The sequence below is a fragment of the Macaca nemestrina genome, chromosome 6 (assembly GCF_043159975.1).
Source record: "Macaca nemestrina isolate mMacNem1 chromosome 6, mMacNem.hap1, whole genome shotgun sequence".
Taxonomy (NCBI): Eukaryota; Metazoa; Chordata; class Mammalia; order Primates; family Cercopithecidae; genus Macaca; species Macaca nemestrina.
Window position 1 is genome coordinate 29,873,544 of NC_092130.1, and position 500,455 is coordinate 30,373,998.

Genomic DNA, 500,455 nt, shown 5'->3' on the forward strand with positions numbered 1-500,455 from the left:
CTGTGGGAGAGAAGGGGAGACAAACAAAGGTGTCTTCTGATTCAAAGTGCTTTCCTGTCTAGGGAGTGGACATATGCCTGTTTCTTCAAACATTCAAAGAGCCTTATGAATCCAAAGGCCTGCCCAGAAACAAGTGATGAGGGCCCTGGGCAGCCAATGGGATCGTGCTGGCCTTTCTACCTGCCTGGGGAGCCCCCCCGCCCCACATCCTGCCCCTCAAAAGGCAGCTTCACCAAAGTGGGGTATTTCCAGCCTTTGTAGCTTTCACTTCCACATCTACCAAGTGGGCGGAGTGGCCTCCTGTGGACGAATCAGATTCCTCTCCAGCACCAACTTTAAGAGGTGAGCCAGGGGTTCAGGGTCCCAGATGTACAGGAGCAGCAGGAGGAGCTGTCAGGAAGATCAGAAGCCAGTCATGGATGACCAGCGCGACCTGATCTCCAACAATGAGCAACTGCCCATGCTGGGCCGGCGCCCTGGAACCCCGGAGAGGTACGTGTGAGCACCAGGAAAGGGCACACAAATCCTGGACTGCAGAGCTGTGCGCATGTGCTGGGAAGAAGCACTGGCCGGGAGTCACAGGAAAGAGGGACTCAGGCTCTGACTCTAACATTGACTTTTTGGGTGATCTTGAGCAAGTCTTTGGCCTGCTTTGGGCTCCGGCTCCCTCTCTTGTCAAATGAAGGGGTTCCTTTAAGAGCAGGAGTTTGTAACTTTCCTTGCATCAGACCCCCTCCTTCTGAAAAGCAGAAGAGAGCCTGGGTTCTCTCCCTAGAGTTTCACATGCTATCCAGGGGCTTTGAGACCCCACTGAAGCTGGGCCGTGAATGCTAGGTTAAAGGTCTTGGACCAGGCTGCACGTGGCGGCTCTCGCCTGTAATCCCAGCACTTTGGGAGGTTGAGGCAGGCAGATTAGCTGAGGCCAGGAGTTCGAGACCAGCCTGGCCAACATGTTGAAACCCCGTCTCTACTAAAAATACAAAAATTAGCCAGGCATGGTGGTATACACCTGTAGTCCCAGTTACTTGGGACGTTGAGGCATGAGAATTACTTGAACCCGGGAGGCAGAGGTTGCAGTGAGCCAAGATCGTGCCACTGTACCCCACCCTGGGCAACAGAGTGACACTCTGTCTCAAAAAAATAAATAAATAAAATAAAATAAAATAAAAATAAAGACCTTGGACCAGATTTTGAAAATGTTCAAGATCCCAGTGGAGAAACAGAGTTTCTAAAAGAGGATGGTAGAAGCAGTTCTTCACAGAGGATTTCCCTCCTAATTACCACAGATCAGGGGAATGATAGTTGCAGGTGTCTACAGAGTAGATGGAGACGTTCTGCCATCACAGGAGGGATTGTGAGATGTTGGGGGCAGGCAAGAAAGGAGGGATAGGCTTTGGTTAAATTTCTGGAGGGGGCTCAGGGTTGATCAGGGTCATATCCTTGCCTGTGCCCCTCTCCCTTGCAGCCAGAGGCCAGCACAGCCATCCAGAGGACCCCAGGCCCCACTTCCCAGCCCCAAAATAGCCTCACCCATGTGTTTCCCTCAAAAAGAGCTAGAAGACTGTTACCCCAATGGCCCTGCTACTCCAATCTTCAAAAAGTAATTTGCAATCTACAGGGACTTACAGCTAGGTGTGATGTCAGCTGTTGCCAGGCAGAAAGGGATTTGGGAGAGCCCTGCAGAGATGTTATGACAAGCTATGTTCTGGGGAACAAGGTCACCCACTGCAGACCATTAGAGCTGTGGCCTGTGAAAACCCCAGGGAATCCCATGGCAAGGAGGGCAGACTCTTTTGTGAGGAATGGATTCTGGTCTAGGCCATGCGTGACCTTGGATAAATCACTGCCTCTCCCTGAGTCTCAGTAATAATATAATAGCCACAATAGTTCTCATCCACTGTGTACCTGTCACCAGGCCTCAGCCACTGTTAGTTAGTACTATGATTATTTGCGGGACACATATGTAAGGGCTAAACTCAATTTTAATTCTTACAGTCACCCTATGAATCAGGTACTTTTGTTGTCCCTTTTTACAGAAGAGGAAATTGAGGCTCACATTGGTAAGTGACTTACCCGAGAAATCATAGCTAGTGAGTGGTTGGAGGCAGAATTTGAACCGGGACTAGTCTGACATCAAAGTGTGAGCTCACTCCTCCATCTGGCCCCCTTTCAGAGGTGCATTTTGTGGGGAGGGGAGGTGGGACCCCTCTGAGCTCCAACCACTCAGTGATTTACAGACCCAGTTGGGCTCAGTGTTCAGAGTGCATGTCCCCTTGTCTAATCCTTGCCTAGTTTTCCCTTTATTCAGTTACTGCTTCTAAAGCTGGCCATGTGTGCTTAGGCCATTCCAGACTGGAGCCTGTTTCGGAGGCTTTTCTGAATGCTTCTGCCTGGCAACATCTGTGTCATGATTCCTGCTAGCTCTGGTTGGCTCCTGACTTTGGCTTTTATTTTTATTTTATTTTTTTTTTAAATTGCAGAAGAAGGTAGTATAAATGAGGAAATAAAGAGGGGGGTGACAAGAGTTGGCACTCTACCAGAACCAGGGGACAGGCGTTCAAGATGCATAAAGAGGAAGAAAAGCAGATGCTAAACTTAACTACAAACTCCCTGAGAATCGCACTGAGTGTAATTTATTTATAGAGTGCTAACAATGTGCTAGGTGTGGAGCCAAAAGCTTTACCCTCATCATCTTATTGAACGTAACAGCCTTGGAGCAGATGTTTTACCCGATTTTACTCACACAGAGGGTAAAGCAACTTAGATGGTCCCAGAACTAACGGGCTCCAGAGCCAGGATTCCAATCCAGGTTATGTGGTCTCGTCTTCAGGGTGAATCTCTAGATTCTTAGGCCTCCTGAGGAACTGTGGGGCAGACAGGGGAAGGTACTTTCCCATGTCGCGTGTGGGAGGTAGAGCTGGGGCTAGAATTGGGTGTGGGGTTGCAGAAGCACTAAGCAGGTGGAGGATCAGGCTGGAGAGCCTGAACCCAGGCCAGGCTACCCCTGTTCCTTGGTAAGGCCAAGAAGTAGAATTTGTTTTCCCTTCCTGTCTGGTTTCCCCACTTTCCCCCCTGTGTCGGGTTTTTGCTATTTCCTTCTAGAATAACTCTCCCTTGGGCGGGGCCTTACCCCAGAAAGCACAGACTGACACGCAGCAAGCCAATGAGAATGAGCCAGTCTGTGATGTCATCAGTTACTAGGCAGAAGGGACTCCTGGAGCTTCCTAAACCATCCTTGCTGTTTGCTGGAGTAGGCAGGGTGCAGCCTCATCCTAGCAGTCCGCAATGGGTCTGTCTTAGTCCATTTTGTGCCGCTTTAACAGAATACAACAGACTGTGTAATTTACAAAAAAAAAAACACACCCAGAAATTTATTTCTCACAGTTCTGGAGCGGCTTTCTTTTTTTTGTTTTTGTTTTGTTATGTTTTTTGAGACAGAGTCTCACTCTATCCCCCAGGATGGAGTGCACTGGCACAATCTCAGCTCACTTTATATACACACACACACACACACACACACACACACACACACACACACACACACACACATATATATATTTATTTTTTTTTTTAGATGGAATCTCACTCTGTTGCCCAGGCTGGAGTGCAATGACATGATCTCAGCTCACTGCAACCTCCACCTTCCAGGTTCAAGTGATTCTCCTGCCTCAGCCTCCCGAGTAGCTGGGATTACAGGTGCTCACCACCATGCCCGGCTAATTTTTGTATTTTTGGTAGAGACGGGGTTTCACCAATGTTGGTCAGGCTGGCCTGGAACTTCTGTCCTCAGGTGATCCACCCGCCTTGGCCTCCCAAAGTGCTGAGATTACAGGTGTGAGCCACCGCACCTGGCCCACGCCCAGCTAACTTTTGTATTTTTAGTAGAGTCAGGGTTTCACCACGTTGGCCAGGCTGGTCTCGAACTCCTGACCTCTGGTGATCTGCCTGTCTCTGCCTCCTAAAGTGGGATTACAGGTGTGAGCCACCGCACCCGGCCTAGCTTGCTTGCCTTCTTTCCTTCCCTTCCTCCCTCCCTCTTTCTTTTCTTTTCTTTTTTTTCTTTTCTTTGAGGCAGAGTCTCCTTCTGTCACCCAGGCTGGAGTGCAGTGGCGCGATCTCAGCTCACTGCAACCTCCGCCTCCCGGGTTCAAGTAATTCTGCCACCTCAGCCTCCCGACTAGCTGGGACTAGAGGTGCACACCATCATGCCTGGCTAAGTTTTTTGTATTTTTTGTAGACAGGATTTCGCCATGTTGGCCAGACTGGTCTTGAACTCCTGGCCTCAAGTGATCCACCCACCTCGGCCTCCCAAAGTGCTGGAATTACAGGCATGAGTCACCACGCCCAGCCTGGTGAGGGGCTTCCTTGATGTGTCCTCACATGGTGGAAGGCAGAAGGGCAAGAGAGAACCAACTCCTTCTGTCAAGCCCTCTTACAGGGCACCTAATCCCATTCATGAGGGAGAAGACCTTGTGGCCGGATCACCTCCCAACACCTTCATGTTGGCAACACCTAGACTAGGGTCCTAGTAGTCCCACCCCTGGGGTCGTCAAAGAACAGATCAGAAACTCCCAGGGTGCAGGGGCAGGATCCTTACATCCCCTGTAGGGTAACATATGCATGCACCCCCAAAATCGCATCCAAGGCCCACAGATACAAGGGCTCGCTGAGGTCTGAGGGTCTGGATGGTGAGTCTAGGGAGCATGAGAAATTCATCCAGGCCACACAGGCTTAGGCACCTATACTCCTGCCCATTCCCTGCAGGGTGGATATTACCATTTGAAATACTTTGGCCCTTGTATTGAGTTCTTGCTTAAAAGAAGAAACCCGCCAAATTCTAGAATCGCAGAGGTGGGGGCACCTATGTGACAAATGAGGGAACAGAGGCACAGAGACTGGCAGGGACATGCTCAAAGACATGGAGAGCCTGGGCAGAGGATGGTCCCAGAGTGGGTGGTGCCTGGCCCTGCTTCAGCCTGACATTGTCCAAGGCTCCCCGAACCCACTCCTAAAATGGCCAGGCCCCACTTCTTCTCAGGTGGGCCACATTTTCTGCTGTCCTGGTCCCACTTCCTTTCCTTTTCTCCTTAAATCTGATTTCACTGTGAGGGTGGGAGGTTGGGCAGAGGGGTGAAAACTCCCTTGCCTTTACTTGGTAAGCACATACAATCTTTTTTGTTGTTGTTGATTAAAACAAATAACATACTTGGTTGATCCTGCCAGCAGAAAAAACAAAACCAAAACAAAAACCAAACCCGTTCCCCTTGAGGGCAGCCCTGATCCTCGGGAGATCTGCATGGCAAAGGGAGCCTGGGGAGAACCCCCCACCTCAACCTGTCATCGCACAGGCAGGACACCAAGGTCCAGAGAGGACAAGGAGCATGCCTGTTTGCTCTTCTTTGTTCAAGTCAGGCCCGTGGCAGCTGCAGGGTCTCTGCCAGGGAGGACTTCAGGCACATCGATGGTTGGAAGGAGGGGCAGGGCGAGGTCTTCAAGCTGCATTTCCATATCCAGCTTATTGTTTGTGCTTCAAGTGCATGGTTTGTTAGGGGTGGCTTAGGGGGCTGATGGAGATGGGGGTATACATTTCCCCATTCCTAGCCAGCCCTTGGGGAGAACCACTGTGGATCCTCCTCTGACCTATCCTCCCCACCTCCCACAGCAAGTGCAGCCGCGGAGCCCTGTATACAGGCTTTTCCATCCTGGTGACTCTGCTTCTGGCTGGCCAGGCCACCACTGCCTACTTCCTGTACCAGCAGCAGGGCCGGCTGGACAAACTGACAGTCACCACCCAGAGCCTGCAGCTGGAGAACCTGCGCATGAAGCTTCCCAAGCGTGCGTGCACCCCTACGTCCTGACACCCCCCACCTCCCACTGTCGCTCACCTCAGAGACCCCCATCCCTGCACCCAGCTGGGTCCACTGTCCTCTCCCTCTGGTTTGGAATTCCAGCCCTTCCTCATCTGGGTCTGATACCCTCCTCCCTGGGCACCAGGGCCACACTTATCCTCGTTCCTGTCCCCACAGCTCCCAAGCCTGTGAGCAAGATGCGCATGGCAACCCCGCTGCTGATGCAGGCGCTACCCATGGGAGCCCAGGGGGTAAGGACAGCCCCAGGGTGGTGGGAGGGGCAAGGTTATCCTACCTGGATGGAGGACAGTGCCAAGGGAAGGGGCAGGGAGGAGAGCCCAGCTGGGGAGGGGTCCTGACTGCTGCGGGAGGCACAGTGCCTGTCTCAGGAAGAATAGGGCTCCCAGGTGTGGAGGGCACAGGTGAAGAGTCTCTTGGCGCCATCCCTGGGAGGAAGGCTCAGCCCTCTACAGTTTACAAAGTGCTTCTCATTTCCTATAGCATCTTACTGTCCTCTCCCATTCTCAAAGACCTTGCTATCATGCATTGACAGTATTTATATTCACAATACTGTGCTGTGGACAAAACCCTAGGCAGGAAAGCTTATGCCAGTTTGACCAATGAGGACATTGAAGCAGAAAGCTAAAGTGAGTTGCTAGAGCTCTCATGTTTGGAGGTGGCAGAGATGGAACCATTGACCAAGTGCCTGGGATTCCAGTCTCTTATCTAGATCCCAGCAACTGGCTCCTGCTCCACACCCCCTGCTCCAGGGACCAGCGCTGGTAACTTTCTGTTCCTTCCTCCCACAGCCCATGCAGAATGCCACCAAGTATGGCAACATGACGGAGGACCATGTGATGCACCTGCTCCAGGTGAGTGCAGGGAGCTAGCCGGGTGGCCCTGCCTGCCCACCCAGGACCCTGGCCAGGACGAGCTCCAAGGCCTGTATACCTGGTTCATGGCAGATTTTCAACATGTACTCTCCGGATTACTGAATACAAGGGTGACCCTTAAATGTTATATGTAGTCCGGCCTCTCTGCATTTTTGAGATAAACAGGCTCGGCTGGGCGCAGTGGCTCATAACTGTAATCCCAGCACTTTGGGAGGCCGAGGCGGGTGGATCACCTGAGGTCAGGAGTTCGAGACCAGCCTGGCCAACATAGTGAAAGTCTATACTAAAAATACAAAAATTAGCCGGGCGTGGTGGCAGGCACCTGTAATCCCAGTTACTTGTAATCCCAGCTACTCAGGAGGTTAAGGCAGGAGAATCACTTTAATCCAGGAAGTGCAGTGAGTCGAGATCATCACACCATTGCACTCTAGCCTGGGTGACAGAGTGAGACTCCATCTCAAAAAAATAAAAATAAAAATAAAAAAGGAAACTGAGGCTCAAAGCTTGGAAGTGACTTGGTCAAGATACCCGTAGTTTTGGTTTTTCCTCCCCAAATTTGTACTGCGTGTCTATTCTGTGCCAGCACTGTGCAAGGCTCTGGGCCCACAGCGGGGAGCAATTGGACCAAGCTCCTGAAGCCGTGGGGATCCCAGGCTAGTGTGGGAGACAGACAAGTGACCAGGTGATGACAGAAGTGCAGGGGGCTTTGTGAAGAAAGAGGCAGAGGACTTGGCCTAGCTGGGGGCAGTCAAGGTTGGGTCCTCACCTTCTGGAGCAGGTGAGACCTGAAAGCTGAGCAGCCATCCACAGGGAGGACACTGGGGCTTGTTGGTAGAGCTTGCCTGGAGTCTGGAACTGGACTCGCAACCCTGCAGTCTTGTAGCTGAACAGCTGGATTGCCCTTACCCCTTCCCTCCCCTCCCAGCATGGCTGAAGTCCAGGGTTTAGGCTTGGTGTGGCTCTGGTCCATTCCTCAGAATGGAAGACCAAGGGAACATGGGCTACACATTTCACACTGCCTGCCAGGGAGCCCTTTTTGAACCATCCTTCCTGCTCTGCCACCCTGTAGAATGCTGACCCCCTGAAGGTGTACCCGCCGCTGAAGGGGAGCTTCCCGGAGAACCTGAGACACCTTAAGAGCACCATGGAGACCTTGGACTGGAAGGTCAGCAGGTTTCCCTGCTTGGGAACTCTTTCCTCCAATGTCTAGGGCGGGGCTGGGAGAGGTGGGGTGAGGGTGGGCGGGGGAGGCCATTCTCAGGAAGCTGAAGGGGTTTCCCAGCACTTCCAAAACCTGGAGGCTGCAGTGCGTGGGGCTCAGCCCCATGGGCCTTTAAGAGGCTGCCGCTGGACCCGGGTGTCGGGGCCCTATTTGGCCCTGCATGTTTCTGTCCCCAGGGGCAAAGCCAGGCAGTGTAGGGGCTTGGTGGTGGCTATTGAACCTGACCTCCACCTCTATCCCTATTAGGTCTTTGAGAGCTGGATGCACCATTGGCTCTTGTTTGAAATGAGCAAGCACTCCTTGGAGCAAAAGCCCACTGAGGCTCCACCAAAAGGTACAGGGAGTTGGAGCTTTAGGGTGCGAGGGCTTCTCGACCCTCGGGGCTCTCCTGGAGCTGCTGAGGCCGGGGCCTCCAGCACTCCCTGGTCCCAGCGCCGCGGAATCTCCCATCCTCTCAGCTCTCACTTCTCTCTCCTGTCTGTTCCTTCTTGGTTTGGCTGTCCCCCGCCCCCGACTCACCCCCATCTTGTGTAAGGGTTCCTAAGGGCCCACAGAGGCCTGTCACCACAGGGTACAGGTGACCTTTCTCATGGAGGATGGTACAGCACAGGGGGCCTGGGGCAGAACCCGCCCGAAACACCGCAGGAAGGAATCCTTGTAATGACCTTGCCCCAGTGCTGCCCACAACCCAATGAGGGCGCCAAGGTCACAGCTGCTGCCAAGAGAGCTCTGGGCATTTCCCACCTCATGGACAACGCAGACTAGGATGTTTTTAGCCCCAAAGCCAGAGTGCTGTTTCTATCCTGGTGCTGTCTCTAATTTGCTATGTAACTCTGGACAAGTTTTCTTCCCTCTGGGATTCAGGGTCTTGAAGTAGAAGGTCAAAGGGCCACCCTGGCCGGGGCCTCAGTTTCTGCATCAGATTCATAGAAGGCACCTTCCATGCTACCTCCAACAACTCCTAGCTGATGCTTAAACCCCTCTAAGACATCTCCAACACACGGTAACCCCCATTTCTCTGCTTGGGAACTCTCAGCAACAGGAAGCTTAGACTTACCAAGGAGCCCATCGCTTTTCTCTAGAATCAGAATCGAAGTGCAATTCCAAACTATAATGGTCTTTTTTTTTTTTGAGATGGAGTCTGGCTCTGTCGCCCAGGCTGGAGTGCAGCGGTGCGATCTCAGCTCACTGCAACCTCAGCCTCCTGGGTTCGAGCAATTCTTCTGCCTCAGCCTCCCGAGTAGCTGGGATTACAGGCATGCACCACCACGCCCAGCTAATTTTTGTATTTTTAGTAGAGACGGGGTTTCACCATGTTGGCCAGGCTGGTCTCGAACTCCTGACCTCAAGTGACCCGCCCACCTCGCCTCCCAAAGTGCTGGGATTATAGGCATGAGCCACTGTGCCTGGCCCAAAACTGTAATGGGCTTTGAGTGTCAGAAGAAACCATCAACTTCTGAGGTGAATTGGACACATGGCCATTCACTTCCTTTTTGCTCTCAGACCTTGTTGGTCTAGGCCTCAGTTTTCCCATCCGTGTGATGGCTGGAGTGAGTAAAGCCACTTGGGAAGAAGGCATTAGGCCCACAGCAGTGGTGTGTGGGTCTCCAGCTCTGCTCAGACCCTGGTTCAGAGCTCACTCACTCACTGTGTCCTCATCATGCCTGTCGCTTCAGTACTGACCAAGTGCCAGGAAGAGGTCAGCCGCATCCCTGCTGTCCACCCGGGTTCATTCAGGCCCAAGTGCGACGAGAACGGCAACTATCTGCCGCTCCAGTGCTATGGGAGCACCGGCTATTGCTGGTGTGTCTTCCCCAACGGCACGGAGGTCCCCAACACCAGAAGCCGCGGGCACCAGAACTGCAGTGGTAAGCAGTCGCACTGTGCCAGTGTCAGAGGACCAGGAAGGACTAGGAAGGTTGAGGGGCAAGAGGTCCCCTCTGAAGCTCACGGGACCAGGACACCCGGGATGGCAGTTCCTGGGGGCAGTGACGTAGTCATGCATCCAGCCACTTATCCATCCACCCATCTGTGTGTTCCTATTTGTCCATTTGTCATCTCTCCTCTTACATCCACTCATCTATTTGTTCACTTATCCGTCAGTCCTTTCATCTGTGAATTTCATGCATCCACGCACCATCCTCTAGCAAGGAGGAGTCCTACAGGCCCACCCATCTCATTTCATCACCCTCTTCTCACTCAAGCCCCCATTATACCTCTTCGTTGCTGCTTGCAGCTGTCCTTCCCTGGGCACCTGCTTTCCCAGGCACTAAGCCTGCGGCTAGGTGGGAAGCACTGCCCTCAGGTATCTTGGGTCAGGTAGGCTGCACTTCAAGTGACAAATGGACTTGCTGCTCCTTTGCAGAGTCACTGGAACTGGAGGACCCGTCTTCTGGGCTGGGTGTGACCAAGCAGGATCTGGGCCCAGGTAAAGGCCTTGCAGAGAGAGGGGCATCTGGTCACCAGCAGCTCATCCCCCGCGGGGTCAGCTCCTTTGTGGGCAGGTGAAGGAGTGTGATGCTGGGCCACTCTCCAACATCCCTGGAATGTCCATTTCACAGATGGAGGAACAGGGTTGGGGGGCTGTGGGGAGTTATACAAATCCATGATGGTCATTACTTGGACCCAAGCAGGGGGCAGGGGAGGGTGGGCAGTCCTCAACGGCTCTGCAGGTCCAGGATGTTAGGAAGGGGCAGGGACAACAAATGCGTGACCCCAACCTCAACCTGCTGCTTCTTTCTCCAGTCCCCATGTGAGAGCAGCAGAGGCGGTCTTCCACATCCTGCCGGCCCCGCACAGCTACAGCTTTCTTGTTCCCTTCGGCCCCCAGCCCCTCCCCCATCTCCCACCCTGTACCTCATCCCATGAGACCCTGGTGCCTGGTTCTTCGTCACCCTTGGAAACGAAAAACCAAGTCGGAACAGCAGATAACAACACAGTAAGGCCCCGCTGCCCAACTCCATCTGTCAACAGGGGCGTGAGGTCCCAGGAGGTGGCCAAAAGCTAGACGGAACCCCATTCCTGACATCACGGCAGCCTCCAACACAAGGCTCTGAGATCTGGGCTTATGGACAAGGTGGGAAGGCACAGGAAGAAGGGATAACCCTACCCCCAGGCTGGACAGGCTGACTGTCCTTTCCCCTCTGGCCTTTGGCCTTGGCTTTTCTAGCCTATTTACCTGCACGCTGAGCCACTCTCTTCCCTTTCCCCAGCATCACTCCCCAAGGAAGAGCCAAGATTTTCCACCCATAATCCTTTCTGCTGACCCCTAGTTCCCTCTGCTCAGCCAAGCTTGTATCAGCTCTCAGGACCATGGTTAAATAAAAGGTAGTAAGTAGAACACTCTGGCTCCTGGCTCTTCTGTTGGGATCTAGTTCATTTATCCTGAAGAGGTAACTAAAGATGCTAAATCCAGTCACTTAGGTGAGAGAATGCAGCCCAAGGAACCCAGAGATGCCTGGGGGGCCTGCAGTCTTTGGACACAGACATACTTGATAACATGTTTAACACACACGAACACTCTTTACTTCCAAAAAGAAATAGGCTCTTGCCTAGTTTAAGCACAAGCTCTTCTTGGTACAGCTTTCATTTTCCTATGTCCCCAATTTCATTTCTATACTAAGAACAGTGCAAATGTGATGACAGATGGCAACCGAAACAGGGCCTCCGTGTCAGGATGGACAGGAAGTAGGGGACTGTGGAAGACTGGGCGCTCATGCCCTACCTAAGGGGCTGACTGCTACTCAGCTCTATCTGGTTGCTGCCAGGAGGGAGCACAGCCCCCATTGCCAGATGTTGTCTTTTTAAGAGGAGCCAGAAATCAAGAACTGCCATGCAATCACCCCGTGTTTAATTTTGAAGTCTTGCTGTGGGTCAAACAAGACCCAATGAGGACACTACTCTGTAGTTCTGTTCTAGAGCAACATGCTTCAGAGGAGAGGCCAGATGGGGGAGGGTCTGGCCCCAGGCCCCGAGTCAAGGGTGCAGCTGAATGCCAACCTGGGTCTCTGACACCTCCAGCCGCGCATTCCTTTCCTGCACTGCCTCTGGCGGTTTCCGGCATGAGGCTAAAAGCTTTGGAGACATCTCCAGGACCCCTGGTGTTCCATAAGGCTCTGGGCCCAGGGAAGTGGGCTTCCGCATTTCCAGCCTGGAGCAGCAGACCCCCTCCCTTGCTACCCCTCCCCTCCCTCAGTCCACACCCAAGACATCATCCTGTCTTTCATGTTCATCCACTTCTTGCCCTCACCACCACAGAATCATGGTGAGCTCGATGTGAGGGGCAACTCACTTCTGACTTTCCTAGACCTGCTGTGCCTGCCACAGCTGTTCACCATGCACCTCCAGGGAGCCTGCCCCTAGCTTGAGGTCTAACTCAAGGATTCTCAGCCCCTTCCATTTCTTGTCTTTGGGTATTTGCATGACTTACTCTGGCAACAGGAAATCAACCATGACCATCCTTTAGTTTAGATGCCACCTCATCCAGGAAGCCTTCCCCACCAATTCGGCACCCAGGCACTTCACTGCGTCTCTTAAGCTCACTGCCTGACCCACTAACCACAGTCACCCACAGCCTCAACACGCAGGCAAGAAGGAATCCCGAGTGTCGGCAAGACAGTCCCGAGAAATGTGTGCCCCAGATGCACTGGGAGCTTGCACCCTTCCTCCAAGTCTTTTATTTTTTTGAGTTATTTAAAAAAACAAAACAAAACAGAAAACACAACCAAAAGAACTGATGAGAGGAAGACAAAGCCTCGGGATCAGCCCGAGTGGCATGGGATGAGGCACAGGTCAGGCCTAGCTGGATCTGTGGAGCAAGGTGGTGGGAAGTCCCGAAGCCTTTGGGCCTGTGGGGTCTGCAGAAGGAGAGGAGGTCACTTACAAAAATACATATACTGTACACATCTATACGAAGCGTCCTGTATTGGGGGAGTGGGGTGAGGTCATGGGAGCTGGTCCACTTTCTCCTCGGACCAGCCTCCCTGCAGGCTCACTGGCTTGGCCAACACAGGGACCCCTGCAGCTGGCTGTCTTCTTCTGTGGAGCGAGGGACGGTAACAGTTTAGTTCCAGCCCATGGTGGGCAGAGGTCAGCGGAGGTCAGAGGCATGGGGATGGCCACTGCTTGGCTAGGAAATCCCTGGGGGAAGGAAACACACGCAGACGTCAAATTTCCTGACCCTTTTCCCTGGCAAGGAAAATGAAACCTGGCATCTCCAATGCAGGGGAGAGGCATTAACCACAGCGGACATTTTTTTAGCACTTGGAATGTTCTGGGAACTGGACTGAGTCCTTTAGTGTTTAGCTGAGCTTCACATAAGCCTCACCATCGGCCCAGGAGGCGGGCTCTGCATCACTCCCCTTTACAGGAGGCTGGGTGACCTCAGGGCCAGCACAGCCAGGTGGAGCAGCTAACTGTCACCACCACTTGGCAGGGCCTGTCCTCCATAGGGAAGCATAGATCCGTGGTGATAGCTCATCTTGAGCAAACCATCTTCCTTCCCAAAAGGAAATGCCCCCAAGTTACAGGATCACGAGGGAAAGGAACTGGACCCAAGTGAAGGAGAAACCAAACTGGACCCAAGTATAGGAGAAACCAGGCTCCATCCCAGGGCGCACTCCCTAAAGCATGCACAACGCCTGCACCCAGGGTGCACTCAGTGTCAGCCACTGCCATTACTGTTCTGGATCCTTCTGATGCTGCAGTGCCAGCTCCTGATGTCACCCCACCGGCCCCACGGACCCTTGGCAATAGAACCTCTTTCCCCAGCCTCCTTCCCCTTAGAGCCCACCTATCAGGTCTGCCTGGCTCTCTGGGACAACAGTGGATGCCAGAGCTGTCCTCCCGCCCTGAATGCTCAGGAATGATTGGGAAGCATACCTGTGCCTGGTGCTGGTGCTGGTGCCCATCACACAGTCTGCTCTGCTGTCTTCTTCTGTGAGGAGGGAAGTAAGAGAGGCTCTCAGACCTGCAGCTTTTCCCCACCCACTGCTGCCCCCAACTCCTGAGGACTAGTGAATTCCTCTAGAACAGATACTGGCTCTGCAGGAACCTCCAAGGGCAGAGACAAACATTCAGCTCTCCTAAATACAGCTGAGGCCCTGCTGGCCAAGGTGAGAACTTCATCTGTGTCTGAGGTGCTGAGGCCCCAGGCCGTAAGGACAGCTGTTGTTCAGGGCTAGCCTGCCAGCTGGGGCACACGCAGCCCAGGCAACGTTTCCTCTCACCTGGAAACCTGCTAGTCTACCTGGTTTCCCTGTGCTGGGCGGGGGGAGTCTCTCCTTCCTTCCCCAACACCCTTCTAGCTCAGGCAGCCCACTTCTGCAGCTTCCACATGCTCAGGGAACATGCGCTGCCAGCCTCTTCCCTGGTGTGTCACAACTTATGACGCCCCCACTGGGCCCTGAAAATGGGAAGGGGGCAGGAACCAGGTCTCGGTGTGTAGGAGGGGGCTTGGGTTTGGGTCCGTTTTCTGGCCTGAGACCCCTCAGGAACTCTCTACCTTTTTCTTCTTTTTCTTCTGGGACGGTGACTCAGAATCTTTGGTTGAGGACTTTTTTGCTTTCTTCTTCTTTTCTTTTTTTTCCTTGTCTTTTTTTCCTAAGGGAAGAAACTAAAGTTCTTGAACAACAGATGGTAATCCTAAGTGCTGGGGTCAATGTTGGGAGGCGCACAGGGCAGGGCTCCCAGTTCTCCCCACACCACCGGGAGCCATCACAACAGGCCGGCAGGGCTGGGCGCAGTGGCTCATGCCTGCAATCCCAGCACTTTGGGAGGCTGAGGCAGATGGATCGCTCAAGCCCAGGAGTACAAAACCAGCTTGGGCAACATAGTGAGACCTGTCTCTACAAAATATGCAAAAAATTAGCTAGGCATGGTGGTGCACGCCTGTGGTCCCAGCTATTTGGGGGGCTGAGGCAAGAGGATCGCTTGAGCTTGGGAGGCTGAGGCTGCAGCGAGCTGCGTTCCTGACACTGCACTCCAGCCTGGGTGACAGAGCAGGACCCTATCTCAAAAATAAAAATAAAACGGGCTGGCAGCTGTGACGACCACCCAGTGGGGCCAGCTCATGATTTCTGTCCCATCCATGGACCACCTGGATGACTACCATTTTTCTTTAGGTCAACTCACTTTTTAAAACTCCCGCAAATTTATTTTAAATGGACACTATCTATCCGTACTGTAAATGGAAATCTAGCACAGTTCTGAGCACCAAGGAGCTGCATATCCTGCTGAGGGTGCCTGACTTTTGTTCTAGAACAAGCTGGCTCTTCGGGCATCACTGGCATCCCACCATCCAGGGTGATGCTCAAGAGTGCTGCCTAGGTTTGACTCTGGCTCCACCTAGTAAAACTCTGTGGCCCTGAACAGGGTCTCTACTTCTGAGCCTCAGTTTTCTACCTGCTGAGCCTCATTTCTACCTAAATGAGGTCCTGCTGTAAGCTGAGTCTCTAGAGCAGCACTCAGTAAAGGGCCAGTGTTACTACGGAGGGGAAACTGAGGTCTAGAGAGAAGATGGGGTTTGGGATGAGGATTTTGACAGTCTGGTTCCTGGTCCATTCTGCACCCAGGAGCTGGCTGGAGCAGCAGGTTCCTCCAAGATCTGCTGCACTGGGCTTGGGGAAAGAGGACATGACTCCTCGTCCTTCTGGAGCATTCCTGGCAGTGCTGGCCCAAGTGCTCTGGAATCGAGTTCTGGCTTTGCCACAAGCTGCCCCCATGACTCTGGACAAATCACTTCTCAGCCTTTTTTTTTTTTTTTTGACAGTCTCGCTGTCTTTCAGGCTGGAGTACATATGCGTGATCTTGGCTCACTGCAACCTCTGCCTCCCGGGTTCAAGCAATTCTCCTGCCTCAGCCTCCCATGTAGCTGGGATTACAACAGGTGCCTGTCACCACGTTCACCTAATTTTTTGTATTTTTAGTAGAGACAGGGTTTCCCCATGTTGGCCAGGCTGGTCTCAGCCTCTCCTTTCTACATGGGAGGAATTAGACCAGGTGCTGGCTGAGAGTCCCTCCCGCCCCCGTGGGGTGCCCAGCAGCCCTCGGGGTGGGCCGGGAGAAGAGGTCACTCACTCTTGTCGGATTTCTTCTTCTCCTTCTTGCTCTTTGGGTTGCTTTGATCTCCACCTTCAACCTTCCCTATCCCCTTCTGAAGCTCCTTTTCTGGCTCGTCCTTGGCCCCTTGGGAGCCAAGAGACCCCTTCCCTTTTTTCTCCTTGACATCATCACTTGCTTTGTCTCTCTTTGCTTTCCCCTTGGAAGTCGTGGAGGTCTTTTCTGGGGAAACAAAGGCCTCCCCACCTTCCCCGGCCCCTAGTTTCTTCTTCTTCTTGCTCCTGGGGGTCCTGGCAGCCGGCTGGTCTCCCGATAGCTTCCGCTTGCGGCTCTCCCAGCCCTTCCTGCTGCTCTCCTTGGTGGCGTCCACCACCTTCTTTCTTTCCTGTTCCAGCAGCTCAGTCAGGACCTTCACCACTGAGGCCTGCACCTGGGCCTCGTTCAGGGGCCAGGGTTGGCCCAGGAGGCACTGGGTGATGTTGCTTTGCAGCGCCAGCGTTGAGGCTTGGGGGTTCCCAGCCCCCTTCTTGGGCTTCCGGGACTTCTGAGGTGTGGTGCCTGAAACAGCCTCTTTTCCACCTATGGAGAGAGAATGTGGGGTCTCAGATCTGGGAGAGTTCGGGACAGATCTTAATGGTACCCAAGAGCGAAGAGGGTACAGAGAGTGACTCCATCTTTTCTTACAATGGCACAGAGGGGGAGAGCAAGGCTTGGCGGTCACTCTGCCCCAGCCGGTCTCCTAAGCTCACATCTTTCCACCAATTTCACACTCTGACTTCATTTCTAACTGACAGCTTTTCCCTGTCTCTTTACACTAAAAACTCCAGTTAGGGTAGGAGACAGAAAATGACTCCAGAATGTGAATGAAAGGGCCTGAAATCTATCAATGAAATGAAAAGTCAGACGGGAGGGAGATGGAGTGTGGAGCTGGGAGGAAGGACACCTGGGTTCTAGGTCTGACTTTCCCACCAACTTTCAGTGTGATTCTGGCCGGACCCCTCTGCTCCCAGGGCCTGGTTTCCCGTCTATAACCTGAGGGGTAGATGAACAGTAAGGCTACCTATGATACATTGTAGACTTATAATAAAAGTGGGGGCCAGGCAGACATTCAAATGATTACCCGCACTCGGCCCCTCCTGGTCAGGGTGTCCAGGCAAGGTGGGGAGTGCTGGGTGCAGTGTCTACACACGTGGCGGCTGACTAAGCAGGTTACTGCCTGCCGGAGACACTTCTGGTGCAGCCTTTGTTTAGAATTTTCCACGCCTCTGCTTGCCTTTGATAATTGTGTGCTGACTACACGTGTAAAAAAAAAACCTTCCACAGCCCCCTCTAAAATGTCTCCTTGTTGCACCGCCTCTCACAAAGAATGTTGGGGAAGAAAGTGAGCAGCAATTCTCTTCCGACCCAGCCGGGGCAAGCTGCAGCTGAAAGCCCCATGACTGGGTCCCCTCGCCATCTCTAACTTTCCAGGTGACTTGGAGGTCTCTGCCCCATTCTGGGTCTCATGGGCACAACACTCCTGCACGCTGGGATCTGAAAGGTGGCTTGGTGGTTTGGCCCTGGAGATGTTTGCCTGGAGGAAGGCCCAGGTGGATACTCCATGTCACACTCTATGTGACACTCATGTCACACTGAGGCTAGGGCTGCCCCCTGCAGCATGCAGTGAACCTGGCCCCTCAGCCCCACCCAGGATCTCTGGCAACTTTTGGCTCTAGAGCTGCAGTGGGCTGGGCAGGGCAGGCCAGGTTAAGCAGAGGGAGCCCCGGGACGGCTAGAGGCCCAATTCCATCCTTTGGGGATTCTTCAAGATGGCAGGAGCCAATAGAGAGGGAAGCTGGGGAGGGCACAGTTAGCTCCAGCCACCTCTCTCCCCAGAGCCCACTTTTCTGCTGCTGCTTTTTTTGAGACAGAGTTTTGCTCTGTTGCCCAGGCTGGAGTATGGTGGTACAATCTCGGCTCACTGCAACCTGTACCTCCCAGGTTCAAGCAATTCTCCTGCCTTAGCCTCCTGAGTTGCTGGGAGTACAGGCACCTGCCATCATGCTGGTTAGTTTTTTGTATTTTTAGTAGAGACAAGGTTTCACCACGTTGGCCAGGCTGGTCTTGAACTCCTGACGTCAAGTGAGCTGCCTGCTCTGGCCTCCCAAAGTGCTGGGATTACAGGCGCGAGTCACTGCGCCCGGCCCACTTTTCTGCTGCTTATCTGCAAATACGCAGAACAGCAAGGCTGGGGGGGCCCTGGAGCTGTCCCAGGTGTGCCCAGCTGGTACATATTTGACCTCAGCTCCAGTAGGGTCAGGGACAGTGGATGCCCCAGAGGTCGCGTGACTGGAATACTCCATTCTGCCCTCCAAACACCATGTGACTATTTTCTACACGTGCCATGCCTTGACACAGATGGGATACATCAACTCCTGCTTTGTATGGTTAAGACACAGAGGCTCAGAGTGGCCAGGGGATTTCCAAGGCTTTACAGTGAGTGGGAACAGCCTGGGGCCAGTCTATTGCCTGGGGTCTCCTGCATGTGCTGAGTGTCCTCCGGACATGACTGTCAGCCTACTGTCTAAGCTATCCTCTGGGGCCCATGGCCCACAACCCACACCGTGAGCCTATTTATGGAGAAGAAAAGTTGATGGGGATGGTTGGAGAGAGCCAACGCTTGCTGCACAAGCCAAAAGATGCGGCTTCCTCTGAGGCAGGGGTTATCCTACCAGGTGCATCAGCACCAACCGGGGCCTGGATACACCCCTACTTCCAGGCTGTCCAGGGCCATGGCAGCCAGACACCTGGGCGTGGGGCCCACCTGTACTTTTTTTTTTTCTGAGATAGGGCCTCACTCTAGCACCCAGGCTGGAGTGTAGTGGCATGATCATGGCTCACTATAGGCTCAACCTCCTGGCCTCAAGTGATTCTCCTGCCTCGGCCTCTCAAGTAGTTGGGACTACAAGCGTGCACCATCACACCAGCTAATTCAAATACATTTTAGAGATGAGATCTCCCTCTGTTGCCCAGGCTGGCCTTGAACTCCTGGGCTCGAGCAATCTGCCCACCTCGGCCTCCCAAAGTGCTGGGATTATAGACGTGAGCCACTGCACCCGGCCCCACCTGCACTTTGATGAGCATGTCCAGATCCAGTGCAGGGCCATAAGGTCTCACTTGGCAAGGCTCTGGGGGCAGACAGGACCACATTGGGAGGACTGTTGCTGCAGGAGAGCAGGAAGGGGCCCACTGCCCTGTCCCTCTGTGTCCTGCTATAATTCCTCCTGCAGACCTTAACTTACCTGTTTTAGGGGACAACATGCCTGCTGCCTGTTGGGGCTTTGCCTCCTGCTTGCCATCTGGGTCATCTTTGGCTGCCAGAGTAGAGGAAACTGAGGGGCTGGAGTATGGCTTGGGAGTGGCTTTTGAGGCCTGGGAATTGGCTGGGGTTAGTCCAGGGGTCACATAACCTGAGAGGAGAGACTGAAGAAGTCCATTGTGAAACAGGCTGCCACCACCCCGACCCCCGCCATAACCCAGCCCGAGTGACGGACTGCTGTGAGGAAAGCAGCCTGCGGCCTCTAGGATCGCCCTGCCCTGACGGTGCAGAGTGGGCGGACAGCAAGGCACAGAGCAGCACTTCAGCCCTTGGTGTGTGCCTCCTGAACCCTCCTAATACACTTTCTAGACAGGCACATTTAAAAAGGAAATTTCTTATTAATGCGAATGGAAAATTACTAGTTTTTGCCACATACAGATAGTAAGTAACCTTAAAAGAAATTGGCTAAAGAATGTTTTTGTCTGGACATCACCCAGAATCAAGGTCAATCCCTTCTACAGACCCTAAGGGTTAGCTACTCAGGGCTCTACGAGGGGAGGGAGGCAGCCTGGCCGTGGTCTGCTGGCTGGGCCACATGCAGTGCCTTGCAGACAGGACCTTGCCCAAGGCCTCTGAAGAGAGGGGACCCAGACTCCTGACCTGAGTGATGGAGTAGACAGGAGCCTGGCCTGGGGCTCCATCCTAAGGCCCCTGGGCTGCCAGCCCTCTCCCTTGCAGTTACCTGGGATGGCGCCACCACATCATCCTCGCTGGACTCTGCTGCAGTCTCCTCCACCAGGGTCTCCGTCCTGGAGGGGGTGGGACCTACTGGAGAAGCACAGTATCTCCAGTTACTGTTGGTAGCCCCAGGTGGCCCCTTCCAGCCGGGAGGGGCAGAGCCCTTGAGGAAGGCCCTGGTCTCTCTGCAGGTCCCTTACCCCAATCCCCGCCCCACCCCAAATCTTCCTACTGCTTCAACACTCCTTGCACACTCATCGCTAGTCACAGCATGCTAGGCACGACATCTGAATGCCAAAGCCTTATTTCTAACTCCTGAGGCCCCATTTCTAGTTCCCTGCTTTCCACTGTTCCGGAAACATGGCCCTGGAGTTTTGGGGAGCCAATGAAGGGAGTCTGATACCAAAATGCTGAGAGTGGTCAAACAGCAAAGTCAGGTCTCTGAAATCATTTGGATTGACTTTCTCATGAAGTTGTACAGGTGGGGAAACTGAGGCCCAGGCTCAGCCACAGGCACAGAACAAGTCTGAGATATGGAGCTGAGGCCAGAGCTATGGCTCCACCAGGCCACACTCCACCCTCTTCCTGGCCCACCCTTCCTTTTCCCCGGCACCCTCACCCAGCGTATGGGCCGACTTGGCCACCTGGGACCCTTCAGCATCTTCCTCACTCCCTGAAGAGCTGTTGCTGCTGTCCTCACTGTCATCTGAGCTCCCAGGGGCTTTGGTGGCCTGCTGGCCCTCAGGAAGCTTAGGTTTTCTGAGCTTGTTGGTCCCTTTGGCCTGGACGGGGGTGCTCTGGGGACTCGTTGCAGGGAGCGTTCCCACAGCACTGTCAGCCTAATTCGGTGAAAGGAGAAGGAATGGAAGGAAAAATTAGGGCAAGTAAGACCTGGTCCTTCCTGAACACTTCAATAGGGCCAGGCACTGTGTTAGACAGGGCACACATGCAGCCTCTTTTGATCCTCCCAACTACAAAAGGTACTGTAATTCCTTCTTACAGATTAGGCCACTGAGGCCCAGGGAGGCAAACCAAGTGCAGAGGTCACAGAACAGGTAAGTGCTGGTGCCAGGACGCAGGGCCACGCCTGCACCATCTATGCTCCGCGGGCTTGCTTCCCCTGCTCCCCAGGCTCACCCCACGTGAACGCTGGGTCCTGGCAACAGGAGGCTGAGCCTCACTGGCTTTCTGGGCGAGGACCTTCAGGGCAGCCTGGGTCAGTGGGAGGGAAGCTGGGTTCTTCTTTGACACCTGTGGGTGGCAAGAGGTAGCCCTGAGACTCACGAGTCCTCGGGATGCCAGCTGTGCCACACCCTGGTCAGATGCCATCTAGCTGGGCTGAGGGCTGGAGTGCGGACTGAGGGGCAGTCACAGGGGCAAAATTGGTGGCAGGCTTCAGGTTATGAGCTAATCACATTGTCCTCAAGGAGCAAGGGACAGTTCCCAGCCCAGGGCAGGGAAGCAGCTTAGGCCCCACCACTCAATCAGCACCTTCACTGGGGACAATCCCCAACCTGGTGGTCCCCCATCTCTACTTCTTACACCCACCAGCAGTCAGGGAGAGAGAACTTAGGAAATTGGGTATGACCCCTTGCAGAGAGCCCTCAGATGTGGCGTGGCCCTTGCCACGGCCTGGCTCCTCTCCTCTCCCCCAGCTCCCGATCCAGCTGTCCCCGGCTCCTCATCTAGCTGTCCGCACCTCTCAGTTTCCCTCATCCCCAAGCGTTTCCCCAGAAGGCCCTGGTACCTGCAGTTTCCCTGCCTGGAGGGTGGCCCAGCGGGTTCTGGCCTTGCTGAATGCTGGTCACGTCACAGCCCTTGGGGTGGGGATGTGTGCTAAGTTTTATGATTTAAACAATGCACCAGCCATTAACCCTAAAATGCCCAGCTTTTAGATTCAGGCAAGGACCAAATAAAAATGCACCGAAGATGGTGAGAAGGCTGGGAAGAATGCTGACGTCACTATTACAAACACCAAAAAAGGGCAACTTTTGTTCATGGCATTCCAAAACTGGAAGAAAAAAAAAATCAAAAGCCCCACCACATTGGAAAGTCTCATGAGGGACTCGAGGTGCAGGGGCTTGCTTGGCGGGGAGGCTGTGTCCCCAGATTACTCTTCCTCATAACTCAAAGGAGAAGCCAACACGGGGGTTGTAGCCAGGAGGCCAAAAAGCCTCTGGCTGTGAGGCTACCACCTCTGGAGTGTGGGGGTGACAGCAACTGCAGGCCATCCCATCAGCACATGTGGTTAAGTGTGGAAGTAGGGCCCCACCCCACTGGCCTGCACTGCCCTCCCTTGCCCACTAGGTACCTGAGTGGCTGGTCCCTCCTGTTTCTTGCCATCTGATATCCGACTGGACTCCTTGCTGCTGCTGGCCCCAGTCATGCTGGCTTTGGGGGCTATTCTTGGGTGGGCAGTGGGCACAGTCACCACGTTGGTTCTGATGCCTGAAATGGAGTGAGACGGGGGCACATCAGGGCATACAAGCCCCATAGCCGCCTCAGCAGTGACAATAACCCAGTTTACCGGCCTGAGCTGGTGATCTAGAGCTGTGCTCAGGGCTTACAGAGGCATAAGATTGTTTACTTCCCTCTCCAAGCCTCCCAGGCAGATGTCATTATGTCATTTGACAAGGTTCAGGGAGCTCAAATGGCTGCTCTGGGGGTGACCCCAGGCTTCCTCACCCCATCCCATCCCCTCCTAGCTGCTCGGGCTGCCACTCCTGAGCAATGGGCCAGAGCACAGGTACCGTCTCTCCTAAGAGTCCCCGTGGTTATCTGCAGAGGCCTGGTTACATGCATATTCTTTAAAGCAACGTTTATAACAGCCAACTTCCTCACCCCTCCACCCTGAAACAAAACCCTCTGCTTCCTCCAACATGGTGCTGGCTACACATACTGTAGTATGTCCACCCAAGGGATTTCTTTGTAGTTATTAGGAATTGTGCTGCAAATATGTAAAGATGAAAAAAACCTGATGTCATAAAATATCCAGTAAAGGTTACTGAGAGTTAGCTACAGTATGGTCTTGCTTTAAAACACATGTATATCTTAGGTTTTTATAAAGTTAGCATTTGTCAAATGTTAACAGTATTTGGGGCAGAATTACAGGTGATATAGTTTCTTATGTGCTAATCTGCACTTTTATTAAAAAAATATACACACACACAAATATACCTACTCACACACACACATATATATATATACACACACATATAAATGTATATATGTAGGATAGAACTCTCACTATGTTGCCCAGGCTGGTCTTGAACTCCTGGCCTCAAGTGATCTTCCTACCATGGCCTTCCAAAGTGCTGGGATTACAGGTGTGAACCACCGTGTCCAGCAGTAATCTGCATTTTGTCTGCTTTCTTTTTTTTGAGACAGTCTCGCTGTTGCCCAGGCTGGAGTGCAGTGGCACATCTCAGTTCACTGTAACTTCTGCCTCCTGGGTTCAAGCAATTCTCGTGGCTTACCCTCTCAAGTAGCTGGGATTACAGGCGACTGCCAGACTAATTATTTTGTATTTTTAGTAGAGATGGGGTTTCGCCATGTGACCCAGGCTGGTCTTGAACTCCTGAGCTCAGGTGATCTGCCTGCCTCAGCCTCCCACAGTGCTAGGATTATAGGCATGAGCCACTGCACCCGGCCTGTATTTTTAAATTATCCTATCAGGATCAGGCATTATTTCCTTGTAAAAATGTTATAATAACTGTAATAGTAACATTAGCCCGTTTCCTGTTGTCATTGGTAGAATCACAGATTCTCAGAAGTTAAAGAAACCTCAGATTGGTCCTGCCTCTCGTTGATAGATGAAATCTCTCCCTGTAACGTCTCTGGCTTATGGATTGCCTAACCCACTTTACATGCCACCAAGGATGGGAAACTCACTACCACCCTGACCACTCGTTCCACAGGCAGTCAACTGATACAGAATTATTCCTTAGACTATGGAGGAACCTGGTCCCTGAAGCTTCTAGCCACTGTTCTGGGTTCCATGCCTGGGGCTGGCACAAAAAAGCCGTGGCAACTATTCCCCCAGAACTGCAGGTCTGAGCCAGACCATAATCAGAATGGCTAATGCAGGGCCCAGAGACCTGGTCCCAAGCCCTTCCTGACCAACACCTTGCTATGTGACTCAGCCAGTGTCCTGTCCCTTCTGGGCCTCAATGTGGGCAGTGCTGGCAGCCCCTCCCACCACTGCATAGGGACTGCGCTCACCAGGAGTCAAGCACTGTGTAGCGGGGATCATGTCCTCATCCTCGCTCTCGGAGGAGGAGCTCCTGGCTGTGCTCTCCGAGGCTCGGGACTTCCTCGGGGTGCTCGCAGCCTGGGCTTGTACGGGGGTAGCAGCTGGGCCAGCTGGACTACGATTAGGGTCGACAAAAATCAGAGGGGGTTTAATCACCTTGAAAAACAAAAACAAAACACCCCCCCAGTGATTAAAGGCTTGGCCAGGGAAAGGAGGTGATGGGGTTAGGGAGTGTTTTACAAGGCAAGGGGTCCACAGAGCTCAGGGGCAGCTGGGCACAGAAGCCATTCCAGCTGCCCAGGGTGCCCCCTCCCACCCTACACATCTGCTAAGACCCAGCGCGGCACTTCACAACTCACAGGAGCCCACGTGACCCTCAGGGTGAAGCCCTGCGTTCAGCAGGATCAGCTCCCTTGTACAAGTGGGAAAACTGCAAGCCCAGAGGGGAAGGGAGTGACCCAAGGCCACCGTGCCTACTGGAAGCAAAGTCAAGGCCAGAATGTCCAATTCTGCCTTCTTTCCCCTGGCTGGCTTCAGAGACAGTTACCTGCTGAATGCAGGGGCTGGTCTGAGCAGTTTTCCAAGGCTGCCTGGTTGGAATATACAATGCACCTGGGGAGGTATTTAGTCTAGTTGCCCCCACCCCAGAGGTTCTGAATCAGCCCTCCTGATACGTGGCCCAGGATGAAACTCCCCAGCTATACACCGATTCAGTTTCTTCAACAAAAAAAGTACAAGAGAAACAAGGGTTAGGTGAGTGGGTGAGAACCAACAGATTAAGACTTAGAGGATTAATAACTCAATGCAGTATGTGGCCTTTAACTGAACTCCATGAGACAATCAGGGAAGCAGGGACACTGACTGGATAGATCAACTTATTAGGTGTGACATTGTATTGTAGTTGTGCTTAAAAAAGTCCTTATAACTGAGAGCTGCATACTGAAATCCTGGTGGATGAGCTGACACGTCTGAGACTGGCTGCAAAGTAATCCAGGGGCGTTGGGGAACTGAGTGGAGAGTTTGCATGAAACGAGCCTGCTCAGGAGTTCCTAACTGTTGAGGCTGGGGATGGTACTTGGGGGTTCTTTATCTCACTCTATCTTTGGGTATGCTTTAAATTTTCCAATAAAACAGTAAAAGAAAAAGCAAGGCCGGGCGCGGTGGCTCAAGCCTGTAATCCCAGCACTTTGGGAGGCCGAGGCGGGCGGATCACAAGGTCAGGAGATCGAGACCACGGTGAAACCCCGTCTCTACTAAAAATACAAAAAATTAGCCGGGCGCGGTGGCGGGCGCCTGTAGTCCTAGCTACTCAGGAGGCTGAGGCAGGAGAATGGCGTGAACCCAGGAGGCGGAGCTTGCAGTGAGCCGAGATCGCGCCACTGCACTCCAGCCTGGGCAACAGCGTGAGACTCCGTCTCAAAAAAAAAAAAAAAAAAAAAAAGAAAAAGCAAACAAGCAACAGCAGCTCCCTGGTATTCTGCAGGCCAGTCTGGTTGTGAACTGCACCATCCCTGAACATGTTCACCGCACGCAAGGGCACCTCCAGGCCCATTTCCTTCCCAAACCCCCAGTTAATGAGAACACACATGGCTGTGAGCCAGGGAGCTGCTTAGGTCTACTTTCCATTCCCCAAATGTCAGACCTGGTGTGAGCTCTGCTCCCTCTCTGGCCAGTAAAGGGCTGGAGGACAGGAAGAGGGAGCTGCCTGAGCTAAGGGAGGAGTGGAGTCAGGTCCAGACTGGTCTCTGCTGCACCATCCTGTCTACCCTCTGAGCCCGACTTAGCACATCTGGCTCCTCAGGGTGCTAAAGTGCTGCAGAGAGGCATAAAGTAAAAAGTAAAACAGAAAGGTGCCTGCCTGAGGGTGGAAGCTTCCCTGGGCTTAGGCCTTTCCTACCCCTGCCAAATAGCCTCCCCCACGGCTGCTCTGATCTGCCACTTCCAGAGCCTTCCTTCCTACGATATAAAAAAGAGAAGGATGGAAAGTGGGAGAAAGCTTACAGTTGAGGGAGGGGGGATCTATATATATGTGAGAAGACAGGAACAGATTGTCGGGGACGAAGAGAAGCAACGAACCCACTGAGGCAAACAATAGCGTCTTGGGATGTTAAAAGCAGCTCAGCAGCAAAAGCCTCCTCTTAGTTCCACCCGCCCACGCCACCCCACTGGGCCTCTGGGCTATAGGAGGGAGGTGGTGCAAGGGGCTTGGCTGTGGGGGGTCGGGGCGGGGCATTAGTGCATTAGTCTGTAGAGTTCACAAAGGTGGGCAGTGAAGTTTGCCCAGGATGTAGTGGGAGACCTGCTTCTCATCCCACCTCTCATGACTTCACTGTGTGGTCAAGCCCTTCCACTTTCTGCTCCTCAGTTTCCTGTTTAATGAAAGGGCTAGTAGTTATCCTAGCCTGGGCTCATTCACTGCAAGGGTTCTAATGCACTGTGGAAACTGCAAAGCACAGTACACACCGGAATGTAGTTCTGGGGTCAGCTAGGAAAAAACTGATGGGAGTGAAGCAGCAAACCAGCACAGTCTGAACATGTGGTTGTACCTCCCTATAGGTGCTGGGCAGTAAGCACCCAGAGGGAACCCAGGGATACCCCTCCTACCTGCAGGTCTGATGCCTGCAGAACCAAACCTAGGGGATTTCAGGACAGTGCTCACTCCCTCCTGTCAAAGCTGAGCTCATTCTAACTGTGCCTTCATTCCAACAAGTCTGCGGCACAGAGTGGGGAGAGGGGGCTGATGGCCTAGGCTGCGGACCCTGGCAAGGCACATAACCACAAAGGCAACACTCCTCTAAGAAGCTCTCTCAGAACTGCCTGGGGCTGGTTAACAGATCTAGGCCAGCCCCACTCCGGGAGACTGAAAAATTCTCTCTGGGGACGTGGCCTGGAGCCTCAAGGTCCACCCCACCCACCCAGGAAGTCTCATCTCAGAGACTGAGATGAATGAGGCTCAGAGAAGGCAAGTGGCATCACCCAGGGTGACCAGCAAACTGGTGCCAGAGCCAGGATTAGTAGTTCGTTCTCCAGGCACCAGACTGGAGCTCCTTCTAGAACCAATTACGCGGCCGGGTGCGGTGGCTCACGCCTGTAATCCCAGCACTTTGGGAGGCCGAGGCGGGCGGATCACAAGGTCAGGAGATCGAGACCACGGTGAAACCCCGTCTCTACTAAAAATACAAAAAATTAGCCAGGCGCGGTTGTGGGCGCCTGTAGTCCCAGCTACTCGGGAGGCTGAGGCAGGAGAATGGCGTGAACCCGGGAGGCGGAGCTTGCAGTGATCCGAGATCGCGCCACTGCACTCCAGCCTGGGCGACAGAGCGAGACTCCGTCTCAAAAAAAAAAAAAAAAAAAAAAAAAAAAAAAAAAAAAAGAACCAATTACGCTAGGCCTCAATTTAATACCCAAATTAATTTCTTACAGGTTTCCTTTTTCTTCGATTCAACCTAAAACTTCGAGAGCAGGGCCTACCTCTTTGACAAACTAGTAGAAGTTGGCCTTACAAAATTATATTCTGACAAGTGAAACTGCATATATTTGTGGTATATTACATGATGTTTTGATACACATATACATTGTGGAATAGCTCAATTAAGTTATTTAACATATGCATCACCTCACATACTTGTTTTCAAATTTGGAAGCTATCCCAGACCCCAGCAGACTCTGGCCTGAGGTCTGCTCTGCACAACGGGGCGGAGGCACAGTGAAGGGTCTAGGAATGGAGCCCAAGTGTCTATCCCTGCCTCCTAGCCTGGGGCTCTGCCCACCACCCTGGCCTCAATCCCTTTCCCCACTGATGGGCTAATAAAATCAGACTGAAACTTGTCAATACAGAGGTGCTCAATAAATGTACAATAATGAAAATAATCATAATTAATTAGTGAGCTGGGGATTAGGAACTAAAAATCTCTCAATCAGGAAGAGGCTGCAGCTTCCTGGGGCTATGCCTGTCTTCCCCAAAGCCTCCTGGGGGAAGGTACAAACTGCTGACTTTTCTTTCTGCTTTTTAAATAGGGACTCCAGAATCTTCAGGACTAACACACCAATTAAACGGTTCAGTTTAAGCAGGATGTTCATTTTAATTGTGTTAGTCCACCCCCACAGAGAAAGGTGGAGCGGTCCCCTCCCTCCCAGCTGTTGAGATCCCTCAGAGAGGCAGGTGGCCTCGTAAAGGCTCCACCCAGAGCCTGAGGGCAATGCCCACGCCTGGGAGAGGGGAGTGTTGGGGCAGCCCCGGGCAACGGGTCAGAATGTGAATGGCCTGGGCTCCAACACCAGGTCTGTCCACTTGCCATCAGCCATGTGATGCTGGGACAGGTCCCTCAACTTCTCTGAGCCTCATTCCCAGTTCCTTAAAATGCAAACCACAAAGGGAGCCACCCTCATAGGGCTGTTGTGGGGATTAAACAGAAAAATGCAAATACAGGGAGTTACCGATGTTGGTGGTGGTGGTTCTTTACTTTTGTAATCTGTGCTATTGGAAAGTGAGAGGCAGTGAGCACCCTATTGCTGGAAGTGTGCAAACAGCATCTGACCTTACTGATGAATTGGTAAGAACGTGGTATGTGATATTCAAGGGGAGGTGGTTCATGAGACCACTCTGGTCTGGAGGTTGCAGAACTCCAGGATCTGTCGTTAGGCCCTGGGAGGGGAGCTGGTGCTCTGAGGTGCCTGGCAGAAGCTTCTGGGAGCTTGGGGCTAGAGGAGGACAAAGGGTAATGCTGTCTGATGGAAGGGCCAGGGTTCACACAGAAGCTTGAACCACACCAGCATGGCTGACTTAGGCCTCTGGAGTACAGGGAGATAAGGTGGGCCTGGTCTCATCCTTGGGGGTGTAGCCTGGGCAGGACTGTGGCTTAAGCTCTGGGTGCAGTGGAGCATGTGAAGGTATGCCACAGGCGCTTGAGAAAGAGTCCTGGGCAAAGCTCATGGGATTTGAGAAGACTCCCGGTCCTAAACAGGCAACAGAGATATAGGGAGCCAGGGGACCAGTGCTTGCACCTTTCCTCAGCCTCTTATGAATCATGAGAATTTCGGGAAACTGCTTCAACTCTAAGGCTTGGTTCCCGATCTGTCAAATGGGGCAACACTCCCTGGCCTTCTCACAGTCACCAGGCACCCTTTCTTAGGCAGGGGACTGTGGCAAGTACTTCGTGTGCTGGCTCCAGTGCAGAGGCAGGAGGGAGGCACTAGTACTAACCCCATTTTATGGTTGAAACATTGAGCCTCACATAGGAGAAAGGCGTCTGCCCAGGACCACGGAGCTGTTAGGTGGTAGAGCCGGGCTTCGACCCAACACTCTGAAGCCTGTATGTTTAACTGTGCACTGCTGCCTGCCTCACAGGGCTCAGATGAATGTCACAATAGAGGAAAGAGCTCTGGAAGCTGTGAGATGCTGTTTAAATATGACGAGATTTTTCCCAATGGGAAAGACCTGCCCTCTCCCGCAAGGCCTGCCAACCCAGCTCTGACCCTGCAGCGACTGCAAAGAGAAGGCATGGCGTACCTGGGTCAGTGGCAGCTCTTCCTCACTGCTCTCCGAGGACCCCTCCGTGTTCCCCTCTGGAGGTGCTGGGGCCAGGGTCTTGCTTCTGGCAGGTTTGGAGTTACTGTCCTTCTGAGGGGACAAGACCTGGATAAGCACGTGGTCGGGGAGAGGGGCATTTGCTGAGGGGGAAAGAGCCAGCAGGCAATGATCCTCAGGCACTCTGGTTTCCAGGGGAGGCACCGTGGCCCCTTCCTGCACATGCACAGGAATAGCTGCTGCTCTGACCTGCCCCACAGCCACCGGAAACATGCTTCCACCCTGCTAGCTCCTTCCAGAGCTAACTTCGAACGTGAAAGGGATTTATGACTCCGATACAGCTAAAACCTGAGGGCTGCAGGGCTGTTGGCCCAGGGTCTGGACAAGAGGTGACAGCAGCCTGGGACAAGGTTGCAGGCACAAGCCAGTGGTCCCAGCACAGTTCACCTCTGGTTGTAACATCCCCAGCCAAAAGCAGGAGCTGCCTAGAAGTGTTCCACTGGCTACCATACCCTCCTGCTGGGGCAGGCATGATAATGGGGGCTGGACTGGTGAACACTGCAGTCAGAGGACGACTCAGAGATCCGGGTGGAAATGCTGGTGGTGATGGCAGCTCAGTGGTCCCTACTGGAATGGGGGACCCCTTTTCCCTACTCAGCCTAGCCAAGAAAGTAGGACCCAGGCTGCCTGAGCTTCCAATTTCTCAAGAGAAGCTGGAAGATCTGTACGTCATTTCCAATTTTTAAATGGGGCAACTACAATGCACACTGCTGGCTGCCTCCTAACAGCCATGCCCCCATCTGTTCCTTGCTAACAGAACCCTCACTGTTCAGTGGCTCCTACCACATGCTTCAGGGAGGGTGGTCCCTCCTCCCAGCCAGTCATGGGAACTACTGGCTTCTTGTCTATGGCTAAGAGGGTAGCTAGCACGTCCAGTCTGAGGTCTGAGTAGCCTTAAGTCTACTCCTCAGTCTTTTTTGAGATGGACTCTTGCTCTGCTCACTCTGTCGCCCAGGCTGGAGTGCAGTGGCACAATCTTACTCACTGCAACACCTCCTCCTCCCCGGGTTCAAGCGATTCTCTTGCCTCAGCTGGGATTATAGGCCAGTGCCACCAGGCCCAGCTAATTTTTGTATTTTTAGTAGAGACAGGTTTCGCCATGTTGGCCAGGCTGGTCTTGAACTCCTGACCTCCAGTGATCCGTCTGTCTCAGCCTCCCAAAGTGCTGGGATTACAGGTGTGAGCCACTGCACCTGGCCTGCCCCGAGCACTTTAGGAGATGCTGCAGCCCTGCTATGACCATAAAGCTGATGGAGCACAGAGATGGAAATCTGGTCACCACTGATGCTTAGCTGAAGGAACCAGCTTTTCAGCAGCTGGAACTTGGGACTCTGTGCACTGTAAGAGTCAATCCCCTTAGTGAAGCTCTTTTGAATGGGGCTTTCTCCTGCAACTTAGGCCATTCTGATGGAGAGAGGAACTCGTTGAAAACTTAAAAACAAAAATACTACACAGGCCAAAATATGGCTGAGGCCTATGCTTTAGTCTGTCATTTAGGTCCTCCATAAATCTACCAGTAATAAGCACCTGGGAGGGCCTACGGCTTGTAGGACAGCAGCCTTCAGTGACCATGCACGTTCATGCCCAGCCCGTCTGCACCCACTGAGGGGCCCTGTCCACTTTTGTGCCTGGTCATCCTTCAGCTCCATCACCCGCTCCTCTTCTGGCCTCTCAGAGACCTGCTCTTTCAGCTGTCAGCACCACCAGCATACTCTGCGATAATCCGGCCACCTGTCTTGCCCCACAGACTGTGAGCTCCTTGAGGGCAGGGCCAAATGTCTTTCGCCCCCAGTAATGGTTTGTTATATCAAAGGCAGAGATTAGGGGTAGGGAGCATTCATCTCAGTGCTTGTTTTACTCATGAAGAAAACAAATCTAAGAGAGGTTATGCAGCTTGGCCTGGCATAGGGACTTCCAGCTTCCCTTAAGAAATGGAAGATCTGGCCACAAAGAAGGTCCATTTCCACAGTCATGACTGGCTGAAGCTGATAGGAACTGTCCTTATGGATGGGGCAAGGGCTCCCCGGTCTGTCCTACTTGCTACCATTATCTACCATCTCTCCTGACATCTTTTTTTTTTTTTTTTTTTTTTTTTGAGACAGAGTCTCACTCTGTTGCCCAGACTGGAGTGCAATGGCACGATCTTGGCTCACTGCAACCTCCGCTTTTCCAGGTTCAAGCAATTCTCCTGCCTCGGCCTCCCGAGTACCTGGAACTACAGGCACCCGCCATCATGCCTGGCTAATTTTTGTATTTTTTTTTTTTTTTTTTTTTTTTTAAGTAGAGACAGGGTTTCACCATGTTGGCCAGGCTGGTCTTGGACTCCTGAGCTCATGATCTGCCCGCCTTGGCCTCCCAAGCTACTGGGATTACAGGCTTGAGCCACTGCGCCCGGCTGACATCTATCATTTCTGCCAGGCCTGCATCAGTCACGTCCATCACACACCTGTGCCCTGGCAGTGCTGGAGTCTGTCATCCCACACTTCTGTAGGATGTAGCAAGCCCTGCTGTCTCCTGCAAGCAGACCGAGGGAATTGTCCAGAGTTTCTTTCTCCCTAGTCTTCAGGGCCCAGGCTTGGCACTAAGCTAGACAAGCCCTGCCTGAGAAGATGCACCTGCCTATGTGAGGCCCCAGGCCAAGGTGAGGGACGAGACTTCCTCCATCTCTTCAGGGCCTCGGGGGACCTGTGCCACACTCCAAGTTTCCTTGGGACTCTGATAGGGAGAGTCATTTTGTATTACGTCAACGTATGCACAATAACCAACATGTAAGACACTTGGTCTCACATGACTTGGTGGGAGATACTGGCCTAGCCTATAGGGCTGGTGGAAACCTCAACCTAGACATAGACCCGGGACCCTTTTAGTGAGGGAAGTCTTGGTTTGGGGAGTTTTAGTAGCAGGTTTTACCTAAGGAGATGTGGATGACAGCAGAGGGAAGAGGGCATGGTGGAGCCAGAGCCTTAAGCCTTAACCTGACCTTCCTTCCTTTTCCTTACCTGGCCCTAAACCCTGGTTTTTCATTTTTCTTTTTTTTTTGAGAAAGTCTCACTCTCATCACCCAGGCAGGAGTACAGTGGCATGATCTCAGCTCACTGCAACCTCTGCCTCCCAGGTTCTAGGGATTCTCCTGCCTCAGCCTCCCGAGTGGCTGGGATTATAGGCACCTGCCACCATGCCCAGCTAATTTTTATATTTTTAGTAGAGATGGGGTTTCACCATGTTGGCCAGGCTGGTCTCGAACCCCTGACCTCAAGTGATATGTCCGCCTTGGCCTCCCAAAGTGCTAGAATTACAGGTGTGAGCCACCGTGCCCGGCCCTATACCCCAGTTCTGAGGAGTGGGTGTTGGTGGCTCAGAGGCCTGGCAAGTCTCACCTGGGCAGAGGTTGCAGCTGCTGGTGCCTCCCCATCACTGTTTGACTCCTCGCTGCTGCTCCCTGAGCCATCCTGCTTCCCCGCCTGGGTGGCCGAAGGCCCTGTCTTCCCAAGAGGTGCTGGGGCAGCCCCTTTCCTGGGGGACTCCTTGGCAGGAGCCAAGGCAGCTCTGACCTGGGGGGTCTTCTCTGAAGGCTTCGCCTGGAGTGAGAAACAGGATGAGGGGAGAGAGCCTGGAGGGTGGACGTGTGAGGAGACAAGAGCTGGATGCGGCAAAAGTGTTACATCCCATGTAGGAGATGTTCTCCATTCCCTCCCCCTCACCTGAGCCGGCGTCTCCGTCTCCTCCTCACTGTCTGACTCCTCCTCACTGCTCCCCGAGTCCTCCTCTGGCCCTGTCTGGACTTGAGCTGCTGCAGCCACGGCCTTCCCCACAGGTGGCACAGATGCTGGGCCCCTCACCAAGACAGTACTGTTCTGGAGGTTTCTCACCGGTGGCTTCGCCTGAATTGCAGGGGGATAACAGGATTGGAGGTGGAAGTGATTCCTTTCAGGTCCCACTTTCCACCATGGCACAACTCTGGGTGGGTGGCCTGCCCATGCAGGAGCCTTCTCCAGGCTGGGCTCAGTGAGTGGTCCTCCTCTCTGCTCCAACCCTCCACACCTCCTGTGGCTTCTGGCTCCACTTGCCTTGGCTGGAGACCTCTGTTTGGCTTGAGCAGCTGCAGTGACAACTTTTCCAGGAGCTGAAATTGTCCCTTTTGCTGGAGATGCTCTGACGGCAGCTGGGTTGGCTTTGGCCTGGGTTTTTTTTACTGAGGTTTTCACCTGAGTGGAGAAAAGGAAATTAAGGAGGGAGAAAGTGAGAGAGAGTAAAGCAGCTAGCCAAGAATACAGATTCTGGAGCCGGAGCCTGAGTCTGGATTCTGGCTCCTCCACGCAATAGCTGTGTGAACCTGAGCACATCACTTGATCTCACTGGGCCTCAGTTCAGTCTTCTAACAAATGGAGATAATAATAAGGCCCACCTATGGGTTATAATGAAGACTAAATAGGAGATTCAGAGTTTAACATGTCTGGAACATAAACACTCAAACTCATTGTGCGTGCCTTCCTTAGCATTAGCTAAGCATAAGACTACCTAAAACAAAGATGTTTTCCAGGCTCCCTTTCAGCTAGGTGGCCATGTCATTAAATTCCGGTTCGTAGAAAGTTGAGTACCATAAAAAGTCAGAAACATGTCCTTCCTCCTCCAGGCTAGATGGAATGCTGAGGTAAGAGCTGGAGCTCAAGCAGCCACGGCAGAACAAGATACTTGTTGTTCAAGGTTTTCTTCAGCTTAATCTAGTCTTAACCGATATCCAGAGAACCCCCAAAAGGCCTGTCAGGGACTCCAACAAATAGAAGGACAGCAAGAAAGAGGGAAATTCCCAGAGTGAGATCCTTGACAGGAGTGACAGCAAGCCTGATGTGAAACAGAACGAGGAATGTGGCAGCATCTCAAGACCCCTGCCTCACTCAGGGAGGGCATCTGGTCAGTGTCAGAAAACATCCCCATCCCCCAGTATTCCTCAAACACATGAGGTCAAGTGAGGTGAAGAATCAGGACTTCAAAAAGAAAGATTCCCTACAGTGTGGACCAAGTATGACTCAGGCCGAGGTACTCATCAGCACAGCACGTAAGTCCTCCAAAGGGGAGCCATGTTTTCCACAAGAAATAAGACACCAAGACTGACTTGACCTAACAAGTCTCAATACACAAAAAAGGATTGAAATCATACCAAATATGTTCTCCAACCACAATGTGATTAAATTAGAAATCAGCAACAAAAAGAAACCTGGGTAATCCCAGATATTTGGAAATTAAACAGCTTACTTCAAAACAGCTCATGGTTCAAAAAATAAAAGCAAAACACCCACCTCATGGTACAGGTGGGAGGCTCAGAAGGGAAGACAAATATTTAAGTGATCTGCACAAGGAAACTCTGTAAGGCACTGGGTCTGGAATGTGCCTGCAGCTTGAGAAAGAGGAGAGGAGGCTCTGGAAGGGGCCCCTGAAGAGCTTAAAAGCCTCAATGGAGGAATCCTAGGACCCTCGGGTCCCACGAGTCAACAATGAGAGGGGGACAAAAAAAAAAAAAATCAGTAGAAATGTGTGCTCTGGTACAGAGAAAAAAGAAATGACTAATTTCTGAGTGGTTACAGAAAAAAATAGAGCAACAATTAAAAATAATAAACAGTGGGTGGGTGAGTGCAGGGAGTGAGCCATCTTCTCTCAGCTCTTCCAGGCAGGGAGACCTCACTCTTGATCTGTTCCACATTAGCCTGGCCCATCGTCAGGGTGACACGAGACAACTTGCTGTGTGCAGGTCCCTTGCTGGGTGTGGCAGGTGAGATCTCACCTCAATTCTTACCCAAACTTGTGAGGGCTGATTTTGTGTTTACAGAAGAGTAAGGCTCTGAGGACTTCAGCACTTGCCAGGATGTGGGGCTGGGGCTGAAACTTTAACCCAGGCGGTCTGACTCTAAACCCCTGCCAGCCATCCCACCACAATGTGCCGCCTGTGGCAAGGCACCCAAGCCGGGCACTCTCCCATTCCCTGGCCTCGCATAGACTGCTTCCTCTGCTGGAACACTCTCCCTGCCCATCTCTTTCAGCCCATGGTTCAGATGCCGCCGCCTCCTGTAAAAGGTCTAGATACTCTCACCTGTCATGCTGTGCAGCCCAGGCTTACACCCTCTAACTCAACCCCATCACTCCACACTGGAGGAGCACGTCCATGCTCCAGAGACAGGACTTCCCCGAGGAACAGGGCCTCAGCAGCCCCAGACAAGGGCAGCATCTGGCAGGTGGGAACTCCAGAGCTTGTAGAAACCACAGGGAATACATCAGCGGGAGCTCAAAAGGCCAACAAGACAAGAGACCCTGGAGCTCTGATGGGCAGAGGAGACATGGAGTGAAAGACAGGGAAGGACGCGGTGTTGAGGCTACCGCTGAGGCTTCTGCACACCTGCAGGCAAGACTAGCCCCCAATCAAGCCCATCCTCAGCCCTGGCTCAGGAACAGCTGTGGGTGGGATGGGCTTGCTCCTTCTAGGCCTCACCTGTGCTGAAGGTGCAGCTGCCTCTTCACTGTCTGATTCCTCCTCACTGCTCTCAGAGTCTTCCTGCATCTCAGCTTTCACCTGGGTGACCGTAGGCCCCGTCTTCCCAGGAAGTACTGGAGCGGTCCCTTGCCCCAAGGATCCCTTGACAGGCACTGAGGCCGCTTTCACCTGGAGGCCTTTCCCCACAGACTTTGCCTGGGATGACAAGTGGAAGAGAGGTGTCTCTAGGAGTCCAAAGGACCACGTAGGGGCGGCCCTGAGGTCCCCCCATTAAACACAGGCCTCACCTGTCCCATGGTTACTGCAGGACCTGTCTTCTCTTCCTCACTATCTGATTCCTCACTGCTTGAAGAATCCTCTGCTGGTCTCTGGGTGCCCCCAGCCACAGCTGGGGATGAGCCTACTGGAGAAGTCACAGTTCCTGCTTTCCGGGGGGCTTGGGTGCCCATTCGCACAGGGGTGACCTTGGCAGATGCAGTATTGGTTTTCTTTGGGCAGGCCTTGGTCTGAGGAATTTTCAGAGCTGGTTTTGCCTAAGGGGACACCAAAGAAAGGCTGGAGAAGATTCCTGAACTCGGAGTCCCCCATCTGTTCTGAGGTGGATCCCCACTACTGTTCTGCCCCACCAGTCAGAACCCATGATCTGCCTGAGGGAAGCACAGCTCCCTGGGGGGCTGACTGTGGTGTGGTAGATCAGGCCATGTGGCAGCCTCCTTCCCCAGGCCTCACCTGAGCTGCAGTCATGGCTGCTGGTGTCTCCTCACTGTCCGCACTGTCCGACGACTCCTCGCTGCTCTCTGAGTCTTCCATGGGCTTTTCAGCCTTGACTTGGATGGCTACAGGCCCTGCCTTCTGAGGCGGTCCCTTGGCAGGACCAGAGGCGGGTTTGGCCTGGAGGACTTTCCCCAAGGATTTTTCCTGGAGTGAGATACACAGGATCAGGAGAGGGAGCCCAGAGTAGGTGTGTACAGACATTAAGAGACCAAGACGGTAGACAGAGTCCCAGTGGGAGGCCATGGGTGGCTCCACTCTGAGGGGAAGAAAAGAGCCTACAGGAAGGGGCCTCACCTGAGCTGGGGCCACAGCTGTGGGCACCTCTCCATCATCGCTGTCTGATGACTCCTCACTGCTGCTGTCTGAGTCCTCCCACTTCCCCACCTGGGCCGAGGGTGTTGTAGGCCCCACCTTCCCAGGTAGCACTGGGCCGGGGCCTTTCCCCAAGGGCCCCGTGCCCATGGTGGAGGCAGGTTTCACCTGGGGGTTTTTCCCCAAGGGCTTCACCTGGGAGACACAATGGACAAGATCAGGGAGTCCAGAAGGAGAATATGAGTGAAGACATAGGTGGGGAGGAGAGCAAACGAAGCCAGCCGCACAGGGCTCTAGGTTCAGAGAGGAAAAGTCAAGCCCACAGGAGGTCTTCTGAGGCAAGGCACAGGCCATGCAGGGCGGCTTCCAGCCTCACCTGAGCTGCGTTCATGGCTGCCGGTGCCTCCCTGTCACTGTCTGACTCCTCACTGCTGCTCCCCGAGTCCTCCTCCTGCTTCCCTGCCTGGGCCTGGGTGGCTGCAGGCCCTGTTTTCCTAGGAGGTGCTGGGGCAGCCCCTTTCCTGGGGGACTCCTTGGCAGAGGCCGAGGCAGCTCTGACCTGGGAGGTCTTCCCTGAAGGCTTCGTCTGGAGTGAGAAACAGGATGAGAGGGGAGAGCCCGGAAGGTGTGAGGAGACAGGAGCTGGAGGCGGCAAAGGTGGCCATACCCATGCAGGTGCTGGGGTTTAGGCATGGGGCTACTCTCCACCCCTCCCCTCTGCCTCACCTGAACAGGCGCCTCCTCCTCACTGTCCGATTCCTCGCTGCTGCTCTGCGAGTCCTCCTCCTGCTTCCCGGTCTGGGCCTTGGCAACTGCAGGCCCTGTCTTCCCAGGGGGCGCTGGGGCAGCTCCTTTCCTGGGGGACTCCTTGGCAGGGGCTGAGGCAGCTCCGACCTGAGGGGTTTTTCCTGAGGCCTTTGCCTGGAGAAACAAGATAAGGGGAGACAGCCCAGGGGATGGATGTGTGAGGAGACACAGGACACCAGGTAAAGAAGACCAGATAGGGCAAATGACACCACACAGTGAGAGGGGAGTAAGGGGCTGGGGTCTGAGGCACGCCCCGGGCTCTGACACAGAGTGGGAGAACAAGTCCTGAGAAGCCTTCTGGGGAGGGCCTGACTGCATGGGGTCTCCCTCCTCAGGCTTCACCTGAAGCAGGGCCTTGGCAGCTGGCGTCTCTTCCTCACTGTCAGACGATTCCTCGCTGCTGCTCTCCGAGTCCTCCTCTGGCTTCCCTGCCTTGGTCTGGAAGGCTACAGCCCCTGCCTTCCCAGGGGGTGCTGGGGTAGCCCCTTTCCCAGGGGTCCCCTTGGCAGCGGTCGAGGCAGCTCTGACCTGGAGGATTTTTTCAGAGGTCTTTACCTAGTAAAAAAGAAAGGGCAGTTTGCTCTCCTGCTTGTGAGAACTCTCTGATGATGCCTTTAAGATAAAGTCCAGAGGCCTTAATGAGGCTCCTAAGACCCCCTCTGCTTCCCTTCCCAGGTAGCACTGGGCCAGCGCCTTTCCCCAAGGGCCCCGTGCCCATGGTGGAGGCAGGTTTCACCTGGGGGTTTTCCCCCAAGGGTTTCACCTGGGAGACACAATGGGCAAGATCAGGGAGGGAGTCCTACTTCCACCTCAAGGCCTTGACAGTTGCTGAGCCCCTGCCTGGAATGACCTTCCTAAGAGTGCTTCCTCCTTCTGGTCTTTGCTGAGACGCCTTCTCCCAAGGCCAGCCCAGATCACTCCGTTTCAAGTTGCCATTCCTACATCCCCCACCCAACTTTCCCCTTTACCATTTACCAGCAGCTAACACAGGGGATCTGCTTACCTACTGCATGCCTCCACCTTGTCCTTCCCTAGGCCTGGGGCTGGGTGGGTGACCCTCACTCTTCCTCCTTCCTGCTCTGACTTCCATTGCTTTCCAGCCCCCCGTCTTACCCTTGGGATGCACCCAGAGCCTTGGGGCTGCAGCCCTGCCCACTCCCAGCAGATGGGGAAGGGAACTGGATTCCCTTTAGCTAACATGGTGTTTCCCTGCTCAGGGTCTGGTTTGTCCTGAGACGTCAGAGGACCAGGCAATCAAAACTTCTCAAGTACCTCACAGCATGACTGGCTGGGAAGGACAGCGGCCCATTTACTAGGCAGAGAAACTGAAGCAAAGTTGGTCACAGACAAAGTAGAGTGCAGGACTCCCCTGTGGGAAGCAGGCTGTTCTTGCTCTTCAATTTCACACCGTACTCCTCCCTCTCCCCAACTCCAGTGGCAGAGGTGCTCATGGGATAGTGCTCAGGCTGCTGGGGGACCCGCAGGGTCCTCCAAGGGGCAGCCCTCCTCCAGGCCTCACCTGGCTTGGTGTCCCTGCAGGGGCCTCCTCCTCGCTTTCAGACCCCTCCTCACTACTCTCTGACTCCTCTTCTGGCTTCTTGGCCCTCTTGGCTGGGGGCAGGGCCCCTCCTCTGACCTGGGGTGTCACATCCCCCACCTTCCCAGGGGCTGGGGCCGCCTTTCTTGCTGGAGACTCCTTAGTAGAAACCGATGAGGCTTTGACCTGGGCTGGTTTTACTGAGGGTTTCCCCTGGAACAAGAGGATGGAATTAGAAAATTAATAATAATTACTGTTTCCCCTAAGGTTCTGTATTAGGTGCTTCAACAGTTGATAAAGCTCTTTCCTAATGCCATTGGATTTTTAAGCAACTCCCTGAGACAGTTAGTAGCTTTAGACCCATTTTCCAGAAAAATACAAGAGGCTTAAAGAGGTAAAATTACTCATGATCAATATGAAGGGGCAGAGCCCCACTGGAACCCTGGACTGTCTGACTTTGGCACAGATCTCAAAACCATTACGCTCATCTCCCACCTGGCACACGCAGGGCTCGGCCTGAGAGATGGGCCGCATCTCTCAATCAGGAGAGCTCATCCTGTCTGCCCCTTAAACTCAAGTATCTGATCACAGCAGCCATCACGAGGGCCAGGAGTTCAGGATGTGAACACCACCCCTGCCACTGGTTTGCTGGACACCTTGGGCAAATTCCTTCCTTTTGTGAGCTCTTTCCTGCACTTCTACAATTCAGACATTTCCCAGGCAGTCAGTGCCCTACTTCCACCTCTGAGATCCATCACACCCCTTGCAGCCCTGGGTTTCTGGGGCGTCTGCTACTGGAGCTCTGCACAGCCTCAGCCCATTGAGTTTGTGTGTTTATGGAGGGCTGGGAGCGGTCCCCTTCCCTTTGGCAAGGCCTGGGGTGATAGAAGCCAGGGGTGTCCTTATGGCTGGTGGTATCTAGGGCCCAAAGGTGAGGATGGAAGGTGGAGGGCAGCCCTTGGTCAGGCCTGGGGTAGATGGGTGAGCTTTCAACCTTCACAGGGTTACCACGCTACAGTAAAGTCAGAAGTTCCCTGGGCACCAGATCAGTTCATCCCTGATTTGTACTGGTTTTCCATCGAAAACATCTTTCCAACTGTGGACACCTTGTTCTTCTAGCCCCCAGCCTCTTATACCAGTATTACTCCAAGAGTCTCCTACATGGCCTCACTGCTTTTATTCTGCACTGCCCTCCAACCCAGGCTGCAGCCAGCAATCTTTTTGAAACACAAATCAGGCCATCTCGCTGTGCTGGGATGGCTTCTCACAGCCCCTAGAATAAAACTCAAATTCCTTATGGTGGTCCTCAAGGTCAGACAGAAGATCTGGCCCCTGTCTACCTAGGACTTCATCTTGTGTCACTTTCCCCACAATTTATTTGTTTTTTTTTAAAAATAACATCTTGTAGAGACAGGGTCTCACTATGTTGCTCAGGCTGGGTTCCAACTGCTGGACTCAAATGATCCTCCTGCCTTGGCCTCCCAAAGTGCTGCACTTACAGGTGTGAGCCACCGTGCCTGGTTTCTCTCTCTCATTTAAAGATCAATGTTTTGGCCAGGTGCAGCGGCTCATGCCTGTAATCCCAGCACTTTGGGAGGCCAAGGCAAGTGGACCACTTGAGGTCAAGAGTTCAAGACCAGCCTGGCCAACATGGTGAAACCCCGTCTCTACAAAAAAAAAAAAAAAAAAAATCAGCCAGGCGTGGTGGCATGCACGTGTAATCCCAGCTACTCGGGAGGCTGAGGCACGAGAATCGCTTGAACCCAGGAGGTGGAAGTTGCAGTTAGCCAAGATCACGCCACTGTACTCCAGCCTGGGTGACAGAGTGAGAACTGTCTTAAAAAAAAAAAAAAAAAGATCAATGTTCTTTAAAAGCACCAAATTCTCTTTGCCTCCTTCTCTGCACATGCCATTCCTTCTGCTTACGCCTACTCATCAATGCCAGGTTCCTGCCCCACATGGTTCTCTACATTTCCCCTTCATAGCAGCCATCACCACAGTTAAATATTTGAGGGACACTCCCTTGCCCCATGGCACCAGGAACTCTGCCTGTCCTGCTCATCACTATATATTCCCCAGGCCTGCCACTTAGTAGGTACACAATAAAAAGTAACCTGTCAGGACCTTTTCCAGGTCAAAGTTCACAAACCCAAGAGTCCAGCCCAACTCTAGCCAAGTGTCTAGGTCTGGCATTCACCACTGGGCCCAGAACCCTCTCAGCAGCTGCAGCCCTAGCCACACCACAAGATAGCCACACTGTGGCCCCGGGGCCCTGCTCTTGCCCCATTTCTTGTCTGGAATGCCCTGACTCCTCCACACCCCTTCCCAGTGAAGCCCACTGTGCTTTGAGGCCTTGCTCCAGGCCACCTCTCCCAGGAAGCCTTGTCTAGTCTCACAGGCAGGAGGGGGTCCCCCTCCCACCCCCGGGGCTGATCTTACACTCAGAGTGCAGCAAGCAGCACCAGGCTTTTCTCCCTGCCCCTCCCCGGCTGCAGCCTTTCCAGGTCCCGGTCACCCTGCCACAGGTGCTGAACTGATCTGGGCCCACTGGTGTCTGAAGCCCCAGACAGGCTCCTGGGAGGGTTAGAGGCTGGGAGAGGGCAACTCCTAGGGATGGGTGGCAATTACCTCCACATCTGTCTCATCGCTGGAGCTGGAGGTGTCCTCGCTGGAGCTGTCGGCCTGGCCTGCTGACACCATCCCTGAGGGTCGGACACAGAGGGGACTGAGGGACTTCCTTTCCAGCCTCACCTGCCCCTTCCCAGCACCTCCCAACAAACCAGCTGCTCATCAATGCCAGGTGCTGAGCGCTCACCCTTCACATGCACTGAGCTGTGAAGCCCCCTTCTGAGGTGAGTACCATCATCATCCCTATGCTCCCACACATCTCTGAGGCCCTGGGAAGGGCTGTGAGGGGACCCAACAAGCACACACCAGCAACAGTCTACAGAACCTCCATCCACCATCATATCCACTGATGCAGGCCGGACAGATGTCTACTCTACATAGGAAACAGGCAAACTCAGGCCTTTCAGTTTAGTCTCTGAGCTACCAGTGGTCCCTGTAACTCACCAGGGAGTCATAAAGCAGAAAATGCTCCAACCACTAGATGGGCTGTTCAGCCCGAGGCCAGGTCCCTGTAGCTGACCCTCCCTCATCCAGGGGATGGGAAAATGGCCTAAGGTGCAGGAACCTGGCTGTCATGGAGACAAAACTTTGGTTCCAGAAATGTCCCAGAACTTAACAAAGCAATGCCTAGGCTGCCTCACCAGCCCAAGTTCTGGGGACTTGATTCCTACAGGTGGGGGCTTCTCACCAGGCTTGGCAGCAGCTCCAAAGGCCGGGACACTCCCCTCCTCCTCAGTTTCTGAGACCAACGTAGTATTTGCTGATGGTTCTGCTGATTTCCTGGGAGACTTCCCAGAAAGAAGGTTGGTCACTGTCTTCCCAGTGGCAGGGTGTGGCATGGAGTTCCCAGTCTTGCCGGCTTTCTCTGTCTCTGCCTACAGAGAACAAGAGTGACAGACACATCTGGTATGGCATGGTGAAGTAAGAGCACAGGCCACTTGCATCTGAACCCAATCTTACCACTTCCTAGCTGTGTGGGTTTGGGTAAACTACCCCTTCAATCGGTTTCCTAATCTTTAAAGTGAGGTTAAAAACAGTACCTCCTCTCACCAGACATGTTGAGAGAACAGAATCCCAGTTCTTGGGACACGGTAGTTATTTACTAAGTGGTAAGTAGCAGTTTGTTGATCTTATCATTATTTCATGATTACTTTGAGACATTGTTGCTAATGCTCCAGGCAATTGCAGAGGCACAATTCTTTATACATGTATGTATCTGACTCTGCTTTCTGGATTATCAGAAAATGACACCCTGTTTTCTGAGCAGTTTCCAGTTTGGAAAATGCTTTTAGAGTTTCAGAACCACAGGTGTCTTGATCACTACGGTGCCTCCACACCTAGCACAGTGCCTGGAACATAACAGGTATTAGTCAAGATCTGTTGAGTGACAGGTGAATGCAGGGATTAAAGAGGAAAGAAATCGCCTATCTCAGGTGTAGAATGTGCCCAGTGGCCCATTGCAGCAGGCATCATCCTCATCTTATAGAAAAGTAAACTGAGGCCCAGAGAGGTGAAGGGAGTAAGATCCCACAACTGGTGACACAGGTTCAGCTCTGAATCCAGGTGGGGCAATTACAACCCTATCCTTCTCTGACAGGAGACTGTCCCCTACCAGGTAAATCCCATAGGCAACAGCTTGGAAAGCAGTCCCACTCACCTTGGCTTTTTCTTTCAGACTTGATGGCAAGTCCGCCCCCAGGACTGAGGAGTTGGTAGATGCTAGTCTTGGGGCTGCAAGAAACAAACATCTGCTAAAGGAGCCAGATGAGTTTTTTCTCATCTGTGAATGGCAAACAGGTTTCATCTCACCTAACACTGCTATTGGTATTGGCTGCCTGGTGCTGGCATGAGGATCTGAGGTTGAGCCCAGACTTGCGGGAATGAGCTCTGTGATACATCAGCCAGGTCCACCAGGAGCAAGAGAGAAGAGGATGTACGTGTCTGCATTCCTGATGGATTCCCAACTCCCCTGCAGCATGAGGCGTTGAGGCCCTTGGAGGGAAAAGGACTGGCCCATGTTCTCGCTGCCTACTGGGCACTTCACACTGCAATGGGCAATGGGCACCATTCACATAGACCACCACACTGTAGCCCTGAAAGCTGCTTGGCAAAAAGCGGCAGTGGTCAGGCAGGCAGCCAGCCAGCCCCAGGTCCATACAGAAAGTTGCCTGGAATTCAAATGGCTTCTTAGTGGACAGGTAGCTGAACCATGCCACCTGAGTCCTGTTAGATATTGATATTCACTGATTCTCAGTGCTTTTTTATTACTTAATTAATTAATTTTTTGAGACAGAGTACCACTCTGTCGCTCAGACTAGAGAGCAGTGGCATGATCTCGGCTCACTGCAAGCTCCGCCTCCCGGGTTCACACCATTCTCCTGCCTCAGCCTCCCGAGTAGCTGGGACTACAGGCGCCCGCCACCATGCCCGACTAATTTTTTGTATTTTTAGAGAGACGGGGTTTCACCATGTTAGCTAGGATGGTCTCGATCTCCTGACCTTGTGATCTGCCCACCTTGGCCTCCCAAAGTGCTAGGATTACAGGTGTGAGCCACTGCGCCCGGCTTCTCAGTGCTTTTATACCAGGGTATTGTCTCCTTAAATCTTAGATTTCCATTGTTAAGGAGAATGTTGCTGAGATGAATGGCATGATCTAATTCTTTTCCTGGCACTTCATCTCTCTCTTTCTATAATTATGGAAAATTTTAAGTAGTAAGTAGGAAGAACCAGGCAGCTCCAACCATTAGCAACTTGTGACCAATCTTCTCATCTCATCTAGTATCTCACTCACCCTTCCCCATCAAACATTACTTTGAAGAAAATACCAGATATCCTATCATGTTGCCCACAAATACTTCAGCATGATTCTCTCTCAATGAGGACCCTTTTAAAAATTTTTTTGAGACAGGGTCTTGCTCTGCTGCCCAGGCTGGAGTACGGTGGCACATTCATAGCTCACTGCAACTTCCAATGCCTGGGCTCACGTGATCCTCCTACCTCAGCCTCCCGAGTAGCTGGGACCACCAGTGCATGCCAGCATGCCCAGCTAATTTTCTTATTTTTCGCAGAGATGGGGTCTCACTATGTTGCTCAGGATGCCAAAGAGGACTCCTTCCTTTTTTTTTTTTTTTTTTTGAAACAGTCTTGCTTTGTTGCCCAGGCTGGAGTGCAATGGCACGGTCATGGCTCACTGCAGCCTTGACCTCCTGGGCTCAAGTAATCCTCCCACCTCAGGCCTCCCAGGCAGCTGAAACTATAGGCACATGCCACCATGCCCGGCTAAATTTTAAATTTTTTGTAGAGACAGGGTTTTGCCATGTTGCCCAGGCTGGTCTGCAACCCCTGGGCTCAAGTGATCCTTCTACCTAGACCTCCCAAAGTGCTGGATAGCTCCCAGGCCCCGTACACCAAACAAGACTGGAAGGATCCATCTGGTTGTTTTGGTTTGGCCTTGCATCCCCAGAGCCTGGAGATACAATGTCTGGCACAGAGGAAGGGCTCAAATACCGCCAAAGATAGGTGGTGCCCTCCCAATTTTCTCCCCAGGGTCTTTTAGGTCTTCCAGTGATAAGAGAAGAAGCTGGAGGTAGACTCTACCCTAGAACAATCAATATTCCACAGCCTGTTCCCAAAGCTGCAAGGCTCTTACTGGCTTTGGCGGTTTCAGCTTCTGCTTCCTCCTCCTCTTCCGAGCTCTCTGAGGTGCTAATGGGGTCTGACACACGGGTCTTCTTAGCTTGCAGTGCCGCATCTTCCTCTGCCTTCCGCTTCCGACCAAGCTCTGAGGTTCTGCAGGACAAGGGTGACGGTCTATACCAACTGGGTGACAGAACAACTCCACAAGATTTGACTAGACCTTCCCACATCCTTCCAGCTCTTCAAGGCAATATGCATAGAATCTAAACAGTGGTGAAAACACAGTATAGATACAATTTTGTATTCTGCATTTTCACTCACTTCATAAAGTGCTTTTACAATTCTTGATTAGTCTTTAAAATAATCAGGAATGCAGGATAATGTTATATAACAGCTGCAGCAGCTACCAGTCTTTAAGTGATAGGGGCTGACCCACGCAGGCACCTGACAGAACCGCCCAGGCTCTTCCTCCTGCAGAACGTGCTGTGTGGACCGTGCCTTCTTGGAAGACTCTGCCCAGGTCCTTGTCCTTCATGTCTCAACTTTAATGTTGCCTCCCCAGAGAGGCCCTCGATGATTGCGCCCCTCCCCCAAGCCATGCTCTGCCCTGTGATCCTGTTTCATTTTCTTTAGAGCTTTTCTCTATCTCCTGTTATTTTACTTACTTCCTAGATTCCTCCCCTACACAGAAAGGCCCAGGGAGGGGGGCAGCTGGCAGCTCACTACAGTAGCCTCAGTGCCTCGTACATGTCTCAAAAACTGAACAGCTAAGTGACTTGCTCATGGCAAAGTGAGTCTGGGGCATGGGTAGGATAAGCACCTAGGTGGCTGGGCCCCTGGACTTTCAAGTCTCACGCCCGTTGACCCCCATTCCAGGGAGTCACTGTCCAGGCCCCAGGTTTCCCAGCCGCGATGGACTCTGTTCTATTATGGTTTGGGATGTGACACTTGGGTCTCTTGTTCCCACGAAAACCACTTGTCAGGATTCTCCTTTAAAAACAGGTTTCGTTTTTACATGTACCAATTTATTCTGCCTCTTTTCCCCCAACAAAAATGCTGAGCAGGGATTTTTCTCTGGTTTGTTCCCAGTTATATCAAGAATATTGCCTGGGTTGTTGTAGGTGCTCAATAAATACTCGGGGGTGGGGGTGGGGGCCGCGGTGTAGGAAGTGGGGAGCCTCCAACCAGTAGTTTTAGCACTTTATATGGACCACTGTGTCTAACCCTCACAATGCAATGAGATAATTGCCATCATTATTTTCATTTTATAGGTGAAGACACAGACTCAGGGAGGCCAAGAAATCCACTCAAGGTCATACATACAGCTAGTTGCTGGGTTTGAACTCTGCAGGGAATTGCTAGGCTACGCTGTCTTCGGTGGGTTTGAGGTCCTTGTCCCACACTCAGCACCCCTCACCCATAGAAGGGGCCGGTGGCAGGGAAACGTGTGCAGAGCAGCTCACTGAAGCAGTTTTCTGGGGGAAGGAAGTACTACGAATAACACCCACACATCTGGGCAAGTCAGGGTGAGGAAGTGTGGGCTATAACCTGTACTCTAAGCTCTCCTTAGCAGCAGAGGACAGCCAAGAACTGAGGTCTGGCAGGGTTTTCAATGATCTTAGCTCTCCACCAGAGGCTGTAATCCCTTCCACACCATTTCTGCCTTTGTTCACACACCTCCAATGACAGGGAGCTCACCACTTCCACCGTAGCCTACCTCATTTTTAGATAGCTCTGATGTCGTTATACTCAGAAGCTGAAACCTGTCTTCCTGAAGCAGGTATATTTGGGGCCCACTTCTGTCTCCAGGGCCTCAGAGAACGCACTATTCTTGGTCGTCAAAGATGTGCAGTGGTCCCTCACATCCCTCTCCTGCCTCCTTTCCACCCAAGGCAATTCAATACTCTCTACCATGCCTCATGGGATGTGTCTGCACATCCTTCACTCCCTTAGTCAGCTGTGGTCAGGCCAGTGCATGAAGATGACATAATTACTCTCTCCATTTTGTAACCATTCCTCTGTTGATACATCCTTGGATGATTCCCCCTTCCTTGAAGAGTACTTAAATTTTATATGTTTAAAAGGCATCTCACACTCAACATGTCATTGAAGTCTTTCCCCTCCAAACTGGGTTCCCTTCAAGCTCTATGCATGGGTACACAAGCCAGACGTGGAGTCAATCAGATACTTCCTCTCCCACCCATCCACAGGCCCTGGTTTCATCCCTAGGATTCTTGGGAATCCACTGTGTACCCCGTTCTCCCTGTGTCAAGCCCCATCAGCTCTTGCCTGGATGATGGTGTCCATGGCCCGACCAGTCTCACCACGGTGCAGAGTGATCTCCTCACTTTTTCACCCTACCATGGCCCCGCTGCTCTTGGATAAAGACAAAATTCCTCACCATGGATAACCAGCCCACGTGTGGCTATCCATGCGATAACCTAGCCCCATCTGTACTGTCCGCCAGCCACAGGACTTAGCATGAGCAATTTCCACTGGCAGGTACATTCCACCTGCCGCTCTCTACCTACTGCATAGTTCACTCCTCCAATTCCTGCAGCTCTCAAGTCAAAGATCACCTCAGGGAAGCTTCCCCTGGACCCCCAAAGGAAGCCAGGCTTACCCATTTATGTGGCTGTGACAACAGGTTCCTCTCTTTTGTAATCCTTACTACCACTGTAATTTAACATTCATTTGCTTCATTCTTTGACTCATGCCTACCTCCTTGGCTATGATGTCAGCTGCTGGAAAGAAGGAACCATGTCTGTCTCACTCGTGACAATATTTGCATACTAAGAATAGGACTTGGCTTTCAGGAGGTGATCAATAAACATTTGTTGGTCAACTGAATAACAAGCCAGTGAGAAGCTCTTGTTCTTAAGAGATCACAGCTCTCAGTGTGCCCTCCCACTACCAGATATCCACACAGAAATACCCATCCATGTGATGTGAGCTAGCTTTCTGGAGGCAACAGTGGTGCCCAGAGTGGGCTACGGGGACAGATCTCAGACCAGACAGGTATCCCAGCTTATTCCAAGCTGAGTTGCTTGGGGTGTCCCTACTCCACCCTGTTGGCCCCACCACTTACTGTTGCCAGTGTGTATAGATGTCCAGAAGGGTTACGGGTTGAGCCAGGAAACACTTCTGCAGAGAGGTAAAGAGAAAGCCACAATTAACCCCCAGCATAGTAAGGATCCTCCTTGGGCCCAACTCTCCCCAAACTCATGACTTGCACAGACAGGTGGTTCAGAAGAGGGTCTTTTTGGCTAGGCACGGTGGCTCATACCTGTAATCTCAGCACTTTGGGAGGCTGAGGCAGGAAGATCACTTGAGCCCAGGAATTCAAGACCAGTCTGGGCAACATAGTGAGACTGTCTCTACAAAAAAATTTTAAAATTAGCTGAGAATGGTGGCATGCACTGGTGGTCCCACGTACTCAGAAGGCTGAGGTGGGAGGATCACTTGAGCCCAGGATATCGAGGCCGTGGTGAGCCATGCTCGCGCCACTGTACTTCAGCCTGGGCAACAGAGCAAGACCCTTTCTTTAAAAAAAGGGTGATGGGCCCTAAGACGTTATCTATGCTTTTCCCATTCTCTCTGAACCTGACATGCTCAGGAAAGTATGTCTGTTTGGCCCTGCCATTTCTGTCCAAAACCTTCCAGAGACAAGATGGACAACTAATCCCAGCTAAAACCTTTTAAGACAACATGGTGAGGCCGGGCGCGGTGGCTCAAGCCTGTAATCCCAGCACTTTGGGAGGCCGAGACGGGTGGATCACGAGGTCAGGAGATCGAGAGACGATCCCGGCTAACACGATGAAACCCCGTCTCTACTAAAAAATACAAAAAAATAGCTGGGCGAGGTGGCGGGCGCCTGTAGTCCCAGCTACTCGGGAGGCTGAGGCAGGAGAATGGCGTAAACCCGGGAGGCGGAGCTTGCAGTGAGCTGAGATCCGGCCACTGCACTCCAGCCTGGGTGACAGAGCAAGACTCCGTCTCAAAAAAAAAAAAAAAAAAAAAAAGACAACATGGTGAGAGGCCCCTTTGAAAGGCCAGAGTTGGAATGTTCCAAGCTAGCAGCTATCCAGCTCCCAGTCTCTCTGGCACTATCCATGCCTAGAGGCTATGAGACAGGTTTTTTCCCAACTTTAACTTTTAAAAAAGCTTTCAAAGACCTGGCCAGCCAATCTTCTAAAAGCTCGAACCACAGCCCAGACACCTGAGGCATCCAGGTGGCATGACCACAGTCCACTACTCTGCAAGGAAAAGACTGGGCCCAAATGGTACCGGTACCTTGGTGGAAGCAGACAGAACCAGGTGGAATCCAGGCCTTTGGAGCAGAGGCCAGAGGGCCCACCACTGTCTCTGTAAATGTCAAGAAGCCAGGATATCAAGTACTCCAATGAGGCTAAGCAATGTGGGGCATGGGTGGACTGAACTAATCTCGTCACCTCTTCAAACTTCAGGTTTCTTCTTCTTAACATGGGGCAACAGCGATACCCACCTTGCAGGCTGCTATCTGGTTTGAACAAGACCATCTGTCAGTGCCCAGCAGTGAGCCGGTAACACTAAGACTTCAAAGTCAGTTTCCCTCTGCTCCACCTCAGGCAAAGTGTCCTCCTTGCTGTCCTCAAATGTGTCAGGCCACCCTGCCTCTAACAGGGCCTTGCTATTCTTGTTGTCTGGAATGTTCTCTCTCCTGTTAACTACATAGCTCACTTCCTCATTTCCTTCAGGTCTCTGCCCAAATGACACCTTCTCAATGAGACTTCCCTGACTGCCCTACTTATAACTGAACTCAGACATCCCTTATCCCCCTTGCCTGCCTTATTTTACAGTAAGCACCAACCATCACTGGATACACTATATCACTAACTTATTAAACTTTTTCTATTTGTTACCTGTCTGCTCCTACTAGAATGTGTGCTCCACAAGGGCAGGATATTTCTGCTCCAATGAAGATGGGTACTAGCTCTTGCTCCCCTTATCTGTGAAGTACTATAACTGCAGTAGGAAGAGCAAGTGAAGTTCAGAGAGAGTGGGAAAAGCATAGATAACGTCTTAGGGCCCATCACCCTTTAGCCCCTCCAGGAGGTTCTGAGAGTAAGCATTAGGAACAGAGCCTACACCACAGGGCAAAGGGATCTGACTACTCAGGATACCCTCTCACCAGCTCAAAACTCTCCATTGGTTTACCACTGCTTTTCCAAGGAAGATCAAACTGCCCACCAGACCACTCCAGTCAGCCCCTGCCTCCATCTCCCCAGGGGCATCTGGCCGTTGTACTCCACACTTCAGCTGCTATGGACACATTTTTTTTTTCTTTTCAGATGGAGTCTCGCTTTGTCGCCCAGGATGAAGTGCAGTGGCTCAACCTCAGCTCACTGTAACCTCTGCCTCCTGGGTTCAAGTGATTCTCCTGCCTCAGCCTCCCGAGTAACTGGGACTACAGGTGAACGCCACCATGTCTGGCTAATTTTTGCATTTTTAGTAGAGACAGGGTTTCACCACATTGGTCAGGCTGGTTTTGAACTCCTGGCCTCAAGTGATCCGCCTGCCTCGGCCTCCCAAAGTGCTGAGATTACAGGAGTGAGCTATGTCATCTGGCCTGCTATGGACTTAAAAAATTTTTTTTTTGAGACAGTGTCTTGCTCTGTTGCCCAGGATGGAGTACGGTGGCATGATCACGGCTCATACTGTATCCTCAAACTCCTGGGCTCCAGAGAGTGGACTTTCTTGAGGCCAGTGTGTACACAAGTTCCCTCCCACCAGAAGGCATTTACAATTTACACCTCAGCTATTCCTGACCAGGGCAATCTGCCATCCGTCTCTTCTTTTTTTTTTTTTTTGAGATGGAGTCTGGCTTTATCACCCAGGCGGGAGTGCAGTGGCAGAGTCTTGGCTCATTGCAACCTCTGCCTCCGGGGTTCAAGCAATTCTAGTGCCTCAGTCACATGAGTAGCCAGGATTACAGGCGTGCACCACCACGCTCGGCTAATTTTTGTATTTTTAGTAGAGATGGGGTTTCACCATGTTGGCCAGGCTGGTCTCGAACTCCTGACCTCAAGTGATCCACCCACCTCAGCCTCCCTAAGTGCTGGGATTACAGGCGTGAGCTACCGTGCCCGGCCCATCCCTCTCATTCTTAACACTTATTGTAGTGCTAAGTATATAGTTGCTTTTGTGATTCTTTGATTTGTCTACCTTACTAGAGTGTAAGCTCCAGGAGAGCTGGGAGACGGTGCTCACCATCACTTCGTACTGCTCGTTTATCCATTTCACACGGTTTTTGGTGCCCATGAACCAGACACCATTCTAACACCAGGAAGCGCCCCGAGTACCGGATTAATCAACCAAGTAAGAAATGACTGTACCACGAGTTCGACTCCCAAAGCTGTTCGTCTCAGTACAGGCAATCGCTAAAGGCCTCAGTTCCAGCTCAACTAAGGGGGGGGTCCCTTCTCCAGGCGCTCCCCCGAGGGGCTGGTTGCAATCCACTCCCGAGACTCGCAGCAACCTCCTCGTCCCGGGGGGGCCGCGCTGCGCCTAGCCACGTGGCGAGAGACTTAGGAAACTTAAAACACCCGCTACCAGGAAGGGGGTGGAGGTAAGGGACGCGGGAATTACAAAGTTCGGCCCCTGCGAGCACACTTTCTGGCCCAACCCACTGCACAGATGAGGAAAGTGAGGCCCAGGGGAACTGAAGTCGCAGTGGGGAGGCAGAGATTGCGGCTCCTCTGGAACCCCTGGCCCGCGCAGTCGAGCACTGCGGGACCCGGCTCCGGGCGCCCGCCGGGTCGCCTGGGGACGGGGCGCGGGCCTCTGATCTCCACATCTTGCACGCGGCCCTCGCACACGGCCCACGAACGTTTACCTGGCCGCTCTGCTCCTTCACTTCCCGCGCCGCACGCACATAGCCAGCCCGGAGCAGATGGTGGTAGATCAGGGGAAGTAGCTCCCGCCGCTTCCTGGCCTCGGCCATGCCCGCGACCCCCGGACGGCCGGCTACCTGCACGCCCCGCCTTAGTCCCCGCCTGCCACTTCCCTCGCGCCCTAAGACCTCGCGCGCCCCACTTCCGGCTCCTCTTTGGCTCCGGCCGCGCGGCGCGCCGGGAAACGTAGTCTCCTCTCCAGGAGTGGCCGGCCCCGCCCCTCAAAGCGAAAGGGGCGGAGACTCGTGGGCAACAAGACCGCCCATTGGCGCTGAGCAGGCGGGGCTAGACAGGGACCCGCCCCCGGGCCCGGCCGTGACATGGATGACTCTTTTAATCTTTCCGGCTGGCTCCTTGAAGAGATTTGTCTTCCTTGTTAATTCTCTGATGGCTGGGTCTGCGTTTTACTCGTCTCTGAACTCCCTAATCTGGATCTTTCTCTAGATCCGAACTTCGTACTGCCATTATCTGCTCGTTTATCCATTTCACACGGTTTTTGGTGCCCATGAACCAGACACGAGTTGTCAGGTTATTCATTCATTCATTCGCTAATTAAACAAATCTGTAGTAAGCACTGTAACTTGGGCTAGCACCGGGCTAGGCTAGGGGGATTCAGAAGATGCATAATACATGGCGGTTGCCCTCAAAGCTCACAGAGACTACTGTCCGTAACCAAGCAACTATAGTTCAATATCTGGTGTGCATTGTCAGCGACAGATGCGGCCTATGGGCGCCCCAAGGAGGGGCACCAAACCCCAAAGAGATATCTAAGCTGAGGCATAAAGACACCTGAAATTGCTGGGTGCAAAGGAGAGGACTGGCAGAGGGTACTGCTTGAGTCTAGGCATGAGAAAACACCCTGCTATTGCCTGGGAACCCTAAACCCAGAACTCCCAGTCTGCGCTGCTGGGCTGTCGAGGTGGGGTGGGGTGGGGTGGGGAAGAGGGAACAAATGAGGGCCCATGAGGATGAAGAAGTAGACAAGGTCTGCCACACCACCACCCCGAACGGAGTCTGGACTTTGCTCTGAGGGCATTAGATAGTCTCTGACTGGCTTTTCAAAGGAGGTTGACCTTGTTTTGTGTTTTTAAAAGATTGCTAAAACCAAAGCACATACTATTAATACTAAATGTGAGGCTGTTGTAGTTGTTAAGGGAAGGTTGGCAGGGAAAAGGTGAGGTAGGCTGGAGAATGTTAGAGTCAGTTGTTCTTAACTTCATGGACCCATTGAGAATCTGATGGCAGTATGTTTCTTACCAGTGCAGGAGTCCCTAACCCTAGGAGGTCCAGGTATGTGCTTATGTTTGTCTTGAACTTGAATGGAAAATGTTATGTGTCTGTACACATTCAACATTTCCGATTTTCTTGAGCAAATATTTATTGAGCACCTACCATCGTGGATGGAATAGTCTCTACTCCTATAGAGCTTACAGTCTAATGGAGGAGACTAATAGTCATACAATACAGTGTTACAAACAGCGGGTAAGTGCCGAAAGGAAAAAGATAGTGTTTTCTTATGTAATAATATAGTGTTTAAAAGCTGTACTGGAGTCACACTGCCTGGGTTCAAATTCTGGCTTTGCCTCATTAGGTGACTTTGGGCAAGTTACATAACTTCGCTGTGACTCAGTTTCTTTGTCTGTACAATGGAGATAATTATAATTTCTACCTCATTGGGTTGTCATAAGGAGTAAATGAATTCTCAGCAGAAATGCTTGGAGGAGCTCTGAACAATAGCGCTCTGTGTGTGCGTGTGTGCTATTATTGTGAAAGCATATAACAGGAAGGAAGGATCTATTTTTTTCTTGGGAGTTAGGGAAGGATTCCCTGAGAAATTGATGGTTATGAGGAAACCAGAACTCTGTGTAAGGGAGAGTCGGGGAGAAGAAACCTGAGCAGAGGGAAGAACCTGTGCAAAGGGCCTAGGGCAGAAGGTACAGCTGAGAGAATAGACAAGAAAAGGCCTTTGTAGCATGGCCCAGAGGGAGAGCAGGGGAACTGGGGAGTGTAGAAGGTGGGCAGAGGGCAGACTCCATGTGAAGGACTGGGCACATCAGGTTTTTTTTCTCCATCCTAAGAGCCATTGGAAGTCACTGACGGTGTAAGCCCAAGAGGTACAGGATGAAATCTGAATTTTACTGTGACCTGTGTGCCTGCCCAGTGGAGAGTGGAGTGTGTCTGGTGGGTATGAGTAGATGTGGGAAGACAAGCCAGGGTTAGGAGTGCAGGCAGGCATCCAGGGAGAAGACAGTATGTGTGTCGGGGGCGGGGGAGGGGGTGAAGTGGTAGGGGAGGGGGTGGGGGGGCAGGGCGGGGGGGTGCTGGTGGCAGTGGAGTTGGAGAGCAGTGGAAGGTTCCCAGAGTTAATCAGGAACTAAAGTTGTCACAGAGGTGTGTTGGAATGTGAGGGGAAGGAAGAGGCAATGTCAGAATGGACCTTGAGGTTTCTGTGCAAACAAGTAGGCAGTATCTTTCACTGAGATAGAAAAAACTGGAAGAGGATTGAGACGGGGGTGGTTTGATTGAGGAGAGGAGGATGTGGACAGAGAGGTGAAAGTATATATTCTACATTAGACATCTTGAGCTTGAAATGCCTTATAGTCACCATGTGCAGATGTTGAGAAGGTTCTTGGAAACCTGGGTTTGGACGTGGCGTGGAGGTCTGGGCTAGAGATGAAGATGAGAAGTTGTCGATAGAGAGATGATAACTGCGGCTGTGGATGAGGAGAAGCTTGCCCAGGGCGAAGAATGTGGAGAGAGAAGAGAGATGGCCCAGGACGAAGGTTTGAGGTACATCTACAGATTAGGGCTGTGTACACAAGGATCTCCTGCAAAGGCTGATCAGGAGTGGCTGGACAGGCTGGAGAAAGCCCAGGAGAGTGGGCTTATGGAAGGAGGCCAAGGGAGACATTTTAGGAAGCTGTGAAGACTTGATGGAGGGAAATGCTCTGAGGGGTCAGATAGGAGGAGGGTGCAGCCCTGGGCTTTGGTTTATGGACAGGCGTAGAGACTGTTGGGGCCTTAGGGAGGGCTATTTATGTGTGGCATGATGGAGGGGGTCAGATGGCAGTGGTCTGATGAGTGCAGGAGGGATGAGGGAGGCAGTGGGTCTTTCGAGATGATTTTGTGTAAAAAGGATGAGAAAGATAAAGTGATAGGTCCAATATGTATGTTAGGGGAGGTGTGTTTTAAAGTAGAAGAAACCTGAGATTTGTTTAAAAGTGAATGGCAGATCCAGGAGAGAGAGGTTAATCAAGAGTGTAAGAAATAGGGGAGATAATCAGTGAGTACAGTTCTCTCAAGCATGTGCGAGGGGCTGGGATCAGGCATGTGGGTGGGGGGGTTGGTCTTGGGGAGGAGGAGGGATGAGTTCTCTAGAACCCAAAAGCAGGAACAAAGAGAGGATGGGTGCAGATGTAGATGTAGGTTTATAGTGGGATGTTAAGGGAGATTTCATTTTGAGCTTCTATTTTTTCTGCAAAGTGGGAGGCAAGGTCTTCTGCTGAGAGTGAAGAAGAGGTGGTGAGGAGTTTGAAAGAAGGAGAATGATCATTCAGAGTGTTGAGAAGCAACTTGCCCACAAAATCCCCAATTGCCTGACAGTCTTGGCTCCCCAGTTGAGGTTGGTGGTCCTCAGTGTATGTGTGTCTTGTCCTGTCCTGCTGAGTGAAATCCTTCATCAGGGCTCACCTACCCAGCTGTAGGCTGGGAGGATGTATGTACACAGTGGGATTTATCCAGGCCTAGGGCTTTGCCAGATGGGTAGGGAAAAAACGGCACAGGGGTCTAAAGTGTTGGCAAAGAGATGCTAAAATTCTGGGTCCTGGGATCTAGGCTGGGTAGTGAGGGAAGCAAGGCAGATGGGGTGTTTGCAGGGAGAGAGTGGAACCCTTTATGGGCCAGGCCTTTTGAGGTTGGGAGCCCTGAGATCAGAGAGGGCTGGGAGCTGGAACTGGTGGTGACACCCAGGTTTCCACTTGGGTGGCTGGATGGGTGATGAATATACATGATGAGCATACAAACCATTGTGAGATCTAAGATTTTTTTCCACCAACACCTCCAGGAACCAGTTTTCATTTCCTTGAGGGCATCAAGGCCCCACTTGAGAATGCATGCCTTAGTAGAATGTAAACTCCCTGAAGGCAGACTTACCTTCGCCTTGTTGGTTGCATTATTTCCAACATTTTGCACAGTGCCTGCACACAGCAGGCACTTAATAAGTATTGGCAAGGGCAGGAATGGTTACAGACCTCTCCTGAAGAAGAAGGGAGGGCAGGGCAGGCAAGGAGCTCACTGAGTCTAGGCCTGGAGGCAGCAGTGTGGAAGGCTGTGGAAGGCAGTGGGGAAGGAACTGGACTGTGCATCCTTGGCTGACCCTGGAAGAAATGCAGAACTGGAATTAAATTAAAGAAGGAAAACAAAGCCGCACCAGGATGGTCTAATACCTTCTGTCTGGCAACAGGTTGTTTGTTTTCGTTTTGCTCCTAATAAAATTCATTGTCGGCACTTATGCTTTGTCCTCGGCTCCTGGGAGGCTGCCTCTTCTGTGGACAATTTCTTTATTTCCCTCATTTTCCAAATCATACCCTTCACTGAATTGCCTCAGGGCCCAAGCACAAAATTAGAACATTACACTGATAAAATATAACATGGCAACAATTAAGACAGCAGCAAACAAAACAGTACATTAAAAAAAAAAAAAAAAGCCTCAGAGCATTTCTCTACCAGTAAGAGAAAATGCCTTTGTTAGTGGTAGAAGCCAGATGCTCCCAGACCACTGCACTGCGAGTGCCTCTCGGGGAATCAACATGCTTTAGTCACCTTGGATTCCCAAGCAGGGCACGGCGAGGTCACTCAGGAAATAAATGAAGGAAGAATGAACAACAGAAGAGAAGGAAGCTCAACAGATGGGACACTCTACCTGCCTCACCCAGCAGGAATGGCTCTGACACAGAGGTGGGAGGTAGCAGGGATACAGGGGAAAGGCTACTGGGCCTCTCCCCTGTGTTACTGTCAGGAGTCAGGCCCTTTTTGCCTGGCTCAGCTGTGTGACCTTGGGCCAGTCTCTTGCCCTCTCTGGTCCTCAGCATTACCTTCTGTTAAATGAAGCTGTTGAACAAAGACCCTTCCAGTAGTGGGACTCTCAAGGGAAGGGCTCATCTGGGAAGGGTGTCCTTCCCCATGGCTCCCTTCATCCATTGTAACAACAGGTTTTCCCTGGACCAAGTCATTTTGGCCAGGAGATTTCCCAAGGCTTCCTTCTCTTTCCTGAGATGACAATTTGTCTCTTTCTTTAATCTCCAAGTAGCTTTTAAAGGTTTACAAGTTGTTACTGAAGTAACAAGTTAAACAATTCAGAGATATATTTAGATAAAGTCAATCATTTCCCCCTCCCTCTTAGCCATTCCCAGCCCACTTCTCCACACTCTAGCTTCTTCCTTTCCCAGACAGAAAGGAGCCTGGTATTCGATCCCTTCACATCCTTTCTCTGCCCAGACAAACACAGACATCCTTCATATGGTTTAGTCCCCCTTCTCCTTTTCCTTTTTTCATTTCTCTTTACCTCTTTTTTCTTTTTCTTTTCTTTTCTTTTTGTTTTGAAATGGAGTCTCGCTCTATTGCCCAGGCTGGAGTGCAATGACATGATCTCGGCTCACTGCAACCTCTGCCTTCTGGGTTCAAACGATTCTCCTGCCTCAGCCTCCCAAGCAGCTGGGACTGCAGGCATGCAGCACCACGCCCAGCTAATTTTTGTATTTTTAGTAGAGATGGGTTTCACCATGTTAGCCAGGCTGGTCTTAAACTCCTGGCCTCAAATGATCCGTCCGCCTCAGCCCCCCAAAGTGCTGGGATTACAGGCGTGAGCCACCGTGCCTGGCTTCTTTGCTTCTTTTCTTACAAAAGGGAATCATACTAAACACTCAACTCTGCAACTCTCTTTTTTCACCTAATAATAATACAGCAGAGCTATTTCTCCAGATGCTGGGATCTGCCACACTCTTTTGAGTAATAGTAACAGCTATCATTTGTTGAGAGTGTGCAATGAGCTGGAGTGGTGCTTCCAGGCTCCAACACTAACCAACCAAAACCTCACAGCATCCTATAAAGCATGTCAAATGGTTGTAGATGAGGAAACTGAGGCTCAAGACAGGCTCCAGCTTCCAGAGGGCTCATAACCAGTCCCCCGGTAGGGCCATCAACAGACAGAGATGGTAGATTATATGATGTAGGTTATTCGCCTCTAGTTTTTTGGCTAATACAGTAGTGTTGCTCTAAACATTCCTAGTAAATACATCCTTGCAGACTGGAGCTTTAATTCTGTGTGATGTAATTGAAAGTGGACCAGAGGGGATGCATGTGTTTCATTTTAATAGCTAAAGCCCAATTAACTGCCAAAAGGGTTGTAACGATTCATAGCTTCATCAGCATAATTTCTTATTTTTGTGGTTTTATTTCTCAGAGCTAGAAGGGTCCTTGGAGAGCATCTAGCCCAGCTCGCTCCTCTTGCTGATAAGGAAACAGGCCCAGTGACAGGAAGTGACTCAACAAGGACCCCAGCAGGTTAGAGGCAAAGGGAAGTACCTGTCTACCTTTCCCTGGGTCATTGCCACATCCTCTTCCCTCCCCGCTGCCCCTGCCTTGGCTCTCTCTCCTTTCCTGTCCACTCTCCACACTGCTCTCGGCATCACACCACTTGCCTGCTCATTAAACCTCCCCTAGCTTAACCACTGACTGCAGGCTCAAGTCACAGCTTCTTCTTAGGCATTCAAAGCCCATCCCAGTCTATTCCCTGGTGTGTCTCTTATCCAAACCAGCAGCTAAATCTTGAGTACTCTCTGTCCTCAGAACATCTCCCTCCCTTCACACCATTTGGACAGAACTGCCTTTTTGCTCTTTGAAGTTTGACTGTTTCCTATTTATCTTTCAAAGCCAAGTGCAAAGGCCGCCTCTGCAATGGTGCCTTCCCTGACTGCCCAGCCTTCCAACCCTGGACAGTCAGTCATCTCTGTTCTGCGACAAGGCGCCCCTGCCTCCACCCTTCCTGGCTGCTTCCTCCCGGAGGTCATGTGTTGCAGAAGAACCAGCCAGGAGGGGGCAGTGCACAACCGAAGAAAGGTCTCTCAAAAGGTCAAGGTCACCAGGGTGCCTGGGGCCTGCCCAGTGGGGCCACCTGTGGATATCAGGTTCCACCCCAGTGGCAGGACCTTTGGCGAGCTCCACCCCTCTGTGGGCCTCAGTTTGCATCTCTGGGGTTTGCATTTGCAGGGTTGGACTAGCTCAGTGTTTCTGAAAGTGTGGTGATGCACAAAGTGACTTCAAGAGAAAAAAAGATGGACATTTTAAAATGGAAATCATTATGTATTTATTTTAATGTGTATTAGACAAAAAATAACTAGCACATCGAACCTGTTATTTCGTAGATATTATTGCTTAGAATGGGGCTAAAGTAGGCATTCAAGTAAAAAACAGTGAGTCAATGTAAGAGAAAGTACCAATTAAATAATATACAAGTGGTAAGACAGCAGTGAATGGCTGCAATCGGGAAAACATTAGTCTGCTTTTGATGTTCTAGAATGCTGTGATTTGCAGACTCCTGCCTTTGGTAGGGGTGGAGACAGGGAGAAAGAGCTGCCCCAGGGCTGGGAGGCTGGGCCTTGGGCAGAAGGTCAGGAACGCAGCAAATGGGCCATGTGCCCCCGCCCCCCAGACCCTCCTCCACCTGTGGAGGGTACGAGGGCTGGCTCCCCCTCCCACCTTCTTTCTCAGCTTCTCTGTGGTTACTAAGGAGTGGGAGGCTGAAAGGGGCCTCATTCTGGAAGCTCATCTGCTCCCTCATTCTCACCCAGCACCCTGCTTGGCATAAACTATTCAGGGTGATGATGATAAACAAGGATGCAGGAAGGCACTGGGGGTGGGAGGAGAAAATAGGCGATGTGGACAGAGTTTGCTCACATACCTGAATGTCCAACCTGCCACTATTGTCTAATGATTCCTAAGCTTAGCTGTGCAGTGGAATCACCCGGCTAGTCAAGGAAAATACAATTCCAAGGCCTCACCTCAAGCAACTCCCATTTTGGGACCCCTGCATCTGGACTTTTAAAATCTCTCTAGTGTATTCTGAGGCTTTCAAGCTTTCAAACTGCACACCTCCCTCAGTGTACCTGTGGAGATTCAGAGAGGTTGTGTCACTTACTTAAAGTCACCCAGCAAGTCAAGAGCAGTTGTCCTGACTCCCAGCTCAGTTCTTCCCACTGAGCCTAGTCCAGTGGGAAGCCTAGTCCCTTGTTGAGCCTAGTCCATGGTTAGCAAAGATAACCCCGCTGAAAAAGTGGTGGGGTTTCTTTGGGCCTCCCTTTGGGCTTGTCAAGGACTTTCTACAGAAGAAAACAAGCTGTATGAGCTACCATCTGCTGAGAAGTCCAGAGGGGTTGCAAGGGATGGTGGTGGGAGAGGGTGGAGGGAGATGCCAGTGGAGGGGGTGGTTGGGAGATGTGGCCTCCTCTTGGAGTTGCCAGCCTGCACAGTCAGCCTGCTGAGGGCAGGAGGAGCTAGTTCGCATGTATGCCACTAGCCATTGGATTTTCACATGGGATCCTTAAGGAAGAGAATTAGGGCCAATGGATGGGAAGTTAATTCCAGATGAAACTCTCAAACAGTGGTTAGTGACCTGGAAGACAACTGACCTTAGGGCAACTGTCCAGCTCCCTGATTTTTAATATCTAAGATATTTGGCATGTGAAAAATGCAGGGACACATATATACAGTTCCCTGTTCCCATGATCTAGATTTCTTATCTTTCTTTTTTGAGACAGAGTCTTTTGCTCTGTTGCCCAGGCTGGAGTGTAGTAGCACGATCTCGGCTTACTGCAACCTCTGCCTCCCAGATTCAAGAGATTCTCCTGCCTCAGCCTCCCAAGTAGCTGGGATTAAAAGCATAAGCCACCACATCCAGCTAATTTTGTATTTTTAGTAGAGATGGGATTTCACCATGTCAGCCAGGCCAGTCTCGAACTCCTGACCTCAGGTGATCCAAATGCCTCAGGCTCCCAAAGTGCTGTGATTAAAGGGATGAGCCACTACGCCCGGCCTAGATTTCTTGTCTTTACTTTTTTTTTTTAGAGACAAGTGTCTTGCTCTGTCACCCAGGTTGGAGTGAGACGGTGATCATAGCTCACTGCAGCTTGAAATTCCTGGGCTCAAGCGATCCTCCTGTTTCTTCCTCCAGAGTAACTGGGACTAGAGGCACACACCACTATGCCCAGCTAATTTTTAGAAACTTTTTGTAGAGACAGGATCTTGCTTTGTTGCCCAAGCTGGTCTCAATCTTCTGGCTTCCAGTGATCCTCCTTCTGCCTTGGCCTCCTAAAGTGCTGGGATAAGAGGTGTGAGCCACAGCAGCTGGCCTAGATTGTGAAAAAAGACATTTCAAATATGTAAGAGCATCTCAGTTCATTTCCCTTCCCTTTACCCAGAGATAGTCACCAGCCCATCCCTGAAGTTGGCATGAGTTGTTCTTGCACATGTTTATGTATACATGCTATACATGTATTCATTCACAAAGCGGAGAAAGTGTTGCTTTGTAGCTTTAAACTTTTTGTAAATGACATAATATTGTGCATAGCCTTCTGCGACTTGCTTGTTTTCATTCAACATTGTGTTTGAAATTTATCCACAGTTGATGTGCAGAGCACCAGTATACACATATCCACTATTCAATCAATTTCATTGTAGGCATGTACTACAGTTTATCAATCCATTCTCCTGTTGATGGGCGTTTGAGTGATGTCCAGTTTTCCATAATAAAACCCACACTGCTGCGACCATCCTCATGCGTGTCTTGCATGTGCCTGGGGAAGAATGGCCGGGTGTGTGAGCATCTTGGGGCTCCCTGCCATTGCCCGGCTATATCTGAAAGAGTGAGTTTCTGCGGCTCCACATCCAAACTTGACCTGGCAATAGTCAGACTTTGGAATGTTTGTCACTCTGATGGGGGCCAAATGTCTCTCGTTCTTGTTTTTAAGTTTTATTTCTCTGATGAGTCGAGTTAAACCGTTTTCATAATTGTGCTGGTGGTTTGGATTTCCTCTTCTGTGGATCGCCTCTTGCACCCTCTGTCCGTGTTTCCATGGTGCTGTTTGTGTCTTTCTTATTGATTTGCAGGAGCTCTAATCCTGTGCTCTGCTGAGACTATCTTTTGTTAGTCTGTGAATTCTTTTTTCACTTTATGCAGCCTTGTGATGCACAAAGGCTTTAGGTTTGAATATAATGAACTGCGCCAATGTCTTCCTCTACGGTCTGGGGTTCTACAATCCGCAGCAAACTGAGGCCATTTCTTGGCCTGGCACCCTCCTCAGGAGGCCTTGACTTCAGGTGGAATGTTCGGAGCATGGGCTTTAGAGCAGGGCCCACTTGGGTTGAAATTCAGGCTGAGTGGTTTACAGGCTGGTGAACTTGGGGGTAAGTCGTTTTACCTCTGGGTTTCAGGTTCTTTACTTGTAAAACAGAGAAGAGAACTGTCTTGAGCTCTCCGGGGTGCTATGAGGCTGGAGGAAGCAGGCCTAGGCACAGTGGGAAGTCTTGAAATCCCCCAGAGAGAGGGGATTCACAGAGAAAAGCCTCAGAAGACACTGCTCCCTGAGAGCCATCCAGTGTGAATGTCCTAAACTTGCCTGGCCCCAAGGGCTTAACACAGTCTCTTCAAATCTAACTTTGCATCTGCAAGTGGAGCTGAGTCTCTGGAGGAGCCGGGACATGCGAGACATGAGACACCAGTCTCCCTCCTTTTCCATCCCACCCATGGCCCTGTGTTCTGAGCTGTTCCTGGGACCATGCTTGGTGACTCCGGAGGCAGGAACTTATGGAAGTGGCATTTGTGATGTCTCAAGAAAACCGGAAGAGGACGGAGGAGGTATCCCATGGCCTCCATATACCACAGCCACTCAAAACTGCCCAGTCACCCTGGCAGCAGGGTGGGGAGGGCATCTGAGGACTCCAAGAAAATATTTGTCTGGGGCAAGAAAAGGATACATGTGCCTGGTCACTTTCACTCATCTGTGACCACATGCCAGCCCACACAAGCGGTCTCTTGAGGCCATGGCAGGGGGTTACACCATCACCTCTGAGCAGTTCAATCCTGGGCACAGCATACACAGGAACAGGTTTGGAGGGGAGGTGGGCAGAGGCCTCTGGGGCCAGCAGCCTCTTGGACAAGGCCACAGAACCCATGGCCAATAGGTCTGGACGATGCCTCCTTCTTCATCCCACTTACTGACCATGAGTTACTCCACCATCACCACCTCTGAAGGGTCAGCCTGCTTACATGGCCAGAGCACTGGATTCCAGTGGAAAATGTAGTTCAAAAACTGAAGCCTATTTTTGGAGTAGACGATGCATACGCATGATGCAAACATGTAAAGGTATGCAAAGGGTACCGAGAAAAGTAAATCTTCCAGGCTCCCACCCTCTGTTCCCCAGCTTCTCGTTTCTCTTCCCAGGAGGAAGCAATATTACCAGAGCTTAGATATGACTGCACACACACACACACAGGCACACAATATTGATAGTAGTACATTATATACACAAAGGCAAACCTTGCTTATTTTTTCACCCCATCTTCTCTCCCCCAAATTTAGGACCTGGAATGTAACAGGTGAGAGTGAATGCAGAACGGATGGATTAGTGGACCAGGTGGTGGAAGGATGAACAATGTCGGTCCAGGTGCAGGCTTTTTCTACTCTGTGTTTTGAGACTCATCTTGTCCCTGGGAGGATCCCTCTCCTTTGGCAGATTGCTGCAGGTGGGTAAATTCAGGCCTTCTTGACCCTGGCACAGAGCCATAATGGGGGAACTAAGTGAACCAGGCAGCTGAACAGCTTAATTGTCATTTCCACCAGCAGATGGTTACCAGGGAAACTCAAAGAATGTTAGAACGGGAAGGGGTTTTCAGGCAACGTGGAGGCAGCCTGACAGAATCTCAGAATGCGAAGGGGACGGTTCCGACAAGTTCTTCAAGGGTTTAATTTTTAATTTTAATTTCAATGATAATCTAAAATAATTAAACATTTTAACTGGGTGCGGTGGCTCACGTCTGTAATCCTAGCACTCTGGGAGGCCGAGACAGGCGGGTTGCCTGAGCTCAGGAGTTTGAGACCAGCCTGGGCAACACGGTAAAACCCTGTCTCTACTAAAATACAAAAAATTAGCCGGGTGTGGCAGCATGCGCCTGTAATCCCAGTTGCTCAGGAGGCTGAGGCAGGAGAATTGCTTGAACCCAGGAGGCGGAGGTTGCAGTGAGCCAAGATTGCACCACTGCACTTCAACCTGGGAGACAGAGTGAGACTCGGTCTCTAAAAAAAAAAGAGAAAGAAAAATTTTAGGCCAGGTACAATGGCTCACGCCTATAATCCCAGAACTTTGGGAGGCTGAGGCGGGTGGATCACCTGAGGTCAGGAGTCGGACACCAGCCTGACCAACATGGTGAAACCCGCCTCTACTAAAAAATACAAAATTAGGCCGGGCGCGGTGGCTCAAGCCTGTAATTCCAGCACTTTGGGAAGCCGAGATGGGCGGATCACGAGATCAGGAGATAGAGACCATCCTGGCTAACACGGTGAAACCCCGTCTCTACTAAAAAATACAAAAAACTAGCCGGGCGAGGTGGCGGGCGCCTGTAGTCCCAGCTACTCGGGAGGCTGAGGCAGGAGAATGGCGTAAACCCGGGAGGCGGAGCTTGCAGTGAGCTGAGATCCGGCCACTGCACCCCAGCCTGGGCGACAGAGCGAGACTCCATCTCAAAAAACAAAACGAAACAAAACAAAACAAAAAAACAAAATAAGCTGGGTGTGGTGGCCGCGCCTGTAATCCCAACTACCTGGGAGGCTGAGGCAGGAGAATCGCTTGAACCTGGGAGGCGGAGTTTACAGTGAGCCGAGATCGCGCCATTGCACTCTAGCCTAAGCAATGAGAACGAAACTCCGTCTCAAAAGAAAAAAAAAAATTATATTTTTGGATCATTTGAACATCTGCCTTATAACATTGTATGGACATGTGATTTCAATGCTGTGTTGATGTTTGCCTTTGTGATCACATTGGCGCTGGGGTAATCAATGACTTCACCTGAATAAACCAAGATTTTGCTGTAAATCAAACTGAGAAGGTTCTTAAATTTCGGAGTCTCGCTTTGTCGCCCATGCTGGGGTGCAGTGGCCGGATCTCGGCTCACTGCAAGCTCCGCCTCCCGGGTTTACGCCATTCTTCTGCCTCAGCCTCCGGAGTAGCTGGGACTACAGGCGCCCGCCATCTCGCCCGGCTAGTTTTTTGTATTTTTTTAGTAGAGACGGGGTTTCACCGGGTTAGCAAGGATGGTCTCTATCTCCTGACCTCGTGATCCGCCCGTCTCGGCCTCCCAAAGTGCTGGGATTACAGGCTTGAGCCACCGGGCCCGGCCGGTATCTGTATGTTAATCAAGTATGAGAAACCCTGGTGAGGACGCCAGGACCTCAAGCAAGAGTTGGAAGTCTGGATTCCGCTTCTGTCTCTGCCTCTTCTTGTCAGTTGGGTCATTCGAACTTGTCTGTCTCTTCTGCTTTAGTTTCTCCACCAGTAAAATAGGATCAAAATGACTTCTTCACAGCATATTAAGGACAAAAAATGAGATAGTGAATGTGAAAGTTCTGACTTTGGAAGCACCAAGCATTTCATCTTATAAAGGAGGCAAACAAGAATTGAAGAGGTGAAACGACTTTTCTGATATCAAACCATCATTGGCAGAGCTGGGCTGGGAGCTTGGGCTTCTAACCCTCAGTTGCCCTGGGCACGTTGGCCACTAGCAGTAATGGTGTGACTAATTCTGGAAAGCGTAATAACATCTCAGGTGGGGCCTTTTGCTCTTTGGGCAAACATGCTATCTTTATTTTTATTTGTTGAGAAGATTAAATTAGGGAAGCCAAACAAATAAATAAGCACATTGAATTTCCCACAGCTATACCTCTCTTCCTGGAGCAAAAACAAACTCTTTCCTCAGGCAGAAGGTCAGACAGGAGGCATGTGGGGACAAAACACCCAGATACTTCAGTGCCAGCCTCCTGCATTTGCCGTTTTACTGGAATGAAGGGCCACTGAGCCAGGCATGTGGGCTTCATGTCAGCACCCAGCTGCTCTGAGGAATGTGTTTCAAGGTTGGGGGCACCCAGGGCAGGCTGACAGTTCCAGAAAGCAAGGACTCTGTCTGGCTATTGCTGTTTCTCCCAAGCTCAGCTCGGTGCCTTGCACATATGGGTGTGCAATCAATAGTTAAAGAATAAAGCTGGATGTGGTGGCTCATGCCTGTAATCTTAGCACTTTGGGAAGCCCAGGTGAGTGGATTGCTTGAGCTCAGGAGTTCGAGACAAGCCTGGGCAACATGGCAAAACCCAGTCTCTACTAAAAATATAAAAATTGCCAGATGCGGTGGCACATACCTGTAGTCTCAGCTATTCGAGAGGTTGAGGCAGGCGAAACCCTTGAACCCGGGAGGCGGAGGTTGCAGTGAGCCGAGACCTCGCCATTGCGCTCTGGCCTGGGTGGCAGAGCAAGACTCTGTCTCAGAAAAAAATAAAATAAAGAAAGAAAAGAAAATGAGCCCATCTCTTCTGTCTGCCCTGAACCCTGCGGGAGAGCTTCTCTGAACTGACAGAAGGAAGCAGGTTGCAGGTTGGATGGGCATTTCCCTTCCATGGACCTGAGGTTATTTATAGTTGTTTGGTTATTGTGGTTGTTGTGGTTATTGTTGTTTCTATTAAGATTGATTCTATGAATAACCTTGTGCATTTCTCTTGTTGCATGGAGTAAGGGTTTCTATAGGGTGTACACAATAACAATGAACAATTGGAGAGGTGAGGGCACTGAGCAATCAGAATGGATGCTGTGGGGCTGGAATGTGGTCCTGGGGGTAGTCTATGGGGTGTTAACCTTTTAGTTGTTGGATCATGGGGAATTTGGGTGGGTACCTAAAGGAAAGGCTAGGGGCAGCTGAATCACAGGGGGTCACAGGTAAATGGGTGGGAGAGACTTGAAATAGTAGCTATTTACCAACTGGCATGGAAGTATTTCAAGATTCTAACAACCAGTGTGTTCACAATGGTAAGCACGGGTGTGTATGTGCCTGGGAGTATATGTTGCCTAGCAGTGGAACTGTGAGGCTGCAGGGAAAGGTATCGATCAGCTTTACAAGATCATACTGGAATGATTTTCCCAGTCACTTATTCCCATAGACATTCCTCCCAGCAGTGTATAAGCATCTGGTTGGTCCACATTCTTGCCAACACTTGGTATTGTCAGGCTCCTTAATTTCTTGCCAATCCAGTGGGTGTAAAAGGGTTTCATAATGGTCTCAATTTGCATCTCTCTGAATTCTAATAAGGTTGAACATCTTTTCATATGTTTATGGGCCTAGAACTGTTTGCTTAAAAGTCCTGGGTCCTGTATATATTAAATACGTGCAGTTTTTGTTTATCAACTACACCTTAATAAGGCCATTAAAACACACACACACACACACACACACACACACACACACACACCCCACAAAGGCCTGTAATTTTATCCCTAATACAATGGCTAACAGTTAGTAGGTGCTCAATAATATTGAGTTAAAAAGAAAAGGGGAGCCTGGTTCCCTCACACCACAGTGAACATTCCACTAACTGCCTTGGACAGCAGCCAGGTAGAGCGGTAAGAGCGCTGGACAGGGAGCCAGGATACCTGGGTTCCTGTCTCAGGATGGCCACACCGTAAATCTGTGGCCTTAGGCAAGGCACATTGTGTTTTCTGACCTTCACATTTATAATTGGCCAAGTTGAGGAGAGGCTTAGTCTGCTCACAGGGAGGAAAGTTAAGGGATCAAGTGAGATCATGAAAATCGATGTGTTTTGGGGACTGAAAAGTCCTGCACCAGTCAGGGATTACTGTTCCCTTTTTGAAGACAATTTAACAAGGCTCTGGAGCCCAAGGGAGCAGGAGCAGCTAGCAGCTAGCCACCCTCCAGCAGGCAGAGAGCATCAGCACCAAGGCTTAAATGCACATCTTCTTCCTTTACACAGCTCTCACCTCCAGGCACCCATCAAGCAGAGAAGGAACAAAACTCCATTAACTCCTCACCTAAGCGTGCCTTAGGCTACTCTGAGGGTCCATGGGAACCAAAACTTGTGCCAGCCTGCTCTAATGTGAAGAGAGTGGCCCCTTGGTACCTGGTCCTTTCCTGGGAGACCTGACACTGCAGGCTGTTGGACCCATAGACAGCCACAAGTTTAGCTCCTTAGGCCAAGATGTGGCCAAGCCATCAGGTCTCATATGTAGGCTCATGGCTCTGTACTCTAATCCTTCTGGCCCCACGGGCCTTACCTGTTCAATGGCATGAGTGTTAGCTACACAGGCATTTCTGAAAGCTTGTGCTGTGGGACATTCGCCACTGTGGATGATGATTAAATGGGGGTGGAGGAGACAAGGATAGGGGAAGTTTCTGTGGCCAGGTTGAAACATTGAGTAAAATTATGCAGCTAACATTTACCGATTGTGTCAGATGCTGGGCTAGGCATTTTATAAGCATTGCTTCTTGACTTTTTTTTTTTTTGTGAGATGGAGTCTTGCTCTGTTGCCCAGGCTGGAGTGCAGTGATGCAATCTCAGCTCATTGCAACCTCTGCCTCCTGGGTTCAAGGAATTCTGCTTCAGTCTCCTAAGCAGCTGGGATTACAGGAGCATGTCACCACACCCAGCCAATTTTTTTATTTTTAGTAAAGATGAGGTTTCATCATATTGGCCAGACTGGTCTTGAGCTCCTGACTTCAAGTGATCCACCCTCCTCAGCCTCCCAAAGTGCTGGGATTACAGGCATGAGGCACTGTGCCCGGCCACCCCTTGACTTCTTACAATAATCTTAGGAAGCAGGAACTATGACTGGCTCCATTTTACAGGTAAGGAAACAGGCTTTGCAAGGTTAATGACTTACCTAAGGGTCCCTCAACTGGTAAGTGGCAGAGCCATGTTTCAAACCCAGGCAACCTATTTCCAGATCTCTCGTTCTTCCCCAGGTTGAATGAACAGGACTTGCTGACTGGTCAGAGTGTGGGGGCTTGGGGAAGGAGATGGAAGCATTCATGTATCTTTCTTTGATTCAGCTCAGAGTCAGTGTCCTGGCAGCTGGTAGAGGAAAGTAAGGGAAGAAAAAAGCCCCACCTCTACCCTCCCAGAAAGAACTTCAGGTAAGGAAGTAAGTTCAGCAGAGCATGGAGGTGCACCGAGGTAGGTTTTGGGAGACAAGTCTTCCTAGTGTGATCTCTTCCAAGCCATGACTTAAGGGGCTATCAATCACATGAAGATCTGGGGAAAGGGAGCATCAGGCAGAGAAAATGACATGTGCAAAGGCCAGGAGCTAAGGGAGAGCATGTCAAGTCACATACTCAGCTGATTGAGGGGCTGGGGCATGGGAGGAGAGGCCAGATGTCAGAAGGGGCCTTAAATTTTTTTTTTTTTGAGACACAGTCTTGCTCTGTTGCCCAGGCAGGAGTGCAGTGGCAGGATCATGGCTCGCTGCAGCCTCAAACTCCCAGGCTCAGGTGATTCTCCTACCTCAGCCTCCCAAGTAGCTGGAACTACAGGCGCACCCACCACATCCAGCTAACTTTTGTATTTTTGTAGAGATGGGGTCTTGTCATGTTGCCCAGGCTGGTCTCAAATTCCTGGGCTCAAGTGATCCACCCGCCTTGGCCTTCCAAAGTGCTGAACTTACGTGCATGAGCCACTGTGCTGGCCCAAGGCCTCAACTTTGAGGCTTCTAGATTGGGGTGGAACAAGGGAGGGATGAGAATGTTGTGAAAGTACCAAGGAACAGTGGAGCTGCTGGCTGAAACTAGGAACATGAGCAAAGGAGCGAGTGAGGGGCAGGGGAGGTGGTGAGAATGAGCTTGGCATTGGCCTTGATTTTCAGGGGGTCTCTGCTGAGGTCTGTCCCAGTGCTGATCTTCTCAATGTCCCTGGAAGGAAGGAACATCTCACTGTGGCCCCTCCACCCCCACATATTCTGGGCAGGAAGGAGCAGGATCTGTTTTGTCAACGCAGCTTGCAATAAAGACTCTCATTCAGAGAGGCAAACAGCTGCTTGACTATTAATAGGCAGGGCGGCAGCCACAGCCTGCTGGGAGGGCCTCTGCATGCAGTTCTGGAAAGGTGAATCGGTTCCTTCTGCCTGTCTGGGTTTTGCACCCCGTGGTGGGACAATTGGCCAGGTGCATATTCCTCAGAAGGTCAGTCACCCCCAGTTGTTTCCTGGGGCAGCTTGGGAGCTGTGTGGCCTGGCCCTGCTGGGATGCTGACCCTCCCCCAGGCAGAGGGAGCGGGGGCCCAGATGCCCCAGAGCTGACCAGAGCAGTAGGCATCCAGGGTGACTGGGGTTGGGGGTGATGTTTGGGTGGGATCTCATGGCTGCTTCTGTGGAAGATCAGGCACCCACCCTTAAGGGGATCATGAAGAGATCAGGGTTGGGTGGCTGGAAGGGAAGGGAGTCAGTCTAGAAACAAGAGGACTGATGAGAGGAGCTGGGGATAGAGAGGGTAGAAGTAGAGCCTGGGATCAGGGAGAACCATGAAGCATCCCTGATCAGGAGCCAGACCAGGCCGAGGGGAGCCTGGGAGTCCAGACATGAGAGGGTGAGGCCTAAAGAAGGCCACAGTCTGCTTCCGGCCACCGCCATCATGACGCATGACCTCATTGTGGCCTGGCCAGCCAGATCGCCCATCTGAATGGGCCTGCAGAGAGGGTGGCTGGGAGTGAGCTAACAGCAACCCGACAGGCGTCCTGGGCTCCACCGAGGCCAAGTCTTGCTGTGTTAGAGGCCCCGTGGCTGCAGCCCAAGCGGGCGCAGGGCTCACAGGCCCTCGTTGTTACCCGCCATTCAGGTGGTTGCTTCAGGTGGTGGCCACTTCAAAGAAGCCCCATTTAAAGCAGGGCCTTGCCTCAAGTTTCCTAAGGGCCCTGTCCAGGCTAATGAGATCATTAAGAGGCTCCTTGTTAAATGACTTTAAATAGAGTTTGCCTGCAAGGCCTCTGACTGAGCCCTGTGCCGCGGCTGTATTTTTTTTTTTAATGTATGTGTGTTTGTACCTTTGTGTGCACTTAACTACGTGCTAGAGGGTGTAGGCTCTGGCCTCGGACGGCAGGGAATCCTGGCCCTAGCACTTTTTGATAGTGTGACCTCTGGCCAGTTACCTAACCACTCCATGGTGCCTCAGTTTCCCATCTGTAAAAGCAGACTAATAACTGGTGCTGAATTGTACTGCAGAACCTTCGGTGGCTCCCCATTGCCCTTGGGGAGGTATCCAAGTTGGACACTTGGAATGGTTAGACTTGTGCGGCTTGCCCTTGGCCCCCTCAACAGGTCCATGTCTCACACCTGTCTCTGGGACCACATAGAGCAGTCCTTTCGGTCCAGCCTTCTGAGTGCTGTTTATTCATCTTGGAATGCTCCTTCCCTTCACCGCCCTTGGCCTCACTCTTCTTCTCCTTCAGGTCTCAGCTGAAGTGCTTTTCCTGGGAAGCCTCTGTTGATGGGCTGCACTAGTTCCAGTGTGTCCGCCATGATGGTGCCCACCACGCTGTGCTGTCATGCCCTGTCATTGTTGGTTTTCAGTGCTTGATGGTAAACTCCATGAGGGCAGGGACTATGCCCCAGTCCTTACTTCATCCCTAGGCCCCAGTGCTGCTCGTGACAATTTCAATAAGTCTCTGTGATTTGCTTCAGTTGATTTTAAGATTAAGGCTCTGAGTCTCCTTCCATTAGCTGTTCCTTGAAGTTGCTGCCTGCTCCTTCTCACCTTCTCATTGGCCTTGACTTAGAGCCTCACTGTAGCGAAGCCTGTACCAGGAATGGGCCACAGGAAGGCCCAGACCTAGATGTCTACGACCAGGCCGCCTGGAAGCACACTATCATTTCCTTATCAACACCATCCATGATCTCCAACCTCCTGATACTCAGCGTATTGAGAATTCCAATGGAACGCAGAGCATTCCAAGTCTTTGTGATTTTCTTCCAGAGCTCCATAGCAGGTGCCTAGATTGATCCTGGTGGGCAGGAAGGTAGGGAGGCCTAGGGGGTGATACATAGCTTTAGTGGGAAGTCTACAGGCTATCTAGCCAGCAGGCGTTGGGTTATAGTCATTACTGAGGGGATAAAGCATTTTTCAAGTCAACATGTAGGAAAAGGGTAAAAAATGGGAGGCAGAGTCAAAAAACAAAGGTTGGGGGCAGGGCAACCAAGAGAGAAGGAGGGTCAGCTCTGAGAAGCATGTGGAAGCCAGTAGTTCTGGATCAAGCCTGTGAACAGAGTGAACTCTGCATCTAACTTGTGCTATACCTGGTCTAAATACACATTTCTCCACGAAACCAGGAGCTCCTCAAGGGGCAGGACCATATACCCTTCATCTCAGTGTCCCATTTATTACAGAATGAATCACAACTCCTTTCAGGAACTCGGTACTTACTAGAAGAGTTCTCTCCCTGGGGTGCTTGAAATTGATGATACTATACTACTACTAATAAAAATACATATCATTTGTTGAGCTCTTACCAGGTACCAGGCACTGTGCTAAATACTTTACATCCATCATCTCAAAGACCATCAGATTGCCGAGAGCAGGAACCGAGTCTGCTTTGTCTCACCATTGCATCCCCAGGGCCCAGCACAAGCCTGACACATAGAAGATGTTAATAGATATTTATTGAATAAACAAATAATCATGCCTGTTATTCCTATTTTACAGATAAAGAGCCAAATCTCAAACAGGCTAAGTAACTAATATTATTCAGTCAGTGGGGTAAGGAAGCCAAGATTTGAACTCAGGCCTATCTGACCCCAGAGTCCATGAATTTAGCTGTGCTCTGCTGTCACTGCCATTATCTTGGCCTGGGAACCAGCATCATGACATCACCTGGGCACTTGTTAATGCAGAATCTCAGCTGCATCCCAGTCCTACTGAATCAGAATCCACCTAGTAACAGGATGCTGGGTGACTCAGATATACATTAAAGTGGGAGAAGCTCTGACTCGGGAGTCATTCCGCGCCCACAGTCACTCAGGGGGTCCATGTCCTTGGCTCAATCAAACTACATTTTGCCATTGCGTCCTTTGTCCTTTGCCGTGAGACTGCTGAGTGTAATTGTAATGCTTGTGGTGTTGGCCATGGCCTTTGAAATGATTACCACTTCAGGATCGAAAGCATATTTTCAGCTTTTAAATCTTGTTGTATGTCCATCAGGTTTCTACCACCCCAAGGAACTCACTCATGAGAACAGAGGCAGGGTTTTCTAGCCAGTGGCCTTGCCTCTGAATGGGACCATCTCAGATGAGGTCTCATCCCCACAGGGGTCCTTCTTGATTCCTTGCCTGTCTACATCTAATCATAGAGGTTGTGGATCCTCAGCCTGGTCTCTGTTTGTTATGAAGAGATGATTTAATTCATAAACAATTCCCCAGTGATTTAAGAGGCTGTGCTTGTTTATGTTTTGAAGCTTATGAGTTTGGCCTTCCGAAACAGCATAAAAAATTGCTTCGTCTAGCAGAAGAGACAGAGAAGGTGGCTCATGGCTTATCTCACCCAAGCTTCCCCATGCCCCTTTCTCTCTGATCAAGACCTCTCAGGCCCTGGGGCCATTGATCCCAAAGTGTCTCTAGCCTCTCCTACAAGCTTGTATGGTGCCCTTGTTCAAGAACTCAAGTTAGGAATTTGCTCCAGACTTGCCTGACTTCTGCTTATGGGTTTATCTAAATCAATAGTTCTTAACCTTGATTAAGAACTGTGATGAGTTCTGTGAGATGAACTTGAAGGCCTGTGATCACCTGGCAATTGTATGTAAAATTTGGTGCATTTTGTATGGTGGGGGTTGGGGGAAGCCAATAGTTCTCCCAATTTCTCAGTGGGGTCTATAACTTCTAAGAGAACTTTCTTGCTTTTTACTGGTCTCTCCTGCCTCTGAACTTTCAGGACCCGCATCTGTTTCTCTCATTGTATTCAAGTTGCTTGGGTTATATCTTTGCTAGACTGTAAGCTCTGTGCAAGTCAGGATGATAGCCAGTGCCATTCACACCAGAGCTTCTGCCCTTTCAAGTGTGAGGCCCTTATGCAAAGTGCATTAGCCTCCTCTCTCCAACACACACAAAAGGAAATGTAATTTTGTGTGTTATTTACAGATAATGCTTGATGCATAGACTACTTCCCAGACCTCTTAAAAAAAATTCTAGTCCCTCTGCTCTGGGAATCTGTAGCTCACAGGTTAAGATGTTGATTATAGATAATAAGAAGGGAAACAGCCTTAGATATTAACAAGTCCAACACTCCATTTTACGGATGAGGACACTAAAGCCTAGAGGAGAGAAGTGATTTGCCCAAGATCACACAGAGAGTTCCTATCAGAGCTGGGGCTGGAAACCAAGTATTCAGATTCCTCAAATTCCATGCCTGTCCTTCACACTCTCTTTGTAGCCCCAGCTACACAGATATTCTCAAGTAGAAAAGTTAACTATTGGGTACTGGGCTTAATACTTGGGTGATGAAATAATCTCTACAACAAACTCCCGTGACACAAGTTTACCCATGTAACAAACAGTCACATGTACCCCCGAAACTAAAATAAAAGTTAAAAAAAAGAAGTGTTTGTGGAATCAATGATTGAATACTATGCAGGGTGAAAAGCTATTAAAAAGCCTGAATATGCCCCTAGATTTGAAGTTTTTGGCTGGGCACGATGGCTCATGCCTGTAATCACAGCAGTTTTGGAGGCCAAGGCGGGCAGATCACTTGAGGTCAGGAATTTGAGAACAGCCTGGGCAAAATGGCAAAACCCCATCTCTACTAAAAACACAAAAATTAGCCAGGTGTGGTGGTGTGTGCTTGTAACCCCAGCTACTTGGGAGGCTAAGGCATGAGAATTGCTTGAACCTGGGAGATGAAGGTTGCAGTGAGCTGAGATTGCACCACTGCCCGCCAGCCTGGGCAATAGAGAGACACTCTGTCTCAAAAAAAAAAAAAAAAAAAAAAAAAGTGAGTTTTCTCTAGATAACTAAAATAAGTTAATAGGGCTTTGTTCTCCTCTCTGCCTCCTGCCCTAAGCTCAGGCTAATGCTGCAGTTTGAGCCTGGAGGAAAAGAAAGAGGGGGCTTCTCTCCTTGGAGCTTAAAATCAAGGAGAGTTAACTTGATTGCATTTGACTTCAACTTCAGTTTTCTAATAAGAATGCTTATGATACAGTTCAAGCATACACATATTTATTTGATCATTATTTATTGAGCAACTTTTATGCATTGAACACTCTGCAGATGTGAGGGTTAGTAAATCACGTGTGACCCCTGTCCTCTGGTTGCCTACAGTTTATGGGATAAAGGCTATACACATAGGCCATGGAGCCAATCGTCCCCATTCTCCTGATTCCAAGTTTGACACGGTCTTAATTGAGCAACCAGGGTCATTTCCTTTTCGTGTTGGGCACTACTGCATCTGTCATTCCCAATGCCAGGACTGGAAGGAGCTTGGAGGTCATGCAGTTCAATCCCTTTATTTTGCATGGGGAAACTGAGGCCCAGAGCAGCCAATCAGAGAATCCAGGGCTGAGCCAGGACTATTACCTGGGTTTTGGAGGTTGGTTCTGAGGGCTGGATCAAGCCATGGGGAGAGAGGAGGACGTTGTAGGGGAAGGCAAGAGCAAGAGCAAAGGCCTGGAGGTGGGACTCTGTGTGGGGTGAAGGGAACAGGGGAAAGGCAGCCCTGGTTTTTCATATATTGTTCTGGGTTCTGGAGTCAGACAAAGAAAGGTTGCGTTCGATGTGAGGCCGATGTCACTATCACAGAGAAGTCATCAGGCCAGCTTCAGAAACTGAGCCTAGGCCAAGGACTGATGTTACCCTCAGGCACCAGGGTGCATTGTTATCAAATATATGGAGTACTTCTGTGTATCAAAACATTTCTATATGTTGCCCCTGTCAATGAGAAAATTGTTACTCATCTCACCCTTTCTCAAAGATCATGAAGACCAAGTGATAATTATTGTTATAATGATAATAGCAGCAGCCATTTATTTGAGTGCAAACATGTGCTGAAGATAGAGTTGTGAGCCAGCAAGCATTCTTATACCCCTAGTTCTCACAGAGATAGTCAGAGCCAGTGTGTGCACCAATTGTACAGACAGGACGTTGACCTGCAGAGGAAAAGGGCCTTGCTCAAGGTCACACAGTAGGCCTGCTCGAGGTCACACAGTAGGGCCCCAGCAGGCGGGATTAGAACCTGGGTCCTTCTACCCACAGGTCAAAGCCTGGCCTGATACAACCCTGGCTCTGCAGCCAGCCCCAGAGAGGATGAGTCCAGCCTTGAATCTCCAGGGGTATGCTGAGCTCTTCCAACAGGCTCTTCCTGTAGGACCCCCACTCCCGGCTCTGGGGGCCAGCACCCCCAGAGCTGTGTCTGCTCTCTCTGTCCTACAAGCAAAGGCATCACTTGCAGGCCCAGCTGTCACCAGACCTACACTAAAGAAAGTGTATTTCTGTTCAGCTGAGTCCTGTTGGCAGCTCCAGAACCACCGATGTCTCTAACAATCTCCAGCTGATAGGCTTCGGGGGTTTCTAGTCTGCCTCTTCTTATCCGGGGAAGACCATGAGAGGGAAGCCCCAGGCCTGAATCTGAGGCACTGTTTTTGCAATAATGCAAAGCTCTTCCGAGCCCAGAAGAGAAGAAACCAGATGGACTCTCTGGACAATGTTCATGTGGCTTGAGAGGTGAGAGTTTATGTTCCTTTACCACGTAGCAGAACAAGGAGTTTTACACTAGGTAAACCTGGTGAAGGGACATGCCCCACATGGAACCTAGGTGATGCCCAGGTACAGCACTGAACAACATGGAACCGCTTCATGAGAAAGAGATGAAAAGTCCAGCTATATTTTCAGTCCTTCTCATTATATTTCAATTTGATGCTAATGTGTCTTTAATAACTCTCTAAACCTTGCTAATATATATACACGTATGTATATTAAAACATTTTTTAAAGAGCAAGCCTTGGGCTTGGAGCCTTTGGCAAGCAACAATATCTAGTTAGAATTTAATAGCATTGTTTTTATTGTATTTATTTTTACTTTTAGCTCCTATTTATGGCAGGTGAGACCAGTTTTCCATTTGCAACAGTGATATAAAGTTTCCATTTTAAAGACATTTAAGTTAAAAAAGTGTCTACTTAAAGAAAAAATACCAAATGAATAATAATACAGGTGGTATGCAGACACAGTCTATGTGCTAAAGGTGGTACAGGAACGAGTGAAATCTGGGAGACTCTGACATATGCAATCATGGAACGAAAAAGTCATATACTCTGAGAATCAAAGACCATTGAATTTTAGAAGCTGATGCTTCTAGGATCCCAGAACACAGCACCTTAGCACCATAAATCCTAAAACGAACGATATAATCTATGAGATGCCATAAAACATAGTCTCTCACAAAATATTAGCATGTGGGAGAGAAAGCCTTGAAGCCATCTGTCAGTTCAATTCCCTCATTTTGATATGAAGAAACTGAGGCCCCAAGAGATTCAGGACAGAATGAAATAACATATGTGAAAGAGCCTTGTGAAACATAATGTGTTCTTCAAATATTAGGATATTTGTAAAGGGGCCCCCCAAAGTCACAAGGCTTTCCAGCAGAGATCTGGGACTGAAATCAGTGTTCTCGATGCCTTTCCCTGCAGATGATACTTTCTTGGGCCCCCTCAGCTATGGCGAGGCTCTTGAGGCTCAGGCCTGGCCTCTGCTGGAGCTGGGAGCAGATCCGTTGGGGGATGGCCTGCTGTGCCCCCTCCAGAGATGAGAGCAGAGGAAGGGGAGGCCATGTTCAGGGGTCCTGGGGAGAGGGAATGGTACAATGCTGCGTGGAGGAGGCTGGGGACATATTTAGTCTCCTCTATCCTCAGAGCTGTACAGTTCTCACCTGCAAAACCAGTGTGTTGCCAGATGGCCTCCAAGGGAAAATCTGTTCTATGACTTGAACTCAGCTTTTTTTCTGAGGTCTCAGTTTCTCCTTCTGTCTAATAGTCAGGGACCTAAGCACTCTTTTCTGTCCCACAGGGCTGCAAGTGGATTTCTGGGGTCTTATCTGTAAAGAGAGTAGGGCCTCATTCCATGGGAGTCTTGGAGAGTCTCAATGGGGACCATGACATTAAGTAAGGCAAGGTCTTGAGAGCTGTTGATGTGATGAAGGGAAAAGAAATCCATCACCCAGCTGGGAAAGAACCCTATCTCCCTGCTTCTACAAGCATGGACTTCATTTCTTTATGTACCTGGAGTTTATGGGCCTTCCTTGGCCTGGGGGCAGCTGCCCTGGAAATTGGGGCTCCAGGGTGTGGTTCTAAGCTGGGCCATGTGGTTAGGTCAGAGATGCTGTTCTGACTTGGTATTTCCGGGTATCCGGCTTTTAGAAATGCCCACCTAGCCACAGGTACAAAGTGTGGTCCCATCGGGATCCAGGCCTTCATCACACCACAAAGAGGGGATAGGGCTGTGGGGCTGCAGGGGGGCCACAATTTCCTCCAACCTCACAGCCAAGGGGCCCTTCCTCCTGACGATCAGATCGAAGGGAATTCCTTCAATGAAGTCTCCAGGATGTACAAGACCACGGAATTGCCCCTTTCTTGTGGATAGCACTTGTCTGCCAGGTCCAAATTTTCACAGCCACCTCTGAAGTGTGTACTCTCTCCCTGTCCCCCAAGAACTGTTTCATGTGGCTGCTGGGAGGGGAAATGCCAGGGGTAGTTGCTTCTCTATAGCTGCCTGGCTGGGACTGCGGCAGCCCCCTCTTTCTGAGGTCACCCGCAGCCCACCTTCAAGGTGCCAGAGGCCCTGGGTGTTCAGTGATGTGGATTCCTGTGCAAGTTCCAGGTGGCCCTGCAGCCATCCCTACCAACACAACTGACCCTTCCCTGCCTCCATTCTCCAGACAGGCGCCTGGAGAGGAGGAAAAAAAGGACCACTTCTCTTCGCCGGCCCTCAACAGCGTCTAAGCCATTCTCTCCACATTAATCATGGAAAAGACAGCATGCCCCAGCCTGGGAGGGACAAAGTGCCTTTTTCATCTGTCTGGCTACATGGGTCTCAACATAAAGTTCAGTCCTGGCTAGGTTCTCACTCCTGACAGCTGTCCCACTGTCTCTGACCCATCTCACCTTCTTCCACCCACACCTTCAAAGGGTAACAGGATAAAGTCAATTTAATTTTTCTGAGAAGCCGATCGATAGCCTGTCTTGTCCACTGTGCCCAGCGGAGGCCAGCTCATGGCTCCTTGGCACCCGTCTGTGGGCTCCCTGCCCTCCCTGGCCGTCACCCTGGGCTGGGCCTGTTAAGTATTTCCTCATTAAAGCTCTGGCAGCTCAGTTCAGGTCTGCAAGCCAACACCAATAGTTACAACCGCCCCGGAATGTTTGGACAGATTTCTGCAGTTACGACTTTATGAAGCTGAACGGTTTTATAGATGGGGGGACCATGTTGGTGTTAAGGGAGACCATTTCTCCAGAGGCCTGAATCTGCTGTCTTAAGATTCTAGCAGCAGGAAGAGGAGAGGAGAGGGCCAGAAGGAAAACGGGGCTGGGGGGGCCAACCAAGGAGCAAGAATAATAGAGCCAGGTCCCTCCAGCCGAGCGGGTCTGCTGAGTTAGAGACAGGAGTGTGGGAGGGGGCACCAAGACATACTTTTGGCTCCAAATGAGGAAATATAAACTCCACAAAGACAGAGCACCAAGTCCTGAGCACCTTTTACAATCAAAGGAACACCCATTTGATCTTTGTCGTCTTCTGTTCCCAGATCTGAAAACCTCAGAGCATGATCAGGGATTCTGGGGCAGGCTTCAAAGGGAGTGGGAACCTCACTGGATGCACAATGTTATGTCTGGGCTTTCCTGAGCAGAGGATCCCTAAATTTCATTATGTTTTAAAAGACATCTGTGACCAGAACGATTGAATTCTCCTTACCCTCTAATTGTATTGCTAGGCACATTGAGGCCCATTCAATCATTCATTCATCAAATATTTATTAACTGTCTAAGCACTGAGGACAAAGTGGGGAACCAGACAGTAGGTCACTGGCATGGTGTTCAGTGTCTTGGGACTGGAAAGGTGGGGGATATGCAAAGATAATGAACATGAGAACATTGAAGTAGGAAACGTTAGATGACAATGTGTGCTGTGAAGATGCTGACGTGGGCTCATGGGATAAAGAGCTGTGTAGCTAGGGAAACCTCTCTGAGACTGACATTTTGGCTAGGGCTCAAAATCCAAAGAGGCAGTCAGGGGAAGATCTGGGGAAGAGAGTTCCAGGCAGAGGGAACAGCCCGTGCAAAGGTCCTGTTAGGGGAACGAGCTTCACACAAAAGCAGGTAGGTCAGTGTGGCAGGCGGGGCGTGAGCAAGAATCAGGAATGGGAGCAGACAAGGCTGGCAGAATGGATTGTGGAGGACCATGGTAAGGAGTTTGGGGTTTATTCTGGAGGCAATTGGAACCATGGAGAGTTTGAAGCAGAGAGGACAGGGGTCTCAAGAGGGACAGAGACTGCTCACTGAGTATCTCCAACTTAGAGTTCCTCTTCCCACTATACCACACTGCCCTGGTCCAGATCATCCTGCTTCACTCCCTCTCTGCTGTTTGTGGAAAAGGGGGAAACTCAAGAAAAGGTCTTGGTGGCTGGAATTTCTTCCTTGACTGTTGCAGTCACTGAGCTGTAGGCCACACTGTGTTCAAGGACCCCACTGTAACATCAGGCTCAGAGAGGGAAAGGCACTTGCTCAAGGCCACACAGCACATGCCTGACAGAGCAGGGACTAGGCTCAATTTCTCTCCCATGGCCATGGTCTTTCCACTGGCCAACATGCTTTGGTTGATCACAACACACTCTCGTCCTGATCATCAGCCACTGATTAGAGCCAGGCTGGGGCCCCGAAGTGGAGTGGGCAGGGGTCCAGAGTCAGAGAGATGATAGGCAGAGAGGAGCCAAGGGGTCCTGGAAGGGAAGCTGGGGGAATGGCCAGGAAATCCCATAATTCTTTCCTGTCCTACAGGTAAAATTACTAAAACACAGCAAACACCCACTTCGTTTCTATTGTAAAGAAATTCATACTTACATTAAAAAGTAGCTATACAGAAAAGTAGAAAAATTCACCCATGGTCTCACCCTCCAAACATAGCCATTGATGAATAATTTGGTATATTGTATATTATACCTGTCTCAATAGAGGTATTGTAGTTTTTTACTGAATGGATAATATTAGGTTTTGCTTCATCTGTTTAAGTCCACCATCTAATGGAAAGCAGTGGTGAACTATGGCAAGAGCTGGACTCTCAGGCCCAGAAGCAGGGTTGCTCTCATGGGTGTGTGACCTGAGCAGCTGCACAGGCCTGCACTTAGAAGGGCCCCATGCTTGGTTGAACAGTCCACTGTCCCCGTGAAATTCTTAATAATTTATGAATAAGGAGCTCCACATTTTCGTTTTGTACTGACCTTGCAAATTATGTAGCCAGTCTTGCAGAGTGGCCTGGGTGAGAACCCCAGCTCTGCCCTTGATTGCTGCATGACCTAGAGCGTGACTTTAACCTTACCATGCCTCAATTTCCTTGGATGTCCACTGGGGATAAGTGGAGTACACTCATTGCAGGATTGTGAGGAGAAGTAGATGCGATCAGCATCTGAGGGAGCCCTTAGACACTCAGGTGTCCTTAGAACATGTTCTGCTGCTGCTTCCTTCCCTCTCCCTGGAGTTCCCCTTGGCTGTGGAGGTGAGGTGGTACCTGCCTTCCACGGCCCAGGGATGCATTGCCCTCTGAGAAGCCTCCCCAGGGTTTGCGTCTGCAGCGACTGCCCCTGAACCGTACTCTGCACTTTGGCAGTGTCTTATGAAGCCCCAGTTTCTACTTCAGGGTGAGATAATGTGTGTCCATCTCTTTCTTCCTCCTCAACTGAGATTTCCCTAACCAGGCACATTCCAAAAGATTAAGAACTGGGAGACTGAGGTAGGATTGCCAACTATTTTCTTTTGCTGAAGACATTTTTAAATAACTTTGTTTACCATAGTCACAAATTCCTTAAAGAAAGGACTTTTGACATCAAATAAAGCAGGAAGGGCATAACCCTCATAAAAGACGATCCTTTCAAAGGAGGGAATGGAGTTTTGGGGAAATCTCCCTTTTCTTACTGCCGCTTTGCCACAGAGCTATGAACACGCCCCCTGGACCAGAATTTCAGGCTGTTCCTCATCACATTCGGCTGAAGCAGGCCCTCGGCATGGCTCTGGGTGATTTCTTCCTCCAGACCCCAGCGGCTGTGATATTCAAGGGGTTATTTTTTTCACCTTGAAAGAGCAGCGGGGTCCATGGGTTCTAAAAACTGTTATTAATCCTTAAAAACTTCCAGATTCCAACCAAAACGTGGATATGCTTTTAAATGTTTGTAGTGCCTCCCTCTCCCTCTCAGTTTTCAAGAAGCGAGGACTTCAAAGGCCATTTCTTTGCTGAAATAAACACTGGGGCTGGAGGGAGGGGAGAGAAACATGGGCTTGCTGAGTGGAAAAGAAAATTGTATTTTTCTTCTGCAAGGGATCCAGACCTATCACGTGTAAATGGCCTCTAGACTGGAGGACAAACGTTCAGAAGGTTGAGGACAGGGGCTTGGGGCATCTGTGGGATGTGATGACCCATCCCTTTGTCCCTGTGTGTCCCAGGGCTTGGGTTGGAGGTAGCCTGGACAAAGTGCTATGTTAGTGACTGCCTGAGAAATGCTTCAAAGGGAAGAGCTTGACTCTAGAGCCTGCTGGGTTCACTTGCAGCTCCAGCACTTAGTAGCTGTGTGGACGAGTTTCCATGCCTCAATTTCCTCATCTGTAAAGTGGGGAGGATAGTTTTTGTGAGCATCAATCCAGTTAGCACACATGCAATTGCTTAGAACAGTGCCTGGCACAGAGTGAGCCCCAGGTGAATGTCAGCTCCTGTGATTATTAATATTTATGAGAACATCCGGAGGACAGGATCCCTATCTAATTCCGTTCTCCTAGGTCTTGCTCAAGCTTGGAAAGTTCTATGATTTGAGTTCCCTCCCAATCTATCCCACTCCCTCACTAGAGGAAACAACTGGAGTCTCTGGAAAAGGAGCAGGCCCTGGGCAAGCCCCCCACAGTGTCTCGGAGTAGATGGGCTCTGAGGCCACTGCTCTTCCGGAGAGGCGTGGAGTGGAGGGGTTGCACAGAAGCACAGAACCCTCTGGGTTGGAGCCCCTGATCAGCTACTTACTGTGGTGAATGTCACAGGCTTTCATCTGTAAAATGGGGCTAATGAGAGTTCTCATGAGGATGCATGAGATGACACATGTGACACAGGGAAGCATTTTATTAAGTGGAGTCTGCCAGAAATTGGCTACCTTGGATGTCCTGCAATGTCAGCTGAGGCTCACGTGGGGAAGAAATATGAGGGTGCACCTGAGCCCCAGGGAAAGGTAAAAGGTGAGTAAGGCAGGAAAAAAGTGGAAGGATTCAGTGAGACGATGTCCTAGGGGTAAGGCTGCAGAGAAAGGAACCCAGTCTGGAATGTGGAGCCCAGCAGAGACCAGGGAGGGTCTCCAGAGACCGACCCTACCATGCATCAAGAGGGAGGGGAGAGGGCTGCTCCTAGGAGGTCCAGGCAGCTGGAAGTCCATGGCAAGGGAGGGGCAACTCAGAGGGAAAGGATCTGGCCACCTTGGTGTACAGAGGGTGGAGGGAGGTCCCTGCCTTAGCTGGGGCAGGGAGGCCCTAGGGTGGGTAGCTAAGGAGAAAGCATTCCCACAGGAAATGATAGCAAAGGCCACAGCTGGGAGGCTGAGCCCTGTACCTGCACTGCCATGGTCCACACCAGGAGCCAATCCCACCAGCCCCATCAGCCTCCTCCCCAAACCCTAAGTGACCACTCAGGGCCTACATCACCTCCACTGAGAAGCCCTCCTCTGACCCCTCCCTGCCTCCTGTCCTCTGTCTCCTAATCACATAGAGCCCTGTTCTCCTTCTCCCCTCACAGACCACAGTCCTGGTTTACTATGTAGGTTAAATGCTAACTTGCATCTCCTTAGAAGATGTAAGATCAAAAAGAAGGCTGGGGTATCAGGTTCACCTTCAGATCACCTGGGTTTAGCACCATACCTGGGCAGAGCTGGCCAACCATACATATTGGTTGGCATTTTACATTATCTTAGGCTAAATTCATACAGCTAGGTAAAACCCTCCTCCCTTTCTCCCTCCTTCCCCACTCCTTCTTTCCTTCTTCCCTCCTTCCCTCTTTTCCTTCCAAAATACATCAAGTAGCTACTAGGTGCCCAGCTCTATGTTAGGCACTGGGGTGCCATGTTGAACAGGTTGGAGAAGATCCCTGCCATTATAGGGCTTATATTCTGTTGGTGGCGGGGGCTGGCATAAAGACAAGATACTAATAAACGTGCAGTATGAGATCAGGTAATGATCAATGTTTAGGGAAAAAGAGTATCAGGGCTGTGTATATGCATGTGACTTTAGGTTGGGTGGAAAGGAGAGGCTCTGCTGAGTAGTGAAGACCCGAATGAAGAAATGCACCATGTGAACACAGTGGGGAACAGTGGTCCCGGTGGAGGGCATAGCAGATGTTAAGGCCAGGTGGTGAGGGTGACCATGGCATGTTCCAAAGGTGTTGGCTGTTGGACTCCAAAAAAGCCAAACTGGAAGGGCTTTCATCCAGGCCAGCCTCTTTTGTGATGGCAGGGGAAAAAAGCCCTAAAGAAGGGAAGGAATGGGCTGGGCTCTGTGGCTCATGCCTGTAATCCCAGAACTTTGAGAGGCTGAGGCAGGGGGATCACCTGAGGTCGAAACCAGCCTGACCAACATGGAGAAACTCCATCTCTACGAAAAACACAAAATTAGTCGGGCGTGGTGGCGCATGCCTGTAATCCCAACTACTTAGGAGGCTGAGGCAGGAGAATTGCTTGAACCTGGGAGGCGGAGGTTGTGGTGAGCTGAGATCACGCCATTGTACTCCAGCCTGGGCAACAAGAGCCGAATTTCGTCTCAAAAAAAAAAAAAAAAAAAAAAAAAAAAAAAAAGAAGGGAAGGAATTGCCCAAGCATGTCAGTGGCAGAGCAGGAGATAGGACTGGGCATCCTGACCTTTGTCTGAACTCCTGCCACTGTGCCTGTCCTCAGGTCAGGACCCAAAAGTGTCCTAAAGGACCACCCCAAGCTAAAATCACACAAAAAGAAAGGTGTCAGGGTGTCAGGGCCTCTCAGATCACCTGAAGCCCTCAGTGTACAGACTGCAGACCAGAAGACTAAGGACCAGAGAGAGGGGCCAGTCTCCAAGCCACACAACAAACCACTGGGGTTTCCAAACGAGCAGGGCCCATCCTCTCTGAAGCCTGGCAAGCAGCTGTGTATGGCTGAAGCAAAGGCTGCTAGAGGGGTGCCTGAGTGAAGGCCTGGGGACTTAGTAGAGAGGCAATGGCCTGGATGCCCCGCTTTTCTGTATGTCAAATGTGGTATTTCTCTGTGGCGATGATGCTTGCTTCAATATAAAATCAAACTAATGAGGGCTGGGGGAACAGCAGCAGAAGTGCCTAATTAGTGAGGTGGTGTAGAAAAACTACCCTTGCAGGAACTCTCTGCCAAAACTCATGAGTGAAGCATAAGAGTACAATTAGGGCCTAGGAGATGTTCTTCTCATCTGTGCACGGTGTTTGGGCTGCAAAGCAATTTTCCTACCTTCACACTCCCTACCTTATTTGGGTTTCACAAGAACCTATCTGGTGAGCGTGGGGGACACTTTTCCTCATCTTACCATGAAGAAGAATGAGCTGAAGGCAGAGTCCAGGTGTCCTGGTTCCTGAGCCAGAGCTCCCCCACTCACCCCTTCTCTCCTAGTTTCTATGGCCCCCATGGGGGAAGCCCGAAGGTCCTAGTCTCCTGAATCCTGGTGTTATGGATTGAATTGTGTTTCCCCGAAAGGTATGTTGAATGCCTAATTCCAGTACTTGTGAATGTGAGATTACAGTCGAGAATTGCATAATGACACTTTGATCAAGAACAGATTGCATATGCAATAGTGGTCCCGTAAGATTACAATGAAGCTGAAAGATTCCCGTCGTCTAGTGATGTCATAGCACAATGCATTATTTACGTGTTTGTGGTGATGCTGGTAGAAACAAACCTGTTATGCTGCCAGTTGTACAAGAGTATAACACCTACAATCATGGGCAGTTCATAATACTTGATAATGACGATAAACAGCTGGTATATTTCTGGTTTATCTATTTACTATACATTATTATTATTTTATTTTTAGTTATTTATTATTATTGTTATCAACATCATTAAAGTACTCCTTCCACTTGTACATAAAAAAAATGTTGGGTTGGTGCAGTGGCTCACGCCTATAATCCCAGCACTTTGGGAGGCTGAGGCAGGTGGATTGCTTGAGCCTAGGAGTTTGAGACCAGCCTGGGAAACATGGCCAAATTCCATCTCTACAAAAGATACAAAAATTAGAATGGCACATGCCTGTAGTCCCAGCTACTCAGGAGGCTGAGGTGGGACGATTGCTTGAGCCTAGGAGTTCAAGACCAGCCTGGGCAACACAGTGAGATCCTATCTCTAAAATAAATAAATAAATAAATAAATAAATAAAAAGCCAGATGTGGTGGCACACATCTGTAGTCCTAGCTATCCTGGAGGCTGAGGCGGAAGGATTAATTGAGTCCAGGTGTTCAAAACTGTAGTGAGCTATGACTGAGCCACTGCATTCCAGCCTGGGCAACAGAGTGAGACCCAGTTTCAAAAAAAAGTTAGTGTAGCCTAAGCGTCCAGTGTGTATAAAGTTTACCGTAATGTACAGCAATGCCCTAGGCCTTCACATTCCCTCACCATTGACTCACTGACTCACCAGAGTAATTTCCAGTCCTGCGGGTTCCATTTACGGTAAATGCCCTATACAGGTGTAATGTTTTCTTCCTTTTTCATCTATTTTTGTCTTTTTTTAGAGATAGGGTGTTGCTGTGTTACTATGTTGCCCAGGCTGATCTTGAACTCTTAGAGTAAAGGCTGAGTCCCAGCCTCAACCTCCTGTAGCTGGAATTACAGGTGTGTGCCACTCTACCTAGCTTGTTTTTTTTTTGTTTGTTTTTGTTTTTATCTTTTACATGGTGTTTTACTGTGCCTTTTCTGTTTGGATATGTGTAGTTACACAATTACTTACCGTTGTGTTCCAATTGCCCACAGTATTCAGTACAGGAACGTGCTGGACAGGTTTGTAGCCAGGAGCAATGGGCCTTCTCATATAGCCTACGTGTGTAATGGGCTATCCCATCTAGGTCTGTGTAAGTGCACTCTATGATGTTCACACATGAAGAGATTACCTAACAACATATTTCTCAGAACATACACCAGCCATTAACTCACACATAACAATATTTGGAAATAGAGGCTTACAGATTAACTGAAATTAAGATGAGTTGTACTGGATTTGTGGGGAAGGCTAATCCAATGTGATTGGTGTCCTTATAAGAAGTGAGGAGACACACCCACGGAGTTCCATGTGAAAACACAGACACACAGGGACAATGCCATGTGACAACAGAGGCAGAGATTGGAGCGATGTATCTACAAGCCAAGGATTGATGGCCACTACCAGGAAGGAACTACAGATATCAACAGACGTGGTTCCTGCCGTGGAAGAGGCAAGGACAAATTCCACCTAGAGTTTCAGAGGAGCATGGCCCTACTGACATCTTGATTTTGGACTTCTAGCTTCCAGGACTGAGAGAATACATTTCTGTTGTTTAAGCCACCCGTTGTGTGGTTCTTTGTTATGGCAGCCACAGGAAGCAAATCCACCTGTATTCGGTCTTTCCACCTGAAAGTGAGGGAGAAGCCCCAGGCTCTTGATGCACTGACTTGATAAGACCAGCTCCTCCTAAGAGGCAAGGCCAAGACCCAGAGCCTTCTTGTCCCTGCATGAACCTCAATGATGCCCAAGGTACCTCTCCCTACCCTGGACTATTCTGTTCGATGTAACCCCCATTCCTTGGTCCTACGGTGTGCCAGGCCACTGTGGAGGGAGGTGGGGATATCCAGATGATGAAGATGTGACTCTGCCCAAGGAGCTTACAGCCTAGGGAGTTTGAAAGCACCAGGCAATTTGGCCTGAGAGTGGGCAAAGAGTGCTTCCATTTGGGGGACTGCAGAAGGCTTCATGGAAATAGTGAAATGTGAGCTAGTCCTCAAAAGGTAGGCAGGATTTCAACAAGCAGGATTGCTAATGATAGCTTAATGCTTATAAATATCTTACTATGTGTGAGGCATTGTTCTACGTGGTTTCCATATGTTAACACACTAAATCTTCACAACAGCTCTGTGAATAACAGAGTCACGACTATCCCATTTTACAGATTAGGAAACCAAGGCCCAGGGAAGTTAACTGAGGAGCCCAGATCACACAGCTGGCAAGTAGCAGAGTCCACATCCAAACACTGGCAGCCTATCTCTTTACCATGTCTCCAACTGGGGCAGAGATGGAGGTATATATCATTCCTGGCAGAGAGAAAAACATAAGGAATGCTCTGACGTGTGGGGAGAGTCAAGGGCACTTTGGGGAAATGGGTAGTTTTCCAAGGTAGTGGACTTGGGGAAGGAGGCAACAGTAAAGGTAAGAGCATTCCACAAGGAACATGAAGGCTTTGCTCCAGTCTTGGCTTGGTCAATGTCTAGCACAACACAGCAATTAAGACTGTGGGCTTTAAAGACGGGGGCTGCATCTTTAATGTGATTTTAGATGACATGCTGTATGAGTCAGAATAGCTTAGGTTACGCTGCAGTAAATAAACAACCTGAAAGTCTTAATGACTTATAACACCAAGCTTATTTCTTGCTTGTGTTACATAATCACTGTGGCTTAGCTGGAGGCGGTCTCTCCTCTTCACTGACCTCACTCTGGGAACCAGGGTCTGGACAAGAGAGGCTGGCTGGCCTCACACCAGGAATTAAAATGTTCTAGCCCAGAAGTAATGTGCCATTTAGAAAGGGCCAGAACTGGTCACATGGCCCCACCCAATCACAAAGGAATCAGGAGGTGTCAACCCTCCATGTGCCTGGGAGGCAGAAAGCCAGAAATGTTTGCTGAACAGCACTACTGATGACTACATAGCTAAACCGTATTAAATAACAGTGAAGCACGCAGTGAAAAACTGATTCTCTTTTCAATCTCATTTTAGCTTGCAGATTATTTCAAGAGAAATCCTGATTCGGTTCAGTGCTTGTGTATCATCAACACCTTTCTAATGTTTGTTAATCTCTCTTGTTCATCAGCTGAATAAAGGTTTCAGATTCAGCTCTTTGAACGGCAACAATATCTAGCTGGAATTTACTAACATCATTTGCTTTTTTTTGCTTTTATTTTTACTTTTGCCTAATATGTGTTTCCATTACTAGTAGTATTATAGTAAGTTCCCTTTGAGAAAAAAGTAATATAAGGAAATCAAACTCAATGAAAACCAGAATGAGCTCTAGAGTCAGAAGGCTGGGGTTCAAATCTTGAGTCCTCTACTTAGTAGTTGCTTGATCTTGGGCTTGTCATTAAACCTCTGAAGCCTTAATTTCTCCATCTGTAAAATGGCAGTAACACGAGTAACCACATCAAAGGTTTGTTAGATGTTGCTCAAGCTCTGACCATACTGCCCGACCCATAGTAACTTCTTGATGTTAGCAATTGTCGTTATCTCGCTAGCTGGGTGGCCCCGTCTGGCTTCAGGGAACGATCTGTGGCAGGCTGTCTTCCCTGCTTAGGATAGTCAAGGTAGATACAGGTCCTTGAATGCCAGTGTGACTGAACTTTGCAGGCAGGGAGAGGACCCCAGCAAACCTGGGTAGCCCCCTCCCCTGCCAGTCTGGTACCTCCCTGCAGGTGTTGTGCTGAGCCTCTGGCTGACAGCTGTGTTTTCTCTGCTCAGCAAAGGCCTTAATCATAAACAGCAGAAATCGGGTGACCCCTAGCCCCTGGAACTCCTCACCTTAGGAGCCTGGGTGAGAAAGGGCTCCTTCTGTCTGAGGTAGGGGTGGGCTCTGCATTCCTCAGGTTCAGCCATTTGGTCAGATTTCCTCCTGGAATGCAGCTGGAGGGCCCGGTCCCCCCGCCAGAAATAGCACAGTGCAGGGTGGCTTTGCTGTGGTCTCCCTGCCTGCTTTGGGGAGGGGCTCACTTCCAAGGTCCCTGCTGGTGCTGAGAGGGCTGATGTTCACAGCTGTCTGGATGGGACGTGGATGCACCTCAGAAAGATGGTTAAGCTCTTCTCTGCTTAGTTCTCATTCAGGTATTCAAGAGTCTTACTCTGAACTCCAGCCTACAGAGGCATGGACTTGCATTTAACAAGAAATGAACACGTTTTAACATGGCCCACAAGGTCTGGCCACTCCCTGCCCTCATCTCACCCTGCACTGCTCCCTTCTCCCTGCAGTTCCACTGCCTCCTTGCTGTGTCTTCCACAGCAAAGCCTTCTCCTGACACTGGTGCCTGCCTTGACCTCACCCTGCCTGAGACAATCCTCCTGCCTCTTCACAAGCCCAGGCTCCCCTCATGGCTCAGCCCTCCTCGCTCAGGAAATGTCACCTTTTCAGAGACATTGCCCCTGGCCACTCCATCTAAAGTGGCCTCTTCCCATCACTCTCCACTGTATCTGTCATTTTCTTGTTTATTATCCATTTGTCTGTTTATTGTCTCATTTTCCCCCACTAGAATGTAAGTTCCATGATGGCAGGAACCATGTCTATTGATACCTGTATTTTCTTTTGCTCAATGAAGGGGTTAACCATGAACGTCAGTGATATGACTAGGCTTTGTGTCCCCAACCAAGTCTCCTCTTGAATTGTAATCCCTATAATCCCCACGTGTCAAGGGAGAGACCAGCTGGAGGTAACTGGATCATAGTGGGTGGGTCGTGATAGAGTTCTCATGGGATCTGATGGTTTTATAAGGGGCTTTTCCTTTTTTGCTTGGTGCTTCTCCCTGCTGCCTTGTAAAGGTGCTTTGCTTCCCCTTCATCTTCCACCATTATTGTAAGTTTCTTGAGGCCTTCCCCAGCCATGCTGAACTGATGAGTCCATTAAACCTCTTTCCTTTATAAATTAGCCAGTCTCAGGCAGTTCTTTATAGCAGTATGAAAACAGAATAATACGATTAGCAATTGGGTGACTGTCAGTCCCCAGAAAGCCTGTTCTGAGCTCAGTTCCCCCACTCCCATAGGTACTCAATACATAAATACTCATCAAATGAATGGATGAGGGAATAAATGAAAGGAGAATGTGAGAAGAGACCCTGGATAATGTCTACTATAATATTATCTAAGTAATAACTACCAATTTCCAAGAATTTTATCAGTGTCCTACATTGTGCTAAGTGCATTTCATCCATTATCTCATTTAGTTTTGCAGTAGCAGGCACTGGTTTTCCCAGTTTCCCTTTTTCAGAGGCCCAGAGAGGTTAAGTGACTTGCCAAGGTCACACTGTAAGAGGCAGACTTAGGACTCCAACCCCAAACTAGGTTTGCCTTGTGGCAAAACCCGTGCTCTTAACCATCCCCCGCCAGCCACCCAGAGATGGGGGGTGACTTGTTGTCAAAGGGGTAAGGGGGGTTATCAGGGAAACTTCTCACTGTCTCCCACCATCCCTTCCCAGCCCAGACAGTTGCCGGCACTTTCTGTCCAGTGCTACTTCACAAGGTCAGTGTCCAGCTTCCGAACAGCATGGAGACAGCTCTGAGTCATCCGAATCCCAGTGGCCTCCACAGGTCAGCTCTCAGGCCATGACCTGAGGCCACTCATCCGCTGACTCTTTTACTCCTAGCCTAGCTGGAGGATGTGCCAGGCTCACCAAGGTACATGGGAAGGGCCCTGAGGCTGAGCTGCGCTGCTGTCAGCCACAAAGAATGCTGCTGACTCACAGCAGTGAGGTAGGCAGACGGTGACTCAGGGGTCACACAGGCACAGCCCCTAGGGAGGAGAGGAGAGGGTCTTGTGGTAGGATGTGGACCAGGCCCCAGCTCATGGCCTGACATGCAGTGAGGGCTCTCTCCATGCCAGTGATTATCATCTTACTTAATGACTCAGACTGCCTTCCCCTCAGTGGGCCTTGACCTCCCTGCCTGTGCATGGAGCAGATGCAGAGGATGTCCTATGATGGGATGTCATCTGTGATTAAGGTAATCAAAGCGGGTGAGAACCAGGTGATGCAAAACCATGAATGCCAATGTGAAGAATCGAGACTGGACTTTCTGGAGGCCAAAACCCAGACCTGAGAGTTGGGAGTCCTGGGTTCAAGCCCTGCCCTTTACAAGGATGCACTGAATGACCTTGGTAAACATTACCTCGCCTCTCTCAGCCCTGATTCTTGCGTCTGTCAAAAGCCAGCTTCTAATGAACAGAGTGTCCCATCACCAACTTGACTTTGTCTACACTCTGCCTTCTGCCGAGAACGCCCTGGCCACCATCTCAGCCTCCTGATTCTTCAAGGGCCTGTTTTCAAATGCCACTTCCTCGAAAAAGTCTTGCAGCATCTCCTGTTCAAAATTAAGCTCTCACAGATATTAAAATGATGGCACGAACCTACATTTGATGACATAAAAAAATGTCCAAAATATATTAAGTGAGAAAAAAGCAGGAGACCAGAATAAAATGCATTTTAATCTATATATATGAATGGAAATGCATAGAAAAAAAAAAGGCCTAGAAGGATATATATAAATGTTAACTATGACAATCTCTGAGTCATGGAAATTATGTCGGTCTTTATTTTTCTTAATATTTTTTGAGTGTTTCTAAAATGCATGCAACAAGCATGTTCCTTTTATAAACAAGAGACAGTAGAGCTTCTTCCCAATTAAAAACATCATCTCCACTTTTCCTAAACTAAGCCCTGAGTGTTGGTTATGGATGTGGCCCTAAATTGTTGTGTGTGCTTATGTAAGTCGCTTCATCTCTCTAGGCCTCATTTTTCTCACCTATAAAATGAAGAAGTCGGCTGGGCACAGTGTGGCTCAGGCCTGTAATCTTGGCACTTCGGGAGGCTGAGGCTGGTGAATCATCTGAGGTCAGGAGTTCAAGAGTGGCCTGGCCAACATGGCAAAACCATGTCTCTACTAAAAATACAAAAATTAGCTGGGCATGGTGGTGGGCGTCTGTAATCCTAGCTACTTGGGAGGCTGAGGCAGGAGAATCGCTTGAACCTGAGAAGTGGAGGTTTCAGCGAGCCAAGATCGTGCCATTGTACTCCATCCTGAGTGACAGAGACTCCATCCCAAAAAAAAAAAAAAAAAGTCATACTCTGTAGTCTCTAAATTAATGTTCTCCAATAGAACTTTCTGTAATGATAGAAAATGTCTACATCTCTGCTACCCAGTTTGGTACCACTAGCTTTTGAAAGGTGGCTGTCGTTATTTAGGAACTGAATTAATTTAAATCTAACTAGCTGCAGGCAGCTAGTGGCCACCATATTGATGGAGTAGTTCTAAATTTTCTCCTATCTCCAATGTTTGATTGTGTCACATCTTGTTTATTAAACTATAGTTTAATAAATAAATACTCTTTTCCAAAAGAGTACTCTGTCTTCCACCCTGCAAGAATGTGACTACCCTCAACTGCAGCCACCTGACTCCAGTGGGAGCTGCCCTTCCTTTTGTAAGTGCCACCCTAGAACCTGTTGATTGGTCATCATTCCAAAAGGAAACCCTCTCCATTCTCCTTTCCCCTAGACCCTGGCAACCACCAATCCACCTTCTGTCTCTATGAATTTACCTATTCCAGATATTTCACACAAATGGAATTACACAATATATGAACGTTTGCATGTGACTTCTTTCACTTAGTGTAATGTTTCAGAAGTTCATCTGGGTTGTAGGACTTCATTTCTTTTTTATGGCTGAATAATCTTCCATTGTGTGTATTTACTACAATTTATTCATTCCTCCATTGAAAGAACATTTGGGCTGTTTCCACCTTTTGGCTATTATAAATAATGCCATTAGGAACATATATTTGAGTCCCTGTTGTCAACTTTTTCCGGTATATACCTAGAAGTGGAATTGCTGGGTCATATGGCAATTCTGTGTCTAACTTTGTGAAGAACCATCAAACTATTTACCACAGTGGCATTTTACTTTCCCACCAGCCATGTCTAAATTATCTTATACATTTTAACTTGGACCTAGAGAGTGGCTCTTAGTTCCTTCCTGGTCATGGTGAGGGCTACTTGTCTGGAAGGATGACAATGACGCCCAAAGAAATGTAAAGGTGAAAGGTGGAAAGAGTTCAAGTCACCTCTGAAGCCTGATTCCATCCCGTCTCCTTCTTTGTGTTACATGAGTCAGGAAATTCCTCCTCCTTGCCTAAGCTGGCAAGTTGGGTTTCTGTCACCCAAAGGGTTCGCACTGATGCCGGCTTGGTGCTGGGTACAGAGTTTTGTATTTGAGGGTGCTCTAGGTAGAACCATCTACAATGTCAGCCACCAAATGCCAGCCTGGAGCCTGCAACGGAATCATTTTTTGGTTCCCTCTGCTGTTCCCCAGGTGCTGAGCCAAGAGCCCCAGACAGAACCCTGAGGAAAACTTGACCCCTGGCAGGTCACCTGATTAAGATAGTAAGCCAGAGAGGCTGGTGGCAGAGGCAGGCAGGAGGTGGGTTGGAGGAGGAAAAGAGGGCCGGGGTTCCCTTGAGGACACTGTGGAGCAGGGAAGGGAGCCTGGAGGCCTGGCTGGGGGGACGAGGAGGAGGAGGAAAAGGTGGAAAGAAAAACCCAGCGGAATCGCCAATGTTTAGATGGCCTTTCCCAGGGTGATTGAGACAGCTTGTCTGTCCATGGTCAAACATGAAGGCAACGTTTTTTCAGGTCCTGAAAGGAAATAACTCCAATTTCGTTTTCTGACTGGGGGAAAGGAATGAAAAATGATGAAGAAGGGCAGTTTTGGAGACAGAGTCCAGGCCACTCTGACCCCTTAATTCTCTAGAACCTCAAATCTGAGATCTGGGCCCATGGGAGCAGAGCCCAGCCAGTTGTTTCTCTAAATAGGATCTGGAGCGCACACTCGGGCACCGGGGAAGTCCTCGGTGCAGACGGCAGAAGAAAGGCCCAGACGCAGGAGCAGTGTAGTGTTGGGAGGATGAGCACCGGCCACAGGTATCACCGTAGTCTTGACAGGAAAACGGTTTTGTAACCATTTTCTAAACATAGAATGGAAAGATAATCCACTCTTCCCTCTTGCATGGTTAATTGAACTTGTCTTTTTAAGTTTTGATGATTGGAATGCATAAAACATGAGATGTAGTCACTGTGTGTAATGCTGCTGCGGGCTGGTGGGCCACAGACATGGGATTTCTGATAAATTCTCCTTCACGTGCTATTGGCTTGCTAGGGCTGCCATAACAAACTACCACGAACTTAGCAAGAGATTTAATTTCTCAGTCCTGGAGGCTGAAAGTTGAAGATCAAGGTGTTGGCAGGGTTGATTCCTTCTAAGGCCGTGAGGGAATCTGTTCCAGGCCTCTCCCCTAGTCTCTGGTGGTTTGGAGGCAATCTCTGGTGTTCCCTGGCTTGGAGACATGTCACGCTAATCTCTCCTCCACCATAGCTTGCTGTTCTCCTTTTGCACGTCTGCTTGTGTCCAAATTTCCCCTTTTTATAAGGATACCAGTCATATTCGATTAAGGGCCTATGCTGATGATCTCATTTTAACTTGATTGTCTCTGTAAAAATCCTATTTCCAGATAAGGTCCACATTCTGAGGTAAGTGGGGTTAGGGCTTCAACATTTCTTTTTTTTTTTTTTTTGAGGGGTGGGGACATAATTCAACTCATAACATGATATCCATCAAAAAAAGAAAAAGAAAACAAAAGAAGTCCAGGCGCGGTGGCTCACGCCTGTAATCCCAGCACTTTGGGAGGCTGAGGCAGGTGGATCACTTGAGACCAGGAGTTTGAGACCAGCCTGGCCAACATGGTGAAAACCCGTCTCTACGAAAAATACAAAAATTAGCCAAGCGTGGCGGTGGGGGCCTCTAGTCCCAGCTACTTGGGAGGCTGAGGCAGGAGAATCGCTTGAACCCAGGAGGCAGAGGTTACAGTGAGCAGAGATCATGCCATTGCACTCCAGCCTGGGAGACACAGTGAGACTTTGTCTTAAAAAAAAAAGAAAAGTCCTAGCCAGGGCTAGGGGAAAAAAAAGAAAAAAAACGTTTTGCTATGTGTATTTATAATGATATGTACGGTATTGCAGAATATTCCTGACAGGAAATAATTTCCATTTTGTTTAAGCATCTTTGAGCACTGAGTCTTTTACTTAGAATTTTACAGGTCTGATAACTGGAAGAATTTTCCACAGCCTAGCTCTTGGCTCCTTAGATTTCAAAATTGTCCCTCTTCTCTGACACATATACCTCTAGTGCCAGGGACTAGAAGACACCTTCGCACTGCCATCCAAGATTGGGGCCTGCACCTCTGTGTCATAATATGTCAGGTGAGTCAGCTCAGCAGACAGCAAGAGCCCTGGAAGACATTTCTATACCGAGACAGCCAACTTAACTGTGAATGTATCCCCAGTTCAACTTCCTGTGAGCCAGACCCCCAAAATGCCTTCTAAAGCCGTCTGTCCTGAGGAAAAATGACAGTGAGGAGGTCAGAGGGAAGAGTCATTGATCACAACTGACTGCTGTTAAGATGACGGGCTCAACTTTCACAGATACATGATGATGTGAACACAGTGTTAGAGCCCCCTTCGGGGCTTGGAGAGGACCCTGTGCCAGGGAGCGGTCCGGAAGCGTAAGCTGTGCTAATTTCATGGTCAATCTGTCTCAGAATGGGTGCCTTTCCTCATCTTAAAAAATATCCTACGAACAGGCTGGGTTTGGTGGCTCACGCCTGTAATTCCAGCACTTTGGGAGGCTGAGGCAGGTGGATTACCTGATTGTTAGGAGTACGAGACCAGCCTGACCAACATGGTGAAATCCTGTCTCTACCAAAAATACAAAACACACACACACACACACACAATTAGCCAGGCATGCTGACAGGTGCCTGTCATCCCAACTACTTGGGAGGCTGAGGCAGGAGAATCGCTTAAACCCCAGAGGCAGAGGTTGCGGTGAGCTGAGATGACACAATTGCGCTCCAGTCTGGGTGACAGAGCAAGATTCCGTATCAAAAAAAAAAAAAAAAAAAAAAAAAAAAAAAAAAATCCTACGAACATTCATGAGATACAGACTTACTCATCTACTATAAGCCAGGGTCTGTGCTAGGAACTGAGGAGGCAGAGACAAACTAAGCCAGCTGAGTGCAAATCTGATTTCTAGGTATCACAACCTCCGTAACAGGCCTGGCCCTGAGAGACTGGGTTTGCCCAAGAGACTAAGTTCTCCCAAGGGTGGGTCATAGGATAAAGGAAAAAGCTAGGCTCAGGTTAGGCTATAAGATGGGGCTTTTCCCTTTGATAAGCATATTGAAAACTGCTGTGAGAAGCAGCCTCCCTCCAGGGTAATCTTGAAGCTGAAAGGCCCCTTCACAATCAGAATTCCAGACCAAAGCAAGTCCACCCATAAAGCCAGGAGCTTGAGAATTGACACCCTCAAATGAGACCTTGGGGCCATGCTGCTTGCAGGAAACTATCCCCTGCCTGGAGTCCTGGATCCAGGGGACTAGGGCTCAGCCTTCAGGTCCGACCGCCAGCCTTGGTCTGGAAGCTTCCTGCTGAGCAGAAACTCACTAATCCCTAAACCAGCCCTTCCTGCCAGTGACCAACCAATCCCCGCTGCCTGCCTCAGCCCAGCTTCGTTCAGAACCGAGGCACTCTTAATCATGTGAAGGACACATATTTTGGGGCATTCTCTTCTCTGAGCCTCAGTGTCTTCACAAGTCTAAGGGACTGACAATGGACCATCAACTCCACGAGGGCCAGGTGGTCCATCTTGTTCATATCTGTAGTCTTAGTCCCGGTGAGTGAAAGGCACATAATAATTGCTCAGTAAGTGCTTGTTGAGTGAATGATTTGGATAAAGAGATCCTTGATTTCTGTGTGGATAAGAGAGCATTCTTGTAGTAGTTGGTACTCATCCAGTAGCAAATGACAGACGTCAGCACAAATTGGTATAAGAAAGAAGGAACGTGTTTTTCCCATAACTGAAGTCCAGGGGAGTACTTCTAGCTTTAGAAAGGATCCATGTACTCAAATGGTGTTATTGGGAATCTGTCTTTACCTCTCACTTTGCTTTTTTCTCTTCATTACAGTTAGCTCCAGGCGGGTCCAGGCTTCTAATCGTCTTGCTCCAAGTCTAGCAACAAAGAGACAATGCACAATCTTGTTTTCAAAAATCCAAACAAAATTCTCAGAATTGAGTCTCACTAGACAGTCTTAGGTCACTTGTGCATTCCTGAACTAATCACTTTGACCAGGGACATTTGATGCTCTAATTGTCCAAGCCTGCTCCTGGAGTTAACCCACCAGTGGAAACCCACCAAGGAAAATCTAGGTTCTGTTTCCAAGAAAGGGGAGCAGCTGCAAGGCAGACAATAGGTGCCCACCACAGTATTTGACTGAAATCTGAATATTTGGTCAACTCTCACCTTCTCTAAGCCTCAGTCTCTTCATATGTCATTGATAACAATGACGACACTAACAAAATTCGTGACCCCTTTACATCCTAGAGCTTTCGTGAGGTCCAAACAAGATCATGAGTTATGATAATAACATTTATTGAGGCATCACTGGACATCTGTCCCTGTGCTAAGTAAACCCTTTATACATTTAGTTTTATTTTTACCACAACCCATGTTACTGATGAGAAGCAGGTTGAGAGAGGCTACAAGGCTTGTATACTGGTCACACAGCTAGGAAGGGTGGAGCTGGGGTTTAAAGCAGAGCCCTCAAGCATGAAGCTATATATAAACTGTAAATAATTTTACAAGTGTAAGGGATTATTAGTAACAGCTTATACAATTAATAATAGAAAATTTTTTAAAACCCTGAAAGGAAATTCAAATAAATTCAAACAAATGTTTGTTTAGCACCTACTATGGGCTGATGATTCACCAGGGGCTCAGAAAGAGACACATAAATAACTGTGAAACAGGCAGACTGTGATCTAATAGAACCATAAACATGCCCCAGGGGACTGTGGAGAGCAAGAGATTGACTCTGAATGGGGAAGGAAGGGAGGAGGAAGTCTGGAAAGGTCTCTTGGAAGCAGTGGGATTTGAGCTGGGCTTTAAAGATTAAAGGACTTTAACAAAGGAAGGGAAAGGGAAAATCAACTTTTAAGAGACCCGGAAGGATCTAAAGATTCAGAGCAGAGTTCTTGGATAAGGGTTCAGCACTTCTATGCAAAATAACTTTCGCACCAGCAGGAACTTCAAAAGTGATTGACTTAGCAGAGCACAGTAGTTGCCATGGGAACAGAGGCAAGCTTCATCCCTGTTATTAGTGAGCATCTCTGGCTTTGAGCAGTCTAGCCAAGGCCAGGAGGCAGCGGGGGCTGGGTTGCACTATCCCTTAGAAGAAAAACCCAGCAAGATTGCTGCCCTAAGAAACTGACTCTCATTTCAGAGGGAGGCAGAGCTGACAGGTGACACCTGGGTCTGAGAAGATAGAAAGCCAGAGGAAGCCTCTGCCTTGAGGGGCTTTGGGACATCTTGAAGCTATTGGAGCAGGCAAGGGAGCCTCAAGGAGGGAATGGGAAGGGCAGGGGACAAGCCTGAGAGCGGCTTCCAAGATGAATCAATTCCCACTCAGTCCCGGAGGAGGGGAGCAGTGCTGGAGGCAGCTCCACCCAGGATCCAAGTGTGGCAGGGGGTGGAGAGCGTCTCCCAGACCATGCATTCATGTCACTCCTAGACCCTCTCAGGCCTCTGGGGGCTGCCAGGGCATTCCAGTGCATTGGGACTGTTGGCATCTAACCACTCAAGTGCAGAGGGGACCCCATTCACAGGCTTGGTGACAGGACAACATATGGTGGGGACTTCAATGCAGTAGGCAATAGGTTTGACACCTAGATTCAAATCATGGCATTGACACTTTCTAGCTGTGTGACTTTGGGCAAGTTACTTACCTTTTCTGTGTTTCTCGGTTGACATGGGCAAGATGCAGATAATGATAATAATTTTACCTACCTTATAGGTAGGTAAGAATTTAGTGAGATAGTGGATATAAAGAGTTGTGCATGGTACCTGGCACAGTAGATCTTCAATAAATGTAAGCTATTATATTATTATTATCACTTCCGAATTTCAATTGGGTATCGAGTCAGGTGTTTTTTTTTTCTTTCTTTCAGGCAGAGTCTCTTATCATTAGTGCTAAAAGCCAGTTTCTCTAAGTATAGTAGATGAAGACAATGACAACAGTAATAGTAGTGACGGGACCCATTTACCTTCCACATATCCAGTGACATTATCATGAAAAGGAAGGCAAATTTCTAGTGCCGAATGCCAGGCTAAACGCTTGAACTATTTATTTCAGGCAGCTAGTGGCTATTGAAATTTTGGAGGAGAATAACTTGATCAGGGGAATGTAGATTTTTGCCCTGAGGCTATACATTTGTAGAAATAGAATCTAAGTATAACAACAACAAAGCTTAGTAACAAAAACAATAATAGCTACCATTTTCAGAGAACTAATTGTATACCAGGCACTGTGCTAAGAGCTTCAGAAGCCTTGTCTGTTGTAATCCTCACAACAATCTTATGAGGTTATATATTTTCTCCTTCTCCTTCTCCTTTTTTTCCTCCTCCTCCTACTCCTCCTCTTCCTCCTCCTCTTCCTCTTCCTCTTCCTCTTCCCCCTCCTCCTTCTTCCTCTTCCCCCCATTTTACAGATAAGAAAACTGGGCACGGAGAGGTTAAGTCACGCAGCTAGCAAATGGCAGAGCTGGGCTGAAACACAGGCAATCTAGTTCTAGGAGTCTCACATTTAACCAGAACACGCTTTTTCCTTCCCTGAACCTTGGAAGGCCGTCGTGGTGGGGTTGGGGGGCAGACTGCCACCCTCAGTTTTGGGAGCCCCTCTGTTTGTCTGCATCTGAGCACTGCCACTCTGTTTGATTCTCTGGGACTTCACCTCTTTCTTTGAAAGTATGTGTGTGTTTGTGTGTATGTGTGTGGGGGGTGTTTGTATAAGAGAGAAACTGCAGCTGACCAGTGATGACAGAAGCCTCTGGACATCAAAGTGGGCAGAGCCCTGGATGGATGGGCTGGAGGCAGGCCTGGGTCCCATTAGGCTAATTCCTCTCAAGGTTGGAAGAGGCCAGGGCGGGAACTTCTGAGAACATGGAGAACAAGTCCTTTCATACGACCTCCCTTTGAGCTGGCCTCGGGGTGGGACCGGGGTCGGGTGGGTGGAGGGTGGGGAGTGTGCGGAGAGGTGAGGCCGCAGTCAGGCTGGGCAAACAGATTGGGCAGCGGCATTGAGCACAGAGCGCCCATTGTGTACCCAGAGCTCTGCTTTCAATAATCTTCTTGGAAGAATGTTTCATTGAACGCCAGAGAAAGGAGCCATTGAAATGCCAGGGCTGGGCCGTACAAAGGGTTAAAGACAAGGAGGCCATGGGTACCTGGGCTTTTGCCACTCCTGGTTCAAAGAGCTGATATGGGGATCCTGACCACTAAGACAAGGGGACTCAGGCCACCCAGAGGTCCGGAAGCGAGGGTCAGAGGGGGGACGTATGTCTGTCCCAAAAAGGCTAAAGTGGGTGCCCCAGTATCAAGGAGGAAAACCCCATTCTTCCCAGAACCATTTTGCCCAAGTAATATCCAAGAAGATGTTAGATACCTCCTCAGATACCCCCTCAGCCTGCCTACCGTGGGGAGCAACCCATCGGGCAGACGCGTCTTTGCGTGGACTTCCTGCGTGGACCCATACCAGGGGCCCTGCAATCCACTCTCCACGATGCAGCCAGTATGGCTTCCTTAAACACCTCTGGCCTTTCTGTTACTCAATAATTAATTATAATGAGTGATGCTCTAGCAGAGAGTGTGGGAGTTATGGTAAGAACCAGCGGTTACTAAACTAGGTGACCAAGGGAACAGGTAGAGTTTTCTCTTCCAAATAGAAAGAACTGCTCATTAGAGGGATATGGCTGGGCTGTCAGAGAGGGCACCAGAGTGGGATTCTCTGCTCACACTGAGTGCCACACATCTTTGCCAGCTACAGAAGCTTGTGGGGCTCTAAGTGTGGGTAACACCATGCTGGCCTCTGTGGGCTGCACAGCGGAGGCAGAAGGTGGATGAGAGGGGCCTGCCACTGGGGAGGGAGGGCACTCTTGTTGGGCAGCTGAGAATAACCTCCAGCATCCCCATGGAACCCTCTGAAGATGTTGCTGCCTCACTGAGCCTGTGTCTGCAGAGAGGATGTTCTGTAACTGAAGCACACCTTACGCTATGAACTGTTCATATTAACCCATTTTGGATGGAAACTTTAAAAATCAGATGATGCCTTTCTGGCTTTCTTAAAAAGAGATCCTCAACAGGATCTAAACTCTGGAGGATGTGCTATCATTCACTTCTGTGCTGGACGGTGATTTGGTGATGTTGCTTGGTCTGTTCAGGTGAATATAGTTCTTGGCTCCTGCACCCATAAACCCCAAACTCCCAGGCTTTTGGAATTCATCAGTTTGACATTTTTGTTTATTCTTTTGTTTCTCCTTAATTTTTTCACTGTGATACATATAAGCATATTTTGCTGTAAAATAGGCAAGTGTCTCACCTTCTTATACATTCCATCGGAGCTGCTTCTAATGTTCTCAGACTGCGAAAGGAGATGATTGGCCTTGTCAGATTGTGAATGAAGTAAGAGTCAGTAGACTTAGAGTGAGGAAGGCCTGAGGAGCTCTCCTCTGAGTTAAGTGATTGAACTCTGTGATATTTTGAGTGTTCAGAGGCCTTCTATGTTTTCTTTTGGTCTTTGATTTGATCCAGCCTAGACAAATTGCCCCCTAGAGAGAGGACGACAGCATGCATAATTTATGTGTAAGGTCTTTGCCAAGGGCAATAAATCAGAAGGAAATAATATTGGTACTTAGATAATTTTAGTTCAAAGATGGCCAAACATACACATATACCTACCCACTAACATGAACACACACACACACACACACGAATAGCAATGAGAGACAAAGCCACAAAACCAACTAACCCAGTCTTTCACTTTTATATCTCCGCTCCCTAAAAAATTATCTGGGAACAAATAATTAAAATCATAACATTTTCAAATGGGAAAGAGCTTTCAAAGTTCTTTCGTTTTGCTCCGCCTTTTTTAGTTCAGGAATCTCTTCTATTATCTCCTGGACAGACAGGCCCTTAACCCCCTTCTTGCATGGATCCAGTAATGGGAAGCTCAGTCCTTTCTGAAGTCTGATTTCATCAATGGAAATCTGTGACAGGAAGTAACAAAACTACATCCCTGCCACATCTGATCTGCTTTTTGTATGCAGATATTAGGCTTTCTGTAATGTTTTAATGTGGATGTCCTTTGGGGGTTAAGGGATGAGAGCACATCTGTGAGAATCGGGGGACAGATCTTTCCTGTGTGGGGTGGATGTTCCTGCTGTCAATTGTCTTGGAAACAGCTGAGTTCTGAGACAGAGACTGAAAAGGCTAGTTTAGCTTGCTGGAGAGGGAACTTAGCTTGTTAAGTCTTAATTCTTGGGCCTGAACTTGAGACATCTTGGAGTTTTCAGAGTCTGTGTGGGTTGGGGTAGGGCTGATGGTCATTGTCTCAGGGAAGAAGGCAGGGAAGCACCTTGTCTTGTAGAGAACACAAAGGGAAGATAAGTGAGCCAATCTTGAAAGCTATATGACCACGATTCACATTATACTTTGTGTTTATTCCCTCCTTGTCATCCTTGAGCCTTTGGAAATATCTGGTTTAAGTGTTTCAGCCTGATCTAGCTGTGTAATGGCATCATTGGAATTGCTGAGGGTCAGTGTTTATTTCCCTAGAATGTTAGACGGAGGATAGTGCTCTCTGAGGCCTCTGTGGGTTTTGGTAATTATGGAGACTCTTAAGAAAAAAGTGAGTATTGGGGAACAAGAGTTGGGCCCGAGGTCCACCCACTCCCCTCCACATGGTGATTCACCAATCACTGCCATCCTTTTACTAAGCAGGTGGTCAGACTTCCTGCAAAAGTAATCCCTTAAGTTGGTATGAAATCTGTCTTCCTGTAACTTTCACCCACAGGACTTAGTCCTTCCTCTCAAAAGCACAGAGAACAATCATCATAACCATTCACATTCACCGAGTGCTTACTATGTGCTGGGCACTTTACTGAGCATTGTGCTAGATCTTACATATACTATTTTCCCATTTTACAGATGAAGAAATTGAGGCTAAGGGAGGTCAAATAACTTGTGCAAGGCCAGACCCCAAATTAGTGGCAGGATTTGAACTCAAATAGTCTGATATCAGAGCCCACTGTCTTGAATTCTGAAGTACTCCTTGTTTCAATGATAGCCCCATAGAGATCTCCTGCCTGTGATCTTGCCTCTCTGGGCCTTTTTTGGTCCAGGTGGAATCCCCACCCCATCCCCTTGTTGCTTCTCTTTGTGCTTGGAGTAGAAGGAAGGCAGCCCTGCCCGGTTCCTCTTGCCCTGGGGTAATGGAAAGAATGCAAAACCCTAGTCCACCTGACCTCTGGTGACTTGTCCCACTTCGACCCCCTAGGACAGCCTCGTGGAAGCCTGTGGAAGCACTGTTTTAGCAGCCTTCCCCTCAGGAGGCTGTATTTTTCCTGTCTGTCCTCAACATGTCTTCTGCCAGAACAACAAGCTCAGTTTTCCCTTCTGATAAATCTGGTCACCCTAAATATGGGGCTTTGAGCAAATGGGAGCGGCTGGCCCCACGCAGCCCTCATTTCGAAATGCAGATTCACACGGGCTGCTATTTTGGAGGTCTGGTTTCTTTCCCCACACACAGTGGTTTTAAGTAAGAGCGAAGGGATCATGACAGAATCTTGGCAGGGGGAAGATGCTAGGAAAGAAGATGCACCTGGGCAGTCTTTGCTTCCCAAAGTCCCCAAACACTGGCCCTTCAAGAAGTTGGTTGGGGGGTGGGGGAGCGGGAAAGGGGGTCCATGGTAACATAACACTGGGAAATACAGCTTAACCAGCCCCTCCTGCAGATCAGCAGTGTGCATGTTAAACATTTGAAGTCCTAGCAGTAAAGAAGCCTAACTGGTTTTGTTTAGCCCAGTTTTTCCATTTAAAAATGTAGCCTAGTAAAATTTTGCAAAACAATGATGCAGAGCAGAGCTTGCAAACCAGCACCGATGGTCTGATATATTTCTGGGAGAGGTTTAATTTGGCCTACAAAGTGCTTAAATTTTGCTTTCAATTAGTCACTAACATTTCACAATTGGAATATTCTCCTAATAGATAAAGAGGGTATTCTTCTTGAAAAATCAGAAGATCTGGAAACACTGGTCCATATTCTTGCCTGACTATGGTCAGCTGGAAGTCAGGCTGTGGTTTTTAACTTGCTGCAGCCCCTGTATCTCCTTAGGGCAAGACAGCTATCTCCTGCTCTACTCATTTAGGATGTTCCTCGGGTTCCAGAGTCCCCCCAAGCTTGCCATCTCTGGTGTGGAGGTTTCTTTGGGTAGGCGTTGGCCTAGGTGACCACTGGGGCCAATTCATCCATTCATTCATGCAACATATACTGATTGAGCTTATACTGTGTGCTACACCCTGTGGATACAAGATGGATAAAACAGCCCCTGCCCTCTGGATTCCAGCGCTGGCATTCTAAGATTCTAGTTGGGAATTGCAGAACGGGGAGGAGGGAGGGGTTGAGGAGAGTGGAGCTGGTAAGGCTACAACCAAGCTTCCTGACTTCCAGCCCTGGGTGCTTGCCAAAGTGCTTGCCATTCTCCATCCCTTTCTCTACCGGCTCACCGAAGGGAGCTGCCTCCAACAGCCACGGTGAGCCTTAGAGAAATAGCTACTGACTTGCTCTGTGACTTAGACGCGTTGCGGCTCATCTCCGGGCCTCAGTTTCTCCATCTGTAGAATGCCCCGGTTGGACTAGAAAATGATGGGCTTTCCTTCCAGGTCTGGCACTCAGAGAGGCTAAGACTCCATGATCGAGGAATGTCTGACCCGGCCATTCCGGAGCTGTTCCATCGAATTCCAAGCAGCCCCACTCCCTCCTTACCCCATCCCGGTCAGGGGCGGGCGCTGGAGCCAGCAGGCCGGGAGGGCCTGGGCTTCCCGCCCGGGAGGTGGAGCCGCTGCTCGGCGTCCCGCCCCTCCACCTGGGGCTCGGCCCCGGCCCCGGCCCCGGCCCCGGCAGATGTTACAACTTTTTCGAATTCTCTCCCGCGGTGTCCCCTCGACCCGCCCAACTCCCTCCCCTTCCCCGCTGGGGTCCTGCCCACCTCCATGCAGGGAGCTGGGTTGTTGTAAGGACTCCGGGTGGGGCGAGAGGCCGGGAAAGCAGAGGCGAGAGAAATTAGGAGGCGGGAGAAATCCAGGGCAAGAAGGAAGAGGGGAGTCAGAGGATGGTAGAGAGCACTTTCTGGAAGCCGCCACGCCGCGTCTCAGGCTGGCCGGGCTGAGCTGGGGAAGAGGGAGCAAAGAGGGAGCAGGGCCGGCGCTCAGGCAGCGGGAGGCAGCTCGGCGCGGGCCTGACCTCCCCAGAGCGCCCCGCTGCGGCAGAGCAGATCCGGCCCAGCTGTCCGGCAGCCTGTCCCGGACCAGACACTGGGCCATCCTCGGGGGCGCTGAACGCCCTCGCAGCATCCGAGCCGGCGGGCCGGTGGTGCGCCCTGGGCGCGCGAGGTGGTGAGGCCCCAGGAGCCCTGCGCGCCGGGACGCACGGGCCGGCTTGGCGATGCACGCCCTCACTGGCTTCTCCCTGGTCAGCCTGCTCAGCTTCGGCTACCTGTCCTGGGACTGGGCCAAGCCGAGCCTCGTGGCCGACTGGCCCGGGGAGGCCGGTGAGCAGCGCTCGGCCGCTCCGCCCCAGCCTCCCCACATCATTTTCATTCTCACGGACGACCAAGGCTACCACGACGTGGGCTACCATGGTTCAGATATCGAGACCCCCACGCTGGACAGGCTGGCGGCCAAGGGGGTCAAGTTGGAGAATTATTACATCCAGCCCATCTGCACGCCTTCGCGGAGCCAGCTCCTCACTGGCAGGTAGGCGTGGCGCAAGGCCCCGGGGCTGAGCATCTAAGCTCCAAATCAACCCAGTTTGTAGATTTCTCCTGCCAGTACCTCCCCGTGCTGGGGTCTGGGAAATCTCCTATTGGCTGTGTAATCATTAGTAAGTCCCTTACCCTCTCTGGACCTCAATTACCCTTGCCTTACACTGAATGGGCTTCATCATCTTTGAGGTCTTCTTGCTTTGATGTTCCAGGACACTCACATTCCACACAACGTGGAGACATCTGGTCATCCCTTTGTTAGAGGAACATGGCAGCCTCTGACATTTATTGCTGCTTCTATTTATGGACACTGAGACCCTGAGCAAGTCATTTAATTTCTCTAAGCCTCAGTTTTCTTGTCCATAAAATGGAGCAAAGAACAGTTTTCACCTTGAAAAAGAGTGGCGGCGGTGGAATGATTTGTGTGTAACCTGCTTGGCTGTCAATGTGTGGTAGCCTCTATGTGTCCTGAGGGATTCAGGTCCCCATACTGTTTGATGAATACATTGGGAGAAGACCAAGGAATTGATAGGTGGAAGAGAAAGACACATAGGATACCACGACCTGTGTAGCCTTAGTGTGGTTACTTCATTTCTCTGAGCCTCTGTTTTTTCATCTGCAAAATCCTCCCAAGTTGGCTGGGAGCCCCAAGCAGACATGCTGCTTCCTCCATAAGGAAATGTCCACAGGCGAGGCATCAGGATTACAGGATTAAAAGAGCAGGGAAACAGGAGGTGGGGGTATGGAAGGCAAACTCTGGCCACTTAGGGGAAAATCCTTTGGCAGGGTGAAGTTAATTCTCCTTGGATGGGGTCCAAGGCATGCTTTCTCCCAAGTTCCACCCAAGAGCCACTAGTGTGATCTCAGGAACCAGAACCTTAGTCTCCCTGTTTCTTAGTCTCACTATTTCTTGGATGGGAGAAATTGAGACAAGGACTCAGGGAGGGCCCAGCTTGGTTCCCCTTGGCCTACTTCAGGGTCTGTGGGAGATAGAATTGAGAGGCCAGATGTTTGGCAGGGGTCCTGGAGCTGGGAATCAAATGGTGCCCTTTCTTCCTTCGATCTGGCACCCAGCGTTTAGATCCAGGAGCCGAAAGGAGAACAGAAGAAAGAAGGAGGGGCATGGGGTGTGTTTGGGTTGGAGTGGTGGTACAGGATGGTGGTGTAGTGGTGAAGACGAATGCTGACCTGCAGAAGAGGGAGGAGGAATCTGCATTCCCAAGACTTGTACACAACTTAGTGTTTCTGTCCTAAGAGGTGACTTTTGGTTTAAGTAGCGAAATGAGCAGACAGCAGCAGGGCAGTGCTTCAGTCCCCTGATCTGCGAAGGTAACTGAACGTGGCTGGTCAGTGCCTGCCCTCCACCCCCTGCAGCTGGCTCCATCTCATTGATGCTCACAACCCTCGTTAGTATTTGTTAACACATCCAGTTGTGTTTTGTGACGCTGGAGAGAGGCAAAGTTTCTCATGTGACTCACTTGCAGATGGGCTTTGGTGACTCTTAGCTGGCCCATTCACTTTACAAACCAGCATTCCACAGCACCCCACCTCTATGAAGACAGGCCCAGTTGGGACTTAAGACCCTAGGGTACTTCTCATATCAAGTCCTATAATTTATTAGCTTGATTGAGGCCTGGAGAGGCCGTTATCACCAAAATATTTTGAGCATGAGTTGAGTAGACCCAGGTTCAAAGTTTAGCTCCACTGCTTGCCGGCTGTCTGAACTTGGGTCATTGCTGCTCTTTTGGGGGCCTTGGTTTTATCATCTGTAGAATGGGGCTGGTAATAGACTTCCCTATAGGTTTTTAAAATGAGAATTAAGTGAGATAATGTATGTATGTGGTGCCTAGTGTTAAAAATGGCAGTAGTAGCTAATTATAGGTAACAACAATAACAGTTTTAAGATAAGGAAACCAAAATAGAGAAACTCACTTCTGTGCTCTGATTAAAGATGTCAAGAGTTCAGGGCTTGTCTTAATTTGGATGCCTCGGGGTGAGAAAAAGGTGTGGGATTCTAACATACTTGTGAAGTTTCAGGCTTCTTATTTCCTCTGGGACTTTCAAGACTTGAGTAAAGGCAAGACACCATAAGCAGATCACATGGGAGCCTTGACCACAGAAGGGGGAAGATGGGATATGAATGGATAAATGAAGAATTCAGGATTCGCCTAACCATTTACTCCTGCCTCAGGATGATAGCCTGGATCAAGGGGTCATATGAGCTCACAGGCAGGCACATGGGAGCTGGTCTTAAAAAACTGGGAAGCTAGACGAGTCTTGGAGATTTCCCATTTCAACCAACTCCTCTACAGGAGCAAACTGAGGCCCCCATGTGTGAAGAGATACGGCAGCCCAGTTTGCTGAAAAAGAGTCACTGCTTAGACTCTGCTTGGAACGAGGACTTGGTTCAAGTCCTGGCTCTGTTCCTGACCACTGGGTGACCTTGGGTAAGGCCCTTCCCCTTCCCTTAAAAAGACCTTAGGTTCTTTTTAAGATGAGGTGAGTAAACTAGAGAATGAATTGGGTCCCTTCTGGCTCTAAAACCCTTTCAGTGTCTTTCATTCATTCATTTCATAAATAATTGAGTGCTCTTTGAACATCACTTGTATGCTAGGAATAGAAGGTTGAATAAAGTACAGCCCCATCACATGTCCCTGGGCAGAAGAGCATGTGCAAACGAGTATAATCCCACGGCCAAGTAAGAAAACGATGATGTGTGCTAAATGCTAGGGGGACCCAGAAGCAAAAGTGACTAATTCTTTGGGAGAGTTACGAAAGACTTTATAGCATGGATAACATTTGGGCTGAGCTTTGAAGAGTGAGTAAGAGTTTGCCTGGGAGAGCAGGGCTTGCTCTAGGCCCCAGAACAAGTTAATAGCTTAGAGCTTAGGGACTCTGAAGCCTGGAGCCAGACTGCCTGGGTTACAAATCCCACTCCGACTACTAGCCATGTGAGTCACCCGGCAAGTAATTTAATTTACCAAGCCTCAGTTCCCTTATTTGGAAAATGGGAACAATAATATGTACCTCCGAATTTGTGGTGAGGATTTAGTAAGATAGTTCACATAAGAGGCTAAGTGTAATGCCAAGCTCACAGCGAGTGCTCGATATTAGCTATTATTATTGTCATTATGACCCTGGGTTCAACTTTTAACTCTCCAACTTCCTAGCTGTGTGATCTTAGGTGAGTGGCTTAGCCATTCTGAGCTTCAATCTCCTCATCTGTAAAATGACAATATGACCTACTCCCAGTGATTTTGAGGATTCGATGAGATAATGCATTTGAGGTGCTTAGCACATTTGATAATACCTGGTGGTTGCTGCTATTATTTTTGCTGGTAGTGCTGGGACCACAGCCCACCTCACAGTGGTATTGGGGACTGGATGGCCAGAGCAATGGTCTGTAGCTTACCTGTGCCTTCTGTGCCTTCCCCTCCTCCCCACCAGGTACCAGATCCACACAGGACTCCAGCATTCCATCATCCGCCCACGGCAGCCCAACTGCCTGCCCTTGGACCAGGTGACACTGCCCCAGAAGCTGCAGGAGGCAGGTTATTCCACCCATATGGTGGGCAAGTGGCACCTGGGCTTCTACCGGAAGGAGTGTCTGCCCACCCGTCGGGGCTTCGACACCTTCCTGGGCTCGCTCACGGGCAATGTGGACTATTACACCTATGACAACTGTGATGGCCCAGGCGTGTGCGGCTTCGACCTGCACGAGGGTGAGAATGTGGCCTGGGGGCTCAGCGGCCAGTACTCCACTATGCTTTACGCCCAGCGTGCCAGCCATATCCTGGCCAGCCACAGCCCTCAGCGGCCCCTCTTCCTCTATGTGGCCTTCCAGGCAGTACACACACCCCTGCAGTCCCCTCGTGAGTACCTGTACCGCTACCGCACCATGGGTAATGTGGCCCGGCGGAAGTATGCGGCCATGGTGACCTGCATGGATGAGGCTGTGCGCAACATCACCTGGGCCCTGAAGCGCTATGGTTTCTACAACAACAGTGTCATCATCTTCTCCAGTGACAATGGTGGTCAGACTTTCTCGGGGGGCAGCAACTGGCCGCTCCGAGGACGCAAGGGCACTTATTGGGAAGGTGGCGTGCGGGGCCTAGGCTTTGTCCATAGTCCCCTGCTCAAGCGAAAGCAACGGACAAGCCGGGCACTGATGCACATCACTGACTGGTACCCGACCCTGGTGGGTCTGGCAGGTGGCACCACCTCAGCAGCTGACGGGCTAGATGGCTACGATGTATGGCCGGCCATCAGCGAGGGCCGGGCCTCACCACGCACGGAGATCCTGCACAACATTGACCCACTCTACAACCATGCCCAGCATGGCTCCCTGGAGGGCGGCTTTGGCATCTGGAACACCGCTGTGCAGGCTGCCATCCGCGTGGGTGAGTGGAAGCTGCTGACAGGAGACCCTGGCTATGGCGATTGGATCCCGCCACAGACACTGGCCACCTTCCCGGGTAGCTGGTGGAACCTGGAACGAATGGCCAGTGTCCGTCAGGCTGTATGGCTCTTCAACATCAGTGCTGACCCTTATGAACGGGAGGACCTGGCTGGCCAGCGGCCTGATGTGGTCCGCACCCTGCTGGCTCGCCTGGCCGAATATAACCGCACAGCCATCCCGGTGCGCTACCCGGCTGAGAACCCCCGGGCTCATCCTGACTTTAATGGGGGTGCGTGGGGGCCTTGGGCCAGTGATGAGGAAGAGGAGGAAGAGGAAGGGAGGGCTCGAAGCTTCTTCCGGGGTCGTCGCAAGAAAAAATGCAAGATTTGCAAGCTTCGATCCTTTTTCCGTAAACTCAACACTAGGCTGATGTCCCAACGGATCTGATGGTGGGGAGGGAGAAAACTGTCCTCTAGATGTTCTTCCCCTCTCCGGCTTGGCCCTGCTCTTTCTCAGAGATAAGCCTGTCATGTCTCCATCTACAGGGAGTTGGAGGGTGTAGAGTCCCTTGGTTGAACAGGGTGGGGAACCTGGTTGGGGGTGGGTGGGAATAAACCAGACTGGGATGCCTGTATCTCAGTCCTGCCTCCTCACCGACTTGCTCTGTGACCTCAGGTGACCAACACGAGCTTTTGGCCTCAGTTTCCTCATCTGTAAAATGAGCTGTAATGACTTTGTGACTTTTTGGTGTGGCCCTGGAGCCTGGGGCCACGGTGGAGTTCCTCGGCCTTGCCACTTGACAACCCTTAAAGGGCTTCCTCCTTAACACAGGATCTCTATGGTGGTGTTTGGGTGAGGGCCGCCTGGAGTCAACCCCCAGCTAAAGCATGGCAGTCTGACTGCTCTCTACAGGGACCTCCTGAGCACTGTGGGTGGAGGCGCAGGGGTCGGGGGGTTGACCTTCGTGGCTCTTCACATGGCCTAGGCCAGTCCTCGGGTCAGACTGGTGTCAGGCACTGTAGTGCGAAGTTCCTCTTCTGGCCCCTCCAGTACCCAGAGAAATTGGCTGGGCCATTAATGGCTGCAGCACCAAGGGTGGTGGAGACAGCTGTGAAGAGCCCCCAAACCAGTACCGGGACACCTGGGTTCTCCCGTGACCTTGGGCACAGTTCTTCCCCTCTAGGCCTTGATTTCCCCACCTGCGAGTGGGGATGCTAGCCCTGGCTCTGCCTCCTTCATGAGGCTCTGGAAGACTGGCCAAAGCCAGATTGTAGAGGAGCTTGTGAACTTGATTAAAGTGTCATAACTTGGAAGTGAGGGATGCAGTGCTGTCCGACTATGAGCAGGTGTAGGTGTGTGCTTGTGTGTCCTGGGGGCAGGTATGAGCTCACTGTTGGCCAGGTGAACAGGAGAGGAGGTGGACAGCCTGGCTAGGAGGTGGGGCGATGGGAGTCCTGCTGCAGACCCACTCTGTGACCTCAGGCACATCCCTGACCCTCTCTGGGCCTCAACATCACACTATGTTCAGTGATGATCTAAGAGCACTTCCCATTTGGCCATTCTGGGCTAGTGTGCGTGTGTGTGTGTGTGTGTGTGTTGGGGTAGGGGGCAGGCTGAGTGGTGGGGAGTGGGCCACGGGGGTTGCCGAGCCCGCCTGCCGCTTAGTGCGCCTCCATCCGTACACTGCGTTCTGCATATCTCCCTTCAGGTTCCAGTCGGCGCAGTGTGTGTAGGCGAAAGCCCTGCTGTGAATTTTGAAAATAGTTATTTTTGTCACTGGCAAAGGAGGCCTGTTAGGACTCATCAGCTTGTGGATGAGCAGGATGGGTGGGGTGGGGTGGGTGCGGTACGTGTGGGGGTTCAGGTATTAGTTACAGAGCTCCATCCCCACTGCAGAGGTGGCTGAGTCCAGGAGTGAGGGTCTGGCCTGAGGCTGCTGGGTGGAGGTGACCATTCATGCTCTAGGCCCCTTCCTCCTGGTCCTGTTCTTTTTACCCCTTATCACCTCCCCCAACTAGAATCTTTCCCTGCCTCTATGATGTTGATGCCCAGCTGTGTGGTGGGGCAGGAGCCAGGACAGGCAGAGGCCTCTGGATTCCAGTGACCTCCAGCATTTCAGTCTGCCTGGGAGGGAGGCTCTGAAGAAGTAAGTCACCTGTTAGGGCGGTGGCCCAGGCCTGACACACCCTCGGAGATGAGCTGTCCATAGTTCGCCCACTCCTCAGGGTACTCTAGCTCTGCTGGGTGCTTGTCCCAGCTGTGTGGGCGGGGCCTTTCCAGGGTGGCATGGAGCCAAGGCTTCCCTGCCGCTCCAGGCTTGCACGAATTGTATGGAGGCCTCTCCCGTGCCTGCTGAGTCAGCCCTGCCTGGGGCCTACCCTCCAGCTCCAGCCCCCACTTCTCTCCCGGTGCCCCTGCCCTTTGGCATCACAAGTGCAGAACCATGAATGGCCCTTTCTGCTGTCCCCTAATCACTGAGGCTTACTCTCTGTGACCAACCTAAACCAAGAAAGACCAGCTGGGGTCGGGGCTGGCACCTGTACCTGGTGCCCTGAGAAGGAGACTTGGCCTCAGGTCTCGGTCCAGTCTCAAATCCAGCCCAGAGCTTGCCTAGCTGAGTCCTACCCAACCCAGCATCCAGCAAACAGCCTGGTGGCCCCACGCAAGCTTGAGCCTGCAACTTGGTCTAGAGAAGCTCATGGCTGGCCTAGGCCTGAGATTAGTGGAGGGTCTTTGGTGCCGCAGAGCACTCAAGCCCAATGACAGGCTCAGCCTGTGGTGATTTCTGCTCTTTCCAGCAATCGGCATGGCTCCCGCCAGCCCCCTCCCATCTCCTGTGGCCCAAGTTTCCTCCAGCCGGGGCACCTGGGTCTAGACTCTGTGACAGGCTGCCAACTGGCACTGCCAGGCAGGTGCTTGTACCATTTGAGCACCTGTGCTGGTGTGGAGGGAAGGGAGGGCAGATCAGAGGCAGCTCCGGCCCCTCGGGCCACAGATCTGGGGAAGTCGAGCCCAGAGATGCCTGGTGAGACCCCCTGTTTCTCCCTTGGCTGCATCAGATGGCAGCTGATCTGCCAGCTACAGGGGCCAGAGCCAGGGGGCAGCCTGTCCAAGCTGGGCCCTGCCAGTGGAGTCCTGGGCTCTGGTAACCCATTTCCCAAGGGCCAAGAGATAGCCCACACCTGGATGGAGGGCCAGTGCTCTGGACTCCATCTTTCTTAGGAGGAAGTAGAGGTTCCACTGGGGAGACCTCCTACAAGCTCTTCCAGGACTCGAACTCAGGTCCTCTAACTGCAGGGAGTGCTGTGCAGCCCTTGGCCCAGTAGCCATTGTCCTCTGTCCCATGGCTCTCTGCTTCACTCTCCCCTGCAAGGAGTGCCTCCTGTGTGGGAGAACTCATTGACAGTGCTGCTCCCTGATCCCTGACGTCCCCACTTCTTCATGTAGGCCCAGCCTTACTTACTGCAATGAATAAACCCAGTCCCCCTCCACCCAGACCCTCAGCAGAACCATTTCTCTCTTGGTCCACTTTCCACCAATTCTGGCCCCCACGCTCACTGCCCTTAGTGGGACAGGCCCCGTGGGGATCCTTTGGATGGCACGCTTTCTGTGGTACCTGCCCAGGCCCTGCAGGACCTTGAGGCACTTGGGTATATGTGTGTGAGCACGTGTGAGGGCTGTGGAAGGTGGGATTTGAGTTGGCTGTCACAATGCCACTGGGGCTACAATCACCCATGCAGGAACCCAGCCCTGGTCACTTTTCATCCCTTCTGTCTCCGTGGGGCACTGCCTGTGTTCACATGCCAATCCCTATTCTGGCATGTCAAGGCTGCGTTCAGCAACCTCCAGGGCTCCGACCCCTGGCCACCAGCCCATAGCATGCAGGCCTGCTCTTGAATGCCACATGCGTGTTGCAGATGGGGGCACACGTGCTGCCTCTCGTGTCTGCCTTGGCCCTGGGGAGTGGGGAGTTTGGCAGGAACAATCCCCCTGATGCAATCATCGGCTCATTCTCTCAGCACCACAGAGGCACGGCTTGCTCCTCAGTGCCCGCCACCACCGGGCACAGCTGCTAGCCCGGCGGGCTCAGGGGAGGTGGTGAATTAGCAGTCATGCCTTCTCAGCAGAGTGGCTATTACCCTCAGGAAGGTGGGGGGTGCCTGTCCGAGGCAGTGCCCACACTGCTGAGTTAGGCTCCAGAAGGCTCAGAGGGGTATGTGTGTGCTCATGTGTAAGACTTTCAGAGGGAGCTTCTTCCTCTTCTCCCTCCTCTTCCTCTCTCTTCCACCTCTCCAGCCATCTCTCCACTATTGGGATCCTGCAGCCCTTGACTTGCCTATCCCCCAGGACTGCATGCACAGTGCAGGACAGCAGGGGAGGGAGAGAAGAGTGACAGAAAGAGAGGGAGATGGAAACCAGAAAGGAAGTAAAAAGGATGAGAAAGATGGAGAACTGAGAAGGAAGGATGCAAAGGAGGGAAGAGGAAAAATGAGGGAGAGGGGAAGGCAAGAGGAGAGAAGAAAGAAGAGTTGAAAGGAGCGATGGAAGTAGGGAAGAAAGACAGAGGTGACAGGAGCAGGGCTGTGCTGGCCCTGCTCCCAGCAGCCGCAGAGGCTGCCCCCATGGTCCACATCACAGACAGGGAGAGAGGTGGCCATCTTCCTGCCTCCATTCCTTCACACCTTCCTCTGAGGGACCCGATGCCAGGGCCTTCCCCACGTGCTCTGCTCACTTCTAAGCCTGCTCCATTTCATCAGTGGGAATGGGGAGAGGAAACGGGTCAGGCCAGCACCCAGCCACACAGGACTGCCCCAGTTCAGAACATTAGATTTCCATTAATACAGCCTCATAGTCTCACAGCATAGTTGCTTTTTGTTTTACTGTGAACTTTTAAAACAGTATCATCATTCCTTTGGCACCCGATGAGCTGGAGAGCCTTGTGGTTCCTCTCCTTCCAGCTCTAGTTCTTTGTTCTACAGAAATTGCTGCAAACTAGGCTTAGACAAGGTGATTTCCAAACCACGAGCTAAACTCTAGTGCAGACTAAGGGAACAGTGCCCTGAAGTGCCGGGACTCAAGATGATGGTGTGTGCTTCTGTGATTCAGGGAGAGGTGTGTGAGGGGAGAGGACTTTTGAGTTTCTCAATAGTAATTTCCCATTTATTGAGCATTTATAGCGTCAGCCGCTGTGCTTGTCTCATTTAATGTACAGAACAGCCTGGAGGTAGGGAATATTATTGACCCAATTATGCAGATGAAGACACAGAGGCACAGAGAAGTTAGGATATTCACCCTAAATTACATAGCCTGTACGTCGTGGAGTCACCCTAACTACGAAGCAACACTGCCTCTCCTGTCCCTGTGCAATGGCAGGTGGCCTCAGTGGTCACTAAGGGCTCTTGCAGCACTTTCTTGTGTGGAAGCCATCCCCTCCTGGGGGACAGGCTAGAGGGTCTGGGGCAGGAGGGTGGCAGTGCAGCCCTCCCCCACCTCACCACATAGTCCTGTAGCTTGGCCACCGTGTTCTGTGCCCTGCCTGCTGCCCACCGGCTGTGCGGCCCCCGGGCCCAGGCCTCTCTTCTCTGCCTCTGAATTGCGACGTTGGCGGCTGAAGCGGGAAGCATATTGTGCGCAGAAACAAAACTGAGTGGTTTTCCCTTTTTCCGAAGGTGGTAATGGTGCAATTAGTGGCTAAGCCATTACCCCCCTCCTCCCTTGCTCGCTTCCCCTCTTCCCTCTGCCGCCCTCCCTTTCCTCTGCTGGGAATGGTGGCTGAATGGGAGAGCTCACCCTTCGTTCTCCCCTAAACCCCACTCCCAGGAAGAGGGGCAGAATTGGGGGCGTCATCCAGATGTCTCCAGGGGGCCCCTGGAAGTAGGGTAGTGAGTCAGGGACTTCGTGGGATTGGAGAATACCAATAAGCAGATAACATGTCCTACAAGTGAGAGGACTAGCAAGGTGATGTGGAGGTTCGGAAGGGGTGGGCTAGAATCCCTGAGGGTCTGGAGGCCTGGATCCTTTTAGCCAACCCATGCTCACTGGGGGCAGGTGCTGGCATGAAACCTCTGCCCATCAAGCTACGAAATGGGCCAAGGACCCTTTCTCCTGAGTGGACAGGGGAAGGGGTATGTAGGGTCTGAGATTCCAAGTCCAAGATAGAGTGATGGGATGGTCATGGGCCTGCTTTAAACCTTCATTTTCCTCCTCTGGAGCCTAGAAAGAGGCCTCCTGTTTACATGGTTCCCAAAGGCCTTCACAGCCCTTAGCCCACTCCATCTCCACAGCCTTCCTCTGCAGGGCATCTTCGTTCCCCTGTTGTGTAGAAAAGGAGCTGGAGGCTCAGAGAGGGTGAGTGACTTGTCCATGATCACTCAGCTAATAAATGTCCAAAGTCCGGGCATGGTGCCTCACACCTGTAATCCTAGCACTCTGAGAGGCTGAGGCGGGTGGATTGCCTGAGCTCAGGAGTTTGAGACCAGCCTGGGCAACATGGTGAAACCCCATCTGTACTAAAATACAAAAAATTAGCCAGGCGTGATGGTGTGCACCTGTTGTCCCAGCTACTCGGGAGGCTGAGGCAGGAGAATTGCTTGAACCCAGGAAATGGAGGTTTCAGTGAGCCGAGATTGTGCCACTGCACTCCAGCCTGGGTGACAGAGCAAAACTCTGTCTCCAAAATAAATAAATAAATTAAATAAAATAAAAATAAATGTCCAAGAATCAGAGCTCAAACTTACATCCTTAGTCTTAAACTCCAGTCCCTTTTCTTCTTAACTCCAAGACCTTGGAGTAAGATCTTGTGACTGTAGGTATGACTGATGCCCTGAAGAGTTGAAGTTGGCAGGGAAGGTGCCCACAAAATTTTGGAATGAAGATTTCATGGCAGGTCTCTGGCCAGTGGCCTATCCCGGGTAAGCCATGCCATGCTCACCTCCACACAGTCCCCTCTCGCCTTTTTTTTTTTTTTTTTTTTTTTTTTTTTTTTTTTTTACCTTGACTGGAAGCACAAGCAGAAACTGGGACATGAGCCCCAGGAGACCAGATTACCATGGTCCCCTTGGGGGCATGGGGTTGGGCAGAGGTTGCAGAGGAGGGCTCTGGAGGGGAGCAACTGTCACAGCTGTGAGAGGTGGGGATGAGCAGGCAGTCAGGGCTGTTCCTTCCAGAATCCTGGGGTGTCCTCTGCACTTCTCCGCCAAACTAGAGCGCTAGTATGATGGACAAGGTGGTAAAAGAGCTGAAAGAGCAGAGGCAGAAAGAAGCAAGAAAGACAGAGACAGAAGCAAAAAAAAAAAAAAAAAAAAATACAGAGGGCAACAGAGAGACTGTTGCAGAGACTACAGTGATCCACAGAGGGAGAGCCATCCCTGTGAATTAGCCATCGTTTCCCTGTAAACCTTAGAACCCAGCTGTTGCCAGGGCAACCGGGCAATACCTGTCTCTCTAGAGATGAAGTTGCCAGGGTAACTGCATCCTGTCATTCTTTCCTGGGGACCATCCGGAATGCGGCACCCACTGGCTGTTACCATGGCAACTGCCTTTTTGCCCCACTTAATCCCATCCCGTCTGCTACAAGGGCCCCACAGTTGGAGGTGGGGGAGGTGGGAAGAGAAAATATCACTTGTGGACAAAGTTTGTTCTATTCTACCTCCTCCAGCCCCTCCTTGGGTCCATCACTCCAGGGGGCCTGGGTCCATCCCACCCCCAAGCCCACACAGGCTTGCAGTATTGTGTACGGTATGGTCAGGGCGTCCGAGAGCAGGTTTCACAGTGGAAGGCAGGCAGGTGTTGGGGAGGCAGTTACCGGGGCAACGGGAACAGGGCGTTTCGGAGGTGGTTGCCATGGGGACCTGGATGCTGACGAAGGCTCGCGAGGCTGTGAGCAGCCACAGTGCCCTGCTCAGAAGCCCCGGGCTCGTCAGTCAAGCCAGTTCTCTGTTTGCACTCGGCAGCACGGGCAGGCAAGTGGCCCCTAGGTTCGGGAGCAGAGCCGCAGCGCCCCAGTCCTGGTCCCCCAGTCCCAAGCCTCACCTGCCTGCCCAGCGCCAGGATGGCCACCATCACCTGCACCCGCTTCACGGAAGAGTACCAGCTCTTCGAGGAATTGGGCAAGTGAGTTGTGCCTCAGGGAGTCCTGGAGGGCATGGGGGGGGGGCGGGGAGATCAGGGTCTCGAGCCGTGTGTGTGCCTGCAGTGCTTGGGAAGCATTCCTGTGTACACAGATGAAGGCAGGCTGTATGGGTTTGGGGGCACCTGCCTGTGCACACAGCATCCAGAGTCGGGCGTGGGCATGTTTGTGGGTGCACAGACGTGCCAAGCTAGCCAGGCGAGTGTGTATATAGGGATGAAGGGTTAGCAGTGTATGCCAATGTACATGCATACACAAACACACACACATGCACACAAGTACACACAACCTGGATACACACAGATTCTTAGAGACTTAGGGTTAAAAAGGAATTTTCCTAGTCAGCTGGGTCCAAAACTGGAATTCCTTCTCTAGTTTTGCTTGAGGTGACCATCTGCCCTCCACTTAGATACCTCCAGTGACAGAATTCACCAGCTCCCGGTAGTTCTTCCTGACTTTAGACACCTACAGCGACTATACAGAGTGGCCAACTTCTCCCTCCCCACCTTCCCCTTCTCAGCTCCTGCCAGGAGTGAGGGCATCAGTACAGTAGGGGTTAATATCTGAGCATGGCAGGCTTCCTGGGTGTTGGGAGGTGGGGAGGGGCAACCAGGAAAGCTGCAGCGGGGGCACCGCTGTTTCAGGGGCTGGGGTATGAAGGGCGCAGTGGCTCTGCACAAGCAAAGTTGCCCAGCCCAGAGCTCATTTTCTGCCCTGATGACTGCTGTGTAGAGAAGGATGAGAGGGTGAGGAAAGAGGGGAGCCCCTTGTGGGGGACCCAGTAGGGTGTGGAGTGTCAGGGAGGGATTCCTGGATGTCCCCAGCTGGGTTTCTGGAGGATCCTGGGATGGGTCAAGGGTTGGGTGTATTTTGGAGGCAGAGTTTGCCTTGTGGGCAAAGGAGCACTGATGCCCTGGTTGGTTTCTGCTGTGGCAGCAGGAGCACGGGGCAGGGGCCCTGGAGTCAGGTGTGTGCTGGTGTGAGTTCTGAGTGTGTGTGTACTAGTGTGCATTTTGAGGAGGAGTAATGTGTGTGGCTGTAAAAGGGCTTTTGAGGGGAATTGATTGTGACACTGGAGTACGCTGGTGTGCCCTGCAAGGGCGTGCAAGCATTCATGCATGTGCACTAGGAAGAGGTGCTTCATGTGTAAGGCCTGAAAATGCAAGTGTGCCTGGCAAGGGTGCATGTGTGTGAGTATCACAGGAGTGCTATTGGCTGGGTTGAATGAGAACAAGGGTGTGGACATGACTCATTATATGTGCACATGTATGGCAGGTTAGAGCTGTGTACACATAGGGAGGCACATGTGTGTGAGGTCTAGGGGTATGTGAGGAGGCTCATGTGAGATGTGGACACAATGGTGTTCCTGGGAAGTCTTGATATGCACATCTATGTGAAGGCTGGGGTCATGCACACAGGATGATGTACGTGTGTGTGCACACGCACGTGTGTGCATGTGTGAGGTCTGGGCTCACAGGCCTATGTGGGAGTATGGGTGTTATAGGCATGTGTGAGCTCATGCTGGTGTCTGCATATGTGTGGGAGGTGGCCCTGTGACTGTATACAGGAAGGCTGCTTGCACACACACACACACACACACACACACACAGAGACAAACACGCTATCCTACAGGCATGCACCGCCTCCCTTGAGCACACATACCCCCATGTGTACGTGTGTTCACTCTTATCTGCAGACTTTCGGCTTTTCTGAATGTGTTTTGTTGCGGGTAGGGGCAGGAACATAATATTTGGGGCTGCTCTGGAGGACTGAGGCTGTCTACAAACTTGTGCAGAGACCCCTCTCCAGGTGTTTTCCAGTGCTCGCCTAGAACCCAAGAATTCCCTGATTAGCCGTGAAGCTGCCTTTCAGGGAGTGACCAAGACTGGATTCTGGCAGGACTGCGTCATGAGTACAGTGAGATGGAGTTGAGATGTGACTCAAGTGCTCAAAGTGAAAATAAAAGTGATGTTTTGCCCCAAGAGGAGATGGATATCGTTAAGACTGGGTTTTGTGGGGGCGACTTGGCAGAGAGACCCTTCGTGAGCCTTCACAGAAAATTTCAGGGACAAGGGAGCCGTGGTGTGGCCATGGCAGGAAAACCGAGGGTAGCAGGCATGGCTAGGCCTTGTTTAATCAATTTCAGACTTCTTCCTTCCAGAGCCATCAGACTGCTCTTAACCTTTTTTAGGTCACATATTCCTCCAGGAATCTGATGAAAGTCTAAATCTACATTCCCCGGAAAAACGCACAAACCTACGAAATGTTGCATGCAATGTCAGGAGCTTGCAGGACATCGGGAAGACTATGTATGAGCCTAAGTTTGCAGAAGCTTGTATCAGAGACAAGGGGATAAAGCGGACTGATTCCGCACCCATGATGGATGTGTTAAAAAGGCCAGAGCACATCACTGAGGAGCCTGGGGCTCCTGCTCTGCACGGCAGCGTCAGTCTGAGCATCCAGTGGTGCAGGGAGGGGCAGTGCCCTGCATGGCCATTAGGGACACAGGCTCTGTCCCTCACCACCCATAGCTCTGTGACACCAGGCAGGCTACACTACCTCTTTACCCCCACCTGTAGTCTGGAGATAAAAAGGGCTGCGAGGATTCAGTAAGATGGTGCATGTAGAGATGCAGCCTTGAGCCTGGTGCACGACGGGCCCCCAGTGCCAATTGCTACCGGGGAGATTGTTGTTCTGAAAGGCTGGGCAAGGCTGAAAGTGAGGAACGGGATCTGCTTGTACCTTTTGTCTGGAGTTGGCCCATCCGGGGCTGGGAGGAGGTTGACCAAACCGTGCTTCCCCTGTGGCTGGCCTCTTCTGTGGGAGGAAGCCATGAGGGTATCTGCAGGGCCCATCCTTCAACTGATGACCCACGGTTCCTGCCAGCTGGGCCACTGCAGTCACCACCCAAAAGCTGAGCCCCCGTTCCAGAACCCACTTCAGATCACTAGCAGGGCGGCTGGAAGAGGCAGCCAGGTTGGCCCTAAAAGGGCACATGGGAGCCTTTGGGTCTCCTTCTTCAAGGCGTTGGGCTGCCCAACTGGAGAGGAGGGCAAGTCCCTCCAGAGAGCTGCTGGCATCCTGCCCAGTGAGGTCTGGCTCAGGACTGCAGGCCTTTGAGGAGCCCGGGTAGGGCTGGCCATGGATGTGAGAGGAGCTGCTCTTCTCCAGCCCTGGTGGGCAGCCCTCTGGGAACCCGTGACCGGGGCCGGGACCCTGGGCAGGGCTTCTGGAGCCTCTTGATGCTACTTGACTGCAGGTTCCACTGAAGCATATGAATTCAGATGAGTCAAGAACTTGATTCCGGTCTCCTAGAAGGTTGGGGTGGGGCTGTCTCTTGGGATCCAGAGATGAGCTCATCCCTCTTCCTTTGACCCAATCCTCTTCTCTTCTGAGGATGAGAGAAATAAAAGCCCAGACCCTAGCAGCACCGAAGCTTGCAGGAGGCAGGCTGCACCAGCTCCAGGGTTCAGTGTGGACTGAAGTGGGCAGGCCGGAGCTCCCAGCATACACAGCCTTCTCCAAAGACCTCTCTGAGAAAGGGAAGAATGCTGGTTATTGGGCAAAGGGGTTGCCACGGATGCACCAGAGGGCCCAGGGAAGGGGTCACGTTCAAGGAAGTGGAAAACGAGCCTTTTCCAGCCATTGGCATTCTGCAGGCTTCTGATCCCACCCCCAGGAGAGGTTAGAAAGGCAGAAAGTTGCCCTGCAGCCTGTGTTATCACTGGGCTGTATAGGAAGAGTCTCCAAAGGAGATTTCACTTGAGAGAGGTAGAGAGAGGGAGGAAGAGAGACTGGAGAGAGAGCTCAGCCTACTCTTTTCTCTCTAGAAACAGAGATCTGAAATTGACCCAAGGCAGAGCTGGGATCAGAGAAGGGGTTGCAAAGGCTGCAGTTGGCCAGCATGGTTGACAGGGAGGAGAGGGCAGCTTCCTCGACCTAAGATCCTTCTCACCTGGGTTGATCCACGGGTGGCAGTGTGGCCCAGAGGCAACTCCCTACACTGAGGTCCTGGGGCCCGGGTGCTCAAGTCCTCTCATGGGACTCAGGCTCTAACATCTGTAGAATGTGCTTAGCAATCCTGCCTTTCCCAGGCAGAGCTGTTGGATGGACAATGTCACGTTGGAGAGAGGACACTGGGCATCCATGCACCCAAAGACTGGGGGCCGTGCTTTTCTTCCACCTTTTAAACCCTCTCCTATCCACGGCACTTCGGGGCCAGCGAGGCTCTTTATCCATGAGCTCATCTCTGAAGGAGGCAGGCAGGGCTTACTCATCCAACTTACAGATGAGGAGACCGCAGCTTGAGGAGGTGGAGAGACTGGCTCAGGGGATTGTGTCCAGGTCTCCAGCACCCAGCATATTGGGGGAAGACTGCTGAGAGGGATCATGACTGGTGCCGTATCTGGGGATCATCCTCCCTCTTGTCCACTAACAAGGGAAGAGAAGTGGCCATGTGGGCAGGGGAACTCTGATGTTGCTGATTTTCCAGTCATGATTCTGCCTCTAATTTACTGGGCCATCCTGGGTGAATCACTTGCCGTTTGTGTGCCTCGGCTTTACCATCTGTAAAATGGGGATCATAATACCTCTGGAGATGCCTGCAATGCCCCGTTAGAGATGCCACCTTCTGTAACCTCCCTCTGTGGAGGGCACACATGGGAAATCGCAGACCTCCAGAACATCAGAATTGTAAGGACCATGGAGATGCTCTGCTCATTGCATAGATGGTGCTTGGCTTGGTCTCTGGGAGTCAACATTCAGAAAGAAGTGGTTTGTCCAAGGCCACAGGAGAGACAGGGCCCAGGCTAGGGGACTAGATGATGTGCAGGGACCAGAGGCCAAAGGACAGGAAATGGAGGGGCAAGACCTCAAGGAAAGGGTGGCAGGAACAGGGAAGGGACGAGCCTTCCTCCCTGTCCTCCAAGCCATCAGAGCCGCAGGCACGCACATGTTCTGGTGCACGCTGCAGCCCTCCGCCCCCGCGCAGCCGCCCCCACACAGGCTGAGACACACTGACACTCTGCTGAGCCTCCCTCCCTCCCTCCCTTCCTCCCCACCTCCCTCCACAAGCACACAGTGACACCACTGCCAGCATACCCTGCAGTCTGGGCCGTGGCCCTCTCTGTGGGGTGAGGGCAGAGCTTTGGAGTGCAACACTCGCATCCTGTTGCCGATGCATGCGTGCTCACACACACATGTGCGTCTTCACACAGCTCACGGGAGCACACACATGCACATGGACACACACACACACACACACACACACACACACACACACTGGCTGTGATAGGGCATAGAGCACGAGTCCGTCTCCCAGTGCAGGGATAGCAAGATGGTGCTAGCTGGGCTTCTGGGCTTTCTCTGACTTTGTCTGTCTGCTTGTCTTTTTCTGTGCTCTTCTCTCCATCTCTCTGGTTTCACTGTGTCTCTGTCTCTCTGCCTCTGCTTCTGTCTCTGCCTCTGTCTCTGCCCTCTTTGCTGCAGTCCCCTTTCTGCATGTGAACCGCCTGTGGCACTCTCTTGGAGCTTCTCTCTGGCGCTGTAGGAAGCCTCCCACCCCAGGCAACCTGCTGAGTGCAGGTATAGCCCAAGCCGCTGAGACCAAGCCCAGGTCCTCCGGGTCCTCGTGCGGCATGGCTGTCTACCACAGTGTCAGGTGGGACTGTAAGGCCAGTGAGACTTTTTGTGCTGGAGAAGGTTGAGGGCCTTGGTGTCTTGGGGTCATATAAAAAGAGGAACACATCTGGGATCCTTGCATCCTTTCAACAGGTATTTCCTGAGCACGTACTCTGTTCCCAGTCCTAGGTTGAGCCCAGCATGCACCACATGCAAGACTTAGGTAGTCTGTGCCCTCGCGGGGCTCACAATCCAGTGCAAAGCCAACATTAATTAAATCACTTCAGAAATCATTATTTAAATGCAACTGGATAAGGGCTTTGGCCACATACACGGAATTGTGAGCTGCAAAGAGACCTCAATTAGTTGGGGTGAGGGAGGTATCAGGGAAAGTTCCCTGAAGCGATGACATTAGGGAGCTAGAGGCTAAATAAGAGTTACCCAGAGGTTAGCTGGGTGCAGTGGTGCATGCCTGTAGTTCCAGCTACTCAGGAGGCTGAGGTGGGAGGATTGCTTGAGCCCAGGAATCTGAGGATGCAATGAGCTATGATCATGCCACTGCACTCCAGCCTGGGTGATAGAGACCTTGTCTCTATCTTAAAAAGAGAGCGAAAGTAAGAGAGAGGAAGAAGAGTTAACCAGAGGGAAGAGGGTGAAAGAGTGTTCCTAAGAGTGGGAACAACTCAGACAAAAGCTCTGAGGTATGTATTTCAGTGGAGCATGTCAGCCCTAGGGGGATCTGGGGTCCCACTCTTCTCTGGCCCGTTCAGCCTGACCCCAATTTCCAGATGTTGGGTCCTAGCAGGACTATTAAAAACCTGTAGATTGTCTGGAAGAGGGGGCCAGGCAGGGTGGTGAAGGTCTGGAAGCTGAATCAAGTGAGAGAACACCAAGGAACTGAGGGGCTTTAGCAGACAGAAGAGACCCCTCAGGGACTATGTCTCTCCCTTCCCCAACCCCTGTGTCTGCAGAGATGTCCTGGGGCCTGAGAGGCCCTAGAGGCAGAGCTGCCGACTATGTAGAGTAAGGGAGGTAGCTTTTAGCTCCACAGAAGGAAGACATTCCAATGGTCAGAACCGCTCCTGCATCCCACAACTGGCTGCGGCCTCAGGAGCTAGTGCTCTGGCAGTAGGGATGTGCAAATTCCCACTCTCATCCACGGCCTTACCTTCCTTGCAGGCCTCCTGCCCTAGGTCCCTGCCCTCATCTGGGGAGATGCTTTGCTAAAAGAATGAAGTGGGAGATGATTTAGAGCCAGGGTACCCTCAATTCAATTCAGTATATCGGAGGGAAGAGGGCTCCGTTGTCTTACAGATGGCGAGCTAAGGCCCAGAGAGGGCGAGGCCCTAGCCCATGGTCACACAAGCTAGTGACACATGAGAACTGGACACTCCAGTGTCTGTCCACTCCAGTGCTTGGCTGTCCTATCCCTGGAGGCCTCTCTCTCTCTGACGCTTGGACCTCTGAAAGCCTTCATGGTATATACTCTGGACAGGGCCAGGCCATCAAAGACTGAGGAGAAAGTCACCCCTTGGCATGTCCCCTGCCTTGCTGGGCTCTGGCCCTGCCTTTAAGCACTGTAAAGAGAAAATAGAATATTTTTCTATTTTTCTTTTTGTGACCCATTCGAAAAAACTCTTGTGCAGCCAAAACAAGGAATATGTTGGAACTTCTGTTGGTTCAATGTTCCCTGCAGCAAACAGATTCTTCCAGATCCCAGCCCTTCTGTGTCCCCCACGAGACTTCTGCTGGATTGGTGTTTGGGGGCGGGGGGCAGTGCGGGACAGCTCAAGCACACTGCGTCCCTGCAGCATCTTTTAGAGTCTGGGAGTGGGTGGCTGCAGCCGCAGGCGGTTGAGAGGATGGGAGAGGTGTGGTTTCAGTAATAGGTCCTAGGATTTTCTGGCTGTATAATGCTTTGTTCTGTGGAGTTCTGCTCACAGAGCTGGGAAGAAGTGGGGAGAGTCAAGCAAAGGGGATGGTGAGCCCCCAGCGCCATCTCCTCTGATCTAGTCACCATTTGAGAAGCTGCATAGCTGTGTTTTGTTTGTTTATTATTAAGGAAAGGTACTAATGCCTAAATGGGAAAGAAAGAAAAAGAAAGAGAAGGCTTAAAAATTACTTATCAACAGTTGATTTCACAGATGGGTAAGCTGAGGCCTAAAAGCTTCTCATTGTTTCTGAATGAAACTGACCCCAGCTTTTTAACTGTTTTGGGAATCCGGAGTCCTCAGAGAATCTCAAATAAGCTGTGGGTACTCTCCCCCTCCCAAAATGCCCACTCACCGCGACACGCAGAATGCTGTTATTTTCCACAGTTCCTCCTACTCCAAAGTCCGACTGTGGACCTCAAGGTCAGACCCCCTCTAATCTGAGAGTACTGGGTATTGGAAAAAGCAATGGACTATGAATCAGCAGTCCTGGGTTCAAGGTCTTGGCCCCAGTCTCTTCAGCTTTGGAATAGGAGGGGGTGGACTTCAAAAGTAAGACATTGTGGGCTATACAAAGTTCTGATGCAGCCACATGTGGCCCACACTCTAGCCCAGTGCATGGTGCTGCCTCTGTGGCCCACCCCAGCTCTTTCCCTTCCCCCAGGCATTCTAACCTGTCTATTCTGGGTTCCACATCCTGGGTGATCAAATCAGCCAGCCTGGGCTATGTGTTACCACCAAAGGGTTTTGGATGCAGATTCTCTCACAGATAACAGATCTATCTGCATTTGACCAGGACCTTTCTGAAATCACCCCCAGCTCATCTCAGAGAAGTGAAATGCTTAAGTATCTTAACCAAGAGTGGGGAAATTTTGGGGAAGAGGCTGGGCTTTGATTATGAGGTGCCTGCCACGTAGCATCTAGGCAAGATAATGAGTAGCTAAAAATACGGAGCTAGAGTTCCGAAGACAGGAGGGGACTCTGGATGTGGATTTCAGTTTTGGGTGATGGTCAATGACTTTAACTATTTGGGAAGTCATGGACTCCTTTGCAGAGCTGATGACTATGCATCCTTTGCCCAGAACAATGCACAGACACAGAATCATTTTAATACAGTTTTAAGTGGGTTCACAAATGTCCGGAGCCTCCCCAGAGATCACAGCTAATGGCCCCTGGTAGAAGGGATGGGTGGGAGTGGTAAGAGGGTGGGTGGAAAGAGGCCGGGAGCAGCAATACTGAGGGAAGGTGGGGCAGCGAAGGCATTTTCAGTGATGGGGGAGACCAGGAGAGCATGGCGACCCAGAAACAAAAGGAAAGGTGAGCTCAAAGCTATGTTCAGTGAGGCCAAATGCTACCTGGGGTGGGGTAGGCAAGGTGCATTAGGCTCCAGTGGGGACTGCAAGGGGTAGTGGTGAGGGTGGGAGGAGGCATGGGTGGGCGAACCTGGTGCAGGCATTTCTTTCATGGAGCCCCGGGGGCGGCAGCCAGATTGTGGTGGGTTCATGGAGTGTAGGAGGTGGGAAGAGGAGGCGGCGGATGTCGGACATTTGTTCTGGAAGCTTGGCAGCAAAGAAGAAGGGAGGAAGGAAACAGCCCAGGCTGCTGGGTCGAGAGAAAGGTTCCTGGTTGTTTTGCTTTATTTGAGGAGGTTGTTTTATTTTTCTGGAAGGAGGGAGACCTCAGCATGTTTGAGGAAACAGTCAATGAAGAGCAGACACTAAAGACTACCGTAAGGGGCCCAGACAATCAGACCCCCACGGAGCCCAGAGTGGAGGGAAGTGTTTGGTGAGTGCTGTCCCCAGAAGGCCGCAATAGATCATAAGTGTTCCTGTTTGCTGAGACTCACAGGTGTAACGTGGCTCTGAGTGGTCTGGGGTGAAGGTGAAGAGGCTTCCTTTAGAGAAAGTGGCAGCAACCAGTCTTGGGCAGCAGAGACCCCTCACAAACATCCCCAGGAGGGAGCGGGGCTGGTCCCATCTTTTGAATGAGGAAACTGAGGCCCAGAAGAGTAAGCAAGCTGGTAGCCAAGCTGAGTGAGGGCTCAGGTCTTCTGACTCCCCATCTAGTGCTCCTGGAGCTGCACTTGACTGCCATGTCAACTCTTCCTGCTGTTTCAGGCCAGAGAGGGCAGTGGGCCCCTGTGGGCTGGCAGCCAGCTACACCCAGGACACCTTGCCTGCCAGGCAGCTAGAAAGCAATTTCCCAGCGTGAATCTTGCTTTTCACAGCCCATTAGCACGTTCCCACATTCTCAGCCACGCGCACCGGACTCACTGTCACTGTGCCCTCTCTGTCTGTCTGCCAGAGGGGGGCCTCCCTGCCTGCCCACACTCCTGCTCGTCCACTCTCAGGGGCAGGCTATTCATCCCTGGTGAGCTGCCCCTTCCCCACCTCGCTATGGCTCCCACACACCTCCACCTTGGCTTACTTGGCTTACTTCTTCCCCGAGTTTGGCAAACAATGTCCATTTTGTTTCTGATGATGCCAGCTGTCCTCCTCCCTTCGTGGATAATGATGCCTACACAAGGCATTGTTCCTTGAGCATTTACTATACCCCAGGGACTCTGCCAAACTCATTGCCTGCCTAATTATCTCATTGAATCCTTGAAACAACTGCATAGGGTTGGTACTATTGTTGTCCATATTTTGCAGTAGGGGGGAAACAGGCTTACTGAGGTGAAGTAGCTTGCTAGGAAAGAGCTGACCCACTATGTGAACTCTGCTTGGTCTGACTCAGGAGTGCCTGCTCTTCTCTATGTAGAACCATGCTCTCCAATGTGGCAGTCATTAGCCACATATAGTTATTTAGATTAAATAAAATAAGAAATTTGGTGCTCAGTTCCACTGGTCCCATTTCAAGTGCTCTGTAGCATCTGTGGCTGGTGGCTGCTGCAGTGGACAGCTCAGTGTGTGTGCATCATCACAGGAAGTTCTGTTGGACGGCACTGGTATGAAACACTAGAGCTGAAAAGCTACTGCGTTCCTGAGCCTCATCCCTACCCTAGCCTCCACATTGCAGATGAAGAGACTGTGGCCCTCACTGGGGCCGATTCTTGCCTAAGTCCTCCCAGCAGGGCTGAGGGCTGAGACTTGGTTCCTCCAGTGTCTGCCTGTCTGTCTCTCCCCAACACACCCTTCCCTGCCTACATTCTGTGACCCTCTGGCTCACATGGATACACGCTTCATACCTAGGGTGACATACATGTGCTTTGTCACACCTACAGCCTCACAGCATCACACTCTTAGGGGCTAGACCAGGTTGCCAATACATGCCTATGGCCAGATACCCACCCCTTGCACCCAGGAACACTTCCCCCACCCCTCCTCCTTTGCACCCAGGGGCATTCCCCTACACCTCTCAAGGAATTCAGAAATACTTTCACAGGCACTTCCAGGACTGCCCATGGCCATCTGCCCCAGCCCTCACACCCAGGCCTCATCCCTTCCTCTTGGGACTCTTGGCCATCGCCTCCCACCCCTGCCCTCCCAACCTTGGCCTCCTTGCCTCTCCTGCCCTGTCCTGTTCCCAAGTTCCTGCCCACTTGCCCATCTGCTGGCTGCCTGCTCAGCTCAGGGCCACAAGAGGAGCGGGCTGGCTCTTCTGTTTGCCAGGGTTTCTGGGCTGTGGCCACTTGTTCGTGCAGGACAAGAATACAGAAACATTTTTTTTTTCTTTTTTAAACAGAAGATAAAAAAGGGAAGAGGTTAGGGCTGCCGACTCACTGCCCTCGTTCTCATTTTGGCTATGACTTTCCTCTGATCCCTACCGCCAGGTAGGGTTGGAGCCTGGGGCTGCCTAGGTAGCAGCCCAGCCCCTTTTCTCACCTCATTTGCCCCCCTTCTCCCCAAACTATGTCCCTTGTGCTTAGTACTGTATCAAGTGTTTTGCACCAGTTACCTCACTTAATCTCCCCGACAGACCCAGGAAGTAGAGGCTGTTATTACCCTCTAACAGGAAGACACAGAAAGGTGATGTGTCAAGTTCAGCATCACACAGTTGGGGGTGATCTAGGATTGGACTGCGGGTCTTTGTGACCCCAGAGCCTCTGCTCTTGAGGACCACATTCTCCTGTCATGGTTGAGTCAGAAGAAAAAGTGCAAGGGACCTGGATTCTCTTCACAGCCTCAATTAGGAATATGCCTGCTCACTTGAGGCCTCGGTTTCCCGATCTATTAAATGGGAGAGCAGAATTCCAACTCCACAGGATTGCTGTGAGGGTCAAAAGTGTGCTTAGTGGTGAATGTACATTTGAAGGGAAGAAGACTTCTGGGCTTGTAAGGGGCTGGTGCCCTCCGCATCACCAGCTCTAAGCTTGTTTTGAGAAACTCCTCCCTCTGAGCATCTGATAAAAGCTATGCACCCTTACCTGCCTCCAAAAAATGCACTTGCTTACACTTGGATGTACAGGTGTCCTTCAAGGGGCTCAGGGTCCCCGCACTACCCCATCTATGGCATGGACTCCTGGTGAGGAGCCTCTAATTTATACAAAAGCTTGGTGCTGTTCGGAAGAGGAACTTCAGCAAGTATGGCTTCTCTTGTTTTATAGACATAGCTCTTATGGCCTTGGCTCCCTGAGCCAGAGCCCAGTCTCATGGGGCCTGTCAGGCCTCCCTGAGCAGAGCCCTCGCTGACCCCCATCAGTGTGGATTTCCAAGGGAGACAGGATATGCAGCAGGACTTCCCCGGAAGGCGCTGGGCAGTGCTGGGCTGCCTGAGAAAGAATCACCTACAGACAGAGTTAAAATGAAATTACAAATTCCCTGGGCCTACACCCAGAGGTGCTGATTTAAAAGGTCTGGGTGGGACCTTGGAATCTGCTTATTTTTTCTTTTGAGACAGAGTCTTGCTGTGTCACCCAGGCTGGAGTGCAGCGATGCTATCTCAGCTCACTACAGTCTCCAACTCCGGCACTTAAGTGATCCTCCTACATCAGCCTCCTGAGTATCTGGGAACACAGACGTGCACCACCATGCCCAGCAGTAGAGACGGAGTTTCGCCATGTTGCCCAGGCTGGTCTCAAACTCCTGGGCTCAAGCGATTCTCCCACCTTGGCCTCCCAAAGTGCCGGGATTGCAGGCGTGAGCCACCACGCCCGGCCAGAATCTGTTTTTTCAAAGATCCTTCAGGGGATTCTCAGGCAGCCAGTTTGATAATCATTGATCTAAGGTCTTTACCTAGAATGAAATTTTGCCTCTCTAATGGAGAAATTACACTCATCCCTCCCTCCTGCTGTCCAACCATCCCTTCTTCAATCCCTCCATCCACCCACACATATTAATTGAGCTGTAGCTCTGGACCAAGTTTTGTCAGGTGCTGATGAGCAGGACGAGACCCAGCTCCTGCACCCTGGAGCTCACAACCTTCCCCGCTTCCTGCCCTTCTCTTCCTGGAGTTCTCAGAACCTTGCCCAGATGTGGCCACTTTAAACTTTTTTCTCATAGGGCTTTTGAGAATCATGGCCCCCAGCTAGAGGGGGACCTAAAGGTCTTTGGGGTCCATCCCCATCCCTGGGTAGGGCGGGCACATTTGAGAGACCAGTTGTCCCCCATCTTCCTTAGATGCCTGTTCCTATTCCTAACACCCCATCTGAAAATTTCCTCTCCTGTCTTACTCCATTTTCTCTCACTCTTGCTGAAATCCACCTCCTTCTCCTGCAAGTCACACTCATGGAGGCTCTATTGGCATTAGACACTGGGTATTCAAGCACTGGGGACAGAGGAAAAATGTGAAAGTCCTGGCCCTCAGGAACTCACTGTCAGGGTGGGAGAAATAAGCCGGTGGAGGAGCCACCACCAGTCTGAGTTAGATGGGGGTGTAGGGTTGTGATATTATGATATCATAAGAAATCTAGAAATACGTAGTTGGTCATTGTCCCTGGTTCTTGGCACAGAGCTCCCCAAACCCTTGTAATTTTCTAAGTGATGGAGGTACTAACAGCATCTTTTGTTCTAGTATTTGGTCTTAGAACCCAGTTCCTGACTCAAAGCTCCCAGCTGCCTTGGAATTTCCTGGGTGATGAGAGCATCTTTTGTTCTAATGAGGCAGCTTTGGGTGGGTGCCTGTGTGGGAGCTGGTCACAGAAAGATCAAACCATGGCCAGAAGCTTAGAACTTTCAGCCCCTCCCTGCATTCTCAGGGAGGGGAGAGGGGCTGGGGATTGCATTAATAAACAATCATGCCTAGTGATGAGACCTCCATAAAGGTCTCTTAAGTACAGAGCTTGGAGACCTTCCAGGTTGGTGAACACATCCACATGCCCTGAGGGTGACACACCCCAACTCCATGGGGACAAAAGTTCCTGTGTTCAAGATCCTTCCAGACCTTGCTCTGTGCCCCTCTTCATCTAGCTGTTCATCTGTACCCTTTATCATAACCTCTGTTGTAAACACACACACATGCACAACTGGTAAATGTAAGTAAGCGTTTTCCTGAGTTTTGTGAGCCATCATAGAAAATTCTAAAAGGAGGAGGTTGTGGGATCCCCCAGTCACCAGCCAGGTTGGACAGAATTGTGAGTAACCTGAGGACCCACTATTTGTGACTGGTATCTGAAGCAAGGGGATCGTCTTGTAGGTTTTAGCCCTTAACCTGTGGGGTCTGCACTAACTCTAGGTAGTTAGTTTCATAACTGAATTATAGGATACCCAACTGATGTCCAGAGAATAAGTTGCTATGAAAAAAAAAAAACAAACCCTTTATAGCTGGTGGCCAGAAGTGTTGTGGGAATGATGGAAGAAAAATGAATTTTTTCTAAGCAGGGGTGCTCTGGAAGCACGGAAGAGGGGCCGCGTAGCAGGGGAGAGTCTCAGGGAGGGGACTGGGGTCTTGCTGCTTTCTTCCTGGTAGCATATGGACAGGCTGCATGCCCCAAGGAGGAGCCACAGCTGTGCGAGGCCCTCTGCGTGCCCATGAATTCTGGCCCCCTCTAGCTTTCCTACAAGGTTATATTTCTTGGTCTGTAGTCTGTATCCTGGCTCCTTCCTCCTCATCCTTCTTTACAGTTTCCCAGCCGCTCATTTCCTGCTGCCCAGACATGAAGCCAGTGATACCATGCTCAGGGCTGTGTGCAGAGCAGGCATCTGTGCTAGCCTGCAGGCTTCTTCAGTGCCTGCCAGCATCCTCCTCTGCCTTGTCAGCCTCATCTTTTTGTGGGCTTGGAGCTGCCCATGAGCTTGAGATGGGGCATCCAAGTTTGGAGGATGTGATGTGTGCAGCCATGTCAAAAACCTGGGCATGGCCCAGCCTGCCAGGAACTGGAAGGCTTACTTGGTGTGGAAGTCACACACCCAAGAGTGCTAACATCTGAGTTCTAGACACAGCTCTGCCTGTTATGAACCATTTGACCTTGAGCAATCTACACTGGAACTCAAAGTCTTGAGGAATCATAATCTGCATTTTAACAAGGTACCTAGGTGACTTCCCTGGACATTGAGATTTGGGAAACCTGCCCAGGAGACTCTCTTCTTCCATTAGCACGGGGTTAGGGTGCTATAGTGGTGACTACGGTCAGTATTGGGCCCTTTAGGAGTCTCCTGTGTATATGAAGGGATTGGAGTGCATGGCCTTTGTGGCAAAGAGAGCAAAATGGCATCTAGACTCCAGATCTAGCCCTTAGACAAGTTTTGTTTGGCCTAATACCATCCTCAAATTCTTTTGGAATAGGTGCCAGTGTTTAAAAATTGGAAAATTTCTCATCAATATCTAGTTTTGTAGCTTTTCCTGAAAAATCAAATGAGGTAGGAAATGGGCCACATTCTACGTGGTGACAATGTTTTCCCCTGTGAGGTGGAAAACTCACAGACCTTGCCCCAAGTTCTCTTATAATTACTAATAGTTTGAGGATAAAATCCCAAGAGTCTCTTAAAACGTGAAAAGATGCTCAGCTTCACTTGTAATATGACAATTACAAATTGAATTACAGCAAATTGCCATTTTCCACCTGTCTCTTTAGCAGATATAAAAAGTTTGATAATACACTGTGTTGACAAGGGCAAAGGAAACTGGCACCCTTGCATTCCAGTGGGAAGGTGAGTTGGTACAATCTTTAATACGGACAATCTCTCATTATCCATTGAAATCAGCAAACAACAGCTACCCCTTGACCGGATAACATAAGTTCTGGAAATGTATCCCACACAGACACATGCATACATAGGATATATAATTCTAATGCACACATACACGGCTAGTCATTGTAGCATTGTTTGTAATGGCTATAGATTGAAACTAATCTGAGTGCCCATCGGTAGGGGACTGGCTGAATCAGACAGCCATACAATTACATACTAAGTAATAAGGAACTCTTATGTTATGATACGGAAGGAGGATCTCTAAAAATATATTATTCACTGAAAAAAGGAAGGTGGAGAACAGTATACAGTGTCCAGTACCATTAGTGTGTGGGACACCGTCTGTGGAAAGAGACTCAAGGACATGGTGACAGTGGTAATCTCTGGGAAGGGGACCTCAGAGGCTGTAGTACAGTGGCGAGAGGGAGTCATTTTACTATCTATACCTTTATATCTTTTGAACTTTGAACCATGTCCATGTTTACCTACTGAAAGAATAAAAAACTAAAAACTTTTAGAGACCTGATTTCTGCGGTTCTAACACTACATGATTCTAATGTTTTACAGCATGGTGAGCCCAACTTTGATGACGTTGGCAGGCTCCTCTCACTTGAGGCCAAGCTTCTAATCTTCTGCTTCTGGGTCCATCTTCTGGGTCTCTCTGGCCTCGCTCTGTCCCTGAGTTGGGCCACAGAAGCCCCTGTGAGCTTGAGCAGCGCTGATGAAGGGCTTCCTTCTAGCGTAGGGCAGCGACGTGAACTCCAACATCTCCTAGGGACACAGCCCTTGGGCGTTCCCTCACCCTTTCCACCTTCTCTGTCCTCCTAGGGGAGCCTTCTCGGTGGTGCGAAGGTGTGTGAAGGTGCTGGCCGGCCAGGAGTATGCTGCCAAGATCATCAACACCAAGAAGCTGTCAGCCAGAGGTAGGTGCCTGATCTCTACCCTGCCCACCCTCCAGGGCTCTCCTCTCTCCCCTTACCTGTACTGCTTGGTTTAGACCAGGACCCAGGGCCGAGCCCATGGGTGATACTTATGGCAGGGGTGGGGGCTGCTCTTCCTGGGGGTGCCTTGAGAATAGACCTTCCCTTTTTCCTTCTTTTCATTTTTTCGAGGCTGGAGACCACAGCCTCACCCAGACAGGCCAAGCTCTGTGCCTCACAGGTGAGGACTGAGACACCAGATGGGCCCACCTTTCCCTGCTCTCCTGCCACTCGCTGTCACTTCTCCCCTCCAGACCTCTACCCCTGCCATTCCCTCTGTCTGAACGCCATCTCCTGGCTCCTTTCATGAATGGCTGTTTCTCAGCCTTCAGGTCTCAGCTTAAGGTCACATCCTTTGAGAGGTTTTCCTGACCCCATAATCTGACGAGGCCTCCTCCATTTTCTCTCTCTCTCTCTCTCTCTCTCTCTTTTTTTTTTTTTTTCTGAGATGGAGTTTCACTCTTGTCGCCCAGGCTGGAGTGCGATGGTGTGATCTTGGCTCACTGCAACCTCCTCCTCCTGGGTTCAAGCGATTCTCCTGCCTCAGCCTCCCGAGTAGCTGGGATTACAAGCGCCCAGCACCACGCCCGGCTAATTTTTTTTCTTTGTATTTTTAGTAGTGATGGGGTTTCACCATGTTGGCCAGGCTGGTCTCGAACTCTTACCTCAGATGATCTGTCCGCCTTGGCCTCCCAAAGTGCTGGGATTACATGCGTGAGCCATCACGCCCGAACTATTTTCTCTCTCTTATTACTGTTTATTTCCTTTATGGCTTTCCCTGACCTAGACTCATCCTGTTTACTGATAAGGCCCCTTGTTTAACACCCACCTCCCTTTTTGGGCTGTAGACTTCAAGAGTATGGGCTACTCTGCACCCAGCACCTAGGACAGCACCTGCCACACAGAGAGGGGCCAGTGAACTCCAAGTGCGCTTGGCTTCAGCTACTCCACTCTTGGGTCTTCCAGAGAGTGGGTCTGGGATATGATCTGGGTTTTGGAAAAGATGCCCAGATAACTCTAATTTGCAGATGAGTTTGAGAACCATGGCCCTAAGACCTTAGAAGCGGTCCTGGGCCAGTGACGTTAGCATCCCCAGCAGCTTGTTAGAAAAGCAAAGCCTAGAGCCCCACACCAGACTTGAAGAATCTGAATCTGCATTTTAACAAGATACCTGGGTGATTGTGGACATTAAAATCTGGGAAGCCTGCCCAGGAGATGAGCTTCTTGCCATGACTGTGTGTTTGAGACAGTGATGGTGGTAACCACGGTCAGTGTGTTGGAAAGCGTTATCTTCAAAGATGCCAGTCCCCACCCTGAATGAAATGGTGTATAAGCTTTCCTTGGGACCGCCTGGTGGCAGAGAGAATTCTGTTGGGTGAGGTGGGGGCAGGTGTGGGCTGTACAATCCATGGTTTGTGCAGTGCGGGAGATGTTGTGTGAGAGGCTGGCAGAGTGTCCAGGTGTTTGATAGGCACAGCTGTGTGGGGCCAGGGGCCAGCAGGGGCAGGTTCGTGGCTGGCCTCACAGTGGCTGGTACAGGAGGCTCATGCTGCTCCCAGCAGGCCTCCCAGCAGGCCTCATGTTGGACTGTGTGTTGCTGCCTTTCTTCTCTGGCTCAGTGTTGCTGGGAGCTCAGCACTTTCTTCCAGTTACCGACCTCCCCCCATGTCTTGCAGGTCAAAGTGGATCAGCAGAGGGGGTGGCTGGGGGTAGGGTGAGGGTCTCTGAAGGGCCAGAAGCCCCACGTGGTACACAGTCAGTGTGAAAAGTCCAAGCTTGTGGAAGGCTGGGAGCTAGAGACAGGGCAGGCAGGAATGCTGGCAGGAGTGTTGCCTCATGGCCAGATGCCTGGATTGGCCTTGTCATTGCTGTGTGACTAGCAGCAGTCTGGTGCCCTCTCTGTGCATTGGGTGTTGAGGAACCAAGGGAGATGTCCCAATCCCTGAGATACAACAGGGACAGGGGGCGACGGGTTGAGGTTGCCCCAACGGGAGAGAGGGTCAGGCCCCAAGGTCGTCCCTGGATGCTGGGATCTCAGGTTAGTTCACCACACTCTCGGGGCACATCCACACACACACTTGCATGTTGACCAAAAGAGACAGATGTGTATGGAAGAGTGGAAGGGTCATGGCTCCTGTTTTGGAAAGTGACTAAGCACTCCTGGGACAGTGCAGACCCTGGGCTATGCCAGACAGCCACTTCCCAAGCCGCCTCTCTTTGGCAACTTGTTGAGTCCTTGACCTCTTGGAAGGAAGGTGGCTGGGCCTAGGTGAGTGTGGAGGGTGGGGGTGGGGAGGTTATCAGGGAACCTTCCGGAAAAGTCTGCCAACTGCCAGCTGCTTTTCTTCCCAGCGGGAGAGGAGGAGCAGAGCTTCTTTTAGCATGGTTCTTTGTTTGCCACTCCTGGTGCCTCGGGGGCGGGGAGGGGGGGTTAATGCTGAATATTTGGCAACAGACTCTAAGCATCTCCTGCTGGTGCTCCTGGGTGACTTCCGGCAGCGCCCAGCAGGGGCTGTGCCCACCCTCCCGGGAGCTGTGGCTTTCTTTTTGCCCACCCTGCCCAGCCTCTTCTAGCAAGTGGTTCCCAAACCCACGATATATTTGTGTATGTATTTTTAATCTAGTCGTTTAAAAAATGTTCATAGTATAAACAAACCAAAGAAACCATGAAGAAATGAAGTGAAAAGTGAAAATTTTGCCTGTTCCAATCCCTGCCAAATACCTTTGGTAGCTTTTTTAAAAACACAGCTGCCTGAGTTCCACCCATGAGGGTTGGATTCAGTAGGTGGGGCCCAAGCCCCCGCATTAAAAAAATCCTGTCATCAGTAACAGTAGCTATTAACACCGACCTAATACGATAACATAGGCTCAGCGCTAACCCCCACTGGGTGCTGTATAGCCTCCTAGCGCATCCTCCCCACGGCACACACAGAGGTAGCATTCTAAGGGCACATTGGGCACATGCATGAGGCTGGTGCAGCCGGAGGTGACTGGCCTGGGCACTGTGACTTCCACAGGCCCCACTCCTAGCTCGAGCATGAGGGGGTCACTTCCTCGGCTCCTCAGTGACCAGTCTCGGAGCACCAGGTGGGGAGCATGATGAGCTCATCCAGCCTGCTCTACAGTGTCATTCAGGTCCCTGCAAGGAAGCCTCTGAGGGGACGGCAAGACGTGCTTCCCATCTCTCCTGTCCTCCTCCCCACCCCTTGCCCGGCACTCTTGTTCCTTGGGATGATTGCTCTAGCTCCCAGGATCGGGCTGTCCTATGCAGGGAGCAGGTACTTGCTCCCAGACTTGAGGTCTCTTTTCTCTCCTGGCTTGTGTGCCTCTTGCTGGAATCTCGGGCTGCCTGCCTGCTGGAGTCCACTCCCCTCTGGAGGCAGAGCCCTGCCCATTTGTATGATTGCAGGTCCTTCCAGGCCTGCTCTGTCCTGCCTCACCCTGCTGGGACTGTCTGGCCCCAGGGACCTCACCCCAGAATGTCCATCCACCTCTGCCTGCTGAGCTCTGCTGAGCCTTGCTGTGCTCTTAGCCCCCACACCCTGGAGGTGACCCAACCATCTGGGGAGGAAGCGAAAAGGTTCCCAAGATATTATCATGGGCATTGGGGAAGCTCCCCAGGTCCGCAGGCAGGTGGCTGAAGACTTCTAGCTTCCCTCAGAGGTCTCACCATCATGGGACTCTGCTGAGATGATGGATCGATTCATCAATTAATTAATTATTAGAATGGGGCTGGGTTCAGTGGCTCACATCTTTAATCCCAGCACTTTGGGAGGCCGAGGTGGGAGGATCACTTGAGGCCGGGAGTTCAAGACTAGCCTGGGCCATATGGTGAGACCTCTGTCTCTTAAAAATATAAAAAATTAGCCGGGCGTGGTGGTGGGCGCCTGTAGTCCCAGCTACTCAAGAGGGAGGCTGAGGAGTGAGAATCATCTGAGCCCAGAAGTGGAGGCTGCAGTGAGCCGTGATCCTGCCACTGCGCTCTAACCTGGGTGATGAGAGTCAAACTGTGTCTCAAAAAAAATTATTAGAATGGGAAGCAATATAGTATAAGTAGCTATGTACATGGATTGAAATCTCAGCTCTGCCGCTTGTTTGCTATGGGATCTTGGACAAGCTGCTTAGCAGCTCTACACCACGCCCTGGGAATGTGGCAGTGACCAACAGAAAAGGTCTTGCTCTCATTGTGCCCGTTTTCTAGGGAGTGAGACTGAAAATAACATTAAACACATATGTCAGCTGGGTAGCTTCAGGTAGTGACAAGTGTTAACCAAGAAGATAAGACAGGGTATGGGGAGGTGATGCAGCAGGAGGGACACGCTTAGAAAAGGCAGCCAGGGAATCTCTCCAAGGAGGTGACATTGTGCCGGGGCCTGCCTGATGAGAAGACCCAGGGAAGAGCTTTCCAGGCAGAAGGCACAGCAGGTGCAGAGGCCCTGAGGTGGGAAGGAGCTTGGTGTGTCAGGGCAGAGAGGAGGCCAGTGTGGCTGGAGCTTCCTGGCCAAGGTGAGGCCAGACCCAGCGAGGAGTTTGGATTGTGCTCTAAGTACATTGGGAAGCTGTTGGAGAGTTGGAAGCCAAGGAGTGACAGGATTTAATGGATATTTTAAAAAGAGCTCCTTGGCGGGGCCGGGTGTGGTAATCCCAGCACTTTGGGAGGGTGAGGCGAGCGGATCACAAGGTCAGGAGTTCGAGACCAGCTTGGCCAGGCCAGCACGGTGAAACCCCGTCTCTACTAAAAATACAAAAAATTAGCCTGACGTGGTGGCGTGCACCTGTAGTCCCAGCTACTTGGCAGGCAGAGATTGCAGTGAGCCAAGATCGAGCCACTGCACTCCAGTCTGGGCGACAGAGTGAGACCCTGTCCCCCCCCGAAAAAAAAAAGCTCCTTGGCTGAGGGGAGGAGTGGTGGGGGAAAGTTGCAGGGGTAGAGGCCTCAGAGCTCTGAGTTTTCAGGTGATTTTGGTGAGCCATTTTGATAAAGGGACTGTTCCTTTGTCAACAGGCCTCAGTTTCTCCATCTATATAACAAAGCACGGCCTCGGAGGTCAAAAGAAGCATGGTCCCCACATGTCACATGTCCTGAGGTTCTCTGTATATTAGAAAATGAAAACACTGCAAACAGAGTTACCAGAAATATTGTATAATGTATATGTTTACACTCAGTAGGATGAATACTTTCAACAGTGACAATGCAGGTTAATTGTACTATGCATATGATGATGATAAGACTTATAAAATTAGTTCCTAGCATTTCCAGCAGTGAGGTCTGGTAACCAGATACAAGTTTAAGGTTGCATGGCCAGCGTTTTCTTCTTTCAATCTTGTCAATGTTCTCCGCTCCTGGGTAACCTCACAGGGAGAAACAGCAAAATTCCAGATTTGGGGCTCCCGCTTCCTGAATGTATAGCCTAGGCCAGAAGCCTCCTTCCCCCTCTGACAGGCCTGATCTTGACCTGCCTGAGTTCTGGTTCTGCTGCCGTAGGATATGGGGGTAGGGCATGGGATGTGGAGCAGGGGGAGGGCCCTGCCTGGTCAGCTCTGGATGGGCATCCCCTCCTGTGCCCAGGAGTCAGCCTCCCCTCCCCTGGAGGATATGAAAGGAGCCCATGGAGGGAGGGGGAATCAAGGGATGCCCCCCAACCTGGCCCCACCTCCTCATCCCTAGCTTGCAGCCAGCTTTCAGCTGGGGAGTTGAGCCATGGAAACTGAATTGGACTTAATTGCTTTGCTGGTGGAAAAGCCACCTTTCAGTATTGATTTTGGCTTCTGCAGCCCTTGGAGGACAGCCAGTGATTGCTCTAGTGAAGGGGGCAGGGGAAAGGGGAGCTGGATTCCTGGGGACAAGGGCTGGAACTTTCTCCATTCTCACCACCCCCCATCCACATACCTGCCCATTCTGAGAGGGCCATTCAGGGCCAGGGTTCTAGTGTTGGCTTGGCATCTGAGTGTTGGTATGAGTTTCTTTCTGTGGGTCTTCATTTTTCTATTTGAGAATTGGGGGCAAGTGGAGGTAGTGGTTATGAGCTGGGGCATGGAGAATAGTATAGCCCAGGATTGAAAGCCCAGCTCTGGAGTCTGACTGTCTGGGTACAAATCATGGCTCCACCGCTCAGTGCAGGATTGACTTTGGGCAGGTACTTAACCTCTCTGAAGCTCTGTCTCCTCCTCTGGAAAGGCAGAAAAATGATAGTAACTTCCTCAAAGGATTGTATGAGGGCTTGAAGGCATATAAAGCCCTCTGCACAGTGCTTGGCACAGAGTTTTTAAAAAGCGGTTTCTTTTTACGGTTTTGTTTGTTAAATTAAGGCGTTAACTACCAAATTGTGAAAAAAGCACCAAAATGGAAAACAGGAAATGCATTTTCAGTTCTAGCTCTGCCGCCACGGAGGCTCCAGCTTGTTCAGGCTGCAGTCTCCTTATCTATAAAATGGGGAGAGTGGTGTCTCCAGCCCAGGATTGTTTAGGGGCACGGAGTTGGGTCATGTGTCCCACTGTTCCCAGCAGCTGGAGAATCAGAACCCACAGTGACAGATCCCGAGCAAGGCCTTTCTCCCGGGTGTGTGGAGAGGCCCAGGAGACTCGCACAGCAGTCCAGAAGGCAGGTGGGAGAGCTCTGGGTGGGCCCCCGCAGATTATTTGGGACTCTTTGTGTCCCTGGTCCCAGAGTCTCCTGAAAGGGAGGTGGCTTCTGGGAATTAACACAGCCCTCTGGAAGAATAGTCAGTCACTCCCTTAGAAAGGCACATTCATTCAATCATTTATTCTTTCATTTGGTTATTTCTTTTCTTTTCTTTTCTTTTTTTTTGAGACGAAGTCTCGCTCTGTCACCTAGGCTGGAGTACAGTGGCATGATCTCAGCTCACTCCAACCTCCACCTTCAAGCAATTCTCCTGTCTCAGCTTCCTGAGCAGCTGGGATTACAGGCACCTGCCATCACACCCAGCTAATTTTTGTATTTTTAGTAGAGATGGGGTTTCACCATGTTGCCCAGGCTGGTCTCAAACTCCTGAGCTCAGGTGAGCCATCTGCCTCGGCCTCTCAACGTGTTGGGATTATAGGCGTGAGCCACCGCGCCCAGCTTCATTCAGTTATTTCTTGAGCACCTAGTATGTGCCAGGTATTTGGGTAGATATCAGGGGTACAACAGAGACCAAGTCCCTGCCCTCAGGGAACTAGATATCCATGAGACTGAGTGGGTCATGCTGTTCAGGGGCTCTGAAAGCACAGAGGATGGGCCCCTGCCTGCTGCCAGGGGCCTGAGACTAAGGATTGGTAGGAGTGGGTGATGGCCAGTGAACGGCAGGTAGGAGGTAGAGGAAGTGTTTCAAGCTGAGAGAACTGCATGTGCAATTCTCTCCTGAAGTGAGAGGGCCCAGCAGGGCCTGCTTGTAGAGGTGAAGTCAGCCATTTAGTCTGGCCAGAGTGTAGGGCCTGAGGAACAGGCCTGGAGGAGTCTTGGAGAAGCCGCACATTTAAGAGCCGTGGAAAGGGAGGCCAGAGAGGGTGAGGGATGTGCTTGAGTCACTGCAACCCAGGCCTCTTCCTCTTTCCACTGCACCCCACGGTCTTCCTGGAGAACTCAGAGGCCCTGGCCAGAAGGTGAGCTTTCCCGGCCCCCAGGGGCTGCCCTGGGAGGTGGAGATAGTACGAGGCTTTGAGGAGCGGGAGAAGGAGGGTGGTGGTTCCTCCTTCACCCGGGACTCACCTGAGCCTCTGTGTTTCAGACCATCAGAAGCTGGAGCGTGAAGCCCGCATCTGCCGCCTGCTGAAGCACCCCAACATTGGTGAGCCTTGCGGGATGCGAGGGGCGCGGGGGGCCAGGCCCTGCTCCCCTGCCCACTCTGGCACGTGGGTGTTTGCGGGCTGGGTGGAGAGCAGCTGCTCTCTTCTCTGGGGATGGAGGCAGCAGAGATGGGAAAGGGGGCGTCTTTAATGGTTTCCACATTCCTCAGAGCCAGCTTGTTTCGGGGGAAGGTGAAGAAAGGCCCTTCCTCCCATCCCACACTGCCGGCAGCCTCCTTCGGAAAAGCTGTTTCAGGAAAACTTCTACAGCTCTGGGAGAGATGAAAATAGGCCAGGGGGAAACGCTTGGCCTTGACCGCTGCGGCCCGTTCCCCAAACCCACCCCCATGCTGATTCAGCCTGGCACAGTGGCCCTGCCCTCCTCCCTCAACCTGGCACCTGCCTGCCTACAGGGGCAAGCTCCAACTCAGGCCCTGGCCCGCAGGCCGGGCACAGGCTGCGTGGAGAGGCTGGGCCATGGCGGGCTGGGACAGCGCCAGGGCAGCAGAACCCCTGGGGATGGGCTCTGAAACAACACCTCACTGCCTGGCCCCCTTCTCCAGCCCTTGTGCAATTGGGGGCTGATCCCTGCCTATCAGGGTCCTGAGTCATGAGGGCAGGAAGTGTGGCTTTGAGAGCTAATTCTGTCAGGGAATTGCTGTGGGACCTCGGGCAGGAGCACTGCCCTCTCTGAATCACTTTCCCCCATCCTCATGAAGGAAGGGCTGTCTGGACCAGCGTCTTGGGCACCTTGTGAAAAGGTAGACTCAGATTCACTGGGCCTGGGGTAGGGCCGGGATTTTGCAGTTCTAACACGCTCTGAGGAGGTGCCAAGCCTGCTGACTCATAGACCACACTGAGGAGCAGGGCCTAGGTGATCGCTAAGGACTCTTCCGACTCTGACAGCCACCACGCCTTCTCACAAGGCAGGGAAGCCTCTCTCCGTGCCCAGGGCCCCAAGGGTTAACTCTCCCGCCAGAGAGAAGCATCTCCATCTGCTATTTATACCGGGAAGGCACCTCCCCTTCCCTGAACAAACAGCAGCCAGAGGCTCCAGGACCAGCATCAGAAAGACAGCCTGCGGCTGGCAGGGAGCAGCCCTGGTTCAACCCTGTCCTGTGGCCGCCCCTGCCCATTCCAGGCCCCCAGCCCCCCAGCCCCCGTGTGATGGAGCGGGTTGGGAGTGATCTCTGACTGTAAGATCTTATGATCCTTACAGAGGCTACTGGCTCCTGTGGAAGGAGGGGAGTGTGTGTAAGTGTGTGACAGTGTGTGGAGTGTGTGAGTGAATGTGTGTGTGCATATGAGTGTGTGTGAATGTGTGCATGTGAGTGTGTGTATGTGACTCTGTGTGTGTATGTGACAATGTTGGAGTGTGTGTGAATGTGTGTGAAGGCGTGTTAGTGTGTGTATGTGACAGTGTTGGATTGTGTGTGAATGCTGTGTACGTGAGTGTGTGTGAATGTGTGTAAGTGTGTGAAGGTGTGTATGTCTGTGTGTGTGTGCGTGAATGTGTGTATGTGAGTGTGAGTGTATGTGAATGTGTGGAGTGTGTGAATGCACGTGGGTGTGTGTGTGAATGTGTGTGTGTGAATGTGTGTGTGTGAATGTGTGTGTGAATGCATGTGTGTGAATTCATGTATGTGAGTGTATGTGAATGTGTGTGTGAGTGTGTGAATGTGTGTGTGTGTGTTGCTGCACAACTGCAGCTATCTCAGGTCAACACTGCCTCCTCATGTTTGCACCTCCCTCTCCCTCTCATTCCCAGCTATAAAATGGGGAGCAGTAGGTTATGGCTTTGGAGAGTGCGTGTGAATGTGTGCATGTGAGTGTATGTGTGTATGTGACTGCGTGTGACTGTGAGCAGTAGGTTATGGCTTTGGAGATGACGGACTACAGTTGAAACCCTGGGTTTGCTGCTTCATTGCTGTGTGACCCTGGACATGTTGCTCAACCACTTTGAAGCTCAGTTTTGTCTGGAAAATGGAACTGATACCTATCTCATAGGATTGTGATGATTAAATAGACCATAGCATGATAACAGTCATTATCATTAAGCTGCCCCCCTTTTCCCCAATCAACACCTTCCCTCAGAACAACCTTGCCTGAAGACATCCTCTTGCCTGAAACTCCATATGATTGTCTTTCCTCGGGGCCATCAGGATTTTTAGTCACTGGAGGCACTATATATAACGTGGTGGTTAGGAGAACGGGGTTTGCAGTCAGACACCAAGTTTCAATCTCAGCTCTGCGGTTAACTAAGTGTTTGAGCTTGGGCAGACTGTGAAGCTCTTAGCCTCAGTATCCTCCTCTGTGAAGTGGGGATAATCACAGCACCCACCTTATAGGACTATTGGGAGGGTAAAATGAGAGTGCAAGTAAAACACTTGGCACAAAACCTAGCATGTGGTAAAAGCTCAGAAATGGTAGCTATCATCATCATCATCATTACTGAGTCATTTACTCCTTCCTTCATTCACCTGATGTCAGGTGCATCATAGACCCACCCCATGCCAAGGTCTCTGCTAGGCATTGAGAATGTGCAGGAGAAGTGAGGATGGGGGATGGGAGTGGGGGTGGTGGCCGATGCACAGGCGGGGCTGGTAAGCAGAGCTGAGCAGCCAGCACAGGAAGACCCCAGAGGAGCTTTGAGCTGCTATCAGGGCTGGAAGGTTCTTTGGGGGGTGCACTTTCCCGATCCTCCAAGCATCTTCCTTCAAAATTGTAATCTTCCCAAAGACGTGCAAAGGGGTACAGATGTGGGCTCAAAACCCGAAAGGTGAGTTTGTCCCTAGAGAAGCTGGACTGAGTCCTGTTCAGCCTGCTTGGCCAATCTAGACAAGGTTACTACTGGTCGCTGCTTCTGTGTGGCCACTGCCCAGTCCCCAGGGGACCAAGTCAGTGAGGTCCCTGGCTCAGCACAAGTCAGTCCAACTGTGTTGCACACAAAGCGTTTGCCTCCCAGATCCTTCTTGGGAGAGGTCAGTAACCTGCTCTCTGTGCCATCACCACCTGCAGATGAGGGAGACGCCAGAAGGCCACCCCAAGGCACAGGGGACTTGGACTGTGCTAGGGACAACCTGAAAGTTTAGTAGGTGATTTGTGGTGGGGAAGGGAAGCATGGTAGGTCAGTGACGAAGATGACAATATCTCCATTTATCGAACTCTTCCTAGTGCCAGGTACTGTGCTAAGTGGTTTACAGGAATCATCACATTAATGACCACAGCAGTCCAATGGTGTTAGCACTACTGTTTGGAAGGGAGGCTCAGAGAGGTTAAGTCATTTTCCTATAGCTACATAGCTTGTAAGAAGTGGATCTGGGAGACGAACTCAGCAAGTCTGACTCCAGAGCCCTTGTTCCTAGTCCTTCTATTTAGCTTCCCAAGTGGATATCACAAATGTGGTGTCAGGGGGACACAAAAATAAGGGAACAAGTACTGCTCTTCAACCTCCAAGAAAAAAATGCATGGTTGGAAAATCACAGGCATGCCAGAAGTGCATGAATCAAGCTTCATAAATAAAAAGTTAGGTTACAGATTTGTTTGTTCTATGACAATATTTTAAACAGTCAAAAGTGACAGAATGACTCAATGGGTGCAGACACGTCAGTCACTCCACCGGGAGACAGGACTGTGATGATAGCCTATGGCCCTTGAATTCTGGGTTCTGGCTGAGTCGATCCTCAGGCAGCCTCCACTGATGGGAGGGGAGGCTTTGTGTGTGAAAACAGCCCTGAAACAAGAAATTCTGTCTCCTGGGCTCTGAGGTGTGCCTCAACCTCAGGGACTGAAGCCAACTCTAGTATCATCACGCGTGTGGTGCACAGCAAAAGTAGGGGCTGAATTCCAACCAGTGTGCCCCTTACCATCAACACAAAGGCACCATCTGAGTGAGAGTCAGGTCTGGAGAAAACCTCCCTCAATTCTGTCAATTTCCCTGAGACCCGAGGACGTTCTCTAAAGGGGCTGAGGCCCCGGGTCAGAGGGTAGATCTGGGACCCCAGCCTTCTTGGGCTCCTTCCAAAGCCTGTTGCCGTGGTTCTAAAAGCCCTTTCTGAGATGATTCTAGCTGTAGCTTAGCTTCTCAGAGCTTCTTACACTCAGGAAAGGGAAGTTAGAGACCATGGCCCACCAGAAAGAATAGGAGGGAGTTCACTTCCCAGAGAACACGTGGAGGAAGACAGGGAGAGGGAAGAGTCTTTTGCAAAACTTAACCTTGATACACTAACAATACAAGTTTTTTGCAGATAAATGAGAAGACAAATACTTTTTAAAGTATCTCCAATAACCTCACATCTAGAATTAACATTTAATGATATGTGCTACCATATGATATATGATATATGTGCCTTCTCAAATACTGTATACTTACATATATCATCTTAGGTCAGGTTCCCTGGAAGCAGAGCCTGAGTCAGGGATTCAGGTGCTGTTAGCATCCCACACTCCAGCACGTAGGGTTTGGATGCACCAACTTACCAAAGGGGCTCTGGGCAGGGCCCGGGTATAGAATTGCCAGATTCTACACACCAAAAATACAGTTAAATACACATTTATGCTTTTTTTTTGGTTTTGTTTTGAGATGGAGTCTCACCCTGTCACCTAGGCTGGAGTGCAGTGGCATGATCCCGACTCACTGCAAACTCCACCTCCTGGGTTCATGCCATTCTCCTGCCTCAGCCTCCTGAGTAGCTGGGACTACAGGTGCCCGCCACCATGCCCAGCTAATTTTGTTTTGTATTTTTAGTAGAGACAGAGTTTCACTGTGTTAGCCAGGATAGTCTCGATCTCCTGATCTCATGATCCGCCCGCCTCAGCCTCCCAAAGTGCTGGGATTACAGTCGTGAACCACCACGTCCAGCCAATACACATGTACACTTTAAAAATTAAGCCTGTGTTTACTTTGAAATGTACTAAAAATTAAATAAATCAATGGACAGAGGAATGGATAGAAACGTAGTAATGCAAGTATAGGAAAACATTAATGATAGAACCTAGGTAGTGGGCATCTGGGTGTTCACTTAACTGTATGTTTGAATTTTATTTATTTATTTATTTATTTATTTATTTTTTGAGATGGTGCCTTGCTCTGACACCCAGGCTGGAGTTCAGTGGCGTGATCTCGGCTTACTGCAACCTCCATCTCCCAGGTTCAAGCAATTCTCCTGCCTCAGCTTCCCGAGTAGCTGGGACTACAGGCATCTGCCACCACACCCAGCTAATTTTTGTTTTTTAATAGAGTTTTGCCAATGTTTTGCCATGTTGGCCATGCTGGTCTCAAACTCCTGACCTCAGGTGATCTGCCTGCCTTGGCCTCCCAAAGTGCTGGGATTACAGGCGTGAGCCACCGCTCCCGGCCTGAATTTTTTATAATAAAATGTTGAAAGGAATTAAAGCAGAATTACATGTGCCTTTAAGATTTAAAATTTTGCTTTAGAATATATCTAAAACATCTTTTAGTTATTATTTATAAATATGTGTCATCATTAAAGAATGTTTTAAATTTTCATTTTATTATTATATTATTATTGTTATTATTATTATTATTATTATTATTATTATTTTGAGACATTCTCACTCTATTACCCAGGCTGGAATGCAGTGGGGCAATCTTGGCTCACTGCAACCTCCGCCTCCTGGGCTCAAACAACCCTCCCACCTTAGCTCCCCAAGTAGTTGGGACGACAAGTGCCTGCCACCATGCCCAACTAATTTTTGTATTGTTTGTAGAGATGTTTCTAGAGGTGTTTCGTCATGTTGCCCAGGTTGGTCTTGAACTCCTGAGCTCAAGTTATCCACCCGCCTCGGCCTCCCATAGTGCTGGGATTACAGGGTGAGCCACTGCACCTGGCCTAAATGTTTATATTTTTTTAATTTTATCTTATTTTATTTTAGTTTTTGTGTTTTTGAGATGGAGTCTTGCTTTGTCGCTCAGGCTGGAGTGCAGTGGCACGATCTCGGCTCACTGCAACCTCTGCCTCCTGGGCTCAAGCAATTCTTCTGCCTCAGCCTCTGGAGTAGCTGGGATTATAAGTGTGCGCCACCACGCCCAGCTAATTTTTGTATTGTATTTTTAGTAGAGACGGGGTTTCACCATGTTGGCCAGGCTGGTCTCGAACTCCTGACCTCAGGTGATCCACCTGCTTCAGCCTCCCAAAGTGCTGGGATTACAGGTGTGAGCCACTGCTCCCAGCCTAAATTTTCATTTTAATCTGTGCGCCTTCCCTCTCCATCTCTGGAGCCCATCCACCTCTCCCTACAGGCACCAGCTCTGGGGTATCTGATGCCTGCCTGTCTCTAAACTTCATGTACAATTATGAGAGCCATAAACAATTCAGGGGACTCAATGTTGAGTCAGAAATATATGCACCTGGCAAACATTCAGATGGCACTAGGATTCATAGTGAAAAGTGAGTCTCCTCTCGTGACCCAACTCCCCCAATTCCCCTCCCCAGAGGCGCCCCCAGTGCCTGCTTCTCTGTATTCTTCCAGAGAGATGTATGCCATATATAAACTTAAATACATCCTTTAAAAAAGTACTACGCATACTGTTTTGCACTTGGCTTTTTCACCAAGCAACATAATTTGGAGATGACTCTGAACGAGTAGATATATAACTGCCGCATTATTTTAGCAGCTGTGCCATTTTCCATTGTGCGGATGAATCGTCATTCACCAAGCCAGCACGCCCCTGCATGGACATTTTTAGGCTGTGGTGCGGGGAAGGATGTGAGCCCTGTCTTGTGAGAACTTGCGTTTGACTGACAGGATGCGGTCCCAGAGTCAGCTCGAGGACTCAGACCCTTCCTTCTAATAGCTCAGGGGTGCATGCTGGGAGCCCTGGGCTCCTGGGAGCTTTGCCTCTGTTCTGGGTAAATGGGGTGTGAAGAGATGACAGCTCCTCAGCAAGCCAGAACACAGGGACCCTGTCACTCCTGCCTCTGGCCTCCATGCTCCATGATCTCAGACTTGGGAGCAGAGCAGGATATTAGCTCAGGCAGCACTGAGTGAGCACCAACTGCATGCCTCCTGGAACTCTCATAACAAGCCTGCAAGTTCAGGGGTTTCATTTTCATTGTCCAGGCAAGGAAAGAGAGGCTCAGAAAGTCCTAGCAACTTGCCAGAAGTCACACGGCTAGTAAGTGGCAGAGATTGGAGCCACAGGCTTTCCATGACTTAGGCCTGCCCAGCAACCAAACAGGGTTTCGGAGAGGGGAGGGCACTAAACTCTGAACTAAACAGGCATCTTTCGTGTTTAAGCCCAGCCCCGTTTCAGTAATGCCTGAAGTCTATTTGGACTCAATGCAGTGAGCCCTTGTTCACCGGCACTTGTCAAAGCACCTGGTACCTGGTGTGTACCCAGTGACTGTCTGGGAGCGTGGGGTGTTGGATATACAGGGGAAGGGAGAGAGGGAGGGCGGGCCTGGGCAGCAGTGTGTCCCGCTGTAACCAACTGCCTTGCACCGCCCACAGTCCGACTCCATGACAGCATCTCAGAGGAGGGACACCACTACCTGATCTTCGACCTGTGAGTTTGGCCCCGCCCTGGGATGTGCCAAGGATGTCGGGGCAGCCTAATCAGGGATGGCCTCACTGGACCTCTTGGGCTGAATTCCCTCTTGTGGTCCAGAGTTTCCCCAAATGTGGTGGGCCTGCCACCCAAGCAGTGCAAGCTGACTTTCCTAAAACACCAACAAACACTTTTAGCTTTCATCCCATATTTATTTTTGCTTCTCTTCTATTTGTGGCCAGTGATGCTGGTTTTCCATTTTCAGTGGCAATATAAAGTTTCCTTCTGGAATATGTTTAATTTTTTTTTGAAGAGTGTTGATTCAAAGAGAAGCAATAATGAAATGTTAGGCCACAGTAGTTCCTGGTATGGCAATGAAAATTAGTGATGGGGTCAGTCTCATCGATAAAAAATAGCCCTTGAGATATTAACCATGGGGGAGGCCATAGGCTTCCTAATGAGCCTAGTGATGTGCTCTGAGTGTCCCTAACCTCCGGACTCCAGCCTGGGTTAGGTGGGGAAGAAGGGCCAGGGATGGAGAAGGAGAGGGGACTAGAGTCAATGGAAGGGTGCTCTGGAAGATGAAGGGGATTGCAGCAGGGGACACCCCAGTGACCCTGGGCCCCCCCCTTTTGTGGCTGAGGTCCTGAGGTCCCTGGTCCCCATCCTTAGCTTCTTGGAGACTCCTCCAGATGAGGCAGCACCTGTTGCCTCTATCGGAGGGTGATTCCGTGCCTGTCTCCCCAGGGTCACTGGTGGGGAACTGTTTGAAGATATCGTGGCCCGGGAGTATTACAGTGAGGCGGATGCCAGGTGAGTGTCAGCTGCTGCCTGGCAATGGCACCTGGGGACAGGGCACTCTTGCCTGCTGTCAGCTTCCCAGGGGAGGCCTGTGCTCACACCACCGTGACCCCTTCCTCTCTCTCTCCCTAGTCACTGTATCCAGCAGATCCTGGAGGCTGTGCTGCACTGCCACCAGATGGGGGTGGTGCACCGGGACCTGAAGGTGAGCAACCCACCGTGGGTGTGGCTCACCCTGGGAGCCCCTCTCTCCTCTGCACATCCCTACTCCTGCAGAGCCGGACATGATCAGAATCCCTTTAATTTCTCTGTGTTAGGCTGGCAGGTGGGGTGAGTGAGATTATTTTTGCCACTGTTCAGATGAGGAAACTGAGCTCAGGAAGGTAGAGCATCTGTGTTTGGACCCCTGCTCTTCCAACTCCCAGCCCACGTGCTTTGTGCCAGGATGGGTGAGCTGTAGTTACACCGTCATGATTGGCTACAGTGGGTGGGGAAGAAGGCAGGCTGGGTCCAAATCTCAACCAGGCCACCTTCTAGCCATGCAGCCTTTAGTAGCATGACCTTCCTGAACCTCGGATTCTTTACAATGGGGGTTGCCATAGCAACCTCTGCAAAGGGTTGGTGAGGATGTGAAATGAGATAGCACAGGGCCTGGTATACAGATGCATTATTAGTCTTGTTCCTGCATCTGTGGCAGGCCAGGGGAGAAGAAAACCCAGACTCTAGTCCCATGCAGTTCTCCTTCCTTTTACCTGAAGGAGATTGCAGAGTCTAGGACTGGCACCAGCTGCACGGCCTTGCCCCTTCAGCAGGGAATTCATGGATCTCCGCTACTGAGCCTCATGGTATCAGTGGCTGGTAGTTCATATTGTCTCCATTTTGCAGAGCAGGAAACTAAGGCCTAAAGAGTTCAAGCAGTTTGCCCAAGAACATGCAGTTCAATTGTCCTGAGCTAGGGTGGGGGAACTCTGGCCTTCTAACCCCAGATCCTGTGACCTTGGGAGTCTGGTGCCAAAAGGCCACTCTATACAGCTCCTATTTCCTCAGCAAACCCTTCTAGGGTGACTCTGCCAGAGGTCCATCAAACCTCTGCTTTTTGTTCTTCAGTGACGGCAAACTCACTTCCCACGGGGTAGCCCCTTGCACCACTGGGGGACGCTGTTCCCTGCTGCAGAGGCTTTGCCCTGAACCTCAGTTCTGCGGTTTAGAACCACACAGAGACCAAACCTCCAGCTTGGAAGAGCCCTAGAGGGACTCCAGCAGCTTTGTTGTAGCTGCTAAGTCCTCTGCAGGGTGTACCCACCCCTGCCACAGTCCCCCTGGAATGTGATTTCCAGGCCATCCTCATCCTGGGCACCCTCCCTGGGAATGCTTCCACTGGTCTGGGTCCCTCTTTGGGGCACAGTGCTCTGAAGAGAGCCCCTGCCCCTCTCTGACTGTCTTGGGCAGGCCATGGCTTCTCTCCCGAGCCCTAGGCAAGCTCCCTGTGGCTCAGTCTAGATGAGACGAGTGTGCATTCGAAGAGGGTCTCCAGCCAGACTGCAGGGCGGCTCTCCCAGAGCGCCTGTTCCCATTATAGCTGCAGCCCCTGCACTGGAGGAGGAAGGAGGAGAGGCAGCCCAAATTTAGGCCACTCTGGATACAATAATTAGTGACACATTCATCAAATCAGGGCAGGACAGCTACTGAGACCCAGGACATGTTAGGAACATTGTCCCCAGAGGACAAAGGAGGCCTTTGAGCCAGGCGGAGGGAGCTATATTTGTTTGGGTCCAGCCTAGCTTTAGACAGGGAAAGGTCAGAGGTGGGGCCCTTCAGAAGTCCCACTGGGAAGGGGATCAGAGGAGGACTTAAAACCAACAGTCTTCAGAGACTCTGAGCCCCTCTGCAAGCAGAAAATAGGAGTACTAACATTTACCAAACACTTACCGCAGGCCACAGCGAAGTGCTTACACAGATTATCTCAGTTAATCCATGCATCACCTCATAAGGTAGGCATTTTTCTCAGAGGAAACTAAAGCTCAGAGAAGTGAAATAATTTGCCCACATGTCATGGCATAGAGGTGGGCAGCACTGGGATAAGAAACTGGGACTATCTAAATCAGCCCACACTGTTAGCGCCCCCTCCATCCTGAGTCCCACAGTGAAGGGACCAGCAGGAAGTGGAGGAATTTCTGGAGGCTGAGCCAGTGCAAAGTGGCAGCCTCAATGCCCCAGAGGCCAGGTGTGGGAACTTCCCGAGTCAGCCGCTGCCCCCATGTATCAGCCTTATCATCTTTCAGCCTAGAGCAGTTAAGATAGAGTCAGACTTTGCCTCGATTCTGGCTCTATCCCTTCCCAGCTGCGTGATCTTGGCCAAATCACGTAACCTCTCTGAGCGTCAGTTTTCTCATCTTCGTATACATGACAAATACTGATTAAGTGCCTGCTGTGTGGCCCCCCAACCTAGGTGCTGGTGATATAGTGGTGAACAGGACAGATAAGTAACTCACATCCCCTGACAGATAATGAACAAGCACATAGACAGATGGGGAAAATCACTGCAAATAGTGATGAGATCTATGAAGGTAACAACAGGAGCAAAGACAGAGGATGCCTGAGGGCTTCCCCTCTAGACAGAGTAACTGTGGAGGGTCTCCTCCATGGGGTGACATGAGACTGAGGGCTGGGCAAAGCAGAAGGGCCAGCCTTGTGAAGCTTGGGGAAAAAAATTAGAGGAGGAAAACGAAGCGAAAAGGCCCTGAGGTGGAAACAAGATGGACTGTTTCAAGGGGCGTAAGAAGGCCTCTGTGGAAAATGTAGGTAATAATACCTACCCGAAAGGGTCATTGAGATGATACATAAGATGTTGCACACAGAACATTTAACCAGAGGCTGGCATATAGTAGGGGCACAATCAATGCTGCTGCTGCTGCTACTGCTTCCTTATTGTGGTGGTGACAGTACTACCCCACTCTCACCTCAGCCCGGCCCCAGACCCTGAAGTGGGGAGGGAGGAGTGGCCGATGGAGAGAGGGCCTTTCTGTTGTAGCGGATGGAGGTCTTGCCACAGGGTAGTCCCGTCTCGTGGACTGAGACTCAGGAACCTGAGGTGGGGCTGGAGATGAGAGCAGGGGCCCCGGAGGGCCGGGCTGTTCTTCCTGTGAGCCCAGGCCCCCAGAGGTGAGGCTCTGAATCTGCTGACTCTCTCTTGGCGCTTTCCTCCCCTTCCTCCCTCTTCTCTGGTCCTGACAAGCCTGAGAATCTGTTGCTGGCCTCCAAGCTCAAGGGTGCCGCAGTGAAGCTGGCAGACTTTGGCCTGGCCATAGAGGTGGAGGGGGAGCAGCAGGCATGGTTTGGTAAGTGGGGTGGGCTGGCAGGAGTGTTGGGGGTCAGCACCCATTTGTGTTGACACACCAGCCTCTGGGAACCCCCTGCCTGAGTGGGTATGGCTGGAGATGCTGTTGGGCCAGCCGGGGCTGGTAGAGCAGAGGCCCTGCCTCTGAGCCAGTGGGCAGCACCCATCTGTGTCCCCAGGGCCCAGGCATGGGAACCTACAGGCTTCCACAGGACTCCCTGGGGCCCCCTCTCTCCTTTCCTGTCACTCCCCTCTGCCATCTCTCCTCCCCGAAGGGCTCCCTGTGGTTGAAGGCCTGAGGGAAGTTTCCACAAAGCTGCCCTAATAGTTTAGGTGCTTGAGATTATTATCCTGATTTTAAAGATGACGAAAAAAACGGCAGGAAACTTGCAGAAGGTCAAGAAAGTTTAAAAGGGATAGACCAGGACTTAAACTCAGATGATCCAGGCTGCTTTGTGATTTTGGTATAACTGGGCCTCTTTCAGCTACCTGGGAGTACTTTTTAGTGGGCAATATTGAGACATGGTTAAGAACCAGAGTTCTGGGTTCAAATCCAGACTCTGCTACTTATAAGGTATGTGACTTTGGCTAAGTCACTTCACCTCTCTGTGCCTTCATTCCTCATCTGTAAAATGGGGATAATAATTGTATGTTCCTCAGGAGTCGTGTCAGGATTAAATGTGACCAGGCATATGACGAGCTCAGCCCAATGCTTAGCATATACACTCAGTAACTTGTAACTATTCTTAAAATTACTTGTTAGAATACCTTGGGTGTCCATTATTTCAACTGACCCTCTCAACAACACTGGGAGGCACTTAAGATAGAAATCCCTAATCCTTCATTTGACAGATGAGGAAATAAGGACTAGAAGATAAAGAGACTTACCCAAGGGGCAAAGTCCATTAGGACAGGCCTCCCGACGTCCCATGACCAACTTCAACAAGGGGGTGCAGAGTGGGCCAGGGTTTAGCTCTCAGCCTGGGGCTGACATGGCAGGTGCATTTCATCTTGAAGCCACCAGCAATGGATCGCTAGTGGCTCCTGGAAGAGTGGCGCTGAGAAGCTTATGATCCTGAGTCAGGACCCAGTAGGAAGAAGCTCTGTGACTGATTACTACTGGCTCTGAAGTGGGAAGTGGTGACAGGTGTGCTAGGTAGTTGTGGGTCTGATCTAGAGGCTTTGCTGGCTCATCAGGCTTATGTCTTGGGCCGACTGGGGTTGCACAATACAAGCCCAAGTGCACCTGAGGGGCAGGGGCTGTTTTCCCCAGCTCCAGAGCAACCCTCATCCCCTCTTCCAGCAGGATCTTGCTCCAGGTTACTTACGAGACAACCTCTGTGTATGTGTCTGCCTGTCTGTGTGTCTGGGAGCAGGGTTTGCAGGGACTCCTGGATACCTCTCCCCAGAAGTGCTGCGGAAGGACCCATACGGGAAGCCTGTGGACCTGTGGGCTTGTGGTGAGTTCATCCTAAGGCCCTTTAGTGCTCCTGGCTGCACCCTGGCCTCTGGGGCCCCCTCTCTCCTTTCCCATCACTCCCCTCCCCCCATGTCTCCTCCCCACCGCGGGTTGAAGGTTCTCTGATCCTCTCTTCAGGGGTCATCCTGTACATCCTGCTGGTTGGGTACCCCCCATTCTGGGATGAGGACCAGCACCGCCTGTACCAGCAGATCAAAGCCGGCGCCTATGATGTGAGTGTCGCTCCTCTCTTTAGCCCCCATCATCCTCTGGTGCCCTTCCAATGAAAGCCAGCGCCAAGCCACTCTCTAGTTCTGGTGCAGGGGTGAACCCCAGGGGAGCATGAAGACTGACCAGGGCCAGGTGGTTACCATGCTGTGCCTAATGGTTGGAGATTTATCCTGTGGGGCCCCAGAAGGCAAGAAGCAGCACCAAAATGGAGTGAGGAGTGGGGGAGAGGCAGCCTCCCAAGCCAAGGTTTCTCTCTTTTTCTCTCATATATACAAATAATAGCTAACAATTCTATAGCACTCTTCTGAATGTTTTACACATATTATTGCGTTTAATCCTCACACCAATCTATGCCATAGGTACTGTTACTATTCCCATTTTACATATAGAGAAGCTGAGCTACAGAGAGGTCAAGTAACTGCCCAAATCACATAGCTAAGAAATGGTAGAGGTGGGATTTGAACCTAGGCAGTCTGGCTCTACCATCCATGCTTCTAACTACCAAGCTATATTGATTTTATGCAGATAGCTATTAAGCTCTGTGCTATATGTTTTATATTGTATTTAGTTCTCATAACATCTCTACAGATAGCTCAAGGGGTCATGTGACTTACCCAGGTGACACAACCCAGTAGGCAGAGCCAGGACTTGAACCCAGGCCTTTTGATTCTGAAGTCTGGGCTAAAGCCACTGGCCAGCTGCTCTCCAAATAAGGCACAGTCTCAGAATGATGGATGGAGGGAGGACTCCTTTCCCTCCGCTGTGTTCTGATATTTACGGGGCCAGGGGGCCCTGCCCCTCCCCTGTAGTGAGGAGCCCCAACTCCTCCTGGTGTGGATGTCCGAGTGGATGGGCAGTAGGACCCCTGCCTGCTCCCCTGCCAGTCAGGGGCTGGGGGATCGCAGGGGTGGCCTGGGGCAGGCTGGGCAAACCTGGCCTCTCTGCCCCTTCCAGTTCCCATCACCAGAATGGGACACTGTCACCCCGGAAGCCAAGGATCTGATCAATAAGATGCTGACCATTAACCCATCCAAACGCATCACAGCTGCTGAAGCCCTTAAGCACCCCTGGATCTCGGTGAGTCTCCCTCAGCAGGACCTCTCCCAGGAGCCCCTCCAGACCTCATGGTCCAGGCCCCTACAGAGTACTGGCCCTGTCCCTGGCCCATGGGGCTGAGAGGGCTTAATCCAAGAGACTGCCCCTGCTATGGTTCTCAGGGGTAATGTGGAAACGAGGAGTAAGTATTCTGGGTTGGCATACAACTGACTGTGCTACTGGCATTGAATATCTGGTGCCAGGATGCTAAACACCCTGAAACATCCCCTAGAGCAATGGATTGTTCTCCCCAAGATGTCAACCACACCTCCATTAAGACGCCCTGCTGAGTGGTACCCTTGGGTGGGCCTGTCTTCCAGCCTGCCTTCCACTCACAGCCCTCTCCCCTACTTCCTCCAGCACCGCTCCACCGTGGCATCCTGCATGCACAGACAGGAGACCGTGGACTGCCTGAAGAAGTTCAATGCCAGGAGGAAACTGAAGGTAACAGGTCCTCACCCTCCACAGTCCTGGCCATGGGACTAACTCTGCCTGGGTCTCCACAGAGGCCAGGAGACTCGCTCACTAGTTCTTTCTTTCACTGATTCAATAAGCATTTATTGAACACCTGCTGCATGCTGGACAGCAGGCTGGGCTTGGGGAGTGAGCGGTAAGTGACTGAGCCCTTGCTCTAGTGGAGAGGACAGACAAGCTCCAGGGGTGTTACGGGGCAGTGGTGAGTGCTGTGCCTGGGCAAGCCTCAAGGTGGTGGGAGAACACAGCAGGACAATGGTATTCTGGGTCTGGAGCTAGGGGCGTTTAAGCTGAGACCTTGGAGGAAAAGCAGGTATTAACCAAGTTAAAGTCAGAATGGGAACGTGTGGCCAGGTGCGGTGGCTCACGCCTGTAATCCCAACACTTTGTGAGGCTGAGGTGGGCAGATCACCTGAGGTCAGGAGTTCGAGACCAGCCTGGCCAATGTGGTGAAACTCCATCTCTACTAAAAATACAAAAATTAGCCAGGCATTGTGGTGCATGCCTGTAATCCCAGCTACTCAGGAGGCTGAGGCAGGAGAATCACTTGAACCTGGGAGGTGGAGGTTGCAGTGAGGGAGATCGTGCCACTGCACTCCAGCCTGGGCAACAGAGCGAGGCTCCATCTCAAAAAAAAAAAAAGAAAACAAGAATGGGAACGTGTTCCAGACAGAGGGAACAGCCTGTGCAGAAATTTGCAAGTGCGCCTGACCCCTTAGGGGCACCACAAGTGGTTCAGAGTGGCTGGGGAGAGCTTTGGGGATGAGACGTGACTGAACATGAGACCTTCATGGGGGAGGGGCCCCAGCTGCCAAGTATTGTGGAGGAATGGCTGAGGCACTCAGATAGTGATCGTGGCCCCGATGAAGCTCAGTGGGACCCAGGTGGGCCCAGAGCTTCACATTCTTGCAGGTTCTGTGTGCTCTCAGGGTGGTGACAGCTCCTGGCCTGGCCTTTGCCAGGCACTAAGGGGACCCTGGCCAGTGGAACAGAGGAGTCATCAGCACACTGGGGATGATGAGGGAAAAGGCGGAGGCCACAGCTTTTGTGGAACATCCTTACCTGCCGCTCCCAGGCCTGGAGTGGAGGCTCAGGATGGGGACACAGACTAAGGGGTGGTGGCCAGCATGATGCCAGGAGAACTGAGTCCCATCCCCATCCTGCAGTGGAAGCTGTGTCACAGAGGAACTCTCAAAATATCAGAATCAGGGATTCTTAACATCATAAGCAGTGGGATTCAGACGGTGTCAGGTCAGGTCTGAATCAGATGGCTCTGGAACCAAAGGGGCCATTGACCGCCAGCCTGCTTGTTGATGGAAGAGGCTTTCTCCACATTGAGGGTCCTCCTGGATTCTCTGAGCTCAGGGGACATGGAGGGATGAGCTAGTCCTGGAGCAAGATGCTCTCAGCATGGGGCAGAGGGCTAAGAGGTGGGGACACAGGTCTACTATTGTTGCTCAAGCAAGAAAAGTCCATCGTCTTTAGGAGCCTCTGCTGGTAGGTGTCCCTCAAGTTAAGTTCATCAGCTTGGGCCAGGCCAAGGGGTCCATTAATATCTGCCCCTAGGGTGGCCTTGTCCTAGGAGCTGTACTGGCTAAAGCCTAGCTCACCCCGACTTCTCCAGGGGGCGAGGGATGGGCTCTGGGCCGGGTTTGGGGTTGGGACAAATGGAGGGGCTGGGCAGAGGCTTTGGCTTCCTCTCTGAATGCAGTACCTGCCTCTCCTTCCCCATGGCCCTCCCGTCTCTCTGTCCCTCCTATGTCCCTTCGCTCCGGCCTCCTCTCCTACTGCCCTCTTCTTATCTCTTGCAGGGAGCCATTCTCACCACGATGCTGGCCACCAGGAACTTCTCCGGTAGGTGGCAGGACCTTGGGGTCCCCAGTAAGCCCTGCACCAGTTCACTGGGGGCACTGTCCTGTCAGATATTTGGATGCTCCCAGGTCACTGGGCCTGGGGAGAGGGAGTTGCAGAGGACTCTGTGACTAAGGGTTTAGCTCACCTGCCCTGGCCTGTGCCCAGAAGTGAAGAGGGGTCAAACGTTAGCAAGCCCAGGGCCCACCAGGACTGGTTAGAGATTTAGTCTGGCTCCCCACTCCTACAGCAGTGCTGGGGTTCTCAGGCCGGACTGCCTAGAGGGGAAGGCTTCCGATTGCAGGGGGCTGAGGTCTAGGTGGGATGGAGCCAGGTCCAGGGAGTAACAATATTGCCCACCATGATTGGAGCCCTGTGCTACGCAGTCCCGTGCTTCCACTCAGGTGGCCTGCATGACAAGGTAGCAGAGGGGATGCTGGGGGTGCTGCCATCCCTATTTTTGGGATGAGGAAGCAGAAGCTCAGGAAGGTGAGCTCTGACTTGTCCCAGGTCGCATGGCTAGAGAGGCAGAGCCTGCATTCAGCACAGGTTTGACCAACCCCAGAGCAAGTGCCCTTAACTGGGCTGGGTCACCAGGGAGTCGAGGGCAGGAGCGTCCCAGGCCCTTGGACAAATGGGGCTGGTTAAGGCAGGGAGTGCCCAATCACCTGAGGCATGTGGCTTCGCAGAGAGAAGGGGAAGGGATTATTGTCAGGGTTTAGCAAGAAGCTCCTCTTGGCACATCAGAGAGAGCTGGGGCCAGTGCCCGCCAGAGGCTTCCTTCTGGGGGAGCGCAGGCCGCTGGCAGGCAGCAGAGCAGATATAGATAGCAGATAGAGTAAAGCTCACCCGAGGGGCCCTCTGACTGGGGCTGGGGCCAGCCGAGAAAGCTGCTGCAGATTTGTGGCCAGCACCACAGCAAGAGGGCAGCTCTGAGAAGGGGCAACCGACTGCATTGAGTGGGTCCACCTGCCCATGTAACCGGTTGGGAAGAGTGAGACCCAGAGGTGGGCAGATACTAGAACTTCTGACTGGGCTTTTCCCACCTCATTAAACTGCCTTCCCACCCTCTCCCTGGACAAGGATCGTGCCATTCCGTCAACTGAAAGATGAGCTACCTACACAGTCAGAGTCTTTTTTTAACAACTGAAGCACCCTAGAGAACTCTAGTCCTGAGCTCACAAAATGGCGGCCTGTGAGCTGGATTGAATCTGTTAATATGCTTTGTGGAAGTAGAGGTGTTTTAAAAAATTTTTCAAATGAGTTTCTAACACTTAAAAATTAGGAAATTTCATAGAAAACTCCAGATTGCTCTCGTCTCTTGAAAAGTAGATGCTGTGGCCTCACTGGACCCACAGTCCTGTGACAGTAGGCTGGAGCTGAGAGGGGGGTCCACCTTGAGGCTCAAGGAGAAAGCACTCCCCCTGCCCCACCGCACATCCTAGTCCAACCCCCCAAAGCCTGTGGCGAATGGACAGCCATTCCTGTCAGCTTCTGGATCCAGAGGTGGCACCTGCCTTGGTTTGCAAGTAGGGAGCTTGGAATGAGAACCTTGAAGGGATCATAGGTGGAAATGTGGGGGTAACTGGGAAGGTAACCTGCCATGAGCCCCATGCCTCAGAGCCCCTGAGGCATCAGTGGCTCATGTGACTCTCCTCCTAACTCCCCGTCTCAAGGCCACCAGGAGAAGTCTTATCATGGCTACCATTTCCTGAGCATGTGCGGCATATGTGCCAAGTGCTGTGCTAAGTACTTCGCAGATACCTTGTTGCATTTAAGGCATTTGCTTAAGTCTGAAGCAGCCGGATGCCAGTGGGCAGGGCTGGACATTCAGGCCATTTCCTGGCTGATGTCTACTTCCAGGGCTCTGGCCAGGAAGTGAGGAGGGAGGTAAGGGGAAATGACAGCAGGGGAGGCTCCCAGAGAGCTGTTGCTCTGCTTGTCCCGGCCACCCGGGCCATAGCCAGAGCCAGCATGGGGCTCTGGAGTCTAAGGTTGGGGAGGTCTATATGGCCTGAGGAGAGAGGCAGGGGATAGGTGCTTTGGCAGGGTGGGCCCCAGTGGGGGCATCTGCTTCTTGTCACCCATCAGACGCAGCCTGCAGCTGTCCAGAGTGAGTAGGCAGGGCTGACACATGACCTCCGCAGCAGCGTGGGGCTAAAATTAGAGAGGGCCAGGGCTGGGAGGGCGTGTCCAGCCTGAGGCCAGGCAGCCAGGCCTAGGGTTGGCCACCGCCAGCACGGTGGTGACGGGAATTGAGAGGGAATCCCCGGGCTGAAACAGCAGCCCACAGTCCTGGGACGTGTTGGACACCTCCCTCAACCCATGAAGCCAGAGGGTTACGCTTGAGATTGCTGAGAAGGCGGGGAACCCAGGCCCACCCAGCGGGCGACTGGCAGTCCCTGGGCTGCCAAGGAGGAAGGAGGAGGAAAAGGAGGAGGCCTCCCCCAGGATCGCTGGGCCAGCTCTGCTGCCTGCGGTCTGCCCTCCGGCTGCCTGTGGATGCTGCTCTTCCTCGCCCTGTGGGCCCTGGTGCCCTGCCTGGTGTTGTTAACCCTCTACTTTTTCTCCTCCACAGGAGGGAAGAGTGGGGGAAACAAGAAGAGCGATGGTGTGAAGGTAAGCCCCTCCAGGAGCCTGGCAGGCTTGGCTCTGGCAGCGTTTCTGCCAACAGAGACCGGCTTTCAGGCCTGGAGCAAGACCTGGGTCTTGCTGATGGTGTCCTGGGCAGACGTGGGCCACATTCATGGCCAAGCTGTCTCCAGACCCAAAAGCTGGGCTTCGGTGCCCACCGTCACGCCGTGACTGTTGGGGGCAGTTGGGAGAAGGGGGACTGGAGGAGGGTGGAAGTGACAGTTGTGCTGGGGCTGGGGCAGACGCAAGGAAAGGGGCAGGTCAGAAGGAGATTTCTGTGGTTCTCCAGGGCTGGAGAGCTGGTGTGCAAGAGAGGGTGCAAGGAGATGACAGAAATGGTCATGAGGGGTGACCTCCGTCCTGCCTATGTATGGGCTGGATGGGGCCCCTGCCCCCCTGTACAGCTTAGTCCCACCCAGAAAGCTCGTGGAGGATGGACAGCCATTCCTCTAGGCTTTGGGTTCCAAGGTGCCCCCTCCCGCCAAGGCCTACTGGTGCTGGTTCAGTGCCAGAATCCCCTCCTGGCTCCAAGGGCCTGCCCTGTCCCACCCCTAGAGCCCGAGTTACCCTGCAGTCCCTCCACAACCTGCGGTCTTCCTTCCGTCTCTTCTCTCTTCTCCCTCTGCTCTCTGGGGCCTGGTCCCCTGCTCTCTGCAGTTCCCTCCTCCTCTGCCACTCAATCTTATCCTCTCTTGAGACCCTGCCTTTTTCTGGGCTTAGAGCCCTGCCTGGCTAGGGCCCCAGGGCTGGGGTGTGCCCGGGACATTGGAAGGTGTGGGATGCTGTATGAATACAGCCAGGTGTGCTGGTGGCTTGATGGCTTTGTTTAAAGAAGCATTTATGGTCTCTGGCCGCTGGTTTTGGTCTGTCAAGGTTGCATGGGAGGGAGTCTGGGCTAGATGTCCAAGGCCAGGATTGGGTCTCCCCTCTGCCCTTAGCCTTCTCCTCCCAGCTTGAGTTTTCCCATAAGTACAATGAGTGGGGTGTGAATTTGATGATCATTTCCAAGATTGCAGCTTTAAAAACAAACAAAAAAGGCAAGAAAATCCTATCTAATTATTCTCCCTTCTCATCTTGGGTGCTAGAGAAATGCATAATTATTTGGTTACTAGTCCAAGACAGTGGTTTTCAAATTGAACTCAGATCCCAAAGGTACTGACTGGGGAGGCACCTCTGGCAGTACATGGAGTGCAGTGGGATGTGGAAGGTGCCAGGTTTACATGGTTCTGGGCTTCTCATACCCACTTCAACCAGAACATGACCATGGTGAAGACAGCCCTTGGGCTTGCCTGCAGCTAGACCTTGACTGGGTATTTACATTCCCTGAGCCTGTGCTTCTTCATTCATGCAATGAGGTTAAAAGAGGTCTCCACCTCCTAAGGCTATTGGTGAGGATTAACTAATACAGTGTGCGTTGAGAGCTTAGCATGGTGCTGGTATAAAGCTTAGCATGGTGCTGGTATGCAATACACACTCGCGAGATGCTAGGCACTATTATCTTTCCTCTATTTTATGTATTAGACTTTTGGGTAAGATTTCTCTTGAAAACAAAGTTTTCTCAAGAATATTTGAAAACCACAGATCTAAAGTCAACTTAATTTATAAAGTTAATAGGCACTCATTTCAAATCCTGTAATGGAATCTGGCATTGAATTTTGGCTTGCCTGCTGTTTTGGGTTAACCCTGAGCCAACTCCCCACCCCTCTGTGTGTAGGGGTAACGGAGGGATGTGCAGTGTGGAGCTGCCAGCTTTGGAACAGCCCTCTCTGACCCCTGTGTGGAGATACTGAGCTAGGGGTGCTGGGCCTCCTGGGGAAAGCAGACTCCCTAGCCCCGATTTGGGGGATGTGGGGACAGAGACCACAGACACTGGTGGGTTAAGGAGGTAGAGCGAGAAGCTGCCCTGGTCTGCTTGGCTCTTGGATGTGGCCTTGGTAGAGGCTGGGCAAGGGGTCAGGAGAGGCCTCCATCAGGCTGGTTCTTGGGAGGAAGTGCTAATTAGCTCTTTTAGGGCAAGGCCAGGAAGCGGAAGCTGTCAGATGGCAAGGACAGCTCACAGCATGGTGGGGCTCTGCTGGCCACTGCAGGCTTTCCAGTGGGCACAGCTGGACAAAGCATCACTGCTTCCTGCAGTGCAGGACACACTTCTCAGGGTGGCCTGGGTGTGGAAGAAGAGGAGTTCGAAGGCCACTCCTGGCCCAACCATCTCTTTGTAGCTCAGCCTCCTTCACTCCCTTGGATGGCGGAGGGAAGAAGTCCTATTGGAAGATGAGAATAACCTGGGGGCCTGGCCCAGGATTTGGGGAACCTGGCCTGCCATGTCTTGCTCCTGGAAGGAGTGTGGGGAGAACAGCAGAGCTGGGGGTCCAGGTGCATTTTCAGTATGATTGAAACTGGATGGCAAGTCAAGAAGCCATGGGTTTGAGTCTGGGCCCTACCGTTCTCCCCCTGGGGGACCCAGGCCAGCGATTCTGTTGCCTGTTCCAGGGGAGCACAGCAGTTCTTTGCAGGGGGCTGGTGAGAGGGTCACAGCAGAAGGGCCTGGTGGAGCCACATCACAGGCTCCTTTAACTATCTCACCTTCAGCCCAGCGGGGAGGCACACGTTCCTCCTACCGCTGTGTGGCTGGAGACAAACCCCATTCCATCTGGGGCTTAACTGAAGAGGTAGTGATTGGCTCCAGCACTGCAGGAATGGCAGAGATATGATGCTATATTGTACTTTATGGGCCTTGAAGGGCTTTTCAAGGCGAATTTTGACTGTACTGTTTCTATCATCCTTGCTAACCTTGGAACCATGCTTCCACATGTGGTTCTAAGAGATGTGATTTCTACTTTTGGTGAAAGAGGGAGATTTCTACTTTCAGTGAAAGTCCCTTTAAATTGAACTAAAGTGCTGATCAACGCGAGATTATTAGCATCATCGTTTGTGATTCAGGGAAGTAAAGCCTGTCAACGTCCCCCTCCTGGCCACCCCTAGGCCTGGACTTCTAGGAGGAGGGCCGACTGCTCACTCCCCTCAGCCCCACTCACTGCCCCTGTTGGTGTCCCATTGTGCATCGTGACTTCTCTCCCCATGTCCCATCCTGTCACTGTGCGTCCGATTCTGATGCAGTCTCTGCTCTGTGTTTCCTCCTCGTGTCCCGCCTGGAAAATCCTGGCCCCTGCGCGGCTCCTCAGGTTTCTGCTGACAGCTGAGCTGTGTGGGACCTGGCCTCTTCCCCATTCTGTGCCTGGCCTGGCTCCAGCCAGGGAAGGAGGACAACCAGGAGAGAGGGGAGGGGAGTGGAGGAAAGAGGGAAAGAAGGAAGAGAGAGAGGAGGAGGAGAGGAGAGGGAAGAGGAAGGGAGAGGAGAAGACAGGAAGAAAAGAGAGGGGAAGGGAGGGGAAGAGAGGAGAGGAGAGAAAAGAGGAAAAGAAGGAAGAGAGGAAGAAGGAGGAGTTGAGGAGAGGGAAGAGGAAGGGAGAGGAGAAGAGAGGAAGAAAAGAGGAAGGAGGAGAGGGGAGGGGAGGAGAGGAGAGGACAGGAGAAGAGAGGAGAGGAAGAGGAGAAGAAGGAAGAGAGGAAGGAGGTGGAGGAGAGGCAAGGGAAGAGGAGAGGAAAGAAGAGAGGAGAAAAGAGGGAGGAGGAGAGGAGATGAGAGGAGAGGAAGGAAGAGAAGAAGGAGGAGAGGGGAGGGTCAGGGAGCAGAGTAAAAGAGAGAGGAGTGGAGAAGAAGAGAAGAGAGGAAGAAAAGAGGAAGGAGGAGAGGAAGGAGAGGAGAGAGGAGAGGGGAAGGGAGGGGAGGAGATGAGGGGCTGACTGCAGGCTGCTGACTGTGGAAACCACACCATCCAGCCCAGCTGGGGAAAATGCAGGGTCTGTGAGCATTTATGCCCCTCTGAGCACATGGGCATTGGAAGTGCCCAGCGAGCCACCCTGTCCCCTCTGTGGAGGCCCCGGATGGAAGGCACAGGGCCTTGAGTTCCTGGCAGGCAGAGGCTCACTGGATCTTAGAGTCAGAAACCCAGAATTAGACCTGAGACCCTCAAGGCATATCCAGCGCCTCCCATGGCAAAGGCCTACCCTGGGGGCTCCTCGAGTCCCTTCTTTGCAGCAGGCAGAGGGGCCTCCTGGCCTCTCCGGTGTAAGGGCATCTAGGATAGGATGAACCTTTGGAGAGGGGTCTGACTATGGGTGCCTGGAGATCTGGACAGAGGAAAGAGTCTGAATGCAGGGCCTGGGTTCTAGCCTCAGCTCTGCTAGCGGGTTGCCGTGAGGCCTTGGGCAGGCCACTGCACCTCTCTGGGCCTCAGTGTCTCATCTGTGCAATGCAAGGGTCAGTCTTCACCTACCACCTTCTGTGAATGGGAGTCTTTAAGACTCCTGGCTTGAAGAGCTGAGGGAAGGAGAAGGTAATTTACATTTGTCCCCCTCTCCCTCTCTTGGTTCCACAGCCAATAGAGGGGGTGCTACAAATCCTCCAAAATGCTAGTATAGGCTGCATGGCAGGGCCAAAAAACTCAAGTGCTAGACCCAGCTCCACTTCAGGCTGAGCCTCAGTTTCTCCATCAGCATAAAGGGGTGGAATAGGCCAGCCACCGGGAGGTTGTGAATGCAAGCTGGATTTCAAAGGCTACTTAGAGGACTGGCTCCCACGCTTGGCCCTGCTTTGGCATCACCTGCAGATATTGTTTCAACTGGAGATGCTCAGGCCGCACCCCAGACGTAGTTATCAAACTCCTCAGAGGGGACCTGGTTCTGTTTATTGTAACAAGTTTCCCAAGTGACTGTGACAGTCAATTGGGAATGAGGTCCTCCTAGCCGAGATGCACGGGGAGCCTAGGAGAAGACATTGGGCCTCACCTCCAGGCCTGAGCACCCTTTGTCCTTCAAGAGCACTGGAATCTGGAGGCCTCCAGTGACTGGCATCCAGAGCCAGGATTGGCTTTTGCCATCAGAGTTAGGCAGGGTGGGTAGCCCTGGTCCCAGGGAGGCTTGGCCATGAGCTTGGCTGTTAGATTGCTAGACCCAGACAGTGTGCATGAGGACCCAGAGCTTCAGGCCGAGGACTGGCCCTGCCAGGTCAACTGTTGCTGGTGGCCTTGACTCCTTGACTTCTTGTCCCGATGCCAAGCCGACAAAGGACTACAGAGGATGACCCCGAGGCCCATCCTCCTCCCAAACCTCCCCTGTCGTTCCTCTGCTCCCTGCCGTTTTCACGCTGTGTCTTTTCCTGTCCCATCTCTTCTCCTTGTTTTTCCAGAAAAGAAAGTCCAGTTCCAGCGTTCAGTTAATGGTGAGTGTCTGCCGTCTCCTAACGCCGGTAAATGCTGGGCCTCGAACCCTTTGCTCCTGCCTCCCTCCTGCAGGCTGCACTGGGAACCTGGGGCGGGGAGAGGGTGCTCAGGGCGTGCTTGGTACGTGTGCCTTGTGTGACAATATGTGTGTTGTGTGTGTGTGTTGTTTGCGTGTTTCTGTTGACACCTCCAACTCCACGGCCCAGACCAGCAGGCTGACAGCAGACCTGAGACCCTCCTCGGGTAGGAAGGTGGATCTGAACCCAATCCTATGTCCAGCCCTTGGCTTCTCGCTTCTCCCTGCCCCTCTGCTCTAGACTCATCTCAGGCTTGGTTTGTGCCAATCGCGGCGAGGGTGGGGCTTGGTTTGGCCAAAGTAGTAGGTGCCACGGAGGCCCCTCTTGAGCTGGTGTAAGGCTACCAGGCCCGCCGGTGGTAGGGGAGCCACCAGCCCTGCCTCTGTCTAGGGTCCAGTGGTGGCATGGTGGCCCACCTCCCTCTTCTGGTTCCATTGCTGTCTCACTCAGTCGTGTGGTTTTTCTCCCCTCTGAAGAGCCCACTCTCTCTCACACTGGGCCTCCCTCTCTCTCTCTTCCTCCCCTGCCAGTGTGTGTTCCTCCCTACTCTGCGGCCGCCATGGTGTCTCTCTGCTCCTCCACACCCCTTCTTCACCCCCTCGAGCAGAAAGGACCCAGCACCTCCCTCAGCTCTTCCAGGAAGGCCAGGGTTCTCCTTGCAGTCATCCCTTTCCCCCACCCCAGCCCCCGGCCACCTGCTCAGCTGGGCCCTCCCCGTATTGAGGCTGGAGAATCTGACAGGGTTTTCAGGACAGCATCCGGAAGGCAGAGCCTGTGAGGCTCACAGAAACCAGCCGCGTCACCAGGCAGCCAGGGCCTGGCCATGCCTCGTCCCGCTCCCAGGCAGGCCTCACCATCTCCTGTATTCTCTTTGGCAGGAATCCTCAGAGAGCACCAACACCACCATCGAGGATGAAGACACCAAAGGTAGGGAGGGGCCTTCAGTGTGGGGACCCCTTAGACTTCCTGGAACCAGCTGGACAGACCCCCTTTTCCTGACAGCTCCCATGTGCCAACCTTGTTTCTTGCTCGTCTACAGAGAGCTTCACTCTGGTGCCTTATAAACTGGGCACACTGGGAGGCACCATTCCCATGGGGTGTACTAGAACTACTGCTGGTGCGTAGATAGGTTTTCTTATTTTATCTATTTATTTTTTTATTTTTTGAGATGGCGTCTCGCTCTGTCGCCCAGGCTGGAGTGCAGTGGCGCGATCTCGGCTCACTGCAACCTCTGCCTCCTGGGTTCAAGTGATCCTCCTGCCTCAGTTTTCCAAGTAGCTGGATGACAGATGCCCACCACCACACCTGGCTAATTTTTTGTATTTTTAGTACAGATGGGGGTTTCACCATGTTGGCCAGGCTGGTCTCAAACTCCTGACCCCAGGTGATCTGCCCGCCTTGACCTCCCAAAGTGCTAGGATTACAGGCATGAGCCGCTGCGCCCGGCGGGTTTTCTTATTTTAGAGGATATATATTATATGTGTATTAGAGAAAAATTTAACATATTCAAGTCATAAGTGTTTGGTAATGGTATACATGTTCCTTTTGCAATAAGTGTTTTTGAGTTTCCTTTACTATTATTACTTCATTATTATTACTATTATTACTTCATTATTATATATTACCATTATTATTACTATTATTACTTTATTATTAATATTAATAACAATAAACTTATTATTATTTTTTTAAACATGAAGTAATAATAGTAAAGGAAAGGAGAGCAAAAATCCAGAAAGCTCCAGTGGCTGGAGTATGGGAAACACTGCACAAGACCCACCAAAGATGCCGGCGCCACTGAAGCTAGTGGTCAGCGGTCCTCAAAAGCTCTCAGGTGGGGGAAGTAAAGTGTCAGGTAACTGACGGGATTGTGAGCAAGAACAAAACAAAAATAGTAATAAGTGCGGCCATTTATGGAATGCTTGCCATGCGCTAACCCCGGTCTCAGCACCTTATCTGGACTGACTTCCTGGAGCGTCACAATAGCCCATGAAGTAGGTGTTGCCGTGAATCTCATTCTACAGCTGAGGAAACAGAGGACAGAGAGGCCGGGTACGTTGGCCTGTACTCTGTTGTCCTGTGGCTCGCAAGGATGGGGCCAGGATTTGAACTCAGGCAGTTGGATTCTAGAGCTTGGCTGCCCACTCTGAAGGCCTTGGTGCTGGAAAGTGCCCTTGGAGCTTGGAGGAAGAGGCAGGGATTGCTGACTTCTGCCCTGGGGACACCAGATCCTCCAAGTGTTAGCAGCCAGCCCTCCTCCTTCCCCAGGACAGGGAGCTCAGTGGTTCACACACTCAGGTGTGTAGCAGAGATGCCTGGTGGTGTTGGTAGTGGGGGAGTCTCTGAAATATGAAAAAAGGCCGTTGACCTGGAGGGAACTCAGCAGTACCAGTTTAGATATTTTGCCTTAGAATTCAGAGATGGGAAAAAGAGCACTGTATTATGTAGGAAACATTTTTGTATAATTGTGATTCAGGCTTTAAGGCAATTTTGACACACCACATACCACGGCTGCCTCCTGACGCTGCCAGGATGCCTGGAAGATGAGCCCCGCCCTGCGTGTGTCCCTTCCTGGTCATTCCCAACTTGGGGGGTTGTGGATACTCTGTCACCACAACCTGGCCCTAGAGCAAATCCATCTTCTGTGATGGCACCAGGGACAACTTGTAAAAATACACTATCTTGAACTACTCAGGAGGCTGAGGCAGGAGGATCACTTGAGGCCAGGAGTTTAAGGCTATAGTGACCTATGATGGTATCTGTGAATAACCACTACACTGCAGCCTGAGCAACATAGCAAGACCCTGTCTCTTAAAAAAAAAAAAATGAATGAATGAATGAGAAAATACACTATCTTGAAGAATTCCCTGGTAGGGTCAAGTCAGCCTTCTAGTTTCACAAAAGTCCGGTGTTCTAACCACATTCCCAGCCCTGCCCCTGTGAATTTTGACTCCAGGGGTGTGTGGCAGGCCAAGAAATGGTGCTTCTAAGCTGTTCCCCTTATTTAAGGCTAGCTGTCCAATGATAAGAGTTGGGCCCTGGGATGTTGAGGAGACTGGATAGATATAGCCACATAATCCTGGCCTCAGCAATAGGCAGGGACCATGGAGGTAGTCTGGCTCTGTCTTCTCCACTGGAGTCCATTCGCTGAATGACCTCAGACAACTTGCTCAACCTCTCTGAGCTTCAGTTTCCTTAACAGTAAAGAGGTGATGAAAATAATACCAACCTTCATTGCTGTGCAGATGAAATGAGAAGATGCATATGAAGTGCACATATGTGTCTGGTCCAGAGAAACTGTTTAATAAATCTCAATTTCTTTTTTCAAACTGTAGTTCGTGGTTGAGTGATAGGAAGCCAGGTGACATTTTCTTGGAGCACCAATTTTACTCAAAGATTATTTTAAGACAAATTTACATGTTAAACAGACAGAGAAATATTTGGAATAGAATACAACATTTGTATGTAATAGTAATGTAAATTAGGAGCCATCAAAGACTTTTTCTCTTGGGGTAATGGCTTTGGGCTGCATCCCTGAGGTCTCACATTTGCAGTCATTATCCTCTGCTTTGGAGGATCAGGATGGGGCAATTTGCAAATCTGAATTTTGGCTCACTTTCCAGATTTCCCCCCTTTCCAGAGCAAAATCTGAGGCCTAGCGAGGAGAAAGGGCACATATGGCTTATTAATGGTAGGACTGGGACCCTGTTTCCTGCCTCAGTTTCCCCACATGTAAAAAACCCCAGAAGCCATGTCTGATGGAAGAAACGGTCAGCCAGGAGCTTCTCCCCGTGTTTGGCAGGAAAGAGGAGTCCGTGTGCCTCCCCCAGCCTCTCCCGGCCTCAGAGAAAGTTTCCAGAGAACCGTTTTCTGGTGTTAATTTGTTAAGTCTTCTTACTAAGTGAGAATAACAGCTGGTGGGGTGGACTCTGACCTGACATTAAAGTTAATTAGAAATGTCATCCTCCAGGGAACATAGTCCCCTGAGGAGAGAAAGAGACATTAATATTTCAAAGCCCCTCTGGCTCACTGCACAGGCCTTTTGCCCTCTGAGCTGCATGGGGCTCTGCTTCCTTCCCACTCCCCCATCCCTCCAGATTCGCTCCATGAAAAATTAATTTCCTCTCCAACTAAAGAGCTACCTCTGCCTCGGGCAGAGGCATTCTGGGAAATATCAGTCAGGAATACTGATCCCATCTCAGTCTTAGCATGCTGTGTGGTCTTGAGAGAGTGTCTTAACCTATCTGGGGTCTGAGCTTTCCCATCTGTAGGGGAGCGTTCCCAGATTGTCTGGGTGAACAGCTGGCAGAGGAGAAAGGCCAGTGGTTGCTACTAAGTAGCTGCTGAATGAACACAGCAGTGGGGCTGCTGAGGGCATGGTAGAGGCCCAGAATCAGAGTGGACTTCTCCAGATGTAAGAAGCACCAGGCCCCCAGATCTTCTGTCCCACAGAACAAAGCTAGGGAGATTCCTGCCCACTAGGCTTTATTGTTGGTAACTTGGTGTCCTGAGTAGCTGGAGACACAGCCAAGTCAGATACTGTCTCAGGCTACATTAATAGAGGTATCATATCCAGAACGGGGGAGGGGATAGAGAGTGCTACCCCAGACCTGAGATTCTGCATTATTTAGGCCACACCTGAGATTGTGTGAGCATACTCAGAGAGGTATCTAGACAGCTCCAGGACTCTCAAGGATTAAATGGCCAGCTTGAGTCAGTACCACATCCTGGAGGCCTTCCGCTCTGAGAAGACTGGGCATAGAGGCTGGGGAAGCATGTGTTCACTTCAGGGCCGCAGAAGGCGGAAAGAAGACAAGAACTGTATCTACGGGGTTTCGGAAGGACAGATTTCAACTTGAAAGGAGAAGGAAGTGAAAATAGCCAGAGCCGTCCAACAGTGTGGCCAGCTTCCCGGCAGGCCACAAGCCCTGGGTTCTAACCAGAGCCACACCCCCTCATGCCAGGCTGCTGGGAAACATCCCTGCCCCAGCTAGAGACTCCAGGATGTCCTCAGGAGGAAGTTCCAATTCAGAGATTCCCAGATGATAATAACCACACTCCATTTCCCAAGGGCCGGGCACTGCGCTAACTTCTTTATATAATGCAGCATCCTTTACATAAGTGCTTGATCTAAAGGACTCGGAGCAGCAGCTGGCTCTCTGTGAGGACCAGGTACATGTTAGCTATTTCTATTGACATATTCTTAACTCAATCCTTAGAACAAATCTACAAGGTAAGTACTATTAGTATCTTCATTATACATATAGGGAAACTGAGGCACTGGACATTCCCTTGCCCAAGGGAACAGCTATTAAGTAAGTGGCAGAGCCAGAATCCAAACCCAGGGAGTCTGGCTCCAGAATCCATGCCCTCAGCCACTGTGCTAGATTCTCTGAGATGGCAGTGAGAAGCAACCCTCAGGAAACTGGCATTGAGTACAAGCTTATGGAACGGTGAGCCAAAAGGGTCTTAAAGTCCATGCAGAGAAGGCAAGGAGAGTGACTCAGGTCCCATGTTGGGAGCACATGGGTTTGCTCTGGTTGTCACCCCTGATTCCATGTGGGAATGGCAAGAAAGAGGTAGCTCTGGACCACGTGCAGTGGCTCACATCTGTAATCCCATCACTTCGAGGGCAAGGCAAGCAGATCACCTGAGGTCAGGAGTTCGTGACCAGGCTGGCCAACGTGGTGAAACCTCATCTCCACTACAAATACAAAAATTAGCTGGGCGTGGTGGTGCATGCCTGTAATCCCAGCTACTTGGGAGGCTGAGGCAGGAGAATCGCTTGAACCCACAAGGGGGAGGTTGCAGTGAGCTGTGACTGCACTACTGCACTCCTGCCTGGGCAATGCAGAGAGACCCTGTCTCAAAAAAAAAAAAAAAAAGAAAAGAAAAAAGAAAAAAAAGAGGTGGCTCTGGCTGGGCTAGGCTTCTTCCCATCCTCAATCTCCAGCTTCTGGGAAGGAGGGCACAGGTGATCAGGAAGCCAGGTTCTGGATGTCCTAGGGACAGTGGCTACCAGGCAACTTGGGCAAGTCCAAGGGGCAGGATGAAGATAGCAGTCCAGACTCTGGTTTGGTCCCATTCACTCCATTCATTCACTCATTCATTCATTCACTCAACACGTATGTATTGAGTGCTGCCTCTGCCCCGGCCCCAGGCAAGTCCCCAGAGAGAGAGGTGCAGCAACACCTGTTTGACCCAGTGGCATTCATGGTCTAAAAATGGACTCACTCCCAGCCCAGGTGATTCTGACTGGAGCCAGGAGAGAAAAGGGAATTAGCTGTTCACAGTGGTGCTGACATTGAATGATCACTGCTACATCTACCATGTGCCAAGGACGGTGCTGGGTGTGGTGTGGGAGAATGTGATGGGCTTTGGAGCTGCAAACTCTAATTAGGGTCCCAGTCCCACCGAAGCTAATTATTTAGCTTCTTTCACCTTCAGATTGCTCATCTGTGACGTGGAAGTGAAGCTGTGCTGTGAGGCTCTGGAACGTGGTAGACTAAGCACATAGCACATGACCTGGTACACTCATTCATTCATTCAGTGATAAAGACCTGTGGAGGTCAAGCCTGTTCCAGGCTCCAGGACGCAGTGAGCAAGGGATGTCACAGCCCAGCTCCCATGAGCTCATCTATGAGTTGGGGCATAGATAAGCATTGGAGCAAAACAATTGCGTGAGGTTAGTGTTATGACAGGCAGTGAGCTGAGGCCTCAGGGGCCTATGGAAAAGGCCCTGGGCCAGGAGCCAGGCTCTCCACCTGGTATGTGCTATGTCCTTGAGCAAATTACACCCCCCTCACTGGGCCTCAGTTTCCCTAAAGTTTGATAAGGAGGCTCTGGCCTCCAAAGGTTCTTCTAGCCTGGATGTTCTATGATTCGGTGTCCTCTGGGCCTGAGGTGAGCTCCTGTGTGGGGTGGCGTGGCATGAGCAACTGGTGAGGACAGGGCTGGTGAGGGCCTCTGCTAGGCTTGGGCTCCCTCCCAGGCTCCCAGAGTGAGAAATGCTGAGGCCAGACCTGAGCTTGCAATCCAGGCAATGTGTTCATCTATTCACCTGAGACAGCTCCAGTGGTCCAATGAGCTGGCCAGGTTTAAAGCCACGCTTAAGCCTATGGAAGGAGGGAAAGGGGCCTGCCTCTGGGAGACTGAGCAAGGCTTCTGTTAGGCTCTGCCAGGAGCCAGGACATCTGGCTTCAAATTCCTCTATCACTGAGGCTCAGTTACCTCGTATGTGAAGTGGAGGGAAGCTGACCTTGCCTACCTCCCAGGGTATTAGTGAAGAGCAGAGAGGCAACCCCTGGCAGGGGCCTAGGGAGGCAGGACATGGTCGCACTTGTGAGGTGCACCCACTGTGTGCCAGGCTTTGGCCAATGCTTCATGTACATCACATCACCCCACCCTCATAACAACCCTCGGAGAAGACTATCATCTCCATTTGACAGACCAGCAAACCACCTTGTGGCCCGCAGTTGCACAGCTTGAGGACCTGGACAGTCATTTAGATGAACATCTGTCTAAGCTGAAGCCTGCATTCTGTCCACTATGTATTTGGCTCTGAATGAATGAGAGGTGGTGGCATCCTCATTTTACAGACGGGAAAACTGAGGCTCAGAAAATCACACATCTAATAAGACTGCCATCTAACTCCACCAGAAAGACCAGCTGTTTGTGGTGTTTCAGTGGCAGACAGGGGAGGGCCAGGTCTCAGCAAATGGGATTCATTATGCCTAGAAAGTTCTGGGTAGCTCAGTGCCTAACTCCTGTCGGCACCCAAATACAGCAAGAAGCTCATCTAGGCTCGAGAGATGCGTATACCCTAAGATTTTTCTTAGAGGTCCTGGTTTTGGCCATAAGAAAGCCCCTGGCTCATGGCTATCAGTGACAGTGCCACAGTTGATACTGTTTTGATTTACATGGCAAAGCAAAGCGGGTAGGAATAAGTATTTGGGAGCCAAGACCTGGATCTACATCAGGCGTAGAGTCAGAATGTCCACCATGTATTAGAGGCAAAGACCACCAACAGAGACACTGGCTCTGGCCTTTGTAGTCGAGGAACTTTCACACCTTTTTTTTTTGCCTTTCTGGGCCTCAGTTTCTTCTGTGGAATGGGGGTGATGATGCCTATCCCCCAGCAGCAATGTGAGGATAAATGAGATCATCTGCATGAGGTCTTCAGGTCCCAGCACAGGGTCTGGCACATGATAAGGACTCAAGAAATGGTAGTTGGTGCTTCATTACCATCACTATTATTATTACTATTTCTGTGTCCCCTTCTGCCTTACAGTGCGGAAACAGGAAATTATAAAAGTGACAGAGCAGCTGATTGAAGCCATAAGCAATGGAGATTTTGAGTCCTACACGTGAGTCAGCTGGGCTCATTCTGCATGTCCTGCCTGGATCGTTGTTCAGGGGGTACCAATGGCTAACTTCGGGGGTCCTTGTCTCCGATCCTCATCCACTCACTTTGCATGTGCTGTGAATCGGGCTGAACTCATATTTCTATTTTGCATCTGGACTTGATGCTTATACTGAGCTTTCTGTTCACAACACTTCCCTATATGTCAGTCCTCCTCCTCCTCCTATCCTTCCTCCTCCTCACATCTTGTTCCCTGGGAGGAACTCCAACAAAACTCCTTTGCTTCCCCAAGGAAAGAGGGGGTGGACAGCATCACAGCATGGGCTTCCTCAGGAGATGAGCTGGGAAAGTGGAAAGGGAGGCACATTCCCCTCATTCCTGCCCAGTAGATCTGAGTGCTCACCCGAGACTCACTTGGACCTCTGACCTCAGATGGGCAGGAGCAGGCAGGATCTACAGGGCGTGTTCCTTCAGTGAGCAGGCATGAGCAGAAGTAATTCTAAGCAGAATCTGAACTCCTCTGAGGAAGTGAGGCAGCTTGCACAAAAATAACATAAAATGAGACATCCCAAACACACCTGGACTCGTCTTTGGAAGGGCAGCTGTGTGTGCAGGGGCTGAGCTGGAGCACCCTGTGCTGCTCACTCACACCTTTCCTGGCCTGGCCCAGAAACAAACTTCACTTGGGCCCTCAGCTGGCCCCAGGGAGAGTAAATATTTTGGGCTTAGTCCTTAATATTTTGACCAATGCTGACAAGGCCTGGGCCTGGAGACCAGACATACGCTTTTTGGAGGACAGAGACTGCCAACCAAGGCAGAGTTATTTTTGCCTGTTGGGTTAAAGTGAGTTGGGCATAACCTGGCTGGGGTTTGCTCTTTGGGTAGCCTGTTCCTGATTTCCAGCGTGCCCAGAGCTGAAGTTTGCCTCTCAAAGGCTTGGCAGACCAGGTGCATTCTTTTTTTTTTTTTTGAGATGGAGTCTCGCTCTGTCACCCAGGCTATAGTGCAGTGGTGTGATGTCAACTCACTGCAACCTCTGTCTCCCGGGTTCAAGCGATTCTCCTGCCGCAGCCTCCTGAGTAGCTGGGATTACAGGTGCACACCACCACGCCCAGCTAATTTTTGTATTTTTAGTAGAGACGGGGTTTCACCATGTTGGTCAGGATGGTCTCAAACTCCTGACCTCATGATCCACCCACCTCAGCCTCCCAAAGTGCTGGGATTACAGGTGTGAGCCACCACAGCGGCCTGCCAGGTGCATTCTAACTGTGGGAGAGTTTTCAGCGGCAGCAGGTGGCAAAGCCCCTTAGAAGGTCGCTGGCTCCCTCTGGAAGAACAAGGGGCTTAGAAGATGCATGTGTGGAACTGAGGGTGATGTGTACATATGTGTGTGCATGCACTGGTACACATGTGTACACGTTTGAGGCTGTGCACAAGGAGGGTGCGCAGGTGCGTGTGCATGTATATACCTGAGTGTTGCATAAAAGCATGGAAATAGGCTGTGAAGCTGGTCTTGCAGCCAGTTCTAGAAAGAATGGACTTGGAATGTATCATGCCAGTGGCTCTGAAAGCACACAGCCAGGGAGTGAAGGAAAGAGAGGTGGCCCCTGTGGTCCCCACGCTCCTCAGTGGCACTTCTGGGGATCCTGGGGAACCCCTTCCCACCTATGTGATGTCACTTCCTCTGACATCTGCAGCCTGCTCTAGGTTCTGACCCCTTGCCATGACCTCTGGGGTCCAGGATGCCCTGCGTAACCTTGAACATGTTCCTTCATCTCTCTGAGCCTCAGTTTCCCCATATGTACAATGGAGTTGGGGCGGATGACCTCCAAGTCTTCACTCTAGGAGGCAGGAACACCCAGGTGCCTCCAGGGTTGGGGCTTCTTCAGTGGGGGCGCTCAGTCTCCCACATGTCCAGACCCCCACTCTTGGGGGATTCTGGAGCTGAAAGGGTCCTAAGCATCCTGTTTGGTCCAAGCACAGTCCACCAGGCCCTGGCTTAAGCCATCTAGAGAATTTGGGGTAATGAGTAGAGAAGCAAGTTGTCTGGGGTCACCCAAACAGACAGGACAGAGCAGGGACAGTGCACCCTGCAAATTCTCCAGCTCAGATGGTGCTGGGCCTGACACCTTCTCCTGGGTGTCTCCAATTCTACCCTGGGTTGGGAGCTTTGCTTGTCCTGGGACATTTCCTGTCCCTGGCTTCATTGCTATTGTCACAGGGGTCCGTGTTACACCACAAAAGATCCCACAGACCTGGAGATGGGAAAGACAGGTTGTTCCCTTCCCCTGCCTAGCTGTCAGGGTCTCCCAGAAGACTAGGACCTGGAAGGGAACAACAGCTGAAAATACACAGCCTCTGTCATGCCCTGTGCTTCTCCTCCCAAATAGTACCTCATCTAATGCTATTTTTCTCATCTTACAGAAGAGGAAACTGAGGCTCACAGCCAAGGCTGCTGTTAACAATAGGGTACCTTTGTTCAAATTAGCAAAACTCACCCCTTCCGGGTATACACCTGGCTTGATGAGCAGAAGTCACCTTTATGGGAAGGAAAAGGCAGTGCCCCCCATCCTGACCCCACAGGAAGACAAATTAGAAAAAGCCCCCTCTGGATCCACTGTCCTGAACGAGGGAGTGCAATCTGGAGAGTAGAGAGCAAGCTGAATTTCCTCCCCACCAGCACCTTTAGTGCACCGCACAGCCCTGCACACCATCCATGGTGCTCTTGCTTAAAGGGGCTAAGCCACTTGCTTGGGGTCGCATAGCCATTGGCAGAGCCAGGGCCTGAACCCAGGCTTCTGGGATCTAGGTGGCACCAACCTGTCAGTGATATCACATACTTTATAGCTTGCAAGCCCCTTCCCATCCACTAACTTCAATGATCCTGTGAGGTGGGTGCAATCATTCCTATTTCACAGGCTCACCCTCCAAGGGTCCAGTGAGAAGCCGCCCCAGCCCCTCTTTCCTCTGGCTTCTTTCCCCCAGGAAGATGTGCGACCCTGGCATGACAGCCTTCGAACCTGAGGCCCTGGGGAACCTGGTTGAGGGCCTGGACTTCCATCGATTCTATTTTGAAAACCGTGAGCAATTCCTTCTCTCTGTGGTGCCTGTTGTCTGCTCTCGTTCCATGTCCTGCCGGATGGCACAGCAGGGTGACGGGCAGGGCCCCAGGGGCGGCTCAGGAGCCAGCGAAGAGGAAGCTCCCGTGTGGACTGGGGTTGGTACCCTCTTGGTTCCCTCTCCTAACCCTGGCCCATTGACTACCAGCTACCCCTCCTGTGGTTGAAGATGGGGCAGGCGAGGTCCCAGAGACCAGGGACATACAGGACAAGCCCTCCCAGACCTCTCCTGCCCATGACCCTGGGAGGAGCCTGGGGAGGGCCTTGATTCCTGCATTATAGATAAGGGAGCCTTCCCACTGGCACACACACCCGAGTTAGTTATCTTGATGCCTGGGGCCATCCCAGCTGCCCAGCTGGTCACAAGCTGGCTGGTGGGTTGTTATACAAGTGCCCTCTGTGGGTGGGCAGTTTGGGAAAGAGGTGAGGACAGAGAGCTCACACTGCTGTGCCCCTGCCTGTTTGTCTAGGTCTCTGTCCTGCATGTCTGTCCTTCCTGGGCCTCTCCTTTGCAGGAGAGACCTTGGCAGCTTTGCAACCAGGAGCGTCAGAGGGTTGAGGCTGGGCCTGACCCAGGGTGCTTTCTGCCTGTGTCTGTGTTTCCCTAGGCCAGGGGTCAGAAATCAAAATGCACACAGGTTAGAATCATGCAGCTTAGGACAGGGAGGAAGGACCTAAGAAGTGGTATATCCAGGGTGCCCCAAAGTCAAGGGCGTGTATCACTGAGGCTACACAGTGATTTCAGGTATATGTGGGCACCACTTAAAACAGCATTAGTTTACACAGTGGGAGAACTCTTTCCTTCTTAATTCTCTTTCAATACTCTGGCTCCATCGGGGGAAAGGCTCTGCTGGGTGCTAGCCTGTCTTCAACACCTCTCTGCCACTTAGTAATTTCCCTCTTTATCAAAGAGAAAGCAAATCTCAGGCTCAGATCTCTTTCAGGCAGGAGAATGGTACAAGGATTATGTAACTTTCTTTCATTTTCACAGGCCTTATTATTAGAACTTTATTCATTGTACTGACTGTTCATTAATGATTATGTCAATAAGTTTTATTTTAAAATAAATCTATAGCTGGGCGCGATGGCTCATGCATGTAATCCCAGCACGGTGGGAGGCTGAGGCGGGCAGCTCACTTGAGGTCAGGAGTTCGAGACCAGCCTGGCCAATATGATGACACCCCGTCTCTACTAAAATTACAAAAATTAGTTGACCGTGGTGGTGGGTGCCTGTAATCCCTGCTACTAGGGAGGCTGAGGCTGCAGTGAGCCAATATTGCACCACTGCACTCCAGCCTGGGCGACAGAACAAGATTCAGTCTCCACAAAAAAACAAAAACCAAAAAACCTATAGAAATTAGTAAAGTGAATCCATTCAGGAAAATCCTTTTTTTTTTTTTTTTTTTTTTTTGACTGAGTCTCACTCTGTTGCCCAGGCTGAAGTGCAGTGGCACGATCTTGGCTCACTGCAATCTCCACCTCCCAGGTTCAAGCAATTCTCCTGCCTCAGCCTCCTGAGTAGCTGGGATCACAGGTGCCCGCCACCACACCCAGCTAATTTTTGTATTTTTAGTAGAGACGGGGTTTCACCACGTTGGCCAGGCTGGTCTCAAGCTCCTGACCTCAGGTGATCTGCCTGCCTCAGCCTCCCAAAGTGCTGGGATTACAGGCGTGAGCCACCAAGCCCGCCCCAGGAAATACTTTAATGAAGTGTGTACAGTGGCACTCGTGAATGGTAAAAATAACAAAGAAGCTACTTCAGTGACTGAAGTAGGATCTGGTCCAGCTCTTCATCATACAGAGGGGAAACTGAGGCTCAGAGGGAAGTGACTTGTCTAAAGGAATCCAGGAAGCCGGTGGCAGAACCTAGACCTGACTCACCCCAGTGGCCTTTCCCATCCCTGTAGCACCTGCTGCATCTGCACGTTAGCAAACCCCCACTGGAACTGACACTCCTTTCCTGGCTTGCACCCTCTCTCACTGAACTTTATAGAGTATAGAGGCAAAGGACACCCTCCAAAAAGCTGTGAAGAAGAAAGCAACATCTTCCTTTAATAAATCAAATAAATTCTCCAAGGCTAGCAAGGAAGATTGAATTCTTGGCTGGGTGTAGTGGCTCATGTCTGTAATCCCAGCACTTTGGGAGGTCGAGGTGGGAGGATCACCTGAGGTCAGGAGTTCAAGACCAAGTCTGGCCAACATGGTGAAACCCCATCTCTACCAAAAATACAAAAATCAGCCAGGTGTGGTTGTACACACCTGTAATTTCAGCTACTTGGGAGGCTGAGGCACAAGAATCACTTGAACCTGGGAGGCAGAGGTTTCAGTGAGCCAAGATCATGCCACTGCACTCCAGTCTGGGAGACAGAACAAGATTCCATCTAAAAAAAAAAAAAAAAAAAAAAAAAAATTGAATTTTCATGCAAGGAGAGGTGGCTGGACCCCATATGTCCCTGTCACCCTGGAGCTCCCTCACTGATCATGGTAGCTATCATCCTACAGTCTGTCCTCTGGGGGCACGGATCCCCCAGTGTGAACTTACAATCCCCACAAAGCAGGGACCAGGTTAAGGCCCAACTGTAAAGGCTCAGGGATGGCAAAATGGAAATAATCACAGAGAGGAAGCCATGCAGCCCTTGGCCTGCCTCTATGCAGCGGGCCCCATCTTAGTGCTGGCCCCCAGACTCCAGGCTTAAACATCTGCTCACCTCCAAGGCAGAACCCATAAGGGCAGACCCAGAGTAACTGCTCACTCCTGGCCTCCAAGGCAGAACCCACAAGGGCAGACCCAGAGTAACTGTTCACTCCCGGCCAAGTTCCACCTCCCAGAGCCCTATTTTTTCCTGTTGAGGACTTGATTCTCTCTCCCACCCTATGCACAAGGGTAGATATTGGAAGCTGTCTATCTTTTCAAAAGACACCACATCAAGTGGCATTTCTTTACAAATACCTTCTAGGACTCCAGTCCTTGCTGACTGCAGCAAGGCCCAGTGCCCCCAGCAATGCTAAGCTCTGTTTGTCCCTCCTGGGATTGTTCTAGATTGTTCTAACCCAGTCTCACTTGGAAACTGACTTCTTTTTTTTTTTTTAATTTTATCTATTATCTATCTATCTGTCTATCTATCTATCTATCTATCTATCTATCTATCTATCTATCTATCTACCTACCTACCAGGTTATGAGACTGGCTATTTTTCATATTTTTTGTAGAGACAGGGTTTCACTTTGTTGCCCAGGCTGGTCTCAAACTCCTGGGCTCACGCAATCCACTTGCCTTGGTCTCCTAAACTGTTGGAATTACAGGAGTGAGCCACGGCTCCCAGCCGAAACTGACTTCTTTTAGATTCCACTGCATTTTTTCAGGAATTAGCCCAGCTTGGGACAAGTCAGATTGCTTCTCTGGACCTGAGTTTGTGTATCTGTGGAATGGATACATTGGTCTTGTATGCCTTCAGCCCTGAATGCTGTCAGGGACACTTACAGAGCCCTCCTCAGATTCTACAGTTGGGCTGCTGGGTGACCTCTGACCTCTGAGGTCACTCCCAAGTCTATGATGCTGAAACTCTACATTCTGTATGTCTGAGAGCCCAAATTCTAAGTCTGTTATTCTACGGTGCCTAAGACTTGGTGATTTTAAGTCCTTTATCCAAAGCCTGGGTGTAGCGTGCTTCTGATATTAGGGGATGGGTGCTATTGGATATTTTCTGCAATCCTGAAAAATAAAAAATACATTTTACATTTTTCAGGAAATAAGTGGCTCACAAACCTGGCTTGGTACCAGGATCAAGGGGTAGGGAAGGAGAAGGGATACTTTTAATATTAGAGGTTCTTGAACTGGGCTCTCTAAGGGTGGGGTTGGGGAAGCTGTGTTTTAAGTCAGCACCTCCCATGATTCAGACCTATATTCAGGCTACACAAAGGGAAGGGCTCCTCTCAGGCCTGAGATATAGATCACCACTGTCCGACCCCTCCCTGGGTCATTGTCTTTCTATGCTTTCATTTCCTACCTTGAGGAAAACATTGAGTTTCTAGAATTAATATAGTAATATTAATGGTGATGCCCCATGTTTCGAGCGGTGGAAGCTGGTGTCAGGGACTTTGTCGGCCCTATCATGATTCCAAGAGCCATACATGTCTCCCTAACATTGGAAAGCCCCATGACCTCACCCCATGACTTCACCCCAAGAACGGTATCAATACCGTTCTTATCATTTCAAGGTTCTAAGATTCTACAGTTCTCATATTCCCCCAAGTTTCCGCAATTCTGTATATCTATAGTAGAAGGGGCTAACAGGCCCACGGGCCGTGTCTGAACTGTAGATACGTTTCACTTGGCTTGCACGATGTTTTAAATTTGAATTAGATGCCAATAATAAAAAATGAAGAGTTTTCATATAAAAATTCAGATTTCCAGATTCTCTTGAATGTCAACACCGGTCTCACTCACATAGCAACCACCAGGGAAGCTGTGTGCAGGATACCCGCTTTAGGTGGGACAAGACATTCTATTCGCCACAGTCCCCATCACTCCCTATCGCCTCCCTGACCCAGAGGCAAAGGGTCAGTTGTCATTTAGCATCTTATACCCAGCTCAGCCCCCGTTGTTTATGTGCCTGCCTGGTACCTGGGGAGATCCGGATTTGAGACTCTGCTCAGAGCTTATCTGGTTCTATAATCCTCTAGGCTTATTCCATGTGGCTAATAGTCATGATTCTAACATTCCATTTTCCCTTGTTTGATGAATTCTGCATGTCTGAACTCCACTGTATCTAAGCTGGGATGTGATGTCCCCATCATCTAGAAGTTCTACCTTGATGCCAGGTAGCTGAGCCCTGCCACAGAGGCCCCCTCCCTACAAATGGGGCAGACAGTGTGCTTCCATTGAGAGGGCTGCTGGGAGTGGAGGAAGTGAAGAAAGTGAGACAGGAGGCCCCGGTTGCATCTCCTCTGCCCCTCCCATCCCCGTCTCCAGTGTGGTCCCGGAACAGCAAGCCCGTGCACACCACCATCCTGAATCCTCACATCCACCTGATGGGCGACGAGTCAGCCTGCATCGCCTACATCCGCATCACGCAGTACCTGGACGCCGGCGGCATCCCACGCACCGCCCAGTCGGAGGAGACCCGTGTCTGGCACCGCCGGGACGGCAAATGGCAGATCGTCCACTTCCACAGATCTGGGGCGCCCTCCGTCCTGCCCCAGTAAGAATCCCTCCTTCCCACCTCCCAGGGTAATGTAAAGGATGGGAGTGTTGCCCTGGAGGGGGTTACGTCAGGGAAGCTGCTGCCTTCAGCTCTGAAAGGCTGCAGAGTGTAGTGGGAAGACCCCAAGAAGAGGGGGCAAGGCCTGCAGGTCTGAGGGAAGAGCTGGGCAGGAGCCACCGGGGACCGCTTGGACTCCATCTAAAGCGGCAGGGTGGGTGGGTTGCCCAAGCAGGAAACACCATGCCCTGAGAAGCACCCCGTGTGTGTCTTACAGCTGAGGGACCAGGCCAGGGTCACTGCGTTGCTGTGCCGCAGAGATCCACTCTGTCCGTGGAATGGAGCTGCTGGTTCTCCCAGGTGGATTTTGCTGGAATTCTCCCATCTCATCACCCCACCACCGTCACTTCTGTACCTGCATCAAGAAAACTTGCTTGTTCACAAAAGTCATCGCAACTTCAGAGCGAATGGCCACATCTCCCCACCTCTCACCCCCACCCTCTCTCCTGCCAGGCTGGGGCTTCCTCAGGCATGGGTGCCCACGGCACTGGCCCCCTCTCCCCAGCCTCGGCTGCTGTCCGCCTGGCCTGTCTCGGGCTGTAGGCTAGAATGCCCGGGCTGTGTGCCCACTAGTGGCTGGGGAGAAGGAGGGGTGGCATGGTGAGGAAGGCAGCATCTGCCCATCCCTCTCCCAGACCTTTCCTATTCCAGTGTCCCCAGGGAAGGGCAGATGACACTCCCTTCCCTCAAGCCAACCGCCCTGAAGGAGGGGGGAGAAGAGCATATGCCAGGAGCCTCCTGCCTCAAAGTGCTCCCCTAAGTCTTCTCTTTCCTGTGCTGACCTCAGGGTGGTCTGACCCTTCCCTCAGTGTGGGGGACGTGGCCCTCTCAGGTGCCCCTACTTGCTTTCTGCTTCCTTCTGGTGAAGTCCACCTCCAACATTAACCCGCCCACCCCGCTCCACCGTTAACCCTGGAGAATTCCAGCTTCGTCATATCTCAGAGAGGGAATCTAATTGTTTTTGGGGGGCAAACGAAAGCAACGTTTAGGTATCACTTCTACTTGGACCGCATGCCTTTTTATAGCCAAATTTCTGTGTATTTCGTAAATGGATTTCGCGTTAATGGATATTTATGTAATAACTAAACTTCTCAGATTATCGTGAGAAGGGTCAGGTTGGAAGGGGTGTAGGAAGGGGGTGAGGGGTAGTTTTTTTTCTGTTCTAGTTTTTTTTTTTTTTCTTTGTCATCTCTGAGGTGGACCTTGTCACCTGTGGTTATTGGGGCCGAGGCAGACTCAGCTCCGGGGAGAAGGGCCTCTCTGCCATTTTGGTCCCAAGGTGTACTGACACAGGCGTTCCTTTTGGGACTGTGGAAGCATCAGATGCCAGCACTGACTCAGGAACAGCAAGTCAGGGCAGAGAGGAGGAGGGAAGCTGTCAGGATGGAAATATCTGGACTTTTCTTTGCTTCCCTCCCAAACTGGGGTCTTCACTGCTGAACTTCCCGGGATTTCATTTCACCATATCAGTGTGCCACCCCCAGTGCCCCCCACCCACCTCTGGGGGCCCGTGAGCATGTGTCTCCATTGCCTCTCTCCCCTTGACGTCTGATGACCACAGCAGAGCACTGGGAATTTCTACTCTTCACGCCTCATCCTGCAGCCTCGGGTTCTCATTCTCCCTTTCTTTTCCTCTTTCCCTCTTTCCCTGGGATTGACTCTGAGTGGAATACCTTGGCACATCCACTAGGATCTACTGTCTGCACTGTTTTCTTTGCATGACTTTATATGCAGTAAGTATGTTGAAAACAAACGAAAAGAAGAAAACACTCAACAAAACCAATCTACATGTTTTGGACTTAAAAAAAAATAGAGGTTGTATTCTCAGTGTCCGACTCGGAATTATGTTGCTGCCTCTCTGTGCTTTTGGCCTCTGTGTGGCCGTGTTTTGCCAGCATGAGATATCGTCCCCTCTGGAGGATTTTAGGGGAGGAAGAGCCACGTCCCCAGGGATTGGAGGAGGCTCCGGTACCCTCGACCCTCCTGGGTGTTGGTTGGAGCAGAACTGGTGAGGATGTTTGATCTAATACTTTCTGAGCTCTCCCCGATCACCAGCTGTCTGCTGGATTCTTTTCTCAAGTCCTGCTGCCCAGGTCCAGGTGAGACAGGCAGCGCCAGGTCTGCAGGCCGGGAGAGATGCTGCCCAGGCCTCCTGGTTTCCAAGCTGGCCCATCACTGGCCTCTGTCCTTGGCAGAGACCTTGCTGCCCAGGCCCAGGTCGGGCTGTTGGCCTGCCCTAGGCCCAGAGGGCTTCCCAGTAAGGCCCAGTGATCCCATTATCCCAGGGGCAAACCCACCTGTCCCCCTTGTGAGCTGCCGGTTCCCTACAGCCACCCCCAGTCAAGGGTGAGGGTGTGGCCTTCACCAGGGGCTGCTGCAATTACAGAGCAAGGTCTGAGCTCTTCTTCAGCCTCAGTTTCCTCATTGGTTAAAAGGGTTCTTTGTTCCCATTCCAACCGATGAAGGAGCAAACGTCTAGTGATGTGAAGCCTAATTTACCTGCAGGAACTGGCAGGGATAGTCACTGGCTGGACTCCTGTTTACTTCTAGACCTGGTCAGGCTCCATCCCCTCCCCCACCTGCCCCTGATTCCCCTCTTCAGTGCCTGTCAACTGCTTTTCAGCAGTGGACTGCAGGGGAAAGAGCAGTTATTTGGGGTGAGTAGGCTTCAATTCCCAGCTCTGACCAGACTTGCTGTGTGACCTTGGGCAAGTTCCTTCCCCTCTCTGGAGCTTGGTTTCCCCACCAGAGGAAACTGAGCTGGAGGAGCCTGAGGTCCTGCCTTTTATTGGCTGACACACCTCCTGTCCACTGTGTCCCTCTCCAAGTGCCAGAGAAGTGGAGGCACGTCGCTACCCCAGGCTGAGATGGCCCCACTGTGAAGGCCACACCTGTGGGTGGGTAGCCACCTGGTGCCACCACAGGGCACCAGGGATGATCCTGATGCGGCAGGCAGGGGAGACTCCCAGAAAAATCTGCGCAGAGCCCACCCTCACCAGATAAACTCTGTGCTCCTCCAAAACTTCCTTTAGATGCAAAAAAAAAAAAAAAAAAAAATCCAAACCCAAGTCAAAACCTTGGCTCCAGCATGCAAACACGTTTACAGGAAGGTATTCTCCTGGGTTTGTGCCCACCATGGTGCGAATCCTGACCCAGGGCCTCCTGTCTCCCTTCAAAGGGAGACCCTTTTGGGGGATGAGTTTGCCAGACTCCCCGTGCTGGTTTCTTTGTTACTATTTGTTTGGGGTTTTGTTTTAGTTCTTTTTTTTTTTTCTTTTCTTTTCTTTTTTAAAAATATGTGGCTGTGAACTTGAATGACCACTGCTCAAACTTTCTGCTATTGGCGGGGGTGGGATGGGAAGAAGGGGCGTCTGTTTTATTCTTGGTGTTTTCAGTGCAATAAATAGCTACAAAATTCTGTGCACTCTGTGTGTCCCTGTCTTGGTCAAGCCCCTGAGCTGGGAGGTTTTTGTTGGTTTCCAGTTCTAGATCTGCCCCATGGCAAAATAAAAGTCCTGGTCTTCATTCTGATTGGACCAACTCTGGTCACATGCTCAAGGCTGAACCAGTCACTGTGGGATTATGCCTGGACCATGTGCCTCACCTGTAGAGCCAGGGATGGAATTAGCTTTCTCCCAGGTACAGGGGGTACCCCCAACAAGAGCAAAGGGGTGGCTATGGGTTGCTGAGCAGCCAAGAGTTAAAGTCTCCCTCGGGCCTTGGGGCAAGGTTCTGCTCCTCTGGGCCTCAGTTTCCCTGTACAATGTGGAGGTTATTCCACGAGTCCCCCACCCATTCTCCTCCCTCAGCCCAGCCTCACAGACAAGTGCCCAGGACTCACCATGCCAGAGAGTGCTTTAAAGAATGGGGAAGGGGAGGAAGGATTTTTTTTTTTTTTTCTGAGACAGAGTCTCGCTCTTGCTCTGTTGCTCAGGCTGGAGTGCAATGGCGTGATCTCAGCTCACCGCAACCTCCGTCTCCCGGCTCCAAGCAATTCTCCTGCCTCAGCCTCTTGAGTAGCTGGGATTAAAGGCGTGCACCACCACACCTGGCTAATTTTTGTATTTTTAGTAAAGACGGGGTTTCATCACATTGGTTAGGCTGGTCTTGAACTCCTGACCTCGTGATCCACCCACCTCAGCCTCCCAAAGTGCTGGGATTACAGGTGTGAGCCACCGCGCCTGGCAGAGGAAGGGTCTCTTTACCCATAAACATATGTCTAGACCTAGTGCCTGGGACACTTTGGTCCTTGGAGCCTGAGCTGCTGGCCTCTGGCAGGGCAGAGCCAAAGTGGATGCAGAGGCTTTGGCCACCTTCAGGCCACGGAAGAGTGACCAACCTTCCCAGCTACCTATGTGAGATTTTCAGTGCTCAAACCAGGACAGCACCAGGCCAACCAAACAAGCTGGTCACTCATCCATTGCCCAGAGACCCGGATGCCACAGAGCCAAGGAAAGGTGCCCATCGGAGCCCACAGTTCCCTCTAGACCATACCCCAGGTGCCTGGGACTTCAGAATCCCTGCACCAGCTGCTTTCCAGGTCTATTCTCACTGCTGGTGTGTGGAATGGCCAGGGGCAGTGTCTGTGTGGAGTGTGCATCTTGCACACAGGGGAGGACCTTCACAGTGACAGCACAGGCCAAGGCTGAGAAAAGCAAGAGAGGCTTGGGGGCTTCCATTTGCCACCTTTGCCTCGGTGTCCTCAAGGGTTAGTGCCAGTCGTCCTCCCAGCCCTGCCTTCACTTGCCCCAGTGGCTCCTGGGCCCTGCAGAAAGCCTTAAGGGCTTGGGTGGCCATTGTGTCCCTTCACCAGCAGATGGCAGCACAGGAGCAGGTTTCAGGCGGTCCTTGGCCCCCAGTATGTCTATCGTGCCCTGTGAGATATCCTTTACCTCTCAAAAAGTACTGACGCCACTTAAAACACTATTATTATCTCACAGGAGAATGATGCTCTACAGTTCACAAAGTGCTTTCACAACACCTCTTGTCCTAGTTACAACAGTCCTATTTTGAAGATGTAAATAATGAGACTCAAAGGCAAAGAGATTTCTTGCAAGACTCTGACCAGTACTCACCCCAGCCTTCGAACTCAGAGCACGGCACTCTGTTCCCCGCCCCTGCCCTGGTCTGTGCTGCCCTGTCCCTGGTCTCTGGACAGCCAGCAAGGAGTGACTGGAATTCTTAGGACCTCCTCCCCTTTTGACACTCTGTCCCCTTCCAGCTACTGCCTTCTCTCTCAGTTGTCTACACCCACAGTCTTCACACTCCAAAAGGCACTGCAGAGGGCCTTTTCCCCCGCATTTTCCCCCTGAGTGCACTGCAAAACCTTCTCACCCTTCAGGACATGGTTCCAGCATCTTCTCTGGGAAGTTCCCCCACCCTCCCCAGCCTCCCTCATACCATGGGCTAGGTCCCTCCATGGACTTCCACAATCTGCTCCACTTTCCTCACCACAGATCTCTGGTTTGAAGTCACCTAAGCAAGTTTCTGCAGAACTGTGTGCTCCTTGGAGGCAGGACAGCATCTTGTCCGTGCTCCGGATGCACACGGCAGATACTGTCATTCTTGCATAGAGGAGACCCTCGGCAGATGTGCCCCTGGAATGCAGGAGTGGAGGCTGTGCGGGCATGAGTACTCTACCCAGCCAGAAGTCACAACGGTTAACACTGGGAACTGACCGAGTGCCAGGCATGCCCACCTCTTTTATAGGTACTCTCTCAATCCTTAGCACACCCCCCCACTGAGGGCACTACTATTCTCTTTATTCCATGAATAAGAAGACTGTGTGCCCAGAGGGAAGGAACCCCCCCAAGATGGCCCAGGGCACGAGGGAGGGAGGTGAGATTGAGGCTCTCCGCCGAGGTGAACACCTGCCTTCCACACCTGCTTCCCTGGGGCATGCCATGGCTGGGCTGGGCTCCAAGGAGGGCTCAGAGATGAGCTAGACCTGTCTCATGACTCCTGTCCCCCAGGAATCTCTGATGCCATTCCAGACAGCAAGAGACATGCAGAGAGCAAGAACTCAAGGAAGGCTGGGATGGGGCCTGGATCTGGAGGTGCAAAGTGTGCAGAGCCCAGAGGAAGGAGAAAGAGAGATGGTGACCGGGCTGGAGAAAGCTTCATGGGGTGCTTGATGGGATGGAGGCAGGGAGAGTGTGGAGGCCAGAGCAAAGGCTGGGAGCCCAGAACTGTGGCGGCAGGGTGAGCAGAACAGACTTGGGAGGAGGCCGTGGGGGCCAGAGGTGTCTAAGGGCCGAGTAAGTCCCAAATCTGCCATGATGTGGTGCCTTCTCAGGGCATGGGTAGGCCCCAGCGGTGGAAATGTCCTTCCCCAGGCCTGGGTTGTGGTAAATCTTTCAGGAAACATTCCCTGGCAGGTGCTGGGGGGTGTGCATAAGGCAAGGTGGGGCAGGTCCAGTCCTGTGGAAATGCCCTCTGCTTGTCCTTCCTCCTGGGACCAGCCTCGCCCTCCCTTCTCCACCCAGGGCTACCAACGTCTCACAGGCCGCTTCCCTCAGTACACGCTGGCCCAGCCATTCCTTCCCAGACCCAGGGCCTCAACTGGAGGTGGAGGGAGCTGGCGCGGGGGACGATTCCTTCCTTCCAAGAGAAAAGGGAGGACTGTCAGCATCCTCTCCCAAAGTGACCTTGGAGGAGTCACATCCCCTCTCTGGGCCTCAGTTTCCTCATATTGCAATGACAGTGAACCTGTGGACTCCATATGTGAGAACTGAGCTGGCTGCCGCAGATTCACCAGGGAGTTTGCTAAACATACAGAGGTTTTGGGCCCCACCCTCAGAGAATAAGAGCCATTCTTCTGGGCAGGGGTCCAGGCAGCTGTAGTTTTAGTAAACGCCCAGGTTTGGGAATTTGCATGGAGCATCCCCTCCCCCTCCCCCCATTGTCCCCACCCCATTTCCACAGTCACAATGGCAGCCTGAAGATGCAGTTATCAGGGAGCCCCACCCCAGGCTTCCCACTTCCCTGTCCTCCCCTGACTCAGCTAGATCAATATTGACCATAGGCCCCTCCCCTGCCTCTAAGTCCTGCCACCCTAAGCCCCAAAGCTCTCTGAGACCCTGACCTTGGATCAGCAGAGTCAAGGTCAAGCCAGGCTTGGGACTGTGATGATTTTATCGCTGTGCCCACGCTCACCCGGTATCCCCCTACTCCTCGTGATTGGGCAGGGCATTTGGCTCACTGGAGAAACCTTCAGGGCTCTGAATCCTTAAACTTATCCTGCAGGAGAAACGAGACTTCCTTCCCACCAGGCAGAGCCAATCCCAATCCATCTCTGAAGGGGGTGCTGCTCCCCGCCCTAGCTCCCGTGGCGTGGTCCCTAGCAGAAGCCTGCATGGAGTGGGTGGGTGCAGATAGCTCCCCTTTGCTCACCTCCCTCCACCGAGGCACCTCTGCAGAGCCTTCCGCCCTTGTTCAACCCATTTGCTTTACAAATGGGGACACTGAGGCCGGATCCTCGGAGCACAGAGATGGTGCTGGCAAGCCTGGGCCTCCAGCTTAGCCTGTCCCTGGCTCCAGGCACGCCATCTCCCAGCCTCCTTCTCCCCAAGCTGGTTGGAGGTGGGAGCTGAGCCTCAGTTTCCTTATCTGTATAAGGGAGAGCTGGCTAATGAGATGCATCCCATCTAGAGGGTTCCTGCATGCCACATTTTGTGCTAAGCACTTTGATCACATTTTAAAAATATGTATTGAGCATCTAATTTATCTCATTTAATCCCCCACAAAGGGAAAGTTATTCTCCCCTTTTCACATCTGAGAACACTGCGGTTCAGAGAGGTGAAGCAGCAGATTCGGAGGGACCGTGGAGCCAGAGTTCCACTCTGACCAGCAGATAACTAAGGCCTCCTTGGCTTTTACTGCCCACGGTTTTCTTTTCTTTTTAGAGAAGAGTTCTTACCCTGTCACTCAAGAGATCCTCCCAGTTGGGTAAGGCGGCTTAAACCTGTAATCTTAACACTTTGGAGGCTGAGACAGGAAGATTGCTTGAGCCTAGGAGTTCCAGACCAGCCTGGACAACAAAGTGAAACCCTGTCTCTATAAAAAGAGTAAAAAAATAGCTGGGCATGGTGGTGTACACCTGTGATCCTAGCTACTAGGGAGACTGAGGTGGGAGGATTGCTTGAGCCTGGCAGGTCAAGGCTGCAGTGAGCTGTGATTGTGCCATTGCACTCCAGTCTGGGTGATAGGAGAGCCTGTCTCAAAAAAACTCCACAAAACAACAACAACAACAACAAAAATCCTCCCGCCTCAGCCTCCTGAGTAGCTGAGACTACAGGCACAAACCACTAAGCCTGGCTTCTAAAAAATGTAGAGATGAGGTCTTGGTACATTGCCCAAGCTAGTCTCGAACTCTTGGTCTCAAGTAGTCCTATGGCCTCAGCCTCCTGAGCAGCTGGGATTACAGGCACCAGCCACCAAACCTGGCTCCCTGGCTGCAGTTTTCTGGGGTTGCTGCTCATAGAGCCTATGGACTTCAGCAGGAAAAGGCTTTCTTTCCCAAAACAAGAAGTGATTCTGAATGAAGGTGCTGAAAAAAGCCTCCCTGCGGCCAGAGGGGGCGGGCTGCTGCTCTGTCCTTGGGGAGAAGGCCAGGGCAGCAGGAAGTCAGGCGGAGACAGAGCAGGCGGAACTGTTGGCCAAGGATCCGCAGACGGGCAGCCAGCCCCGGACGCCCTTCCAGGGCAGGACCAGCTTCAGCGAGGACTCAGGCCCCAGAGGGAGTGGCCTGGAGCTCAAAGAACCAAACTTTCCATGAGCCACCAGCAAAAAATGAGTCTGGAGGAGCCTGTCTACGTCAGACCCTGAGGCTCAGCAACTAAGGGTCACGTGGGATCCTGAGGGGCCTGCGACTGTCTTAACTCTTTGCTGGATATCCCCAGAGCCACCCAAGAACTGTGTTCAGTTTGATGCTTCGTGGTACAAAGCTGTGAACCAGCCTTGTGGAGTCATTGGGGCGACTGAGAGATGAGGAGAGTCCAATCTCTGTCCTGAAGGAGTTGGTAGCGGGACAGAGGAGGTAGACACAAGTGTGTTCCTCCAATCAATAAATGTGTATCACACGCCCACCAAGCCCATGGGTGATGCTGCTACGAGGTAGGAGTTGTCATTACCCATATTTTACAGGTAAAAGAATGAGAGCTTAGAGAGGTTAAGTGACTTCTCCAAGACCACAGAGCCAGGGAGGAGCAGGGCTGGGAATAAATCCAGGTCAGTGTGGCTGAGCAGCCTGAGGCCTCTGCACCATGCCCTTCTGTGGCCCCAAAGTGCTCTGGGGTCCAAGGAGAGTCTTCACTACATGGAAACAAGATGCATTGTCTCAAAAGGACGTGAGTGCTCTGGGCAGGCAGGGCTGGGCTGTCCTACACCAGATGTAGGACTGAGTCAGACCCCCTGAAGATTCTAGGCGTCCACATCTGGTTGGGGAATTGAGGAAGGCTTACAGGGGAGGGCATATTTAGGAGGGACTTAAAGGATGGCCAGGATCCCAACGGGTGGGCGGGAAGACACTGGATCAAGGCGGAAGGACCTGCCTAAGCCAACGATGGAAGGCAGGACAGCCTTGGCCTGCTCAGAAGCATGAGCTGGGCTGGAGTGATGGACGGGAACACAGAGCTCAGGGCCCACTGAGGACCGAACTCTCAGGTAACCAGTGTGACCCCTGGAGACTGTTGACCCTTATTGGCCTCGGGAATATGGCTGACCTAATGGTGTGGGTAGGAGCCCCTGCCCTTCCACTGCCTTCCCTCCTTCCCTGCCACAGAGACCACACATTGGCAGTGGCTGCAGACGGCCAGGCTTCCCATCTCAGCATTTCCTGGTGCCCAAGGGCACCCTCTAACAAGCCCCAGAACAGGAATGAAGGGCCCCGGGGCACCCTACCCTACACTCCAGCCAGGCACAAACAATGCCTCCCAAGGCTCCACACCAGCCTCCCAAGTTCAGATGGACACACAGATCAGATGAGACAGGACATTAGAGGACTGAGTGAGGGTGGAGAGCCCTGGGGCCTGGCCTCAGCTCCAGAACATTCTCCCCATGGGACCTGGGTAATCCCTCTGGGCTGCTCATCCCCTGAGACTGTAGAACAGTCAGCCTGCAGAGAGGCTGACAGGAGGCCCTAACTGAGCTGTGCTTACAACTTTTTTTGTTTTTTTTGAGACGGAGTCTCTCTCTGTCCCCCAGGCTGGAGTGCAGTGGCACGATCTCAGTTCACTGCAACCTCTGCCTCCTGGGTTCAAGTGATTCTCCTGCCTCAGCCTCCCAAGTAGCTGGTACTACAGGCGCGTGCCACCAAGCCTGGCTAATTTTTTGTGTTTTTAGTAGGGATGGGATTTCACCGTGTTAGCCAGGATGGTCTCGATCTCCTGACCTCGTGATCCGCCCACCTTGGCCTCCCAAAGTGCTGGGATTACAGGCGTGAGCCACCCCACCCGGCCCCATGATTACAACTTTTAAATCAGTCATCCACATTGCACATTGGGAAATTCCTCATAAAAATCCAGATTTCCAGCTGCCTTTAAAAAGCCCGGAGATCTGGTAGCCTGGGCCCACACTTCTGAGAGGTGGCCTCCCTCTTAAGATAGGCGTGCTTTCTTTAGTTCACCACAGTCCCCACCACTCCCTCTTGCCTCTCCAGCACTCACGGAGGGTCAATTGCCTCATATTCTCTCGCTCACACCAACAGCTTTGCTCACCCAGGTTCCTGGCTGGCCCTGTAGGCACGTGGGTTTGCCGCCGGGTAGGACATTCACGGGTTGCAGGGTGGGATCCTACTCCAGACAGGGCTGATGTTTCCTCTGAGCTGCCTGCTATGCTGTTGTGGGTTCCCCCAGCTGGGGCTCCCTGTTCCCCAGTCAGCTCCCACTGTAATCAGGGCCAGGCTGGGGGCTGTTCTGAGCCAGGAAGACCTAAAGTCAATACAGGGATCAGGACTAGGGCAGTTGGGAGATGTTGCTGGTGACGGAGGGAGGAGAAGGTGGCATGGCAGTTAAAGTTGTCTGAGAGCAGAGGAAATGGAAAAAGCAGGAGAAACGGAAAGACTGGGCCAGGGAGGACAGAACAGGGACCACAGGCCCAATGGCAGGAGTGGGGCAGGGGTTGGGGAGGCAGGAGGAAGTGAAGCTGGTGGGACCCATGGACTCCTAGAACCCTCCAATCTCACACTTGGAATCTGAGGAGAAGGGAAGCCTAGACTCCCAAGATGCTCCGTTCCTGACTCCCAGGACACCTGGCTGCAGCCAAGAGGCTGGTGAGGAATATTCAAAAGTCCATGGTCCCATGCCCGGGCAGACAGCACCTCTTGCCCAGAAAGGGCATGCTGAGAAGGCTCAGTACCAGGGCGCTGCCAGCAGGGCTGGAGCCTGCCTCGTGGGAAGAAGCACCTGAATTCTGAAGGCCATTCTCACACGCTTTGCAAATTAGCAAATTCATCTCTTTCCCCTCACCCAGAGCCCCAAACAAAGAGGAGTGGGAGGGGGGCCTGGCCCTTTGTTAGGGGGAATTTATTAATATCTGAAATATGCAGCCGCCCTTCCTTTCCACCCCCAATCAAAGCCTTTGCAAACACCTGGGCCTCGCATTTGAAAGGCCCTGGGGCTCTTTTATATGACAAGGCCCTGCCAGGAGGGGGTGGGTGGAACCCGGAGATTCTTCCGGCCTGGGAAACTCTTGGCTCCTCCTAACCCTGGTCTTCAGCTCCAGCCTTCACCTGCAGGCAGGGCTGAGGCGGAGCGGGAGAGGAAGGAAGGCAGCAGGCTCATGGGCTCTGCTTTGCTGGCCGCACCACCCCAGGCTCTGCTCGGCTTGGCTGGGCCACCTTGAGCAAGCTTCCTTCCCTCCGTGGGCCTCGGTTTGTCTGTCTGTGTGACAGGGAACGAAGTGGTCTCTAAGGGCCCGGAGTTGTCTTCCTTTCTGAGCCCTACCCACCCCCCACTGCCATAGGGAAATGTCAGACCCAGGGCAGAAGCCAGGAGAGCTGGGGGAAGGAGGGAGCAGAGCCTGTTTCCTCCCCTGTCCAGTGGGAGCTGGGGAGCCCTGTGCTGCCCACCTCATGGCTCTCAGCAGTAAGGAGACAGGGTAAGGAGCATGACCTCATTTGATATTTATTAACAATAAACCAACAGAACACAAGGGGATGGGGGGACACAGCGAGAGACAGGCATAGAGGCTGGCCACAGTTGCACGAGGGAGCCCTGTCCCACGGGAGAATGCTGTGTGCATAAGCCGTGCTGAGGCATTTCTGCACCCCACCCTCCTCTCTGAGGGACCCACAGTACCAAGGGCTACCCTCTGCCCTCTGCCTCTACCCCTACACCAGGCCCAGGGCACATGTCCTGGAGCAGGGTGGGTGACCTCGGGACCAGCCAGCCATGTGTGTAGGCCACCTCCTAGTCTCATGGTTTCCCTGTCACCAGCAACCAAGGCCAGCTTTCTAGCAGCTCCTGAACTGGAGGAGACACTGCAGGCCACCAGGACAAGGGAGATGGGAAGAGAGGGGCCCTGGGCCTTCACAGTGACCCTTCCTACCTCCCCAGCTTGTGCGGCTTGGGGTCCAGTGGGTGAAGGGGTGGCCTTTCTCTGAAGTGCTGGGGCCTCCTGTCCCTACCCGCAGCCCCAGCGCCCTGGCTCAGGCCACTGGCACCCTTTTCCCACTTTGCACAGGCCTCCCCACTCCACCCTGTCCCCTCCAATCCACCCTGCACAGACCCAGAATGATATTCTTCATCATGCAAATCCCCTACCCACCCCATCATCCCTGGCTCCCCTCTGTTAGTTTTCCTTCTGTCTTAAACCCTCCTGTAACCTGGTAAAATCAGTGTCTCCAACCCTCTTGGTCTCTGCCCAGGCAGCTCAGCATCCTCTGGCCCAGAGCTCCTCCCGACCCTGCCCTCTTCTTCCTCTCTCTGCAAACGTCCCCATCCTCCAGGGCCCTCAGCTCCCACCTCCTTCAGGAGTCCTGCACACAGGAGCCCCCAGGGATCCTTCTTCCCATGGAACTCATTGACCCTTGATCCCCAGGACCTCGGAGCCTCAAGAGCCTCTATGGCCCTACCCTCCCTGCCCAGCTCCAGATTCTGGTTGTGCTGAGGTGCGTGGGGACAGGCTCCCCCTAAACAGGGAGGGGTGTAGGCCCTGAATAGAGATGAGCAGGTGGTGCTGGCTGCCCTATGGGAAAGGGAGCTGACTGGTCAGGAGGTGTGGGGTCAAGTCCCCTCTGCCATGAGACCCAGGGCAAGTCCCTCCCCTCCTGGCCTCAATATGTCCATCTGCAAAGTAGGGCTGAGTTGGATCATTCTCAGCTCTGGGTGGGTCTGAGTATGCCTGTGCGTGTAGGGGGTTGTCAGAGGTTTCAGGAGAGGCAGAGGCTGCAAGAGGGACCCCCACTGGGGGACTGGCATCTTTATGGCAGCCCCCCATAGCCTCTCAGAATCCCAGAGGGCACAGCTGACCTTTGCAGGCTTCTAAGAAGGGACTGTGAGGCCCACCTGCCTCCTGCCTCACATCATCGACTCTTCCTCCTCTGCAATCTCACGGTCCACCTCGATGGCCGTGTTCTCGAAGCTGGTGATGCCCCCGTACTTGCGCATGTGCACCATCAGTGGCTTTGGTGACTGGCTCCCAGCCAGCGTGGCCACATACATGCCCGTCCGGTTCTCCTCCAGGGATGGTCCCCAGTCCATGGCCGGCCGGCTGGCCTGTTGGAGCCGCTGCAGCAAAGCAACGAGAGCAGTGAAAACAGGAAACAGGCAGCACTGGTGGAGTGTTCACTGTGGCCAGGCACCCAGCAAAGACCTGACCACATCGCTGGGCGAGTCCTGGCCACAGCCCCCTGGCGGGGAAGGTGGGGGCACTATGACTTCCCCAGGGGAGGGATCCACCTGCTTCGGTGAGAATCCTGTTCTACCACTTGCAAGTTGGATGGCTCTTGGCAATGCTGCTCGGCTCTGGGTGTCTGCTTCCTGGTCTGTAATGCGGGAATCCCAGTCCTGTCATAGGGTTGTTGTGAAGGCACTGAGATGACGCACTTAGCAGGGTGCTGGGAACAGGGTAAGGCCTGGGAAGTGGCGGCTGTTGCTATAATTACGTGCCAGGCCCCTCCTTAGAGCGTCTGAATGATGATCTAGGAGCCTTTCCCTAAATGCTGAGTCTTAAGAATCTGGGGGCTTTTGGAAAAGAGCAAGAGAACTGAGGTGGGCTTGCAGCTGGCTTTCTTGGTTTCTTTCAGCCCCGACCTGCCTCCTTCTGCCTCTGACCTTTCCCTCATGGAGCCCCAGTTTTCATGACTAAGATGATGACTAAGCCTGGAGATTCCAGAGCTCCTTCTTCCTCAACCACATTCCCAAAGCCCTCTGCCTGTCCTGCGAGGGAGAAGAGAGAGCCCCTGTGTCCTTAAAGAAAGGAAGCAATTAACATTTGGGCAGCCCACTGGGCAGGTTCAAAGGGAGATACCGTGTATAATGCCTTTACCCGGGGTCTCCCACAGCTCGGTACTCACAGCACAGCGATACTTAGGAAGATGTGTTGGGAGCACGCTACCCCACTGCTCAGAAGCCTGCCAATGACTGCACATCTCACTGGAAATGAAATCCAAAGTGTGCACCAGGGCCTCCAGCTCCCGGCCCCTGTCTACCTCCCTGATATCAGCTCTGCCAGTTCTCTCCACCCCCTCTGCTCCAGCCACAGCACTGGCCTCCATGCTATTCTCAAACATGCCAGCCCCCTGCCTCAGGGCCTTTGCACACGTTGCCTTTCTGCCTGGAATGCTCTCACCCTAGATACCGACATGGATCACCCTGTCCAGTTAGTCAGATCTGTCACCTCCTCAGAGAGGTCTTCTCTGACGATCCTGGCCAAAGTACCATTCCCCCTTAATTCCTGTATTCCTTTTTTTTAAAGTGCAGAACTTACCTTTACGTATTTGTTTATTGCCTGTCCCCCACAATAAAATACAAGCTCCCTGAGAACAAGGACTTAGATTTGTTTCCAGCTGAAAACAGGGGTGCTCAGACCAAAGTTTCTAAACCTGAGTGCTCCTGACGTTTTGGGTCTAGAGAATTCTCTGTTATAGGCGCTGTCCTGTGCATGGAAGGCTGTTTAGCAGCATCCCTGAACTATGCCCACTAGATGACAGGAACACTCCTCCTTGTACCCCTCTCCCCTCCATGACAGCCAACAATGTCTCCAGACCTTGCCAAATGTCCCCCAATGGCAAAATCACCCCCTGTGGGAACCCCTGGCCTAAAATTGAGCACCCACTGCACTCCAGCTCTGTGCTAAGCAGTGGCTAATTTAATCTTTACAGTGTCCTGATGAGAGCGGTATTACTACTTTTACCATCTGCCTGCACTGATATTATCTGAGTGTTAAAGCTCAGAGAGATCGGTTAAGTTGGCCAAGGTCACACAGGTGGGAAGTGGTGACACTGGGATTTGAACCCGTCCTGACCCCATCCTGAACCTTTAAAATACTTTGCTTTTCTGCCTTTCACAATGGAGACTATATTGATAAGCTTCTTTTCTTCTCGTAACAGGCCTAAAAGTAGGTATCACCCTCTCCATTTTAAAGACACAGACACTTAATCCCAGCACTTTGGGAGGCCGAAGTGCCCAGATCACTTGAGGCCAGGAGTTTAAGACCAGCCTGGCCCCGTCTCCACTAAAAATACAGAAATTAACTGGACGTGGTGGCAGGTGCCTGTTATCCCAGCTACTTGAGAGGCTGTGGCAGGAGAATCACTTGAACCGGGAGATGGAGGTTGCAGTGAGCCAAGATGGCGCCACTGCACTCCAGCCTGGGTGATAGAGCGAAACTGTCTGAAAAAACAAACAAAAAAAGACCGAAAAAAAAAAAACCTGCCTATTGGATACTATGCTTATTGTCTCCACTGCACTGCACTCCAGCCTGGGTGACAGAGCAAGACTCTGTCTCAAAAAAAAAAAAAAAAAAAAAAAAAATTAAATTAAATTAAAATAAAATAAAAATAAAGACAGAGAAGCTGAGGTTCAGGGAAGTGCAGTAACTTGCTTAGGGCCACGAGGCTGGCAAATGGCAGGGCAGGATTCCGATCCTAGGGTCTGTGCTGGAAGCCCTGGCCTCTGAAGCTGGCACTCCTGAGCTGGGGAATGCCTCCTCCGCAGTGCACACCACTCCTCTCAGGCCCCCCAAAACATGCCCCTTCCCCCTGGCTGTGGGGCAGGGCAGCAGGGCAGCAGGGCGGTGGTGACTGCTGGGGAGCCCAGCATTCCTAGTGGCTCATTAGCAAGGCTTGGGGACCATGAGCTTCCTGGGAGCTGGAGCCTCCACCCTGAGCAACTCCCCTCTATTACTTGCCTTTGCAGGTACCCTGGCTCTCAAGCAAGGAGCAGAGGTGGAGCTCCTGAGGTTCAGAGAAGGGAAGGAGTTTGCCCCAAGTCACCCAGCAATTGGAGGCAGTGCAGAGGTTAGACTCCAGGCTGCCCCCTGTGGTCTGGCAGCAGGATGGAGGAGGCATAAACCACTTCTGGCTCCTGAGCAACCCCTGCAGGTGGAGCCTTGTGGTGGGGGCAGCTGAGGGGCAGGAGCTACATGGGGGAAGTGGAGGAGAGACAGCAGTGTGCTGGTAAGCAGACTATGGGGAGGGGTGCAGGGGAGGCCCGCTTTATAGCCATTTTCTATGGTGTAAATATCTCCACCGTTGCCAATTCCTAGCTACCAATGGTTTAACACCTAGCTCACACATTCCTGAATATTTAAGGATTAGCTCTCATGAACCAGTGCTAGCTGGCTCCAGCACACTTCTGGTGGGATGTGTGTGTTGTGGGTGCCTCCAGGCTCTCTCTGGATGCCATCCATCGGGCTCACTAAAGCTGCATTCATGATGATGGCCTCTTGCCACCAGAGAACTCCACACCAGCGGTGGCAGAAGTGCAGGCCTCAGTGTTCAGAGGATACAGTGAGGCTCAGACCACACCACTTCTGCTGGCCCACAAAGGGTCACTACTCCCCTCTTCCAACGCCTCAGACCCTGTGGCAAACAGAGTGTACTCTCCATGTTCGTCTGAGTCCCTCCCCAAAACCCTAGGCATGGGCAGGGCTCACACCATCATTCTATCCCCATCCACCAGTGGGACACAGCAGGACTCCTGGGCACAGGAGTAGGGTGACAGCCTGCCCTCTGAGGTCCCTCACTGTCACCATTTGACGCTGAGTTCCAGAAGTAAGCTCTGGGCTGGTGACCTGAGTTCAAGACCTGATCCACTCCCAACCCATGGTGGGACCTGAGGCCAGTCCCTGGTTAACAGTGGTCTTTAGATTATGCCACCCCCTCCCCCAAGGCTTCATGTGGTACAAAGTGCCACAGGGCAGGACTCCAGCCCCTGAATCTGCCTCAGCCCAGGCAGATCTCCTCAGGCTAAAAGAAGCTGGATAAGGGGTGGGTGCATATATCTTCTGTTCTAGCAGGGGGACCCAGGGTCAAGCCACAGGTCAGGAAGGTTGAGAGTGGGCAGGGTGGGCAGACTCACCTCCCAGAATGAGCCCTCTTCTCGAAGCACAGCCACCAGCATGCCAGCTGGGATCATGAGGCAGGACAGCAGGCCCATCAGGATGCCCAGCAGCTCAGCCCAGGGTGGGAAGCGGTAGCTGCCATACTCTGAGGGCTGGTACTTGACGATGCTATACACCAGCAGGGCCTGCAGAGTGGGGACTCCCAGCATCACTGCGGGCTTTTGTCTAAACTGCCTTAAGGCCCGAGGTAGCCCAGCCTAGTGCCGGCCCAAGGCCTGAGACAGTCCAGCCCAGAGCTACCCAGGATCCTAAGCTGTACCGGAACCTGAAGTGGTCCATCTCTGGAGCCTTTGCAAGGCTTGAGCCAGCCCAGCTCGAAGCTGACCCAACACCAAGGCCTGCAGCAGCCCAGTTCTGAAGCACCCCAATCCCTTAGCTGCTCCAACCTCAAGACAGAAATCACAGCCTAAAGGCTCCAATCCTGAGGTCCTTGGGCCTGGGAAAGACCCACCCATTTAACCAACTGAACTAGGGCCAGGCCCAGCACAGCTACAAAAGCTGGGAACATCAGGGGAAGGGATGGACTGGGATTCTGGTGCCCACCCCAGAGCCCTCCACTGTGGGCCAGGGTGGCCCTACCAGACTGAATGTGCAGAGGGGACTCCCGCTCTCAGTTCTGGGGCCCCAGCCAGCAACCCTCCCTCCCTCCCTCCCCAGTTACCAAGAGCGTGGCTGGGGACAGGAACAGCCAGCAGGCCCTGAAGTAGAGGCCCGGCTTGAAGCCCAGCATCATGTGGATGTCTCGGCAGAACCTTTGAATGCCTGCACAGGGGAGGGGAGGAGGAATGGCCCCACCCACCGGCCCCACAAGTGCCAGCAGCCCCCCCCCTCCCCCAGCTGCCCCCCCTGGAAACCCTGGCCCTTGGGACCAGGGACCCAGGTACTGGGGGGCCCCAGGGTAGACTCCCGTTCTCCCACTGCAGAGAGCTCGACTCCGCCTCCCACGGCTCTTCTCACCATACACCCGTGTCACGGCAAGGCATGTGGTGATCACCACCACCAGCAGCCCAAAGCTGGCGCTGTAGTCATCCAGAAGGACCAGCCAGTACATGCCCCCCTAAAACACAAGCACAGTTCTGGTGTCCCCTCCCCGGGCCTCGCTCTCTGCTGCAGCCCCTTCTCCTGGCAAGAAGTGAGTAGGAAGCAGACATGCTGACGGGGAGCACAAGATGACAGGGCGACAGCTGGCTGCCAGCCCAGCCCTTCCAGGCCTCGTCTTATCTGAGTTCCATGACAGTCGTCTATTATAGAATCCTCCTTTTACCGACGAGGAAAAACAGGCTCAGGGAGGGGAAATCATTTATCCTGAAGCCCCCTCAGCAAGTGCAGGAGTAAGGTTTGAACCCAGATCTTGCAGACTAAATCTCCACAGCCAGGACTCTGAATCACAAGGCCAAGCTGCCTCCCTTGGGAGATAGGGATGGGGAGGGACTGGGTTCCCTGCAAAGAGGAAGATGGAGGGGGCCCAGCAACTGCTCAGCTGGGCCAGAGATCTCGTTGCAGGCCTCTGCCCTTGTCCCGCCCACCTGCCATCCTCCCTGCAGCGCCACTCACATCGGTGGTGAGGATCAGCCCCATCAGGTACATGGCCACGCAGATGAGCCCTGAGAACACCACCTTCTTGGGCCGCAGGTAGTACGGGAACTCATCCGTCACAGCTGTTACAATGGTCTCCAGGAAAGCAAACTGGGAGAGAGGAGGGGCTGGGGTCAGAGTTCTATCCCCACCACACACACACACACAGTGCCTGCTGCCACAGATGAGGCTCACCTGGCTGTCCAGGCCGAGAGTCAGAAGCATGAAGAAGAAGAGAAAGGACCAGAAGGGCGACAGAGGCAGCATGGTCATGGCCTGTGGGTAGACGACAAAGGCCAGGCCAGGGCCTGGGCCAAAGGCACAGGGGGTCAGCAGCTTGGGGCATGCGGTGGGCTCCCATATGCACATGCAGACACGCATGGCCACTTACACTCATTTGGGCCACTTGTTTCATCTAACTCAGAGATGCCCACTTAAACGCACCCTCTGACACTTCCTTAACTCCCAGGACCTAGGCCAGCACATTGCAGGTACTCAGTGAACATAGGTTGATAAACAAACACAAGACCCCAGTATAAAACCTCATTGAAATATACTTATGTATGCAGTTATCGGTACAAACAATACCACTAACGCACATTTACATGCATCCACTGGCAAAAGACACAGTGATTCACATGACCATTCTCACCCTTTTCACTTGCACATAGACACCTACACACACAAGGTGACTTATTTGTGCAACCAAAGCACAGAACATGACAATCTTGCGCAGAAACTCATTTACCTCCAGACATGGGTTAATGCACACTCCTTTGCTCACCCATCCCCTTGCACATGGACCACCAGAAACCAGCTAGGACGTGTTCCTGTGCATGCACATGTGTGCATATGCACACACATGACATACCCATCCACAATCTTTTTTTTTTTTTTTTTTTTTGAGACAGAGTCTCGCTCTGTCGCCCAGGCTGGAGTGCAGTGGCACGATCTCGGCTCACTGCAAGCTCCGCCTCCTGGGTTCATGCCATTCTCCTGTCTCAGCCTCCAGAATAGCTGGGACTACAGGCGCCCACCACCACGCCCGGCTAATATTTTTTGTATTTTAGTAGAGATGGGGTTTCACTGCGTTAACCAGGATGGTCTCAATCTCCTGACCTCGTGATTCACCCACCTCAGCCTCCCAAAGTGCTGGGATTATAGGCGTGAGCCACCACCCCCGGCCCCTTTTTTTGAGGCAGAGTCTTGCTCTGTTGCCCAGGCTAGAGTGCAGTGACCCGATCTCGGCTCATTGCAACCTCCACCTCCAGGGTTCAAGCGATTCTCCTGACTCAGCCTCCTGAGTACTGGGATTACAGGCATGTGCCACCATGCCCGGCTAATTTTTGTATTTTTAGTAGAGACGACTCACCATGTTGATTAGGCTGGTCTCGAACTCCTGACCTCAAGTGATCCGCCCACCTTGGCCTCCCAAAGTGCTGGGATCACAGGCGTGAGCCACCACGCCTGGCCCCCATCCATAATCTTGCTGGTCCACCAGCCCAGCCCCATCTCTACCCAACACACATGCTCACCCCACTGAGGCCAGGCAGCCTGCCCACCTGCTTTGGCTACTTGGTCCACAGGCACGCCCAGCTCCTGAGACATGTAGCCCAGCACGGAGAAGATGGCAAAGCCAGCCAGGATGCTGGTGATGGCGTTGCCCAGAGTGACGATGAAAGTGTCTCTACCAGAAGAAGTCCAGGTGCGGGCCAGTGTGAGTAGGCCTTCCTTTCAGCCTCTGAGGCCCTCCCTGGCCAGCCACTCTCCTCCCTGCTTTGGACCCCAGGGTCTGGGAGGCTGTGGGACACTGACCTATAGATGTTCTGGTGAAATGTGTTGTAGGAGGCAAAGGTGAGGAGCCCTCCGAAGCCCACACCCAGGGAATAGAAGATCTGAAGAGCAGCTTCAATCCACACCTGTGCCAGGAAGGATGGAAAGGGAGGGTGTGTGGAGGGTCAAGGACAGAGAAGGAAGGCAGTGAATGAAGACGGTGTGACAGCTCCAGGGATGGCGTGGTCACCAGCCTGGCTCACAAGTGACGTGGACCAGGAGCAAAGCCTGCCCCAACACTTACACAGTGGGACATGGGCAAGTCCCTTCACCTCTGCAGGCCTCAGTTTCCCACCCAGGATCTAGAAGATGGTCTCTAAGCTTGGTCCAGTTCTGAAGGACACAGAGCCTAATGTAAAGTATTCAGGAGATTTGTATTGGCAATAAGCCTGCATAACCCCTTTACTTCCTTTCTGGAATCCTGGCATCTGGATTTGGACCCCAGCTTCACCACTGTCTAGCTGTGCAGCCTGAGCAAGCCAGGTCACCCCTCTGGACCGCAGGATCCCCATCTGTAATGAGGGGATAGGAATAGTGCCTAGTTCATGGGAGGAGTACGGATTAAATCACTACACACATGCATGTAAAACACTAGGGCAAGGTCAGGCACAGTCACCAGTCAATAAATATTAATGTCAGCTGTCAGTACCATTGTTATCACCATCGTCACTAATGCCCTCCTTGGGGTTTACAGTCACACAGATCTGGGCTGGGATCCCTGGTCTGCGATCCCCTAGCTGTATGACCTTAAGGTTATTAAAAACTCCTTTGAGCCTCAGTTTATTCCTCTGTAAAACAAGGAGGATAATGTTTACAGGATTGTTAAGAATAATAAATGAAGTATAATATGCAGTTAGTGACAATATATTGTATTCTTGGAGAATGCTAAGAGAGTGGATGTTGTGTTCTCACCACAAAAATGATAATTATGTGAGATAATACATATGCTAATTAGCTAGATTTAACAGTTCCCCCACATACATATGCTTCAAAATATCACGTTGTGCATGATAAATACATACAATTTTACCTATCAATTTAAAAATAAAATAATAATAATAATAAATTAAAAAGACACAAGGAGGGCTGAGCAGAATGCCTGGTACTGGGGTGTCCTAGGGAGCCCTCTTTCTACTCTCCAGCTCAGGCCTGGCCCCTCCCTCTGCACCCCGCCCCGAGGGGCTCACCTTGGAAGACAACAGGTGGTGGAACTGGGGGGTGAGATAGAACTGGATGCCCTTCCAGGCCCCTGGGAGGGTGACTCCGCGGACCAGCAGCATGAGCAGGATGAGGTAGGGGAACGTGGCCGTGAAATACACCACCTGAGAGATGGTAAGTAAGGAGCTGATGGCATTGGGGACCTTCCCTCAGTGCCACTCCTTGTAAACTCATCTGTGTCACTTGCCTCCCCAGCCTTGTGGTAGCCCAAGCTAGGAACCAGCCTTCATTTGTGAGGCTTCCCTCCTCCCTTCACACACCCAGCATCGGCAAAGCACCACCACCTTGCTTCCCAAGGCCATGAGACCATGTCCACTGCAGCCCCTGCTCCAGACAGCCATTGTTGCTTACAAAGGCCTCCTCCTCCCCGTGTCCACTCCCTGCGCTGGCAAACCCACTCTGCATCATCCTCAGACATTCAACATTCCCAAACTCACTCCTCCCTCTCTCCTTCTTTCCCAAACCTCCAGTCACCCCTTCAGCAAACATCATCAAGTCTCAACATCCTCACTGCCTTGGCTTTGACCATAACCTCTCCTCTCTTTCTATATGGTTTCTACCCTGTCTTTTTTGTCTTAAATGGCTCTGTTCCCACTTCTGCTATCGGCTGCACCATGCAGAGGAAACAGTTCTGATTTATCAATGATTGGGCAAACCATCCTGAAGGTTTTTGAGTTTTTTCTTTTCTTTTCTTTTCTTTTTTTTTTTTTTTTTTTTGAGACAGAGTGTCACTTAGCCTCCCAGGCTGGAGTGCAGTGATGCAATCTCTCTGCTCACTGCAACCACCATCTCCCGGGTTCAAGCAATTCTCCCATCTCAGCCTCCTGAGTAGCTGGGATTACAGGCACCTGCCATCATGCCTGGCTAATTTTTGTATTTTTAGTAGAGACAGGGTTTCACCGTGTTGGCCAGGCTGGTCTTGAATTCCTGACCTCAGGTGATCCACCCACCTCGGCCTCCCAAAGTGCTGGGATTAAAGGCTTGAGCCACCACCTCCTGCCCTGAGTTTTTTCAAAACAGCTTTATCGTCCTTTCCACCCCTTCATCACCTACAGTAGACATCCGTGGCTTTGTCTTCCAGTCTCTAGTTTGCCTTTTTCATGTAACAGTACCTGACTGTCCCACCATGGAGGTGACTCCATTCCCAGCTCCAGGGGTGGATATATGACCCACGCCCAGCCAAGCAGAGCATTCCATCCCCCCGGCCACAGGGATTAATTTAGGGATGGATGCACAGCCCTGCTCAGCCAGTGAGACTCAATTCTAAAATACTTGTGAACTGGGGAAAACAACCCTTTACCAAGCTTAGACGTATGCCTAGAGCTGCTGGGGCAACCTCACGAAGAATGAAGCCTCAGAAGGAAGCCAGCCTGGAAGGAAGCACTACTGAGAGACCCAGAGAACCAGTTTCCTGATGACACTGATTGAACCCCTAGACCCAGCTGTGCCTGAAGCACACCCTCTGGACTTTCCAACTGAGTGTGGTAACTGGGTTCTGGTCACCCGCATCTCAAAGAGCCCTAACTCATGTACTCACACTCCAAGTGTTCAACAAATTCTTGCTGAGCTCAGTCAAAGTGCCATGCACTGGGTCAGGATACAGCTGAGTGCAGACCCTGCCTTGGTGAGCTTCCAGTCTAGTAAAGCAGCCTTGCTCCTATGTGTTCTCACCTCCATGTCTCTTTTCAAGCAGCCCTCATCCCCCAGCCTCAAGGCTCTCTCCCTTCTCCCAGCTGAAGTCTCTTCATCTTCTCATGCTCAGTCCATGCCCCGCCTTCTCCAGGAAACCTTCACCCCATCCAGCCCCTCAGGCCTCCGGGGCCTCCCGAACGTCACCTTGCCAGAAGACTTCACACCCTTGAGGATACAGAGGAACACGATGACCCAGGCCAGCAGCAGGCAGAGGCAGAGGTTCCAGCGGATCTCCCCAGGGCTGCCGATGCCCTGGCTGCCTTGGATGTGGAGGACGTAGCGGCTGTGGGAGACAAAGGTCTCAGTGTCCCTTGGTCACCCCGCCAGGCTCCACAGACATGGAGTCAACCCATGTCCAGCTCACAAGGCTCTACTGCCGTTCTCCACTTGACATCCTCTTGGTCCCTCTCCATCCTTCTCCAACCAACTCTGACGCAGGAGGCTGGCCTCAGCAGACCTTACCCCTTCCTCAGCTTTGGGAGGCTGAGGAGGCAAGATCGCTTGAGGATAGGAGTGCGAGACCACCCTTCCTCTTCAGCTCCCATGTGGGTTTGGCTAATGGGAGGCAACAGCGGGAGACTGGAGTTCGGAGAGGAATGAGGGGTCTGGGTATTTGCATATACATGTGTATACCACACACACACACACACACACACACACACACACCCCATCCAGGGCCTGGCCATGACTGTGTTTTTTAGGCAGCCCCTCTTCCAAGGCTCCGATTCTCCCCTGGTTCCCTCCCATTGCCTCCTAGGTTCGGGGGTGGTGACAGCTCTCCTGGTTGCTAGTCACTGATGCTTCACTTTTCGCTGTGGCTTCCATGACCCTCTGAAAAGTCCCTTCACTAAACTCCCTTCAGTGAAACCCTCTGACAATCCATCTGCCTCCTGCCTGCATCCAGACTGATGCAGTGGGCTGTGGCATGGCCATGGAGACCACCCTGGCAGTTGCCAGTGACTGCATCAAATCCTTTGGCTTTAAGCTGCAAACTCAGGCTGATTCTTTCCCACTGGTCAGATAAACTCTTCAGCAGGTGTGGACACTTCAGATGGACTTGAAGTGGACAAATGAATGAACTATGTACTGCATGCAGGTTAAATACCAAAACATTTCAAGACACGGAGCCTATCTGGGAAAAATCTCCTAACAGCAGTCCTTTGTAGGTGAGCGGGTGGGGTTATAGGGTCTGTGTTCTCTGGCCAGCCAACAGTACCACCTAGGGACCAGGCTATTTTAGAATGATCCAGAACAGGATCAGGACCCAGGAGTCCTTAGTGTCAGTATTATCTCTATCACTAACTACTGAGCAATACTGAGCAAGCCTCCAGGCTTTTCTTTCTCTCTCTCTCTTTCTTTCTTTCTTCTCTCTCTCTTTCTTTCTTTCTCTCTTTTTTTAAAGGCAGAATGCAGTGACAAGGCTTTGTTTTATTGACCATAAAATGGGGCATTGGGATAGGCTGATGAGTGCAACATCCTTCTAACACCCACCGTTCCCAGGACCTACCATGTGCCTGGCACTGTGATAACGGTTTCACCTGCATTATGTTGTTTAATTCTGATGACGATCCCTTACTCTATCATAGTCCTATCTCTCTTAGAGAAGTCTGAGATGGTCCTTACTATGTACAGTCCTGGCCTTATGCTAAGTGCTTTACCTATGATATAGCAGTTGCTCAATAAATATTTATTAAAAGAATGAATGAGTGGGTTAAATCACTAACTGGATAACATCTTATGAAGCAGGTACTGTTACCAACCCCTGTTACAGAGGAGGAAACTGAGACTTCATAATGTTACTATTACTAGTATCATCATCATCATCATTCTCAGCTAGTATGTATTGAGCACTTACTATCCACCAGACTGGACTGCACAATTTATTAATATATGCTTTCTCTCCTTTAATCTTCACTACAACCTTTCTGACATACCCAGTATTATTGCCCTCATGCTACAGATAAAGCAACAGAAGCCAAATAAATTGTTCAAGGGCACACAACTGGTCAGGTGAAGAGCTGGGATTAGAAGCCAGAGTCCACCTGCCACCAGCACCTGAGCTCATCTTGGTGGTGCATGCTGAGCCCCTTGGGAATGCCCTCTGGCCACCCTCAGTGGTGCAGGGTCCCCTCAGATGCTGCGGGGCCAGCAGCTGCCTGACCTCCAGTACTCCTCACTGGGGCTGACGGTGCAGGTGAGGTTGAGGGGCAGGGCCCCGTTGCCATCCTTGGAGCCTCTGTGCTCCAGGCAGAGTTCTGTGTTCCACCAATTGCCACAGTGCTCCCACGGTAGGTCGCTGGTGAGGGAGGCGAAGAGGTAGAAGAGCACGTAGGCGATGATCATGTTGTAGTAGACGGCCACCAGGCCCACGATGAGCAGCATGGCTGCGCCGGCGCCTGGTGTGGGGAGAGGCTGCTGGGCTGCCCAGGCCAAGCCCTCTGCCAGCTGGGTGGGGTGGCCTCCGGGGAGCTGGTGGCTTTCTGGGCTTCACTTCCATCTCTGCCTGGAGCTTGTGGGGGTTCTGGGGGCAACCTCCCTGCCTCCCCCAGGCCCTGAGCCCTTTCCTCCCTGGGGACCACTGAGGCCTCACCTTTGAAGAGGGGACTGATTTTCCAGACAGCCAGTGGCCCTAGGCTGGAGAACTGGCCCAGGGAGAGCTCCAGGAAGAAGAGGGGGATGCCACAGATGGCCAGCATGAGGAAGTAGGGCACGAGGAAGGCGCCTGCCGGGAGCGGGGTGGTCAGCAAGGGCCTTGGGGGCAGCTCCCCCAAAAGCCCAGCTCTAGCCCCACCCCTCCCCTGGCCTGCAGACGCCCCCTCAGACCTGATGGAACACTGTAGGTTTCTTCTCTTCTACACCAGACTGCTGAGGGCCAGAGTGGCCAGCAGGGATTTACTCACCTCTGGAGCCCCAGTGCCCAGAACAGTGCTGGGCTCAGCGCAGACGCTGAGAAACGCCTGCTGAGGGAGTGAATGAATGAATGAGGGAGAGAACGTGTGAATTTCCTACTGAAGAAAGTGCAGACTCCTCAGTACAGAACCAGCACCCTTCAGAATCTGGCTCCACTCTATCTGCCTGCCCCTCCCCACCACGTCGCCTCAGATACTTGTGACTGCCACCTGTGGTTCCGTGGGCCCACAGCCCTTCCCCTTTGATTCTCATATTGGCAGTCACTTCTTTAGAGAACTGCCCACCACCATATGGCTCTGGAAGGGCTGCCAGTCACATCAACCAACCCCCTCCTAGGCGACCTTGGGCAGAATTAGTTGGAAGTGGTTTATCATAACCTGGGGCTGGGAGGAGGGAGTTCACCGCCCTCTCCACCTTCCTCAGTGAGCACCTGTCCAAAGCCAGGCTTATCAGAGACCTTCCCTGCAATTCTGTATAGATTCATTCAGACAGAGCAGTTCTGCAAAGCTCTTGGGTTGCTAAACCTATCTGAGGATGAAGTCATTGCAGAGTTGTCTGCGGCCACCTCCCCCCCGAGGCCTGCCCCTCACCAACTGCGGGGAGGAAGCCTGTCTCAGGACAAAATGAGGCCAGCACACAGAGAGGAAGAGTAGTGACATGGGGAGAGTGCTTGCCGAGAGACACCATGGGTATCTTCAAGGTCCTGGAGCTTCAGAGGCCAGCTCCAGTCCCACACATCCTAGTCATGTAAATTTATCCTTTCTTTGCTTCATCTCTAGCTTTATTTGGATTTCTCGCACTTTCTCAATATATGCTTCCTTCAAGAGTTTGCTAGAGACAGGAGGAGATACAGAGTACTGGTGAGAGCACACTGGCCAGGGAGGAGACAGTTCTGGATTGGAATGTTGAGTCTGCCACCCTGTGACCTTGGGCAAGGACGCTGGTCTCTTCAAGTTTCAGCTACCTCATCGTATCCATGGTGCCTACCCAATAGGGTCATCACCAGGGTTAAATGAGATGGGCACAGAAAGCACCAAACCCAGGGCCTGACAGGTGGTGAGTGCTCAGCCCTAGCTTTTGCTAATGAGACTTGGAACAGTCACTTGATGGAGAAGCAGGGGCGAAAGAAAATTTGTTTAAGATGGGAGACTTTGTGTTTGCAGCCTGAATGGAAGGAACCAAGAGAGGAGGAAAGATTGGAGATGCAAGAGAGGGAATGATTGATGCAGCACAGCTCAGGAGGAGGTGGGGGAAGGAAGAGGTGGGGAGAACACTGAAAGAGCAGTGATCATCGGCAAGGCAGATACAGCTCTTTATCACGAAGCAGAGGCAGCTCCCTCTGCCCACCGTGCAGGGCGTGGCCAGCCTTAGAGAGGGAACCATGTGGGTATCCTTCCTGGGGATGAGAGGGAGGAAGGAAGGGCTTGGGTGATGAGAAGGACAAGACAGGGTGAACTCCCTCCTCCCAGCCCCAAGTTACTATAAACCACTTTCAATGAATTCTGCCCAAGGTCGCCTAGGAGACAGTGGCTGAGGCCACCGAAAAGCTCACTCTACCCCAGGGCCTTGGCCCATCACCCCAGACACTCTCCAACAGGACCTCAGGCCCATACCTCCTCCGTTGGTGTAGGCTCGATAGGGGAAGCGCCAGACATTCCCCAGGCCTACACAGTAGCCAATGCAGGACAGCAGGAAGTCCAGCTTTCCTGTCCAGTTGCCCCTGTCTGCAGCAAAGTCCACATCCAGGTCAACATCGCCCTGGTCACTGGGGGTCATCAGCAGGTCTGGGGTGACAGGCTGCCAACGAGAGAGACCAAAGAGGTCAGGGAGAAGACTGAGGCCAGGCCAGAAATGCGACCTCAAGACAAGACTCTGGAATTGAACGGGGCCAAATGAAAAGACACTATCAGTCCAGATAATCAAACGCTCTCGACTGGACTAACCTGGTCATATGCAGGAGAGCCTCAGGATTTTCGGCGACCAAAACTTACTGGGCCAGCAGGGTAGCTTAGGCACTAACAAAGCTACCCTGACCTTAGCTTGGCTAACACAGAGGTCAAATTAAGGGATGGTCCTTTTTATTTTATTTTATTTTTTTTGAGACAGAGTCTTGCTCTGCCTAAAAGAGGTGATAGGAGGACAACAGGAAGAAGTTGGGAGCCCGCAGCATAGAAAGGAGAGGACTTGGAGGGACCTGGGGTTCCCCTGAGGGAGGGAGTCCACTGATGCTCCGTGGCTCAAATGGGGCCTACTGAGAACAAAGGAGATCTGACTCCTTGTTTAGGACTGGTACTTTTCAGTCATAAGCCAGAAAACTGTCCCCAATACTCCCCCTCCCCACATGCTGACAGCTTGGCTGCGGGGGTCTAACCCCACTAAGCAAGGTAGGGAGAGCCTGAGGTCTGGGTGAATTTTGTGAATTCTGGCTCATGAGCAGGAAGAAGGTACTTAAGCTGTGATCTGTCTCAGAAAGTCATAATCTTGCTGTCCCTGGAGGGGAGATGCATGCCCAGAGGGGAGCGGAGGCCAGCTGTTCCTAAGGTTCCCTTTCATGCTTCAAAGTGGGTGGGAGGTCCACGGGGCATTCTCCCTTCGGAGACCCTCAGTGATGGTGACCACAGTGTTGATTTTGCCAGAAACTGGCTATTGGCCACAGGGGCCGTGGTGACAGGAACAGCCAGGCATTATTATGGGTGACGATGACAATGACAGAGCATGAAGAGCTGTTTTTAAAGTAACTAGGCTGCAAGGGATGAAACACATGCCTGGCAGTTCTTTAGCTGTGATCGTGGACATGCTGAGGTGACAGGAGCAGCAGATCCCAGACTTCTGTGAAACCCGCCCCTCCCCTCCAATGCCCCTTTCCCTGAGGCTGCCTCTCCGGCTGGGTGAGCATCAGCCTTCAGGAACCTCTCACTCCCAGGTGAGCTCTGGGAGGAATGGAGTGGCAGCCAGTTGACACTGTTCTTGGCGTTGGGTGGTGAGCAGGCCTGTCACCCTGAGACACGCCCCCGTCCAGCCCAGCACCATTCAGGCCAGTTCACAGGAGGTCCCAGTAATGAGGCTCCTCGATCCCTCCTGAGAAGCTGCCCTTTCCATGCTCACGGAGCGGTCCTGGTTCTCTGTTTCCATGGTGACAAGAGTTCCATGAGCAGGATGCTGCCAGCTCGTTCCCCTCCTCCCCCAATCAGAGGGAAGCCTGCTTCTGCTCCAGGGGCAGGACATGGGGTCCTCCAAAGCTGAGCCAATCAGGAGCCCAACTGGAGTCCCCAACCCCACCACGGGGTGAATCCCAGGAGGCTGGCACAGTGAGGATGGGGCTGGTTGGGAGACAGAAGAAAGCAATCAAATAGCTGGGGCAGGGTTGGAAGCTGAATGAGTTGCTTCATACTTCTTCCTGGGTGTAAGGCTCCCACTCCTGAATCTCCCACTCCCTACCCCGGGGCATGCAGGAGCACACAGCTGAGTTTGTCAGACCTGCATGCTCACCTTTAGGGACCCACAGCAGGGGCTGGGAGACTCAAGACTGCCCAAGCCAAGGCTCTTCAGGACAGAGAGAGACAATAGGAATCTGGAGTCCAACTTAATCATTGTGCAGATTAGGAAACCGAGTTTCAGGAAGAAGGGATGAGCCCAAGGTGAAACAGCAAGTTAAAGGCACAGCAAGATTTGGACCTAGATGCCCTGACTCTAAGTCCAGTGCTCATCTCTGAGCAATGCTGCTCCTTTGCGGAAACCTGGCATTTTCTCATTCCCGTCCCATTTTGCTTGAGAAAAGGGAAAGGACCCTGAGAGGAGGTAGCAACCTAGAACCAACCCTCTCTCCTGTTGGCTCTAGGTTGCTTAGCCTGTCAGCAGGTAAGCAGTAAGTCTCACCCCTCTGTGCCTCAGTTGCCTTATTTATAAAGTGAGGCTACTAAGACCTAGCCCCCAGAAGTGTTAAAGGATTAAATGAGATAAAGCTTGCTAGCCCTCCAGCCCAGCACCCAGCAAGCGCTTCACAAAACATGGCTATTTACATAATGTGCAGCCCTATAGCAGAGAGGGACAGGGCCTCTTGTGGGGAGGGAAGGCAGAGAGGGAAGAGAAGGACAGTGGAAGAGAATGGAAACAGGACCCAAGAGACTCACAAATGGTCCCAAGAAGTCACTTATGTCAGTGAATAAAAAAGACACACCGGCCGGGCACGGTGGCTCACACCTGTAATCCCAGCACTTTGGGAGACCGAGGCGGGAGGATCACAAGGTCAGGAGATCGAGACCATCCCGGCTAACATGGTGAAATCCCGTCCCTACTAAAAATACAAAAATTAACCAGGCATGGTGGCGGGCGCCTGTAGTCCCAACTACTCGGGAGGCTGAGGCAGGAGAATGGTGTGAACCTGGGAGGCAGAGCTTGCAGTGAGCTGAGATGGTGCCACTGCACTCCAGCCTGGGCAACAAAGCGAGATTCCATCTCAAAAAAAAAAAAAAAAGACACACCACAGTGGTTCCAAGCCCAGCTGCCCAAGAGCAGAGAACTTGAATGAATGAGTGTGTGTGAGTGAGTGTGAGTGTGACAGTGTGTGCGTGTGTAGGGAGGTTGGTAACACCAGCCCCTGAGAACAGTATTCTCACGTCTACTAGTCCCTTCACATTCTTTCCCACACCTCACACACCCAGTGGGTCCTGCTTTGGTGCCTCCAGGCTGGGGCTGAGCCAGAGGAGGTTCAGGTTAGAGAATGAACTTGTCCAAAGTCACCAGGCAAGTGGCAGCTGCAGAATTAGTACTCAGGAGATCTGACTCCTTAGTTAGGACTGGTACAAGCCAGAAAACTTCCCCCAATATTCCCCCTCCTCATATGCTGACAGCTTGACTGAGAGGTCCAATCCCACCAGGCAAGGTGGGGAGAGCCTGAGGTCTGGGCCAACCGCCAATCTCCCACACCAGCTTCCATCTTCACTGCCCATATCCTCGGGCCTCCGGTAGCTCCCTCCCTGTCTTTGTCTCCTTTCAGACCTGCAGAGGGGCAGCCTGGGGTCTCAGCAGGGAAGCTAAAGGGGCGGGGAGGGAGCAGGCAGGAAAGAAGAGAGTCCTCCCGCAGGCTCAGGGAGCCGGCTTCAGTATGGACGACCGCCTCCCACTCCCCACCTCCCAGATGAGTCCAGCTCAACGCTCAGGTATCCCAATACCCCCCACACCCAGCAATCAGCCCCTGGCGGGGAGCAGCAGGGTGGAATTGGGGACTAGGGAGAGGTGGGTGCCGGGCCCCGGCCGCCCCGACCCCGCGCCTCCCAGGACTGCAGACACCTGTTTATAGCCCTGGCCCAGTGAACCAGGGCTCCCTTCATACTACATCACGAACCCCAGATGGCGGGGGCCGAGGTGGGGGCGCAGACCGTGACCCTGACCCTCCCTGTAATCCAGCTGAGCCGGGCCTTCCCCAGAGCCCGAAGCTGCTCTGGGTGCGCCCTCAGACCTTTCCCAGGGGCCTCGATGGGGGCGGGTCTCTCCAACCCTCCTCCAGGTGCGCCCCGGGCCCCCGCCCTCGTGCCCTACCTTGCGAAGGTGAGCTCCCTGGAGCTTCTTCATCTTGGAGGGCGGTTGGCCGGGACTCAGCTGCCCCGGAGCGCAGAGATCGAGGGCACGAGAGATGGTCCACCGGCCGCTGCGCCTTTGCCCCCGCGGCTCCCGCGCACCGGCTGGGGCGGGCACGGACGCAGGCGCTGCCGTCTGGCGGCTGCGGGCGTGGAGCGCGGTCAGGACGCTGTGAACGCCTTGTCTGTCCCTGCGCAGCGCCCGAGGCTGGGGAAAGGTGCACGGCTACGCCCGCGTAACACCCAGACAGACAACTGACGGACGGACGGCGGGGGGATGCGCGCGCCCCCGCACGCAGAGCTGCGGATTGGAGGGCCCTGAGCTAGTGGGGAGGGGGGTTCGCGACGGAAACCTCAGCTTCCTGCGTGACCTTGGGCAAGCGACCTGCCCTCTCTGGGACTCCCTTTCCACAGTTGGGCCAGGAGGGAGGCCAGCCAGTAACAGCCCACCCCCCTGCCTCTTCTTTGCCTTGCGACCTTAGGGGATAAGAATCTCACCTCCCTCACAGGAGTGTGAGCAATTCAGGAAGATGGAGCATAGAAAACATCCAGCACAGAGGGCCTGACACTTAGTAGGTGCTCAGTTAGCATTTATTCACTGACTGTGGGTTGCCCACGCCACCATTAGTCCAATTATTTAATCTATCCATTTTTATCGAGCACCTAAAATGTGCCAGGTCCTGAACTAGGTATGCTATTTTCTCAGCCTGGAGAGGTAGGTGTTGTTACTCCTATTCTACAGATGAGGAAGCTGAGGGACGGGGAAGTTAAGTTACTCAAAGTCACGGAGCTAATGAGTGACACCAGGGACAGAGTCAGGCTTCATGGACCTTTGGACTAGTAGTAGTCTTCAACTCTCCTCCTTTCCTTAAGATGAAAGCAAAATGGGGAGGTTTGGGTGAGCAGAAGGGACAGCAAGTGCCACAGTGTCACTGTGATCTGGAACTTAGATCATCAATAACTGGTTTCCTGTCCAGCAGCAGTATGGCTTCTGGAAAGTTCTAATTTCACATCTGTAAAATGGGCCATGAGCCAGCCCATGCATGGCTGCCTCAGAATGTCCTGAGGGTCCAGTGAGCCTGTGGCTAGGATGGGAAATGATGAGCTGGAGCGATGGCACACATTGGTTTGCTGGGACTGACTGATATACGCTAGTGGACCAGTATATACATTACAAATTGTGCCGTTCTCACCCTCGCAGGTGTGCCAGTTCAGACATTAATCATACATCTGTTTGGCTTCCTATCAGTTGACATGGTGGGGGAGACCTTTGGGGAGAGATGTGAATAAGGGTCTGCTCTCTCCCACCCCTGGGGCTTGATAAAAGGTTGGAGGGGTTTAAGTCAAAGCATGGACTTGGGTAAAGGCCTGGCCAGGTTCCAATCCACCTCTCCCCCTGCCCAGGTCCTAGCAAACTGCTCTCCACTTTGAGACTGGCCACAAAGAGCAGACGAGGGACTCTCCAGACCCAAGAGGAAGGTGCCTGTCTCCTCTGCCCCCTGCCTGCTGACCCATATGGGACCGAGAGTGGCTGTGAGTGTGAAGAGAAGGAGCATTTATGGAGCCCTACTGTGTGCATTGTGAAGGATTTTTGCATCCAACATCTAATTTTTAATTATTTCCAACTGTCTGGGAAGACAGGTTTGTGCATCTGATTTTACACCTGAGGCAACTGTCCCATAGGAGTGAAGTCATGCACTGGGTATTGGGAATGAACCTAGGAAGACTGTGGGTCATGGTTGGGAGAGGCAGAAGCCAAGGGCTCCTGAATCCAAGGAGGTCCAGGCAGGACCCTTCCCCATCCCTTGCCCTGGGCTTGTTAATGCATCTTGTACAAAAGAGGCAGCAGCCTTGCTCAACCACTCTCTCCCATTGGCACTTGGGTTTCATGAGACCCTTTGGAAGGCACAGAGAGTCACAGGGACAGCGAGCAGGGGTGAGGCAGTTGGCTCAGGAGCTGAGAAGCCTGGCCTCTTTATGACCCTTCCTAGCAGCACCTGCTCCTCCCACTTCACGGACCCAGCTCTGGGGGAGAAGAAGGGAGCGGGCCAGGACTTTAGCCTCCCTTGGGCAGACACACGAGGGGGCGAACACTGAGCCACCGTGGCAGTCACTGGGGTTGTGAGGTGCAAATGGATCTAGGCTCATGCCTTTCAGATGGGGAAACTGAGGCGCAGAGGGGCAGGATTTGCAAAATCACTCAGTGAGTCAGTAAAGACAGAGTCATGTCTGTAACCTAGGAGTCTGACCTCACCAGGCTCTGACCTCTAGCTCGTACCTCTCTGCCATCGTCTTCTCCATCCCCACAGCCCTGGTGGGGAAAGTCAGCCCTTTCATAAAACAAACAAAACAACAAAACTCAAAGATTTTCTTTTCTTTTCTTTTTCTTTCTTTTCTTTTTTTTTTCTTTCTTTCTTTTTTTTTTTTTTAACTGAGACACAGTCTTGCTCTATTACCCAGGCTGAGGTGCAGTGGCTCCATCTTGGCTCACCACAACCTTCGCTTCCTGAACTCAAGCGACCCTCCCACCTCAGCCTCCCAAGTAACTGGGACTACAGGTGTGTGCCACCATGACTGGCTAATTTGTGTATTTTTTTTGTAGAGACGGGGTCTTGCTATATTATCCAGGCTGATCTTGAACTCCTGAGCTCAAGGGATCTGCCTGCCTCCGCCTCCCAAAGTGCTGGGATTACAAGCGTGAGCCACTGTGCCCAGCCAAAACTCCAACATTTTCTAAAAGACGTTATCCACATAAATCAATCTACCCACTGAAGCTCCAATTTTATGATCATACAACTGGCCAGGAGTCTGGCAACCAAGCACATTTGACAATTGCTGTCACCATCTCCTCTCCCCAATTCCAGAGGGGTTTTGAATGATTCTTGGCAAAATGACTGCTTAGGAATCCAAATGGTAAATATTCACTCTCCCTTTCCCTCTTCTCTCCCTCTGTTCTGGTCTCATATCAAACCAGAAGTGCAGTGGAGATGTGTGTGTGTGGCTTAAGGAAAGTGTCAGATGAAATGTACTTTCTTTTATTATATAGGGAGATATTTTTAAATGTATATAAATAAACATTTTTAATTTGCTTAAATGTTCAGATTTTATCACTGTAGAGCATGTGTTTTGTCACACCAGGGAGTGACGACTGTGAAAAACAAGGTTCCAGGCTGCTAGTCCATCTGGAGTGGTTCAGAGGAAGTGATCCCAGAGCTGCCTGGCTGGGATGGGACTGCCCTCCAAAGTTGCCCTGGCCGAGGCCAGCTGTGCTCCCCAGCTCTGCATCCCCCTGGCAGATCTTCTCAAACACTCAGGGCCAGGCTGATTTCCTCAGAGCTCCACTGTCCTCCTGTTCTAATCCCTGTATCTCTATCACAGCCCATTACACATACACACACATACACGCACACACACACACTCTTGGCTGCTGGAACCCTCCTCTCTCAGAATACTCCATTCCCAACCCTGAGTCCCTCCCTAGAGTAGCACTGCAACTGTTCTGCTCAGTCCACACCAATCTCTTGGCAATCAATGATGGGACTGGCTTTTCTACAAGACAGCTTCTCAGCACAGGGTTAGGAGTCTATGGACTCCCTGAAATTGTATGTAAACAGTGTTGACATGCACAATTCTGATTTGCTAGAGGACATAAGCAGTCTGTGGGCCTTGGAAGGCCAGCACAAAGTCACTGTAAGCAAAGCAGCACGGGCCATTCCTAACAGGAGAGCTGAGTACCTCTTATCCCGGGCCATTCCTGATAGGAGAGCTGGGCACCTCTTACCCCGGGGTGGCTTAAGATCTGGCTAGACTTGAAGGGTCTTTTTCCCGAGCCATTACAGCCCCCCAATCTCTGGTGGAACTCTGGGTGATGGGGAATCACTAGGCACAAGGCAGCAAGTTGCACCACTTGGAAGTTGTCTTAGATGAGTTTCCTTTTTCATGGGGCTAAACACCCATTGGTAGGTGATCACCAACCCAACCTGTGGGTCGCATCCAACCTCCTGATCTCCCATGTGGGCGACTGCTGCAGCTCACCCTTTGATGTGGTAATGCGCCGCTGTGACTCTATCAGAGGAGTGACCACTGACCTCCTGCCAGGCAGAGTCTTCCTAATGCGGAGACAGGCTTGTCCTCCTTCAGGTGGTGTTATGCCCAGACCGTTTATAACATCAGCCGGGCCTGCCAGCCTCTCACACTGGGATGCAGCAGCCCCGTGACAGGTGGCTCAAAAACAAGCACTTCTTATGTGCTGGGCCCTGAGCGAAACACAATTCTAAGCTCAGTTAGACTATTTTATTTCCATTTGACACATGAGGAGGCCGAGGCTCCAAGAAGCTAGGTAACTTGCCTGAAGTCTTGCAGCTTGGAAGTAGTCACGCTGAAATCCAGGCCATCTGATGGCAAAAGCTGCTGCTAAATACTGAGTCACAGAGAAGGTGTGGCCCTCCAGCCTGAACATCCCAGCACTGCAGTGTGTGGAGTTCAGTGGGATGCTGGGAGGTGTGAGTAGGGGCCTCCTAGGTAGCAAAGTGTGTGCGGCAGGAGGGGGGGGTAGGGGAGGGGAATGCCGGATGAAAGAAAATTCAAGGGGTTTCTTTGCTGTGGGGCTTGTCGGAGACTTTGATGTGCTAATGACCCACTGTGACTCTATCAGAGGAGTGGCTTCTGCCGGATTTCCCGAACTTACTTGACCAGAGTTATTTCTTTTTGGTAGACAACTTCCCCAATTTTACAGATGGTGAAATGCAGGCCCAAAGAGGGTAAGCAGTTACCCCAGGGTCGCAGAGCATATTTTTTTGAAGATCAGAAAACTCTATTCACTCCATGCCAGCCGCTTTTCACCAGCCCCTCTCCCTCTGCTCTTGGAACCCTGGTTCTTTCCCAAGCCTCAGGTGTCCACCATTACTAACGAAGGCCCACTGTCTCCCAGGCCACTGGTAGGAGGAGAGAGAGAAGTGCCTGCTGCACTTCAGGGGCCTGTGCCGGGCCAGGATCCACCTTGTGCACTGTTATCGTGGGAGCAAAGGGCGATGGCAGGCAGGCTGTACACAGTTTTTATGGCCTGGCCACCTCCCAGAACAGTAAACAGAGGGGTAAGCAGCTGGCACCAGAGCCCCCAGGGAGAGAAGGCCCCAGGTAGGAGACTCCCAAGAGTTCAAAAAAAAAGTATACTTTCAGTTCATATTGCTCAAGTTCCTTTTCTCCTTTATTCCCTTCTTGGCCTGATCCACACTCACTAGTCCTTTTCAGTCTCAGTTCAAACATTACCTCCTCCAGGAAGCCTTCCAGGATAAGCTAGGTGTGTGCTCTGCTCTCACTGGATGCTCTGGCTCCCTTGATGCTCAGAGCATAGCTCTGATTGGCCTTTATCCTGTTATATTAGTGTCATCTGTGTGCATGGCAGTCTTCCCTACTGGACTGGGGACTTCTGAAGAGCAATTCAGGATCCCTGAAGTCAGACCCTGAGGGGGACTTTGTAGCTTCTCTCCTGCTCCAGCTGCCCAGACCACATATACCCTGAATGCATTCTCCCCCTCTAGATCTTGTTCCCCAACCCTGGAGATGCCCTTCTCCGTAACCTTCCCCCTCCACATCTTCCCAGGCCATGCCCTCACACCCCTCCTCCAGTCTAGGGGACAAGGACTATGTGCTTTCCAGGCCCAGCCATGCGTGGCACATGGGGGTGAGCAATGAATGTCATCTATTGAAAGAAAAACCTGAACTGAACATACCTGAAAAATTCAGAAGACTGATATGTTGAGTCTGATGATTCTGCTTACAGAATGGACTCACATTTTTACATAGTCTCATAGACCGACTCGAATAGTGTTCTGTTTTGATCTTTCAAATGTATTTTAAAGGTGACCTTGTTGTGGGCCTAAACAAATGGGAAAGGAATACACAATTGCTGGGGAAGGTGAGGATGGTTTGTACTTCTCAAAAATGTTTCTTTAATGCTATGTATAATGATTTTTATACATTTTTGAAAAGAGAAGAAAAATTTATTCTTGAAGCTGCATCCAAGAGATTCCACTCTATATACAACACCTGTCCAGCTGTGAGCTCTGCTTGGTCTGGAAAAAGTCCTCTGGGGGCTCCCTGGGCCCTGATGGACAGCCTGGTGGGGGTGTAGAAACCAGGTAGGGTAGACTCTGCCCCCTTCTTTCCTCCCAGGGCCTCCCTCTCAATCCAGAGGCCTCACTGAGAATGATCATGAGGGTTGTGATTCTGCAACCCAGTGGAGCAGTCATCAGAGCCCAGTGCTATGGGTTTTGTGCTTAGCATCCAGCCTGGGGAGGGCTCAGCGCCCTTATGATGGGGGCAGGTAGAGGTGAGGCTGCAGGAAGAGGCAGGTGTGAGCTGACCACATTCCTCCCTCCTCATGTCATGCTCTGCAAGCATTCATCTTTTTTAGCTCCATCCCTTTTCTCCAGGATCAGTCTGGTCCCCACAGGAGCCTCCAGCTGCATCTCTGAACGTATGGAGGAGGAGGTAGGGCCTGAAGCCTTGTCTAGGCCCCTCCCCCAACAATTTGGGGCTTGAGATGCCCATGGGCGGTTGAGATCATCCACCCTGGACTCTCTTATCCCTCAGAGGTCTAGAACACAGGAGCTGGAAGGTCTTTATCCAACAGGCTTACTGCACAGATGGGCCAAGGGGATGCAGAGGGTGGTAGATGACTGTCCACCATGTCCCAGAACGTCAGGGCTGACTCAGCCCAGACCTCCTGGGCCCACAGGAACCACACTCCCAGCCCCCAAGTCCCCAGGTCTCCCGGCGCACAGGCTGGGCATAGGGCTATGGCAGAAACTCCTCTTTGACAGGCATTGGGGAGGAGGTGGCCAGGAGGCTAGTGTTGCTGGGGCACAGGCCCCCCAGGGACGGCCCGGCTGGGGTGGCAGTAATGTCGTGGGCTGTCGGTGGCTGTGGGGGCTGTTGCTGCTGCTGTTTCTTCTTGTTCACTTTGCGCTCCTTTGCCCGCCGGTTTTGGAACCAGATCTTCACCTGTGGGGTTGGAAGACAGAGATGGAGTGGGCAGCGGGGAGAGAGTGAAGGAGAGAGCTCAAGAAGGAGAGATGAGGCCAGTGAGCCCCTATTTCTCCATGTGGCTTTGTAGCTTATCTCCTTTCCAGCCTCCCAGACCACATGGACCCTGAATTCATTCTCCCCTTCTAGACCTTGCACCCCTACCCTGGAGATGCCCTTCTCTATCACCTTCCCCCTTTCCATCTTCCCAGGCCATGCTTCTTCCAGGAAGCCTTCCCTGTTTTCCCTGTGACTGCTCCCCTAATGTAAATAGCATGTGCACCTTCTACAGCACTAATCATAGCCTGCTGTAGCCTGTGGCTAATCAGATCCCCTTACCCCATCCCCTTTGGGGGCAAGGATATTGGGTTTTGTTAAGGGAGGGTGCTGGTAGCACCTCAGTTTCTGCTGTGCTGTGTGACAATGGCCTGGAGACTCAACCTCTCTGTTTTCCTTCTACTGAGCTCTGTCATCTGCCTGGCAGCCTAGAGACCAGAGTCCTCGCACTGCTCCTATGGCTGAGATAGGACGACAGACACACCTGCCGTTCAGTGAGCCCCAGATTGGCAGCCAGCTCTGATTTCCGCCGGATTGTGATGTAACGGCTGTAATGAAACTCCTTCTCCAGCTCCAGGCGTTGGTGGTCAGTGTAGACCACGCGGTACTTGTCCTTGGTCCGAGTCTTACCTGAGAAGCAGAAGAAGCCAGGAAGGAAGGTGAGTTGGGAGGAGGAGGCTGCAAAAAAGGCCCAGGCAGGACCCCTAGGAGGAAGACAATCCAGGCTCCCTGAAGGAGGACCCTGAGGTGGGGAAAGACATACACCCCGGGCTGAGGGAAAACAGTCATTTCCCAGACTCAGACCCACAGACTCACAGTCTGGGAGGCAAGTGCTCCTCACATGCCCATCAGGGAGGCAGTGAAGTGGGGAAAGCAACTAGCTCAGGGTTACACAGCAGGCTGCTGATGGAGCTGCAGCTTCAACCCAGGTCTCCTGACCCAGAGCCCTATTCTGAAGGCCAGCTCCAACAACTTTAAACCAGCAGCTTCCAGATGTGGCTGCACAGCAGCCATTCTCCAGGAGCTTGTGAAGAACACAGCTTTGGCGCATCCCTGACCAGTTAATCAGAAAGCCTGGGGGTGGAATCTGCATTTTTAACAAACTCTTCAGGTGGTTTTGACTCTGTGGTCAGATATCAGATGGGTTTGAATTCTGGAGACACGGAGGGGATACTGAGCAGGCAAGAGTGATTAAGACTAATGAGACGGCAGGCAGCTGCTCCTTCCTCCTGTGCAAGAGAAGAGAGAAGGGAAGAGCCACTATAAGTAGAGGCGGAAGCAGAAAGAATCTGGAACTGTCCCAGGTGTGGGCTCCCCAGTTCCTGCCCAATGCCTGGGGATGGCCTCAACATCAGTCAAGGAGGACTGGGGCTGCTGGTGGACAGTGGACCCCTAGGACCTGTCAGTTACCTCAAAGGCTCTGGCTCACGATACCAAGCCCTGAACTGGGCCTGCACGAGGGGCCGGAGGCTGGTCTGCCCAAGCCGTCCACACTTCCCTCTGTGTCCAGGCACCGGGCAGGAGAAATACAGCTCATCCCACAGATTCTCACTGAGTTCCTGCTGTGAGCCAAGCACTGGGTTACAACACTGAGCAAAATCAAGCGCCGGTCCTCATGATGCTTAGGTTCTAGGGAGGGAAGTGGATGAAAAGAAAAATAAGCATATAAAATATTTGATACACTAATTGATAAGTGTTTCAGGAGAAAAGGAGGCAGGGAAGGAGGATCGGGAATTTAGGGAGGAGACGGGTTGTGATTTTAAATAGAATGTGCTGTTGAAGGCCTTCCTGAGAAGGAGAATTTCAGCAAAGCTCTAAAGGAGGTACAGGAAAGAGTCATGCAGGGCCAGGCGTGGTGGTTTACACCTGTAATCCCAGCACTTTATGGGTGGCTGAGGCAGGTGGATCACCTGAGGTCAGGAGTTCAAGACCAGCCTGGCCAATATGGTGAAACCCCATCTCTACTAAAAAATATAAAATTTCAGCAAAGTTCTAAAGGAGGTACAGGAAAGAGTCATGCAGGGCCGGGCGTGGTGGTTCACACCTGTAATCCCAGCACTTTATGGGAGGCTGAGGCAGGTGGATCACCTGAGGTCAGGAGTTCAAGACCAGCCTGGCCAACATGGTGAAACCCCATCTCTACTAAAAAATACAAAAATTAGCTGGGCGTGGTGGCACACATCTGTAATCCCAGCTACCCGGGAGACTGAGGCATGGGAACAGGAGAATTGCTTGAACCTGGGAGGTGGAGGTCGCGGTGAGCCTAGATTACACCACTGCACTCCAGCCTGGGTGACCGAGTGAGACTCCATCTCAAGAAAAAAAAAAAAGAGTCATGCAGACGTCTGGGGAGAGGCTTCTAGGCAGAGGGAACAGCAAGTGCAAAGGCCCCGAGGTGGGGCATGCCTGCTGTCTGCCTGCTGTCTGCCAGTGAGGAACTGTGAGGAAGCTGATGGAGCTGAGGTACAGTGAGAAGGGGTTGGGACAGGAGACAAGGGGAGGGACTCTGGGTTTTCCTGTGTCTGGGACAGGAGCCACTGCAGGATTCTGAGCAGAGGAGACATGAAGTCTGATGTAGGTTTTAATATTACTCTGGCTAGTGCATGGAGAACAGATTTGTAGGAGGAAGGGGAAGTGCAGGGAGAGCTGCCATAACCCAAGAGGGAGGGCGGTGGCTTGGCTTTGTTACGGTGCTCAGCCTGGGGCCCAGAGCTGAGGTTAATATCAGGGCTTTCTTTGGGACTCGGATCAGAGGTCTGTCTGGAGAGAATACTGGGAGTCATGCTTGGCCTGGGCTGGTGTGGGGCCTGGCTAAGCACCAATTTCCTTTATAAGAAGCTGAGCACGTGGCTATAAATAGGAGGCGCACGCAAGCACTTCCAGACCCACACACGCTCCCACCCAGGCATGGTGGGTCTCTGAAAGACCATCAACCCCTCCCGCCTCTCCCAAGTGCCCCCACCACAGCCCAGCCTTCACCTTCGTGGGTCTCAGCCCTAGCCCTGCCTGTCCCTCAGCACCCCTGCACTAATCATCTACCCACCCCCATTCTGACGCCTGTCCCACTCCACCAAGCCCACGCAGCTTGGCAGGACAGCCACTGGGCTCCCCGTGAGCCAAATGGCTTTGTGGAGAATGGGAGACAGCAGATGTTCCCGGGCAGCTTTTCCCTGAGTTTTCTGCCAGAGCAGAGGAACCGCACCGGACGCTTCCACGTCCACTGACCTCAGTCCGCTGCCCAGCATAGCACGGGATGGCCTCGGGCTTTAGCCAGGCTTGGCCCCAGTAAAGGGATAAGGGAGTGGCTGCCCAGGCCTTGGCTCCAGATAGGGCCCCTCCTTGGCCTAGAAAATGCAATGCCGGCTCAAAAACAGTTCTGCCTAATGCCACCAGCACTGGAGACCAACATGGCTCTGAATCCACAGACCCACTGGGATCACTGGGCTAAAGCCGGAAGTGGTTGTCAGAGTTTAGTCTCCTCCCACTTTACTGAGGAAGACACTGGGGCTCGCAATGGTTGCATGGCAGCTGGAGGGCCAAAGAAGAGGCCTGGTGAGCCCTTCTAGTCCAGCCTCCCTGTGTAGTCAGGGTCACTGAGGCACAGGCAGGCACAGGCCTGCCCAAGGCCATACCCCCTGCTCTAGAGCTCTTGCTGCCTCTCCAGGGCACAACTCCTCATGCTGCCATATTTAGGGCCCACTGAGTCTGCCATGGAGCCTCCAAAGTGTAGGTAACAGAAGCTTAAACAGCAGATCACCCTTCCATTGCTACTTCTGGGAAAGAAGAGCCCAGACCATGGTGAGGGAAGGCCGCTGAGAGCCCCAGGCTGGAGGCCCTTAAAATGCCCAGAGGACTCACAGCTACCCCCAGGAGGACGGGCCTGAGGCAGGGCATGAGGTTCCCTGCCCACCCAGACCTTGGCCTAGAGATCACAGGCAGTGGTCCTGAAGGTGCCTTTTCCTTAGAGTCCTAGCACCCACTCCTGCCTCTTCTGATGAGCAAGCCCAGACCCATGACAGCGATTTCATAGGTGGGGGGAAATGGGCTCAGAAAGGGCACCTGCAGAGGGCCGTCCTGACTGGTCATGGTATGAACCAAGACTCAGGTGTCCTGACCTCAGGCCCAGCTCTTCCACAAGTGAGGGGGTCAGGAGTGAGACCAGATGGACATAGGGTTTAGCTGCACAATTACTCCTCTCTGTCCTGGCAAGGCTGCCAGTAAAGACCTGGCCCACAGGCCTTGTCACCCCTCTTTGGGCTCTGGAGAGGGGCTGGTGGGCTCAGGAACCCATTGGCCAACTTCTCTCTGGTGGAGCTGCTTGAAACACACAATTTTAGTGCAAGAAAATGGCTCTGCCAAAGAACAAAATGTTTGCTATCACACTGTGTGGCTCAGAAACCGGGGAATCCCATATGCTGTTCCAGGAGTGAGAACTGAAACATCCTCCTTAGTGCCCAACTTGGCGATATCTAGCCTCGTTTAACAGGCACATACCCTCTGACCCAAGAATCCCACTTCCGGCAACTGATCCTACCAAGAGCTGCCCAAAGCTCCATCTGTTTCTGATAGCACAAGACAAAAGACAGCATACATGTGTACAAGCAGAGAGCTGTTGAGAGAAGGGATGGTGCATTCATGGAGAGGAGCATTATGCAGTCATTAAAAAGAAATTTCAAAACCCCATATGTCCCAATATGGAGCAATTTCTAAGATGTGGGGGGGGGGGAGGGGAAAGCAAGACAGAATAGTGTAAATAGTAATGGTACAAAAACGGGGGAGACACACACATACCCAAACATCTGTGCACCCATACAGTTCTTTCTGAAAGAATATACAAGAAGCCAGTAATAGGGGCTGCCTCTGGGAAGGGCGCTGGAGTTTGGAAAGCCACAGGTAGGAGGGAGACTTTGGGGTTTTTAAATCTTTACCAAGTGTATGTGTGAATTCATATTTTTAATGACAGCCAGGAACCCTGGGCTCCAGTCCCAGCTCTGGGCTGGAACTCCCTACTGCCCCAAGACACCTCTGAAGCCTGGAAAGGAGGGGGCAGGGAGGTGCATGAGAGCAGTGGGGTGGGGAGAGGGCCCAGGATGAATTATTTACAGGCCTCTGGGACGCTGGAGCTAAGGGGGAAGTCCAGGCTCCTATAACAGGTGTCTGCTGAGGGGCTGGCCACTCCCAGCCATCTAATGAGTAATCCTCTGGGCCAGAGGCCAGTGAATGGGTGAGAGGGAGAATGGGGAGCCCCTTTAGCTCTTCAGGGGTGTGCACAGAGGGGAAGAGCCTTGGGCAACTCACCGAAATGGGAGACTTTCTCTCTCCAGTTTTGGGATGTGCAGAATGTCCCATCCATGTGGATCAGGCCAACACTAGAGGTAGCAAACTCCCGTCCCCTAAAGCATGCACAGTACAGGCCAATGGCTCCCAATGCCTGACCAGCAGCCTTGGAACTGCCTGGGAAGCTTTTTCAAAGCACAGATTCTGGCCCCAGAAATTCAAATTCAGTGGGGCTAAAATGGGGCTCAAAATTTGGTACTTGAATAGTTTTCCAGGTGACCCTAACATGTGGTTGGTTGGGCTTTAGCTCCACAATTACTCCTCTCTGTCTTGGCAAGGCTGCCAGTGAAGACCTGGCCCACAGACCTTGTCACCCTTCTCTAGGATCTGGGGAGGGGCTGTGGAGCCCAACAGAGGTACACTCTGTGACTCCAGAGGTGTCTTAGGGCAGTCAGGAGTTCCAGCCCAGAGCTGGGACTGGAACCCAGAGCTCCTGGATGTCATTGAAACCAAACCTCTGGGGTTGTGGAGTGCAGCTTCTCACTGGCTGGGTAACCTAGGACAGTCTCCCCACCTCTCTGAGCCTCATTCTCTGTATTTGTAAAATGGGGAAAATTAATATTCTAATAATAGCCAACACGTCCAGGTGCCGGGCCCCTTGTATACATCTCTCAATGACCCATGGAGTTGGGGACTATTACTCTATTTGACAGATGAGAAAACTCAGGGTCAGACAGGACCATGCATCAGGCAAGTGGGATTCAAAACCAGGTCTATCTGGCCTCAGAAACAGCAGTAGAACCTATCAATCAAATGGTACGAGGTTTCTTGTAGTCCTCTCCAACCCTGCAGCATAGAGGGGCTCGCTTGAGATAGATGGACAATGTCTAGCACAGTACCTGGCATGCAGGAGGTGCACGGGGAAAGGCAGATCTTACTCGTTTCCAACAGCAGCGGGATGACCATCTGGCAGGAATGCCAGGAAATGGATCTGTGCAATGGGCGATCTGCTAGAAATGACCGTTTACTTATAAGGTCCCTTCCAACTTGGAAACGTGAACCTCCCAATGTTTGTTGATTCTCTGATTGTGTTTGTTATTGTAGCTGAAACAATTCTAAGACCAATTTGACAGTCTGAGAGTCTAGACACTGGGCCTGCCCAGCTGGAGGACGGGGACAGAAGCCACGGTGGCCTGCAGTGGGGGCTCCCCATCCAGCCTGGGCCAAGCAAGGACAGAGTGTGGCCTCTGCTCCAGCACAATCAAATGGCCCCTAGGTCAGCACTTCCTTTGCCCTCTTTCTGCTGGGTGTGTGGCCCTGGGGGATGACCAGCTTTGGCCCCCCAGGCCTGGACCACAAATCTAGCTTCGAAAACCTTTGTGACTCCTCCCTGAGTGGTCCAGCCCCAGCTGGCTGTGCTTCAAGATCCTAACCCCTAATACACACACGCACACAGTCATGCACATCTGTACACACAAGGGCTTGCTAAAAATACAGATTCCCAGGCCCCACTCCAGATCTACTGCATCCTAATTTCTCTGTCATCTTTAACAATGCCCCTGTGGATTCTGAACCACCAGCTCAGAAGTCAGTGGGTCCTGGTCCCAGTTCCATGCCATCTGTGTGGCCTAGAATTAGTTCCTTCTCTCCTCTGGGCCTTGGTTTCGCCTGTGCACCAGTTCAAGTGCCCTCGAGACTCTGCCGCTTTGAGCCGTCTGTGTAGCTGTGAGCCCCACTCCTGCCACCTTGCTGCCTGCCACCCCAGACAACCCCCGCAGGGAGCACATGCCCCGCACACCCTCCAGCCACGTCTCTCAGAGACCCACACTGCATGCAGCAAGAGGCGATGGGGAGCTTACCCATGTCTGTGATGCCAGCCTGGGAATGACAAATGGAAGGGCATAGGGCTTTTGGCAGGAGGGGTCGGGGAGGTGGGAATAGGGTTGCCATGGAATCCTACTGCAAAGAGCCCCCATTTCCAAGATAAGGAAGCAAGTCCAGAAAGCTTATAGGTCACTTGCTGTGGATGACAGTGCTATTGGCCCTTCATTTGCAGGGCCAATAGGCAAATGAAAAGGTGGGAAAGAGGGGCTCAGGAGAACTGATCTCCTCACCCCAGATAATACTTGTAGGAGCGCTGCAAGGGTGGCAGGACATGGGCCAGCTCAGAGGCGGTGGCGCTTCTGGTGAGGGGCCTAAATTGTAGCAGCATCACACTCTACTGAGGTTTGGGAAGGGCTGGGTGTTCGGGGCAAGCTTCCAGACCTTGCCTGGTGGCAGAGACCTGGGCTGTGGTCCAGCCTGGCCATCTTAGTTGAAGGACTTGACAAGTGACCAAACTTCCCTGGGCTTTCCTTCCCCTGCCTGGGGAACAGAATGGCTGTGAGAGCAGTCTGGAAAGGGTAAAAAGCTATGGAGACAAAAAGGAGAAAACAGCTATTTGCAGAAGCGGGCATGTTGGTGGAGTCCCTCATGAGAGAGAGGAATGTCGCCTAATGGGGAGCCACAGGGCCAAGAACACACTGGCCTGGGAGTGGGGAGATCTGGCTGGCCCACCAGCTGGACATGTGATCCCTTATTTGGGCCTGTTTCCCCATCTGTACCACCAGGGGGAGGGTCCTCCACTGTGCCCTAACCTCACCAGCTCTACAGTGGATGGATGCCCTTCCTGGGACATCAGGTTCTCTGCCTGACCCACAGTTGGGTGCTTGTCTTGGCTGATCTGGCAGTCCCAGGCTGCTAATATCATGGTTCCTCACTCAAGCCCTAGCAGGGATGAAGCTGGCGTGGGAGTGGGGAAAGGGGGACAATGGCCAGGCCAGCCATTTTGGGAGTCCTGCCGCCTTAGCCAGATTCTCCTCCCCACTGTCACCCTCCTTCCTAGTTCGAGTTCTTCATCATCTCTGCACCCTCCTCCTCCAGAGCCACCTTTGCATCATCTGCTGTCCTATCTTCTTCATCAAGGTCCACAATCTGACCCAGCTTTGGGAGGTAGCAAAGAGGAAGGGACTTTAGAGTCAGACAGAGACCGGTGACTCTCCCCCAGTCGGGCCATGTGACAGTGGTATGTTCCTGGGCAAGTCGCTGGACCTCTTTGAGTTTCAGTTTATTTATCTTCAAAATGAAGACATGAATGCTTTCTTTATATGGTAGTTATGGAGACCAAAGTGATAACCTACTTAACAAAGCACTTATTAATAAAAACTGTGATGACGAAGATGATGATACCACAGAGACAAAGAAGCTGAAAGAGGCAGGAGAGAGGCCGGGTGTGGTGGCTCATGCCTGTAATCCTAGCACTTTGGCAGGCTGAGGCGGGTGGATCACCTGAGGTCCAGGAGTTCGAGACCCACCTGACCACCAACATGATGAAACTCTGTCTCTACTAAAAATACAATAATTAGCCAGGTGTGATGGCGAGTGCTTGTAATCCCGGTTACTCCGGAGGCTGAGGCAGGAGAATCGCTTGAATCCAGGAAGCGGAAGTTGCACTGAGCCGAGATTGCGCCACTGCACTCCAGCCTGGGCGACAAGAGCAAAACTCCAACTCAAAAAAAAAAAAAAAAAAAAAAAAAAAAGACAAAAACAAGGCAGGAGAGATTCTTCAATGCAAGAACAAGGAGCTTATGCAGAATGGATTTCCATTCTGGGAACTCTTGAGAGGGATTTTTCTGCACTGTCCAATATGACAGCAACAAGCCACATTGATTAAATAAAATGTAAAATTCTGTTTCTTAGTCACACCAGTCATTTCAAGCGTTTAACAGTCACATGCAGCTGGTGACTGCCTACTGGGCAGCACAGATACAGAGCATTTCCATCCTGGCAGAAAGTCCTACTGGACAAACACTGCTAGATCAAACTCCTACCAGGGTCCGGACGCCCACACTGCAACACACGCCTACTAGCTGCAAAGCAGCCAGTTCTTGCATCTGCCACCCATTTATATCCTTCCTGAGTTTTTCCACAGGGGCACCCTGAGCCCAAGACAGCCCTTTAAGATTTACAAACAGCGACTGCATCCCTTCAGGTCTTCTCCTAGGCTGAAGAACTTGAGGCCTTTCTGAACTGTTTCCTGGTGGAGTTTCCAGGCCACTGCAACCTGGCCATCTTCCACTAGTCTAGTCTAAGAGTGAAGCCCTTGCTACTCCACTGCAGGTGTGACTCCCGAAGTCTCACATTTGAGGTGGGGCTGCAGTGAGGAGCTCTGCCTCCAGCCTCTTTCCCCCCACGCTGGCTGTGTGACTTCGGTGAAGACCCTTCCCTTAGGCCTCGGCTCCCTGAATGCTCTTTGAGGGTAGGGCCATGCCATTTAGCTCACCAGCACCTATCACGTGCCTGACACAGTGAATACTTGATGAATCTTTGTTGAATACATAAAACAAACCTGCTACTTCCTCTGCTTCCTTAACTCCATAAACAGCACCTCCAATCCTCCAGCCATTCAGATCAAAAGCCAAGGTGGCACCTCTGAGTCCTGTCTCCCTTGTTCCCCACGTCCACCCCAGCAGCTGGCGGCTCAGCCTCCAAAGCACAGCCTTCTGTCCATCTCCATTGCTCCCAAAGTTTAGTCCGAGCCACTCATCTAATGGAGAAGAAATGTGCTGTTCTGGGGACAGAAATCCTGCATTTGAAAAAATGCTGAACACACTGAGCACCCAATAGATGCTGGTTTGCATTATGATTACCATAATAACTGCACAGCACTTATTTGATAAATAGTTCCTTACCTCCTTCATGGCAGGGGAGGTAGATTAAAAACAAACAAACAAATGCAATAATGACAAACTGGGATTAGTAGTAGGAAGGAAAGTGAGCAATGAGCTAAACTGAGTGGGGAGGTGGGGGGAAGAACCCTACTTTACTTAGCTGGGGGAGGTCTCCAGGAACAGGCCACATTTAAGCCAAGACCTGAGGTTGAGAAGGAGGCTTCCATGTCATGAACAGGGAAGGAGATTCCAGGGAGAGTGAGCAGCATGTGCAAAGGCCCCCAGGCAGGGAGGAGCAGAGTGAGGGCAGGGAGGGCAGCTCTCTGTGCGCAGGTGGACCCGTCTGCCTTGTTCAGGCCATCATCTCCAATGCCTAGGAGCAAGTTCAGGACAGAAGACACTCAGAGAATATTACTGCTTGCCTGGTTGAATGAATGAATGGGAGAGGCACAAGATGAGGCTAGAGAGGCCAGCAGATTCTGTGGCAGAGGGATTTGGATTTGGTTTCCAGAGCAGCAGGAAGCCATGGGAGGGTGTGGAGCCCGGCTTGCTCCTTCTTTCTGTTGATGGGGGGATCCATGTGGGGTGCCCCCACAAGCCTGAGGGGTGAGTGTGGCAGGGGGAGGGTCTGTCATGCTAACATGGTGACGGCCCTGACTCCAGACGTGAATGTGGTTTCCACATCCCGGGAGCTCCAACACAGAAGCCTGAGAGGCTGGCCCATTAAGATAACTTCCTACAGACCCGCCAGACCCTGCTGCTAACAAACCATTTTGGACCTTCACAATGATTCCCTAAGCTCTAAGCAGCAATATCTGCCAAAGCAGCAGGGAGAAAACACCCAACCAAAAAAAAGCCTTCTGCCACCTTCTAACTGGGTCATTCCCTTTCCCAGCTACATCTGAGCGATGAGGTGTCAAATGTAGCTTCTGCCTGGAGAATCGGTTCTAAACAGCCTGGCCCCTGCTGGGCCTCCCTCCTCCCCCAGCCTCTTACAGTACATCCCCTGCCTGGCCTCCTTTTCCCCACACCTGGCTTGGAATGTCCATGGGGAAGGGGGGATCTCGGGCTCCCCTTCCTGAGTGTGTGGCTTTATTTCATAGATGCTTGCTGGGCTGTAGACTGGGTGTAAACACGGTGCTGCCATGTCCTCGCTGTGTGAGCTTGGGCAGGCCACCTTACCCTCTCTAAGCCTCATTATCCTGATCTATAAAATGAGTCTAATACTAGATCCTTACACCACTCAGGGCTATCATGAGACTTAAGTGAGATCACCCACGCAAAGTTCTTGGCACAGTGCCTGGCATGCAGTAAAGATTTAGCCAATGCCACAGTTATTTGCTCTCTCGCGAGCTCCTACTATGTGCAAGGCAGGGTGAGGATGGGACTGATTAGGACTGGTCCTCGAGGGACTACAGATGGTAAGTGGCAGGCATAAATAAGACAATGAAAGTAGAGAGTCAGTGGTAAGTGTCATGAAAACAAGGGCCTGATACAGTGCTTAGGAGGGAGGAATTAGGGAGGGCTTCCTACAGGAGACAGCCTTGGAGAAGGAACAGCATTTGAGCTGGTGAAGAGCAGGTTCTCTGAGCAGCATTTGAGCAGGAGATGGAAGGGAGGGCAATGCAGGTCGAGGGACCAGACTGGAGAGGCAGGGAGTTTGAGGTCTGCGCTCCAGTGCACCTGCTAAGGACTGGTTGAGGTGGTCACAGGCACCGATGCCCTAAGCAACTACTGTGTGCTAGCTGCAGGGTAATGCTTTGCAGGCATCTCTTTCGAGATGCAATCCTATTATTATCCTATTACAGTGGAGAAGCCCAGGCTTGGAGAAATGATCCAAATTAACTTGCCTGAAGCTATACAGCTTCTTATGGAAATTCAATTCCAGGTCTGAGACTCCCAAGCCCTGGCTCTTAACTTGCCTTATCTAGTCAAAGTAGCAGGAGAATGGCTTCAATAGATGGTTGAGGCCTGTTCTGAAGAAGGCTCTGATTGCCACAGAAATGGAGCTAGATTTTACAACAAAGAAATGGCATAAAATGAAATGGCAATTCCATGTCAGTAGGGAGCCACAGAATGCTCCTGAGTAGGGCATATGCCTTGAGAAGGTAAATATGGCAATGGTTTTAGAAGACAGCTGGAACATCACAGAGAGGCTGAAGGTGAGAGAACAGGCTGGTGGCTGTGGCAATAGGCCAAGGGAGAGAGCCTGCAATGTGGGGGGAGGGGAGCATTCATGCCCTTCATGGGCCTCAGTTTCCCCATCTGAAAGCTGATGGAGTTGGACCAAGATCTAAACCTTGCTCCCACAGTCTCATCCACGTGAATGTCTCCCTAGTCCTGAGACCTCAGCCACCCCAATGGGCTATTAACCTGTGGAGCAAGTTTATTCAAAGGAATTGGAGGCTGAGCCTTCCACAGAAGGATGATGTGTAACCCTCCTAATGAAAATGCTGATATTTAAAACCCTCCTCATGAAAATGCAAAGAGAAAAGGAAGAAAAAAACAACGTCTTGTAGTCATTTCCTATCCTGGCCTCAGTCAAATGATACTGATCACTCAGAACTGATTAATATTGTCTTTAGGAATCAGAGACTGATTGAAGCCCAATAGCCTCTCTCTCATCTTTCCCATTGTCACCGCCCCCTACTTAGAAGAAACTGAAGTCTCAGTCCCAGCCTCAGCAACCCCACTTCCCCACATGAGTCGGGGTACCATCCAAGTGGAGAGACAGAGGCAGCCAGGTTTCCACTGACCTGAACTGCTTGCCTGGACAGTCACAGGTCCCAATCCTAGGACTGGGACCTCAGAAACCTGTGTGAAAGCTAAGATCTCACCCACCCCCCTGTTCCCCAGAGATGTCTTTTGTCCCTCACACTTGCCCTGTTCATTCACTCAACAAAATATATTGAGCACCTACTAAATGCCATGCACTGAGCTGGGTGCCAGGATGCAGTGGTGGGTTAAGAAGACATAGCTCCGGACCTCATGGGAATGGACAACATACAAACAAGTGTAAGGAAGTGAGTAGACTGGAATTAGTGCTCTGAAGGAAACACAGCAAAGATTTGTGATGGTTGTAGCGGGGAGTCCACTTTGGGAAATGGTGGAGGGCTTCACACAGGAGGTGATGATTAAACTAAGATCTGAAGGGTAAGAAGGATCCACTCTTGCAAAGAATCAGGGGAAAGAGCTTTCCTGGAAGAGAGAACAGCATGTGCACAAGCACTGCAGTAGGACTTGGCAGGTCTGAGGAACTAAAGGAAGTCTGGAATGGCTAGAGCTTGAAAGCCAAGATGAGAGCAGCCAGGGATTAGGTCAGGGAGGCAGGCAGGTGCAAATGCTGTAGTCTTATAGACCTCAGGAAGGAATGTGGGGTTTATCCTACGTATGATGGGAAACCATAGGAAAATTCTAAGCCAATTCTTCTGACATCCAGCCCAGCTCAGCCCCGCTTGTGTGAAACTGGAACATTCCTCACAGTCTCTGTACCTTGGTTTCCTCATCTACATGTGCGGTCTCTAACTGTCCAGTTTGTCCATTCTCGAATGCTGGAGGCTCAGAAGTGGGGGAAGAAGGGGCTAGCCAGGATTGGTGGCAGGCCGAAGACCTGGTGGCCAGTGCCAGTGGGGATTGGGAGGGCAGTGGCATGCACTGATCCTCCTTCAGCTGTCCTGGACAGCAGCATTGCACAGGAACTGCCCCTGGAAACCCTGTGCCTTCATTGCCCAGAAGGAGAAACTGAGGCCAAAGACAGGAGGGGCTTGGCCTCTCTTTCAGGGAGAGTCAACAGTTTGAACCCAATTCTGCCCCCACTTCAGGAGCACCGGATAGAGAGGCAGCACCTTCTAGCTTCAAGGTCAGGGTTCCTACATCCTCTGCAGAAGGGGGCTAACCTGGCTCCTAGGCAGTCCCTTTCCTGGAGCCTTGGGAACCCCCAGACCTCCTTCTGCTTTTCCCTCTACTCTCAGAGAGCAAGGGGGGAAATGCTTTTTTGCGTGCGGCAGACTCATCTGCTTGCAGACAACAGTTTTCAAGCGACTTTTGAGACCAGAGGATGAGCCAGGTTCAGCAGCTCTTGTGCCCAGAGGCACGAGGTGATTTGTACAGAAGATCCTGCAGGATCCCCCAGTCCTCTGACCCCCATGGACACACTCTTTTTCCCTTACACAGTGACGGCCTCTCTCCAAGTCCCTATCCATAGGGAACCCCATTCATCTCCAAAGTCACCGGATGAGCAGGAAGCAGCAAGTGGAACAGAGGAGCAGGAAACGCAGGCTTCCTTCTCCAGAGCCTCACAGACTGGGAACTGCAGGATCCTGAGCACTGGTGCTGCCACCACCTCCTCTCATATAATACAGGGTTCTTAACCCCGGATTTATGGATAAAGCTTCTGGGAGCCTCCAGAACCCCTGAAATTGCCCAATGATGCAACATTTTTTTCCCTAGGAAAAAGATTTGTACCTTTCAGCAGATTTTTCAAAGGAGTCCTTTTGTAACTTAAACAAGAGTACAAACCACTGCATAACCTCCCTTCTCTCTAATTTCACAGATGGTAGAACTGAAACCCAGAGAAGATGACTGATTTAAGAGGAGCTGTTGTATAGAGAATTAGAGCACAGACTTAGTGGTTAGTTCTCCTGGGTTCAAATCCCGGCCCCACTAGTTACGGGTTATATGTCCTTGGGCAAGTACTAAAAGTCTCTATGCCATAGTTTCTTCATCTTAAAATGGGGGTGATAATAGTACCCACAATGATGTTTTAAGAGTTAAAGGAGTTAATGCATGCAAGATCTTACTTAGGTCATGCCTGGTCCGTTAGTAAGTGTTCCAAAACATTAGCTGTTATTTAATCAAGGCCACAGAAGCAAGCGGCAGAGTCTGGTTCCCTGTACCTCCCTGGAGGCAGATAGGAGGTTCTATATCCCTGGGACTTCCAAGAAGGGTATATGATTATGGCCAGAACCTATAGCTCCTGATCAAGGCCAAGCCAGCATCTGCCCGGAGGCAAGCTGAGGGTGTGTGGGGAGACGGGGGTGAAGAGTGTGAGGAGGTGGGGGAAGTCCCAGGCTTATTCCCAGCTGGGGGAAGGGGAGGAGGGGCTGGACATCAAAGGGTGGGCAGGCCAGCTTCCCGCCCCCAAGGCTAGGTGGCCTTTGTCAGGACAGGCCGGACACAGTCGGGACAATGGAACATCGTGTTCACTTTCCGGCCAACAGGAGTCACTACCGAGCTAAGGCAGAGCCAGTTACATGACAAAGGGGGGACCCATAACGGAGGTCAAGCCGCCCCTCATTAAAGTTGGGCCCTTTGTCCTGCCCCCTCCCCTGCCTTTGAAGAGGGCGGATCAGAGAGGCCTGCCTGGGGGCAGGAGGTTCACAGGCTCAGGAGCCAAACAGTAGCCCCCTTCCCACTGCTCCCGCTTCCCCTCCCCCGGGGTCAAGAGTTCAGGGAGGACCCTGGGAAGGTAAGGTACAGATCCCTTGCCGCAGTCTGGCCAAAGAGGGCTCTTTTTCAGCCTGAAGGATATGACCCAGCAATCATATCCTGTATGATGGGGAGACCCAGCCCTGGCCAGGAAAGTCACCTGCCCTGTTCACGGTTAGCGAATCGTCCCTTCTGGGGCGAACTTGCCGCCTTTGCCTAGGGTTGGGTTAGGAGTGGAAGAAGCAGATGAAGAGCAAGGAGTCGGTGCTGCTAAATGAGTGTAGGACACCAGTCTGGGAGCCTGCGTTCTAGTTCGGGCCTTGCTCCGCGGCCGCAGGCGCATTTCCGCACTTCGCAAGGGATCTCGGTTTCCCTATCTGTACAGAGAGAGGGTTAGGCTGAGCTGCTGAAGGCTCCGATAGCCTGAGACTCAGGAGAGGGAGCTCAAAGAGCAGCCCCCCGGGGCGAGAGTGGACAGGAGGGCCACACTCCCGGGAACCCGAGCAGGGCCGGAGCAGAGGTCAGACACGGGGTGGCCTGGGCCGCGCCCGAGCACCTGCAGGTCCAGAGGTGCAGGGCGAGGGAGGGGTCCTTACCGCTGCCACTGCCGCCTCCGGCCGCCACGCTGCGCCGCATCCACTCGTAGGGCGTCCGCCTCTGCGCTCCGGGCGAGGACGGTGTGCCCGGGCCCACGAGGGGCTGCGCCAGGAGGCCCGGGCCGGGCCCAGGGGGCGCAGGCACCGGGCTAAAGTCCGGAGGGGGCCCGAATGCCAGCGGAGCTGGGCTGGCGGCAGGGGCCGCGGGGCCCGGGCCGTAGGCGGCGGCCCAGTCGTCTTTGGGCGCAGGGAAGGGCGCCCCCCAGGCCGTCGGGGGCGCGGGGGCCGGCTCCAAGTGAGAGTAGCTGGGGAAGTCGGGGTACTGCTGGGGTGCCGGGGGCGGGGCCGGGGGGCCGTAGGCTTGCGGGCCCAAGCCCAGGCTGGCGGGCCTGGCGGGGCCAGGGTACAGGGGCGAATCCTTGTCCAGCACATAGCCCACATACATGGTGGCCGCGGGGCCCCCCGCGCATGCTGGGCCCTGGAGCCGCCGCTGCCGGCCGCCCCGACGACGAGCAACCGCTCACCTGAACTCGCCTGTCCTGCCGCCGCGCCCGCCCCACCCAGGCCTTTTATAGCTCCGGGCCGCCCGCGGCCCCAGCCGAGGCGGGTTTGCATTTCAAAGCGGGGGGAAGCCTCCGGGCCGCGAATCAAAGGGGGAAACCCGTCGGGGGCGGGGGGTTCAAAAGGAGACAAATTGCCGCCCCAAGCGGGAGGTGGACTGGCCAAGGCCTGGAGGGGGTGGGGGCGCGGAGGGCGCGTCTTGGGCGAGGGTGGAGGCCGCGCTGCGAGTGGAAATCACTTGCCAGGGGGCGGCCTAGCGGCCTGAACACCTTGTCCTTCCAGTGGCCGCGTGGACGGCCCTGCAGCCCCATTTTACAGGTGGAGGAACAGGCACCCAGGGGCCAGGGGGATTCTTGGCCAACTTCACACAGTGACCAGCTTGAGGTGAGGGGCAACGCAGACTTCAAACAGGGCTCCCGTCTGTAGGATCGCAGGTCCTTAATCTTTCGGCGGGGAGGGGTCACGACCCCTCTCGTCATGGAAGCTGTGGATGTTTTTCTCTGGGGAAATGCACATATGCACATACATACACGAGTCTTCTTTACAGTCGGGGGATTGCCTGGGTTGGCCTTCTAGAGAAAGTTCTCAAAAGGCACAGTGTGTGTGTGTGTGTGTCTGTTGGGGGGTCTTCTGGGGACATTACAGGAAACTTTTAGCAAATTATCTCGATGACCCTCTACCCTCTTTTTTTAATTGAGAAGTTTCAAGCATACACAAAAGTAGAATTGTATAATGAACTGCTGTGTACCCATCACCCCGCTTCAACAACTATTAAGGTTTTGTCACACTTATTTCATCTACTCCCCGCTTTTCTGAAGTATTTTAAAACAAATTCCAGACATCATGTCATTTTACCCCTACATACTTCAGCACGCATCTCTAAAATACATGGACATTTTCTTACATAATATGCCATTATCACATCTAGCAAAATTAACACAAATTCCTGGGTATTACCTAACACACAGTTCTTATTCAGAGTACTCCAATTGATTCAAAAATGTCTTTTTAGCAGTTGGTTTGTGTGAATCGGGATCCAAAAGCCCTGATCCATTTATTATGGCTGGAGCCCCCTTGGGATTTTAAATGCATCACATGTTCCTCCACCCCATATTAAGGACTGGCAAACATTTCATAGTTACCTAAGGGGGAGTGGGGGATGGGAACACTTGAGGGGGTGTCAGTGAACTGGGAGTGGGGGCAAGGCTGAGGGATTTGGGGAAGAATGCATGAAGGACAGGGCTCTGGGTCAGGAAGTCAGGTGGGGTCCCTCCCCACAGGGCTTTGTGCCAGGGAACTGTGCAGAAGCACCCTGTGGGATTGGATGGGCCCACATTTCCTGGGTTCCTCTCATTGTGCAGGGATGTGTGGTCCCCCGAAGAAGGTCAGAATCAGGGTCTTATCTGTTCAACCTGTCTCTCTCTTGGGTCACCATATTAGCTGGGGGCTGGTAGGTATCGTCTCAGGGCTGGGCAGATGTTTCGGGATCAGGACATAATTTGCCAGGCCTGGAGCAAAATAAAAAAATATAAGGTCCCTTGTTCGAAAATGATTAAAGATTTCAGGATGGTGGCAGCAGAGCATTCACCTGAGCCCGGGGCGCTTCCACACACTGGGCTCTGTGTGACTGCAATGGTGACCCGCCCAGGAAGCTGGCCCTGGTGAGACTCTTGCTCTTCGGGAGCTCTGATACGTGATAGAGCCGGAGACTCAGCCAGCACAGGGCTCCCTCCGCTTCCTGCTCAGAGGAACCCTTTCCATTGCACAGGTAGAAGCATTGAGGCTCAGAAAGGAAAGGAGTAGTGCCCAGTGTTTGCAGCAAAATGAAGGCTGCTTGTAGGAGAGGGGAAGGGAGATCCTGGCTGTTGCTGACCGGGCGGAGCCCTTGGCTACCTTGCGGGAGCACATGGCTGTCCACATGTGTGCAGATCAGCACATGACACAGATGAGCACATGGCTGCCTCAGCAGGGAAGATCCCACTTTCCCAGGTCAGGAAGTGGATGCAGTGCTGAAATGTTTCTCAGAAGTCATCTGGAGCTCTGGGCTCTGCTTAGGACTCAAGTTTTCAAGGTATTGGTGGGAAATTGGCAAGTACACAGAGGAGGGAGAAGCGGCCCAAGAGGACTGAACTCCACTTTCTGAGCTGAGAGAACAGGGACTGCTTGGACTGCAGGAAGAGAAGACCTGGAGTGGGGTCTGAGTCTGGGGAGGAAGACAGGGCAGCCTTGGGACCTCAGGGAGGAAGCTGCAGGCCACAGATGTGGATTTCAGCCCACCCATATGTAGGAAAGTGCTCTGTTAGGGGCCATCTGTCAGGAAATGGGCTGTCATGAGAGAGAGTGAGCTCATCATCACAGGAGGTATGTAAGTGACTGCTGGAGGTCAGTCTCACGTTAGGGATGCTGGGGAAAGGATGTCTATCCTGGCGGAAGGGTGCTCTCTAGGTGCCCTCTACTTTCAAGAGTATGTTCTGTCAGGCCTAAATGGTAGGCTTAAAGGTTGGAAAGGCATACAAATTCATTTCTTTATGTATTTATCCATTTGAAAAATATGCATTAACACATCTCCTTTGTGCTGACACTATGTTAGGTACTGAGTGAGGCCCTGCCCTTGCAGTACTTACAGTTGGGGTCTGGCAGGGGTGGACAGGTATGAATCAAATAATCACAAATAAAGGTAAAGTTACATCTTGGCAAGGGCCAGGAATAGGGAGATTTGACCCAGAGGGAGGAGTCAGGGAAGCCTTGCAGGAGGAAGTGACACGTGAGTCAAGGCCCTGGGGAGTGGGGAAGGGCGGCAGGGGTCAAGGGTCAGTATGAACAGAGGCCCTGAGGCCCGAGGGGACACTTGTTCTCCTAGCACTGAAAGGCCAGTCTGGAGTGGTAGAGGCAAGAGAGGAGTCCGGCAAGGGACAGAGCAGGCCCTGGTGGGACAAGCCTGATGAGGGTGTGGAGGGGTATTATGTAGGGGTTAGAGTGGCCGAGGGCAGTGGCGGGAAGACAGCTGTGGCTGGTGTGTGGAGAATGAGCCAGAGGAGAGGCGGGGCGCCAGAGAGCAGCAGGAAGCCGGGCAGGGGTCCAGGAGTGGTGGAGATGGTGGCCAGGACTAGGTGGTAGCTGAGAGCTGGGGGCCAAAGCGGCAGTCCTTTCCCAGCAGAGCAAAGACTGTTTTCCTGATCAGGCAGAGGGCAGAGCCAGGGACCCCCAAGACCTGGGGAGCCCCTCCAGCTGCTCTGTGGTCCCCTCAGTAGTGTGCCCTCCCAGGGTGGATGTCCCTCCCACTCCACGGACACATCCTGGGTTGGGCCCCCACCCTTCCTGTGGATTCCCGTGTACTGGGCTTTCTGACTCCTAGCTCAGTTCTCTCTGAGATTTCAGGGTTTGGCCCTTGACATTTTGCTGGAGTAATAATAACAACAACAATAGCACTGCTATGTATTAAGCATTTACTAAGTGCCAGGCATCATGTCAAGCCCTTTGCATGTGTTATCTCAGTTCCTCCTCACAGTAGCACAATGAGGTGGGGTTGATTGTTAGCCCAATTTTGCAGGGGAGGAAGCTGGAGCTCAGAGAAGTGAAGTCACCTGCCTGAAGTCACACAGAAGTCAATGTCCTAGCTGGAAGTTTTTCTCTTTCTTTCTTTCTCTCTTTCTTTCTCTCTCTCTCTCTCTCTCTTTCTTTCTTTCTTTCTTTCTTTCTTTCTTTCTTTTTTTTTTTTTTTGAGACAGAGTTTCACCCTTGTTGCCCAGGCTGGAGTGCAGTGGAGCAATCTCGGCTCACTGCAGCCTCCGCCTCCTGGGTTCAAGCGATTGTCCTGCCTCAGCCTCCCAAGTAGCTGGGATTACAAGTGTCTGCCACCATGCCCAGCTAATTTTATATTTTTAGTAGACACGGGGTTTCTCCATGTTGGTCAGGCTGGTCTCGAACTCCTGACCTCAGGTGATCCATCCACCTTGGCGTCCCAAAGTGCTGAGATTACAGGCGTGAGCCACCATGCCCAGCTAAAGTTTTTCTTTCTTCTACGTCTGGCCCCCGCTGCCAGGATAGTGAGCTGTGTGTGCCTCCCTGCCCCCTAGTTTGTTAGTTGGGATTCTGCTTAAACAAATAGCTGGTTCCTCTTCCTCTTCTGACTTCATCATGCAAAAAATCCTCTGCTCTCCCTTCGCCCTCATCCCTAGGTGGACCCCCCTATAGAAGTCCTGAGCCAGCCCTGATGTGGCACCGCCAGTTTCCCTCCAACCAGGACACTGTAACCTTGTTTCAATGACCCAGGCTGGGAGTCTGAAATTGCAGGTCTTCCCACCTTGGCTTCTGACTCGCCTTGTGACCCTGAGCCCCTGGGCCTCAGTCTCTCCCTGTGCTCACTGGGACTGGAATAGCAGTCCAGTGTGGCTCTGTGCGTGGAGAAGGCCCTGTCTACCCTGTCTTGTGGGCAGCCTCTTCCTCTCTGACATCCCCTGCCCCTGGGAGTGGCTGTTTATTGGACCCCTCCTTCTTCTGGCTCCCGGGTAGGCCCCTCTTCCCCCTGGAAGCCCTCCCTACAGGCTGCTCTCACACACCCAGCCAGGGCCTCCTGGGGTGGGGCACAGAGCTGATGGCCTCATAAAGATCTTAGTGATAACTTGGTTTTTCAATCAGGTTTATGGCCCTAGAAGAGACAAGTTTCTGGGCTCAGCTTTCTGTTGGAAATAGTTTGCCTAAGAGAAGTTGGTGGGCACCAGGGCCAGTGTTAGGCCCACTGCGCCGCACCGCCAGCTTCTTGAAGTTCTCTCTGGACTGTAGTCCAAGAGCTTTGGACTGGGGGCCCGTCCCAGCCAAGCCTCAGTCTCGCTCTGTGACCTTGGACACGTTAACTCCTCTCTCTGAGTCCCTGCTTCCACCTCAGAATCGGGGATCTTAATTCCTGCCCTGCCCACCTCCAGGTAGGGACAGATGCGGGGAGGGAGGGGGGCTCCTGTGAGGCATCTTTGCCTTCCAGAAGCCTCTCTCCTCCCAATGCCTTTCTTCTCCTCCTACCCCTCCAGGGGCTGGGGGCGCCACCTGCTGGCACTCCTGGGTACTGCTGGAGGACTCGCCAGACAGTTGTTGCCTTGTCTCAGTAATGCCCAGACGGCACTGATTGTCCTAGGGAAACAGAGGTGTAGGGAAGCGTGGCAGACCCCAGGACACAGACACTTAGGTAGCAGAGGACATGCTAGAACCAGAGGCCCAGGGCATAGATGTCCTTATCAGAGGAGCACTGTGTGTGACCCACTGTTCAGAGGATACAGAGGCCGGGGAAGGAAAAGGGCCATACCATGAGTCAAGTGGCCACACACAGGCTGGGACCCCGAAGCCCAGACTCCCTGTTGAGATGCATTCCTGCAGCCTCTCAGGTGGATAAAGAGTTGGGGGAAGCACGGAGCAGGGGTGTGTGTGCACGCAGCGCTCAGTTCATGATCGGCCACTGCAGCCTCCACACTCGTCCCCTGCCTCCCTCCTGCCCTCTTTAGTACATCCTCCTCAGTGCACCTTGGTGACCTGGTCTCATCAGTTCCCTGTTTAAAATCCTGCAGTGGCCCCTACTGACCCTCAGGATAAAAGTCAGACTCCCTCGGGCCCACAAAGCCCTGATGCCTGGCCAATGACTGCCTCTCCAACCTTCTACCCCACTCTGCCCGCTCTCTGCCTCAACCATTCTTTTCTCTTTGTTCAAACACATCAAGATCTCTCTGGCCTCCAAGCTTTTGCAAATGCTTTTCCCCCTGCCTGGAACACTGTTCCTACTCCTGCATGTGTGTGGCCTCACAGGCCTGTTTCCTCCCCACAGAAGTCCTACTGTACCTGAGCGAGAACTCCCATCCACCCGGCTCATCATTCTCTCTGTCTCTTTCATCGCACTCATCACAATTTAATATTATTAATTTGTGGTTTCCTTGGTGTCTGCTTGTGAACTCTGTGAGGACAGGAGGACAGGGTACATAGTAGGTCCTCAATTAACTTCTATCACATGGATGGATGGTTGGAGAAACAGTTATCTTAGTAATAACTGGATGTTAGATGGAGAGGCCCCACTGTAAGCCTGCTGTGTGCCCTCAAAAAGGTTCTGGTGCTCTCCGGACCTTAGGAGCCAGCACATCCAGTGAGAGTGAGGGCCCTGCTCCTCCAGGGATCTGTGAGCCCTCTGCGTGTACCAGACGAACACACTTCAGTTGCCCACGGTCCTGGGGCACTGAAAGGGAGGCCAGCAAGGGGGCGGGGAGAGGCTGAACGGGCAGTGTCTTGAAGCCTTTATCTCCTGGGATCCTGGCAGGCCTCGGTGGCTACAGTCCGGCTCAGTAAGACAGTCCTAGGAATCTAGGGAGGGAATGTGGCCCAAGGCCCCCACTGGTCTTTTGCCCACTCAGAAAGCCACTACACTGAGTGTCCAGGAGGTAGGGGGACAGTTCCCACTCTGTGCCCCTCTGGCTCCCCAGCCACAGGCACAAGGATCTACCTGCTCCGCTCAGGGCACGCATGGGTGGAAGGATCTGGGCTGGGGATCAGGAGTCCTGTATTCTAGCTTCCCTCACCCCAACTGTGAACCTCAGATGAGTTCCCTCCACTCTCTGGGCCTCAGTTTCCATGCCAGCAGAAGGGACACATCTTAGGGCCCTGACATCTAAGATGACTGTGTTAGCGCCTGGGATATGTGTGCTGCTTCCTTATCACCCCCTCCCCCACCCCATAACCCTGCCTGGGGAGCCTGGGAGTGGGGGCAGAGCTGGGAGCGTGGGAGAGCCAGATGTGGTGGCCGCTGGCCTGCCTGAGTGAGGACTGAGCAGCCTCCTGGGAATTCTCCCACTCAGGCTCCCTTTCCGGTTCCCTCCCCCTGCCCCACTGAGAGCTGCAGCTTCCGCTCTGGCTCTGACAAGTGTGGGTGGGTCTTAGCACAGGGGTCTGTTCAGCCTGGTTCCCTCCTCTGGGGAAGAGCATGGGCCTATGAGTCTAGACAGAAAGCCGAGGTTCCAGTCCCAGTCTGTGGCTGACACATCACAAGGCCTTGCACAAGTTCCTTTCCATCACTGGCCTCAGTCATACCGGCTGTGAAATGAGCATGTTGGTGAGCTTCCCTCCAGCCCTGATGGTGGACTTCTATGATAGCAGCTCTTGGTAACACCTGAGGATCAGTCACCTTTTTTTTTTTTTTTTTTTTTTTGAGATGGAGTTTCACTCTTGTTGCCCAGACTGGAGTGCAATAGTGCGATCTCAGCTCACCGCAACGTTTGCCTCCCGGGTTCAAGCAATTCTCCGGCCTCAGCCTCCCGAGTAGCTGGGATTACAGACATGCGCCACCACACCCAGCTAATTTTGTATTTTTAGTAGAGATGGGGTTTCTCCATGTTGGCCAGGCTGGTCTCAAACTCCCGACCTCAGGTGATCTGCCGGCTTCAGGCTTCCAAAGTGCTAGGATTACAGGCGTGAACCACTGTACCGGCTGGATCAGTCACCTTTTGTGGCACTTTCTTGTTTTGCTTGAGGGCTAGACAAAATGCCTGTGGGCATGGCTTATTCAGGTCTCTCACAACCCCGTGAGGTAGGCACGTGTGTCCCCATTTCACAGTTGAAGGTACTGAGGCTCAGAGAGCTCAGGTAATATCATTGCCCAGCGTCACATGGCTGGGAAGTGGTGGAGCTGGGTTGGAGCTGCCAACATCAGAGTCCAGACATTTAACTCTTGAGTGTGCCACTGTGCTGTGGGGGAGGGTGGTGTGGAACGCTAAGGCCCAGAGCCCCCCTCTCCCACTGCACCCCATCCCAGTCCACCTCAGGCAGGGCTCCCCATATTCCATGCTCTGCCCACCCACTCTCAGCCCAACCTTCCCCAAGACAGCCTTGTCCAAGGCTGTACTGGGCTCCCCATATCTGGGCAGGTGTGAGGATGCTCATAGCTTATCCTGTCCACAGTGGGGCGGGGGGCCACGCTGACCACCCCAGGGTGATGATGCTGCACTGCCCATGTGCCCTGTCCATTGCCCCTGAAGGCAGAGTGCACAAGGGGAATGCAAGACCCAGAAAAGGGAGGGCTTGGCTCAGGGAGACACAGTGATGAAATGCTGCTCGAATGAGGGAACTCACTATTTCAGTAATAACACTTCCAGGCAATGTACTAAGTCCTTTGTACAAATCGAAGAGTCTTTGACTTATCTCCATTTTCCAGAGGAGGAAACCAAGGCCCAGGAGTTTAAGTGACTTGCCTAAGCTCATGTAGCTTGAATTGGGTTTGGGATTCAAACCCAGCTCTATCTGTAGCTTTCCAACCTCCTCTCTCAATCATGACACTTTTGCCTCAATTGTCCTGTCCTTGGCGAGTGCCCTGGGGTGCTCCCTATAGCTCTGCGCCTCCCACCCATATCTCAGTTGAGAAGAGGAATGACAGTCCTGGTGCCCACCAAGGGTTAATGGTGGTAGGGGCTAAGTAATTCCAGATGGGCCTCAGGACGGCTGGGCTGGCCGGAAACCGGAGGCCGCCAGCTTCTCAGGGGAGCCACCGCCAACTGCCCCTCCCCTCTGTGCTGCATCTCTGGCCCCCAGCTGTACCCCTGCCGTAGGGCCCACCAACCTCCTCTCCCTTACTAGAGTCCTGCTCTAAGGGCAATTGCAGACAGACCATCCCAAGGGCCTTGTAGCATAGTGAGTCCACACCTGCTATGCACAGATAGGGAAACTGAGGCTCAGGAAGGGCAAGGGACCTATTCAAGGTCTCCCAATAAGTCTGTGGCTGGGTCTTCTGACTCCCAGACTAGCTTCTTTGGGGATTAGGGGTTGGTGTGTCTCCTGGCTTCCTCCAGGCTGGCCAGGCTGCAGAGGGTCAGCCAAGGCTTCACAGGTGAATGGCCCAGGCAGATGCTAGGAGGGGAGTCGTAAATTTCTGACGGAGTCTTTGGGCACAAGAAATCCCTGTGCAAGCCTGACCTTGTGGCCTGTAGGATCTTTTCACATTCCCCTACGACCTTGCTGCCACAAATACCTGGCCAGGGCCCCTCTCTTGGGGTACTCTTTTGGTCCCCAACCCGTGGCAGGGAGCCAGTCTGAGAACACTTCTCCTTCCATATGGTCCAGCCCAGATGCTCTGCTGGGCAATCCCGATTGGGACTAGACCAAGAAATGATTGCAAGATTGTTGACTGTGGTGGGCATGGAATCCCAGCTCAGGCAAATCCCCTGCTCTGTGAACAGGGGCCTGGGGGAAGCTGAGGAGGAAAGACTTAGCGGTGCAGAGGGGAGAGTGGAAGGAGGGCAGAGCTGGCCTCTACCTGTGTCACCTGGGACACCTTTCTTCACCCTCTGGAATTCAGTTACCCCGTGTGTACAGTAGTGGGAGCAGGGGTGGTGAGCCCACTCTATATGCCCTTCTAAAATAATGCCCTTTGGCATCTGAGGGTTAGGAGTCTGTAACTGGAGATGTCTTCTGATCTGAGAGGCTGAGCATGGAAGAAGAGATCCAGCCGGGGGAACTGGAGGAGTCTTGGCAGACCCTGGTGGGAAAGAAGAGCCAGAGAATGGAAACGGAACAAAACAGATCCTCAAAAGTATCTTGTTGAGTGACTGAATGAAAGAGCCACAGGGGGAACCTAGGAAGAAAGCAGGGCAGGGGGTTCATCTACACTGGAATGGGGGTCTTGGGTGGGGGTCAGATGACTTATGTCTCTTCCATCATGTGACTCATGAGACCTAGTTCTGCCCCAGCTCTGTCATTGCTGTGTAAGCTTGGGAAGCTTATTTTGCTCTTCTGGGCCTCAGTGTCCCCATCTATAAAATGGGGTAAATAATCCTCTCCTTACACCCCAGGGGCTTTGAGACGCGAAAAGGAATGTATCTGTCAATACCCAGAGATATCCGATCTGTGCTGGATGACCTTGACCAAATCACGTTCCCTCTCTGTGCCAATTCACTCCTGGGCCTTGGTTTGTCCTTCTGAAAAATGGCTGATCATCTTGGAGGATCTTTCCGTCTCCTCCACGTCACCTCTTCTCAGCAGTGCTCTCTGATTCTCTCAGGCCTCCATTAAAGGTCCCTCTAAATGCACTGCCAGCCTCCTGTCTGCCCACCGGACACCTGCTTGCCCAGTGAATATCTCGCTCACTAGCCTGGGTGCTTCTGAGGTCAGGACCATGTCTTGCTCTGTTCCCGGCACTCAGTACAGTGTTAGAACATAGTAAGCACTCAGTATGCTTGCTCAATGAATGAAGGTTGACTGAATCAACCACAGAGATGATCAGTCTCCTTTACAGATGGGGAAACTGAGGCACTGAGCTATGACTCTCCCTGGGTGCCATGGCAAGGGGAGGCAGCCACCCGAGATGGGCATCGGGCAAGTGGGGTCCAGGCCACTCTTTGACAAAAGTGACTCAGCGGCTGGCGGCTGGCGTGGGCTGTGGAATTTTTAAGCATCCCCTCACATCCTGAGAGAACGGGCGACGGGAGGGAGTAAGCAGAGGGAAAAGAAGAAAAACAAGAAACTTGGGGGAAAAGAAAGAGAGAGGGGGAAAAAAAACCCTGAAATTGAAAACAGACGCACGCGTCCACCCTCCCTGCCCCACCGCCCCCCTTCTCCCAGCCGGGCCAATCAGAAGCCGCCCTGCAGCCTTTCCCCCAAAGTGGCGGGGGAAGGCGGGGTGGGGCATGGAAGCCCACAGTGGTGTGAGCTCCTGAGGCTGCCAGCAGCCAGCAGTGACTGCCCGCCCTATCTGGGACCCAGGATCGCTCTGTGAGCAACTTGGAGCCAGAGAGGAGATCAACAACGAGGAGGAGAGAGCCGGCCCCTCAGCCCAGCTGCCCAGCAGCAGCCTGCGCTCTCCCTGCCCAACGCAGACAGCCAGACCCAGGGCGGCCCCTCTGGCGGCTCTGCTCCTCCCGAAGGATGCTTGGGGAGTGAGGCGAAGCTGGGCCGCTCCTCTTCCCTGCAGCAGTCCCCTCCCTCCATCCCTCCGTTCTCCTGAGCCTTCAGGAGCCTGCAACGGTCCTGCCTGGCCTTCTACCCAGCTGTTACCGGCTCTGGGACCAGCAGTCTTTCTGATAACAGAAACTCCAAACTTGATAACAGGCAGAGGGCAGTAAGGAGGACTTCCTGGAGGGGGTGACTGTCCAGAGCCTGGAACTCTGCCCACACCAGAAGCCATCAGCAGCAAGGTAAGCGCTGGAAAAAGTGGGAACCCCAGCCCCATGCCCTGTCCCTTTGCCCTAGCCTGCATCTCTTTGAGTAGGCAAAAAAAAAAAAAAAAAAAAAAAAAAAAAGGACATTTTTAATAAAACCAGATGAGAGGAGGCTGGGAGACTGGGTGATGTCAGGGTTGGAGGAGCCAGTTTTCTCCTTTCCCCTGCTCTGGGGTGAGTGGCCTCCACCTCATCATCCCTGCTGCCCCTGCCTTCATCAAAAACTCTCAGGGGTTTCTGGGCGCTGAGTGGGGGCCTCCAAATCACAGCACAGTCAATGGGGAGTGGGGAGAGCTGGGAGGAGCAGGAGAGGGGAATTGGGAGAAGGGTACACAGAAAGCGGGGACTGGGGACCTCAGGACCATAGCCGCTGTTCCTCGGCCCAAGCCTTGTTTCTAAGAATCAGTCTGGCTTTAGGCCAGTCAGCCACCAGGCAACCTTTGGGGATTCAAATGGATTTGCAAATTTTCTAGATTCCTAAGATATCCTTCTAAACCCCCAGCAGCTAGAAAAGTTTGAGGGCTAGGAAAGTTCAAGGGCGATGGGGGGCCATGGCAACCCCTTAGCGGTCATGCTGCTGGGGCTGGGGACTGGGGGCTGGGACCTGATTGTCAGATCTGGGGGGGCTCCTCTGTGAAGAAGGGATCAGCCAGTGGGCCATTTCCTTTGGTCCCAGGCAGCTGCTCAGGCCTCCTCGTTGTCCTCCCTCCTTCTGGACTCTACTCCTTCCCCATGCCATTCTAAAGCATAAATCCGATCACACCACTTCCCTGCCCAGGATCTGCCTATGGCTCCCCAGTGCCTGGAGAAACTCCCAGCTCCTAACAGAGGCTGCCACTGCTTGACACTTACTGCACGCCGCGACTGTGCTGAGTGCTTTATGAGACTGATCTCATGTAATGCTCACCAGCAACCCCAGAGGCAGTGACTGTTTTTACCTCCGTTTTATACATGAGGAATCTGAGGCTCAGGCAGCCACATAACTGTAACCACACAGCTAGTAAGTGGCACAACCTGGAAAGGCTGTAATCTCCTTGTGCCCCATTACTCCAGACTTGGGCCTTTTGTTCCCGCCAGTCAGATCCCAGAATTCCCAGAAGGAATGCACACCATCCTGCTTGTGGGCATTTGCCCTCCCTCTTCCCCCTTCCTGGAATGCCCTTCCTCATCACTTTTCTTTCAGGGATATTCCATACTCCACCTCTTCCAGGCAGCCTTCCCAGGTTCTTCCTGTCTTCCAAGTGCTAGCCATGCACTTTGTGCTGAATCCATGTTACTTGGCCCTCCCCTGTTGGTGATCTGTTTATGTTCTGTTTGTTCATCAGAGATTGTTCAGGCCCCAGCAGCAGACCTGAGGCTGCACTTTCTGCTGGGGAAAGGTTTAAGGTTTCCGCATCCTGTGCTCTGCCCCCAGTGCCCAGCCCTGGATAGGCAGTGGGACTGAGAAAGTGTCCTGGTGAAAGGAAGGGGGAGCTCACTGAAGACCTTCTGCTCCCAAGTGTGAGACTAGAACTCAGGCCTCCAGCCTTCTCACAGGTGCCCTTCCAGGATATCGTGTGGCTCCTCCAGGCGGCATTTCTCCATTGCAAGCAGGGAGGAGTATGTCTGCTTCCCTCTGTGACCTCCTGATTGCACAGAGGCTTCTAGTGACAAGTTCTGAAGTCACACAGTCCTCCCCTGTCTCCAAGCGGGAGACCCAAAAGCCATAGCCTTCAGGGACATACAGTCCCTGAACACCTACCTCATGCAGGCATAGAGCCTGGTACCTCACACACCTTGGAGTCCTCATGGCAAGTTTTTGAAATCAGTGTTACTACCTCCTTTTTGTAGATGAGGAAGCTGAGGTCTGGAGAGGCTAAGTGACTTTCCCAGGGCCATACGGTGAGTCGAGGTGGTGTTTAGGCTGAAGTCTGCCTGACTCTAAAGGCTTACCTCGTGCTCACCGGGAAGCTCCTAGTCAGAGGGAAGAATCTCCGACCTCCTGCAGAGCCTGCTCCTGGCTTCAGCACCTTCTCCAGCAGAAAGTGCAGCCTCAGGTCTGACTGCTCCAAGGTCTGCCCAGGCCCTGGCTTAGTCCTGAGAGAGGAAGGAGACCATCTGGTCAGCACCCTCCTCCCAGACAGCAGTTATCAGCAGCCCCCCTCCTCTGTGGGAAGAAGAGCTGGGACTTATAATTGCCCGCAGATGTGGGACAGGCAGCGGAAAGCACCGTGGATCCAGAGTCAGGAGACCCAGTGCTTGCCCTGGCTTGATACAAATCCACCGTGTGGCTAACCTCAGACCCCCCACATCCCAACTCTGGGCGCCTTCCACAGCTGGAAGGCAGCGAGTGCTGTGGGTAAACAGCACCAGGCTTGGGCATCAGATGACTATGCACTGACCCCGAGCCAGTTTCTGGCTGACTGTGTGACCCTGGGGCAACACCTTGCCTCTCTGGGCCTCAATCTCCTTGTCCGTGAGCAGCAAGACTGTGTGTGGGCTCCCTGAGACAACAGCATTGGCAAGGTGCTTACCACAGTTCCTGCACTTCACAGCTGGACCTCTGGCCACCGACTGGGAGAGCCACTGTTCTCCCAGCCTCCTGCATTGGAACACTTAGTTATGAAATTAGTCCACAATCTACAAAAGGCTCTGCCTATGGAAGGGACCTGGACACCATGTACGTTCCAAAGATCCGTGTCCATCCTCCAGGCACGGGCCACAGTCTGACTCTGAGACCAGCCGCCTCCTAGGCTAAAGGAGGGTGCTCTGGGCATTTGCTCAGAACAGGCTGCTGCTCAGTGCAGTGGGGAGGGAGAAAGGGATGAAAAGCTCTTCTGAAATGCCCACCCATTTCTTGCATATGATTCAGAACCCAGGGGGCAGTGGGTCCTTGGAATGGGAATCTTTTTTCAGTGCCCCCTGTCTTCTGACCCACAGTGTTAGGAGGGAAGGGAAGGGGTGTTGGGCCCCTTCCCAGGGTCAGGGTTTGTAGCACCTCAGCTAGGAAGCAGTGCGAGCAGGATTATATAACAGGAACCAACCTGTTCTTAGTACTTTCTGTGTCTACTTCAATTGTGCTTTACATCGTTACCTCAGAGTTGCTGCTGTATTCCTCAGCTCTTGGAACATGCGGGGCATTCAGGATGTTCTTAATAAATACTGGATTAATTTGACCATCAAGGCTGGGCACGGTGGCTCACACTTGTAATCCTAGCACTTTGGGAGACCGAGGCGGGTGGATCACCTGAAGTCAAGAGTTTGAGACAAGCCTGGTCAATATGGTGAAACCCCATCTCTACTAAAAATACAAAAATTAGCTGGATGTGATGCATGCACCTGTAATCCCAGCTACTTGGGAAGCTGAGGCACTAGAATCGCTTGAACCCAGGAGGCGGAGATTGCAGTGAGCCTGAGCGACAGGGCAAGACTCTGTCTCAAAAAAAAAAAAAAAAAAAAAAAAAAAAAAAAAAAATTTAACCTTCACAGCAACAGCAGAATTAGATCTATAAACTCTTCCCACATTTTTTTTTTTTTTTTTTTAGATGGAGTCTTACTGTGTTGCCCAGGCTGGAGTGCAATGGTGCGATCTTGGTTCACCGCAACCTCCGCCTCCCAGGCTCAAGTGATTCTCCTGCCTCAGCCTCCCAAGCAGTTGGGATTATAGGTGCCTGCCACTATGCCTGGCTAATTATTGTATTTTTAGTAGAGATAGGGTTTCACTATGTTGGCCAGGCTGGTCTCGAACTACCTGACCTCAGGTGATCCGCCCACCTCAGCCTCCCAAAGTGCTGGGATTACAGACGTGAGCCACCGTGCCCGGCTAAACTCTCCCCATTTTACAGGTGAGAAAGTGCGCAGAGTCAGTTGCCTAAAGTCCCACAGCTCAGAAGTGGCAGAGCTGGGATTTGCACCTGGGTGTTTCTGACTCCAGATCCCCTTGATGAGAGGCTGGATGGGGCCTGGGATGCCCCTGGGGATCCAGTGTAAACCCTGAGAATGTGCCTCAGCTGTGGGGGCCCTCAGCATTCCAGAGGTAGTCATCAGACTTTAGAACCCTATGGGACTGTGCACAAGGCGTTCCCTCCTGGGGCCTCAGTTTTCCCATCAGTCAAACAAGGAGGTTGACCCAGATGATGGTAAAGCTTTCTTCCAGCCCTACAACAATTTCAGGATTCCAAGCCACGCCAGCCCAGATTGGCAGCTGCACAAGCCTTGCTGTGTACTCAGGGATCATGCATATTTAACTTCACAATGAAAGGGTTTTTTTCTTACCCTTTCTCTACACATTACAGAAGGAGGTCAGGATCGATGATCACTAATGGAAAACTTTAACCTGCAATAACAAGGAGGAACTTTCTGACGATTAGTGTGGCCCCTTAACGTGCTCAGTTTCTTGGGGAGCTCAGAGGGCTCCCACAGAGCCCACATGCCCATTTTCCTGGGATACTGAGCAGGGAGGGTTGGAGAGGTGGGCCCACTAGGGGCTGTGTGTGGATGCTGTAACCCTTAGGTCTCTTCCAGTGCTGAGTTTTCGAACCTCATATGCTCTAATTTCAAGAGGAAGCAAGACTTGGGCCCAGATGAGTGATGGGATCCAGAGGTGAGGGGAGGAATGGACGCAGGGACCTACCTCTGGTGGGAGTGGGTGTGAAATTCGCATACTTGTTGCTTCCAGTGTAGAAGCCCACCTCACATCCCTCCTGAGCCCTCAGGCACAGATTCTCAGGATAAAGACTTCCTGAATCTCCAAGCCCTGGCCCCAGAGCCCGCCCTGCGCCCGACGCCCACATCCACCAGATGCTTCCTGGGGCAGCCCACCCCCAGCCTGGTGCAGGAGACTGAAAATCAAGGTGTATTGCTTTAACCGAATGAAAATCCTCTCCTCTCCTCAGTTCACATCAGGGCTATTTGATGTTTCAGGTGCCCAGAACCTTTTATCTGCCAGAGGTACCAGCTTCTCCGCCCTGTGATGGAGAGGGCTGTCCCTTGGGAGGGTCAGGGGGTCTGAAAGTTCCGGAATGTCAGAGATGAAAAGGACTTTTAGGGGTCACCTGATTCAACTGCTTTATTGTATGGATGGGAACTAAGGTCCAGAGAGGGGAGGGGTTGCACATAAGGTCCGTGCAGATCATTGGTGATGACGCTGAGCCTGGGACCTGGGCTTGCCTTTGCTCCACCACAGGTACTGGGTCTTTCCCATCTCTCTGAAGGCCTGGAGAGACCCAGCTCCACCTCTGTGGTTCAGGGCTCAGCCTCCAGGTCTCTCTGGACAGAGTACGGGCTGAAAAGGAGCAAAGCCATCCCAACAAGAGATGGGAATCTTCCTGGGTGGTTTGCTGGACCCCCGAGCCTTTGGCCACATGACTTCTTCATTCTAATCATAGTTTCCTCTTATAATAAAGTGGGGAGAAGCCAAGGGAGAAGCTTAGTGACCCCCAGAGGTCCATCCAGCTCTGCCCTTAGCCCCTGAGAGTTCCTGCCGTGCTTCTTGTGGCTGTTTTACCACATCCTCTTTGCTGCTGCTGTTACCTTCCCTTCTGAGAAGTGGAAACCCAAGGGCGGTGACACCACCAGCTTCTCCACTTCTGAGGCTGAGCCTCACTGGGTATAGGGTGGGGTGGGGTTTCCAGTTAGCCCTAGAGGGGCAAGGCTCAGCTTTCTAAACATGTCACAGAAGCCCTGGCCCCTCCTCACCCAGAGCATTGAAGGTGCAGGTGTGACCTGGTGGACTGTGGGTGGCTCCCATCTCACCTGTATTTGTGTCCTTATCAGTTTCCAACCCGGGGCCTATCTGCTGAATGGATAGTGAAATGGTCACTAGACAAATAAATGCATGTAGAGATGCATAAATGAATTGGTGGGTGGGTGGATGGATGGATGGATGGATGGATGGATGGATAAATGGATGGAGACAGACAGATGGCCTCCTCTTTAGTCCAGGGCACAGAGATGACTTCATGAGCACTCATCCTCCTGAGGGCCCCATGCTTAGAAGGGCCTGTGTTTGGTTTAATGCTCTGCAGTCATCATCTTGAAATTGTTAATAATTTTTAACAAAGAGCCCTGCATTTCCATTTCGTGCTTGCCCCACAAATTATGTAGCTGGTCCTGCCAGGGAGTTCAGCCTGGGTTTGGGACGGCTTCATCCCCAAAAGCAGCCTTGCTGCCTCCACTGTCCCCATCCTAATCCACAGCCTCCCACTAAATGACAGCCTGCTGGTGTCATCCTCCTGCATGGAGGCCCCCTCCCCACAGTGCCTGGAGTTACAGCATTGCCCTGCCCAGCCAGCAGCTGCTACCTGCCATCACTATCAATGCCTTGAAAAGTTGGTGCGTCCAGAGCAAATCCTCACACAGCACCACAGACCTTTCCTGAAGTCTCCCTGCCTCCTTCCCCGGCCATCACTTACCTGTTTGCTGAAGAGCCCCAGTTTCTAGCCCAACAGATCTCTCGCTGCCATTTCTCCCAGATGCCTTGCCATCTCTCACAGAGCCCTGGCAGTACCTTTCCCTGGCATCATCTGCCAAAAAACTCAAGAAACCCTGGAGGCCTAGCTCAAGGCCACCTCCCTCAGGAAGCCATACTCCATCTCCCCACTGGAGTAATCATATACTCGTATTAGTTACCATTTACTGGGCACCTATGATGTGCCAAGTGCTGTGCGTCATCATCTCTGCACCCCCCCAGCAATGTAAAAGGAGGTCTCCCATGCCATTTCCCAGGAAATTGAGACTCAGACAAGTTAAACTCAGAGAGGTCACCCAGTTACGAGGTGATAGAACTGGGACTTGGACCCAGAAGTAAGTGGCTTCCAGCTGGAACCACTGCTCCCAGCCTGGCAGGGCTCCCATGCCATTTCCCTGCCCTGGATGGCATCAGGCTCAGGCTGTTGACTTCAGAGTGCCGTATGTCTGTTCTGCCCTCACCAGCTCATCCCCATCACCTCCCTGGAAGGAAAGAGTCACCACTGCCTGCCCATGCCAGTTCCCTAGCCTAGTGAATTCTGTGTTATTAGGAGGCAGCCAAGGGCCCAGGACTGAAGAGCTGACCCTGCAGAGCCATTTAATCTCTCATACTGTGTATGCATTTGTTGAGCACCTACTGTAGGCCTAATCCCATATTAGGAACTTGGAGAGAGTCCAGACTGTTGTTAGGTAAATATCCTGATTTGTGGGAAGTCATATTAAAGGACTAAGACAAAGGTTCAGGAAAGAAGTAATTGACAGACAGTGGAGTGAAGGTTATTAGATGGGTCTCGCCCTAGGTTGGCCACCAAATCCCTGGGTGTGCTAGGATGAGACACTCCTCACTGAGCCTCAGTACACTGAAGAGGACTGTTGCTACTGATAGTACCAATAATCATAGCAGCTACCTCTTCCTGAGGAGGCTTTTTTGGGAGAGGCCTTCCTGCACCATCTCATTTATTACATGCATACCTTTGCTGAGAAGCCTAGTCCCGTGGAGTCTTGGCTGTGCGCGCAAGGCCGAGTGAGTGAGTGACTTCTCCCTTGAGTGAATGAATAATGATAATGTGGCCACCAACTTTGCAGAGGGCTGTGTGCCAGACCCTGTTCTAAGCATTTTGCTTGTGTTAACTCCTTCAATAGCCCTGGCAACCCAGTTATGAGCTGCGATCCACAGATGAGAAAACTGAGGCACAGAGGGGAGGTTAAGTGAATGACCGAAGACAGCGGTGGGAGGATGGATGCTGAGACAGTGAGCGGGTCAGTGAAACATGGGGGTTCTCTGCCCTCCTGCTCTGCTGCCCAGGAGGGCTCTGAGGGGAATCTCAATGTTCGGTAATTGGCACGGAGAAGTGAAGAGTTGACTCATTAGCTAGCTACCCCTCCCCTATTTGCAGGATCTGGGCCTGTGGGGGAAGGCTGTGCGCTGGTGGGTCAGTGTGAATGGCCCAAGGCCTGCCTGTCCCCTGCCCACTTGGCTCAGAGAACCCATTCTGTTTGCGGCCCCCACCCCAGCCCATGGCTGCTCCGGGCTGGCAGCAGCCAGGGGAACAGAAGGTTTGCTTGTCTGCGCCTGCCGCACCCCCCTCCTCAGTCTCAGCCTGGGACCCCTCTCAGGGGCTCCTTTGGCTGCCAGGGCCTGGCACTCTCTGTTGCCATGGCACCGGCCGGAGATGAGGCTCTGGGGGGTGGGAGTGGGGAGGGCAGCCGCAGGATGGTGGAGGCCTGGAACTCTGCAGCTACAGAGGCCCTGGCCCTCTGCAAACAGTGGAAGGGGATGCTGGGGCCCCCACAGGGGCGGGCCTGGACCCTGAGCACAGCAGGCCTGGGGCAGAGCCGGCCACACACCTGGGCTGATTGCCCGGATGCTCTGTCCCGCAGGAGCACTGCCCCTGCCAGAACCTGGCTTTCCTAAGCAAAGACCCCTCTCCTAGCCTTGTGTGCTGACCCTCGACATCTGCAGTGAAGTTGTGGAGTTCTATCCCTAGTCCTGAGTTCTATCTCTAGCTTGACTTTTAAATTATTGGTAACCCAGGGCCGGCCCCCTGCATACACTACTCCTCAGTCAGAGCAGAGGTGGACCCAGATCCCTGAGGACCTTCTCATCCCTGAGATCCTGGATTCCGTATGGACCCCATTAGAGGGAGAACGTTTCTCTGTGGACTGATGGACAGAACTGTTTCTGATCAGGAGACAGGCAGTCTGGCATGACGGGCAATAATTCAGGTTTTAGCAGTTGTGGTGACACGCACCTATAGTCCCAGCTACTCAGGAGGCTGAGGCAGGAGGATCGCTTGAGCCCAGGAGTTTGAGGCTGTAGTGAGCTGTGAGCTATGATCTGTGATCATGCCACCACGCTACTGTACTCCAGCCTGGGCAACAGAGCAAGACCCTGTCTCTAAAAAAGAAGAATATAGGCTTTGGAGCCAGGCTGGCCTGAGTTTGCATTCCAGTTCCTTTGCATCTTACTTGTTGTGTGATCTTGGGAAAGTTACCAAAAGTCTCTGAGACTCAGTATCCTCCTCTATAAAATGGGAATAATGAGTGTGCCCCCCTCACAGGGTGGTCGTGAGGATGAAGCAAAATCTCTACATCATCTCATTTAGCAGAGTGCCTGGCTCTAAATTAGTAGAGGCTTTTGTTTGTTTCCAGATTGGGGACGGGGATGAGAACAATAACTAGGAAGATGTCCTGTGTTTGGAGAGTGGGTGGTTGGTGGATAGAAGCAGGACCAATAAGCAGAGAATACAGTGAGATAAACTGTACTCAGTGTAATTAACAATTCTCAATAGTCTGGCCTCTGAAGATTCCAAGCTGGCTAAGAATGAAATGGGCCACAGGTGACGTGGTGAGATCCCTGTCATGGGAGGTGTGCAACTGCAGAGAAGGTGGGGGAGATGTGAATGGGGTAATGTACTAAGATTGTAGGACTCTGTGAAAAATGGTGTGACTGTTTCCCACTCAAACTGTCAGCTTCAGCTTTAGCCAGCTCAAAAGAGAGTATGAAAGAATGAAAGGAGAAGTCAGGACAAAGAAGGCGAAAGGATGAGGCTGACGACTTTATTTTTTATTTTATTTCTTGAGAGAGAGTTTCACTCTTGTTGCCCAGGCTGGAGTGCAGTGGCGCAATCTCGGGTTCAAACAATTCTCCTGCCTCAGCCTCCCGAGTAGCTGGGATTACAGGCGCACGCCACCATGCCCAGCTAATTAACTTTTTTTTTTTTTTTTTTTTTTTTTAATTTGAGCTTGTTCTGTGCCAGGTACCGGGCTGTCCTTTTTGCGGGGCTCCTCATCTTTGCCTCCTGCCACAGACGGGCTGTCACATGGGCATTGGGGCTGTGTGTTCTAGAGCCTGTCTGCCCAGGATTAAACACTGGAGCCACCACTGGCAAGCTGTTGGGCAAACAATGTAACCACTCTGTGCCTCAGTTTCCACATCTGTAAAATGAGGAAGCAGTACCGATATCATGGGATTGTTCTGAGGACTCGGTGAGATCACTCACATAAGGAGCTTAGCACAGATAGTGGGTGATAAGTACAGTGGGCCCTTGAACAACGAGGGGGCTAGGGACAACCGCCAACCGCAAAGTCGAAAATTCATGTATAGCTTTTGACTCCCCAGAAACTTCACTGCTAATAGCCAGCCTACTGTGGGCCTTACTGATAACATAAAGTCAATTAACACATATTTTGTCTGTTATGTATATTATATGCTGTGTTCTTATAGTAAAGTAAGCTAGAGAAAAGAAAATCACAAGGAAGAGAAAATACATTCAGTATTCATTGAGTGGAAGTAGATCACTGAAAAAGTGTTCACCCTCGTCTGCACGTTACGTAGGCTGAGGAGGAGGAGGAGGAGGAAGCGGAAGGGTTGGCCTTGCTCGCAGGGGTGGCAGAGGCAGAAGAGGTGGAGGAGGTGAAAGGGTGGGAAGGGTGTGAATGTTTCACATGTGTGAAAGTGGACCTGCACAGTTCAAACCTGTGTAGTTCATGGGTCAACTGTACGAAATCAGAGGTAGCTATTATTATTATTGTTATTTTTAAGGCTGCTAGAGGCCCAGATGGGGCCGGGGTGGGTGGGAGGACTCTGGGCCAGGAATCCATAGGGCCCTGGGGGTCGCCCTCAAGGCGCCGCAGGAGGCAGGAAGTGCTTGCTCTACAGCCGGTGGGCAGGGGTGTGCAGCAGGCCTCCCTCCCTCACTGACCTCCTTCTTAGGCTGCTTCCCAGCCTTCCTGGGGACGAAGGGCCCCTCCCTTGGGCCCCAGCAGCCGTGAGGCACACACTGAGTGCTTTCCCACGCATCGTTCCAAGTAGCCAGCCAGCATGGCTGCCCCTACCCCCAAGCACACCCACTCTGACGGGTGAGGGGGTGTTTACTGCAGGAGAGCGGGGCTCGGGCTGGGGGATCAGCCCGTTCTTTATCAGCCTGGCTCCGTTCCAGACAGATGTTTCATCTTATTTTGGACTTCCAGAAAATAGGTCATTTCTTTCCATTGTGTTCCCTGGGGAGGCCTCATGGGGAGAGGAGCACGAGTGAGTGACGAGTGTGAGGGCCTGGCTTGGGCCCTGGGGAGCTGTGGGGGCAGCCGCCTTCCTCCCTCAGTTGTGAGGGAGCTGTCAGGGCCAGGGCCGGAACGTTCTCAAAGGCTGGGTGGAGAAGCCAGTCTTTGCCTGAGGGGGATGGAGAGCAGAGGAGGGCTGGGAAGGTCACATAGGTGTTTCAGAAAGGTCCCTCTGGCTGGTGTGTGAGAACAGGTGGAGGGGACAGATTGGAGGTAAGGAGCTTAGCAGTGGGACAGCCAGAGGCAGCCGAGCCTGTGCTGGAGGGGTGGGTGCAGGGGGCTCAGCAGGCTTCCAGGGAACCAGCACTGTTCTGCCATCCAGTTGGGACTTCCAGAACAGCGGGAGCCCACACCAGGCCCCATCTTAGTCGATTTCTGCTGCTTTGTTCAGGGGACTTTGTATGTACCTGGAAACATAAAGAGGCCCCTGGGCCTGGAAGCAGCATGGCACAGAGAGTGGCTCCAAGACCGTGTGGCCTGTGCCAGGCTGTTCTCTCTCTGTAGCCCTCAGAGTGATCCCGAGGCTGGTGGCGAGGTTCATGGTGCAGGGGTGGAGCACTGAGCCTTCTCCAACTGGAAGTGGAGCGAGCATAGGATTGAATAGGGGCGGTGGGAACCTCTGCCACTTCCCCAGTTTCTCCCCTCCACCTGTAACTGTCTCCTCACCCTGTGATCCTGCTGTCTTACCTGGCTCCCAGGATGGGGCTCCCTGATGACATGACCTGATCACACCCACATCTCAGCCTGCTTGGAGACAGCCACATGGGCCAGACTCACCGTCAGGCCCAGGCTATGCTGCTATCCCTTTCTTACACTCTAGCTGCTGGCGGGAGGACTCCATCCCTGGCTCCAGATGCCTCTTGCCCCCACAGACTCCCAGGCCTGGAACTGGCAGCCTTCTCTGAGCTGAGTCATGACATGGGTCCCTCCCCAGCACCCCCACCCCGAGCCCAGCATTCCAACTCAGCACAGCTGCCTTCCCAGAGTGGAGCCCTGAGGGCCACAGCACGTCAGCCCTGAAAGTGCTCCCAAGACAATCTTGCCCACCCTTTTGCACAGATAAGGAAACTGAGGCTCAGAGAGGGTCAGGACTGTACAGTAGTCGCACTTAGCTGCAGTTTCACTTTCTGAAGTTTCAGTTACCCCAGATCAACTGTGGTCCAAAAACATTAAATGGAAAATTCCAGAAATAAACAACTTAAAAGCTTTAAATTTTGTGCTGTTCCGAGTAGTGTGATGAAATCCTGCACTGTCCTGTCTGTCCCGCCCAGGAGTGAATCATCCCTTTGTCCATATACACTACCCTCCTGTTAGTCATCAACAAAGTCCACTCCTGACATCCAGCCATCAACACCATCATGGCTCAGTGGTCCAGGATCACTTGGAGCAGATGACCTGATCCTTCTGATAATGTCTGGAGGTCAGTAGTAGCCTAACGCTTGTTCACAATGTCTACGCCATCACCTCACTTCATCTCATCATGTAGGCACCGTGTCATTCCACATCTTCACAAGAAGAAGAGTGATAGAGTACAGTAAGATATTTTAAGAAAGAGACCACAGTCACATGACTTTTATTAGAGTATATGGTCATCATTGTTCTATTTTATTATTAGTTATTGTTGTTCATCCCTTATTGTGCCTTATTTATAAATAAAATTTTATAATAGGTATGTATTTGTAGGGGGAAGAACATAGTATGTATAGGGTTTGATTTTATCCAAAGTTTCAGGCATCTACTGGGGCCTAGGAATGTATTCCCTGCAGATAGGGGGGACCACTATCCTATAAGTGGGTGTCACAACTGGGACTAGAGCCAGGTCTTCTTACTTCCCACTCCAACCCCCACTCCAAAGTCTGTCCCAGGCCTGTAAAGTGCCCCGGTACAGAGGACAGAAGACTGGACTGGGTCAGGAGCCTGGAGTCTTCGGCTCACTTCTCCCAACAACTTAGCAAATTACCTCCACTGAGTCTCAGTCGCCAATCCCTGCCTGGCTGGGCCCGTGCAGAGAAAGTGACTTTAAACAAAGGTCAATGTGTGGCAGGACAGAGGTGTGCTGTGGAAAGGGCAGGGGCAGCTGTAGCCTGAACCTTGGGGCCTTGAGCCATCAGCCTCACATCTTAGCAGGGGCTGGAGGCGGGGAGCTGTGCAGGCAGGTGAGCTTCAGCCCCACGGACCACCCAAGCCCATCTTGTCTAGGCCAAAACAATGGGCCCTCTTGCTTTCCTTCCCTAAGCCTCAGTTTCCCCACAAGCACAATCGAGCACAGGAAGGCAGTTAGATCAGATAGATGATCCCTGAGGGCTCTGGCGTGCTGACATTCCAAGACTCTGACCCCATAACCCCATGGCCAGGCCTCCTCCTCCCTCAGGCATTTGGTTTATTCAGAGCATCCCAGGCCTGAGACTGCCTGCCCCCAGCACCCCCGTCTCCCTGCAGCATGGCCCTCTCTCCCTCATCTCACTGCTATTTCTACCCGGCCTGTTCCCGGCCTCCAGACTGAGCATCCCACTGTCCCCTCAGTGCCCACAGATCCTATCCTAAACCTGCTCAGTCGCAGCTCTCACTCCTGCTCTTTGACCTTATTCTCATCTCAGAAAACGGCATCCTCCCCTCAGCACGTGCACGTGCACACACACACACACACACACACACTCCTGCCTCCCAGTATTCCAAGCCAGATACAGAGGTGCATACCTCCCTCTCCAGCCCCTCAATATTAAATCACCCAGTCCTGTCGATTCTCAGCTAAGTAACTCTCAAATCCATCTGTTTCTATCAGTCCCCACTGCCTTCTCTCCAGAGCCAACCAAACAGGCACGTTGGTCACAGAAGCGGTGGAGCTGGTGGCAGAGAGCACCGAGTCACACCATTTCACTTTAATCTCTGTTCTACCCCTTCTGACTCTGCATTCCTAGCCCAGTTATTAAATGCTCTCTGCCTCAGTTTCCCCACCTGTAAAATGGAAATGATCATTGTATCTACCTCATAGAGTTGACTGAGGATCAAGTGAACCAATACATGCCAAATGCTCAGAATGGTTCCTGGTGCAGTAACACGGGCTTTCTGGCTTGTCTGTTCATGCATATGGCTGCGTGTTCAGGTGAATTTGGGGTTCTATGTGCACACGTTCCATGCATGTTGTATGTGCTGCATACACATGTGAACTGTTGTACACGGGAGCATCTCCACGGGTGGTGGGCACAGTGGGAGCTGCACACATGTGTTTTGTGTGGGTGTACACATGTTTAGTGCCTGCATGAGGGCTTGGCACACACATGGTCTGTTGCCTACGTGTGTGTTTCAGAGGAGCGTGTGAGGAAGCGCGTAGGCAGGCATCTGTGCATCTGTACTGTGTGTATGTGCTCACCATGTGCAGGCTCCCCCCATCAACCCCGCAGCAATGCAAGGCCCCCTCCCTGGCCTGCCTGTGTCGTGGGAGCCTCAGGACCCTGAGGGAGGGAAGCTGTTGCTGGCGGATGTGGCCAAGATGGGCTGGATTTATTTAGATTAAGGCGGTGGGAAAGGAGTGGAGAATTGTATGTGCTGGGAGGAGGGAAGTCTGGGGCTCTGAGAATGACTCCCCAAGCAAGCTTGCTCTCCTGGACTTGGGGCACCCACTCCTCTCCCCTGGACTTGGGGTCCTTACTCAGCTCCTTTGGACTTGGGGCCCCCACTCTGCTCCCTTTTGACTTGGGGTTCCCAGTCTGATCCCCTGGACTTGGGGTCCTTATTCCACTCCCCTAGACTTGGGGCCCCCCACTCCTCTCCCCTGTACTTGGGGTTCCACTCTGTGCCCCTGGATTGGGGTCCTCACTCTGCTCCCCTGGGCTTAGGATCCTCACTCTGCTCCCCTAAGGGGGGTCCTTCTGAGTCGTGTGAGGAGCTGGCAGGACCTCCACTTTGGGCCTCTGAGCCTACAACCTAGCCAGAATAGGAGGAATCAGGAGGGGTTCCTGGCACACAGCACTCTCTTCATGGGCAAAAAGGGGACCCTTAGGGGTCCCCTCCCTCTCTCTGCTCTAGAGGCCTCCCTGGGCAGGAGAGTACAGCAGATGGGGGGAGTGCCTGCTCTCTGACTGTGACATCCAGGTTGTCCTAGGTGGCCCTTCCCTGCAGTACAGTCCTCCTAAAGAAAGGAAGTTGTCACAGGCAAACCCACTACCACCAAGTCAGCTGCCTGGGCCTCCCTGGGATTGGCTGGAACCAGAGCAGCCTCTGGGAAGCACAAAGAGGCCTAATGCATTGGGTGGACAATGGGGGGTGTCAGGGAGTCATCCAAGATGGCCTGGGAGGTCATGTCTGGGTGCCCTAAGCCCTACTCTGCCCTCCCTGGCCCTCTAGCCTCTTTTCCCTACCACTCTTTCCCGGCCACCTCCTGGGGTTCCACATCACCAGCGGAAAGTCCCCTGAAACACTGCTGTCTAACTCTTTTTATTTTTATTTATTTATTTTTTTGAGACAGAGTCTCACTCTGTCACCAGGCTGGAGTGCAGTGGCATGATCTCAGCTCACTGCAACCTCCACCTCCCAGGTTCAAGTGATTCTCCTGCCTCGGCCTCCCGAGTAGCTGGGACTACAGGCACGCGCCACCATGCCCAGCTAATTTTTGTATTTTTAGTAGAGATGGGGTTTCACCAAGTTGGCTAGGATGGTCTCGATCTTTCGACCTTGCGATCCGCCCGCCTCAGCCTCCCAAAGTGCTGGGATTACAGGCGTGAGCCACCGCGCCCAGCCTGTTGTCTAACTCTTAATTGAGAGGGAAACAACTTGTCAAAGCCCACACAGCAAGTCTGTGGCTGAATAGTCACGGAAATTCCATCCGTGGAGCGAGAGGGCTGGTGGATTCTCACGTGACTCTAGCCTCAGGAACGTAACCCCCTCCTGCTTACTAGCCCCCACCACCTCAAAACACCCCAGTACGATTCATGGTGACTAGAATCTTCTCTTTGGCCAGTCAAAAAGGCAGAGCTTCACCATGGGGACCGCTCTTTGAAATGACACCTGCCAACCTCTCTGTATGGATGGGGAAGCAGAGTCCAGAGAGGCTGGAGACTCGCTCAGTCTCATAGTGGGTCCCAGGGCGCTTAGGAGGGGAGCTGATTGCTCTATTCACAGTGAAGCCAGTCCGAGATCCCTGGTGTGCCTACACCCTCCCTACAGCATCCACACTGCCTGCCTGTCCCCTCCCCACAGCTTGAATCTGCCTTTTTGCTGTGCGACTGGGGCATGCTTCTGTCCTTCTCTGGGCCTCTGCTGCCCATTCAAAAAGCATCCCCCCTAGCTCAAAGTCTCTAAGCTACCCCCAGCCCCAGGCCCAGCAGGAGGGATTCTGAAGGGGAGAGGATAGAGTACCACATGGGAGCAGGGTCGGGGGCTGCATGCCATGAAGGCCCAGCCCACATGGCCAGCCCAGACTTCCAGAGCCAGGCCAGCCCCGCTGCAGTGACCTCCCTTCTCCTGGCCAGCCGGCCAAATTCCTCCTTTAGAATAATAAACAGTGTGGCCAGCCAGGGAGACTGGGAGAGGAGGGGCAGGGAGGCTGAAGTGACCCCCTCCCCCAGCCTCGGCTGCTAATGATTTTCTTTGGCTGAGATCTCTAGCAGGAAGGGGGCAGCCAGAGGGGCACCGATGGAGGGGCAGATGGGCCTCTGTGGGGGCTGCTGGCTCCGCCTTGGCGCTGCTCCCTCCTGACCAAGGAGGCCTAGCATCCAGCTGGAGGGGCTGGGGCAGAGGGATGGTGGGGAGCAGAGGCTGGAGGGGGCGTCAGAAGGGCTGGGCTTTGAGTCAGGAGCAGATCAGAGAGGGGGGAGGAAGAAATAAGGAGACCTTCAGGCAGGCAGTCCGAAAGGGAGCGGGGAAGAGAAGAGCTGATTTGCTCAGACTGTTTCATGGGGTGTTGGGCAGAGCTAAGGTTGGGGGTCCATAGGCTGGGGGAGCCTTGCCTCTGTCCCACCCCTGACATGTGAATGCCGCCCTGGTAGGTATGGCACTCACCATCATCCACTTCCAGAGCTGGGGACTTAGGCCACAGGGAGAGTGATGGTACAAGAGGTGGCGTGCTGGGGCCTGAACCCGGTCCGCAGCCCTAAACTGAAAACTAAAAGGGATGAGATGGGGAGGCGGGGGCAAGCTGGGCATGGCCTTCAGAGGCAGGATAGGCCGGGCAGCCCCACAGCCAGAGGAGGCTCCTTGTTGCCTCGTCACGTCATCACCTCCCAAAGCTCATGCTCTGCGACCCCCCATCATCTGGCCTCCTTCCTGCCAATGCTACAGGCAGACTTTGGCATACCTGGCTCCTGGTGGTCTCTTGGGACCCGAGGTGTGTCTTCCAAGATAGAGGAGAGCAAGGGCTGCCCCCATTCAGTCTGTCTCTGTCTTTGTCTCTTAGTGCCTCTGTCTTAGTGTTTCTCTTAGTGCTTCTGTCTCTTAGTGCCTCTGGTGCTGTCTCTCTGGACACCTCTTCTCTGTCTCTGTGTCTTTGTCTCTTTCTGCTTCTATCATTTCAGGTCTTTCTCTGTCTCTCTCTCAGACAGGCTCTGCTGTGGAATCTTGGGCAAATTTCTCACCTTCTCAGAGCCTCAGTTTCTCCATCTGCACCCTGAGAGTGGAGGTGGGGAGCCTGGCTTCACTGGTCTCCAAGGACCTATGAGGCCTGGCTGCTCGAGGGTACCTCTCCTGGGCCCAGCCCCTAGCCACTCTCCCCTGGGCCTCCCTATATGCTCTGAGCTGAGTAAAGGGGTCCAGGCCCACCTCCCACATTCCACAGCCCCGGCTCCCCCGCTTCCCTTCCCACAGCCCACAGCCTCCTCCGTTTCCTGTTGTGCTTGTGGAGCTGCGGGAGTTCTCTGGGTTCTGGCCTCCCCCCTCCTCCTCCCAGGCCTTTCATCACACTTTCCCAAATATTTGTCCTGGCAGATAAGAGCCTGGTATTGGAACTGTCACCCGGAGGACAGGCTGTCAGAGCTGGCAGGCCGCTGGACACCATCCAGCCCAACTTCCCCTCCCTCACTGTACAGAGGGGGAAACTAAGGCCCAGAGAGAGGCTGGGGATGCAGCCGGGGCCACATGAGAGTCACAACCAGAGCCAAAGCAAGGGCCAGGCCCCCTAAGGCTGAATCTGGGGTGGAGAGGAGAGGGTCTGTGGTCTTGAGTGCCCTTTCAGGCTTGGAACGTGGTGGCTTTTGACTTCAGCCCCTCGGACATGAAGGCTGGGTGGCCCAAGCTGGGGCTCATTCTGCAGGAGCCAGGTGGTGAGATAGCTCCTGGCGCTGCCTCCATCTGCCCTGGGCCAGGTGTTAAACTCCTCTTTAACTCTGCAGGACACCATGCGGCTTCCGGGTGCGATGCCAGCTCTGGCCCTCAAAGGTAGGTAGATGGGAGATAAGGTAGGGGAGCTGGGGGGGCTGCGGAGTGGAACCCTGGAGCTGGCAGGGGTGACGTGTGCTGGTGGCAGGGCGTGAAGCACCAGGCACACTGCCCTGCTCTTCGGCTTTAGTTTCCGGGATTTCCAGTGGGCTCTGTGGAGGCCTCCAGCTGCCAGCCCTTCAGTTCAGAAAGCGTCAGTGGCCCCTGCTTGTCCAGAACCATCAACTCACATCCTTTGATTGGTCCTCCAGACCCCATCCTACCTTCTGGCACACACCCCTGGCCTCCTGGCCTCGGTCTGGTAGATCCGCGGCACCCGGCTTGGACCCCTCATTAGCTGGGAGCTTCCAAGTCCCTGCTGGGCTTCTCAGCACACCCCACCCCTCAGTCCTGTCCGTTAACATGTCTTCGGCTCTGCAGGGGCTGAGTGGCTGACCCAGAAATTAATGACCAGCCAGCAGCCTGCCCGGCAGCTGGCTGTCAGATGGACTGGCTGCCTGACTGCCCACCTCCCCTCCTGATCTTTATCACCAGGGGGCATGGAGGGTGTGGCCTGCAAAATCCTTGTTCAGGGGATGTCATGGTGGGAAACCAATCACTTGACACACGCATACCCCCAAACCCAGGCCCCTCCAGCCCAGAGGGGCCTCAGCATCTTTCCTGCCCCCACTCTGAGCTACCTGAGCCCCTCCCTCCCATCCCTCTCCCACCCAGAGGCACCGCTGGGCCTTGGGCAGAACCTGGGCAGTCGGGGGAGGGGGCGGGGAGCTGTAGGGAAGAGGCTCACAAAGTGACCTGGGAAGCAATGCAGGAACTAGAGGCCAGGGAATTGCTTCCCGAGGATTTCCTGGCCCCTTCTGGTGCCTACTGCCTACACACAGCACTGCTGAAGGATTTAGAGGCTGGGGTCTAAAGGGACTGACATAGGCAGTCTGGAGGAATCCCTGGGGCCCTGAAGCTGGGTGAGTGATCCTCAGAGCCGTGGCTGGAGAGCCCCAGTCTGTCAGATAAAGGAGCTGTGCTCCTCAAGGACTTGAGGGCTGTGCATATGTGGCCTCCTCACAGGCTCAGCCCTGCGAGAGGTGCTGAGGCCCCTGTGCCCTGATGTCTGATACCTCCTCTCCCAAAGGCCAGCTGCTGTTGCTGCCCCTGCTGTTACTGCTGGAACCGCAGGTCTCTCAGGGCCTGGTCATCACACCCCCGGGGCCAGAGCTTATCCTCAATGTCTCCAGCAACTTTGTTCTGACCTGCTCGGGTTCAGCTCCCGTGGTGTGGGAGCGGATGTCCCAGGAGCTCCCACAGGAAATGGCCAAGGCCCAGGACAATACCTTCTCCAGTGTGCTGACACTGACCAACCTCACTGGGCTAGACACGGGAGAATACTTTTGCACCTACAATGACTCCCGTGGACTGGAGCCTGATGAGCGGAAACGGCTCTACATCTTTGTGCCAGGTAAGGGTCCCCAGGCTGTGTGCCCACTCCTTACCCCTTTTTCAACTGGAGGCACCAGGGGAAGTCCAGAGAGTGCTTTAGTTTGTTGTCAAATGCAGCCATCCTAGAAAAGCAGGCAATCATGGAACCAGCCTGGCTCAGTCCGGCAGTGTATTCGCCCCCACTTCTTGGTCTGGATGATCTGCCTGCTCCCTGCCAGTCACCCCATTCCTGCCTCCCAAGAACTCTATATTCTCAGCTGCTTCCAATCTGCTCCCTCTTGACCCCACATCCCGTCTTCCCCATTCTCCAAGCTCCAGATATCAGCTGCATTTCAACTTGTGACTTGCCTTCTTTCTTACCCTGGCGCTGTCAATATCAAACATTAGAGCTGGAAGAGACCAGCTCTAACATTTGATTTATGCTCCTCTGGGAGTATCCCTATTCTGTAACGGGGCGACAGAGGGCCAGAGACAGCAAATGACTTGCCACACAGCAATTCAAGGGATGGCCAGAGACCCGGTTTCCCTGACTCATTCATGGCTCCACTCCTGGCAGATCCCACCGTGGGCTTCCTCCCTAATGACGCTGAGGAACTATTCATCTTTCTTACGGAAATAACTGAGATCACCATTCCATGCCGAGTAACAGACCCACAACTGGTGGTGACACTGCACGAGAAGAAAGGGGACATTGCACTGCCTGTCCCCTACGATCACCAGCGTGGCTTTTCTGGTATCTTTGAGGACAGAAGCTACATCTGCAAAACCACCATTGGGGACAGGGAGGTGGATTCCGACGCCTACTATGTCTACAGACTCCAGGGTGAGCCCCCTTTCTGGCCTGATGCTCAGCCCAGGCAAGTATAACCCTCCACAGAGCAATAGCCCTTTACAGTTTACAAAGTGTGAGACTCCACTTCCCAGTGGATTCTCACCACAGCCTTGGAAGGGAGATAGTGTTTTCCCCATGTTACAGATGAGGAAACTCACGCGCAGAGAGAGGATGGAGTTTGTCCTCTGTCGCAGAATTCGATAGCGGCAGAGCTGGCCTATGTAACATGGTTGGTGAGGGCACGAGCTTCTGAGCCAGCTGGGTCGAAATCCCAGCTTTGCTATTTCCCGTCTGAGTAAGTTTACACAAAGCACGTAATCTCTCTGAGCCTGCTTCCCCTCTTGTAACGTGGGTATAATAATGACTGCCTACCTCATAGGAACATTGTGAAGATTAAATACAATAAAAGATGGAGAGTACCTGGCACATGGTATGTGCTCAATACATTTCTCCTGTACGTAGATCTCCAGAGTGTACTTTGATTTCCAGTCTGTTATCCCTTCTAGAATGTCAGCTCCACAAGAACAGAGATTTTGTCCATTTTGTTCACTACTGTTGCCCCAGTGTCCAGAATAGTACTTAGCATGTAGTAGGTATTCAGTAAATATTTGTTGAATGAATGAATCTTCTACATCAGTCATCCTTTCCCTCTCTAGCCCCTACCCTATCCCCAAGCTGAAGTGGTGGCTGGTGGTGACTTCCCCAGCCCTAAGCCAATCTCTTTCCACCAGTGTCATCCATCAACGTCTCCGTGAATGCAGTGCAGACGGTGGTCCGCCAGGGTGAGAACATTACCCTCATGTGCATTGTGATCGGGAATGAGGTGGTCAACTTCGAGTGGACGTACCCCCGCAAAGAAGTAATGGGGGCCAGGCAGGGGTTGGAGGGGGGGCCAGGCAGGGGTGAATATCTGAACTGCAAACTGATTTCCCCTGGCCCCTCCTGATTTGGGGGGCCTGCCCAACCTGTCGCTGCAGAGTGGGCAGCTGGTGGAGCCGGTGACCGACTTCCTCTTGGATATGCCTTACCACATCCGCTCCATCCTGCACATCCCCAGTGCCGAGTTAGAAGACTCGGGGACCTACACCTGCAATGTGACAGAGAGTGTGAATGACCATCAGGATGAAAAGGCCATCAACATCACTGTGGTTGGTGCGTGCCTTGGGCTCAGCCCAACCCCCAGTCTGAGCTGGACCCACCGCCTGTCACAGCCCCGGGATATAGTCAGCCACACTCCAGTGCAGCCCTAGCTAGCCTCTGTGCCAACCAAAACCCCAATACCAAGACAAACCCAAACCAAAATGCAGTGTCAACCCCAAATCCAACCCTATCTCAACCTAGACTTTCTGACTAGCCAGAGCCCCAGCCCCAACCTGACTTCCAAGCCCAACTGCCATCCCAGGTCCAGGAAGCCCCATCCCCAAATTCAACCTTACCACTAGTTCAACTTTATCACTAGTCCCAGAATCAGCCACATTACTGACCCAGAACAGAGAACTGTTAGTACAACTCTGGTCCCTACCTGGGAGCCAGCCCCGACATCCACATCAGCCCCAAATTCAGCCCCTTCTCCAGGCCCCGTCCCCAGCCCAATTTCAACCTCAGCTCGGGGAACTTCATGGCCAGCAGGGTCCGTAGGCCTGAAGCCCCGCCTCACAGGCTGGCCTCTTTTGGGATTCAGTTGGTGCCCTGCCCCAAGGGCCCGCCCCTGATGGTCACCCCTTGCAGAGAGTGGCTACGTGCGGCTCCTGGGAGAGGTGGGAGCACTACAATTTGCTGAGCTGCACCGGAGCCGGACACTGCAGGTAGTGTTCGAGGCCTACCCACCGCCCACCGTCCTGTGGTTCAAAGACAACCGCACCTTGGGCGACTCCAGCGCAGGCGAGATCGCCCTGTCCACGCGCAACGTGTCAGAGACCAGGTGAGCAGCTCGCTCTCCCACCCCATTCTTGAAGTTATTTTTCTTTGCAGCCACCAGGCAGCCCTTGGCTTTCAGCCACAAACCTAGGCCCAACTTTCTGAGAGCATGTTACGTGCCAGGTGCTGGGGATGCTGCAGCGACCAGAGCTGCCAGTTCATCCCTCCTAGAGCTCCTAGTCTAGTGGAGGAAACAGACGCCGGTCAGATGATCACCCAGATGTTTAGTTGTGCTTATGATGGGTGGGGCCAGCAGTAGCAGCTAAGAAGTAAACAGGCAGATGACTGGGGAAGAGGGTGCCAGGCAGACCATTCATGGCCTGTGGTATCCCTGAGGCTAGAGATTGCCTGGCCGATAGACTGTGACAGGTTAGGATGGAGCAGTGTCCACCTGTCTGAAGGGGAGAGAAATAGGACTTTCCCTTCAATGCTCCCCACCCCCACCCACAGTCCATCTCAACCCTCCCTCTTGGCTTAGGGGAACTGCCTATGGGTGAGGATTTATGAGACCGGGTTTGAGTCCCGGCTCTGCTACCAATGCCTAGATGACCTTGGCAAGCTCTTCCGCTCCCTGGTCCTTGTTCCTGTTTATACCAGGAGGGTGGGGAGAACTGTAAGAGGCCTTCTGACTGACAGCTGCCTTTCCTGCTCCCCAGGTATGTGTCAGAGCTGACACTCGTTCGGGTGAAGGTGGCAGAGGCTGGCCACTACACCATGCGGGCCTTCCATGAGGACGCTGAGGTCCAGCTCTCCTTCCAGCTACAGATCAATGGTGATGAGCACGCCCCTCCCCATGTCCCTTCTGCTTCCCCTCCCTGCTCCCATTCCCTCTCCCTTCCTGCACTGTCCACCCACTCTTAGGAGGGTGGGAGAGGGACCCTGGAACTCAGGAGATGAATTCTAAGCCACTGACCCACTGCCGTGTGAACCTGGCCTCTGGGCCTCAGTTTCCCCAGCTGTATAAGGAGGCCACTGGGCTAGATGGGTGTTTCCAAAACTTCAGGCGCTTAGGTACCAAGGCCATGATGTTTCCTTCTTACATTCCACTTATACTGTACTATTAACTCAGTAGGTATTTACTGAGCAACTACCACATGCCTGTCTGTTCAAGGTTCTTGAACTTCCCTGCCTGCCTTTGTGCAGCTTGCATCCGAGTAGGGGAAGACAAACACTAACAGCAGGGAGGCAAACTCCAGCAAATTACATAGGTTAGAAGGTAACTAACACTGTGGGAGAGGAAAAACAGGGGCCGGGTAGGGAAGATTGAGAGTGGGGCACAAAGTAATGGTGAGAGTTGCACATTTGATACAGTGATCAGAGCTGAGGAAGTGACATTTGCATGAAGACTTGAAGAAGGTGAGGACATTAGCTCAATGGATATTTGAGGAAAGGGTACCTCAGGCAGCGCAAAGGCCAGAGAAGTCGCTGAAAGGCCTGTGTGGTGGGAACAGGACTGGTGAGGAGAGAGGTGGGAGATGAAGTCGGAATGGGGATAGGGCAGTGGGGGCTGGGAGAAGGGCAAATCGAATAGGTCTTTGCGGGCCTGTTCCAGACTTTGGCTTTTACTATGACTGAAATGAAGAGCCATGGCAGGGTTTTGAGCAGAGGAATGATATGATAATGACTTAATGTTTTGTCAATTAACTTTCTAAAAATAAATTTATTTTGAAAGACAAAATGTAACCTTTCTATTGTAGGTGGAAAATTGGCATCTTATATCATAAATATAAAGCAACCCCTAAAATAAACTCAGAGAAGATCAAACAATGCTATTAAATGCTGGCTTCATGAGCTTGGTGGCCCAGGGCTCTGAGCTTGAGGCCTAGGCTCCCTTTGTTAAAAGGGAAGATTAGCAAGTCTCAGAGAGGTGTTAAAGACAGACTAGCACCCTGCTGAGGCGTTCCCTTTGAAGTACCCAGAAGCGAACCCATTGATTTTCACACTGATTCCTGGTATTTAATGTTCACCTGCAGTCTACATCCCTCCTCCCACAAGAGGGACTCTGAGTCAGGTCCTCCCCGAGGACCTGTCCTGTTAACTGTCCTGACTCTCCCGCCTCCTGACCCAGTGCCCTCTCCATGCAGTCCCTGTCCGCGTGCTGGAGCTAAGTGAGAGCCACCCAGACAGCGGGGAACAGACAGTCCGCTGTCGTGGCCGGGGCATGCCCCAGCCGAACATCATCTGGTCTGCCTGCAGAGACCTCAAAAGGTGAGCAGACCCGGGCGTCAGTCGCCCAGGGTCCCCCAGCTGGCTAGAAAAAACTCGTGAAGGTTATCTAGTCCCGCCCGTTCTTCATGGCATATTGTTACAGGCATAGCGTTGCATCGTAGGAGGACAGGTCACCGCCTCCTTGGTCCTACTCTGTATGACCTAAGTGATCGCTTTTCCTTACCTTTACCCCTGGGCAGTTTGGCCTAGCAAAGTGTGGGGTCTGAGCCCCAGAGACCTCACCGGCCCTGTAGATCAGTTCTGCACTCCTGGCCAGGCTGATTCTAATGTAGTGGACAGAGGCCGGATTCAGTGCAGGTTCTGCCTCTACCCCATACACTGTGTGACCCCGAGGGTCAAGTAAGAATGGATTTTGCAATCAGCACTGTCAGTTCTGGGCTGGGAGCACCCCCTGCTGACCAGTAGAGGGAGCACAGGAGGAGCCCGCTCGGAACCAGGCAGTGGGACAGAGGAACTGGACACGTCTGCCTCCTTCCACCAGTTTCTCCTTAGTTTCCCTGTCTGCAAGGGGAAGGGGCTGGCAGGCAACCCTACCGGCTCTCCTGGCAGGTGTCCACGCGAGCTGCCGCCCATGCTGCTGGGGAACAGTTCTGAAGAGGAGAGCCAGCTGGAGACGAACGTGACATACTGGGAGGAGGAGCAGGAGTTTGAGGTGGTGAGCACACTGCGTCTGCAGCACGTGGATCGGCCACTGTCGGTGCGCTGCACGCTGCGCAACGCTGTGGGCCAGGACATGCAGGAGGTCATCGTGGTGCCACACTGTGAGTCCCCAGCCTCTGTGGCCCCTGATGATTCCAACCCCTACCTTAACTCTGCCTAATTGGTGCTGTGCCCATGTACCCACAGCAGCCAAAGGAGTTAGCATGCCCAGGGCAAACAGGAGCGTCGTGAAACCCTGCCGTGTACATGCATAGGAACATGTTCCAGCATACACAATATGGGTACACATGCATACAAACACAAGTCTATAAACCATGGATATGAATAGCACTATGCCCTTCAGTGTGGTGTACATATACTTTATGTATGTCGGAAGCCATGTAATGTGCATGCCTGTTCCTTGAACACAGGTGCAAATCCTCTGTGTGTAGATATGTAAATCGTGTACTGAAGAATGCCCAATCCCCAGTCACTCCTGTAAAGCTAGAGTGTATGTGTATAAGCATACACGTGTGCACTATGCCTGTCCATGTGTGTAAACCCACCACATGTTCGTAAGCCATGTACATGAGCGTGCCTAATCCCCAGACATCTGTTTAAACCCACAGTGTATGTCTGTATGCATGTACCTGTGGGTACACAATTCCTATACATGTGTACAAGCAATGCGTGTACAATTCCTTTGCATGCATGCAAACTGGCATAGTGCATGTCTGTAAGCATATAATTGGAGCACACCTTTCTAGGAAAGTGTACAAGCATAATTCCCGTACACATATGCCTGCTGTACAATGTACCTCTGTTAGCAGGTACACATACATGTGTTATTTCTGCACATATGAACAATGCCTACTAGTGTCTTGATGCTTTTGTGTATTTACCTGCCCCTCCTTATGCATACATGCACCTGTATGCATGTGCTTCATTTATTCATATTTCTTCTTCATTCAGTAAATATGAGGACCCAACTTCTCATTGAAGTATAAAGGTCAAAGGGTTCAACCCTGCCCGGACCTCCCAGTACCCATAGTCCAGAGAGAGAAGGCAGACAAGGAACTTGGCAATTTCCCCCAGGATCACCACATTAGGGGCAAAGCCTAGAGGGAGAAGGGGTCCCATGCCCAGCTATGGGATCCAGGAAAGTATTCTAGAAAAGGGACCTTTAGGTCAAAACCTAAAAAATGACTAGGAGTTAGCCTGGTGTGGAATGGTGTCCCAGTCAGAGGGAATGGCCTGTGTAAAAGCCCAGAGGCAAAATGAGTTCCTAGAAATGAAAGGAATTCAACTCAATCTGGCTGGAGGATCGAGTGTGTGGATACTTAGGGGCTGGAAGGGCGGCAGATAAAGGGGAAGGGAGTGCTGTGGGATGGAGCTACAGGGGTCGGCAGATCTAGAGCAGGCAGGGCTCCAAAGGCCATGCGAGGCATTTTGGTTTCTGTGTATGCAGGTCCTTGGGCGTGTTCCTGCACGTGCCTGTCTAGGGCTGCCTCCTGTCCCCTGCCCTGTGGTGGATGGGTGGGCTTCTTTCATCCCCTCATTTCACCTATGCTTCCACACATGCATACACATTCTCTGAGCAAGTATGTATCTGGGCAGACAGTGTGGACAGCCTGAGTGGAAGACCAACTCTGAGCCAAGGCAGATGTGACACTTTTGTGTGACTAAAGCCTGAGCGGGAAGCTGAGCACCAGCCCACAGGGCCTGGGACGGCTGCAAGAGGGCTCCTTCATGCCTCCAGCGATGGTTGCCTAGAAGATGCAGGCTTCCTTCCCAGGACCGAGATGTGTGATGAGTGGGAGGAGGGAGGAGAAGAGGGATGTTGGTCTGGGGCCTTGAGGAGGAAGGCATGGAGAGAATGGATAAGGGTGAGAGATGAAGTGGAGCGGGAAGAGGTAGAGTCATGAAGCCTCTGCCTTATGTGCCATTTTAGGATTTTGGCCTTTTTCCTTTACTGATAACATGGTGAAGCATCCAAATTTTGTTTGTTTGTTTGTTTTTGAGACAGAGTCTCACTCTGTTGCCCAGGCTGGAGTGCAGTGGTGCGATCTCGGTTCACTGCAAGCTCCACCCCCAGGTTCAAACAATTCTCCTGCTTCAGCCTCCTGAATAGCTGGGATTACAGGAGTCCACCACCATGCCCAGCTATTTTTTGCATTTTTAGTAGAGACGGTGTTTCACCATATTGGCCAGGCTGGTCCTGACTTCGTGATCCGCCCTCCTAGGACTCCCAAAGTGCTGGGATTACAGGCATGAGCCACTGCGCCCAGCCTGCATCCAAATATTTTAAGCATAAGAATGGCATTCACTTAGTAATTCAACAAATAGTACCAGGTACCTACCATGTGCCAGGTGTGGTTTTAGGGACTGAGGTTATAGCAATGGATGGGGAGGAGGAAGTGGGACAGGACTCCCTGGGGTGCAAAGAAGCACAGATTGGGGACAGAAGAGGAGGGAATAAGTTCCATGGGACATCATGGGTGGCCAGCGGGGCAGGGTAGGGGAGAGGCGGATCTGGCGGGGGTGGATGGGGAGAGTGGGAAGCACAGCAAAGAGGCCGAGGCCTTGAGGGTGGAGGAGACTCGAGGCTTGTAAGGGCCAGTGTGAGCCCCACTTTGTAACTACCGTCACCACCCCAACCCCAACTGGGCCCTTTGGGTGGAGTGGAGAGGAGGCAGCCTCCATGCTGAGGTCTGGATTCATCAGGCTGGGGGTCTCAGCCATTGCTCCGTCAGTGGCCACTCACTCCGTCCACCGGCCACTCGGTCAGGCATAGAGTCTGACCAAGCTGTAGCAGCCCCAGCAAGGGTGTGGACTCAGAGGAGAGGTAAGCCGAAACCCAGCCCTCGGGGGCTCCAGGGCTAATGGGAGGTCCAGGCAATGGACTGGAACCCAGAACAGGATTTGTAGCCCGTCTAGAGTTCTGGCAGCAAGGCCAGACTGACTGGCAGTGCTGAAGGGATGTGGAGGCCAGCAGTGATCTGAGTGGGGGTAGTTACTGAGGGGATGGGGTATTTACAGGACAGTCTGAACGTGCAGCCTAGAGCGAGAGGCTGAGGGTCTGACACCGCAGGCTAATGGGGAGGTGGGTGCTTCTATTCTGCACAGGATGTGTACGGAGGGATCTGTGATGCCAGAGATGGGGTCAGGGGAGGGCAGCTGCCCAGTTTGCTCATGGCCTGCTCTCATCTCTGCCTCCAGCTTTGCCCTTCAAGGCGGTGGTGATCTCAGCCATCCTGGCCCTGGTGGTCCTCACCATCATCTCCCTTATCATCCTCATCATGCTTTGGCAGAAGGTAAGCCCCTCCCTGGCCTAATGGGTGAAGACTGGCACATCACTATTTTGCATGAATTCCACCCCTCTGCCCTCCTTGAATGCTGCGTGATCTGGCCACACGCAGGGCTCAGCATGGAACTCAGGTGGGAACTTATGTAGAGTGATGCTGGCTGTCTGAGCTTCCTCTACCCCCAGCAGTCTGGGCCAACCTGAGCCGGGCCTAAGCTATCCAGGATTCTCTTCCCCTACTGTGTCACTAAGTCCCCAGGTCCTGCTGAGGCACCATTCCTCTCATCCTAGCCATGGAGCATGGGACCTTTGTGGTGGACTGCATGGGCTCCAGGATTTTTCCAGCTCTCACCCATGGAGACCCCGTGATTCTACTGAAATGCATTCTGATCGTGTTAGTCTGTAATTTCAGTGTTCTACTCTGAGATTTCACCATTCTGTGATTCCAACATTTTAAGCTTCCTGAATCAGGATTGCAGCACCTCATGATCCCATCATTCTAAAATTCCAGCCCTGTGGTTCCAACACCCTAAGATGTCAACATTCTAAGCTTACATCTTTCTGACTCACCCAGCATGGGGAGGGCATCCGCATCCAGCCGAGTGCCCTACCTGGTGTCACTTTCTGGGGTCACCTGCTCCACCACTTCCATCTGAGGAGCAGCTAAGGCTGGGAGAGAAGCTGGAGAGGAGGTTCTCATGAGCCAGGCCCTCAGCTGCCAGTTGCTCCTCAGTCTGCCAAGTTCTGAAGCCTCCTCTGGGACCCCTTGGTCCCTGTTCCCTCCGAGCCCATGAAGACCTTGGCTCAGTTGAGCACTTGCTGTGTGATTTCAAATATTCCCCTGCTCCTCTCTGGGCCTCAGGGTCCCCTGCCCCTCTCTGGGCCTCAGGGTCCCCTGCCCCATGTGTCCTAGATGGATGGACCTAATGGGCCTCAAGGCCCGAGGCCCCCTCTGATAACTAATTCCTGGGGTTGGGCCTCCAGAAGCCACGTTACGAGATCCGATGGAAGGTGATTGAGTCTGTGAGCTCTGATGGCCATGAGTACATCTACGTGGACCCCATGCAGCTGCCCTATGACTCCACGTGGGAGCTGCCGCGGGACCAGCTTGTGCTGGGTCAGTCCTGGGAGGCCTCAGGTGGCAGTGTGGGGACTCAAGATGGGTGGGAAGACTCTCTGAGGTCTGGTCCCAGCCTTGTCATGACTAGCTATGAGACCTAGGGCTGGTGTCTTGCCTTCTCTGGTCCTCTGTCTCCTGCTATGTACAGTGAGGACAAGACAATCCCCCAGGAACTGCCTAGCATTGAGATTCTATGATCCTGTGACCCCGTGAGACGGGGCCCCTATGTGACAAAAGTGGAAGAATTGAGGACAGGCTGAGTGGCAGGCCGGGTCTGGCTGGGGAAGCTGAGGGGGTACAGAGGAGCGTGCTTCCTTGGGGAGGGAAGAAACTTTCCAGAGATTAAAGATGGGGCAGAAAGCAGGCAGGACTTAGATGAGATGCCAGGAAAGACAGGGAGGCATTGTGGTTGCAGGAGTGTGTTTAGGGAATACCCTGAGTCCAAGGTGGTTTAAGTAATGTCTAGGTTGACCTAAGAGAGTGGCTCTCTCCCCTCACTGGGCAGGAAGGGTGGCAGTGGGGCGGGGGGTCGGGGGGAAGGGGGCAGCGGGGGGAGCGGTGCAGCTTCCTGATAGGCCAGGAGCTGAGGGATCATCTCTTCACCAGGACGCACCCTCGGCTCTGGGGCCTTTGGGCAGGTGGTGGAGGCCACGGCTCATGGCCTGAGCCATTCTCAGGCCACGATGAAAGTGGCCGTCAAGATGCTTAAATGTGAGTAGTCCTTGGAGCCCTCCACATCTGGGCCTTCACCTCTCCCTGCCCCTCCCCACACACTTAGCCTCTCCCAGGGTGGCCTGATGCTGATTAGCAGGCACAAGAGGGGCCGTCACACTGCAGCAGGCGCTTCTCCCGAGTCTGGTTTGGGAAAGAGGGTTCCTCACCCTGGCCTCCTTGGCCTGCCTCCCCCTACCCTGGCCTCTTCCCCTCCTCACAGTGTGGGTGCTCACCCCCCGCCAGGCTGCATGAGTCTTGCAGCACAGGGCGGGGCAGAAGAGTCAGAATAGGCTCCTGTAGTGGGGCCTCCGTGGAGCCTCCATAACTGGGCCTGCCCTGGGGCCCCCATTTTCCTCAGCCACAGCCCGCAGCAGTGAGAAGCAAGCCCTCATGTCGGAGCTGAAGATCATGAGTCACCTTGGGCCCCACCTGAACGTGGTCAACCTGTTGGGGGCCTGCACCAAAGGAGGTACCGAACCCACTGCCCCAGAGGACTCAGGGAAAGTGCCCACCACCAAGGCCAGGCCCCGCCTACCGCCTCCTCAGGCCTCACTCAACAGCACACTCCTGCTGGAGGGTCCGTGCCCCCCCACTCCAGCGCCCCCACTGCACGGTCCCAGAGGGCAGCGGGGTTTAGAAACTCACAACGTCACAACACCTTCTCGGCTGAACGATTAGTCGGGTCACCAGTCCCAGCAGCTTCCAGACCATGGTGTTGGCTGATGCTTTTATTTTTACAACACATTTTGAAAACCAATAAATAACAGCTCACATGACATTAAGATGCGTTATACGCCCACCATTGGAGACCACCAGCTTGCTAATTGGGAGCTACCTTTATTTGATCATAGAAGAAAGTCTCTGTGGCCAACTGTGTTTATTTGAAGCTCTGATTGCCAGTTAGGCTGAAAAAAAAAAATGTTATCACCATTTGCAGCTGCTTATTGTGAGATCTGGGATTTTCCTCAGCATTATGCAACCAAAACAAAATACAGAAGTATGTTGGGTACACAGACTTATTCACGTCCGCAATGATCACTCATTTCAAAATTTTTGTTCGCGTAGATATCTTCAAGTTCTCACTGACTGACTTTAAGTAAATGCATTGTAGTTGAATTTAACTACTGAAGTGATTATTGTAAACAGTGGCCTTTATCTGCTTTCTATACTGGGCTCCAAAGTAAGCTTTAGTTTGAAAACATATCAATAAGAGCCAACACTGCGGACTTGCCACGTGCCCAGCCAATAAAAACATCATCTCATTAATCCTCATGGAAGCGCTTTGTGGTGGATTTAATTACCCCACTTAACAGCTGGGGAAGGTAAGGCTCAGGGAGACTCAGTACCTTGCTCTCTACCACAGAGGCAGGAAAAGAACCCAGATTTGCAAGGCACTGAAGCCTCCTAGCCGTCATGCCAAAGTGTCTCTCCCACATCCAGCCCCTGATTAGCCTCGTGGCCTTGAGGAGACGCCCGAGGCCTCCGTAGGGACTGTCCCTGAGCCTGTCCCTCCGCAGGACCCATCTATATCATCACTGAGTACTGCCGCTACGGAGACCTGGTGGACTACCTGCACCGCAACAAGCACACGTTCCTGCAGCACCATTCCGACAAGCGCCGCCCGCCCAGCGCGGAGCTCTACAGCAATGCACTGCCCGTTGGGCTCCCCCTGCCCAGGTACCAGGAGGGAGGCCAGGGACTGAATCTTTGGGATACCTGAGGAGCATCGCTCCTTCCCCTCCCTTTGTCCGGGAGGAGAAGCTGAGGCTGTGACAGGGCAGGGAACAGAATCACTCCTGGAGCTAGGGCTGTTCTACAAGGTGGCCCACCCGAGATGAGGGAATGACAGTGATGCCAGGCCCTGTGCTGCTAAGCCCTCTACACATGGGACATGCCATCCCTGTGTCGTGGGTGTTTGCCCTTCAGTCCCGGGCACGCAGTGATGGAGGAAGGGACAGAGGCTGTGGTGAGACGAGAGCCAAGCTCCCAGTTTGCGCAGCGGTGCTCCAGACTGTGTTCCTGTCTACAGCCTCTACACACCAGCCTCCACACTGCCCCTTAGGGAGCTCAACTCCTTTCTTCATCTTTTCCAAAAAGAACATTTCTTAGTTCTTTTGCTGATTACAAAAACAAAGACAAGAGTAGCTTCAGAAAAGCGTAAAAGACTGTAAAGCTCACTCCTGCCCTCTCCAATGTTTTGATCAATTTCCTTCCCATCTTTTTCCTGCCCGTAGAGACATGTGTGTAGAGCCCCACAGCCCTTTGGGGAGCTGATGCTACAGGCATAGGTATCGGGGTGACTCCTGGCTGCCCACACTGGGTTGCAGCCAGGCACTCCTGTGGCCAGGTGGCGCTGGGGAGGCCACAGGAAGGCGCCTCTGTACACACCCATCTTGTGACCTTTGCCTTGGGGCGCTGTCATCGCCTCTGGGTGTGAGCTCTGTGGGTTCTAACTGTCATTTTGGCAGCCTCAGTGCCCAGCTTGGCCCAGCAGGTTGGTTGAAAAGGGTCGATCCATGGGCATTCCTATTGGGATAGCCTGAAGGATGAGTGAGTGTGTGAGAGAAGAAATTCATGAGTGGCAAGGGGCAGGAGGGGAGGGGAAGGCAAAGCCTCCAGGCTCTTCTGTGATGCTCCTTTACCCCCAGCCACGTGTCCCTGACTGGGGAGAGCGATGGTGGCTACATGGACATGAGCAAGGACGAGTCGGTGGACTACGTGCCCATGCTGGACATGAAAGGAGATGTCAAATATGCCGACATCGAGTCCTCCAACTACATGGCCCCCTACGATAACTACGTTCCCTCTGGTGGGTGGACACAGTACCCCACACCCACGCAGGCTGATGCTCTTCACATGCCCAGCCTTTCCAAAAACCCTGGGAAGAAGGGAGTCTCGTGCCCATTTCATAGATGTGGAAATTGAGGCTAGCCACCTGGCAAAAACTGCTCTGTAGTGGACCTCTGTTTATGGGTCCAGAAACATGCATAGAACCCACAGGGAGGGAGAGAGCAGGGATGTGGGAGGACCTGGCCTTTTGTGGTGCTAGGGAAAGTGATCTACTCAGCTTCGGCCCCAGGCTGGTCTAGTGTCCCTGAGAGGCAGGCAGGCAAGGGCTGGGCAAAAGTGGCCCAAGAGCTAATGCCAAAAGTGTTTCTGGCCAGTGAGGGCACTGATAAAGCAGGAGAACTTTGAGTTCGATATTAAGAAATCATTCTCCTTTTAGGGGAGACCTAGGTGATGAGTAGCCATCTGTCTTGGACATTCAGTCTCCCAGGAGCCAAAGGGCAGGGGTCCTGTGGGCCAAAAGGAGACATAAGATAGCAGGTGACCCTCTGCTTCTCCTCCAGCCCCTGAGAGGACCTGTCGGGCAACTTTAATCAATGAGTCTCCGGTGCTAAGCTACATGGACCTTGTGGGCTTCAGCTACCAGGTGGCCAATGGCATGGAGTTCCTGGCCTCCAAGAACGTACGTGTGGTTGTGGTAGAGCACAGTAGGGGCTGTGGGGAGGTGGGTCAGCCAGTCAGCCAGCATCCTCCAAGAGCACCCGCACACCAGGATGGCCTCTCGCATGTGGGCAGTGTTGCATTTTCCCAAAGCCCTTGACATGGAGGTTCTTTCCCCACAATTGCCCCCAAGGCCTCAGCTCCCCTCTCCCCAAACCCAGTGCGTCCACCGAGACCTGGCGGCCAGGAACGTGCTCATCTGCGAGGGCAAGCTGGTCAAGATCTGTGACTTTGGCCTGGCTCGAGACATCATGCGGGACTCGAATTACATCTCCAAAGGCAGTGTGAGTACCTTCCTTGGCCCTTGTGGGGCTGTCACCGTGTGTCTGTGACCACAGGAACAGTTTCCCTCCTGACCAGTGTGGCTGCAGCTCATGGGATATCTGTGTGGGGCTCCTCGTGGCCTGCTCTGACAGCGGTGGTGGGCTGTGCCTGCCCAGCTATGTGTGCAGGGACAGGAAGGGGAGCCGCCCAGGAGAGCATGGAGCAAGTATAGCAGTGGGGAGGGCTGGCTGTAATGGGTCCAGGGTGGGGGAAGGGGGAACAGGCCGAATGTGTTGTTCCAGCAGTGGTGAGCAGAGGAAGGAGCCCAGGTGACAAGGCAAGAAAGATGAGCAGGTCACACGCAGTAGCTGGGATTGGTCTGGTTAAAACATGATCCTTCTGCCTGTCTCTCATCTCCCCACTTTTCAGCAAACCCCAGATGGAGGGATGCTAGGCCCAGAGATCAAATGTAGCCAGGATGAGAGCTTGGGGGGTGCCTTGACAAGTCCCTGGCTCCCCCACTTCACTACTCAGACCCTGGAGATTTTCCCCAGGGACAGGGGCTGCCTTGTCCCCAGCTAGTGAGAAAAGAAACAGCCTCTGGTCCTCTGGCCAGCACTGGGATGGACATGGGAACTGTGACCAGGGCCCTCACAGGGAATGGGAGGGAGAAGTGATTGTGGGTGGGAACTGCCAGGTACCCTTCTCCTGTCCCAGGTGCAGAGTGGGGCTGAGGTCCTTCCCTGCACTCAGCACCTATCCTGACCTCCCTACAGACCTTTTTGCCTTTGAAGTGGATGGCTCCAGAGAGCATCTTCAACAGCCTCTACACCACCCTGAGCGACGTGTGGTCCTTCGGGATCCTGCTCTGGGAGATCTTCACTTTGGGTACGCTTGCTTCTTCCTCCAGGCCTCAGCATCCTGGCCTGGGGTCTACCTCCAGCAGTCACGCCTCTGGCCTGGTGGGGCTATGGGACAAGCCCTGATACAGGGATCCTGGTTCAGGTCCCAGCTCTGCTACCTTCTCCCTGCTGTGTGATGTTAGCAAATTCTTTGCCCTTCTGGGTCTCTTTAGCTCCCTGTGTGAGTATTGACAGGTTTGGACAGTGACATCAGAAAGCCTGTTTGGCTCTCACATTCTGGCTGTCTATCCTGGGGAGGGTGGCGGTCTCTGTCCAGAGCCCATGAAGGAGCCCACAGTTCCAAATGCCAGGGGCACTGCCCCCTCACCCATACCAGGGCCAGCATGGCTCTCCTTGTCCTGTAGAAGAGGGTGCCCTGCCACTTTTCCAGCCCTGAGCCTGTGTGTCTCTTGTCTATGCTCCCCAACAGGTGGCACCCCTTACCCAGAGCTGCCTATGAATGAGCAGTTCTACAATGCCATCAAACGGGGTTACCGCATGGCCCAGCCTGCCCACGCCTCCGACGAGATGTGAGTGGAGCTTCATGCATTTGGGAGGATTTTGTGCTGCAAACAATAGATATCCAACTCTACTGGCTTAAACCAAAGATGAGAGATTTGTTAGCTCAGAGATCTAGAAAGCCTTGGTGTAACTGGATCCAGCCGTGCAAAGGATGGCATCAGGAACCTCTTGTTCTAGCCCTGAGCTCTGCTTTGCTCTGTGTGGCCTCATTTTCAGGCCAGCATTGCTCAAATGGCTACCAGCAGTGCCAGCCTCATGTCCTACTGCTTGCTGCATAGTGTCAGCAAAAGTCCCAGAGCTGACCTTCAAGGGCTCAGGTGGGGTCACATGCCATCAAGAACCGACCGCAGAAGCTGCAGGACTGAAAACGATTGGCCAAGTTTGGGTCCTGTGCTCACCCAGGCATAGTCAACCTGTGGAACCATGTGGAATGGGGGCTCTGAGAGGGCCTCCCAAGGGAGGCCAAGGGAATATCCAGAGGCAGGACCTCTGGATACACCCAGCCACCACTTCCCCCCAGCTCCTTTCCATGGCTCACCTTGTTCTGAGAGGCAGCAGCCTCCCACTCCCCCAGCCCTGCCTTGTCCCCTGAACCCTGGGCCAGAGACCCTGACCCTTCTCCTCGTCCCCAGCTATGAAATCATGCAGAAGTGCTGGGAAGAGAAGTTTGAGATTCGGCCCCCTTTCTCCCAGCTGGTGCTGCTTCTCGAGAGACTGTTGGGTGAAGGTTACAAAAAGGTATGTTGAGGCAGGATAGGGGTGGAGCACAGAGAGCTCTGGTGTAGAAGTCAGACACCAAGTACAAGGCTCTGTGTGATGGGCTGGCATTTAGGGGACTACCCTTTGTCCTCTCTGGGCCTCAGTTTCCCTGCTGGTTCTAGGAGGGGATGGGCTGGCACTATGAGTTTATTTTAGCAGCACAGAGCTACATGGAAGCTGATCGATTAGATGCAGGGAGGGGGCCTAGAGCCCTGTCTGTCCTGCTGCCTCCCTCGGGCCTTTGCATCCATACCGAACCATGGGGCTCCTTCAGAAGTGTGAATAACCCCAGGTTACATGATCATGAACCACCTGACCACTTGGATCCTGTCATAGGATCGTCTCTCCAAGGCCCAAAGAGCCAGCAGGGCCCTGAAACCCTGCCCCGTCCAACAACAGGGCTCCGAGTGAGGAGGAAATACACATGGCCTTTGACACAGAGGCAGCTCCTTCCTTGGGTCCATTTCTCACCCCCACTGCGCCCCGGGGATGGTCCCAGGGACCTGGGAGATGGAGTAAGGTCATCACCACTTCACAGCCAAGGAAACTGAGGCCCTGCGGAAGGAGGCTGAGGCAGCATGAGAGCCTGTGCCTGTCTGCTCTGAAGTCGGGGAAGAGTTAGAGTCCTGGGTGTGGTTCTGATAACTGCCCCTCCCTGGGTGGTGCTGAGCTCACCATGCCTTGTAAGATTCTATGTGAAATGGGAGGTCTGCTCAGCCGTGTGGCTTGGGCAAATCCCTTTCCCCTCTGAGCAGCGGGGAGCTTATTTATACAAAGGGGGATGGGCCAGGTTAGAAGATCCCTGAAGGCAACTGTGGCCTGACCATCCCTGTTTCTTTGGTTCTCCCTGCCCTGGGAGCAGAAGTACCAGCAGGTGGATGAGGAGTTTCTGAGGAGTGACCACCCAGCCATCCTTCGGTCCCAGGCCCGCTTGCCTGGGTTCCATGGCCTCCGATCTCCCCTGGACAGCAGCTCCGTCCTCTATACCGCCGTGCAGCCCAATGAGGGTGACAATGACTATATCATCCCCCTGCCTGACCCCAAACCCGAGGTTGCTGACGAGGGCCCACTGGAGGGTTCCCCCAGCCTAGCCAGGTAACCACTGTGGCCTGGGGCCAAGGATATCGCGTGTGTGTGTGTGTGTGTGTGTGTGTGTGTGTGTGTGTGTGTTTGCCTGCATGCGTGCTGTCAGGCTTGCCTCAGAGGTAAGTTACCTAGGGTAAGTACTTATCCCTAACAACAAATAAAAGAGAGAATGGAACTCATTTGAACTTTGATGCCCTGAGGTGGAAAGGGCAGGTTAGTAAAAACAAAAGTATGGGCTGGGAATTATTTGCAAGGTAGCTATTTCCTTTAAGGGAGCCCCCAGAGGTTATCTATACTCTCTCATCTCTAGGTCCTGTCCTAGCCCCAAGGAGAAGAAGCAAACCTATTTAGCATCCCCAGCACCCCAGTTGTTACTCATGGCCAGCCAGAGGCCTATGTTCTGTTCTTCAGCACCATGCCCTGGGGCTGGAGAGAGCCTCCAGGGTTGCAGGAGTCAGAGGCGCCTACAGGAATTCAGGACAGAATTCAGATTGGGAAGGAGATTGTGGTTTTCTTTTGCCTTGGGAAGTGGTGAAGTTACAGCTCAGCGGGGGCTTTATAGGAGGACCCTGCTGTTGCGGGGACTTGATGTCCACACAGGATCTCCCCTTAACTGGAGAGAAGGGCTCCTCATGAGGCCACGCCCACCTCCAAAGCAAGATCCAGCCCAAGGTGAAGTGGCTGGAGCCCCAGGCTGGGGTACTGTCCCAACTCTGCCACTAGCCGCTATGAGACCTGGGAAGGCTTTTCCTCTGAGAGCCTCAGTTTCTCCATATGTGCCAGGGGTGCACACAGGCCTTAGAAGGCTCCCAAAGGCCCTCATTGCTCTAACTGTTGAAGAGACGAATCATCCAAGAGTTCCAGTGGATGGCGCAGAGGAGTGAAGTGCAGCTCTCCCACAGCTTGAGGTGTGAACGCAGAGGAGTGAAGTGCAGCTCTCCCACAGCTTGAGGTGTGAACGCAGAGGAGTGAAGTGCAGCTCTCCCACAGCTTGAGGTGTGAACGCAGAGGAGTGAAGTGCAGCTCTCCCACAGCTTGAGGTGTGAACGCAGAGGAGTGAAGTGCAGCTCTCCCACAGCTTGAGGTGTGAATGCAGAGGAGTGAAGTGCAGCTCTCCCACAGCTTGAGGTGTGAACGCAGAGGAGTGAAGTGCAGCTCTCCCATAGCTTGAGGTGTGAATGCTCGCCCTGTTTTGTGCCCTCAGACAAGCTGCTTCACTGTGTAAACATTGGTGTCCTCTTCTTTTTTTTTTTTTTTTGAGATGGAGTTGCACTCTTCTTGCCCAGGCTGGAGTGCAGTGGTGCGATCTCGGCTCACCGCAACCTCCGCCCCCCGGTTCAAACAGTTCTCCTGCCTCAGCCTCCCGAGTAGCTAGAATTACAGGCATGGAGCACCACACCCGGCTAATTTTGTATTTTTAGTAGAGACGGGGTTTCTCCGTGTTGAGGCTGGTCTCGAACCCCTGACCTCAGGTGATCTACCCGCCTCGGCCTCCCAAAGTGCTGGGATTACAGGCGTGAGCCACCGCACTCGGCCGGTGTCCTCTTCTATAAAATATAAACGGTAAAAGTACTTCTATTAGGCAGTCATTGCAAGGATTAAATGAGATAGCATACACCTTTAGGGGTGCAGAGGAGGCAGATGCTAGTGGGTGAGAAATGAGCTTTGGAGCCAGCCAACCCTGCTCTGAAGTTCCAGCTCCTGCACTTCCCTGCTGTGTGAAGTGGGGCAGTGACATAACCTCTCTGAGCCACACTTTCCTCACGGTGCAGGCCTTGCATAGTTTTCACAAGAGTTAAATGAGCCGGAGTGTGTGAAGCCCATGGTGCAGGGGCAGACACACCGAAGGCTCTTCATGACTGCTGCTGTAATCCTCCTGGGCTCCTTCCTAGCCTGTCACTCACTGCCTCCTTCCTCTAGCTCCACCCTGAATGAAGTCAACACCTCCTCGACCATCTCCTGTGACAGCCCTCTGGAGCCCCAGGAGGAACCAGAGCCAGAGCCCCAGCTTGAGCGCCAGGTGGAACCAGAGCCAGAGCTGGAACAGCTGCCGGATTCAGGGTGCCCCGCGCCTCGAGCGGAAGCAGAGGACAGCTTCCTGTAGGGGGCTGGCCCCCACCCTGCCCTGCCCAAAGCTTCCCCTCTGCCAGCACCCAGCACCTCCTGGCCTGGCCGGGCCTCCTGTCAGCCAGGCTGCCCTTATCAGCTGTCCCCTTCTGGAAGCTTTCTGCTCCTGACGTGTTGTGCCCCAAACCCTGGGGCTGGCTTAGGAGGCAAGAAAACTGCAGGGGCCACGACCAGCCCTGTGCCTCCAGGGAGGCTAACTGACTCTGAGCCAGGGTTCCGCCCAGGGGACTCCGTTTTCCCATATGTAAGATGATAAAGTTGGGCTTGATGCCCAGAATCTAGGATTCTCTCCCTGGCTGATAGGTAGGGAGGTCGAATCCCTCCCTGGAAAGATTCTTGGGGTTATTGAGGTGGTAAATTAACTTTTTTCTGTTCAGCCAGCTACCCCTCAAGGAATCATAGCTCTCTCCTCGCACTTTTATCCACCCAGGAGCTAGGAAAGGGACCCTAGCATCCCTGGCTGCTGCCTGAGCTGGGGCCTAGCCTTGGGCAGTGTTGCCTCATCCAGAAGAAAGCCAGTCTCCTCCCTATGATGCCAGTCCCTGCTTTCCCTGGCCCAAGCTGGTCTGGGGCCATTAGGCAGCCTAATTAATGCTGGAGGCTGAGCCAAGTACAGGACACCCCCAGCCTGCAGCCCCTGCCCAGGGCACTTGGAGCACATGTGGCCATAGCAAGTGCCCGTGTCCCTGTCCTTCAGGCCCATCAGTCCTGGAGCTTTTTCTTTATCACCCTCAGTCTTAATCCATCCACCAGAGTCTGGAAGGCCAGACGGGCCCCGCATCTGTGATGAGAATGTAAATGTGCCAGTGTGGAGTGGCCACATGTGTGTTCCAATATATGGCCCTGGCTCTGCACTGGATCTGCTATGAGACTTTGGAGGAATCCCTCACCCTCTCTGGGCCTCAGTTTTCCCCTTGAAAAAATGAACAAGTCGGACTTATTAACTCCAAGTGCCTTGCCAGCACTAACATTCTAGAATATTCCAGGTGGTTGCACATTTGTCCAGATGAAGCAAGGTCATATACCCTAAACTTCCATCCTGGGGGGTCAGCTGGGCTCCTGGGAGATTCCAGATCACACATCACACTCTGGGGACACAGGAACCATGCCCCTTCCCCAGGCCTCCAGCAAGTCTCAAGAACGCAGCTGTCCAGGCCTTGACTTAAGAATGACAGCCGGTGTCTTGGAAAGCCCCCAGCAGCTGCCCCAGGGACATGGGAAGACCACGGGACCTCTTTCACTACCCCCGATGACCTCTGAGGGTATCCCAGGCAAAAGAGACAGAGGGCAAATGAGATCACCTCCTGCAGCCCACCACTCCAGCACCTGCGCCGAGGTCTGCGTCAGTTGTGTCTTGTAAAGGATAAGAAGCTTCAGATGGGTACTCCAAGAAGGATGTGAGAGGTGGGCGCTTTGGAGGTTTCCTCCTCAACCACCAGCTGCCCCATCCCTGAGGCAGCACTCTGTGGGGGTATGGTTTTGTCACTGCCCAGACCTAGCAGTGACATCTCATTGTCCCCAGCCCAGTGAGCATTGGAGGTGCCAGGGGAGTCGGTTGTAGCCAAGGCGTCCCAGCACGGGGAGGGTTGGGAAGGGGGTGCAGGAAGGGCACCAGCCCTGCATTGCAGGTTGGCACCTTACTTCCCTGAGATCCCCAAAGTTGGTCCAAGGAGGGAGAGTGGGCTCTCAATACGGTACCAAAGATATAATCACCTAGGTTTACAAATATTTTTAGGACTCACGTTAACTCACATTTATACAGCAGAAGTGCTATTTTGTATGCTGTTAAGTTTTTCTATCTGTGTACTTTTTTTAAGGGAAAGATTTTAATATTAAACCTGGTGCTTCTCACTCACAGACTTTGTAATGTCTCTTGGGTTTGGGTTCCTGTCCGTGGGGAGTGTGGAGTGGGGCACATGGGGCTCAACCAGACGCAGATCCCCAGACAGATCCCTTCAGCTCTGAGTCTCATTTCATTCATCTGTTAAGTGGGGATTTTCACTCTCCCACCCCTCTCCAGAAGCTGGGTGGCCTAGACCTTGGGCTTGGTTTCCCAAGGTGGAAAGCGAACAGGCTTTTCTGGCTCCGCAGACCCTGGCCTTGAGTCGGGCAGGAGGGTGTGGGGCTGCAGGGCCGCTCCCAGGCTCTGGTGCTGAGGTGCCCCACTGCCCCCACCATGTGCTTTGGCTTTGGCTATCAGCTGGGACACCCTCCCCTCCACTCCGCCCACAGGCCCGGATTGAGGCCAGTGTGCTCCGTGACAGGCAGCTGCTAGAGCCCAGATTCCAGGTCCAGGTGAGTCATGGTCAGGCCCCAGGTAGGAGAAGGGCAGACAGAGTGTCCAAAATCGTGAGAGCATGAAGTGAGGAGAAGGCGGAGAAGAGAGAAGAGGAAGAGGAAGAGAGGAAGCGGAGAACTGCAGCCAGGGTAAGGACAGGGGAGGGAAGAGGGTGGTGACCAGGCTGTGGCTTTGAGGGCAGAGGGCATCCACCTGCAGGACCCAGACTCCTCATGGCTGCAGCAGCTCAGGGGCTGTGGGGCCCGCATGAGTCATAGGCTCTCCTGCTGAGCCTGTGGGACCCCGGCCTGTGGGACCCCGGCAGGAACACAGGGCCAGGGGCAATAGGGCTACTGGGGGCAGGGGGCAGAGTGCAAGGGGTCTCGGGCCCAGGCAGGGATTTGTGGCCCTCCACCAGGGCCCAGAGTCTTGTACTTGGCTCACTTGAGGTGGACTGGGTGTCAGCCTGAGGTCCATCACTGTGTGTCCTTAGCTCCTGCCTTGATCTCTCTGAGCTGGGGAAAGGGCATCTCCATTAGAGTGGGTGGGGGAAGGACCTCATTTTGGAACCACAGGCCTCCCTGGACTGCCCCTAGGAGTCTGGGGCTGTGGCTTCAAGTGGGGAAAGGAATGAAGCCATGGGACAGTTCTGACTCACAGGCCCAGCCGCCAACTCAGGGGCAGCTGAGCCACACCAGGGAAAATACCTGATGGCTATAAGGCTTGGCCATGCAAAGCCCACTGTCCCAGGGGTCCTGGCTTCAGAAAACACCCAGTGCCTGTGACTTCTCTTCTAGCTGTGGCAGGAGTTGAATGAGGTGATACCCAGATCTGCCCTGTAAAGAAAATAGCCCACATTCCAGACAGGGATTATCTTTGCTGATGCAAAAGCCTCTGTCTGGAGGTCAGAAGATCTCAGCTCCCTGTGTCTCAGGCCTGCTCCTTATGGGAACTTGAGTGGATTACACCACATCAGGCTTCAATTTCCCCAGGGCTAAATGGAGCTAGATGCCACACTAAGACAAAGGATGATAAAAATCTGGCTACTACTATCCAACAGTTATTACGCCCCAGGGCTATCTGGTTGCTTCACACACATTTGCACATTTTACCTTCCCATCAACCCAGTGACCTGAGTCCTACTATTATCCCATGTTACAGATAAGACACCAGTCCAAGCTGTTGCTGTTTTGTTTTGTTTTGTTTTTGTTTTTCTAGTTAAAGAAGTTTATTCAAGGGCAAGGTGTGAGGGTAGTCATCAGGAAACAGGAAAACCAGAGAATGGTGATCAGTGCTTCCCTGTGTGTGGCAAGGTGAGGATGGTTTATATAGCCAAACACAGGAGCAGGCAACACAATTACATTTTCCACACACAGGTTAACGTAGAGATACAAGATTGGACTGGCTACTATTGACTACACTTTAAGGGGGCTGCTTAACACTCATTTGTAAAGAGGTAAAGATCGTCAGCGTGTCATTTAGTCCAGGTTTGAATAAAGAATGGGGAGCCTGGTTAAAGTATAACATTCTCAACACAAAAGCCAGGAGGCAATGGTCAGAGAGCAGTCCTGTGACGTGACTCCATTTCCAGGGCTTAACTTTTCCCATTGGCAGAATCAACTGGGGAGGTCCTGAAATTTTATTTTATTTTCACGATTTTGATTTGCATTCAAATCAAATCAAATGTGCATTCAGGGAGGTTTTGAAGTGACTTGCCCAAGATCATCTGGTCGGTGTGGCAGGGATGGGAGAGGAGCCCAGGTCAGACTGACTCCCAAGTCAGCACTCAGGGAGGTAAAGGGCCCACCCAAGGTTGCAGAGCCGGGAACTGAGGAAGCCTGCGACAAAACTCCTGTCTTCTGTCTCCAGACCTTCTGGTGCTGTGTTTCCCCAAGAGAAAGGATAGGAAAGGGATGGATGAGAAAGGAGAGCTAACATCATCCGAAAGCCAGAGAAAAATAATAAAAACTAATTTGTGGGAGGGCTTGGGCCTCTCAGGCTCCTGTGCAGAGGGCAGGCAGGGTCTGGGGTAACCACAGGTCAGCCCCTGCTGGGCTCCTGCCTCCCCATCTCTCCCCTCAGGCGGGCCCAGGGAAGACGGGTGAGCTGGGATTTTCCTCCCAGACAGATGAGCCACTTGGACTGCACAATTCTTCCGCCACCCCACTCACGGCCGGGGTTCTTGTTCCTGGAAAAAGAGGGAAAGACTCAAAAGAGCTATTTCTGACGGGGCCCTGACCTGCCGCTGAGGAGGGCCTCACAGCTCCCATTCAAGTCCCTTCTTTGAATTAGGGCACCGTCTCTAACAGGCCCCTTTTATTTTAGTTGTAATGTTCGGTTTTACAATTAAAAATTATTTTTATTGAGCCTCAGGGTATTTCCTTCTGTCTTTGAATATGCCTTTTGTTTCTGATTTGTGCAACCTTAAGTGCACGTGAACCTCATGGATGTTGGCTTAGGCAAGTGGCTTCTATGTAATTAGCGGTGATTCCATCTTAATAAAGCCCTGTGATCTGACCAAAAAAAAAACACAAAAAACTTGATACAAGTATTTATGTCATATATGCCTGTATTTAAAAATCCATTACCAAAATACATAATATAGAAAGAGGAGGTCTTTGTGTATTTTTATATGTTAAATGCAGTAACACTTTAAGTCTTTATTCTCTTTATTCAGCAACTCTGTGTGTACAAATTTATCTTGTTGAAATTCTGCCTCTCACTATAGTTTAGTTATATTTTTCAAAGTTTTTTTCTTTGTATCATACTAATATTTGTATCTGTACCTATCTACATAGAATATAACTATAATCTTCAACAAAACTCCCACTACCATTGTGCAACTTTTTGTTTTTCACTTAACAGTACATCATGGGCATACTCACAGGTCCATGGGAAATACAGATATTAATTCATTCATTTTGAGAGATGCACATAGTTTAAAAGCTAGCCTGTGCCAGACATTATTTAACTAATGTTAGAAATGCAAAATGCTTGTTCCCCAGTGCCACAAAGAAATAGCACTCGAACATAAATTTAATTTCCTCAGCAAGGCAATTTTTACTTTCTGCAGAAAGGGTGCTCCTGGCAGATGGAACAATGGTGAGAGCACACCTGGACAGGGGAAGGGAAGAGGTTCTTATTCCTGACACAGGTAGCCTCTACTGCTGCGTTGTTCCCCTATTGGCTAGGGTTGGACCACATAGTCTAAGCTAATTCTGATTGGCTATTTGAAAAAAGGAGCAGGAGTACAAGCTGGAGTGCCGGGGTGAGTAGTTTAGTGGGAAGGGTGGATACAGAACAGGTGGCTCAGGATGAGTCAGGACGGAGCAGGTGACTCAGGTCAAAGCAGGTGACCAGGGGAACAGATGTGAACTACTGATTAGGACAGTGGGGAAGTTGTTTACCGAAACTAGAAGCAAGGGGGCGAAGAGATGCAGGCAGTTAAACTTTAAAATGGAGAATCAAAGAATAAGAGCTGAACATACTGACATACTGATTCTTTGAAGAGAAACTTGGGGTTCACTGTATTTTTAACACCAATCTCCTACTGAGGGGCATTTGGACTATTTCCCATTTTTTAGAGTTATAAGTTATGCTACAATGGCTATTATATATAAAATATGTTTGTTTTTGCATATTTAAGTATTTGTTTCCATAGCATAAATTCCTAGACACTGAGTTGTTGAGTAAAGAGAATAAACATTTAAAATGTTACTGAAGTCTAAAAATTCCCTTTAAAATACATGTCATAGTGCTCTGGGTGGCTAAGAAAATCAAACACAAACAACAGAAACAACGTTATTTAATTCTAGCTAAGTGCTCTAGACTGGTGGAGGAAATATGGAGCCTCTTTGGTTTATTGAGAAAAGTCATAAGTGGGTGACAGAAAAGAGTTGAAGACAGAAATGTGCCAAGTTGAAACATTCTCCTTGGCATAACCAGAAGCACCAAGAGGGCTTGGCAAGGCAGGAAGCTTCCCACAGTGCAATTCAGTGCTGCTGCAGCTCTACTAAGCCATCACCCCACGTCTAGACAGGGCATCCCACCCATCGGGAAACCCAGCCTTCCCTCGCCACCCTGCTCTGCCCCAGTCCCTCATGGTGAGTGGTGTGCTACTATCAGTGGTCCCATCTGATCCTCACAATTAGCCCGTGAGAGGAGCCTCCAGATGACGAAGTTGAGGCTCAGAGCCATCAAGTGACTTGGCTACAGTCACCACAGGGAGGCTCTTGCCTGCCAGCCTCCCTGCTCCTACCTTCCCCGGGGGTGTCTAGGTCCAGTTCCAGATCTCAGAGTGGCCAGCAGGCTGAGCCCTGGGGTCAGGGGCCAACTGCCTACACAGAATGTGGCTTCTGGGATTTCCTGGGGGGGGCTCCTCCTTGGGATGGGGTTCTGGGGCCGCTCTGGGCCATGAGAGTTTCCCACAGCTCAGAGGAAAATCTGCCATGGCTGTGTAGGGGTCTGGCCTGGGGCAGGGAACTGGGGACATCACAGAAGCCAAACTGTCTCCCTGTACCACCCCCTCCCAGCTGGCTCTCCCCTCACCCACATGTTCTTGGCATACAGGTCTGCCCTCTCCAGCAGCTCCCACCCCCTACCCGCTCAGGGCTCCTCTCCTTCTCCTGCTGGGCTTCACAGCCGGCTGCCCTTGCCCAACTCCCCTTTGCAGATCCACAGTCTCTGGTTTTAGATTTTGTGGGTCTTCACTGCAGGAACTAGAAAAGTCACAAACATGGGGAAGTAACACAGTTTCTGGAAAATCACAGAATTCTAAGTCCTTGTTTCCCCCTCTGAAGAGACAAGAGGGAAGCTGCCACATCCGAAAATTTTTCTTCTTCATTCTTGATCTTCCTGAAGCATAGTGATGGTCTTGGTGCTCCCTCGCTCAAACATCTTCAGTGGCTCCCCACGGCCCAACAAAGTCGAGACTCCTTCATGGAATCTTTAAGGCCCTCCCTGATCTGATTCCAACCTCTCCTACTGCCTCTCCCACATCTGCCCTCCAAGGCCCATCCACCCTGTGTGGGCCACTAGCTTCCTGACCTTTGCACCCTTTTTTGGTGCGGCCATCACCACCTAGAATGCCTAGTCTTTTACAGCTGAAGGTCAAAGTCTTGCTTAAGTTTCTAGCCTAGCAAAAGCTACTTTCTCCAAGAAGCTTTCTTGATTCCTGAGCTGAAAGTGGTTTCTCTTTGCATTCCTTCCTCTGTGCCTCTTACGGGCCCTCACATCTGTTCCGCATTCTTCGCCTCCCATACCCTTGCACTCTTATGCCTCCAGGCCTTTACTGTACTGTTTCTCCTTCTTGGAACATTCCTTCCTCCTCCCTCTATCTCTCCCCCAACTCCTCACCCTTCTCACTCCCTCTCAGCTCAGTTAGGGCCTTCCTCGACTCTTCTCTCCCGTGGTCCCAGGACATCTTGCAACTCCCCCTGTGGCCTGGTTCCTCTCCTGACTCTGACAATAGGCTGTGAGCTGCAGAGGGGAGGGACCACACCCAACCTGTTCACCACCATGTCCCCAGGGCCAGGGACAGTGATTGAGAATTATCTGTTGCATGCCCTTCACCTGCATTATTGTCTCACTGGATCTGAGTCAATAGCCCCTTCCCCACTTCACATATGAAGAAACAAGGCCTTGAGAGGCCAGGGACCTGGCTGTGGTTAGGAGTGGGGAATGAATTCCTGGTCTATCTGGCTCCAAAGCCTAGGCTGTTCCCCTTTACCCTCGATCTTCCTGAGAGCCCCCGCTATTGATGAAGGTCGGCGGTTGAACGTGTGGGCTCTGGCTCTGGGTTCCTGGGTTCAAAACCCAGCTCTGCCACTTAGTGTAACTCCGGGCAGGTCACTTACCATCTTTGAGCCTGTCTTTCTTCATCTGTAACATGGAGTAATTACAGCTTTCCCCTAAGGTGGCTGGAAGGATCAATGAGGTGATCTGTGCAAACAGCTCAGTCCACAGACTGGCATGAAGAGTGAGCTCAATGGACAGGATGACCCAGAACAGTCCTTCTTCATGCCCCTGTGTTAATGCAATTATTAATAGCACCCCTTCAGTCTCAAAGCTTCCACACTGGATGATAAATCATGTTAATGTCCATAGATGTCAGGTATTATCAGCTGCACTGTATAACACCACTTAGCTACTTGCCTTACCTCCCACCCAGGCAGTGAGGTCACTGCATGCAGGAAAGTGCTCTGAGCCTTGGCCTTCCTGGGCCCAGAACAAGGCCTGACACATGAAGCCTTTGCTGAATGAATTGCTTTTGGGGTTGGAGAGCTTCTACTTGCTCTTCATTTATTCATTCATTCACTGGATTGTTTACACGTTTCTTCATGCATCTAGCATTGACTGAGCACTCATCTGCCAGTCAGGGCCAGGTGTGGAGGGCATAAAGAAGACCAGAAGGGCGACTGGCCCTACCAGGAAACTCCTGCTGCAGAACGAGGGGGTCAGAATGACATGACACCAATAACCACTCTCATAACTGTGCTTGTGTTGACAGTGAGAAGTACCAGGAAGCTCAGGGAGCCACAAGAGACGATAAGACAGGCACTCAGTCCGGCAAAGGGAGGCGCCAGGTGGAAGCAGAAGTATGTGGAACAGGAAGAAAGAGTGTGGGGGTGTATGCAGGAGCTGCAAGTGTTCCGTACAGCAGGGAGGGTGGATGGAGAAAGAAGAGGCTGAGATCAGATGGCAAAGGCCCCTGTAAGCCCTGCTAGAGGGGATGGCCTCGATCTGCTCTGTGGAGCTGGAATAGTAATGGGAGCAAATACCACATAGTACTCCAATTTAGACACTAGAGCTCAATGCTCAGGTCTAGAAATAGGTGTGGTCAAACCTTTTCGGTCTGGGATCAAAGAGGAACCAGCTGCCAAACTGCCATTATTCTGTCTGAGTCCCCGGCTCCTAGCCTGGGCCCACTCCACTCTCTGGTGGGGAACCTCCTAGGCACCAGGTCATGGGCTGCAGCTGGGGTTGACTAGGCAGGAGGGTGGGGGCTAAGCTGTCCTTGACCTGGGGTCTGGAGGTTCCAGGGTCCATGAGTCAGGCAGGGAGATGAAGACTAGGCCTTCAGTATGTGAAGGGTGACATGGCCCACACATTTACTTCAGAATTTCCTAATCCTTGGGCAGTCATGCAAACTCTTCTCAAGGTTCCTCTGCCACGGGAAGGGGTAATGTCAATTTGGGATTCTTGTTTGTCACCTTGCCAGCAGCATCACCAAGGCTTCCTCAGTCAGGGTTTACCCCCAGTGAGTCCCACGGCACTTCCCCACTCCATGCCCACTAGCGGTCAGCACACCCACTGCTGGGGGAGGTCAGGATCGCCCTGTGCAGTGTGCTGGTCATTAGCATAGGCTCTGCAGCCAGGCTGCCTGCTTCCAGTCTCAGATCTGTCATTCCCTGGCTCTGGGACCTTGGGCAAGGGAACTAACCTCTCTGAGCCTTGGTTTCCTCATCGGCAAAATGGCGATAATTAATAGAATCAACCTCTTGTGTTAAAAACATTAAATTAGATAAATATGGAAGGAGCCTGCTGTGGTGCCTGGCATATAAATAGCACTCAGAAAATATTAGGGAGTCCAGTGTGGTGGCTCACACATGTAATCCCAGCCCTTTGGGAAGCCAAGGCAGGAGGATCGATTGACGCCAGGAGGAGTTTGAGACCAGCTGGGGCAACACAGAGAGACCCCGTCTCAACAAAAAGAATAGAAAATTAGCCAGGTGGGTGGTGTGTGCCTGTAGTCCTAACTACTCAGGAGGCTGAGGCAAGAGGATAGCTTGAGCCCAGGAGTTTGAGGCTTCAGTGAGCTATAATTCTGACACTGTACTCTAGCTTGGCAACAGAATGAGACTTGCCTATAAAAAAAGGGAAAAAGAAAAAAAAAAGAGGCCAGGTGTGGTGGCTCACATCTGTAACCCCAGCACTTCGGGAGGCCAAAACAGGCAGATAACTTGAGGTCAGGAGTTTGAGACCAGCCTGGCCAACATGGTAACACTGTCTCTATTAAAAAAAAAAAAATATATATATATATTTTTAAGATGGAGTCTCGCTCTGTCACCCAGGCTGGAGTGCAGTGGCGCGATCTTGGCTCACTGCAACCTCTGCCTCCTGGGTTCAAGTGATTCTCCTGTCTCAGCCTCCTAAGCAGCTGAGATTACAGCTGCCTGCCACCATGCCTGGCTAATGTTTTGTATTTTTAGGAGAGATGGGGCTTCACTGTGTTAGCCAGGCCGGTCTCCATCTCCTGACTTCCTGATCCAACCACCTCAGCCTCCCAAAGTGCTGGGATTATAGGTGTGAGCCACTTCACCCAGCCTCTGTTAAAAATATTAAAAAATTGCCAGGTGTGGTGGCTCACGCCTGTAATTCCAGCACTTTGAGAAGCCAAGGCGGGTAGATGACAAGGTCAGGAGATCGAGACCATCCTGGCTTACATGGTGAAACCCTGTCTCTACTAAAAATACAAAAAACTAGCCGGGCGTGGTGGCGGGTGCCTGTAGTCCCAGCTACTCGGGAGGCTGAGGCAGGAGAATGGCATGAACCCGGGAGGCGGAGCTTGCAGTGAGCCAAGATCACGCCACTGCACTCCAGTCTGGGAGACACAGCGAGACTCTGTCTCAAAAAATAAAAATAAAAAAGAAAGAAAAAAAATTTAAAAATTAGCTGGGCGTGGTGGTGGGTGCCTATAGTCCCAGCTACTCAGGAGGCTGAGGCAGGAGAATCATTTGAACCCAGGAGGTGGAGGTTGCAGTGAGCCGTGAGCCGAGATCACACCACCACACTCCAGCCTGGGTGACAGAATGAAAGTTCTTAAAAAAAAAAAAAAAGAATGAATGGAAAAAAGAGAAAGGATTAGGCTACTAGGTGCCATTTTTCCAGGAGGACAGAGTACCTTCCTGCTCACAGGACTTTGGGATAAAGCATTCATTCATTAACTCATTCACTCTTCATACATCTGAAATCAGTGGATCAGAATGGTCAGGTATACCTGTACCACAGGAGGCAGAAATGCCCTCACCAGCTGGTGATCTTGGGAAAGTGACTTAACTTCTCTGAGCCTTGGTTTGCTCTTCAGTAAAACAGGGATAATAACCACACCGACCTCTAGAGTTGAGGATTCAATGAGAAAATTCCAAAGAGCATTGGCCATGCTGCCTTCCACGTAGTGGGCACCCGATAAACCTTTGAAGCCTGCCAGGCAAGGAAAATGCTGGGATGCGGCTAAACCCAAAAGGCCTGGGATGCATAATAAGGATACCTGCCCATCTGGCAGGAACAGGGAGGCTCCCAGGAGGCGGCGAGTCTGAAGGAGCTATAGGAGTTAGCTGGATGGATAGAAATGACACGACAAGCAGCATCCTTTGATCCTGGGGACAGAGACAGGTCCGGCCAAGGTGGCCTAGCCCATCCCTCAGGAGCACTGTAGCCTCCACCTCTCTTGCTGGTTATACCCCTCCTCTACCTAAACATGTTCCACCAGAGAGGGGTCTCTGCCAGCCTGGGTCAGGGACTTGGTGAGAATTGCATGAAAGCTAGGCAAGATCACACACAAACTTTGCATCCACTGGAGAGCTTGTTACCTGTGCAGGTACCCGCCTCCTACCCTAAGTCAGCAGGCCTGGGATGGTCCTGGAATCTTCATTTTAATAGTTACCCCTGTGATTCTGAGGCTGGGGTCCCTGAAGTCCGCTTGGAGGTGCACCCCTCCAGAGGCCTCCGTGGCCTATAGGATCAAACCCGGGCACCCTGCCGGGTGGTCAGGGACTCTCAGCACTTGAACCTCACCCCCTTTCTACTCCCATCTCCACACCATTCCTTCACACTCTGGTTGGCCCCGGAGAGTCCTGAGTTTTCACCCTCTCTGCCCCTATGCTATTCCTTCTCCTGGGATCTCCTTTCTGCCTGAAGCGTTGCTGCTCCTCCTTCAAGGCCCAGCTCCAATGCCACTGATCTGGAAAACCTCGCAGACTCTCCATCTTCTGTTCCCCAGCGCCATCTGATTGTGCTTACGTTACAACACTTAAGGGCTTGCCTCCGAATGTGTTGGACTTTAAGAAGTTAATGTCACATTGATGACCTTGCATGTTGTTGATCTGATGAGAGTGAGGGAGGCCAGATGTGCCTGGAGACCGTGTCCCAGGAAAGACTACTAAGAAACCAGAGTGCTCAACCTGGAGAGCTAGTACCTTCGGGACCACAAGGGCTGTCTACATCACTGGAGGCCTGTCAAGGAACAGGGAACAGAGCTGCCTGAGGGTCCAGAGCGACAGGTAGCTGTCACAGGGAGGCAGATCTGGCCCAGATAGGGAAGCATGGGCTAACTGCTTCCCACAACAGGTGGATGCAGGTGACCTGTCAGAAATGCTCCAAGGGGCACAGGGAATGGTATTGGCCAGACAATCCAGGTAGTGGGGAGTGGCACCCAGCTACCTAGGCCTTCGACTCAGAAAATTCAGATTCTGGCTCTGAGCCTTCCCCAAAGTAGCTGTGTGAACTAAGTCACTAACCCTCCTTGACCTTCCTTTTTCTTATCTATACAACAGAGATATGCACTTCACTGATCGCCTGTGACCCAGGCCTGTATGAGAAAATGGAAATGAAAGTGGCTTGTAGGCCGGGCGCGGTGGCTCAAGCCTGTAATCCCAGCACTTTGGGAGGCCAAGACGGGCGGATCACTAGGTCAGGAGATCGAGACCATCCTGGCTAACAGGGTGAAACCCCGTCTCTACTAAAAAATACAAAAAAAAAAAAAAAAAAAAAAGCTAGCCGGGCGACGTGGCGGGCGCCTGTAGTCCCAGCTACTCGGGAGGCTGAGGCAGGAGAATGGCGTAAACCCAGGAGGCGGAGCTTGCAGTGAGCTGAGATCCGGCCACTGCACTCCAGCCCGGGGACAGAGCGAGACTCCGTCTCAAAAAAAAAAAAAAAAAAAGAAAGTGGCTTGTAAACAGTAAATGCCTCAGCCTTCCTAAACGAGACATGAAACCCGGAAGTCAGAAATGAAAACACAACAGATTTGACTACACACAGCAAAAACTTCTGTGCGAATACAAAAAGCAAAATAAAGTTAGAAGAGAAGTGGCAAACTGATGGAAAATATTTTCAGCATTTCTGATAACAGGGTTAGCAGACATAATACAGATAATAAATAGTTCAATAAACTGGGTGTGGTGGCTCACGCCTATAATCCCAGCAGTTTGGGAGGCCGAGGCACGCAGATCACTTGAGGTCTGGAGTTCGAGACCAGCCTGGCCAACATGGTAAAACCCCACTTCTACTAAAAACACAAAAATTAATTGGCCGTGGTAGCGGGCGCCTATAATCCCAGCTCCATGGGAAGCTGAGGCAGGAGAATCGCTTGAACCTGGGAGGCACAGGTTGCAGTGAGCCAAGATTGTGCCACTGCACTCCAGCGTGGGTGATAGAGTGAGATTTGGTCTCAAAAATAAAAAATAAATAGTCCAATAAATCCATAAAGACAAAAAAAGGACAAAGGATATCTGTAGAAGAAATACTAATAGCCAATACACACATGGAAAAAAAGGTTTATTTCATCACTCATATAGAAAATGCACATGAAACCTCAATGAATTAACATTTTTTCCTATCAGACTGCGAACAATTTTAAAGATCAGTGATATTCCATGTCAGCAAGTTTACAGTGATGCTGCATTTCTCACACACTGTTGGTGAGAATGCACATCCACATGGCCTTCTTGGGGGAACAATTTAAGAATATCTCCATGTTTTAACGTACCTACCCTTTGACCTGACAATCCCACTACTATGAATGGATCCTGCTCCAATGATAGCATATTTGCACAACGATTCATGTGCAAGGATGTCCACTGAGCATTGTTTGCAATGGAGAAAAATTAGAAGGAACTAGAGTGTCCACTTGTTAGGGGAATGGCGAGATAAATTATGGTACATCCTTACCACGGGATACAGTGAGGCAATTTTTAAAATATGGTAAATCTCTATGAACTAATATGGAAAGATTTCTAAGATGTGTTGAATGGTTAAAAAAAAACCCAATGCAATAAATAGCATATGATACTATTTTTAAAACTATAAAGTAGGAATGGGATGGATGAGTGGACGGATGAATGAGCACATCTGAGTGCAGGCAAATGCCGGGAAGAGTATACACATACTCTTACAAGCAGTTGAGGCAGGGAGAGAGGCTGTGATTAGGAGAATAAGGGTTTGGGGGACCTTCCATTTAGGGGGACTGCATATCTCTTTATGGATGAATATCCTACAGTGATCACTAGCGTATGTGTGTGTATGTATATATACACACACACACATACATATATACGTGTGTGTATATATATATAAAGGCAAGGAAAGCAAGCAAGGAGTGGGAGGGGATTGCCAGCACCACCACTCTCTGCCTGGGTCCCATGACAGCTGGTGGCAGACTAGTAGACCTGCTGATTGCCTTTGCTGTTCATTTCTCTTCAGATGCCTTTCTTTCTCTTCACTGCCTCTGCCTGGCAAAATCCAACGCTCCCAGGCATCCCACCTCCCTTAGTTCACTCTATCAGTTAGCTGTTGTTGCATAGCAAACAACCCTACAAAGCTGCAGTGACATATACCAATAAACACATATTTCTCACTCATCTACAGTATTCAGCTGATCTGGCTGGATTGCTAGGGTTTTCTCATACATCTGGGGCAGCTGGGGACTCTGCTTTAATCTAGCTTTGGCTAGGGTATCTTAGCCATGCCAGCTCAGGCATGTCTTTCTCATAGTGATGTTAGCAGCATCCGCAGGCAAGGAGAAGCATGCAATGCCTCTTGTGGCCTAGGCTTGAAACTGGAACACCCTCACTTCCATCTCATTCTATCGGCCAAAGCAGCTCCCGCACGACCAAGCCCAGATTCAAGGGGTGGAGAAATAGGTATCACCTTTTTTTTTTTTTTTTCTGAGAGCAACTGCCAAGTCACATGGCAAACAGATCGGGTACTGAAAGGAATGAAGAATTAGGACCATTCACGCAATCTCCTTTGGATACAAAGAGGGGAAAGACAAACCACAGAACGGGAGAAGGCATTTGCCACCATGTAACCAATCATGCATATAATTGTGTGTAGCTGTATTGTACTTGTTTATTTGGTTTATATTATACTATTATATATATACTACTTTTTACTAATCTATTCTATTATTGATGGTTATTTCTTTTTTTTTTTTCCAGTTTGAGACTATAATGACAAATGCTGCTATGTATCTTAATACACTTGTGTACACATTTCTATTGCACGTATGCCTGCTGGGGAGTAGCATTTGTTGGATCGTAAGATAATGCATTTTCGTCAACCTAAGTAAATAATGCTAAACTGTTTTCCCAAGTGGTTGTATCAATTTATACCCTTACCAGCAGTGTATGAGTTTTCCTGTTGCTCCACATCTTAGCCAACACTTGGTAAGGGATTTAATTTCTGTATATGTTGTATAGCTGGAAATGAACAGTACTTTAAAAAATATGGTTAGCCAGTGATCTTAGGTCCATTTAAAACTGTCTTTTCCTCCCCCATCCCCACCAGTTCTATTATCTGTCAAGTGTCCGTATGATCCATAGCTAGAAATTTTTTTTTTTAAGAGATGGGCTCTCACTATGTTGTCCAGGCTGGACTCAAACTCCTGGGCTCAAGGGATCCTCCTGCCTCAGCCTCCTGGATAACTGGCATTGGTGCGTGCCACTGTGCCCAGATACTGGGATCTTTATTTTGTACCACCAGTCTATTTGTCTATCTGTGAGCCAACATCAAGCTGTCTTAACTATCTTTATAATATTTCTTGATATCTACTGAAGAAAGACTTCCCTTTGCTTTTCATTTTCTTCAAGACTGTCTTGGTTATTCTTGGCCCTTTACATTTTTTTCCCATTTGTTTTATGAAAATTTAATTTACACACAATAAAATTCACCCTTTTTAGTCTACAATTCTGCTACTTATGACAAATGTATATAGTCGTGTTTATCATTGTCACAATGAAGCTATATTTCCATCACCAAAAAAATTCCCCGCCCCTCCCCGGTCCTTTGAAGTCCTCCCTCCACCTCCAGCCCGGGTCAGCCAATGATCTATTTTCTGTCTGTTTGCAAGAGTGTCATGTGAGTAAGATCATAGAGTATGAAGTTTTGCATCTGGCTTCTTTCACTTAGCATAAAGAATTTGAGAATCATCCACATCGTCATGTACATCAGAAGTTTGTTCCATTTAATTGCTGACTAGCGTTCTATTGTATGGGTATACCATAGTTTATCCATGTAACAGCTAAGGGACATTTGAGTTGATTTCAGTTTGAGCTGATTACAAATAAATCCACTAGAAACATTTGCTTAGAGGGTTTTTTGGGAACATCAATTTCCATTTTACTGAATTATGGTAAGGATTTCCTTTTTAACTCTATAAGATACTGCCAGACTGATTTCCAAAGTGGCTGCTCTTTTGCATCCCAACTAGCAATATGTATATGAGAGTTCTATTAATAGTTGTTAGTGGCCAGGCACGGTGGCTCATGCCTGTAATCCTAGCACTTTGGGAGGCCGAGGTGGGTGGATCATTTGAGGTCAGGAGTTTGAGACCAGCTTGGCCAACATGGCAAAACCCCATCTCTCCTAAAATACAAACAAAATTTAGCAGGGTGTGGTGGCGGGCGCCTCAATCCCAGCTACTTGGGAGGCTGAGGCAGGAGAATTGCTTGAACCTGGCAGGTGGAGGTTGCAGTGAGCCAAGATCATCCCACTGCACTACAGCCTGGGCGACAAGAGAGAGACTGTCACACACACACAAAAAAAGTTGTTTGTATTCTCATCCTTACCAGGACTTGAAACTGTCAGGTTTTCTGATTTTTGGTTTTAGCCATTTAATTAAGTATGTAGTGGTATTTCATTGTGGTTTTTAGTTTGTATTTTCCTAACAAATATTGATATTGAGCATCTCTTATATGGCAAATTATCTTATCACTTATATATATTATTGTTCAATGTTTTCCTCGTTTTTACTGAATCATTTATTTTCATATTGAGTATTGAAAATTCTTTATGTACTCTTGATAAAAGTCCTTTATAAGATATGCGATATCAAATATTCTCTCTTGATCTGTAGTTTGTCTTTTAACTATCTCTTTAAAAGAGTAGAAGTTTTAAATGTTGATGAAGTCCAATTTATAGATTTACTTTTTAAGGTAAGCCAAGTGAAACAGTGGGTGTGGAGAAGGAACAAAGAAACCTGTAACTGGTTGTGATCAATTTGTTGTAAACACCCCTGCACTCAGACAGCCTAATTTTTTTTTTCTTTCATGGATTATATGGATCTTTTTAAGCGTTGTGTTTAAGAAATCTTTCCATAACCCTCAAGGTCATGAAGATTTTCTCTATTTCTTGTAATAGTTGTATGGTTTTGCATTTAGGTCTTTGATCCATTTTGAGATAATTTTGTATAAGGCTTAAGTTATAGATCAAGGTTTTCTATGTTTGTTTGATTTTTTGTTTTTTTCTCGTTGCATGTGGATAGCCAGTTGTTCCAGTACCACATTTTGGAATGTCTATTCTTTATTCTTTTAATTACTTTTGCAAATTTGTCAAAAATCAATTGGCCACATATGTGCAGTTCTATTTCTAGACTCTATTCTGTTTCATTGATGTACATGTCTATCCTTTCACCAGTACTATATTATAGCTTTATAGTCTGTCAACTAGGTAGTACGAGGGCTTCAACTTTGTTTTTTTCCTAAACTATTTTGGCTAATCTAATTCCTTTATGCTTCCATATAAATCTTAGAATCAGCTTGTCAATTTATACAAAAATTCCTGCAGAGATTTTGATTGGCACTTTGTTGAATCTGTAGATTAACCTGGAGAAGAATCAGCATGCTTAAAAATATTGAATCTTCAAACCCATAAACATGGTATATCTCACCATTTATTTAGGTCTCATTCATTTTCTTTCCTCAGTGTTTTGTACACAGTATGCAGATCTTGCACGTATTTAGTAAGATTTATACCTAAGTATTTTGTGTTTTTTTCAGTGCTATTGTAAATAGTATTTGTAAAAACTAAATTTCACTTTTAATTTGATTTTTGATATTGACCTTGTATTCTGTGATCTTGCTAAGTTTACCTACAGTTCTAGTAACTTTTGTGCATTTTCTATGAAGACAATCATTTTATCTCCAAATAGAGACCATTATGTTGTTTCTTGTTTTGAACTCTTTCTTTTCTTTCTTTCTCTTTCTTTCTTTCTCTCTCTCCTTCCTTCCTTCCTTCCTTCCTTCCTTCCTTCCTTCCTTCCTTTCTTTCTTTCTTCCTTTCTTTCTTTCTTTCTCTTTTTTTCCTTCTTTCCTTCTCTTTTCCTTCCTTCCTTCCTTCTTTCCGTTCTTCCCTCCCTTTCTTTTTTTGAGACAGAGTGTCACTTTGTTGCCCAAGCTAGAGTGCAGTTGCACAGTCCCTGCTCACTGCAGGTTGGACCTCCTGAGCTCAAGTGATCAGCCTTCCAAGTAGCTAGGACTATAGGTGTGCACCACCACACTAGGTTATTTTAAGATTTTTTTGTAGAGACAGGGTCTGCCTATGTTGCCTAGGCTGGTCTCAAACTCCTGGGCTCAGGCGATCCTCCTACCTTGGCCTCCAAAAGTGCCGAGCTTACATTGTGAGTCACTACACCTGGTCTATTTCTTTTTCTTGCCTTACTACAGTGTCTAGGATATCCAGTACACTGTTGAATCGTTCAGTATAATGCTGAACAGACATCCTTGCCTTGTTTCTCATCTTAGAGGGAAAATATGCAATCTTTCACTGCTAAGTTTAATATTTGTGGTAGGGTTTTTACAGATGCCCTTTACCATATTGAGGAAATTCCCTTTAGAAATGAACATTGAATTTTGTCAAAGCATTTTTCTGCAGCTATTAAGAAGCCTAGTGATTTTTAAAATCTTGATATGGTAAATTATATTGCTTGATTTTTGAATGTTGAACATTTCAACCTTTAATTCCTGTAATAAATACCACTTGGACCTGATGCATTATCCTTTTTATATATACTTGGATTTGATTTGCTAAGATTTTCTTCAAAATTTTTGCATCTATTTTCATAAGGGATATTGGTCTATAATTTTATTTTCTTGCAATATCTTTGTGTGGTCATGATATTGGGATACTGCTGGTATCATACAAGGAATTAAAAAGTGATCTCTCCTATGCTATATTCTTAAAGCGTTTTTGTAGAATTGGCTTTCTTTCTTTCTCTCTCTCTCTTTCTTTTTTTTTTTTTTTTTTTATGGAGTCTTGCTCTTGTTGCCCAGGCTGGAGTGCAAAGGCACGATCTCAGCTCACTGCAACCTCTGCCTCCTGGGTTCAAGCAATTCTCCAATTTCAGCCTCCCAAAGTAGCTGGGATTACAGGCACCTGCCACCAGGCCTGGCTAATTTTTGTATTTTTAGTAGAGACAGGGTTTCACCATGTTGGCCAGGCTGGTCTCAAACTTCTGACCTCATGTGATCTGCCCGCCTCGGCCTCCCAGAGGGCTGGGATTACAGGCGTGAGCCACTGGGCCAGGTCAGTATTATTTATTTCTTAATTGTTTGGAAGAATTTGCCAGTAAAACCGCTTGAACCTGAAGAGTTTTTTTTGTTTGTTTTTGGTTAGAAGGTTTTTAAGTGCAAGTTTAGTTTTTAAAAATAGATACAGAACTGTTTATGTTATCTATTATTCTTAAGAGAGTTTTAGCAGTTTGTACATTTAAAGAATTTGTCCATTTTATGCAACTTAGTGAATTTGTTGGCATAGAGTAGTTCATAGTATTCCCTTATTATTCTTTTAGTGTTGGTAGGGTTGCTATTGATGTCCACTTTCCATTCTTGATATTTGCAATTTGTGTTTTTCTTGCTTTTTTTTTTCTCTCTTGGTAAATGTTGTTAATTTTTTTCCAGTGAAAAAGCTTTTGGTTTTGTTAATTTTCCCTAACTCTTTTGTTGTGGATTTTGATTTCTGCTCGTGTCTTTATTTCCTTCCTATGGTAAATTTGGATTTAATTTGTTCTTCTTTTTCTAGTTTCTTAAGGTGGCAGCTTTAGACCATTGTTTTCTTATTCAATTCAAAATATTTTCTAATTTCTCATATGATTTCTTCTTTGACTCATGGGTTGTTTATAAGTGTGTTGTTCAATTTCCAAATATTTTCAATTTCCTAGATACCTTTTTGTTAATAATTTCAAGTTTGATTCTGTTGTGATGCAAGAAATACTTTGCATAACTTAATTATTTAAACTTTTAAAGATGTGTTTTAAGTGACAGAATTGGTCTGTCTTGGTGAATGTTCTATATGCCCTTGAGATGAATGTGTATTCTGCTGTTGTTAGGTGGATAAAAATCAATTAGGTCAATGGTTTATGATTTTATTCAGGTTTTCTACATCTTTACTGATTTTCTCCCTACTTGTACCACCTACAACTGGGAGAGGAGTGTTACAAGAGACTTTTATATCTGTCCTTTCAGGTCTATCAGTTTTGTTTCACGTAGTTTGAAGCTCTGTTCTAAGGTGTATATACACCCAGGATTGTTATGTCTTCTTGTAAAATTGATTCTGTCTTCACTATGTAATGTCCCTCATTATGCCCAGAAATATTTCTTGTTCTGAAGTCTATTTTGTCTGACATTAATACAGCTATACAGCTACTCCAGGTTTCTTCAAGTTTTATTTTTGATTGACACATAATAATTGTACTTTTTTTTTTTTTTTTTTTTTTTGAGACGGAGTTTCACTCTTATTGCCCAGGCTGGAGTGCAATGGCTTGATCTTGGCTCACTGCAACCTCTGCCTCCCAGGTTTAAGCAATTCTCCTGCCTCAGCCTCCCAAATAGCTGGGATTACAGGCACCTGCCACCACACCCAGCTAATTTTGTATTTTTAGTGGAGACAGGGTTTTGCCATTTTGGTCAGACTAGTCTCGAACTCCTGACCTCAGGTGATCTGCCCACCTCGGCCTCCCAAAGTGCTGGGATTGCAGGCATGAGCCACTGCGCCCAGCCTCAATAATTGTACATGTTTATGGAGTACAGTATGATGTTTTGATACATATATATATTGTGTAATGATCACATCAGGGTAATTAGCATGTCTATTGCCTTAAACACTTATTTCTTTTTTTTTTTTTTTTTTTTTGCCAATGCAACAGCTAGTCTTTACTGGAAAGAAGAAACTTTACAGCACATTTTGAGTAACTTAGTACAGGCGCTCAGTGTGCCAGCCGGTGGGGCACCAGCTTGTAATGGGCTCCACAGCGGCGGCATCGCTGGGCCTCGCCTTCATGCAGCCAAAACCAGACGACGCTGGTATTGTCCTCTTCACAGATGCAGCCCACTATTCTCTTGTTGGTGATGGAGGGAACTAAATTAGGGTCTTCCTTGGTGCCTGAAGCTCCCTTTGGGGGCAGTATATTGTATGGGTCCAGTCCCTTCCTTGCAGCCAGCATGACCTCCCTCTCCAACCCAGTCGCCTGCTCGTCATCGGTGGGAACACCACCTCCAGATGCCATGGAGCGCACCGCGGCCACGCCACTGGGGCCGCGAGCCCTCAGGGCCTGCGCGGCCAGCGCTCCAGCTCCGCGAAGTAACCTTGAAGCCCTCGCGTCCTCAACACTTATCATTTCTTATGGTGAGAACATTCAAAATCCTTCTACCATCTTGTTAGATGTTTTCTATTCATTCTTTCTGGTCTTCTTTCTTTCCATCTTTGTCTTCCTTTGGATTGAGTATGTATTATGTCTCCATTTCATTTCCACTATTGGCTTATAATTTATACCTCTTCAAAAATTTTTGAGTGATTAAAAAGAGAAAAATTTTTAGGGAGTGTCCTAGGTTTACAACTTGTATCTTAAATTAATCAAAGTCTACCTTTAAATGATAAAACGTTACTTTAAATACAGCATGAGGGCCGGTGCCATGGCTCACATCTGTAATCCCAGCACTTCGGAAGGCCGAGGCAGGCAGATGACCTGAAGTTAGGGGTTCGAGACCAGCTTGGCCAACATGGTGAAACCCTGTCTCTACTAAAAATACAAAAATTAGCCAGACGCGGTGGCAGGTGCCTGTAATCCCAGCTACTCGGGAGGCTGATACGGGAGAATCACTTGAACCTGGAAGGTGGAGTTTGCAGTGAGCCGAGATCATGCCACTGTACTCCAGCCTGGGTGACAGAGTGAGACTCCATCCAAAAAACAAACAAGAAAAATAAGGATAGCATGAGGACCTGACAAGAGTAGACTGCACACCCTTTCTTCCCGTTTTTCATAGTGCAGTAGTTCCCCCTTATTGGCAATTTCAGTTACTTGTGATCAATCCATGTCCAAAAATATGAAGGTACTTTGAGAGAGAGAGACTACATTCACATGGCTTTTATCACAGTAAAGTGTTATAATTGTCTTATTGTATTATTAGTTATTATTGTTAATCTCTTACTTTGCCTAATTGATAAACTTTATCATAGGTATGTAGGTGATATGGTTTGGCTGTGTCCCCACCCAATTCTCACCTTAAATTGTAATAATCCCCACATGTCAAGGGTGGGGCCAGGTGGAGACAATTGAATCATGGGGGCAGTTTTCCCCATAGTGTTCTCGTGGTAGTAATTAAGTCTCACGAGATCTGATGGTTTTATAAATGGGAGTTCCCTTGCCCATACTGTTTTGCCTGCCACCAAGTAAGATGCGACTCTGCTCCTCCTTTGCCTTCCGCTATGATTCTGAGGCCTCCTCAGCCATGCTGAACTGTGAGTCAATTAAACCTCCTTTCCTTTAGAAATTACCCAGTCTAGGGTATGTCCTTATTAGCAGTAAGAGAACCGTCTAATACAGTAGGTATAGGAAAAAACATAGCATATACAGGGTTTAGTACTATCTGCAGTTTCAGGCATACACCAAGGTTACTGGAAAATATCCCCTGTGGAGATTGCTATAAATGCATATGTAAAAGTGAAATGTATGACAACAATATATTTCACTTTTAATCTGCTATAAATATCCAATACATTGCTACTACTTTTGCTTTAAATCAGAGATTGGCAAACTATAGCCTGTGGACCAAATGTAGCCTGCCTCCTGTTTTTGTAAATATAGCACACTTAATAGTTTATGTATTGGCTATGGCTGTTTTTGCACTGCAATGGCAGAATTAAGCAGTTGCCCCAAAGACCGTATGGCCACAAAACCTAAAATATTTACTATTTGGTCCTTGACAGGAAAAAAATTTTCAATGCCTGTTTTAAATAGTTATCTTTTCAAGCATTTAAAAGGCAACCATATTTTTTATGCTTACTTTTATTCCATTTTCAGCACTTTTTATTTTTTAATGTATATCCAACTTGCTAGCTGGTATCATACTCCTTTACCTAAAGAACTTCCCTTAGGATTTTTTTTTTTGTAGTGTTGGTCTGCTGGCAATGAATTCTCATAGTTTTTGTTGGTCTAAGACAATCTTTATCCCTTCTCTTTTTTTTGATATAAAATTCAAATAACAAAATTAAACATTAACCATTTTAAGGTGTACAATGGCATTTAGGACAAATATAATGCTGGGCAGCCATCACCTCTATCTTGTTCCAAGACATTTCATCACCCCAAAAGAAAACTTCCTTCTCATAAGCAGTCACTCCCCATTCTCCCTTCCTACATCCTCTGGTAACCACTCATCAATCATCTGCCTCTACGGGTTTACCTGTTCTGGATTTTTCAAATAGATGGAGTCGTATGACATTTTGTGACTGGCTTCATTGACTTAACACAGTGTTTTCAAGGTTCATCCACATCGTAGCAGGTATCAGTATTTCATTCCCTTTATAGCTGAATAATATTCAATTGTATGGACATACCACATTTTGTTTAGCTGTCAACTGTTTCCACCTTTTGGCTACTGTAAATTATGCTGTGTTGAATATTTGTGTGCATTTGTTTGAGTCCCTATTTTCCATTCTTTTGGTTTTACCTAGAAGTGATATTTCTGGATTATATGACAATTATATGTTTAACTTTTTGAGGAATTGTCAAACTGATTACCATAGCAGCTGCACCAGTTTTCATTTTTACCAACACTGTACAAAGGTTCCAATTTCTCCACATCCTCACCAATACTTGTTATCCGATTTTCTTTTTATTACGAACCTAGTAGATATGAAGTGGTATCTCAAGGTGGTTCTGATTTGCACTTCCCTAATGACTAATGATATTGAATATTTTTTCATGTGCTCTGGAGAAATATCTATTCAATTTTTTGCCTGTTTTTCAAAAAAATTATTTTAGATTCGGGAGTATACGTGCATGTTTATTACATGGGTTCATTGCATAATGGTGGGGATTTGGCTTCCAGTGTACCTGATACCCAAATACTGAACATTATACCCAATAGGTAATTTTTCACTTCCTTTCTGTCCTCTCCCTTTTCCTTCTGTCCTTCCACCTTTGAAGTCTATTCTCTCCATCTTTATATCCATGAGGACCCTTTGTTTAGCTCCCACTTATAAGTGAGGACATGCAATATTTGAATTTACCTATTTTTAAATTTAATTGTTTATCTTTTTGTTGAGTTGTAGGAAACACTACAGCTTTCATTCTTTTTTAAAATTTATTTTCCCATAAATATTTATTGTGAGGGACAATAGAGTGGCTTTAGCTACATATTGCGTGATTCTACATACATTCTTTAGTTACACACTGTATGATTCCATTTAGAAAAATGGCATTATCCTCTAAAGCACAAAGACATTATGGAAAAGGCAAAACTGTAGGGATAGAGAACAGATCAGCAGTCATTTGGTGTAAGGGGTTGGGGAAGGGCTTTACTACCAAGCAACATGAGAAACATTTTCTAGTGATGGAGCTGTTCTGTATCTTGACTACAGTGGTGGTTACATCATTACATATATTTGTCAAAACTCATAGAACTATGCACCAAGAGTGATTTTTGCTGAGGAAACACTACAACTTTCATTCTATATATATTCTGGATATATTTATTTATTCTGGATATAAACATTCATTCTGTGTGTTATCTTTTTCTCTTGACAGTATCCTTTGATGCACAAAAATGTTTAATTTTGATTATGTCCAATTTATTTTTCTTTGGTCGCTTGTGTTTTTAGAAACATATCTGAGAAATCATTTCCAATTCCAAGGTCATGAATATTATCTCTATGGTTTCTTTTATGGGTTTAATAATTTTAGCTTTTATATTTAGGTCTTTAATTCATTTTGAGTTAACTTTTATATGTGATGTAAAATAAGGATTCAACTTCATTCTTCTGCATGTGACTCTAGTTCTTTTAGCACCTATGTTGAAAAAACTGGTCATTCTCCATTGGATGGTCTTGTCACCCTTGTTGAATATCAGTTGTCCATGAATGTGAGAGTTTACTTCCTGAGTCTCAATTTTATTCTGTTGATCCATATAGCTATTCTTATGCCGATACCACACTATTTTGATTTCTGTAGCTTTACAGTAAGCTTTGAAATTGAGAAGTGTGACTCCTCCATGTTCTCCTTTCTCAAGATTGTTTTGCATATTCAGTGTCCCTTGAAGTTCCATATGAATTTGAGAATCAGCTTTTCCATTTCTGCAGAAAAAGGCTGTTGGTATTTTGACAGGGAATATATTGAACCTATAAATCACTTTGAGAGTACCGCCATCTTATTAAATCCTCCAACTTAGGAAAACAAGGTGGTTTTTTCATTTATTAAGGTCTTCTAAATTTCTTTCAACAGTGTTTTCTAGTTTTCATTGTAAAAGTCATGCAACTCCTTAGTTAAGTTTATTCCAAAATATTTTATTATTTTAGATATTACTGTAAATTAAGTTGTTTTCTTAATTTCCTTATTGGAGTATTGCCAGTACCATAGAGCTATGTATGTTGATCTTGTATCCTGCAGCTTTGCTGAATTTGTATATTAGCTCTAATAGTTGTTTTTTTGTAGATCTTTTAGGATTTCTCTATATATAGGATCATGTCATCTGTGAACAGAGAGAGTTTTACTTCTTCTTTTTTAATTTGGATGGCTTCTGTTTCTTTTCTTCCTGATTGCTCTGGCTAGGACTTCCAGTACTATGTTGAACAGAAGTGGTGAGAGCAGGCGTCTTTCTCTTGTTCCTGATCTAAAGGGACCAGCTCTCAATCTTTTACCATTGAGCTTGTTGTGCTTTTTCACATGTGCCCTTAATCATATTGAGGCTGTTCCCTTTTATTGCTAGTTTGTTGGGTGGGTTTTGTTTTGTTTTGTTTTTAATGAAAACATGTTGGGTTTTACAGTTACATCAAGTGACATGATCATAGGAGGATTTTTTTCATTCTATTAATGTGATGTATTACACTGATTTTCATGTGTTAAACCACCATTGTATTTCTTGGACAAATCCCACTTCATCATGGTGTATAATCATTTTAATATGCTGTTAGATTTGGTTTGCTAGTGGCTGGGTGCAGTGGCTCATGCCTGTATTCCCAAAACTTTGGGAGACCAAGGTGGGCAGACTGCTTGAGGTCAGGAGTTGGAGACCAGCCTGGCCAGCATGGTGAAACCCCATCTCTACTAAAAATTCAAAAATTATCTGGGCATGGTGGTGGTACATGCCTGTAATCCCAGCTACTCAGGAGGCTGAGACATGAGAATAACTTGAACGTGGGAGGCAGAGGTTGCAGTGAGCTGAGATTGCTCCACTGCACTCCAGCCTGGGCAACAGTCAGACCCTGTCTCAAAAAAGAAAAAAAATTTGATTTGCTAGTACTTTTAAAAAATTTTTTGCATCTATATTCATGCATTTATATTGGTCTGTAGTTATCTTTTCTGGCAATGTTTTGGTCTAGCTTTGGTATCAGGAAAATGCTGGCTTCGTAGAATGAGTTGAAAAGGATTGGTATTAATTCTTCTTTAAATGTTTGGGAGAATTCACCAGTAAAGCCATCTGGTCCTGGGCTTTGCTTTGTTGGGAGGTTTTTGGTTACTGATTAAATCTCTTTTCTTGTTATAGGTTTATTTGGATTTTCTTTTTCTTCTTGAGTCAGCTTTGATATTCATGATTGCTAAAAGTTCAAAATACTCTTCTGAAAAAGAAAGTGCATATATACACCATAAATATTCATACAAACACATGCATACACACCACACAAACACCCGAGTACGTGGGAATGATCATTTTCCTGGATCAATGTTATATCAAGATTTTTCAATTTCAAGAAGTAACTTTAGGCTGGGTACAGTGGTTCATGCCTATAATCTCAGTACTTTGGGAGGCCAAGGTATGTGAATCACTTGAGCTCAGGGGTTTGAGATCAGCCTGGACAACATGGTGAAACCCCATCTCTACCAAAAATATAGAAATTTGCCAGGCATGGTGGCACATGCCCCTGTAGTCCCAGCTACTCAGGAGGCTGAGGTAGGAGCATGGCTTGAGCCTGGGAGGTGGAGGTTGCAGTGAGCCGAGATCACACCACTACACTCCAGACTGGGTGACAGAACCAAACCCTGTCTCCAAAAAAAAAGAAAAAAAGAAGAAATGACCATGTTCTTTAGAGATAAGAAGTAAAATACTAAGCGAATCAACTAAAAGAGGTAAAAGCAATTGCCTCCGGGAAAAGGGGGAGGAAAGGAATGCTATATATTTTAAGAATTATGCAGAAACATTAGATTCTTTGTAAAAATAAATAAATAAATAAATAAATAAACAATGTAAGTAAACCATGAAAGATAGTTTTATAAGCAGACTGCTGGGATCCAAATCCTGTCTCCACCATTTGGTAGCTGTTTGACCGTGGTCAAGCTTAAGGCATTTGATCTCTCTGAGCTTTAGTTTTTCCATCTGTGAAATGAGAATGACAATAGTACTTACCTACATAAAGTTTTGCAGTACTAAAGGAGACACTGAATGTAAAGGGATTGGCTAGTAAGTGTCCCGTAAAAGGAAGTTTATTGCCAGTATTATCAGGCTCTCCCAGACCAACCTGTATATAGGAGGAAAACAAACTCTATTTCTCCTATTGTCTCACAACACAAAATACTTCTGACACCAGATGTAGGGGATGGGCATGTTTCCCCATAGACCAAGCAATCAACCAATTGTTCAGATTCTGCAGCAGACACGAATCTAGTGCCCTCCAATTCAATTCAATCACTGTATTTACCTAGAGGTATCGTCAGATCTCACAGCTCGAAGGCTTGAGCCCAGGAGTTTGAGCCTGCAGTGAGCTATGATGGAGCCACAGAGCTCCAGCCTGGGCAACAGAGTGAAACTCTGTCTCTAAAATAATAAATTTTTCAAAGATATGTATTACTTTGGAGATTCCAAGGATTTTAGGAGTTGTAAGCCAGGAAATGGGGGTAAAGAAAAAATGTATATGTCAGAATATCACACAACCTGACTTCTCTTTGGGCTCTGCCAGAGCCGCCTGATCACTCTGAAGACCCTCATTTGTGGACTAACTGTCTGGCTGCTCTTGGATATGTCTCTTCTCCCAGGACCCCTTGCAGATGGCTTTAGAAGGGCCCCAACTTAGGTCCCCCTGGGCTCAGGCTGGCTCTGCCCTACTGCGACCCCTCCCTCTTGGGGTCAAGGCTTTGTTTTCTTCTTAAAGACCCAAGATTTCCAAACTCTGTGGTTGCCTTGCCCAGCTAAAAGGGGAAGAGGAGGATCAGCCCAAGGAGGAGGAAGAGGAAAACAAGACAAACAGCCAGTGCAGAGGAGAGGAACGTGTGTCCGGTGTCCCGATCCCTGCGGAGCTAGTACCTGGAAGCTCTGTGCCCTGGGCGCCTTACAGCCCTGCACCTGCCTGCCGCTTCCCCACTGAGGCCATGGGCCCGGGAGTTCTGCTGCTCCTGCTGGTGGTCACAGCTTGGCATGGTAAGAGCAGAATGGGGGGCGGGGGACTTTGATGGGGTGTGACAGAGAAGACCCCTGTGAAAGGATTTAGCCCTTGCCCCTCACTGGGTGTCCCCAGGCTGTGTTTTAGTCTCCCCATCACTGGACTGCAGGTTTGTGGGTATCTGCTTTGGAGAGGTAGTGGGGTGAAAAGAGGTGGGTGTGGTGGAGCTGGTCCACCTGGTGCTGTGGATACGTCCCAGCTCCGCCATCCACTCACTGTGTGTCCTGAACAAGCCTCTGATACTCTTGAGGCTTCAGTGTCCACTTCTATTCAATTGCAGGTGTTGGGGGGCAGGGGGACAGTGATAGACTAGACCAGAGCAGTGCTTTTCATACTTTCCTGTGCATACAAGTTACCTGAGGATCTTGTTACAATGCAGATTCAGACTCGGTCGGTCTCAGGTGCAACCTGAGATTCTGCATATCCAACACACTCCTGGGAGAGGTGAGATGCCGGCACTGCTGGTCCAGACCTACGCTGAGTTGGGAGGACCTGGAGAGCCCCTGATGGCTCTGGCAGCTCTGCCAGCCTGTGATTTGATGATTCTATGCAACACCTGGCCTGGAAGGGCCTGATAGGGGTGGTGGTTCTTCCTTGGGTGGCTTGTGTAAGGGGTCAGAGGGAGAGATGAGGTTGGCCTCTCTGGCCCAGGGCTCAGGAGAGGGGAATTTGGGGTGAAAGGGGTATAGGGCTAGAGGAGGGATTGGGAAGAGGCCAGCGAGGGTCTCCTGGGCCAGAGCCCTCCCAGACACAGGCTGCCAAGTCTCAGGAGGTCCCCAGGCAGCAGCAGTTCTGCAGAATTTCCATCTGGGAGGGAACATGACAAGAGGTGAGGGGCTGCTGTGCTCGGCTTGTTGGCCCAACAAACACATTTCTATTCTATTGCCTGCTTATTCGAAGGGACCTTGGGGGAGGATGGGGATGGAAGGGGAGAAAAGACAGCCTCACCCTGGCCTCTTCAAAGGAGGACCCTGGGGCTGTGGCACTTCTGGTCCCCGGTGAGGAGATGGCCCACTGACCATCCTTTTCTGGCCCAGGCAATCCCACGGAGCTTGAGTGTCTGGCTTTGTTTTTTTTTTTTTTTTTTCCTGAGACAGAGTCTCTCTCTGTCACCAGGCTGGAGTACAGTGGCACAATCTCAGCTCACTGCAACCTCTACCTCCTGGGTTCAAGTGATTCTCCTGCCTCAGCCTCCTGAGCTGGGATTACAGGGGCACACCATCATGCCTGGCTAATTTTTGTATTTTTAGTAGAGATGGGGTTTCACCATGTTGGCCAAGCTGGTCTCAAACTCCTAACCTCAGGTGATCCACCTGCCTTGGCCTCCCAAAGTGTTGGGATTACTGGCATGAGCCACAGCGCCTGGCCTGGACTTATTTTGCAGTGTAACTTACATGCAGTAGAAAGCACAGGCTCTTAAGTTCAATGAGGTCTGACAAATGCATACACAGTGTATCCACCACCCCCATCGTCTCAGAGAGTCCCACAGGTTTGATTTCACTGCCTTGTCCTATCCTTACACCCAGAACCTACCTGTGGGGCAAAAACTAAAAAGTATCTGAGCCAGGTCTCAATTTGTTTTTTATTATTTTTTTTATTTTTTTTTTTTTATTTTTTTTTTTTTTTTTTTTTTTTTTTTTTTTTTTTTTTGAGACGGAGTCTCGCTCTGTCGCCCAGCCCAGGCTGGAGTGCAGTGGCGCGATCTCGGCTCACTGCAAGCTCCGCCTCCCGGGTTCACGCCATTCTCCTGCCTCAGCCTCCCGAGTAGCTGGGACTACAGGCGCCCACAACCGCGCCCGGCTAATTTTTTATATTTTTTTTTTTTTTAGTAGAGACGGGGTTTCACCGTGGTCTCGATCTCCTGACCTTGTGATCCGCCCGCCTCGGCCTCCCAAAGTGCTGGGATTACAGGCGTGAGCCACCGCGCCCGGCCTATTATTTTTTTTAATTGAGATGGAGTCTTGCCACCAGGCATGGTGGCTCACACCTGTAATCTCAGCACTCTGGGAGGCCGAGTTGGGCAAATCACCAGGTCAGGAGTTTGAGACCAGCCTCACCAATATGGTGAAACCCCTTCTCTACTAAAAAATGCAAAACTTAGCTGAGCGTGGTGGCAGGCGCCTGTAGTTCCAGCTACTCAGGAGGCTGAGGCAGGAGAATCACTTGAACCCGGGAGGCAGAGGTTGCAGTGAGCTAAGATCATGCCACTGCACTCCAGGCTGGGTAATAGAGCAAGACTCCATCTCCTTTTTTTTTTTTTTTTTTTTTTTTTTTTTGTTTGAGACGGAGTCTTGCTCTGTCGCCCAGGCTGGAGTGCAGTGGCATAGTCTTGGCTCACTGCAACCTCTGCCTCCCAGGTTCAAGCGATTCTGCCATTCCCAAGTAGCTGTGATTACTGGTGCCTGCCACCATGCCTGGCTAATTTTTTTATTTTTGGTAGAGACAGGGTTTTACTATGTTGGCCATGCTGGTCTCTAACTCCTGAACTCAAGCGATTCCCCTGCCTTGGCCTCCCAAAGTGCTGGGATTACAGGTATGAGCCACCGTGCCTGGCCTCAATCAATGTAGAAGTTTGTTTTGCCAAGGTTAAGGACATGCTGGCAAGAAAAACAAAACATGGAGTCACAAAAATATTATGTGGTCTGTGCCATTCTGGATGAATTCGAAGGCTTTAACATTTAAAGGGGAAAGTGGGCTGGAGGGAAAAAGGGGACATTGTGGTAATCCACATGTTGCAAAAGAAAAGTAGCAGGTAGGGGAACAGTCAATTATCTCGGTTCAGTAAATTGGCTCTTTACATAGGGAAAGTGAGCATAGAGGAGCTGCCTGTGGGATATTTTGCCTTTCATTTGTCGCTATCAGCTTAGGAATAAAAGGCAAGGCAGCTTCTTGCATGACTCAGTTTTCAGCTTGAGTTTTTCCTTTTGGCAGAGTGAATTAGGGTCCGGAGTTTTTATTTTCCCTTCCCAGGGGCATGGTGTGTGGGAAGGGGGCCAGATGGTTGTCCAGGGTCCAGTCCCAAGAGAAAGAAGAGATGGGGAGGCTGGAAACCTAAGTTTTCAGCCCTGTAGACCAATGGTGAGTAGATGAGAAGCCACTGGGAGGAGACTGGGGATGGTACTGGAGGACTCTAGAGAGAGAGGGGGGCTCGCTCTTCATCACTGCGATGAGATCCCGGGCTGAGAAGGGGCTGTAGCCAGCCTTGGTGTGCAGTGTGTGTGTGTGTGTGTGTGTGTGTGTGTGTGTGTGTGTGTGTGTGTGTGTTGGGAGAGAAGAGTAGAGATTGGCGCACATTCTGGAAGTGACGATGGAGGGGCTTCCAGGCAAGTGGGAGCTAGTGGAGAGGTGTAGGGCATGGGGAGAATTGGGGAGTGGAGATGAGGAGGGGAACAATGGACAGGCACAGAAAGGGACCTCAGTTAATGTTCATAGCCCATGCCCCCACCCCGAGGAGGATGGGGACCAAACTGGCTTCCTTCCCTGCTATAGCCAAGCCAGCAGGGGAAGTTGGCTGTGGAAATTGCGGGTATCAGCCTTATCCTGTGTGAATATCTGGGACAATAGGATAGGACAAAATAGGACAGACATCGTTCCCTGGCCACATTTCCTGGAGGCCGAGGCAGGGTCTAGAGAGACAGGCTGGGGGAAGGGATGGGAAAAGCCCCCTGTGAGGCGTGAGGCAGGTGTAAAAAAGGAACAAATGGAATCACAGAATCCAAGGTTAAAATCTTGAGTAATCAGAGTTGGCCCAGAAGGGACATTAGAAATGTAGCAATTAAAGCAGGTACCCAGGCAGGAGCAGTTCTATATATCATCTCACTCAACCCCCCTGAAGTTTTTGGGGTGGGAGCTGGGATTATTCCCATCAGACAGAAGAATAGCCTGAGGGTCAAAGAGGTTAAGCAACTAACCCAGCTGGTAAGGGAAGAACCAAGTTCCAAACCCAAGTTGGTGTGAGCCCACACTCCAAGCTGTTTCCTGCTATAAAACCCCCGCCTGGGGGCCCGAGACTGCCGCCGCAGTGATAGGGTAGCCCCAGCTCTGTTGAGATTTGTTAAAAGGCTGCTAGAAATGACATTTGTCCCTCTTCCTGGTGGTTGCGCTGCATAGGAGGCTACAACCCCAGGTGGCAGCCTTGGCTGTGTTCACAATTCACTCAGTCCCTTGTGCAGATAGAGTCTTGGGAAGAGGGGATGTACATTCTGATGAATACAAAATCAAAACATGAATTAAGCCATCCCAAAAGGACTTGAGAGAGAGAACCTTTCCAATTCTGGGCTCTATGGTGGGGCAGGGGGAATTCCCATTTCAAGGGGGTTTGCAGAGAACGACCGAGAAACCGTGAATTCACCCAAAGCCCTTGGGGCTGGCCTGTCGTTGTGCCCCCATCACTGGGAATAGGAAGGGCCAGAGCTGAGGAGTTGGATGGCCAGGGTCAGCCAGTGGATCAGCGTCAGAGCCCGGCCTCACAGCTGCCCCGCAAGTGGCACTCCCTCTCCCTGCCTGGAGAGAGGGCAGTGGCTAGGAGGCTGGGGAAGCAGAAGTGAGAACGTCCCTGTAGAAGGGCCACAGGCTGAGCGGAAACCGGGGGCTGAGCCTGACGCCAACAATGTGTTTCCGCCCATACAGGCTGGGGGGCGCCTGGCAGCCCCTTGGAGGCTTGAATCAGCTCTCACTTCCCTCCTTTGCCCCTATTTTAGGCCCTGGAAAAATGCTGACGCTGCAGAGGCAACGGGCCTTCTTCCCAGACAGCCTGATAGGGGTTTCAAGTTCTCTTTTCTCCTTCAAGAAAATTTTCCTTAAAAGAGATTGGCTTCCCGGTAAACACAGATGTGTGGGGGTGCAGGGGTGCGCTGCTGGGTGTAGACTAGGAATAAACAACATAGTGACTAACTCTTACTGAACCATTTATTTGGTGCCAGGTGATGTTCTAAAGGCTTCCCATGCATTTAAAATGCCTAACATAGCGATGAGTGGGTATGATGATTATCCCTATTTTATAGGTGGGGAAACTGAGGCACGGAAACTCCCGTCCCAATGTGCTGCAGACCAGATGTCCATCAGTGGGAGTGGGCACACCAGGAGATTCCTGGGACCTCTCTAACTCTGCTGGGCTAAGATCCTACATCTTTTTTTTTTTCTTTCCTATGTGAATTAAGTCAGAGGACTTGGCTGTGAACATTCCATTCATTTCTTTCTTCATTCGGTGGTAGAAATACATCCACTTTGTACACAGGGTTAAAATAGTTCATTCCTGGGGAGAAGAAAGATGTCATCACAGCGGGGTAGACTGAGGCAGGAGGCTGAGGACCCCAGGGAGACAGAGGCCTGAATGAGAGGCTGAGCAAGCTGCAAGCCCCCTTTCTCAGAGAAGGGACCTCCTGGACATCAGAGACATCAGTCTAACCCTGAGTAGGTTGAGGGTTATGACCAGGGGGCAGGGGCTAATTCAAGGTGGTCCCTTGATGGCACAGCACCATCCCACCCATCTCAGAGTCAGGTCGGCCCAAGGGGTGCATCCTAGACCTCACTTCTGTCTGCTGTCCCTCCCACCAGGTCAGGGAATCCCAGTGATAGAGCCCAGTGGCCCTGAGTTGGTCGTGAAGCCGGGAGAAACGGTGACCCTGCGATGTGTGGGCAATGGCAGTGTGGAATGGGATGGCCCCATATCACCTCACTGGACCCTGTACTCTGATGGCCCCAGCAGCGTCCTCACCACCAACAACGCTACCTTCCAAAACACAAGGACCTATCGCTGCACTGAGCCTGGAGACCCCCTGGGAGGCAGCGCCGCCATCCACCTCTACGTCAAAGGTGAGGAGTCTGAGCCTCCTCCCAAGAGGCCTGGCCCAGCAGGTCCCACTACAGTGGGCCCTAAAATTAACAATCGTAACAATTCAGCTCTGCATTTACTGAGTGCTGGCTATGAGCAAAGACCTGGAAAGAGCTTCTAATGTGATGCAGTCCTCCCAATGACCCTGCAAGGCGGGTCTACGATGATGCATTTTCTAGAAGTGCAGGGAGATTGTCCAAGGTCACGCAGCCTCACATAGTGGGACTAGAGTGGAGCCCAGGTGCGTCCGACTCTAGAGCCCCTATGCTGAAGTGTCCACTGAACTGTCCTGGCATGGTGTGAGCTCAGATGAATGACCAGCCTCTCTGAACTTCCCTGTCACCTATGTCCAAGTACTCCTTGGCCCAGTGGAGGAAGGGCAGTTATAACCCTGTGCCCTTCTCTACCCTAGATCCTGCCCGGCCCTGGAACGTGCTAGCAAAGGAGGTGGTGGTGTTTGAGGACCAGGATGCACTGCTGCCCTGCCTGCTCACAGACCCGGTGCTGGAGGCAGGCGTCTCGCTGGTGCGTCTGCGTGGTCGGCCCCTCCTGCGCCACACCAACTACTCCTTCTCGCCCTGGCACGGCTTCACCATCCACAGGGCCAAATTCATTCAGGGCCAGGACTATCAATGCAGTGCCCTGATGGGTGGCAGGAAGGTGATGTCCATCAGCATCCGGCTGAAAGTGCAGAAAGGTGTGTGGGGCACAAGGGGACCAGCAACCAGGCCTGGAGAGCGGGGACAGAGAGCCAGCAGCCACACGGGTGGTGGCTGGGGACTGGGCGTGATGGGGGGTAGCGGGATGTCCTCCTCCTTTCACTTCTTCCCCTCAGTGGTTCCACGATCATCCATGGGGCAGGACTGACAAGGTGTTGGGGCAGGGAGACAAACCACATGTGAGCAAATAACTCAGTGGGCAAGGTCATCTCAGGTCATTACACATGCCACACAAAAAAAACATTCAACAGGGTGGCTGAATAAGAGTGTGTCGGGTGGGGAAGCCTCACTGAGAAGAAAACACTATTAGAGCTGGAATCTGAATGACATGAAGGAGGTGGCTGTGCAGAGATCTGCTTCAGCAGGGGGACAGTGAGTACCAAGTGGTGAGGTGGGAACAGGCTCTGAATGTTCTAGGTATGGAAAGAGGACTGAAGCTCAGCCTCAGACATGGATTTCCCACTCGGGGCCTGCCTAAGGCCAGGTGCTGGGCACGTGAAGGGGAGGGATGCTGAGCCAAGAGGCAGGGAGGAGATGGTGGGCACGTGTGACGGCTCTTGCAGTGGCCAGGTAACAGTGGAGGTGGAGTCTCACCCTGCTGGGATGGCAGGCGGGATTCTGGTTTCTGGGAGGACTGGTGAGAGCAAGCAGGGCCCCAGGCTGAGGACCTGGGCTTGAGACAGCAATCAGTCCCTGTAACGAGGGCCAGGGTCAGAGTGAACTAGCTAGCCCAATGCCCCTGGGACCTGAGGCCATTAAACCTGCCCAGGAGGTCAAAGGACCCCAGCCATGTGGGCAGAGGAGGCCGTTAGGGCTCTTTCCTGGCACTTCACCCTGCAGAGCCCTGGGTTGGCCAAGAGCCAAAGGTCCTGGGCCCTAGCTCTGCCTTGATCCCCCTCAGGGACCTTGGAGTCCTTTCATGTCCTTGGGCCTTAGGAATCTGGATTAGATTATCTTTCAACAGCAGCAATGGGCATAAATATGAATTTAAGGCCTACTGTGCATCAGGCATCTTGCCGGCTGCTGGAATATTCCTGTCATGGATTTGACATTCGACTACAGTCTAACTATTTAATAGAAAGTAAATACAAACGTGATGAGCAAGAAACCAAGCTGGGGAGTGGAGGGCGTGGAGGTGCCAGGGAGGCTAATTCATATCAGCTGGTCACAGAGGCCTCGCTGAGGAATTTTTGAGCTAAAGATCTAAAGGATGAGAACAGCCTCCCATTTTGAAGAGTGGGAGGAAAGGCATTCTAGGAGGGAAAGGTGAGTGCAAAGGCCCTGTGGTAGGAAAGAGGTGCAGGGGGCTGCAGTGCAGTGAACAAGGGGTGGGGTTGTCAGGGCGATCAGAAACAGGTTGGGGTATGGAAAGGACTTTGACTTCTTTTCTGAGAGTAACAGGAAGCCCCTAATGTTTACAGAGGAGAGAGGCATGGTCCCATTTATATTTGTAAGAGGTCACTTTGGTGAAGAGTCCAGGTGCAGGGGGCTCGGAGGGAGGCAGGGAGGCCTCTGAGGAGACTGGTGCAGAAGTCCAGAGTGGAGAATGGTGACGGGACTGGGAAGGGGTAGAGGTGATGGAGAAAGTAGACTTTCCAAGGCCTCTATAAGACAGGACTTGCAGTCGGGGGAGTAGAAGCAGCAAGGCTGCCTCCCAGGATTTGGGATGGGGCAGTGGCGGGGGAAGCCTGGCTAGTGTGGCCTGGCCCATGGCAGGGAGGAGAGCAACAGCTATATCACATTCAGGGAACCTGGGTGTTCAGGGATCTCTCCCCCGGTCTCAGTCATCCCAGGGCCCCCAGCCTTGACACTGGTGCCTGCAGAGCTGGTGCGGATTCGAGGGGAGGCTGCCCAGATCGTGTGCTCAGCCAGCAACATTGACGTTGACTTTGATGTCTTCCTCCAACACAACACCACCAAGGTCAGTCCCTGCGGATCACAAGGTGAAGTCACAAGGAAGGCCACCCTCCCAGCACACCAGGTTTTACACGCTGGAGTCATGGGCCCCCCACTCCAAACCGGCTGTCTCAGCTGAAGGCACAGTTCAGACTCCAGGAGGGGCATAGACTTGCCCAAGATCTCACTCCCAGTCAGTAGCTGACGTAGAACCAGGACTCATGCTTATGCTGCTGAACTTTGTGGGGGTGGGCGGGGGAGGTAGTTCTCTGTCCCCTTGACACATGGCCTTTGCCCCAGCCTTTAGACAAAACCCAGAGGTGAGCTCACTTCTATTTAGCAAGGGTTTCCTAGGCCACCTTTGAGGCCCAGGAATATAACAGCTATTTCAGAAAGACTTTGGGAGACAGGGAGCGGGGGAGGGAGGATTCCAGGAGGGAATCACGCTGGGCTGCCCCTAAGAGCCCCCTCCCTTCCCACTGTGCCTGCCGTGTTCCAGGCACAGCCCTAAGCCACTTGCATGCATATCTCATTTACTCTTCACTACAGTCTTGGGGGCAGGGAGCCCCATCTTACAAGTGAAGAAACAGGCTCAGAGGACAGGCAGATAGTAATTAAAGGCTGAGGATTGGAACCCAGATCTCTCTAATCCCTAAACTACCTTGGTATAACATCTCCATTCCTTCTGGCTGCAGCTCGCAATCCCTCAGCGATCTGACTTTCACGATAACCGTTACCAAAAAGTCCTGACCCTCAGCCTCGGTCAAGTCGACTTCCAACATGCCGGCAACTACTCCTGCGTGGCCAGCAACGTGCAGGGCAAGCACTCCACCTCCATGTTCTTCCGGGTCGTAGGTAAGCATCAGGGTGGTGGTGGACAGTCAGTAGGGATCCTGCAGGAGTGGGAGCAGAAGGGTTTTGAAGAGGAAGTTGATGTCAGGGAAGGAGACCTGCTGAGGATATCTCTGCCAGAGTTCGTTTATCCAAGGCCTGGCTAAGGAGCCACTCTCCAGGAGCTCTCCCTTACCCTGTCCTGGGACCTCTCTCCCACCTTGGAGCTCTTACATTGTATGGCTGCACTGGGTACACCTTAGCGCCATTTTTTGTTTTGTTTGGGGATTGGGGTCCAGTAGCTCCCTACTGGACTGCAGTTGTTCATTTTTTCACTCATTCCTTTATGGACACATGAAAAGACAATGATCACCCAGTGATTATGGGGGAAGCACAGGGTGTCCTGGGAACACTGAGGAGTCCTCCAACCCAGGCTTGGAGAAGGTGGCCTCTAAACTGGGAAGAATGAAACGTGGGTTAGCTGGGCAGAAGGGTGGGAAAGGAAGGGGAACAGCGCTTCTGGCAGAGGGAGGAACATATGCAAGACTCAAAGGCAAAGAGAGCATAGATCATTTGGAACACTGAAAGAACTTGACAACAGGTCGGATGTAGAGTGGTGTGAGGAGTGGCCACAGGGGAGCAGAGGAGGCAGCAGAAGCCAGAGGTAAAGGTGTCTTAAAGTGAGAGAGTAACTGCATCTTAACCTGTTGGGTGCTCATTGTAAAGAGGAGAGTGATGGAGTCAGATTGCACAGAGGAGGCACTGTGTGGTGGTCAGGAGTACACACTCCAGGGCAGTGTTCCAACCTGAGTCTGCCAACGACTAGCAGGTTGCTAACCCCACTGTGTCCCAGTTTTCCTACCTGTAAAATGAAGATATTAACAGTAACTGCCTTCATAGATAGAAGATAGATTAGATATGGAGGGAGGGAGGGAGGGAGGGAGGGATGGATGGATGGTACTTAGAACAGGGTCTGACACAGGAAATGCTGTCCAAGTATGCACTAGAAGATAGTATCTGAGAAGGCTCAGTCTGGTACCATGTGGGTTGGGTGGGAGCCTGGAGGCTGGAGAATAGGCTGAAGATGGCCAGTGGTGTGTGGAAGAGTCTAAGATGTAGGGATGAGGAAGAGAAAGGAGCTAAGGATGACCTCCAGGTCTCTGGCTATGGTGATTGGGTGCAGGCAGTGGCAGTCACTGGACTCGGACCCTGAAGCAAGGCAGGAGCTCATCAGAGTGGGAGCAGGCTCTGAGGCCTTTAGGTCTGGCTGTGCCTCATGTGTTGAATGTTATGGGAGACAGAGATGGCGAGGAGCATGAGAATCATGAGCATTGCTACCCTAGAATACATGCATGACTTGCAGTAGATTGTGAGCTCTGTTGTGGACCCCATTATGCACTGGGGGCTTTGGCAGGGTAAAGGGGAAGAAGAGCAAAAGCACAAGAATTGTCCTTCAGTTCTGGCTTCTAATCCTGTCTGCTTTCTAGTACAGGCATACAGTCGTCACTCAATAAGTGTTTATGTTCATTCACACTTTGGGCCAAACACTGTTCTAGACATCGAGGATACAGCTGCAAAAAAAAAAAAATGAAACAGATACAACAACCCCTGACCTCATGAAGTGGGTGCTCTAGCTGGGAATGGGTAGGCAATGAGCCAAGTAAATTATTAAAAAACAAATGATATAGCATTTGCAGCTTCAGATTGGGTGGTCACCAAGGAAGATCTCACTGGAAAGCTGATATGTGAGCAAAGACTTAACTTGGTGAAGGAGCAAGCCATGTGGCCATTTTGGAGAAGGGAGTTCCATCCTGTGGCAGGATTGTGCTTGCCGTGTTCAGGGGACAAGTGGGCCAGTGTGGCTGCGGGCAGAGAGCGAGAAAAAATGTGGTCTCAGATGAGGTCAGAGAGTTAAAGTGGGGAGGTGGCAGATCCCACAGGGCCTTGGAGGCCACTGTAAAATCTTGGGCTTTTTCTCCTGAGAGAGATGGGGAGCTGTGGGAGGGTTTGAGCAGATGAGTAACATGGTGGGGTTGGATGTAACAAGAATTAACAGAGCTTTCTTGGGCGTTGAGTACTGTCTGTAGGGAGACAAGGATGGAAGCAGGGAGATGAAGGAGGCGGCTACCGCAGTGGTCCAGGCTGGAGCTGATGGTGGGTGGACTAGAGTGGCAATGGTGAAGGTAGCAGGAAGTGTTGGTGTTTGGATGGATGAATGGACGAATGGATGGATGAATAATAGATGGATTGCTGAGAGAGACAGAGAAGAAGAGAAAAGCCTTGCCCCCAAAAGCTCACAGACTAGTTGGAGAGAGAAGAAAGCTACCTGGAGGGAGAACCAGACTCATGAAACAGTGCAGATGTGGTGCCTAATGAGTGTGTAGTCTGGAAGGGCAGCAAAAGGCCAGTGGAGTGAGAGGTTCCTGCGTCCTGGAGCACTGAGTAGAGACTCCCTCATGGGGGTGAGTCTTAAAGGATAAAAGGGGCCTCTGTAATGAAAAGGAGGAGGATGGAATTCCTGGTGGAGGAAATGGCTTGAGCAAAACCTCCAAGGTTGGAATGACTGTGGTGTGTTCAGGGATGTTAGGAGACCCAGATGGGTGGAGCGTTGAGTGTGTGTTTGTGTGTGTGTGTGTGTGTGTGTGTGTGTGTGTGTGTGTGTGTGTGTGTAGGAAGGAAGAGGGAAAGGGGCTGGATGAGCACAGTGAGACCTGATTTGATTGAGGAGAGCTTTGAATGCCAAGCTGAATAATGGAGGCAACGGGACGCCATAGGGGGCTTTTGAGTAGACATATGTCAGTGTAGAAGGGTGAATTTCAGATTTTTAGACAGAATAGAGTAAGGAGAGGAGCTCTTAGAAATCATCTAGTCTAGGGCTTGTGGCAGAGCCCTGAGGTTTTAAGAAGGCATGTCAGGGGCTACCATGACAGGCACGGAGAGGCTGAGTGAATTGGGGTTCTTGCCACAATTCCTTTGCCTGAGATTCAACAAGAGCAACTGGATTACAAGCTGTGCAAAATTTCATTAGGAGAAACTAGTTAGTAGCTGGGCATGGTGGCAGGAACCTGTAGTCCCAGCTACTCAGGAGGCTGAGGCAGGAGAATCGCTTTAACCTGGGAGGCAGAGGTTGCAGTAAGCTGAGACTGTGCCACTGCACTCCAGCCTGGACAACAGAGTGAGACTCTGTCTCAAAAAAAAAAAAAGAGAAACTAGTCAGGACTCTTTCAGATACAAGTAACAGAAATCAACTCAAACTGGCCTAATTAAAAGGATTTTTTTTCCCTTATAGCTAAAAAGCTCATGGATATCAGCTTCAGGAACACTTAGATCCAGGTGTTCAGCTGATGCTGGAAAGAATCTATGGCTCCCCAACTCTCAGCTCTGCTTTTTCCTTTTGGGCCTAGCCCCCAGAAGGCTTTCCCCTTGTAGGACTCTGACTGTCTGCCTTGTAGTATCTGACCTAGCAATACCAGTAAAATAAGGGCTTCTCTTTTCCCAGAGTCTTAACAAAAATCATGGAATTGAGTGTTATGGACTCATGGTAACCCAAACCAATCACTGGGCCAGAGGGGACAGAGTACCCTCACTGGCTGGCCTGGGTTACACACCTACTCCAGAGCTATATTTGGAAGCTGCATTGACTGATTTATGACCAGAAGAAAGGGAAATAGATGAGGACATGTGAAATTGTGTGTGTGTGTGTGTGTGTGTGCATGCACACATGTGTATTTTTTCTTGCTGCCAAAAATTTTTCAAAAACTTGGAAAATCACAGATTATATTCAATCTCTTCATTACACAAATAAGGAGATGGAGGCACAAATGGGGATTGGAATTTGCCCAGGTTCTCCTAGGGCCTCAGTGAGAAAAGTTTTGATCCAGTGATTCTGAAGGGGGTGGTGAGAAGAGGGGTGTCAGAGGACCTGTCTTGGGTGGTGGTGAGGACTGTATACCTGTGACATAGCTGCTCAGGGACTGGATCAATGGGTGGATGACAAAATGGACAAATAAACCAGACATCTTCCCACTAATGCCAGATGCTTGTGTGTTCTGCTTTCCAGAGAGTGCCTACTTGGACTTGAGCTCTGAGCAGAACCTCATCCAGGAGGTGACCGTGGGGGAGGGGCTCAACCTCAAAGTCATGGTGGAGGCCTACCCAGGCCTGCAAGGTTTTAACTGGACCTACCTGGGACCCTTTTCTGACCACCAGCCTGAGCCTAAGCTTGCTAATGCTACCACCAAGGACACATACAGGTACCACTTATCAGTTCCCATCTACACAGCCCTATAGCCAGATGGGGGATGCTTCAGCAAGAATCAGGACACTTGGCTCATGTCCCAACCTTGCTGTATGACCTTGAGCAAGTCCCTGTCCCTTTCTGGGCTTCACTTTCCCTGATTTCATGGAATCCCAATATTGGTTATCTGTGTTTGAGATCCGGATGAAATTGACTTACCTCTCCATCCCACATCCTTGGGATAGTCAACGCCCCACCCAAGGGTTCTACCATTTCTTGGGAGTGTGCATTCTCATGGCCCCTCAAGAACCCTCAGTCTCATTCATTTTCTTCTCTTGGGGCCAATCTAAATGCAGAAAACAGCCCCACTCACAGACACCCTCTTGATAATGACTGCCCAAGTTATCTGCCACATACACAGGCTTGGAGGGAGGGGAAGAGGGAATTAACATCACATAATCACAGATACATGAGATGTTCTTTAAAGGAGTGTATTAACCTAGCCCCGAGAATTTCTCATTGGCTGCTCTTCTCCGTAAGCTCAAAACTCTTCCCATGAAGTGCAATCTATAATAACTCGACACCCCCTCTTCTTGCATCTCTCCACTCCCACAATCCTGTGTATTTCACACACACATTTTAGAAATCTTTTTCCTGTCTGCTTACGAACTGTGGTCTTGGGGTCTTACTTTCTCATCCAAAGTGGCTTAAGCAGGTAGGTTCTAAATAAGAAAGCTTTGTCCCTAAGAGGAACATTCATATCAGGTATACCAGGTATTAACTCAGGTATTAAAATAGTTCTTTCTTTTCTTTTCCTTTCTTTCCTTTCTTTCTTTCTTTTTTTTTTTTAGACGGAGTTTCGCTCTTGTTGCCCAGGCTGGAGTGCAATGACATGATCTCGGCTCACTGCAACCTCAGCCTCCCGGGTTCAAGTGATTCTCCTGCCTCAGCCTCCCAAGTAGCTGGGATTACAGATGCCCACCACCATACCCGGCTAATTTTTGTATTTTTAGTAGAGATAGGGTTTCACCATGTTGGCCAGGCTGGTCTCCAACTCCTGACCTCAGGTGATCAGCCCGCCTCGGCCTCCCAAGGTGCTGGGATTACAGGTGTGAGCCATCGTGCCTGGCCTAAAATAATCATTCATACCCTGCCCTTTCAGAATGAGACAGTACAGCCTGATTAAGGGTAGTGAATGTGTGGTGTGCATGCCACATGCATTCTCATTCATTTTTCTGCAACTCTCTTCTGCAGAGTGTAGATGTGGCCTCAGAGTCCTCCTCAACACAGGCCCCAGGCAGTATTTCCAGCATAGTTGGCTCTTGAGAGATCTGTTTGCCATCCCTGCGTGGATCCCTTAGACTAACTCCACAACTCTTTGGGATTCTGGTTCTAGCTCCGGAAGCACAAACCTCACTGATTCCCAGAATCTTGCTTGCCAATTGTCAGAAGCAACAAGGATGTTTTCTTGTCCTCACCTTCCTCCTCTCAGTTCCCTTCTGGTCCTTTCTGGCCAGGTCTCTGTCTTCCTCTCATTTAAAGCAGAAGTTCTGAATTTGGAATCTGTACGCCCTTTGGAGGGGGCTGGTCCATGGATGGGTTTAATGGGTCCATAAGCCACAGAGGCATTGAGGAAAGGAACACGAGATCCCCTAAAACACAGTAGTCTGGGCCCTTTCAGCATAAGGGCAGACAAGCCCGGACTCCAAACAGCCACAGAATTTTAGTTCATGTGGTGGGTGTGTTCATAATGGTGACTTTCAATCATCCAAAAAAGTCCAATTCTTTTTAGTTAAAGGGGTGGAGGTATCTCAAGAACTGACCTGGACAGAGGGCTTCTATATGCCCAGGGTCTGGCTGGATGAGACTGCTCTCTGAATACCATGGATTTTAGTCCAGTAGTAGCTGCAGACATTTCCCAAGCAAGAACTGGCCATTTGCTATAATTTTTAAAATTTTATTTATTTTGACAGTGAACTGGGGGACTTTTTAAAAAACGTATTTATTACCTAAACAACACATGTTCATTGTGGACAAATTGTAAAATAGAGATAAAGAATAAAACAAAAAATTTCCCAGAATCAGCCAAGGATGATTTTTGTTGTCAGTTTTCGCTCCCGAGCCTTTTCTGTAATAAAGGGTACCATTAAATTGAATGCCCACAAAGAGTCAAATTCTGTGTCAAGCACCCTAAATACATATCCCTTTAATCCTCAGGCCAAGCCTGTTAATTAATTACCATCGATATCACTCACAGCAAAGGAAATGAGGGATCAGAGAGATTAAGTACTTGTCTAAGGTCACACAGCCAAGAAACGGCAGCACCAGGACTTGAACCCCAGTCTCTGCAGCAACATGGCTTAGAACCCAGGGCCCTACATCCTGCCTCTTTTTCTTTTTCTCAGTCTCTCTTGGCAAGGTTGGCACTTCAGGGATTTTTAGCAGGGATTGCAGCTTTCATGAAAGCTTAGTTCAGTGACAGTGGTCAACGTAGGGGACCTGTGACATGCCTCCCAGCGTCATGAAGACATCACCGCTATTAAACCTCAGGAAAAAACCACTTTCAGATAAGAAAACCAACTGAGGAAATAGGATTGATGGTTTTTGCATGTCTCAATGGCACCCTGCCTGAGTACCTCGCTTACCCAAGGCCATTGGACCCTGGATATTTTACCAAAACTAAAATAAACCCCTTTAAGGCTGTTATCTGACTGCAATCCTGTAGGGGCCATACTAGGCTGGGGCTCACCAGGACCACCTGATTCTCTCCCGCAGGCACACCTTCACCCTCTCTCTGCCCCGCCTGAAGCCCTCTGAGGCTGGCCGCTACTCCTTCCTGGCCAGAAACCCAGGAGGCTGGAGGGCTCTGACGTTTGAGCTCACCCTTCGATGTGAGTGCTGGGGCGGAGCGCCGCCTGGGGTGGAGTCCCTGGGACTGCCTGGAGGGATGGGGTTGATGGGGGCAGGGCACAGGGAAGGAGGTACTGACTGGGAGGCTGGGATGTGGCGGGGAGAATGTGACTTGGGGCCTCCTCGTCTCTTCCTCAGACCCCCCAGAGGTAAGTGTCATATGGACCTCCATCAATGGCTCCGGCACCCTTTTGTGTGCTGCCTCTGGGTACCCCCAGCCCAACGTGACATGGCTGCAGTGCGCTGGCCACACTGATAGGTAAGTGGGCTCCACTTACCTCCCTCACCTGGGCTCAGGGGCTGGGCACCCTGTGAGTGGGAGGGACATGCTGGCACTGGGAACCCTGAAGCTCTGAGCCACAATCTGCTTTTCCCAGGTGCGATGAGGCCCAAGTGCTGCAGGTCTGGGACGACCCACACCCTGAGGTCCTGAGCCAGGAGCCCTTCCAGAAGGTGACCGTGCAGAGCCTGCTGACCGCTGAGACCTTAGAGCACAACCAAACCTATGAGTGCAGGGCCCACAACAGCGTGGGGAGTGGCTCCTGGGCCTTCATACCCATCTCTGCAGGTGAGCGGGAGCCTTTGCACCCCCTACCCCACCCCGGCTCCTTTAGGTGGAGACGGGAGTCGGTCCTGGAAACTGCCCACCCCACCCCCAACCCACCCTGCCGAGGGAGCTGGGGTCAGATCCACCTTTGGAGCAGATCCTAGCAATACCAAGATCTACCTCTCTGGGCCAATCCAAGCCCCTCCTGCCCGGCAGGTCTCCTGAAGCAGTAGGATGGAGCAGTCTTTGCGAAAGCGGAGAGAAAGCAGCCTGAAGAAACTGGCCCCCACTCTTATCCCTGCACTCTAACTCATGCATTAATTCACAAGGATGTGCAGGCATTATGCGCCATGTGCCAGGGACGTGCCCTATGCAAGGAAGCAGTGCCTCCCCAGAGCTTAGAGTCTGATGAGGGAGGCAGGCAATGAGCAAGGAAACAGTTCATCTCCAGCTCAGGGCCAGCTCATGACGGACTTCTCCAACTCTCCCCTCTTGCTCCAGACACAGTCTATCCATTTGAGGTTGCTGTGCAAGAGGCTGCTCCGGGGAATGATGCCTGGCCCTGTGCACAACATAGGCTGCCCCTCTCTGCTTTACACAAAGGCTCCTCACCAGCTAGTTCTGTGATTCTCAGAGGCCCACAGCATCCTCAGGCTTTTGACAGCCAGGCTCTGGTACCCACTGTGTGCCAGACTCTGGCCTCTGCCTGGCTCAGAGGTGGTCACTCGTGTCCCCAGCTGCTGACCTTGGACAACTGCTACCGGGGTCCAACTGCATGCAGATGCCTGTGGCCACTCTGGGTCTCACTGCTGGAGGTTGTATATTATAATAAAGCCAACATTTTGTTGAAGGCTTCTGCTGCGCCAGGCACTGTGTTAAGCTCTTTACAGGGATTATCTCGATTAACTCCTACAAACCTAGGAAATAAATACAATTTTCCCTAGGCTCAATGTCACACACCTCCTAAGTGGCACAGGTGAAATTTGACTGCAGACCTAAGTTATTGATCTGAGTAAGGAAGTGGAAATTATGTCCTCCAAAACATCACAAGAACTAGGATTATAGATCCAGGGAAGAGGAGAGCCTGGGACCACAAGCCTGGCTTGCTAGACCCTCAGAAGGGCTGTGTGATTCCAAAGGGCATGCGGGGAAGCTGCAGGGGAAATGCAGGAGAGGAAGGTTGCAGTGTGACCTCCAGAAGGCCTTTCTGACCGAGCTTTCTGGAGGTGTAGCGCGCTCATCGTCTCCCGTCACTGAGGGTGTGCACGCAAGCCATGGCTGGGCACCAGGCCAGGCTCCTGCGGAGAGGTTTCTTACACTGGCAGAGGGTGAGACTGCATGACCCCAGAGCCTCCCTACTCCCAGCAACAGGAGGCTGTGACTCCGGACAGGGTTTGGGGTGGACGTGAGCAGAGCTGGAGAGGCCGTCCTCTTCCTCTCTTGGGGAGGGTCTGCAGGAGAGGCCCCAGAGGCTTCCAGTGGGGGATGCTTCATTCAGTCAACAAGTATTTATTGAGCACCCACTGTGTGACAAGCAGTGTGCAGGCCTGACCTCATCAGGGAGGGGGCTCGGAGGCGCCCCTGCCTGCTCACTGCTTTGCTTCATGCCTTCCAGGAGCCCGCACGCATCCCCCGGATGAGTTCCTCTTCACACCGGTGGTGGTCGCCTGCATGTCTGTCATGGCCTTGCTGCTGCTGCTGCTCCTGCTGCTATTGTACAAGTATAAGCAGGTGAGCCGGAGCAGAGTGGGGCTGCCAGGTGTCTGAGTGAGCCAGATTTGGACAGTACCCCCAGGCTGCATGGATTCACCCTTCCTCCTCCTGTCAGTCAGTCAGTCAGCTAACAGCTCTTTAGTGGGTGCCTACTGTATGCCAACATGAGCCAGTTGCTGGGTGGCCTCTGAAGCTCTGCCTTCATAGTGTTTACCGTCTAGTGCGAGAGACAGGTGCTAATCAAATAGCCATGAAAGCAAGGGCACACCTGTAATCCCAGCTACTTGGGAGGTTGAGGCAGGGGGATCGCTTGAGGCCAGGAGTTAGGGACCAGCCTGGGTGATACAGCCAGATCCCAGCTCAAAAAACAAAACAAAAAGGCATGAAAGCAAGGGCATGGATTATAGAGTGAGGAGAGGCTATGAGGAGAGGAACGGCATTCCGGGGCAGCCTAGACCTGGGATTCTCTCAGCCCGGGGGTGTCCTGGCACCCAGCACGGGACAGAGGAAATGGACATACAAGGGTGGTGTCCCCTGGGCCAGGTCTGAGCCCTGCCCTAAGTAGCACATGGTCTAGTGAAGGCAAGAGCCTGTGGCCATCCTCTTCATTATTTCATGTTACTATCCTATTAGTCGAAGCTGCCATTTAGTGCATGTTGCACAGGTAGTATGCTCCCTGTCACTGCCTGCTCAGTATATGATAGTGATTTGAGGGGTATTTTTCTGTAGCATGTTACCTGCGTCATCTCATTTAACGCCCTCAGCAACCATTGTATGCAGCTAGCATTAGCCCATTTTACAGAATTGTAAACTGAGGTTCTGAGAGGTTGGGACAGTTGCCCTTGTCTACAGCTGGTCAAAGACAGAGTCTGGTTTTTAACCCTGAGTGGGGGACTCACTCCAAAGCATGTCCCAATCATTACATGAAACATTGACTCATCTTATTTTACCCTCACAAGAAGCTGGAGGCAGGAAGTATACTAGTCAGTATCTTACCCATCAGGAAGCTGAGGCTCAGCAAGGTTAAGAAACCCCCCAAGGGGCTGGGGGATATGATTGGCACTGGGCCCCAGGGGCTTCTGTCCCTAGAGCCCATGGCCTCCACCACCTGCCCGACCACACAAAGACCATGTGCAATGTGATCAGAAGCTGAGAGGACCAGGCCAGAGGGCTGTGGGAGGTCAGAAGTGGAGGTACTTTTCAGGCTGGTGGGTAAGGGAGACTGCCTGGAGGAGGTGGCTTGGCATTAGTGGGATGGGCTTTGGAGGATGAGGGATGCAGCAGGGGAGATGAGACTCAGGGAAAGGGTATCTCTGGGGGAGAAGGCAGAGTGTGCAGAGGGGCAGGCAAGGGGAAGACCAGGGTGGGGTTGGGGGTCTGAAGGGTTGGACCCCACCCTGTCAGTCCAAGGCCGTCAGTGGGTTTGAACAAGGGAGTGCTGTGATCAGGGGCTGAATGACCCACCTTGTGTCCCCTTGGCTACCTTTTCTTCCCCACACCTCCCTGGGGCTTTTGTGAGAAGAAGGCTTGAAGTGGGCAGGGTGGGAGGGATGTTGGGGGAGCCCTAGGGGCACATGGCTCTCTACTCCTGCCAGCACCCAGCATGAGAAGGCTGCTCTGAGGGCATCCCCGGTCAAGACCTTGGGATCTAGGTCCAGCTCTGACACTGTTTTGCCATGTAACCTCGGTTGACTCGCTATCCTCTCTGGGCCTTAGTTTCCCCTCTTGTACCATGGGTCTGGGTGCTTTTTAACAACCCTTCCTCCTCTGACAAGCCGAGAGCCCACTGGTGGTCTACTTTAAGAACCGGAAACTTGGACTTCAGTGAATCTGGGTCTAAATACTGCCTCTGCCAAGTTCTGGCTATGGGATGATGGGAAAGTTGGTGTGTCTAAGTTTCTTCTCCATTTGTAAAATGGGATCATTAACAGCCTGTTGTGAGGGATCCCGTACCACAACGCACATAGAGGACTGAGTGGGGTGCTGGACCAGACAGTCTCCGTGATAGGAGCTGCACACTCTTGTCCCAGGAGGAAGTTCGTTGGGGAACCAGAGTTAGCTCATGCATCTTGGGATGGTGGAAGGGAGGGGGAGGTCTGAGGTTGGGCATCATCTCCTTGACTACATACCCAAAGCAGTTGTTTGGCCCAACCCACCCACCTCCAGGGACAGGACCTTACTCACCCTTGGGGCCACCCGTTCCTTCTCTGAGCAGCTCCAATTTTTGCAAAGTTCTTCCTTACATGGAACTGAAAACTGCCTCAGTGTCCACAGAGCTGCCAGGACAGTCATGCAGAGATTCCAGAGAAGGGCCTAGGGCCCCCTGCAGCCCTTTCTGCCTTGGGCTGGCCAGCCCCCTTGGCTGTGGTTTAGGAACTCTGTATCTTCTCTCTGCGGGACCATTTTTGGAACATGTCACCTCCACACTTCCTGTCCAGGAAATTCAGCTGCCCCTGGAGCCCATGCAAGGCCTCGAGAACACTTGCAGCTACCCTCCTCCCCTATACCCATTCACAGGCCCTTTAGCTCCAGGCTGAGGTGTCCACCCGTGGGACCAGACTTTGAGGGGTCAGGATGGTCATGCCCCTGCCTCAGTGCCTGCCCTCCCATCCTCCTCTGCCTTGCTCCATGAGGTTTGGAGCCTTGCTCCTTCACTGGGGACTCAGCCCAGCCTCTCCTCATTGCCCAGGCCTGGGGAAAGAAGTGGCCTGTGGGGAGGGTTTGTTCTGCCTCAGGGCTGAGTCATCACCTTTTTGTCCCCGGAGTGACCACAAGGGGGGCTGTGGGGGAAGAGAAAAGGGCAGGAGTCAGCAGGCTCCCCTGGAGGAGGAGGCACACAGGGAAATGGCTGAGGCAGCAGAGAAGCGAGGGTCCGGGGAGGCCGCTGGAGGGACCACGATCCTGGGAGCTGGAACTGAGCTCTGAGGAGGGACAGGAGCGTCCCCAAAGATTCCACTGGGAATTGTTCAGATCGCCACCTTCTTGGGATGGAGAACATCCACCCACCCAGAACCAGCAGGCCTAGATGGGGAGGGGACTGGGACTTGGTCTCCATGCCCCCTTTGGTGGGGAGGAAGGGAGGAAGTCCGGGTGGACCTGGAGCTTAGGCCCATTGCAAGGGATCAATGGGGTGATGTGCTTCAAGTATCTAGCCCAGCGCCCCACTCCCAGGCAGAGCTCAGGAAGAACTCGCTGCCATCATGACAATCACGTCCACCCTTCTCAGGAAGCCTGGCCCATCCCCACCTCTTGATCTCACTCATAGTTCTTTGGAAGAGAGGCTGCCTCTGGGTAGACGCCCACGAGCCCTTTCCAGGGATGGCACAGGTGCCCTGGGAGGTTTACAGGCCCAGCAGGGGCAGAGGAGGGTTCTGGAGGCAGGCGGAAGGCAGCTTGGTCTGCTTCCAGGAATACGAGCCTAGGATTCAGAGATCTGAGAATCCAGCCAAACCTCTTCCTCCTTGATCCCCTCCCTTTCAACAGTGCCCCCTGCCCAGCTGGGGGCAGGGAGGGGCTGACTCAGCCCAGCTGCAGAGGGACAGAGGAACAAGAAGTGGTGAGGAGAAAAAACAGTCTTGGCCACAGAGGCTCCTAGAGATGGAAGTGGCCGGGAGAGGCTGAAGAATCCCCTCCTCGCCCTGTGGCTGTCTTTTGGGCTGGGAAGGTGCCCACGGGCAGGATTTGGATCCTCGGAGGCTTGGGAAGTTCTTCGCCCTGTGTCCCATTTCAGCCTCTCTCCCAAGCTACACCATAGAGGCTCTGAAGTTCATCTGTAGTCCACCCTCCCGAATCAGAGCCCGGAAGTTAGTTCCTCATTTCTAATTGCAGTCTTTTCTCCCTAACTACCAGCTAGAAGTTCTTCCTGACGGTTAGCTGGAATCTTTCTCCGTCTCTCTCTCTTTAAAAATGTCAACATTTTATTTTTGATTCGGGGGGTAGATGTGCAGGTTTGCTGCATGGGTATGTTTCGTGATGCTGAGTTTTGGGATATGGATGCCATCACCTGGTACTGAGCATAGTACCCATAGTTTTCCAACCCTCACCTACTCCCACCCTCCCTGCTTTAGTAGCCCCCAGTGTCTGTTGGTGCCATCTTTATGCCCATGCGTACTCAATATTTAGCCCCCACTTAGAAGTGAGAACATGTGCTATGTAGGTTTTCTGTTCCTGTGTTAGTTTCCTTAGGATAATGGCCTTCAGCTGCACCATGTTGCTGCAAAGGACATGACTGGAATCTTTTCTCTCAACCACGACTCGCAGCTAAAGGCCAGCCTCCTCCCCAGCACCGGCCCACACTTCCTTTAAGCTTCTAACTCAGGTGCCCAGGGAAGGAGCCCAGCTGCAGGCACAGCCAAGCTGGTCCCATCCCCAAGGCCTGGCCGGAAAGAGTTGCTCTGCTGACCCAAGGCCTCAGTGTCCTCTACCGCCCCAGCCCAGCTTCCACTTTCTCCCTCAACTTGGTCTTCCATCAGCACTTCTCATGGGCAACCCTTAGCATGGTGCTCCCCCTCAGTAGCTGCCCTCTAGGCAAGAAACAGGGGCAGCCATTCCTCCTCCCCACATCCTAGGGCTGTGCCTCCCCTGGCTGGGTGGTAACAGCATGGAGAGCCTAAGGAAGGAAATCGGGTCTTTCCAAAGGTCCTGGTCCTCCGGAATCTATCTAGTGGGCAGGGTCTGTCTCTCTCTCTCTCAACAAGATAAAGACAAGGCTGGGTGCGATGGCTCACACCTATAATCCCAGCCCTTTGAGAGGCCTAGGCAGAAGGATTGCTTGAGTCCAGGAGTTTGAGCTTAGTGAGCTATGATCGTGCCACTGCACTCCGGCATGGGTGAAGGAGCAAGATCCTGTCTCAAAAAAGTCAGATGGTGACTCACCTGTATCAAACTCTCAGGGTCTCTCGCTGCTTGGCCAGGTGTAGTAGCTCACGCCTGTAATCCTAGCACTTTGAGAGGCCGAGGCAGGCAAACTGCTTGAGCTCAGGAGTTCAAGACCAGCCTAGGCTGCGACAAGGCCCCGTCTCTACACAAATTAGCCAGGTGTGGCGCCACACGCTTGTAGTCCCGGCTGCTTGGGAGACTGAGGTGGGAGGATTGCTTGAACCTCGGGGGTCGAGGCTGTAGTGAGCCAAGACTGCCCCACTGCATGCCAGCCTGGGTGACAGAGATCCTGTCTTGGAAAAAAAAATCCCAGAAGGGAACCCACTTACCTTATCATAGCCCTCAAGACCTTCCTGCTTCTGGAACCTTCCCCCCTACTTCCCTCAAGTCATGATGGCTGCCTTCCTGTAGCTCAAACTTGGCAGGATCGTTCCCATGTCAAGTATACAGTATTTCCATGCACAGTTCCTGGAAAATTCTTCCTCTGATGGTCACATGGCGGGCTCTTTAGGGGCCCTTCCCTGACTTATCTTTATTTTCTTTGTAGCACCACTTGAGAATTTCCTACATATGTATTTATTTGCGTTTAATGCCTCTCTCAGCCACTAGAATACAAACTCCATGGAGAGGCAGGGACTTTGCCCTGTTCAACTTTGAATCAGCGGTGCCTGACACAAATAGACACTCAAGAAAGTATGTGGATGGGCTACTATTATTCAGCCTTAAAAAGGAAGGGAATTCTGATCTATGCTGCAACATGGATGAACCCTGAAGCCATTACGCTGGGTGAAATAAGACAATCCCAACAGACACATGCTGTGTGAGTCCACTGAGAGGCAGTGCCTAGAGCAGTACAATTCACAGAGACAGAAAGCAGAATCATGGTTGCCAGGGGCTGGAGGAGGCAAAGGGGAGTTGCTCTTTAATGGGAACAGAGTTTCAGTTTTGCAAGATGAAAAGAGCTCTGGAAATTGGTTGTACAACAATGTAAAATGTAATTGACTTGATACTACTGAACCATACACTTAAAAATGGTTGATATGATAAATTTTATGTATGTTTTACCACAATTAAAAATATATATATATTTGGATGGGAGGGTGGGTGGGTAGATGGATGGACAGATGAATGGATGGATAAGATCTCAAGTCCCACCCTCCCTCCTGGCTCAGGAATTATCAGATTATCAGTGATATCAAGGCCCTCAGAGGTTGTCCTGTCCAAGGTCTTCAATACACAAATAGGGAAACTGAGGCTTGGAGAAAGGAAGGTCACACAAGAAGGCAGAGTCAAGAAGGAACATGCTCTCATGTCCTCTCTCAGCCCAGAGCAGGCCTCGCCCTGCCTTCTCCCACTGGGTGCCTCGGGACTGCCCACACCCCTGCTCTTAGGGGTTGGAGATGAGGTCCACAAACTGCCTGCCAGCCCCGACTGCCATGTGCTCCCTTCCTCTTCTGCAGAAGCCCAAGTACCAGGTCCGCTGGAAGATCATCGAGAGCTATGAGGGCAACAGTTATACTTTCATTGACCCCACGCAGCTGCCTTACAATGAGAAGTGGGAGTTCCCCCGGAACAACCTGCAGTTTGGTGAGACGGCAGCTCAGCACCCCACACCTTCCTATCACAGGGCCTGTGGGGGTTGCAGGGGGCCTGTGGGCCTTTGGACAGAGGCCCTTTGGTGCCCTGGGACCTAAGGGACCTGTGTGCGTGGCAGGTAAGACCCTCGGAGCTGGCGCCTTTGGGAAGGTGGTGGAGGCCACAGCCTTTGGTCTGGGCAAGGAGGATGCTGTCCTGAAGGTGGCTGTGAAGATGCTGAAGTGTGAGTGATGGGAGGGGATGAGGGAAGGGATGGGGGGTGGTAGATGCTGGGGGTGGACTGGCCCTGGTGTCACAAGAGGCATTGTCCACGTTTCAACCTGTTGAAGCCTGGGGGACAGAGCTCAGGGGTGAGGACTTGAGTTTTCTTGTGAGCTCCAGGCGCCCTCTGACTCCTGGCTCCAAGAAGGTCTGGGTCACCCTTTAGTTGTGAAGGGGCTTCTGACTGAGTTCCAAAAAGGCTGTGGGTGCAGAGAGGTCACCTAGGACCGTGGCTTGGCCACAGTTTGGCTTCCTGTCACCTGAAGACCAACTCAGTGACAGGCCCATCCCTCTTCTCTCTCTCTGCCATCTGTGTGTCTGCATTTTTCCTTCTTCTTTTCGCTTCTGGCCACTCTGGGTCTCGGGGTATGCCCTGCTTGCTCCCCTGGGTCTTTGCATTTGGTCCCCATGTATCTGTGTGGTGCTCTGTGTCCTGCCCTCTCCCCGTCTGTGGGACCTGTGGTTCCTTCTCCCAGCCACGGCCCATGCTGATGAGAAAGAGGCCCTCATGTCTGAGCTGAAGATCATGAGCCACCTGGGCCAGCATGAGAACATTGTCAACCTTTTGGGAGCCTGCACTCATGGAGGTAAGGGCCTTGGGGCTCATGGGGCCAAGGTCTTGGGGCCTCTGGGGGATCTGAGGGCCCCAGGGCTACCTTGTTCCATCTTCCCCTTCTCAGGATCCTACTGATCCAAGTGCCAGTGGGATCCTGGTCACAGCATCCCTTAAACTCCTGGGCCCATCTCCTGGACTAGTCAGGAGCTGCACGGGCAGCTCAAGGCATAGAGACTGATAGGGAACATCAGAGCCCCTGGAGAAGGAGATGAACATGCAAGCTCCTAGGCCCTGCTTCCAGGGAGCTGGATCCTGTGGGTCTGCAGTGAAGCCCCCTGTCTACCTCTTATGAAGCCTCCATTCAAGGATGCTTGGACACTCTCCCCAGGGCCCACAAAGGTGCCCCAGGCTTTGTTGGAACTCCAAGTGCCCCACATCCTCTTCACCGATAGCAGCTCTGACCTACACTGAGCCGCCACAGCTTTCCTTTGAAGAAATAATTCTTGGGCTACATTTTTTTTAAGGCCTTTTTTTTTGTTGTTTTGTTTTTTCTTGAGACGAAGCCTTACTCTTACCCAGGCTGGAGTGCAGTGGCGTGATCTTGGCTCACTGCAACCTCTGTCTCCCGGGTTCAAGCGATTCTCCTGCCTCAGCCTCCTGAGTAGTTGGAACTACAGACGCCCGCCACCATGCCTGGCTAATTTTTGTATTTTTGTAGAGATGGGGTTTCACCATGTTAGCCAGGATGGTCTTGATCTCCTGGCCTTGTGATCCGCCCACCTTGGCCTCCCAAAGTGCTGGGATTATAGGCACGAGCCACCACACCCCACCAAAGCCATCTGTTTTAAACAGATGGAACTACTGAGGCACAGGGAAACTTGCTCAGAGCCAGGGATAGAAGTCAGCTGTGCTGAGTCCCGGTCCAGTGGCCTCACTGCCCCCAGTCCCATGCTCCTGTTCACACAGGGGAGCAGTCAGCACCTCCCTCACCCCATACCCTTGGCTGCTTTAGGCCCTGTACTGGTCATCACGGAGTACTGTTGCTATGGCGACCTGCTCAACTTTCTGCGAAGGAAGGCTGAGGCCATGCTGGGACCCAGCCTGAGCCCTGGCCAGGACCCCGAGGGAGGCGCTGACTATAAGAACATCCACCTGGAGAAGAAATATGTCCGCAGGTAGCCCCTGGCAAAGGATAAGAAAAAGGCCAGGTCTGGGAGGCGGGCGGGACCCGAGTCTGTCTTCAAAGCCAGCTCAGGGTTGGATGGCTAATGATTGGGTGGCTATGCGGCCCTCACCTGCCACCTGTGTCATGGGAAGTAGCCACCCACAGGTTTTATGGGCACCTCTGTTTCTCTACTCCTTTTCCCCTTCATTCAACAAATATTTGAACATCTACCATGTTCTGGGAGTGTGGAAGGCAAAGATGGGCAGCTCATAGTCTGGTGGAGACATGCATTAATGAAATCACCACCCAGTGTGTGTAAAAGATCAACCGAGATCTGTGCCTGGAGCCCTAGTAAGAGATGGGCAGATGTGGCTGGGTGTGGTGGCTCACACCTGTAATCCCAGCACTTTGGGAGGCTAAGGTGGGTGGATCACCTGAGGTCAGGAGTTTGAGACCAGCCTGACCAACATGGTGAAACCCTGTCTCTACTAAAAATACAAAATTAGCCGGCGTGGTGGCGCATGCCTGTAATCCCAGCTACTCAGGAGGCTGAGGCAGGAGAATCGCTTGAACCCTGGGAGGCAGAGGTTGCTGTGAGCCAAGATCACACCATTGCACTCCAGCCCGGGCAACAAGAATGAAACTCCGTCTCAATAAAAAAAAAAGAGATGGACAGATGTGGGGAGAAGTCTCCTCTTTCGCCCATAGCCCGTGCTGGCGATGCAGAGCACCTGTTCCAACTAGAAGCAGCCAATATCAGTGTCCCACATTCCCATGGGGGAGTGGGGACAGGGCGTGTTAACTGTTGGATGACAGGAGACAAAACAGCATGATTGTGGCCAGGTCCCCGGCCCACTTGGACCTGTTTCCCCAGCCAAGCTGTCAGTGTTGAACCTCTCAGGGTCTTTCCGGCTCTGTTGTTCTGTGGTGCTGTGATTCCTGGAAGCCATCCGGAACAGAGCCATCCGACAGACAGAGTCACATGGGGAACCAAAGAGAGGAAGTGGGGAGATTCATGTCACACATGAGTCAGGGGCAGAGGCGGAGCCTGGACTAAAATCCTGCTCTCTTGACTTCCAGTCCAGGAGTCACCCAAGCCACACTGCTGTCCTGGAGGCCTCTGTCTCAGGGGCTTGTGGGGCCAGGACAGGATCAGAACAAGAAGGGTGTACACTGTGCCCTCATCCTAGATACTGTCAGCTGCCATGCCCCAGGAGGCAAAAGAGAAGGAGGCCCTGTCTTCACCCAGGGTCCTAAAAATGGGGGCCTGGCAGCATCACTTCCTCTTCTGATTCTCTGACACTTCTATGAGGGTGGCACACACTAGGCCTCTGAAGATCAGATCAAAATGAGCACCAAAGGAAAGTATTAGCTTCCGTCTTCAAATACGCAGATGGGGAAAGTATTCCCAGAGTGGGTAATTTCAAAGGCAAATGGCCTGTAAAAGGATCCCAGGCTGTTAACAGAAGTATAGTTTCTACAACAAGGGAGTGGAAGATTTTGCCACGGTCAGATTATAAATAAAACATTGGTTTCTCCTTCTGGGAACACTAGAATATGGACATTGTCAAGGTACACATCCCTAGTGCAGAGGGGACAGGAGGGAGAGAGAAATCCTATCTGGTTGGAACGTTAGGAGCAGTAGTGCTTCAATCTACAGTAGTGCTTCTCAAATTCTCTACCCCGTGTGCTCTCATAGGCATCTCTTTTTTTTTTTTTTTTTTTTTTTTTTTTTTTTTTTTTGAGACAGAGTCTTGCTCTGTCGCCCAGGCTGGAGCACAGTGGCCGGATCTCGGCTCACTGCAAGCTCCGCCTCCCGGGTTTACGCCATTCTCCTGCCTCAGCCTCCCGAGTAGCTGGGAATACAGGCGCCCGCCACCTCGCCCGGCTAGTTTTTTGTATTTTTTAGTAGAGACGGGGTTTCACTGTGTTAGCCAGGATGGTCTCGATCTCCTGACCTCGTGATCCGCCCGTCTCGGCCTCCCAAAGTGCTGGGATTACAGGCTTGAGCCACCGCGCCCGGCCAGCATCTCTTGAGGACTGCTGGAAGTGCACCACCTCAGGCCCACCCACCCAGGCCTGCTGATTCAAAATCTGCATTGCAGATTCCCGGGGTGATTTACCTGCACATGAACTGGTGTTTAAGCAGCACTGCTCTAGACCTAGACCAGTGGGCCTCAGCTTAGACTGCACTTTTGTGATCCCCTGGGGAGATTTAAATCTGTGAATGACTGTTTTGCCCCTAGAGTTTCTGAAGTATTAGTAATTAGCCTGGTCCTAAAAGCTCCCGAAGTGATTTTAATGTGAAGCCAGGGGTGAGAGGCACTGTCTAGAGAGGACTCAAGGGGCCCTAGGATATGCCCCGATTCTAGTAGGGCTATTATGGGGAAGAGGACTCTAACTTCTCTGTGGCCCTTGAGGGTAGAGCAAGGGCTAGGAGGAAAATCTCAGGGGCAGATTGGCATTAGGAACAGTGAAGAACTTTCTCGCAGGCAGAGCTGCCCCAAACCAGAATGGGTTGTAAGCTCCCTCACCCGGGCCAGCCAAGCAGAGACCAGATGGAGTGTACACAAAGGGAGGTTCCAGTTGACCATGGGGTGGCAGGTGGTCAAGGCCTGAGCTGAGCAGTGCAGTGATGGGGACTGACCCCTGCCCTCCAACCCTCTCTCCTACGTAGGGACAGTGGCTTCTCCAGCCAGGGTGTGGACACCTATGTGGAGATGAGACCTGTCTCTACTTCTTCAAATGACTCCTTCTCTGAGCAAGGTGAGGAGGCCTCAGGGCCAGGCCCCATTTGCTTGATAAGGGAAAAGGAGAAGGGGCTGCTGGGGTGAGGGGTGGGGAGTGTGGCAGGGCTGCCCTGATGCCTCTTCCCACCCTAGACCTGGACAAGGAGGATGGACGGCCCCTGGAGCTCTGGGACCTGCTTCACTTCTCCAGCCAAGTAGCCCAGGGCATGGCCTTCCTCGCTTCCAAGAATGTGAGTAGGAACCTGGCCCTGGCTCGTAGCCACCCAGGTCTGTGTTCTGGGGAGGCTGAATGAGTGACGATGGGGAGGAGGAAAGGGGAAAGGAGAACTTGGGGGCACGGGGTAGGGGAGGAGACAGAGTGTGAGAGTCATTTGGGCAGCAGCTGCAAGGGTGAGTGGGAGAAAGCTGTGTCCAGGGCTGGAGCTCCGGGGCTGGGCACCTGTGTCCCCAGTGTGAAGATGAAAAAGGGTACCAGGCTTTTTTTTTTTTTTTTTTTTTTTTTTTTGAGACTGAGTCTCGCTCTGTTGCCCAGGCTGGAGTGCAGTGGCGCAATCTCGGCTCACTGCAACTTCCACCTCCCAGGTTCACGCCATTCTCCTGCCTCAGCCTCCCGAGTAGCCGGGACTACAGGCGTCCGCTACCACGCCCGGCTACTTTTTTGTATTTTTAGTACAGATGGGGTTTCACCGTGTTAGCCAGGATGGCCTTGATCTCCTGACCTCATGATCCGCCCGCCTCGTCCTCCCAAAGTGCTGGGATTACAGGCATGAGGCACCGCGCCTGGCCCGGTACCAGGCTTTTTCATTTGTTTTTGCTAAATAGTGTATAAAAGACAACAGTTGTCCCTGCTCATGAAGCACATGGTCTGGTGGGGATAATGGAAGCTTCCTCATAGAATTTTGAGGATATTAGATAATGTATAAAGTGCACTCAGCCTAGGAAGAAGTGCCAGGGAATGGGAGTTCTTGCCATCTTCCTTAGAACAGATTTGGGAGTCAGTGGTTTGATTGCTGGCTCTGCCACCTGCTCTGTGACTTTAAGCAACTATTTAAATTCTGTGCCTGTTTCTACACCTATAAAAATGGGTGTAACAATGTTTGAAAAAAAAAAAAGGGTTCAGTGTGTGCAGAGTTTAGGGAAGGGCCTGGCAGACAGCAGCTGCTATGATCAGAAATAATGGTAGGGTTTGGAGACTACTGCTCTGCACAGAAGCCCTCTGCTTCTGGGGCCTGAGCGGACCACTCAGAGGACAAAGCGCGAGAAGGGCCATGGCTGCTCAGGGTAATGGCGGTTTCTAAGCATTAAATGATCAGACCATGCTACACGTTCTTAGATCCTGGGCCCTGGTAGAAGGTATAGACAAGGGTTTATGGTAAAGGACCAAAACTGATGTCTATTCCAACAGGGACCCCAAAGCCATCTGGGGCCCTCCCTGCCATCCTCCTCACCTCAGGTTAAGGTAGGAGACGGCCCAAGACTAACCCTGCAGTGCTTTCCCTCAGTGCATCCACCGGGATGTGGCAGCGCGAAATGTGCTGTTGACCAATGGGCATGTGGCCAAGATTGGGGACTTCGGGCTGGCTAGGGACATCATGAATGACTCCAACTACATCGTCAAGGGCAATGTAAGTGCTGGGAGGGCTTGGGCCAGGCTGAGGAGGGGGTGAAGAGTCAGGGCCCAAAATAACTGGGGACTGTTATCCCAGGCCCGCCTGCCTGTGAAGTGGATGGCCCCAGAGAGCATCTTTGACTGTGTCTACACGGTTCAGAGCGACGTCTGGTCCTATGGCATCCTCCTCTGGGAGATCTTCTCACTTGGTGAGCCACTGGGCCCACTCCAGGCAGAGCCTAGGGCTGGCTCCTCTGGTTGCCCCACTGGTGGACAAAGATGTTTGGTGCCCAGGACACAACAAGGATTGTGAGAGTGCAGGAATGGGCAAGGGTCTCCAAACCCAGCATTGCGGTTTCTGCAGGGCGGGGCAGACCCCCTGCCCCTGACAGGCGCTCCTTTCTGGCTCTTCCCTCATTTGTCTCTGCTCAGTTGCTGCTACCTGTTACCCTCCTTTGTCACTGTTTCCCTCCTTTGCCTGAAATCTACAGACCCTTGAAGATGCAGCTCTCTACTACTAGGCTCTAGTAGAAAGAACTCCCATTTCCTGAGGACTAGGCACAAGGACTTGTCCCCAGTTCTTAAATACCCTGCTCCAGCACCCTCATAACCACCCGACTGTCCCCACTTTAACGATACACAACTGAAGCTTTGGTTTTACTGATCCCAAAGCCTGTGCAAGAATTCTTGTTTGGCGTGATAAGGCCTGGCTGGAGGCTCACACGTTCCTAAAGCCTAAGCCTGCCACACAGTGGATAAGAGCAGCTGCTGTTGCAGTGTTGTCAAGTAGGACCCCTCAAACCCAGTCTAAGATGTGTGTGGGTGTGCGGGAACGGGGAGAGGACAACAGGCATGGCCTCTTACCTGATCTCGGCCTTTGCAGGGCTGAATCCCTACCCTGGCATCCTGGTGAACAGCAAGTTCTATAAACTGGTGAAGGATGGATACCAAATGGCCCAGCCTGCATTTGCCCCAAAGAATATGTAAGCGAAGGGATCCCAGGGAGGGAAAAGGACACCCCAGGCTTTCACTGGAACAGGATGGAAGGCCGTGTGGCCCTGATCTTTCCCTGTCCAAAATGTTCCAGGGTCAGGCTTTCTCTCTCCCACAGTGGGCACAAGCCCCTTCTGAGTTCAAGGTATGAGCGATGTTCTCAGAGAAGCAGCTGTCTGTTAGGGCTGGTCCGAAATGACCACTTTTCTTTTTCTTTTTTTTTTTGAGACATCTTGCTCGTAGCCTAGGCTGGAGTGCAGTGGTGTGTACGATCATAGCTCACTGCAGCCTCAATCTTCAGGGCTCAAGCAATCCTTTGGCCTCAGCCTCCCAAGCAGCTGGGACTACAGGTGTGCACCACTAAGCCCAGCTATTTAAAAAAAATTTTTAGTAGAGATGGGATCTCATTATGTTGTCCAGGCTGGTCTTGAACTCCTAGCCTCATGTAATCCTCCTGCATCAACCTCCCAGTGTTGGGATTATAGGCATGAGCCACTGTACCTGTCCCTAAACTCGGACTTTTAAGAGACTGTTATTACAGTGACCCTGAGGATACCAAAAGGGCCTCATCTGTCAAAATGAGGGTGATGAGAGTACCCTTCTGCAAGGGTTACTGTGAGGATTAAATGGTAAAGCATGCCAAGGACCTGGCATAGGTTTTATACTAAAATTACTTTTGACTGGGTTTGGGGACCTCTGCTGGGTAGGTCTCCCTAGGGGTGTGTGTTAACGACCCCGGACCCTAGAGAGCTGCACATGGGCATCCTCTGTCCTATCTCCAGATACAGCATCATGCAGGCCTGCTGGGCCTTGGAGCCCACCCACAGACCCACTTTCCAGCAGATCTGCTCCCTCCTTCAGGAGCAAGCCCAAGAGGACAGGAGAGAGCGGGTGAGTGGGGTGAGGCTTGGGGTGGGTGGCCGGTAAAGCAGGTTGGGTTGGGCCTGATGGATCTGGACTGACAGTCTCTGGTCTCTCCCACCCTCAGGACTATACCAATCTGCCAAGCAGCAGCAGAAGCGGTGGTAGCGGTAGCGGCAGCAGCAGCAGCAGCAGTGAGCCGGAGGAGGAGAGCTCTAGTGAGCACCTGGCCTGCTGCGAGCAAGGGGATATCGCCCAGCCCTTGCTGCAGCCCAACAACTATCAGTTCTGCTGAGGAGCCGACGACAGGGAGCACCACTCTCCCCTCCTGCAAGCTTCAACTTCTCCACGGACGGGGTGACGTGGGGAGAACACACAAACTCTGCCTTCGGTCATTTCACTCAACAGCTTGGCCCAGCGCTGAAACTTGGGAAGGTGAGGGATCCAGGGGAGGTCTGAGGATCCCACTCCCTGAGCGTGGGCCATCACTGCCAGTCAGGGGCTGGGGGCTGAGCCCTCACCCCCTCTCCCCTACCGTTCTCATGGTGTTGGCCTCGTGTTTGCTATGCCAACTGGTAGAACCTCCTTTCCTAATATTCTTCTCTTAATGGAAGTGGACTGACTTTATGCCTGTGAAGTCCCCAGGAGCTACACTGCTACTGAGAAAACCAGGCTCCTTGGGGCTAGACAGACTGGCAAAGAGTTGAGCTCTTCCTCTCCGAGAGGCGCAGCAAGAGCAGCAGATGCTCACAGACTACACTCAGCTCAGGCCCCTTGGAGCAGGATGGCTCCTCTAAGAATCTCACAGGACCTCTTAGTCTCTGCCCTACAAGCCTTCTTCACTCCACAGCCCTACCCCTCCTACCCCAGCACTGGTACTGCTGTGATGAGCCAAGTGGCAGCTAAAAGTTGGGGGCGTTCTGCCCAGTCCCCTGTCATTCTGGGCTAGAAGGCAGGGGACCTTGGCATGTGGCTGGCCACACCAAGCAGGAAGCACAAACTCCCCCAAGCTGACTCATCCTAACTAACAGTCACGCCGCGGGATGTCTCTGCCCGCATTAAACTAACAGCATTAATGCAGTCAGCCTCTGGTTCTTTGTGCCATATGAGCGCCTGCAAATTCCCTGGAACTTCTTTCCCTCCCGCCTTCACATGCAGTGACGAGCTCATGTCTGTGGCGCTTGACCACAATGTGCACGGAATTGACTCCTGCTTCACCAAAACCAGATAATTTAATAAACTTTATTCTTGTTGGGGGAAGAGAGAAGGAGGGGGAAAAAAAGCCACCTACTCCACTCCTCTCAATAAATTAACACATGGCCAATTCCCAGGCCCTAAACAAACCCTGGGCACTTGAGCCAGTCCTGCTGTTTCCTTATGGCCCAGTCTGCTTCCCCTTCACAGAAGGGAGTTTTTCCTACTGCTGCCAGGTTATGTCATGGCCAGGGACCACATCCTGTCTGTGGAGAGGGTCCCAGGCCCAGAGAGGATGTTGGCTGCAGCAGCAGTGGCCAGGGAAAGGAGGAAGGGGACGCTCTTCCTCAAAGCTTGGGGGCGGAGAGGACAGTCCTGGAAGAGAGCTGTGGCTGACTGTTCCTCAGCTTCCCCCAAATGTGGGTACAGGAAGAGCAAGAGAGAAATGTATCCCTCCTTCAGGGAGAATCAAGAGCCCAAAGGGACCCCTAGTCAAAGGCAGGCCACCCCAGGCCCCTAGTCAAAGGCAACAGGCTAAGCAATTCATGAGACTGGGGGCGCTGAAACCAGGGCTCCTCAGGAGTGGGAGAGACCTGAGCAGCCTTCCCACCTAGTGCTGGGATTCATGCCTTAGCCCACCCCGGATCTCTGCCCTGACCCACAGCAGGCCCCACGGAAGCCACCAGCTACCAGCCTTTCCCTCAGCCTCCCCTCCCTCCATTAAACATACCATGTCCCCCAAGTGTTCTCTCGGGGCCAGAAGAGATTTCCTGGCACCACTCCTGACCTGTGGAGGGTTGAGAACCGAGGACCCTGGGTCCCACCATGCTCAGGGAATGGAAGCTCTTTGGTCAGTCCCAGCAGTCAGAGGCCCTCCCCACAGGAGACCACTTCTGCAGGTCCCCTGGATAGCTCTGCCTCAGGCAAGGGCCTTACTATGGCTTGAGAGATGGTATAGTCCCTGTACAACAGCCTGGCTTATTCTGCCACTGTGGCCACCTCCTCTTCCTCACCCTCCTCCTCTGTCTCTGTCTTGATCTGAGCAACCCCAAGGCGGTAGAGGGTGTCACGAATGACCACCTCACCAGGCTGGCAGCTCTGTACAATGTCATGGATCTGACGATTGACAATCTCGCGGCTGGTGAGGAAGTCCATGAGGCGGTTGTAGAGGTAATAGTGAGTGGCATTGTCGAAGGCAATGGGCCGCTGGCGGACACTGTTTGGTTTGCTGTCCACGATGGAGGCCAGGATGGTTGCGTAGGGTGCCAATTCAGGGCACAGCGCCAAGGAGTGGTGCCCAGTACTGGGGTCGCCAGGATTGGGCTGTGTGCCTGCATGGACGATGCGCCGTGTGGCAGTCTTGGTGACTGGGTGCTGGATAGAGTGCTCAGTTTCTGTCATGTCCACAGTATAATGCTGGTCCAAGAGCTCTGGGCAGGACACACTCTAGAAATGAGAATGCCTTTTGACAAGAAGGAATGACTAAGGGGGAACCCATCTGGTGAGAACAAGCACTGTAGGCTCAGCCAGCCCTGTCTGAATCCTAACATCACCATGTACTGTGCCTCCTAGGCCAACCCCCGCCCCCCAGTGCCTCCATTTCCTCACGTGAGAACAGGGACAGTAACAGTGGCCACCTTCCAGAGCAGATGTTGGATTACTTGGGCTGTTATTGCCCCCGGTCCATTCAGGCCAGGGGCTGCAGGGGAGCAGAAAGATAAGGCTCTGACTAAGGTTAAGACACTTTGCTGGGGTCCCCGGCATGCTCATGGAGCCAGTGAGCCCCAGGGAGTAATGACAACAATGACTCCTCCAAGGCAAAGCCAGAGGCCTTCACTTCCCATAATGCATCCTGGCTGGGGCACTCAACCCTTGTTATTCTTCCGGAACTTCTTCCTAATTATCAGTTCTGACATCTATTTCAGCAAAGGACAAAGGTTGGCTTTGGAGGGTACATGACTGGTGAAAAATACTGTCTGGTACAATATACCAAGACACAGAAACAAGAGCTCTGCCACTAATCTGCTGTGTGAGCTGGAAAAGTACATTTCCCCCTCTGGGCCTTAGTTTCCCCTTTTAATGAAAGGGTTGGTAAAATGAGTGTTTTCTAACCAGAGTATCTTCAGATCACAACAGATACACTGCATGCCATGCAGTATATCCATGGTCAACTAAATGTAGACATGGTGAATTAACCGTAATCCAGGGCTGGCTGGGGCCTTTAATATGTCAGTGTGCACAATGACTGTCAAAGGTGGCAACTTCCTAGGCTTCTCTGGAAGGCAACCTCTTTTAACACAAGGTACCTATGTTTGGGATACCCTGGGCACACCTAAGTGACATACTGTGGCCTCAAACAGAGGGCTTGGTCAGTAAAAACTTATGGAGTAGGCTGGGCGTGGTGGCTCATGCCTGTAATCCCAGCACTTTGGGAGCCTGAGGCAGGTGGACTGCTTGAGCCTAGGAGTTTGAGAACAACCTGGGCAAAATGGCAAAACCCCGTCTCTACCAAAACACAAAAATTAGCCGGGTGTGGTAGCGCATGCCTGTAATCCCAGTTACTCGGGAGGCTGAGGCAGGAGAACTGCTTGAACCTGGGAGGCAGAGGTTGCACTGAGCCAAGATCATGCCACTGCACTCCAGCCTGCGTGACAGAGCAAGACATGGTAGGCCTGAGGAGACATGGCAGTTCCTCAGGACGTGACTCACCACAGGTGGCTCCGTGGGACTAGAGAAACAGCCCTGGTTCCTCCCCCACATCTGGTTGGTCAGCTCTGGGTAGCAGAGGTCAGCACACAGGGCCACTGACGTGGCCATATCTACCACATAGACAGGCGGCCAGTGGCGGGAAGAGGCAAGCAGGTCCACATGGTCACGGGCACTCTCACCCCGCACAAGATACTTGGAGCCGCAGACCACCTGAGAGACGAAGGGCAAGGGCGCAGGGTTAATTAGGAAGCCAGACTGCAGACAGTATACAGTTCTCACTCGCTTCCCAGGAAGATGAGCAATCAGCTTCATGGCTGAAGCCATGGCCATCCTGCCAGAGCCCGTGGCATTCTGCTCCCTTCCTACTTCTGTCCTTAAATGAAGGCACCAGCTCATCTTTGCCCTTCAGAGAGACAGCTGGGAGCATCCTGTCCTCAACTTAGGCTGAAAGGCACCTCAGAACATCTTTCAAAACCCCACTCTCTACACACCATCTACCAGTTCACCATGCTAGCTACACAGCAACAGCAGCAGCAGCAGCAGCAGCTAGGAGCTGGTTAAGAATGGAGATGCCTGGGCCCCAGGTCAAGCCTAAGAAACTAAGGTCTCTGGAGTAGGGTCTAAGCATCTGTACTTTGAGCAAGCTCCCCACCAGACCCCAGTGGGCTTGTTGCCCAGATGGGAACTCACAATGTAGTCTAGTAAACACCTCCACTGACAGGGCTCCCCAAGCACCATTCCACAGCTCTGGGAAAACCCACTTGGCTGTCACCTTCAGGTGATGCCACTCCCATCACAGTCCCCAAGATCTACAGCTCTCCCTGTGCTGTCAGCTGCTTCTCACGAGATGAACCCCCGTCGCATGAACACAATCCCCTGAGCAGGCTCTGATCTGCCCAGGGTAGAAGCATTAAGCATCTTCAGACACAGCTTCTGTTAAAGTAGTTGGGAACTGGATTCTCTTTTTATAGCTAGGTCCCCCTGTTGACTCACGTGCTTCAGTGAACTGAAGGCTCTGCTAAGCCACCTCTCTCCCGTTTAGTACCTGTTAAGTGGGGTTTCCATCCCAGTATCTACCTGGGCCCACTCTGTCATCTAGTATATAACCTGTCCTGGAGCTAATTAACCCAGTGACCTCCACACCCTTCCACAGGTTTCCCATTCAAAACCGTCCAAAAGGTCCCTCATCACTCAGAATAAAATACCCACTGTTACTCTGGCCTAGAGAGCTCTATGTGATCTGGCCCCTGGGGAGCCCTCCAACATCCCCTCCTCTCAGCTCACTCTGTCTCCCTACTCACGGCTTTGGTGGTCCCTTGGCTGCAACACTCCTTCCCTGGCTTGTCACTGGGCTCCTCCCTATCCTGCAGGTCTCGGTCTTCTCTGCCACCTCAGACAGCAGGTTCCTCCCTGTTACTTTTTTTTTTTTTTTTTTTTTTTTGAGACGGAGTCTCGCTGTGTTGCCCAGGCTGGAGTGCAGTGGCCGGATCTCAGCTCACTGCAAGCTCCGCTTCCCGGGTTTACGCCATTCTCCTGCCTCAGCCTCCCGAGTAGCTGGGACTACAGGCGCCCGCCGCCTCGCCCGGCTAGTTTTTTGTATTTTTTAGTAGAGACGGGGTTTCACCGTGTTAGCCAGGATGGTCTCGATCTCCTGACCTCGTGATCCACCCGTCTCGGCCTCCCAAAGTGCTGGGATTACAGGCTTGAGCCACCGCGCCCAGCCTCCTCCGTTACTTTCTATCTTAGGCCCTTATCTAATTTCTTCAGAGCCAGTGCCACAAGCTGTGGTGACTGTATTTCCCCACTAAAATATATGGTCAGCTACGGAGGAATGACATCTTTGTCATTCTTTATACAAGTTCGACTTATACCCTCAACAGCTGATGCCCAGGATGTGGTAGAGTGCTTAAAAAATACTGACAAAAGACCCAGCCTCCCTCCCTAGCCCACGGGGTAGTACCTGACCCATGGGCAGCTATGCCAGAGGTTGCCCAGTGACTTAAGTCTTGCCCCACAAAACTGAGCTGGATCAGTCTCTGTGGGAAGTTCAACATTAGCAAATTCACTCCAAGCTCCCTCTAGTTATTTTCTTACCTGATGGGGGCACACCTTGTAGATTTTACCACCTGTGAAGTGAGGTGGGGGCTGCATAGCTCTAGCTCCATTCTGTACAGATTCGTAGAGGGCCAACAAGGAGAAGCAGAGCTGGTCCTGGAGTGGAAGAACACGATTAAAAACATAAGAGTGAATGCTAAGGGACCACGCCTGGTGCTCAGCATCACATACTCACCCAACACCCAAAGCAAAAGAATAGAGTGGGCCTTGGAGCCTCATCAGCCCAACCTCCTCTAGGTACAGGTAAGCAATCTGAGGCCCTGAAAGGATTAGGTCACAGACAAAGCCAGTCGGATTCTGAGGCCTGAGTCCTTTCACTTTTTACAGGGCAAAGAAACCATCAAAGGGGAGCTAACATTTGAATCTGATCTTGAAGGAAGCAGAACATTTTCAACAGCACAGAAATATGAAAGGGAAAGTAAGTAATGTATGAATCAAACACATAGACACACACACACTCTTTGTAATAATAGGCATTTTCTAAGAGCTTGCATAGGTAATAACCAGACACTGTAAAGTGCATTCCTTACAACAGTCTCACGAGGTTAGTATTTTGGTTATTTCCATTTTACAAACAAGGAAAATGAAGCTCAAAATATAAAGCAGCTTATCCAAGATCACACGCAGTAAGGAGGAGAGCCAGGATTCCTGACCCCAGAACCTAGGCTCACAACCTTCAACAGGAGGAACTGCTAGAGGCCAGGCCCCACATACATGTCACCATCTAGCTGCTGACCACCTCCTAGGCATCCCTGACTGCCAGCAGCTTGGGTCCAAGGCGGATGCCATCACAGGTATTCATATCCCTGCCCTGAAAAGTGGACCAATCAGCCTATCCTAGAAGCCCCGATAGCCACCACTGCCCTTGACACTCACCTTGGAGTCTTCTGCTCCAAAGGGGATTCCACACTGCCTTAGCAGATGTTGCAGCTTCTCTTCACTGTAGGAGCCAATCTCATCAAGCTTGCAGGTGCCCTCCTGGAGCAGCCTCACCAAGGCACTGCCGCTACCTGCAAGACACAACAGTGCTGGTGGGAGGGTGCTGCTGCCAGCCACCAGAGGCCATGGCTAGGCCCACAAAACAGCAAACAGTGGAAGCCAGCTCTGCACCAAGCTCTCCCCTGGTGCTGGCAGAGGTGGGACTCAAGTCAGGTCCATGCTTTCTGCAGATACCTGAAATCTCTCAGAACTGGCTTTCTGCCCTGGAACATCTGAGTGAGATACCCTGCAGACAGCTACTGAAAAAAACCCTAAAATAAGTCAGCTTTTAATCCAGTCTTCTAAGGTTTTTCAGAACCAAGACCTCAGATGCTTACCATGACTGCAGCAATAAGAGAGCAGTAGCTCTCGTTTTAAAAGTGTTCTCTACACAACGTTCCTGAACCTGGCTAGCGCAAGAGAACTACGTGGGGGCCTTAAAAAAATAATCCCTGGGGGCCGGGTGCAGTGGCTCTCACCTGTAATCCTAGCACTTTGGGAGGCCAAGGCAGGTGGATTACCTGAGGTCAGGAGTTCGAAACCAGACTGACCAATATGGTGAAACCTCGTCTCTTCTAAAAATACAAAAAATTAGCCAGGTGTGGTGGCGTGCGCCTATAGTCTCAGGAACTTGGGAGGCTGAGACAGAATTGCTTGAACCCAGAAGGCGGAGTTGCAGTGAGCCCAGATCGCACCACTGCACTCCAGCCTGGGTGACAAAGCGGGACTCTGTCTCAAAAAAAACAAAAAAACAAAACAAAAAAAAAGATGCCTGGGCCCTTAAAGTATTAATAGGAATATGAGGTTGGACCTCAGTATCTAATATTAGGAGGCACTGTTTGAGAACCTGCACATCACAATATATTAAGTACTTATGGTATCAATTCAGTGGGTCATTTCCAAAAATTCAAAAATGAAATAAGACAGAAAATAAAGTGTATCGCACTTGGTAAGGAAAAATACTGTTTTGGGAATGTTGTTTCAATTATACACATGTGCATATGTACGAATATCATTCTGCGTCATGATACAAAATGTATTTCTTACTATGAGTTACAGTTAACGAAGAAGGCTATTGCTCTAACTGTATTAGCTCACTTTATCTTCAGTGATCTAGGAAGTGGATAGCTATTATCACACCCTCTTTGTAAATGAACCAACAGTGGCTTAGGGCAATGATGGGACCTGACAGAGGGTCGCACAGCTACTAAGTGGCATAGCTGGGAATCCAACTCAAGCTCTTAGAAACTTATCCTCTTATCCGCTAGTCCAGGGTTTCTCAATGTATAATCCACAAAACTAGCTGCAAAACCATCTGGGAGGCCTATTTTGAAGGCAGATTCCTTGGCCTGCCCCTACACTTTCTCAATGAAAATTTTTGGGGATGGAGCCTTATCAGCATTTTTTACAGGAGTTCCCCTACTCAGTGTGTGTATCCCAGAAGAATGACAATGAGCCGTGCTCCCCTGCTATTTAATATGGTGGACCGCTCTTCGACTCTGCACCAGAACTTAAACTCTAGGGGATTTTGACACGGGCTGTTATTATCTTTCTGAAAGGAGTCCTCCAGTGGGGCCTGGCCCTCTCGCTACCACTGTGCTATCTTGCCAAGGACAACGTCCCAGACTCTTGATTGAGCCCTTTTTTGACCCCAGTCAGCCACCAGGTGGCCTTACCAGGTACTGGCTGCACATCCAGGTTTTTGTCTTTCTCAGTGTTGACGACCACAGCTCCTCTCATGAGTGGTGGGAAGAAGGGGGCAATAACGGAGGCATCAAATTTGGTGATAGGGATGCTGGCAGGAAATGCCACCTGCTCAATCACCTCTGTCTCCATCGTGGCCCAAAAGTCCTCCACATTTACCTCATTAGAGCCCAGGAATTCAGGCCAGGTGAACTAGAAGGTCAGGATAAAGACGGTCAAACTGTGGGAGTCACAGAACATCAACAACACAACAGTCTACCCTGTCATTATAAACACGGGGAAACTAAGGCTTGGTGAAGAAATCAGACAGCCAGGCCCTGCCAGGGAGCCTTGAATTTCAAGCTCTGTACCCACTTTTGGTCACATTTCTTTCTCCTACACCACAGTACTCTCCCAGGCATGAATAGTCCCTAAGTCTCTTCTGTTTCTATAGCTTTGTTCATGTCATTTCCCCCGTCTTACAAACAAAGGGGAGCTACCATTTGAGTACCTGTTATGTGTCAGACACTTTGTAATGAACTACTAAAAAACAAGTCTGGGGATGGCTGAGGTGAGTATTCGAGCACTTGAAGCGACAGAACAATCATGTCAACACAGGTCTAGTTCCAAAGCCCAAACCCTTACTCCCGATACCAGGCTGGCAAGAACGAGCAGAATCCTATTGAGTAAAATTCCAGCCATTTTCCAAGGCCCTGTGGATCGCCGACCTCCTCCCACACATTGTCGGCACACAGCTATCTCTTCCACCCAATGCAGCATTTACTTATCTCTTATAGACATCTATTAATAGCGCTTGTGCTGCTCAATTTCTCTTCTTGCAATGCCCTCTTATATGGTTCTCAAAACGTGACCCAGATCCTAATACCTCAATCAGAGTTGTATAGGTTACTTATTAGAAATGTAAAAACCTTGGCCACATCTTGAGCTGTATGAACTAAACTCCTAATTTTGCATTTAAAAAAGTTTCCTTAGAGGAATGGTTCTCAAAGGGTGGTCCCTGGACAAGCAGCAAGAATATCACCTGAAAACTTGCTAGAAATGCAAATTCTTGGCCCCACTCCAGATCTCCTGAGTCAGAAATCCTGTGGGTGGCACCCAGCAAGCCCTTCACTTTAAAAGGTTGTGAGAACCACTGCCCTGTGTAGTTCTTATACCCACTAAAGTCCAAGAACCACTGCTCCCCATAAAGGCTCCTCTCCTCACCTTATTCCTTTGTTCGCCACCTCACAGGGTGCTTAGTGTATGCTCTGCGTAAACGGCACACCTGGGGGAATGAGGCCAGCTGAGTCTATCCTCTCCACAAGGAGCAAGGGAACAGGAAATGCCAACCCAGTACACCAACTAATCACAGGATCCTCCTTTATATAACCCCAAGAGAGGGGCTGACAAGTCTCTTCATGGATAACAGCATATTTAAGTTTTGTTCCATAACTTCCTGTTTTAGTTCATAGACTTCAGGATACCCTCTCCCCACATACACCACACTCCTCTCCAGAACAAAGTACCACCTCTATGAAAGAAGAACCTGGTACCATTGAAGGGAAGAGACAAGCAAACTGAGAGTGAAGGGAATGCTACTCCATTCTGGGACAGAGGAGCCTTGATATGGACAGGACAGGTGCCAGGCAGGACTAGCAGATGGCACCTTTGCAGGGAGGTGGGCCTCTGTCTATTCTTGGAAACCGTAAACTTGCTGTGGCCAGATATGATCAGAAAAACTAGAACTCGGAGTCCTAGGAGGTACTGGTGAGAATGGCAGTGCTTAGGGTGCAGACTCCACAGCCAGTGGCTGAGAAAGAAGAAGGTCAATCTCAGCCCCACTCCTCTCTGCTTGGTGAGCTTGGGCAAGGCCCCTGGGCTTCAGTGCCTATGTCTCCGAAAACCTCATGGGGTTGTAGGGAAAATGAAGTCATATAGTAAAGCACTTAGCACAGATTAAGAACTTGGCATAGTAATAAAATGCTCAATAAATCTTAGCTACATTATTATTATTACTACTAGGCAAGCACATTTGAGTCAATCTGGAAACAGCCTCTAGATGAGACAACACACACAAAACGGTTTAGCTGCCTGGTTTTTTCACTGGGAAGAAAAAGACAGGACTATGCATTCAACCCTTAATATGTCTAGTGGTCCAGTCAAAGTACACCAAAGCTGTTCTCTACAGGTTCTGCACCTGCCTGATCAGTGAACACATGAGATGCAAGTCCAGTAAGCACCTGAAGGTCAGCTCATGTCCCAGGCTCTTGTTTACTATGGTAGAGTTCCGAGATGGAAACCTTACACTCCAATGCAACTACTGGCATACCCAAGGGGCAGTCCCTGCCTGTGAGTGTAGACCAGACCTCATGGCATGATCACAGGGAAAAGTAATCTAAGGGATTTTTTTTAAACCCTAAAGAAGGTTAAGGAAGATTTCCTACTATTCTGTTTGCTACGAGTTTTATCATAAATACGGGTGTAGAATCACACTAGAAAACCTTTTTTTTCCCCCATACATTTAATGAAATTATCATATAGGGTTTCTCCTTTAATCAGTTAAGTAGTGAATTACATTAACATATTTTCTACTGTTGAAACAACCTTGCTTTCTTGTGATAAACTTTGTCTTGATGCATTATTTTATTCATTAGATCTGATTTGCTATTATTTTATTCAGACTTTCATTTATGTTCATGAGTACACTCAGCCCCAGTTTCTTCTCTTACATCAAATGTCTGATTTTGTTTCCAAAGTTATACAACCTTATATGAGTTGGGGAAATATATCCACTTTTGTTATTTGCCTATGTTTGGAATAACATTTCTTGGATATTTGTTATAATTAATCTATGAAGCCATCTGAATTTGGTGTTATTATTGTGTGAAAATTTTTCAGTTCAGAACCTAAGTCGGCTCAGGTCACTCTTTTCCTCCAACCCCTTCAGTGGCTCTCCCATTTCACTCTGTGTAAGTCCTTAAAACAGCCCACGTTACCCTACATAGCGTCGGCCTCTTGCACCGTCTGGACCTCATATACCCCACCACTCCCTCCCTCCCTCCCACACTCTGAGCTACACCACCGGTCTCCTTGCTGGTCTTCAATCATGCCCAGCGAGCCCACCTCAGACCCTGTTCTTTCTGTTCCCTCTGCCTGGAATATTCCTCCACAAAGCCACATGGGTTTCAGATCTCTACTCAAATGCTACTGTATCAGACAGGCCTTCCCCACTGACTGCCCTCTATAAAATACAAATGCCCTTTCCCATGACACTGCTCTCTCTTCCTTACCCAGCTTTACTGTGCTTCATAGCACTCACTACTCCTGGACAGATATTTGTTTCCTGTGTCCCCCAAACCAGAAAGTGAGCTCCATGAGGACAGAAACTTTGTTTTGTGTTTTTTTTTTTTTTAACTACTATCTCTCAGGTGTCTAAAACATGCATTTATATGTTCAATATATTTATTATATATATTTTTTGCTACTTACTCACTGGATACACTTTTCAAGTGAGTAACTGAATAAATAAATGCCTCTATTTCCATCTGGTATTCCCTAAATGAAATCTTGGGCTGTGGGAGGAGAAAGTCACTTGCCTCACCTAGACAGGACTGGCGCTGTCCACCCGCTGAGGACATCATGTAGGAAGGGAACTGCCAAAATGAGAGAATTCCGCAGGTCCCTCATGGTGGCTAAGAGGCACTTACCTCCACGCTCTTCAATGCCAGCACATTCTCTTCACTCCTCTGGGCCAGTTCCACTTTGGGGGCCACACCACAGATGCCACAGATCATGTCATTGTAGTCTCGGACAGTGAGGCACTCAAAGGCCCAATAGCCATTGCACAGCAGCTCCTGCAGCTGGCTCAGCTCCTCCGAGGTCAGAGTCTTCTCTGGAAGAAGAGCAAGCACACTGAGAAGGGCACAGAAAAAAAGACACTGAAGCCACTAGGGATAAGCCAGTGGGTAGCAAGTAGAGCAATTCTGCCAGACTGATTCACCTCAAAGAACACTCCAGTGTACTAACTACCCTGAGGGTCAGGGATCTGGCCTGCAAGTGCTCAGGTGGCAACCCAAAGGGCAATTCCCACTGGAGTGATAGCTGCCTTGTACTAAGTACTAGATGCTGTGCTGAAAGATTTGAATATGTTATCTCATCAAATCTCACACGAATTTAATTATTTATGAACCAGGAGCTACTATCCTCATTTTATAGCTGGAGAAACAGAGGCACAAGAATAACTTGCTCAAAATCAAACTGCAACTAAGCGGCAGAGCCAAGACTGAAACACAGGCCCATGTAACTCCAGCACCTTTGCTCTACTCCATCTGTTCTCACAGCAGGTAAGGTAGAGGGGTACTGGAGCCTATAGGAGAGGGACGGGAAAAGCACAAATAGGAGTAAAGAGGGCATGGAGGAAAAAAATTCTAGACAGAAAGGACGGTTCTCACTCTCAGGTCTTGGCATGAGCCTTGAGACTGGAAGCAGACATCCAGGAGCTGTGGTCAGAATGAGTCTAACATGCAATGGGGCCAAGTCGCCCTATGACCAAAGGAGGTACTTGTGGAAGTCACTGGTAAACTCTTGCTAAGGGTCCCTGGATGCACAGAAAGACTCATGCTTTCCAAAATTAGTTTGGCATTTGTAAAATTCAAAAGGAAGAGTGTATTCAGAAGTTAAGAATGTCTCCTTTTCAAAATAATCAGACTCTTCTTCAAAACAAGTCTTTTAACCAAAGACGATCACTGAAAATTCCCAGGGAGCTTAGGATTAACCTTGAGAAAGGGAAGAAAACAACTTTTACCTGTCTGCTCCTGCACTGACTTCAGAACAACACTGACAGACACTCTGGGGTCCTCTCCGAGCTTGATCTGGTTTCTGATTGCAAAAAGCAAGTCCAGGCTTACCAGCAGCTTGTTCCCCACATTAAAGAGACCTGCAGGTTAAGAAGAGGCAACAAGGAAATTAACGTATCATACACAATGGCAAAAAATAGAATACACACCAGCAGGATGTGGTGGCGCGCGCCTGTAGTTGCAGGCACTTGGGAGGATGAGGCGGGAGGATCGCTTGAGCCCAGGAGTTGTAGACCAGCTTGGGTAACACAGTGAGAGACTCCATCTCAAAAAAACAAAACAGGCCAGGTATGGCCTGTAATCTCATGCCTGTAGTCTCAGCACTTTGGGAGGCCAAGGTGGGAGGACTGCTTGAGCCCAGGAGTTCATGACCAGCCTGGGCAACATAGAAAAGCCCCATCTCTATTTTATTCAAGTTATATATTTTAAAAGGGGAAAACAAAAACCTCACAACTAAATGCCCATCAATAGAGAAAGGTTAATTAAATTGTGATGCATTCATAAAATTGAAAGCATTAAAAAGAATAAAGTATTCCAACATGGAATCCATTTTTTTAAAAAGAAATGGATCTACCTGTTCTGACACAAAGCTGCCTACAATACATCATTAAACAACAACAACAGAATGAAATAGTACATATAGTAGATCCTTTTTCCCCCCAGTAAAAAAAAAGAAACACTTTCCTCCCACCCAGCTCAGTCCTTAGGACCAAAGGTCCTTTACCCCTCACACAACTGCACCTGCGGAAAGGCCAGGAGCATCCTTTAGATCACTAATGTGTAAGGGGTGTAACAAAGGCTATGAAATCACTCCAACACCAAATCCTGAAATGAATGAATCTGAGGAGTTTAAGTGCAGTCAATTTAAGACAAATAAAAGTGGGTGATTTTGTATGTGCACAAAATATAATGCACTAATTTGCACAAAAGCAAATTTTGGAATACGTGTTCCCAGTGAAGAAGGGTATGGAGAAGTACAAAGGCTGAAACCATAAGAGAGAGCAAAGCTCTGGTCCCATAAATTTTTTTTTAAAAAAGCAAAAGAGGCCGGGCGCGGTGGCTCAAGCCTGTAATCCCAGCACTTTGGGAGGCCGAGACAGGTGGATCACGAGGTCAGGAGATCGAGACCATCCTGGCTAACATGGTGAAACCCCGTCTCTACTAAAAAAAATACAAAAAACTAGCCGGGTGAGGTGGCGGGCGCCTGTAGTCCCAGCTACTCGGGAGGCTGAGGCAGGAGAATGGCGTAAACCCGGGAGGCGGAGCTTGCAGTGAGCTGAGATCCGGCCACTGCACTCCAGCCTGGGCGACAGAGCGAGACTCCGTCTCAAAAAAAAAAAAAAACAACAAAAAAAAAACAAAATAAAAAAGCAAAAGAGTCATGATGCCCCTAGAAATCACCAAGTACAAATGTAAAAGACAACTGATACCACATTCTGACAGGCTAGAGGTAAAACTGAATAAACAGAGTGATAAACTCAGAGAAAACTGTCAAGAAAAGCCCAAAAGAAGAATGAAAACACTCACAAAAGAAATTTACTATAGAAAAAAACTCATAAAGGATCATAAAAAGGACATATAGTCTACCTAGCACAAAGAAATACAACAAATTAACAAGTTATATACAAATTTTTACCTATAAAATTGATAAACTTAAAAAAATTATAATACTCATCTACAAAAACAAAGTCAACAGACAAACTTAATTGTATTTCTATACTAGCAATGAATAGCTGGAAACTGAACCATGTCATTTAGGACTGAAAAAAAAAAGTAAAATACTTACATGTAAGTCTAACAAAATATGTGCAAGACCTATATGCTGAAACTAGAAAAACTGATAACCTATTAAAATGGAGAGAAAGACTATGGACTGGAAGATTCAACATTTTTAGGCATGTCAAAATTTCCCAAATTGATATGTACAGATTGAACACAATCTAATTAAAATTCAAGCAGGACTTTGCAGATACTGACAAGCTGACTCTACAATTTATATGGAGACATACGTATTAGAATGGCTGAAAAACAAAAACAGATAATGCTGAGTGTCGGCATGCAGAGCAAACTGTAACTTTTACCTACTGTGGGAAGGAATGCAAAATGGTACAGCCACTTTGGTAATGCTGTTTTCTTATAAAATTAAACACACACTTACCATATGACCCAGCAATCTGATTCTTAGGTATTTACCCAAGAGAAATGAAGACTTAGGTTTCATTTCATATTGGTACACAAATATTTATAGCAGCTCTATTCGTAACTGCCAAACACTGGTAGCAAACCAAATATCCTCCCACGGGGAACAAATAAACAACCTGCTGTACATCGACACAACAGAAAACTACTCCACAATAAAAAGGAACAAACCACTGATAAAGACAACATGGATGACTCTCAAAGGATTAGCTTACTGAAAGAAGCCAGACTTAAAAGGCTACGTGCTATAATTGCTTTTACATGACATTCTGGGAAAGAGAATACTATATGGATAAAGATGAGATCAAACAGTTACCAGAGGTTGGGGGAGGGGGTGGGTTTAAATACAAAGGAACAGTAGAAGAGAATGTTTTGGGTGATAGACCTGTTCTATATATTGATTGTGAAGGCAGTTACACCACTTAGTATATCTGTCAGAAATGACGGAACTGGGAGCAACACACTTAACTACATGTAAATTTTAAAATACATGTTGATTAAACAAATATATAATCCTGAGTACTGGCCTAGATACACTACAGGGTAATAGGCACTCTTGTTAACTGTTGGCAAGAGCATAAAATAGTACAAATTCAATCTAATAATATAAGACATTAAAAACACGAATTCAAAATAAAGCACCATTAAGTTCTAAGACAAAGAGAATACATCACAAATATGCTTTCATCTTTAGCACTCAATTCTACAAACAAAATTTAGGATTCAACCAAAAATGGTGAGTGTTCCATAAATGCCTGATGTTGATGAATAATAGGGTAGGAAAGGGTAAATGTGGGGCAATTCTACTTCTGAGTATTTGTCCAAAAGACAAATTAGGGCTGTACACAAAGACTGAATCACAAAAGTGTAAAATGGAGCACCATATATCCCTTTAAAAATGGTCATGTCCTTCTCTACTTGCTGGCACAGGAAGATGCCCATGAGGTACCCCTAAATTTAAAAAGCACATTCCAAAACAACACCTAGCACAACCGCACTTTTGTTCAAAGAAAGACTATAAACCTATAAATCCTATAATTTCTTATATTCTGCACAGATGAATAAACATTTCTGGAAGATTGAGAACATTGTTAAGTGTTTATCTCATGGCAGTAGGAATGCTCTTGACTTTTTGTTTCCTCTTTTTGTCTGTCTGCATTTTCCAGCCCGTCCACAATGAAGATGTTATTTTAAAGATCCCAGTTAAGAGCTTCAACACTTGAGAGGTAAAAGTCATCTTCTGGGACTAAGACATTTAGGAAGAAGATTCCCCCTTCCTCAGAAACCCTATCTGAGAAGGTCCGGTCCTCAAAGAGCCCAAGGTCTCATCCAAAAAGGCAGTTCCCAAGCCTGATTTTGGATTCTCTGAGGGAAGAGAAGGTTGGCACCCACCTGTGTAGATGTCTATGAAGCTGTGCAGGGCCAGACAATGGGGGTTCAGACACATCTTCACCTGGGCAGTCACTGTCTGCAGACGGCTGGCTGTCAGCAGCCAGCACTCCTGGGGCCCAGCCAGGGAGCTAGTACCAGAAACATCACCAACAAAAAAAAAAGAAGGGAAAGAGACTTCCTTATGTTGTTGCAAGGCTCAGTGATCAATGGCAAATTCTCATTTGCTGGAGCTTAGGATTTTCTAGGTTTTCTGGTAGGTATTTCCGCTTTGTTGGAATCTGTGGAATCGTCCCCTACAATTAATGTAACTCTGAATTTATTACACAATTTAACCAATCCCAATGAACTCCCATACCTAAACACTGTGTGGGGCAGTCCAGATGTAAACTAAATCCTAAGCTGGTGATAAATTTCAGGCATTTCAACAGAAATGAGAATTACCAATTATCACTTTACTTTTAGCAATCAGAAAGGTAAAGGAAGCCTAGCAACGGCAGAGAATAACATCTTCACAGTTACAGCTTTAATATAAGTCTTCTGAAGAGAGGAGCAATATGAACCAACTGGGATGGGGCAGCTAGGGGCAGAGTTAAGGGGTGCTTACTTTTGTCCCCCTTTGAATAATGGGCTGCTACAGAGAAGGCACTGCGTGGACGGAGACTCATAATAATTCGACCAAGAGGTTTGCTCGATGGTGACTGTCTCCTCACTCACGTTGGACAAGATAAGTCGAGAGCTGTTGAGTTCATGAATCAAGGCGAAGACCTCAGCCAGCTCTGACTCATTCTCAGGAATCTGCAGGACTTTGCGCAGCAGCTGCAGTGTGGACTGGCGCTGGATCTCCCTCTGGGCTGTGCTCAGGGGCTCTGTGGCATTCAGTACATCTGGGAGTGGTGAGCTCACCTCCTGAGAAGAGAGTGGATTGATCACCAAGCACTCAGAGCAGAAAGAGCCAGCTTCAGGCTAAAATAATAAAAGACTGGGAGCAGCAGACAGATAGGGTCCATGACTGATAGGTGGGAAACCTAGGTTCCTAACCAGCTCAGCTAATAACTCACTGTGTGACTAAAGGCTGGTTATTTTTCTCTGTGGGGCTCAGTTTCTCTATAGGTTGAGCACCCAAATCCAAAATGCTCTGAAATCTGAAACTTTTTGATCACTGAGACAACATTCAAGGGATATGCTCATTAGACATCTCAGATTTCGAATTACTGGATTAGGGATGTTCAAGCAGTATGTATTCTGCAAATATTGCAAATAATGAAATAATTCAAAAACACTTCTGGTATTAAGGACTTCAGATAAGGGATATTCAACCTGCATCAGTAAACGAAAGGATTATATACAACTCTTGGTAATGGATTCAACACTTAGCTCTCATTCATCAGGTATGGGGTTTAGAGGATAACAGACCCAGGTTTCAGTTCTGGATATGCCACTTAACAGCTGTATGTGTGGGACCCAAGGCAATTTACTTAATCTTTCTGGGTCTCAATTTCCTCATCTGTGAAATGACACATGAAAATAGTAATCTAGAGCTATTACACAGTTTAAATAAGACATTATAAGTAAAGCACTTAGCACACAATGCCTATGGTGCAATGAAGGCTCTATGAATGATAGTTTTGATATATAAACAAGTATCTGCACTGCTTAAAGTTATCCGTCTTTAATTCTCAGTGGCTTCTGGGTACAAGGTAATTTTATATACCAGTCAGAGGCTTCCAGGAACAATGTTCTGAAATACTCATTAAAAATAGGTCTTTCTCAAGCAGGTCTCTCTTCAATGGAGCTCCTCCCTGATCCTTTTTGCCAAGGCAGCATAAATCACTCCCCTCTTTGTGTTCTCTGAGTGCACCCCTTGACTGCAGAATTCATCATTTGATAGCTGCTAAACCACTGCCCTCCCCGCTTCAGTAAGGGTGGAATTCTGCTTATTTACTGATTCCCAACCAGCATGATGCCTGAGACACACACAAGATACTGATTCATATCTGATGGACACATTATACATGGTTCTGTAGAAGTTAAATGCTTAATGCTATAGTCTGGATGTTTACCCTCTCCAAATCTCATGCTGAAACGTGAACCCAATATTGGAGGCAGGTCCTAAAGGGAGATATTTGGGTCAGGGGGACAGATCCCTCATGAGTAGATTAACGTGGGGCAGGGGCAAGGGAGGTGGTGAATGAGTTTTGCCTCCTCTTTCTGTATGTGATCTCTGTGCATGCCGGCTCCCCTTGCCTTCCTCCACGAGTGGAAGCAGTCTGAGGCCCTCATCAGAAAAAGATGTTGCTGCTATGCTTCTTGTATAGACTGCCATATTATGAGCCACATAAACTTCTTTTCTTTATAAATTGCCTAGCCTCAGGTATTCTTTTACAGCAACACAAAACAGACTAGGACACTTAATAACAAGGAGCTTTTTATTAACTCTGCATACCTATGACAATTTTCGTTTGTAATAGTTTGGTTATCTTTCTCTCCCACTAGACTGTAAGCTTCTCAAGGAAAAGGGCCACGTCCTATTCATCTCTGAAAGCCTGGCCCATAGCAGGCATTCAATATATGCTGGCTGAGAGAATTAATTAATTAATGGCTACAGAAGAGCTGACTAACAGTAGAATGAGCTGCCCCGAGAGGCTGTGTGTTCTCAGTCATGACTATGAAACCATAGCTGGAGACCACTTGGCAGGAATACTGTCCTGTGACTCTAGCCAGAGATGAAGAACAGAAAGGACTGAAGACCATTCCAGCTCAGAGATGTGAAAACATTTGGCCACCAGGGACTCCAAATGACAACACACAAGAAGGTACCTGTGGTTCTCACCAGTGCTTTATTTTGTGGAAAGCAATAATTACATTGTATTTCTCCAAACTTTAGGAGATTGGAAAGTGATGGAGGGTCTGCAGAGGTGAGTCCTGGGGGTGGGCAGCTCTCAGTTAACCAAATACAGAGGGATATAAGTTTTAAGAGTGGGATCTGAAATTGGCAAGAGGTCCCTAGATAATTTCCTATGTCACTTGAAAAGTTAAGTCACTTCATCATCCTAGATCTAGAGATTAACATCCACTTCCACTGCAAACCGCACAAATAGCTAAAATGAACTGGAAGAAGAAAGGAATGCTCAGAGCTTCTACCTACACAGAACTCAATTCTATCTCCTAATTACAGATAGACACACTTTGTATATATAAGCTCCAGGGTTAGAAGGTGCAGGAAGAATAGACATACCTGGCCTAGGAGAGATTGTGGTCTCATAGGGAGTTAAGAAAAGCAGTCAATATGGGGTGTGATCAGTGCTATGGCAAGAGGAGCACATTAAAACTCATTGAAAATCTGGGAAGAAAGCTTACTTCCAGCAGTAGGCATCCAGTGGAGCAAGAGAATCTGATGAAAGCTACGGACCCATTTTGCATGAAATTTCAGGGATTTATAAACTCCTTGAAGCTCAATTCTCAGTCTTCTCTAAGGCTCCTGGCTCTGACAGTAAAATGCCCAGATCTAATCTACCTTGCCCACCTTATTTTACCAATGGAGAAACAAAGCTCGGGAGAGGGAAGCTTCCAACTCAGGGTCACTCCCAGCCCCAGTGTTTTTCCCACCAAGTCATTAGTGCCCACATACTTTGGTTCCACTTTCCTTTCTCACATTTTCACTCACACTTATCCTTAAGTATGGCATGCCTTCCCCTTCCATCCAAAACCTGCCTGTCTTTCAAGGTCCAGACTTGATCTGGAGTGACCAGGCTCCATCTCAGGTCCTGACCTGTTTGTTCTATGTGCAATCCCTTCTTTCCCCAAGGCAGATCAGTGACATTTCTCTTCTTACCCTTATTTTAGTCATTCCATTTGCTGCCTCAAGTGCAATTGTTTTCTGTTCACTTTAAAAAACTCATACGGAAATTCTGAGGACCTCTGAAAATGCCCGTTTTTCCTGGTAATAGTAATAATAGCAGCCCTAAGGAGCCAAGTGGAATGTATTTTACTATCCAAGTAGTTTGGCCCAACTTGAGAGAGGAGGTTTGCCTAGACTGCTAGAAATAAAGCTTTGATTAGCTAAAAGCTTTCCAAGGAACCTGAGAAAGCAGTGGTGCCCTAATCTACAAAGTCTTAGCTTTGGCATTCTCTATTTACCAAAACAGTAAATCAACTTACAGGTCTAGTATCAGGCCTCAGAGGTAAGAGGATGCAACCCTTTCATCCCTCTCCTTTGACTCCTACTTAAGGCCTGTGCTATATCATTCTCTTCAGTGAATGAACTCTTGGTTCTCAGAGATCAAGGTACCTAATCAACCCCTTCACCCTGGCAATGGGGACAAGGAGGCTCAGAGAAAAGGCGGCACTTGCTCAGGTTCAGAACCCACAATCTGGTTCCAGTTTGGATGCTCTAACTACCACCATGTACTTTAAAAATCCTCTTATTTCTACTAAGACAGGTTCACTAACAGAGCCCAGAACAGGCCAGGGGATGTGTTTGGGGAAAGAACTCACGATAGCCTTGGTGTTTTTCTCAGTCCGGTCTTTGGCAAGGTTAAAACCACAGCTGGGACAAATCCGAGGTTTGTGCCTGTTGGTGTAGACATAGCTACAAGAGGGATTCTTGCACTTTCCCCGGCCTCTTGATGTAGCCAGGCCCAAATCCTAAAAAGTAAGACCAATGTTCAATTCTACAAAAATTAAGTTAAACCTGGGCAGAGCCTAGAACCAGAATGAGCAGCTGCCAGTAAATCAGAGAAGAGAGTGGCAACTGCAAACCAGATTCAGCCTAACTTCAAGAGCCTTAACCTTTTTTCTGCAGTTAACCCTTTTACTTTTAATATAGGCTGTAAATTTTTGGCAAATCCAGTCCAGTCCTTCCCTATCTGTGAAACAAGAGAGTAGACTCTCAATGGTAAGAAACTCAAATGCCTTCAGGGTCCAGGCAGTTGGTGGAGTGAAGCAGGTCTGTTTAAACAAAGAGGGCTAGAGACTGGTGAACTAAAGAGTTCAAGTCCTGCCTGAAGACAAACTGTGACTTATGGACTATTAAAGCTTAAAGCTCTAGCATCTAAGCTCCTATGACAAGTTACTAACTAATCAGCAGAAGGGAGGGTCTACTTAGGGGTAGTTCCCCCTAAATGGTAAATCTAGTTGCCTCTGTAGCCAAACGGAATGGAGAGTAAAGGCATGGAGAAGGGAGTGATTATATTCAGGTCACGGGAAAAAGAAATCTGAGCACATTTCCAGGATAAGAGACACATTCTCCTTAGGGATCCGGTCAGACCAGACATTAACCCATCATACCGTGCTGTCTTGTTTGCTACTGAATCCCCAGCACAGAGCTTGGCACAGAATATGTGCTCAATAAATATTTTTTGAACAAATGAATGACCCTTTCTGAACCTGTTTGCCATTATGAGGCCAGAATTTTTAAAAATCTAGCTGTTCTCTCAAAATCTGTTCATCTTAATCAAATCAGCTCGAGAAACTGCCAAAAGACATCTGGCTGGTTGATACTTTAAGCATCAACAGAATTAGAGAATATTGAGAGTGATAGATGCCCCAAAGATGTCCAAACCAATGCAGCATTTTACAGACAGTGAAACTGAGGACCACAGAAGGAAAGAATCTTGCCCAGGGGCATGCGGCATGCTAGCAGCAGAGCCAGAACTCCTTTTGGACCAGGTCTCTCAGCTGTCTAGCATTTATTTCCCTGCTCTATGCTGCCTGCCCTACAAAAGGGTGATCCCAATGTCACACATTTGTCCATTAGGATGTTAATATGTGTTATGTTAAAAAATAAAGAGAAAACCCCTGTGGGAAACACTAGGCTAAACAAAATAAGTTGCTTTACTAAAGTACTTCTCTATTTTACTTTAAGATAGCAGTGTTGAACTGGACTCTGTTTTAGGGAGAAAAAGGCAATGTCGCCTACATGTAACTGTGGAACACCCTTTCTAAGCTAAAAGGTTCCAAGACTGCTAAATGTTAAATCTGGACGGGATTCTCATCTCTGGCAGCTCTCAATAAAAACACACTAATCTCAGCTGTCCTACACTTTATAAATCTCACCTGGAAAGAGACCAAAACAACCCAGCAGATTTATCCAGTAGCTATCATTTGCATCACGGACGGGATCTTCAGCATTAACAATCTATACCTGACGCTGTTCTCCCTCCCAGCTACAACCACCCTCTCCCCGAGCCTCCTACTGACCTTCAACCACAAAATCAAAACAACTTCCATGTCAACCCACCACCACCTAGCTGCATACTTACCAATGTCACAGTGCAGCTGTACTTATATGGAGGAAACATATCGGGCTTGACCTCCACAACTTTCACCTGAGAAGTCCTGTTGGATGGGCCACTTGGTAGCTATGGATCAGAACAAATTGTTTAGTGCTTTTGAACCTTAGCCAAACTCCTGAGGTCCCATGTCCTGAAACAACTTGAGGGAATGCTTTCCCAGGGAATTTGTAGAGCTATTCTCCAAATGAGCCCTCTGGACTGCCAGCTGGCAGTCACCAGTCCACCAAAGGCTGAGTGTCATGTTCAAGTCCAGGGCTTGCCACAGGCTTCTGTGCAGTTTCTAATACCAGGTTTTAGAAACACCATGAATCAGGTTTGCAACTACTACTGAGTTATAAAAGCACATAATAGCTTTTATACATACAAATACACGGTTGAACAACTTTGCATAGAAAGATGTCTGAAAGATTATTCACTAAAATGTCACAGGGTAAGAGGACAATCATGGTTGTTTCTCCCTCTTTACCACTATCTACAAAATTTTCTTTTTTTTTTTTTTGTAGCAATGTGGGTCTCACTATGTTGCCCAGGCTGGCCTTGAACTGCTGGACTAAAGCAATCCTCCCACTTCAGCCTCCCAAAGTGCTGGGATTAGAGGCATGAGCCTCAAATGTTTTATAAGGAATGTATATTTTACTTATATAGCTAAAAAGAGAAAAGATAAAGCAAACAAAATTAAAATTATTCTATAATAATGAATTTAAGTTGATTTTCAGAGTATTTCATGTACCTGTTTACTGGTTTCAGACTAGTAAAAGAGTTTGTGGCTTTTAACAAATACCCAATGTCACCAATCAAAAGGAAACTATTTACAGAGAAGACAGGGGTTGACCCAAGTAACAGAGTGTACATGAAGGAATCTAGGGGCTGGAAATCTACAAAACTACCGACACTAACCAGATACCTTCCTTCTACACCGCAAGATCACACATACACCCAGAGCTGCCATATCTGTGTGGAAAATAAAATAATTCTCAAAGTAAAAGTAAAAGTAAAAGCCAGTTGATATTCCTGTCAGGGCAAATGTAAAACTGTTAAAGAAAGGAAGTTAACTGACAAAGAACACATGACAAGGAAGATGGCAGACCCGTTTTCCTATTCCAACCTGGTCCATGACACAGTTTGCAAACTACAGGCCACAATCCAATGAGGAGTCATAACATTAATTTAATGGGTTGAAACCAGCATTTTGCAAATACGAATGAGAAAAAAAGTGACTGCATATAGTAAGGGCATTAAACCTTTAGTATATATGTTTACTAGGCAGTAATATAAAAATATGCCTGTTACTGAGAGTCATGATCAAAAGCTTGAAAAATGCTAGCTAAGGACATTTTGATAGATCCTTTTATAGCTCACAAGTATGACGATCTGGTATTCACGCACATGGGTGAGATGTGCCTCCCTCAAACCTCATTATAATGTCAGCACATTACCCATTTGACATGGAAAAAAAAAACCTTGATAATTATTCTAGCTACATACAGCTAAAAACAAACAAACAAACAAACCCCACTAATCCATGGAATCTGGACACCCAGAAAATTTTTAATATCTGTATCACTAAATGAAGCGAAAATATAAGCCACAAACTAGTATGTGGAGTAAGAGCCAAGTTTCTGATTTTTAAAAAATTGTAAAAAATAAACACACACAAATTCAGGAAAAGACCTGAAAGCATATCAGACGGTCATTCTGGGTGGCAGGATCTTAAGGGACTTTTCTTTCTCCTTTACCTGAATTTTCTTTATTTTCTACAATCATGCATTCATTTTTAAAAGGAAGCTAAAGAGACATGACAACTAAATGTTAATATCTGATCCTAGACTGGATCTTAGACTGGAGAAAAAGATGCCATGTAAAGGAACTGTCCTAGAATGGGAGAGGCTTTAAAAATATACAATAAAATAAAAAAGACACTGGGTGAGGTGGCTAATGCCTGTAATCCCAGTACTTTGGGAGGCCAAGAAGGGAGAATCGTTTAAGGCCAGGAGTTTTGAGATCAGCCTGGGCAATACAGCAAGAGACCCCATCTCTACAAAAAAAACATTTAAAAATTAGCTTGGTATGATGGTGCCTGCCTGTGCACCCAGCTACTCAGGAGGCTGAGTCGGGAGGATTCCTTGAGCCTAGCAGTTCGAGGCAGAAGTGAGCTATGATTGCACTACTGCACTCCGGCCTGGGCAACACAGCAAGACCTTGTTTCCGGCGGGGGGGGGGGGGGGAAATATATATATATATAAAAAAAAATAAAAAATTGGGTCTGTGAAAAGAAAATAAATCGTGGGGCCCCCACATCACTAAGCTAAAGGGAAAAGTCAAGCTGGGAACTGCTTAGGGTCAACCTGCCTCCCATTCTATTCAAAGTCACCCTCTGCTCACTGAGATAAATGCATATCTGACTGCCTCCTTTGGAGAGGCTAATCAGAAATTCAGAAGGATGCGACCACTTGTCTTTTATCTACCTACGACCTAGAAGCCCCCTCCCTGCTTTGAGTCTTCCTGCCTTTGCTTCGAGTTGTCCTGCCTTTCCAGACTGAATCAATGTTCATCTTGTGTATGTTGATTGATGTCTCCCTAGAATGTATAAAACCAAACTGCTATGACTACCTTGGGCAGATGTCATCAGGACCTCCCGAGGGTGTGTCCCAGGTGCATGTCCTCAATTTTAGCAAAATAAGCTTTCTAAATTAACTGAGACCTGTCTCAGATTTTCAGGGCTCACAGGTCAAACTGACACAATTTGGAATATGAATGGGAAAGTAAAGGTATGCATCAATGTTTCAGTAAAAGAATATCCCTATTCTAGGCTGGACATGGTGGCTCACGCCTGTAATCCCAGCACTTTAGGAGGCTGAGGTGCGTGGATCACTTGAGGTCAGGAGTCCAGGGCCAGCCCGGCCAACATGGTGAAACCCCATCTCTACCAACAATACAAAAGTTAGCTGGGCATGGTGGTGTGCTCCTGAAATCCCAGCTACTCAGGAGAGGCTGAGGCAGCAAAATCACTTGAACCCAGGAGGTGGAGGCTGCAGTGAGCTAAGATTGTGCCACTGCACTCCAGCCTAGGTGACAGAGCAAGACCCCGCCACCAAAAAAAAAAAAAAAAAAAAAAAAAAAAAGAATATCCCTATTCTTATGAAATACACAAACAAGCATAAAGGCATAACTTACCCTATAATGTGTATTTTACACACATGCACATGTACACACCCACACATGGCGGGGGGAACACACATGAACAAAAAAGATAAAGCAAAATGGGCTAACACATTAACAATAGGTCACTCTAGGTAAAGAGTATATGGGTGTTCTCTGTACTATTTTTATTTTTGCGACTTTTTTCTGTTATAAATTATTTCTAAGTAAAAGGTTTAAAAACATGTATTCACTTTATAAAAAGAAATTACTTAAAAAATAGATAAATCATTCATGTTAACCTCCTCCCAAAGGTCTGCCAACGTGTAAGAATTGGGATCTGCTTTTACCTATAGTTTTGATACATTAAATGGCAGCAGCCAGACCCTCAAACAGCTCCCACTCCGGAAAATGGGTCTTACCTTCACCTCACCAGGGCCAGATGGCTGTTGAATGGGCTGGCCCAGCTGCTTCAGTGTGCTTGGCTTCAGACCACAAGTCCTCACAGAAGGAGTCTTATCTGAGAGAAACACGAGCCAAACTGGTGACTTCAGTGCATTCAGAGTCTCCCCAAGTCTCTATGTCCATTCTCAACCCCCTACTCCTGTCCCTTTCCCATCAGACAGCCCCTCCATCCCAGGTATGCCCCAGCCCTTACCACTCAGGGAAAAGGCCTGCCTGGCCCTGGGCAGTCCCATGCTGTTGCCTCGCCCCACATTAACTGGGGCTGGTAAAATCGCTCTCATGGGTCTTGCTGCAGCCAGTAATGAGGGCTTGCCCCGTGCTCTGCCTTTAAGCTCTGGAGCTCTGGACCCAGGGGTAAGCAGGTCAACTCTGAAAAGAAGAAGAGAAATCTGGAAATTCGGGAACAAAGGGAAGAAAACCAAAGTGCAATCTCTATATAGAGCTTTATTAGAGGATAGTATTGGGGTTCAGCTATCAAGCTTTAGACAGATTGAATTCAAATTCAACCACTAAATAGCTGTGCGGCCCGGGGCAAGTAATTTCATTCTTCTGTTAACTTCCAGTTTCTAACATGTAAAATGGAACGGTAATTACCTATACGTTATGGAGTCACTGCAAAGACAAAGAAGTGTAAAACAATGTCTATAGCAAGTAATGCCAATCGCTATTATAGCTATAACATTTAATCTACCTCTAGTTAGAGCACATACTTATGACAGCAGCTTAGAGACCCTAGAGAACAGAGTCCATGTTTGCTTCATCTTTGCAGCACCAATGTTGAGCACAGGGCCTGCATTGCAGAAGGCCTCAATAAACACTAGCTAAAGTGATTTACATGTCTTAAACAAAAGTTCTAAAGTGCATAGGTTCACCCTTTAAATATACAAAACCATCGCCAAAGTATATTGCCACATTATTTTTTAAAAAAAAAGCAAGATGGGGCCAGGCGCAGTAGCTCACGCCTGTAATCCCAGCACTTTGGGAGGCCGAGGTGGGCAGATCACAAGGTCAGGAGATCAAGACCATCCTGGCTAACAAGGTGAAACCCTGTCTCTACTAAAAATACAAAAAATTAGCCGGGCGTGGTGGCAGGCGCCTGTAGTCCCAGCTACTCAGAAGGCTGAGGCAGGAGAATGGTGTGAACCCAGGAGGCAGAGCTTGCAGTGAAATGAGATGGCACCACTGCACTCCAGCCTGGGCGACAGAGCGAGATTCCATTCCAAAAAAAAAGCAAGATGTATTTGGGAGGCCAAGGCAGGTGGATCACCTGAGCCCAGGAGTTCGAGACCAGTCTGCGCAACATGGCAAAACCCCATCTCTACAAAAAAAATACAAAAATTAGCCAGGTGTGGTAGTGCGTGCCTGTAGTCCCAGCTACTCGAGAGGCTGAGATGGGAAGATCGACTGAGCCCGGGAGGGTGAGGCTTCAGGGAGCTGTGTTCGCGCCACTGCACTCCAGCCTCAATGACGAAGCGAGACCCTGTCTCAAACAATAAAAATAAACATAAAAATAAAAAATAAGATGTAGAAGTATGTTGTGCTATGATTTGTGTTTAAAAAAAAAAAGTAGGAAAAATATATATACATGTACACATACATATTTGTATACAAGGTATACAAGGCATTCTTATTTTTCCAGGAAAAGCCAGCCAAAGTTAAAAGTGGAATTGGCTTCTGGTGTCCACTGTGGGCACAACTGTTACCAGTTGAGAACCACTGATACAAATAAGGGTCTTCAGTTACAAGAACACAACTTCCTCAGGGAAGGGATATATGCAGAATCAATTAAGGAGGAAAAGGGGAGAAAAAGATAGTGACTTCCTCCAACTTACAAGGTACTCGGTTGCATGTTTTATACACAATCTTCAGTTTGTACAGTCAGCCTGTGAGGAAGAGATTTTCTAATACCCAACTCAAGATTTTTCAGAGGAGAGAACTGAGGTCAACAGACATGAAGTGACAACGCCCAAGGTCAAACAGAAGCCAGAAACAGTTGGAACCAGTACTGAGTTCTCTGACCATCAGGCCAGAACTCTTTCTACAGGATGCTTTAATAAAGCTTCTCTTTCCAAATCCAGTATCCAGGACTGGTAACTCACAGTTTTAATACTGCCCAGAGCCTGTGCCAGCAAGACTCTAAACTGCTTTAGGGAGACTGATAAGAAGAGATGTGTAAGTAATCTGACAGCAGTACATGGATAGCAGAGTCCAAGGGGAAGGGACAATCTTTATATATCTCTAGGCCTTGGTTTCTGTATCTCTAAAACAGGAACCACTGCCTGGGCTCTGCTGCCTCTCTAAGGCATGCTGTAAGGACATGGGATAAAACAAACATGGGCATTTCCAAAGCTGTTATTTTAAATACAACTCTATATTATACAAACACACTGACTTACCCTGTAGGTTTTTTAGGAGCAGGGAGTAGACTGGAGGTGCTTGTACCCTCAGATGGTGTTGGTATGTCTGCTCCAGGACTGTCATTGTCAGCTGTCCCCAGAGTGACCTCAGGCTGCACACCACTTCTGACGACTGGTGTCTTAGTGACTGCTGTACCACGGTTCCCAGGAGCTTCCTTAACCAAAACATGGGCATCGGAGATGATCACTTCCTCCCACTCACTCTCCTCACCTACTTCTCTGGGAGGAGCTACATTCAGGAGCTGGCTTACAGCTTCCGAATTCTCCAGAGTCAGTTTGGAGGCATTTTCCTTAGAGGAATTTTGCTCAGTGGTGACAGGTTGCTGATTTCTTTTCACCACAGAGCCTTTGGAAGAGACACCAGAAGCCAATTCCACTTTTACTTTGGCTGGCTTTTCCTAGAAAAATAAGAATACCTTGTATACATAAGGCATTTTACAGTTGATGACATTCACAAACATTCTCTCATTTGATCATTTTAATAACATATGGGCGACAAATAAGGAAACTAAGGTCCATGAAACGAAGAAGTTAACTTAAGGTCTCAAGTGTAAAACTAGCCTGAATCTAAGTCTTCTGGCTACAAGCTCCTTTCACTATAGTATTAAACGCCTTCATCTGAATAAAGCTATTCATCTTCTAATGAATTCTTATTGAAAAGCCTCTCCAGGTTTCATCAACCAAATGTCGGCATTTTTTAGTTTTACATTTAGTTTGACATTATTCAAAGCCTACTTCTCTGTGTCTAGAAAGAGGGTGACATACTGCCATACAGGAACTAAAAGTCCTAAGTTGTTCACCTTGGTGGTCCTTTTATGAGATTCAGTTAATCCCAGTGTGGCCACAACCTCATGTGGACAGATTCAAATTTTCTCACCTCCTTTGGGAAAAATTCTATTTTTTGTTCCAGATTCTTTAAGGTGAGTCTTAAGAATGACTTACACATATGTCACATACTTCGCACTGGATCAAATTAACTCATGCATTATTATCTGCTATAAATACTCAAACTCACTAAAAATGGCAGCCGCTATTTTAGCTAGACCTGGTTTTAAAAAGCCCTTGGTGTCTCAGCTTGTATCCAATTAGCACTGCAGTGGAAATAACAGTATTACATACACACCCACACACTTTAAAAAAATGTTTTTAAATAGTGGTTGTCTCTGGAATAGGTTTCAGAAAGGTTTTCTACCCACCATGCACATCGTGAAGGGCACTGTAAACTAGGAAACATAAAGGCTAGGTTCTATCAAGCTTAGCTCCACTCCTAATTAGTTATGTGGTGTAAGGCAAGCTTCAATTGAATCCTCATTCCCCCTTATGAAATAGCAAAGGGTTGGGCTCTCAGTGTTTGTCAACAGGAGCCAGACAGCATTTTGGGTGACCTAATTATTCAGCGTGGAGGACCTCCCTGCACATTACAGAAGTTTAGTGTCTGTGCCAATGTCTTTAAATTTCAATATGATTTATCTCCCAGTAGCTTACTACCCCCAAACCCCTCAACATTTCTAAAGCCATCTGCACACTGCACTTCTAGTTCAGAACCAGTAACAGCCAGGCGCCATGGCTTATGCCTGTGATCCTAAGTCTTTGGGAAACTGAGGCAAGAGGATCGCCTGAGCCCAGGAGTTCAAGACCAGTTTGGGAAACATGGCAAGACCACATCTCTACAAAAAAAAAAAAAAAAAAAAAATTAGCCAGGCATGGTGGTATGCAGCCTGTGTTCCTGTTTTCCCAGCTACTAGAGAGGCTGAGGTGGCAGGATCACTTGACCCCAGGAGGCTGAGGCTGCAGTGAGCTGTATTCATGCCTGGATGACAGAGCAAGACCCTGTCCCTGTCTGGGAAAAAAAAAAAGAAGAGCCAGTAACAGGTGACCTCTTAAGAGCTCTTTGGTAAAGCATTCTCAGATTCTAAAAGAGTGAGTTAACATGACGAGAAATTCCAAGTCAAGTGCACAGAGTTTATTTACTGCAGGAGAGAGAAAATTTAGCAGAAAAACAGGAGACTAAACTCATTTCTTGAGATAAGATCTTTGAGCAAACACTGCCTACTAAGTAGGCTATTTTAGACAAAAATCACTGCAGAAAGATTGGGTAATTTAAGCAACCTGAGCAAAACAACTCTACCTGGTGATCTCACATTTCATTAACTCAGCCTACTCATATTAGATGTTACTTTCAAAATTTAAGGTAAATAAAACAGGCTGCAGGCTCAGAGAGACCTCAGTTGCTGCCATTGGAAAGCCTTAAGAATGAAGCCTTGAGCTAAACAGCCTTATATACTATCTTTTGTTTTATTCAATTCATTGAGAACTATGCCACATATTTCTTGGGCTAACTTTAGCCAGTATGATCTCTAGAACAATATAACAAAAGGCGAGTCATTTCCTGCCTGGCACAAACACACTTGGAGCTTTTAGAGACAAATTATACTTGCTGCTTCAAAAATCAGAATTCAAGAAATTTTATTAATAGATCCAGGGTGTCCAATTTTGGCTTCCCTGGGCCACATTGGAAGAATTGTCTTGAGTCACACATAAAATACACTAACAATAGCTGATGAGTTTAAAAAAATAAAAATAAAATAATCACACACACAAAAATATCGTAATGTTTTGCTCTTTGAGGAAGACACAGTCGTAGGTGGTGCAGAGCTGCGGTCCGCCCGCTCCTGCCCGCTCCTGCTCCTGACTCACCGCTGTTCTCTCTCGCCAAGGAACAAGTCGGTCAGGAAGCCCGCTGCAGCCAAGGCTTTTAAAGATACCGGAAAAACACTCATGGAGCTGGAGGTGGCAATTCACCGAATTCAAATCATTCTAACGAGCTGCAACAAAAAATCCCTGGAGAAGATGTGTGCTGACTTGATCAGAGGAGCAAAGGAAAATAATCTCAGTGAAAGGATCAGTTCGAATGCCTACCAAGACTTTGAGAATCACTACAAGAAAAATTTGTGGTCAAGGTTCTAAGACACAGGAATGTTTCCATAGGAGAATCCACAAACAACTAATTGACTTGCACAGTCCTTCTGAAATTAAGCAGATTACTTCCATCAGTACTGAGCCAGGAGTTGAGATGGAAGTCACCACTACAGATGCTTAAGTCAACTATTTTAATACATTGATTACCAGTTGTTAAAAAACAAAAAATCTCAACGTTTTAAGATAGTTTATGCATTTGTGTTGGGCTTCATTCAAAGCCATCCTGGACCATGGATTGGACAAGCTTTTCTTACATTCTGCAGCTAAACAGCATAGCAATGCCTGAGAAGTGTGGTTTAGTGGAAAAGGCAATGGGATAATTAGCTGTGTGAATTTAGTAAGTCGCTTTTCTAAAATCTATTTTTCCTCAGCTGGAAACTCAAAAGAGTTGAAGTAGTTGATAAAGTCAATTTTATTTCTAAAATTCTAAGTGCATTGATGGTAAAATGTTACCTATCTTCTCTCACTTATTCTGTTTCTATAAGCTTTAGAGATCACAGTATCTACTCTTTACATGGTAATTCTTGCAAAATACATTGGCAAATTCTGACTTAGCAAGTCAAGATGGGGGGAAGGTAGCTAAGAAAAAAATTGATTTCATGCCATCAGCTTGATCTTAGTAAGAGAACCACAGCTCTAAAGTTTTTCAGGCTGGGCACCGTGGCTCACACATGTAATCCCAACACTTTGTGAGGCCAAGGCAGGTGGATCACTTGAGGCCAGGAGTTCGACACCAGCCTGGCCAACATGGTGAAACCCCATTTTTACTAAAAATACAAAAAAACCTAGCTGGCTGTGGTGGCACATGCTTGTAATCCCAGCTACTCGGGAGGCTGAGGCATAAGGATCACTTGAACCTGGGAGGTGGAAGCTTCAGTGAGCTGAGATCGTGCCATCCAGCCTGGGCAATACAGCAAGACTCTATCTTCAAAAAAAAACCAGAAACAAAAACAGTTATTTCAGTTAAAGCCAGGTATGATGGTATGATGTCATATGCGTACAGTACCAGCTACTCAGGAAGCTGAGGCAGGAGGATCACTTGAGACCAGGAATTCGAAATGGGCCTAGGCAACATAGCAAGAGACTCTGTCTCAAAAAAAACAAAAGTTATTTCAATCAAAGTGTAAAGAAACCATACATACAAGAGATGAAAAAGCCAAAGTAAAAATAGCCTGCAGGAGGGACAAGCCCATAACGATTACTGACAGTCTTTCATGCACACGTGCAGGAAATATGGTCATTTAAGAGACCTGCTTTGCACTGGTCAAGAAAGGCCAAGGAAAATTCTGACTACTATCCAGTTCAATCTCCCTACTGCAGCTAGAGAACTGCCTTTTTGGGGAATACAGTGGGAATATACTGATGGCTTCACAGAAGCACATCAGAGAAGATGGCACAAGAGCTTTACAAAACCTCCTGTGAGATATTAGCACTAGGTCCTTCCTGACCCTAGAAGTGATAACATGAAGAGCAATAGTAGGGCTAATAATTACATTGATGTCTATCATGATGATAGCAGGGCATTCACTGAAGATCTAATATATACCAGAAACTGTGCCATTTAGTCTATATGGATAATCTTATGTGACCCTGCTAACATCCCTAATGAAGTAGGTACTAACTTCTATTTACAGATGAGAGAAAACTTAAATCCAGAACAGATATAGAATGTCTTGACCAAGATTACATAGTTAAAAACCATGGGAAGTAGGGGTCTGAACTGAGGTAGCTAACTCCAGAATTGTGTTCTCAATTATCCTGTTCTGTCTCCTGGAATTGGTGCTACCCTGAACTTAGCCAGAAGCGAAAACACTCATCCAGAGGGCAAAAGTCACCATCCCAGTATTTCTCAAAGAGATGTGAAAATTGCCCTGGAGAAATTTAAGGTATGCTGCTATAAGGTTTTTCTACACATATATAAGTTTGGACCATGCTGCGTTAAACATGTGATAATCACAATCCCAACCTAAGCAATTTTCACTAAAATAATGTCCTCTCTTTCCTTTTCTACCCACCCAAATTCTGTTGATTCTTCAAGACTCTCTCTCTTCTATAAAACCTTCCCTGTCTGTCCCAGGCCTTATAAATGTCTCTCCTCTCTGAACTAGGTGAGAATTTACTGCCTATTCCATCCATTTTAGCCCTTAAAATGTATAGTTTCATATAAAAAATGTAGCAAGTATGTATGTTTTATCTGGTGCGCACCAAGCATACACAGGTGACAGCATGTTAAACACAACTTCAAAAGGGCACAGCTGTGATGCTCATTTATTTCTTGAGTGTCTTCTATGGGCAAAGACTGTGGGGGATACCAAGGTCATTAAGGAACTCACAATGTGACATAAACAGAAACACTGTTAACTGGCGATGAGTGTTAAATAAAAATGTTAAAGACACAGATATAGACATCTATATATATAGATAAGGGGATGACAGAAATAAGCAAATAAACATGGTGTAGTAGTTCATGGAAATTATGAAACAGGCAATATTTCTGAAGAATATTTAAAGGCATGATATGTTAAATTTAAAAAAGTAAAATATTATAGTATTGGAGATATCCACGAAAAAATAGAAAGAAAAAAAGGGAAAACAGTGGCTCACAGTGCTGTAATCCCAGCACTTTCGGAGGCCAAGACAGGAGACAGTTTCAGGCCAGAGCAACAGAGCAAGATCCCATCTCTATTGGAAAAAGAAAAAAAGAAGGGAAAGAAGAAGAAAAAAACAAATACAGAACTTATTCACAGAAAAAAAGACTGGAACGAAGTACACCAAAATGTTAATAATGGCTTTTCTTTGGATGGTATATGAGTTTGGATAACAATTTATTTTTCTTGTGTTTTTTAAACAAACTAAATATAATGGAAATGATTTACTTGTATAGTCAGACAGTAAAAACAAATGTTAACTTTTTAAAAATCACCTGTTCCTAATGGCAAACAGAAAGCCTACTCTGTGAGGCTTCCAAAGCAGCAACAGCCAATGTACCTTACCTTTGGAATCCACTTCCCTCCTAGGAAGTTACCACAGGTAGGGCACTTAGGTGGCTTGTGCCTGGTGACATATGTAAAGGAGCACCCTGGGCTGGTGCATGTCCCATGGCCCCGGCGGGTATATGTAGTGGTCTGTAAATAAAGAGTACATCAGAATCAACAGAACAATCCAACCTCTCTCGGACTCAGATGACCACTATAACCACAGCCAACACCAGGAGGTCACGAGCTTATGGAAGGATAACCAATTCATAATCCTACCATAAAAGGTCAGTGTTGGAAAGGTACTACAACACAACAAATTCACTTTTTAGAAATGGAGAAACTAAGTTCAAATGGGGAAAGACAATTGCCCAACGTTACAATTAGGTACCAGAAGAATGAAGAAAGTGATAGTTGCTATGCATTGAGCTAGGCACCACACAGTGCTAAACACTTTATCAATATGTCATTTAATACTCTCAGCAATCGTATTAAGTATGTATTATTACTACTGAGGTTTAAATGCTTTGCTTCATATCATCAATCAAGGGCAGAGCTAGACCTAGAATCCAGATTTCTCTATTCTTGGTCCAACATTCCTTCTATGCATCCAGCTGCACCCTCTGGCTCTAAATACTTCAAAGAATTTGCTTCATCTTCATTCTTCAGACAACCAAGGACCTGGGATTCAGAATAAAAGTAGATCCATGGTCACTGAAAAAATAAGGGCAATTCAGGGTATAAGCCAGGCCCTATCCTTTGATACTCAACAGAATGTAGTTATTTGCATATTAATATATATAGCCACTGGCTCTTATCATCTCCACCGATCTCCCTTTGAGCAAAATGTATTACAATGGGTTATTATATTTCAGCTACAAATAGAAATGACTTATTCATTAGTCATGCTTCACTTCTAGATTAAGGCTGGAAAAAAAAACCCATTTCTGTCAGATTTGTTCTGTCACATATGAATGTTTACTCAGCTATTAATCCCAGCTTACCTAGCCCAGTCGAAAAGCAAAAAACTCCCTTGGGGAACACTAAACTACCATTAGCTACCTCTGCAAGGAAGCCTAAGGAAAAAGCAATTATGACAGTGGTATTAAGTCAAGGATGAGTGTGAAGTCGTATGGCACCAAAAGAGAGAAAGACCAGGATTTGGGTTCCAATTTTGCCACTAATACACTGAATGACCTGGTGGTAAGGGACCTTAACTCTTGGGCCCTGAGTTTCTTCCTCTGTAAAATCACCTGTTTTTCCTATTTCATAGGCGTGTCTTGCTGAGAAAGTGACATAAGGAATGAGAAAACATTCATTTAGATTCTACATGCTTGTGAGAGACTATTAATACTAGAATATAAAACATCTCTGATCCTTTCTCAGGTTGTGGCCAATGTATAATTCTCATTCTGAACACCTCAAGAAAGCAGAGTAAAAATTTAAGATAAGTCAGTTTTATAAGAAAATTACCATGAACTTGGAAATATTCCTTAACGGTAGGCTAGAGAAATGACTTTAGGAAAAAAACTGCTAAATGTTCAAGGATGATGTTTCAGTCCTAAGTATTAATTATAAAACACTTTTCTAGAAGTGCTTGGCTGACATTTATTAGAGCATGAAAGAACAGTAATTTCCAGGAGAATAAAGACTCAGGAGAAACAAGTAGTTTCTCCATGAGTCAAAGCTACAGGCTGTTCCTATTTTAAAATATTGCAGCTTTCTTATCTGCAACATATTGTTTATCTGCAGCAGACATTTTTGAAGATAAACTGGTAAGTTAAAAATATGTACTTGAGCCCTAAAGAAACTACTAAAATAACCAAAACAAAGTCAATAGCTAATAAGCCAATAAAAGAAAGAAAACAGATCCATAAAAAATAATCACATCAGAAGAAGGCAGAACAAAATAGATGAGACAAATAGTAAGATAATAGATCTAAATGTAACCATATCAATAATCATATTAAATATTAATGGCATAAACAACCTCTTTTAAAGACAGAGACCATCAGAGGGTCTTGCTTTTATATTCAAACTATATGCTATCTATACAAAGCAGAACAAAACAAAAACACTTTATGAACATATAAATTAGTTAAAAGGATGGAAAAATAAATTTATTGATATAACAATAATTTTTAAAAGCTAGCCATTAGACAAAGTAGATTTCAGAACAAAGATTACTAGAGATAAAGGTCATTTCATAACAACAAAGGGGTCAATTTATCAAGAGGGCACAACAATCCTAGATGCTTGCATACTTCACAATAGAGTCAAAATTAATGACATAAAAATTAAGAGAACTGTAAGAAATAGACAAATCTACAAGGATAGTTAGATGTCACCTCCTTTTTTTTTTTTTTGGAGAATCTCAGTCTGTTGCTTAGGCTACAGTGCAGTGGTACGATCACAGCTGGAGTATCCTCCAACTCCTGGGCCCAAGCAATCCTCCCACCTCAGCCCCAAGTAGCTGGGCCTATAGGTGTGTACCACCATACCCAACTAATTTTTTGCTTTCTGTAGAGATGGGGTCTCCCTGCCTTGTCCAGGCTGGTCTTGAACTCCTGGGCTCAAGCAATCCTTCCGCTTCAGTCTCTCAAAGTGTTAGGATTACAGGCACACATCACCATGCCTGGCCAGATGCTTTCTCTTATAACTGACAGAACAAGTAGACAAAATCAGTAAGGATATAAAAGGGCTGAACACTATCAATCAATTTGACCTAATTAGATATGTATAGAACATTCCACCCAATAGCAGACTATGCATTCTCTTCAAGTGTACATAACATTTATCAAGACAGACCACATTCTGGGCTGTAAGACAAACCTCAATAAATTTAAAGGGATTCAGTTTATATAAATCAAAAAGGTCAGGCCACAGTGGTATTAAACTATAAATCAATAACAGAAAGATATCTGGAAAATCCCCAAATATTTGGAGAGTAAATAATAGCTTCTAAATATCTCATCGGTCAAAGAAGTAAATTAGAAAGTATTTGAATTGAATGAAAATGAAAACACACCATATCAGAATTTGTGGAATGCCACTAAAGCAGTACTTAGAGGGAAATTCATAGCAGCAAGCACCTACATTAGAAAAGAAAGAAAGAGCTGGGCACGGTGGCTCACGCCTGTAATTCCAACACTTTCGGAGGCTAAGGCAGGAGGACTGCCTGAGCCCAGAAGTTCTAAGACCAGCCTGGGCAACACAGAGAGACCCCCGTCTCTGCAAATAATTTAAAACAATTAGCTGGGTATATTGGTGTACACCTGTGGTCCCAGCTACTTGAGAGGCTGGGGCAGGCAGGTCAATCCCGGGAAGTCAAGGATTCAGTGAGCCATGATTGTGCCACTGCACTCTAGTGTGGGCAACAGAGTGAAACCTTATCTACCAAAAAAAAAAAGAGAAAAGAAAAGAAAGGTTTTGAATCAATGACATCAGCTTCTACCTTAAAAAACTAGAAAAAGAACAAATGAGAACTACTGGAGCAGTGAAGAATACACGTGACCATGGACATCAGCTGGATAACGACTGCCGTCGTGCCCTGCTCACCTTTGAGGTCCTGCTGGTTCACAGATTAGATGGCCGCAATACATTCTCCTATATCTCCATATTTGTGCCCCTTTGGCTTTTGTTACTAACTTTAATGGTCACAACATTTAGGCGAAAAGGGGGCAATCATTAGTGGTTTGGTATTCACAGAGACTTCTGTCAATTTCTGCTTGAAATTTTCCCACTTTTAAGAGAATATGGAAACATTTCATACAATCTCCATCAGGAAGATAGTGAAGGTGCTGAAGAAACATCGGTTCCAGAAGCTCCAAAAATTGCTCCAGTGTTTGGGAGAAAGATCAGGTAGTTTTAATCCAGAGCCCCAGGAAATACGTTCCCCCACCTCCCAAGTTAAATATTGATATGCCAGATTAAACTCCTAGAGAGGGCCCATACACAGACTCCATCTTGCCTTTGCCTTTTGTTCATTCATACCAAACCTGGAAATGGAAACAGGCTCCAAACACCGTCATCTCATGCCCTGTTTGAGACTGATACCTCATCAGCATGCATCATAGATGGAGATTGTTTCAGTACGTGGGTGTGTGTGGTGTGTACCTGGGTAAGAGAACTTGCTTTCCACGTGCGTGCTTTAGATGTAGCTGGGGACAGTAAGTTGAATTGTTTTAGTAGGTCCTCAAAAGGAATAACTACACAGTGGTTTTCTTTAAAGTGCTACTGTACCTATCAAAAGTATTGTTTTAAAAGTATTTTTATACACTGCTAGTACAAAATTGTATTTCAGATTGTGCCTGTTAAGACATAATAGCAAATGTAAAGAGTTCTCTCTGTTTATAAACCTCATAGTTTATAAACAAACTGCATACTGTCTATTGCAGATGTCTTTAAAGATTGCATAAAACAGTATGTGCCTAGTGTGGAGCTTACCAAAGTACTAGGCATGAACATAGGGACTGCAAATCCCACGGGTGTTAATATTTAGGTGTTAGTAATCGAGGTCTGCGCTGTGTGAAGGTCTCTGGTAGTATCCATTAGTAGAGGGAGGAGCTACAGCCCTTGCAAACTTGTGACATGCTCCAGTGTAGTACCAGGCCATAAAGTGACACTGTTGTTTAGTACCCGGAATTTTTCCACACAGGTAGTAACTGTCCAGAAACAACCAAAATAAGCAACCAGTGGTTTGTCCACTTCTAAGAATCTTAGAATATTAGCTGGCTGTAATGTAAAGCATTACTCGTCATTGGAAAGCTGTAGAGAGTGGCCTTAACCAGAAGCGGCCAACAGAATCAGGTATTATTTTAAGGTCTAAACTTTTTCATCTGTCAGCAATAGGGAAACAACAGTCCAAATTATCTTTGTAGATAAGTACAGTGTTTATTACAGGGTAATAAGGGAATGTTACGAACAACTTGATATATTTTTAAAATTGGGCTTGCAGTTAAAAACCTTCTCACAAAGAAAATTCCAGGCCCAGATGACTTCCCTGGTAATACTACCATTTAAGGAAAAGAACTGAGGTGGAGAAAATACTTCCCGAGTCATTTTAAGAGGCAAGCATTACCCTGATACAAAAAGCGGACAGACTGTACAAGGAAATTCTGAGCCAAATTCTGAGCAAAATTTTTAGCAAATCAAATCCAACAATCTATGAGAGGGATAATACATCACTGTCAAATGGGGTTTGTCCCAGGAATACAAGGGTGGTTTAAAATTTGAATAATAGTGAAGTTCACCACCTTAACCAACTTCTGGAAAATTCTTATAATACTCTCAAAAGACAGAGAAAAAGCATTTGACAAAATCCAACATCCATTCCTGATAAAAACTCTCAGAAAATTAGGAATGGAGGGAACTCCTAAACATGATAAAGGACGGGTAGGAAAAACCTATAGTTAATATACTTAATGAGGAAGGACTGAATCCTTTCCTCCTTACATGAGGACAAGACAAAGATGTCTGCTCTTACCACTTCTATTTAGCATTGTACCAGAAGTCCTAGACAATATTATAAGGCAAGAAAAAGAAAGAAGGAATTCAAATCAGAAAGGAGATATAAAACTGTCATTACATGTAGACAGCAAGATTAACTATGTAGAAAATCCAACAGCACCTACAAAAGTTACCAGAACTAATAAGTGAGTTAAGCAAAGTTGCAGAATACAAGCCCAATATACAAAGCAATCAATTGTATTACAACGTATTAGCTGTAGGCAATCAGATATTGAAAATTTTCTTAAAATGCCATTTATAATAGTGTCAGAAAAAGAGAAAGAGTTAGGGATAAATCTCAGCCCCAATGCTGAAAAAAATATCAACTGCGAATTAAGAAACTAGAATCCAGTCTGACTTGTGTTGTAACCTTGAACAAGTCCCTTCTCTCCTCTGGGCCCTTTTCCTAATCTGTACGATCACAGTATTGAATTAGATCAGCGGCTGCTCATTTTCCCAAATCATGTACACTTATGAAAATTTTATAAAAGTCATGGAATCTATTCCAGGAAAAAGGTTTGTATAAAAATTGAGGTGAGTTCATGGATCCCATGGAGATCTATCTACAACCCCTCACCCCCATTAAGAGCATATGGACCACATAATCTCTTCGAAACCTTTGCCAGTTCTCACATCCTGAGGTTCTAATACTTTTAGAAATCTACTTGGTCCTACAACTGGTAGCTCAGAAAGAAAAAAAAAAAAACAAATCTATGTAGAAAAAAATGCTTATGACACCCTAATTGCCATCAATCCCCCACATACAGTACTGACCAGTTTGATGGAGGTGGGGTTCTCCACAACTGAGTAGGCAGGCAGAGGCAACATGATGAACTGTGTGGCTGGTGCAGAGGAGCTACTCTCACTGGAATCCTATGGGCAACGAAGAGGACAGTTTCACTGAAACAGAGTAAACACCCAGGCCACTCGACACTGGAAGACTGGATTAAGTTTAATAACAGACAGTGTACTCATCCCAGTGTGCTTATCAAAAGGAATGAATTTGTGATGATCTCAAAAAGTTTAAGAACAAAGAGAAAACTATTACCACAGGAAATGTGCTATCTTTGTTTTACAGACGAGAAAACTGAGATTCTAAGAGATTTAGGACTTCAAAGATCACATAAGCAGTTAGTGAGAGAATCCAATTCTAACCCTTTCAAGTGTTCTTAGCACCCTATTTACCTGCTTTAAACAGGCTAGTGGTGGCCAGGTGCAGTGGCTCACACCTGTAATCCCAGCATTTTGGGAGGCTGAGGCGGGTGGATCACCTGAGGTCAGGAGTTCAAGACCAGCCTGGCCAACGTGGTGAAGCCCTGTCTCTACCAAAAAAAAAAATACAAAAATTAGCAGGGCGTGGTGGTACATGCTTGTAATCTCAGCTACTTGGAGGCCAAGGCAGGAGAATCGCTTGAACCCAGGAGGCGGAGGTTGCAGTGAGCTAAGATCTCGCCACTGTATTCCAGCCTGGGCGACAAGAGCAAAACTCCATCTCAAAAAACAACAACAAAAACAGGCTAGTTGCACGCTTCATTATCATAAACAGCACTGAGGCAACAAATAAGGATTTAGACTTGGGACAGATTGCAGGGGTACTTGTTCTCTCCGCCCAGGCCACAAGGGCTACAGCAAGCTGGTCCTCTCAGCCTGAACAGAAGATTCCCATTGCTGAGAATGCTATCCTCTCCAAGGTTATAGAGGGCAGGTTATATATTATACTACGGCAGGGTAGCAGTTTCTCTCCACTTCCACTTTTAGGAGATAAGGTTGTTGGGATCGCTAAAAGTGCTGCTTTCCCTTCAGCTGAGAATGACACTTAGGCCACTGTGGAAACTTGCTTCTTTCTCAGATATGAGTCCCATCAACCTGGCCTTGAAGATAACCTTTGTCTTCCTACCCCATCTGAACCCAGGAAGACTTTGGTACAAGTCTTGTGTGAAAATTCTTGTACACTGTTCAAGGTGCCATTGTTTGCTGAAATAGTCTTCAGGGAGCCAGTGTGGTGCCACAAGCCTATAATCCTGGCTACTTGGGAGGCTGAGGCAGGAGGACTGCTTAAGCCCAGGAATGCAAGACCAGCTTGGGCAACAGAGTGACATCCCATTTCAAGAAAAGGAAGCAGTCTTCAGAAAACAAAATCCTGATTGATACTAAATTGCCTAACAGATCCTAGCTTTGACTCATGGATAACTCAAATACAATTTGCAGCTTTCTTGCTAATGTAGTTTATGAACTATCTCACGTAAAGAAAATTCTGGCTAAGCTGGGCAAAGAGTTGGTAAGAGTGCCTGAGAAATTCCAAAGAACTCTGGAGTGAGCGCAGGGGCAAGAAACATTCAAGAGAACTGCAGTATCAGTAGAAGCGCCACATCAGCACTCTTGATTGCCACTGCTCTGGAATCACACTGCATGGTGCTAGCTGCCCTTTAAGTAACTCTAGACAAAGCCAAAGACACCAGTACCAAAGCCACTTACCCTCATGACTGTTACCACTGATACACTCTCTCCAACCTGGGGGTGGGGCACAGCCAGGCTTCCAGTGGGGAGGTCTGCTGAGCCATTCACCAAGGTCTCTTCAATTACCAGGCTTGTCTGGTAAGGTTGGTGGCTCTCTCCTACTTCCAGGGAAGCATCCTCTAGGAGCACATCCTGGTTGAGGATCTCTGAGGTGGCAATCTCCTGTACAGCACCTGACTGGGTAAGGGCTCCCACCTCCTCAGCCAGGGCCTCCACAGCCAGGCACTGCTCTGCCATGCCTGCATGGCTGGGCACTGTCTCTGGGGCAGTGTTGGACACAAGAGGAGGTCCTTTCGGGGACATCTGGTTCTGAGCCACACATAGCTCTAGGTGAGGGCAGCTCCGGTCCTCCTGCAGGCTGCTCTTGGGGATGATGATATAATCTGAGCGTGGGAGGATCTTGCGGAAACCTGGGATGTCCGGAACCACAGCAGTCAGTGCAGAGAGCTTAGAGTTCTGAGGATAAGGAAGCCAGGAAGGGGGAGACAAGCAAAGATAAATGGACTAAGACCATGTGGAGATATATACATACATACATATATATATGTATGTAAGGTCTTTTTTTTCCCCCCCTGCAAAAGGGACTGGAAAAACTCTACTCTCTTGACCTAATTCAGATAAGGTCAGCCCCTGTCAACAGCAGTGTCATCTTCATTTGAATCACACTTTAGCCAATGTAGCTTATTCACTCAATCACATGGGAAACAGCATGAACTGAACTCTGGAAATGGCACTGGTCTTGCCATATGAAACTGTGAGCTGGAACCTGAGGTCTGGCATAGCCTTGAGCAAATCCTTTCCCCTCCTGAGGCCTCAGCTGCCCCATCTGTAAAACAAGGGAGCTGAATCTGGCAATTTATGAGTTCCTTTTGAGCTCTGACACTTTAGGATTCCAAAGTAGCATAAGATTCAAACCTTAGAATGTATAATGCTCAATAAAAACCCAAAGAGCATAAAATACAAGTTAACAGGCTAAGATGAAACTCAAGGCAGCAAGTAAGCATTCTGACCTCACTGGTTTTCCCCAGACTTACAAAGAAGATGAACAGATCACAAAGCTAAGGGGCTTCATGAGAAGCCTTCATGAGAGAAAGTATATATAGAAGGGGTTATGTGATAAGGTCCTGAATACACTAAGGAAAAAAATGTGAATACTAACAATGACCCAATACCTTCAGGTTTAGAAAATGTTTTCAAACACATTATCTGATGTTATCTTAAAAACAACACTATTATGTTAGATAAGATTATTATTCCCATTTAACAAATGAGAAAATTTAGGATAAAACTCAGGGAGGTAAACTTTTCCTAAACACAAAATTAGTAAGCAGTAGAGCTGGGACTCCAGGCCAGGTCTTCTAAGTATCAAGGTCAGGTACTGAAAAGCACAGCCCTGAATGGCTAATTGGCACCAAGAAAAAGTAATTTATGTTTTATTTTTTCAATTTAAAGGCACCCAATAAGGAAAACAGAAAAGTTCAAAGTGAACAGATAAGTGAGACCTGAAATTAAACAGAACAAAAAAATAATTTCAGAAGTATCTTTTAAAAGGAACACTAAAGTCAACTACAAAAGGATTCTTCAATAAATCAAAAGCAAGAAGTCGATGAGACTACTTAAGGCATAAAGGAAGCACTCAGAAATGAAAAGTTAAAAGCAGCACTCAGATGAAACATAAAAGCAGATGGACTGAATCTTTTATGGAGCCTTTATTGGAGAGGTAATGGGGAAATGGCATTCTCAAGCCAACCTTTGAAGCAGCCATGTCAGGAGAACAAGACTAAATGGTGGCAAATACACATAGGATGGTCTGGACTTAACAAATCCAAGCACAAAGAAACCTGGAAGGCCTGAATGATATTCATTTTATAGACTAGAAGGCATAAAACTGGAACCTGCACTTGGCAAGAGACCTGAAGGGCTGCTGAGGAGGACAGCCTGCCACAGGGCTCTGACAGGCTCCTAAGGTATGAAGACACTGAGTGTCTTCCCATCACACCAGGCAGTCTGGGAGACGTCAAACACAGCACATAAAGCTTCACTCAGTCTTGGTACATTTCAGGTACTCAATAAATGCCACTTTTCCTTATTATATGGTTACTGAATGTTTAATCTACTAAAGGGTAATATTTATTATGTCAGTATTATCAAGAATTCAGCTAGGTGATTTACATTACCTATTTTAAACATTACGAGAAGAGACTATTGCCATTTTACAGATGAGGAGACCAAGACTCAAAAGTTACAATGGTCACTCGGCTATTATCAGAACTAACCTATTCATGTTCTTGGTGGCAGCAGTAGAGATAGTGGTAGATATAAATAAGCATGTAAATAAGGAAGAATCATTGCAGACGATTTAAATTTTTTTAAAGTCTTGATAATGATCTATCAAGTTTTTAGTTTTAAAAACCAAATAACTCCAGGATTACATAGGATTTTCTTTATCACGCACAAAAAGATTGTGCATGATAAAGAAAGATTGTGTTGATTTTGCGTGTGTGTATGAAACAGAGTCTCACTCTGTTGCCCAGGCTAGAGTGCAATGGCACAATCACCGCTCACTGCAACCTCGACTTCCTGGGCTCAAGTGATCCTCCCACATCAGCTTCTTGAGTGGCTGGGACTACAGGTGCGTGCCACCATGCCTGGCTAATCTTTCCCCACCCCCCCTCCTTTTTTTCGTAGAGGTAGAGTTTCGCCATCTTGCCCAGGCTAGTCTTAAACTTCTGGGCTCAAGTGATCCTCCCACCTCAGCCTATTAAAGTGCTGGGTTTACAGGTATGAGCTACCACACCCGGCCTAGATTGCTGATTTTATTATAGTAAGGAAATCGAAGGGAGTAGATAAACTTTTCTTAGACTTCATCATCCACTACAGGGATTATTTCCCAGATTCACTGTTAATAAACAAATCACCTAGAGGAGGGAGCATAGAGTAGCATCTCCAAGCCTATAGGTAAGACAAAGCTCTCCCAGAAAGAAGAATGCCAGGCCAATAAGCACAAAATAATTTAAACGGCAGTAGCAGATGGGCTCTAACAAGGGAAAATAAAACCTGTTCTGCTATAACATAGTTGTTGCTGTTGCTCTACACCACCAAAACAGAAGTTACAGACAATTGCTTCTATTGAAATAAGGAGTTAAGGTTAAAAGGTTCCAGTCTTCAACAGCAAGGTTATTCTTCCTGCAGGAATTTCAGTTTAAAAAAACAGCAGTGTATGCCATGACAGGGATACTCTCAAAAAAACAAAAACCCAGCAGTTTAAATAGCTGTCAGTGTGTTTTGTTATTGTGAACTAGAAATAAGAAAATGCTGACAGACATAAATCTAAATGCTTCCTTGTTAGTCCTTTAACCCAAGCACCCAAGGCCTTGGTCTTCTCCACCATCTTTGGCTTTACTGGCATTTTTGCTTTTAGCATAATTTCCAACCACCAGTGCTAACAAAATAATATGGTACTGTATTACACAAGCAGCTCTATCTACCTCTAAACATGCAAGCCTTATTCCTGATTATAACTGATAGCAATTAGTACAACACACTACATTCAATCTGTAATATGAAAACTCAAGGCGTAGGAGAAAAGCCCTATATAAACTACTATATTAAGGTTACTACATTAAAGCTATTATATTATAGTAACTACAAAGGGCTCCAAGTTACACTACAATTTAGAAAAGGAACCTAAGGCTCACTGTAGAAAACACAAAAAATGTCAGCTCCACGTATTGCTGCAACCGAAGAGGACGAGAGAGTGCAGGGCATCATCAAAATGGAAACAAGCAAGCTCAGAGTCAAGAAGGACAAAATGATGAAAGTTTCCCCAAAAAAAGAAAAGGAAACAGAACAAGGGGCTTCGTTTCCCTAAGGCCTTCATCACTGAACCAGTGGAAAAAATAGCTGAAAAAAAAAAATTACTTACAGGATCCAAACCTTCCTTCTCTAGTTTGGCTTTCTCCAAGTAGTAACTCCTCTCGGCCACGCTGAGAAGCCTCCAACTCTCACTAATCTTCTTATTGATCTCAGACTGGGGGAGGTGGGGGAGCTCCTGCTGCACTTTCAGGTAGATGTCGTAATAGTACAGGAGGTAAGCAGACCTGAGGAAGCAATGACTTCTTCAGGCTTTCCATCATTCAACCAGTAAGTACTACTATGCTAAGGTATGGGCAGTCAAGAGGTTGATAAAACCCAGCTTCTCATTTCTAAGCATTTATCTAAATAGGGACTGAAAGTGAAGCAAAGCAACATTTAAATAACATCCTCAGATGGTGTTATAATAAGTTATAATCTTATTCCTGATTATAACTGATAGCTGTCAGTACAACACAAATTATATTACATTCAGTTTGTAAGACAAAAACTCATGGTATAGGAGAAATGCCTATATAAGCTACCATATTAAAGTTACTACATTAGAGCCAGTATATTACAGTCAGGAGTAACTATCCAGGAAGATAAGGGGCTCCAAGGGAGTAGGGGAAAATGAATGGTAAAGATAGCAAGTGGCTGTTTTCTCTTCAGAAACCTGGAGGCAAAGGCTCATTTGACTGGCTTTCCTAAAGATTATCTTTTGTGCAGGAATGATTTTAAACCCAACAGAAGCAAAGAAAGATACAGGTGTCCTGTCCTGTCATTCTACTCTCAGGGAAAGCTTCCTCAAGGGGCTGGTTATCACTCACACTCTGTACTCCTCTACGCAGCCTTTGGTCACCATCCTGGTCAATAGCACCTCCCCATGGATGAGAGAGGGAAGCAAGCAGACCAATCAAAATGACCAATGCTGGTAGTTTCAGCAAGTTTGAGGTATTCACAGTCAACAGTGAAATTAGAGCTACAATTTGGATATTCTGTACAGATGTAATTGGTATTATTTCTTTTTGTGTGGTTTTTTTCTTTTTTCTTTTTTGAGATGGAATTTTGTTCTTGTTGCCCAGGCTGTAGTGCAATGGCACAATCTTGGCTCACCGCAACCTCTGCCTCCCAGGTTCAACTGATTCTCCTGCCTCAGCCTCCCAAGTAGCTGGGATTACAGGCGTGCACCACTACGCCTGGCTAATTTTATATTTTTAGTAGAGACGGGGTTTCTCCATGTTGGTCAGGCTGGTCTTGAACTCCTGACCTCAGGTGATCCACCCATCTCGGCCTCCCAAAATGCTGGGATTACAGGCATGAACCGTCACACCCAGCCTTATTTCTAATTTTGTAATTTTATTAATGCATTGTTTTAAATGTTTAAATAACAACAACGGCATAATAATAAATAATGTAGCTCTTTTGTACCTAGCTTCTACCATCAGTATGGTACAATTTCTTGTGACAACTTGAAAACAAAAGCAAAGTTTAGTCAGTAATAGCAATGCTGGCAGAAATCCCTTCACTTCCCACTCCCCATCCCTCGACCCGGGACTTCAATAATAACATTCTTTTTCAAAGAGTCTTAAAAGTTTTCCTCAATGCAGCTCTCCAAGCAACTTCTGTTTATAAATGCTAGCAGCAACCAAATTGTGTTGGCTAACCTGGGTTTCTTGGCCTTCTCTCCATGTATTTTATACTTTTTCTTCTTCTTGGGTGGCCCAGGAGAGGTGTAACAATAGGCTTCCTCAATTTCCTCCATCACGACAGTTACCTCAGTACCATCATATGATGCGTCCATGGCTAAAGGAAAGGAAAGTCAAAATAAAGTATCCAGAATTTACCCTAAGAGGGGCAGCAGTTTCCTGATCAAATAACCCAATAACCCCTTACCTCTGCCAGTGCCTTAAGGCTTAAACATTTCCCAAACCCAATATATCCTAAGAGACACCTGGGTTGGTTGGTTAACATACAGATTCCAGAGCTCCACTTTAGCCCTTCTGAATCAGAATCTCCCGAGGGTATGGAAATCCACATGCTTAACAAATGCCTCAGGTAATTCCTTAGACCGGGCAAATTTGTGACCACTGACTTAGAAAGACTTCACTTATATTCACGGGATACAGTACCCACCCACCCCTTTTACGCAAAGATTTATTAGCCCCAAATTATGACAATTCTATACGGAAACAGATGAAAAGAATGCTTGACCAGAAATCAGAAGTTCTGGCCCATTCCTCCTATGTTTCATCAACTTAAGCAAACGCCTTCATTGATTCACTCAAACATGTAGTAAGGGTCTGTATATAAGAGATTTCTTTACACTCTGCCAGCTTGTGCAATTTTGGGCAGGTCTTTTAGCTGCTTTTTGTTCAGCTTTCTTCCTCTCATGTATAAAAAAAGAGATGTCTCACCTACCTTCTCACAGATTTATAGTGATAGGACTCAAAGGATACAACAGACACAACTCTATTTAAAAATAATTGGCTGGGCGCAGTGGCTCACGTCTATAATCCCAGTACTTTGGGAGACTGAGCTGGGAGGATTGCTTGAGGTCAGGAGTTTTGAGGCCAGCCTGGTCAATATAGTGAGACCCCATCTCTATTTAAAAAATAAAAATCTTTTTTAATTTAAAAAAAAAAGAAAATAGTCAAGTGCTATACAAATAAAAAGGGTTTTTTTGTTTTTTTGTTTTTTTTTTTTTTGAGACAGGATCTCACTCTGTCGCTGGAGTACAGTGGCACACTCTGGGCTCACTACAGCCTCAACCTCCTGGGCTCAAGCAATCCTTCTACCTCAGCCTCCTGAGTAGCTGGGACTATAGGTGATGTCACCATGCCCGGCTAATTTTTTGTATTTTTTGGAGAGATGGGGTTTTGCCATATTGGCCAGGCTGGTCTCAAAATCCTGGACTCAGGCGATCTGCCCACCTTGGCCTCTTAAACTGTTGGTATTCCAGGCATGAGTGGGATTACACTGCGCCCAGCTGGGTTCATTCCTAAAGTCAGGTAATTGGCAGGAAAAAAAAAAAATGAAAGAGTTCATTAAGTTTTTTTTTTTAATTTTATATAATTTTAAAAATAATAATAGAGATGAGCTCTCACTATGTTGTCCAGGCTGGTCTTGAACTCCTGGGCTCAAGCGATCCTCTTACCTCAGCCTCCCAAAATGCTGTAATTACAAGCGTAAGCCACCATATCTGGCCTCTGTTAAAGACTATTATTTGTGTCTGAGATGCTTAACAACCTTCCCAAGGCCACCAAGCCCAAACAGGGACTTGAGAGATAGATTTTTCAATTAAAAAATCCAACTCCCTGGCCCTTCTTTCGTTATGCTACACTGCTACCCATCTCTACTGGCAACTCTCCAAACCAGCACTGTTCAATAAACTCTGATGATGGAAATGTTCTACATCTGTGCTGTCAAACATAGTAGCCACCAGCCACATATGGCTATTGAGCACTTGAAATATGGTCAGTGCGGGCTGGGCGCGGTGGCTCACGCCTGTAATTCCAGCACTTTGGGAGGCTGAGGCAAGCGATCACGAGGTCAGGAGATCGAGACCATCCTGGCTAACACGGTGAAACCCCGTCTCTACTAAAAATGCAAAAAAATTAGAGTGCCTGTAGTCCCAGCTACTCTGAAGGCTGAGGCAGGAGAATGGTGTGAATTGGAAGGCGGAGCTTGCAGTGAGCCGAGATTGTGCCACTGGACTCCAGCCTGGGCGACAGAGCAAGACTCCGTCTCAAAAGAAAAAAAAAAAAGAAACATGGCTAGTGTGACTGAAGAATTGAATTAGTTTTAATTTTAAATGTATTTATTTTTAAGACAGGGTCTCACTCTGTCCCCTGGGCTGGAGTGCAGTGATGCGATCTTGTCTCACTGCAGCCTCCACCTCCCAGGCTCAAGAGATCTTCCCACCTTGGCCTCCCAAGTAGCTGGGACTACACATGTGCACCACCACATCTGGCAAATTTTCAAATGTTTGTAGAGACGAGATCTCACTATATTATCCAAGCTGCTCTCAAACTCCTAGGCTCAAGCAATCCTCCTGCCTTGGCCTCCCAAAGTGCTGGGATTACAGGCATGAGACACCATCACACCTGGCCAATTGTAATTAATTTAAATAGCAACATAGGCTAGGAGCTAGAGACAGCACAGATCTAAACAGTCATCTCACCAACCAATATCAGCTCTCTGGTGCTGGGCTAACAAACAGAGAATCTACTAACAGCTTTTATGTCTAGGAAAACAGGCATAAAAAAACTTAATAACTACTTCAAGAAGAGTTAGCTTTTTTTGTAGCCAAGTTCTAAATTGGAGTTTTACCACAAGTCTCAATCCTTGGAGTGAGAAAGGCTCACAGAAATCACTTGAATTTTGCAAGAGGGAAATAACATAGTTGCCCCTGAAAATCTGTCAGGAGGAAATTTAGAATTATGTGAAGAGGCAGCTGTGGTGGTAAATATGGGACTGATAGGCGCAGTACAAAGCCCACTCACCTCTCAATTAGACCTCACTCCACAAATAAGGCGTAATGAGCACTGCATGTGGAGTCAAGAGACCTAAACTCTAACCTTATGATCCCAGAGAAGTCTATTCCACAACCTAAATTTCAACTGTTTCTACTGTGAGAAAAGGATGAACCTAGTGGCTCCTAATCTTTTGGAGGCAAGAATTCTTTTCACAATGTTGCAAAAGCAAAACAAACAAACAAACAAACAAACAAAAACTATCCTAGAAAATGCAGACACACTGTATTTCACCTACAGTTTTAAGGATATACCCCAGGTTAAGCACACATTTTTCTTAAGGTTCTTCCTAGTTCTCTGTCATCTCTAAACGAGTCCTCTTCCCATTAAAAACAAAAACTAAACTAACAAAGAAAAACAAAAACAAAAAAACCCTACATTCTAACTGCTATAGTGCAACCCAGGAAGAGAACACAGTCTACAACTTGGCTGGGTAAACAATAGGCCAGTAAATGATAAGGGAAGCAGGAGTTCAAATCAAGGCTACGTGGGGACTGCTCTTTTTTGCCCTTAACTGACTTCTGGGCGGTTGAAACCCTTGTGGAGCAGGGCAGTAACTGCAGGAGAGCATCTGTAATGAACGGCATATAGGGTACTAAGCACTCTGAGCAAAACAGGTTAGGAAACAGTCATTACAACCACCTTGGGCTGAGGGCAGGAAGAGAACATCCTAGGGTTTTGTTTTACTACCCTCTTCTAAGCCTGGGTCCAAGTTTGTTATCAGACTGGAGGCCGCAGTATAGCAATGCAAAAAAAGGCAGGACAATACAAAGGTTAAAAACGAAAGGCTCTGGAGGACAGAAAATCCGGGTTCTAGTGCAGGCTACACAGTCGCACCAGCACGCGGCCCTATGACCTTAAGCAGTCTACTTACCCTAAGTCTCCGTTATTTCATCTGTAAAATACAGTTAAGGTCAATACTTGAAATATGCGAGACACTTTCTCTGTCCCATCACATCCTCCTTGGAATCTCACGAGATGGCCTTTGAGGGCTCAGCCATGGGCCACAGTTTGACTCTGGGCTAGCTTCTTTCCCTCATTCTGGGTCATGAATGAAGCAAGAGCCAAACGAGACAAAGTATTGGTCAAGCTAAGACGTCTGGGACATCCGAATGTCCCATACGGATTGCGGAAGGAGGACACTAAGGCTCAGTGGCCCTACTTTGTGGAAGAGTCAGTCGAGGCTCAGAGAGCCGCAGCAGCCAACTCGAGGTCGCCCAGCGGCTCGGCGCGACCCTCGAAGGCGGGACTTACCCGGAGGAGCGTGCAAGCCGCGCCGCTCACATTCCCGGAGGCGCTCGGCCCGGGGGCTCGACGAGGGGGATGGCTGGCGCACTCGCGCTCCCCGCTGTCGGCGAGAGGCGGCTCCAGTCGTGACAGCAGCAACAAGGAAGTGGAGGCGAGGGCTCGCGCGCGCATCCCGGGGGCTGGAGGAGCCCCGGCCCCGCGGCCCCGCCCGGCGACACACGGCGCGGAGTCGCGACAGCCCCCCTCGCTTCCCCTCCTCGGAGTCGCGATATGGAGTCGTGAAGGGCAAGTGTAGGAGCACAGGTTCGCTCCGCAGGCTCCTCACTGATGCCTGCCGAGGGCCCCGGGGATCAAGCCCCGGGGAGCTCGAGGAAGACAGCAGGTACACAGTCGTCACCGAGGCACCGGTTTGGCCGCTGAGCAGCAGCACACCGCGGATCGCCAGGGAGACCCGTCCCGGCTGCCCTCGCGGCGCACCGGAAGCGGTCGGCGGCGCGTGACTGCGTGCGACCCCTCGCGCAAGCGCAACAGCCCAGCCGTAGCTTGGGGGCGGACCCATACGAAATACTCAAAGGCTTGGAGGGGGTCTATTAAGGTGAAAGGACTGCTTCCGGCCAGAGGTCCCGGGCAGAGGAGGAAGCTGTGGTTGCCGGCGGTGGGGCACCCCTGCCGCTCAGCCCCTGGGCACTGCTGTGGGGCGTTCAGGTAACAGGGGCGGGGCTGTGCTGAGCGTGAGGGATCTAGACCCCGCCTCACCTCTCAGAGCCACGTCGGGCGCTGGGAAGCCTACAATACCACCCTCTCCTCCGCACGACGTTTAAGGCCTGACTTCTGCCTGCCCCGTCTTTCCCTCTCATTCAAGATCGGGTTCATACGTAGTGCCGCATCAAGTAGCGCCTTCATCACTCCAGTGATCTGCCCTCAATCCGTCTCTCCCACTGGCCCACGAATAGTGGTGGTAGTGAGTTCCTGGAGTGACTTATGCTGAGCTCAATGACCGTGTGGAGAGCCTTCGTAAGTCAAATAGGGATTGGATTGGATTGACAATCCAATCTTTTCTCTCCAGTGTCACAGGTTATCCACATTTGTACGAGTGCCCGCACAACTCTCACTGTATTGCAGATGTGTTTCCAATCTGTCTACTTCTGTCCATCTACCGCCGTCACCAACCTTCTAGCCACCATCATCTCCTGCCTGGACTGATGTAGTTCTCCCCACATCCCCTCTACAGTCTGTTCTCCACGAAGCAGTCAGATTGATCATTTTGCCCTGTCTGATCAAGTCACTCCCTGCTTAAAACCCTCCAGTGTCTCATTCACTTAAAATAAAATTCAGACGACTTAGCTTGACCAAGACTTTGATTTGGCTCTCACTTTATTCTCTTTCTATGTCTCCTCTCAATATTAGTAGTTCCCAGAACCAGCTATATAGCACTCTGTAGTGTTTGGAGTGCTAGCTTTGTTGTGAGCCTCCCTGGGTTTGAATCCCAGCCCTGCCACAGGTAAGCAATATTAACCATGTGAAGTGCTTAACAAATTACGTTTACGCAGTAGATCCTCCCACCTCAGTAAATGGCACCATCATCCGCTGGATTGCTCAGTGCTCAAACCAGAAACCTGGGCGTTATCCTTGATTCCTCCTTCACCTCACATCCGGTCCATGACAGGGCTTGCAAAAACATAGCCCCAAACTGACTACTACTCACCATCTCGCTATTACTACTCTTATCCAAGCCACCATTATCTAGTGTGGACTCCTGCTTTTTTCTCTGATACCCTTCTATTCTTTACATGGCAGCTATCTCTCCTCTCTTAAAATCCTTCAGTAGCTTCCTATTGCATTCAAATTAACATCCAAACTATATATGGCCTACCGGGCTAGCCTGCTTTTATATTCAGATTTAGGGCCATCTCTTAGGAAAATCAACTTTACCCATTAGGTTCCCTACCCTGCAACCAATAGACTGAATTGTAAATCTGATCATGTCATTCCAAAAAAACAAAACCAAAAAACCGTCAAAAGTCTCTTATGCCCCAAATGCAAGCTAGAATCCTAACTAGGACTTCCTGTGATTTGGTCCTTGCTTTCTTCTCCAAGGACTTCTTTGTTCCTGTCAAGGACATTCTATTTTCTATAGCATTTCATCGCCTTTCATATTAAATATTTCCTTTCATCTCATGAGTTCCTATTTGTTTATTCTTTAAGGCCCACCGTATTGTTCCCTCTTTGAAGTGCACTGCCATCCATGCCCCACTCCAGTTGATTATCTGCACTTTTATGTTCCAGTAGTACTCTGTAACCTCTGCTATAGTTTTCACATGCTCTAGTGTTTGTCTTCCCTGGTAGGCTCCTCAAAAGTGGGCACTATGCTCCATTCATCTCTGTATGGCTGGCATCAAGCATACTGCTTAATACATAGTACATGTCACGAATGGATGGATAATGTATGGAGGTGATAGTAAAAATCTACCCTTGAGAAGGGACAATCATAGCGTAAAGTCACAGCAGTTTCTCTTGTCCTTTGAGGATTCTCATGATAAAATGCCTACGAAGGCAATTACCCAAAATTGCTACTGCTGGATCATGTTTTGTTGGACCAGCCTGGGGCAGGGGGACTGTTAGTTTTAAATTCTGAATACTTCTAGACAGGATACACCACAACATTCTCCAAATACTTCAATCCCTGTTTCACTCACTTACACCACCATCCTGGCCCCTAAAGGCATTTGAGTTTGGAGTACCTATCTAGGGTCCAAGACCTACATCTGGAAGGACCTTAGGCATCATCTGGTCTTGTGGTTTGCAACCATGGGACTTTTCAAAAATATATTTAAAAAAGGAAAAAAAGAAAACAGGCCCAGAGAAGTACTATAACCTGCCCATCACTTCTGCCATAATCTGTCACTTAATTGGTCTCTTTGCCTCTTTGATCCATTTTCCACAAAACAGCCAAAGTGATCCTTTTAAAATGCCTGAAAACGTCAGCAGATCTCTGTTGCACTCAAAATACCAACTCTTTACCATGACATCTTTTTTTGTTTGTCTGAAACGGAGGCTCCCTCTTGCCAGGCTGGAGTGCAGTGGTGCGATCTTGGCCCACTGCAACCTCCGCCTCCTGGGTTCAAGCAATTCTCGTGCCTCTAACTCCCGAGTAGCTGGGATTACAGGCACGCACCACCACACCCAGCTAATTTTTATAGTTTTAGTAGAGACAGGGTTTCATCATGTTGGCTAGGATGGTTTCGATCTCCTGACCTCATGATCTACCCACCTCAGCCTCCCAAAGTGCTGGGATTACAGGTGTGAGCTACCGCACCCAGCCTACCATGGCATCTTTGAATGGTCTGGCCACCCACCTTTGTCATATACTTGGATTCATGCAAATATTTCAGTTCCCTGAATACCTCAAGCTATTTTTGTTTTTTGTTTTTTGTTTTTTTGAAACGGAGTCTTGCTCTTGTTGCCCAGGCTAGAGTGCAATGGCACGATCTCAGCTCACTGCAATCTCCGCCTCCTGGGTTCAAGTGATTCTCCTGCCTCAGCCTCCCTAGTAGCTGGGATTACAGGCACCCACCACCACGCCAGGCTAATTTTTGTATTTTTAGTAGAGTTGGGGTTTTGCCATGTTGGCCAGGCTGGTCTCAAACTCCTGACCTCAAGTGATCCGCCCACCTACCTCGGCCTCCCAAAGTGCTGGGATTACAGTCATGAGCCACCGCGCCCGGCCTATTTTTGCTTTTGAGGTTTTGCTGATGTTATGTCTTTTGCCGGACAGCCGTTTCCCCATATTCTTGAAGATCTCAGCTTCAGTGCCATCTTAATGAGGACACCCCGACCACCCTTTGTATAGTAAGGAGATCGTCCTCTTTTATTCCTTGTCATAGTCTTTACTTCCTTTATAGCACATATCACCCTCTGTAATTATCTTGTTTACTTATTTATCTTTCCCACCACATTTTATATTTCATAAGAACAGAGACCTTGACTCTTTTGTTCATTACTGTACCCTTAAAGCTTGGCACCTGTGAATATAAAATGAATGTATGGCTACCAGAAACATCTTCCCACAGTAAAAATCTTTCCGGGCAAGATGGTGGTAGAGCTTTGAAGATCTCGTTTTGGTGGAATTTCAAGCAGGACCATGGCCTGGCAGAAATAGTAATCTGAGTTAAGAAATCTCAGCTGCATGAACCTGGGTAGGCCCCTTCCCAGGGCCCCAGTTTCTGTGTCCATCAAAGAAACTGGATAATAACTCGGAATGCATACAGCACAGTGCTATATGCAAAGTTCTTTCCCTGCCTATATCAATCTGTTCTCATGGTAGGCAGAGCAAACATTGTTATTCCCATTTTTATGGGCTTCAGAAAGTTTAAGTAAACTATATAATAAGATCCCTTCTGTTTCAAACATTCTGTGAGTCTTTATAAGTAGCCTCTACAAAAAGTCAGTAGCGTGAATCCTATCTTCTCTTTACTTTGACCATAAATTGTCGTTTCCTAATACGATTTGTGAAAACCTGAACCATCTTTTAGGGGAAATCCATTATCTTTGTTTCCTGATAGGTACTCCATTTTGTCTTCTCAGTTTGCCACACTTGTGGCAAAGCAAGCTGCGAGGAGGAACCATACAGCCCCGTTAGTCGTGGCCAGCCCTCACTCCCTGGAAATGGCAAACAAGGGGAACAAGAAGCGTCGGCAGTTCTCTCTGGAAGAGAAAATGAAAGTTGTGGAAGCTGTAGACTCGGGCAAGAGGAAAGGTGACGTGGCAAAAGAATTTGGTATCACTCCCTCTACTTTATCTACATTCTTAAAGGATCGCACCAAATTTGAAAAAAAGGTACGGGAGGCATCCGTGGGACCCCAGCGGAAAAGGATGAGGAGCGCTCTTTATGATGACATTGATAAGGCTGTTTTTGCTTGGTTTCAAGAAATCCATGCCAAAAACATTCTTGTGACTGGTTCTGTCATTCGGAAAAAAGCACTAAACTTGGCCAACATGCTTGGCTATGACAATTTTCAAGCAAGTGTGGGCTGGCTGAACAGATTTAGAGATCGCCACGGAATTGCTTTGAAAGCAGTCTGTAGAGAAGATACTGACAGATTAATGAATGGTCTAGGAATAGATAAGGTTAACGAGTGGCATGCAGGGGAAATTATAAAACTGATTGCTGACTACAGCCCAGATGATATCTTTAATGCTGATGAGACAGGAGTGTTTTTCCAGTTGCTTCCCCAGCATACACTTGCTGCTAAAGGAGACCATTGTAGAGGGGGCAAGAAAGCAAAGCAGCGGTTGACAGCACTCTTTTGTTGCAATGCCTCAGGGACTGAAAAAATGAGACCATTGATCGTTGGTAGGTCAGCCAGCCCACGCTGCCTCAAGAACATCCATTCCCTCCCTTGTGATTACCGAGCCAACCAGTGGGCTTGGATGACAAGGGATCTGTTTAATGAGTGGCTGATGCAAGTGGATGCCAAGATGAAGAGGGCGGAACGCCGGATCCTCTTGCTGATCGACAACTGCTCTGCTCATAACATGCTTCCACGCTTGGAAAGGATTCAGGTTGGGTATCTGCCCTCCAACTGTACTGCTGTCCTGCAGCCACTGAATCTTGGCATAATTCACACCATGAAAGTACTATACCGGAGCCACCTTCTCAAACAGATCCTCCTCAAGCTCAGCAGCAGGGAGGATCAAGAAAAGGTGGACATCAAGCAGGCCATCGACATGATTGCTGCAGCATGGTGGTCAGTCAAGCCATCCACAGTGGTCAAATGTTGGCAGAAGGCAGGCATCATCCCTATGGAATTTGCAGAATGTGACATAGAATCAGCAGCCAGTGAACCAGACACTGCCATTGAAAAGTTGTGGCACACAGTGGCTATTGCCACCTGTGTCCCAAATGAAGTAAATTTCCAGGACTTTGTTACTGCAGATGATGATCTCATTATCTCTCAGGACACAGACATCATCCAGGGCATGGTGGCTGGCGAAAATACCAGTGAAGCAGGAAGTGAAGATGAAGGGGAGGTATCTTTACCACAGCAACCAAAAGTCACCATCACAGAAGCCATATCAAGTGTACAGAAACTTAGACAGTTCCTTTCCACTTGTGTAGACGTTCCTGATGCCATTTTTGGACAATTAAATGGCATAGATGAATATTTAATGAAAAGAGTGACACAAACCCTTGTTGATTCCAAAATTACAGATTTCCTCCAAACAAAGTAATGCAGGAATTTATTTCAGAAAATGTAGTTTACAAGAATAAAGATTTCTTCAGATAGGTTGTTGAGCCAATATAAGTAAAGCAATATTATTATGACAACATTCCAGTACTCTGAAATAGCCAGGAAACTTCCTTGAATGGAATTTAACTAATAACGTGTGTTGTCTTGTCTTGTCTTGTCTTTTTGGCTATCTCTGGTCCTTGATTCAAGATGTATTTTGATTTATCCAAGGGTTTCCAAACTTGTCTGCACATTAGGATCACTTGAGAATCCTTTAAAAATTCCAAAGCTCAGGCCATATCCCAGGCCTATTCAATCACAATCTTTGGTGATGGGTCACAGGCATTGGAAGTTTTGAAGCTCTCCAGGTGATTCCAATGTGCAGACAAGTTTGGAAACTGAACCAACCACAGGAACATCAAGTACACTATGGGCCTGGGTCCAGCTTCTTTCCAGGAAGTCTATCTCAGGGACTTCCAAATCTAGCTCACATCAGAATCACTTGGAAGGCTTGTTAAAACCCAAGGCTGCTAGGCCCACCCCCAGAGTTTGATACAGTAGACCTCAGGTGGGACCCAGAAATGTGCATTTTTTTTTTTTTTTTTTTTGAGACGGAGTCTCGCTGTGTCGCCCAGGCTGGAGTGCAGTGGCCGGATCTCAGCTCACTGCAAGCTCTGCCTCCCGGGTTTTTATGCCATTCTCCTGCCTCAGCCTCCCGAGTAGCCGGGACTACAGGCGCCCGCCACCTCGCCCGGCTAGTTTTTTGTATTTTTTAGTAGAGACGGGGTTTCACCGTGTTAGCCAGGATGGTCTCGAACTCCTGACCTCGTGATCCGCCCATCTCGGCCTCCCAAAGTGCTGGGATTACAGGCTTGAGCCACCGCGCCCAGCCAGAAATGTGCATTTCTAACATATTCTCAGCTGATGCAGTCCAGGCTCCATGCTTTGAAAACCACTAGTCTAGCTTTAGATAGGATATTGAGCCAATTTAAATAAAGCAATATACTGGTCTAGCTGAGTTCTAGAACTTGTCTCTTTAGCTGGCCATCTCAATACTCCCCCGTCACTAATTGTTAAAAAAAAAAAAAACAACTGTTCTTACTCTAGAGCTCTTTCTCCTTTCCGTTGATTTGCCGGAAGCACTATAAGACTTTGTTTTTAAAGATGGGGTCTTGTTATATTGCATCCCAGGCAGGAATGCTGTGGCTATTCACAGGCATGATTATAACACATGTCTCTAACTCCTGGCCTCAAGCCATCCTCCCAAATAGATGGGACTACTGATGCATACTGCCACGCTGGCCTTAGAAAATGTTTTAATAGGCATTTCACTAATAGGGAGCTGGAGTACAAGGAAATACAGTGCATTTAAGACATAGGCTTGGCATGGTGGCTCATGCCTGTAATCCCAGCACTTTGGGAGGATCACTTGAGGCAAGGAGTTTGAGACCAGTTTGGCCAACACAGCGAGACCTCATCTCTAAAAAAAAAATTTAATGAGACATGGAGACAACCAGGGAGGGAGGTTATAATAATAGAGCATCCCGTTAATCAGAATCATGGGGGAGAACGTACAGCCCAGCATGACTCTCACTTTCCAGAAAGGGTGAGAGGAAGGTTCATTAGAGAGTTCATTAGACAGTATATTTATTCCTAATAAGATAAATGTCAGTTTCGTTTTCAGAAGTTTCACACAATACCTGCTAATGGTGTGGTGTCATTTCTCCCCCCTGCTTCAGGTTAATTTTTCTGGATATTTCAGAAACCCATAGCAATTCAGTGATTTTTCTTTCTGTAATAGCTTAGTCAAAACAGATACAGCAGATAAATCATAGAAAATATTGCTTCCACATTAACAAAACAACAATCACTGAAAAACGGCAGATGTTTAAATAGATTCTTTTACCGCTTATTTTGGATATTTTTCTTTTAACAGACTAATACGATCATTTGAATTAAAAGTACTGTACATATTTTAAATTCTTAACATGTGAGAGAGGAAAACTCTTCTGGCTAAGCCCTGTGGTTATATTTCTTTGTCAGCTCCTTAATTGCTGTCATCATCCTCTGGTGTCAGGATTACTGCCATGGTATCTAATTCCTTCCCTCACCGTTCTCCCGCAGTGCATTCTGCACATATTGTTTGATCTATTGACACCACACCATTTCCCCTGCCCAAGTGTCTGTAGTGGCTTTCAAATGCCTACAAAAAAACTATTTAGCTGAGTTTTAGTAGCCTCTATAGTTGACTACAACCTGCATTTCCAACTTGTTAGCTCGATACAATTCCATGTACATTAATGCTCCCTGAAGAGGTCACTGTTTCCTCTCACTGTGTACTGACTTCTGCCTGTGTGCCTTGCCCAAATGACTCACCCTGTTCTCTACTAAGCTAGGCCTTACACATTCAAGAACTAACTGGAATCCTCTTTCTTCCAGGCTTTCTTGGAGACTCCAGCAACTACTCCACCTGTTTTCCCCTCATCTCTGAACTTCTTGTCTCTACCACTCAAACACTTAGATGTTTTCTAGATGTTCTCTGGCTCTTTAGACTGTAAGGTCCATGAGAGCAGGGGTCAGTCAACCTTTATAATCTTAATGGTGCCTAGGACTGTGCTGGACACATCATAGGCACTTCAATAAACATTTGTGTATAAATTGATAGACACATATAATGTGTTGAAGCTATCTTATTTTTAAAGCTGTATTAAGCGTTGATTCTACTAGAAATGGCTTGGAGATAAGGTAGGGTTTTACTCCATTTAAAAGGGCTTGCAAAATTTTTCCATGGAAATAGTTGCCTCAAATATAATTCCAATCCAGGTTATAATCTGTTCTTTGATAATGAATTATATAGAATATAATTTGATAAGTATACAGAATATATACCATTTATAGTTGAACCCATGTCCCTCCACCAGAAAGTCATTCCAGAGTTTCTTTTGGCTTCTATTTATACACACAGGACTTTAGTATGAAAGGGCTTGTCTAAGTCCTTTGCATACAGTAGATGTTCAGTAAATATGTGCTTAAACTTGCTTTTTAAAAAAAACAAATTTAACATCCCTGGTCGGGCGTGGTGGCTCACACATCCCAGCACTTTGGGAAGTCGAGGGGGGCGAATCACCTGAGGTCAGGAGTTTGAGACTAGCCTGGCCAACATGGTGAAACCTTGTCTCTTCTAAAAATACAAAAATTAGCTGGGCGTGGTGGTGGGTGCCTGTAATACCAGCTACTTGGTAGAGTGAGGCAGGAGAATCACTTGAATCCAAGAGGCAGAGGTTGCCACTGCACTCCAGCCTGGGTGATAGAGTGAAACTCCATCTAAAATACTACTACTACTAATAAAAACAAATTTAACGTTCTTGATTTACTTAATATGTCATGATTTAGATCCTGGAAGATGGAAATCATCCAAAAAAGAAAATTTTTGCAGTCCAGTTTACAATGGCTAAAACCCTATTGGACATCAGGGTTTTTTGGTATTTTATTAAGCTAAAAGAGGTTGTTATTACCCCTCATCAGGCTTTCTATGGCTTCTCTGTACCTCTTTGGTCACTCCAACGTCACTTGAGTGGCAACCCCACTTCTGCTCCAGTTGACTAATCCTCTCTGCAGGCCAGCATACTAGGCCTAGGCACCTACCTCAATTGTGTTGCATGAGGATAAAAAGGTGTACCTGCTACAGACTAAGTATTCTATAAATGCACTCTATTGTCATTCTATCCCTATTTGGAACGAAATGAGTACTATCTAGAATCAGGGACCTGCTTTATCAGCCCTTTCTTCCACTAACAGGTCTTGGGGTTCAGTGTTTGAGAACCACCAGCCTAATCAATAGATGATAATTCAAAGAGTTTTCTGTGCCATTACTCATAAGGGCCTGATTCAAAAGCAAGTAAGCTAAGATTTATTGTCTATTATATTTCAAGCACTATTTACTTATTATTTAATATTTTTAGTAAATCATAATACAAAACCACAATAGACTCCGATAATTTAATTCCAAGGTTGTAGACCTATTAAACTGCTGTTCATGCTACCTGAAGCCAGACTTATCTTTAAAGTGGAATGTGGTAGCATATTGTGGCCACCAGAGGGCACAGGTGGACTACACAGGGAGACAGTGTCAACTGAAGAAACCTTTGGAGCTGCCACTTGTAATTTCTCTGATGTGGTACAGATTGAGAGGGAAGGCAACAAAGAAAGAAGGAAGACACATAGGATGTTGGACTTGTTCAAACAATTTACCTAGAAGTAACTGCCTGGGACCACCTAATCCCCTCCATTACATACTATCTCTTCTCTAGAGACTTTTTCCAACCTATTAATAACCATAGGCCAGGCTGAGCATGGTGGCTCATGTCCGTAATCCCAGCACTTTGGGTGGCTGAGGCAGGAGGATTGCTTGAGCCCAGGAGTTTGACAGCAGTCTGGGCAACATAGCAAGACCCTGTTTCTACAAAAATGAAATTAGTCAGATGTGGTGGCTCATGCCTGTAATCCCAGCTACTCGGGAGACTGAGGCGGGAGAATTACTTGAGCCTAGGAGTTTGAGGCTGCAGTGAGCCATGATCGCGCCACTGCACTCCAGCCTGGGTGAAAGAGCAAGACCCTGTCTCAAAAAATGGCAAAAACCCCAAAAAAACCCCAAAATGAAAAACCATAGGCTATGTACCTGATCGTGGATAGACACTCAAGCTCTGGAAATGAGCCAGTATTAGGGAAATAATTACCCAACAAATATATCCATGTTTGCAGTAATAACTTATTTAACCTTATAAACCCACTGCAGGTCATAGGAGCTCTAAGGATGAAGTACATGGCCCTACTCTCAAGAAGCTTAGTAGAGGAGATAGATGGGGCGTGGGGGAATGAGTGGTAAATGTCATTTTAGAGAATATGCAAATAATATAGTTTACGCTTTATGAGTGGTAAATGTCATTTTAGAGGATATGCAAAGATATACAGGAATATAGAGGCGGACCCTAAAGAAGCCCCTGAATAAGAGAAGACGAATTCAGTAGGAAATGTTGCCAAGGAAAAGGGACATTTGATAAGTATCTGGAAGGAAAAGTAGGGAGTTAGGGAGATGGGGCTGGGAGGCAACTCCTGGCAGAACAGCATATACAAAGGCCTGGGGTATTTTTTTTTTTAAATGGCCCATTTGGGAGCACCTAAGGTTGGTGGGTGGTATGCCAAGCAAAGGATGTGTGGTAGAACGAAAGGCTGGAGATGTAAGGGCAGAGTTTTTTAAGTCTTGTGGGTTAGACCATTTATTTTGAACTTATCCTAAAGACACTGGAGACCCCTTCTACTTGCCCTGACAAGTAGCAATGGTCAGGGCTGAAATAATTTTTATTTTTTACTGAAATAATTGATAACTAGTATGGAGGCTGGATTGTAGAAAAGCAGATAAACTAGTTAGGCTGTAGATAGTACTGAAGAGAAATAATTTACACTGAGGGGTAGGAAAAACATGTTGGATCTGAGAGGCATTTACGAGGTAAGATGGATTTACTGTGGGAGTTGTAAAGGAAGATTTCATGAAATTTCAGGTTTCTGCTTAAGTGGCTGGGTCGCACCATGATCAAGGTACGTTACTGGGGAAAGGAAGACGAGTTCGAGGGTCATGTTACACGTGAGATGTCTCTGGGCATCCAGGCAGTTGTCTGGTAACAACCAGCCCTGGAGATTTATATATAGACAGATAGACTGTTTGGCGTTCTAGAATGGTTAGGCTAGAACTATTTTTTGGCTGCCACAGATAGCAAGGTGATTGAAGCTATACATGTGGATGCAGTTATATAGAGTGGGCTTATAATGCAAGGTGTTCAACATATGAGAGCCCATGAGCCAACCTTTTTAGAACTGTATGTGTATACCTGCACATGTGGCTATTTCCCTGAGTCATACTTTCATCAGCCTCAACTGGATCTGAAAACAAAAAACTTAAGCAGTGAGTGAAGAGAGAAGAGGCCAAGGACACAAGCCCTGAAAGGACAGATGGGGAAGCAAGGCCCTCCAAGATGGCTGACAGAGATGCTTGAGAATGACTAAGTATACCTCACAGGGCTCTGGATCCCAGGTGCTGCTCACAGGCATCAGTGCACACTATGGTAAGACTGGAAGGACCCTTAGACTATTCAACTCCTTCACTCTGTGAGGTGGGTATGAGGTTGGGAGAATGCTCAGAGTTATTGCAAAAGGAGGACTAAAAACTGTTCTTAACCCTGTACCCTCATGAACTGAGAGAGGCATAAAGAGGAGGACATTCTGGGAGAGGCTTCATGGCATGTATAGGGTGAGGGTAGTGTTCTATTCCTTACAAAGTGGTGTGCTCCAGTCAGGAATCTACTCCTAGTTCTCTCACTTAGTCTTCAGAAGGTGTTGGCCTGTATTTACTGATGGAAAAAAATGTGGCTCAAAGGTCACTTGTCCAAACTCAAGAGTTAAGATAGTAGTAAAACATGATCCAAAATTGGGCTTTCTGATCCCAGCACTGTATGGAATAGGAGTCATGCATGCCTATAATCCCAGCATTTCGGAAGGCCAAGGCGGGAGGAACGCTTGAGCCCAGAACTTCAAGATCAGCCTGGGTAACATGGTAAAACCCCATCTCTACAAAAAATAGAAAAGATTAGCCGGAGTGTGGTGGCATACACCTATAGTCCCAGCTACTCAGGAGGCTGAAGCAGGAGGATTGCTTAAGCCCAGGTCGAGACTGCAGTGAGCCATGATTGCGCCACTGCACTTCTAGCCTGAGCGACAGGGCAAGACCCTGTCTCAAAACAAACAAACAAACAAAAAACAAAAAGGGTCCTCAAGTAATCTAGTCTTCCTCCCCTCTTCACCAAAGGGTTAACTGACTCATTCAAGACCATAAAGGAAAAAGAATTGGATTTCTTTATGTCCTTCTCTGAGGACAGATCCTTTTGTTATAGCTGGGAAACATTAATGACTGAATTACTCTCCAAATGTAACAGATGATTATTTTATTTTATTTATTTATTTTTAGGTGAAGTCTTGCTCTGTCATCTAGGCTGGAGTGCAATGGCCTGATCTCGGCTCACTGCAACCTGACTCCTGGGTTCAAGCAATTCTCTGCCGCAGCCTCCTGAGTAGCTAGGATTACAGGCCTCTGCCACCATGCCCGGCTAATTTTTGTATTTTTAGTAGAGACGGGGTTTCACCATCTTGGCCAGGCTGGTCTTGAACTCCTGACCTCATGATCCACCTGCCTCAGCCTCCCAAAGTTCTGAGATTACAGGCATGAGCCACCACGCCCAGCCTAACAGATGATATTTTATTTTATTTATACATTTTTTTGAGACAGAGTCTCACTCTGTCATCCAGCCTGGAGTGCAGTGGCGTGATCTCAGCTCACTGCAACCTCTGCCTCGCAGATTCAAGCAATTTTCATGCCCCAGCCTCCTGAGTAGCTGGGACTACAGGTGTTCACTACCAAACCCAGCTGATTTTTGCTTTTTTAGTAGAGACAGGGTTTCACCATGTTGGCCAGGCTGGTCTCGAACTCCTGACCTCAGGTGATCCGCCCACCTCAGCCTCCCAAAATGCTAGGATTATAGGTGTGAGCCACTGAGCCTGGCCAACAGATGGTATTTTAAAACTCACTGGAGCCTAAATGTGTTTTAGTCAGAACCCTCCTTGCACTTAAATAATTTAAATACAGAGTAATGTAGTATTAGAGTAACAATTTATTAGCAGATAAAATAAATGAAACCTCTAAATCTCAACACACATACAGATCTTACATAATAAACAGCATAAAACATAATCTTCTAGAAGAAAAGTATCTGCTATTAACCAACTCCCCCTTCTTTCCAGTAGGCTGCAATACATTCATAACTCATCCTCATCCCATAAGAGGGTTAAGCAATGATTTACATGGAATTACATCAAGGCACTTGCTTTAATTAAAAAATACAGGATAAAACATGTTCCTAAAAGTCATCAACCTTGAATAATTAAAGAAAAAACAGGCAGTATACTTTTTTGGTGAATAGACAAGACTGAGAATTTAAGTTCATTCACCTGTCACCCTGATATTGTCTTGGTTTGTATACAAAGTTGCAAAGAAGACAAAAAAAAGTAGTCTATTACATAGATCGGTATGTTCATATACACTCATTTCTGAGAAACAGAAGCCATGGCAACAACAGGACTCAAATCATAATTTTCCAACTGATTTGTGTTGAAAAGGCAAGGGCTGTTTGATCCCATGTATCTTATTATTTTAGGGATGGCGCATGAGACAAGGGAAAAGAACATCTCCAAAATAAGTTGATTAAAGTTTCAGTTGAAAGACCTTTTTGGCTTAAGCTGCTTATCTACAGACTTACAAACATAGTATCTACAATAAAGGCGTTTTAGTGTCCTTCATTATTCTAGTTTTTACACTTCAGTCCATTCTTTTCCAATTTTATAACACTAAGATAAAAAATACACACCAGAGAATCCACTATTTACTATAATGCTTATTTTACTTTTTGTGTTTAACATGTTTACTTTAAAATTTCAGTTGCAAAACTTTTTTTTAAGTCTTTATCAGGATAAAAATTACCTTATAAAAATAAATCTCCCCACCTCCAACATCTAAATTCTGCATCCCTGAAAGTTACTAAAAGTTTTTAAACCTTAAAAATTTACCTTTAACATATTTCAACAGTATTTTAATACATGGACTATAGTAACAAACCAGCTGGTATATTATTTTATCCTTTTCCATTATAATTTTCATTCTTGTAATTAGCACCCAAGTTAATGATTCCATTCAGGATTATCTAAACTGTTTTTACAAAAAAAAAAAAAAAAAAAAAAAACCCACAAATTAGGAGCCTAACAGCTTTCTATTTTTTTAATTTAAAAAACTGATTCTTTAAAAATTTTTTTTTATTTTATTTTAGGCTCAAGGAAATTTCACTGCCAGTGAAATTTCACTCTTAATGCCACTCAATCATCTAACAGCTTCCTAAATCCAACTTCATTCTTTTTGCAGTTTAAGCCCAGTTTCAAATAAGGCATCACTAGAATGGATAAAGAAAACACTGAGATGGGGGAGAGACACATTAAAAAGCAGAAAAACTAAGCGAAATCTAAATCCTGTCAATTGGATGTTTACCATTTCCAGTGAAATCTTTCCCTGAATAGACCAGGGACATCACTGCCTCCTGCTCAGATCTCAGTCAAAGCTTCAACATGCTCCACAAAGCACCTCCCTAAGTACCCTAGTGCGTTCCCTGGGAGAGTTACTACACAGTCCATCTACTGGATTTAGTACCATAGTCCCAGCACTTGGCCCAGGGTCCTAGACTGCTGGCTGGGTCCTCAGAGGTATCTGAAGTAATGTCTACATTGATACAAAGAAACCTATGGCTCATCTGTAACAATACATAGAGAAACACAATTCATTAAGAACAATAAGGATCACAGAACTCCAAATGGATCGTTAACAACTTCAAGACTCAATTTAAGTTACCAAGAAATGCACTGTAGCCCTTTTCTCACTTTTATATTCAGATCAGGGCTAACCCTAACATGTTCTTAAATGACCAATTACTAAGGAAATACCACAGCAGGTAATTGCTGTTCTTGTTAAAACGTACTAGCAATTAGCATTAAAATAGTCTAATGAACTCATCTAACACCTGGACACATTTTTAAAGTTCATCATTTACCATATGTAAATTTGACAACAATTTTGACTTGCAATGTCTGCTGTTGTTTAAAAGCAAAGTCAGACTATCTAAATCTTGTTTTCTTTTGGTCCTACTTAAAAAAGAAATTAGACATCTATCAGTTTTATTCCATCAGAGGCACAGATAGTACTACAGTCACTCAGTTTAGAAGAAAGACACCATGCTCCAGAGTAGGTCAACCCAGGCTACCATGAGCTCCTCAGCCCTTTCAGCTTTGGTGAATCTGTGACCCTGTGACGCTCCCCTTCTAGAAAGAGAAATTTGCTCTATAAAGAGACCTTGTTCTCAGAGGTATGGCTCCTAATCCTTGTCTCCCTATTATTGTGTGGGGGCTAACCGGGGATTGGATCCTATTCAACTGGGTTCCTCTCTTTTCTGCCTCCACTGGTCAGATAATAGTCTTTTCAATGGTCTATTCTCTTCACTCCTCTATAATGTTTTCCTTAGTCTACCTGTGCACTGGCACACTCCAACCCTCTGGGTGTAACAACTTTAAAAATATATAAGGCTGTAAGAGTTCTAACCATCAAGAGTATACCACACTACATTTCAATTAAATGGTAACCATTTTATGATATTCAGAATTTTGTATATGTCAGTAATCACTGAGAAAATGCTTCATTTAGACTCTAAAGTTTAGAGTAAGCAAGATATTTTTGTATCAATATAGTGTTTAAAATAACGCCTCATGAACTAAAGTCCTAGCCTTTGGTCAAGAGAGCAAATGAAAACATTTTTTGTTTGAGACGGAGTCTCGCTCTGTCACCCAGGCTGAAGTGCAGTGACACAGTCTCGGCTTACTGCAACCTCTGCCTCCCGGGTTCAAGTGATTCTCCTGCCTCAGCCTACTGAGTAGCTGGGACTACAGGCACGTGCCACCACGCCCCGCTAATTTTTTGTATTTTTAGTAGAGACGGGGTTTCCCAGTGTTAGCCAAGATGGTCTCGAACTCCTGACTTCAGGTGATCCACCCACCTCGGCCTCCCAGCGTACTGGGATCACAGGCATGAGTCACTGTGCCTGGCCAAAAACGGTTTTTTTATTGGCAAATTAGGCTTTGGTTCCAGGTTTGATTCCTCTGAATATCAGCAACCAAAACATTTTTAACAATATCCAAATACAGGCAACCTCAACCCAAGTAGAGAGGATGAAATGTAAATTCTAGTGACATCTTAAATGTTTCTACAAATGGCTACCAAAAGCAGAATCTCTTGTTTGTCTGGATGGATGGGACAAGTACAAACCAGAACATAATTCAAGGATTCGCTAACTGCATACATAACGTTCCAGAACTGTTTACATCCACATATGGACAGAAATTGCTGGTAAAGGTCAAATCCTGTTATCCCTGCTTCTGAGGGATTTTCCAAAGTCTGGCTGGAATTATATTTTTTGCTGTGTTGGTGTTGGCTAATTAAAACGTCTTAAGCATGTATTCATTACTCTGTTACAGGGTATTAGACACCTTTAATAGTCTCAACTTAAGCCTGCCTTGGGAGAAGGGCAAGAGAGATTAAAAACAAGTAACTTGGCCAACTGCAGTGGCTCACACCTGTAATCCCAACACTCTGGGAGGCTGAGGCTGAAGGATTGCTTGAGCCTGAAGTTTGAGACCAGCCAGGGCAATACAGTGAGACCCCATCTCTAGAAAAAATTTAAAAAATTAGCAGTGTGTGGTGATTCATACCTATGGTTAAGATACTCAGGAGGCCAAAGTGGAAGGATCACTTGAGCCCAGGAGTTGGAAGCTTCAGTGAGCTATGATCACACTGCACTCTGGCCTGGATGACTGTCTCTTAAAAAAGAAAAAAGGAAAAAAATAAAGACTGACCAAGATACTGTGATTTTACTGCTATTATTCATAAGGTTGGATAGAAAGGGCAAATACTGGCTAAAAACAAACAAGCACAAATACAAGCAGCAATTAACATTTCTGGAATTCCAGACCCCAGTTCTAAAAGGATGTCAAAATTCAGGAAGTCTACATTTAATTATAACGTGAATCACCTATAAGACAGAAATCTAGACTTTCTACTGAGCAACTGCTTTGCTGTGATAATGGAAAGGTATTTTCCATGTCACCAAATGGGAGAGCTCTACCAACAGAAAAGCAACACTGGCAGCTTATGGAGCTAACAATAAAGCTAAGTTATATATATCTATATAGGATAATAGAGATATAAAATATATATGCATTTTAAATATACATATTAAACATGTACATACTTAATATATGTCTAAAAGCATCCCACTCCAACAGATGCCCTACACATAGGATTTGCTTCTCATAAATATTTAAAATTGTTTAGAATCTGGGAACAGATTGAAAAATGATTTTGTGCTTTTGCAGTTTGCTTTTTTTTTTTTTAAAAAAAGAGGGCTGTTTCATAAATTAGTTCCCTATTCCTAACTTTGGAGAGCCTGGTTTTTTCTTACCTTTCAAGGTCCAAATATAAAACTATAAACTTTCAATGTTGGACATTCTTGCTTTTTGAAAGGAAATTATTCAATTCATGACCTGTAGGCCAGCTATCATGAATAATACACCCATGGCACTTGGGTTTCATGAATGTGATCCTTCTAAATCCTCCTGCATAATAGCTTTAGGTGACTTGAAGAGTTAAAAGCTGTCATTGTCATCAATATTTACTGTACATCGAACTCATTTAAAATGCTGTTAGAAATTGCTGACTGACAAGATTGTCACTGACAAAATTACCAGTTTAGGAAAGATTCTGTGGGAAACAAACTAGAATAATTGAAAGCTAAAACAGAGCTTAATGGTAGAGAAATTCTCAGAAACAAGGACGGACAGAGATCACAGAAAAGACAAGGAAGGACTCCTATTGTTTTTCTGATTTTGAAGAGCTCTTTGTGCTTACCTATTTATCCTAAACAGAAAGGCATGATTAAAAATGTCCAGTGTATTACAAAGGGTATTCTGTCTAATGTCAGGCTGGCTCTCAGGATGTTACAAACCTGCCCAGGTGTTAGACTTCTGATGAGACTGTGCCTTAAGGACAGGAATGGCACTTTCCTACTAAAAACTACTGCCATCTGGGGAGCAAAGACTGGGAACAGAGAACTACAAGAACAAACCTGTCTAGTTATGACTTTGTGATCCAGAAGCCTCTTGACCTATTGGTACTAGAGCAGGTGCAACATTCTTTTCCTCTTTCTCCACTGAGCCACATAAAGAAGTCTACAGCACTTCCAATGCAAATCCCAACTTCACCGCTTCATCTCTTGGAGAATGAAGAATCCAAATGTATAACCCCTAAAACAGGACAGTAATTAAGTTTTGGAGCTACTTTACAGTTCAATTCAATACATACTTATTGCATTCCAAGAACACTTCATATCTGCAAGAAAACCTGAAACCACATTTTCTTCTTTTTGACTCTGTCCAGCTACAAGCTCTGCCGCAGTGTGTATATACAAATGCCATTAGCTTCAAAGAAGGAATAATATCTAGCCACTTGGTTAAAATTTCAAGTGTGCAAAATTTTCCACTGTGGAACTGGGAAATGTTGGACATTTGAAATCTTAACCTATTGGCTAGACATTCTTCTATCTACTTTCTCAATTAAACACTACTAAGATTCAGACCATTGGGAACATATATTCCTTTCTGATTTTTAGATACTTCTGCAAAAGCCATCGCTTCATACACACTATAGAAGAGAAGGTTTTCTTCTTCCTTTTTGCAATATTCTCCCTTGGTTAGGGAATCCCTCACAGACGGATTGCACTGAGCCAGCAGAACCTGGATTCCAATGGCTTCATAATCTCTGCGAACTTCTTTTAGTGTGTGGATCCCTGCTGTATCTAAAAATTGAATTGCACTGCAGTCAATCACTATAGTATGCAGCTCCAAGGGATCATGGGAAAGTTGCACTGACATTTCATCCTGGATTCCACCAGGAGTCACTACTTCCTCTTTGATCTTTCTCTTTGCTGCCTTCTTCCAAGCCACCTTTATTAAGATTGGGTTGACAGTTTGTTTGTATAAAGCAGATTTAAAACATTCTTTGTTTATGTAATAGAGAGGGGCTACAAAGCGGAAAATCTTGATGCCTGGCTTAGTCTGAAGGTTCTTATAAGCAGACACGGATTCAAAGACCTCAGACTCTTCCACCAAGCCAAGCAATGAACTCTTTGGCTTCTGAGTGCGGAGGATGACACAAAACATAGAAAAACAAACCCCAACAAGTAGGCCTATTTCAGTACTTAGCAGTGCAGAGGAGAGCATAGTAACGAACCAGATAACTGTATCCATTCTACTAATATTCCACATTTTGGGTAGATCCCTAAATTTACGAAGGGCTCCCCGTAGATTTACAATTGTGATCACAGCAAGGACACTTTTTTGAAGGGAATAGAATAAAGGAGCTATTACTAGGAGGACCAACAAAAGAACCAGGGCTGTTACCACACCAGAAAGCTGAGTTTGGCAGCCTGTTGATTCTTTAACTAATGTCTTTGCAAGAGCTGCACTAGTAGTAAAACAGTGGAAGAAGGAAGGGATGATATTACAAAAGCCAATGGCATACATTTCCTGGTTTGCTCTGACCGTGTAACCATGTTTCTTGGCAAACATCTCAGAAAGTGATACAGTGATAGCAAAACCAATGATGGAAATAGCTATTGCATCTACAGCCACACTAGGAATTAGGTTCCATTCTGGTACTTTGGGTGGCATAAACCCAGTGGGAATATGTCCAGCAATACTAGAATTATAATTCTCATGTAGTTTTCCAAAATGAGAGGCTAATGTGGCTGCCACAACAACAACAAGTTCAATAGGAATCGGTGCCTTAAGCTTGGACTTGAAGTGTTCATTGAGTTCTTTGGTTGGCAAAAGAACCAAAAGGCACAAAAGGCTGGTGATAAGATCACAGAGATTGGTCTTATGGATGTTTCTGAAGACATGTATCCAGGTAGTGATGAGTGAGCCCACACCATTACTCCGAGGAAGGTTGAGCCCAAGGAGATACTTGGCCTGAGATGTAAGAATAGTGAAGGAGGCACCAGTGACAAATCCACTCAGCAAGGCATCTGAGAGGTAGACAGAAACAAAACCCACTTGAAAGAGGCCCATCGCTACCTGGAAGGAAGGATATAGAAATGTTAAATATAAATGGAAAAGAACTTTTAAAGTTTGTATTATCCTGATATTTCTTGCATGCAGACATATCATCAGAGCATCACAGAATGTCAGTGCTAGAATAAACACAATCATACATCAATCTTCTCATTTTACAAATACGAAAATTATGTTTAAAGGGCTAAGCAACTTGCCCAAGGTCACACTGTTACTTATTAGCCCAGGTGAGACAGGAACTTTAGATTTCTTTCTTTTCATACAATGTTTCTTAAACTTGAAAAGGTTCAGACCTCTTTTATTTTTATTTTTCATTTTTCCCATCACAAAGAACAGACTTCTTTTAAAAGAAAAACATTCTCAAGGATCCACAAGAAAACTTCAAATTGGAAAAAATTCTTCTAGTTAAGAAACCATGTATTTTCCTTAAATTATAAATCACTACTGTAAAAGTGAAGTCTTACTGCTTTCTTAGCCCCTTGGCTAAGAGCAAGTGTACAAGTGAAGTTTTAATTGGTAAAACAAAAAACCAGATTTACATCAAAATAGAATCACACTTTAGAAATTATTGTAGAATTATCTTTAACCTCATACTAAGAAACCATTCTCACGCAGTATATATGTACTTATGCCACACTGTCTCCCATATTAATAAAAATTCTAAAATTTTACTTCTTTATATTCTCCTCCATCTAATAAGTTTTCAGAATTGTTATGCCTTCCTCCTTCTTGGTAAGACATACTAACAAAAAGGCAAAAGTTGGCTGGGCGTGATGGCTCAGCATTGGGGGAGGCAGTGTTGAGAGGATCACTTGAGCCCAGGAGTTTGAGACCAACCTAGGTTGGTCATAGAGAGACCCTGTCTCTTTATAAATAAATGAGTAAATAATAAATAAGTAGACTCTGAGAAGCACAGCTCTTCTTCACACCATCTTCACTCTCCCTCCCCACTCACCTGATCTCCAACTAAAGTGAGCTACTCTTCCCCTCCTCTTGTTGGTTTGAAATGCCTGCATTAGAGAAGGTTTAATCCTGGCACTGACTCCTGGATGCCAAAGCCAGGGGCATGATGATAATGACAGATTAGTGGATTCTATGGGAGACTCAAGAATTTGATTTCTTATCCTTTCTCCTGGCTGATAATATGAAACTGTGGTCCCCAACTTTTTTCCTCCCTCCCCAACATTCCAAGACAACCACTACCTTTAGTAAGAGTCACTCAATAGATCAGTAATTCTAATGGAAGGTAAGAGACATTTAGAATTTGAGGCTGGGTGTGTTGGCTCACACCTATAATCCCAGCACTTTGGGAGGCCAAGACGGGAGGATTGCTTGAGCTCAGGAGTTTGAAACTAGCCTGGGCAACATGGCAAAACCCTATCTCTACAAAAAAAAAAAAAAAAAAAAAATTAGCCAGGCATGGTAGCATGTGCCTGTAGTCCTAGCTACTCAGGAGGTTGAGGTAGAAGGATTGCTTGAGCCAGGGAGGCGGAGGGTGCAGTGAACTAAGATAGTGCCACTGCACTCCAGCCTGGGTGACAAAGTGAGACCCTGTCTCCAGAAAAAAAAAAAAAGTGAAAAACTCCTGCACTCTCAACCCCCATTTTGTTACCTACTTGCCTCACTGCTAATGCTGACTCTGCCAATAACCAGCCACAAATAATCTCAAGCAAAGCCAAGATTTTCTGACATGTAAAATTAAGGAGTTGTACTGGGTGGTGGAGGTCCAGTGAACCAGCCTTATGTTACCTGTGGAGTCAAGGTTAAGGTTTGAATTTTGCCTCTACCCTTCATACATCCTGAACTCTCAATAAATGGTAGCTTTAATTATTGTGATTCCTACGATCCCTTACAGATATGAGATTTCATGTACTAGACTACTTTTCTAGAAATAACCAATTGTTTCATTGCTCCTTACCTGATAAACTCCAGCCATAAATGTTACAGAGCTGCCAACCATAATTGCATAGCAACTTTTGTCACATATCCTCTCTGATGTGTGATTTAATAACATGCTCCCATTTGAAACCATTCCTAAGGAAGGAGCACTATGGGCATTGTCATAGCCAGCTTTCTGTAGCTCTCGGTCAACTGTCTCACCAATCATAAGGCACAGTACTCCAAAAATGCCCACAGAGATGTGACGGGAGGTACCCAAGAGGAAATAAATGATGCTGGCAAAAAAAGATGTGTACAGACCATAGACAGGTTCTTGGCCAGCCAGCAGAGAATAAGCAATGGACTGGGGCACCAATAATATGCCCACAATCAAGCCCGACATCACATCCCCTAAAATGTTTTTCTTTAGGTCGTATTTTGGGAGCCACTGCAAAATAGGAAGGAAACCTAAAATCATATTTTTGGCTTTGGCTGGACTGCACTGGCAATTCTTCTGCAGCTTTTTAATAACAAACTCCTTGAAGTTTGTATCTGATTTCTCTTGACACTCAATAAGGATCCTATGATAAGGTCTGCATTGATCTTTGGTCTCAAATTGCTTGAAGTCAGTACTTGATTCCCTTTGAAGCTCCAGATGGATCCCAGATGGAGAACTGTCATTTCCTTCAGTTGAGTCTCTGGGTGAAAGGTCATGTTGCTCTTTACTTTCCGAAGACATTTCTGGAGATAGATGGTTCAGCTTCCTACACCAGAGAAAATGCCAGTGTAAATACCAGTGTTCATCAATAAAGTAATTCTCAGTGCTCACATAGACTAACAATTCTACTTGTCATTGCATGAGAGTTCAGAGGAATTCCGTTTTGGAATAGGTATCTTATGTCCCTTTTCTTTAATTGAGCCTCATTTGTCTTGGTTAGGGGAAAAAAAAAAAAAACCAGAACCAGACCATAAATAGCCAAGTCAAAGCAAGTAACTGGCCGGGTACAGGACTTCCCAAGAGTATAAACCATTAAGGATTCTTCTCCATATATGCCTGGCTCCCCCTGACAGTTTTTCCTCCGGAAAAGATGTAAGGGCAGCCTGTCTCCTTTCCATACATATGCTACCAGTGGTCTTCTTCCCAGGTTTTTCACCTCCCAGGCAGACTGCAAAATAGTATCTGGTCTTAACCCCTACCTTAACCTTAACCCTGACCTACCAGTCCCTGAAACAAGGAAGATGGTCCTTTTTTATCTTTTGGTCCCTTTGTAAACAACCTGCTAAATGTTGAAAATAAATAGAAGAAAAAGTAGTTTGCAAGGTAAAGATAAATGTTTTTGGCAATAAAAAGAAACTAAGGCAGAATGCATTTGCATCTTTGAACAGTACTCCCTTGCTTGGTAGGAAAGAGGAGAGAAGTCAATATGAGGGTGCTGAATGTAAAGGGCATGAATAGGGTCAATGGGCCAAGTGTCTCATACATGCTGTAGAAGGTTTTGGTCTATTCCACTATGTTCTAGTATGGAGTCATCTGCCCTGTGGGCAGGGCCCACATTCATGCAAGATTCACTGTACTATTCTAAGTACACACTCTGAAACACAGGTTGAATAGAGAAATAATGTTGCCCTGCACTTCCACTGGGAGGCAATACAGGTGATCCTCCATCTCTGTGTCCTAGACTATAAAACTAATGCCATAAGATCTACCACTAGGAACTACAGGAAAACAAGGGAGGTAAGAATAGCCAAAAAGAGAGAAAGGACAACAACAAATAATAAGTCTAATAACCAGAGTAAGAGAAGAAAATGAACCAGGCTCTCAAAGGAGTAGAGCATAAATTGTTTACCAACTACTTCATGAATTAGTGCCTTTACATACGCTGTTTACTTAGCTTAGAATGGCCATCTACCTCTTCGCCTGTCATGATCCTAATAATTTTTTTAAAACCCAGTTACAATGCTACCTTTTCCAAAAGCACTAACCCATCTCCCCTAGCCCAAACGAAATACTACACCCTCTGTGTCCCATAGCATGTTGCACCTCCATCATAGTACTAACCACACCCTTGTATTAGTGGAGTAGGAATCTCTCTAGCTCCTGGAGGAAAGACATGTTGTTCATCAGTGTAATCTGAATGTAATGTAGTAACACTGAGATAGCAGGCTTACAAAACATTTGAATGAATGAATGAACAAATGAACAAACATTTGTGACTGTGGCCAGATAGAGACAATTCTTTTTTTTTTGAGATAGAGTTTCACTCTCTCGCCCAGGCTGGAGTGCAGTGGTGCTATCTTGGCTCACTGCTACCTCCGCCTCCTGGGTTCAAGCAATTCTCCTATCTCAGCATCCTGAGTAGCTGGGATTACAAGTACAAGCCACCACCCCTGGCTAATTTTTGCATTTTTAGTAGAGACAGGGTTTCACCATATTGGTCAGGCTAGTCTCAAACTCCTAACCTCAGGTGATCCACCGCCTCAGCCTCCCAAAGTGCTGGGAATACAGGCGCGAGCCACTGTGCCCAGCTGAGACAATATATTTTAGATGAAGGACTCAGGAAGTTTCTTGTTTTGGAACTGACAGAAAAATGGGCCCTTGTGAGGTTCTATAAACCTAATGTTACAAACTGCCAAAATCCAGGACCTATGACTTATTCAAGAACACAAGATATGTAAAAGTAACCCATATTCATTTTGTTTAGGTTTAACAAGAGTAAATATTTTAATGGTCTTCTGAAGTAGATAAGGAAAGAAAGAATAGACTAAGGTGACCACTGGCCCCGAGAAAATCAATCAGGTTGATGGATACACCCAGCAGCTCTTTGCTCCACAATGCAACCAGTCTGCGACTTTCCTGTCATTTCCTGCTTTCTTGAGCTAGCTTGAGTGCACCAATGTCCTGTTTTGGAGAGCTCTTGGTGATTTCTGGGTCAAAAGGTTTTTACAAACTTAAGATATGCAAAAGACACATAAGAAAAAACTAATGGAATCCAAACCTTGCCCTATATGGCTGCTATCTGGGAAGAATATAGATAAAAATTAATACTAGAAAGTAAAACAAAGAAATGGAAACTGTAAGAGAAAAATCAAACAAGGAATGCTAAAAGTGAAAAACACAGTAACAGAGATCATGAATACCTCTGATAGGATCATTAGTAGACCTGAAAGCTAAAGAAAGAATCAATGAACTCAAAGACAGGTAAATAGAAATTACCTAAACTAAAACACAGAAACAGTTTAAATAACAAAACAAAACAAAACAAAAAACCCCCAATATCAACAATGTAACATAACATCCAAGAGCTGTGGGACACATCAAAGTATCAAACATATGCATAATTAGTATACCAAAAGAGAGAGAATGGGCAGAAGAAATATTTCAAGATACAATGGCCAAGAAATTTCCAAAATTAATGAGAGACATCAAAATATAGATCCAAGTCACCTGAGGTCAGGAAGTTGACAACAGCCTGACCAACATGGTGAAACCCGGCCTCCACTAAAAATACAAAATTAGCCTGGCGTGGTGGCACACACCTGTAATCCCAGCTACTCGGGAGGCTGAGGCAGGAGAATCGTTGGAACCCAGGAACTGGAGGTTGCAGTGAGCCAAGATCATGCCATTGCACTCCAGTCTGGGCAACAAGAGGAAAACTCCTTCTTAAGAAAAAAAAAAAAAGAAAAGAAAAGAAAAGAAAAAAAAAAAAAAAAAGGCCGGGTGCGGTGTCTCACGCCTGTAATCCCAACACTTTCGGAGCCCAAGGCAGGCAGATCACAAGGTCAAGAGATCAAGACCTTCCTGGCCAACATTGTGAAACCCTGTCTCTACTAAAAAAATACAAAAATGAGCTGGGCATGGTGGCGTGTGCCTGTTGTCCCAGCTACTCGGGAGGCTGAGGCAGGAGAATTGCCTGAACCAGGGAGGCAGAGGTTGCAGTGAGCCAAGATGGCACCACTGCACTCTAGCATGGCAACAAAGCAAGACTCCGTCTCAAAAAAAAAATTTATATATATATATATGTGTGTGTGTGTGTATGTGTGTATATATATAATATATAACAAATATAATATATAATCTATCTCCAAGAATTTCAGAGAATTCCAAGAAAAGTAAATACAAAAACAAAAAGAAAACAAAAACCCTCACCTACACATATGACATTCAAGCTGCTGAAAACAAAGATAAAGAGAAAATCCTGAAGACAAAGAAAAAACATATATTACTTATACAGAAACAAAAATAAGAATTATAGCAGACTTCTTATTGGAAATCATGGAGGCCAGAACATGATGGAGTGGTATCTTTATATCACAGAAATATGTATCTTTTTTAGAAATAGGGTCTTAACCTGTCGCCCAGGCTGAAGTGCAGTGGCATGCAATTATGGCTCACTGTGGCCTTGAACTCCTGGGCTCAAGTGATTGTCCCACCTCAGCCTCCTGAGTAGCGAAGATTACAGGTGTGCACCACCACGCCTGGCTAATTTTTAAACTTTTTTTGTGGAGACATGGTCTTGCTACTAAGCTCCCCAGGCTGGTCCCCAAACTCTTAGCCTCAAGTGATCCTCCCACCCTGACCTCCCAAAGTGCTAGGATTACAGGTGTGAGCCACCCCGTCTGACCCCAGAAATATAACTTTTAACACAGAATTCTTTACCTAGAAAAAATATTTTAAAAGATAAGAGGCCAGGCTGATGGTGTGTGCCTGTGGTCCCAGCTACTTGGGAGGCTGAGATAGGAGGACTGCTTGAGCCTAAGAGGTTGAGGCTGCAATGAGCCATGGTCACACCACTGCACTTTAGCCTGGGTGACAAAGAGAGACTCTGTCATATGAAATAAAATAAAATAAAATAAAATATGAAAAAGAAATAAAAACTTTCTCAGATAAACACTGAGAGGATTTAAGGCCAGCCAACCAGCACCATATATATGTGGGCGGAAGGGGAGAGAGAAAGGAGGGGAGACAGGGAGAGAGACAGAGAGGGAGTGGGAAGGAGAAGAGGAGAGAGGGAGAAAGAGAGAAACAGGCAGAGAGACACACACAGAGAGAGAGACAGTTTCAGGAAGGTTCTTCAGCCAAAAAGAATACACCAATCAGAAATTCAGTTCTACATAACGAAGTCCAGGAAATAGAACAAATGAAGATAAGGTAAAATTCATTTTTTCAATTAAAAAATTTTTAATTGCTCTAAAAGGTAACTGTTTAAACCAAAAATGGGAATGTATTTTACAGCATATGCAAAATAAATGTGTGACAACAATCACACAGAATGAGAGGGGGAATTAGGAATTTTAAAGTTTTTAAAAAATTTTCTGATTATTATTTTTTAAATAGAGATGAGATCTCACTATATATTGCCCAGGCTGGTCTCAAACTCCTGGGCTCAAGTGATCCTTCTACTTTGGTCTCCCAAAGTGCTGGGATTACAGACATGAGCCACCATGCCCAGCAAACTATAAGGTCTTACACTAGATATGAAATGGTATCTTATTTGAACATAGGCTCTGATTAAAGATGTACATTTAAACCTAAGAGTAACCACTACATTTTTTTAAAAAGGTATAAATAATAATAGTGGAGATAAAATAGAATCATAAAAAACTCTCAACTCAAGAGAAAGTAAAGGAAGATAATACAAAAAAAACAGATGGAACAAATGGAAAATAGCTAGTAAGATGGTAGAGTTTAATCCAAACATATCATATTAAATACGAATGGTCTAAACATGATAATTAAAAGTGGAGACTGTCAGATAGGATTAAAAAATAAGACCCAAGTATATGCTGTCTACTTGAAACCCACTTTAAATATAAAGACATACATAGGTTAAAAGTGAAAGGACTGGCTCAATTTAGTAATTTATTCAGCCTATAAATGACAGAGCAAGGTAATAAATATGCATATTTTGGGATCCCAAGAATAGATCCTTTTTTAATATGGTACTATTCCTACCACCTATCTAATTAGCTTCTCTAATTTCAGATATTTCTGAACACCTTAAAATTCAGCTACTCTACACATTCCGGTTTCACCTAGCTGCTAAGCAAAGTGATCCAGTCATAATATCGACAATCTTGATCCCAACTCTCTGTCTCTCTACATTCATGGCCATGGTCCCTTCCCATCTCTAGCTCTTAGAAACTTACGTATTCACTCAGAAACAGTCAACAAGTAGAACTAATTCAGCCACCAGTCTGAACCCACAAAGTTCCATAATCATGCTTTGTTTTACCTCTGTATGTATGCTACAAACTCACGGCTAAATAAAACTAGAAGCTGCTGACTACTATGATTATGGCATCTAAGCAGGGGAGAAATCTGAAAGAGTTTAAGAATAGTTTGTTTAGACAGTTTTTAAGGGAGGAATGTATCTTAACCTGGGCTCTGAAGTCTAGGTCAGGTTTGTAAGGATGAGAGAAGACTTGGAATATGGGTGAGGGAGAAGAAAACACAAACAGCAATAGTTCTAATGTTGGAGGAACAGAATCAGAAATGAGAATGTTATGTTTAAAATGGAGAATGGGGAAGCGTCCAAGATGGCCGAATAGGAACAGCTCCAGTCTACAGCTCCCAGCTTGAGCGACGCAGAAGACGGGTGATTTCTGCATTTCCAACTGAGCTTTGAAGAGGGTAGTGGTTCTCCCAGCATGGAGTCTGAAATCTGAGAACAGACAAACTGCCTCCTCAAGTGGGTCTCTGACCCCCAAGTAGCCCAACTGGGGGGCACCTCACAGTAGTGGCTGACTGACACCTCACATGGCCGGGTGCCCCTTTGAGACGAAGCTTCCAGAGGAACGATTAGGCAGCAACATTTGCTGTTCTGCAATATTTGCTGTTCTGCAGCCTCTGCTGGTGACACCCAGGCAAACAGGGTCTTGAGTGACCTCCAGCAAACTTCAACAGACCTGCAGTTGAGGGTCCTGACTGTTAGAAGGAAAACTAACAAACAGAAAGGACATCCACACCAAAACCCCATCTGTACGTCACCATCATCAAAGACCAAAGGTAGATAAAACCACAAAGATGGGGAGAAACTAGAGCAGAAAAGCTGAAAATTCTAAAAATCAGAGCGCTTCTTCTCCTCCAAAGGAATGCAGCTCCTCGCCAGCAACACAGCAAAGATGGACGGAGAATGACTTTGATGAGTGGAGAGAAGAAAGCTTCAGACGATCAAACTTCTGCGAACTAAAGGAAGATGTTCAAACCCATCGCAAAGAAGCTAAAAACCTTGAAAAAAGATTAGACGAATGGCTAACTAGAATAACCAGTGTAGAGAAGTCCTTAAATGACCTGATAGAGATGAAAACCATGGCACAAGAACTACGTGACGCATGCACAAGCTTCAGTAGCCAATTCGATCAACTGGAAGAAAAGGTATCAGTGACTGAAGATCAAATGAGTGAAATGAAGCAAGAAGAGAAGTTTAGAGAAAAAAGAGTAAAAAGAAACGAACAAAGCCTCTAAGAAATATGTGAAAAGACCAAATCTACGTCTGATTGGTGTTCCTGAAAGTGACAGGGAGAATGGAACCAAGTTAGAAAACACTTGGCACGATATTATCCAGGAGAACTTCCCCAACCTAGCAAGGCAGACCAACATTCAAATTCAGGAAATACAGAGAACGCCACAAAGATACTCCTCAAGAAGAGCAATTCCAAGACACCTGATTGTCAGATTCACCAAAGTTGAAATGAAGGAAAAAATGTTAAGGGCAGCCAGAGAGAATGGTCAGGTTACCCACAAAGGGAAGCCCATCAGACTAACAGCGGATCTCTTGGCAGAAATGCTACAAGCCAGAAGACAGTGGGGGCCAATATTCAACATTCTTAAAGAAAAGAATTTTCAACCCAGAATTTCATATCCAGCCAAACTAAGCTTCATCAGTGAAGGAGAAATAAAATCCTTTACAGACAAGCAAATGCTGAGAGATTGTGTCACCACCAGGCCTACCTTACAAGAGCTCCTGAAGGAAGCACTAAACATGGAAAGGAACAACCGGTACCAGCCACTGCAAAAACATGCCAAATTGTAAAGACCATCGATACTAGGAAGAAACTGCATCAACTAACGAGCAAAATAACCAGCTAACATCATAATGATAGGATCAAGTTCACACATAACAATATTAACCTTAAATGTAAATGGGCTAAATGTTCCAATTAAAAGACACAGACTGACAAATTGGATAAACAGTCAAGACCCATCAGTGTGCTGTATTCAGGAGACCCATCTCACATGCAGAGACACACATAGGCTCAAAACAAAAGGATGGAGGAAGATCTACCAAGCAAGTGGAAAACAAACAAACAAAAAAAGCAGGGGTTGCCATCCTAGTATCTGATAAAACAGACTTTAAACCAACAAAGATCAAAAGAGTTAAAGAAGGCCATTACATAATGGTAAAGGGATCAATTCAACAAGAAGAGCTAACTATCCTAAATATATATGCACCCAATACAGGAGCAACCAGATTCATAAAGCAAATCCTTAGAGACCTACAAAAAGACTCAGATTCCCACACAATAATAATGGGAGAATTTAATACCCCACTGTCAACATTAGACAGATCAAAGAGATAGAAAGTTAACAAGGATATCTAGGAATTCAACTCACCTCTGCACCAGGCGGACCTAATAGACTCTACAGAACTCTCCACCCCAAAGCAACAGAATATACATTCTTCTCAGCACCACATCGCACTTATTCCAAAATTGACCACATAGTTGGAAGTAAAGCACTCCTCAGCAAATGTAAAAGAACAGAAATTATAACAAACTGTCTCTCAGACCACAGTGCAATCAAACTAGAACTCAGGATTAAGAAACTCACTCAAAACTGCTCAACTACATGGAAAACTGAACAACCTGCTTCTGAATGACTACTGAGTACATAACGAAATGAAGGCAGAAATAAAGATGTTCTTTGAAACCAATGAGAACAAAGACATAACATACCAGAATCTCTGGGACACATTTAAAGCAGTGTGTAGAGGGAAATTTATAGCACTAAATGCCCACGATAGAAAGCAGGAAAGATCTAAAACTGACACCCTAACATCACAATTAAAAGAACTGAAGAAGCAAGAGCAAACACATTCAAAAGCTAGCAGAAGGCAAGAAATAACTAAGATCAGAGCAGAACTGAAGGAGATAGAGACACAAAAAAACCCTTCAAAAAAAATCAATGAATCCAGGAGCTGGTTTCTTGAAAAGATCAACAAAATTGATAGACTGCTAGCAAGACTAATAAAGAAGAAAAGAGAGAAGAATCAAATAGATGCAATAAAAAACGATAAAGGGGTTATCACCACTGATCCCACAGAAATACAAACTACCATCAGAGAATACTATAAACACCACTACACAAATAAACTAGAAAATCTAGAAGAAATGGATAAATTCCTGGACACATACACCCTCCCAAGACTAAGACAGGAAGAGGTTGAATCCCTAAATAGACCAATAACAGGCTCTGAAATTGAGGCAATAATTAATAGCCTACCAACCAAAAAACTCCAGGACCAGATGGATTCACAGCCGAATTCTACCAGAGGTACAAGGAGGAGTTGGTACCATTCCTTCTGAAACTATTCCAATCAACAGAAAAAGACGGAATCCTCCCTAACTCATTTTATGAGGCCAACATCATCCTGATACCAAAGCCTGGCAGAGACACAACAAAAAAAGAGAATTTTAGACGAATATCCCTGATGAACATCGATACAAAAATCCTCAATAAAATACTGCCAAACCGAACCCAGCAGCACATCAAAAAGCTTATCCACCATGATCAAGTGGGCTTCAGCCCTGGGATGCAAGGCTGGTTCAACATACACAAATCAATAAACGTAATCCATCATATAAACAGAACCAAAGACAAAACCCACATGATTCTCAATAGATGCAGAAAAGGCCTTCGACAAAATTCAACAGCCTTCACGCTAAAAACTATCAATAAATTAGGTATTGATGGGACGTATCTCAAAATAATAAGAGCTATTTATGACAAACCCACAGCCAATATCATACTGAATGGGCAAAAACTGGAAGCATTCCCTTTGAAAACTGGCACAAGACAGGGATGCCCTCTCTCACTACTCCTATTCAACACAGTGTTGGAAGTTCTGGCCAGGGCAATCAGGCAGGAGAAAGAAATAAAGGGTATTCAATTAGGAAAAGAAGAAGTCAAATTGTCCCTGTTTGCAGATGACATGATTGTATATTTAGAAAACCCCATCATCTCAGCTTAAAATCTCCTTAAGCTGATAAGCAACTTCAGCAAAGTCTCAGGATACAAAATCAATGTGCAAAAATCACAAGCATTCCTATACACCAATAACAGACAAACAGAGAGCCAATCATGAGTGAACTCCCATTCACAACTGCTTCAAAGAGAATAAAATACCTAGGAATTCAACTTACAAGGGATGTGAAGGACCGCTTCAAGGAGAACTACAAACCACTGCTCAATGAAATAAAAGAGGACACAAACAAATGGAAGAACATTCCATGCTCATGGCTAGGAAGAATCAATATCGTGAAAATGCCCATACTGCCCAAGGTAATTTATAGATTCAATGCCATCCCCATCAAGCTACCAATGATTTTCTTCACAGAATTGGAAAAAACTACTTTAAAGTTCATATGGAACCAAAAAAGAGCCCGCATTGCCAAGACAATCCTAAGCCAAAAGAACCAAAGCTGGAGGCATCATGCTACCTGACTTCAAACTATATTACAAGGCTACAGTAACCAAAACAGCATGGTACTGGTACCAAAACAGAGATATAGACCAATGGAACAGAACGGAGCCCTCAGAAATAATACCACACATCTACAACCATCTGATCTTTGACAAACCTGACAAAAACAAGAAATGGGGAAAGGATTCTCTATTTAATAAATGGTGCTAGGAAAACTGGCTAGCCATATGTAGAAAGCTGAAACTGAATCCCTTCCTTACACCTTATACAAAAATTAATTCAAGATGGATTAAAGACTTAAATGTTAGACCTAAAACCATAAAAACCCTAGAAGAAAACCTAGGCAATACCATTCAGGACACAGGCATGGGCAAGCACTTCATGACTAAAACACCAAAAGCAATGGCAACAAAAGCCAAAATTGAGAAATGGGATCTAATTAAACTAAAGAGCTTCTGCACAGCAAAAGAAACTACCATCAGAGTGAACAGGCAACCTACAGAATGGGAGAAAAGTTTTGCAATCTACCCATCTGACAAAGGGCTAATACCCAGAACCTACAAAGAATGCAAACAAATTTACAAGAAAAAATCAAACAACCCCATCAAAAAGTGGGCGAAGGATATGAACAGACACTTCTCAAAAGAAGACATTTATGCAGCCAACAGACACATGAAAAAATGCTCATCATCACTGGCCATCAGAAAAATGCAAATCAAAACCACAATGAGATACCATCTCACACCAGTTAGAATGGCGATCATTAAAAAGTCAGGCAACACAACAGGTGCTGGAGAGGATGTGGAGAAATAGGAACACTTTTACACTGTTGGTGGGACTGTAAACTAGTTCAACCATTGTGGAAGACAGTGTGGCAATTCTCAAGGATCTAGAACTAGAAACACCATTTGACCCAGCCATCCCATTACTGGGTATATACCCAAAGAATTATAAATCATGCTGCTATAAAGACACATGCACACGTATGTTTATTGCAGCACTATTCACAATAGCAAAGACTTGGAACCAATTCAAATGCCCACCAATGATAGACTGGATTAAGAAAATGTGGCACATATACACCATGGAATACTATGCAGCCATAAAAGGGATGAGTTCATGTCCTTTGTAGGGACATGGATGAAGCTGGAAACCATCATTCTTAGCAAACTATTGCAAGGACAGAAAACCAAACACCGCATGTTCTCACTCACAGTTGGGAATTGAACAATGAGAACACTGGGACACAGGAAGGGGAACATCACACACCAGGGCCTGTCATGGGCTGGTGGGATGGGGGAGGGATAGCATTAGGAGATATACCTAATGTAAAACGAGTTAATGGGTGCAGCACACCAACATGGCACATGTATACATATGTAACAAACCTGCACATTGTGCACATGTACCCTAGAACTTAAATTAAAAAACAAACAAAGAAACAAACAAAAAAAAAACAGAGAACGGTTATGGGGGATTCGTGGGAGAGGAGACTACAAACGTACCTGAGGGGGATTCTGGAGGGCCCTTTATGCTGGGTTAAGAAAGTTAGACTTAAACTGCATGAAATACATAGCCCCTGAAAGTTTTTGAGAAAGTCATTTACTTTTTTTTTTTTTTTTTTGAGACGGAGTCTCACTCTGTCGCCCAGGCTGGAGTGCAGTGGCCGGATCTCAGCTCACTGCAAGCTCCGCCTCCCGGGTTCACGCCATTCTCCTGCCTCAGCCTCCCGAGTAGCTGGGACTACAGGCATCTGCCACCTCGCCCGGCTAGTTTTTTGTATTTTTTTTAGTAGAGACGGGGTTTCACCAGGTTAGCCAGGATGGTCTTGATCTCCTGACCTCGTGATCCGCCCATCTCGGCCTCCCAAAGTGCTGGGATTACAGGCTTGAGCCACCGCGCCCAGCCGAAAGTCACTTACTCTATCACTCATTTGGCAAGTAATTATATATCTTCTGGTCTGATGTTATATTATTTCATTCTCTTTGCACTAAAGCAATTAGTATTTTACCTTTTGTCTTTTACGGATAAAAAATAGTTGAAAGTGGTTTTAGACAAACAAAACTAGGCCAGGCACAGTGGCTCACACCTGTAATCCCAGCACTTCGGGAGGCTGAGATGGGTAGATTGCTTGAGGCCAGGAGTTCGAGATCGGCCTGAGCAACATGATGAAAACCCATCTCTCTACTGAAAATAGAAAAGTCAGCCAGGCGTGGTGGCGCATGCCTGTAATCCCAGCTACTCAGCAGGCTGAGGCAGGAGAATCGCTTGAACCTAGGAGGTGGAGGCTGAAGTGAGCTAAGATCACGCCACTGCACTCCAGCCTGGGTGACAGAATGAGACCCTGTCTCAGAAAAAAAAAAGAAAAAGAAAACTAAACTATAAACAGGTATAACCAAGACAGATTCTCCATGTATATAGTACCATCTGATCCTCTAACTCACTGTTGTCAGACAAGTCCAGGGAAGATCACAGCACCATGAAGGCCCAGGGAGGCCAAGGAGGAGCAAAGCCTTCTGTATTCCTCTCCATTTCATTCACTGATGCCTACAACCAGGATGGCACAGGCTACTTTCCAGGCCCTTGCCCTAGACTAAGAAATTAATACTGTGAGAGGACTGATCCTTTGGAGGAAAAGGATCCATGGGAGGAAAAGATAAGATGACTACTCATCAGAGGAAAACTCAGATCCATCTGTGTTAAATGGGCCTGCAACCCATACTTACTGCATGAATGTCCTTAAGTGTCAACAAGCCTTCTTCAGCTGGATTGGCTAACTTTTCTGTGTGAGCTCCTAGAGGTTGGGTACTGGTCTTCATTAAATTATAACATATTTTAAGCTCCTATTATACGCTAACCACTGTGCTAGACACAATGCATCAGAACCTAGACCCCAAACCTAGGTGTCAATCTTTATTTCCCCTATGCCATACTCCCATATATAATCCATCAGTAAGTCCTGTCTGCTGTGCCTTGAATAATATATCTATCCTCTCCCCACTGCCCAAACTATTTGTAATCCAATCACATCTCACTACTGTCCTACCATCCTCTCTCACCTGGAATATTCTAAGAGCCTACAAGATCTGAACACTGCCTCTCTTTTTGCCCTTATTTCCTACTGGCTTTTTTGCAGTTGCTGGAACATGCCAAGTTGATTCCATTATTAGGGTCACTGTACTTGCTCAAGTTGTCTTTGCCTAGAATAATCATTTCCCAGATCTATACAGGTATGTTCTCATCCTTCAGGTCTCAGCTTTTATTTTTCTTTTTTAGTGACAGGATCTCACTCTGTCACTCAGGCTAGAACGTCGTGGCATGGTCATAGCTCACTACAGCCTCAAACTCCTAGGCCCAAGCAATCCTCCCACCTCAGCCTCCCAAGTAGCTAGGGCTACAGGTACACACCATGATACCTGGCTAATTTATTTTATGTCTTTGTAGAGACACGGTCTTTCTATGTTTCCCAGGCTGGTCTCGAACTCCTGGTCTCAATCAGTTCTTCCACTTCTGCCTCCCAAAGTGCTGGGATGACAGGTGTGAGCCACCATGCCTGGCCTCAGTTTATATGTCAGCTCCTCACAGAAACCCTCCTTGACCATCCCAACCAGATAAAATAACACCTCCTTCCCAGCATCCTCTATATCCTTACCTGGCTTTATTTTCTTCATAGCACTTCAGACTTCTGAATTTATATTATTTACAAGCAAAACTATTACAGTCTTTCTCGTACTTATTATGTTTCCATTATCAAGAACAATGCTTAGCACATATAGTAGAGGTTCAGTAAATCCTTGCTAAAATGAATAAGAACCCAATTTCTACCCACAATCAGTGGATCCAGACAGAGTTGAAACAGTAGTCTAGGTACTATAACAGAAAGGTTTAGAGTATTCTGAGAGTAGAGAATAGGCTGCAGGCCAGTGTGAAGTAGGCAGCTGCAACGTTAATAAAAAGGGAAAAGATAACTCAGTCAAGTCAAAGATCACAGTATAGTCCAAGACCCAGGAAAAAGTCACACCAGGTTCCAGGGGCGAAGTTGTAGGAGATAAGGCTGGAGTCAAAGATTAGTTTTTACGTAATCCCAAGAAGTCAAGAGTTCATCCTTTAAGCTACAGTTACCAAAGGCCTAACCTCCAAGACAGGATAGGGCAGGAGGTTTGCCATTTCAGTGGTACAATTAGATAAGAAGTGGTGCTTAAACGACATACACAGACAAATCTAAGATGAATTCTGAGGGACCACACAAAAGGAAGGATGATATATAGGAAGATGGAGAAGAAAATGGAAAGATAGGAAGCAGCAAAAAATCTGACTTTGGGTTTTTTAGATTTGAGATTTCTGTAATATGTCCAGATGGTATGTCCAGCAGGCAATTAGAAATGTGGTTCTCAAGTACAGGAGAGAAGCCAAAATTGGAAAAATAAATAGGGTGGAGGGAAAGGTATACAGTATCTCATTCTCGTCTGAATTCCATTTATATGTTCAATAAATGTTTGTTGAATATGTGCTTTATCTTCCTAACTAGATTAAAATTATTCAAGATGTTCTCCACTTTTTGTGTACTATCGTAATACCTAGCATAGAATTAGGCACATACAAGAAGTATCTAATAAATCATTTTTGATGGAAAGATTGGTTTTTATTTTAAAAAGTTATTTTAACGAAAAATTCTCCAAGAAGAATTAGCTTTGATTTTTGTTGGACAAAATTTTGATTTTTGTTTCTTTAAAAGACAATTGAGGCTGGGCGCAGTGGCTCATACCTGTAATCCCAGCACTTCGGGAGGCCAAGGTGGGTGAATCGCTTGAGGTCAGGAGTTCGAGACCAGCCTGGGCAACATGGCAAAACCCTGTCTCTACCAAAAATGCAAAAATTAGCTGGGTGTAGTGGTACGCACATGCGCACCTGTAATCCCAGCTACTCAGGAAGCTGAGGCACAAAGAATTGCTTGAACCCAGGAGGTGGAGGTTGCAGTGAGCCAAGATTGTGCCACTGCACTCCAGCCTGGGCAACAGAGCGAGAGTCCGTCTCAAAAAAAGGACAATTGAGGCCAGGCGCGATGGCTCACACCTGTAATCCCAACACTTTGGGAGGCCAAGGCAGGCGGATCACAAGATCAGGAGATCAAGACCATCCTGGCTAACACGATGAAACCCCGTCTCTACTAAAAATACAAAAAAAAAAAAAAAAAAAAAAAATTAGCCAGGCGAGGTGGTGGGCGCCTGTAGTCCCAGCTGCTCTGGAGGCTGAGGCAGGAGAATGGCGTGAACCCGGGAGGCAGAGCTTGCAGTAAGCGGAGATCGCGCCACTGCACTCCAGCCTGGGTGACAAAGCAAGATTCTGTCTCAAAAAAAAAAAAAAAGAAGAAGAAAAAAAGACAGTTGATACATATTGCTGGTAGAAATGTAAAACGGTGTTAACACTGTGAAACACAGTTTGGTGGTTCCTCAAAAAGTTAAACACAGCACTGCTATATGACCTAGCAATTCCGCTTATACTCAAAGGACTAAAAACTGTAACTCAAACAGATATTTGTATACTAATGTTCATAACAACACTATTTACAGTAGTCAAAAGGTGAAAACAATCCAAGTGTCCATCAACAGATGAACAGATAAAGCATGGTATAACCATCAAATGGAATATTATTTGACTATTAAAAAGGAATTAAGTTCTGATACTCTTCATCTACAACACGTATGAACCTTAACACCATTATGTTAAGCAAAAGACAGACGTGATGCAAACTAAAAAAAAAAAAAAAAAAAAAAAAAGAAAAGAAAAAAGACCTGGATCTTAAAAAAAAAAAAAGACACAAAAGGACAAGTATTGAATGATTCTACCTATACAAAATATCTAGAAAAGGCAAAATGGGCCAGGCAGGGTGGCTCATGCTTATAATCCCAGCACTTTGGGAGGCTGGGGAAGGAGGATTGCTTGAGTCAAGGAGGTCAAGGTTGAAGTGAGCTATGATCATGCCACTGCACTCTAGTCCAGGTGACAGAACAACAACAATACAAACACACAGAGACAGAGAGAGAGAGAATAGGCATATTCATAAAGACAGAAGATAAGAGTTTACTGGGTACTGGGGGAAGTGGTGAGTTACTGGTTATAGAGTTTCAATTTCAAGTTTTGGAAATAAATAGTAGTAATGGTTACACACCATTATGCACATACTTCATGCCACTGCATCGTACACTGTATTAATATTAGATGGAGATTTCAGGGACAAAAACTTTACAAAATGCAAACTAATCAGTCCTCAAGTTCATTTCCTGACACCTCCACCAAAAGAAATACATTTAAAAAGTCTATACTAATTTCTAGTGACAGAAAGTAAATCAGTGGTTATTTTGGGATAGGAAGTAAGGAAGGGTAGGAGGGAGAGATTACAAAGGGGCATGAGGAGATTCTGGGGATTGATGGATATGTTCACTATCTCGATTGCGGTGACAGTTTTTAATATATACAGAGAGAGTACCTTTTAAATATGTACAGTTTATTGTATGTCAGTTACACTACAATAAAGCTATAAAAATAGCTTTTTAAAAAATAAGAATTTTTATCTGAAGGAGAAAACAGTAGCTTGAATATAACCTGTTACATAATTTTCTTTTTCTTTTCTTTAAGAGACACAGTCTCACTCTGTTGCTAAGACTGCAGTGCAGTGGCCATTGATAGGCGCGATCATAGTTCACTGCTGCCTTGAACTCCTGGCCTCAAGTGATTCCCCACTTCAGCTTCCAGGTTAGCTGGTATTACGGACACATACCGCTGTACCCAACTATGTCCTTTTGTTTTCAATTGCAGTTTCTATTTTAATTCCTAAGAAATCATCACTGAATATTCCCATACTCTGGATACGCAGCCTTGGGAAATGTATTTCTTACGTCCCCAAACACATACAACTAACTTTGGGAGGAAGTACCTAAGCAATGTTTTCTTTCTTTTTGTAATATTTTTCTAAAAACAGTTATATTTAGTCTTAAAATATGACAGCTTCATTGGATATATTTGATGACATATTAATCACATACAGGTTGAGTATCCCTAATCCAAAAATCCAAAATCCGAAATGCACCAAAATCCGAAACTTTTGAGCACCAACATGATGCTCAAAAGAAATGCTCACTGGAGCAATTTGGATTTCCAGATTAGAGATGCTCAACGAGTAAGTAGAAAGCAAATATCAAAAAAAAAAAAAAAAAATCAGAAATCGGCAACACTGCCAGTGCCAAGCATTTCAGATAAGGGATACTCAACCTGTACTGGGATTTTCCTAAGAAACCTAGGCCATTTAAAACTGAACTTCACAACCTGTTGTGAATATGGTGTGGTATGCGTGTTTGTTTATGTGTGTTTAAGTAACTGCTTTTAACACATAACACAATCTAAAACCACAGGCAGTGAGAGTCAATAGAAAAATTAACCTGTTGTCAGGAGCCCACTCCAGGCAGTCATAACCCTCTGTCCCAACCATGAGATAGTTCAAACTAAATGATCAAATCATTAAGTGGCAGTTTTCCTGAATTACAGGTCTTTAGAGCTAGACAGAGATCAAGAAATCCAACTGCCATGATTTTTTGGTAAGAAATAAGGGTTCAGCTGGGTACCAGTGGTTTACAACTATAATCTCAGCACTTAGGGAGGCCAAGGCAGGCGGATCACTTGAGTTCAGGAGTCCAAGACCAGCCTGGCCCACATGGTGAAACTCCATCTTTACTAAACATCCAAAAATTAGCCAGGCATGGTAGCACATGCCTATAATCCCTCCTACTTGGGAGGCTGAGGCACGAGAATCACTTGAACCCAGGAGACAGAGGTTGCAGTGAGGTGAGATTGCGCCACTGCACTCTAGCCTAGGCGACAGACATGATTCTGCCTCAAAAAATAAAATAAAATAAAATAAAGGTTCGGATTAGTGAAATCGTTTGCTACTTAAAGGCAGAGATGGATCCAGAACCCAAGTATCCTGACTCCTAACCTTTTTCCTCTAATGGATTGCCTATGCCAGTCTCTATAAGTGTATATACATCAGATAATTACAGGAAAACTAGAGTCAACCTAATAACAACTTAAAGATCTCAAGTTTCTGGAAAACCTGAAGTCTTAACATTGACCTGACATTAATGTGAACAAGTCAACAACCAAAGTCTCCTCTCTTATATGGAAAAATCTCAAACTAGGCTGGTAAGAACTACAGTGTAAGAAAAATATATATATATACACATATATATATTTCAATAAAAATAAACAAACTAGACTAGAATATGTAGTTTGGAAATAATTTTCCAGTACTTCACACGACTTTTCTTTTCTTTTTTTTTGTTTGAGATGGAGTCCACTCTGTTCCCTAGCCTGGAGTGCCATGGTGCGATCTCAGCTCACTGCAACCTCCACCTCCCAGGTTCAAGCGATTCTCCTGACTCAGCCTCCTGAGTAGCTGGGAATACAGGCACGTGCCACCACACCTGGCTAATTTTTTCTATTTTTAGTAGAGGCGGGGTTTCACCATGTTGGCCAGGCTGGTCTTTTTTTTTTTATTTTATTTATTTTTTTTATTTTTTATTTTTTTATTTATTTATTTTTTTTTTTTTGAGACGGAGTCTCGCTGTGTCTCCCAGGCTGGAGTGCAGTGGCGTGATCTCGGCTCACTGCAAGCTCCGCCTCCCAGGTTCACGCCATTCTCCTGCCTCAGCCTCCCAAGTAGCTGAGACTACAGGCGCCCGCCACCACGCCCGGCTAGTTTTTTGTATTTTTAGTAGAGACGGGGTTTCACCATGTTAGCCAGGATAGTCTCGATCTCCTGACCTCGTGATCCACCAGCCTCGGCCTCCCAAAGTGCTGGGATTACAGGCTTGAGCCACCGCGCCCAGCCCAGGCTGGTCTTGAACTCTGACCCCAAGTGATCCGCCCACCTTGGCCTCCCAAAGTGCTGGGATTACAGGCATGAGTCATCACGCCTGGCCACATGCAGCTTGTAAGCAGGGGAATCATGACTTGAACCTATACTGTTACTTGATTGCTTATTTTGAAGCTGTTTTTAAATCTTCAGAAAAATTGAAAGAATGATACATGAAACACTTACACACTAACAATTCACCTATTTAGCAATTTTATAATTCATAAGATGTTAACACATTCTCCATACTTACATGGGTTTTGTTGTTGTTTCTGAACTATTTGAAAGTTGCAGACATAGTTCAGCCTTAAACACTTTATTAAACCTACATTTTTTTTATTTTTTTTAAGTTTTATTTTGAAATAACTGTAGACTTACAGAAAAGTTGCAAAAATAGTACACAGTTCCTGTATAATGGTCACTCAGTTTCCTCTAATATTGAACCTACATTTATTTTTTATTTTTTTGAGATGGGATCTCACTCTGTCACCCAGGCTGGAGTGCAGTGGCATGATCTTGGCTCACTGCAATCTCCATATCCCAGGTTCAAGCAATCCTCCCACCTCAGCCTCCTGAGTAGCTGGGACCACAAGTGCATGCCACCATGCCCAGCTATTTTTTTGTATTTTTTGTAGAGACACGTTTTCACCATGTTGTCCAGGCTGACTTGAACTCCTGAGCTCAAGTGATCTGCCTGCCATGGCCTCCCAAATTGCTAGCATTACAGGCGTGAGCCACGGTGCCCATCCTGAACCTACATTTTTAAAGCACTATGCCTCTTCTTCAAAAGACGCATTTATTAGCAAGATGACGTCAACCATTTCGATATGCTCCCCAAAAACCTGCACTGGCTCCCTATCTCCTACCAAGTATGGTCTAAAAACGTTGGTATAAGCTTCTATGAATGAGCCTGAAACCGCCACTGTCTTGCTTCCTCCCATGCAGCCCTAATGTTCCAATCACCAGTCCATGAAAATATTAAGCAGCCTTTGCCCTCAGGGCCTTTGCTCACGTTGCCCAACCTCAAATGACACCTTATAAATTAGTCCCTTCCTAGATACAATATATAAAATAGAGGCCAGGCACAGTGGTTCATGTCTGTAATCCCAGTGCTTTGGGAGGCCAAGGCAGGAAGATCACTTTGAGGCCAGGAGTTTGAGGCCAGCCTGGGCAACATAGCAAGGCCTCATCTGTACCAGAAAAAAAAAAGTTAAACAAAAATATAAAATAGCAGGCCGGGTGCAGGGGCTCATGCCTGTAATCCCAGCACTTTGGGGGGCCAAGGCAGGTGGATCATCTGAGGCCAGGAGTTAGAGACCAGCCTGGCCAACATGGTGGAACCCCGCCTCTACTAAAAAACACAAAAAATTAGGCCAGGCGCGGTGACTCATGCTTGTAATCCCAGTACTTTGAGAGGTGGAGGTGGGCGGACCACAAGGTGAAGAGATTGAGATCATCCTGGCCAGCATGGTGAAACCTTATCTCTACTAAAAATAGAAAAATTAGCTGCACATGGTGGCACATGCCTGTGGTCCCAGCTACTTGGGAGGCTGAGGCAGGAGAATCGCTTGAACCCGGGAGGCAGAGGTTCCAGTGAGCCAAGATTGCGCCGCTGCACTCCAACCCGGAGACACAGCGAGACTCCGTCTCAACAACAACAAAAAAGAAATACAAAAAATGAGCCAGGCATGGTGTCGTGTGCCTGTAATCCCAGCTACTGGGGAGGCTGACACAGCAGAATCACTTGAACCCAGGAGGCAGAGGTTGCAGTGAGCCAAGATCGCGCCACCGCACTCCAGCCTGGGCAACAAGAGTGAAACTCTGTCTCAATAAATAAATAAATAAATAAATATATATATATATATATATATATATATATATATATATATATGCACCACTGCCATTACTGCCATTTCCATGTCTTCCTCCTGGGCCCAGCTCTGCCTTGCACTCCTATGCCCTTTGCTTTATTTTTCTCCATAGCTCTTCTCACCATTACATACTACACATTGTTAATTGTCTTTCTCATGAGGGCAGTGACTTGCTCTGTTTTGTTCAAAGCTGTATTCTCAGTGTCTTGAACATGTCTTGCACCTTATAAATGCTTAGCAAGTATCTGTTGAGTGAATTAGAATTTAACAGCTACATGATAAGGAAAAAGGAGTTACTTTCCCCTTTCTCACTTAACTCTCCAACCCCACTCTTCTGCCCCCACATGCCAAAACCAAACTTATGTCAAGAAATTACAGCTTGTCAAGCATCTGCCTGGGGGTTTATGTTCTCTAAAAGCGTGATTATCCTTCTGTCAATCATGGGGAAAAAATAAAAAAAAAAAGTGTGGGCAGGGCACAGTGGCTCATGCCTGTAATCCCAGCACTTCAGGAGGCCAAGACAGGAGGATTGCTTGAGCTTAGGAATTTGAAACCTGACTGGGCAATGTGGTGAAACACCATCTGTAAAAAAACTACAAAAACTACAAAAACTAGCCAGGTATGGTAGCGTGCACCTGTGGTCCCAGCTACTCGGGAGGCTGAGGTGGAAGGATTGCTTGAACCCACAAAGTCAATGCTGCAGTGAGCCTAGATCGCGCCCCTGCACTTCTAGCCTGGATGACAAAGTGAGACCTGGTCTGCAAAACAAAAGTCAAATCAGAAATATATAAAAAGTGTAATTAATGTTTTTTTCCCCTCAAAAATTACCTCTAGCCCATAGTATGTTCATCTCTAGATCTTCCCCTAGGAGGCAACACATTACAGTACAATAATTTTCAAATACAGAGAGCTGTTAGCTTCTTAGGACCACCCCTGTAAATCCAGGATGAGATCCAGGGCTCCGCACCCTAGATGATGCTGAACCAGTGAGCTTAGGACCACACTTGGACAATCACTGGATATATTCTGGAAGTCAAACAGATCTCTGTTCAGATCCCAGCTATACTGTTCAGCAGTTATATGGCACTGGGTAAAACTTCACTTTACTCAGCATCAATTTCTGACCTGTAAAATGGGGTAACATTACCTAACTTGCTGGTTTGTAAGGCTAACACAACTACCTACCACAGTGCCTGGCACATAGCATTTACTCAATAAACAATAGCTATTAGTCTCTGTCCCTTGCTATCTCCTGCCTTGAGATTCCTGTTTGTTTTTAAAGGGTTCATTCCTTTCCAACAGCTTTGGCCCTCCATTTATTATTGATTCAATTTTCAAAAACAAAAAGTTCTGCTTAATTTAGTATTGCATATCATATTAGTTGTAGATTTCACATAAAGAACTGTTGGGGATAAGGAGAATAAACAGGTTAACTAGAATGGGTGCCGGAAGGCAATTTAAGTTCTGAACGTTTCTAACTCACTGTGGTCCCCAATCTGTGCAGGGAAGGAGCCCAGCCTGATAGTCTATGAGTTTGGAGAGCTGGGTACAAGTCCTAGCTCTGCAAAAGACTTGCTGTGTAATTTTAGGCAAGGCTCTGGGCCCTCTCTGTCTTCTCAGTGTTTCCATCCATCCAGTGAAATAATTCCAACTTAGTGTATGAATCAGAAAGAACAAGTCCTGATTTTGCACTTAATCGGGTGTGTGATTTTTTTTTTTTTCTTGAGATGGAGTTTCGCTCTTGTTGCCTAGGCTGTAGTGCAATGGCACAACGCAACCTCCGCCCCCCAGGTTCAAGCGATTCTCCTGCCTCAGCTTCCTGAGTAGCTGGGATTACAGGCATGCATCACCACGTCCGGTTAATTTTGTATTTTTAGTAGAGATGGGGGTTTCTCCATGTTAGCCAGGCTGGTCTCGAACTTCCGACCTCAGGTGATCTGCCCGCCTCGGCCTCCCAACGTGCTGGGATTACAGGCGTGAGCCACCACGTAACCAAGATAACCAAGCCGTCTCGCCCGTCTCGGCCTGTTTCCCCATCCCCGGATCCCGATTCCAGATATCTAGGTTCGAGACGGATCAACGACGACTGGAAAAGCAGCGGAGTGCGTGGCACCCGGCGAGATATGCGGGATGGAGGGTGGGTGGGCAGCCGCCAGCCAGAGGGGCGGGCCCGGATCACAGGGGTGCAGCGCCACTCGCCCGGCCCCGGACCACCCGGGAAATAACCAGAAGCACGTCCCGCTCCACGGCGGCGACCCCTGATCTAGGATTCTACCGCGCGGGGACCCAGGCAGAATGACTCTGGCAGGGGCCCGCTGACCGCGTGGCGGCCACCACCGCTCCCTCCCTCTTCCCTAGTCCGCTTCCATATTCTCACCTCTCGGGGCCGGGCCGCCCCACACAACAAGGCGCCGCGGCACGCGTCTTCCACCGTTGCAGGACTGAGGTGGACACCGCGGCGCCGACAGAGCTAGACCTGCCCGTCCCTTTCCCCGCCCATCGCTCGGACTCCTGAGGAGGCGGGGCCCGGCTGGCGGGACCTACGGGCGTGGCGGGGACGCACAGGCGAAGAGGTGCCGGATGCGGAGCCAGTGCAAACGCCCGCGGCCGAGGCCGTCACGTAGTTTTGCCGAACGAGCGACGCTACCACCAGCCAATAACTCCGCCCAGACCGGGGAGGGTGCCGCCCTCTGACTACTCTCCTCCTCGCGATTTGCTGCCCTGGACAGAAGAGCCCACACTTGCACGGATTCTTAGGGAGGTTCCGCCCCTGCCTTTGTGGCGTTGACTCTTCGGCTGAGAGAGCAAATGACCGGCCTCGGCGGCTAGCTTGTGGCCAGGGTGAAATAGCAGAAGAGGTGCGGAAGCACTCTGCCCATAGTTTTGAAGGGCTCAGCGTTTGCGATCGGCCACGTCTTTATCCAGTACTTCTTGGGACCCTGTTCCCTCCCACCCGCCTTTGTAGAAGGGGAAATTGAGTCCCCGAACGGGAAAAGGTCTCCTAGAATGTTAGAGGCTCTTGTCCCACTATAACTCATTTCCCATCAAAGATTCCAGTAACCAGAAGACTAAAATGTAAATTAAAAGGCCAGGGGCAGTGGCTCACGCTTGTAATCCCAGCACTTTGGGGGGCCGAGTAGGGAGGATCGCTTGAACCCAGGGGTAGACCAACCTGGGCAGTATAGCGGAACCTTGTCTCTATAAAAATTAAAATGTAAATTAAAATGTAATTGTAGTTTTTGCTAAAATCCTTAGTGGGTTTCATGGCATTTGTAGGTAAAATCAAACCCTCCCTATGCCCTCAAGTTACTGTGTGCTTCGGGCACTCATCTCTGCCCCCCTCCCTCGCTGATTTCCACCCATACTGGCCCCCTTTGCTCGCCACGCTTGTTCTCTTTAGGGACCTAAACATTGGTTCTGGCTAGTTGATTTCGGTCTCTCAGGTCTCACCCAAAACACCAGCCCTCTCCACAGCGAGGCCGTCCCTGACCACCCTGTGTAAACTAGCCAGTCAGTCACATCCTTTCAGGTCATCTTGATTTAATGATCTGCCCCGAACTGGCCACTGTTGAGTATGTATTAATTTGTTTATTCCTCACCTTGTTTGTAGCTTGCACGGGCCCACCAGATGGGGGTGAAGGAGGGCCTGTGAAGGAAGCATGATAAACTTCCTTTCCTTCCCTTTCCGGTGAACGTCTTCACAGTCATTACTTATCTAGAGATGATCCCAGGTTTCTGTTACCCAGCAGATTCAGAGTTTCCAAAAAGTCATCAGCTGTCTTGGGAATCAGAAGACGAACACCTGGGTTCTACTCCTGATGCTGCCCCTTGTGGCTGAGGACAAATCATTTCACCTCAATGGACATCGATGTTTTCACCTTTCAAAGGGTAGTTAATGCCCTAGCACCCAGAGTCCTGGAGAGGGTCAGGTAAGGCAATCAGTGTAAAGTCCTTTGTTTAAGCCCTATAGATTGCACAACAAGCAGAATAACAGTTTCTGGATGTTTATCATGTGCCTGTGCAGAACTCTTCACATTCATTATATAAGTTAATCCTCACAACAGCTTTAGAGGAGGTACTATAGTATGATTCTTGTGTTTTTGGTGAAGAAATGAGACTCAGAGATGTTAGGTGATCTGCCCAACGTCCCATAGTTAATAAGTGACGGTAGCATGATTTTAACACAGTCATGTCTGACTGCAAAGCCCACTCTCAACCACTACCCTCCCTGTGCTATGCAAATGCAAGAATCCACTCCCATCCTTGCAGGTAAAATTTATTTATTTATTTATTCATTTATGTATTTGTTTTCTTGTCTATTTTGGGAAGCCAGGATCTTGCATATAACAGACACCAATAAAGATTGGCCAAATTTGGCCAGGCGTGGTGGCTCATGCCTGTAAGCCACTTGAGCTCAGGAGTTAGAGACCAGCCTGGACAACACGGGGAAACCCCATCTCTACCAAAAAATAGAAAAAAGTAGCCAGGCGTGGTAGCATGTGCCTGTAGTCCCAGCTGCTCAGGAGGCTGGGGTGGGAGGACAGCTTGAGCCCTGTAGGCAGAGGTTGCAGTGAGCCGAGATCGTGCAACTGCACTCCAGCCTGGGTGACAGGTGAGATCCCATCTCAAAAACAAACAAACAAACAAACAAAAAACACTAGACCTGTCAAATTTAATACTGCCTATCATTCTTTGATTTTATTTCATACATACTCATCTGCATTACAGATGAAGAAATTGGGGCTCAGAATATTATTACTTACCAAGTTTATTCAGCTAACAAGTGGTGGATTTTGAGATGCGATGGAGGTGGATTTTTGACCTGGGAGCTGTGACATGCCAGCACCCAAGAACATGTAGCTGTAGCCTGGGCCCTGGAGAAGCTGCTAGTAAAGAAACTTTAGGTTGGCCATTGGTGCCTCTCTGCCTCGTAGTTCAGCATCCCTGGCTGCTGTTTACTGTTGTGGTCCCTCCCTGCCCTCCACACACACATTCCCAAGGGGCTCTATGGAGCCAGACTTTGGTCTGCCATGCTACCTTCCCTTCACTGATGTTCCAGCGCTCCACAGCGGGAATCAAAGGCAGGGGGTGGAGGGGTGGGTGGGGGGAACAATAACTAAAACCCTGCTACTGGAAAGCTGGCCAATAATTAGCTTCTCCTTGATGACATCACGTCAGCAGCACTTGGATCTCTTTACCCCTAGCCTGGGCATTTTTTCCCTTCTGTTGGTCTCAGGGTTCATAGAGGTGACTGGCAGCCGGAGGGCCACATTTTATAGCCATTACCCTTCCCAAACAGCTTTTCCAAAGTGTAACTAATGATGTATGCACTGGGGTCATGGTGGCCCAGCAAAGAGATCATTTCGGGTTGGGGCCACTTCAGGATTTACCTCCTCAGCACTTCCTGACCACCTACTCTTCCCAGGTGGGACAAATCACTTCCTCTGAGGCCCTACTGGACCTTGAACTCCCACTGGACTCCCACGATTCAATGAGCTATTCCTAGTGTGCTATTCAGGCTTCATTTTCACTGCTATAAGTGTCTTTTTTTTTTTTTTTTTTTTTTGAGACAGGGTCTTGCTCTGTCACCCAGGCTGGAGTGCAGTGGCACAATTATAGATCCCTGTAACCTCGAACTCCCGGGCTCAAGTGATCCTCCCACCTTAGCCTCCTGAGTAGTTAGAACCACAGCCAAACGCCACCACACCCAGCTAATTTTTTAATTTTTGTAGAAATGGGGGTCTCCCTATGTTGCCCAGCCTGGTCTCAAACTCCTGGCCTCAAGTTATCCTCCTGCCTTGGCCTCCCAAAGTATTGGGATTATAGGCATGAGCCACCATGCCTGGGCCATTTTATTTTTTACAAAACGTTTTGTAAAATGTTAGCTCCGATTGTTCTTGGAAATAGGTAACACAAAGTAAACAAATTAAAAAGGTCAAGGGTTTACAGTAAAAAGTAAATCTTCCTCATAGCCAATTCTTACCCCAGTGTACCTTTCTAGAGGCAAACACAGCACCCGTTTTCCTGTGTTGCTTTCCAGGTTTATTCTATACCAGCAGTTCTCAGTTCTGTACAAGGTCAGGAGTTCGTGACCAACCTGGCCAACATGGTGAAACCCTGTCTCTACTAAAAATACAAAAAATTAGCCAGGCGTGGCGGTGGGTGCCTGTAATCTCAGCTACTCGGGCGGCTGAGGCAGGAGAATTGCTTGAACCCAGGAGGTGGAGGTTGCAGTGAGCAGAGACTGCACCATTGTACTTCAGCCTGGGCAACAAGAGCGAAACTACGTCTCAAAAAAAAAAAAAAAAAAAAAGAGTCTCTTGGGGAACTTTTAAAAAAATGGTAATGTTTAGGTCCCACCACCAGATCTAATTTTATTGGTGTTGAGTGGACTCAGACATTGATAGCTTTTAAAAGCCTGCCATGCAGCCATGAAAAAGAACAAAATCATGTCCTTTGCAGCAATATGGGTGGAGCCGAAGGCAATTATCCTAAGCAAAATAACTCAGAAACAGAAAACCAAACACACATGTTCTCACTTATAAGTGGGAACTAAACAATGGGTACACATGGTCATAAAGATGGAAATTACAGACACTGGAGACTCCGAAAGAGGAGCACGAGGGTTGAAAAATTACCTGTCAGGGCTGGGTGCAGTGGCTCATGCCTGTAATCCCAGCACTTTGGGAGGCCAAGGCGGGTGGATCACCTGATGTCAAGAGTTTGAGACCAGCCTGGCCAACACGGTGAAACCTCGACTCTACTAAAAACACAAAAATTAGCCAGGCATGGTGACAGCCACCTGTAATCCCAGCTACTCAGGAGGCCGAGGCAGGAAAATCACTTGAACCCAAGGGGTAGAGGTTACAGTGAGCCCAGATCGTGCCACTTCACTCCAGTCTGGGCTAAAGAGCGAAACTCTGTCTCAAAAAAAAAGAGAAAGAAACCTAAAAATTGCCTGTTGGGTACAATGTTCACCGTTTGGGTATTTGGGTATTGGGTACGCTAGAAACTCAATTCCCTCCAGTATGTATATACCCATGTAACAAACAAGCACATGTACACCCTGAATCTAAAATAAAAATAAATTTTAGAAATAAAAAATTAAAAAAGCTCCCCAGGATATTCTTTTTTTCTTTTTCCTTTTTTTTTGAAACAGGGTCTCACTCTGTTGCCCACGCTGGAGTACAGTGGTACAATCATGGCTCACCACAGCCTCAACTGCCCCAGGCTCAGGTGACCTTTTCACCTCAGCTTCCCAAGTAACTGGGACTACAAGCACGTGCAACCACGCCTGGATAATTTTTGTATTTTTTATAGAGATGGAGTCTTGCTGTGTTGCCCAGATTGCTCTTGAACTCCTGATCTCAAGCGATCCTCTCACCTTGTCCTCCCAAAGTATTGGGATTACAGGTGTGAGCCACTGCTCCCAGCCCCACTAGAGATTCTAAGCACACCTGGGGTTGGCAAACCACAATTATATGCATATATAAGACTCTCTCTATATATTTTTTAAACAAGAGGGGCATAGAATTCATACCATTCTGTTCCTTTTTAAAAATTATGTGTTGAAGATTACTTTATATCAGTGCATACAGAACTGCTTTCTGTCTATTGCTGAATAAATTACTCCAAAAGGTAGAAGCTTAAAGCAACAATAATCTTTTTATTTTTTTCTCAGTTTCTGTGGGTCAGGAATTTGGCAAAGACTTGCAGGGTGGTTCTGGCTTGGGATCTCTCAGAGAGATGCAGTGTGACTGTAGATAGTGGCTAGAGTTGGGACAGAATCAGGGCTAGAGCAGCTGACTGCCATCTGGACAGCTCTTTCCTCCTTCATACAGTTGCAGGGCTTCTTATGTCTCTCTGCAGGGGCTAGTTTAGGCTTTCTCACACAGTTTCAGGGCAGTTTGTGATTAAATGCTAGGTGAAGGCTTCAAGAGCCAGTGTCCCAGCAGTAACAAGGATGCTGCATAACCTTTTAGGATCTAGCCTCAAAAGTCACAGAGAGAGAGAGTGCAGTGGCTCACGCTTGTAATCCTAGCGCTTTGGGAGGCTGAGGCAAGAGGATAGCTTGAGACCAGTGTGGACAACATAGCAAGACCTGGTCTCTACAAAAAATTTTAAAAACTTAGCCAGGGGTGGTTGTGTGCATCTGTGGTCCCAACTACTCGGGAGGCTGAAGTGGGAGAATCCCTTGAGCCCAAGAGTTCGGGGCTGCAGTGCCATTGCATTCCAACTTGGGCAACAGAAGGAGACCTTGCCAAACGACAACCAAAACAAAAGCCACAAAGCTTCACCTCCATTGCAGTCTGTTGGTTAAAAGTCATAAAAGCCTGCCTGATTTTAAGGGGAGGGGAATAGACCTCAAGTCTCAATGGGCAAAGTTTCCGAGCTGCATGATAAGAAAGGGATGTGGGACGGGAAATATTGGCCACAGCAGCCGCATGGTATTCCATTGTTTGCGTGTATCATCAATTATCTAAGCATTGACAGACGTGTTGTTTTTAGTCTTTTAATATTACAAACAGTGCTCTGAATGTTGACAGTTTTCCTCTGCCCTCTCTCACCCAATCTCTAGAGGGGGCTTGGCCCTCCATGACCATTTATCTGTCAGAGCCACTGTGGCAGGGCAGAAAGCCACCATGCCCAGACTCAAGAAAGCAACTATCTATTCCTGCTGTTGACTTTGGAGGGAAATTAGGCTGAATTGCTTCAGAGGGAGAGAGAATGGAAGGCCAGATAGTCGAGAAGAAAGATTTTTGAGAGCCTTCCCCAAAATGCAGACAGGGTCTGGGCTTTGCAGGAGCCTTGAGTGAAAAGAACCCAGGCCACTCTCTGCCCTGGAGAGTGGGGACAGCCTCCTATGAGGGTGGCTGTTAGTGCCCCGGGAGGCTGGAGCCTGGAAGTGGGAGGTCCCAGCCATAGCAAGGACCCCCAATGCCTGGCTAAGAGCAAAACTGCTGGCCTTTCCGGGGCCACGCCAGCTTAGATGAGGGGTGTATTTGTGGTGGCAAAGCAGACTAAAGGTAAGTTGGCTTTTATGAGGCTGGAGTAAGGCCAATAAACCTTCACATGACCCTGGAGTGGGACATCGGTCACAATAATAATTGAGATTGAATATCCTGCCAGCACTGTGGGGGAGGGGCTTAGAGCATATAAAATTTGATTTGGTCTGGTTGAACCCTGACTGAAAAAAGATAAAATTAAAATAAAAAATTGAAATAAAATTTGATTTGGAGAAAGAAAAGTAATGTGACTCTTACACTCAGGGTGAGGGAGTACAAATCACTCTTGTTATAAATATTTAGATACAGAAAGCGATCTGTTATTTGATATTTCACAGCAACCACAAGCCCCACCATTCAGATCTGTTCTTTCAGATACATGGGCTAAGAGCTGTGGGAGATGGTCATTCAAAACGAAACATGATCTTTGTGTCAAAATATTGACTTTCCTATTATTTCCTTATTTAAATTCAGATTTCTGGATAGCCAGGACAAGATCTTAAAGGATTACCTTTTTCTGTCTTTCTGGTCAAGTTTTTGATTAAGAAGATAAAAAAAAAAAAAAATCAAGCAAGTGGGCAAAGATTTAACTACACAAATGTTCATTTAAAAAATGAACAGTCAAAATAACCAACAGTTGAAAATATGTTAAATAAATTACAGTACAGCCTCCCTATGGAAGTCTGTGAGGCCATAAAAAAATCACTTGATAAAAGAATATTTAATAGCACAGATGTTTACATATATTTTATTATTATTATTATTATATTTTATTTTTTTGAGACAAAGTTTTGCTCTTGTTGCCCAGGCTGAAGTGCAGTGGCACAATCTCGACTCACTGCAACTCAGCTTCCTGGGTTCAAGCGATTCTCCTGCCTCAGTCTCCTGAGTTGCTGGGATTACAGGTGCCTACCACCATGCCTGGCTAATTTTTGTATTTTTAGTAGAGATGGGGTTTCACCATATTGATCAGCCTGGTCTCAAACTCCTGACCTCGTGATCCACCCACCTCGGCCTCCCAAAGTGCTGGGATTACATAGGTGAGCCACTGCACCTGGCCTATTTACGTGTTTTTTAAACAAACAAAATATGTGTTGCAAAACCACAGTTGTGTTTTTTAAATTACATGATTGGAAAAAAAGGATATATATTAAAATGTTTCTCTTGGTGGTAACCATTATATTCCTGTTTTGTTTACTTGTATTTTCTCAATTATCTGCAACACAAAGATATATTTCTTTATTTAAAAAAAATTTTTGGCTTGCCAGGCGTGGTGGCTCACGCCTGTAATCCCAGCACTTTGGGAGGCCGAGGCGGGTGGATCACGAGGTCAGGAGATCAAGACCATCCTGGCCAACATGGTGAAACCCCGTCTCTAATAAAAGTACACAAATTAGTTGGGCGTGGTGGTGCACACCTGTAGTCCTAGCTACTCAGGAGGCTGAGGCAGGAGAATCGCTTGAACCCAGGAGGCAGAGGTTGCAGGGAGCCGAGAGCGCGCCACGGGACTCCAGCCTGGCGACAGAGCGAGACTCCATCTCAAAAAATAAAAAGATGTGGCTTAAAAATAATAGGCAAATATATATATCTATATCGCTTCTTCTTTTTACCAAATATCACTGCCTCATACTTAGCTTACATTATCATTATTAATAGCATAATTGATTGAGAGCCGGCCATCAACCAGGTTCAATATACATACTGCTGCTTCTTCCCACAACAGCTCTATAAAATAAGTATCATTGTTTCCCACAATTTGCAAATGAGAAAATGAAGACCAGAGAGTAAATAATGTGTCTAACGTCAAAATTATAAATTGTGGGAAAAGCTGTTTCTGATTCCAATGCCTAAGCATACCTTCCTGCCTGTTGCCTTTTTTTTCTTTTCTTTTTTTTGAGACAAGGTCTTGCTGTGTTGCCAAGGCTGGCCTCAACCTCAACTCCTGGGCCCCAGAAATCCTCCCATCTCAGCCTCCTAAGTAGCTGGGATTACAGACATGCCATATCATGCCCAGCCTAGCTGTTGCCTTTCTGTGACTATTGCCAAATAGTAGGTTTTCAGGACCTAATTTTACCTGACCTGTTCAGGACTGCCCAAAGTTCCCAATTCTTTTTGAGTATAGATTCCTTTTGTAATCTGGCTTTTAAAAAAGGGCATAAGGTTAAAATGCACATAAGGATGAACTTTTTCATGGCTCATCTGCGGACCCAGATTAGATCCTTAAGGTAAAACAAAGAGAACTTCAAAGATTAGCCAAGCGTCAGGGACACAGACCCAATGGGTCCCACGTAGCCAAATAAAATCACTTAATCAACAGGTGACCAGAAAATGCGGACTTGACATCAACTCTAGATCAAGGGTAAGCACAAATGAGATGTGGGAGTGTGCTAAGGTTAAGTATAGAATGAGGGTGGAGACCGACAAGGCTGTTCAGGCAGTTCTAAGGGCCGGTTCACAAGGGAAACAGTCTTCCCTTCTGTGGCTTCCCAGAGAAGGTAGGGTTTGGAAAGCCAGAAGCAGAAAGGCTTCCATTAGGAAATGCAGGCTAAATTGACATTTAAGTCCAGCAAAATGTCCAGAATGGGGACACTTAGTGCCTCCGGGATGTCCTACAGAGGCTCTAGGACACACAGATCACACAAGCTTGCACCATTCTTTCTCAGGCCCCCTCTCCTAGTCAGCCAGCGTGGCTTCCACATTCTACTTCTTGCTTCTAACCCTCTCATTTCTCTCCGTTCTTTTGCCTCCTATCTTGGGCCAGGTCCTCATTACTCCAGGAATATTGCAACAACCTCCTTATTAACTTGCTAGCCCCAGATTCATCTTCTTATGTAAATATCGATATTTGATTCCTCTTTGCCACGTTCTCTGCTCTCATACCTTCAATGACAGGGAGCTCACTACCTATGAGGTAATCCAGTTAGTCCTTGGTAGTGACAATAACTAGTAATGATTGAATACCTATGATTAAATTGAGCAGTATGAAATTGTCATTTGTGTAGAATAAAAATAATCATTGGCAGTTTTATATGGTTTAACTTAATATTCATCAGGTGCATAGCTTTGCATTATGTTTACTATATTATCTCATTTAATCTCCAAACAACCATGTCAAATAATTCTAATTTTACAGACAAGCAGAGTGAGGTCCAGGAGAAATTAACTAATTTACACAGATAGCAAATAACAGGCCCAGACTCAGCCCCAGGTCTAACTCTCAAGCTCTACGTCATAAGTACTCTGGGTACTGTCTTCTTATAACAACCTGTATGTCTCATCTGCTGGCTAGTCCTGCTTTCTGAATCCTTCCTGAACAAACTGGCACTCTCCCTCACCTCCAACAGCCTTTCAGAGCTTCCTCCCAATTGAATACCCCCAGTTCCTTTACCATAGCTATTTGCAGTAGTGATGAATGGCCTGTGGAGATCTTTACACCCCACACTAGAATTTGTGGTGGCCACTCATATGCTGACCAGCCTGTTCACATTCTAGTAGGTCCTGAATTTCAGAGTGCTATTCTTTCCAAAAAGAGAACTTGCAAAACATCTCTCCTTGATCCATTTGATTCCTTACTTGGTCCTGTTTCTTTTCTTTATTCCCTCCTCTTTACCTCCAAACTTGCAGTCTTTTTTTTTTTCTTTTGTTTGTTCGTTTGCTTGTTTTGAGATGACATCTCGCTCTGTCGCCCAGGCTGGAGTGCAGTGGCTCAATCTCGGCTCACTGCAGCCTCTGCCTCCAGGGTTCAAGCAATTCTCCCATCTCAGCCTCCCGGGTAGCTGGGATTACAGGCACACGCAATCTTGCCTGGCTATTTTTTGCAATTTTAATAAAGACTGGGTTTCGCCATGTTGACCAGGCTGGTTTGCAACTCCTGACCTCAAGTGATCCACCTGCCCCATCCTCCCAAAATGCTGGGATTACAGGTATGAGCCACCATGCCTGGCCCAACTTGCAATCTTAAAATCACCTGTGGACCCAGCAATTCTGCTCCTGGATATATACCCAAGAGAAATGAAAACATATGTCCACACAAAGACTTGTACAAGAATGTTCATAATAGCCAAAAAGTGGAAACAACCCAAATGTCCATCAAGTGATGAATGGCTAAACAAAATAGGGTATATCTATGCGATGCAACATTATTCAGCCATAAAAAGGAATTATACTTTTCATTCAAAAAGGAATGATACATTTCAGCAGAGCATGGTGACACAAAGGAATAAAATACTGATACATGCTGCAACATGTATGAACCTTGAAAACATTACGCTAAGTGAAAGAAATCACACAAAAGGCTACATATTATATAAATCCATTCATATGAATGGCCAGAATAGGCAAACCCATAGACAGAGAAACTGGATTAGGGGTCACCAGGGGAGAGTGGAAGAAGAAAGCTTGGACTGATTGCTAATAGGTGTGAGGTTTCTTGTGGGGTTGATGCGAATTTTCTGGAATTAGTGGTGATGGCTGTACAACACAGCAATTACGGTGGCCTCCCTCACTCAAAACTGACATGGGGTCCTGGAACTGGGAGTATTAAAGATAAATTGTTCAACTCCTTTGTTTTGTTGATAGGGAAATCAAAGCCTTGAGAGAGGATGGGACTTTATCAAAGTTACAGAATGAGTCATTGGCATTGCTGGACCTAAAATCTCATATTCCTCTTTCTAGTAGTATGTGCTCTATTTTAAACTAGATTACATAAAACATCTCCCCTAACTCTACTTGTATCCCCTTTTGCCAGTAAAAGAAGCTTCAGATTTCCAGTTTCTTCCCTGACATCTGAAATCAGGTCCATTTCATAGGTTAGTGTTAGGTGTTAGGTGACTCACTCCAAATACCAACTTATTCGTACCCACCCAAGAATTAGACTGAAGTTTTTCAACAGCCTTGCCTTCCTCATTCTGGCATGTTGAAAAATGAGATAAAAGTAGATTTTTTGGCAAACTGTTGCTTATATTTCTAACCAGAACTTGGTGGTTCTGGTGGGCATGCTATGGAAAAGGACCTGTGCTGAGCTCTTTGGGAAATCTCTTTTTGGAGACAGGGTCTCTCTGTCGCTCAAGCTGGAAGGCAGTGGCATGATCATAGCTCACTGCAGCCTAAAACTCCTAGCTTCAAGTGATCCTCCAGCCTTAGCTTCCTGAGTAGTTGGAATTACCGGCATGAGCCATCATGCCTGGCTCTGGGAGACATTTTAAAATGGGTCAGGTTTTACCCCTATAATTCAAGGAGTTTGTCCTTGATGAAAGTACAGGTGTGCCGAAATAACACCACCTGAAATGTAGAAAATCCCCTTAGAATGGAAGGAAACCAATAGTTTGGGAGTTGTAAGTAGAAAAAGAGTCTGGTTGGTACATCAAAGAAGAATTGACAGAAGTAATGACATTCGGACAGGGTAGTAAGGGACAGGTGGAGGGCACAGCAAGAATGAAGAGGCAAAAGCAAAAAAGAATGAAAACATTAGGGTAAAACTTGGAGTATGTGTAGAGAAATTGTGAAAAACAAAGTAAGACGTGTTGGGGACAAATTCTAGAGAGCTATTAATGCCAGGATTAAGAAAAAGTGTTTAATCTACTAGGCAACAGGATGTTGTTGAGGGGTGGGTTAATGGTTTGGGACAGGCACTGTCATTCACGCTGGTAAAGCCTTGGAGATAATTTTTTTTTTTTTTAATTTATCAAATTCCTTAGACAGCTGCATACTCTTTGGACCTGGAATTTCACTTCTAGGTATTTTCTACTAAGAAATATAAGGATGTTCATTACAACATTGTTTCTAATATTAGGAAATTAGAAACAACCTAAATATCTAACTATGGGATAATAGTTCTCAACTGAGGTGATTTGGAAATTTCTGGAGATATTTTTGGTTGTTATAACTTGAGGCGGTATTATTGGTATCTAGTGATAGAAATGAGAGTAAACATCCTGCAACATACAGGACAGCCTCTCACAACAAAGAATTACTGGACCCAAAATGTTGACAGTGTCAAGGTTGAGAAACCTGGCTGCGGAGGGTAGTACTATGGTATTCTGGTACCTCCATGCAGTGAAATGCTTTGCAATCATTAAAATGAATGGAACAGACTGGGCATAGTGGCTCATGCCTGTAATCTCAGCACTTTGGGAGTCTGAGGCAGGTGGACCAGTCCAGGAGTTCAAGACCAGCTTGGGCAACATAGTGAGACCCCTATCTCCAGGAAAAATACAAAAATTAGCTGAGCATGCTAATGCACACCTTCAGTCCCAGCTACTCAGGAGGCTGAGGTAGGAGGATCACTTACGTCTCAGAGGTGGATGTTGCAGTGAACTGAGATCACACCACTGCATTCTAGCCTGACTGACAGAGTGAGACCCTGTCTTAAAAAAAAAAAAAAAAAAAAGGAAATACCTTTGGAAGATTTTCATGATATAGAGTTCATAGCCCTGTCACCCTGAATGTGTCTGATGTCTCCTAATCTTGGTAGCTAAGCAGGATTGGGCTGGTTATTATTTGATAGGAGACCACTAGCTAACTTCCAACTTCTGGGCTCAAGTAATTCTCCCGCCTCAGCCTCTTGAATACTATAGGTATAGCCCAACTCATGTGGATCTTCTATTTCAATTAAATCCTGACATTTTCTACCTGGAGATAGCCTCAGATTCCATAGGTTGAGAGCTCAGTCCCACAAGACTGTTCCCCTGTGCCTCACCTTTGGGCCTGCAGAATTTCTGACCAGCCAGTTTCAAGTTGGGGTTCCCATGACACCCTTTATGGGTTCAATTAATTACCAGAGTGGCTCACAGAACTCAAGGAAATTTACTTACCTTTACTGGCTTATTATAAAGGATATCACAAAGGATACAGATGAAGACAGGCATAGGGCGAGGTGTCAGGGAAGGGACTCTGGGCTTGCATGGTCCCTGGGCTTGCCACCCTCTAAGAACCGCCATGTGTTCAGCTCTCCAGAAGCTCATCCAAACCCTGTCCTTTTGGGTTTTTGTGGAGGCTTCATTACACAGGCAAGATTGATTAAACCATTGGCCACTGATGATCAACGAAAGCTTCAGGCCCCTTTCCCCTTCCCAGAGGTTGGAGGGTGGGCTGAAAGTCCCACCCTCTAATTGGGGCTTAGTCTTTCAGGTGACCAGCCCCTCAGCCTGAAGCTACCTAGGGATTGCCAGGCACCGGCCAATCATTAGTATACAAAAATACATCACTTTGGAGATTCTAAGGATTTTAGAAATTGCATTATCTGGAAATGGTGTCAAAGACTAAATGCACATATCACAATATCACAATACTGAATACCAAGGATGTGTCGGGCGTCCTTGCAAGGCCTAGGGAATCAACCCTGACAGATCCCTGCCCTCATGAAGCTCACAGTATAATGGAAGGACAGACAATAGCACAAGGAAACAAAAACAAACATGATAATTGCTGATAGTAATAAATGTAATAGAAAAAATAAGTAGGCTGATACGACCGGCAGAAACCGGGGAGAGGGTATTTGGGGGCTACTTGGGATAAGATAACTAGAGATGACCTGCATGACCTGAAATCTGGAAGTTAAGAAGGAGAAGGCGTGCAGAGAGCTGAGAAAGTGCATTGGGTTAGAGAGTTCCAGTTCTTTCTTATGGGAGTGTCTGGAAAGTTTGGCTGCTACATAGGCTGCCAGATTGTGGGGTGGGCACTTGTGCAGAGTGCTGGATGAGTGCAGTGCCCCGAGAATTTTTTACACTCTCCAATAAAGGAGGCAATCTGCTTTCCAGTAAAGGTCATTTACGAAGTTCAAAGTGCTAGCAGCTATCTATAATTACGCATTCCACATGGTTCACAACATAGAGCTGCCAGGCTCTAGTGGATATAGTCATGGAAGCTAAAGTAAGTTTCATCCAGAGAGAAGAGTGCTCTGTCTCCTTCCTAGTGGGCAGGAGGGGCATTAATGAGGATTCTGGTATTTCAAGATTCGCTGGAGTTGACAGAACATGGACCATTGTGTGTATTTCTTTCCTTCCTTTTCTTTTTTTCTTTTTTCTTTTTGAGACAGAGTCTAGCTCTGTCACCCAGGCTGGAGTACAATGGCACGATTTTGCCTCACTGCAACATTTGCCTCCTGGGTTCAAGCTATTCTCTTGCCTCAAGCTCCTGCTTAGCTGGGATTACAGGCAGTGCCACCATACCCTGCTAATTTTTGTATTTTTAGTAGAGATGGGGTTTCACCCGGTTGCCCAGGCTGGTCTCAAATTCCTGACCTCAGGTGATCCACCCGCCTTGGCCTCCCAAAGTGCTGGGATTACCGGCATGAGCCACTGCACCCAGCCCATTGTATGTATTTCTGACAGACAACCCAAGAAATTACAGGTTGAAACCAGACAAAAACACATTAAAGCACCAAGAGAAAGATGGAGTGGGTTGAAGGAAAACAGATTTTTAAAGTTAAGGCTCTGTGAAATGGGTAGAGTTAACTAGAGGTTAAAAACAAAATGTTAACTAAAGGTTACCTCTGAGTAACAGGATTATGGGTGATTTTAATTATCTTCTTCGTGTATGTTCAACAGTGAATGTAATATGTATTACTTTTGGAATAAAGGAAAAACTGAAAGGTGTGTTGTTTTATAAGGGCCCTTAGGTCTCTAAAATTAGAGTCTTTTTTTTTTTTTTTTTTTTTGAGACGGAGTCTCGCTGTGTCTCCCAGGCTGGAGTGCAATGGCGTGATCTCGGCTCACTGCAAGCTCCGCCTCCCGGGTTCACGCCATTCTCCCGCCTCAGCCTCCCAAGTAGCTGAGACTACAGGCGCCCGCCACCACGCCCGGCTAGTTTTTTGTATTTTTAGTAGAGACGGGGTTTCACCATGTTAGCCAGGATAGTCTCGATCTCCTGACCTCGTGATCCACCCGCCTCGGCCTCCCAAAGTGCTGGGATTACAGGCTTGAGCCACCGCGCCCGGCTAAAATTAGAGTCATTAAAATCTAAAGCTGATAAAAACTTTAGTGCAAAGATTGTGACATGGGAGACTACACGTACCAGATCCATAATGTACATGAGGACAGCAGGCAGAGGGGCCCTGCATATTGAAAGCCCACATGGGAGAGGCCCTTGGGAAGGGGAGTGGAAGGATGAGGCAAGGGGTCAGGGGATGCAGAGGCTGGTAGGCAGTCATGTTTCAGCTTCAGTCATTCCTGCCATGGGGAAATGTGGACAGAGAAGCCAAACAAATCTCCTAAGCAGTAAATGTCAGTCTTCTGTGTCAGATATTTAAGAAAATTAACAAAGGTCGGAGAAGACACACCTATAGCAAGTAGATTGTCCCTGTGCTGCCTTTTTGCAACCTCTGCTTTGGCGGTGCTCCAGCCCACCTCCTGCTCTGTGCAGACATCTCTTCTTTGCTCTTACTAGACCAAGGTGAAAGAAAACTCTCACCTTCTCCCATCCGGCCCCGCAGCATCTGGAACACACTGATCCTCATAATCCTTGTTCTTGAGAAATATTAATGACTTAATCTCTCAAGCTTGCTCCCGCTTCTGTGTGGGCCATCACAGTATGTTTTGCAGACAAGACCCAGAGAAGTCCAGACTGGACTTGTGGTAGACCGCCAAACTGCCCTTGGAAGACCTCCGTCCCAGTCCTTCTACAGTGTAGCCCGTGGGATTCCCAGTCATGGGCGAGGTGACAGCAGAGGAGGTGGAGAAATTCCTGGACTCGAATATCGGCTTTGCCAAACAGTACTACAACCTCCACTACCGAGCCAAGGTCATCTCCGACCTCCTTGGGGCCAAGGAGGCCGCCGTGGACTTCAGCAACTACCACTCCCCGAGCAGCGTGGAGGAGAGTGAAATCATCTTTGATCTCTTGCGGGACTTTCAGGAGAATTTACAGACAGAAAAATGCATCTTCAACGTCATGAAGAAGCTGTGCTTCCTCCTGCAGGCAGACCGCATGAGCCTGTTCATGTACAGGACCCGCAACGGCATCGCGGAGCTGGCCACCCGGCTTTTCAATGTCCACAAGGATGCTGTCCTCGAAGACTGCCTGGTGATGCCCGACCAGGAGATCGTCTTCCCTTTGGACATGGGCGTCGTGGGCCATGTCGCACACTCTAAGAAGATTGCTAACGTCCCCAACACAGAAGAGGTACTCTCTTCCCCATGAGAGAGAGGGCATGGGGCATTATTTCCGTGGAGTTCTGGGGTACAAGTGGGGTGGGGGGCTACTGGCCACCAAGACAAGGCTGGTGACAACATGGTGCTTCTCTTTATTTATTTACATATTTACTCATAATTCTTTATTTTGAAAAAAATTTTCAAACTTAACAGAAAAATTTGAAATACTACAAAGAACTGTTGTCTTTCATCCAAATTTATCATTCATTAGCATCTTGCCACATTTGCTTTCTCTCTCCATTTTCTCTGACCCATTTGGGGGAAGGTTACAGACATCATGCCCTTTTGTCTGTAAGTACTGGCGATGCTCCCATTATTGCACTGTGGATACGTAAGAAATGTCTCTGTTCTGGAAATACACAGTACATCCACAGTACTTCCACACAGTACTTCCATAGTACTTTCACAGTACCTCCACAGTACTTCCACACAGTACCTCCACAGTACTTCCACTCAGAACTTCCACAGAACTTCCACAGTACTTCCACACAGTACTTCCACAGTATCTCCACAGTGCTTCCACCAGTACCCCCACAGTACTTCCACACAGTACCTCCACAGTACTTCTGCTCAGTACTTCCACACAGTACTTCCACACTACCTCCACAGTACTTCCACACAGTACCTCCACAGTATTTCCACAGTACTTCCACACAGTACTTCCACACTACGTCCACAGTACTTCCACACAGTACCTCCACAGCACTTCCACAGTACTTCCATAGTACCTCCACAGAACTTTCACAGTACTTCCACAGTACTTTCAGAACAAGGACATTTCTTACCTATCCACAGTACAATGATGGAGTCATAGAAATGTAATGTGGATACGACACCATTATCTGCTGGGAGTAGTAGCATGTGCCTGTAGTCCCATCTACTCGGAGCGCTGAGGCAGGAGAATCACTTGAGCCCAGGAGTTTGAGACCAGTTTGTGCAACACAGAGAGACTCCTGTCTCTACAAAAAATGAAAAAATTAGCTGGGCGTGGTGGTGCACACCTGTGGTCAGCCTCAACATGGTGACTTCCCAGGAGTGAGGGACCACCAGGCTGCCTAAGGTGGGGTGAACCAGCCCAGGTCAGAAAAGGAGCAGGTCAAACTCCCATGCTGGTTAGTAGTGGGATTGCACCTATGAATAGACACTGCACTCCAGCCTGGGCAATATAGCAAGAACCTGTCTTAAAGAAGAAGAAAACATGAAAAAAGGCTGGGTGTGGTGGCTCACACCTGTAATCCCAGCACTTTGGGAGGCTGAGGTGGGAAGATCACTTGAGCCCAGAAGTTTGAGACCAGCCTGGGCAACATAGGGAGGTCCCTGTCTTTACAAAAAATAAAAAAACCAGCTGGGTGTGGTGGTGCACACCTGTGGTCCCATCTACTCGGGAGGCTGAGATGGGAGCATCACTTGATCCCAGGAGGTTAAGGCTGCAGTGAGCCATAATTGCGCCACTGCACTCCAGCCTGGGTGACAGAGTGTGACCCTGTCAAGAAAAGGAAAGGAAAGGAAAAGAAAGGCAAGGCAAGACAAGGCAAGGCAAAAGGCAAGGCAAGGAAAGACAAAGAAAGGAAAGCTACCATCCAATCGGCTGGATGAAAAGGAAAAAAGAAAACAATTGCTAAAAAGTAAAGAAAAAAGATGCAACACCATGATCTAATAAACAGTTCATATTCAATTTCTGTCAGTTGTCTCAGACACCCATGTAGCACTGTCTTTTGAGTGTCCTTGAATCTCAGACAGTTCCTCAGTCTGTCTTTGTTTCCACGGCGCTGACATTTTTGAAGGATACAGGTACAAACCAAATCTTTTGCAGAACTGTTCTTTCATTTGGGCTCGTCTGATACTTCTTTGGGATTAGATGCAGGTCACGCATTTCTGGCAGGAGCACTACAGAGGTGATGTGTTTTCCTTTGTGCTTTACATGCGGAGGCATAATGGCTGTCTGTCCCATTACTGGAAATGTAAACACTGATTACTTGGTTAAACACTTGGCTCTTTCTTCCAGGATCCACTGTTCCCTGAGGTTCTACTGGCAGTTCTGGCAAAGACTTCTTTGATCACCTTGGGCAAATCACTCCCCCTCTCTGGACGCTGGCTTTTAAAGGCAGTAATGCAGTTATCCACATAGCCCTCTGCCCAGGCCAACTCCTACTCGTCCTTCAGAAAAAGTCATTTCCTCAGGGAGGCCCTTTCTAATCCCCCTGTTATAGCCCCCTCCCTAAGCCATTTCTCATAATAAGCCCTGGAGGTCAGGGACCAGGTCTGCCTTGTCCACCAGGCATTTACTCCAGGACCCAGCACAGTGTCTGGCACAAAGCATGTGCTCGGTAAGCACTTGGTGTAAAAGATTCACAATCAAGTCATTATGCAATAATTTCTTTAACACTGTCTCACCCAAAAGAATGTTTGTCCCATTGTGGCCGGGCCCATGCAGGTCTCATTCAGCCCTGCACTGGCCAAACCAGGAACTGTGTTCCAGCATGTCCAAAATCCAGCCCTTGGACATGGTGTGATTTTGTGCTCATTTTACCTCTGGCGTTACTTCAGATTAAGTGTCTTAAGGTTAAAAATAGGAGAGGAAGGGGGCTTCAGGGACTGTCTTATCCAACTGCCTTATTTAATAGACAAAGAAACTGAACTCAGGAGAGCATGGCAGAGGCTTGCCGACGCTCCACATGGCATGAATGCAAGAATTCAAACAGGTCAGCCCGGCACGGTGGCTCACACCTATAATCCCAGTGCTTTGAGAGGCCGAGGCAGGCAGATCACTTGAGGTCAGGAGTTTGAGACCAGCCTGGCCAACATGGTGAAATCCCATCTCTACTAAAAATACAAAAATTAGCTGGGCCTGGTGATGCATGCCTATAATCCCAGCTACTTGGGAGGCTGAGGCAGGAGAATCACTTGAACCTGGGAGGTGGAGGTTGCAGTGAGCCGAGACCGCGCCATTGCACTCGAGGGCAACAAGAGTGAAACTCCGTCTCAAAAAAAAAAAAAAAAAAAGAATCCGAAGAGGTATCTTTTGGTCTTGGGCTCCTTGGTGAGGCCAGACTTGTCCCTCTGTGGAAAGCACACCCGGTGGGCTCCCGAATGGGCGCATGGCTCCCATCGTCTCCTCTTGGGCATCCAGGGGCCAGGCAATGGTTCTCCACTCAGGAGATTTTCTGGAGGACTCATCCAACTGGACTGGAGTCTATTCTCCCTTCAACTCTTCTGACTGTAATTGTAGCCAACAGGGATTGCCTCACTCATTTCCCCTCATAACGATCTATGTCATCCCTGTCATTATCCCTGTTTCACAGATGATGAAACAGAAACCCAGAAAGTTTTGGTAACTTGCTCAGGATTATACAGATAGAAAGTGGCAGACTCTGGCTAGTCCAAGTACACAGGTGTTTATAACTAATTGATCACAGCCAGTTATAGATTTCTGTGTTCCCCCTCCACTCCTACTGCTTCACACCACTAGCTTAAACAAAGAAAAAAAGGAAAGAAAAAAAAAAAGTGGCAGACTGGGAATGATTTGAACCCAGGCACTCTGACCTTGAGCTCACACTCTTGGTTCAGCCAGGGAGTCGTCGTAGAGCCTTAATTCCTCTTAATTGCTCTGCTATTCTGTACTGCCTCCTCCTCTATAAAATGAGGGCATTGCACTGGGTATTTCAGCAAGGTCATTGGATCATGTAGCAGAGAGTTAAGATCTTATGCTTTGAGGTCAGATCTGGATGTGAACCAGGACTCTGTCACTTTCTAAGAATGTGGCCTTGGCAAATCGTTTAGCTTGACTGGGTTTATTTCCTATTTTATAAAATGGGGAAATATTAGCTACCCCACAGCATTGTTGTAAAAATTAAACGAATGGATTATTTCTCATTAGCAGTGTTCTCGGCACACCGTAATGGCTCCTATCGGCAGCTCCTGTTCCTTGTTACTATTACAACTATTTTGCTGCTGCTGCTGTTGTTGTTAAGGATCTATTCTAAGTGATGGATATGTTGTACCAGGTTTGGGTGGAATTTGGAGAAGAATCCAGTCTTGCCCTTCTGGAGCTTTCAAGTTTAGATTCTGTCTGTGGGAAAACAGAGAACATAGATGCTGAGAGCTTCTCTATACCCTAGTGTTAAGGGATTGAGGATTCAGGATGTTTTTCTGATTCTAGAAGATCCTGACTTAACAGTTTGTGGAGCCTCTGTGCTAAGGGACGGCCTGTTGCTTTCTGTTCATCCCTCAGAGTTTACTCAGGAAACCACACCTCACCTTCCCTGGAAACTTTTGGGGCCTGAGTCAGTCTCCCTGGCCAGTGACTTGGGCCTGTGGGTGAAGTCTGTCCAGGCCAGTCATCCCTGCATACACGGTATTTGCATGTGTTTACTTCAGGAAATCTTACTCAATTCACGGCCCTGGGCAGAATGCAACCTTGGGCCCCAGTGGCAGAATGCAGCCTTGGTCACCAAACAGTGATTGGGGCTGGGTGAAGAAGGAAAAGGAAGGTGGTGTAGACAGTGGTCTAGAATCTTTCTGAACCACCAAAAAGTGATACTCTCAGCCGTCAGCACCCTCCAAAAACCTGGGAAATGGTTGCAATCGCTGCATTGTTGAAACGCGAAATCACAAAGGTAGTTCTTTTGGGCTGTAATGAACTTCCCCACCCTCTCCAAATTCCTACTTACCTTGGGAATTGCCTCAGGAAGACTTGCCAGAGGACTGCCAGAAAAAAATATAAGATGCCCAGTAAAGTTTGCATTTTAGATAAACAAAGAATAATATTTTAGTTAAAGAAGGTCCTGTGCAATATTTTGGACACAGTTACACTAAAACATTATTTGTAGTTTATCTGAAATTCAAATTTCATTGGGAAGGCCCACTTGCCTTTCAATATTTACTTGTATATCAATCCTTTCCCCTTTCTCCTAGCAGGAAAACCCATGAGGCCTGTCTGTCCCTGTCTATCTTATTCACCACTGGCCCCTGGCACCTAGTCCAGTGTCTCGGACAGAATGCGTACTTACAATAGTTTATTGAGTGAGTGGATGACTAAATGTCAGCCCTTGGCCAGCACTTCCTGTGGCTGATAAATTCCATTTCTGAAGGCTGTACCTGAGATGACCGTCATTTGTAGACCCTCTCACATTTGTTGTCTGCCCCTGCTTTCCTTCATTTCCCATGAGACCTGGGACCCAGCATGCTAGAACAGGAAAAAAAAAAAAGAAGAAACAAACCTCAAAGAGGATCTTATTCAATACTCTGACTTCACCAAAGGGGAAATTGAGGCTCAGAGGGTTTTCAACTACTGACAATGTGCTGAGTGGCCCTTGAAGCCACTCATAGGACAATTTTATCCTTATCTGGGCTTCCAGGGTGGTTTGCTTCACACGCTTTGAGTCGTGGGCTCATGTTTTACATGACATTCCACTATACCATGAGAACCCAGTGAGAACAACCTCATCTTACAGGTCTTTGCACATACAATGCCTGGCATAGTCAGTGCTCAATGAATATGAATGAATCAATCTGTCAATCGGTGAGTCAATGAATAAGTCAATGAATAAATAAGTGGAGCAGCTGTGCCACATACCAGCAAGGGAGTTGTCTATAAAATGGGAAAGGTGGCAGTTCTATTTGGCAGGGCTGATGTGAGAGTTAATGAGATAATATATGTAAGATGTCTGGCTCTGAGCCTCATCATTATTACTTAATAAACAGTAGATCTCCTCATGAGACGCAGCAGAGCTTGGCACTGTGAATGTTTGCAAAGGGGAAATGAGGAATCTGAGAATAAGAAGTGGTGTTGCATTGCACTTAAAATCCAAACTCAGCCAGGTGCAGGCTCACACCTGTAACCCCAGCACTTTGGGAGACCAAGGTGGGAGGATCACTTGAGCCCAGGTGTTCAGGACTACCCTGGGCAACACAGCAAAATCCTAGCATTACAAAAATTACAAAAATTAGTCGGGCATGGTGGCATGCCCCTGTAGTTTCAGCTTCTCTGGAGGCTGAAGTGGGAGGATGACTTGAGCCCAGGAGGTTGAGGCTGCAGTGAGCCATGATGGCGCCACTGCACTCCAGCCTGGATGGCAGAGCAAGACTCTGTCTCAAATAAGTGAATACATAAAAATGAAATCTAAACTCTTTCCCATGGCCGCCGAGGCCCTGCTGGATCTGGTCCCTGCCTGCCTGTCTAACTTCCTTGCCCTCTGCTTTCCTTCTCCCTCTCTATGCTTTAGTTACACTGATTTTCTTTCTGTTACTCACCAGGGCCGGCCTCATTCCCATCTCCTGGCCTTTGCATGCTCCGTGCTTAGAATGCACTTCATATAACTGGGTCCCTTGATCCTTCAGCTCTTAGCTCAGCATTACATCTTCAGAGAAGTCTCCCTGCCCACCAGCCTGCTATTCCTTTTATCACTCTCTACAGCACCATCCAGTCCATTTCCTTCAAAGCAGTTGTCTCAAGCTGCAGGAAGAATGCCTAGTTGTTTACTTGCTTTTTTTTGTCTCCCCATTTGAATGTAAGCTTAACCAGGGCAAGAAACTCATTCTTCTTGTTCATTGCTGTAGTTTCAGGGTCTGGAAGAGTGCCTAGCATATAAAAGGCACTCTGATCATGCTAACTGAATGGATGAATCACTTTGCGCTTTCGCTAGCTCAGCCTCTGATTCTGGGCTTTAAAATAAATATAGGTCGGTGCAAACTTTTAATAGTTTGAGCTAAATGGCTTCTAAGTCTCCTCTGCATTTGATAATCTGAGGTTCTGTGACACGGTTGTTTAGAACACTTTATATGCTAAATATATAAGGATGACAATGATCATGTAAATGCCAGTCAATTGGCAGTTGAAGTACTCATGAGGGGAGTTCCAGGACTGAGGACCCAGTGGGAATGAGCTTTCTGGTGGATTTAGTAGCATCTGCCTTGGATGCAGGTGAGGCCCCAAGTATTTGCTTTTCCTGATAGAAGTGAACGTTGGGAAAGTAAAATGACTTCATGAAATGAATCTGAGCATACCTCACCTAGACATGTGCTCAGGAACTCATCACTTCTTGACTAATGCCTTTTTAGAGATTTTGCTTAATCCTCAAATGTTAATTCAAGTGCAGCACTATAAGCTTCTCTTAATTCCTTTACCCTTCACCTGGTTTGAAACAGCTTCACTGATAATAATGCTGTTGACTATTTATTTAATCCCATTCCAACTAGAGGAAATCTACAGATGCAGAGCATTATGCTCTGAATTCCTTCCTTCCTTCCTTCCTTCCTTCCTTCCTTCCTTCCTTCCTTCCTTCCTTCCTTCCTTCCTTCCTTCCTTCTTTCCTTCCTTCCTTCCTTCCTTCGTTTTTTAGAGACAGGGTCTTGCTCTGTCACCCAGGGTAAAGTGCAATGGTACAATCATAGCTCACTGCAGCCTCCAACTCCTGGGCTCAAGCAATCCTCCTGCCTCAGCTTCCTAAGTAGCTGGAACTACAGGCGCATGTCACCACATCTGGCTAATTTTTTTGAGTTTTAGTAGATACAAGATATTGCTATGTTGCCCAGGCTGGTCTTGGACTACTGAACTCAAGCAATACTCCCACCTTGGCCTTCCAAAGTGTGAGATTATGGGTGTAAACCACCACACCCGGCCCAGACTTAGTTTTAGAGAACTTCTGTGAATTGGCTCTATGAAATACATTTCCACTCAGAACAGCATGAACTGTGCAGGTTTGGGCTGGCCTGTGTCCCAAGCAATGCTGACAGTCCAAAGACCTCACAGTGCTACCAATAAACAGAAACGCGGATTCTTGTAAATTTAAGAGAACAATTCAAGCTCTGTCTTTTCATCCTGACCACATGGTCCACCACAGCCTATACTGGCTTCTCTGGGCTGCATTAGGGGAGGGTTATGGAGGTGTGTGCTCCTCTATACACCCAGAGCTTCAAGCCAATCCCTTGTGACCTATATTACTATTATTGATTTTTCTGTGAGCTGGCCTGAACCTTAGTCACCCATATCCCCAGTGCTTGACATAAGGCCTGACACATAGTGGGGCTTCTACCAAGACTTGTAGAATGGGGATATCCACTGAACTGGCTGTGTGGTGCTAGAACTGGATTGTTTAAAAAGCTGAAAACAACAAATTCTTTTGTTCAATGACCTGGGCCCAAGTCTAACCCTATCCAGGCTTCTCTAAGAGGCAGCAGGGCTGAGGGCAGGTTCTGGAGTTACACATACACACACGCACACATTCTACACACATGACATTAACCTTCTTGAGTTACAGATACCCCTTCTGTAAGATGGGCTACTAACGGTACTTATCTCATAGCTTATTGCGAAGATAAAAGTAAGATGATGCAGGTAAAATGCCATGCACACTGCCTGCTAGCAACTGTCATTGTACTTCCTGAAGTCTTTCCTTGGCTTCCTCTTAGCTCTCCCCTGGGTTTTTATTCTGGGCTTAATTGTAATCACCTCAAGAAAGCCTTCTCTAACCCTCCTTCTCCAGGCAAAGTCGGTCCCCCACTCCCATCCCTGGCACTAACGCTACTTTGCACACATCTCCTCCATAGCCCTCAGTGGATTGCATCTCAGACTTTCTTCTTCTACTGGATTTTGGAAGCTTCCATGACAGATATCATCTCTGATTGCCCTGCCCCTGTTGAAGAGGAATAGATGGAAGCACCTTCATTCCCTTGTCAACAGGGGCTTTGGGCTGTTCCGTTGTTCTTGCTCTTCATTTGCCTGTCCGTGCTTATCTCTGCCTTCCTTTAGGATGAGCATTTCTGTGATTTTGTGGACATCCTCACAGAGTACAAGACCAAGAACATCTTGGCTTCCCCTATAATGAATGGGAAGGATGTGGTGGCCATAATCATGGCTGTGAATAAAGTGGATGGATCCCACTTCACCAAGAGAGATGAAGAGGTAAGAATGCTTCAGAGACTAAGGATAGCCATACTAGCACATTCTCCTAGCCTATGAAGTCCCCTGAAATTTGCTGTTTGGCCTGGCCTCAGTTTTCCCATCTGTAAGACAGGGAATTCACCTGATATTCTCTGAGGGAGGCAGGATAAAATAATAGTTAACACATTGGGCTTTGGAGTCAGGAATAGAGGGGTATTTGTTCTGGCTCTGCCAATATCTAGCTGTTTGCATTGTGCAAGTTATTTAACTTCTTGGAACTTTGGTTTTCTTATTTGTAAAATGTGGATAATTTTTCAGTATCAACCTCATAGGGAACTTATCAATAAATAGTAGCTATTTTTCATGAATACTCTCCCATCAACATCAACATTCTACATTCGGTGAGTTTTACACTTGTGCAACATCTTATGAGTCTGCATTCTAGGATCCATCTGCCCAAATGGTCTCTGATGAAGCTGTGAAAATATTCAGATATTTGCTGGTGGTAAAAGTAGCCAGAGGATGGATTTCTTCTTCTCATCTGCCTGCCCATGTGCTGTTTGATTTTTAGATTCTTCTCAAGTACCTCAATTTTGCAAATCTAATCATGAAAGTATACCACCTGAGTTACCTGCACAACTGTGAAACTCGACGTGGCCAGGTAAGGGGCTTGGGCCAAAGGAATGGACTTGACACATCCTTTCCCTGAAGCATTGATGTGGTCAGGACTGGCAGGCAGATGGGAATGAAGGTGCCTGGGAAGCATTATACAATCTCTGGCCAGCATCACAAGTGTTACAAGGTAATGGCTGTCTGTAAAGCTGTATACCAGAGTGGTTATATGCACAAGCTTCAAGTCAGATGGCTTTGATCTGAATCCCTGCTCAACCACTGACTAGCTCTAAGACCCTAAACGAGTCACTTAATCTTTCTTTTTTTTTTTTTTTTGAGATGGAGTCTCCCTCTGTCGCCCAGGTTGGAGTGCAGTGGCTGGATTTCAGCTCACTGCAAGCTCCGCCTCCCGGGTTTACGCCATTCTCCTGCCTCAGCCTCCTGAGTAGCTGGGACTACAGGCGCCCACCACCGAGCCCGGCTAGTTTTTTTTTTTTTCGTATTTTTAGTAGAGATGGGGTTTCGCCGTGTTAGCCAGGATGGTCTCGATCTCCTGACCTCGTGATCCGCCTGTCTCGGCCTCCCAAAGTGCTGGGATTACAGGCTTGAGCCACCGCGCCCGGCCCACTTAATCTTTCTATGCTTCAGTCTCCCCATTTGAAAAATAGGGATGATTATGGTGCCACCCTCCAAAGGTTGCCATCAATAGTAAATGAGATAATGCATATAGGACAATAGTGCTCAATTGAAGTTCCTTATTATTTTTATTAAAAACCTATGAGATAAATGAAAGGGAAACAGTTGGACCCAATGTAAAGCAGCCAGTTACTTCACCTCTCTGAGCCTCAGTTTCTTTATCTACAAATGGAAGATAATTGGACTGGGCATGGTGGCTCATGCCTGTAGTTCCAGCACTTTGGGAGGCCAAGGCAGGAAGATTGCTTGAGCCCAGAAGTTCGAGACCAGCTGGGGCAACATAGTGAGACCCCCATCTCTATTTTTAAAATAAAAATTTTTAAAAAATGCATGATAATGGGCTGGGTAAGGTGGCTCATGCCTATAATCCCAGAACTTTGGGAGGCTGAGGTAGGAGGATTGCTTGAGGCCAGAAGTGAAAACTCATTTCTACAAAAAATTTAAAGATTATCTGCGTGCACCTGTAGTCCCAGCTACTAGGGAGGCTGAGATGGGAGAATTGCCTGAGCCTGAGAGTTGGAGGTTACAGTGAGCTATGATTGTACTACTGTACTCCAGCCTGGATGACAGAGTAAGACTGTCCCTAAAAAATAAATAAATAAATAAATAAACTTAAAAAAAATCTAAAAGTAAAAATGGAGGATAGTTAACCTGTCTATTTCTCCAAATTATTATGAAGATTAAGTGAAATAAACTCTACAGAACTTCACAGAATTTTTGTTATTCTCCAGCTAAGTGAGCTACTACTTTGCACCTCAAAATCTATGAATATATTTCCGTGTTTTTTCAGATACTGCTGTGGTCTGGGAGTAAAGTCTTTGAAGAACTTACGGACATCGAACGACAGTTCCACAAAGCCCTGTACACAGTCCGTGCTTTCCTCAACTGTGACAGATACTCTGTGGGTCTCTTAGACATGACCAAGCAGAAGGTGAGAAAACTGCAGCAACAGACATTTCCAAGAAAAGATTAAACAGGCACTGACTGACGGCTAGAGTCTTGGCACACATTCAGTTGCACAGGGAAGAGGCTGGGTGAATTGGGATGGTTGTAGAAAGTTTTACATAGGTCTGTACTGAGGAGAGGAGTGTCAGCCTTTAAAGGGGAAAAGTCAATCTAGGACACAGGTGAGCGAAAACAATCTGTATTTTCCTTAGTCATTTGGAAAGAAAAAAAAAGTGTACATGAAAAGAAACTGATGAGGTGATGAAGGTCAGTGATAAAGAAGTTTCTCTGCGGGTTGAGAGTCAAGGAGAAAGTTGCCAACGTCAGGGATTCTCAAAAAATGTCCTGAAAGTTGCGTGTAAACTTTGCTGCAATTTATCTATTACAGAGCTCACCCAGGCAATTAAGTGGAGGCAGACGCCAACATCTGGTCCCTCACATGCTCAGGGGCCAGATTTGTGGCAGAGACAGCAGCTAAGGGGGCAGAGTTCAATGCAGCTCCCAGAGATGTTTTTTAGATACATTTCCCCAAACAACTTCCTTATTCCTCTTTGTTTAGTTGTTTCTGCCCTATGAGGCTAATTATTTTCTGCCTTGAAACAGAGTTTCCAAGTTATCTATGCTTATTATCTCCTATCCTGAAAACCCAAGGATTTCAGTCAGTTTTACTTTGTACGCCTTGTCATGCTGAGGTGCCCAGGCCAATGCAGACTCTCCAAACATATTGGATCGAGTGAATACATGGATCACAGAATCTTGGATATAGTCCAGAGGCTCCCAAACTTGACAATTCATCAGAATCTTCTGATGAGCTGAGTAAAAAAATTGCTGGACAACATTTTCTGATAGTCTGCCATTTTTTACTTAATGTTTTACAAACGTCTTTCCATGTCAGCACATATGAATTCTTTTTAATAAGCCTTTATATTGAAACATAGGCCTGGCACAGTGGCTCACACCTGTAATCCCAGGACCTTAGGAGGTTGAGGTGGGAGGATGGCTTGAGGCCAGGAAGTTCGAGTCCAGCTTGGGCAACATAGTGAGACCTGTCTCTACAAAAAATAAAATAAAAATAAAAAAAGAAGGATAACATAGACACAGAAAAGGAACATTAATTATAACTGCGGATATAATAGTTCAATGAGTGAACGTTCCCATGAAACCACCACCAAAATTAAGGAACCGAACACGACAAACAGCACCTCAGCAGCCTCCTTCATACCTTCTTCAGTACCTCCCACAGCCTCCTCCTGAAAGGTTACCACCATCTGACCTTTCATACCATATTGGTTTTGCCTTTTTGAGGTTCATATACATGGAATCCTACAATACACATGCCTTTGTGTTTGGCTTCTTTTGATTCATCCTTATTGCTTCATTTAGCATGAGTTCATTCATTTTTATTCCTGTGGAATTTTCATTATAGGTATAATCCACAGTGTATTTATTCATTTCCACTGTTGGTGGACATTTGAGTTTTCAGATCTGGTCTATTATGAATATTGTTGTTATGAAACTTCTAGTACATTACTAGTACACAGTTGTGCCCTTTCTGTTAAGTATTTACCGAGGAGTAGAATTTCAGAGTACTAGCTTTAGTAGATATTGCCGATCTGATTTTCAAAATGATATGATTGTACCATTTTATACCCTCAGCAGCAATGTATCAAGGGTTTCTTCATCAATACTTGCTATTGTTATTCTTAGTAACTTTAGCCATTCTGGTGAGCATGTGGCTTTATCTCTTTTGTTATCAACATGAATTCCCCTAATGACTGGATGAATATTTTTAAATACGTTTATTGGCCATTTGGATGTATTATTTTGTGACGTGACTGTTCAAGGTTTTCCCCCATTTAAAAAAATCACGTTGTCTTTTTTATCTCACTGATTTGTAGTTCTTTGCAAATTCTGAGCACAAGTCCACTTTCAAATACATGCATTGCAAATACAGTCACGCACCACATAACGACATTTTGATCAATGATGGCATATACCATGGTCCATAGAATTATAATGGAGTTGAAAAATTCCTATCGTCTAGTGATAGTGCAATGCATTCTTCACATTTGTGGTGATGCTGGTATAAGAAAAACCTACTGCACTGCCAGTTGCATAAAAGCATAGCACATATAGGCCGGGCGTGGTGGCTCACGCCTGTAAACCCAGCACTTTGGGAGGCTGAGGTGGGAGGATCACGAGGTCAGGAGTTCGAGACCAGCCTGACCAACATGGGGAAACCCCCGCCTCTACTAAAAATACAAAAATTAGCTGGCTGTGGTGGCAGGTGCCTGTAATCCCAGCTACTCAGGAGGCTGAGGCAGGAGAACTGCCTGAACCTGGGAGGCGGAGGTTGCAGTGAGCCAAGATCGTGCCACTGCACTCCAGTTTGGGTGACAGAGTGAGACTTCATCACACACACACACACACAAATATATATATATATATATATATATATATATATATATATATATCTCACACACAATTATAAGTTGTAGTACATAATGCTTGATAATAGAAAACTATGTTACTGGATTACATATTTACTATACTACACCTTTTTTTCCATTATTTTAGAGTTGACTCCTTCTACTTATTAAAAAAGAAAAAAGTTAACTGTAAAACAGCCTTAGGCAGGTCCTTCAGGAGATATTCCGGAAGAAAGCATTGTTATCACAGGAGATAAGAGCTCCATACTTGTTTTTGCCCCTGAAAACCTTCCAGGGGGACAAAGTGTGGAGGTGGAAGATGATGATTTTGATAATCCCGACCCTGTGTAGGCCTAGGCTAATGTGTGTGTTTGTGTCTTAGTTTTTAACAAAAAAGTTTAGAAAGTAAAAGAAAAAAAAATTTAAGAGAAAAAAAGCTTGTAGAATAAAGATATAAAGCAAATATTTTTGTTCTGATTCAAGCACCAAAGACATAAAAAAAGAAAAAAGAATAACAGAATTTGAGATAATTTTTTTAAAAAGAAAATATTTTTGCACAGCTGTATGATGTGTTTGTGTATTAAGCTAAGTGTTATTACAAAAGAGTCAAAAAAGTTTTTAAAAATAAAAAATTTTGTAAAGAAAAATTTAAAAATTTATAAAGTAAAAAAGTTACAAGCCAGGCTTGGTGGCTCATACCTGCAATCCCAGCTACTCAAGAGGCTGAGGTAGAAGAATCGCTTGAGGCCTGGAGTCCGAATCTGCAGTGAGCTATAATGAGCAAGATCTTATCTCTAAAATAATTACTTAATTAATTAAAAATTACAGTAAGCTAAGGTTATTTACTATTGAAGAAAGAAATTTTAAAAACACATTTAGTGTAGCCTAAGTGTACAGTGTTTATAAAGTCTATAGTAGCACACAGTAATGTCCTAGGCCTTCATATTCACTCACCACTCACTCACTGACTCACCCAGAGCAACTTCCAGTCCCGCAGGTTCCATTCATGCTAAGTGCCCTGTATAGGTGTATGATTTTTAAACTTTTATAGCTTATTTTTACTATATCTTTTATGTTTAGCTATGTTTAGGTGTGTAGTAGGCTATACAATCTGGGGTAATGCAAGTGCACTCTATAATGTTCACACAATGACAAAATTGCCCAACGACACACACATTTCCCAGAGCATATCCCCATCATAAGTGACGCATGGCTGTATTCTCCCACTCGGTGCTTCCGTTCTCTCTCTCTTTTTTTTTTTTTTTTTTTTGGAGACGGAGTTTCGCTCTTGTAACCAGGTGGATCACCTGAGATTGGGAGTTCGAAACCAGCCTGATCAACATGGAGAAACCCCGTCTCCGCTAAAAATACAAAATTAGGCTGGGCGTGGTAGCACATGCTTGTAATCCCAGCTACTCAGGAGGCTGAGGCAGGAGAATCGCTTGAACCTGGGAGGCAGAGTCTGCGGTGAGCCGAGGTTGCACCATTGCATTCCAGCCTGGGCAACTAAAGCGAAACTCCATCTCAAAAAAAAAAAAAAAAGAAAAGAAATTTAATAATCTATTTCTTATTAATTTGTAGGAGTGCTTTATATATGATAGGGATTATGTATCTGTCACATATACTGCAAACATTTTTCCCTGTCTGTGAATTATATTTTAACTTTGTTTATAACATCTTTCATCAGAGAGAAAATTTAAATTTTCTCTTTATAGCTTCTGAGTTTTGAGTTTTATTTAGGAAAGATTTTTCTACCCCCAACATTAAAGATAATCTGAAATAATCTCCTCTATTACTCTTAGTATTTTTATAGTTTTAATATAGTTTAATCTTTCATTGATTTTTAAGTTAGGTATGTGTATGGTGTGAGATGGGGTAACTTTTGTGTTTTTCCCTGTATTTTTCCACTTAAAGAGTAGTGTGGGCTGTGAGGGAGATCCAGCTGTGACATCGGTGACACCATTGATTGCCAGTGTTGATTTGGCTGATCTGGCTGGCTAGGTGGGTGTCCCTTTCCTTTCTCACTGCTCCATGCGTGTTCCTGTCTTTGCACTCAGTCAAAGACGGTGACCTTCCCCGACAGAGGAGGGTTGTTCTTGGGTAAGAGTATATGAGTAGCCATGCTCTTCTGCTAGAACATTCAAACAAGCTCTTAAGAATAGGGAGAGGCCAGGTGCAGGGGCATGCACCTGTCCCAGCTACTCAGGAGGCAGAAGTGGGAGGATGGCTTGAGCCCAGGAGTTCAAGGCTGCAATGAGCCATGATCATACCATTGCACTCCAACCTGCTGGGTGACAGGGTGAGATCCCATCTATTAAAAAAAAAAAAAAAAAAAAAGGAGTGAGAAAATATATACTTTAAGAAAAAAACAAAAAACGGAATCTTGCTCTGTCACCAAGGCTGGAGTGCAATGATGAGATCTCGGCTCACTGCAACTTCTGCCTCCCAGGTTCAAGTGATTCTCCTGCCTCAGCCTCCCAAGTAGCTGGGATTACAGGCACATGCCACCATGCCTGACTAATTTTTGTATTTTTCAGTAGACACAGGATATCACCTTGTTGGCCAGGCTGGTCTTGAACTCCTGACCTCAAGCGATCCACTCGTCTCGGCCTCCCAAAGCGCTGGAATTACAGGCGTGAGCCACTGTGCCCGGCTGAGGAAGTATACTATTTTAAAGTACCATCATTTTGATAAGTCGCATCATCAGATACCAGATGTTCATATACATGGGTCCCACTTTTCTGGGATTTTGTTTGTTTGTTTGCTTCTTGATTTTTTTTTTTTTTTTTTTTTGAAATGGAGTCTTGCTCTGTCACCCATGCTGGAGTGTAGTGGCGCGATCTCGGCTCACTGCAACCTCCGCCTCCTGGGTTCAAGCCATTATCGTGCCTCAGCCTCCCAAGCAGCTGGGACTACAGGCACGTGCCACCACGCCCAGCTAATATTTGTACTTTTGCTAGAGACAGGGTTTCACCATGTTGGCCAGGCTGGTCTTGAGCTCCAGACCTCAGGTAGTCCACCGGACTTGGCCTCCCAAAGTGCTGGGATTACAGGTGTGAGCCACCAAACCCAGCCTGTAGCTCCTTAAGTGATTCTGTACTGTTGGGCCACATATTGGTTTTAGGGAACCTCTGATTCTAGTGAAACCATTTATCTGATTTAAAAAAAATTCTAGAGACAGGGTCTCACTATGTTGCTCAGGCTGGTCTCAAACTCCTGGGCTCAAGCCATCCTCCCACCTTGGCCTCCCAAAATGTTGGGATTATAGGCATAAGCCACCATGGCCAGCCTCATCTGATTTTGGCATACCCTTGATTCATAAATATCTTGCCAAATATTGCTAAGCCCAACAACATGCCCTTTGTTTCTCCTTCAGGAAGTGGCAAATGAATGGACTCATACAAATGAATGATTACTTTTTGATTAAAATAATTTCTGGCTGGTCTGAGTGGTGTTTGCACCTAATTAATCACAACCCGTTACAGATTTCTTTGTTCCTTCTCCACTCCCACTGCTTCACTTGACTAGCCTAAAAAATAAAAAACAGAAAAAAAGGAAGATTTTAAAAATGGTTTTTAAGAAAGATTTTTGTGTAATTGAATTCAAAAGACTCCATTTTGAAGTTACCATTCACAGTTTGCAGCAGGATTTGGTCTCGGGCTTAGGCCACTGTGTGCTATAGTGATCTGTTCTCTGGTTATTTTAAACTGCCTGCCTGTCAAACGGGAAAACTACTTTTACGCAAAAATACTCTGAGCTGGGGGAGGTGATACATACCTGTAGTCCCAGCTATTTGGGAGTCTGAGGCAGGAAGGTTGTTTAAGCGTAAGAGTTCGAGACCAGCCTGGCAACGCAGTGAGATCTCATCTCAAAACAAAACAAAAAAACAAAAAAAAGAGAGTATCGAACTTCGTCATCCTCAAAATATTAAACAATTTTGTAATTAGAAGTGGCCTATGAGGCTGGGCACAGTGCTTCACACCTGTACTCCTCACACTTTGAAAGCCTGAGTCAGGAGGATCAATTGAGCCCAGGCATTCAAGAGCAGCCTGGGCAATGTAGTGAGACCCTGTCTCTACAAAAAAATTCAAAAATTAGCTGGGTCTAGTGGCACATGCCTGTAGTCGTAGCTACTTGGGAGGCTGAGGAAGGAGGATTGCTTGAGTCCAGAAGGTTGAGGCTACAGTAAACCAGGCTTGCACCATTGCCCTCCAGCTTGGGTGACAGGACAGAACAAGACCCTGTCTCCAAAAAAAAAAAAAAGAAAAAAAGAAAAAGGAAAAGAAAAGAAAAAGTGTGAGATGATGATAGCAAGAATGAATAAAAATAAAAATAAGTGATCTAGGCCACCTACACTCTAAGAACCTGCCCCTCAGGTAGTTAAGATTTTACTTGAGCTATTGGCATTATGAAAAAAGTCATTAAAGCTGTTGATTTGTGCACTTTAAATGGACAAATTATCAGATGATGTGGGAACTATATATCAATTAACCTGTTAAGAAAGAAAGGAAGAAAGTGCAGAGGGAGGAAGGGATGGAAGGAAGAAGGGAGAAGTCATAGATACGTCCAGCTTGCCGTATAACCCCTTGTTTGACAACTTCTCCTTGGGACAATCTTCTCCTTGGATCCACTCAGTGTTTGGCCCACATGAGGTGTCAGGCCAATATATTTATTCTTCTTCTGGGCTCCTCTAGCATTTATCCTCTCCTTCCAGCACTGTTTTGGTTCTTGCCTCATTTACCTCACTATTCATTATCTTCTTCATGAGACAATCAGTTCTTCCAGGATACAAACTGTGCCTTATCCACCTGTGTATAACTAGCGGTCAGCAGGTTGTGAGGCTCAGGTAGGGCCTGGTTATATTTTTGCCTAGAATTAAAGTTGTTTTCTAAATTTTCACCTAGAATTAAATTTCTTCCTGTTGCTGGCAGTCTAGAAAAAGAGCTCAACTGGGGAGAAGGACAAAAACATGGACTCTGCATTTCATGTGGCTTCCCTTCTGCTTCTCTGGATGATATTAGAATAAACAAACCATGGCAAACATGTTCAAATGAGAGAAACGAGGAGGGCTTGGCATCCTACCCACAGTAACCCAGTGCTAACAGATCAAGGTTTATCCCTGGATAGTAACAGATGAATGAACAGAAAAGGCACTGGAGGATAGAAGCTCCTCTGTCAGGCCCAGACTTGACCCCGCACAAGCTTTGTTGCTCTATGTGCAAAGGAAGCCATGAGGAAGTAGTGGGGAAGAGCCTGTGTGGTTGTCAGTTGGCCTCTCATGAGGCTGCATGACCGTGCAGCTCCTTTTCTGGCTCATTTTCCTCTTCCTTCTGCCTGTCTCTTGGCCGCTTTTATTTATGTTATGTTATGTTACGTTATGTTACGTTACGTTACGTTATGTAATGTATTTATTTGAGACAGGGTCTCACTCTGTCATTCAGGCTGGAGTGCAGTGGCGCAATCTCAGCTCACTGCAACCTCCCCGTCCCGGGTTCAAGTGATTCTCCTGCCTCAGCCTCCTGAGAAGCTGGGATTACAGGCACACACCACCACGCCCGGCTAATTTTTGTATTTTTGGTAGAGACAGGGTTTTGCCGTGTTGCTCAGGCTGGTGTCAAACTCCTGGGCTCAAGTGATCCACCCGCCTCGGCCTCGCAAAGTGCTAGGATTATAGGTGTGAGCCACCGCGCCTGGCCTTGGACACTTTTAGACAAAAAAATTCAACAGAGTTTATTTGAGCAAAGAACGACTCATGAATTGGGCAACCCTCAAAACCAGAAGAGGTTCAAAGAGCTCTGCTGCATGGCATGGCCAGTGAGCTTTCATAGCTGAACATGGAAGCAAAGTATAGAAATAACATGATCAGTAACAATAGGGCATTTGCCTGTTTTAGGCATGGCCTGATCATTTGGGCTGCCTGTGATTGGTTGAAACTCCACCATTTGTTACAATAATATACTCCTAAGTTGGGTTTTGGTTTGTTTGTCTACTGAGGTTGCAGGTTGTTTTGTAGGAACTCAAATTATTACAGAGAAACTGGAAAAACAGAGATAGCCTCAGGCTAAGGCACCTGTGTATTTTGCTTTAGCAGCCACTTATCTTACAGGTGTCAGCCGTTCTTACTGGATCCCAGATATAGGTCTATTGTCCATATTTGGCATCATTTTTTTCTTTATTATCTGTGAAAAATTATTTTTTCCTGATTACAAAAGCAATAAAGTTTATTATGAAAAATTTCTAAATAAATTATAGTCTGACTCCAATCACTCAGAGAAAAATCACTTGTTAATACTTTGTTGTGGGCCAGGCATGGTGGCTGATGGCTGTAATCCCAGCACTTTGGGAGGCTGAGGCAGGCGGATCACCTGAGGTCAGGAGTTCGAGACCATCCTGGCCAACATGGTGAAACCCCATCTCTACTAAAAATACAAAAATTAGCCAGATGTGGTGGCACACACCTGTAATCCCAGCTACTTGGGAGGCTGAGCCAGGAGAATCGGCTGAACCCGGGAGGTGGAGGTTGCAGTGAGCTGAGATGGAGCCACTGCACTCCAGCCTGGGCAACAGAGTGAGATCCTGTCTCCAAAATAATAATAATAATAATAATAATAATAATAATAATAATAATTTGTTGTAAATGTATTCACAACATTTTCTATGTGTAACTGAACATTAGGGTCACATGATATATTCTTTTTGGCCTCTCACGTTTTTCACTCATCAGTGTATCATCATCAATGTATCATCTTTTCAATCAGTACACACACATCTGTAACATCATTGTTAATAGATGTACCATAATTGATTTAATAAGTCTTATCTTGTTGGGCACTTAGATGGTCTCTAATTTTTTACCACTATAAATGATACTGCTTGGGACATTGTTTTAGCTAAACCTTTCAGCACATGTTAGCATGGTCTTAAGGTAAATTTCTTAGCCATAAAGACCCTACTTTCCCTCTCATGTCCAATAACACTGACGGTGCCCCAGTTCAGCTCCTGTGTATTTGGCTAATGACTAGGCAGGCCCAGTTCATCAATATTTTGAAGGGCAAATGTGACTATTTTCCAACTGTAGTGAGTCTTACTGCCTTTCCAAGTTTAGGTTTCACTGAGTTCTCACTTTCTAAATTTCAGTGTTAGCTGACTCATATAGGTGGGACTTCTTAATCTCCTTTCCTTGATCTCTTTTCAAAACATGTAATTATTGTTTTTTTCATTCCTAGGAATTTTTTGATGTGTGGCCGGTTCTGATGGGTGAAGTTCCACCTTACTCTGGTCCCAGGACTCCAGATGGAAGAGTACGTTCTCTCTGGCCTTTTCAGTGTGATCTGATGTTTAATATATTTCCAATGCAAGGCACAGTAAACCCTGTTGAAGAATTTTTTTTTAGCAGATAGGTATTTGTCTTTGTGTTGGGTTGTCTCCCTTGAAGTTAGAATAATCCCTCATGTTCAATAGCAGACAGGTGCTAAAAGTAAAATAAAACAACAGAGAGAAAAAAAGTAAAAAACAGCAACAATTCCTCCTAATTGTCATGCCCTAACATCCCTAACATGTGCAAAGTGGCCTGCCTGCCTTCCTTCCTTCCTTCCTTCCTTTCCTTCATTCCTTCCTCCTTCCTTCCTCCTTCCTTCCTCCTTCCTTCCTCCTTCCTTCCTTCTTCCTTCCTTCCCTTCATTCCTTCCTCCTTCTTTCCTCCTTCCTTCCTTCCTCCTTCCTTCCTTCTTCCCTCCTTCCCTCCTTCCTTCCTTTTTCTTTCTTTCTTTCTAAGCACTATACTAACAAGAAGCAAAGTGTTTAATATCTTATTGGAGTTTCACAGTAACCTTGTGGGGTAGACCAAGCAGGGACCAACATACTCATTCCACAGCTGTGGAAAGAAACCCAGAAAGGTCGAGCAACCTACTCAAGGCTTCACCTTGCAGGAATTTAGAGTTATAGACAATATGAGTTTAGAAAACCCTCATTTCTAGTCTATAATGTACAAATTGGTAGCCAGAAAGCCAAATCCAGCTGATAGATATACTTGCTTGGCTACATAGGTTTTTTATATATTTTTTCTATTTTCTTTCTTTTTTCCTTCCTTCCTTCCTTCCTTCCTTCCTTCCTTCCTTCCTTCCTTCCTTCCTTCCTTCCTTCCTCCTTCCTTCCTTCCTTCCTTCCTCTCTCTCTCTATCTCTCTCTCTCTCTTTTTCTCTCAGATAGGGTCTTGGTATGTTGCCTAGTCTGGTCTTGACCTCCTAGTGCTCAAGTGATCCTCCTTTCTTGGCTCCCCAAAGTGCTGGGAAATTGGCGGCTAACCCTTAAAAATCAAAGTCTTTCCCATAAATATCTGAATTCTCAGTTTCTTTTGAAAAGGTGGATGATTAATCAAAACTGGACCCACAATCCAACAGGGCAAATTTGACTGGGGCTAGTAGCAGCTACCTCCTTGGGATGTGGCCTGAGCTCTCTAGTTTGCCACAGTCCCCACCACTCTCTCTTTTTGAGACAGAGTTTTGCTCTTGTCACCCAGGCTGGAGTGCAATGGCACGATCTCGGCTCACTGCAACCTCCGCCTCCCGGTTCAAGTGATTCTCCTGCCTCAGCCTCCCGAGTAGCTGGGATTACAGGCACCTGCCACCATACCTGGCTAATTTTTGTATTTTTAGTAGAGACACGGTTTTGCCCATTGGCCAGGCTGGTCTTGAACTCCTGACCTCAAGTGATCACCCACTTCATCCTCCCAAAGTGCTGAGATTATAGGTGTGAGCCACCGCGCCCGGCCCCCACCACTCTCTTTTATGTACATCTGTGCCCTGCTTTCATTTTTTCTTTTAATCAGACCTCTCTAGGCATTTAAGATTATGATCTCTAGTCTCATCCAATTGCAGCATTTTATTTTGTTTTTATTTTTATTTTTTATAGAGATGAGGTCTTGCTATATTGCCCAGGCTGGTCTTGAACTCCTGGCCTCAAGTGATCCTCCTGTCTTGGGCTCCCAAAGCGCTGGGATTACAAGCATGAGTCATGGCACCCGGCCTAAATTAGGCCCTTTAACATTCCCTCTTCCTTCTAACATCCCTCTCACAATTAATCTGCCACATTCACTTGGAAATAGAGCTTTCGTCTGAATTTCAACCAATTAATGTTCCCAAATCTTAGGTCAAAAGCCTCACAATGTCAGCTACATCTTGCTTCATCTCCTTTTAAAAATAAAATAGTGTGTGTATGTTTTAAGTATTTAAAAGTTATACGGGCTAAATAGACTTCATGGAAAAAAAAATAGCAGTCTTTTAAAAAGTGGTATATTTCCATGGGTATTTGTGGCTCTTTCAAAGCCCCTTGTGTCAGCTGCTCAGGTAGAAGGAAACAAAGGTACTTTTGATGGCTCAGTTTTGACTTTCCAGAGGCTGGTGAATTTGTACATGAATATGGCTTTAAAGACTTTGACTGAGCTACAGTGTGTGGAAAAAGCCTAGTTACCCAAAGTACACGGATCTTTTTGTTACTTTTGGGAAAGAAAATTGATTCTCCTGTGGGATTCCAAAAAAATGTCCATTTCTTTTTTTGAGATGGACTCTCACTCTGTTGCCCAGGCTGCAATGCAGTGGCATGATCTCAGCTCACTGCAACCTCCGCCTCCTGGGCTCAAGCAACTCTCCTGCCTCAGATTCCCGAGTAGCTGGGATTACAGGCGCCCCACCATCGTGCCTGGCTAATTTTTGTATTTTTAGTACAGATGAGGTTTCACCATGTTGGCCAGGCTGGTCTCAGACTCCTGACCTCAAGTGATCTGCCCGCCTTTGCCTCCCAAAGTTCTGAGATTACCGGCATGAGCTGCTGTGCCCAGCCTAAAAATGTCCATTTCTAACCTTTCTAAAGACTCTCGTGGGAAACCCTGGGTAGCACAGCAGCGAGGCCCAGGAATCCCTGAGCCTGCCGGGAGTACAGTGGGCAGCACAGGCCCAAGGACAGGTGGCCCTAGGGGAAGACAAAGATGTCAATAAGGTCCTGGAACTCTGCCTTCTCCCCCTCCCAGGCAGAAACTTATCTCCTAGGATATAATGCAGCCACCTTTGCTTTCTAGAACTGCTTATAAGGTACAACTTGACTATTTAAATTTTTTTTTTTAGACGGAGTCTCACTCTGTCGCCCAGGCTGGAGTGCAGTGGCTGGATCTCAGATCACTGAAAGCTCCGCCTCCCGGGTTTACGCCATTCTCCTGCCTCAGCCTCGCGAGTAGCTGTGACTACAGGCGCCCACCACCTCACCTGGCTAGTTTTTGTATTTTTTAGTAGAGACGGGGTTTCATCATGATAGCCAGGATGGTCTCGATCTGCTGACCTCGTGATCCACCCGCCTCGGCCTCCCAAAGTGCTGGGAGCCGAGGCTTGAGCCACCGCGCCCGGCCTAAAAATATTTTTAAGAAAGTTTGTTTTGCCAGGTGCAGTGGTTCATGCCTATAATCCCAGAACTTTGGGAGGCTGAGGCAGAAGGATCACTTAAGGCCAGGAGTTCAAGACCAGCCTAGACAACAAAGTGAGACTTTGTCTCTAACTAAAAAAAAAAAAAAAAAAAAAATAGTAGCCGAGCATGGTGACATGTGCCTGTATTACCAGCTACTTGGGAGGCTGAGATAGGAGGATTGCTTAAGCCTGGGAAACTGAGGCTCCAGTGAGCCAAGATTGTGCCACTGCCCTGCAGCCTGGGTGACAGAATGAGATCCTGTCTCAAAAAAAGTAATAAATAAAATAAAGCAAAGTAAAAAATATAAAAAAAGAAAATTTGCTTGTATGTTGAAAAAGCAATATATGAGCACAGTGAAAAGTTCACTCCGTAAGAAATCAAACACCCCTTTCCTCCTGGTCAGCCTCCGTGAAGCTGCTGCTGTTAGCAAACTCTCTTGGCAGGAATGTTTATGTATATCCAGATATTCACGGAGAAGTACACATATTCTACCACCACCACTCTGCACTAAAGTTATGATTCTATTTTGTGCCTTGCTCTTTTTACTTAACTGAATATTTTGTCATCTTTCCCTATCAGCACAGGCACAGCAATCTCACTCTGGAAACATGTGGTATCCACTGTACAACTACTCGCCTAATAAGAGACGTCACATCATCTCCAGACTTTTTAAAGCAGTCTAGCTAAGACCCCTGGATGGGGCAAACAATGCTTTTACCCACATTTGGGAGTATATCTCTAGGATCCATTACCACATGTGGGTCAAAGAATATGTCTGTTTTGATCTTTGAGAGATATTGCTAACTAATCATAACCTTAAAATCATAGCTGGGAGGGTATGGATTATCTAATACAATTTTCTTTTTCCCCCATTGTCCTTAGAACCTTAGAGTTCCATAGTAGTTGCCTTGACCAGGGGTTAGTGGAAAAGGAAGAGGGCAGGAAAGGGAGTAAGAGAGAACAAAGCTGCAGGGCCTCTATCTATATACCCGGCCCTGATTCCATTAAGACAGTTTTATATGATTAGTTTCCATCCTTTGCTTGGGGGAAAGAGAGCTGCTACTTAACAGCAGCAACAAACACATACCACCTATCTAATTTTACAGCCAGAGAAACTGAGGCCCAGAGAACACACATAGTAGGACCGAAACTAGAACAGGAATCCTCACTCTAGGTCTAGCCTCAGCTCCATTCTATTTATCGTGTTTCAGGGTTCATCTAGTCTCCTCTTGGATGCTTCCTATTTTAGGGAGCTCACCACCCCTGGGGGTAGCCTATGCCATTGGAGCGGTTTCAGCTTCTGTCTTTTGTTTAACCAGAGCTTGCCTCCTGGAAGTATTCAGTCAGTGCAGCTGCCGCCAATGCTAGGTTTTGAGCAGCAGAGCCTCTCCCTTATGAGTTGGAAGGTGACCATTGCCGATTGCCCGTCAACCAAACAGACCTTCAGACATCTTTAACTGATTCAGGAATTTCTCTTTGTGGAGGTTCTCAGTCAGAAGGCTTGGGGTGGAGCCCAGGTATCTGCATTGAAATCTCTACGGAGGTACTTCTCAAAATACCTGTAGTAAAGTAACAGTTTAGTTTTCCTTTTTAAAAAAATTTCCAATTTTGTGTGTGTGTGTGTGTGAAAAACACACTCAAGAAAGGGGAGTGCAGGCATACTCAAGAGAGTGAGTCATGCCTCCAATATGTTTTGATTGCTACTTTTAAAAATATGACAAAATGTATTCCTAGAAAAACAAAATTGTGTAAAGACAGACAAAATATAAACCTTGGATCATGCCACTGCACTTGTGCTCCAGCCTGGGTGACAGAGCAAGACTCCATCACACACACACACACACGCACACACACACACACACACACAAAATATATATATACACATATATATGCCCCTTCCCCTTTTGTTCAATTAAACAGACCTCATCTAACTCAGTCAAATTGTTACAAAACTTCCTAAATGACTCTCAGTCTCTGTTTTTATCTTCTCCTGGAATAGTAAAGAGTTCCCAGACTGGCACCCGTCCACGGATTACACCCTGAGCAGCCCTGTTCAAGGTGACAGTGATGCAGACAGTAAAACACTAAGCTGTTAACCTTAGGTGACATAGAGGAAAAGCACTGAGCTGGGAATTAAGGACCCAGGTTCTGATTTTGGTTCACTGTCTTGCTACAAGTGAGTCCTTTCCTCTGTCTGTGTCTCAGCTTTCTCATTTGTGAAATAGTTGCTCGTCACACTTGGGCACACAGAGGACCTAAGAAAAAGGTAATAGAATTTCCCCTGGAGGGCTAGGGGAATGGAGCCACATGCCAACATCCAAAGAAGAGCTCTACTTTAAGGGAATAGGAATTTTAACAATGCAAGGAGATAGGAGGGATGGAAGAGGCAGAGAGTTAGTTTGGAGGCGTGAAGCATGATTGAGAAGGTAGGTCTGAAGTGACGACACAGCCAAGAGAACAGCTGAGTGGTAGGCATGAAGGAGAAATGGGGCCATGACCATAGAGCAGGAAGGATGGCTGATTGGCTGTGATTTTAAATGGGATGGGAACCTCCTGACCACTTTCCCATCTCCCTAGATTCTGGCAGCCGTCTTTATCTCTTTCTTCTTGCACTTATTAAAGTCAAAATTAAAACGCAGAGATGAATCTCTAAATTGAATGTTTTTGGGCAAAGGAAGACTTGCAATGTAGGGCATACACGCAGACTAAGTAGTCTTCGGTATGTCCAAAGAACAGAGAGAAAGTGAAGGTTTTATAAAAAAGAGAAATGAGGTCGGGCATGGTGGCTCATGCCTGTCATTCCCAGTGCTTTGGGAAGCCAAGGCAGGAGGATCACATGAGCCCAGGAATCCGCGGCTACAGTGAGCACCCCCATGACTGCACCACTGCACTCCAACCTGGGTGACAGAGCAAGACCCTGTGTCTAAAAGAAAAAAGAGAAATATTACATGTTGCCCTCTGAGAAAGTTCATTGACACCAGTAAGGGTCTAGGGAGCTGGCAAGTTTTGACTGATGAGTAATGGCAGTGGGTAAAATTAGTCTTAGATTGCAGCAGGTTGTTTCAGCAACTATCAGATAAAACTGGTTTTCGAGTTACAGCAGGTAGTGTAAGCAGCCAGGCATGCAGAGAAGTACATTCTGGGAACAATGCTATGTGTCCTGAGTACTTTTTTGCCCCCTGGCTTCTCAACTCTCTTTTAATTGGGTATGACAAAAATGTCCCAATTTGTATGATCAACTTGCACCCACTCAACCTCCAGATCCTCTTAGAGAATTTCCTATCCCTCTTCCCAGCCTCAGATCCCAGGCCTCTGCCTGGCCACTGTGAGCTGGCTCCAAGGTGGAGCACGCTGAATCCTGAGAGTCAGAGAGGACAGGGAGCACCAGAAGACAGCCCAGGTACATCCTTGGAAGGAGTTTATGGCCAGGCTTGGCGATTCCTGAAAACCATGGGGCAAAATATGTACAACTACTATATATCAATAAAAACATTAATTTATTAAAACAACAACAAAAACCACGGGGCATATGACGGTAAAAGAACAAAGTCTGTTTTAGGGACATACTCCTGTTGAACTTCTAATTGACTCTTAAAGGTATAATTTTTTGGCCGGGCACGGTGGCTCACACCCGTAATCCCAGCACTTTGGGAGGCTGAGGTGGGCAGATCATGCGGTCAAGA

General features: G+C 49.1%; 11 protein-coding genes, 1 non-coding gene and 2 pseudogenes across 38 annotated transcripts; 8 read left to right on the top strand and 6 right to left on the bottom strand.

The window, feature by feature from the left end:
* The first annotated feature begins 205 nt into the window (after positions 1-205).
* Positions 206-11,304, top strand: LOC105466867 (CD74 molecule). Of its 2 annotated transcripts, XM_011715994.3 has the most exons (9): positions 206-492; positions 5,663-5,835; positions 6,027-6,100; positions 6,659-6,721; positions 7,812-7,907; positions 8,211-8,298; positions 9,641-9,832; positions 10,330-10,392; positions 10,710-11,304. In XM_011715994.3, exons 1-9 carry the CDS (start codon positions 368-370, stop codon positions 10,718-10,720), a joined length of 885 nt encoding a protein of 294 aa, XP_011714296.2. In that variant the 5' UTR covers positions 206-367; the 3' UTR covers positions 10,721-11,304. The 2 variants fall into 2 exon arrangements, with proteins under 2 accessions (XP_011714296.2, XP_011714297.1); XM_011715995.2 differs by lacking the exon at positions 9,641-9,832.
* On the bottom strand, positions 11,179-53,126 carry LOC105466868 (treacle ribosome biogenesis factor 1). 8 transcript variants are annotated; one of them, XM_011715997.3, is made up of 28 exons: positions 52,950-53,125; positions 49,164-49,219; positions 46,089-46,228; positions 44,097-44,170; positions 43,128-43,314; positions 42,440-42,513; positions 39,794-40,024; positions 38,617-38,829; positions 38,194-38,388; positions 37,844-38,053; positions 37,450-37,662; positions 37,111-37,299; positions 36,669-36,914; positions 36,379-36,576; positions 33,965-34,102; positions 33,599-33,778; positions 33,275-33,475; positions 29,820-29,927; positions 24,280-24,466; positions 22,370-22,506; positions 21,196-21,309; positions 20,678-20,897; positions 20,063-20,148; positions 19,304-19,484; positions 16,041-16,601; positions 14,467-14,564; positions 13,845-13,899; positions 11,179-13,103 (listed from the first exon to the last, which is right to left on the bottom strand). In XM_011715997.3, exons 1-27 carry the CDS (start codon positions 53,055-53,057, stop codon positions 13,873-13,875), a joined length of 4,572 nt encoding a protein of 1,523 aa, XP_011714299.2. In that variant the 5' UTR covers positions 53,058-53,125; the 3' UTR covers positions 11,179-13,103; positions 13,845-13,872. The 8 variants fall into 8 exon arrangements, 6 of the variants coding, with proteins under 6 accessions (XP_011714299.2, XP_011714300.2, XP_024643979.2 ...); XM_011715998.3 differs by having other exon boundaries at positions 20,063-20,145; positions 29,820-29,930; XM_024788211.2 differs by having other exon boundaries at positions 29,820-29,930.
* A 54,258-nt stretch (positions 53,127-107,384) lies between these two features.
* LOC105466869 (arylsulfatase family member I) lies at positions 107,385-114,099 on the top strand. The gene is made up of 2 exons (XM_011716002.2): positions 107,385-108,247; positions 111,703-114,099. The coding sequence occupies exons 1-2, from the start codon at positions 107,937-107,939 to the stop codon at positions 113,099-113,101; spliced, it is 1,710 nt and encodes a 569-aa protein (XP_011714304.1). The 5' UTR covers positions 107,385-107,936; the 3' UTR covers positions 113,102-114,099.
* A 6,433-nt stretch (positions 114,100-120,532) lies between these two features.
* Positions 120,533-190,074, top strand: LOC105466870 (calcium/calmodulin dependent protein kinase II alpha). Of its 5 annotated transcripts, XM_011716004.3 has the most exons (19): positions 120,534-120,766; positions 137,230-137,324; positions 145,109-145,168; positions 152,640-152,694; positions 153,424-153,489; positions 153,610-153,682; positions 156,713-156,815; positions 158,191-158,274; positions 158,412-158,506; positions 159,459-159,581; positions 159,960-160,043; positions 161,885-161,927; positions 164,503-164,543; positions 169,804-169,836; positions 170,793-170,841; positions 178,205-178,280; positions 181,262-181,356; positions 186,368-186,596; positions 186,874-190,074. In XM_011716004.3, exons 1-19 carry the CDS (start codon positions 120,705-120,707, stop codon positions 186,875-186,877), a joined length of 1,470 nt encoding a protein of 489 aa, XP_011714306.1. In that variant the 5' UTR covers positions 120,534-120,704; the 3' UTR covers positions 186,878-190,074. The 5 variants fall into 5 exon arrangements, with proteins under 5 accessions (XP_011714309.1, XP_011714310.1, XP_011714306.1 ...); XM_011716005.3 differs by lacking the exon at positions 169,804-169,836 and having other exon boundaries at positions 120,535-120,766; XM_011716007.3 differs by lacking the exons at positions 178,205-178,280; positions 181,262-181,356 and having other exon boundaries at positions 120,533-120,766.
* Positions 190,075-198,753: 8,679 nt separating this feature from the next.
* Positions 198,754-219,286, bottom strand: LOC105466871 (solute carrier family 6 member 7). Of its 7 annotated transcripts, none has more exons than XM_071098226.1 (15): positions 218,988-219,251; positions 215,063-215,246; positions 213,130-213,261; positions 212,701-212,935; positions 210,684-210,822; positions 208,817-208,951; positions 207,612-207,715; positions 207,359-207,483; positions 205,992-206,104; positions 205,776-205,907; positions 205,179-205,278; positions 204,883-204,983; positions 204,179-204,346; positions 200,555-200,662; positions 198,754-200,383 (listed from the first exon to the last, which is right to left on the bottom strand). In XM_071098226.1, exons 1-15 carry the CDS (start codon positions 219,018-219,020, stop codon positions 200,174-200,176), a joined length of 2,019 nt encoding a protein of 672 aa, XP_070954327.1. In that variant the 5' UTR covers positions 219,021-219,251; the 3' UTR covers positions 198,754-200,173. The 7 variants fall into 7 exon arrangements, 6 of the variants coding, with proteins under 6 accessions (XP_070954327.1, XP_070954328.1, XP_070954329.1 ...); XM_071098227.1 differs by lacking the exon at positions 218,988-219,251 and adding an exon at positions 213,440-213,499 and having other exon boundaries at positions 215,063-215,201; XM_071098228.1 differs by lacking the exon at positions 218,988-219,251 and adding an exon at positions 213,440-213,496 and having other exon boundaries at positions 215,063-215,200.
* A 4,936-nt stretch (positions 219,287-224,222) lies between these two features.
* On the bottom strand, positions 224,223-242,661 carry LOC105466872 (caudal type homeobox 1). Its single transcript, XM_011716014.2, has 3 exons — positions 242,118-242,661; positions 226,593-226,738; positions 224,223-226,030 (listed from the first exon to the last, which is right to left on the bottom strand). Exons 1-3 carry the CDS (start codon positions 242,560-242,562, stop codon positions 225,824-225,826), a joined length of 798 nt encoding a protein of 265 aa, XP_011714316.2. The 5' UTR covers positions 242,563-242,661; the 3' UTR covers positions 224,223-225,823.
* A 10,666-nt stretch (positions 242,662-253,327) lies between these two features.
* LOC105466873 (platelet derived growth factor receptor beta) lies at positions 253,328-295,443 on the top strand. Its single transcript, XM_011716015.2, has 23 exons — positions 253,328-253,828; positions 272,185-272,230; positions 273,360-273,683; positions 274,221-274,487; positions 275,228-275,355; positions 275,474-275,648; positions 276,225-276,417; positions 277,070-277,185; positions 278,498-278,621; positions 279,192-279,403; positions 282,501-282,595; positions 283,570-283,702; positions 284,312-284,416; positions 284,778-284,888; positions 285,937-286,096; positions 287,068-287,228; positions 287,770-287,888; positions 288,088-288,210; positions 288,967-289,078; positions 289,523-289,622; positions 290,247-290,352; positions 291,236-291,468; positions 293,380-295,443. The coding sequence occupies exons 2-23, from the start codon at positions 272,191-272,193 to the stop codon at positions 293,561-293,563; spliced, it is 3,321 nt and encodes a 1,106-aa protein (XP_011714317.2). The 5' UTR covers positions 253,328-253,828; positions 272,185-272,190; the 3' UTR covers positions 293,564-295,443.
* A 472-nt stretch (positions 295,444-295,915) lies between these two features.
* LOC105466874 (colony stimulating factor 1 receptor) lies at positions 295,916-357,218 on the top strand. 2 transcript variants are annotated; one of them, XM_071098231.1, is made up of 22 exons: positions 295,916-296,013; positions 322,533-322,761; positions 328,340-328,597; positions 329,029-329,313; positions 331,120-331,256; positions 331,927-332,086; positions 336,123-336,315; positions 339,075-339,190; positions 339,348-339,468; positions 339,587-339,777; positions 341,372-341,487; positions 347,808-347,934; positions 348,062-348,166; positions 348,681-348,791; positions 349,773-349,935; positions 352,603-352,691; positions 352,808-352,905; positions 354,178-354,300; positions 354,382-354,493; positions 355,168-355,267; positions 356,060-356,168; positions 356,266-357,218. In XM_071098231.1, exons 2-22 carry the CDS (start codon positions 322,713-322,715, stop codon positions 356,431-356,433), a joined length of 2,931 nt encoding a protein of 976 aa, XP_070954332.1. In that variant the 5' UTR covers positions 295,916-296,013; positions 322,533-322,712; the 3' UTR covers positions 356,434-357,218. The 2 variants fall into 2 exon arrangements, with proteins under 2 accessions (XP_070954332.1, XP_011714318.2); XM_011716016.2 differs by lacking the exon at positions 295,916-296,013 and having other exon boundaries at positions 322,523-322,761.
* Positions 315,046-315,530, bottom strand: LOC105467236 (cytochrome c oxidase subunit 5B, mitochondrial pseudogene; annotated as a pseudogene). The gene has a single exon (XR_978723.2). The product of XR_978723.2 is annotated as a cytochrome c oxidase subunit 5B, mitochondrial pseudogene (transcript).
* Positions 357,219-357,364: 146 nt separating the features above from the next.
* On the bottom strand, positions 357,365-409,750 carry LOC105466876 (HMG-box containing 3). 5 transcript variants are annotated; one of them, XM_011716019.3, is made up of 20 exons: positions 409,198-409,750; positions 405,076-405,214; positions 403,482-403,656; positions 399,515-400,012; positions 397,814-397,912; positions 391,550-391,681; positions 385,557-385,975; positions 383,354-383,529; positions 383,118-383,215; positions 379,525-379,623; positions 377,759-377,908; positions 373,869-374,170; positions 373,265-373,392; positions 369,622-369,753; positions 368,525-368,709; positions 364,811-365,030; positions 363,033-363,166; positions 362,136-362,252; positions 360,042-360,251; positions 357,365-358,778 (listed from the first exon to the last, which is right to left on the bottom strand). In XM_011716019.3, exons 1-20 carry the CDS (start codon positions 409,748-409,750, stop codon positions 358,311-358,313), a joined length of 4,434 nt encoding a protein of 1,477 aa, XP_011714321.2. In that variant the 3' UTR covers positions 357,365-358,310. The 5 variants fall into 5 exon arrangements, with proteins under 5 accessions (XP_011714321.2, XP_011714325.2, XP_011714323.3 ...); XM_011716023.3 differs by lacking the exon at positions 409,198-409,750 and adding an exon at positions 408,818-409,114; XM_011716021.3 differs by lacking the exon at positions 397,814-397,912.
* On the top strand, positions 380,900-381,003 carry LOC112424146 (small nucleolar RNA U13). Its single transcript, XR_003014817.1, has one exon. It is a non-coding gene; the product is annotated as a small nucleolar RNA U13 (small nucleolar RNA).
* On the top strand, positions 388,189-388,687 carry LOC112424073 (small ribosomal subunit protein uS10-like; annotated as a pseudogene).
* LOC105466875 (tigger transposable element derived 6) lies at positions 409,745-424,001 on the top strand. Of its 3 annotated transcripts, none has more exons than XR_978493.3 (2): positions 409,745-409,896; positions 410,258-410,540. XR_978493.3 is itself a non-coding variant. In XM_011716017.2 (2 exons), the coding sequence occupies exon 2, from the start codon at positions 413,857-413,859 to the stop codon at positions 415,420-415,422; it is 1,566 nt and encodes a 521-aa protein (XP_011714319.1). In that variant the 5' UTR covers positions 409,759-409,896; positions 413,776-413,856; the 3' UTR covers positions 415,423-424,001. The 3 variants fall into 3 exon arrangements, 2 of the variants coding, with proteins under 2 accessions (XP_011714319.1, XP_011714320.1); XM_011716017.2 differs by lacking the exon at positions 410,258-410,540 and adding an exon at positions 413,776-424,001 and having other exon boundaries at positions 409,759-409,896; XM_011716018.3 differs by lacking the exon at positions 410,258-410,540 and adding an exon at positions 413,754-424,001 and having other exon boundaries at positions 409,763-409,896.
* Positions 423,120-456,204, bottom strand: LOC105466878 (solute carrier family 26 member 2). The gene is made up of 3 exons (XM_011716024.2): positions 455,982-456,204; positions 432,163-432,886; positions 423,120-430,247 (listed from the first exon to the last, which is right to left on the bottom strand). The coding sequence occupies exons 2-3, from the start codon at positions 432,859-432,861 to the stop codon at positions 428,727-428,729; spliced, it is 2,220 nt and encodes a 739-aa protein (XP_011714326.2). The 5' UTR covers positions 432,862-432,886; positions 455,982-456,204; the 3' UTR covers positions 423,120-428,726.
* Positions 456,205-500,455: the final 44,251 nt, after the last annotated feature.

Excerpts from the sequence above, each read along its gene's own strand:
- LOC105466867 (XM_011715994.3), top strand. The coding sequence starts at position 368 with ATGTACAGGAGCAGCAGGAGGAGCTGTCAGGAAGATCAGAAGCCAGTC. Across the intron at positions 6,101-6,658 it reads TACCCATGGGAGCCCAGGGG|CCCATGCAGAATGCCACCAA; the intron begins GTAAGGACAGCC and ends TTCCTCCCACAG. Across the intron at positions 7,908-8,210 it reads TGGAGACCTTGGACTGGAAG|GTCTTTGAGAGCTGGATGCA; the intron begins GTCAGCAGGTTT and ends TATCCCTATTAG.
- LOC105466868 (XM_024788211.2), bottom strand. The coding sequence starts at position 53,057 with ATGGCCGAGGCCAGGAAGCGGCGGGAGCTACTTCCCCTGATCTACCAC. Across the intron at positions 37,663-37,843 it reads CAGCCATGAACGCAGCTCAG|GTGAAGCCCTTGGGGAAAAA; the intron begins GTGAGGCTGGAA and ends TGTGTCTCCCAG. Across the intron at positions 19,485-20,062 it reads ATGTGGTGGCGCCATCCCAG|TCTCTCCTCTCAGGTTATGT; the intron begins GTAACTGCAAGG and ends GGACTTCTTCAG.
- LOC105466869 (XM_011716002.2), top strand. The coding sequence starts at position 107,937 with ATGCACGCCCTCACTGGCTTCTCCCTGGTCAGCCTGCTCAGCTTCGGC. Across the intron at positions 108,248-111,702 it reads AGCCAGCTCCTCACTGGCAG|GTACCAGATCCACACAGGAC; the intron begins GTAGGCGTGGCG and ends CCTCCCCACCAG.
- LOC105466870 (XM_011716004.3), top strand. The coding sequence starts at position 120,705 with ATGGCCACCATCACCTGCACCCGCTTCACGGAAGAGTACCAGCTCTTC. Across the intron at positions 170,842-178,204 it reads CGAGGATGAAGACACCAAAG|TGCGGAAACAGGAAATTATA; the intron begins GTAGGGAGGGGC and ends TCTGCCTTACAG. Across the intron at positions 181,357-186,367 it reads TCGATTCTATTTTGAAAACC|TGTGGTCCCGGAACAGCAAG; the intron begins GTGAGCAATTCC and ends CCCCGTCTCCAG.
- LOC105466871 (XM_071098226.1), bottom strand. The coding sequence starts at position 219,020 with ATGAAGAAGCTCCAGGGAGCTCACCTTCGCAAG. Across the intron at positions 208,952-210,683 it reads GTGTGAAGTCTTCTGGCAAG|GTGGTGTATTTCACGGCCAC; the intron begins GTGACGTTCGGG and ends ACCATCTCTCAG. Across the intron at positions 200,663-204,178 it reads AAGAGGGCTCATTCTGGGAG|GACTGGGATTCCCGCATTAC; the intron begins GTGAGTCTGCCC and ends ACCCTATGACAG.
- LOC105466872 (XM_011716014.2), bottom strand. The coding sequence starts at position 242,562 with ATGTATGTGGGCTATGTGCTGGACAAGGATTCGCCCCTGTACCCTGGC. Across the intron at positions 226,739-242,117 it reads CGGAGGCGGCAGTGGCAGCG|GTAAGACTCGGACCAAGGAC; the intron begins GTAAGGACCCCT and ends TCTGCTTCTCAG. Across the intron at positions 226,031-226,592 it reads TGGGGCTCACTGAACGGCAG|GTGAAGATCTGGTTCCAAAA; the intron begins GTGTGTCTGTCG and ends CCAACCCCACAG.
- LOC105466873 (XM_011716015.2), top strand. The coding sequence starts at position 272,191 with ATGCGGCTTCCGGGTGCGATGCCAGCTCTGGCCCTCAAAG. Across the intron at positions 289,623-290,246 it reads GCCCACGCCTCCGACGAGAT|CTATGAAATCATGCAGAAGT; the intron begins GTGAGTGGAGCT and ends CCTCGTCCCCAG. Across the intron at positions 291,469-293,379 it reads GGTTCCCCCAGCCTAGCCAG|CTCCACCCTGAATGAAGTCA; the intron begins GTAACCACTGTG and ends TCCTTCCTCTAG.
- LOC105466874 (XM_071098231.1), top strand. The coding sequence starts at position 322,713 with ATGGGCCCGGGAGTTCTGCTGCTCCTGCTGGTGGTCACAGCTTGGCAT. Across the intron at positions 328,598-329,028 it reads CATCCACCTCTACGTCAAAG|ATCCTGCCCGGCCCTGGAAC; the intron begins GTGAGGAGTCTG and ends TCTCTACCCTAG. Across the intron at positions 352,692-352,807 it reads TGACTCCTTCTCTGAGCAAG|ACCTGGACAAGGAGGATGGA; the intron begins GTGAGGAGGCCT and ends TTCCCACCCTAG.
- LOC105466876 (XM_011716019.3), bottom strand. The coding sequence starts at position 409,750 with ATGGGTCCGCCCCCAAGCTACGGCTGGGCTGTTGCGCTTGCGCGAGGG. Across the intron at positions 374,171-377,758 it reads AGAAAAACACCAAGGCTATC|GAGGTGAGCTCACCACTCCC; the intron begins GTGAGTTCTTTC and ends CTCTCTTCTCAG. Across the intron at positions 362,253-363,032 it reads TTGGAGCAGAAGACTCCAAG|GACCAGCTCTGCTTCTCCTT; the intron begins GTGAGTGTCAAG and ends CTTCCACTCCAG.
- LOC105466875 (XM_011716017.2), top strand. The coding sequence starts at position 413,857 with ATGGCAAACAAGGGGAACAAGAAGCGTCGGCAGTTCTCTCTGGAAGAG.
- LOC105466878 (XM_011716024.2), bottom strand. The coding sequence starts at position 432,861 with ATGTCTTCGGAAAGTAAAGAGCAACATGACCTTTCACCCAGAGACTCA. Across the intron at positions 430,248-432,162 it reads TTATGGCTGGAGTTTATCAG|GTAGCGATGGGCCTCTTTCA; the intron begins GTAAGGAGCAAT and ends CCTTCCTTCCAG.